Source organism: Alligator mississippiensis, chromosome 4, assembly GCF_030867095.1.
Source record: "Alligator mississippiensis isolate rAllMis1 chromosome 4, rAllMis1, whole genome shotgun sequence".
In the NCBI taxonomy this organism is placed as follows: Eukaryota; Metazoa; Chordata; order Crocodylia; family Alligatoridae; genus Alligator; species Alligator mississippiensis.
The window spans coordinates 91,743,166-92,319,881 of record NC_081827.1 but is presented as its reverse complement, the minus strand read 5'-3'; the positions used below and the strand labels follow the sequence as shown (position 1 = coordinate 92,319,881).

The 576,716-nt window shown below is 44.2% G+C and overlaps 3 protein-coding genes and 1 long non-coding RNA gene across 4 annotated transcripts; 2 read left to right on the top strand and 2 right to left on the bottom strand.

Moving 5' to 3' along the window:
* The first annotated feature begins 3,249 nt into the window (after positions 1 to 3,249).
* GAS2L3 (growth arrest specific 2 like 3) lies at positions 3,250 to 47,301 on the top strand. The gene is made up of 9 exons (XM_006273956.4): positions 3,250 to 3,294; positions 10,728 to 10,775; positions 14,941 to 15,109; positions 15,770 to 15,888; positions 17,935 to 18,076; positions 37,154 to 37,217; positions 38,096 to 38,234; positions 40,855 to 40,962; positions 43,595 to 47,301. Exons 2-9 carry the CDS (start codon positions 10,752 to 10,754, stop codon positions 45,035 to 45,037), a joined length of 2,208 nt encoding a protein of 735 aa, XP_006274018.1. The 5' UTR covers positions 3,250 to 3,294; positions 10,728 to 10,751; the 3' UTR covers positions 45,038 to 47,301.
* Positions 47,302 to 106,241: 58,940 nt separating this feature from the next.
* ANO4 (anoctamin 4) lies at positions 106,242 to 520,812 on the top strand. Its single transcript, XM_019480982.2, has 29 exons — positions 106,242 to 106,321; positions 111,553 to 111,789; positions 274,895 to 275,101; positions 300,876 to 300,995; positions 321,941 to 322,077; positions 328,626 to 328,784; positions 376,878 to 376,978; positions 382,199 to 382,243; positions 388,610 to 388,741; positions 411,884 to 411,990; positions 414,098 to 414,153; positions 417,033 to 417,154; positions 426,460 to 426,594; positions 427,826 to 427,922; positions 428,712 to 428,772; positions 451,014 to 451,096; positions 461,420 to 461,560; positions 466,112 to 466,276; positions 473,759 to 473,795; positions 476,731 to 476,842; positions 478,092 to 478,149; positions 486,317 to 486,414; positions 493,541 to 493,683; positions 494,671 to 494,823; positions 500,404 to 500,551; positions 506,186 to 506,305; positions 509,117 to 509,222; positions 513,512 to 513,707; positions 518,457 to 520,812. Exons 3-28 carry the CDS (start codon positions 275,032 to 275,034, stop codon positions 513,701 to 513,703), a joined length of 2,898 nt encoding a protein of 965 aa, XP_019336527.2. The 5' UTR covers positions 106,242 to 106,321; positions 111,553 to 111,789; positions 274,895 to 275,031; the 3' UTR covers positions 513,704 to 513,707; positions 518,457 to 520,812.
* On the bottom strand, positions 433,294 to 438,659 carry LOC132250114 (uncharacterized). Its single transcript, XR_009461673.1, has 2 exons — positions 438,200 to 438,659; positions 433,294 to 433,921 (listed from the first exon to the last, which is right to left on the bottom strand). It is a non-coding gene; the product is annotated as an uncharacterized LOC132250114 (long non-coding RNA).
* A 95-nt stretch (positions 520,813 to 520,907) lies between the features above and the next one.
* On the bottom strand, positions 520,908 to 563,619 carry SLC5A8 (solute carrier family 5 member 8). The gene is made up of 15 exons (XM_006261167.4): positions 563,115 to 563,619; positions 560,752 to 560,817; positions 557,021 to 557,072; positions 555,294 to 555,361; positions 554,309 to 554,463; positions 552,294 to 552,434; positions 548,788 to 548,917; positions 546,921 to 547,009; positions 538,130 to 538,242; positions 536,119 to 536,186; positions 535,704 to 535,790; positions 532,314 to 532,516; positions 530,453 to 530,556; positions 528,097 to 528,182; positions 520,908 to 523,786 (listed from the first exon to the last, which is right to left on the bottom strand). Exons 1-15 carry the CDS (start codon positions 563,469 to 563,471, stop codon positions 523,655 to 523,657), a joined length of 1,851 nt encoding a protein of 616 aa, XP_006261229.1. The 5' UTR covers positions 563,472 to 563,619; the 3' UTR covers positions 520,908 to 523,654.
* Positions 563,620 to 576,716: the final 13,097 nt, after the last annotated feature.

The window sequence follows — 576,716 nt, the reverse complement described above, 5'->3', positions numbered from 1 at the left end:
GTCTTCTGCCCATCCTTTCCCATCACTCATTTTAAAGGTGTTTTTTAGTTATTTCTTTTAGATCCTATGTCCCTAACAGCAAATATTGCTTCATATACTCTGAGACCCCAATCCAGTAGATTTATGCATGTGATTAACATACTTCTTTGCAGGATTGGAGCCTATGGTTATTCTTAAAATCTCCCATGTTTTCACAGGAGCATTGCTTCTTGAGTGGTACCATTACTGGGCATATCCTATTGTATAATCTACATTTGCTACTGAGCAGTGGTAATAGTGGAAACATTTGTGTCCTGTCTATCGTGTAGCACTTTTACCCTAGGAAACCTACATTAGGCAGAGAGTAAGGGTACTTTGATGTAGAAACAGCCAATGATTGCTCTTTATTATAGTTAATCAGAAGGTAAGGGAAGTCCCTTTCAATATAAATAGCTGAGTGGACAGGTGTTTCCCCTAATTATTGTGTATATGGCATCCTGCTTGACGAAGAAATGACAAGGTCATTTGTACTTGCTGTAGGGAATAGGCCTTACTTTTAAGCACAATGTATGCTGTTATGGTTACAGGGTTGCTCGACCTCTGGCCCCGGGTCCAAATTTGGCCTGTGGAGCTATGACATCTTGCTGGGATCCTTTGACCCTAGCTGACTTCCTGCCCCTGGGGAAGGGGCTGGACTCGATGATCTTCTGAGGTCCTCCCCAGCCCTAATGTCTATGAAATCTATGACGTCCAGTCTGCACGGATCTCCATGGGTCCGGAAATTTGGCAGCAGGGAACTGTAGAAACTTTGCGGGTCTGGATCCTGCCCTGCCTGGTCCGTTGCCCATGCAGCATGATCAGGGCCAGGCCGCCTGCTAAACATCCAGATCCAGCTGGGCTGTTCTCCCCATCCTTTGCCTCCTCCCATGCATCTGGATCATGGCCACTGCACCCCCTTCTCTCCCTGCCCTCCGTGCGTCCAGATCGAGACCCAGGCCGCTTCTCCATCCAGGGAGAATGGATCAGGGTTCAGCTTCACAACCCCCAGGCTGGATCAGGCCCACTGGCTGGATCCAGCCTGAAGAAGGACCTGGCACTGCCAATCTAGCCCACGGAGTGAAAAGTTGGGTGCCACTTGTTAAGAACATTAAAGCTACAGTTCTTTTGTATATATTAGGTGTGCCACTAGTGGAAAAGAGTCTTGTGTCACCCCTCTTAGAGGCACCCATTAGTTGGCTACGATGATTTTCAAGTAGCACAGTTCTGGGGTCACAGCATAAACCTGGGAATCAAAAAAAGCAGCATTCTGCTCTTTGGTACAATCGTTGTGGATGACTATGATCAAGTCCATTAAATCTTGGTTCCACATGGGGTTAAAAATTATCTAGTAGTGGTGACTAATCATATAGGGGTGGCCAACCTGCAGCACACATGGCACAAGTGACATGGGCAACCTTGTGTATGTCACATGACAGATTGGGGGTGGGCAGGGGGCAAGCAGCACAGTAGCAGATAGGGAAGGAAGCAGAAAGCAGAGCAGCAGATTGGGTAGAGGATGAGGATGAGATTGGCACTTGAGGCTGGTGCAGGGTTATTTTGTGGTACACCTGCCAAAAACAATGCCTCCACTGTACTCGTATGCTAAGTGCTCTTTAGTTCTCTTTTCTGCTCAGTTGTAACAAAGCTACACACTAAGACTAGGGGGCAGAGAAGGTAGAATGTAGGGCAAGATCCTCACCTGCCTTTCAGTGCCTAGAGGCAGCATCACATCCAACAATACCTTTCCCATCCCATGGTGGGGACCAACTGCTCAGGTACTTCCATTCCAGGGTGTGCATCTACACGTTCATTAATGTGCTGTAGCTGCTGTGCATCGTTTAATATTTGTATAACCAAGTAAATCAATGCACAGTAACTGGTGCTATTGCACAGTACTGCCAGCACACGGCTTTTTAGTGATGCAAACTGCGCAGTAGCCTAACACTACTGTGCAGCGGTGTATTACCATGATTTTTGCCCCGCCTGCTACTGCACAGAAGTACTAGGCTACTGTGCAGTTAGCATCTTGTGAACATGCCCTCAAGGTGACCACAATTCTGCAGCGAGACCCCTGTATGCAGCAGCTAGCAACTCAGGAGTTTAGGAACTGGGAGGATGCAGAATAACCCTCCAGACAGGATCCCCTGCGCCTCTCCCATCTACTGGACTTACTTCATGCTGCTTTAGGGCTTTTCAAAGGTCACTGCTGAATGTGGAAACCTTGCAGAGCTACAGCCGTGGCAGGAGGAGGCCGGCTGTGCAGAGGGCAGTGAGGGCACCTAGCAGGTGGAAACATTGAGGAGGCAATCGGGATTGTCGTGGAGGCAGAGGCATTGGCTGGACTTTCAAAGAATTGGAGCAAGGAATACTCGAGTATCCAGGTTGTAGCCATACTGGTCTAGAGCTGGGGTTCTCAAACTGGGGGGGTCGTGAGCAACTTCAAAGGGGGTCACAAACCTGCATGCCACCGGTGCTTCTGCTGCTGTGCACCTTACACCATACAGGCCCCCCCCCCCCCCCCCAATTGATCGGCTGCCAGAGGGTCGCGGTATGGCAGTTTGAGAGCCCCTGGTCTACAGGCAAAAAGAATCAAAACTCCTGGAAGAGGTGGTATCTTTTATACTCAAGGCACAGGAAGGCAGGGCAGGAAGGGGCTCATCTATGCAGGCCAGGAATCCCTCAGATTGCAAAGAACAAGTCTTCCAACTATTTAGTTGGTCCCGTAAAAAGAGATCGCCTCTGCCCGAAGACCCTTGTTTGCCTGCGTCCTTACAGCAGCGCTGCTGGCTGCTCGGGAGTCCCCCAAGAGCTAGGGGTGCCAGCTCTGTTGGACCCTATGCCGGGAAGTGTCATCACGTGATGTCATGACACGAATGCCTTTAGGTCAGGCAGGCCAGTGCACGCTTTCTAAACACCCACTGGACAACTGCATCAATCGGGTTCACCAGTGAACACTGATTTGAGGGCATGCCCTGTCACTGATCTCCGGGTGGCTCTCTCCGCAGTCTCCTAGAGAAGTCTCTCTCATTCTGGGGGGGTGGCAGCCCTACCTGGCCCTCCCCGGCGCACCGTGCCCGAGCAGGCTCGCGGACCGCACCTGACGCTGCTCCGCTGCTGCAATCAGGGCCGGCCAGTGGGCGGCAGCCAGCCCCGCCCCGCTCATTGGGCCTTTCGAACGCAGCGGGCGGGAGGTGGCCAATGGCGAGGCGCGGCGCGGGGCGGGGCTGGGCGTGGGACGCTTGCTGCCCAGGCAGTCAGACCCCGAGGCTGCTGCCTGTGAGTACCCCGGCGCGGCGCGGCGCGGCACCGCGAGGGTGGTGCGGAGCGTTGGGAGCGATGCTTTTAGTTGCGCGGGGCCGGGGTGGGGGGGGCAAGCCCCTGGGCACCCCGCCCGGCTGGTGAGCTCCCTGGAGCGCTGCAGGCAGCCCCACCCGCCCAGCGGCGGGGGCTTGGGACAAGTCCTGTCAGCACTCCCGAGGCGCGTCTTCCCTTCAGGGGTCCTTAGGACCCCCATAGAGCATAGCGAAGTCAGGCTGGAAAGGGACTGATGCAACCCGGGACTCGCTATCCTCCTTCTCCGCGTGTTTGATCCCCTTCCAGAAGTCTTGAAGCATTTTGGGGTTGATCCACAGCCCTTGCAGTCAGTAGAAAACTTTTTTGCTCCTCCTCCTCGTGGCAGCTGAAAACAAGCTGGAAGTGCCATCTGACAGGGGCTCCCAGAGAGGAGCCCAGATGCACTTGTGGGCCGCCTGCCTGGTTTGATCATATTAACATGAAGCACTTGCAAGCTGGGCAAAGAAGAAGGGAAGGGAGGCAATTAATTGGGCCTTGCCCGTGTTGCTTGTACTGCCGTAAATGGCACAACTACTTATTTAAAATTAACTGTTTATACATAGCCTCTGTCCTTGGTAGCTCTCAGTCTGAAGTGTGGTCCAGACGAAATTATCACAGGCACTCAAAATTCCCATTTCTGTGATTTATTTAATTTTTTGGAGTATTTAAGATGATGTGTAACCTTGCGTTAACATTTTTACATTAGAATTAATGCAGAAGATAATGCAATAGGCGAGGCTGGGCAGTGAACAGCTTTTAGTGTATAAACTTTATTAACCTGACCTCATTGCAACTATTGAACTCCACAGTGAGATGACAGCACAGTACCATGTAACAATCAATAGATATTTGTGCTCCACACAGGTATCTGAGATCCCAATCCTTTCTTTTCTTTTTTTAAAGGAATATGGTTTGCTCTAACAGCCTTGGCTACATTTTCCATTCCTGCAGTTTAGTGTACTGAAAAGATAAGTAGCTCCATTCTCAAGTTGGCTGTGTTTCAAGGATGCTATATCCAGCTTGTAGAATAGTTTAGCATCCTTTGGTATAAAGGCACCCTATAAATTGTCTCCGTAGACCTTAAGGCTTGGGCAGCCTATACATTTTAAATCGTATAAGCGTGGTCTTGGATTTTTATTTACTTATGTCTTTTTAAAATTCGTCAACTTGTCAAATTTTTAAAACTCGTTCCTTGGTTCCTGACTACAGATGGCCATATAACAGGGTGGTCAAGTTTTTGCTGAGCCAGATGCTTTGCTGACTAATTCTGGGAAGCCTTGGGACCCAGGTCCTGCCTAGCTGAGCAAAAAGTGCATGCTTTTCAACTGTTGGCTCTACCTGAGTTATGTATACATGATTGCAAAACATCATTGCTAGGTGGACTAATATACATGAAGCCACATCAGCTGTCCGAGTTGTAGTCCTAAGATCCTCCCAGATGTACCAGTTTGCATCAAAGGACTTGTCTTTGCCTTTCCTGTAGAGATGTTGCTTGCTGAGATAACTGCTTCAGCAGGAAATACTCCTTGATTTAAAAGGCATCCTTTGTCAGGATAGGACTTATGTGACTCCACGGGCTTCCTGTCTGCATTAAAGATGAGGGCAGGTTCACAGTAGAGAGTTGCATGTTTCCTTAGGGATACAGAAAGGGAATTCCTGAGGAGAGTAGCTACTGAAATGACCAGTGATTGCCACCTCACATAGCTTAAGCTTGATTAACTAATCTGGTTTTTTTTCTCCCTCTGGTATGCATTTGGGGTCCCACCAAGAAAAGCCATTTTTAAAAATAAGGATTAGCGTTGCTTCATGTGATGTATTTGGCTACAGCAGCTGCATTTACACAGAAGCACTCTGTAGGCTTCACACAGCTTTTGATGCACTTAAGGACCCAACGTGGAAAAGAGGTGGCAATATGTATAAAGAACTCCTGAGTATATTAAATCAATGCCAGTTGTCACCTTGAAACAAAGTTGTATGTTTGTTTAAAAAGGAACATCCTGTGTAGAAATGTTGCTTCTGACCACACTGTTAGACCTAATTTGGGGATCGACAATTGCATGTTTTAAATTTTAAATGGGTGGGTTAGCTGGGGGTTTGAGTTGTGTGTATACAGGATGCACTTCAAGCCAGACTACTTTCCTGAGAGATGTCCATTCCTTTCTGGTGTCCCGTACCTTGGATCTACCACCCTGGTCTTTCACTGACTGTATGCTGAATCTCTACACTTAAGACTTGTGTGGATCCTAGCAGTAGGTTGCTCCTACCCGCATATGTTATGATGACTTGCACTACCTTAGTCTGATGAGACCTCCATTGTTTGAGGCCCTGGACAGTTGCCCTTGTCGCTTATCTCTAAGTCTGGCAGAGGTGTAACAATACAGCCAGGTGCCTGGGGCAGCTGCCACACGCAGGGCCAGCAGTGACTTCTGGTTGCCACCATGCTGAGGGTGTGATCATGTGACAGTAGTAGCAGCCACTTTTTTCCTTTTTTTTTTTTCCCCTCATGCCTCCCATCTGAAGTCAGTGCCTGGGACAGCAGTCCTTGTTGCCTTACCTTTGTTATGCAACTGAAATCTGGCTCTGCCTCTATTTTAAGGGCAACTCCTCTCTCTCCAGATTAACTAGTGCTTGCACTGTACCCTGCAATAGAGCAGCTTTCTGGGCCCCTCCAGCAATGAATTAAGGCTGGGCAGCCTTTACTTTTTCTCTACTCCTCTTGGCTCCATAGAGCCCTCTTATGGCCTGGCAGCAGCAGTAACAGAAGAGCCCGTAGGCACCCCAGAAATGATGTTGCTGCTGGAGCTCCTATATAAGCAGAGCTTTATGCTGGGGTGGTTGTGCTCATTGCCTTTGGGTAAGGCTTCCTGCCACTGCATTCTTTAAGGAAAACTAAGGCAGATGGATAGCCCTCCAGGGCACTGACTCTTAACAGCATCAGTTGACTCATGCAAACAGCCATGGTAGGACTGAAGCAATTTCTGCATACATATTCACTGCATCAGTCATACTTGTTTTTGCTCTGAAGGCCTCCTTTGCAAAAATGGGTACTAGAGAGTCCATATTCTTTAAAATGAATACAGGTTATACGGAATCTAACATGGCTTTTGTCAGAGGTGTAACAAAGCAGCCAGGCTCTGGGTGCAGCAGGATGCTTAGAATATTGGCAACTTCTGGCTGCCGCTGTGCTGCCAGGATGATTATGTGGCTGTGGTGGCAGCAGATTATTTATCTGGCTCCCACCCATAAACTGGCAGCCATTCCAGTTGCACCGCTTTCTTTAGCCTGTGATAGCTGCCTGCTTGCCCTGGTTGAGTGGTTGGTGATAGTCAACACTGAAAATACATGCACTAAAACAGGGATTGGCAACCCCTGGCATATGTGCTGGAGCATGGCACACAAGGCCATTTTTCTCGTTCCGCCACAGCCAGCCTGGGCTCTGGGTAGCAGCAGCCCAGGCTTCTTGGCAGGCAGCAGCTGCCCAGAGCCTGGCCTGGCTGCAGCTGGGAGGTTGCAAACAACTGCATGGGGCTCCACAGCCCTGGCACCAGATCAGTGGCAGCAGCTGCTGCTTGTGCCACCTGTAGGTGCATAGCCAGGAAAGGCCCTGGGACAGTGCAACCATGGTCTTTCCCCTGCCATCCACCCTGAGGCACTTGTGCAGCCGATGCTGCTAGTGCTGGGGCTGTCCCAGCATAGCTGTTTGCAGCCTCCCAGCTGCCTGGCACTGCCTGTTGCAGTTGCTCAGAGTCCGGGCTGGCTGTGGGGAAACTGCAAATGCCTGTACTGGGCTCCAGAGTCCCAGCACTGGCTCTGCGGTGGAGGCAGGTGCACATGTGCACCATGGCGTATGGCAAGGAAGGGGCCAGGGCAGCGCAACCTTGGCTCCTTGCCTGCTGTCTGCCCAGAGGCATGCTTGCACCTGCCTCCAGCAGTGAGGATCAGGCCCCTCATGCCTCCCCTACCTCTGGCACATCAAATTGATGCATGGGTGGAGGTTGGGGTGTTTTTGGCACTCCAGTCAAAAAATGTTGCCAACCCCTGCACTAAAACAATTATGCTTTTTTGAATGGTTTGGTGGAACAAATATAGTTTGAGAAACAGGTATCATGGAAACTGGCAATCTTGCAGCAGCAGCCTTCATTTTTGCCACCAAACAGCCTCTTCGTCTTCCTCTTGCTGTCTTGTATTCCAAAATGCCTCACTGCTGCAGAGGTCATAGGCATGTCTGTGAACATAGTTGATCGTACTTTTGGATCCTGGCATGCCCTGTCCAGTTTGGGGCCCTGCATTTCAAAAGAGCAATAGACAAATTAGATTCTAGTAGAGAGTGACAAAAATGATTGGAGGCTTGGGAAACATGAGTTATAGGAGGCTGAAAGAACTAGAGTTATTTAGTTTGGAGAAGAGAAGGCTGAGGGGAGGATTTGATAATACTATTTAAATATTTTAAGGGGGTTGTATGGAGGAGGGAGGTGGACTATTCTCTGGCTGCAGGGGACAAGACGGGAAGCAACAGTCTTAACTTGCAGCTAGGGAAATTTAGGTTGGCAGTTAGGAAGAACTTCGTCACTCTGAGGGTGGTTAAGCACTGGAACAGGCCACCTGGGGAGCTTGTGGAATCTCCATCCTTGGATATTTTTAAGAGCAGGTTAGGTAGACACTTGACTGGGATGGCTTAGTCAAAGACAATCATGTCTTGAGCAGAGGATTTGAACTGATGATCTTTTGAGGTCCCTTCCAAGCCTTCTGTTCTTTGATCCCTTGATCTCTCAACTTGCATGTCTTACATAAGCTATGTGAGATGACTGAGATCGTGGTGCTTACCTAACAGCTACAGATTTCACTCATCCTGCCTATACTGGATCAGTTCACCTGAGAAAGAGGTTGATCGTTTGTCTTTCATAAGTGCTGTCTTGTACATCCAGTCCAATAACCTACTCTTATCAGCGTGAATGCCAAATCTGTCTGTTTGATCCTTTGCGCATGGCTGACTGTTAAGAACTTTAGATTTAGAATCCTTTTGGGGATACTTTATATTGTAAAAGTTTGTCCCTTCTAAGTATTATCCAGATGTCTTTGTAAGTACAAAGCTTTGACTACTTGGGGAGTGAGGCTGCAAAATAACTTAATTCAAAGAGTAAGTCTTTGACACTTGAATTTCACAAATTTTCTACAATCTCTGTTAAAAAAAAAAAATCAGTTTTGCTAGGCGTTTCCAAAAAATGCAGATGTAGAACATTCTTGCAATAGCTGCTGTTTGAATATGTCACTTTGTTTGTGATTTGAGCACTCCCTGTGAATTAGGCTGCCTTTTGTTCTTCTTTTGGCAGTTACCATGTTAAGGCTGTTGTTTGATTATGTGGGGCTCCTTATTTTAATGAGGCCAACTTCTCTACAGGCTGTTCCACCCATATTTTTTTTAAGCAGTCAATGAAGCCTCTTACTGTGGCTCTCTGTTGGGACAAAGGATTTCTTATGCTAAAGGAAAATGTATTCCCTAACTCGTGGGAAGCATAACATGCTCATTAGTAATGGCAAATATGGAGTGTGCCCTTCTGTAGTGTATAGAAGGATGTCTGAGGCAAAAGACATCCCAATACTTTTGTTTCCCTGCAAATAAAAGTATAAATTAGGGTTGCTCTTGTATATTCAGATAGGAGCAACTCTGCACAACTTTTGTGAAGTTTTAATTGAGCAGCGTGAAGAATCCTGGTACAAGGGAAAAACTGTCTGAAAACAAACTGGTTGTGCTATAGGTATAACTGCACAGGTTTAAGGTAAGTTTGCTTAAAGTTTGTTGAAAGATGCTGTGTTTAGTGGCATGGAAAGTGGTCAGGAAGAAACAAATCAAACTTGTTTTTCCCCCTATGGAAATGGAAAACATCATGATTAAGGTCCATTTTTTAGACTATAGAAGACTTTCTATTTTTTCCTCTCTAAAAACTTGATGTAAAGTTTTGATTTTCACTGTGGGAGATCACGAAGGGCTGTATTCCCACCAGAACTTAACTGGCTGTGCCATGGCTCTGGAAATCTTTCTTGTTGCTTGTCAGTTTGACCACAGTTTTTTTAGAAAACCATAGATACTTGATCTAAGAGAGTACAGGATGTTAGTGTTACCTTCTACAGTGGATTCAGGATTAAAACTGTGAATACAGCTCCTCCGAAACTTAGACCATTGGACTACATTGTAGCCTTCAATCAATTACTGTTACGGATGAAAAGATTCTTTTATTCTTGTCCTTCTTTTCAGGTGTCCCACAACCTTTTGATTAATTACCAGTTCAACTCAAGTTGTCTACTTTCTGGCCAAGAGGAGGAAGCATATTTCAACCATTTTAGGTGTACAAATGTTGTTCATGAGCCTATGCAGGCTTTCATCTTTAGACTACTAGTTTAGCCTAGCAAAACAAAGGCTCAGGAGGCACATGGTTGCTGTCTATAAATATATCGTGAGGGCAAACACAAGGGAGAAGCTAAGCACTGATGGAAGAATGAATTGAGTATAAACTCATCATTAATACATTTTGGCTGGAAAATAGCAGACTTCTAATAATTAGATGAGTTGTAGGCTGAAAGCTGCTTAACAGTGCTTATAGTATAGAATTTGCTTGCATATACTTCATCAGACTTTGGGTAAGAGACAAAAAGGAAGAGAAGCTAAGTAAGTGAGAGACTGCTGGAGTTGAGAAGATTTTGTGTGAAAAGTCAGCTAAAGGTTGCTTAGAGTTGGTTTAGCAGTTTTATACCAGTTCGATAAGGTTTAGGCTTTGATATAAGTTTATATAAGGGATCAAATAGGTTATATCCTGATTAATATTAATATGCCTATTAAGTACATTGATATATTGCTATATTATCTAGGCATATTTAGCAAGCCTTTGATGTTGAGCTAGGTAATTGAGTATAAAAATGTAGTCCTATCTCAGCATCTTTGCTCTTCAGCCTGGCAGTTCTTGTTGAGTAGCCCATCTACAGATGAAACAAGGTCAGAGATAGCACAGGACATTTTAAAATCTAGGTTAGAAGTCCTTTCTTCTAACAGGCTAGCCACCTGTTAGAAGCTTTTAAGACTTTAGGACTTAGTATGTTTAAGATTTAATCTTTTTCTATTTCAAATATTAAACTTCCTGTCAGTGTTGAATATCTGATTATTTGGTTTGTAATGCTGCATCTGTATTGTCTTACCATTCACAGACTATTTTTATTCAATAGTAACATCGCTATTAAAAGTCTAGAACAGCTGACTGAAAAATGTATTTCTTTTCTTTAAAATAGTATGTTTTTGTTTTTTGTTTTTTTACAGATATATGAAATGAGAGAGTATTCCATTAAAAATAACTTAATACTGTTTCTCTTCCTTTCTTCACTTCCAGTGAAAGTCATTAATGTAAATACAGATGACCATGCAGGATGCAGTTCAGGTAATTGACATTGTTAATAAATAATAGTACTTGGCACTTTGCATAAACAAGAGATGCCTTATATAGATCTTAGGGCATTTAGCAGAGAAGTTGCTATGAGCGTCATAGATGTCCCATGAGATAGGGAAGTATTACCACCCCTGATTTAGAAATGGGGAACTTAGTCACAGATGGTAGGAGACTTGCCTTTGATCACACAGACAGTCAATGACAGGACTGATATAAGCCAGAAGTTCTTAATTTCATTTCATGTTTTAACCTGTAGATCGCACAGGGGTGGGTGATTATTTTAGCTGGGGGGCCACTTAATGAGTTTTGGTGAGCTGTTGAGAGCTGCACGGGTAGCCCCGCCCCTTGACAGGTGCCCCAACCCCTGGTTGCCATCTTGGGGCTGGAAGTCCTGCCCCCTAACTCCTGACCTTTGCCACTGGGAGTTTATCCCCTTGCCCCTGGAAGTACTCCTTTTGGGAGGGGGGGTTGCCATTTGGGACTGGTAAAAAATCAAATCGCATACTAAAAATCAAACATTTACTATAACCTATTTTAATTTTATTTCAAAAATATTTTTGTCCTGATTTATGTTTGCATAATGTATATAGAGGCGATTGCATAATAGCTCAAAATAAATTTTTACTCTGGTATATTGTGTGGGGAAGTGTGTGTATGGTGGGGTTTGTAGGGGGATGTGGGTGTGGGGGGTGTGGATATAGTGGGGGAAGGGGTGTGGAGGCCTCCCTCACGTGCCCCCACCATGACACACAGCCCCTGCCGCCACCAGCAATGGCAGGCCCTCATGGCCCATGCAGGCAGAGCCCCCCAGCAGTGTGTGTCTTTGGCCAGTTCTGGAAGCTGAATGTGGTGGCAGAAAGTGGGGTCAGGCTTCTGGCTCCCTTGTGTGGGGTCTCCACCTCTCATGTGCAGCTCTCAGGATCTCGCCAGTTGCACACCACATGATGGGGAGACCCGTGCAATGGAGTTGCTGGCTTGGCCCCACTCCTTGCTACCATGTGCAGCTCCTGGGGCTCTGCTAGGAAGCAGGGATTGGGGCTGATCCAGCTTGGCTTCATCGTGCTGGGCTCCCCACTGCTTCTGGCAGAGTCCTGGAAGCTGCACATGGCAGCAGGAAACAGGGAGGGCTGCCGGTTCCATTGCATGGGGCTCCTCCCATGTGGTGCATGACTCTGGCCAAGTCTTGGGAGCTGTGTGTGAGTTCCATGGGGAGCCCCACATAATGGAACTGGGTTGATCTGGGCTCCATGCTTCTGCCAGCCCACACTTCGCGCTCCCATCCAGCCACAGCTGCCCTCTGCCTGTCACCGCTTTCCTACTTGCTGCTCAGATTGCTGAAGCAGGGAGATGAGGAGGAGCCACTGAAGACCAGGGGAACCGAGCAGTTCCCCAGGCAGTGGCAGCAGTGGCCCCACCCAGAAGCTGTGTGGTGTCTGGGGCCCTCCCATGCCCAAGGGTTGAAGCATAGTATGCTGCCCTGGTAGCAGTGCACATGCTACGCTTCCACCCTCGGGCATGGGAGGGCCCCAGGAAGAGCACAGCAGGCGCAGCCACAGGCAGGCCAAATACAATTAATTAGTGGGCACTCAGCCGTGGGACAGATGCGGCCCAAAAGCTGTATTTTGTCTGCCCTTACGTTACAAGTATCATGTAATTAACTGGTTAATTGTGCAGTTACCTTGAGTTCAACTACATGACCAATAAAAAAGTCCCACAATAAAAAGGTCCAACCAGATATAAAGTTAGACCTCAAAAATAAGTACTAAGTTAATAGCGGATTGGTATCCAGCTTTAATTTGCATGAGTAGCAGGGTCTCCCCTGCAGCTGGGAGCACATCAGCTCACAGAGATCTTGGCAACGGGTGCAATCCTCGAGCCGTGGGAGTGCGTGACACCCCTGGGCCCACATGGGTCTCTTGGTCCCAGCTGCACCTCACATGCAGCTGGGACGCAGAGACCCCACAGATAACAGGGTTCTCTGGGTCTTGGCTACATGTGGTTTCTGTGGCTGGGAGTCCCCTCAGCAAAGGGGGCTCCCAACTGTGGGTGCCTGCTTCTTGATACAGGGGGAGCCCACAAGTGAATGGCAGGAGGCACGATTGTGGGATCAGGCAATAGATCCAATAGCATCTTTACCTCTGTGTGCAGACGGAATCTTTCTTTCGATCTTTAAATGTTGATATGGGTGATTTCTAGGACATGGTATGAGCCAGTCAAATGGTGGGGTTTCTAAAATACACAGAGATTTTTGTGGAATGTTTCAATATTTCAGTTTTTCAAAGTGATTTATTCTATGTAAGAAAGGGTTTTTTTGTTGTTGGGGTTTTTTTGGTTTACTAAAATGTGTAGGAAAAACTGTTTTGGGACATAGTAAGAATCTCGGTCATGCTAAAGTTTGCATCAGTTTCTTTTGTGCTTTCCTAAACAACAATACCAAACCATTCCCCTGTAGTATGAAAATAGGTAATGGTTATATGAGAACTGAAGCCTAACTTTAAAGTGTATGCTCTTGTTTAGGGTAACACATTTTTCCTCTGCAAGATCAGAATATTAAGCAAAAAGTCCCAGGAAATCTTACCTGACTTTGAGATGAGATGCAATACATTCAATAATACGTTGTAGGTCTGTCTGTTCATGTTGTGGATCCAATACTAATTTTACTACAAGTTTTTGTAAATGGAATGGTTATTTACAAATTGCAGGTACAGTAGCTTTTTTAAAAAATTAGGAACCGTTAAGAAAATGTTTCTTATAGCATGTGGAGGGATAACACTAAGGCCCTCTCTACATCTTGCATTTATACCATAGTTAACATGTTAATTGCAGGATAAATGGCAAAGGTGCTATGTATGCACCCAATTAAAGCACCATAAAATGGTGAACCAGCCATAAAAAATGTTCCACAAAGAAAGTAGAACGCTTTGTATGGCTTGTTTGTATGAGCCATGTCCATATACCAGAGCTCTCTAGGGCAGATGTCCAATAAACTGCTGATTGTTGTAATCAGCCCTGTTCTCCACCCAGCGTGCTGACAATATTGTCTACACACAGCCTTGGGGCAGACCTAGTTTCCAAGAAGCTGGGGGCTGTCCCAGGGCCAGTGCCAACAGGCAGCTGATTGTCAGCGTCTGCTCCCAGGACAGTTCTGGTTCTCCAACAGGGCCTAGGGCTACCCTGGGAAAGGAGGGAAGGGATCAGAGGCTGTGAGCAGGGGCTTCTTTCCCTGGGGAGTTTTAAACTCCATGCCTGGCATCTCTGGTAGGGCTGCTCTATGTGGGAGCATCAGAGGTTCTTGGTGGTGGGGGGAGCTGAAGGGCTCCCACTACTGGGAACCTGAAACCTGATGCCCAGCAGCTTTGGTAGGGTTGCCAGGTACAGGGCATCAGATGCACCCTGCCAGCAGCCTAAAGTTTTAAAGTCCTCTTGGGGGAAGCCCTTTGTTTACCCCCCCACCAGGAGCCTCTGATGCCCTGCTCCTACCAGCCATGCCAGAGCTACCAGGCATGAGGTTTAAAGTCCCTGGTGGAGGAAACCCTTTAACCCATGAGGGCTGACAGTCGGCTATATATTTGCCTGGACAGCCCCAGGTGAACCAGACCTGGGACTGTCTGGGTTGTGGCTGACAATCAGCTGATTGTTGGCACTAGTGCCCAGACAGCCCTGGTCTTGAATTAGACCCCAGGCTGTCTGGGCTGGGGTTGATAATCAGCTGACTGTTGACCCTGCAAACGGGGCTCTGGGCACCCAGATTTCAACTTGCCCATGCAGAGAGAGCCCAGGATCATAATCTCAGGCACTAGCAATTAGTAATAGCACAACTGGGTTCTGAATCCTGAGCTCAAAATTGTACCTTCTGTCACACATGTGTAGTATGGGGTATGGGATTGTTGGGATCAGGGACCAGATCCCATAAAGCCATTAAGTAAATATGTGCTGGGGTTTCTAAATCACTAGAATCACGCTTAAGCCTAGGAATCCAGATTCAAAACTGTATCTTACTTTAAAGAAAGAATACATGTGTGGGGTTTTTTAGCAAGAAGAGAACTCTTATTCTATCATGTGATTTATTAGTCAAATTAAGGAATTTCTGGATTTTATTGTTAGAGGTTGCAAATGCTACAGTTAATATGTTTGACTTCATTAAAATTCTCATTAGGTGTGGTTTGGAGATGATCTTCCTTTAAGCCCACGATGTCCTCTGACTGCCAGACATGGCCCAGGCTTGGCAGATGTTTGCCTATATGACCAATGGATATCTGTGCGGCATGAAGCAACACTGGTGCCTATGCAGGAAGACCTATCAATCTGGCTATCAGGATTGTTCGGTAAATTGCTATCTAAAGAATTTGAAAATCTGGTGTCTCAGTTAGTGCTGACTCTTCATATCCATAATATTGCAAAGAGTAATTAAGGTGTTTAGGCATAAATAGTGAAGGTAGTTGCATTTCAATGCCTGCTCTAATTTCATGTTTTATGAGCTACTACCTATCAGTTAGATGAATTAATAACATTATTTATAGTTCCTATTTAAGAGTCACACTTTAAGTAATGCATTTTAATCAGATTTTAATCTCAGTTTAATATAAGTAGTTTCACAGGTAAACAAACATTTTTGTTTTCTAGTATGTGACAGGTTTTTCTTTTAGTTTCAGAAGTTATGGTTTAAAACTGCCACATGCAGAAACAGGCAATTGGGGAGTGAGAAGATATGATACAAATACTAATATAACAATGTACCATTTTAAAGATAGCTCACATTCTGTGTAGTGGCAATTAATTTGTGCTAAATGCATAAAGTAGAAAAAAAATTGAAGTTCATCAGTTAATGTGGTTGAACCCAATTAAAAACAATTTTTTGGTTGGAATAATAACTATCACACTTCTGCGGACTAAAGCCAAAATGTTTCTTCATAATGGAGGAATGCAGTGTCTGAATTATCACTATAAGGCCCGTGTGAGTACTTCTTACCACTGTTTATTTCCAGGAAAAGAAGTTGCTGCAGAACAGTTGCTGGAAGAGCTGGATAATGGTGTGCTGCTCTGCCAGTTGGTTGGTGTTCTTCAAAACACAATTAAGAAATGTTGTAGCTCAAAGGATTTGCGGGTGAGTCATATGGCATTTAGCTGTTACTGAAATAGGCCAATAAAAACTGACTTTGTACAGAGAGAAGAAGTTCATCAATGCGGTATTTTGTATGCTCTTTATTTGGAAAATAGAAAAAAAAACAGATGGCCTGGACAGTTCAAGTAATGTGCTCCAAAGCAGATGTGGGTCAAATTCTAAAGGTTTGTTCAGAATTCTTGCATAGCCCTAAATTAAATCAGACCTTTTACAGGCAACCTTCCAATTGAAGGACTTCATGTTCTGACGGTGACTCTTGCTGGTAGGCGAGTAGATTGCCAATGCAGGAATGCCACTGACACTTTAAACATATTTTAGAAATGAAAACTACGCAGAAATTAGGGGTGGAGGGCGGGGGTGGGATTGCTCTATCATTTTATACAAAATAGAAACCTTGATTCAGGATGTGAACCTAGCACCTGTACAAATATTATTACTATATACAACGTGTTCTCCAGTATACTTGAGCTAGAAAGAGTATTTGGAATAATGCTTGGATGTATTCAGAAATGAGAAAGTTGCCATATAGTTTATCAAGTTCCCCCTGAGAAAGGGAAGGGGCTGAATCATCGGATTTATATCTTGACTTCCTTGGGAGCACTTTTTGTATAGTTACAAACAAACAAGCCCTGGTAACTTAGTCTAGCACTAACAGAAAAATGGGAAATAACTCTGAAGAAAGCATTCTTAACCTATCATAAAGTCTGTTGCATTAAAATTGGTGTGAAGGTGATTTTTCTAAAACTGCAAAAAGCCAAAACTCGTGTGTTTTATTGAAGGTGGTTAATCATGGGCTGGTAGCACTTGTTAGCTTTTACCAATGTTTAAATTACTCTGCTGTTCAACTTTCTCAAATGAACTTTGTTCTTTAATGTCACAGTTGTGTTTCCATAAACTGACAGAAATGCCAACACCTCTAACCCAGAACTGTGCTGGGGGTGTGGGGTCCTGCTGCTGCAGCATGGAGTCTGGAGGTGGGGGCAGCAAAACACTGAATAACTATATCAGTGGTGCTCAACCTTTTTGCCCAGGGGGCTGGAATGGCAGTGCCTGGTCCCTCCGTGTCCTAGATCTGGCTGGACCCAATCCAGTACTTGGGGCAAGTGCTGTGGGGCCCCATCCAGGTGCACAGGGGTGGGGGATGAGGAGGCCAGCCTGATCCAGCTGCACCAGGGAAGGGAGCTTGACCTCACCCTGCAGGTGGGAGCAGGAGGGTTGGACATTACCTGGCCCTGATCTAAGCAGGAGGAAGGTGGGGGTGGCCCAGCACCAACTTGGCAAGTGGTGGGGGGGGAGGGTATGTGGCCCAGCTCCATTGGGGGAAGCACATGGGGGCCCAGCCATACAGGGGAAGGGGGCATGGCCCAGCCCCAGGCTGGCCAGGCAGGGGAAAGAGGTGTGGCCTGGCCCCAACCTGGCTGGGTGGAGGGAAGTGGGAGTGGCCGGGCCCCAGCCTAACCATGCAGGAGGAGGACCATGGCCCAGCTCCTGGCTCTGGTTCACCCTGTCGTGCTTGGGAATTTGGCAGTGGAGAGGGGTGGTAGTATTAACTGCCACTACTCCTGCACTACCACTACTCCCTTGCTGTCAAGTTTTTCAACCTGTGGGGAGCCCTGTGGGTCAGATTCCAAGACTGCGTGGCCATATTTGGCCTGCAGGCTGGAGATTGAGCACCCCTGAACTAGATCAAGGAAGCTATCAACTGAATTCCCTTTCCCACATTTCAAGAGATGGCTAGGCAGATGTAGCTGCTCCTTTAGGAGAGGCCACATCCGAGGCTGAGCTACCACAGTGGCAGTCGCCTTTTTTCCTTATCTTGATTCTCAACTCCAGCAGAATAACCATGTACAGTATGTACACATTTGTGCATACCATACACTCCCCCTGCATTAGCTATCCCTTCATTTGGATGCATCAGTTTGAGTTACTAATTCCCCTTTTTATACTTTAGACGCAAGATTTTTTTTTCCTCATAAAATTCATTTTTAAATATTGATATAAATGTGTATATTTTTAATTTCTTGACAGGATTTTCCTATGAGAAAAGTCCCATGCAAGAAGGATGCTCCATCAGGATCCTTTTTTGCTAGAGATAATACAGCCAACTTTCTTAACTGGTGTAGATGCATTGGCGTTGATGAGACTTATCTCTTTGAATCAGAAGGTTTAGGTAACTCTTTCTTTTTGTGCAATAATTTTAATTTATATTTCTTTTAAGTTTGATTGTAGAAAGCTCTTATCTGGAGCCTAATTTGCAACTATTCCTTGTCAGGCAAGCAGCGACTGTGACTCTACTGGGACTGTTTGTATAAGAGAGTTTTCAGGATCAGACCTTATTGTTATGTTATCTAATTTGACTGAAGGATTCTTTTCCAGGCTTATAAGTTGCTAACTAGGAGGAGGCAAAATCTAAAAATAGGACAGCAAACTATCACATGGTTTTCCTCATAGCAAAAAACCACCAGACTAATTGAAAGGAAAGCAAACTTTTCATAATTTTTTTTTCCAGTGCTAGAGGACCATAAGGACCAGGAGTCAACACACAATAACATCCTTTATTTAATATTAATTCTTTCTCACTGTGGAAAATGCTCAGAATAATGAATGCATGATTACTAAATTGGATAGCTACCTTGGGGTTCTGTGCCTGAAGTTCCAAGAGTCTGTTTGTTGGTAATTAACATTTTACATCAGGAACTACCTGGTGCAAGTGTAAATGTCTTGCATCTTTCTCTATAACTACGTAGATACGAAAACAAAGCTTGTCACCTCAGCTTGTGCCTCTAGTGTAACAGCTGCCAGATTAATTTCCCAGATGGAGTGAACACTTTGATTGCTCATTAAGAAAACTTATTGGACATTCACTGTATCGCAATTAAATGTAGTGGTTTTCGTTCTGGGCAAATAGAGCACTTCTTGGGAAGTTTCTCTCTGAACTCTGTTAAATGTATCCAGAACAAACTACAACTATCATAACAGTATCTTTCTTTCTTTCTTTCTTTCTTACTTTGAAAAAATTAGAGTGTTCAAAGCAGGCTGGTCGCCGGAATACTCCAGCTAGGAATAATGGAATAGGACTCCGGTTCGTTCGTTCGTTCGTTCGTTCGTTCGTTCGTTCGTTCGTTCGTTCGTTCGTTCGTTCGTTCTTTCTTTCTTTCTTTCTTTCTTTCTTTCTTTCAGACTTAGCGGGTGGGGGGGAGGGGCCTTCAGGGGTCCTCCTCCCCTCGCCTGTCCCCCGGCCTCCGGAGTCAGGCGGCAGCAGGGATAGTGGCGAATGTCTCTCTTCCGGTGGCCTGGCCCCGGGGGTGGCGGGAGAGCCCGCTGCCCCTTTGGTCACGCCCCAGCCTACCGGAGCAGATGGGGACGTTAGCGAGATGGAGATCCAGCTCTCGGAGTCTCGCAAGAGACGTCGTGAGCGGGATGGCCCCTCCCCCCCCAAGAAGATAGGGAATGTCCTCGCGGAGCCGGTCCTCGACTCGGACGACGAGAGGCGGCTGATGTGCCTGGACATCGAGGGGGTCGACGCTGCAGTTGCGGGCGAGCTCCCGCCGGGGGTGTGGCCTCGCCGCTCTTCAGTAGGCAACATCCACCCCAAGCTGGCGGAGCCCCCCTGGGTCTCTCCTGACTATGGGGGACTCCTGTCCTTGCTGAAGCTAACCAAGGGGCAGAAAAATGTAGCGGGGCACATCACCCAGTGGTGTGCGGACCCCAAAGTGTTTGTCAAGGCTGCCAGGGCGGCAGTCAAGCTCATGAAGCAAGATCGGGGCACACGTCAGATGGCCTACCGTCTGGACAAGCTTGCCCAGAGGGTGAGAGTGGAGTGGGGCCTGGGCGGGTCCCTCGACTAGAGTAGGGCACGGTAGGCCTTCCCTGACCTGTCTGTATTGCCTTGCTCTGCTCTTGGGTGCTCGCTCTTCCACCCGCACTCTGCTTTGCTCCTCCTCTCCCACACCCACCCCCATGGCAGCCACAACCATTGGCACCTTCAACGTCAACGGCTGTCGAGACGCGGTGAAGCGCGAGGCCGTCCTGGAGCTCCTGCGGCAGAAGAGGCTGGCCATCGCCTTCCTACAAGAGACCCACTCTGACAGGTTCAACCAGGCGGCCTGGCGGGCTGCCTGGCGAGGACAGGTGTTCCTGAGCCACGGCACCAGCCTCCGCGCGGGGGTCGCGACACTCTTATCGCCGCAGCTGCAGCTTGACGCGGCGGTGCCGCGGGAGGTCGTCCCCGGCCGCCTGCTGACCGTCCGCGTCACCCTCGCGCAACACCGTCTGCTGCTCGTCAACATCTACGCGCCCTCCGATGGCCAGGAGAGGGTCGCTTTCTTTGAGAGCTTGGCTGCCCTCCTGCGCGACGCTAGCGAGGATGATGACCTGCTCCTCCTCGGGGGCGATTTCAATTGCACCACTGCCCCGCGCCTCGACCGCACAGGGCCTGAGCCCCACCTGCCCTCCGCTCGCAAGCTGCAAGCTGCCCTGGAGGGGGCAGACCTCGTGGACGTCTGGCGAGCCCTGCATCCCGATGCGCGCCAGTACACCTGGGCCAAGACGAGTGCCGGCGGTCTCACCATGGCTCGCCTCGACCGCCTTTATATCACCAGGCACCACCTGCCACTCCTGCGCAGCAGCCGCATCGCTCCCTCGGGTCTATCAGATCATGGCCTGGCCTTCAGCGAACTGAGCCTGCCGGGGAGAGCCTGTGCACGGGCACCGTATTGGTGTTTGAACATTAGTCTGCTCCAGGACTCTTATTTCCGGGACTGCTTTGCCCACTTTTGGCGGAGGTGGGAGGCTGCGAGACCGAGCCACTCCTCCTGGAAGCTGTGGTGGGACGTGGGCAAGGTCCAGACCCGAGCCTTCTGCCAGCAGTACACCCAGCTGGCCGCGAACGAGACGCGCCGCCGAGTCCGGGAGTTGGAGGAGGACGTGGCGGAGCTCGAGGCTGCTCTGCTGGCCGCTGGCAGCGACGCGGCACTGAGCGAGAGCCTCCGGCTCCGCAGGAAATGCCTGCGCGACTTGGCGGAGAGCGCGGCCCGCGGCGCGAGGATCCGCGCCCGCTGCCAGGAGCTGGTGGAAACCGACGCCCCGACCCGCTTCTTTTTCGACCTGGAGCGGCGGCGGGCAGCGAGCAAAGTCTTGGACCATCTCAAGACTCCTGAGGGCCGGGTCATTACAGAGCCGGGCGAAGTCCGCGAACGTGCCGTCGCCTTCTATCGCGACCTGTTCGCGGCCGAGCCGTCGTGCCCCGAGGCCACGCGGGAACTCCACGAGGGCCTACCGCGTCTCGATGCCCTGGAGGCCGGCGAGCTGGAGCGGGACTTGTCCCTGGAAGAGCTGGCGGCCGCCACGGCCGGCCTCGCCTCCGGCAAAGCCCCGGGCCTCGACGGGCTGCCTGCCGAGTTCTACAAGACCTTCTGGCCTCTCCTCGGCCCCAGCCTCCTGCGCGTTTTCCAGGAGAGCCTCGCCGACAAGGTCTTGCCGATCAGCTGCCGCCGAGCGGTGCTGACCCTGCTGCCCAAGAAGGGAGACCTGGGCTACATGAAGAACTGGCGGCCGGTCTCCCTGCTGTGCGCGGACTACAAGATTCTGGCCAAAGCGCTGGCCACCCGCCTCCGCGCGGTCATGGCCTCTCTCACCGGGCCCGAGCAGAGCTACTGCGTGCCGGGCAGGACCATACAAGACAACCTGTTCCTGCTGCGGGACCTGCTCACGGCCAGCGAGCTCTTTGGCCTCGACGTCGGCCTCCTCTCTCTCGACCAGGAGAAGGCCTTTGACCGCGTGGGCCACGCCTACCTCTTCCGCACGCTGGAGGCCTTTGGCTTTGGGCCCCTCTTCACCGGGGCCCTCCGGGTCTTGTACCGGGACATTTCCAGCCTGCTCAAGGTGAACGGGGTGCTTTGCGCTCCGTTCCCCGCGCGCAGGGGCATTCGCCAGGGCTGTCCGCTGTCGGGCATGCTCTACGCCCTGGCCATCGAGCCGCTGTTACACGCGCTGCGCCGCCGCCTGAGTGGGGTGGCCCTGCCATCGGCCACGGGCCCGTCCGCTGGCCCTCGTCTCCGGCTGTCGGCCTATGCGGACGACGTCACCGTCTTCCTCGCCACCCGGGAAGACGTGCGGGCTCTGGCAGATTGCCAGCGGGCCTACGAGCGCGCCTCCTCCGCCCGCATCAACTGGGGCAAGAGTGACACTCTGCTGCTTGGCGCATGGACTGGCAGGCCTCCGCCGGACTTGCCGGGGGGCCTCGCCTGGCGCCGCGAGGGCCTCAAGGTCTTGGGCGTGTTCCTGGGGCCGACGACCTTCATGGCGCGCAACTGGGACGGCCTCGAGGAGGGAGTGGAGGCCCGCCTGCAGCGGTGGCGCTGGCGCCTGCCCAGCCTTTCCTACCGGGGGCGCGTCCTCGTCATCAATAACCTGGCGGCGGCCACCCTGTGGCACCGCTGCGCGGTGCTGGACCCTCCGCCGGAGCTACTGGAGCGACTGCAGCGGCTCCTGGTCGATTTCCTGTGGGACGGACGCCACTGGCTCCCACGAGCTGCCCTCTACCTGCCCACCGGCGAGGGGGGCCAGGGCCTGATCGATCTGGCCAGCAGGGTGGCCGCCTATCGGCTGCAGGCCCTCCAGCGGCTCCTGTACACCGAAGGCCACCTCCCGTGGCGACAGCTGGCGTGCCGATTCCTGCGGCGAGTGGGGGGCCTCGGCTTTGACCGGGAGCTGTTTCAACTGGACCTCACCTTCCTGAACGGGGCGGTCCTTCCCCCGTTCTACCGCAGCGTGGTGCGGGCCTGGCGGGCGGCCTTCCATCTCTGTCCCCAGGCCAGGCACCTGCGGTTCCCGCAGCTCCTTCGAGAGCCCTTGGTCCACAACCCGGCCCTGCACCGTGTCGTGCCGAGCCTGGCCTCCGCCAGCCTCACGGCAGCTCTCGTCGAGGCGCGCTCCACCCGCCTGGAGCACCTCCTGGACCCCGCTCGGTCGGACTGGCTGTCACCCGAGGCCCTGGCTGCCCGGCTGGCGATGCGCTCCGTCCGCACCGCGGGGCGGCTTCTGCGGGCCGTTAGGGCCGCCCTCCCGACGGAGGCAGCGACCGCCCTGGAAGCCCATCTCCAGACTCGCCGGCCCCTCCCCGCCGCAGATGCCGCAGAAGACGCCTTCCCACCGCTACCCGTCATCCCAGCGGTACCCGGCGAGCTGGCCGAGCGGCCCAACACGCTGCTCAGGCTCCCGGTGCCCCCCAGCAGCAATACGGGCTGCCCTTTTGGCACCCTGCCCCGCAAGGGCCTCTACATGTGGGTGGTGCGCACCCGGCACGCCCAGGTGCTCGCCGGCCGCCCGGACACCGCGTGGCGGCGGCGCCTGGCGCGGCCCGGGACCCCGGCGTGGCGCACGCTGTATAAGGCGCCCATCGCCAAGAAGACCGGCGACCTGCAGTGGCGGCTCGTGCACGGCATCCTGGCCACCGGCACCTTTGTGCGTCACTTGGACCCAGCGGCCTCGGCGGCCTGCCCCTTCTGCCCGGGGGTGCTGGACGAGGACATTTTCCACGCCTTCCTCGACTGCCCCCGGCTGCAGCCTCTCTTTGCCGCCCTGGGCGCACTGCTTCGGGTACTGGGCCGAGACCTCTCCGAAGACGCCTACGTCCACTCCTTTCCGTACCGGGCGGCCGAGCGGGCCACGGTCAGCCTGGCCAACTTCCTGCTGGGCCAGGCCAAGATGGCCACCCTGAAGAGCCGGCGAAACCAGCTCAGCGGCACCGGGATGGTCGACGCCCTGCAGCTCTTCCGCCTGCTGGTGCGGGCCCGCCTCTCGCTCGAGTTTGAGCACGCTGTCCTCCGGCGGACGGTGCCCGCCTTTGAGGAGCGCTGGGCCCTCGAGGGGGTGCTGTGCCGGGTCGAGGCGGGACGCCTGATCCTCGCTCTGTGATGCCACCGGCTGCTCAAGCCGCAGAGACGCGTCAAGCGGGCCGAGGCCCTGGACTTTTGCTCGTGCGGGTCGACCCCGGAGGCCTCCATGGGTGTCCCTGCTGGCACAACTGTAAATACTGTAAATAGTCCTTAAGTTTCGTTGTGTTGGTTGGTTTTTTTTTGTCTAGAGTGTACGGGCAGGCCTTGCAGGCCACGAGCCCAGGCCTTGTCCATGAGGCCCAGAGCTTGGGGCATCCTTGTACATGCTTTTGACTGGCTCCGAGTCATCACCCTCCGGGGAATAAAGGTCTCTTAAAAGTCAAAAAGTCTTTCTTTCTTTCTTTCTTTCTTTCTTTCTTTCAGACTTAGCGGGTGGGGGGGAGGGGCCTTCAGGGGTCCTCCTCCCCTCGCCTGTCCCCCGGCCTCCGGAGTCAGGCGGCAGCAGGGATAGTGGCGAATGTCTCTCTTCCGGTGGCCTGGCCCCGGGGGTGGCGGGAGAGCCCGCTGCCCCTTTGGTCACGCCCCAGCCTACCGGAGCAGATGGGGACGTTAGCGAGATGGAGATCCAGCTCTCGGAGTCTCGCAAGAGACGTCGTGAGCGGGATGGCCCCTCCCCCCCCAAGAAGATAGGGAATGTCCTCGCGGAGCCGGTCCTCGACTCGGACGACGAGAGGCGGCTGATGTGCCTGGACATCGAGGGGGTCGATGCTGCAGTTGCGGGCGAGCTCCCGCCGGGGGTGTGGCCTCGCCGCTCTTCAGTAGGCAACACCCACCCCAAGCTGGCGGAGCCCCCCTGGGTCTCTCCTGACTATGGGGGACTCCTGTCCTTGCTGAAGCTAACCAAGGGGCAGAAAAATGTAGCGGGGCACATCACCCAGTGGTGTGCGGACCCCGAAGTGTTTGTCAAGGCTGCCAGGGCGGCAGTCAAGCTCATGAAGCAAGATCGGGGCACACGTCAGATGGCCTACCGTCTGGACAAGCTTGCCCAGAGGGTGAGAGTGGAGTGGGGCCTGGGCGGGTCCCTCGACTAGAGTAGGGCACGGTAGGCCTTCCCTGACCTGTCTGTATTGCCTTGCTCTGCTCTTGGGTGCTCGCTCTTCCACCCGCACTCTGCTTTGCTCCTCCTCTCCCACACCCACCCCCATGGCAGCCACAACCATTGGCACCTTCAACGTCAACGGCTGTCGAGACGCGGTGAAGTGCGAGGCCGTCCTGGAGCTCCTGCGGCAGAAGAGGCTGGCCATCGCCTTCCTACAAGAGACCCACTCTGACAGGTTCAACCAGGCGGCCTGGCGGGCTGCCTGGCGAGGACAGGTGTTCCTGAGCCACGGCACCAGCCTCCGCGTGGGGGTCGCGACACTCTTATCGCCGCAGCTGCAGCTTGACGCGGCGGTGCCGCGGGAGGTCGTCCCCGGCCGCCTGCTGACCGTCCGCGTCACCCTCGCGCAACACCGTCTGCTGCTCGTCAACATCTACGCGCCCTCCGATGGCCAGGAGAGGGTCGCTTTCTTTGAGAGCTTGGCTGCCCTCCTGCGCGACGCTAGCGAGGATGATGACCTGCTCCTCCTCGGGGGCGATTTCAATTGCACCACTGCCCCGCGCCTCGACCGCACAGGGCCTGAGCCCCACCTGCCCTCCGCTCGCAAGCTGCAAGCTGCCCTGGAGGGGGCAGACCTCGTGGACGTCTGGCGAGCCCTGCATCCCGATGCGCGCCAGTACACCTGGGCCAAGACGAGTGCCGGCGGTCTCACCATGGCTCGCCTCGACCGCCTTTATATCACCAGGCACCACCTGCCACTCCTGCGCAGCAGCCGCATCGCTCCCTCGGGTCTATCAGATCATGGCCTGGCCTTCAGCGAACTGAGCCTGCCGGGGAGAGCCTGTGCACGGGCACCGTATTGGTGTTTGAACATTAGTCTGCTCCAGGACTCTTATTTCCGGGACTGCTTTGCCCACTTTTGGCGGAGGTGGGAGGCTGCGAGACCGAGCCACTCCTCCTGGAAGCTGTGGTGGGACGTGGGCAAGGTCCAGACCCGAGCCTTCTGCCAGCAGTACACCCAGCTGGCCGCGAACGAGACGCGCCGCCGTATCCGGGAGTTGGAGGAGGACGTGGCGGAGCTCGAGGCTGCTCTGCTGGCCGCTGGCAGCGACGCAGCACTGAGCGAGAGCCTCCGGCTCCGCAGGAAATGCCTGCGCGACTTGGCGGAGAGCGCGGCCCGCGGCGCGAGGATCCGCGCCCGCTGCCAGGAGCTGGTGGAAACCGACGCCCCGACCCGCTTCTTTTTCGACCTGGAGCGGCGGCGGGCAGCGAGCAAAGTCTTGGACCATGTCAAGACTCCTGAGGGCCGGGTCATTACAGAGCCGGGCGAAGTCCGCGAACGTGCCGTCGCCTTCTATCGCGACCTGTTTGCGGCCGAGCCGTCGTGCCCCGAGGCCACGCGGGAACTCCACGAGGGCCTACCGCGTCTCGATGCCCTGGAGGCCGGCGAGCTGGAGCGGGACTTGTCCCTGGAAGAGCTGGCGGCCGCCACGGCCGGCCTCGCCTCCGGCAAAGCCCCGGGCCTCGACGGGCTGCCTGCCGAGTTCTACAAGACCTTCTGGCCTCTCCTCGGCCCCAGCCTCCTGCGCGTTTTCCAGGAGAGCCTCGCCGACAAGGTCTTGCCGATCAGCTGCCGCCGAGCGGTGCTGACCCTGCTGCCCAAGAAGGGAGACCTGGGCTACATGAAGAACTGGCGGCCGGTCTCCCTGCTGTGCGCGGACTACAAGATTCTGGCCAAAGCGCTGGCCACCCGCCTCCGCGCGGTCATGGCCTCTCTCACCGGGCCCGAGCAGAGCTACTGCGTGCCGGGCAGGACCATACAAGACAACCTGTTCCTGCTGCGGGACCTGCTCACGGCCAGCGAGCTCTTTGGCCTCGACGTCGGCCTCCTCTCTCTCGACCAGGAGAAGGCCTTTGACCGCGTGGGCCACGCCTACCTCTTCCGCACGCTGGAGGCCTTTGGCTTTGGGCCCCTCTTCACCGGGGCCCTCCGGGTCTTGTACCGGGACATTTCCAGCCTGCTCAAGGTGAACGGGGTGCTTTGCGCTCCGTTCCCCGCGCGCAGGGGCATTCGCCAGGGCTGTCCGCTGTCGGGCATGCTCTACGCCCTGGCCATCGAGCCGCTGTTACACGCGCTGCGCCGCCGCCTGAGTGGGGTGGCCCTGCCATCGGCCACGGGCCCGTCCGCTGGCCCTCGTCTCCGGCTGTCGGCCTACGCGGACGACGTCACCGTCTTCCTCGCCACCCGGGAAGACGTGCGGGCTCTGGCAGATTGCCAGCGGGCCTACGAGCGCGCCTCCTCCGCCCGCATCAACTGGGGCAAGAGTGACACTCTGCTGCTTGGCGCATGGACTGGCAGGCCTCCGCCGGACTTGCCGGGGGGCCTCGCCTGGCGCCGCGAGGGCCTCAAGGTCTTGGGCGTGTTCCTGGGGCCGACGACCTTCATGGCGCGCAACTGGGACGGCCTCGAGGAGGGAGTGGAGGCCCGCCTGCAGCGGTGGCGCTGGCGCCTGCCCAGCCTTTCCTACCGGGGGCGCGTCCTCGTCATCAATAACCTGGCGGCGGCCACCCTGTGGCACCGCTGCGCGGTGCTGGACCCTCCGCCGGAGCTACTGGAGCGACTGCAGCGGCTCCTGGTCGATTTCCTGTGGGACGGACGCCACTGGCTCCCACGAGCTGCCCTCTACCTGCCCACCGGCGAGGGGGGCCAGGGCCTGATCGATCTGGCCAGCAGGGTGGCCGCCTATCGGCTGCAGGCCCTCCAGCGGCTCCTGTACACCGAGGGCCACCTCCCGTGGCGACAGCTGGCGTGCCGATTCCTGCGGCGAGTGGGGGGCCTCGGCTTTGACCGGGAGCTGTTTCAACTGGACCTCACCTTCCTGAACGGGGCGGTCCTTCCCCCGTTCTACCGCAGCGTGGTGCAGGCCTGGCGGGCGGCCTTCCATCTCTGTCCCCAGGCCAGGCACCTGCGGTTCCCGCAGCTCCTTCGAGAGCCCTTGGTCCACAACCCGGCCCTGCACCGTGTCGTGCCGAGCCTGGCCTCCGCCAGCCTCACGGCAGCTCTCGTCGAGGCGCGCTCCACCCGCCTGGAGCACCTCCTGGACCCCGCTCGGTCGGACTGGCTGTCACCCGAGGCCCTGGCTGCCCGGCTGGCCATGCGCTCCGTCCGCACCGCGGGGCGGCTTCTGCGGGCCGTTAGGGCCGCCCTCCCGACGGAGGCAGCGACCGCCCTGGAAGCCCATCTCCAGACTCGCCGGCCCCTCCCCGCCGCAGACGCCGCAGAAGACGCCTTCCCACCGCTACCCGTCATCCCAGCGGTACCCGGCGAGCTGGCCGAGCGGCCCAACACGCTGCTCAGGCTCCCGGTGCCCCCCAGCAGCAATACGGGCTGCCCTTTTGGCACCCTGCCCCGCAAGGGCCTCTACATGTGGGTGGTGCGCACCCGGCACGCCCAGGTGCTGGCCGGCCGCCCGGACACCGCGTGGCGGCGGCGCCTGGCGCGGCCCGGGACCCCGGCGTGGCGCACGCTGTATAAGGCGCCCATCGCCAAGAAGACCGGCGACCTGCAGTGGCGGCTCGTGCACGGCATCCTGGCCACCGGCACCTTTGTGCGTCACTTGGAGCCAGCGGCCTCGGCGGCCTGCCCCTTCTGCCCGGGGGTGCTGGACGAGGACATTTTCCACGCCTTCCTCGACTGCCCCCGGCTGCAGCCTCTCTTTGCCGCCCTGGGCGCACTGCTTCGGGTACTGGGCCGTGACCTCTCCGAAGACGCTTACGTCCACTCCTTTCCGTACCGGGCGGCCGAGCGGGCCACGGTCAGCCTGGCCAACTTCCTGCTGGGCCAGGCCAAGATGGCCACCCTGAAGAGCCGGCGAAACCAGCTCAGCGGCACCGGGATGGTCGACGCCCTGCAGCTCTTCCGCCTGCTGGTGCGGGCCCGCCTCTCGCTCGAGTTTGAGCACGCTGTCCTCCGGCGGACGGTGCCCGCCTTTGAGGAGCGCTGGGCCCTCGAGGGGGTGCTGTGCCGGGTCGAGGCGGGACGCCTGATCCTCGCTCTGTGATGCCACCGGCTGCTCAAGCCGCAGAGACGCGTCAAGCGGGCCGAGGCCCTGGACTTTTGCTCGTGCGGGTCGACCCCGGAGGCCTCCATGGGTGTCCCTGCTGGCAGAACTGTAAATACTGTAAATAGTCCTTATGTTCGTTGTGTTGGTTGGTGTTTTTTTTGTCTAGAGTGTACGGGCAGGCCTTGCAGGCCACGAGCCCAGGCCTTGTACATGAGGCCCAGAGCTTCGGGCGTCTTTGTACATGCTTTTGACTGGCTCCGAGTCATCACCCTCCGGGGAATAAAGGTCTCTTAAAAGTCAAAGTCTTTCTTTCTTTCAAGATGGCCGCCGACAGCTGAAGCCCTTCTAAGCTCCTCCAGCTCAGGTGCTTTCAGCTCGTTGCCTCGCACTCCCTGTCCCCCTTTTCCTGTCCCCCCCCCCAAAAAAACCCTTGCCTCTCCCCACCCTGTCCCTGGGGACCCCCTCCCTGCCCCTTCCCCCCACTTTCTGAGCCTTTTTCCCCTGGGCTCTGGCAGCCTCGTTTGCCTCTGCCCCTCCCCCACCCCCGCCTGAGTTGTTCCTTTGAATTCTGCTGCCTCCTTCCCCCAGGGCCCCTTCCCTTGGTCCCTGCCATCTGCCCCTGCCTTGGGGCTTGCCCTGAGCCCCTGCGGGGTTGCTCTGCTCCCCCTCAGGCCGATTTTGGGGCGTTTTCAGCCCCCTCCCAGTCCCAGTCCCCGGGCCAGCCTGAGGCTTTTTTTTTTTTTTTTTTTTTGCTGCGCTTCGCAGTTTAACCCTGTCCTGGCGAGGAATGGCGGCTCCTACGCCTGGCAGCTGGCATGAGGATGTCTCTCAGGACCTCCCACTGTCTCATGGCCTGAGGGTTCATGCCCCTCTCCATGTGGGGCTCGAGGCTTGCGTGGAGGCTCTGGCCGCCCTCCTGGGACGGCGTACCATCCGCTACGCGGGGCGCGTGAACACGGTCCCGATGATCTATTTGAGCAAGCCCGCCTTGGTTGACAGGGTGTGTGCGGAGGGCCTGGACATTGCGGGCATCCACTACCCCGTCACGCCCCTAGAGACTCAGGCAGTGAGGGTGGTGATTTCCAACGTCCCACCGCACGTTTCCAATCGGGAGCTGGCCAGGGGACTCGAGGCCTATGGGGTTCCTGCGAGTCCTTTTCGCCGCCTGCCGATGGGAAACAAGAACCCTCAGGGCAAGCACGTCCTGTCCTTTCGGAGGCAGGTCTTCATGCTCCTCAAGGAGGGCCCCCAGTCGCTGCCTCGCTCCCTGAGCCTCACGCTCGAGGGGCGGCGGTTTATTATCTATCTGTCTGTGGGAGAGACCACGTGCTTCAAGTGCGGGGGCTCCTCCCACCTGGCCGCACAGTGCCCTCGGAGCAAGGCGGCCGGACCATCGCCGCCTGCGGCAGCGCCGAAAGACGGCGCGTCGACCTCTGGGGCATGCGGCAGGCCCAGGGAGGCTGGGAGCTCTTCCTCCCGACCTCCTTCCCCCTCCGTTCCATCTCAGGGGACCGGGGTCTCCAGCGGGAAGCCATCGTCCAGCCGAGGGGCTGGTGCTGCTACCATGGCCCCGCCGCCCCCTCCCCCGTCTGTGGCGCCCCCTGCCCTCGGTGCGGCAGCCCCACCGGGTGGAGAGGCGGACGCCTCCCCTTGCCCCCTGCCTGCCCCGGCCGAAGTGGCTGGGGTGGCCGGGGACTGCGGTGCTGGAGCCTCATCGGATGATGGGGCTCGGGCATCCTCCCTACCACCCGAAAAAGAGAGGGAGATGAGGGGGGCCTCTCAGGACACCCCATCCCTGACAGACCCCTCCTCGGCCAGTGCCGAGGACCCCCCCACTACAGAGCCGGACCCCGTTCCGGCCGCCACACCACCCGCCCCGTCGGATGTAGCCACCGACGAGGCAGACTTAGCGGGTGGGGGGGAGGGGCCTTCAGGGGTCCCCCTCCCCTCGCCTGTCCCCCAGCCTCCGGAGTCAGGCGGCAGCAGGGATAGTGGCGAATGTCTCTCTTCCGGTGGCCTGGCCCCGGGGGTGGCGGGAGAGCCCGCTGCCCCTTTGGTCACGCCCCAGCCTACCGGAGCAGATGGGGACGTTAGCGAGATGGAGATCCAGCTCTCGGAGTCTCGCAAGAGACGTCGTGAGCGGGATGGCCCCTCCCCCCCCAAGAAGACAGGGAATGTCCTCACGGAGCCGGTCCTCGACTCGGACGACGAGAGGCGGCTGATGTGCTTGGACATCGAGGGGGTCGACGCTGCAGTTGCGGGCGAGCTCCCGCCGGGGGTGCGGCCTCGCCGCTCTTCCGTGGGCAACATCCACCCCAAGCTGGCGGAGCCCCCCTGGGTCTCTCCTGACTATGGGGGACTCCTGTCCTTCCTGAAGCTAACCAAGGGGCAGAAAAATGTAGCGGGGCACATCACCCAGTGGTGTGCGGACCCCAAAGTGTTTGTCAAGGCTGCCAGGGCGGCAGTCAAGCTCATGAAGCAAGATCGGGGCACACGTCAGATGGCCTACCGTCTGGACAAGCTTGCCCAGAGGGTGAGAGTGGAGTGGGGCCTGGGCGGGTCCCTCGACTAGAGTAGGGCACGGTAGGCCTTCCCTGACCTGTCTGTATTGCCTTGCTCTGCTCTTGGGTGCTCGCTCTTCCACCCGCACTCTGCTTTGCTCCTCCTCTCCCACACCCACCCCCATGGCAGCCACAACCATTGGCACCTTCAACGTCAACGGCTGTCGAGACGCGGTGAAGCGCGAGGCCGTCCTGGAGCTCCTGCGGCAGAAGAGGCTGGCCATCGCCTTCCTACAAGAGACCCACTCTGACAGGTTCAACCAGGCGGCCTGGCGGGCTGCCTGGCGAGGACAGGTGTTCCTGAGCCACGGCACCAACCTCCGCGCGGGGGTCGCGACACTCTTATCGCCGCAGCTGCAGCTTGACGCGGCGGTGCCACGGGAGGTCGTCCCCGGCCGCCTGCTGACCGTCCGCGTCACCCTCGCGCAACACCGTCTGCTGCTCGTCAACATCTACGCGCCCTCCGACGGCCAGGAGAGGGTCGCTTTCTTTGAGAGCTTGGCTGCCCTCCTGCGCGACGCTAGCGAGGATGATGACCTGCTCCTCCTCGGGGGCGATTTCAATTGCACCACTGCCCCGCGCCTCGACCGCACAGGGCCTGAGCCCCACCTGCCCTCCGCTCGCAAGCTGCAAGCTGCCCTGGAGGGGGCAGACCTCGTGGACGTCTGGCGAGCCCTGCATCCCGATGCGCGCCAGTACACCTGGGCCAAGACGAGTGCCGGCGGTCTCACCATGGCTCGCCTCGACCGCCTTTATATCACCAGGCACCACCTGCCACTCCTGCGCAGCAGCCGCATCGCTCCCTCGGGTCTATCAGATCATGGCCTGGCCTTCAGTGAACTGAGCCTGCCGGGGAGAGCCTGTGCACGGGCACCGTATTGGTGTTTGAACGTTAGTCTGCTCCAGGACTCTTATTTCCGGGACTGCTTTGCCCACTTTTGGCAGAGGTGGGAGGCTGCGAGACCGAGCCACTCCTCCTGGAAGCTGTGGTGGGACGTGGGCAAGGTCCAGACCCGAGCCTTCTGCCAGCAGTACACCCAGCTGGCCGCGAACGAGACGCGCCGCCGTATCCGGGAGTTGGAGGAGGACGTGGCGGAGCTCGAGGCTGCTCTGCTGGCCGCCGGCAGCGACGCGGCACTGAGCGAGAGCCTCCGGCTCCGCAGGAAATGCCTGCGCGACTTGGCGGAGAGCGCGGCCCGCGGCGCGAGGATCCGCGCCCGCTGCCAGGAGCTGGTGGAAACCGACGCCCCGACCCGCTTCTTTTTCGACCTGGAGCGGCGGCGGGCAGCGAGCAAAGTCTTGGACCATCTCAAGACTCCTGAGGGCCGGGTCATTACAGAGCCGGGCGAAGTCCGCGAACGTGCCGTCGCCTTCTATCGCGACCTGTTCGCGGCCGAGCCGTCGTGCCCCGAGGCCACGCGGGAACTCCACGAGGGCCTACCGCGTCTCGATGCCCTGGAGGCCGGCGAGCTGGAGCGGGACTTGTCCCTGGAAGAGCTGGCGGCCGCCACGGCCGGCCTCGCCTCCGGCAAAGCCCCGGGCCTCGACGGGCTGCCTGCCGAGTTCTACAAGACCTTCTGGCCTCTCCTCGGCCCCAGCCTCCTGCGCGTTTTCCAGGAGAGCCTCGCCGACAAGGTCTTGCCGATCAGCTGCCGCCGAGCGGTGCTGACCCTGCTGCCCAAGAAGGGAGACCTGGGCTACATGAAGAACTGGCGGCCGGTCTCCCTGCTGTGCGCGGACTACAAGATTCTGGCCAAAGCGCTGGCCACCCGCCTCCGCGCGGTCATGGCCTCTCTCACCGGGCCCGAGCAGAGCTACTGCGTGCCGGGCAGGACCATACAAGACAACCTGTTCCTGCTGCGGGACCTGCTCACGGCCAGCGAGCTCTTTGGCCTCGACGTCGGCCTCCTCTCTCTCGACCAGGAGAAGGCCTTTGACCGCGTGGGCCACGCCTACCTCTTCCGCACGCTGGAGGCCTTTGGCTTTGGGCCCCTCTTCACCGGGGCCCTCCGGGTCTTGTACCGGGACATTTCCAGCCTGCTCAAGGTGAACGGGGTGCTTTGCGCTCCGTTCCCCGCGCGCAGGGGCATTCGCCAGGGCTGTCCGCTGTCGGGCATGCTCTACGCCCTGGCCATCGAGCCGCTGTTACACGCGCTGCGCCGCCGCCTGAGTGGGGTGGCCCTGCCATCGGCCACGGGCCCGTCCGCTGGCCCTCGTCTCCGGCTGTCGGCCTATGCGGACGACGTCACCGTCTTCCTCGCCACCCGGGAAGACGTGCGGGCTCTGGCAGATTGCCAGCGGGCCTACGAGCGCGCCTCCTCCGCCCGCATCAACTGGGGCAAGAGTGACACTCTGCTGCTTGGCGCATGGACTGGCAGGCCTCCGCCGGACTTGCCGGGGGGCCTCGCCTGGCGCCGCGAGGGCCTCAAGGTCTTGGGCGTGTTCCTGGGGCCGACGACCTTCATGGCGCGCAACTGGGACGGCCTCGAGGAGGGAGTGGAGGCCCGCCTGCAGCGGTGGCGCTGGCGCCTGCCCAGCCTTTCCTACCGGGGGCGCGTCCTCGTCATCAATAACCTGGCGGCGGCCACCCTGTGGCACCGCTGCGCGGTGCTGGACCCTCCGCCGGAGCTACTGGAGAGACTGCAGCGGCTCCTGGTGGATTTCCTGTGGGACGGACGCCACTGGCTCCCACGAGCTGCCCTCTACCTGCCCACCGGCGAGGGGGGCCAGGGCCTGATCGATCTGGCCAGCAGGGTGGCCGCCTATCGGCTGCAGGCCCTCCAGCGGCTCCTGTACACCGAAGGCCACCTCCCGTGGCGACAGCTGGCGTGCCGATTCCTGCGGCGAGTGGGGGGCCTCGGCTTTGACCGGGAGCTGTTCCAACTGGACCTCACCTTCCTGAACGGGGCGGTCCTTCCCCCGTTCTACCGCAGCGTGGTGCGGGCCTGGCGGGCGGCCTTCCATCTCTGTCCCCAGGCCAGGCACCTGCGGTTCCCGCAGCTCCTTCGAGAGCCCTTGGTCCACAACCCGGCCCTGCACCGTGTCGTGCCGAGCCTGGCCTCCGCCAGCCTCACGGCAGCTCTCGTCGAGGCGCGCTCCACCCGCCTGGAGCACCTCCTGGACCCCGCTCGGTCGGACTGGCTGTCACCCGAGGCCCTGGCTGCCCGGCTGGCCATGCGCTCCGTCCGCACCGCGGGGCGGCTTCTGCGGGCCGTTAGGGCCGCCCTCCCGACGGAGGCAGCGACCGCCCTGGAAGCCCATCTCCAGACTCGCCGGCCCCTCCCCGCCGCAGACGCGACAGAAGACGCCTTCCCACCGCTACCCGTCATCCCAGCGGTACCCGGCGAGCTGGCCGAGCGGCCCAACACGCTGCTCAGGCTCCCGGTGCCCCCCAGCAGCAATACGGGCTGCCCTTTTGGCACCCTGCCCCGCAAGGGCCTCTACATGTGGGTGGTGCGCACCCGGCACGCCCAGGTGCTGGCCGGCCGCCCGGACACCGCGTGGCGGCGGCGCCTGGCGCGGCCCGGGACCCCGGCGTGGCGCACGCTGTATAAGGCGCCCATCGCCAAGAAGACCGGCGACCTGCAGTGGCGGCTCGTGCACGGCATCCTGGCCACCGGCACCTTTGTGCGTCACTTGGAGCCAGCGGCCTCGGCGGCCTGCCCCTTCTGCCCGGGGGTGCTGGACGAGGACATTTTCCACGCCTTCCTCGACTGCCCCCGGCTGCAGCCTCTCTTTGCCGCCCTGGGCGCACTGCTTCGGGTACTGGGCCGTGACCTCTCCGAAGACGCCTACGTCCACTCCTTTCCATACCGGGCGGCCGAGCGGGCCACGGTCAGCCTGGCCAACTTCCTGCTGGGCCAGGCCAAGATGGCCACCCTGAAGAGCCGGCGAAACCAGCTCAGCGGCACCGGGATGGTCGACGCCCTGCAGCTCTTCCGCCTGCTGGTGCGGGCCCGCCTCTCGCTCGAGTTTGAGCACGCTGTCCTCCGGCGGACGGTGCCCGCCTTTGAGGAGCGCTGGGCCCTCGAGGGGGTGCTGTGCCGGGTCGAGGCGGGACGCCTGATCCTCGCTCTGTGATGCCACCGGCTGCTCAAGCTGCAGAGACGCGTCAAGCGGGCCGAGGCCCTGGACTTTTGCTCGTGCGGGTCAACCCCGGAGGCCTCCATGGGTGTCCCTGCTGGCACAACTGTAAATACTGTAAATAGTCCTTAAGTTTCGTTGTGTTGGTTGTTTTTTTTTTTTTGTCTAGAGTGTACGGGCAGGCCTTGCAGGCCACGAGCCCAGGCCTTGTCCATGAGGCCCAGAGCTTTGGGCGTCGTTGTACATGCTTTTGACTGGCTCCGAGTCATCACCCTCCGGGGAATAAAGGTCTCTTAAAAGTCAAAAGTCTTTCTTTCTTTCTTTCTTTCTTTCTTTCTTTCTTTCTTTCTTTCTTTCTTTCTTTCTTTCTTTCTTTCTTTCTTTCTTTCTTTCTTTCTTTCTTTCTTTCTTTTTGTATTGCCTATTAGTTGAATAGAAACAGAGTAGTCCAACCCTTGTGGGCAAAGGCACCTAGAGGATACTCCTGTAATATTACAAAATGAATGTTGAACAGAACACAAAATATGCAGTAGTAAGCAAAAATGAAGCATGTAGGGATGATTCACTTACTGATTTGTAAAACCCTGCATATACATTGATAATGCTTATGACACTAAAATGGCACCAGTCACTGCCAACTCATTTTATTGGTCAACTATTCTTTTTAAATCCTCATTGCTAGCAGGGAAGGTGACTTTTCCTATTTGAGACAATTTTTCCTATGAAATTAGAACACATGCATACAATATATTCATAGCTTGGTTTTCAGGTTTAATTAGGAAATTGATTTTTTCCTGTTAGATCTGCAAACCTCCTCCCGTATTTCAGTATTAAGTTGTGAAAACAATGGGATGTCACCATAACAGAACTGGGTTCCCTTAATTTCTTCAGTTCAGTCTCTGTATAAATTGTATTGCCTGAAAATGTTAACTGCCCTCTGAAATGGATTATTTAAAACAAAGTTAATTTCCTTAGGATCAGTGGCCAGGATTTCCTGGTATATTTCCTATATTTCCATAGTATTTTCACCTGCCATAGAGATAAATAGTTGTATAAACAATGACAGTGTTTCTGGAATTTTATCCTAACTGTTTCATAAAAAACAGTGAGTTTAAACCCCCCCACAAAAACCTCAAGAATTATTTTTTTTAACAACAAATCTAGTTTCCCTTGTCTTATCCTTTCCCCTGCTTTTCTCTGTTTCCTGCTTTCAGTAGCAAAATGGAAAAAGGAAGGAGAATAAGATTCAGTATTTTAAAAATCCTTAGTTTTAAAGAAATTTAAAATTCAAATGTGAAAGACCCAAAACAGATCCATTTGAGGACCTGTAAAGGAAGCCTGGGTGAGATGCAGGTTTTGAGAATAGAAGATGCAGTGGTGGTTGACGAAGGGGGCAATAAAGGGTTGGGAGAGCGAGTGCATAATAAACGACCCCTATTCATGGTATCGCACACCTGAAAACTGTAGCCTGTTTGCAGGATGCAGGGGTGGTTCAGGGAATGGGTGGTGATCCCAACAGTCTGCCATTCTCTGTACTTAGCCTATAGGTCTTACCTGGTAGAGCTTTCTCAGGAAGAAGTGTGACTTATTTTTCCTTTCTAGTTTTGCATAAGGATCCAAGACAGGTGTATCTCTGTCTACTGGAAATTGGTCGCATAGTATCAAGGTATGCAGTTAAACATGTTTTCTAAATAAAAACCAAAAAATTTGTTCTGGTAAGTATATATCCTGTTGGTTTGTATACCATATTATAACACTGTGTCTTTAAGCACAGCCAAAATACTCTCTGCCCCCAAATAGAAACTAATTAGCAGCTCTGTTGTCAGACCCTGCCTACACCTTTTAAAAGAAAAATCCCCACCATTGTGAATAGCTTCCTTAAGTTTCCAGATGTTCCTCTTGGGAAGGTGCAGATCTATACTGCTTCTTAATATAGATTGTACCAATATGGCTAAATGTTAGTCAGCCCCATCAATATCAAGAGGATACCCCCATGTGTAAAGAGAGGAGGTCATAACTGGAACTTTGACCCCAGGGATTTTTTTAGGCTTTTTAAGAGTTTTAAATACCCCAAACTTTCCAATTCTTTAATTTTTAAAAACTTCTAAACATGCTCACAGTCTCTTGTCTTCCATTGGGAACACAATGAACATTTTCTTAACATTTTCCTGTAATTTGGATTTTCTAATGTTTACCAACTTTTGCTGTTTCCAAAGTCCTCTTCCCTTCTCCCCAGTGGCCCAGTGACTGGGAATAGATGTGTGCTAGCTGTTGAACATAACTCAGCCAAAAGCAGGATATTGCTAACCAACTCAGAAAATGTCTGAGTAAAAATCTCCCTAACCTGAATTCTATTTTTGGAACACCTAGATCATTATAGATCGGACTTTTCTGGGAATAGTTTTCTTTTCTCTCTCCAATTATTTAGCACCTTGCATGTATCTTCTTCACATCTTTTCTTTTCTTTACAATATATTTTTATCCAATTGTTTAGTTTCATTATGAAACTGTTTTTCCCACCATCTTATCTGTATTTGTGTTCAGATATGGAGTTGAACCTCCTGTGTTAGTAAAATTGGAGAAGGAAATCGAATTAGAAGAAACATTGCTAATGACCTCTGGACCTGTAACACCTGTTAGCACCCCAAAGCCCTGTTGTCACCACGGGGAGCTACATGAAGCAGTAAGTACTGGGCATATCTCTGTTTGTTTATGATAAGGGCTTCAAATGACTCATGTGCCTGATTTTGGAGTGTGCTGTGCCTCTCTTTACATACCCAAACTTGTGGAACCAAGGTCTTTGTGTGATCTTGAGCACACAGCCCACACATTGAGAGCAATGTGGCATTCTACATGGGTAAGCTTTATTATGTGTTGTTCTTAAATGACATTCAGTGTATTTAATATTAAACAGGGTAGTGTTGTGGCTTTTTAATATACATGGCTGTGGCAGAGCACCTTTGGTGCCTGCCACTTTAAGGACTGAGAGCAGGCAGCCGGCAGGTGCAGGGCAGCCCTGATGAGGCAGTCACATGACCACAGGAGGACCCAAGGACTGGAGGAAAGGGCTGAGCAGCCTCCATTTTAGCTTAGATCCTCAGGGCTGAGCTAGCAGTTGCTGCAAACAGCCGGGGAAAAAACACCTCCCAACTGGAGCTGCTCAGAACATCTTAGCAGGAGCTGTGGGGATGGTAGGAGGCTCCTGGTCCTGGGGCATGACCGAAAACTATACCCTGCTGAGGAAGGATGGCTTGGTGGGACTTCCCATAGTGGGGGGGGGGGTAGTTCCCCAGAAATGCCAGGCCAGTTGTGCCCCTAGTGAAAGGTGGGTAGGGGCACCTTATAACCCCAGCTACCACTACCCAGTGGGCAACTTTAGTGCAGGAACAGGCACAGGGGGCCAGGCACATTTGTGGACACCTGAGCCCAGGGGGTATAAGACCCTGGAGACCCCAGCGATGGGGCACAAGTATTTGTATGGAGGTCTGCACAGAGTAGGGTGCATGGTAGTGCTTGAAGGGGTATGTGTGGTGGGCATAGAGTAGGGTTGCAGGGAGGTCCTGAAGGGCTGCACATGGGCCAACCTGCACGTGGGTTACAACAGGATTAAGTTGCTTGGAGAGGGCCTAGTGGCTGAGTTCAGCCCAGTCTGAGGCATAAGGCCAGTGGCCACAGGGCCTGAAGGGCTGTGTGTGGGCCAGCTAGAGTGTGAGTAGGAAAGCCGGAAGGGCCATGCAGAATAGGGCCAAAGGTCTGCACAAATCCATGGTGGGTTGGGAGTGGTCCACTGAGGGGCAGTATGAGGCCCTGTGAGAGGGGGCGGAGTGCAAGAGTACAATGCTAATGGCCCAGCAAGGAGCAGAGTTTAGCCTAGCCTTGGGCCACAGCTGTTACCAATTTGCGATGCCATCTGTGAGGCATGGGGCAAGGTATAGGGAAAGTTGGAGCTATGTACAATGCCTTAGGCATCAGGGCATTTAATGGGCAGCCTCCCACATTCAACATTCAGTTTATTACACAAAGTCATGGCAGACGAGACAAGGCAGACTGCTGTAGGCAGGTGGGTGGGCCAACACAGACTCGACCTTGAGTGGGCCCCTTGTCACAATAGCAAATTGAAGTTTGGGATTGTTTTGTCATGGCAAAACCTGTTGAGGAATCAAACTTGTTTAAAATATCACCCACAAAAATCCTTGCGTCTCCAAGGTATCTTCTATTGAACCAACTGCATTGTTGGAGTAGACTTAGACAAGCTAAATGGGTCCAATAAAATATATTACCCACAGAAATCCTTGCCTCACATTTTTCCTGAACCATCATAGTTATATTATTTCAACACTATTAAAATATCTTAAAATTGTTTGAGTCAGTTTCTTTAATTAGAACTAGGAGGAAATGAACTTTCATGCAGGAAAGGAAATGACTCGCATTGCTTAAGAATAAATCTCTTAAGGTCTGTTTGCAGCTTCTCTATTTTGTCTAAACTTGAATATTTAAGTCTTTAAATGTTTAAAATAGGTTTGGCTTTTGGGGGGTCTTTCCCACCACAGTGTCTTCTGATCAACTCCACTATGACATGTGAAGGTTGTTTCTTGTTAAAGGCTAAGTAATACTGTAGCTTAGCAATGGTCTTGAACTTCCATTACGCTGTGGTGATTTGTTGTTCTTCCATATCTTTGTCTTTTGACCCTCTCCCCTTAAAACAAACAATTCTCTTGTTCAACTATGGGGCTAATTCACATGTAGCTTCTTTCATTTTGTCTCTCTCTTGCCCCCTCCATAGATGGCTTTTTCTCCTTCTAAAATTTACTGTTTAAAAACCTCTTCAGATGAGACCGGGATGAGACCTAGTTCTGCTAAATACTGTTTGAGCATGTAGTCCCAGCCATCTGGTGGATCTGTATTTGAGACCAAAAAGAAAGCTGTCTTCATGGAGCTACATGTGTATTTTGGCAGTGCTACCCAAACTGAAGGAAACAAATCATTCAGTGGGTTAAGCAAAGGAAGGGAAATATATGTGGGAGAAGGAACTCTAAAAACTGCTAAATAAGAACCATGTCCTGTCTTCCTTGAAAGATAATGTTTTGCATGTCTGTGTGCATTTTTTACTTTAAATTATATGTAAGAGTTCTATCTGTTGGGATCTTCTAGGGAGGAAAAGTATCTTGACAGGGATGTATTTATTAACTTTCTTTTACAACTGCTTACTAGTTTAATCTACCAAAAATTACCATAACTTAATTTCTTTAAAATATTAATAGCAATAAAACACTGTCATTTTCTCTCATTTATTTTAAACCTAGGTTAAGCACATAGCAGAAGATCCTCCCTGCAGCTGTTCCCATAGGTTTTCAATTGAGTATTTATCTGAAGGGCGGTATAGACTGGGAGATAAAATCCTCTTCATACGAGTAAGTGGTGCAGTTCTTGACTGGTTCCTCATCCCCTGAGCAGCGTTTGCCTCTGTCTTGTCTAGGCTGAGTTCTAAGACAACTGGATTTAATTTGGTCCCATATGTCTAAACAGCCGAACAGGAATGCACAATTTGCATAACTTTTGGATGACTGGTTTAATATCTGGACACCTAGCAATGGCCACTCCAGTCTTATGATCTGTCACATGTCATTGGTGACTTGGAAGCATAACAGGAAGGGAAGAACTAATATTTAGTTACCACAGCAGAGGGGGTCAAGGATAGTGGACTGTTGTAATGTCCTATCAGAGTGTCCATGCATCTGTCTGTAGGCGCAGCAGTTTTATCCCAGAGATTTTTTAGGGTAACCCTTAAAAGGGAGGTGGTAGCAACCAGGAGACTTTGGATTGGGAAAAAGAGGCAAAAAGCTCCTTTTTTGCTGGAGGGAGATTAGGGCCTGAAATATGATCAGCTGGGGGGCTCCATCTTTGTAGCACAGTTCAGAACCAATGTTCTAGTTGAAGTCCTAATGTCCTCCAGTTCCCCAGAAGTTGAGGATGGAAGAACATAAGACTATCTTTCTCAGGACACTTCATGTATTTGCTGCTAGCTCACTGGGGAGAGTCTGGAGGGATAAAACAGAGGGGAGAGAGAGAGAAAGAAGGGGATATAACGTATGAGAAAGAGACACCTTCTGTCTCTTGCGGTTAATAGTGTAGTTTACACTAGTTTGCCATTTAGTATCCTAATGCCTGGCTATGGGCACTCTGATTCATACATACTAATATAAAAACATAATATTAACCAAAAAGATTGAGAAAATGAAATCCCAGTCATATAAAGTCTTGTGTGTGTGTGTGCTTCAAGAAGAATCTTTCTAGGAGAGGGGGGTATTGTGGTTTATAGTGTAAATAGTAGGCGCAGACAGAAGTGACAATGTTTGCCCTATCTGGCCTCTGAAAGTGCTCTACAGCTGTGACCAAACACAAGCGCATGGCTGAAAAATGTTTTAAAAGGGCCTGATACCACAAAAATCTGAACTCTCATTACCTGATGGTTCAGATGAACGTGCTCCAAAGTCCAGTGCCCTCCATAACTTCCATCTGTGTTTGCTGGGAGCAGGATTTGGCTGACAAAGCCCAGTATTGCTCCTGGTATTGTTTTCAAAATGGGAGGGGGGAAGGGAGTGAAGGGGAGCTTATTTTGAGGGTTGTCCAGTCAGTGCTGGAGGATGGGTGGGTGGACTGGAGTCTTCCCTCCCTCCCCTCCCTCCCCCCCAAAGTGGGGGTTCCAGTCCACCCTCACCCCAGCGTGGCTGGGAAAACCCCAGAATGCACCTCCCTTCCCTGCTTTCTCCCTCCTATCCTGAGTCAGCATGGGAGCTGGGGTGGGAGGTGAAGCACCATGAGTTAGACCTGGGAGCTGCACTTCTGTCTGCGCCTTCTATTGTGTCAAACTGCTGCTGTATAAATAGTTACAACTAAACTGAACTGCTTAAATTTAAAGTTTAGTGCTTTACGTTACTATTTGAAGTCATAAATCAAACTGCAAAGGAAGCTAGCTCAACAGAATATAAATGTTGATTTTAATATTGACTAGACAATTTCTGAGAAACTGGGGCATCGTCCACTTGAAACTAACTTGTCTGAAAATATTGCTGTAATGTACAGTGTCTAGTAACACAGGAACAATATTTGCCTTGGCATTTTCAGTTTGCTTTGTATTCTAGACACATCGCTTACACTGTTTTGTTTACATAGTCTAAAGACTGGAAGGGGCTATTGAGTTCAGTCTCCTGCATTCACAGGCAATGGTTAACCCAAGTGATCCCAAAATTGCCACGTCATAAGCTCTCCCACAAGGCTCAAAACTAGAGAGGACCCTGCAAGATTTCATAAGTCTGCTGTCACTTGTTGCTTCTGCTGCAGCAACAGTGAGGGTCTCTAGGCTGCCCCTCAGTTGCCATTCCTGTACCTGCCTCTGGGGGCAGTGTGGTATAGTCAAACCTGCAGTGCTGGGGAGCCTGCAGTAAGAAGCCTGTGGTCCAGCCACATGCATAGTGGAGTGGTGGAGGCAGGGCCAGAGACAGAAATGCATTAAAGCAGGAAAGCAGGCTGTTTGCATGTGTGTGGGAGAATTGTGAAGTGGCAACTAGGTTGGGGAAATTACACCCATGGCTTGTACTATTGTGGCCCCTGTAGCATGCAGCCTGCCTAGGGTGTGGCTCCTGGCCACTTCAGAAGTTGCCATAAGTTTTAAAAAAAAGAGGAGACAAGAGTGCTGCTAATGCCCTGCCACTTCAATGACAGGCAAGTAATTGGCTAATATATTTATCTCTGTCACTAAAACATCACCAGTAATGTCAAGAAGGACCAAAAACAAATGTTTGTTTTAGATCTCTTTAAAAAAAGAGATGGGGAGCAGAATAGGACACTATAGGACACTATATAAATGGCACTTTATCAAAGTTATAGTGTGGGGTTGTTGTTTTGTTTGATTAATCCCAACGAATTCAAGTTGTAGCATAGGAAGCGATGCTTCATATACATTTTGGCAATATAGTTTATACTAAAGTAGTTGTTTTCACAGTTTCATTAACTTTTTCCATCCTCCCTCCCAACTTTTCTTAGATGCTGCATGGCAAACATGTGATGGTACGTGTTGGTGGAGGTTGGGATACTCTTCAAGGTTTTCTACTCAAATATGATCCTTGTCGTGTGTTGCAATTTGCAACTCTGGAGCAAAAAATTCTGGCCTTTCAGAAAGGTGGAACTAATGAAAGCACCTCTGATCCATCAACTAAACCTCTGCAGCCTCCTGTAATGAATCCCATATCAGCTGTTAATATGTTTCAGAAACAAAATTCAAAATCCCCAGCTCCTGGTTCAGCAACAAAAGGTGCTCTTGCAGTCCGCAGTAAGCAAGTGTTATCTAAACGACCACGGACACCTGCCCTGGCATCCCCCAGAAGAGCAATGAACACACCCTCTACCACCAAGCCGGTGTCAGTATGCTCCAAGGTACAAGGTTCCTCAGCATCAGTTGCCCAATTACCTTTTAAATCTTTAACAAGCACTTCAAAGAAACTGGAGTCTCCTGTGTGTAACTTTCCAACCACTTTTTCAAAGCAAGTGCAATCTGGAAGCAAAAGCTGTTCCCCTGCAGTATTAAGAACAGCTCCTGGCAATTCAAAGACTCCGAGTAACCGTATTTGGTCCCGAGATACTCCTAAGGTCAAACTCTTACCATCCCTGAATTCTCCAGCACCAGTGCTACTTTCAGCTGCCTCTTGCTCTCCAAATGAGATGTCTGAATTCTCTGGGACAACTGAACCAATGCCTTCAGAACAAAAATGTGCTCCCTCTAAATGCAAAGGTATATCGACCACAACTAAATCTAATCTGGTTGCTTCAAAATCCTCACCAAATCCTGCCAAACTGCCTAATGCAAATCTGCATGCTGCATCTAAGCTTACACATTCTTATCAGTCATCTGAAAAAACAGCAAAATCCACTATCAAAAGTCCAGTTCAAACAGGATTGCAATCCCAGGCTCCCAAAAGGGTGCCACCACCTGGGACTGGCCTAATGAGGAATACCAGAAGCCCTCCAATCTTAAAACAGCCAGATTCTGCATCTGCAGTTAGTAAAACCTCAAAGGCATCACCTGCACTGGGGCCTACAAGTAAGAGTGTGTCTTCAGCTGCTAACAGATGGCTGGCAGGAGAGCATTTACAGGCCCAAAATGTCAGCAGAAACCCTCAGACAGGCCCCAGTTTATCAAAACATCCTGAACGCACTCCATTATCAGTTGTGAGGCTTCCTCAGACATCAGCCAAAGTACAAACTGCAAAAAAAAGGGCAGAGCCTTCCACGAAAAGTCAGTCTTCAATTAAAAATTCCCCCCAAAGTGAAAAAACCTTGGCTGGCACAGTCAAGAAGCCCCTCTCTAAAGGAAAAACTACAAATGCATGTAGCAAGGGGGCGCCTGATGTACTTAAAGATCCTGCATTGAAGACTAAATGTGATGATCACTATTTTGTTATGACAGGCAGTAAGAAACCCAGAAAGTAAACAGAAATATGTTGTCATCCCCTCCAACCAGAATATTTTGCAGACTTTATCTTTTTTTCAGAATAGCCTCTTACAGCTGTTTCATTTAAAAAAAACAACATGGATATTAAGTACACTACATTAACCATGCTTACTTCTCACACATGTGTGAAATAGTAGGGGTAATGTTTTTGCTATTGCTGTCTATATTTTTATAGTTAAAGCTCTTTCTACTTTTATAACACTGAAAGTCATTTTACTTGCTGGTATGTCTGCTCTCTTTGGAGGAGAGGGTATTGCTGTTGCTATCTTTAAGTGGATTTAAGCTCATTCGATAAATTTCTCCAAAGTGCAATCTAAGTGCATTTGGAATGCTCTGGTATGAAAAGTGCCCTGCTGTTGATAGTATTACTATCTAGCGTTGGCATGCTAAAGCAAAATTTATGTGCAAATATAAATAAGATGATAAATACTTCCCATGTGCTTACAGTCAAACTAATATTTCAGTGTTGGATAGGAAATTCACTTGTATAAAAGTGCTTCATGATTTAGGCCAATTTTTTTTAACTTGCCTAGTGATATTTTGCGGGGGAAGGTGTTCAATGTGAGATGCTTTAAAATGGTCTGTTATTTCAGCAAGTGGTGGACACCCAGCTTCTGAAAACTGGAGCACCTTATAACATGTCAAGTTGAGCACGAGTTGCTTTGGAAGTCATTAGCCTAGGCTTCCCATCCATTTAGGGACTTCAAAATATATGATATGCTTAGACCATCCTTGCCTGCCTTCTGATCTAGTATATGGATGAATTATTTGGTTTGGTAAAATAAGAGTAATTGCTAAGAGAAAAAAGCCACTGTATGTGGACATGTGAGCTTAAAACATCCTTGGAGACCCGTTTGTAATTGAAAGAAGGACACTTGAGTCTTTGAGAGCATTTTTCCTTGTAGCATGTAACAATTTTTTCAAAGTACAGAAATCCCTCTTCTCTTAGCTGCTAAAATGATATTTATAACTATTTGGGGTTTGTGGGGGAGTGTTAAATAGTTTTATTTTTAGCAAAAATGCCTTAAGAGTACAGACCGGCAGAGATTCTGAAGACATTGCTTTCCTTTTTAAAAATTATGGAAAGATAAGTTGGTTCCGTGTCACACTTCTTGAAAAATCATAGAATCATTGAAAGAAATTGTTAGAGGATGCTCCTGTTGGGGTTTGTTTTTTTTTCCAGTTCTTAATTTTTAAAGATATTTTTCTTCCTAGACTCTTTTCATGCTTTTTAATTCTTCTGTAGTGGGTCTAAAATAGCCATTTTCCTTAGGAGTTACAGAACTGTTTCCCCAAGTGTTATCTCAGAACTGTGTTCACTCTTGTGCAAGAGGCCCCACAAGAATTATGCTCCACTTATAGCTCATTTTAAGCTCTCCAGGAGGGCTTAAGTAGGATTTATCAAGTGCCATTGCTTTGTGCTAACCTTCTGCACAGGAGTGAAAGTCACTTTAAGTATTAAAAAGTATTCATCCTGATTGCTCAGCCTGAAGTCAGGATGAGTATAAAAAACAGAAACACAAGCATTAAGAAGAATCCTCTCAATTTTTTAAAATCTACATACCATTGTGTGACTAGCAAACTGGGAAAGTGTATAATTTTTACTACTTTGCTTAAAAAAATTACATGTGTCTTTACCTTCTGAGTTGCATCCCCTGACACTATGTAGTATAAATTATTTATTCTTGGAACTGGAGCAAAGCAATGGACATGATCTGATAATGTGTTCTAACTTGCAATGGCAGCCTTGTAGATCTCTTAATGTCAGTGCCTTGTTACAGTCTCCTTTATTTATGGCTATATTTAAATTATGCATATCTACTGTACAGAAATGGTTTTAGTCTGCCAGAAGTGGATATTGTCTAAATGAACAACAGGCCAATATTTTGTGATGTTAAACAAACCAGCCTTGATTAACTGAGAAAGCAAGTCCTAAAAGCTTGTTTATCTTAAGAAGTGTTTTGAATGAGTCTGTCACTAACTAGGTTTATAAATGCATGGGGCTTAAGTCATTGCTGTGTTAGTGGAGGAACTCTAACTTCGTTGCGTTTGGTCTTTCTTGTCAGTGATTAATCTGACTTGTCTCATGCACTGAAACTCCCTGTTTACAATAAAAGACCTGCTTAAGATGATGGACTTCCAAGTATTCTATGTTAGATTTGTTATATCTTCTTTGCAGATTAACGGCAAACTCTTCTAAGCTTTCTCTATGAACTATTCATAAATGTTGGTGATATGTTGACTTTTTTGTTTTTGTTTTTAATTCTCTACGAGTGGTTACCTGAATATAACACATTACTTTACTTTAAAAGAGAAATTGAAGGGTTTTGTCTTTGGGATCAGTTATCTAATTTAATACACCAAACTTGACAAATCATATTGAAATTTGAGTACCAGGTGGAAGCTTTTGAGTTTAAGGGTTGCATCTAGCAAGGGAGGAAATGTGTCTATACTGAAAGTTGTTGCAATAAACCCATACATAGATGAGTAAAGCACAGTAAGTTCAACTGTTGTATTTACACTGAGATCAAGTTGAACATTAGGCTGAACAAATGCAATAGTTATGCCGACTGTCCAGTCTGTAACCTCTATTGCCTAACTTCATGTGGGCTTATGTCCTATGACTTCATAGTGAGTAAAAAAAAAAATAGCAGTAATTAACTTAAAAATCTGAATAGCAAATTAGAAATTGGACATTTTGGTAGAAACTGGAAAAAAATTAAATTTGCTATTCAGAATTGGAGCTATATTAACTATATCTTTTAAAATTAATTAAAAACTATATTTAAAAAAAAATTCTGAATTAAAAAAAACCATGAGCCTGTTTTTCACTTGTGCAAATCATTCTTTAAAGATTTCTGTTACTATGTGGCACAAGAAGTGAAGAAGAAAAACTGTCAAGCCAATATAAAGATACCATAGTCTGTTTTGAGTTAACTTTTTTGGGATAATATTCTGACTTTTAATCAAAAACAGGTTTTGAGTAACACCTTGGGTGCATCTACACATTCATTAATGTGCCATAATTACAGCTCATTAAGTTTAGTACTTGTAACGACAGGTACTAAATGTGCTGTATTTGGCACTACTGCACATTAGCACAGATGAACGCTTTTTTAGTGTGACATTAATGTGCATTAGACTAAATCTGCACATTAGCACAGATTTGCCCACTGCTGTAATGCGCAGTAGAATTAATCTTCTGCGCAATAAGTGTCTTGGGTAGACATGTCCCTTGTGTATTGAAGCACTGCTCAGAGTGACCAAATGCATCAACCTCATCCCTGTGCTTGGAGATCTAGTTTTAAGACTAGTAAAAAAATATGTCCTTACACTTTAATTTATTATTTTCTTTGTCCAAAACATGGGAGTATATTCATGTGCAGAAAAGGGTAGAATTGGCCTGATAGTCACACTAATGTTATACCTGCTGGACCCAGTCCTGTTCCAATGAAAATGTGTGACATTCTTGCTATTGACTTTAGTGGGTGAAAGACTATATCAGAGCTGAATAAAATCTGAGAAGGGAAATGCAGACCAGTTATGTGCCATATTTGAAGTGATGAATTGATAAAGCAAACAACTTAAAGTGGATTCTAAAGGTAACTTCTATATGGTGTATAGAGAAGAACAACCTCTTTACCTGATAGAACTTCTGTCCTGACAACTGAAACCTGAACTGTGGTCCTGATAAGCAGCACCTTTTATTTCTGTCCCTGTATTTCTGCTGCCGTAATGCCTCCTAAGCAAAATGCACCAAATTCAGAAGTATGAAAAGAAATCACATAAGCTGTATGTGCAGCAAGTCTTACCGCTAAGAGGAATTCCACAGCCAAGTTTCCATGCACTTGGGTAAAAATGTATTTATCCTTCACAAATTAGAAAATCTCTTCCCAAGATGCATATATTTGGACAGTAATATAGAATTCTAAGTCATTTTACTACTGTATTCCTCAAAGACTATTCTGGACCTACTGCTCTTAAACTGGTTGTTGCAAAGAATAATTTGTTGTAATGTGACATATAACAAGAAAATGGCAACTTCTTGTCAACTTCTTTTTTCTCATTGTTTTACTTTCCTATTCTCTTCTACATAGGGAGAACAGCAAGCAAACTTAGTTACTAAAAAATTCCCCAGTTATGCAAAACTTCTGAAATTCTTTTTACCCTTAAAATGAGAACAGCCGCTGCCAAAATGAGCTTTGTCAGATTAGCCTGACCTTTTGAATCAGGCAAACTTAAGTCCTCTTACTTTCTGTCTGGCTTAAGTGTATGGAAATAATGAGAGAGTGTGCATATTAATGCAGCTGCTGGTCTGGAATTACTGATTAAATCAGATCACAGTTTTCCAGTATAAAGGGCCAAGTGCAAGCTTGCTGGTGCATTCAATACCCTGAGCTCAGGAAATGCAAACACTGGAGGGGAAAATTTGTCACATAAGACTTCATAATAATTTTATTCAGTTGCCATTATAAAGTCACACATTTCTTTCCCAGGTCTTAGAATCAGTATTTTATGAGAAGAAGCCTGGCAGAGGTGGCTGTTCAAAATCTACTGCATCCAGTGCTCTATTGTCTTGCTAATCTAGAAGCTTTATAAGCAACTGCAGACATTGATTCAACATTCACTGGTGGTGGAATAATATTGCCTTATATTTGAGTTACAATGCAAGTTCCTTATCTTTCTGAACTTCAGAATGCAGGTTTGAACAACATGGTTTCATTATACAGAATGCATCATCCTAAATTTGTACTAGTTCTGATTATTTTCTGCTAGAATAATTTTGATAGAAAATGCAGATTCAAGGACCTGTAAGGATTTTACAGAAATGTGCTGACTTCATTGAAATTCTTGTCAAAAGTATCAAAATGCTTATAACAAGTCAAAGTGCTTCATTTTGATTCAAGATTTTTGGATACATTTTATGAGAAGCTTTGTAATATGAGACAGTAAAAAACTTTGAGCTTGAGAGAGAATTGTTTTAGAAATTTCAGTTAGCAGGGAAATTTGATATTTTTTTCCCTTCATTCCAATGCTTAACACAAGGAATTTTGAAATGTCACAGTTTCCCATGAAACAAATTCTATATTTTGATGAGGTCTAAAAAAGATTCAAGCTAAAAGTCTTCATAGTTTGCCTCATTTCTGTGTATGGTCAAATGCTAGTACTTTTTTCTAAAATTATTCAATATAAATGTTCCCATAAACTCACTTAAGCACCAGACACTTTAAGGCCTCTATATTTGAGCATTTGATATTCTTCCTTAAGAATGGAATGGTTTTTTATTTGTTGTGTCATGTAGCATACCCCAGAAACCACATGCAAGCCAATGAGGAATTTTCAAGATTTGTGTGTTGGGTAGTGGGGGTTTAGCATCACAGGCCAGCAGGCTTAGAAGACTGGAAACATAAAAGTGAATACATGAACAACACGTGCCCCTGGCGGCTGGGGGGGCATAGCGGTAGGTGGGAGCTCCTGCAGATATTGCCGGCAGTGGCGGTGGCATCCAGTGGAAATCGCAGACCACCTGCAGATGCTGCCAGTGGTGTCAGAGGCAGGGTGGTGAGTGGTGACTGCCTGCAGGCGCTGCCCACAGTGTTGGTGGCACCTTTTTGTAGGGGGTGCACTGCCACACTCAGGGGGGGGGGGGGAATGTACACCCCCATATGCGCCCCCTAAGATGCACTTAAGATGAATATAACAGGTGAATAAACATTAAGGTACATGCACTTAAACATACCAGGCATTAAACAGTCACTCAATGCTAAAATGCATCATCAGCAGATAAAATAACGTGATATTTACATGGAGGGATACTTGTCCTCTCCCTGAACTCCAGGGGCTTTCAAACCAGCCTCTTATTTTTCTCCCTCCTCTCCCACCTCTGGGAACACCCAGTTACCATGCAACCAGCTCTGTGCCTAAGTCTCTGCTGCTCTGACCTGCCAGATCAGATCTGTTGCACATGCAGGCTCCCCACTTGAGCTCTGCTGCTCTGGCTGACTGGCCCCATTGCAGCTCCTGGATTTCTCTTGTGTTTCTTGCTAGCTGCAGCCTACTAGAAATAGTGCTGCTGTAGTTCCTAATAGGTCTGTGTGAAGCTTTGCTGGCTGTTTCGTTTCAACTTGTTTCAAGCTTAAAACAGTGAAAACAAAATGAAATGAAGGGCTTTGAAACAGAGTGCACAGCTGGGGCAAATCAGCTTGTGCAGTGACCTGCCACGGCCCTGATCCCGAGGCAGGGGTGGGTGCCTGCATGAGCTGATATGCCCCGGGCCCTGTACCAGAGCTGGCCCAAGGAGGGTGCAGACCTGGCACAAGTCAGCTCATGCGGGAATGCGCTCCTGCCCTGATCCCAGCAGCACCAGCCTTCTGTGATCTGGAAGGCAAATTGGGGGCCTGTCTGCACCCCAGGGAGGGCTGCAGGGGCTGTGCTGGACTGCTCCTGGGGGTGCGGGCCCCCGATCTGCCTCCCGGATCACAGGAGGCTGGTGCTTCCGTCGGGCTGGTGGCAGCACCAGTCTTCCTGGCGCTGGCTATGGGCAAAGCATTGAAACAGCAACAAAACAGCCAAAGAGTTTCAACAAAATGAAACAGAACAGTGCTTTCGAAATGAAACAAAACTTGAAACAAAACACCGTTCCATCAGAACGGAAGCCAAAGTGAAGCGATGCTGTGTCGCACAGCCCTAGTTCCTAAATCTCTGGTGCTCATTATAGTAACTGCAGTTGTACAGTATCAAGAAGGCACTATACAAAGAGGTGATTGTATTAACTCCTGACTTTACAAAACCTTTTACACTATAGACAGATACATCAGAGTCAGCACTGGGAGTAGTACTTACGGAAGAACAGGAGAGAGTGGAACGCTCCATCACTTACACGAGTAGAAAGTTAAATTCAGCAGAAAGAATTTACACCACCATTGAGCAAGAATGCTTGCCAATTAAGTGGGCAGTGGAATACTTTAGGTATTACCTAATGGATAGGGAATTCAACTTGGTGACAGACCATGCCCACTTATAGTGGTTATGCAAAAACCAGGATAACAACGCTCGCATTACTCGGTTAAATACAGACCGGGCTTAAATAACCAAGTTGCCAATCTTTTATCAAGGTGTGACATAACTTTGGAGCAGCATAAACCAGAACAAGGGACCAAGAAATGGAGGAGCTCCAGTAATAGACAAAAGGGTATGCCCCGAGGTGACTAGAATGGGGGCAATATGTGGCAGCGAAGATTGCGCTGCCAGCTCGGGGGAGAGAATAAGAAGAAACCCTGAGAAGAATAATAGGTGCTGGGGCAGGTGCCCCAAGCACGAGTGCTCACCCTGACTTACTAGTTCCTGCTGGTTCTGGTTGGCTGGGCGCAGTGTGGGAATACTCAAGAACCTCACTCTGTAGCAACCGATAGGGAGGGAGGAAGAGAGAGAGAGTGAAAGGGAGTGATGAGTAGATGAACGGACACAGAGGGAACTGCAAGAAAAACCTTTAAACTGAAGAGGAGTGTGTAACAACACCACAGGAGGGGTAAAGGGATGAGGGCACAATGCTCTCCCCCTCTGAGACTCAGAGGAGTTTCCATACCTATCTTAGGAAAAGAAGCCAAGAGAGATGACCAATGGGATACAGAAACAGCTGCTTATCCCAACACGGAGACTGTAATCAGAAGAAGACATCAAGCCGTGAGTGAGGGTCCTGCTGGTAAGTGTGCTTATGAAAACAGATGCTCAGAGTCCTGCAACCCTCTGAGAACTATACCTATGCTAAGAAAGGGGTAATCTGACTGTACCCAGCCAGCAGGATTCAGCTAATTGGGCAAATTAAAAGAGGGGCAAAGCTGAGTAGAAAAAAATCATGAAAAATTCTAGCTAAAGGAAAAGATAACAGCCAGTAGGATCACTAACTTCTATATACAAAGAAATATAGAAAGAGATATACAGAAATATATAGAGATAGCGATGGAGATATAGAGATTTATAGAAATCGATATATATATAGAGATATAGGGATTGATGTATATAGATTGAGATATAGAGATATTTGGAGATATCTATATCTATGTATCTATATCTAGAGAGAGGGATGGATGGAGAGAGAGAGCAAGCGAGCTATAAAGCAATAGAGATAGAGATATATGGTGATATGCAGCGATATACAGAGATAGAGATATATGGAGACATACAGAGATATAAAGAGAGACACATGGAGATATACAGAGAGAGAGATAGAAATATATAGACATAGAGCTATACAGATATTAGAGATAGTAATATATGCATAGAGATACATAGAGGTAGAGATAGGGATATATAGAGAGAGAGAGAGATGGAGATATAGAGATAGAGACAAAGATATACAAATAGGTAGAGATATATAGAGATTAGAGAAAGATATATAGAGTTAGAGATAGAGATATACAGCGATATATAGATATATACATACATATATACACACATACACATACATGTATACATATATATATACAAACATTATACACAGACATACACACACATATATACACACGCACACAAACACACACATATAATATACACACACACACATATATATACATACATATAAACACATACATGTGTGTATACACATATACACATGCACACACACACACATATACACACCCATACACATACATACATATATATACATACATATAAACACATGCATATGTGTGTGTATACATATATATATACACATGTGTATATATACGTGTGCCTATATATATATATATACACACACACACACACACACACACACATATGTATACACATATGTATACACACACACATATATATATATGCACCCACACACACGCATACACCCACACACACACACACACACACACATATATATATATATATACCCCCTCACATATATATATATAGATATAGATACAGATACAGATACACACACACACACATATATGCATACAGCAATATGTGTATGTGTATATATTTCTATCTATAGATAGAGATATATAGAGATGGAGATGGAGAAATTTGGTGATAGATATGTAGAAATAGAGTTACTTAGAAATAGAGAAAGATTTACAGAGATATAAATTTATAGAGATATAAGTGTATAGAGATATGGAAATATATAGAGGTAGAGATATGTAGAGATAGAGGTAGAGATAGAGAAATATGGAGATAATGATATATGGATAGCAGTAGGAATATATGGAGCTATAAAGAGATATATATAGAGATAGAGATAGAAACTGATATATGGAGATATGTAGAGATTAGAGATAGTGATATACAGGTTCGAGATAGAGAAATATATAGAGAGGTAGAGATATATAGAGATAGGTAGGTAGATATATAAATATATATATACACAGATAAATAGAGATATAGATTTTATAATATATAGATAGGTAGATAGAGATCAGACATAGATATACAGAGAGATTTAGAGAGATAGAGTTTATTTATAGAGAGAGTTATACAGAGATAAATGGAGATAGACATATATAAAGATAGGGATATATAGAGATATTTATAGAGTTAGAGCTATATAGAGATAGGTGGAGATATAGGGATATAAAGAGGTATTTATAGAGTTAGAGCTATATAGAGATAGATATACAGAGAGATGCAGAGATGGATATATAGAGAGATATATAGAGATAGAGGTATAGAGATGGAGATATATAGAGCTAGACCTAGAGAGATATAGAGAGAGAGAGTGATAGGGATATATAGAAATAGAGGTATAAGGAGTTAAAGGTATATAGAGATGTATAGACATAGAGATGGAGATAGAGCTATAGTGATGGAAATGGAGAGATGTACACAGATAGGGATATATAGAGATTAGTGATAGATATATAGAGGTAGACATAAATAGAGATATATACAGATATTTAGAGATAGAGAAAGTGATATAAATACAGGTAGATAGACAGATATATAGAGATAGAAATAGAGATATAAAGAGATACAGATAAATCAAGATTAGTGATAGATATATGGAGATATATACAGGCAAAGATAGATATATAGTGATAAATAGAGATATAGAGAGATAGAGACATAGAGATAGATGGAGAGAGCGGTAGAGGTAGAGAGGTATAGATTAAAGATAGAAATATATGGAGATATAGAGGTTTTATATATATATATAGAGAGAGAGAGAGAGAGAGAGAGGGGTAGATAAACACTGATATATATAGTGATATAGATGGAGAGGTATAGAGATATATAGCTATAGAGATATATGGAAATATAGAGAGATATACAGAGTTAGAGATATACAGAGGTACATAGAGAGATGGAGACAGAGATATATAGAGATGTATAGAGATGGGGATATATAGAGATAGAAAGATAGAGAGACATTGAGATTTTTAGAGTTGGAGATAGAGGTATGTAGAGATAGTGGTAGAGAGATATAGAGAATTGAGGGCTGTGTGAAACAAAACCTTTGTTTTTCTACTTGCGTTTGGACATTTTGATGGAACAGTGTTTTGTTTTGAATTTCATTTCAGTTAAAAAATGCTGTTCCGTTGTGTTTCGTTGAAACAATTTCAGTGTTTCAATGCTGTTTTGACATTTCACCCTTAGTCTATAACGGGCATACTCAAAACAGCCTATACCTAGACCCTGCACCCCTAGCTGCTGACAAGCAAAACTTGTGTCATGGGTTCTTGTGGGACTGTGTCTGGCTTGGGGCAGATGGGGGTGAAAACTGCAGGCCTGCTAGGCCCTGCTGTGGCCACAAAGCCTGCCAGCTGTCAAGGAGATAGGTGCAGAGGGTTCTGAGACCCTGCACCTCTGGCTGTTAACAGGGAAAACTTGTGACATGGGTGCTTGTGCAACTGTGTCTGTCTTGGGGCACGGGAGTGGGGAAACTACTGCAGGCCTGGTTGCTAGGCCCTGCTGTGGCCATGAAGCCTGCCAGCTGTGTCTGTCTTAGGGCACAGAAGGGTGAAAAAAAACTACTGCAGGCCTGCCAGGCCCTGCTGTGGCCATGAAGCCTGCCAGCTGTCAAGAAGATAGGTGCAAGGGGGTTCTGAGGCCCTGCACCTCTGGCTGCTAACAGGCAAAACTCATGATATGGGTGCTTGTGCAACTGTGTCTTGTCTTAGGGTGCAGGGGGGTGAAAAAACTACTACAGGCTTGCTAGGCCCTGCTGCAGCCATGAAGCCTGCCAGCTGTCAAGGAGATAGGTGCAGGGGGAGTCTGGGTTCTGGGGCCCTGCACCTCTGGCTGCAGGCACGCAAAACTCATGACATGGGTGGGTGATACTGTGTGTATGTTCAGGTGCACCCTTCCTGGTTCTGGGGCCTCTGTACAACATGGCAGTGTGCCCCACTGAGGCCTCCTCCCCTATAGTCTCAGCCTGGTCCACCATTGTAAATGGCAGCAAGTAAAAATAATGCAGGTGACTCAGCAGTCAGCACCAGTAGCATCTAAGGTAGCCAAACTGAACTGTCACAGACCCTCCTTTCTTTTTATAAAGGAATTGACAGCAAGAAGTAAAGATGTTGTGTTGGATGTATGTTACTCGTGACAGCAAGTATATCTCTATATCTCATACCTCTTTATATCTCTACCTCTGTATATCTCTATATCACTATCTCCATCTCTATCTCTATCCATCTCTATCTCTATATGTCCCTATCTCTATACATCTCTATATATCTCTATCTCTTCCTATCTCTATATATCTCTATCAATATGTCTATATAGCTCTATATATCCCTATATCTCTATCTCTATCGCTATCTCTCTATATATCTCTATACATCTCTATCTCTGTATAGCTCTATATCACTATCTCCATCTCTATACATGTCTATTTCTATATATCCCTAATTCTATATATCTCTGTATATCTCTAAAAATTCCTATCTCTATATAGCTGTATATATCCATAATTCTCTCTCTATCCATCTCTATTTATGTCTATCTCTATTTATCTCTATCTTTCTATATCTCTATACATCTCTATATATCTCTATCTCAATCTATCTCTATATAGAAAGGAGGACCCGGATAACTATAAGCCAGTTAGTCTCACCTCGGTCCTTGGGACGACCTTTGAGAGAATTATCAAAGAGCACATCTGCAGGGGCCCAGCATGGGAGGTAAGGCTCAGGGGCAATGAATATGGGTTCATTGAGGGCAGATCCTGCCTGACTAACCTTGTTTCCTTTTATAACCAGGTGAAAAAGTCCTTGGATTTGGGCATTGAGGTGGATGTCGTCTACCTGGACTTCAAGAAGGCCTTTGACACTGTTTCTCACCCCATGCTCATAAAAAAAATTAGGTGACTGTGGCATTGATACCTACACAGTCAGATGGGTGACAAATTGGCTTGATGGTTGCACCCAGAGAGTGGTGGTGAACGGGTCATTTTTGACTTGGAGGGATGTGGGCAGTGGAGTTCCCTAGGGCTCAGTTCTTGGGCCTGTGCTATTCAACATCTTTATCAGGGACTTGGCGGTGGGTATGTAAAGTACGCTGCCCAAATTTGCTGATGACACAAAGATGTGGGGAGAAGTGGACACACTGGAGAGGAGGGACAGAATCCAATTATATCTAGACAGATTACAGAGGTGGGCGGATGAGAATAGAATGGAATTCAATGCAGACAAGTGCAAGGTGCTGCATCCAAGGAGAAGGAGCCTGCAACATACCTATAGGCTTGGGAACACCCTTCTCAACAACACAGTGGCTCAAAGGGATCTTGGAGTCATTGTTAACCCAGGATGAACATGAGCCACCAATGCAAGAAAGTGGTCAGTAAGGTAACCGCACCTTGTCGTGCATCTACAGATGCAACACTAGCAAGTCCAGGGAGGTGATTCTGCCCCTCTATGCGGCACTGGTCAGGCCGCATTTGGAGTACTGCATCCAGTTCTGGGCACTGTGCTTCAAGGGGGATGTGGCTAACCTTGAAAAGATCCAGAAGAGGACCACTCGCATGGTTAGGGGGCAGCAGGCCAGGCCCTATGAAGAGAGGCTAAAGGGCCTGAATCTATTCAGCTTCCACAAGAGAAGACTGAGAGGGGATCTGGTAGCCATCTATAAACTCACCAGGGGGGACCAGTGGAAAATAGGTGAGGTTCTGTTCCCCTGGGAACCACCTGGGATAACAAGGAATAACAGCCACAAATTGATTGAGAGTAGGTTCAGGCTTGATATCAGGAGGCATTACTTTATGGTTAGGGCTGTCAGGCTCTGGAATGGGCTCCCAAGGGAGGTGGTGCTCTCCCTTACCTTGGGGGTCTTCAAGAGGAGGTTGGATAGATATCTGGCTGGGGTATTATGATCCCAGCACTCATTTCTGCCCAGGGCAGGGGGTCAGACTTGATGATCTGTTCAGGTCCCTTCCCACCCTAGAAACTATGAAACTATATCTCTATCAATACCTATATCTATCTATATATCTCTATCTCTGTCTATCTCTATTTTTATCTCTATCTATCTCTATATATCTCCATCTATACATGTCTATCTCTATCTCTACTTCGATATATCTCTGTCTGTCTACCTCTATATATCACTACGTATCTCTAATTCTAATCTGTATATATCTCTATCTCTATATATTTCTATCTCTGTATATCTCTATCTGTATATATTTTTCTCTATATATCTGTATCTGTATCTCTATATATCTTTATATAACTCTATCTCTGTATATTTCTACCTCTATATCTATCTCTAAATCTCTCTCTCTATATATATATCTATCTCTGCATATCTCTATATATCTCTATCTCTATATCGATATAACTCTTTGTATATGTCTATTTCTATATATCTGTATCTATATACATCTATCTTTATCTCTATATTGATCTCTAAATCTCTCTCTCTATGTATCTCTATCTCTGTATATCTCTTTTTCTGTATATCGCTATATCTCTCTATATATGTTATCTCTAATCCCTATATACCTTTGTCTTTATCTCTATATATCTATATATATATCTATCTCTCTATATATCTCTAGCTCTATATATCTTTATATATGTCTTTATAGCTCTATATCTATCTCCATATATCTCTATCTCTATATATCGCCATATGTCTCTCTTTCTCTCACTGTACATCTCTATATATCTCTATCTCTGTATATCTGACATGAGACAGTGATGGAGAAAGGAAGAGACAGTAAGAAATATCTGGGGTTGAGAGTAATCTCATGAGGGAAATGGAACCTTCTCCACCAGTTTTATTCTTTTGAGTTAAATCTTCCAGACCAAATTACCCAGGTTCTGCTCAGCGGGACCTGAGCTGCCTGTGTGCTCAGGGTGTCCTGGTTCATTCTAGCTTATCAGCTGTGAGTTTTGGGGGTGAAATAGGAGGAAGAAGGAAGCATCTGATAGAAGTGCACTGATATATCTGTCCATATCATATCTGCACCATTAAAGAAGGACGCCAAACTACCAAGCATAGACCCTGAGATGGTGCAGAGGCACTTGGAGAAACTGGATGCGTTTAAGTCAGCAGGCCCGGATGAGCTCCATCCGAGGGTACTGAAGGCACTGGCTGACGTCATTGCGCAGCCACTGGTGGGAATATTTGAACACTCATGGCACATGGGCCAGGTCCTGGAGGACTGGAAAAGGGCCAATGTGGTCCCCATTTTCAAGAAGGGGAGGAAGGAGGACCCGGGCAACTATAGGCCAGTCAGTCTCACCTCCATCCTAGGCAAAGTCTTTGAAAAAATGATCAAGGCTCAAATTTGCGAGAGCCTGGCAGGAAAAATTATGCTGAGGGGAAACCAGCATGGGTTCATAGCAGGTAGATCATGCCTGACTAATCTAGTCTCTTTTTATGACCAGGTTACAAAACACCTGGACGCAGGAGTAGGGGTTGACGTCGTTTACTTAGACTTCAGGAAGGCCTTCGATATGGTATCCCACCCCATACTGGTGAACAAGTTAAGAGGCTGTGACTTGGATGACTGCACGGTCCGGTGGGTGGCAAATTGGCTAGAAGGTCATACCCAGAGAGTCGTAGTGGATGGGTCGGTATTGATCTGGAAGGGTGTGGGCAGTGGGGTCCCGCAGGGCTCGGTCCTTGGACCGATACTCTTCAACGTCTTCATCAGCGACTTGGACGAGGGAGTGAAGTGTACTCTGTCCAAGTTTGCTGGTGACACAAAACTGTGGGGAGAAGGGGACACACCAGAGGGCAGGGAACAACTACAAGCAGACCTGGACAGGCTGGACGTATGGGCGGAAAAAAACAGAATGCAATTCAACAAGGAGAAATGCAAAGTGCTGCACCTAGGGAGGAAAAATGTCCAGCATACCTACTGCCTAGGAAATGACCTGCTTGGAGGCACGGAAGCAGAAAGGGATCTTGGAGTCCTAGTGGACTCCAAGATGAACATGAGTCGTCAGTGTGATGAAGTCATCAGAAAAGCTAATGGCACTTTATCGTGCATCAGCAGATGCATGACGAACAGAACCAAGGAGGTGATACTTCCCCTCTATCAGGTGCTGGTCAGACCGCAGTTGGAGTACTGCATGTAATTTTGAGCGCTGCACTTCAAGAGGGATGTGGATAACCTGGAGAGGGTCCAGAGAAGGGCCACTTGTATGGTTAAGGGCTTGCAGGCCAAGCCTTATGAGGAGAGACTAGGGCACCTGGACCTCTTCAGCCTCCGCAAGAAAAGGTTGAGAGGTGACCTTGTGGCTGCCTATAAGTTCATCATGGGGGCACAGAAGGGAATTGGTGAGGCTTTACTCACCAAGGCGCCTCTGGGGGTTACAAGAAATAATGGCCATAAGCTAGCAGAAAGCAGATTTAAACTGGACATTAGGAAGAACTTCTTCACAGTTAGAGTGGCCAAAATCTGGAATGGGCTCCCAAGGGAGGTGGTGCTCTCCCCTACCCTGGGGGTCTTCAAGAGGAGGTTAGATAGGCATCTAGCTGGGGTCATCTAAATCCAGCACTCTTTCCTGCCTATGCAGGGGGTTGGACTCAGTGATCTCTTGAGGTCCCTTCCGACCCTAACATCTATGAATCTATGAAATGAAAATTGACATTATCAGCAATTGGCTTTTTTGGCTGATGTGACCAGTAATGTCACCAATAAGTGCCACATGCATGCACATGACCAGCAGTGGAGCCTGGCAGCTTCAAGAGCAGAGTCTGGCTGGTAAGTCTGTGGGGAGGGAAGGGGTATGGGCAGGACAGATAAGAGGCCCCCATGGCAAGGGAGGGAGTGGGGCTGGTGCTCGGGCATGGGCAGGGTACTGAGCAGCCAGGGTGGGCATAGGACAGAGCTGTGGCTTGTCCGTGGGGCATGAAGGGGAGAGCAGCTTCCACCACTATGCCCATCCCCAGGGGATGCATTGTGGGACATGTGCCACCCCTGATCTGTGCATGGAGTGAAGGCAGGCTGCTCACTGCTCTTGGAGCTCTTAGAGTTGTCTTGGGAGATGGTGAATCTCCCTTTCACAGAGTCTGCATTATATTCTTTATTGCTGTCAGAGGGCATGTAACCCATTCCAGAACTTTCCCAGGAGCTGTTTGGACCCAGTACATCCCTTCTTGGCTAAAGTCAACTCCAGAGCCTGTGCAGGTGAGGTGCAGAAAATCTCCAGGCTTCCTTGCAGCCCCTCCAGACTATACCAGCTGCCCCTCTAACCAGGTACCTGCATGGAGTGTCACCTAGCCAGGAATGGGGTTTGTCAGACTCACCAATTAACTGAGGGGGAGAAGATATCTTCCAGAGCTGCTGCAATGAAAACCAGGTGAATCCCAAGTGCCATGACCTGCCTTTGCCCCACCGTGCTAGGGCCTGCAGGGTTGAGTCTCCCTTCTGTGTGGGTGTGTGTGTGTGTGTGTTGGGTTGGGGGTTAGTTTTCCCAGGCACATGGTGACATGTCCCTCACTCAGCAATATCATCAGAGCCTCAGCACTGTGCCAGGTATGGAATAGATAAAATAGCTCTATCATTCAGAGGTGAAGCCCTGGAGTGAAATTCTGTGCAGGAGCTAGATATATAAAGACATATATATATGTCTTTATCGCTGTATATCTCTATATAGCTCTATATATCACTATTTTTATCTCTATCTTTGTTTATCTCTGCCTCTATATATATATATATATATATCTCAGTCTGTCTGCCTGTCTGTCTGTCTGTCTCTCTCTATCTCTCTCTCTGTATATCTCTATATCTCTCTGTCTCTGTCCCTGTCTCTGTCTCTGTTTCTATTAGGGCTGTGCAAAGCTTCAGTCCTTTGTTTGATTTGGTGGAGATTCATCCTGATTTTGTGGCCTAATCTCCAAATCTGAATCGAATCAGAGGGCCCTTTTATTTCTCTGCATTAAATTGGAACCCTCTGAATCACTTCGGAAAGATTCAGAAAGATTCGAAGATTCACACATAGACACAGCTTTAAATGTTTTTTCTACATACTTCTAGGTAGAAGGCAGCTTGTGAATGCTGAGATGCTGGGGCACATGGGGTGCCCCACAGGACCATGCCGGGCTCCCCAGCTCTCTCGGCAGCAGACCCAGAAGTGGACCAGAAGCACTTCTGGTCCACTTCTGGGTCCACCAGGGAGCGTGCTGGCCCCCCCACCGCCATGTCTCCCTGGCTCAATACCTGGTGCCTTCTGAATCTGGTGGGGGGTACCTGGGGTCCCCTGTGGCCAATGGCCAAGCCAGGGAGGCACAGGGGTGCCCACCAGAACACTCTTTGGCAGACCTGGAAATGGACCTGAAGTACTTCTGGTCCATTTCCGGGTTTGCCGCCCAACACATGGAGGGCCATTCTGGACTCCTGTGGGATGCTCCATGTGCCCCAGTATCACAGCAATCATGAGCCATGTCTCCTACATCAAGGTATGAAGAAAAATCTTTTAAACCTTGTCTATGTGCGAATCGCTGATTCTCTGAATCAGCATTGAATCTCCAGATTTGGATTCAGCTGAATTGAATGAGGGACCATGATCTGAATCAATTAATTGAATCACTGTCCCTGATTCTGGCTGATCCAGATCTGAATTGAATAGGGCCTGCTTCGCACACTGCTAATGATTACTGAAAAAAATTCTTTATTCTCACTCTCCATCAACAGGTTGGAGACCAGAGAAACTGACATAGAATAAGTGAAGTTGGATGTTTCCAGCATGTTTTTTTTAGCTATATATATGTATGTGTATACATGGGGGTGCACACATGCTCGCTGCCCTCTTTCTTTCTTTCCTGTTCTGTTTTTCTCTCTTTCCAAAGTAAAGGAGTACTTTAATTGTTATCTTAGTCTGAGATTCAGATCCAATAATGTAAAGAGGAAACTCATGAGTCCTAGAAAGGCTGCCAAGCAATTCTGTAGATATCCTTGTACTAATAGATGAGTATACCGAAACTTTTACTTTGCAAAATGAGTACAATCTTCTTTTAAAAGAAATTTGGTAACTGTTTGACTCTACACAATGGTCCTACCTGTTCGAAACCAAAGCTTGAGACTGTAGTCTCCCATGCCGTTCTTTGGTGCATTGTGTCTGTAGGGCCTTTTCTGGTTTTACTGTTGCTTAAGAAAGAGACAGGCTTGTTACTGGGCTAAATCTTGGAAGGTTCCCCAGGTGCTCTCTCCTGCCACGTCTTGCTGGAATAAATTATTTTGATTGGGAGGAAGATGGTTTGTCCCACCCTTCCTGGTACCTTCCTTCAATTTTCCCGATTGTCCTTCCTACTTGGGGCTCCGCCTCCCCTACACCCCACCTAACACCAGCCAAAGATGTTGTCTCCAGATTACTCGAGTTGGTATAGTTTGAACTCCAGTGTTTTGGCCCTCTGAATTTATGACGGTTGGATCGGGATGTTCTCTCGTCTGAGTTTTTCCCAACCATACTTTGTCCTGCTTAAGCGTCTTCCAGACCCCAGGTTACCTTGCTCCCTGGTGGCTCTCTCTCTCTCTTGGTTCTTTACTTGCTGCAGCTCAGACGTCCATCTCTTGTCCCTTCAGGTCCCGGCTGGATCCAGCCTGGTTTAGAGATGTCCGATATCCATGGTGCTTCTTTGGGTAAGTCACTGAGCTTTGTCTGGCCCTCTTTATCTGGAAAAGCCCCTTCCTGGGGCAGCCACCACATCCCTGCAGTGGGACCCTGCTCTATTCCTGGCCACTCTGGGCCCGTTGGGGACCTCACTTCCAGTCCTCTCTGCTATTCTTCCGCCAGGCTCTTTATCCTGGTCTCAGGGGGCCGGCCAGCAAATCAGTCCCAGCACACTGCCATCACAGGAGCCAGCCCCAGCTCCTCTCAGCTCCACCATTCTTTTTCCTTTATTTCTTTTACCATTGCATCTTCTCTCACCGTGGTTTCATTTTCACCGTGCTTCCATTCTGGTCCTGCTGGCTCTGCTCCTCGCCTGGCTGAGGTAAGTCTTTCCTGCCACAGAGACCTAATGGTGAACATTCATTGCAAATACCACCATTCAGGTGTATTCTTTTTTTTCTTTCTTTTTGTACATGCCCTTTGGAAGCTGTATGTTCCTAGGGGCAAAGAAAAGAGTGAAGCAGGAAGCAAAGTGGGACACAGCAAGGTATGGCCTCCTCTGAAAGTCTCGACTTCTTAATTCTAAATGCCAAAATTTTCTTAGGCAGACAAGGTTCCTTGGGTGAATTTGATATCTTTTATTAGACCAACCCAAATGGTTGGAGAATAGTTATTAAGCAAGCTTTCGGGTTCAAAAACCCTTCGTCAGGCTAAGGAAGCTGCAGCAGTTGGTGTGTGCTCTTCCTGGATGGAATGAAAAGTAAACAAGCCAGAAGCTGGGCTGGGGAATCAGTTGCTAGGCAGATTATAATGTATCAAAAATCCAATATCTATGTTTCGTCCCTGATCTCTAGTATCCAGCAGGTTGATGAAATGGAGTTCATAGGCTCGTCTCTGGGAAGTGTTGTGTAAGTTTCCCTTGAGGATCAGGACTGAGAGATTGGAGAGAGAGTGGCCCTCCTGTGAGAAATGTGCCCCCACCGGTAATTGGGTGTTTCTGTCTTTGATGGATTTCCAGTGTGTGTTCATTCTGGTGCACAGATGTTGTTTGGTCTCTCCTACATATCTTCCATCAGAAGCCCGCTCCGGCAGGCTTTAAACTAGGCTCATCGGGGGGAGGGGAGTACGAGGGCAGGGGAAGCTGTGGACCACCAAACCATGTGGCACCCACAAGGACAGCCCAGCCTGAAGAAAGAGAGCATTGGGAACCTGAAAGCCATGGGGAGACCAGCACTACAGAACAGGTAAGAAACAAGAAGGTAAGAAACAATGGGCCCCTTGGGACTCGGAGCGGGGGGTCAGCAAAGGCACCAGTCTCAGGGCTCAAGTGCCTATATACTAATGCTAGGAGCATGGGGAACAAGCAGGATGAATTAGCACTCCTGCTTGCACTAAACACCTATGACTTAGTGGGGCTAACAGAGACCTGGTGGGATTCATCCCATGACTGGGCAGTACATATTGAGGGCTATAGATTGTACAGAAAGGACAGGTCGGGGAAGAAAGGGGGGGGGGGGTTGCACTTTATGTCAGTGAGCAATATACATCAACCCTCATCAAGACAGAATCCGAGGTTGAGGAAGTGGAAGGATTGTGGGTTAGGCTACATGGGGGGACAAGGAGAAAGGGATTTGGTGGTAGGGGTCTGCTACAGACCCCCACACCAAGGGGAAGAAATAGATGCGGGGCTCCTGAGGCAACTCTCGGAGACCATAAAAGCTAAAGAGGCGGTAGTCATGGGGGACCTAAACTACCCGGACATCTGCTGGGAGACGCAGACAGCAAGGTCCCATCACTCACTCAGGTTTCTAACCTGTGTACAGGACCTCCACCTGACACAGGAGGTACACGGTCCCACTAGGGGGAATGCCATACTGGATCTGGTATTGGCAACAGGAGATGACATGATAGGGGACCTCCAGATCGGTAGCCATTTGGGAGACAGTGATCACCTTATAATAGAATTCAACATAAGACGGCGAGTGGGTAAGGTAACTAGTAGGGTGAAAGTGCTAGACTTTAGGAAAGCTGATCTCAATGCACTCAGGCGATTAGTCAAGGAAGCACTGCAGAGCAGGAGTTTTGAAGGGATGGGAGCCCAAGAAGGGTGGCTGTGCCTTAAGGAAACGATCCTTTGGGCACAAAGCAAGACGATCCCCGAGCGAGGCAAAAAAGGGAAAGGGGCCAGGAGGCTTCCATGGCTGACCAGAGAAATCCAGGGCAGCCTAAGGGCCAAAAGAGGAGCACATAAAAAGTGGAAACAGGGTGAGATCACCAAAGATGAATATACCTCCTCTGCTCGTGCTTGTAGGGAGGCAGTTAGGCAGGCCAAAGCTACCATGGAGCTGAGGATGGCAACCCAAGTAAAAGACAACAAGAAATTGTTTTTTAGATATATTGGGAGTAAAAAGAAGGCCCAGGGAGGAATAGGACCACTGCTAAATGGGCAGAAACAATTGGTGACAGATAGGGGGGATAAGGCTGAACTCCTCAACAAGTTCTTTGCCTCAGTGTTCCTAAGTGAGGGACACGACAAGTCTCTCACTGGGGTTGTAGAGAGGCAGCAGCAAGGCGCCAGACTTCCATACGTAGATCCTGAGGTGGTGCAGAGTCATTTGGAAGAACTGGATGCCTTTAAATCGGCAGGCCCGGATGGGCTCCATCTGAGGGTGCTGAAGGCACTGGCCGACATCATTGCAGAGCCACTGGCGGTAATATTCGAATGCTCGTGGCGCACGGGCCAAGTCCCGGAGGACTGGAAAAGGGCTAACATGGTCCCCATTTTCAAAAGGGGGAGGAAGGAGGACCCGGGCAACTATAGGCCAGTCAGTCTCACCTCCATCCTTGGTAAAGTCTTTGAAAAAATTATCAAGGCTCACATTTGTGAGAGCCCGGCAGGGCAAATTATGCTGAGGGAAAACCAGCACGGGTTTGTGGCGGGCAGATCGTGCCTGACCAACCTAGTCTCTTTCTATGACCAGGTTACGAAACACCTGGACACAGGAGGAGGGGTGGATGTCGTATACTTGGACTTCAGGAAGGCCTTCAATACGGTATCCCACCCCATACTGGTGAACAAGTTAAGAGGCTGTGACTTGGATGACTACACAGTCCGGTGGGTGGCGAATTGGCTGGAGGGTCACACCCAGAGAGTCGTGGTAGATGGGTCGGTCTCGACCTGGAAGGGTGTGGGCAGTGGGGTCCCGCAGGGCTCAGTCCTTGGACCGATACTCTATAATGTCTTCATCAGCGACTTGGACGAGGGAGTCAAATGTACTCTGTCCAAGTTTGCAGATGACACAAAGCTATGGGGAGAAGTGGACACACCGGAGGGCAGGGAACAGCTGCAGGCAGACCTGGATAGGTTGGACAAGTGGGCAGAAAACAACAGGATGCAGTTCAACAAGGAGAAATGCAAAGTGCTGCACCTAGGGAGGAAAAATGTCCAGCACACCTACAGCCTAGGGAATGACCTGCTGGGTGGCACAGAGGTGGAAAGGGATCTTGGAGTCCTAGTGGAGATGAACATGAGCCGGCAGTGTGACGAAGCCATCAGAAAAGCCAATGGCACTTTATCGTGCATCAGCAGATGCATGACGAATAGGTCCAAGGAGGTGATACTTCCCCTCTATCGGGCGCTGGTCAGACCGCAGTTGGAGTACTGCGTGCAATTATGGGCGCCACACTTCAACAGGGATGCGGATAACCTGGAGAGGGTCCAGAGAAGGGCAACTCGTATGGTCAAGGGCCTGCAGACCAAGCCCTATGAGGAGAGACTAGAGAAACTGGACCTTTTCAGCCTCTGCAAGAGAAGGTTGAGAGGTGACCTTGTGGCTGTCTATAAGTTCATCACGGGGGCACAGAAGGGAATTGGTGAGTATTTATTCACCAAGGCGCCCCCGGGGGTTACAAGAAATAATGGCCACAAGCTAGCAGAGAGCAGATTTAGACTGGACATTAGGAAGAACTTCTTCACAGTTCGAGTGGCCAAGGTCTGGAATGGGCTCCCAAGGGAGGTGGTGCTCTCCCCTACCCTGGGGGTCTTCAAGAGGAGGTTAGATAGGCATCTAGCTGGGGTCATCTAGACCCAGCACTCTTTCCTGCTTATGCAGGGGGTCAGACTCGATGATCTATTGAGGTCCCTTCCGACCCTAACATCTATGAATCTATGAATCAGGGCATTTGGTGCATTGGATGAGGTATATTACATTTCTGGAGGTGCAGCTGTAAGATCCAGGGATGCTGATGGCTCTGTTGTGGGGTGTAGTAATAGTGGGGGTGGTGGAGATGTGTTGGCAGGTTTTGCATTTCTTGTCATGGCACGGTCTGGATCCTTTTGGTATGTTTTGGGCTTGAGGAAGTTTGCTTCTGGTGATGAGGTTAGCGAGGTTCAGTGCTCGTTTGAAGGCTAGGATGGGTGGCTCTGGGAAGATCTTTTTAAGAATAGGGTCTTTTTCTAATACGGGTTGCAATTTTTTGAGGATTTTCCGTACAGGTTCAAGGGATGGGTGATAGGTCATAACCAGCAGTGTGCGATTTGTGGGTGTTTTTCTTTTGTACTGCAGCAGTTCTTCATGTGGTATCGAGGTGGCTCTTTCAAATGTGCGATCTACCTCTCTGGAGGAGTGTCCTTGCTGGGTGAAAGCCTTTTTAAGATTGGTGAGGTGGCAATCCCGGGTGTTCTCTTCAGTACAGATGCAGTGGTATCTGAGGGCTTGGCTGTATGTCACAGCTTTTTTGGTGTGTTTAGGGTGATTGCTGGTTCTGTGCAGATATGTACGTTGGTCTGTGGGTTTCTTGTATACTGTGGCCTGTATTTTACCCTTCTGAATACTGATCATCGTGTCTAAAAAGGGGATGTCAGTGTTGGAGTATTCTAAAGAAAATCGGATGGAGGGATGGTGACTGTTGAATTTCTGGTGGAACTCAATCAGAAATTGCAGGTTCTCAGTCCAAATGATGAAGATGTCATTGATGTATCGTAAGTAAAGCAAGGGTTTGATGGTGCAGTTCTTAAGGAAGTCTTCTTCCAGGTGGCTCATAAAAAGGTTGGCATACTGTGGGGCCATTTTAGTGCCCATAGCTGTTCCCATCATTTGGAGGAAGTGTTGATTATTAAAAGTGAAATTGTTGTGTGTGAGGATGAACCCAAACCCCTACAAAATAGTTTCTTTGAATTTATATATTTCATTGAGTGACTGCAGTGGCATTAATGCTGGATAATAATATTGGGTGAGTCAGGAAAATCCTTTAACTTTTAGCTGAAGACACAGCTTATTGCAACTTAAATCTTAATTACATTTCTGAAGGTAATATCCTCTTGATGTTAACTTAATAAAAAGTCCAGCTTTCCATTTTATTATTGGGATGCAGACATCTGTACCAATCTGATTACACTTAAGAATAAGATGCTGAACTTGACAACATTTTTCCCGCCACCTTAATTTGCTTAGATGTCACTGAGAGAAATACTAATGAAGAAGCTGCATTTCAAGCCAAAAGGTCAAGAGGAACTTAAGCCCTGTAGGTGTTCTACAGTGTGTCACCTGTGCATGGCAAAAGGAGCCAGATAGTGAATATCTATTGGCCAGCTGGTCTGATGAATTGCATGTACATCTATAGAACAATATGCACATAGACATCACTTTAGAAGAGGACAAGAGTCTTGTTATGTTTTGTGGCCACTTGATGTCAGAGAAGAGTTTGGCTTACTAGTGCCAGAGGGCAAAAGATTGACCATGACCTGGTTACAGGTATCCTTTAATGCAGTTGGTACAGCTTCCCATTCTAGAGCCATTGTGGTCTCTAAAGACTCCAGATCGGATGCTGCATTTGGCAGAACACTGTTTCAGGTACTACTCCTGATACACTAGAATCTCACTTCTAAGTGCATCAATTTACTACTTTGGAGTCATCCACAACAGAGTCGCTTACAGTAGAATGTGCATTATCCACATTTATGCATTCTAGGTAGTATGCGGACAATCACCTGAAGAAGAATGAAAAATTGCTTATTTTCCAATACTGGAACTCTTAATGAAATAGCGTTCACATGTACATCCTACAACTCATCCTCTTCCCCAGAGTCCTGTGTATCTGGGATTTTACAGTTGAAAGAAAACTAAGGCTCAGTGGTGGTGCTCCATCCTTTATCCCATTGGTTCAAAACACAAAGGACCTCAAATTATATCATCAGGATACTGCTGGCCAAAACAGTCTGAGCTCTGGTGTCTTGAGGTGCACGTGAAGATGCACTCATAATGCGACATGCACTTGGCTAAGATGCCTTAAAGAATTTCAGTGACAAGGAGGTAAGTAACTTTCCATTTTTAAATCTGTTACAATAATAAAAAAAAAGTTTCTCTCCACAAAATTTTTAACTGGACTGCTGTGGAAAGGACTGTACTATATTTCCTTTGTTTTCATGGGAGGGAGAATAATCTTGAAACAAAATTAGTTTGTTAGTAGTATGGGGACCTCTGGTGGTTATCAAAATCACTAACTGAACTGCTATCCAGCTGGGTAATTCCCTCAGAGGGGCTGTTAAGGCTCAATTAAAATTATGGATTAATTTTTTACACCTTCCAACCCACGCGGTCAAAATATGAGATCTGATAATGGTTCAGAAATGATGTGGGAAATTTCAGATGCTGTAAGATTCTCTCCCTTTGTGTAAATATTGTTCCATACCTTCCTTTTCATAACTCTTTTATTTCTTTTTTTTATTCGATTCTAAAGGTATAGTGAAGTCAGCTTTGTGTGGAATAGGAATAACTTAAGGAGTAAAATGAGTTGCTTCTCAAAATAAGGAAAATTTGAAGGTATGTTTAATTTGTAAAATTATCTTATTTATTCTGCAGTTTTGATCATCTTGGAGCTCAACTTCCATGCATAATAAAAGTGCAATGCACATTTCCAAAAATGCTGGCTCTTAGTTTTCATTAGTTTTGACTATGGAAGTAAAATTGAATGTTTTTTTTTATTGCAAAGAACTCCAAAAAGCACAACAGTTCAGAATTGTTTTAACACTAAGGATTCCTCTTTGAAATCTCTGGGTTTATCTTGTGAATTGTGTTTGCACACCTAACAGTGCTTATATTATGCGGCACCCTGCAGTACCTTTGAAAGGATCTCAAGGCACCACAGAGTGTTTCAGCACCCTGGTTGAAAATCACTGTCCTAAACTAACTGAATGAGAGATGCATAAGCTTTCATGAGTATAAATTCAATTTATAGATGCAATCTTGCTTCCAGCAGAAAGGTGAGCAGTTTCAGAACCATTAGAGCTAAAAGCAAAATGTTAACTGGTATTGTTTAAATAATTTTAGGGGGTTAGGAATGCAACAGGAAGATTGAATGGGAAGTGGAATCTGAATCTGAATCAGGCAGCAGAGGGTAAAATTCCAAACCTAGAAATCAAGTGGAGCCAAGTTTACATTTTATTACCAAAGAACGTATTCAGATATATACACATTATAATTTTGTCAATGTATTTGATTCAAATATATTCTCACATAAAAACAAGATAGAAGCTAGTTTAGCTATATTTCCAATGTAAAAATTATATATATATATTCTATTTTCCAAACTTTTGAAAATTAAATGGAATTGTTGCAATTTGGGTTTTGAATCTATGGAATTTGCTGATGCCCCATATAAGCATAATTATTTTTACTTTCCTAAACATAGCTGCTGTAACAGAGAGCTCCTTGTACTGACAACTGTATTCCCAGAAGAACGTACATAATTACCATGGTGCGTCATTCTGATGTACAGTATGTCTATTAACAGCCTTTTTTTTGCTGAGTAGAGCATTCTACAGACACCTGTGAAACAGGATCATAATATATTACTTATATTGTGTACACACTGCAGCACTGACCCTTCCAGTACCTTGAAGGTATTTATTACTGTATCCAAAAGAGTGGCAAGGTGTGGGGAGCTTTTTGTTTGTTTTTAATATATACTTTGGAGTTTATAATCTCTTGGACAATGCTGTTATGATTGCAAAGTCGAGCAGTCAAATATCAGGAAATACCAGAATTAAGGTTGCACAGACAACTATCATTTGACTCACTTTTATATGTGCATTGTGATTCATTGTGGTGCGTCTACACGTTCATTAATGCACCTTAGTTGCTGCGCATTTAGTTTAGTACTGCACAGTCCTAGCGTTACTGAACAGTAACGTCAGCATATGGTTATTTAGTGTTGCTTACTGCTCATTAGCCTAAGAACACTGCACAGTAGGCTATTAGCATGGTTTTTGCCGTAACATGCTACTGTGCGTTGTTCTTACGCTAATGTGCAGTAAGCATCTCATGTAAATGCACCCTATTTAATTTCAGAATCACATTATTCCACCCCCCCCACCCCACCCCAACAAGAACTTATCTCAGTGCACAGACTGGACAGTGTTAACTTGAGGACCAGTTATTTTGTGTTCATCTCCTTGTTCAATGTGGGTTCTTACCCTTTAATTTCTTTCATATTATTCAAGTCCAGCTCTGAAGACAAAATGGTGCATTTCCTTGTGGAATTTTCTATCACATCTATTACTACATTGTCCAAGTGCTTCAGAAACACTCATTTATTTTTTTATGACCTGTGAAATAAGGGGGCTTTAACCCCATCCTATTAATGGAGAACTCAGGCATAGAAGTAGTAGTATAATGAGGGGTGGACAAGTGGGGCACCAGCACTAGACACCAGTTTAGAGGGAGCACCTGGCTAGATGAGAGGACACCAGGCTGTTGTAGCAGCTGGGGACATGCAGACAGAGAAGCTGCAGCAGCAGTCAGGCTCTTTGAGTCCCTGAAGACTGGCTGCCCTGACCAGTCTCTCCCTCTGCCCCAGCACTTGGCACATCCCCACTCTACGGCAGGATTTTTGCCCAGCATACAAAACTTGTTGTTATGTCTCTTCACTGAAGCATTAAAACTAGGGCTGTCAGTTAATCACAGTTAACTTACGCAATTAAAGCAAAAACAAATTAATGTGTTAATTTTTTTTAATTGCATTAATTGTGCAGGTTGTTTTGACCAGCAAAGTGGATCAGCTCCAGACAAGGCAGAACCTGTGTGCATAGCCCCAACCCCAGCCCACGCCGGGCCTGCTCCAGACTCACCCGCCCATGCTGAGCTGCGGCAGCAGCCTGGCAGAAGCTGCTACTCGGCATGAGGGGGGAAGTGGCCTCTCTCCCTCACCGCTGCTGGGCCTTTCTTGCTGCAGCTACTTAGAGCCTACACCTGGGCTGCCCTGCACCTCTCCTCTACTCCAGTCATTGCTACATCTGGGCCTCCTAGCAGTGCATGGTGGCAGTGCAGAGGAGCCGCAGGGCAGTCCAGGCATGGGCTCTTGAGTGGCTGCAGGAAGAAGGACCCAGCAGTAGTGCAGGGGAGGGGCTGCTTTTCCTCCATGCTGAGCAGCAGCTTCTGCCTAGCTGCTGCTGCTGCTCAGCATAGGCAGGAGAGTTTGGAGCAGGCACAGGGTGGGCCAGGAGCAGGGCTGTTCATAAGGGTTCCAGCTGATCCACTCCAGCCAGGCCAAGTCCCGAGTAGGTGTGAGGTGGGTTGGGGTCAGGGCTGGGGCTGTGCACTGTTGGTGATGGTGGAGAGGAACTGCAGGGCACATGGGTTGTGGTCTGTTGGGTGTGTTGGGGGATGCTGCCTATGGTTGAACTGTGTGATTAAAATTGTGATTAATTGCAACTATTTTTTTAATCTCGCAATTAATTTTTATTAAATTTTTAAATCATTTGTCAGCCCTAATTAAAACAACATATCCATTAGTTTTGGGTGGCCAGTTTGTGACAGAACCTGCGTTTTCAGATTTCAGATATTTACACTGCATTTTATATGTTTGAAACTTGGCTCCCAATGACTTTGGGGGCAGCTGTAAGTGCTTACATAGCAGAACAAAGGTCTGAGTCAAGCACCCATGAAATGGCAACCAGGTGGAGGCCACCTGTGAAAAGGTTAGTTTAAGAGGCTTGCCGAGCATCGGACAGGAATTTTGTGACAGAAGAACAATAGAATCCAATATTCCAGAGCAGCATAACTGTCTTAATCAGGATACAATGGCCCCTTTCACTACACAAACTTAAGTCATCTCCAAAACTGACCTGTCTGTGGTTCCAGTGGAAAAAATGGTATGTGACAAGGTAATTATGGATTAACATACTGCCTAAGCACAGGATGTCCACAGAAATGTGGCATATTCCATCTTAATTAGCTCAGAGTCTGATATTTTCTAGCTTATGAGTCCTTGATTTTGTAACCTTAATTTTTTTTTTTTTTACTGTTTCTTTTCTTTTTTTTCTTTTTCTCCTCCCCCCTGGTTTTTTGGGTTTTTTTACAGTAGAAGTATACTGGGTGTCATATAAGGTTTGGGCCAATCTGTGAATGCCTTACTTGGGTGAGCAATTCCTCCCACAAACAGTTCAATTTAAGTCCATGCTTATGTGACTAACTGTTCACCTGTTCCTGTAAGGCAGGGGTGTCCAACTGGTGGCTCCAGAGAGATTAACTTCTGCTCCCCAGGCTCCTGTCCTGGTACTGTGTCCCCTACAACTCTAGGGGACACAGTAGGCTCTGGGCTCTGGGCTCCCCATCCTCAACTAGCTCATGCTTCTAGCGTGGGGACTGGGTGGTACAGACCAAGGGATTTGGGGGCAGAAGGGAAAGAGAGCTGAGGGCCCCACACAGTATAGGAGTGCTGGCACAATGAAGAGGGTGGGGGGCTTATAGTCTGGTCCATAAAAGAAGACATGATCCTATGCTGAAGAGTTTTTATAATCTGAAAGATAAGTGAAAGATGAGTAACTGAATACTGTGTAGAACAAACATTTGAGAATCTACACATGCATTGTGGTGCATACTGGTCTTTATGTGGATTAATTATTTTGGATGTATAAAATTTGTTGTGCCTAGCTGGTTAACTTCATGCAAGCATTGTGACAGAATTGGCCACAGGAGTAGGAGTAGTGAGAGTATATTAGCTGAACGTATCCACTCAGAAAACTTATTCTGTGATTAATTTGTTAACAGCTGAGAAAGAATAAGCAAAACAAGAGATCAAGAAACTCTGTGCTGCACATACCTCTCATAGGATTTTTTTAAAACACAACTACTAACCTTTCATATTTCAAAATAACTCTTTTTATTCAAGCAACATCAGAGTTAAGATCCACTAAGTTTCTGATTCTACGCCAGTGGTCACCAACTGGTTGATCCAAATTGACTGGTTGATCGAGGAGCCCCCTTACAGTCTATCTCAGTCTCAGGGAGGGGGGGAGGCTAGCCCCCCAGACTGAGTTCTACTGTCAGAGGCTTTGCAATCAGGAGTGGCGGGACATACGTGGCTGGACTGAGCCGTGTCCCCTGCCACCAGGGCTGGGCCGGGTGAGTGGGGCAATCTCCCTCCATGTCCCCTGCCACTATAGCTGCGGTAGAGGTGGGGAGTGTGTGCAGTGGTGACAGAGGGAGTGGGCCTGGTGTGAGCATTGCACAACCAGGGTGTGGTGTGGGATGCAGCCATGAGCGGCTCATCTGGGGGCTGCGGGGAGGGGGGCACGCAGCCTAGGTCATGTGAGGCACGTGCCCACAGATTTTTACATGGGGTGGGGTGGGGCAGGCTGGAGCTGGGGCATCACCAGGCTCTTCCTAGCACCAGCATTCAGGCTGGGCAGTGGTGGCGGCGGCACTGGGAGAAGGGCTATGGGGCAGGTTGCAGGCACTCAAAAATTCCCCATAGCCCCCCCAACCTGCCCCCAGTGCCACTACCACCTGGCCTGAACACCCACACGAGGAAGAGCCTGGCACTACCCTGGCCCCAGCTTGCCTCGCCCCGCCCCATAGGCAGATCCAGGGGCACTGGCCCCCCATGCCCTCCCAGGCTGCATGCCTCTCCCTCCCCACACCCCCCAGACAAGCTACTCCCAGCTCCATCCTGCACCACATCCCGGCTGTGCAGGGCCTGCACCAGATGCACTCCCTCCCTCACTGCTGAGGGGTGTAGATTGAGGCCCTGCAATGAGGCCACAGGCAGGAGCAGGGGCTGGGGACAGTGGGGGACAAGTGGATGCCCCTGGGCCTCCACTTGTCCTACCACCCAGCTTGGTCAGGGTCCCACACCCCCAGGCCCTGCTCCTGCCTGTGCCCCACTCCCTCCCTTACCACTGGGGCTTCAATCTGCCCCAATCTCCATGGACCTTTCCCCTCTCCCCACCCCTTCCCCCACAGACTTACCTGCTGGGGGGCACACCCCTGAATAATTTTTTCTCCCTCCCCCTCGATCTGCCCCCCCCTTCCATCCCCACAGACTGACCAGAGGAGGGGGCAGTACAGGGTAGATCTTAGGTTGCTTTTTAATTCAAAAAGTGATCTACCCAAAAAGGTTAGAGACCACTGTTCTATGCCAAAACTTGTTGCATTATCCAAATGCTTCAAAAAACTCTGACAATGTGTCTGAGTTAAAAATTTAGAAAACTAAAAATGCATGCTCATCTGTGTAACTGCTAAAACCAAAACTGATAGTACAGAAAATTCCACCCCAAAGTAATTCCAGTAGTTAATGGATAGCCTATTGCTTAGCTTGCCTTTCATCTGACATGTAATAAACAAGAAATAATTTAAAAAACACATCAGGAATCCTCATTTTGGGGGAAAATATATTGCAGTTTTTATAAAACAAATGGAAGCAATATTGTGACAATAAAGCAATTAGTTCCACCTGAACAGTACCATCCTCAGCAAAATCTGATTCTGCACAGAGGGACTGAGGGAAAGTTCAAGGGCACTTGCTGTAAAGCTGCCTGCCTGATCTCTAGCCTGCTGCAATCCATAAAGTTTAAAACAAATATGAGATTAAGAAATGTTTCTCTACACAGCGTTTAACCCTGATGTCTCAAGTGGGGGAGAGAAAATAGATGCAATGAACCAAACTAGGTTACTAAGGCCTTAATAATGCAAACACTTATTTCCTTAACTTTTTTCGCATGGGTAGTCCAGTAGTTCCATTGACTCCAGTGAGTAACTCCACTGAAATCAATGAATCTATTGAACTACTTAGGAGTATAAAATTTAAGCACATGTAGGTTTGCAGGACCAAGGCCTTTGTTAACAGTTTTGCTGAGTGAGTCAAAATACAAAATGAAATGAGTGTTATAGTTGTGATGAGTCTTCATATTACTATGGCTAGTCCTGCAGTAAAAACTTACTTGATATTAAATTCAGTAGATGTGGCTTGGTAACAGCAGATGAGATCTCTTGAGTAGGAAGGAGTTATTTTTATGCAGCTGTTCTTTGTACTGAACATGAATGTCTCTGAAAAAATCTTTAGTTTAGCATAGGAACTATTTTTCCAGCATTTTAAAGCAAAAATGGTGTTCTGGCTACAGCAAAAGCTCTGTTAACTGGCACTTTCTTAGCCAGAAAACTCTACTAACCGGCATTTGAGGAACGTGGCAAAAGTGAAACTGGAAGTACCACTTCCGAGGACTTCCAGTTTCGCAGCCACGAGCTGAATTTTTCTTTGTCACTTCTTTGGCCCACATCCCGGGGCAAAGCAGCCTGCGTGGGGCAAAGCAGCCTGTGCGGGGCCCCTCTCCCTGTACCCCAGCACACTGACACTGGGAGTGTACCAGTGCACATTTGATTAACTGGCATATTTGATTAACTGGCATCCCCCATTCCTGGGAGATGCCGGATAACAGAGCTTTTACTGTATAACAGTGTGGTAAAAATATAGCATAATCTATATTTTCCTGCTTTTATAATTGCTTCTGCATGTTATCACAATTGCTTTTGCTAAGGCATATATGCTAATGATAGATTTACGAGTAGCACAAAGCTTCTGCAGACAGAGCCAGGAACAGATGCAATAAATAACTCCTTACGAGAGATAAGAAAAGAGGGGCAGGGAAGATGCTGAGGTGGAGAAACCAGACCCTGACGGAAGGATGACCGCGAGGGGCTTAAGAACTGCCCCTGGGAGGGGATTTAAGATGTAAATGAGACATGTATGTAAACCGTCATAGAACATGTAACTGCTAGACATATGATGCAAGACGTAATGCTAAGTCTGCCAATAATCGCACGATACGTTGAAATCTATTGTTTACCTTGGCTATAAAAAGAAGTTTCAGACCCAGTTTGTGGTCAACCCTGATCTGAGTGGCTCAACTCCTGGGTCGGTCTGTTTGCAAACAAATAAATCTGAAATTGGATCTAGCCTGTGTGTGACTCTCTCCTGGGGTGGATTGGACAAGCCTCCAGGGGCACGAAACTAGCTGTTTGTGCAACAATTTGGCCAGGAGAGGCTCTTGGCCTACCCTGGGGTCAACAACGGAAGCGGGAAAGGTGTCTGTGAAGTGTGCACCAGACTGATTTTGGAGTCTGTCACGGTCACTGGGAATGTGAGTCGGGACACCCAGGAGGTTAAAAGGCTCTCCACTGAATGAGTCACCCAGGCTGAGCAGGGTCCGAAGAGACGGCGCCAGGGTGTTGGCAGGAGTAAGTATTCGCTTTCCTTGTGTCATTTGAGAAGTCTTTCAGGGACTTTGTTGAGTGGTCTCTCGGGGATTTTGGAATTTTGGAACGTTCAGTATATAAGTCTGAACATTAGCCCTGGGGACTTTGTTTTGAGTGATTTTGTTTTAGTGTTCAGCAAATAGGTCTGAATATTGGTTGACACAATGGGTTCGGGTAGCTCCCGGGAAGAAAACTCTGCAACCCCATTAGGATGCATGCTAAGGAACTTTAGTAAGTTCAAAGGAAATTACGGAATAGAGATGTCAAAGGACAGATTGATTACTTTCTGTCAATTGGAATGGCCGTCGTTTGAAGTGGGGTGGCCGGATGTCGGTTCTTTTGATGTGAAGTTGGCTAATGCAGTGTTAGGTGTGATAACAAGGGACGGTCATTGGGATCAGTATCCGTACATAGATTGCTGGGTGAGTGCTGTGATGAATCCCATTCCCCCATGGATTCAGAAGTGTAAAGGAAAAATGTGTAAGATGTTATTGGCAAAAGACGCTGGGAGAAAGCCCCAAGTCCTCTCTGATTCTGGTAGTGAGGGAGATCTGGCTCAGGGACTAAGGCACAGGAACGAAGCCCGGTCACTGGCCAGTACAAGCACCGGAGATCAGAAACCATCACCATCACAAGAATCTGGCCCTAGTGCTCCGGAAAAAGGAGACTCAAAGAGCACCCCAGAATTGGCACCCCCATATGAACATGAAGGGAAAGGTGACTCACCCCCGTAAGGGCCCGACCCAACTCGGCCCTGGCTACCAGACCCCTGGTCCCCAGCATGGTGTTCGCCCCTCTTGAATGGATGGGCACCAGATAGACCCCCTTATTCATCCCGTAACCCGGCTCCCAACTATCAGTGTCCCATGAGAGAGGTATTGATAGGGGAAAGGGACACCTCCTTTGTTTATGTGCCTTTCAATACGTCAGATTTGTTCAATTGGAAAAATCAGAATCCCTCTTTCAGAGAGGATCCCGAGAAAATGCAAAACTTGTTTTGGTCAGTAGGGCAGACACACCGCCCCACCTGGGCTGATGTTCAGATGATGTTGCATACCCTTCTAACCTCAGAGGAAAGGCGTTTAGTGCTGGGAACGGCAGATCGAATAGCCGAAGAGCGCCTAGGAGGAGTGGGAGAAAATATACGGAACATATGCCCCATTGAGAGCCCTGATTGGAATAACAGTTCAGCGGACGGGAGACAGCGTAATCGTGATTATTTAGGAATTATAGTGGAAGCTCTGGGCAAGGCAGTGCCACGGGTAACTAATCTCTCTAAATTGTATGAAGTCCGCCAGGGGAAGGATGAATCTCCCTCGGTTTTCCTGGAACGTTTGTTTGATGCCTTTAAGAAATTTAGTGACTTGAACCCTGAGGCCCAAGAAAATCAGCGCATGGTGAATCTGATGTTTATTGGGCAGGCAGCCCCAGATATAAGGAAGAAGTTGCAAAAGACTGAGGAGGCAGCGGGTAAACCGCTTTCAGAACTTGTAGAGATTGCATATAAAGTTTATGGGAATCGTGATCAGGTGGCAGAGAGGAGAGAGGAAAAGCATGGACAAAGACAGATGGCAATGCTAGCAGCTGCCTTGGGCAAAAGCGCAGACATTGGCGGGCGATGGAAGGAGAAACCTGAGCGGGGGGAGAAAACTGGAAAGGGCCGACCTAAGCCTGACGAATGTGCATATTGCTGAGAGAAAGGTCACTGGAAGAGTGATTGCCCTAAGCTGAAAGACAAACAGAGGGAAACTCAGCAGGGGGGCCACCAGATGCAAGCGGAATCCTCAGGGGAAGATACTAGCTGAAGGAGACCGGGGTCCAAGACCACCACCCTACGGGCGAGCGCTCGGAAGGATCCCATGGTGAAAATAAGGGTAGGTGGCAGAGACTATGAGGCTCTAGTAGATACTGGAGCTACCTTTTCTATGCTTCCAGTAAAACCTCTTCTAGCTAAAGAAAGCGGAAAGCATGTAACTGTAGAAGGTATAGAAGGAAAACGAACTAGATTGCCTGTATGCAAGCCCCTCCTCACAAAAATTGGGAATAATATGTTAGAGCATGCTTTTATAGTTTCTCCCGCCTGTCCCGTAGCTCTCTTGGGGCGAGATCTACTAACAAAACTCCAAGCTGAAATCTTCTTCCGTGAGGATCAAATTGTGATGCAGCTACCCGTGAAGCAGGGTTCAAATTACCAAATGGCCCTCAGGGCAGCTGAGACTGTGTCAGAAGCCAAACGAATTGAGATTTTAGAGAATGTTGATTCATGTGTGTGGGCAGATGGAACTCCTGCCCGGGCAAAATACGTAAATCCAGTCAAGATTCCTCTAAAGGAGGGAGAGGGTCCTGTGTGTGTGAGACAGTATTCTCTGAAGAAAACCACACGCGCAGGTTTGAAGCCGCTGATTGAAAAATTCAAGCAGTATGGGTGGTTAATAGAGAGATCATCCCCCTTTAATACCCCAATCCTGGGTGTGCCCAAAGCAGATGGTGCCTCCTTCAGGTTAGTGCAAGACTTGAGAGCTGTAAACAAAAAGGTTTTAGTGAATTATCCTATGGTCCCAAATCTACACACCATTCTAACCCAAGTTCCAGCAGATGCCAAGGTGTTTTCTGTGTTAGATTTAAAAGATGCTTTCTTCTCTATCCCGCTACATAAAGATAGTCAGAAATTGTTTGCCTTTGAATGGGAAGACCCGGACACGTATCATAAGACTCAATTGTTATGGACTGTGTTGCCCCAGGGATTCGTCTCATCTCCCCATATCTTCGGAACAGCATTGCAAAAAAACTTGGAGCACTGGAAAGAGAGACACCCTGAGGTGGCGCTTCTGCAGTATGTTGATGATTTATTGATAGCAAGCCCTGATGTGCAGACGGGAAAGAGAGCAACAGAATCCTTGCTGAATACCTTGGGAAAGAAAGGGTATAAAGTGTCACGGGAAAAGGCTCAAATTTGTCAGCCAAAAGTCACCTTTTTGGGTTATGAGATTGAGGAGGGGGCTCGGACTTTGAGTAGGGATCGAATTCAAGCAATACAGGATATGCCTGCCCCCACAAATCCCAAACAGCTGCGAGCTTTCCTGGGCCTAACCGGGTTTTGTAGACTGTGGATTCCTGATTATGGGGGAAAAGCCAAACCCCTATATGAGTCCCTCACAAAAGAGGGTCTCACAAATTGGAAATGGACTAAGGAAAACCAACATGCATTTGAGTTATTGAAAGCTGCCCTTTTACAACCCCCAGCGCTAATGATTCCAAATGGGCGCAAGCCCTATAGACTGTATGTGCATGAAAATAAAGGGGTGGCCTCAGGGGTCTTAACTCAACCAGTAGGCCCAACTTGGAAGCCCGTGGGCTACTACTCCAAGGTCCTAGACCCAGTAGCGAAGGGATGGCCTGCATGTTTAAGGGCCGTCGCTGCCACAGCTACTCTTGTGGAAGAGGCCCAAAAGATTGTTATGGGAGCGGATATGGAAATACATACACCCCATGGGGTTCCCCAGATCCTCGGAGGAGAGGGAGGGAAATTCTTAAACCCCTCCAAACAATCCAGATATGAAATCTTTCTCCTATCTAATCCAGGCCTCACCTTCAAGCACACCACTGCTTTGAACCCAGCCACCCTGATACCAGAACCGGGACCTCCGTGCCATGATTGCTTAGAGGTATTAACTCAGACAGTACTAATCCGTCCTGACTTGACAGACGACCCACTCGAGAACCCAGATGAGGAGTTCTTCGTAGATGGTTCAAGTAGTGTAATACATGGCGTGCGGCATACGGGGTGTGCTGTGGTAACCTTAACTGAGACTGTATGGAAAGAAAAACTCCCTGCAAACTGGTCAGCACAGGCAGCGAAGCTTACTGCCCTGACACATGCATTGGTATTAGGAAAAGACAAAAGAGTGAACATTTTTACAGATTTGCGCTCTGCCTTTGCCACTGTACATGCCCATGGGTTGTTGTGGAAAGAACGTGGGTTCATCACGGCCTCTGGACAAAAGATTGCAAATGGGCCACAGATTGTAATGCTATTGGAAGCCCTCCGGCTACCGAAAGAGGTGTCCGTGGTGCATGTTAAAGCCCATGGCAAGGCTGCAGACGAGCGCCAGAGAAGGGGAAATGCGAAGGCTGATGTAGCAGCCAAAGAGGCAGCACAGATGGGAGGAGAGGCAGTGTTTCAGGGCTCGGCCCATGAGGTGTCCTTTTACTTAGAAGATTGTAAAGCAAAGTATGGCCCAGGATCAGATAAGCTATCCGCAGAGCTCAAGGCTATTAAGAACCCTCAGGGATGGTGGATTGTACCCGGAGGGAAGGTATTAATACCTCGATGCTTATTGGGAGAGATACTCCACCGGTTACATTATACCACTCACATGGGAGGCAATGCGATGGGAAACTTGTTAACTCGTCAAATGGTGGCTCCAGGACTTTATTTGGAAGCCCAGAGAGTGGTCTCTCAGTGCCCGACCTGTCAAAAGGTAAACCCAAAATCTACAAGACCACCAGCCCCTATCGGAGGAAAACCGTGGGCCCATTACCCCGGACAAGCTTGGCAGATTGACTTCGCTGAACTTCCAAAGTCTGGTCGTTACCGTTATCTGCTAGTATTGGTTGATCAACTAACTGGATGGGTGGAAGCGTACCCCACAAGAACGGCTACTGCATCCACAGTGACACGAGTACTACTCCATGAGATAATACCACGATTTCTGTTGCCTGAATCCATTGAGTCAGATCAAAGAAGTCATTTTGCGGGGAAAATAGTACAGGAAGTGTCCAAAGCTTTAGATATCACATGGAAACTCCATGCTCCATGGAGACCCCAGAGTTTAGGTCAGGTGGAGCGCATGAATAGAACACTGAAGGCTATGCTAACGAAAATCTGTATTGAGACTCATTTGAAATGGCCGCAGGCACTCCCACTGGCTTTAACTCGTATTCGTAGCACACCACGTAGAGGGATTAAATTGTCACCTTTTGAATTAATGTTTGGTATGCCTCCCAGAGTCTTGCCAGCGGGGTGGAGGAAACAGGTTACTGTGGATTTGGGGAAATCTGAAATTTGGGAACACGTTATCGCCTTGCAGTCTGTTTTGTCTTCCCTACACAGGTTTGCTGCACCCTTCCAGAGCATCCCGCTTGATGCGCCAATCCACAACTTTAAACCGGGTGACCAGGTCCTGGTACAGAAGTGGAAAAAGAATCCTCTTGCGGAAAGGTGGGAGGGACCCTACCAGGTGCTGCTGACTACACACACAGCTGTTCGCTTATCAAACAGCGATAAGTGGACCCATTGCTCGAGAGTGAAGCCTTTTCATCAGGAGGACACCAACTCCCATGGTGTGGTCACTCCGGAAGCTGATAACACCCGGGAACAAGAAGCCAACAAATGGAAAAGTGAACCTGCTGGAGATTTAAAGTTACGCTTGCAAAGATGTGGGCCCTAGTCTATTTGTTGAAGCTCTTGTCCCTTTTAGGTATATCAAACCCAGCTATTATGCCCACCTGTTGTAAGTGTCCCCAAAACGGGGGTGGAACCCTCACTGAGGCTAACTACAAACTTTCAAAGTCTACAATACTTAGTGCCCTCCTGCATCCCATTTCCCGGTGCTGCCCATGTCGAGAAATTATAATTCAATCCGGCGATACAACACTGCTGTGTGTAAAGCCAGACCCAGAAATCTGGTCTGCAATTCTCAAAGATTGGCCTTCAAGCCCTCAACCTGTCAATAATATATGGGAACCTAAAGGCACACCTACAAATACATGGGTGGGAAATTCATGGGTGGCCCTTCTTAAAAAGTCAGCTCGGGCTCTAACTAACGGAAGTTGTCTTTTGTGTGCGCTCACTCCTGTTTCTAGTGATGAGGGAGTCCCTTTCTTGCCTATTCCCCTCAATAGAACTGGTATAGTCTCAGATTGAGGTTTTAACCGGAATTTCTCTTTGTGATATAATGGTTCTGGGAGAATTATGGTGGCAAAAGTTACTGGATCTATTTGCATTTCCCAACACGGAAGTGGATTTAAAGTGGGACAGTCAAGGTGCGAGGAAACATGGATTTCTAAGGAAATCGCCCCCTGGGAGGGTGCATGGACATGCGCAAATGTCTCATATAACAATTTTGACAATTGTAGCTGCCTATTGAGTAAGGAGTGGATTTCAGTTTGGGTCATTAATTGTACCCACTATCAAAATGGTACCAAGGTGAATGGGAGTTCAACAAAAAGAAGCTCACTAACTCTAACTTTAATGAGATCTCGTTCCACCATCACAAATGAAGCCTGTGGGCTATGGTGGATTTGCGGGCGATAGGCATATAGGCAGCTTCCCGCCAATTGGGCTGGGACTTGTTATTTGGGGGCTTTAATTCTGGGTGTTTGGATAACACAACCCAAAACTCATCGAGCCAAACGAAATACTGATGTTTCTTTTGAGGGCATTGCAGCAGGGGGAGGCCAAAAGTGGAAAAATGATGAGTGGCCAGCAGAGAGAATCATTCAGTACTATGGTCCAGCAACTTGGGAGCCAAACGTGGTTGGGAGAGAGCCCACATATCTGACAAATCGAATTACTAAACTCCAGGCCGTAGTAGAAATTGTTACCAATAAAACTGCCGCAGCCCTGCGTCTGACTGGCAACCAGCTCACTCAACTACGAACTACGGTACTGCAAAACCGCTTAGCTCTTAACTACTTACTTGCAAGTAAGGGAGGGGTGTGCAGGAAGTTGAATTTATCAAATTGTTGTGTTGAAATTGATGATAATGGTGAATTGATAAAGGCCTTAGCAGATGAAATGGAGGAGGTAGCACATGACCCAATCCAAACATGGAACTGGTGGAATTTTGATTGGTTTGCATCCTGGCTCCCTAATTTTGGATGGTTAAAGGGAGCGTTCTTAATCTTTTGTCTGCTAATGTTGATACTTTGTTTGATTCCCTGTATTATACCCTGCATTGTGGCTCTCGTGAGACGAACAGTACAGTCGGTCGTCAACCGAGAGATGTTTGTGCATTATCAGAAGTTAGCCATAGCTAAAAATTATTAAAATTAGAGTTAGAGAGCATCTTGAGGGGGGATAATTGTGGTAAAAATATAGCATAATCTATATTTTCCTGCTTTTATAATTGCTTCTGCATGTTATCACAATTGCTTTTGCTAAGGCATATATGCTAATGATAGATTTACAAGTAGCACAAAAGCTTCTGCAGACAGAGCCAGGAACAGATGCAATAAATAACTCCTTACGAGAGATAAGAAAAGAGGGGCAGGAAAGATGCTGAGGTGGAGAGACCAGACCCTGACCGAAGGATGACCGCGAGGGGCTTAAGAACTGCCCCTGGGAGGGGATTTAAGATGTAAATGAAACATGTATGTAAACCGTCATAGAACATGTAACTGCTAGACATACGATGCAAGACGTAATGCTAAGTCTGCCAATAATTGCACGATACGTTGAAATCTATTGTTTACCTTGGCTATAAAAAGAAGTTTCAGACCCAGTTTGTGGTCAACCCTGATCTGAGTGGCTCAACTCCTGGGTCGGTCTGTTTGCAAACAAATAAATCTGAAATTGAACCTAGCCTGTGTGTGACTCTCTCCTGGGGTGGATTGGACAAGCCTCCAGGGGCACAAAACTAGCCGTTTGTGCAACAACAGTGATTCTTGATAAGGATTCTATGGCACCCTGGGGTGCATTGAGACACTTTTAAGGGTGCAACAGAGTGCAGCACAATGTTAGTACTGTTAGGTGCGCAACCACAGTTCACAAGATTAAACCTAGAGGTTTCGAATAAGAATCTAGAGTGTTAAATTCATCCTGCCCTGCTGTGGTCTTTCTGAGTTCTTTGTGTAACACCCACACATGCTTGGGGTTGTGTATGGTAAAGTGTGTGCTTTTGGTTGGTGTGTATTGTGTTTTTTGTGTGTGTGTTTTTCTGTGGGCAAGATGGCCCCTGTTGTTCTGGCCATGTGCTCAGCACATGGCAAGCTGGGGTCTGTATCTCAGCAAAATATGTAAAACCCTCTGGCTTCACTGGCCAGAGGAAGCAGAAGATCCTCTAGGAAGACTGAGTAAGAATAAGGCTGGAGCGTGGCACTCCCTAATTGGACAAGGCTTGGGTGATGTCACACCAGGTATATAAGACCAAATCAACTAAGGTTTCCCTCTTTCTCCTGGGGCTGCTGAGATCTACACAGCTGAAATAAGAGTCAGAAAACCTACTCCTCCTGCTGTGGGGTGGGGAGGTGTCTCCTTCCACTTCACTGGAAAAGCAAGCAAAATCTGTGACAGAAAAGCCTCAGGTGCAGGGAGAGAAAGTCTGTGTTGGAGTCTGAGACTCCTTCTCCCCCCCCCCCCCTTTTCTTTTCTTGAGTGGGGGTGTTGATCCCTGGAGCAAACTGATCAGGAATGGAGTCCTGGCAGTTTTGGCCACACAGGCCTTGAGTGTGATAATACGACGGGGGTGTTAATCCCTGGAGCAGACTGGCCAGGAATGGGTCCTGGCAGTTACTGGCCACATGGGCCTGTTTTGTAATTGTATTGTCTCAGCACAGTGGTATAGCTGAGACTGGATGTCCAGGCTGTAGCCATAGGTCTGGGACCTTTTTGCTGTTTCACAGTTATTGTGTTTCAGTCTAGCTGTGTGGCTGAACCCCAGCCATATGTTTGGCTGGCAGATTTGGGCCAAGGTGAAGCTTGGCACAGCTTGAGCCAAGGTGAGACCTGGTACTACTTGTTTATCTAGGCATCAGTGCAGTATAGGCTTGGCTGGCTTTTGCTTCCCAGTTCAGGCCCAGCAAGTTAGGCCTGGGCCTCCTTTTGTCTCTTTTCTAGTTTTATGTCCAAACCAAGTGGTGTGGTTGGGCGCTAGTTGTAGTTCAGGCCAAAGACAAGATAGACCTGACCTTTCCTTCAAGTTCTTCTGCAGTTTTCTGCCTAGCAGAGCTGGGATTGGGACTAGGAATTTTGGGGCGTGGCATGCTGATGAAAGCTGAAGTTAACTCCTCAAAGCCACCACGTGCAAGTGGAGGCTGGCACTCTACCACTTCTCCAGGAGCAAGGGAGCCCCCTGTAATACAGAAGAACCCGCAGTTTCAGTTATCGCCCTATGGTGCAGTGAACCCAAGGAGCAGTTCAGGACTCTCCACTGCGGGCCCCTCTCTCCAGCCCATTACTGAAGGGCAGGAATAGGGATGTAGGCACCTGGAAATACCCATCATGGAGCCCCAAGTCCCAGACTGCCTGGGCATGGGTGAAGCCTCTCAAAGAGGGTGCCACACATAGACTTTACTTTGTAATTAATAGTGTTTTGAAATTATATTTAATGTTTTTGTTTGTTTTGTTTTATTCTCTGTAATAAGTTTGGGTATTTGTGTTTATACTGCTTTTGAGGAAAGGGCAGGGGGGAGGGTTGTTTATACGGGATGCCCTAGCAAATTTAGTGTTCCCAGATTTCTGGGTGAGGGCTTGAGACACTGGTATAATTTATGAGGTACCCTGAAATGTGAACCCAGTCCTTTTTGCTGTTGACTGGTGCCTGGAAGAGGGGCATATGCAACAGAAGAATTACTCTAGTGTTTTTCTGTAGTCAAAAAATGTGTGAAAATGAAGACCTGACATTTTCTGAGGGGTGCCTCCAGTCTGTTAGGGTACCTTGAGTCTGAAAAGGCTCTGAGCTAAAAGAAATGTAGGCTAGAAAAATATTTGCTCTAAAAAGACCAAAATAAGGTATGGGTAGACACTTGTGAGAGACACTAAGAGAAAAAAATCAAGATTAGGAAAGGGTTCAAGGTGGCCGAACAGGAAATAATATCAGCCAAATTCTGATAAAATAGTGTTACATCATTAAGGCAATCAGGACTTGCAGTAGAGATGATAGCTTGGTCAAGATTGGTCTAATAAAAGATATCATCTCTACTACAAGTCCCAATTGCCTTTTCCTCTAGACCAATATGGCTACAACCTGGTTACCTGTTACATCATTACATAGTCATTCAAGTATTGGCACTCCATTTTCCAGAAATTCATAAATTGTACAATAAACAGCTTTATTTTAGTTTGGCAGTTCTGAACACATGCACCTCAGATAATCTGGAATTGTTTGGTTCTTTCCCTTAGCTTGGAAGCAGGGTACAGGACTGCAGTACAACCTTGAAGTGGCTGCAGCCTGTCCGTTCCACTTGATTGTTTAGATAAGGCAATTTGGTCTATGAAAACACAGACCTGGGAACTCCTCCATGGCCTGCTGTACACTGATTTGTTTTCCACCTGAGTTCACTGTAAAACACTATTCAAAGCGTTCAAAAAATCTGTAGGCAAATTCCATGGACTGATGAGATTGCCAGAGATTTTTTTATTAACTGCACCATTTGTCATCTGCTTCTAATTTATGAGTCTATAATGAGAATTAAACATGTCAAAATCAACTGATTGTTTCAGGTTCAAAGTTTGACCATCAACGCACACAAAAAGATACAGTATTCATCTGTGCCTGTTGTCTGAGCTGAGTGTGCTGTCATTCTTTCCGTCTCCAAGCTTGTCCTACATGACTATCCTTCCTACCCAACTCACATTTTCCTATTATGACCCATGGTCTCCTGCCTATCACCTCCTTCCTCATTTTCACTTTTGTTTCTTACTTATTAATCTCCTCATTTTCCTTTTCACTCTCATGTTTCTTTGCCTTCCACAACCTCTCACTACACCTTGAGAAGCCCCAGTTTCCCCCCAACACACACTATTCTCTCTCTTTAGGTCCCCTACTGCTCTGACCAGTGTCATGCTCTGTCTCCTTTGACAGCAGAGTATGTGTTAACATTCATATGGACATTGAGTAGCAGTTCTTGCACTGGGCATTCAAAATTTTAAATGCACATTTAAAATATTAGGTTCTCTATTGGTTATTCTACCTCACTTGGTCCCTTTCCCTACTCATTCTCTCTCTGTGCTCCCCATCCCATCTCTGACCCCCCAATTCCCCTTCCCTTTCCTTTACCCCCCACATTTACCTTTACCTACATAGCTAACAGTATCTCTTTACTGTCTTTCATATTCTTTTGTCACTTCCTCAGACTCCCTGATACCCTCATATTCCCTTTTTCTTCAGAAAGCCATGCTTTCCTTTGTGAACTCTGTAAGCTTCCTTCCCTGCACCTCCTCAGTCTCCTCTTGCTCCCCATATCTGCTTGCATTCCTCTCAGTCTGCTTCTGTGGGTCAAAATCCCAATAAGTATCTTTCAGACTCCACTGACTGATGGAGAAAGTACTAGTGCATAAAGCACAACTGTTTCTTAGACATGTTCCCTATAATGCATAGTTGGGGGAATTAGTGCTCACAGGCCCCACCCCCAACCACACCTGCCCACACAATATCAAAGACTAAGAATTTATTTTGAGTTATTATGCAATCACCTTTATATACAGTACACAAACACAAATCATGATAAAAATATTTTATGTAATAAAATTAAAATATGTTATAGCAGGTGTTTGACTTTTAGTGCATGATTTGTTTTTTTCTGATTCTAAGATGGCAACCCCCCCCCCCCCCCTTTCTCAAAAGGGGTATTTCCAGAGGGCAAGGGGAGGGACATCTGGTGGCAAAGGTCAGCAGTTAGGGGAGGGACTTCCAGCCCCAAGAGGGTGGCCAGGGGGCAGGGCACCTGTCAAAGGTGGGGGTACTCATGCATAGCAGCAGGCAGGGGTGCTGGTGCCTGGCTCTGGCTAGTGCTGCACGTTGCAGTGAGGAGCACAGCCCCCACTGGGCTGTTTGTTTCTCCAGTGCTCCCTACACTTGGGGGGTATGGGAGGGAAGCCCCAGGCACTGGAATGGGCTGGGGCAGAGAAAGCAGCCGGGAAACAAATGGCTTGGTGAGCACTGTGCTCCTCGCAGTGCTGGCCGGAGCCAGTCACCAGGGCCAAGCAGAACATTTCCCCCTTCCACCCATGAGGATGGGAGCAAGGCATAATAGGGTATGTTGGGGGTAGGTGCAGGTGCCTTGCTCCTACCTTCTTGGGCAGAAGGGCTGAGTAGGGTACAATTTATTGCGGGGGTGCTGTGGGCTGGATGAAGGTGCCTCATGAGCCGGATGCTGTCTGCGGGTCATATTTTGTCCCCCGCCTGAGCTAAGGGGATTCTCCCTGCAAGGAGCTAGCAGGAAGGCATGATGTTTTGCTATGTCCATTTAAGATTCATGTTTGAATCTGAAATGATCCCACACCAAATTGGAGGATGGAGGGAATGCAATAGCTTTAAAAGGCTCAAGTAGGTAGCTTAAAAAATGTCAAAATGTATTTTATTTTAAAAAGTAGTATGATTTTTTTTAAAAAGCAAGTTCCTAACATTGTGGAGTCTGTCTGAGGCCATTTAAGTGCTTGGGATTCTCACTAGTGAGACTAAAAATGTAAGGGGAGAATATAACTGAGAGTAGTGGGGTGTAGAGAAGAGCAAAAGTAAACATTAATGATGAAAGAGTAAAAACTAAACAAGATGCCAAAGAGAAGAAAATGTGGAACAAAGGAAGTCAAAGGAGGAAAATCAAAGGAAATTCTTACTTTTAAGAAAAGGGTATTGGAAGCTGAAAGTTAAATATTAATATTGACTGTTTAATGTTTGAATACATGACATGTACACACAGCACTCTAAGTGTACATGGTGTTATACAATAGGTCAGAGGTGGGCAAAATGCGGCTCATGGGCCGGATGCAGCCCACCAGGCCATTCTATCCAGCCCACGGGGTCTCTAGAAAATTTAGAAAATTAATATTTATCTGGCTCCAGCTGCCTGTCATGTGGCCCTCGATGGCTTGCCAAAACTCAGTAAGTGCCCTCCAGCTGAAATAATAGCCCGCCACTGCAATAGGTACTGTTAACTACATTAGAAAAATACTTAACAAACTCATTATATAAAATTGCAAGCAGGAATTAACATGACTAAAGTATTAATTGAAGGGGAGAAGAGAGTTTCAGCCCTGTGTCTGGCACTGGTCCATCTGCTTTTTTTTATTGCTGAAACAAATCCTGCAAGTTTGACTCTTATTTGTAAAGATACTTCTGAAGTCCTCTTTATTCATTTACATACTTTTTTTCCTCTTGAAATACCAAGAGTGTCCCAAATGATTGGTGTTCCCTAGGACAAGAATACCCCTTAACCTCACTTCAAGTGGGAAAATGTCAGAAAAACTGGGATCCCTTAGTCTAGAGAAGAAAAGACTGAGAGGGGGACTTAAAAATAATCTTCAAATACCTGATAATTTAGACAGGGATGGTTCTGCCAGAAATAACTAGCTAGACTAAATGATGTCCTGAGGTTCCTTTCAACCCTGTTTTTCTATGATTCTATAGTCTTTTATCATTTCTTCCCTTTACAACTTACTTAAGCTTGATCTATGACATAAGTCTGCATTCACACTCACAACTCACAGCTCCAATAGGGTAGTGGAACCCCTCTATCAACTGGCAGAGCAACACCATCCTTCTGACTGAAAAAGGGGCTTTTGCAACCACCTGGTAGGAGAGACATATTGTCTCACCTGTACTTTCTGCTACCTGCCACATGCCATTCAACTGGTATGCCTACCCAGGTAAATTTGGTGATAGGGCTGTGAGAAACTGCCAGAAGCTGTACATGTGCTCTAATAGTCTGCTGTCTGGGCAGAAGAGGCAGCATTATGTAGACAAACCCATAATATTTTATAGGCTTCTTATAAGGCTGGTTAAGCAGGCTAGTCTAGCCTTAGCTGGCTATTCATGTCACCATGAAATTAGTTCATTTAGCAGAACTTCAGCAGGCCAGACTACAGTAGTGTTGAGCCATACCGGTTGTATAGTAATACAGTCTCAAGAAGGTATTGCACTGGGGTCCTAGAAGCAAAATCAATGGCCTTACCTATTGAGTTGGGGGTGTGCATTTAATAGGCAATAGTTTATCTCCGTTAACAGAGGAAAATATCTTGTCAGTCATGCTGACCAGACGTTTTCAGCTGTAGAAGCATGTTAAATCATTTACATTTAACCCACTGAAATTTCCCCCAGTGAACATTATAGATTCCCTTCCATTTTTTGTAGGAGACTATAACAAAACCCCAATTTGCTGAACTCTGGCAGAAGTTACAATAAAAAGAAATTCCACTGCCTAAGTGCTGAATGTAGTTTTCGTTTTTTAACATATGGTAATTTATCTTGGTTAAATTGAGAGCAGACAATATCCTGTCACTATGGAATCTGATTATTGTTGCTCCATTGCCAAAGTAAAAACTGAAACTCTTAGGTCTGTTTACCTCCTTTTAGCCAGTATATGCAAGAGTCCATAGTGAATGAATAAGAAAACAAAACTTCATTTCTTATTGTCATTATCTGAGCTAACCTCATTCCCACAGCCAGTAGGAAAACAAATATTTGCAAAAGAAAATAACCTTTGCTTCTGTGATTTGCCTAAGGGAGCAGACTCAGAGAGGCCAATTGCTTTCTCAGTTGAACTGAGTGGTGGTTGTGCACAATGAGGGAGTATGTGCACCAGATGAGCTTTTGTATCAATCCTGTGTGGAAAAAGACAGTGTGTGGAAGAAAGGGTGGGTCCAAGGTCATGCATGGCCCAGATCTTGCAATCATTGATGAATGCCTTTAACAGGGTGATAAGTCCAATTAATCTCCTTTTGTGCAGTAAGTTTGGCACGTGCAAGCTTGCTGTAAGATTCATCACGGGTGTCTGGTACCTCTTGAGTCAGTGGGGGCATGTGCCCGGCCTGACAGGGGGTGCACCGGTGCTGTCAGGGGGTGCATGTGCCCCCCCTGACACCAGTCATAGACCAGGGGTGGGGATACCCTGGCGGCCAAAGTCACTCACTGTAAAAGCAGCCACGTGGCTTCCAGAACTCCAGCAGCCACTTTCGGAAGCGGCATGACTGCTTTTGCTGGCAGCCCCTCTCCCCAGCGCGGTGCTTATGGGGCGGGGTGTGTGTGTGGGGGGGGGGCAGCACTGGTGCTCCTGCCTGCCTCCCTGCCTGCCAGCTAAACAGGGAGCGTGGCCTGACAGGGGGTGCACATGTACTCCCGTACACCCCCCTACACGTTACCCCTGAGATTCATGTACTTTGTGTAGACTACTTCAGCTGTGATACTTATGGGTTTTAATCCTGTAAAATGTTATAGCATCTAGAGGTTTTTGCTTATACAATATACTATATTTACTATCCGGCTTAGATCTACATTGTTTTTTGGTACCCTTTTCCTAAGCTTTTTATTTTTGTTTTGTTTGTAGCATCATATTACCAATTTAAAAAGTAACTTGTGTCTCAGGAATGGGTATGAATAATGTCAGACAAACTTAGAAACTGCCACTAGGAAATAGGGCAATTCAAAACAATACTTTTTGGATAGTACAATCTACAGAATCAGCATTCTTCTACAGAAACCTCGTATGCAGTATCTTGGCCTGATTTAAATGCATTGTTTAGCAAATACATGCCCTATGCAAGGACATGGATACAAGGCAAGTATAAGAAGTTAATAGAGTAATTTTACTGTTTAAATGCTTCACCACTTCCTGGATTCCAGCAGAGCTCTTGATTATGGGGGATCTGAGGCTGGAGATGAATCAAAGTCAGTTTATCACATGCATAGTTCTGAGGCAGTAATAAAGGGACTCTAATCAATTGGCAGCATTTTTTGATCATCCTGGGAAAGAGATAAGAGATGGATTCTATTGACTCACTAAGTCAGGTGTTTCATTACCACACCTAGATATAAGGAGATGGTGATGAGAATATCTTTTAGGGTTTGGACTACCCATTCCTAGGAAGAAGGGATTGCCCGTTCCTTGCCCAGTACCAAGATGGGTGTTCCAGTGTGCTTCCATGGCTGGAAGCACTGGTTAGTTGATTGGCACTTCCAGGCACAGGAGCACACAGGAGCCCTTGTGGTCCCAAGGCTGGAAGCACCAATCAGCTGATCAACACTTCTGAGGCTGGGAGTGCAGAGCATCTGATTGGTGCTGGGCACACATTCAATTTAAGCTGCAATGGGAACTAGCCACAAAGCTATTACTTGTACTCTAATAGCTCTCCTGTGGCAGCTTCTATCTGCCAACAGAACTTTGCACAGAAGAGGCAACCTTGTGTAGACAAACCCGTGATATTTTGTAGGCTTCTCAAACAGCTGGTTAAACAGTCTAGTCCAGCCTTGGCTGGCTCTTCATGTCACCATGAAATTAGTTCACTTAACAGAACTTCAGCAGGCCAGCGTCTGGACAGTAGTGTTGAGCCATACCAGTTGTATAGTAATGCACTTTCAAGAGGGTATTGCAATGGGTTGCTAGAAGCAAAATATTGAGTGATTTTTGTGTAATAACTTTGTGGTTTATTTTCTGTCTTATCATGACATCAACTGCATGAACATGTGGCCAGGTTACTACTTAAGACATGATTAATCAGTTAATCACAAAATAAGTGTAACATCTGCCAAGGCCCTGCATTACAGAGAGAGGATTGTCCTCTGGAAAAGCATAGACTGCTCTCTTTTTGTATAGTAGGGCACTTACATGCCCAGACTGGGTAATCAAGTCACTCCTACACTTCAGTTGGGTAAGACAGTTTCAAGATGCACTTTGATTGCCCACTAAGTGAAACAGAATTCTGCCCTTTGTTCATATATCATAGTTTAGTTTTAATGTTTTATGGTAATATTTCATTGTATGTTACTACTGCTAATACAAATTCAAACCACACTATTTGCTAAAGAGGAGGAGATTGCCCTTTTATGTGCAGTACTATATGGCATACAGCTCAGAGAGGTTCTACTATGTATCTTTTAATGAAGTCCTACAAATGAAACCAAATTCTTCCCTTGGATGCGCATGTAGGCTTCAACTTAAGTTGTAAGCAGCTGCTTGCATGTCAAGAAGCAGAATGTAGCCCATATTATTCCTCCTAATGTAAGAGCATACTAAACAAATCTGCCAAATTTGGTATGAGACAATGACCTTAAGTAATGTACACAAGTTGCCAGTACATGAAGCCTATAATACTGTGAGATTGATTTCTTTAGCAAACACTTTTATAATATCAGTTTATGATGTGTGAAACAACTAATTCCTATGGTTATTATCATTCATATTGTGCAGTGGCTAATTTGACTGTGGGTATATTTCATAAAGCGAGAGAGCTGAGATTTATGGCACTGCTCCTAGTAGAATGAAGGGAAGAGCATACTGTCTGCCAATAATGAAATGAGAAATAACTCCGTTCAACCTCTTTTTAACAGCAAATTAAGCTGTCTCATCTCTTATAGAAAGTATCAAACTTTCTATAACTAGCATAAGCATTTGAATCAGATAAAGAGATATTGCTAAAGATTAGCTAGTCCAGGGATAGTGCGAGGATGAAAACTAAATTCCTGCTTAATAGGGACTTTACCAAAACTCCATGCATCTAGTTTTTCTTTTTCTTCTGTGACAGTAGACTGTGCTTTGTAAGTACAAAAGCTCTAGCAATTAATTCTTACCACTGTATTTGGATAAATTTAGATGCACATGAATGCATATACTTATCAAACTTGTGGATTTAGAAAGGTCTGAATTGGATTTCAGCATTTTCTCACCTAGAAACAGATTGCCAGCGCAGTTTTCTATTGTGTTTTTTCTTCTTGTGTGCACCTGTAAGTCATCTATTCCCAAAATTTAGCTGTCCAGTGATAGGAATCTTGAAGATGGAGTCAGATCATATGATTTTGGAGAAGTAAACTGAATTAATCTTACTGTCTTATTGAAAAATACTCCAGCTAAGACTAATTATTTTATTTGACTCAGGTTTGCTACCATCTGCTCCTTATCCTGCAGACCTTTACAAACATTACAAAAAACCCCCCAAAAACTTCAGAAGTAGAATGTACAATGCCTTTTTTTTAAATTAGCCCTTCTCCCCTCAAAAGAAGATCCTAGTCTTCCTTTCCTAGGGCCTTTTCTGTTCATGCATATGCATATATGCATGTGCGTGTGTGCGTGTATGCATGCACGTGCGCACACGCACACACACACACACACACACACACACACACACACACACACACTGTAATGTAATGTAATGTAGTCATACATCCCTGAATGGTATTAACATTTTTTTGTTATTAACAGGAGCCTTATATGCAGGTTACAGAAGTGATTCTTACATTCAGTCAGCACTAGCAAGGCCTCATCTAGAGAACTGTGTCCAATTTTGGGTACCACACTTGAAGATGCAAATGAGTTGGAAAGAATCTAGAGGAGGGCAGAACAAAAATTATTAGAAGTCTAGAAAACAACATAGGAAGAAATGCTGAAAAAACTGGGATTATTAATTCAGAGAAGGGAAAAGTGAGTGGGGGAATCTGCTAAGTTTTAAAGTACATGAAGGCTAGGGACAGAAATTACAAATAAACTGGTATAAGTGATAGGAAACCAGTTCAAATCTGTAACACAACAGAAGTTCAGTCCACATAAACTACTTTCAAAATGGCCGAAATTAGTTTAAGATAAACTTGGATGGATGTAGTATTAGATTTAACTGTTTTAGGCTAAATTGGTATATTGAACTTCCATCCGAGATTCCCTCCAGATTCAAGTTAACTCATAGTCCCCCAGCATGCCAGGATGCTTTGCACCTCCCTCGCAGGGTGGATGAGTTAGATTTTCTCAACTGTCTGCTGCAGCTGAGCAGGGAGGCATGCTCTAGTGCTCCCTGGCTTCTGGCCTGGGCCACTACATGCATGTGGCTGCATGTCCAGAATCAGAAGTGAATATCTGTTCACTTGCTTATTGGGTTAATCTACCTAGATTAGACTAACCTGCAAAGATTGAATCGAGTCAGCCTTGGCCTTTTTGTCTGTCTGTACTTAGCCAAAGGGTTATAAAGAAAATGACAATCAGTTATTCTTTTTATCCATATGGGAAGTAATGGGCTTAAATTATAATAAGGAAAAAGTAAGAGGTAGGTGTTAGGAAGAGCTTAATAAATATGACAGTAATTAAGCACTGTAACAGAAAACTACACAGATTGTGTAATCTCTGTCACTAGAAGTTTTTAAATGGAGGCGAGAAAAAAATATTTGGCTGGGATGGCACAGAGATGAGCCTGTCCTGAGCCGGGGCTTGGATTGGATGACGTTCTGAAGTCCCTTATTTTTCTATGATTCAAAGTTTTAGCTATCTCTAGTATTTGGTTAAATTTAGCTCACATATGTGAAATATTCTGAGGGGAAAAATACCTTTTTGGCTAAGTACAGACATTCAAAAAGCCCGAGGAAGAATCAATCTAAGTTTTCTGTAAGTGGTATAGTTTCAAATAGATCAGTAGCAAACAGAACACACATTCGCCCTTTGGTTGGAGGAGGGGGGGAGGGGGGGAGGCAAATCTTAGACTGGGTTCCACCATTGCTAAATCAGTCTGTGAGTGCAGAACTTCTGTTCTGTTAGGGTTATAGACCAGCTTCTGATCACTTATACCAGTAAAAGTGTAATGTCTGTATCTGGCCTTTATGATAAAAAGGTGACCTATAATTATAGATATCAGTTCACAGTAAATTGAAGTTTTATATATCATTTAATTTAGCATGCTGCCAATGGGAGGAAGCATGGCCTGGCCCCAATCCAGCCATGGGATTGGCCAGCTGTGGGGCATGGCCCAGCTCCAACCCACTGTGCAAGCCTTGAGGTTTGGGAATTTGGTAGGAGAGGAGGTGGCAGTATTAATTGTCACTGCTCCCCCACTGCCAAATTTCTGGACCTGTAGAAAGCCCTGTGGTCCAGATGTGATAGTTCCATGGGCCACATTTGGCCCATGGGCTGGTGACTGAGAACTGCTGGAATTGGGTAGATTTTAATGTGCCATGAAGTCAATTGACTCCCTGAATAGAAATGCTGCTGCCACTGCCAGGCATTTATTTTTAAATTTTGGGTGGAGCAGGAATCAAAGCTGCACCAGCTATATCACTGACCTCCCCTGGATCCACCCTTGAACATATATATAAATGTTTATGCATTTAACCAAAGGTTTGTAGCTTCAACCAAAACCATTTCCCTGTATTTTTGGTTATACAATATTCTTTATAAAGAGACTATTTGAAAATGCTGTTGGTGTGTTTTATAGAACAAAAATAGTTGAGTTTTTCTAAGTAGATAAAGATGTCAGGAGATACAAAAATTAAGTGTTCAAGTCCCCAGGACTGCTTTGAAGATATCAGCCAAAGAGTATGGTTCCAGTGCTTGCTATTGCCATATCTTGCCTATATGAGCAGTGAGCCAAATGCTGATCTTAGGAAAATGTTCACAGCTCACTGAAGTCTGTGGTAAGAGAGAGAGCAGAAATTCAGGCAGTAGAGAAGCTGAAGAAAATTCTCTGGTCCTACTAAAATCCTTCCTTTCTTAAGGACCAGTCAGCTTTGTTAGCCAATAGCTGAATATCCATAATATGGTTTCAAAATAAAGTAAGCAACACATTTTCTAACTGCAAAATCTGAAAGGAATAAATTGCAGAGCTTGTGGCTGGGAGCATTAGGAACAAAATTCAGAGTTTGTATAGTGCCTTTGAAGTCAAGGGACTTACGCTATTGATGAATTAAACTTCAAAGGTCTCACAGGGAACTAACCAAATACGAGTAGGTAATACAAAAATAAAACTTCCTTGGGGACATTCCCTACATGGGGATTTGAGCTATGAGAAAAGGTCCTGCCTAATTATTCTTTCTCTGCCCACATACTGCTTTTGTAAGAACACAGCTGGATCTTTCAACAGCTGCTCTGTCTAATCAAGCCAGAGAACTGTGCCTGGATTATATTAGATAACCTTATTATGGGCATCATTCATTCTATGGACCTTGTAAATAGGATTTTCTACAGAGAAGGTTGTTAGAAGGAACAATTAAGTTCCCTACAGAGATCCACAACAGAATAACCTTTCCTGGAGCAGCAGCAACAGCAGCAGTCATCTGTACCACGTGAAAGGAAAGCAGCTATCACACTACCTTGCCTGCTGAAGGAGAAAGGTGTGTCTTACTGCTGGAATCAGGACTATTAGGCAGAAACCTTTAAATGCCAAGATTGTGCCCATAGCATGTGGCCAGCTTGTACCTTGCAGGCTGTAGGAGGTGGCTGGACTCCACGTATGAGATTCCAGCCAGGTAGCAGCACAAGGGAAAAAAGAAACTGCAAGATGGGGGCTGCCCAGAAGCCAGCAAATAGGCATAAGCTTCAAGCACGCCAGGCAGACCTAGCTGCCTTCTGCAAACCTGCCAACAGCCCAGCCCAGAGCCAAGGTAGGATGGTTTCATTGGCTGTAATACAGTAAAGGGTATTTTCTTATTACTGGGTAGGATAGTCCCTGATTACTGTACTTGGGGTCTATGGAGGGTGGCAGTTGGCTAAACTTTGTGCCTGTGTGTGTGACTACTGTGTCAGGGACATAAGGGTGTACGGGATCACTGTCTCATGGCTATTGGGAAGGGTAGAAAACTCTGCACCTTAAGAGTGTTATGCATAGAAGTCTGTGGTGGAGCAAAGTGGGGGTTACCCGGGATCTCAAGTAGAACCACCAGTTCCAAGGTGCAGAGCTAGTCACCTCTGAGAACGTAAAGAGAGAAATCCATGGAATGAGTTTCAGATCTGTTCTATGTGACTTGCCCAAGCAATAGTTAAAAAGTGGTTGTGTAGTAAGGGAACTTGAGTCTTGAAGGGCTGAGGAGGCAAAAATCACTTGCATCCATTTCACAGAGAGACGGTATGTTTCAGAACTGCACCAAAAAAAGGTGTTGGGGATTTTCAGCACGGGTAAATTCAGCCCTCTTGAGGGAAATGGTTTCCCATAATGTTTGCAATTTTATGTAGCTCATCTGTTTCTAGTGGAGGATGCATTTGTCTCTTTTTTTCTCTATAAAGCATGACTGCATTTAAATACATACAGGAACACTGAGGTTACAGTGGAGATAAAGCTTGTAAATTTAGAACCACAGTTAAGCTTGCTGTTTCCAGTGACAAGTTTTGCTATGCTGGAAAGCAATCCACTTAATCACTTCTCAACAACTTTGTCTTCTGCCTTTGGGTTGAGAAACTGCTTTAGGAACTAGACCAGTGGTTCTCAACCTTTTTAGATGCAGGAAGACCCCTCAAAAAATGCCAGCTTTTAGTTTTCACTTGGTTTTTTAAAACAAAAAAAATACAGTACTAGAGCAATTCTTCTGCCGCAAAGAACTCAGAAAGATCACAATAGGTCTGGATGTTTTTAACACTATGGCTTCCTATTTGAAACCTCTGGATTTATCTTGTGAATCATACCTTGAGAATCATGTTTGCACACCTAATGGTACTAACATTGTGTGGCATACCGATGTACCCTGGCTGAGAATGACTGAACTGGACAGTCAGTTGTTGCTTTATCATAACATAGACACACCTTATTAAAAGGTAATATGTGATTACTGTATGACTTAGCCCCACCCCACTTCAAACACTGTGCTGTAGAGGAGCTCCAGGTTTACTGTTGGTTGGTAGTATGAAGCCAACAGAAGCAGTGTATGCATATATCATGCTGGGTGATGCATCCTTCCATTATGTTCCCAAGGTTATCAGATTCCCTGCCATCCTCAATGATCCGTAGGCTTATGCTTAGTTTGAAAGTTCAAGACTGATATATATTTTGGAACATTTAAAATGCTTAAGATTTATGTTTGCCAATCAGTGTATATACTGCTTGTCCTTATAACCTTTTTTGGAAAAAGATTTTTTTACGACTTCATGGAGCTTCTGTTTTGGCTTTGCAGTTTAACTCTTTACTTGTCATATTACCTTTCATTCCAGAGGGACCTAATGCACATGCCAAACTGTAGATGGAGGAATCGTGGTAGTAACATTTAAAAGGTGTAGGACTATATACAAATGAATGGCACAAAATGTGCACAGACATGGTATTTTCTGTCAGATTCAGCTGTTTGTTGCTATAAAGCCCTTGAAAGTGTTGGATGTGGTGGATATTGTTGGTTAAGTTGTGTATACAGTTTCATTAAGAAGATGAATTAAGTGGTATTTAAAGTCTGTTGCATCTGTTTTAATACCAGTATATAATAACTCTAATATTAGATTAATTTACTTCATTTATGAACTTTAGGTAGTATATTTATTCAGGACTTCTTAATTTCAGCCAGTCTGTGTATGAACTGCTTAGAGTTCATTCATGTAATCCCTAGCAGGGATAACTCCCAGTGAAGGCAATATTTTGTTCTATGAGGAATGGCTGAGCACTGGCAGGGAACAGCTAACCTAGTGGCTTTAAGCTAGGTTTGCCAGGGGATGGAGACCAAATCCCTGAGGTAAGTGGGGAAGAAGGAGACCTGGAGGAAGAGCAAGCAGGGGAGGGGGCAACAGGGGAGGTGCTCTCATACTTCCTGAGAAATCAGGGCAATCGACTAGTGTCTATACACAAATGCATGGAGCCTCAGAAACAAGCATGAAGAATTGGAAGTCCTTGCACAGTCATGGAACTATGACACGACTAGAATAACAGAGACTTGGTGGGATAGCTCACATGACTGCAGCACTGTCATGGATGGGTACAAACTGTTCAGGAAGGACAGGCAGGGGAGAAGTGGAGGTGGAGTTGTTCTTTATATAAAAGAGCTGTATGATTGTTCAGAGATCCAGTATGGAACTGGAGATAGGCCTGTTGAAAGTCTCTGGGGTAAGGTTACAGGAGAGACCAACAAGGGTAATGTCATGGTTGGGGTCTGCTATAGACCACCAGACCAGGAGGAAGTGGTGAATGAGGCTTTCTTCAAACAGCTAGCAGAAATTTCCCAATCACAAGCTCTGGTTCTCGTGGGAGACTTCAAATCACCCTGACAACTGCTGGGAGGACAATACAGCAGTGCGCAGGCAATCCAGGAAGTTTTTGGAGAGAGTTGGGGACAACTTCCTGGTGTAAGTGCTGGAGCGGACAACTAGGGGCATGCTCTTCTTGACCTGCTGCTTGCAAACAGGGAAGAATTGGTGGGTAATATAGTGATGGATGGCAACTTGGACAGCAGTGACAAGATGATTGAGTTCAGGATCCTGAGGAAAGGAAGGATGCAGAGTAAGGAGCCTGGACTTCAGAAAAGGAGACTTTGACTCACTTGGGGAACTCATGGGCAGGATCCCCTGGGAAGCCAGTCTGAGGGAAAGAAGAGTCCAGGAGAGATGTCTGCACTTTAAAAAAGCCTTATCATCATACAAGTGCAGGAACAAACCATCCCAATGCATAGGAAGACCAGCAAGTATGGCAGAAGACCAGCTTGGTTTAGCAGGGAATTCTTCAGTAAACTAAGTCACAAAAAAGAAGCTTATGAGAACTGGAAACATGAACAAAGAAATAGGGAGGAGTTATAAGAGCATTGCTCAGACAAGCAGGCATGAAGTCAGGAAGGCCAAAGTGCAATTGGAGTTTCAGGCTAGCAAGGGATGTGAAGCATAACAAGAAGGGTTTTTCTATAAGTATGTCAGTAGTAAGAGGAGAATCAGGGAAGGTGTAGGTTCCTTACTGAATAGGGGAGCCAACCTTGTGACAGAGAATACAGAAAATGCTGAGGCGTTCAATGCCTTCTTTGCCTCAGTCTTCATAGGTAAGGTCAGCTGCCAGACTACTGCACGAGGCAGCACCATTTTGGGAGGAGGTAAGCAGCCCTCAGTGGTGAAAGAACAAGTTAGGGACTGTGCCTGTCTTGCTTCAAGTATTCATTCATGTGCTGCCCTGGCATGGGCGCCTGGTGGTGGATGTGGGAGGCTTTGTGCAACCTCTGACAGGGGCCCCAATCACCCTAGGGAAGGCCCCAGAACTCACCTGCCATGACTTTGAGTGTTTTTTTCAGTGGTGGGGTCTCCCATTGGTGGTCCCTCAAGGTTGGTTGTTCCACCCGACAGATATTCGTAGGGCTCCACCTCCCCTACACCCCTTCCATAAGCCAGCCTCCGACCGGCTACCTGATCTTAGTGCAGTCGGCCCTCTGGTCTTGATGAGACTCACCCATCACTTGTTCTCAGGTACTGGGTCTACTCCTTGTCTTCCCAATGGACCCTGAGTCCGGTAGATGTTCCCCTCACCTGCAGGTCTTTCCTGCTCTCTGCCAGTCGTCTGTCATTTTTTGTGGGCAATTCTTTGATGTACAACCTTTGCCTGGATCTCTCAACGAAGAGTTGCAAGCAAGTGAAATAAAACAACAAAATAAAACCGGAGACAACTGAGGCATGGGCACCAGTCAGGAGGAAACAAAAGGGAGGACACCAGACAGAGAGAAAGAAAGAAAGGGAAAAAGGAAAGGCAGCTACACAAAAAAGAGAAATATCAGGCTGAACTGCCTTATTATACTGGCTCTGCCCCAGAGCCTGTGTCCTGCTGCATCCCCTGATGCTGATCCACATACCTCTCTCTCTGGGTTAATTTACTTGCCATGATCCAGTATGTAAGCTTCTGGTATGAGGAGTGTCTGCCATCCCCCGTGCTTTTCCCTGCTCTTCTTGGAGCGAGGTCTCTTCCCTTACACTGGTGTTGCCCATGACCAGTGTAGGGCTTTTCAGCAGCCGTTGCTCCTTGGGCATTCCTGCCCACTTGGAGCTATCTTTGTTTTGCTGGTGCAGGCTGCCACTGGCATGGAGAGCATCCGCAGCCTCCACTGCCTCTCCCATTTTCCCTCACTTCCAGGGCCAATGTAGTCCCTATTTTCCAGAAGGAGAGGAAGGAGGATCCAAGTAATTATAGGCTAGTCAGTCTCACCTCCATCCTTGGAAAGGTCTTGAAAAGATTATGAAGGATCATATTTGTGGGAGTCCAGCAGGAAAAATAATGCAGCAGGGAAACCAGCATGGATTTGTTGCAGGTAGATCATGCCTGACCAATCTGGTTTTGTTTTATGACACAGTCACAAAATGCTTAGATGCAGGAGTATAGGTGGATGTCATTTTCTTGGACTTTAGCAAGGCTTTTGATACGGTATCTCATCCTATTCTCATAAATAAATGAAGAGGCTGTGACAAAGAAGTTTACACAGTCTGGTGGGTGGCAAACTGGCTTAGTGGTCACACCCAGATAGTGGTAGTAGATGGGTTGGTATTGACCTGTAAGGATGTGGCTAGTGGGGTCCTGCAGGATTCGGTCCTTGGACTTGTACTCTTCAATATCTTCATCAGTGACTTGGATGTGGGTGTGCAGTGTACTCTGTCCACGATTACGGACAATATTAAATTGTGGGGTGAAGTGCACACTCTGGAGGGTAGGGAACAATTGCAGGCACACCTGGACAGGTTAGAAAAGTGGGCAGTACACAGTAGGATGCAGTACAACAAGGACAGGTGCAGAGTGCTGCAGCTAGGGCGCAAAAATATCCAGCACACTTACTGGCTGGGCAGTGACCCTCTCAACAGCACAGAAGTGGAAGGGATCTTGAAGTCATAGTGGACTCCAAGATGAACATGAGTCATCAGTGTGACAAAATCATCAGCAAAGCTAACTGCACTTTATAATGCATCAGCAGATGCATGACAAATAGAACCAAGGAGGTGATACTTCCTCCCTACATGGCATTGGTCAGACCGCAGTTGGAGTACTGCATCCAGTTTTGGGTGCCGTACTTCAAGAAGGATGTTGATAGACTCGAGATGGTCCAGAGGAGGGCCACTTGTATGGTTAGGGGTTTACAGGACAAGCCCTATGAGGAGAGACTGAAGGACCTGAACCTCTTCAGCCTCCGCAAGAGAAGGCTGAGAGGTGATCCTGTGGCCACCTACAAATTCATTAGGGGGACAGAGCAAGGGATCAGAGATGCTTTGTTCACCAGGGCACCACTTGGGTAACAAGGAACAATCGTTACAAACTGACAGGGCGCAGATTTAGGATAGATATCAGGAAAAACTTCTTCATGGTAAGGGTGGCCAAAATTTGGAATGGGTTTCCAAGGGAGGTGGTGTTCTCTCCTACCTTGCAGATCTTTAAGAGAAGGCTGGATAGGCATCTGGCTGGGGCCATCTGACCCCAGCACCCTTTTATGCCTAGACAGGGGGTGAGACTTGATGATCTGTTGAGGTCCCTTCCGACCCCAGCATCTATGAATCTATGAACATTCTCACAGACAAACTAAGGAAGTATGGACTGGATGAATGGACTGTAAGGTGGATAGGAAATTGGCTGGAGCGCTGGGCTTGGAGAGTAGTAATCAATGGCTCAATGTCTAGTTGGTAGCTGGTATCAAGTGGAGTGCCACAGGGTCGGCTCTGGGGCCAGTTTTGTTCAATGTCTTCATCAATGACCTGAAAGATGGTATAGAGTGTACCCTCAGCAAGTTTGCAGATGACACCAAGCTGGGGGGAGTTCTAGATAAAGAAAGCCCTATAAAATTATGATGCTTTACTGCAGAGCTAATCTGTCAATTCTGCAGTAAAGTGTCCTTGTAGATGCACCCAGTTTGTAGTATGATGCGGGCCCTAATCCCTGATGCATTAGTCCAATACCCATAATAAATCATTGTCCCACACACACGCATTTCCCTTTAAAGATATGTGAACATCCTAAACCTTTTTTCTATTTGAGTAAGAAAGAATATTATCTCACTCCATTTGCTAATTACATTGTTCATTCTTTGGTTGATTTCTCTCTCTCTCTCTTTTTTAGCAGATCATGAAACTAAGAGGGGCAATTATAATTTCCCAGTGGGAACCAGATGCCACAGTTGTAGCAGCCAGATCACAGTAGGTGAGAGATACGTGAAAGTGCTTTTCATTTTGCTTAAAATAAATGTTCCATATATAAATTAAATATATGATTAATGAGTCATATTCCTCTATGTGCCAGTTCAACCTGAAGTGTGTGACTTTATGACAAATTTTCAGTGATTTGTGATGTTTTAATTATATTTTCCAATGGACAGGAACCAGCATAACTTGAAAGTTTGTTGTCAGTAGCCTTAATGGTTCTTAAAATGGAATAGAATGGTGCATGGGGATGGGCAGAAGAATGTGTCTCTGTACCTTGTTTTAAACATCTGATCCACAGTGAACTATCAAGATCTTATTTTAGTCTTCAGGGTCATTAGATTGGCACCTTTCACAATGGAGGGATAGAAGAAGTAATCATTAACCTCAAAATTTACAGCATTACTATTTAGTTCAGTGTTTTTCAACCTTTTTAAACTCAGGGCACCCTTCAATAGACCCAAGACATACCTTGGAAGATGCTGGCTCTTCATTTTCACTCAATTTCTGACTACAGAAAAATACAAGAGCAATTCTACTAATATTGTGTAGCACCCTTCAACACCCTTGATAGAATCTCAGGGCACCTGAGGGTGCCATAGCATCCTGATTGAGAACCACTGATTTAGTTTGTAGCAATAATATGTTTTAATTCATTGAACTGTTCCAAGAGACACCTGCTTCTATCTCCTTGATGGCTATGTATTAGAAGCCAGCAATATGTGGAAATAGTTCAGCTCATTCTTTTCAATTGCTTTTATTCTGTATTTGTGAATGCTGAATTTAATCTCTTGCTGTGCTCCTCATACACATAAGTTTCTCTCTTAAAAGCCTCCTCCTTCAGTTGCCTTTAATAAATCCTAAGGATGTGAACTTACAACATGTATATTTTGAAGAAATTAACCTTAGGTTTTACCCCAGAGTAAATTACTTGTTAGTGAAGGAGCTACTAATAGGCTCCTTGCATTGAGCCAAAAGGTTTTCCCATGATGAAATAAATTAGAATTGTGAATACACAATTGTAGCACATAAGGATTCCAGGGGTGGCCATGACATCCCTTACAGGCTCCACAACCATGCCCCACTCCACCCCTAGGGCACCTTCCTGTTTCACCTGCTACGCCTTGATGGAATAATGATAAATAGGGAGGTTGCCCACAGACCTTTGTGTAGCCCTGGTTCCACTGAACCCTCACTAGGGTCCCCGTCACCCTATTAGTCCTCACTGATCCTTGGCCCCTTGTCGGGTCTCTATAGCCCCAGGCCCCTTGCTGGGCCTCTATTGTTAACTCTGCCTGGCAGGGCACCCAAAGTCTTAAGTGCTAATTGCGTGACTCTAAATCCTCTCCTACACCATGCCCCATGCCTCACAGGTGGTACTGTAATGTTGTTCCCTTTAGTGGGGCTTCGTCCTCCTCGGCCTCTGCCCCCTTACTTTACCTAGGCCTTCTAGCCTGGGCCCACTATATGAGACCTGGCTTTGAGACTCTAGTTCTTGCTTGTCCTTTCTGGTCACTGGGCCCATGGCCTCTGTCTGCTGGATCCCAGGCCCCTGCGCATCTGTGCCCCAATGGCACCAGGACCCTAGCACCTGCCTTACTGCTGCCTTGCACTCTCTACCCACTCTGGACTCAATAACTACTTAAGCCTTGATCCTGCCCCTGGCAAGGCTCCAAGCTATCATGTGCCTCTCAGGTACTAATGGGACTTCCTTAACACCACCCCTTGCAGCCCCATACCCAAACTCTGGTATAAACACAACATAAACACAAGCCCCCAGAGTACAACATAAATCACAACAGTGAAGGTAGTCCTTTGCCCCTTTAAAAGGGCAAACCTGCCTTCACCCTTGGGCCAACATACTTCCTAGCCTGGCTCCTTGTGAGGTCCCCAAGTCTGAGTACTCTTCCAGGCAGCAGAGCAATCCAACATCATCTGGGCAGGACCTCCTTCCCCTTCAGCTGCCAGGGAGAGCCCTGACCCCACCCACCCCACCCCAGCCAGTCTGAACCTTGGGCTTATAAACTCCAAGGGCCCTGCCTACCTCTGGTCAGCTGACTGCCCACAGGTGCCTTCTAGTTGCTGCATTAGCCTATTGCCCTGGTGCCCTACAGCTGCTACATCCTGCCTAGCCTTCAGGGCTCCCTGGCTAGACTTTTACTCATAAAGAAACAGAGCCCCCAAGCTCACTGTTACACCAATGTTACTTTCCAAGGGTACCAACCAACAGCATTGGTTTAATGCTATTTCATGTGTCTGCTTCACTTTTACTCCTGAATGAATTCCTTTGAAGTAAGGAAGTTGTGTGTCTGCATCCGGAGTATTTTTTCTTCATCTGCAATGGTGGTCATGTCACTGTTCATCTTTTTCTCCAGCTTATTAATATATATAAGTGATGGGCCCCATAGGCAGAGGGAGAAAAAATTTGGGGAGGGGGGCTGAGTGTCTGCATGCGTGTGTACAAGCCCTCCATCCCCAGCACGTAAGTCTGTGGGGGAAGGGGCAGGGGAGGGGGAAGGACTTTGGGGGGGAGCAGATGAAGGCCCCAGTGGCAAAGTAGGGAGTAGGGCACAGGCTCAGCCACTCACCCCAGCCCCTGCTCCTGCTCCTGCCTGTGCCTCGCTCCCTCCCTCACTGCTGGGGCCTTGACCTGCACCCCCCCCCCCATGGTGGTGAGGGAGAAAGTGGGGCTGGGGCAGGAGCAGGTCCTGCACAGCTGGGACGGGGTGCAGGACAGGGCCATGAGTGGCTCATTTGGGGGGCACCCAGTGCAGGGAGGGAGTGGCAGTTCCCACGACTGCAAGCACCCCAGGAGGGCATGGGGGCCATGTGCCCAGGATCTACACATGGGGTAAGGCCGGGCTGTGGGCTGGAACTGATCTCTTCCCAGCAGGGCGGTTGGGCCACATTGTTCTTGGAGCAGGTGGTGGTGGTTCTGGGAGTGGGGGCTACAGCAAATTTTGGGGTGGCTGCAGCCTCCCAATAACCCTCCCTCCCAGCATCACCACCACCTGCCCTGAACACAGCCCAGCCCAACCCCCCAACACCAAGAGCCCAGTGCAGCCTCAACCCCAGCCTTCAGTGGCAGCCTGTCATGCCCTGCACAGATCCAGGGGACCCCACCCCCGCCATGCCTCTCAGGGTATGTGTAGCAGCAGGAGCTGCGCCTGCTGGACCAGCCACTCACAGCTCAGTCCTGCACCCTGCCCTGGCTGTGCAGCACCTGCCCAGCCCCACTTCCTCCTTCACCGCTGCATGTGCACCCCTCCCAAGCCCTGCTGTAACCACTGGAAGCCCTTTGGATGGGCTGCCTTGTGGCCCTATCGCTGCCCTGTGTTTGGGAGGGCTAAGCCCCATTAGCGCCCCCCCCCCCACGCTGCCTGTGGTGATGGCCAACCTTTTTGACAGATGTGCCACAAATTAACCCTGCCCTCTCCTCAGGTGTTGCTCTGATCACCTTTCCCTGCTTAATTTGCTGCTCTGCTTTTTGCTGCTTCTTCTCTCTGCCACTGTGCTGCTTATCCCCTCTCTATTCTGCCTCTCCTCCCATATAGGCTGTCCATGCCTTTTGTGGCAGCTTGGCTACTCTTGACATATTAAACAACATTGGCATTAGATTAGGTACTCCTCTCTGAAATATCAGCTATGTTGAAAAAATGGTTTTAACATCCAAGATAATGTTACAAAAACTAAAATGAATAAGTTTGAGAGCAATTCATATATTTTGGGCTGAGGAATTCTTTGTAAAGACGTCCTTTATAAATGTCTTTTTGGCAGGCTATTGTGAACTGTTTTTTGTTACCCTTCAGGATACTGTAGGAATTAGCCCAATGTAATTTCTCAAACATTAAAAATTACCCTTTGGTGACTGGGAGGGATTGGATATGGAGTAGAACCAGAAAAATGGATGCTTTTAATAACCTTATCTTTCCCAGGAACCCACAGGGATTACAAGATACTGCTAACAAATAAACAAAGAAACCAGTGATGGTTACATGTAACTTGCAAACCTATGTCATATCATACTTGATTGTTTGTGTGTTTTATCTCCATACAGTGTCTTTAGCCTGTGCCTAGTTTGTGAGCCCTCCAGACATAGGGATTGTCTCATTTATGTTTGTACAGTGCCCAGCATAACAAGGCCCCAAGCTAAAGTGGGATTTCTGGCACTATTATAATACAGAAATGTATTATGATGCCATTATTAATAATAATAGGGCTTAAACCATGGAAGCACCCCGTTCTAAATCTGCAGTATATTAACCTTTTCCATTAAAGAGAGGATGGTAATTTGCTGCGCTCGTCTTGTCATACCAAAAATTATCAAAAGCTTCCAGTTATAGAATCACAGCTGAAAACCTTTCTACAGAGTTTATTTACACAGACAAATTGTTAAGTATATTAATACAGTTGAAGTGAGCAGTTGACCTGTATCCCTGATGGTTCTATTAGTATAGAGTTGATTATACCAGCTTCACTCCCATATGTGAAAATATACTGCCCCTCTATACCAGTGGGTCTCAAATTTTAGACTCATGGCTCCCCTTGTCAGACTCAAGAAACCCCTTTTCAAAACTAGTATTTATTACAGTGGTTACCTCCTTGCATAAGGACCAGGAAGTGTAGGGATGAGAGCAGCCAGGCAGGGAGAGTCTGAGCTTGCCCTCATCTGCTTATCTCCTTGCACCTCACTTGCCTCCTCTGACTTCCGGTGGCACCACGGGGTGCCCTGGCAGCCTGGCTGAGAATCACTGTTATATACAGTACCTTTTATGCCATTGTAGTTGTATCTGTACTAGATGTTGTACAGACCTGACTATTTTGGGAAGACAAAATTGCACCTAGAAGCAAAATGGTTAAAGTAGAAATAAATGTGGAGATAGGAGTGGAAGCACAGATAAAAACTTAAAAGCCTGCAGACACTATATTGGAAAACTGATTGATTTGATGAAGATATTTAAGATAGGTTTGGAAGTAAAGAATGAGAGCGCATGTATTGAAAGGATATGGTGGGCATATTCATTCTGGGTATAATTCCACTGATTTAAGTGATATTATGTTAGAGACAAACCTGGCTCAATATTATTAAAATTCCTGATATGTATCCTTCCCTGAAAAGGGGAGAGGCTTATTTAAATGTTAAAATATAAATATCATTATGATTACTAAATTTTAAAAAAATTGGCTATAGAACAAACTAGTGTATATCTAACCTCAAATGTTTGCTTCCAGATTACGATGCTGTCAGCCCATTTGCAGTAGGACATTCTCACTGGAAAAATCCTTATGCACATGGTGGCCCTCATCTGCCCCTCACCATCTCCAAAGATGCTAGCATTTCTGCATATCGGTCTTTTGTGCCACAGATTGACCTAACAGCTCCTTTATCCTGCCCAGCTTCACTATCTATCACTCCAGTGCCTTCTTACAGCAGCAGCAGCCAAGAAACCCTGAGTCAAGACTACACAGGTAAATTATTCTTTTTCTCTTCAGGACCTAGTCCAACCAGCAGTTTAAATACACAGACTAAGAAATTCTTCTCGTTGCTATAGATTCACTGCTGAAACTACCACTGATTTCAGTGGGAGAATGACAGGGCCATAAGGACTGCATCCTCAATCCTCACTCTCGTTTTATTTTAGAAAATAGTTCTTTTGATGTAAATGTCCCCACAATAATGGTAACATATTTTGAATACTATCAAGATGGCCAGATAACTTCTTCATTAATCTAAATCAAAGATTTTCAACCTGGGGTTGCAAATGGATACCAGGGAGTTGGGACCATCTTGGGACCATGTGTGCAGGGAGAGGGATGAGGGATGTCAACTTGATTAAAGGCAAGGGAGATCCCAGTATGGAAAAAATGGAGAATTGCTGATCGGAACCTGATGCTTCAGCCCAGTTGCCCCTGGCTTGAAGTGATTTTTAACATATGATTGTATTTACTTAAAAAAAAAAAATATTATATATATATATATATATATGTATATGTATATATATATGTATATGTATAGAAACATATATTGGTTTTAATCTGTCTGTAATAAACTTCAGAGAATATTATAATTTGTGTTACTGCTGCTGCAATGTTAATATCTAATACATAATTAACACTATAATTAGAGTGACTGATGAGAAAACTAAAGTATGCAGGAAAAGAGTAATGGGCACTAGAAGCTCTGTGGAAGTGCTGAAATCCCAAGAAATCTTACCTTGCACATGTCACAGGATATATACAGTAGGGCTATGCAAAGCTTTGGTCACTGTTTCGATTTGGAGGAGATTCAACCCGATTCAGTGGATGAATCTCCAAGTCTGAATTGAATCAAGAGACCCATTAATCTTTCTGAATTGAATTGGAAGTCTCTGATTCGATTTGGAGAGATTTTATGATTCGGCCATAGACGCAGCTTTATATGTTGTTTCTATATACCTTGAGGTACCAGGCCTGGCTCATGAACACGGACATGGTAGGGTGGATGGAGCATCCCACGGGAGCATGGGGTTGGGGTCCCCCCACGCACTTGATGGCAGACCCAGAAGTGGACTAGAACTACTTCTGGTCCACTTCTGGGTCCACCACAGAGTGTGCAGGGGACCCCCCATTCCCTAGCTCGGCAATGGTGCCTCCTCGGTCTGGGGGGGGGCACCCAGAGTCGCCCCACAGCTGAGCACTGAGCCGGGAGGTGCGGGGTGGCTCCACTTCTGGGGGTACTTCCAGTCCACTTCTGGGTCTGCCACCAAGCGCATGGGAATCCCCCCGTGCTCCCGTGGGATGCTCCATCCGCCCCATCATCTCAGCATTCACGAGCTGCACCTGGTACCTTGAGATATGTAGAAAAAACATATAAACTGAATTGCAGATTCTCCAAATCAGGATTGAATCCTCAGATTCAGATTCAGCTGAATTGAATTGGGATAGTAATCTGAATCAGCAAATCAAATCACTGTCCCCTGAATTGGGCCGAATCCAAAACCGAATCTAATACTGCCCACTTTGCACATCCCTAATACATAGCTGTCTTGTCTGGTGTGGGCCCTATGTGCTGTGCCCTACCTGTGTGGCGATTTTGGGGCATACAATATAGGGTCCCTGAACAGTTTTCAACTGAAAATCCCAGTTTCAAGCAATCCAGTTACTACTCTGAATGCCTGATGTTCTTCTCTTATACACTTAAAAGTGTTTAGGCAACTGCTAAGCATTTAGCACAAGGTTAAGGTTGTTACTTTCAGCAGCTGTCTACATATATATTACCAATTAAGAGAAGTGTAAATCTTCAAAGCCCCTTTTCCCAGGACAATGCATCATTAGCTGCATAGATCCTGTGCTGCTGCCTGGAAACTTAATTGATATAGCAGTTTACCCTGCCACCTCTTTTTGGTGATAACAGCGCAACTTCTGCTCAACTTCATAGCACATTAACTAGATGAGGAATAGTGATTCCTATACTTAGTTATAAAGCTGTAATTGCTTTGTGTCAATGCATTGGAAAGTCAATTAAATGTTACTCTTAACAGTTCACAAACACTGCCATCTAGAGTTTTTTTATATGAAGGGAAAAATACTAATGAAAAAGATGAACTCGATTGTAAAAATTCAGTAAAGGCCAATAGAAAAACTAGTCACAGGGAGCAGGCTTAAAATTAAAAAGTAAGGAATAACACAAAAATCAGATTTCATTTCTGGTACAATTAGTCAAGTGCAAATCACCAAGTCCTTCTTTGAGTTTTAATTTGCAGCAGTCTTTCATGAGTTCAGATCCACTACTCCTAGATATGTTTTTTTATATTGAATGACTGTTACAATACTGATTTATACACTACTTTATTTTAATTATTTGTAGAATCTGATGGACCAATGAGGATTAGGACCTCCTTACATTAAGAGCTGCTCAAACATACACACACAGACACAGACCCTGCCCTGTAGAGCATAATATTTTATATTGGAGATAAAACAGAACAATAAAGGATATCATGCAATCAAATGGTCAGTTGTTCCTGAAGTTAGATGACTTGTAGGGGTGTGCAAAGCAGGCTGTATTTAATTCAGATTTGGCCCAAATCAGGGACAGTGATTTGATTAATTGATTTGGATCACTGTCCCCAATTTGATTCAGCCAAATCCAAATCTGAAGATTTGATGCTGATTCAGAGAATCAGTGATTCAGCCACAGACACAAATTTAAATGTTTTTTCTACATACCTCGAGGTACCAGCACTGGGGTGGATGGAACATCCCACAGGAGCAGGCCCACGTGCTCGGCAGTGAACCCGGAAGTGGACCGGAAGTGCTTCTGGTCCACTTCCGGGTCCACTGGGGAGCACTCCAGGCCCTCCCCCGCCCCCGCATCCCCCCCATTGCTCAGCGATCGGCTGCGGGGAACCCCAGGTGCCCTCTCAGACCTAGGTGGCACCAGTTGCCAAGCTGGGAGGACGTGGGGGTGGGGGCTCTGTGCACTGCCTGGCAGATCTGGAAGTGGACCAAAAGTGATTTTGGTCCATTTCTGGGTCCGCTACCGAGAGTGCTGGGGAGCCCCCTGTGCTCCTGTGGGACACTTCATCCACCCCAGCATCATAGCATTGATGAACTCCCTGGTACGTTGAGGTATGTAGAAAAAACATTTAAAGGTGTGTCTGTGTCTGAATCTCTGAATCTTTCCAGATCTCTCCTAATCGATTCAGAGGGTTCCAATTCAATTCAGAGAGATTAAAGGGTCTCCTGATTTGATTCAGAGATTCAGCCACTGAATCGGGCCAAATCTCTGTTGAATTGAATCAGGGACCGAAGCTCCGCACAGCCCTAATGACTTGCTAGAGCAGATGAGAATGTATTACATATGAACTCAGCACAGTGTGCATTCTCCGATAGGAGGTGCTATGTTTAACTGAGCAGCTTAAGATACTGAATCTTCAGAACAGTCACCTGGTATATAGTCTCAAAATTAGTCTTCTCTTGGTTTCTTTAAAAAAAAAAAAGATAACAACTTTTGACCAGTGGAAAATACCTTGTCCAATTAAATCAGAAGCCAATTTTTCTATACGTAGAAAGTAAACAATTTTAGAACACTATGGCTTGCACTTGTATCTATCTAGATCATTTTAGTCCCAAACAATCTGGGCAAGCTGCTCATGAGAATCTATTGGGCTGTTTAATGTAAAATACCATGGTACATTTATTTTCACAAAGTTGGTTATCTACTGTGGATTTACAACAGTCCCTTTATAGAATTTTGAAGAACTTCTTTGAAAAATAAACTAAGCAAAACCAAGCCAGAATTAATCCTGTCTATAATGTGGAGCTAGATTGTTTTTAAAAATGAAATTGTTCTCATCCAATGACATAGCTTCAGAAGTTATCCATTTTCTGTATGTAGATTGTCATTTTTTTTTACTAGATGCCAATACTAAGTATAATGGCTTAGACATAAAATGTGGCTCGTGGTAAAAATCAGGAATGTTTTAATTGAAAGTTTAATACGAATGCTTTATGCATTCTTAATATACCCAGGCATAATGTATTACAAAAAATTCAATGTTGTTTCAGGGAGTGAGAGGGGGGTGGGAATGGGACTGCCTTGGTTTACATTTCAGTGTTGAATGCAAGGAGATGCCGTCACTGACAATGAACTATTGACACAATAAGGTGTAGTGTAATATGATATGGTTCAAAGGATACTTCAGCTAATAGCATAGAACTGCAACTAATAGCATTTGGATTACAGGTCCTTTATGTGCCATCTCAGTAGGTATCTCAAATTTTGAATGTTAATCTCATTTTAGTGTTCATGTTGCATTACAGTGTTTTACAATGATAAATAATTTTTAGAGCGGGGTTGCATTCTGCCCTTGACTGTGGAAGCAAAATTTACCTTAAAATCAATTAATGAAATGAGCTTTAGTGAATAGTCTTCCAATATTTGGCATAGTTGTCCTGTAGTAAGCATTGCCTAGGCAAATTTCTTAATTTTAGAAGCTTGCATTTTTCTCCTTAGGCTCTGCCAACTCACCAGGATATTCTTAATTACCATTACTGATAGGCTTTTTCATTTTTTCCCTAACTGTCATTTTTAGGCCTGCAAATAGGCCACAAACAGAAAATGATTGTGGCTTAATTCAACTCTGGGGGAATTTGTAAAGGGTAGGATAACATGGACATCTGATTTATAGGGCTGTGCGAGGCTTCAGACCCTGCTTCAGATCCGGAGAAGCTTTGGATGCTTTGGCATCTGAAGCAGCATGTCTGGATCGAAGCACTGCCTTCGTTAGGCTTTCAAAAGCAGTTCGGAGCTTCCGAAATACTTCGGAAAAGCTTCGGAACCACTTCAGAGATCTGGCCATAGGGTATAATGGGGAATCAGTTAAATGATCTATAACTTTGTTGTTTTTTGTCTTATTTGGTTGAAAATTTCAAAGATAGTAGCCTCTGCTGAGTGAATGAAGCCTGCCAAGTTTCAAGAAGATCAGTATAGGGGATCAGGGGAAACTGCACCCCAAATTCTTGAAAGCAAAACTCATGTCACATCTATGTGTTATAACACAAGGGGGTGAAAACTGCAGGGGTGGTGGCCCCTGGTGGGGCCACAAAGCCTACCAAGTTTCAAGAAGATCAGTGCAGGGGTTTGGGGGGAACTGCACCTCAAGCTGCTGACAGGCAAAACTCGTGACATAGATGACCTTGTACATGTTAAGGCACAGTGGGCTGAAAACTGCAGGAGTTGCGGCCCCTCCTAAGGCCACAAAGCCTTCCAAGTTTCAAGGAGATAAATGCAGGGGTTTGGGGGAAACTGCACCTCAAGCTGCAGACAAGCAAAACTTGTGACATGGGTGACCCTGTGTGTGTTGAGGTGCAGCAGAGTGAAAGCTGCAGGGATGGTAGCCGCTGCTGTGGCCATGAAGCCTGCCAGCTGTCAAGGAGATAGGTGCAGGGGGATTCTGGGCCCCTGCACCTCTAGCTGCTGACTGGCAAAATTCGTGACATGGGTGCTTGTGTAACTGTGTTTGTCTTGGGGCTGGGGGGGGCGGGGGTGGGGAACTACTGCAGGCCTGGCTGCAGAGCTACTGTGTTACCAGTTATCAATCAGTCATGACTCACTCAGGGACCAGCTCAATACACAGTTGCTAACTAATGTAGCCAGTTAATTAGGACCAATTAACACCTACAAAACCAGAGACTAAGGGGAGGAAATAATCAATACAGACAATCAACTGCCCCAAGACAGAGACAGTCAGTTGCACAAGCACCCATGTCATGAGTTTTGTCTGTCAGCAGCTAGAGGTTTAGGGCCCCAGAACCTAGAAGCCCTGCACCTATCTCCTTGACAGCTGGCAGGCTTCGTGGCCACAGCAGGGGCTACCATCCCTGCAGCTTTCATCCTGCAGCGCCTTAACACACACAGTGTCACCCATGGCACAAGTTTTGCTTGTCTGCAGCTTGAGGTGCAGTTCCCCCCAAGCCCCTGCACTTATCTCCTTGAAACGTGGCATGCTTTGTGGCCTGAGCAGGGGCCACCATCCCTAAGGATATAGGCAGGAAAGGTTCTTTGAGTAGATGCTCTATCTTTTATCAGACCAAGTGAGTAGGTGGGAAAAAGTTCTTAGCTACCTTTTGGGTGCAGTCACTCTTCTTCAGGCATAGGAAGCCTTTGCTGCTCTGAGACTCCAAGGAATGAGACAAGCTAAAAGTGTGACAGGATGTCAGTGAGAATGTAAATAGGTAGAAATTAATGGGAAAAAAGGTAAAGCAGGGAAGTGGGGTGGCGGGGGAGGGAAGCAGGGGAAAAAAAGCCAACACTGAGTAAGGGAGACTCTACATTGGTGAATTTCAGGGTTGAAAAGAGGCTGTCTGTAAAAAAGGAAAGACTAATGTGCACTACAATTTCCAGAAGACTGCAGGGGATGGGAGGAAGTGGAAAAGTAGCAACAGAGCACAGGATACTGTGGCTGAGGGAGCTGCATGTTTGGTGACTCAGAAGGTATGGCAGAGCCAGGACTGCAAGCAGCAGCAGGGCTCAGATATGGGAGCCCTGGTAGACAGCAATTAAAACTTTTTGGGACCATGGCCTGGTTGGGAGTCCCTCCAGAGTTGTGGGAGGGTTTAAGGTTTCTCAAATGTATATACCATGGTATTAGTGTTCCCTACATATTACTTTTTCTTGGGCGATTTCACAACAGTGGCTGCATCTACACGAATGTAAACAAGCACTAAATAACTGAAGTTACTGCACAGTAGCATCACCGAATGGCTTTTTTGTGACACTGACTGTGCAGTAGCTCATTCCTGCTGTGCAGTAGTAGTGTGTTATACTTCCTGCCATGCAGCGCTACTGCACAGTAGTAACAAGCTCCTGCACAATCAGTGTCTTGTGTAAACATGGCCAATGTCACTATTTATTACCTGCTACCTGGATCTTAAGTATATGTACTTTAATGTTAATGTTTATTCACCTGAACCTGCTCCTTTCTCCCTAGCCTGTTGGCTTGTGATCCTAATCCTTAAAATCCTCTCTATAAAAGTGGGAACTTTCCTTGCTGGCTCCCTGTGCCAGTTCCTGAGGTTGAAGGGTTTGGTATAGTTGGTTCCAAGTGGCTCCAAGATTTCTTTAGTTATTTCCTTCAGCATCCTGGGGTGAATTCTGTTAGGCCGGGCTGATTTAGAATAATTCAAAATATCAGATTTTTTAGACATATTCTTTAATTATCATCATCTGCATCTCTTCCCATTCTTTCTTTATATTAATTCTACCAGTCATCTAACCTCTGTGCAATCTGAAAACTGAAGCAAGGTAGGCATCAGGGGGTGTTTCCTTTGAGTCTTCCATACATGTCATAGAACTTAAACACGTAGCAGGGTTAGTTTCCTTACCCCTTCACCTTGTGATCTAGTTCAGAATAGCTATTTAGTTTCAAAACCCTCTTCACCATCTGAGTTTGGCAGTGTTCAAAAATTGTTCATCCTGGTATTTTTTAGATCTTTGGATCACAGGAAAGTAGGGCTGGAAAGGACCTCACAAGGTCATCTAGTCCAGTCTTCTGCTCAAGGCAGGATTGGCCTGACTAAATCATCCCAGTAAAGTGTCTGTCTAACCTACTCTTGAAAACTTCCAGGGATGGAGATTCCTTCTCAAGGCAGCCTGTTCCAATGCTTGACCACTCTCATAGTCAGAGAGTTCATCCTAATCTCCAGCATAAATTTGCCTTGCTGAAGCTTGTGGCCATTGCTCCTAGTCCTAATCCCCACAGCCAGAGAAAAACCCATCTCCATCCTCTCTGTAATCACCCTCCAGGTATCTGAAGACTGTTATGAATTCCCCCTGCAGTCTGTTCTTCTCCAGACTAAGTAACCCTAATTCTTCCAGCCTTTCCTCAGCATCCCAGTCATGTCTCCCAGACCTCTAACCATTATTGTTACTCAGCATTGAATCCTTTCCAGTCTGTTCACATTCTTTTTGATGTGTGGGGTCCAGCAGTACTCCAGATATCCAGATGAGGCCTCACTATTGCTGAATAGAGTGATAGAACCACTTCCCTTGATTTGCAAATGACACTCGTTAATAAAACCCAGTATGCTGTTGGCTTTTTTTTTTTCTTTTTTTTTAAGGAGCATGTTGGCTTTAATGCAGCTTATGGTTCACTGTAACCCCAAGGTCCTTCTCTTCAGTACTGCAGCCTAGCCATTCATTATCCAGTCTTTATTTGTGCTGTGATTATTCTTTCCCAAGTGCAGGATTTTGCATTTGTCTTTGTTGAATTTAATTTGGTTGATTGCAGACCATTTTTTCCCAATTTATCCAGGTCATTATAGATCCTATCCCTACTATCCAAAATGTCTGCAACTCCACTCAACTTGGTGTCATCCAAAAACTTGCCAAAAATGCATATAATCCCATTGTCCAAATTATTGATGAAGGTATTGAACAATATTGGACCCAGGCCAGATCCCTACAGAATACCATTTAATACCTCCTTCCAGCTAGACATTGAGCCATAAGAAAAATATATTAAATGAATAAGATCTTTATCCAACTGTGTTCTTACTTTATTGTCTTAATTTGTTTGAAGATAGGTAGCAGTCAGGGCCTTCTGTTTTAACTTTCATTCTCTGCCACATTTTTAAAAATTGTCATCATACCAACAAAATACAACCTTTTTTCTTATGATTTCTAGATTGCAATATGTATTTCAACAGTAATATTGTCATAGTCTGTTTATATTATACTTGAAATAGACAAAAATCAAACAGAATATTCTAATCAACATGCTATGCCCTGTGGGTGTTTTTGGCACTCTGCCCAAAAAACATTGGTAACCCCTGTGTGGCAGTGCAGTCAGTCTGCGTGAGCCCCAGCCTGGTAAAGCCCCTTTTGACCTAGGCTATAGGGGTCAAGGACCTTGGGGGAACCATCCAACTTACTGAGGAGGGAGCCAGAGCAGTGTGCGGCACAGCCATACCAGTTTTTAAGCTCCTTCTCAATCAGAGTAGGTGGCACATGGCTGTGGTAAATTTAAAAGGCACAGAGAATGCCAAGGCAGAGAGCGAGTCAGCAAGGCAGCTGCTGGTGGAGGCAGGAGCTTGCTCAGGGTGGTTGGAGCCCAGTAGCAGTGATAGGGATCTGGCAGGACTGCTGCTGGGGGGGGAGGGACCCTGGCTAGGGTAGGGATAGAATTAGAGTAGAAAGAGAGTGTGGCAGGAGTACCAGACAACACTGCATGGTTTATTTCTTTTTCTTTTATTTATTCATTTGCATCCTCCCTTAGAGGTTTTAGGGGAAGAGAAGACCCCAAATGAAAGGGGGTTCCCCTACTTTGCCATTTAGGCTGATTAAAGACAAAGGAAAATATAGGCTTATTGAAGAAAACATATAAGGGCTTGGATTGGAGCCTGAGCACAGTGGCAGCTGGTGAGCATCACAAAATTGTTGTCTTCAGCGGCTGGCAAGTGGATGGGGTGTAGGGGAGGTAAAGCCCCATGTCAGCCTCAGCAGTACCATGAGTAACCCCAGACAGGAGCCTAATCAAGAGTATTCTGAACCCCTCCTTTATTATAACACTAAGATGTGGCAGGTGAGTTGGGGAATAGGCCTCACCAATGAGGTTACATAATGACCCATAGACACATCTTGAGGCGTAACACCTGAAATATACCGTAACAGGAAAATTTGTATTAATCATGTTTGGTTCCCTTCCATTGTATGAATATGAGCTTTAAAAATGGAAGACAATCCTATCTTCTTGTTCCTTTTTTCTTTTTATGCAGGTTTTAAGACTCCTTTCAGATAACCCTTGAACTGGAAATATATTATACAGTAAATTAATTCTTCTCAGTAACTCTTTCTGAGAATAGCATGGAGCATATTCAGATTAAATTTCTTTGATAAGATAATTAGCCTTCTAGAGAAAGGAAATGCAATAGATCTAATTTGTATAGAGTATTATAAAAAACATTTGATATAGTACCATAGGGAAAATTATTAGCCTATCTGGAGAAAATAGTGGGGTTAGTATAGGAGCTGACTGAAGGAGACACAAGAATAGGTTTCCATGAAAGAGGAAGTACTGGGTTTGAGGAAGATTACTGGTGGGGTTCCTTTAGAATCAATATAGGGACTTATTTTGTGCTTTCACAAATGACTTTGGCACAGAAAGTAGGTGACTGATGAAATTTGCTGATTACGCAAAACTGGAGGAAACTTCAATTGAGAGGGGGGATAAAAATATCATACAGAAAGAACTGGATGGTTTTGAGGATTAAAATAATAAAAATGAAAGGAAATTTAATGGTACAGTAGTCCTACTCAGTGCAGTTAGAACTTGTATAATAAGTCTGGACCTCATCACTTGGAAAAGAAAGGAGAGAGAGACCAGGATATGACTGTCTGCCATAGGATGATTAGGAGCCATCAGTGAGATGCAGCTACAAAACAAAACAAAATAAAAAACAAAAAGGAGGCACCCTGTTGTATTTGTATCAAATGAGGTATTGCCAGTAGAGATGGGAAATACTAATGCCATTGTGTAACTGGCCATTTGAATGGATTGAATTAAAATGGAAACAGATGAGGAGAAAAGCTGCACATTAAAGGAAATAATAAGCGCCATGCAGAGCCTGTTATGTAAGAGGAAACTCAGGGCATGTGTAGATCACTTGGACAGGAGGCATACTGAGGACCTGAGAACAGGTTCTGAGGATGAACCCAAAGCAGATTTGCTGGCTAATTTCTGATTCAGGAGTGTGCCTACAGACTTGAGAGAGTGGGGCAGGCTCATCCTTGTCCACAGCAGTGTGGACAGGCTCTGAAAGAGGGCAGGGTGGGAGACAGTCAACTCCAAGGAGAGAAAATAACTATTTAAGCTAAAAGACAGTGTTGGCACAAAAAACAAATGGATATTAACTGGCCATAAATACTTTTGGGCTGGCAATAAGAAGGCTTCTAATCATCAGAGTGAGGTTCTGGAACAACTTTATATTACAGAGGGGTAGGGAACAAAGAAACCAGACTAGGTATAAGGTGATACTTGACTGAGTTTATGATGTGGCAGTACCAGATGATGGCGAACTGGACTCAATAACCCAGGAAGTCCATTATAACCTTGCCCTACACCTTCACTACTTTTCACCCTGCCCTGCCTTCAAATAAGGTTATTATTAAAATGAATAATTTTGCGTGGGATTTCAGAGAGGTTTAAACGAGTTAGGTACCCATCTCTAATTGAAAGTTAATCAAGTTATTTGTCTATGGGAGCTTTTTAAATGACTATTAATGACTTTTTAATGACTATACTGGCAAAGCACTGGCATCTGAGCATGAAATTTTTATACCCTGGCTGACAACGTATTTTATTTAAAGGAACTACTAACCTATGCCAAGGATATGACTAGGATAGAATTCCAGATAGTGCTGACAATGTGGCCTTTAGGATTAAGTTCTGGGCATTAACCTCTTTCTTAATATCCAGTCTGCTACCAGAAAGTGCTGTCAGCTGATGTGTTCTAATTTTAGCTGCTAAGTTTTAGGACCTACACTTTGACTGTACTACTCTCAGTTAGACAAGATTCTTTGGGTAAATGTGAAATCTTTTATTAGGTCAACTAAACAGCTGGAAAAATTATTCTTTGCAAGCTTTCAGGCACATACAACCTTCTTTAGGCATAGGAAGAGTCTGCTGGTTGTGTGTTTTCCATGGTAGAATATTGGCTAGTGACTTATTGGCTTCTGTTCTACCACAGAGAACACACAACACCAGCAGACTCTTACTGTGCCTGAAGAAGGGCGTTTGTGCCCAAAAGCTTGCAAATAACGTTTTTTGCAACTATTTAGTTGGTCTAATAAAAGATATCACATTTACCCAAAAGAACTTTGTCTGTCTATGTCCTTAGGCCAACACAGCTACAAACAACAACCCTACTTTTAGTTAATAATTTCAGAAAATATTTAAACTAAGCAAGCACCACAAGACGGTGCTGATGTTTTCTTACGACTGGCTGAGTAGATTTCTAGCTCTCAATACCTTCTGACTGTGATTGGAAATCTGATTAAATCTAGGGAGAACATATTATTCTGAGTGTAACTAGACAAAACACTAATCAAGGTCAAAGTCACTAGATTTGGAGAACTGATGCAACCCATGGCTCATTTGGAGCCATACTTTATCATTAAGTATCGATTCATGTTTTTCCAACTTTTAGTTGGTCTAATAAAAGATATCACATCTACCCAAAGAGTCTTACCTGCCAATTCATATTTATTTATTTTTTGTTTTTTTAATAAAGAGAAAAAGAGAGAAGGTTAGAAGACGGAAATGTGAAGATATATACATTTTTAAAAAAATCTGTAGCAAAAGTCCAGGCAGGAGGGAGGCTAGAAAAGGTACTTAGTTTAAATTGGGGGTAGCCAACACGTGGCATATGTGCCACAAGGAGTATGGCCATGCTTTGTCTGTGGCATACAGGAGATCAAGAAGAGGCCAGGCAATATGGCAGCGGATAGGACAGAAAGCAGAGCAGCAGGTTGGGCAGGAAATACAGGGCAGAGAGAAAAAATGGCAAGCAGATGAGGTTTGGGAAGAGGTTCAGAGGTTGCAGGGCTAATTTTGGCATGCCTATCGAACAGGTTGTCCCCCCACTGCTAGATTATGAAGCAGAAATAGAGTAGCTTTTTGGATAAACTGATTCTTTTCCCAACAGGCATCCTCATTTAAAATCTACTAGATGATCTCTTATATATATTTCCTTACTGATGTCAAAGTGCCTCTTATACCAACCGATATTGTTTCATCAGTTGCTTGAATCTTCCTGTCTATATCCGTTTCACACATAGAATATAAGATATCACAGCAGGGTCCTGACTTATGGCTAAGGCACTGCACTGTTGCTTATGAAGGGCAACACTGTTTGTTGAGAACATAGATTCACAGATGTTAGGGGCGGAAGGGACCTCAATAGATCATCGAGTCCGACCCCCTGCATAGGCAGGAAAAGGTGCTGGGTCTAGATGACCCCAGCTAGATGCCTATCTAACCTCCTCTTGAAGACCTCCAGGGTAGGGGAGAGCACCACCTCCCTTGGGAGCCCATTCCAGACCTTGGCCACTCGAACTGTGAAGAAGTTCTTCCTAATGTCCAGTCTAAATCTGCTTTCTGCTAGCTTGTGGCCATTGTTTCTTGTAACCCCCGGGGGCGCCTTGGTGAATAAAACCTCACCAATTCCCTTCTGTGCCCCCATGATGAACTTATAGGCAGCCACAAGGTCACCTCTCAACCTTCTCTTGCGGAGGCTGAAAAGGTCCAGGTTCTCTAGTCTCTCTTCGTAGGGCTTGGCCTGCAAGCCCTTAATCATACGAGTGGCCCTTCTCTGGACCCTCTCCAGGTTATCCACATCCCTCTTAAAGTGCGGTGCCCAGAATTGCACGCAGTACTCCAACTGCGGTCTGACCAGCACCCGATAGAGGGGAAGTATCACCTCTTTGGATCCATTCGTCATGCATCTGCTGATGCATGATAAAGTGCCATTAGCTTTTCTAGGACTCCAAGATCCCTTTCCGCTTCCGTGCCCCCCAGCAGGTCATTTCCTAGCCAGTAGGTATGCTGGACATTTTTCCACCCTAGGTGCAGCACTTTGCATTTCTCCTTGTTGAATTGCATTCTGTTGTTTTCTGCCTACTTGTCCAACCTATCCAGGTCTGCTTGCAGCTGTTCCCTGCCCTCCGGCTTGTCCACTTCTCCTCACAGTTTTGTGTCATCCGCAAACTTGGACAGAGTACACTTCACTCCCTCGTCCAAGTCACTGATGAAGACATTAAAGAGTATTGGTCCAAGGACCAAGCCCTGCGGGACCCCACTGCCCACACCCTTCCAGGTCAAAACCGACCCATCCACCAACCGATCCATCCACCGACCCATCCACCACCCATCCTGAAACATGCTTTCAGGAAGACTGCTGCACCTTTACTGGGGGTCTACACCCTGTGCTGAAAACATGAACATTTCTGTAGTAAATTGCTTTTTATAGTGAAGCATTCATCAGACCAGTAGCATGAGGATGGGTGGGAGAGCAGTACATAATCCCTAGGTGCTGTTTGAGAGAGAGAAAGAGAGAGAGTGTGTGTGTGTATGTGTGTGTGTGTGTGCATGCGCGTGTGCGCGCGCGTGTATGCACGTGTGTGGGAGGGGGAGGGTGTGGCATGCTGGAATGGAGCTAGTGGGGTGCCTTGTCCTCTATCTCTGTCTCCTTCCCTCCCTCCTGCAGCAGCTGTGGAAACAGGGATGGCAGAGAAGCTGCAGAAACATACAGTGCAGGAACAGCTGGGTACCTGCTGCTACTGGAAGCATGGTACTGGCTAGTTGCACCTCTACATCAGACTTCTAATTTCAAAAGAAATTCTGAAAAGCTATTAAGGCTTTTCCTGGTCCCTTGTGCATGTTGCTCTCAGAAGGACTTTTTGTGTGGGTCTAAAACAACAACAAACCTGCTTTGGTCCTCCGCTGTATTCCACAGTGCTATCTCACCCTCCTTCTAATCCCTCCTTAAATCTTTTCCCTGTCTTGATACACATACAAAGCAAACTAACAAACTAGCCCATTGACAATGATTAGGCAGCCAGTTTGCCATGACCAATTGTCAGACTGGTTAGTACTGTTTCCTTAAGTGCCTCCCATGTGTTTTGAATTCACCTGTCAATAATTGCACAAGTAGTTTAAAAGTATGTTGGTGCAGAGTCAGTTTTGCTGTACATTGTCTAGCACAAGGGGGTCTCTGGCATTTCAATGATTTTGTAAGACAATAAATAATACTTATTCCTCTGCTTTCTCTGCTCACAATTGCCTGCTGGTGGAGAAATCATTCTCAATTTAAAGCTAATCCAGTTGAATATTTTTATGAATGTTCTTAAAGTACAGCTTAGTTCAGTAGCTAAGTGTTTGAATGCTTGGCTTCTCATACTTAATGTATATTTTAGCATGTGATCTTTTATTTTCATAAATTTTCATAATTGTTTAAGGGGTTTTTTTATGTTTTCCAAATATTGCTGCTTTTTGCGTGGATATGCTATTTATCAATATTGCTTGGACTGATAGAAATTATAGCAGTGTCTTAAATTCTTTGTGTATAATTTGTTTATAATATTGATGATTTGTACATGCTGTAAAATTAAGAAACAGTTTTCCTGTCCTGTCAAACACTTGTTTTAATTTTTTTTATCATGGTATATAGTAAAACCAAGACCTTTCAAAGATATTTTTAAAAATGTAGATACCTCCTGAGACTATAATTTGGTGAATAGAGACTAATTTGGGATGAGACATGGATGTCAAGACCTGTCAAAGACTTTTTCAAAAAGGAAGATACTTCCTGAGACTAGCAAATCATTTGGTGAATAGAGACTAATTTGGGATGTGAGAGAGAGATTTAAGTTGGTATTCTGCCTTATTAACACTAGGAATTTGAGCCTGGGCCTTCTGTATCTCAAGGGAGAGGTAGCGGTCCCTGTTAGACTGAAGTCAGGCAGAAGGTAGGTCAAGGGTGGCACCTTGGAAACTACCTGGTTCAGAGTTGTGTTACTTTTTGTAGGTGATAGCCACTAAACTACACTAGAGTCAGAAGCACACTTCTGCTCTCTCTCTCTCTCTCTCTGGTCCAATAAATATTTCATTATCTATATATGAGAAGCCAGAATTTTTGGATCAACCGTTGGGATATATTTAGACAAACTTTCAAATGCAAGGCATTTGTTCAGGTCTGAGGAAGACAGGCACACTTGAACTAGAAGTCTTTATGGCTGTGAAATCAGAAAAGAGAGACATTACCCAGAGTAACTAACACACAAAAAAATAGCTGAAGAAAGATAGCTTGATTACTGGAAGATCAAGACCATTCAAAAAAAGGGCTGTTAGAGTGAAATCCAACAGTTCCACAAAAGAAAGTAAAGGTGTGGACATTCATAACAATTGAACTGGTCCCAAATGTTATACATTTGTGAACTGGTTTGCAGTCACTGAAGTACTGTGGCTCTGGGGGCGGGAGTAAACACACCCCAGCAAGCCTGGAAATAGACAAGTTAAGGGAAGTGTTTTCACAATGATTTGAGGGTGCCAGGGCATGAGTGATCTGTGCCAGGAGGCATTTGCACTTTTCTGTTTTGCTTTCTCTCCTAAACGTAAATTCAGTAAACTTTAATAGCTTGTAACTCCCCAAAGTCTGCAGTGTGTGCGCCTTATTTGGAAGGGGTGAGGAAAAAGGACTTGGGCCTATGCCTTTGGATTCCCTGAGGCTTGCAGAGCATGTTGAGGGGCCATAGTTGAGTAGGATGTGAGGAAGAAAACAGGCGGTTGTTAGAAAGGTGGGGAGGCAGTAGAGTTCTGGCTGCTTACTAGAGTAGCCAGTTGTAGCAATATGTAGAAGGGTGAAGAGCAATGCATTCTAGGGTGCCTGGAGGACCAACCAGACCTATGTCACAGAATTGCTGTTCACATAATACTGAACTGGTTCACAGTGAACTAGTTCAAAATTGCACTTGTTTTTTTCAGGTATCCTTTTGAACTATTCCAGGCAGATTTAAAAGAATTTAACAGGCTTGTATGTCTGTCTGCTTCAGGTTTAAACTATTTAAAATATTATGTATGTCTACGCCTCTAAAAGAGGCTCACTCCAGAATAATCAATAGTTTGGTGGATATGCCATGCATATGCCGGGAAGAGAGGCCCAGATTTAGGTCCATGATCTATTCTGAGGTAGGTCTCTTTCTGCCTAGTTTTGACTAATAATTCCAACCTGGAATTTACATGTTTTGTGATGAATGTTTAGTCAAAATTAGCATATTTCAACCAAAGTTTTGTATTTCTTTGATTTTGACATTTTCTGACAAAAAGCTCTTTTATCAGAAAATTCTCAACTGTTTCTAAATGTAAGATGGAGAAAGTTGTGGCTTTCTTAACAAAGGGAATGCAACATTGGTAAGTCATTTTCTTTTTATATCAATTATTTCTATCAAGTCTATATCAAATGACAGAGCAACAATTAGCTTTTGGCAACAGTTTATATGTGTGGGAGGGAAAATATTGTTAGTGAATATTGTTTGTACTGCTGTGGCAACTTGTGAAGGTGAATTCTATTTAACTATGGAAATGGCACAGCTTAAAAAGTGACAGAGAAGTCTGCCCTACAGTGTCTCCTGACTGTGCCTGTAATATGATGCTAATTGCGCTAATATGCTAATGCATATTGGTGTCTGTATTTATAATTTAACCTGCATGAAAGGGGGAAGATTATCTCTTTGCTTTTTTTCTTCCACCTATTTATTAGATAGTGATAATAACTTGTTGCTTAATTTATTAGCTATACACTTTATATAAGAACTCAGTAAATATAGTGATTTGCATAGTTATGCTCTCAAAATGTAGACAATACATTTTTTCTGAGTAAAATGCAAGAGAAATATATTTAAATCTAAACCCCAAAATGGGGAAAAGGCATACCACGTTCAATCAATGTGATGAATTATGATCTTAAAAGGAGCATTGACTGTATTGGTCACTAATAGCTTCTTTGCTGACTCTTGAGATGTAGAGTACCATTAAGTCAATACTTTTAAGCAGCTGAATATGTGTACTTCACAATTTCAAGACTTTGGAGAACATCAGGGTTACTGTTATGATTCAAAAGCAGATGATATTTGTTTACTCAAAAATCCTTTTGGCTGATTTAATCAAAATGTCTAGATAAGGCAAAAATACTTTATGTTAATGGAAAGGAAAGAAACTTGTTAATAATACTTGTTTTCTGACCTCATCATAAGCTCAGAACTACAATGTGCTGAGTGACCTGCTTTTGATCCAACAAAGCACTTAAGTAAATACTTAATTTTGGCCATATTGCTTTTTAAGTTGTTCTCATCCAGCCGCTACTTACTAACATGCTTGAAGGGAGTGACCTGGTGGTCTCAGTCCAGTTTATGGCATGTGGTGTGGCTGCAAATGTCACAAATGGTTAACACTTGCCTACAGTGCTCTCTGTATCTACAAATAGGTTCAGCACAGACAGAAGCCCTGATCTCTGGTTCAAGACTACAGAGACCATTTCTGTAGTTAGCAATAGGTTTAGTTGCCATGGCCTGCCTGATAATTCTCCTGCTGAAAATATCTGACAAGATCTGTTTTGGTTTGTTGGTTGGAATGAGTATGTTCCTTCTCCAGGAACTGGTCTGAGTTCATCATTTTATTCACTGAGCTTGAACAGCCATCAGATATTACCACTGTTTTCTCACTTACAGCCTTGGCTTTATTTGAATAGAGGTCCTATAGCTGGAGGCTCTGTAATGTCATATTTCAGTCTTAAAATGCTGCTAAGACAGACCTGATTCATATATGTATTTGTTCTTGTCTCTTATCTAGTTCTTTCCTGAATATATTTTTGCTACATCCAGTGACCGTGGCTGATATAAAATGAATTTATTTGAATTTCAGATTTAATAAAGACTTTTTCTTTCTTTTTGCCTGACATTCCATTTAATATGCTGGACCTGCATCTTAAGTTTTAAGCAAAAGCCATAAAACAGACCAAAACTGAGTTCATGGGGTGACAGCAAGTCCTCAGGTAAGGAGCCTTGTCCCTGAAACACTTTTCTGAGCACAGTCCTCCAGAGCTAGTGGAGGTAACCTTTAAGATTTGGAGCATGATGCAATGTATTTTTAGTCCCATAAACCTGATAAGGTTAGTGATAGTAGGTAAAATGGGAAACTCTCTGTATCCCTTTTTGGCCAATATTAAGTAATCATGTTGTAATACCTGTACTTGTGAATAGTGTAGCTACATTAAGTATTTTATGAGTCAATAAATAAAGTTAAAAGGCGATCAAACCTGCTTATTTCCAAACTGTATGACCTTGAGATAGATTTTTTTAGTTACACACTAGTGGATATAGCAAGGCTAAAAATCTTGACAGGGTTATAGCTCTAAGTAAGGGTACATCCACACAAGATGTTTACTGCGGAGCTGACTAATTAGCTCCACAGTAAATGTCTCAGCATCTACATGTGTACTCTTATTAGGGCACACAAAACTAAAACTGCACAGTAGGGCAGTACTTGTAAATACAAATACTACCCTGCTGCAGAGCTTTTTCATGTGCATCAGTGCATGTATAGATACTGACCTGGCTAGCTGGGGCACAAGGGTACTACAGTGTGGGCACTATCTGCTAGCTAGCCCTGTGCTGAAGCACCCTCATGCCCCAGCCAGCCCCTCCACAGCACTTTGAGCCTGGTCAGAGCAGCCGCAGGCTGGCAGGCTGACCCCCGGGGCCTCCTTCCAGCTGGGGCTGCTCTGACTGGGCTCCTTGTGCTGTGCATGAATAAACTCTGGAGCTCATGGCTCTGGAGTTAATTGCTCCCAGGCGCACATTCAAACAGCATACCCTGGAGCAAAAAACTCTGGAGCAATAAACTACAGAGTTTATTCATGTGCTGGATGGCCCTCCAAACGTGGCCCATGGAACCATTGCATCTAGCCCATGGGGCTCCTCTTAGGGTGAGAAATCCCACACTGCCAGTCACAGCCCACTCCCTTGCATCTGGATTGGGGCCAAGCCATGCTTCCCATTCCTCTGTACAGATGGGCCATGCCATGTCCCCCTTTCCCTCTGTGGGGCTGGGCTATAACCCCTTTTCTCCTATGGACTGGGACCAGGCAATGCCCCCTTTTCCCATATGGGGCCAAGCCATGCCCCCTTTTCTTCTGTGGGGCCAAGGCACACTCCTATTTTTCCCCACAGGGCTGGGTTGTGGCTGGTTTGCCCCATGCCCCCCTCCAGGTGGTGGGGGTGCTGGACCCAGTGCCAGACTGGGATGACTGGTGAGATCTGACCTGCAGACAGACAGGGTACTGCCCATCCAGCCCACCAGGGAAAAAGGTTGCACACTCCTGCATTAGCAGGACGCCAAGTCCTGTGCTGCTTAGAGCAGTATTCAAGCTGCATTGTTGCATTGCTGCTCTGGGTTCCTTCAAGCTGTACCCCTGCTCTCATTGTGGCTGAGAGCATTTCTGAGAGCAGAGGCATGGTCTAGATGATTAGATGCAAGAGAGGAGATGAAGAGCCCGCTTCAGATACAGCTGTTCCCTGGCCAGATTTTCGACAACAACCTCATGCTTACATAGCAGGCAAGGAAGGACCTTATTCAGCATTTGATGATGCGAGCTATCCCATTAGATCTACTCTTGTTTTTCCTCGTGTCCTGGATTAATATTTGCACAACCAGGAGATGCTTCCTGGATGAGAAGTAATAAAAATGCTTGGTATTATTATTTAATCAAGTTCAGGTAATATTTTTAAGGTCACAGAAATGCCAGTTCCTGGATCCTGATTCCAAAGAGTGTCTGAGCTCAGTTTCTAGCATCTTCTGTATGCTCTCAAATTCAGGACCTGATCCTTTTGAAGTCAAAGGAAAGACTGTCTTTGACTTCAGTAAAGAATGGCTTGGATAAATAAATCCATCTCTCAGACACGGTTTGTTTTGCTGGAACTGCTGATTATCATAATACAAATGTAAATGTGTATTATATGGAAAAAGCTTTGTTTGCAATTGCTCTTTGGACCAGTCAGTACTTAAATAATCAGCCTGCTTACAAAACATTGAGCTTTCACTGGCTTAAAAGATGTAAAAATCTATTTAGGGAGATGCTGCTCATTTGATATTGTGGACTGTTTCTTTGTTTGTTCATTTAGATACACAAATGTTGTATAGTAATCATCAGTAAGACTAGGAGGGTTTGCATTCTTATCTGTTTGCATCTGAGTATCTATTTTGTCTTGCTAAAGTCATGATAAATGATCCAATAAATTCCCCAGATTGAACTTGTGTTTGTGCTTTTCACTTTGTTTGAAAGCTTTTTTTATTAAATAAACCACATTGCTTGTAAAAAGGAATTCATTGTTTACCCGTAGAACAGAAACAGCTGTTTTAGTTTCCCCATAGTGCCCCATTGGTATATTTCAACTCTTTACCTGAAGAGACTGATTCCAGAATATAAGAAGTTACAAGCTCAATCAATAGACAATGCTGTAATTTTGCATTTTGAAAAATAAATGTTTAAAGCAAGTGAGGTACATTACACTGCCTGGTTGACTGTACTATTCTAAAAGTCCACTGCAGTTGAAGGTCCCCACCTTTCTCATGCATTTACCCCCCTGATTTCCTATGCTGGGCATGGGGGGAATGCAAATTGTCACTGTAACAGGGTGGCCTCCTCGTCAGGTCTCCACCAGCTGCCCAGCTCCTGTGGTAACTGCCCACTTCGCTCGCCTGCCACACCTTGATGAAAAAATATGAGAGCTGTTACTAAGGCGGGAGGCTACCCATTACTTGCCCTGCTGACAAGGGCCTAATACCCACTCCAACCTTCCCTCCATGGGTCCCATGTCTTGCACATGCTACTCTGGTGTTACTTCTCCAGCCTATGGTTGGAGAAAACTGGGCACACAGTTGTAACTCTTCTCTACAGCCCTGGAAGGCCACTCACCAGACCATCCTTCCCTGGCAGGGTGCAGTTTTATGTCTTACCCAGGACAAGGGTTCACCTCCGCCCCATGGCCCCTGCCCTTACGTCTGGATATTCCCAGAGCAGCCTTTCAGCCTGATGTTGCCTCCTTCCTTCCTGCAGCAAACTGCATCCCAGTTTATATCACTGGGCCAAAATGGCTGCCCCAATCAGGCACCTGGCTGCTACCTGTTTCTTGCTCTTAAAGTGGCAGGCACCAAAGATGCACTGCCATAGTTGCATACCATTGTGTGGTGCTGTGTGCAAGTAGTGACAGTTTAAATGGCAAGTAATAAACTCAATCCTCTGTAGTTCTTCAAGAAAGAAAAAAAATCCCCTCCCCTTTTATTTCCTTTTTCAATATCTTTATTTTTTCAGGTGCTTCTTGTAAGATATATGAATGTGGTGAATCTGCATGTGTGAATCTTAAATTACTTTCTGTTGAATCAGCTTATGCCAATGCATGTAGAGTTTTACTTTGCGTTTTCCATGTATTCTGTGCCTTCTAGTCTGGCAGCACTTTTTCTCATATCTGTGGCTGGAGTAATTTATTTATGAAGGTCCTGGGACAAAATAACACTTCTCTAGCTCAGTCATTTTCTCTCCAAGTTGCCAAATATGCTGTTGTGCTTAGGCCTCTAAGATGAAACTCATGGAAAGTGTCGATGGTTAGAAAGTATGGAAAACAGAGCTTTAGAGGAGGTTCTTCAGCAACTAGAGGTGCCATTACCACTCCACAAGTAAGAAACAAAAATATTCTGCAGTTGTGTCTTTAAATATTGGCACATAATGAAGCTGTAACAGAAATTTGAAGTGTATGTTTTGTCAGGTTGAGTTGCATAATGTTCTTGGACTGAGGCATCAAGGGAGGAGGAGGAAAGAAATTGTGTGAGTCACTGCCAAAAATAGGATCTGAATTAGGTGCTGAGTGAGCTGGGCATCTGAATGAAGCATGGAATTTACTGTAAGGAACAGACTGTGACATTACTGCTATAAACTTTGAATTCTGTGGTAAGTTCATGGTGATTAAGGTAGTTGATGCTTGAGATGTTTTACTGCAAATACTGTTTGGCACCTGAAGAACTGAAGGAACACACAGATTTCTGAGCTGGAATCACAGAAATAAGAAAAACATATCAGAGGTCCATCAATATACAAGTTATGTTAGACAGATGCACAGCAAAAGGAGAACAGTAGTCACTGTGGTATTTTGGGATTATTGCAAGTAAATTGAGTGATGACACAGCAGTAACAAAAGATTATAAAAACAAAAGAAAACGCCATATGGGTAAATATAGGAAACTGCAATCTCAATTTGGTTTCAGGTATTAGATGGTTGGGAAGGAATTTTGGTTTATGGAAGGAAAAAGTGTTAGGTGGTTGCAAAATTTGGATAAATTGTCATGATTTAAAGTTGGAGTTTTATGGTCTTGTGCTCTTTGATTTCACTGTAATCAAGATACCTTTAAAGAACACGGCTTAAACTTTTAATGCTGCTAATTTAGCAACTACCGTTAATTCTGTAGAGCATAGTTGGGGTTTTGGCACTAATTCACATTGCTCTGTGTAAACAAGGTCTGTATGCTGTAAGATTGTTCTAGTTGTCCATGGAAGTCATCAGTGTGCTTATTCACAGAAAATGTGCACATTTGCCAAGGTGTATTTGTGTTTTGGTATCTTAATTGAGGGGGTGGGTGAGACATAACAAAGTTGTCAGAAAAAACAGCAGGTGATGTGTTGGTCACTGTGGAAACCAGACTTCTGATGAAAAGGTTACATATTTGGTAGTACTGTAGTCAGGACTGCATAAAATGAACATATTTGTTTTGTCAAACTACTTCACTCCCAAGAATTCTTTTAATAAAGAATGGAAACATAAGCTTTAAGAAATGTTGAAAATATTTCAAAATGGAGCTTATCCTGTATTACTAAAGTTATAATTTTGTACACATTGAGAATATGTATGCATTGACAATACCAAAGTTCATCTTTCAGCCACCTTTTTATGGCATGGATCAGGACTAAGGATCAAATAACATGAAGCATACTCTACAAAAATAGGCTGATAAACAGAACCTGTAGTTTGGGATTTTTTGTAGAAGTAGACTTTCTGGCTGTTGCCCCAAGAAAATGTGCTTTGGTATTATTTATTTTTTTTACAGCAAAGATGTGTTTAGCTGTGTTAGCCTGAAGTCAGGCATATGGTAGGATGGGGTAGCAACATAGAGACTAGGGCCAGTTATAGACATTACACTTTTACCAGTATAAGTGGTTGGAAATCAATTTATACCCATAATGGAACAGCAGTTGGGCGCACACAGACTGACTTAAAAATGATAGAACCCGATGTAAGGTTTGCTCCTTCCACCAAAGGGAGAATTCTGCTTGCTATCAATCTAAATTATGCCACTTACAGAAAACCACCTGACTTAGATTGATTCCACCTTGGGCTTTTTGATATTCATACCTAGCTTAAGTGTTTCAGGTAGGCATGAGCTTTCATAGGCAACAGACTATTTTGTCAGACGATAAAGTATGCATCTTTAAAATTATATGAAGAATATCAACTAAAAAAATTGACATCACACTCAGAAAAACTAAGACATTCACCAGTGTCCCTCAAATAGAAGCTTGGCCAAAGACATGTCTTCATGCTATCATCTTGTAGGTAACAAATATAGGATATTGTTGGACTGTCCAGAGACATATATTCTGAAACACTCCACAATGGTTCCTCCCTCCTTTATCTTTGTGGGGATAGCCACACAGAGCTATTATCCACCTTTCTCAGAGTTTATTTAGGAGGTTGGTGATGGTTTAATTTTTTCCAACTCCTCCTTCCACACTGTGGCTGAAAGGGAAACCATCCCTTTTTCCACAACAGTCAGCTCTAGACGTGAGTCACACCAAGAGATGGAGACTAATAAGTTACAGCAAGATAGCTAGGGAACATTTCAAGTAGCTTTGCATAGTGGTAGATGCCTAAATGGAGAAGTAAATTATTCTACTGCATAAACATCCTTTTTAATATTCACAGAAGAAAAGTAATTTCAAACTTAGGTTATGTTTGAATAGAATCAAAGTTCAGTGTAAGTGTTGACAAAGTTGTATTTTAGGAAACAGTTATGGAAAGTGGTGGCTTTCTAGAAGGTTCCAAGACCAATATGTTTTATAAGCATTAAGAAAATAGAAGCTTAGATTTGTATTCTTGACATACTTATTTAATGTAACTATGGAATAGATGCACAGTCTAATGCATATCTGCACTGAAGAGAATTTAAGACAAATATGCTCTGTGGCTAACTAACTTTCAACATGAAAAATCAATGAAATTACATATATGTATAAGGATATTTAGGATGAGGCCTTTTAGGGTGTGGATTTTTGGTAGTTTTGGTACCAGATGAAATGCAAAATTCATATAACTTGTTTTTGCCATTTTCATTTAAATGAGTTAGTCAATTCACCTTTCTGAAAGGTTCATTACATCTTTAGTATTATTAATTTGTATAGGTAGATTAAAGATTTACATATTTACATGAAGAATTTTATTACATGTGCATTTTGAGTAGATCTTTCTGATCAAGTGATAAGGTTAATAACAGCATAATTTTTGGACATATCAGTAGTTATGTGAAAATGTGAACAGTAGCTGTGTGAAACCTTCCCTCTTATAGAGCTACTTTCTATGTGTATTCAAGCTGTATTTGCTTATTATTTGTGCAAAATTTCTGTAAGCTTTGTGTGGCAGTGAGATGCCCCCACAGGCTCCCGAAGGGGAGAGGGTAGTCCTCGCAGGCCCCAAACCTCAGAAACAGCCCCCCCCCCCCCAACAGGAGAAACTTACCTCCTGCTGGGCAGCCAGAGCTGGAGCAGGAACTGCGGCCGTGCAAGCCGGCGTTACGCTGGCTGTTTAATCAGTTATTCCTGAGGCGGGGAACAGCTGTGCCAATTGGGAAGATTTAAAAGCCCCACCGGAACCCAGGGGGCAGGGGAGGTGGAGAGGAGCAGCACAGTCAGTGCAATGTTGGCAGGCAGAACAGGGGAGGCATTTGAGCCCCCTATAGGAGGCTGGGGAGAAAGGAAGCAAATCCACACCCCTCTCCTCCCCAGGGGTCTATTTCTTTTGAGGAAAAGAAAAAGAGAAGAGGTTTAAGAGCAAAGCGCCCTACTCAGAGGCACTGAAGTAGGCGCCTGCCTACGCACATATAGCTTGCCAGTCTCAAGGGCAGGAAGGCTACTCATCGAAGCAGAAGGGGCAGCCTAACAAGTGCCAACAGAGCCCACCTGGTCATGGGGTCCTGCTTGTGGCAAGCTGTGGTCGAGCCAGCACGACTGAATCACCATTGCTGGCGCCCATCAAATTGACGAGTGGATGGGGTGTAGGGAAGTTGGAGCCCTGTGGAACATCACACCTGAACTGTGAGTACTGTCATCCCCAGGGAGCCCCCCCAGGAAGGGGATCTCCACTGAACCCTCTCTTTATATAATAACACCAAGTCGTGGCAGACGAGTTGAGGGGAGGGGCTCCACACCAGACGGATAGTGCATCACTCAGGGAATCCCACTTAAGGCACCTTCCATCACACTTTGTCATATTTTATTCCTGATAAGTTTGTAGAGCTCATTCACCCTTGTAGAATGAGCTGAATACTATTCTAGCTCAAGATCACAAAATCAACCCTAAATTCTGCTTGTAGAATGTCTCTTATTGTGTTCTCCTTCCCTGCTCAGTAAACAGGGCGATTCATCACCTTGGGCAAAATACATTTTGTTATCCCTTCTCCCCACATGCACACAGGTAACAATGTAGACCAGTTAGAAGCCACTGATTACAAATTGCCTATACAAATGCTGCCCTGGGCCAGCACTCAGTTTGTCCATACAATGGACGAACCCTGTCAGCAATTCTTGAAAACATTTGTAGGAAGTTTGAGTACATACAGCATACAGGATTCGGCCTTTAAGCCAAGGCAGACTTTTAAGGGTTGGTAATTGGAAAAATCATCTCTTTTTTATGAAGAAACCTTTGAAAGATACTGAACATATTTGTTTCCCAAGACACTTTTTTGTTGAGTTAGGTTTTGATCCTGTAAAGATTTACACATGATTAACTTTGAACATCTTACTTAGCCTCTAGACACATGCATAAGTCTTTGCAGGCTCTGGGCTTCTGTTTTTAAGAGACATTAATTCTTTTATGCTTCAATTGTTGACACTACAAATAGTTTATATTTCTTCAGAGCTTCTATTTTATTGGCTTTCTCTAGTTTCCAGGTAACAAAATTTCTCCGGTTCTGGAAGCTTCAGTGATCATGAGAAGCACAGGTGTATAATGATGTTTTGCCCTATTTCTTTGCTGTTAATTTATTTACTCAAATACAAGATAAGTCCCCTCCCCCCCCCCCTCCCGCCCAATCAGCATGGGGTAAAAAGCCCCTTATCCTATATCTGACTACAAGGAAAACTCATTAAATACACTGTCTATCATTAACTTGCTGCCAAAAGCAACATGATCTCAGTAGTGGAAACCTATTAGGAAGTTGATTAAATGAAACCAACACCAAGCGTAAGTTAAAATACATGGTCCATATTGGGTAAACATGCTGATGGGAACCTATCACAAGGATAGATTAGTACAGTCTATCTGAATAAGATATATGCTAGTGCCCATTGCATGCAGTGTTCCTCAGCCCCAACTGTTTTTCAAGTCATGGTGAACCACTACATAGCATACATTTTGACCTTTTCACTCCTACTCCTGAGCTGCATCTTTCTTTCCCATTTCTGATGATTCCTGTTTCTTTACCAGCCTTACATGTCTGGCAAACATCACTAAATGGGGCTCAAAAAAGTTCACCCAGAATCTCTCTGTTGGTCCCTATCTCAGCCTATCACATGTGATTGGTGTGGCCCTGCCTTCTGTGAGGTTAAGCCAGACCAGGTTGCCCTGCGCCTCCTCTGCATATAAGTTTTTGAACACCCCAGGACTTGTGACAATAATACCTATTTCTGGTCATGACTGGGGGACTAATTAGCACATGGATCCTTTGTGTGGAGTATCTGGAGTACACACACATACTGAAGAGTGTTGAGCTGTAGGGTCACCATGGCTTGAAATGCTGTTGATTGTTGGGACATAGCACAATGAACTGTATGGTAAATCATGAGCCTTTTGGCTTTGGACTACTAATATCATGCATAGTGTGTAAGTGCCAAAGTGCTAGTTAAAAATGTGTTTATGGAATACCTATGCTAAAAGTTGCAGTAGTTTAAAAAAATGTAAAATGGATCAATTTTGGATGAGCTAAGTCTATGGGTACTATAAACAAATTACTACAACTATGTTTATTGCAAGTTCAGTGTTTTCAAATGTGTTCTTCACATCCATGTACTTAGGGAGATCAGGGTCTGACATTAAGAAGCGGGAAAGGATTGCTGGTAGAAGATGTTGGGTGGGGGCTGAGAGCAAGGGGTCTGTCGCAGGACACCTCAGTGCCTGCTCCTAGAAAGAGGAGAAACTGCCAGGGAGAGAGAGCCCTGGCAGAGCCTAAGGAGCACAGCTGCGAGCTGCTGGGGCAACTAATCAGAATCAGCTGGCCAGAAGGGGGCAGGGCCTGGCCCTTATAAAGCCCAGGGCTGAGGCCAGGCTGGCAGTTCCCTGCCAGCAGCCAGGGAGGCAGGAGCTCCTGGAGTTAGGACACAGAGAGAAGCCTAAGAGAAAGTACCGCGGTTACATTGAGCAATGTTGTTGGAGCCATAGGGCTTTGAGTTTAGTTATGGCCATGTGGCTCATAGTTATGTTATAGCCTAGAGGCTTGCACTTTGAGTTGATGTTTGGCTCTGTTGGTTACACCCGGAGGCTTGGGTGAGGCTGTAGGGGTTGGAGGAGGCCTCATAGGTACCTCATAGGTGCCTCAATGGGGTGGGGTGCTCTAGCGCCAGGAGGGTGCAGTGTCCTCATCGGGGGCTCACAAGGGAGTGTGAGGCCCCGGCGCCAGCGAGGGCGCACTAGGCCCTGAGAGTTACAGGGCAGAGTCGTGAGGTCAGTTAGCTCAGAGAGGAGTGGCTGAGCCTCATAGGGACTCCAGAGAGTGTGGGGTGCCCTAGCACCAAGAGGGCGCAGTGTCCTCATAGGGACCCCATAGGGGTGGGGTGCCCCAGCGCCAGTGAGGGCGCGGCTTAGCGCCAGGAGGGCGCATCATTCTTATAGCGCCAGTGAAGGCGCAGCTTGCACGCCAGTGCGGGAGCAACTGGCGGCGAGGAGCGCAACCAGTGGGTTGCGGGCGCAACCAGTAGGTTGCAGACGGGGGACATAGACCCCGGATCGCGTGTGGGGTACATAGAACCCAGCCCCAGAGGGAGGGGTGATTTCATTGGGAAGCCCAGGATGGGCACGGTGAGCCCCAAAGAGGGGGAGCGCCACATCGTATTATTGAGAAGCCCCGTGTGGGCACGGCGAGCCCCAAAGAGGGGGAGCGCCATATTAGGGAGCCCCGGACGGGCGCAGCAGATGCTGGCAAGGGCATCACTTGCGGGGTGCATAGACCCCAGCCCCAGGGAGGGGCCATACTGAGGAGCCCTATAGCAGGGTGATTACTGAGGAGCCCTAGAGTGGGGCGATACTGAGGAGCCCTAGAGCGGGGCGATACTGAGGAGCCTGAGATGGGCATAGCGAGCCCGGCCGCAGGCTAGTGCGGTAACACCCTCAGACAGAGGCAAGGTGCTGCGGTTGCCCCCAAGAAGATGGGGAGTAGCAGTGTGGGGAGTCGGGGTCAGAGTGGGTACCCGTGCGGTTGGCCTGAAGGACCGGAGGCCCGCTAGAGAGTCCCTGAGCAGGACCACACCGTCAGGGGAGGCCCAGAATGGGCTGGTTGAGAGTCCCACTGAGAGGCTGGGTACTAGAGAGAGCCCAGAGTGGGCTAGACTATAGAGGAGGCCCGGGAAGCGGGCATGCAGACATACTGTCACGGCGGGGTCCTCGCGGAGGGCCGTGATCTCCTTGAGGCCCTCTCACCGCGCTACTCCGGCCCGAGGGCACCCTCCATTCTCGCCCGCCACGTCTTGATGGAATATATGTAATAGGGAGGCTGCCTTGTGTTTCCTTGGGCCTGTCAGCTCCTGGACCCCTCGTGGGTCTCCCCGTATAATGGGCGCTACCCAAGCGCCCTAGCCTTATGGGCTATGCGTGGCTCCTACCTCCCCTGATACCACGCCCCAAGCCTCGCAGATGTAATGGACGTTGTTTGGTCTATACGCCCGCTTCCCGGGCCTCCTCTCTCATGTGGCCCACTCTGGGCTCCCTCTCTCGTGCCCAGCCTCTTGCTGGGGACTCCCGTCTAGCCCACTCTGGGCCTCCCCTGCCGGTGTGGTTCCGCTCCGGGATTCTCCAGCGGGCCTCCGGTGCTATGGGCCAACCGCACAGACACCCTCCCTGATTCTGGCTCCCTGCACTGCTACTCCCTGTCTTCTCAGGGGCAACCGCAGCGCCCTGCCTTGGTCTGAGGGGGATTGCCGCACTAGCCTGCGGCTGAGCTCGCTATGCCCGTGCGCCCACACTGGGCTACTCAACAAAGCACAATGGCGTTCCCCCTTTCCAGGGCTCGCCGCGCCCACACTGGGCTACTCAATAACGTACAAGGGCGTTCCCCCTCTCTGGGGGCTCGCCACGCCCACACTGGGCTACTCAGTATGGCCCCGCTCTCTAGGGCTGCTCAGTATGGCGCTCCCCCCTTCTCTGGGGCTCGCCGTGCCCACACTGGGCTACTCAGTAATACCGCCCCTTTCCAGGGGCCGGGGGCTATGTTCCCCCCACACGCAATCCAGGGTCTCGGTCCCCGTCCGCAACCCACGGGTTGCGCCCGTGACCCACTGGCCGCGCTCCTCGCCGCCAGTTGCTCGCGCAGTGGCGTGCGAGCTGCGCCTTCGGGGTCTATGCTCCCCCACACGCAATCTGGGGTCTAGGTCCCCGTCTGCAACCTACGGGTTGCACCCGCGACCTACTGGCCGCGCTCCTCGCCGCCAGTTGCTCACGCACTGGTGTGCGAGCTGCGCCTTCCCTGGCGCTATGAACAATAATACGCCCTCCTGGCGCTAGGGCACCCCACACTCTCTGGGGTCCCTGTGATTGAGGCCTCCTCCAACCCCTACAGCCTCACCCAAGTCTCCGGGTGTAATAGCACAAATACAAAGCAAAACCACAAGCCCCTAGGCTGTAACACAAATGCAAGCTGCCTGGCCATAACTCATCATCATAGCTCAAGCCTCCAGGGCTATCATGAGCTGTACTTGCCACATCCTCACTCTCAGAGCTCCTGCCTCCCAGGCTGCTGGCAGAGAACTGCCAGCCTGGCCTCAGCCCTGGGCTTTATAAGGGCCAGGCCCTGCCCCCTACAGGCAGCTGGCTCCGCTTGGTTGCTCCGGCAACCCGCAGCTGTGCTCACTTGGTTCTGCCAGGGCTCTCTCCCTGGCAGTTTCTCCTCTCTTAGGAGCAGGCACTAAGGTGCCCTGCGACACATACCAACGTCTATTACATCAGCGAGGCTTGGGGCGTGGTATCAGGGGTGGTAGGAGCCACGCATAGCCCATAAGGCTAGGGTGTCCAGGGAACACCCACCACAACGGGAGACCCCCAGGGGTCCAGGAACACGCGGGGACGGAGGTCCCGAGTAGCCGTGCCCAGGGAGTCATAGGCAGCCTCCCAACTTTATATTTACCAACAAGACGTGGCGGGCGAGAATAAGAGGGTGCCTTGGGCCAGCCTGACACGGAGCTAGGGACCTCGAGGAGATCACGGCCCTCCCAACAGTTAGATTTTATACCAGGAAAATTATAACAAATTGCATACATTTTCCATATATAGAATCTAATTATGGGGGGAGGGTTGTCTTATAATCAGGGTCATCTTATATTTGAATAAATACAGTATATTCCTTAAAAAAACATGAAGCATCTCAAAGTTTCTGAACTTCCATTCCATGGTCATATGTTTCTTCTGTACCATCAAATGAAGACATTTCTTGATTTCTAAATGAACATGCTTAAAACATTATTTGTCCACTCTTCTATTAAAGAATGTTTTAAAAACACAGACTGAGTGTTTTATGCAATCTGACATTTAGAAAATGCCATTGTTTTTACACTGACTTACTGCCAATGTATTTTACATTTTTATTTTTATATATCTGACTAGTTATATATACAAGCTCATTTGGGGATTATTAAAACATTTGGCAGTATTTTTATGCAAACTTAAAAAATAGCTGCTTTTCAAATTTTGTATTCTCTTTTCAATACTCTTAAGAAAATATTAATAAAATAGTGTGAGAACTTCCTTTTTTACAAAGAAATTAATATGACAACTTTTAGGTGTTCTGCTGAGGGTACTGGACAAGATCCGTAGAAGCACTTGTGTCTCTGTTTAGCTTAAAACATGTGAGAAGCACTTTGACTTCACCAAGAAAACTCTTGCGACTGAAGTTAAGCACACGTGCTTTGTTGGTAACAGTGTTCAGTATCCCCCTTTTTGAGGGGTATCTGGAGTACACACACATATTGAAGTGTGCTGAGGTGTGGGTTCACCATGGCTTAAAATGCTGTTGACTGCTGTGGCCCAGCCCAATGAATTGAATGGTAAATCATGAGCCTTTTGTCTTAGAGACCTAGGGAACATACAGATATTTGCCACACACAGTCTATGATCCCACGGCTTACTTTATACTGTGTGATCTTAGGCTGGGAGTGGTGTGTGTAGATGTTCTCCAGCGCTAGGAGCTGTGCAGCAAACCATTGTAAGTAACTCTGGGTGGATAGGCTCATGGTAGTTAGTGGGTCCCTGGGGGGCAGTGGGGTTGCCGATATTGGGACAGGGGCATCTGGTGGGTCTGTGGGGACTGGAGAGTCCATGGAGAGGGTTGGTTGTCTGTCTAGGGGTGGGAAGGTCAGGGAGCTAAAGATAACCTGGTCAGGTTTGGGGGATAGAAGGAGCACAGACCCAGGGCTGGGAAAGCTCAACTGATCATCCAAACCCTGGGACTATGCTCCAAATGTGTGCAGACCACTCAGTGTAGCTAACTTAGTCTGGGCTTGCCATTTTTTGGCTAAATTCAAATTCCCAAACATCTACACAGATGGGCATTCAGATCAACCTGGCCCTAGTTAGGTCAAATTAAATGTAAGTCTATATCTATCCCTACAATGGAGATTACTGAGTGTGGTATGTGAAAGGCTGAATTTTGTCTTCCTTCAGTGTGGATCAAGATTGCAATAAGGTCAGTGTTTTGAGGGATGAAACTGAGGACAGTTTGGACCATACTTAAAGCAGACATCAAATTCCTTGCTGCATTGTTTACAACCCCTTTTTGCCAAGGCAGTGAATTGTGTGCAGTGTGTATTTCCCTGGTAATCTCTGATGTTTCAATAACTTTTTAATGCATCCAAATATTTGAAACATTTTGTCAGTTTTGGCATTTGGCTTTAATTTCATGACTTTTTAATGACTCAGTGTTCCCCTCTCCCCCACCCCTTTAATTTTATCAGTAGTAGCTCTCAGCTGACAAATTTAGTATTAATAAATATGCACTGCTTATTATCTAAGATTTTTTAATCTGAGATTGCAGTTAAAATCTAGAGTAATGAAAATAAATAACAACTAGCTGAAAAGTATAATGATCTCAGTTACTTGTGAACTACTGTCAGTCTATGTTGGGTGCTGCTGGTAATCTATACATGAAGAGAGGTATTTGAATAAATTATTACTTTAAAGGAGGAGAAAAGCATCTTTGTGCTGAAACATGCTCATGTTTGGGGGGGAAAAAGTGTCCCCATAAGCACTTGGAGCTCTCTGCAGCCCCAGCTTCCAGTTTGGACTGCTGAGAAACTTTGATTTTTGTGCTATGGAAACAATAGTACATAGCCCTAGGCTTCTTTGCCCCTTTTGTTCATTTCTAATTCTCTGGTATCTCACTAAAGTAGGACCTGGATCATACATGTATAGGTGATTTATGCTCCACTTATAGCAGGTTGCCAAGTGAAGCATGAGCTGCACAACACCTTCCTTAGGCTTTTATTTCAAAGGGCACTGTTTTTTTCCATTCATCTGGAGCACTACAGTGGTTTGTCCCACACTGTGAAGGTGTGCCCTTTGAAATAAAAGCTGCAACAATTGTCTGGAGCACCTAAACAGTCCCGTACATCTATTTGCTGTAGCTGTGTATATTTTATTCACAAGCTCTCATTTTCACAGGTGCCTAGGAAGCCTAATCCTACAAAATATCCATATTATAGTTTATTATTTTTCCTGGTGTCTTTCTCTATCAGAAGCTACAGAAACATGATACCTTATGCCAAATAGCCTAGCTTCATTGGATGGAAGGGAAAGTATCTTGACCTACCCTAGTCAGAGCACTCATCTGGAAAATAGGATACTTGGATTTTAGGTCCTTCTCACTCCGAGAGGCTTCAAACCCACATCTTCCTTTCCCTGAGGAAGAGCTTTAACTACTAGACTATGGGGTCAAATGTGGGCAGCCCTATTCTCAGAGATGGAACTATGTATTTTGAGTCACAAATGGATATAGGTGCCCAACGTGGATCTCTAACTCAGGTGCCTAAGATTTGAAGAGAGGTGGGAATTCAGATGCATCTTTCTGCTCAGCATTTCCTACTGGCTCTCTCTGTTTTCTGGATTTCCTTTTGGAGACAACAGCTTTCCCCCACTCTTGTATAGAGCATGTAAACACCTAAACCTTGTCAGATCAGATACCTTGACCTGTTTCAAAGTCAAAATATAGGTGCCTCCAAGATCATACTGGTTTGGGCCCAAAGTCTTGAGAAGGTATGATGATTTAGTAACCTCTGAATGAAAGGTTGCCTGCAGAAAGGAGAGAAAAGGCAATTGGATTTTTCCCCCTGTTACCAAAGTTACCCGTCATTTTGGGGTGTCCTCATTTATGTATGTTTCTGGGATTTTTGTAATTCGATCCATGTGCTGCTTGTGTTACTTGTGTTTCTATACGGAGCTGTATCACTCCCATTCTGCAAGTCCTCACCCCCAATGGAGCTATCTTGCAGGACTCAGTTTCAATAGGGCTGGGTTCCTCCAACCACCAAATCAGTCAAACACATATACGCACGTGTACACACAGATTAACAGGGCACGCTTGAGCCAGGCCAAGTTATTCAGCATTGACAGGCTAACACCCTCATATGCCTTGAACTCAGTTCATCATGGCAACAATAAAATACAGTCAGACAAGCACGTGGGTTAACAGGGCACGCCTGAGTCAGGCCAGGTTATTCAGCATTTACAGGCTGACACCCTCATGTGCCTTGAACTCAGTTCGTTCCTTATTTCAGCAGGACCATAATAAATGCAGTTAGACACACATATGCTCACGCTAACAGAGTATGTCTGAGCAGGCTGGGTCCAATCAGCACTTTCAGCTGATACCCTCATGCGCCTCAAAACTCAGCACATTTCAATCTTTTGTCACAATGATCCTAGTAGTAACTCCCTTGATAAGAGGACCCCAACAGTTTTGGGCATTACAGGGATCTTTGGCTGAGGTAAAAGAAGCATTGCTGCAGAGCAAATGGGGAGGTCAAGGGGAAGGAAGAGTAGGTGAGGTTCAGAGAGAGAGTATAGCAACCAACTTGACCATAAAAGTTATTTATTGCCAGGTATATGAACTTATGATGATAGCAGTAGTAATAGTCATACAAGAGAGACAAAACAGTTACAATAGTACACAGTTTCAATTAGGTATTTGGAGAAGTCTAGCTCAAGTTTGAGCAGCAAAAGTCAAGTTTAGAAAGCTGTGCCTGGAGTAAGAGAGTAAAAGTCAGGTTCCTGGAGTCAGAGAGAGAGAGAGATCCCCAAGAACACAGAGCTGACAGGTAACACCCCCTGGAAATGAACGTCTCAGTAAAGGAGGGTTATTCAACTGGAACTTGAATTCTGAACAATCTAAAGTTTGCCAGTCTCTAGTTATGATATTCCCAGTTGGCCACCACAGCCTTCTAGTCAGGTCTGCTGTCACTTTATCTTGAAGGAAAGGTGGAAATCTCTATGGGCACATCCCAATTAGCATGCACATGGGACATTCCCATGGGACAAATAACAGCAGCACATATTTGTCCCTAGGCATGCCCCACACACGCACTCTGGTACTATGTAAAGTGACCCAGGTAGGGTAGTGGAGGCTAAGGCCAGCCTTACCTGAAGTCTCAGGGCCTCATGGGGCAGCAGCCATGCTGAGCCAGCCTCTCAAAACCAGTCTGGAAGCCAGAACATAGTTCTGGCTGGCCAGGCTCCCTTTCTGGCATACGAGGCTAAAGATGAGTAAGATTGGAAGAGAGGCAATGTGGTGTCTATCTTCAAGAAAGGGAGAAAGGAAGATCTGGGGAAATACAGGCCAATCAGTTTGACCTCAATCCCTGGAAAGATCTTGGAAAAAATTATCAAAGGGAACATTATCAACAGGCTAATGGAAGGCAACATTCTGAGGGATAGCCAAGATGGGTTTGTTGCAGGCAGGTCTTGCCTGACCAATCTCATTTCCTTCTATGACCAGGTGATGCATCACCTGGACAAAGGGGAAGAGGTTGATATCTCTTGAAATTATCTCCTTGAAACTTGGCAGGCTTCATGCCCTCAGAAGGGGTTACCATCCCTGCAATTTTCATCTGAATCAGGCAAGAAATGACAGTTGTGGACATTTTCATGTTTCCCCATTATAGCTTATGGGCAAAATGTCAAAACAGTCCCAGTTCTGACAAAATGAAATGGAACAGTTCTTCAAAATTAAACAAAATGATGAAACAAAACACTGTCCCTTTGAAACAGTGAAACACAAGTCGAAATGAAATGGTGCTGTTTTGCACAGCCCTACATCTTGCTGGGATCCTTTGACCCTAGCTGACTTCCTGCCCCTTGGGCAGGGGGCTGGACTTTATGATCTTACAAGGTCCCTTCCAGCCCTAATGTCTATGAAATCTAGCAAATCTATGAAGTGTTGAGTAAAGAAAATGAAGGAGGCAACAGTATCTCTCTCAGAGGTTTTCAAACACATATGTAATAAAATAGTTCAGGTTCAAGGAAAATTCAACTTTTCCTTTTCCCTCCCCTCCTCTCCTTACTTCTGCAGTTGATCTTCTGCTTTGCTGGTGAAGTGCTATAGAGTTAAACTGGGAGTGGATTTGTTGAAAAATTCTCTCTGCATGATTTTTCCCTATCAAAATTGCTCAGGTTAAAGGACTGCAAACTCAGTATGGGATTTGAAAATTAAGATGTGTCTTATTTCTAGTTTGAGTGATATCATCTGCAGATTCTTCAGTGAAACTTAGCTGACAAGTTTGTTAATGCTTGAGGAAGAAAATAATCCATCTGACTGTTTTGTGGTTATATATTGGTTCCACAAAGTGATAGTCATAAAACTTTTCTTTTCATCAGTCAATAGATATAAGTAGATATGACTCAAAGGCAAGCAGGGAGCAAATTTGTTTTGAGTATAAATGTGTCATTTTATGTTACTTTTTTACTGCAATTCTTTCTGAAGTTTTCATTGATATGACTCACCTTAAATTTAGCCAAATCCTTTAAATCTATGGCTTGGTGACTGCTGTGTTGATTTATATAAATCGAACGCCTTCTTTCTGCTCTAGCTCCCGGGACTAAAACCTGAATAAAGAAGAATATTGAGGATAAAACTGAAAGGAAAATAAAAGCTAAATGTTTTATAGCATCACTCAATGTAATCATTATTTTTTTTATTTTCAGCATGTCCTAGATGATTTCAGATGATGATCCAAACTAATATTTGGAAAATTGCAGCTTTAAGCAAACTTTTTTTTTTCTAGGAACTTTGCACTTGCTGTTCTTACTGAGGTAACTGGCAGATGCCTCTTGCAAATGTTATTTTGGGAGATCGTTTTTCCATCTTATGACCCCAAAGGTTACAACTGCTGTAGGCCTTGATTCAACATGACCATGATTATTAATTTGAGTTGCAAAATGATTCAGTCTTCCCAACATAGCTTTTACTCTGTGGAGGCTTCCCAGGATTGCTAATTTGCATATTGAGATAATTAGCGATATTCTCAAATATTCAGATATTCTCCAACAATATTTTTTTCCTCCAAAAAATACCAGTTGTTGAAACTTTTTTTTTTCCCCCAGAAATATCTTTCATGAAACTTTCTTGGGTCCAGATGGGGAGGGGAGGAAAAACAGAGGGAGAGACAGAAATCAAGTTTCAACTGTCTTATTCAGAATAAATCTTTACATTTGAAGGTTTGTCTATGCAATAAGCAAAACCTTCAGCAGTGGGTACCTGAGAGGACAGGACTGAGGATGTTCCACTCACAGGAGTCTGCTAACATGTTCCAGAGATGGAAGCTTGCCAGGCATGCAGCTCTGGACTCTTTTCCAGCTCCAACTTTTGAACTTTCTGTTTCCGGTGGACCTGACAGCAGGTACTTGAGCTAAGTCTGGAACAGCCTTGTGTGAACTTCCAGCTCTGGAGTGTCAGCAGACTCGGATAGGAAGGGTATGCTCAGTCTTGTCCTTCTGCTGACATGGTATATGTAAACCCTAAGTCTCCAGCAAATCAAGTGAATGTCCTAACCACCAGAGTATTGCCTATTTTTTAGTAGATTTCTCTCTCACTCTTTCTAGTGCTTCCTTTTTTGCATTGGACTTTATTTAATTCTTGAGGTCCCTTCCAGCCCTGTTTTGTTATGATCTGTCCTCCTTCCTTTTTACCCTACAATTTTTGCAAAGTTTTATTTCATGCTTCATTGAAACAAAAACAAATGCTAACACCTCCTAATTATTTTTTGGTTAAAAAAAACCCAAGTCTTTATTCCCAGCCAGCCTTAGAGATGATGGGGATAATACCCCTCTCCTGAAAACGTTTGTTTATATGTTTCACTGAATGCTCTTTCTGCTATGAATTTTCATTGTTCTTTTCTTTAAAAAAAACCCTTTTGCTTTGGGGGTGTTTTTATGGTGTAAGTATGCATAATTGCAAATCATACCTGGTTGGAGTGAAGTAAGCTGAATTTCCATAAGAGGTTGAAGAACATCTTCAAATAATTCAGAAGAGGAAAAATCTGTACTTTTAAAAAGTCTGTTGATTATACAACATTTGGCACAACTGAAAAGTAATGCAAACCATGAATTGAATACCAAAGTAGTCATGTTATTTGTATTATTGTATCACTTAGGAGCCACAGTCAAGGACCAGGACACCATGATGCAAGGTCCCCTATGTAGAACACAAACAGAGTCTGTGTTGCAAAGAGCTTTGATTCCAAGTATAAGACAAAATATGACTAATGAAAAAATACAAGGAAACAATGAAACAATCTGAGTGGCATAACAGGTGGTGATCTCAGCACAACAGCAGCCTAATTCTTTATTAAGTTATTTCTATAGGTGTCATGGCAAAAGAGAGATTTAAGGAAGGATTTGAAAGAGAATAATGAGCTAATTTTGTAGATGTTTATGGAGCTTATCCCAAGCATGATGTGTAGCATAGGAGAAAGTCAAAGTACTTGAAAATGTTACAAGTAGACAATGGTGGCTTAGGCGGGCACTGTGGTGTCTCCTTGATAGTGAGTGAGGGATGATAGGTGATGTTGAAAGAAACTAAGGGCTTTGAAAGTAAAACAATGCTTGATGCAATTTATTATAATAAAAAGTTTGAAGGTATTTATTGAAGGGTACCTACTAAGGAAAACAATAGGATCTAGAGCCTCAAGATCTTAATGGTTAAGATTTCTAAAGTATCCAACTGATTTATTAAGACCAGTCCACTGACTTTTTTAAGGGACTTCTGGTTAGATGCTCTTGAAACTACATTCCACATGGATAGTACCACACATCTAGTTTGCTACTAAACGTAGCAAACTACTTTTTTGCTCCCTTGACCTGGAGGGATGTGGGCAGTGGAGTCCCCCAGGGCTCGGTCCTGGTGCCTGTTGCTATCTGTCAGCCCTGTGTTCCTGAGGGAGCCCTGGCACTCAGCTTGGTGGACTTACAAAGGACTTTTTCTATTCCCACCTTTCCTCCCCCACCTCATCTAACCAGAACTAAGCAGAAGACAAGTTTAATAGGTATCTTGGGCCATACATTCCCTGGTCCCAGTATTTAAACTTCCCTGGCCTATTTAAACTTGATTGACTAAAACTCAGTTGCTGGTTTAGGAAATGCTGAGGCAAGAGACCAAGTCAGAGGGGGTCTGGGCAACATTTTAACAATGGTTAAGGGTTCATCACAATGCCCAGCCCATTGGAGCCCTAACCACAAATGCTGTCATACTTTTCCTGGGATGACAGGTGGAAGTCCTCCCCACAAAGTTTATGAACACACCAAGTAAAATCCCCTTAAGTATGTTAAAAGACTACAGTAAGATCTGAAAGTCATGCTAAGCTGAGGCTTATTCACAACAGGTAAAATACAAAACACTGATGCTGACTTCATAGTGCAAGCATAGCTAGGCCATCTGAGAAGAAACAATGCGGTATCCCTTCCAGTATATCTTCAATATTCATAATAATTTCAAGCTGGCTCCTAGGTGTCTGGTTACTCCTTAAGACTTTATATTTTCTCTGGTTGTTAATCAGTTTTTTGAGATGTTCCAAACCAGATAAACCCTTGTCACTGAAAAAGGTAATTCATTTAAATTGAAACTGTTTATATAACAGGATTTTCCCTGTCAATAACGGCTTGGGACCCTCTTAATTTACACAATTAAAAGAATGCTTTCAAAAGTCTGGACTAAGGGTATAAGAAAAATGTAAAGCAGCAAACAGGGTGCTTCAAGAGGGAGAAATCTCTGACACCATCCGCTGTTGTTCTCGACAAGCTGGGAGAAACAGATCATCTCTTTCAGTTGCCTGTTTAACCTTCAACTATCATGCTAGGAACTTTGCCTGTCAACAAATCATACAAGTGCCTTGGAACAGTGACATCCCAGCTCTCGCTCTTTCTCTCTTTCTCCCTCTTTCTCTCGCTCTCTCTTTCTTTTTCTCTCTAGGCATAGCTTTCTGAACCTGAATTGTATTAGTTAAGCTTGAGCTAGGTTTCCTCAAATACTCAATTGAAACAGGATAATATTGTAGTTGTTTTTGTTTGTTTTCCCTTGCATGCCTATTACTTCAAGAAAGGGAGGAAAGTGGATCCGGCAAACTACAGTCCCATCAGCTTGACCTCTATCCTGGGGAAGGTCTTAAAAAGATTATCAAAGAGAACATTCTTAATAGACTGGCTGATGGCAACATCCTGAGGGATATCCAGCATGGGTTTGTTACAGGTTGGTCTTGCTTGACCAATCTTATTTCCTTTTATGACCAGGTGACCTATTACCTGGACAAAGGAGAAGAGATTGATGTCATATATCTTGACTTTAAAAAAGCCTTAGATCTGGTATCCCATAATCACCTCTTAGCAAAACTAGCCAACTGCAGCCTCGGCTTCACCATGATCCACTGGCTGGGGAATTGGTTCCGTGTTTGGACCCAGAGGGTGGTGGTTGACGGAAGTCAATCGTCATAGTGCGCTGTGACCAGTGGGGTCCCTCAAGGCTCTGTCCTTGGGCCTATAATATTCAACATCTTCATTAATTATGTGGACATTGGTATCAGAAACGGACTGGCCAAGTTCACCGATGACACCAAACTTTGGGGTAAAGCATGAACACTTGAGGACGGGAGGGCAATCCAGGCTGACCTTGACAGGCTAAAGAAATGGGTGGACAAGAACCTGATGGTGTTTAACACCAAAAAATGCAAGGTTTTCCACCTTGGGAAGAAAAACTTGCAGCATGTTTATAGGCTCAGCAGTGCTACGCCGGCTAGCACTATGGATGAAAGGGCCTGGGGGTCATGACTGACCACAAGATGAACATGAGCCATCTATGTGATGCTGCAACTAGTAAGGTGAGCCAAATGCTGGCTTGCATCCATAGATGCATCTCAAGCAAATCCCAGGACATCATTCTCCCATTGTACTTGGCCTTGGTGAGGCTGCAGCTGGAGTACTGCATCCAGTTTTGGGCTCCACAATTCAAAAAGGATGTGGAGAAGCTTGAGAGAGTCCAGAGGAGAGCCACGCACATGATCAGAGCTCAGGAAAACAAAACTGATGAGAGGCTGAGAGCCATGGGACTCTTCAGCCTGGAAAAGTACAGACTCAGGGGTGATCTGGTGGCTGCCTATAAGTTTATAAGGGGTTCTCACCAGGATCTGGGGGAACGTCTGTTCACCAGAGCGCCCAAAGGGATGACAAGATTGAACAGTCACAAACTCCTCCATGTCCATTTCAGGCTGGACATAAGAAAGAACTTCTTTACTGTCCAAGCCCCCAAGGTCTGGAATAGATTGCCACTGGAGGTGGTTCAAGTACCTACTTTGAACACCTTCAAGAGACATTTGGATGTTTATCTTGATGGGATCCTATGATCCCTGCTGACTTCCTGCCCCTGGGGCAGGGCGCTAGACTCAAAGATCTTCCAAGGTCCCTTCCAGCCCTAATGTCTATGAATCTATGACTCTGCTACTAGTACCATCATAAATTTCATATACTTATGAATAAATAACTTTTATAGTCAAACTGGTGGTAACTAGGTGAATTTTTCCTTCTCTACTTCCCCTTCCCCACTTGCTCTGCAACAACACTTCTTTTACCTAAGCCAAAGATCCCTGTGAAGCTTCAAAATACTGTGGAGTCCACTCATCAAGAGGCTACCAGTACTAGGATAGTAAGGACAAAAGATTGGGACATGCTGAATTTGAGACACATAAGGGGATCAGCTTGTATAGGCTGATTGACCCAGTTTGGCTCAGATGTGCTCTAATGAACTGAATGCTGGCCCATGAGGGTGTCAGCTGGACCCCAAGCTGGATTCAGAGGTATTCTGTTTACCTGTGTGCTTGTGTCTGACTGCATTTTATTGTTACCTTAATGAACTTGATCCTACGACCCCAGCTGACGTCCTGCCCTTTGGGCGGGGGGCTGGACTCGATGATCTTCCGAGGTCCCTTCCAGCCCTAATGTCTATGAAAATCTATGAAAAAAAACTGATGCCTGTCAGCCTGTACATGCTGATTAACCCGGCCAGGGCAGGTGTCACATTAGTCAGTGTGTGTGTGTGTATGTGTGTGTGTGTGTGTATTTGACTGATTTGGTGGCTGGAAAAGCCCAGCCCCATTGAAATTGAGTCCTGCAAGATAGCTCCATTGGGAGTGGGGACTTGAAGAAGAGAGAGACAGCTCCATATAGAAACACAAGTAACACAAGCAGGGCATTGATAAAATAACAGAGATCCTAGAAACATACACCTGATAAATGAGCAAACCCCAAAGTGATGGGGACATCTGGTAACACTGTACTGTTCAACATCTTTATCAGCAATTTGGATGTGGGTGTGGAAAGCATACTGTCCAAATTCACTGGTGACACCAAGTTGTGGGGTGAGGTGGGCATGATGGAGGGGACGGACAGAATCCAGCTGGATCTAGATAGGTTACAGAGGTGGGTAGTTGAGAATAGGATGGAATTCAATGCAGACAAGTGCAAGGTGCTGCATCTAGGGAATCGAAACCAGCAACACACCTATAGGCTGGGGAACACCCTTCTTGTCAACACGGTGGTAGAAAGGGATCTTGGAGTCACTGTTGACTCCAGGATGTACATGAGCCACCAATGCGTGGAAGCAGTCAGTAGGGCTAACCGCACCTTGTTGTACATCTACAGATGCATCACAAGCAGGTCCAGGGAGGTGATCCTTCCCCTCTATGCCGCATTGGTCAGGCCAAAGTTGGAGTACTGCATCCAGTTCAGGGTGCCGCACTTCCAGAGGATGTGGCTAGCAATGAGGGGGCCAAGAAGAGGGCCACTCGCATGGTCAAGGGGCAGCAGGGCAGGCCCTACGAAGAGAGGCTAAAGGGCCTGAACCTATTCAGCCTCCACAAGAGAAGGCTGAGAGGGGATCTGGTGGCTGCTTACCAACTCACGAGGGGAGACCAGCGGCAATTGGGGGAGGCTCTGCTCCCGCAGGTATCACCCAGGTTTACTAGGAATAAAGGCCACAAATTGTTAGAGAGAAGGTTCAGGCTGGACATTAGGAGACATTACTTCACAGTTAGGGCTGCCAGGCTCTGGAATGGATTCCCAAGTGAGGTGGTACTCTCTCCTACCTTGGGGGTCTTCAAGAGGAAGCTGGACAGATATTTGGCTGGGGTGATATGACCCCGGCACCCAGTCCTGCCTGGCGCAAGGGGCCGGACCTGATGATCTATTTAGGTCCCTTCTGATCCTAAGCACTATGATACTAAGTAGAAAAATTGACCTGATTTTTTTCCTAGAAACTATTTCAGTTCAAAGTATTTAGTGATCCAAACTCCTGTCCACTACTTAAACTTTCTGTTTAGTTGTGTATGTCCAGGTTAATATATCAAGAAATCTTTTCTAATAAGATGTGGCTTAAGAATTCCAAGACATGTGCCTAAAAGGGGTACATACTGAAGAGAGAGCAATAAGTCTATTAAAATACCTGAAAATATAAATCTTAACATTTTTAAAACCTGTTTTTTCTTTTATAGTCTTCAGATTTGGTTCATTTTCTTGCCCTTATAGAGACTGCTGTTTATGGGGTTTTTTTCTCCACAGTTTCATGTAGGGATATAATTTACAATTGGGTTAGATGGAATGCACATTATTAAACTTAGAAATTTCAGAGATTAGATCAGGTAAAAAATGGCTGCCCATTTTAACTCCATGATTCCTCACTTGACTCCTCTTTACTCTTTTGCAATTAATTTTGCACAGGCATTCCTGAGATCCAGTCTACAATCATGTGGTTTCCTTTAAGTCGTGCCATTGTAGTTTGGGTGCTAGTTTTACAGAAATTCACTGATGCTAGGAGCACAATCAAAGTAAATTGGGGTGGGCAGGATTGGGAGGGGTTCTTTGGCAAGCTTGGAGACACTCTTCAATCCCAACAACTCGTACACAGACCCACAAGACCTGCAATCCTGCCACCCACCCTGTGGACCTACTAGCCCCCAATTTCCTCTGCACTGACTTACTTAGATTGGGCTCCCAATACCAGTGAACATGTGTAAAATCAGCACTGGGATGGTTTGGCAGAATCAGAGAAGCTGGTGGGTCCACAGGGTGGGGATGTGCAGTGTAACAGGAACAGAAATGCTAGAGGTTAGCAGTGGGGGTTGGTTAGTCCACAGTGGGGTTGTCTGTCTGGGGATAGGGGAAGTCTGGGCAGGAGGCTAACAATAGACTGGCTGGGGTTGGGGCTAGGAAAAACAGAGCCCTGGGAGAGGGCTATGAGATGCACGTGAGATATGAGAACATGAGATATGCACTCTCATATTCCTGGGTCTATGCTCTAAACATGTACACGTGTTCAGTAGATCAGTCTAACCTATGAATGATCTAACTTTAGTGCACCTCTCAGGTAAACTAAGCTAGATCAGCCCAGGCATTTCTTGATTAATTCTTGAAGCAGACTGTGTAGTTACATGTGGACAGAAGGAATTCCATCATTTGACAACTCAGAAAATCATACTGTCTTTACTTTTTATGGCATATATGTCTGAGGAACCTCTTCTGGGAGTTATCAGGTTGGGAAATACTAGCATAAAAAGATCACAAAATGAGATAATCTATTCCCTGCCTGCCTTGTTCTTTGGTATTTGTCCCATATAATTAACCTTTATACTTCCTGACCTCTTCAAGGGCACTTCACTAAAAGTATCAGGCTTCTAGCCATTACCTTTTTCAGGTGTGTGATCCCATGATCCACTCCCTCTTCCACTGTAGCATTCTGCTGGTCGCTGTTATCTCCTCAATGACTTACTTCATTTCAGCACTTGCAGTTGTGTTTTGTCATGACCAATGACAGAATTATTTGCCTGGCCGGCAATTCAGACTATCCATATCTCAAACCAATACATAGCTTATCTACGTGCCCTGTATACCAGATGGACATCCATCTTCAGCAGAGAATCTGGCAGGTTGGTCACATCTCGCATCTGACAGTTTTTGGATCAGAGAGTATCCTTCTCTTGCCTCCAGGTCAGGTCTGCCTTTTTATGCAATTTCAATACTTTCTGTCATCTTAGATCTCCTGAACCACATCAAAGCAGTCTGTGCTTCTCCCTGGAGGGCTGAACTTCAGAAGAACTGTTATTTGCATTGTTTCAGCAATGGGGATTTAAATGAATTATTCTGTTAATTGCTTTAGATTCCACTCAATCAACCCCATACATATCTTTAACATTATCTTTAACACTTACCTTTAACATTAATACAATAATTTTGCATATCCCCTGATTCTACAGCATGCCTCACAGTATTATTGCGTTTTGTTTCAGTATTTTTTAGAATGCTGGCATGTTTCATAAAATGTTTGTTCTTTGCTTTCCAACAATATTTCATTCCTATGGGTTAGACCAGGCCCTCGCCTCAAGTGGGTCATTTTGAAAACATCTAGTTATTTAGCACATATTAGCTAATTTTTTAAATCATTAATGTATCTAGTGTTCTACACCTTTAAAAAAATGAATACATTAGTCATGGTAAATGTTGGAGAGGGAGGAGCCAATGATGAACCACACAAAGTTAAAATGTTTTTAAACCTGACATGTTGTCCTAATCTATATACAGACAATGTTGCCCTCTTTCAGTTGTTGACTACTACCATCAGCACTTCAGCTATAATGTTTCAGTATTATCAATAATTGCTCAAACAAATAAATAAATAATTATTGTTATTATTATTGTATTGAATAATTATAATTATTCAATTATTATTGAACAGATAATTATTTGTTCAATTATTATTGAAATGTATCCATTAATACATTTTAAACTATCACTTAAATTCTAATTGGGCGCAAATGTATTAATGGATACATTTCAATTTAAATTAAAATATTTTTGTTATTGCATAACACCTACAATAAACAGAGACAACTACAAGCTCTAGCAATAACCATGATTATTGAAAAAAAAGTTTTAGTTAATTTTTTTTGTTTATACTACTTCTAAGCACCATGTTACACCACAGTTTTTCCCAGGGGAACCAGTTTCTTTGAGTCCTTTTTTACAAAGATCTCCTATAGTGGTATGCAGGCTTCGATTAGGCCTTTGTTACCTAAACAAGTGCCTGAAGACAACATCTGTGACGTTTGTCTAGAGTAGTGCATTATAGTGGCCATTCCAATCATATCAAGAATATTAGAACTTTTATGTCTTCTGTTTATGGGATTATACAGATCCAACAGGACCATTAACTTTTTCAAGATTTTTTTATTTTATAGCACAGCACCTTGGGATCTCTTTTTTTTTTTTTTTCTTGTACATAATACTTGTGTAATAAACCCTACAGCTGCAGGACCTGGCACAGGAAGCCAAAAGAAAGGTTCTCAATTTTATACAGAAAATGCTGGGGATTAGGGTCACAAACCCACAGACTAGGGAGAAATGAACAAATACAAGTAGATAAACATTAACATTAAAATACATGTACTGTACTTAGAAGATGAATAATAGATAAGAAGCAGTAACACTGTGGTGTATTCACTCAAGAACAGGTAACTAATAACACACACTAGTACCAAGGTACAGATATTCAAAGAGCCTTGTACCTTCCCACACTTCCAGAGGAGTCCTAAACTAGTTTCTAGTCCTGTGCGCTCACATGCTGTCTATACACCCATGTCCTGCTGCTACACTTCAACAGTTCCGGGTCTGTCACTCTCCAGAAATCTCCGGCCATGTGTTTCCCCTCCGCGGCTGTGCCTGAGCTTCTTTGCTGCTTCCCACGTTCTGCTCCTGCTTCTTGTCTTTTTGTCTTGCAACCCCCAGGGTCTCTAGAAGTTGTAGCTGCATGCAGTTAGTATGGTTTGGCAGGTCACATTGAGTTAGCAGTATTTCAAGAACTGAGCAGTATTGCTCCCTCTGCTGTCACACGTCTACATTACAGTGCATTACATTTAGCTTACACAGTCAATGACACTAGTTTATGCTGTGCCTTGAAATTACCTTTTTTTTAAAGAACAGCAGAAAGGTTGGGTCCTCCAAGTCTAACCTAGGTCCAGAACCTACCAATAATTTGACGATGCTGAGGGAAATGCCAATTAGAGGGGAGCTGATTTCAAGAACTTGAGCAGTTGTATCTGGATATTAGGCAACATGAGGCCTTTTGTCCTAGTCTGTGGGAGGGACAAGTCTCTTCCTTGTCCTGTCCTGAAATTCCAATGGGTGTTATAAAAATGCAGTAAGGGCATAGGATTCTTGCAACATTTTGCTATTGAAATTGTCAAAGCTTTTTGCATCATAGCAAAATGTCAATGTCTAGACTTGGTACAATTCCATTTTTTTTAATTGACAGCTAAAATCAATGTTTACTTTTAAGCATTTATTTTGATTTTTATTGACTGAAATTTTCAGGATTGCATAAAATTAGAGGGGTTTTTTTATTTTTATCAGTTTAGTGTGTGCGCACACACACAGAAGTCACTACAGGACCTGAGAACTGTGCTGGTAAAGCTGTGCTGGGAGGGGGTATTGGAGGGTCCTGGGTAGGTCTGGTAGTGCCTGGGAGCCCAGTGCCACTGGTCCTTTATTCTGCCCAGGTCCCAGCCAGGGCATGGACCAAATCCCTGCAGAGCCTGACCCATGGGAGTTTGGCCTTTGCCTCAATCATACAGGGGCTGGGCCAGGCAAGGTCAGATTGGCCTGGGCTGAGCCAGACTCTGCAGGAATTTGGCTCCTGCCTAAGCTGCACCTGGGGCAGAGTGAGCAGCCAGGTGGCACCAGGCTCCCTGCTGCTACCAGCTCTGCCCCTCCAAACCCCACCTCCCAGAACAGCCTTAGCAGCATGGCCCCTACCTAGCTCCTGCAGTGGCTTTTATGTGTGAGTGTTCCTGCACGTGTGCAGTGCACCCTGCCCCGGATTTCCTTAGCTCTGTCCCAGGTGTTTTTGTTTTGTTTTGTTTTGGTTTGCTTTTGTACATATCTTTTATATAAATTTAAATGATTCCTGACAGAAATATTTTTCTGTTGGTCTGTGAATGTTGCATGGAATCAATGTTTATCAATGTCTATTGATACGTATGCTGCCAATAAAATCTCAAAATTCTCCCTATGGTACTTGGGGAATGGGTTTGAGATAGTTGCCAAGCTATATTTTTGGAATTTTGTTTGCAATTCACCAGAATATTTCTTTGAGTTGCACTGCTGTTCTGAGGTTTGAGGTGTGTTTTTTCACTGCTGTCACTTTTGATATGCAGGCTGCCGGGGTCTGTGTGTTCTGGAAGGCTGACGCGGGCAAGCAGTCTTTCAGATTCCAAATTGCCACAGAAAAAGCTAATTGAATCAGTGAGGTTTACTGTCCTCTGACAGTACACCACTTAGACTGATATGTCAGTCTAACTTACTGAAACTTGCCCTTGTCAAGTAGCAATACAGTCCATTATTTATATTCCATGAAGTCACTACAAGAGATGTCTTGCAGCCCCTGTATTTACACTTAAGTGCCCTTCTCCCCTCCTTTCTATCCTCCATGCCTCATACCTATTGTTCTCCCTCTCTCTCTCTGTTGAAATGTTCATTTCTACTTTTCTTTTGCAAAGTTTATATACCTACAGTTTTGGTTCTTGTTATTTCTGCCTCATTAGTGAGTTCTTACTTTTTACATTCATCCTCAAGTTTTTCAGCTGCTGTTTTCTTACTACCTTCAATCAGCATCTTTTTGTGCATTAGTATGTTTTCATTATTTTTCCCTTTCTTATCAGTGGTCATGAGGCCTGTTTCTCTGAAACTCCTTTTTGACACCATAGCTTGCCATAACTATGGCTTGGCATAGTCCTACAGACACGAGTAATGTTACTTCTTTCATTTGAAGGTAAGTACTACTCCACTTCGGCTTTCACCAAAATGAATAATTAATAAATGCATCTCTGCTTTTTTTTGCGTACTCTGTTGGAGATGCTTTTGTCCCCTTATTTTAAGTACCTAGCTGTTTTTAGAGTTATGTATTTGAAGAGCTGGCTGTTGGTTTATGCCTAACAAAATGTACTTGTGACAGGCATCATTGTCATCTTGGAATGTTGCTGCCTAACCTGTCAGATTTCTTTACCCCATTCTAGATGTTGACCCTGTCAATGCAGTCGCTATAAGCAAGCAGCTATTTTGTGTTCAGTAGTACTTTATTCACAGTCTTTAACATAATAACCTGTTCTGTAAAGTGAGAATGTTGGCTTTGACATTAAAACTACTACTCTTTAGTCCTTTGAAGAAAAGTGCAGATTCTTGAACTTCCCTAGTAAAAGATAGTGGCTGTTCAACCTGTTATCCAAAGGCTAGCATCTTTACAGCGCTGCAGTGGTTTGCAGCAGCCACTAAATTACAGGTTTGGTTTGATTATGTGATTAAATCTTTGTGTGTGACAATTTACCATTCTGACTGCGAACTGAAGCATCTTGAAAAAGTTTGTCCATTTTCTCTTTGAATCGTATATACAACAGAAAGTTCCCACTTGCAGTAATAACAGCAGCAAACTGGCATAGCAGTATTGCTTCATGTATCTTTAAGAAAAAGCCCTAGTATTTTATTAATTTTCAGCAGATTATCTCCTGACCATCTGTTCCAAGTTTAACACCAATAGGAGGATAAATGATTTTTTTGGGGGGGGAGAGAATAATTTTTATAGCCTATTACAGGATTTGTTTTCTTGGCAAGCATTTAAACTTTTTAATTAGGTAAATAACTGGAATTGAATAATGACACAGAATTAATGACAATTCTATGTCATTAATTGGTGATCTTTTAAAAGACCTGTAATTGCTTTATCAGTTATGGTGTTTGCATTCCTACATTATTAGCACTAATTTGTTTCAATTTATTGCATGCTACAGTCAGCATTAATACACAATTTTACTAACCAAGCAAATTGAATGATTTACAACCCCCCCCTTTAATGCTAAATGTAGATTATTGATTTTCCAGTTTAAAGTATAGCATTCAATTTAAACTTTTATTTATTATTTTAGTAATAATAATTCAAGCAAAGGTAAATTTAAATATGTTATGCAAACAAATAAGGAATGATCAATATCAAGCCCAAGAAACCAAAGCAGAAACATTTCTGAAAAAAAAATCTTTAAAAAACCAGGGCTGCTCAAACTTTCAGCCCTGAGGGTCAGATGGGTGTTGTGGAGCCAGTCTGGAGGCTGAATTTATCGTGGGGCTGGCATATAGGGTCAGTCCACAGGTGTGATCTGGCACACCAGCACAGCTCCATTCATTGCATCTAGCTGCAGGCTGACCCCATGTGCCAGTCCAACTCCAGTACACAGAGCTGTGTAATCCAGTCCACAAAGCCCTGGACCCACATTAGTCCAGAAATTTGATGTAGAGAAAGTGGTGGCAATGTGGTCTCTGGAAGCCATGGCAACTAATGCTGTCACTGCTCCCCTGATGCCATATTTCCAGACTCATGGGGAGTCCTGTGGGCCAGATGACATGCCCCATGGGCTGGATTCAGTTCGTAAGCCAGAGGTTGAGTAGCACTGTTTTAAATAGGGAGTAAGTGCACTTTGCATGTACGATGAGGTGTCAACCCAAGATGTGTGAAGCTCAAGGTACAGTTAATTAAAACATACAAAGTAGGAACAAATGGGTTGAACCCAAAGGGCTGCAAATTCTATTTTATTCAAATTTATCATTCCCTGGCAGTAGGGGGTGCACGGGGGTGCATGTACACCCCCTGAGAGTGCTGGTGCACCCCCTGATGGGCAGGGGGGGTAGACAGGAGTGTCGGTGCCCCCCTTGCAAGTGCTGGCTGGGGAGTGGGGGCACCAGGTGAAGTGCTGCTGGCACTTCCAGGAGCTCTGCTCGTGCTTCCAGGTTGGTGCAATCAGCTGCTGGGGGACCCTCCCCGGTAGGCGAGATTAACTGTGGGAGGGACTCCCCACATTGCTGACTGGCCTCTGGGGGGGGCATGTGCTCCCCTGACTCAAATGGCACCAGTTGCCTATGTTCCCTGGGGTTTTTCTATGAGAAATAAGCCATTTTTTTAACCACCTCTGACAAGGGGATCCCAATACATTAACAAAGAGAGGGAGAGAGAGACCTTTTTCCAAAAGCCCTTCCATATGATCCTGGATGATTGTAGAAAGACCAATGTTTGTACTTCCTTTACATACCAACAACATGAGGTGAAATCTTTTAAAATAATGAAACTAATAAGACACGTTTTAGTTGCAACATTTAGCTGTCCTGCTTTCTGTTGATTTTTTTTTTTTTTTTGTCTATGTGGGGTATATGCACTGCTGCTGTGGGATAAACTTAGTTGGCATCAAAAAATTCCTGTTTTCCAGGCATTAAAGAATTCCACTGGAGGGCAGTCTCAGATACTCCAGCAACATCCCTCAGTTGCTGAAGTAGTAGTGTTGCAGTGAATCTTGCTAAAAGTTCCTGAAAAATTCAATATATCCAGAATTGACAGTTAATCCCCAGCCTATTGTGAAAACAAACCTCCAAGAGAGCAAGTGATCATTCTTGAACATGACATAGGTAATCCCCACTCCAACTGAAGGCTGAAACCCTAAGTAGAACCCACTTCCAGTAAAAAAAGCATTAAAATAGACATTTGACCTTAACTCAGCTTTGGTCTGTAAGTATGCCTGGAATTGAATTAACTGTTTGAAGTGTCCTTTTGAGACTAAGGGTATGTACAGATGTTAGACTTTGATAGGTTTAACTACAAGGTCAATCTAAGTCCCAAACTGTACACAAGTTCATGGTAGTGAGATTGGGAACAATGGTTGGCCTGATCTTACTTTAATTCATATAGGAGGCAAACTATGTAGATCAAGCTCACCCATGCCCAATCTAATCTGAACATGTGAACCTGCACAGCCCCAGATAGACAACCCCCCCCCCCACACACACACACACATACACACCAGATGCACTAGTCCCCCACCCGTTTGACATATTTGGATTGCATTCCTGGCATGATTCCCAGCACCGCTGAACATGCGTACATGCAGGACCTGATCTATGATATGTGGCTTAAAGTGAGCCACATGATTGTAGATCAGGTCATGGGAATGTGTACACATTTGCAGCACAGCCTCAGGGCTTGGAAAGACCAGCCATTTGCCCCAGTCCTAAATATATTGTTTCTGTACTCTCTTTTTCCCCTTTTCTCCTCTTCTGACCTCTCCACCCCCAAACAGACAACCTTTCCTGCAGGTCCCTTTGATCCCACCAAACTGCCCCCAGATCCAGCTAACCCTCCCTGGTGGACCCATTAGCCTCCCCAATCCTGCCAAGAGCACCCCCACCTCTGCCCCCACTCTGACTTGCTTAGATTAGGCTCCCAGAACTGGCAATTGTAGATTGGATCCTGGGAACATCTGTATATGGCCTAAGTTCTGGTAATTGGCCAGCACTCCATGATAAAGAAATAGCTTTTTTTAATAGAGAGAGAAGCTTGTACATATTCAAGAATCAAGGCACACCTTATGAATCATGAAATCATGTACTTTGAGATTTACATGGCAGAGTTTGAGATCACATTGAAATGAATGTTTAAAACTGTGCATGGTGCCTCCCTCACTCCCAAAAGGATGAATCTCATTCCTCTTTAGTATTCTGTAAAAATTAATAAAAAATTTGGACATCATTAAACTAATGAAAACCATCCCCATGAGAAACTTACTTTGATTCCTTGAAAATTCTTTGCAAACTGTTCCTTTGGCCCACAAAGACTTTTAAATAATGTTAGAAAAAGAACATCTTTCCAACTTTCTTTTCAATAACGTTCAAAAAAGAACATGAAACTGTGTGTAGATTTCCATCTCCCTTTAAGGTTTAGTTTTGAACAAATTGAGTTTGTGCAAAAGGTCTGGTCTTGACAACTTAAGAGATAAGAATCCTTTACCCATCAAATTAGAGACATCACAGTCAGCAGCCATGCAAGTTTCTATACAATCTCTTCTCAGTTAATTAATTATGACTGCTTCCAATCTGGATTGGATTTTAAGCCATGATTCAGAAGTGAAAGACTCTGAGCTACAACAGATTGTATTCCCTATCACAAGATACTTTTTAGAGCTCCAACAGTGGCAATAAGATTTACTTTAGAGAAGCCAAAATGGCAGTTACAATTTGGCAATCAAAACCTTGATGGTTTTTCCATGAAATTCACTAAACTTTTCAAATTTTCCTCCACCTTACTATGCATAAAGTTCAGAACCTGTTTTACCACTGAAATTCATAGATTCACAGATGTAAGGTCAGAGGGGACCCGAGCAGATCATCAAGCCCTGGGCAGGAATGAATACTGGGCTCATATGACCCCTAGTAATTTTAAGCTTATATGACCCCAGCTAGGTAGTTATCAAGCCTCCTTTTAAAGACCCCTAAGGTAGCAGCCAGCACCATTTCCCTTGGAAGCTGGTTCCAGATCCTAGCCGCCCTGACTGTGAAGTAATGTTTCCTGATGTCCAGCCTGAACCTACTCTCAGTCAATTTGTGGCCATTATTCCTTGTTACTCTGGGAGGTGCTCGGGGAAACAGGGCCTCACCCATTCCCCTCTGAGGCCCCTGATAAGTTTATAGATGGCCACTAGATCCCCTCTAAGCCTTCTCTTGTGAAGGTTGAACAGGTTCAGGTCTCGTAGCCTCTCCTCGTAGGGCCTGCCCTGCTGCCCCCTGATCATGTGAGTGGCCCTCCTCTGGACCCTCTTGATGCTGGCCACATCCCTCCTGAAATGCGGGGCCCAGAACTGGACGCAGTACTCCAACTGTGGCCTGACCAGTGTCACATAGACGGGGAGGATCACCTCCTTGGACCTGCTCATGATTCATCTGTATCAACAATTTCAAATATTATTTTTCTAATTAACAAATGTTTAGAAAAAAAATATTAAAAATGGTTTTTACTATTCTGGAAACCAGTCTATTTCAATTTCACATTGAATTGAGTTATTAACAAATCTTCTTCTGTCACTGTAGCAGGTCTGAAAGAGCAAAGGAGCTTTATGATTTGGAGTGCCTGGAAAACTAATAATTTTAAAAAAATATTTAATTCAATGCCTAGAAAACCACAACTTAGTTCTTTAATCCACACTGTTATTATTTTAAATTGTGTTTGAGAGGAAGTAAAATCAAAAATTATATATAATGGATAAATGAGGTTGGCAATAAATGTAAATTAGAAATCAGGAATTTTAGAAAATTGGTAAAGGAATCAAGGGGCACAAGAAGAACTCTCATCTTGCTGAATTAAGCACAGTGAAAAAGAAACCTGTGGGTATGTCTACATGTGCAATTAAGTTGAACCAATAAACTCTGGTGCTAATTGTGTCAGAGTTTATTGCTTCCTGGGTGCCACATTTACATGTGTGCCCAGGCATGCAGCATGTTGAGCTGGGTCAGAGCAGCCTCAGCTGGCAGAGGGTCCAGGGGGACAGCCTGCCAGCCCAGGGCTGCTCTGACCTGACTCAAAATGCTGCAGAGGGGCTGGATGGGATATAAAGGTGCTCCAGTGTGGGGCTAGCCGGAAGGCAGCCCCTGCCCTGAAGCACCCTTGTGTCCCAGCCAGCTCCTCCAGCATCCGTGTGTGTGTTGCTGCAAAGTAAAAACCTCCGCAGCAGGAGTAAAAAACTCTGCAGTAGGATAGTACTTGCATTTACAAGTACTATCTTGCTGTGGAGTTAATTAGTTTACCCCTGACTAATAGCACTGCATGTGTAGACATGAGATGTTTACTGCAGAACTAATTAGTCAATGCTGCAGTAAATGTTTCATGTAGACATATCCAGTATTTTGGTATTGGTCCCATACCAGATAGGCATTGTTGAACTGTCAATAATAGTGTAGGAAAAACAGAAGTATTCAATAAATATTTCTTTTCTGTATGGGGGGGGAGGGGGGAAGCTAATTCATGTAGTTATATCATTATCTGATTATAACATTTTATATTCTAGCGCTAACTTAGAAGGATACCAAATAATGGTGCATAGAGTTAGACATTTATATTTTTATAACCATGTTCAGATAACTTGCATTTGGAGTATTTGGAGCATTGATGTGGATTTTCAACAAATCTTTCAACCTTGGGAAAGCTTCAGGCTTAAAGAATTCTACAGTTGTGCGAAGATTTAAAAAGAGGAAATGGGATAACTGTCAACTAAACATCAGTCCCAGGCAAAGAAACAGAATTGCTGATTTAATGAGGAGTCATTTAATAAGGAATAAATGGAGGGAAATATAATTAGTGCCAATCAACATTAGCTTATAGAAAACAGATCTTGTCAAATAAATTTGGTAATATTATTTTTATAAATTAATAAAAAAAGATATCAGTGTAGACTTCTGTAAAGCATTTGATTTTTAATACTACATGACATTTTGACAAAGAAACTATAAGAATTCAAAATCAACATAGTACATATTAAATAGATCATGACTTGGCTGACAGACCTAAAAATGATACTGTACACAGGGAAGCATCTTTAGGCATGTGTGTTCTGGTAAGGTCCTGCAGGGACTGGTTCTTTGCCAGAAACCTTTTAATAGTTTTACCAAAAATATAGAAAAATGTAAAAGATCATGTACTGTTAATATCTGCATATGACACAAATAGTGAATAATGAAGGGGACAATCATTGATGCAGAATGACTTAGATTGCTTGGTAAACTGGATCCAAACAAAAAATGGGCATTTCAATATCTCCAATATATGGTCATATGAAGAAGAATGTTGTAAAATATTAGCATCCTGCACTTCAAAATGGTGGCAGGAGTGCTTTAACTAAAGCTCATTTGATGAGGGTCAGTTAGGTAAAGTGCCCCCACCACCATTTGACATGCAGGAACTCTGAATACACGTGACATGGAGGCTACTGGGGTGTGCTAATTAGCATGCTCCAGCAGACTCACAGTAGACTGGATTAATTTAATATACCCTGGAACATGCTAGCTAACACACATCAAGAGGTCTGTCACATGTATAGGTGCCCTAAAATGCTGGACAGCTACCCAGAATATCAGTACCCTCCTGCCCTAACCTTTGGGGCAGGACTGGGAGGAATTACTGTCATTTCTCATGTTCCTCACAATACAAGTCAGAGCTCTTTCCCTTCTGGAAACATTAATGACAAGAAGCCAGTTTCCAGGCTAATTCCTTTGGGATGGGTGGTAATTTAAAAAAAATATAATGAAATAGGGGAGGACGTATTACTTGTATTTCTTACTCTTGTATTTGTACTGCTGCATTATTTTCAGTTTCATCTCTTACAGATTGTGCAAATTTTCTCAGCTTGCCGGAGTGAAAAACAGCACAACAACTATATTTACATTACCCAGTGACTTTCTGCTGAAAATGTAGATACTTCTAAATTTATGATGTAACAAGGCCCCTAGTGGATCAAAACATCCGATGATACCCTTAGAAACAGGAGAGTATGTTTTGCATATCTCACCTTAGACCAAATTTTACTGTCTTCTGATTCGTCTTTTGTTTCTGTCTTCCTCTTTACTTCACTTCCCACAATATGTGATATACCATGCTTTTTCCACTGTCTGTATCCTCAGGTACATTTCTCCCCCTCTCTTGTTCTGCTCCTTCTTTACCACAGACAGCCACTCTTCATCCCTCCCTTCACTCTTTTTTCACCTCTCTCCATATCTATCTTTGCTTGCTATCTACCAGTTTCTGCTACTATGCAATTCTCTCACAGACTGTCCTTCCCCAGTTCCCCCTCTCCCAGTTTTGGTGGATTGATCATCTAACCCTACACATCCATGCACATCACATTTTTCTTTTTGTCCTCTCTCTCTGTGTCTCCTTTTCTCTGTGCTGAGATTATAGGGAGGGCAATACGCACAGATGGTTTCCACACCAGTGTAAGTCATTCCCTGGGCCTAGAGTGATTTCTGCTTTTCTTTGAAACACATATATCTGACAAGCTAGGAACAGACTGGTGCAGCATTACTAAACTCAAAGAGAATTACCACCATTTTGGGTGCTGCACAGAGAATAGGTTGCCTTCATGACAAGTATTTTTTGAACCTGTGGTCTTTGGAGGCAATAGTTTGGATTTATTGCTTTAGAAGGATAAAGCAGGCCTATTACTATCTATCTATCTATCTATCTATCTATCTATCTATCTATCTATCTATCTATCTATCTATCTATCTATCTATCTATCTATCTTAAAAGCAATATAGCTTTCTCTGACTGTCTCTAATTTTTTGTTTAGAGAAGAAAATTAAAAGTTATTTTAAGTGATCATTTTGATTATGACAGCTGCCAACTCAGCAACCTCCTGTAAAAACCATTGCTACTTGTTGGTAGAATTGCTGTGTCCTCTGATTTAAATGTATATAATCAAGCATTGTCTTAATATATTAATGGTAGGTTATACTTTAAAAAGTATGGTAGGTTATACTTTTCCTCCTTGAGTATTTAACTAAATACAAGACCTCTGTGGGCATGTTATATCCACTGCAGGTACTATGTACTGAACAAATATTATGTAGCATGGGAGCATTTTTAGAGTGGTGGCTTTCTCCTTTCTGTGCTTCTAATCCCTAACCAGTCTCTTCACCTTTTAAATTTTTTATTCTAATCTATTTCATGATACAGCAAAAATCCATCATTGACCATTTTAAAGAGAACACTGAAATGCAAAAATCCATATTATTTTTAATAGCAAAACATGTCCACTTGAGTATTCAGCATTTCATTTAGTATTCAAGTTGAAAGTAAGGCAGGCTCCAGCTCCACTGTGAACTGCACTGTGCAGTAGGATTTAAAGGTAGTGTTCCTTTCCTGTAGAATATGGAAATTTACATTTGGGAAGCAGGAATGTTCCATGGAAGTGGCACAGGATAGGGATAAAATAGGTAGTGTCATATTGACCACACCACCTAAGTCTACAGATAAGTTAGATGATTTACTTGCTGTTGTTATTGCTTAAGTAAAATGGAAAAACAGAAGTATTCAATAAATATTTCTTTTCTGTATTTGAGGGGGCTTCATATAAATCTATGTTTCCAATCTGCACTTCAGATATGATCAGCTTTTTAAAATTGCAGGCTAGTAGGATAAATGTTATATGCACCAAAAATGTTTAATTTGATATTAACTTAAATAAAACATTTCAGCATGCATTTTGTGTGGATCTGCTACTATGTAGCTCCATTAATGCCATGTTGAAAACTGGAAGGAGTTTGATAAAACTACTTCTCAGCAACAGATTCCTTGTTTTTATGTCTGTATTGGGCTTTCATCTTTGGTGTAAAGTAAAAATGAATTCTTGAAGAGGTGGCAATTTTCAGTACATTTCTTTTGTATCCTTATGTAATATACAATAAATAAGCTAAATGGTAAATAATACTAGAAGCTCATATCAGTTAAATCTTAAACTTTCCTTCTGCTTCCTCCCCTCCCCCCCCCCCCCTTTGGTAGGACTGCAGAGACGTAGAAACTATTCAGAAGTGGATCTGCACAGCAAAATGTGGAGTCCCCATTTTGGGCACCATTCAAGCTTTGATCCATTGAGGGGAAGCCACAGTACATATGGCTAACATTTTTGTGCGTGCAGGGGTGGGGGGAAGAAAACCTGGTTGGGATTTCCGAAGCAGAATAGCCTGCGATTATTCTGGCTGGAGTGGTGGAATGCGCCGTCTGCCTCACTGCGATGTTGTCAGTGCTTTGGTCAAGTGTCATGCTTCCCCGGCTCTAGCTCCTCTGATTGGTTGTTTACAGTGACTGATTAAGAATACTGATGCTGTCTCCCTTCCTTTCCACTTGGAAGAGAATTCTCTTTCCCACCCCCAAGCCCACCTCCAGGCTGTAAGTAATTGTGAGACTATGAAGATGAAAACAGTGCAGCCTGAGTGACAGAGGAAATACAACAGTCGGTTTTAGCTGCAGTGCTCTGTAGGAGTCGTTTTCAGACTTCTTACCTTTAGGTTTTGCAGCACAAACTGCTTGCAGGTTTTGGGAGGCTGTGAAAGGACTTAACCGGTTGTACATTAATATTTGATGTATAGCAGCATGTTATCTTGCCTTTCCCTGGGCAGCTGTGTTCAGAGCTTCACGTGGATGTCGTTCTACTGAGGAGATATTAAACGGATCCTTATTCTGATTCTCTTTGGATCTTTCTATTTTTATGGTAAGTGCCAGCGTGTATTGGCTGAGCGTAGCTTCTTTGCTGCAGTGCTCTCTCATTATCTCTCTCGCTCTCTGTTTCTCTGCCCCTCTCTTCTCAGCTAAGCCTAGTGACCTTCATTCCCCATCTAATCCTCATTCTCATCTGTTTCACATCGTAGTGTGTTTAGCCAACTAAAATACAAGGTTTTTTTGCTTTATTTCCTTCCCTCAAAGCCCGAGCCTTTCAATAGTGATTGAAATATGAGCCCTACCTCTTTGTCCTTGAAACAGGAGGCATAGAAATGTGCTCAAAATTGTCAGTGGCAGTGTTAAAAGGCTTCTGTGGGACTGAAATTACATATTTCATAAAGGTGACTCATGCATGAAGATCCGCAACATGATACTGGATGGAGAGAAAGCCACCACCTGATTAGCTGTATAGAAAACAGTAGTTCCTTAGTGGTAAGGGTGCTTGCTGCACACATGTGCATTGTGCCAATATTTGCTATCATCACCATAGTTAAGGAGGGAGATTTCATATTTGCACTGTATAGCCTTCTTTTCAGGCGTTTGCCAGTTGGGTATTAAAATTCACTGTAAACTGAATTCTTTAAGCTTTTACTGCGTAGGGTGAGGGGGAAATGAATAGACAACCTGATAGGTCTTATCTGTCTCTAAACAGTATGATTCTTCAGCTTTTAAAGTGTTGTTTTTTTAACTCTTCAGAGGAAAACATTCTTTGAGTCTTAGAAAGAGAAATGCTTTACCTATTTCAGCCATGCTTTATGATACTATATCAACAGCTCTGATTTTTAAAGCAAAAAAGGAGAAAGTCCTTACCTAGTCTATACTAGAGAATATATAAATGTTTTATTTTACAAAGCTTGCATTATTGCGGGTTAAAGTGACCTTAGCACGCAGGGACATATGCACCCTTTTATAGGAGATTTTTTTTTTCAGAACATTTGGTTATTGGAGAACCAATATACAATTGCTTTAAGAATCTCATGTGAATCCATGATGTAGACTGCCTAATTATTTTTCTTGTATACTACTAGAATAATGAACACTCTCTTAATTCTTCAAAGGTCCACTTAAGGGATAGGATAGGATAGGATATAGCATAACAGTTCAAGCTCATCACAAGCAGATTTAAGTCTTTTCCCACCTGCCAGCAAACAAGGAAATGAAGAGAGATGCTCCTGTCCCTTTGGTATGCCAAGGTAGGATAAGGATAAAGTTTCTTTTAACTCTGCATTTCCTTTTGTTGGGTATAAGCCAGAGAGATGCTGCTGTCTGGAAAAACTTTTCATTATTCAAAGTGCAGTAGTACATCATGATCCTTAAAAATGATACCTTCTGTTAGTGCTCTAGCCTGTGATTTTTCTTGAGCTATTAGATTAGACATGTGGACTGTAGGTATTTAATTTTCTTCTCCAAGAATGAGTGAAGATTCTAAATACTGCAGTTTATTTAATCACTTGGGTCTCTTGGCGCACCTTAGATCCCAATCTTGACTTCACTGGTAAGAGCTGAGTTGCATTTGGGGAGGACAGCAAAGCTGGCTCTGTAGCTGCAGGAGGCATAGAGATCCTCTGATGGTTAGGGACCATATACATACACCGTGTGGTGGGGAACGCAATGCTTCTTTGGGAAAGCACCAGTGTCTTGCATGTATTGAAGAGGACTGCATACATTTCAGATTTTGGGGCCTGGGTGTGCTTGCTCACCTGTAGACTCTTTTGGGATCATTACTGCACCAGTTGGTGTGATACTTTAACCTGTCTCCTTGCTTCCTATTCAGTTGAGTGTTAGGATAGAATCCTGCACTCTCTGTGTGGGGCAAAGAGAAAGAGGAATAAATAATCTGTCATCATTCCCTACTTGGGCACCTGTACAATGCAGAGAAACATTTAAAAAATGTTGTTGGCTGGTAAAGCACTCTTTGTCCATCCACTGATGAAGTGATTGCAGCTGAGTTGCTGCATGGCAACATAAATACTTGGCCTTTCAGTGCATGGTATTAGTGTGTTTTCAGAATTAAAGGAGGTTACATGCATTCTTTTCTTTTTGTTTGATTATTTCCTGGTTTAATGGAAAAAAACTTCACTGAATTATTGAAACCAGTAGGAGTCTTCCTAATGCATCCAGAACTCTTATCTCAAGTGATAGGTTATGACATTGTTCCTGTTTGATTAGATTCTGACCTCTGTTGATTGATTAAATGTAACAAGTATGTTTCTTCTGTGAGTGTATGTATATGTACGTAAAACTGTAGCCATACATGCTATTGGTTTCCATGAAATGTTGTTGTAACCGTCTGTTGGTTTTTTAAAGAAAATGTTTATTATTTAATGTATAAAAATGCTTGCCTGAAACTGATTTTTTTGGCAGTTCATCATAAGCACTTCTAAATATTAAGGCTAAAATGTTACATATTTTACATGCAATTTTGTTTTAAAATTGTTATTGTAAAACCATGCTTCCACTTCTCAAAATAATCTTCCCCACTACTAAACAATTAATTGGAGGGAATATATTTTCTTTGTCTCCCCGCAAAAATGTCACATATTTGAAAAATTACTTTCTTGCAAAAGTTAATTTTTATAATTTCTTAAAAACTAGAAACAAAGCTATGCATTACACATACAATGAAATATAGTGTAAAAGCAAAAATACGTTAGGCTTTGTTTGTTTACATCTCTTTTTCTAAATAGTATTTTATGTTGGGGAGAGGAAGAAGATATTATCAATATTACTTTACTATAACTTAGTTCCTCTATAAGACCCAAATCTTTTCATTGGGAGGTGCTAATGGAGAACCTTTATGTTTTTGCAGACTTCTGAAATCAACAAGACTGTACATTTAAAACCTATTCTAGCACCTCCTATTGCAGATGCAGTGCCTAAAGCTTAAACGTATAAGAAATTTAGGGGCTCCCTTTTCAGCTGTTGTTGAGGGGAAATCACTTAAATAACATTACATCTATAGGTATGGAGGTTTCTAATTCTCACAAAATCCTCTGAAATAATGCACTGGTTTCAGTCTGCATATACAGTATTTCCTTGTCTCGCAGCATGGTGTCATGTTAATTCCTTTGCAGGGTGTCTGAAGACTGCATAGAAAACAACTGCAAAAAAAAAAAGCTCTCTTCCTTAGTGAGCCAAAAACACCCATTGGTCTGATGAAGTCATTGCATTATTTTTCGTATATATATTCAGTGTGCATTCTTCATACTGGTTTGGCCACAAACCTGGGTTCTTAAAGGTTTATCCTCTTCATTAGATTGCACTAATATTTAGTCCTACATATTTATAGCAAGTATGTAACATACAGAGTAACTTCATTTACAAATAGTCCATTCACTTTCCCTGCTACTTTTCAAGTTTCTTATTATATATGTAATCATTTCCTTTCCAGCACCCAGTATATTCCCTTTTCCTTTTCTCTGATGTTCAATACTGGCCTTTCCCTCCTGTGCAACATAAATCTCATTCTTAGGTTACAAAGCAGAATCTGGTCTGCGCATGTTTGGCTAGGTAAATTTATCAAAACACTTCTTCGAAACCACTTAGAGAAGTTTTCTTTAGTTTCTGCTCATTAACACTAAGAAAAATCTAAATGGGGTAATTTTCACTTTCAGATGAGTGCAGGAATATTTATACTGTTTGAAAGGCAGAATTCTCTCATGAAAGTTGAGGCTAGCCAATTATACCATTCAGGTAATCTTAGAGCAAGAACTTTATGCAGTTATCTCACTTATAACACATAAATCAAGTCGAATAAAAGCTTTAAATTGGGACTTAAATGGTAATTCCTACAACATCAGGTAGAAGGGATTTCCATACCCCAATGAAACTTTCAGTTTCTAAGGGCGAAAGTCATCTTTGTCCAAGACTTGCACATACCACCAAAATAAAAGAGGAGATGGTGCAGAGGCATCTGTACTAATAGATTGTACCTTAGACCACAAGTATAAACATATTTCCATGTCCCCTCTTTTTTCAAGATATGCTAAAAGCTGTAAGCTAGAGAAATCCTGTTCCACTTAAAATATTTAGATGGATAATGCTGCCCAGAAACTCCTCTTTTACAGCAGTAACAGACTGTGTATATTTCAGAAAGTGTTCATAATACTTTACTTCTCCACTCCCCACTTTATTCCATTAGAGCAGTCATCTGCAAGTACACCTCCCCAGTATGTTCATAATAATCCATTCCATCCTGAATGCTATGAAGGCTCATCCCAGCCCTTGAGAAGAAAAGCTTTCAGGGTGTTGAAAACAAGAAAAGGGGAAAATCTATGCAATAATTTATATCTAGTTTCTAGGAGAACTGTGACTTCACTGCTCTCCACACTTGGGATCTGATTATCCAGAGCCAGGCTGTGGTCCAAGAGTACCTTAAAACCTCTCCCATCACTGACAAGTATTTAGAAAAGAAGAAACCTGCCATTTTTTTTCAGTCCTATGACTAAAATAACTTTAGGGTGTGTACAGACATTTGGGAAGGTTAGATTGATCTAAGTCCACATAAGGTAAGTCAGGATGGAGAGGGATGTAGCAGGGGGGGTATTTGGGGAGTTGGGGGGCGGGGAGCAGGCTCTGGGGGAGGATCAACATAGGAATCAGGGGTTTGGGGAGCAGGGTAGTCTGGGGGAAGGCTGCTAGGTTCTGGGAGGCCAATGGGGTCCATAGGGAGCTTGAGGAGGGGCTCTCTCCACCCCCTGGGACCAGGGTTATTTTCAGTCCTCTGACTCCACCCACTCCTAGATGAACAACACCACCCAGTGAATCAATCCCCCCTTATTCTGCATGCCCCTCCACCCACCTGACTTACTTCTTTGGGTCCCAGCACTGGTGAATGCTGGAAAAAACTGGCACCGGGAGTAGCTTGTGGAATGGGGGGTTTGGTGGGCTTAGAGGGGCTGGCTGGTCCACAGTGGGGTGGTTGTCCATCTGAGGGTGGAGGGAGGGGCTAGGGGGGCTAAAAATAATCCAGTGCCAGGGACAGGGTAGGAAAAGTGCAGCCCCAGGCCTGGGACCAGCAGCTGGGCTTTCCCAGCCCTGGGGCTGTGCTGGGGACTGTGCAGAAGTTCAGGACAGTTAGAGTGGTCTAAAAATGGCTGACCTGATCTAAGTTAAGTGTACCTTGGAGGTAGGGTTAACTTAGGCCCAGTACAAACATTACCAGTATAAGTAATTGGAAGCTGGTCCATACCTGTCACAGAACAGAAGTTCGAGACACATAGACTGGCTTAAAAATGGTAGAACCAGGTCTAAGATTTTCCCCCCACACCAAAGGAAGAATGTGTATTCTGTTTGCTAGTGATCTAATTTGCTAGTGATTGATTCTGCCTTTGGTTTTTTGAAAATCTATACCTAGCTTTAGATCAGGTCAGCCATTTTTAGACCAATCTAACTGTCTTGAACTTTAGTATGGTTTGTACTTAGATTGTCCTAGCCTATGTAAGGTGTGTACCTGGGTGAGCTAAATTAGATTGGATGGCCATTTTTAACCTCCCTGAATGTCTGTATGCACCCTTAGTGTCAATGGGGATACTCTGAATGGATTTTGGGTCCCCTCTCACCCCCACACAACCATAGCTAGATTTGACCTAACAAATCATTCACTCAGGATCTGACTCTCCTTTACCCTAGGCTTGTTGTATGCCACTACAGCAGTGTAAACAGGTCTTCACTTTTATTCACTTTGTGACCCCTTTCACGCTGGCATTGTGGTATAAAAAAGTCCTAACATAAATAAGAACCAGGCCCAGAAACCTTACAGAGGAATGGGTGGTGACTCATTGTTGAGGTTGGAATGAAATGTAAAATTAAGCAACTTAAGTTGCTCTACCACAATTTAATAGTTGCATTGGTTACGCTCCAAACTTGGTGCACTCAGAAAACAATTTTTTTTTTCTGTTTTTATTACTAATGTTTGTTAAAGAGATGCTTTAATATGTTACTTTTTGAGATTTATTTTCTTTGCTTTTCTTTTGGTTTCTCTAGCTAAACAGGCCCAGTTTATTCATAGGCATTAGCACATGTGTGTGTGTGTGTGTGTGTGTGCGCGCACGCGTGCACTCTCTGTTTCTCTTTCCCCCTGACATATTCACAACATGCTAGACACAAGAGAGAGAAATTAAAACAGCATCCAAATGCTCCATTTAGGATTAAAGCCCCTTAATACTGAGTGCAGTGGGTACAGGTAACAGAAAATTGTCTTTAGTTTGAAATCCTTTCTGGTATATTGTGCAGTAATTCTAAAAATCTCAGTTTATTGGACTTTATTACCACTCCTCAGAGAATTATTTGTATCACCCCAGTATGGCATTTGGAAGCACCATACTGAGCAATGCTTCACTCCTCCATGTGCACCAACTCTTGAACCAGATATAGTATAGTGCAATTCTAGGAACACGTCAATAAGCTCTGCCTCTCAGGAAAGGTCAGTGTGCCACTCCCTAGTTACCATCCTGGGATGTAATAGGATGGTTCTCAGGATATTTTACTCTGATTTTCAGACTACATTTTCTCCTTTCTAATTTCATCCTTAAATTCCTAGCTGTGTTCCCCAATGCCATCAAAATTAATTCACAATTTTACATGGAATTTACAGCCTGCAAATATAGGCATATGGTTGTTTTCCTTCTTATTGGATGCTTAACCAAATTATTGAAGGGAGGAAAGAGAGTGAATTCATTTCCACTGAGGCAGTTATCCCCAGGAGAAGATAACCTGGTGATTATCCAGTTTGAAATCACCAAGGGATATGACCTTCTTTCAGATTATTTTATGTAAAGAAATCTCTTTTCATGCAACATACTATGACAGAACTCTGGTTACTTTTTCAAATGGAATCCATCCACCTTCTTGAGATGGTGCTTTTTATGAAATTGCAGGTTCAAGATAGGCAACTGAAAGGCAGGGTTTGATAGGCACAGACAGAAGTGACAATTTTTGCCTGATCTGCCCCTGAAAGTGCTCTTTAGCCATGACGAAACAGAAGTGCATGGCTGCAGAGCTTCTTAAAAAGTCCTGGTCCCATTCAAATCTGAACCCTCACTACATGAAGGTGCTGTAAAGTGGAGTGCCCTCAGTCACTTCTGTCTGTGATTGCTGGGAGCAGGGCTGACACAGCCCAGCACTGTTCCCAGCGCTGTTCTCAGAATGGGAGTTGGGAAAGGCAGCAGGTGGAGCTCATTTTGGAGGTTGCCCAGACAGTGCTAGAGGGTGAGGTGGGTGGATTGGAGATCTCCAAGGTGGGGAGCTCCAATCCACATCCCCTACTCCAGTGCAGCTGGGGAAACCCCAGAACAGACCTCCCTCCCCTGCCTTTGCCTCCCATCCTGAGTCAGCACAGGAGCTGGGAGAGAAGGGGGTGGAGCTAGAGAGGCAGCCTCTCTCCCTGGATGGGCTCTAAATTGGAGCTCGATCTCCCAGCCTCCTGACCCAACAGTTAGTGTCTGTTGGGTTGGGAGGGTTGGTTTAATTCATGGCGATTTCTATGAAGCGCCATAAGTTAGACCTGGGAGCTGCACTTCTATCTGCACATTATGAGACTTCTCCACATACCTCTGTGACTCTTTGCAATCCTCCATCTCTTTCCAAGTTGCTCATCTACTTTTGCTTATTTGCTCCCAACTGTCTCTGTGGTGCAGTAACACTGTGCTTTGTCCTACATCCCTTGTCATAATGGTTATGGATAGATACTTAGTTTATCACTTCTTCTTCCCCTTCTCCCCCAGTCTTGCATCTATTTTGATCCCCTTCTCCCATTTTTCCCCTTTGTCTCTCAATCTTGAACCATAACAACAACAAATAATCTTGGGTTCTTTCATCTTTTTCATACTAAGAATTTTCTTTTACATAGCAAACCTTCCAATCCAGTCAGAACTGGTTTCTCATTGGGTTATATTGAAAATGGTAAGAATCATGAGCTTAAACTGAGAGCTTGTGTTGTGACCCCTTCTGTTTCTTTTGTAGGAAAAATTGGAGAGGGGTGGCAGCTCTAGGCTCCTCCCACCAGCCTGGATAGGGAGCAGCAGGGGGCAGAAACCAAAATGTTGGAGAACTCTTAAAATGGTGAATTCTGTAGCGGCCATGCTGAATTCCATGGGGTACTGGGAAAAAGCCATATTTCATGTGTGTAGATTCTGAATTCTAGAGACTGTAACAGAACAGAGGTGATGCATCTTGGAGCTATTGCTATTTTTTTTTTTCTGCAGATTCAGGTATTGCTACATTGTTTTATGTTCATTCCATGTTTTCAAAATAATTTCCAAAAACACAGGATTGTTTCTAATTTAAAAGGAAAGGTGGGGGGGAGGGGGAATGGAGAGCTGTCTTGCTTTTATGATGAGAACAAAATTTCGAAGTCCTCACTATTCTGTGTTTTTTACCCCAATTCTCCAAGGGTGTTCTTTTTTAATATACAAATTCCTTTGAGCAAGACAGGGATCAAACTCCTAGCCCCATTTAACTCAGAGGCAAAGCTCTCATTGTCTTTAGTAGTTGTGTTTCCACCCAGGGACTTATCTCCATCTTCTACAGTGTTGAACATGAACAAATAATGTCACAAGCCTTTTTCTTCCCTCTTTACCTCCTTTTGCTTGCTTTGTTGTTTCTCCCTTTTCAGCTGCTTTTGTTATTCCTCACCCCCTTTTCCTTTTAATGCCTAATTCTGTTTTTCTCCCACTTGGTCTTCTCCATCTCTCAGAGCTTCTTTCCAACATCTGCTCTTTTCTGTTCCCTCTGCAGCATTTCTCTTTTGTTCCTGTTACTCAGCTTCTCCAGGCCTTAGCTGCTTCTGCCTCCCCTCCCATCCTGCTCTTCTGCTTCTCTGCTTCTACCATCCTATTGCACATCCGCCCCCTCTGAAATATGGATACTTGAACAAGTTACCTTGGATAAATACCCTGAGGTCATTGAAAATAATTATTTTATATTACTTGAGAAATAGTGAAAGATCTTATTATGAAGACTTTATTGAAAGGTGTAGCCACAACGGAGCAGAAATAGATTGTAACTTTCACATTTGTAGAACTTTTCACTTCAGGGTTGCAAATTTAATAATATTTTGCAGCCAGTATGTGTGTGTTATCTTTGTTAATTTTTGTGCCCCTGGTGCAATATGATTTTTAGACCAAGTGATACGTGAAGGAAAAGAGAAAGGTGAGGAGAAGGAAAATAAAAGGGAAGGAAGGATGTTGATTTATTTCTCAGTCCAGTCCCAGCCAGCATAAGAAATATAAGTGGAGAAGAGAAGAGGGAGTTATGCATAATACTGCTATTTCCCAGGCTTGTGACATTTTTCTTGGGTAGTAGCTAGTTATGAGAGAGCATTTGTGTTTGGAGTTACTAATAACCTAATTACTTGGTTTAAAGGGGCATCTTTCATCTGAAATGTAGTTTAGAAGTGTCTCAGTCCCTGCCTGTCCCAGAGCCTCCTTTACAAATGTTTATGGTCATTCAAACATATTTTCATAGCCACAGGTTTTTATTCTCCTTTGTCTGCGTTAAAGATTCCTACAGACACCAGGGAGAGCTATCTTTCTTGGTAGTGGTATCACGCTCATCAGTGAACTGAGTACCTCACAGTTCATTAATGGAGTTAAATTCCCAATACCCCTGTCACGTAAGAAAGTACTATTCTTCCCTGCCTAATGGAATTAAGACCTTAGGTGCTTTGGAAAATCTCATTAGGTACCTTTCTGCATCTTCAGGCCCCTAAACACCTTTAAACATCAGGCTCTGACTGACTTGACCAAGGTCACCCAGAAAGATCCAGTGTGGGCTGGATGAACCCAGGTCACCAACCATTTCTCCAGTGTCTTCTTTGCTAGAGATCATCCTTCCCTCTCTATCTCCCAATCTATCCAGAGTAAATGTATAAAGGGAAGTTAAATGCACAAAATAAACCGTATGAAATAATAAATAAACTTGCATATCTTAGCTATTACTGTAACAATAGGAGGTCAGAATTTTCAGACAGATATATGATTTTAGCAGGGTTAGCCTCTCACAAAATACAAAGCAATGGTCAGTATTTGTTTGTTAAATAATTTTAGAATCATAGGGGGGAAAGAGGCCTAAAGGGTTATCTAGTCTAACCTTCTATAGGATCCACTATTTTCCATTTCTCCTGACTAAACATATCTAGTTCTCTCAACTTTCTCTCTCACTTCTGGATCATCTCCATTTTCAACACACTTGTCTTAAAATGCAGTGCCCAGATGCACATAATTCTCCAGCAAATGCCTAACTCGTATTGAGTTAGAATGATGTAATCAATTCTCATATCTCACATGCAATACTTTTAGTAATGCAGCCCAAACCTGCATTTGTTTTTCTTGTGGCAGCATCACATTGTGGAATCAAGTGGTGGTTGTGGGGCACTTTTGCATTAGCATGATGAAAGATGCATCTACATCAGATGCATTAATGCATATTAGCCTAACGTGCATTACTGGTGCATGTGTACAAGCATGCACCCTTAATGCACATTTAAAATGGTGGAATTAAGCTAATTATGCCTAAATTTGATGCAAATGCCAGTATCAAATTTAGGCACGATTAGTTAAAGTTCATTAATGCACATGTGGATGCAACCCGGCACTAACTTTAGTATTGGGTCTGCCCAGCCACCAGGGGCGTGCGCCAGGTCTGCAAAGACTTGGCACTAACTTTAGTGTCAAGTCCCTGCACATGCAGACATCTTCCAAAAATCACTTAATGCATGTTAAATTTAGTAAATCTGATATTTTTTTTAGAGCAACTGAAATAGTTGGAAAAATTCTTCTTTGCAAGCTTTCAGGTACAAACACTGAAGTCTTCTTCAGCCTTCAGCGTTTGTACCTAAAAGCTTGCAAAGAAGAATTTTTCCAACTGTTTTAGTTGATCTAATAAAATATATCAGATTTACCCAAAGAATTTTGTCTGCCTGTCCTTAGACTAACACATGATCATGTGTTATATTTCTCCATATGAGTCCTACCTCATTCAGTGCATAGGGTAAATGGTGTTGACCAACCAAGTACAACTCAGTGGGTGTGTCTATATGTGCATTTATGCCAGCTTAAATTTACTATGCAGTAAATTACTGTGCAGTAAATGGGAATAGGCTGGCATCTACAGGTACAGGCATTAAAGTGCATCAATGCTGTGTGTGGACTGACTTGGGACTACAGTTAGTCCTATGTCAGTCCACACATACAGTGTAACTACGCAGTAAGGCGTCTACGTGTGCGTTACTGAGCAGTAACTAATCAGGTGTAAATTTGATACCTGCATCATGCAGGTATCAAATTTATGCTCAAGTCAGTGTAAATCGCCATATTTACTGTGGAGTAAATGTGCATGTGTAGACACGTGCCCATACTGCACAGTCATTTCAGTTACTGCACAGTAAATGTGCACATGTATACACACCAGGTATTTATTTTCTTAGCCTCATCGTTTACCAGTAATATGTGCCACTATGTCTGATTTGCTATATGCCCTCCAAACTCTGCTCTGAATATTTAATCATAAATTTATTCCTAGAGGCAAAGATTTTTGTAGGTGACATATTTTATTGGACCAACTGCACGGTCGGGCTAGACATAGGCAAGGTTTTGAATGCAGTGTATTTTGAATGCACTATATCCGAAAGCTTACCTAAGTCTAGCTCAACCATGCAGTTAGTTCAATAAAAAATCCTTGCCTTCTATGTTTCCTGGACCACTATTGTTACAACATCACTCTGACACTATCACAAATTTATCATAGGCTTTTTTTTATGGCACTCATCACCAGGGTATCTGAGTGTGTTATAAATGGTAATTAATTTATCTCTACAACTACTGTGTGAGCTTAGACAGCATTATTATCCTTGTTACCATTATTGTATTATTTTATGAGGAACGGAGTAGAGAATGCAGTTACAAAAGAGTTGAGGTCAAAAGTATACGTTAAGTTCATGTGGTGAGTTTGAATTGCTGGGGCCTCCCCTTCCCTCCCAGCAATCTAGTATTTTATAACTCTTCATCTAGTCAGAGCAGACCTCCAGTACACTTCAGCAGCAATTGTGAAGGCCCAGCACTTTGCTTAATTAGGACATAGGTGTTCCAAACTGGGCACTTGGAAAATGAGAAGACAATTAGTGGATGCATTTTAAAAGGGTGGTTTAAGTGACTTACTGGTCAGTACCAGATAGAAACTATCTGGCAGATGAAGGAATAAAATTTATTGCTGTAGAGCTGCATTCAAATTCCTTAATTCTGTGACTCTCCTTACTTCCAGGAGCCCCCTACCTCTTCCACTGCACGCTTTTCAGCTTATGCAGCATATCGAGAAACATTCCTATAGACATTCACTGTCCAACCAGGTTGAGGAAAAACATAGAAAAACTCCTTATTATGTGGTCATGTATCTAAAAACTGTATCATGCTTTAGTATAAAGGGATTGAACTTAGATGAGATGGGCAATCTTTATTTTGACATTGACTAATTTTTGAGTGTTTGATAATGCAATCTTTAATGGTATTTTAAGGTTTTAAAATAACAGATAGTAATGTTGTTTAGTATCATACTGGCACCCATGATCATCAGTGGGCTTGGAACCTTAAGATCTGAAATTTTCTTCTTCTCACGCTAACAGCATAATTTGTGGAAGTAATATTGGTCACCCACTCAGTAGAGTCGCCACTACAGGGAGAAAGGACATATATTTTGCCCTGGGGATTGCACATATTTTTTGCTGACTGAGCAGAGGAATGATGAGCACAGGCAGGAATGCTGTGTTCAATTCCAAGTTCTAGGATATGTATAAATATATTTTCCCCTGTCTCTTCCAAGTCTAACCCATTTAAGCTTGGTCCCCACCCACCGCTTCACTGGACCTAGTTTGAGTCTCTTTCCTCTCCCCACACTTCTCCCTTCCCATTCCAAAGATCCTGTCCCCTCTTTCTTCTCTAGAAGTCGTCTTCTTCCTTCTCTCCATGCTACCTGAGTGCCGGCCAGGAGAACACTGAAAGCACAGGAGAGGCAGGGTCCAAGCTGTCAGTTCCGGGACCAGGTGCCACAATGACTCATGACAGATGGGAGGTACAATTGCTAAAATGCCCTGGTCAGCCCTGGACTGGTGCATACCCTAAGCAAACAGAATCTTGGAGAATGTAGCTGCCAAACTCTAACACACTTCACTCAAGTACGTGTGAAGTACAGTATTTTGAAAGCTTGGAACCTGGGCTCATTCAGTTGGGCTTCTTAAGGCTTGCTGAAGCCTGGCCACCTATTCAATATCAAGGTTCTGCTCCTAAAGCATGGAGGCACTAGAATTTCTGAGCGAAATATTGTTAAGGATTTTTTTTTAACATGGGCCAAATATATTTTCATGTAACATCCTTGTCCTCAATAGCTAAACCCTTTTGGTTACAGATTAGAATAATATCAACAACAATAGTAATAACTATTATTATTATTATTATTATTATTATTATTATAATATTTTAAACCAGAGCTGTACAACTGATAGCCCATGGACTGCATGAAGCCCTCAAACAGTTAACATGTGGCCCCTTCGGCTCCTACCAGGCTACTGCTCCACAGATTGCTCCAGCTACTGCTGCAGCCAGGTGTCTAGGCTTTCCCTCCCTCCATCAGCTTTTGTTTCTTGCTCTCACCCCAGGGGTGGGGTAGGATGGGGCAAGAGGGTTGCATTCATATGTCCCCTGGAGTGTGCAGCCCCTGCTGATGCCACCTACAGAGCATCCTACCCTGGCTCCCTAGAATTTGGACAGACTTGTTTTAAACTGTAGCAAAAAAGGGTTTAGCTATTTAGGATAACGATAATTTTACCCATTTAGGCTGAAATTCTCTATGACTATTACCTACCTTTGGCTGTATAATAACAACAACAACAACAACAACAACTCATTATTATAATATAAAACGTGTAATTACATTATAATTGTTATTATTCGGCCTTAGATAGATAATAGTCATGGTTAAAGTTTGGCAAAGCTATAAGCAATTGAATGAGTTCTTAAAGCAGAAACTATAAGGGAAACAAACTTTTGCTAGAGTTCCCTCTGGTAAACATTTAGATGTGTAGTATAGTTGTGAGACAATTTTTCAGACTTGACTAATAATTGGTTCTATCTAACTCGAGGTACCTTAAAGAGGGCTCATTTTCAGAAAATACTGTAACCTACCCTCTGTTTTCCAGATAAAATTAAATTCAAAATCTCTCAAGTTTGGTACCCAGAATCTCAGACTATCTCTGAAAATGTGGAGACTTTTTCTTTCTGAATGCAAATATTTGGGATCATTTTATAGCTTATTTCCTGGTGTGACCAATATTTTTAGACCACTGTTTTTTAAGGGGGAAAAAATTAAGTTTATTATATTTTATGCAAATATATTCTATCCTATTAGGATGTTTAGATTTGAGTCCATTCACTTAGATTTTTTAAATAATTTTTGTTCCAGTTTATTACCTGCATTTTTTATTAAAGGAGGTAATATAAATACTGTAAATCATAATTGGGAGTGGTCACATGAATTTTAAAAATCTACCTGTAGTTCTCTTTGAAGGGCTTTGAATACAGCAGCTAAGATGTTACTTGCTATCCCTTCAAAGTAGTATCAATGCTGCTAAGTTTCAAAAGTTTTTCTTCAGGATGGCTGTCAGAGTTCATTTTAAGGGTGGGAACATGATGAGTGTCAAATGCTTATTAGATGATGCTGGAATGTCATTTCCAGAAATGATGTCAAAGCGTGGGTGCCTAGAATATCTGTAACTTTGTGCAGATTTGCTTGGTGCTGTAAATTTTACTTCTAGTCCAAGTATAGAATTGCATTTGATTAGTGATCCTAAATAGTTATATGACCCTGGACCCATTAAAGTTGGTGTTAAGCATCCCATTGACTTCAGCTAAAGTACAATCATATGACCAAGTGCTGAAAATAATTTGAGGTGAATCTTCCATACTTTTAATTTTTTTAATATATATAACAATGCTTCCTCTTTGTGGTCATTGCTTTCTGGTGTTAATAAGCTCAGGGGCCAAAGGTATAGTAAGGGTTCAAAATACAGGCAGGGGGGACGGACTTGGAGGGGCTGAGTCCCCTCATAAAAGACAAGAGTCCCCATAAGAAAAGAGAGCTCCTGGCCCACTCTGTGCCTTTCTAACCAGCTCAGGTAGTAGCTTCTTCCAGTTTCCAGTTGCCTCTGCCATAGACCATCCCCCCAAGAGCTAGCATATAATTCAAAGCCTGGGTAGAGGGATTCCATTGCCTAGAAGATGGGTATTAGTGACAGTCCAGGGAGTCTCCTCAAGTTGTTGTTTATATTGGAAAGCATAGTTTTAATATTTTGGGACAAGCCATTTTGATTAAATGTGTTCTCTATTTTGGAAATAATACTGAGAATTAGAGGTAGCCATTCTGTGTTTTAGGAGCTCATCAGAAATCCAGAATTCAGGCTGGTTCCAATATGTTGGCAGTTATTAGTCAGGAAGAACTTGCTTTTTCATTAGTGAATCAGAGAAATCTGCTCTTGATGTTAGCTGGATCAGGACTGGGCCTTAAAAGTGGAGCATCCTTGCCCTCCTGCTGAGACTAAGACCATTGCCTTTCAGTATAATGAAGCACTTCTTACTTCATCCATGGAAATTATTATGGCTGCCACTGGCAGCATTTATGGAAGGAGTCAGAATCCAGGTTGATTTAGATTCTATGAACACCTAAAAAAAGGTTCCTCCCTGTCGCCTTTCTCAAACTCGAACAGGAACTGTAATATACACACTGCCAATATTGCACCCCATTAGACTTCTTGCATTCTGAGCATTTGTAAAATTTTCATCCTTCTGATTTTTATATTACAGTTTTGCTGAGTAAGTTCAGACACCAGATGAGATTAAATAATTCAGAGACAGGTCCTTCAGTTAAATGGGGGAATGAAAGAGACACTGCAGATCTGATCCTGCACAAAGAACATCAGCAGAAATTGAAGTAGAAAAATGATATCTAGTGTGCCAATTTGTCAGAAAATCATGTATGAGTATAAAATGCATGCTGTGTGTTTCTGCCCTGTCCCTATACAGGGTATTCCCCAGCTCAGGGAGAAGCAGTAGTTTGAATGTAGTAAACACTAAACAGAGTCTTTGCAATTAGATTTTGCAACAGTCTAAAACAGTGAGTCTCAGCTAGGGTGCCAGGGAACTCTGGTGTGCCACCAGATCCTTTGAAATGTGCTGTAGGAAGTATGAGATGACAAGCAGGTAAGGGCAGGCTCAGGCTCTCCATGCCTGGCCACTGCCCTGTCCCTGCTGCCCCACTTGTTGCTCTGCAAGGAGGTAAGCACTGTAAAACATTTGTTTTTTAAATGGGGTGTCACTCAAAAAGCTATGGAGGGGTGCTTTGAGTCTAACGAGGGGTGCCTCGAGTCTAACAAGGTTGAGAACCGTTAGTTTAAAATGTCTGTCAAATCACTGCACTTCCTTATATGTCTTCAGAAAAGTCTAAACTGAAATATGTCCAGATGTGGGTTGGCCTAAAATTAAACATTAAAGTAAAAACTTCCACAGATCAGTATTAAAGCTTTGTAAGTTTAAAGCGATTTAAGATTAAAATGTTTTATGTAAGTGGTTTGTAATGTTCTAAGTAACATGGAGAGAAAAGATGACGGTTGGTAGGCAGGCTGGACAGCCAGTGTTTTGTGATTCAATGCTTGTTATATTAACCATATCAGTTTCACTTTCTTTACACCCCCCTCTTCTGTTTGCTCTCTCTCTACCTGTTGTCTTATTCTATTATTATAAATTTTCTGGAGCAGTGACTAACTTTTTGTTGTGTGAACCCTAGCATATTGGATTCTGAGGGTGAAATTGTTTTCCCACCCCAAGAAACTTTTTCAGATGTCAAAAGTTTTACAGTTACACATCAGGATGAAATTGCAATCTGTCAAATTTTTGACAGAGATAGAGATCTTCTCCCCCACCTCCACCTTGCAACCTGGCATCCAGACTTGTTGCAGTTATGGGTGAGTCCCTGCTCTGTTAAATTTGGACCACAGAGTTTGGTTTTCATCAAAAATTCCATTATTTAGCTTAAAACATTTTTTGAAACTGGCACATTCCATGAAAATTCTCAGTTCCAGCAACAGCAGCGAAGTCATCTCTAATTGTTGTCCAGCTCTAGTCCTGAAACACAACTGGGACTTGTGGTTGCTAGCACAGTGGAAATGAATAGTAATAATAAGATCTTTGCAGGAATGATAAAGGCAAATGTAGGTGTTTTATTATAAAACTGACTGATATTTAGGCAACAGAGATTAAATGATGTTTGAACTAGGATTTAAAGAGGGATTGGGGGAAATCAGGGAGATGGAGTTTGGCAGACTGGTCCATCTTTTTCTTTCACCCTCAGAAGCATAATTTACAACTGCTGATACTGTATTAAGGGGAGATTCTGAAGCCCTCAATGCTGAATATTACCGTACTGTAAGCAGCAGCCCTCCTGGGGGGCGCATTGGTGGGGTAAAGTGCAACTGACCTTTCTGTACAGCACTGAGCTAAGGAACAGGTTTGGTTATATAAAAATGATAGTGTGCACAGAAGGATTTGCAGCCTGAGACAGAAATGTGCAGAAGGCTAGGAAATTATGCATTTAGTTTCTGTAAGCTTTTGGAGGAAGAGCATTTTTTAGAGGAGCTTGAAGAGAGGTTTGGGGTTGAAGAAGGGAAGGCCTCATATACACAAAGCCACTATGGAAAAATCACAGAGACAAGAGTGGGAGAACGATACAAACCAGGCAATGAGACATGCATCATTCATTGTTGCGAATCTCTCAGATGGCCTTTTCAATATATCATATTTTTACACTAGTTTACAAACACGCTTAATCTTACATCCAGAATATTATAGCAGACAGGTAAAAATCGGGACACAATAAGTCCAAAGCATTATGGTGATTCCAGTTGTATACTCTTCCACTGATGATTCTCCATTATTGCACTTACAAATAAATTATAAGAGATTAATAACACTTTTTTTTTTTTTATTTGGTGAGGTATTAAAGGAGCACTAAGCAATTTAGATTACTTTAAGATTCATTGGTGTTTGACTATAAATGACCCTGGACAAAAAAAAAAGATTAATTTGCCAGTGTATTTTGGTATAAAAAATCCATCCACAGACAAACTGTCCCCAGAAATCAGGTATCTGATTTAAAAAACAGTTTTGAAAGTAATATACGTTATGCATTTGTCACAGGGGAAAGATTTCAGACAAAAGTCCTTTGAAAATAGCTGTACAAGATTGATGTAAACTATCTGTTTTGCAATCCTTAAATTAATGAGCTACACTAGATCTTTGCCATCCAGTTAATTTTAAAGAAATTACTGAAGAATTGTTACTCAAATTATAATTTTAACAGGCACATAAACAATCAAATAAGGGACCAGCTATGGCTAGCATGAGATAAAAAATTGATAGTTGCTATTTATGAAAATCCTTTCAGCCCTGAGTCATTGGTTTGAACCCAATTTAGCTGAGTTGTTGCCAGCTCTTGGCAACATATAGGAAAAGATGCCCAGGAAACAAAAGCTCATTTACAAAAAAAACCCAAAACATTCTCCCAACTGGGAACTTTGTTAATCAGCAGTCTCGCCAAAGACAGAAAGTCTTGAAGAGCCTTGGTGCAAGTTATTAGGGCTGTGCGAAACAGCACCATTCCGCTTCGACTTCCATTTCAAAGTTTCAATGGAACAGTATTTCATTTAGAGTTTCATTTCATTTCGAAAGCACTGTTCCATTTTGTTTTGTGGAAACTGTTTCACTGTTTCAATGCTATTTTGACGTTTTGCCCATAGGCTATTCTGCACCCAGCGCCGGGAAGATCGGCGCTGCCGCTGGCCCCAGCCGGCAGCACCAGCCTCCTGTAATCCGGCAGGCAGATCAGGGGCCCACACCCCCAGGGAGGAGTCCGGCACAGCCGCCGCAGCCCTCCAGGAGGTGCAGGCAAGCAGTCGATCTGCCTGCAGGATGACAGGAGGCTGCTGCTGCTGGCTGGGACCGGTGCTGAAGTCAAGTAAGCCTAGCTTCAAATCTTGAAACATTTTGAAACTTTCTAAATGTTTTGAGTGTCTTTGTTTCATTTTGAAGGTGTTTTGAAGGCTTTTGATTAATTTCAATTTTGCTGTTTCAAGCTTAAAATGCATCAAAACAACTTCAAAACGAAACACCGCGTAGAATTTTGCACAGCCCTACAAGTTATCATTTAACTGGTCCAGGCAGATAGAGTTGAGACAATCAGGACCACTGTGGAGCAGTGAACTCTTTCTGTCATGGACTAAAGTGCCAACATTATGCAATACAGTGTTTAGACTGAAGGGCTGGATGATCTGAAAAAAGTAACTGTTGTTACAACGGGTTATAACCTGCAACTTACCGAAGAACAACAGCAGCAGCATAGTAAATAACAGCAACAACAACCAAGAAAAAAATCCTTATGCAGGATAATTCAAACTATTTAACAAAAATCGAAGTGGGAGGTACCTAGATAATAAGAGTTTTTAAAAAATTAACTGGATGTTTACCTGTGATAGATACAAAAGTCAAGGGCCGGGTACAGATATTAAACTTTTACCAGTATAAGTGGTTGGAAACTGGTCTATACCCATAACAGAACAGAAGTTCAGTACACAGTCTGATTTTAAAATGGCAGAATCCAGACTGAGATTTGCACCCTGCCCCCTCCAAAGGATGAGTGTTTATTCTGTTTGCCCCAATCTAAACTACAGCACTTACAGAAAACCATGCAACTTAGATCAATTCCACCTTGGGCTTTTTGAATGTCTGTACCTAGCCTAGGTGTCTCACCAGCAGCATCAAACAGCAGAGCCCTAGTGAGTAGCCCGTTCCATATCTGGGAGTTCTGTTCACATCCATTCTAGTTTCAAGATGTCTGTTTCAAACGTTAAAGTCTTTCCCCACTTTTGACTGAACGAGAATTTTCACCTTTCTACTTTCCTGCTTCCTGACTACTGGAAAAGGAGATTTCCAACCTTCTGTCATTTCTACATGATGGGGTATGGCCTATTCTACTCTACCCCTCAAATAATTATTCTCATCTATGAATGACTCCTACATCCTGCCTTTACTGCTGTTCTTTTTTAATCTCAAGCAGTAACAGTAGCAAGAAATTGATATGATTTAGGCAAATTTCACTGCTGCATATGAGATTCTGAAGAGCTGCATTGAAAACTGAACAGACTGTTCATTCTGTTGCAGCAGGACAAAACCAAAAGCTGCTGCTGAGGCACTGGTATTGCTTTGGCTACAGACTCAATAGAGATAGCACTGAATTTGCCTTGCATTGCTGTTCTTCTCTAACACTATGTGCTTCTGTTGTTCTCGAGTTTTCCTTAACAGCCATAAGAACTAGATGTTTCTTTTTAATGTAAGCTCATGGTCTGGAGAAAACATTGACTTAAGATGTCGCATTAGCCAGAGATAGCTTCCCACTTAGGGCTTTTTTGTAACTCTGTAGTTATAGTCGTGATTTACCTCTGATGGGCAAGAGAACTGACTTGGTTTCAGTGGCAAATATGGCCTAATATTTGTATAAATGCAGAAGGGGATTATGCTTTATATTTTAAAATGCTGTAACTTTTAGAACTAATTTAACTTAAAACAAATGTTTTCAGAAAAGTGTATTACTCGCAGGTTTTTCTTCTGCTGCATCTATAATTGCAATGAAACTTATGATAGACTTCACTGAAAATTGTAGAAATATGTTTGCATTTTAAATTACACCAAACTGCTGGTAGTTTTTCTTAACTCTTTAATTTTGAAATTTGAATATTCTGTTTAGGAGAGAAAGGTGGTGTAATGGCCTATGCACAGCAATTAGAGATTGGTTAGTTCTGTGTTGTAGCCATTCACAGGCCTGCCCTTTAAGTCCATATATGCCAACCATTTACATTAAAGATATTCGCCTTATCACCCAGTAGCTGTCCACGTCTGAAGTGTGAGGATCTCAAGGTTGAGGTTTCCCTCAAGGTTGAAGCCCCTCCCTGTCCCACACAATGTATCCAGGACTCATCAAGAAAAAAAGATGAAAACACAGGATCCCTACTTCCTGTCTTGTCTATTGTCAGAACTAAGCACAGGAGGAAGGGGAAGTCATGGGCAATCCAATTCCCACACAGGGTAGGAATCAGTATGCCCACTACTTGTCTCTTTCCGTGTTTGGTGTGTAGCTTCAACAAGGACATCTATATAACATCTATTCTGCCTCCCTACTGAGCCCAGGACTCCCACTGGGAAAAAAGCCCTAGGTACTTTTTCTCACTTGCAAGCATCTACCAGTAAATCTAGAGCAGGGGGCTAGGGACAGAAGTTGCACATAAACTGGTTTAAGTGATCAGAAACTGGTTTAAACCTATAGCAGAATGCAAGTGCAGTGCACGCAAACCAATTTCAAAATGGCCAAAACTGGTTTAAGATAAACTTGGTTGAATGTAGAAACAGACTTAACTGAGTTGGGTCAAACCAGTTTATGCAACTTCTGTCCCAATCCCCTTTCTGGTTTAAGTTAAACCAGAGTCCCCCAGCATCCCAGCATGCTTTTCAGCCCTGGGCTAGGCTATGCTGTCTCCTTCAGCCAGCAGGGCTAGTAGCCCTGTCCCTCTGCTCTCTAGCCAGAGCAGGGCTGGGGGTATGGCCAGACATGGGCCTGGCATGGCCCCCTGAGGCAAAGGAAGCAGGGAGGGGGTTTATTCCCCTCTCCCATCAGAGGACCACAGCTGGGGTCTGCCTGGCCAAGGTGTAGCAGCCCCTGTCAGGCATTCCCCCCCTCATGGCTTGAGCCATGGTGGGGGTGGGGGGCATGGCCAGCCCCCTCACCATCCATAGCCTGAAGCAAAAAAAGAGAGGGAGGGGGATTGAATCGCTCCCTCCATCAGATCTGCCTAGCCAGGCATCCTCCCCCCACCACTTCAGTAGCAGAGGTGGGAGCATGGCCAGAGCTGGCTGGTATGGCCCCACCATTTGCCTGCATCACCTGTGGCTGCAGCTGGGGGTGTGGGGCTGAGCTGGGCTGGCCTGCAGATGTGGAGGGGCCAGCCCAGGCTGGGCTGTGGGGGTAGGCCCTTCCCAGTAGGCTGCAGCTTCAGCTGGGGCTACAGGACTTGCACGTCCAGTTTGCTTCCGGCTCTCCATGCCCAGGCTGGGTGGGGTTGTCATGCAGCTGCAACCAGCTGGGAAGGGCCCAGTGAGGCTGGCCCAGGCAGGACCTTGTGGCACAGATGGTAGCTAGCTGGGCAGGGGCTGCTCTGGCTGGCTTGGAGGCACCGGTGGGCCCTGAGGCCAGCAGACACGTGCTTACAGCCACCGCCCCCCCCCCCCCCCCCAGTCCTGTGCAGCACCCAGTGGCTGCAACCACACCAGAAGCTACACGCTGGCCAGGGCCAGCAAGGCTATTCTGCCTCCCTTGCCTCCAGCTGCCACTGCTGCCCCTGCCCCTGCCCCACCACTCTGGGTGGGTGGGTGGGAAGCCTGAGCCCAGCAGCTTCTGCCCCAGCACATGGTGCTCTGGCTCCAGCTCCCAGAACCCTTCCACCCTGTCCATCTGCCTGGCACAATGAGCAGCCCCTGTGAGATGGTGGAGTAGGTGGAAAGTGTCCAGGAACTTGAGCCAGAGCTCCATACCCACTGGGCAGAAGCCACAGGGCTCAAGTTTCCACCCGCCCAGAGCAGCACTGTGTGGTGTGGCAGGAGCAGGAACCACAGCTGGAGGTGAGGAGAGCAGAACAGCCCTGCTGGGCTCAGCCAGCATGCAGCTTCCCCTTGCCTCCAGTAGCTCCTTCTCCTTCCACTCCTGCCCCTGCTGTGCCACCTCTGGGTGGCTGGGGAGAAGGCTGGGAAGGGGGAAAGTTTGAGGCCAGCAGCTTCTACCTAGCACATGGAGATCCAGCTCCAGCTCCAACTCCAGCTGCCTTCCAGTGGCTCTGCCTGCCTGGTGTGATGAGCAGCCCCTGCTGGTGGGCAGAGCAGGTGGAAGGCAGCTGAGAGCTAGATCCAGATCTCCATAAGCTGGACAGAAGTCTCTGGGCTCAAGCGCCCATCCCTGCTGCCCCCCCCCCCAGCCGGTCCTGCAACCCTCGCTGCCCAGAGCAGCACAGCAAGAGCAGGAGTGGGAGGAGGAGGAGCTGCTGGAGGTGAAGGGAAGCTGGCTGAGCCTGGCAGGGCTGTTCTGCTCCTGTCACCTCCAGCTGCAGTTCCTGCTCTCGCCGCACTGAGCAGCGCTGCTCTGGGTGGGTATAAGCTTGAGCCTCGTGGCTTCTACCCAACACATGGAGCTCCAGCTCCTGGATACTTTCTACCCACTCTGCCCACCCGCAGGGGCTGCTCATCATGTTGGGCAGGCAGAGTGGATGCAAAGCATCCAAGAGTTGGAGCCAGAGCTCTATGCACTGGGCAGAAGCTCCCAGGTTCAAGCTTCCTGCCTGCCCACCCAGAGTGGCGTGGTGGGGCAGGGGTAGAAGTGGCTGTGGCAGTGGCAACTGGAGAAGAGGGAGTCAGAACAGTACCGCTGGCCCCGGCCAGCTCACAGCTTCTGGTGTAGCTGTAGCTGCTGGGTGCTGCACAGGACAGGGGGCATGGCAGTGGCTGCTGGGTTCCAGGCCTACCAGCACCTCTGAGCTGGCCACCACCCTTGCCACCAGGCCCAGCTGGTGCAGAGCCATAGCTGGCTGGAAAGGGCCCTTCCCAGCCGGCTACACCTCCATGACAGCCCCACCTGGCTTGGGTGCCAGGAGTCAGGAGCAATCTGGCTGCACAGCTTCTGTGGCCCCAGCCTGGGCTGCAGCCCACTGGGAAGTGCCTGGCTCCCGCGGCCCAGCCTAGGATAGCCCCTCTGTGTCAGCCCTCAGTGGTACCCACAGGCCAGCCCAGCTCAGACCCATAGCCCCAGCTGCAGCCTTAGCCACAGGCAGATGGCAGGGCCATGTGGCTGGCTCTGACCCAGCTCCCTGCCAAATGAGCAGGGGGGAAAGCTGGGCAGACCCTGGCTGGGGTCCCCATGACTGTGACCATCCCTGAGAGGGGAGACAGGGGAGTTTAATTCCCCCCATACACACACACTATTTGCCTGAAGCAGTGCCCGAGCCAATGTCTAGCCTCAGGGACAATCCTGTCAAGGGCTGCTTCCCCCCTCCCCCTCCAGGCACACCCTGGCTGGGGTCCCTACAGGCCAGGGTGGGATTTTAAACCCCTCCCCAATCATAATTAGCCACTTGTCAGGGGGCTGGCCATAACCCCCAGGTCAGCTTCCCTCCAGGCTTGTGGCTGCTGTGGAAGGGAAGGGAGAAATGCTCTAGTGCCCCCTGGCTTCTAACCTGAGCCGCTGCAGGCACATGGCTGCATTTCCTGAGTGAATAGTAAATGTCTATCCACTTGCAAATTGGCTCACTCTATACAGGCGAGACTAACCTGCAAAGATTGAATCAATTTAGGCTTGGGCTTTTTGAATGCCTCTTCCTAGCCAGGGTGTGAAACATATGGCCCATGGGCTGGCGACAGCCCACAATGCCATTTCCTCCTGCCTACAAGGCTCCCAGAGGGCCAGAATTTTGGGGCTGGGATGAGTGGGGGTGGGGCCTGCTGCAGAATTTGGGGATACAGGGCCCTATTAGGGATAGCCTTTGACAGCTGAGAGGCAAGCAGTGGCTGTGTTGATATGGTGCGGCTTGCCCTACCACCACTTACAATCACTGCTGCTGCTGTTTGCCTCTCCCCTGCTGCTGCTTTCCCCACCACTGTTTGCCCTGTTACTGACACTTACTCACTTGCGTTAGGTCTGTATCCAGAGCACCAGGAGTCTAGATTTGGCTTGAGGCACAGGGTGATTTTGACACCCATGAGCTAGAGCAATGGCTGATTCTCAGTGTAGACAAGGCTTTACTATTTAGTATCTGTTTCCTTCTGCACAAAATAGAGTTAAAACTCACAGAATGGGGAATTACGTAAGCTTCATAAAGGCTTTCGAAGATAAATATTAAAGCTACTCATACAAAGGTTTTAATTTCCATTGAAAATCACTTTATTCCCATAGTGAAATAAAACTAGCACTACTTTGTTTAAAAGTTTTTTAATTATCTAGCTACAGGCATGGTTTCCTGTAATTAGGTTAGCTAATTTGAATATACTGCCGGGGGTGGAGTATGGGAGCAAGATTCAAAAGTGGGGCATTGGTGACATAGCAATAGTTTATATACTGGGTCAGCACCGAAGTCCTATTAACTAAATGTCCTCATTTTTTTCAATCTAACTCTAGGTTTTTATATTTGTTTTTCCCTGGGAATCTCCATTTATATTTGACAGTGAGGTTTTCCTCTGCTTTACTATTATAATAATGGCAATCAAAAGCTCATTGAGCTCAAAGATGAAGCAGAAAAAATGAAGGGCAGTTCTATAGATCAGCAGGTTTATCTTTAATTCCCTTTAGTAAAATAAATTATTTGTGTGTTTTGCATCAACAGCATGGGATCCAGGACAGCTGCCATGCCTTAGTCACTGCCACATCATTACATGTTTGAAAAAAAGTGTCAGGAATGTTCATAAGATTTAAACTATAACTTAAATGTGATGAACCTCCAGTAGTGTCAGGTTTCCCTTTGATATTCAACCTACTAGTAATTTTATTTTGGAGATGTTCTATTTAGATTTGGATTGTGATTTTTGGCTGTTCCTCTAGTCTCCTTCAGAACTGAATACATATGACAAACAGTATTGAAAGCATTGTCTTCATTGTGGTTAATCAGCTGTTAGACTGTGGTGAAAATATAATTAGGCATAAGTGTGCAACAATATCATGTACACGTGAAAATACAGGCCAAAGTGCATACAAATGTCAGCTGTCCCATTAAGTGTATAATTTGGTTAATTTTTCTTTCTAATATATGTTTTTTAATTAATTTAAAATACTGGTCCAAATTTTGGAGGAAGAGGTGTAATGCAGCTCTTTTGACTCAGCCTGTCTCAGCTGTGACCCTGACACGAACTGGAGGAGCCTAAAGACCCTAGGAGACCAAAGACAGCTGAGAATTGCTATAGCAGGGCTTTACTGTGCTTAGATCCAGCTCTCTCTCGTTATAATGTAGGAACCAGTTCTGAGATACTTTACACTGAGAGTTTCCCTCCACTGGTAAGATCCTCAGTTTGGCATCTGTGGACGAACTGCATCCTTTTAGCACAGCTCCGATGATTCAAAGGGGACGTAACTGGGGTTGACAATTTACCATCTGTGGTGTTCAGAAATATTACAGAACCTGGCATCTATTTCTATGAATAAAAATATTGGTAGAGCTTTTCACAAAAGATAGTGCTACTTGCATGTCTCCAATCAAAATCTAATCACAACCCAATCACAGAGCTAAACCATTTTAAAATACAATTGTCCTCATTTTCCATTATTTGTATTACAGTAGTATCTGCACACTTCAGCTGACACTCCTGCTAAAAACAGGTGTTTAGTTCATTTGCAGCACTGTCTTGTAAGCTGCCATTACGCAACTTTGTATACCAGTAAATTGGTGATCAGAGCAAAGGAGCACATTTCCAAGATCTGACTTGAGCATGACAGATGCCATGCTTATGCTGCAGTTTTGGTGGTTTGTCTGTTGTAGTGGGTACTCCAGTCAAATTTCTGAAAATGGACATTGGCAAGGTGTCAGAACAGGGATACTCACCTGCCAATGGTTCAATTTATGCCAAGTAAGATAGTGGAGAAAAAGTTGTACACTATAAAAAGGAGAAATTAGCATAGCTATACTTTATTTGTTTATTTATACTGTTATTTATTTGTACTGTTATTGTGATTTAATATTAATAAGATAGTGTTATAAAGGTGAGAGAGATGCTAAAAATATCATTTGTGACTTTATGCTTTTCTGATTTACTTTGCTGACTTTTGTACATTGTAAGATGTTATTGCAGGGAAGTTGATAACTCAAGGCATAAGTGATATACAGGTGCATTTCTGTAAGTTGTTCCATGTAGGTGGAGGGTCAGGTCTATAAGAACAACTAATGGACTCTGAGAAATTGTAAAAAGCCTTCATTTTAGGCAGAAAGCAGGGTAGGGTAGCACCTTGGAGATTATCATGGGTTAGCCCCTGGTCCATGTTGGTGGTCACCTTCTCTTGATTGTCTCTTGGTCTGTGTGTAATGACATGGTGATTTTAGTTCTGTTCTGTGTAGATGTAACGTCCAGAAACCATCATCACAGTTGTCATTCAGAGTAATTACTATAGGCAGAGAGCTCAAGAATGGTTGGACTATAGGGAAAAACACATAGCTGTTATCTCCATAGGTCTCATTTAGGCACATTAGGAGGGAAGCTGGCATTACTTTGTTTATGCTGTGAATGTTCTGGAATTGCTTGAAATTGAAGGAAAGCATGTCTCATGAAGCTCTGAGAAGCCTTCTTTTCACTTGAATTGTTTGGTGAATCTCAAATGTGAGACAGTTGGTTTGGCTGGTATAACCAAAGAGCATTTTTTGCTCCATACCGTATTTGACAGTGTTTATCCGTTCTGAGATAAGATCTGTAAGTACTTGATAAAGCTTCAAGTAAGTGTTCATCTTGCTGCAGAGCATTGAATTACCTTTCTTTCCAGCTCACTGTCTATTTGCTGGTTAAGCCCTGCTCTGCGCTTGGGAAGAATTATGTTCATTGGAATGACCATTGTATTTAGAAGTAACAAAAAATACACCCTCCTACTGGTCCTCTGTTCTTCTTCACAACTTCAAGTAGTGATCCAAAGAGTAGCAGGCAGAGAAGGAGGGGAAACATGCTTCTTGCTATGTAGTGGGGACACAAGAGTTGAGAATGTACACCCACCCTCCTTGCCTTCCCTGGCTCCTCCATGAGTGCTTAGGCATCAAGGAAAGACTTTCCCATGTCAAGCCTTAGATTTAAATTCACACGCTTAAATATTTTATATAGTCATAAAGTCAAAAGTTCCTTTGGCTAAATGAGGGAGACAGCTGCATCCAACCATGTCTAAGACAGCAGCTCTCTAGTGCTAGGGAAGACAGAGTACATGAGCTCATGCAGTAGGTCTAATGCAAAAAGGGCTATCGGGTCAGTGAAACCATCCATAAATAGAGCACTTTCAAAGCAGAACCAGAAAGTAGTATTTAACCCTTCTAATCTCTTTCGTTTTCCCTAGGCCAAGATGTGACTTGCAGCAACAACAATTAAACACAATGTAGTGGGATTTGAATTAAGTAGTTTCTCTTTAAAAACAAACAAAAAAGATTCTGGTGAAAATACTAGGATTGTATCAAGGCAACAAATGAAGTTAGAGAAAGCTAGATTTTACTCTTACAATGAGTAGAAGTGGTGTCAAACTTGCCCAGGCCCTCCAGATTGGATCCAGACTGCAGGGCTCCCCATAGGCTGGATCTAAATCCACGTCCCATAGCTGAGTGAGCTGTGGTGGGGCAAGTGGTGGTGCCATGGGGATTAATGCAGTTTTCATACGTTCCCATATGGTCAACACACCACAATGGGACTCCATACCCAGGTATTCTCAGCACAAAGGGGGTCCCATGGGCTGGGGGAAATGACTCAGTAATCTGGATCCAGCTCTCAGGCCATGGCACATCTTTGCCACCCCAGGTGTATAGGATACAATAGTGCCCTACTAGGTCAATATATATTATATTATTCTCACAAAATGTAGGAAATAGTGCATGTTAGATAAGAGCATTAATCCACTTAGGCTGTGTCTATATGAGAAATTTACTGAAAAGCTGACTACTTAGCTTTACATTACATGTCATAGTGTCTATACATGTACTCCTATTAGGATGCAGGAAACTAAAAAGCTCCGCAACAGGGTAGTAATTGTAAATATAAGTACTACCCTGCTGCAGAGTGTTTTTGTGTGCAGCAGCTCACGTGTAGATGTTGACCCAGCTGACTCGGGCATGAGGGTGCTTCAGTGTGGAGGCTGCTTGCTGGCTAGGCCCATACTGAAGCACACTTGTGTCCCAGCCAGCCCCTCTGCAGCATGTTGAGCCAGGTCAGAGCAGCCCTGGGTTGGCAGGCTGACCCCCAAGATCCCCTTCCAGCAGGGGCTGCTCTGACCAGGCTCCACATACTGCACATGAATAAACTTTAGAGCTAATTGCTCCTAGGAGCACATTCAAATGGCGTGCCTGGGAGCAAAAAAACTCCAAAGCAATAAGCTCCAGAGTTTATTTATGTGCACTAAGTGCATGTGTAAATGTGCCCTTAGTGTGCAGACAGAAGTGACAATTTTTGCTTGATCTGGCCACTGAAAACAGTCTAAAGCCATGACCAAACATAAGTGCATGCTGCAGAGAGCATCAAAAATGGCCAATCAGGTAAAAATCTGAACCCTCATTGCATAAGGATTCAGATGAAGACATTTCAAAACATAGCATCTTCTGTAACTTGTGTCTGACTGCCTCTCAGCATCCGAGCTGTTTTCAGAATGGGAGGTGGGAAAGGGAGGGAAGGAAGTTCAGTCTGGTGGGGTTTCAGCCCCCACTGGAGGGTGGGGTAGGGGTATTGGAACCCCTCTGAGGTGGGGGGGCTCCAATTCACCCACCCCATTCTCCAGCACTGTCTGGGAACCCCTGGAGTCAGCTTCCTCTGCTCCCTTTCCCCCCTCCCATTCTGAAGCAGGCTAGCAGAGAGGATGGGCTGTTGCTAGGGAAAACCGGCTGCATGCTCACAGTCAACAGCTAGATACCCCTCCCCCCTGGACCCAACAGTGCACTTCTGTTTGGTTCTGGGAGACTGTTGTAACTCAGAGCACTTTCTGCAGTGTTCTCAGTTACAGCGGGGAGCTGCCCTTCTGTCTCCACCCTTAGTGTAGTATTTTAAAGTTGGCAATGGGCAGTATCTTATGCTATAAGGTAAGATAAACCCCGACCCCCATATTGCATCTAGCCAATTATGTACTGTTATGACATTTAGGAAGATGATCCCTCCCTTGACCCTCTGAATCCTGAGGTCTGATTTCCCTAATGGTATTGTCATAGTTTGCAGAGTGACAAATGTCACTGAAGTGTCAGAAGCAAGCCAGTCCATTTAAAAATCCTGTTACATTGTCATGGTGACCCTCACTCAGCAGTGAGTACTGCAGGCTGAGAGAACATAAGAACGTGCACATGAACTTATTCTGGAACATTTATTGTGGAACAACTCCATTATAGACAGGCGTTCAGAGTGAGCACTTATAAAGGATGTAATGTGATTTGTTTCAATGGAGTACTCATGCAGGTGCTCAACACTGCGGATTTGGGTTGCAGTCTAACCCATTTTGTTTAACACCAGGAAGGTCATTCATGTCTCAGGCATTGTTTGGAAGATCTGTTTCCTTCTTTATTCATTTTACTTGCGTGTGTTTTATTATTTGAGCACCAAAAATGTGCATAGTGTTGTAAATAAAATAAGATATTCCTGCCTCAAAGAATATGCAGTCTAATTCAGACACAATAACATACAGAAACATATAATACACAAGGTAATAATGCAAACTCAGAGTAATGGAAGTGTCTGGGGGGGAAATCATTGCTGCAGGCTAATCTATTACTCCTGAAAGGTTCCAGTCTGGGCAAAATGATGATAATATTGAACCATACAAAGTACAGCTTTTCGTTTCTTTCTCCTCCTGCATCTGTGGATATTAACTCCTATTTTGTTGTGGACAGAATCTGATGACAACTGATGCAAAAATAAATAAGATCAGGGACTTCATATAGAGCCCAGGAAAGAGAACTCTAGATTCACATTGTTGCACGCATGGGTTGTGATTACAATTGGCTGATATTTTACTGTCTCAGAAAGCAAAAACAAACTGCTGTGGATAAAGCCCTTGTCTGGGAACAAGTGATACTTGTGCTTTAATCCTGGCTCTACCAGTGACTTCCTGTAGGCTTTGGACAAGCTACTTAACATTCTGCATCTATGTCCTTATTTGTAGGGTCAAGAATATAATATACCTGCCTCATGGGCCATGTCCACACAAGCATGGATTTTTGTTTCCCCAAGGACAAGAAGCAGTGACACACCTTGTGACACTGGTTCTTGTCCTCAGGGAACGCCCGTGCCACATGCTTTCTGGTGCGTGGCAGGTTACCCCGGGTGGGGTTTGGGAGGCTGGGGGAAGCAACTGTGCTAGCCCCAGCAGCTTTACCTGGGATGCTGGTGGCCTGGCAGAGCTGCAGCTGCATTGCTTCTGCAGCTGGGAGCCTGGCTGGCAACTGGAGCATAGCTCTGGCCAGCCAGGCTCCGGTTTTTGGCAGCTGCCATCACATGCGCAACCCCACTTTTTTTCTGCATGTGCTGCAAGGTAGGAGTGCCGGGCATGCCTAAATGTGTGCTGCGCAGTGCCTCAGACAGGTCTGCAGTGCAGCGCCACATACTGCATGGCTTTGCTCGTCTGGACATGGCCAGGGAGTTCAACTGGAGACTGTCTAGCTAAGGTTTGTACAATGATTAGAAAATATAAACCAGTATAGAAATTCTAAAATAGGATCTGGACACACAACACATTTACCCTGGTATAATTTACATTGGTTTTGTGGATTTTGTAATGCAGGTTCAGTTCCCTCCTCTGACACAGTGTAATCTTGGGCAGGTCACCTAATCTGTTTGCATTTCCATACTCTGTCTGTAAAATGAGAAGAATTAGCCTTTGTCTTCTCTACCTAGGTAAATACAGGGAGGGAGAGGGAGGGAAGAGACATTTATATATTAACATATATATCATCCTTCAGAGAGAGAGAGACTGTCCATTATCCTCAGATGCACAAACAGTATATTTTACTGTGGCATGATTTTATGAGACCACATTAAATTATTTTATAGCTTATAGATAGTGGTCAATCTGTGACATGAGAAACCACTCAAGGCATTATGTCTTTTTCCTTAATTTCTTATGTTCACTTGCTGCTTATGATGGACAGAGTTGCCAGTGAAGCACTCTTCTCTCTCCCTGTATTTTTGCTATTGATGTTCTGATGCTATGGATCATGGTGTCCATTAGGGCTGAGTGATGTTTCGGTTGCTGATGTCATTTGGAGAAGATTCGTCCCAATTTGGCGAATCTCCGAATCCAAATGGAATCAGGAGAGCCATTAATCTCTCCGAATTGAATTGGAAGCCTCCAATTCAATTTGGAGAGATTCAGAGAGATCCAATGATTCAGACATAGACACAACTTTATATGTTTTTTTCTACTTACCTCAAGGTACCAGGTGGCTCATGAATGATGAGCTAGTGAGGCAGATGGAGCATCCAACAGGAGTGCAGGGGGGTCCCCAGTGTGTTTGGTGGTGGACCCAGATGTGGACCAGATGCACTTCCCATCCACTGCAAAGTGCATGGGGCCCCTCCTCCCCACCCCTGGCTCGGCGACTTGCCTCCTGAGTCTGGGGGGCCACCGGGGGTCCTCCTGTGGCCAATCACCAAGCCATGGGGGTGCGGGGTGGTTCTGCCACTGAGCATGTGTGGGCATCCCCCCCACACACACACTCCTGTGGGGTGCTCCATCTATCCCACCATCTCAACATTCACAAGCCATACCTGGTACCTCAAGGTATGTAGAAAAAACATGTAAAACTGTGTCTATGGCTGCATCGCTGATTCTCCAAATCATAGTCGAATCTTCAGATTCAGATTTGGCCAAATTGAATCAGGACAGTAATCCAAATCAGCAAATTGAATCACTGTCCCCTGAATTGAGCCAAATCTGAATCTGAATTGAATATGGCCTGCTTCGCATACCCTTAGTATCCATGTGATAGATATGAATATATTTATTTTATCTAGTGCTTACAGCACAAAGTCAGGCCTCGTGTTGTTTACTTTTTCTATTGGTAACTTTGTGTTAGATATATGAGCCTGTTTGGAAACTGGAAACTGTCTAGGGCAAGGGTGGCCAATCTGTGGCATGGGCAGGTTTTGAGTAGCACACAGCAGATCAGGGAAGGAGCAGGTAGAACAGCAGCAGACAGGGCAGGAAGCAGAAGGCAAAGCAAGAGATCAGGCAGGCACCACAAAATAGGAGCAGAAAGCAGATCAGCAGATCAGGCAGAGGAAGGGGATTGGAATGGCACTTGGGGAGAGTTTGGTGTTAATTTCTAGTACACATGCCAAAAAGGTTCATCCCCACTAGTGTAAGGGACAAGTGATTAGAAATTCATAAAAATCTTTAAAGGGATAGAGGGAGAGGGGGAAATTATTTTACTTCTTTGGATCAATATTTTGTCAATTTTTCCTAAAACTTGATTTGTATATTTATCTATGCAGATGGCCTGCTTTTTAGCAGCTTCCATTGATTTCAGTGGGTGTAGTTAGACTAATGATACATGCGCTTGAAAATTCCATCTGGGCAGTCTGACAGTATTACCTTCTCACATGAATATGGCCATTAGTTACAGTACAGTTAACTACCTAAATGTCAAACTTATCTATTTGTAAGCAAAAATCAAAGCAGCAGACTACTAAATATTATGCATCTGCCAAGTCAGGTGCTTCCCAAATCCATTTATGCATATATGACTATAAACCCATTAGCAGTCACACAGATTCCCATCTGGTAGTTTATATTATGTAATGGCAGCGTGCAGTAGTTTTACAAACAGAGCTTTTTATTGTTTAATTAGTCACAAAAATCAAAGAAATCAACTGAGTCTAAGGAAAGTAAAACACATTAAAATTAGTAACAGCATGTCTGGTGCTGCAAGGCTTCATTCATGATTGTAAAGATGACAGACAATTCCTCATTCCTAGCTGTATTCTTGGTGGTAAGTAAGGACCCAATCCCAGAAATCTTTATTCATCCCAGTCACTTTATTAATTTTTAGTCAGTCAAAACTTCTTGTGTGAGTGAGACTGTGCAGGATCAAGGATTTAACTGGTTGTGTGGTAGGGGGCATAGCATGAGGCACCTCCTTTTGAGGGGCCAGTATTTGTAATTAACAGGAGCCAGAATCTAATTTGTCCTTAATTTCCAGATGTGGGCAGTGCTCCAAAAGAGATGGGGAGGCAAGGCAAATGGTTGTGCTTTCCTACTTCCTGCAGCAGCCAGTGGATTGTAATAAAATGCATTCCATGATGAAGTATAGCAGCAAGCTTTTAGGATCTCTGGACTACCCTATCCAATGAGCCATATCTAAATGGCATAGTCAAGTCTTTTCTTACAAGAAGTTGTTACACGTTCAGGTGTGACTATTTAAGGTTTTGCACTTCCCTCTCCTTTTTGAGTGAATTTTAATGGGCTTAAAATTGCATGCTTCTGTGTAATCAATCATAAATAAAACCCAAATCTGAAGTATCTAGTTTTTCCCTGAAAAATGGAATTATGGCCCTCTATTTCTTGTCAAGGCATCTTTGGAACTTCAGTTCTGGAAAGGGTAAGCACCGCTGGTGTTCCTTGTGCATACAACAGTACCATTGTAAGAGTAATTAAACTTTACAGCAGCATAGTAGGAATGATTTACCATTCCTGGAGCTTTTAAGAAAGATGTAGATACTTTTTCAAAATGGCATGCTTTTCTCCAGCTTTGCAAGAAAATTCTCTGATGTGTGTGTGGGAGGTGGGAAACGGGAGGCATGTTGGAGGTCTGAGGTAGATAATTATGTTGAACTTTTCTGGTCTATAAATCTGTTATCTTCAGTGGGGACATCTACATGAGATGCTTACTGTGTAGGTTAGTACTGCCCAACACAAGTACTACAGTGGAGTTATTTACTCCACTGCAGCATGCGTAGACAGTGATGGGGCTGGCTGAGGCATGAGGGTGCTACAATGCAAGGGCTACCTGCTAGCTAGCCCTGCGCTGTAGAACACTTGTCCCCCAGTGAGCCCCTCTGCAGCATGTTGAACTATGTTGGAGCAGCCCTGGGCTAGGTCCCTGCCAGCTGGGACTGCACTGCCCCGGCTCAATGTGCTGTGGTCCCACATGCATGTTTAACACATGCTCCCAAGAGCAATAAACTCTGGTGCGAACTGTGTTAGAGTTTATTGCATTGTGCTAATTTCATGTGTAGATGCGCCTAGTGTGAGTTAACTTGAACATAGCGGGGAATAGGGTTAGACTCCTAATAAAGTATTTTGCAGCATGTCTGAAAAAAACAGTATCAGATATTCTTTTTCCACACTTGGTGCCCTTCTCATGCATGACTAGTGACTTCCAACTCTGGGGGGGGACACCAGATTGCTGATGTTGGGGGGGAGGGGTCCCCCAGCAGCCAATCGCCAAGCCTAGAACCACCAGCAGTGAAACCAGATGTGCACTTCTGCCTTCAATTCCGTTTTCATGGGTGGTGCTTCCAGAGGGTGTGCGGCCAATATCAGGGAGTGCATGTGCACCCCCTACATGTCACCAATGGCCCTTCTGAGTCTATATTTCAGTATATCTTGGAATGTATGTATAAATTTATAGATTCTTAGATTGTAGGGCTGGAAGGGACCTCAGAACTTCATCGGGTCCAGCCCCCTGCACAAACAGGAAAGATAACTGGGGGTCAGGTGACCCCAGCAAGGTGACTATCTAGTTCCTTTGAAGATTTCCAGGGTAGGTGATTGCACCACCTCTGGAGGGAGCTTATTCCACATTGGACACCCTGACTATGAAGAAGTTTTTCCTAATGTTGAGCCTGAATTGGTCTTCCAGGAGTTTATGGCCATTACTCCTAGTTTTCCCCTCGGGTGCCCTAGTGAATAGTTGCTCACCGAGCCCTTGATGTACTCCCCTAGTGTAGCAGTAAGCTGCTACCAGGTCCCCCCTCAGCCTTCTTTTCTTCAGGCTGAAGAGTCCAAGATCCCTCAGCCTTTCCTCGTATGGCTTGCCATGTAAGACTCTGATCATACAGGCGGCTCTTCTTTGGACTCTCTCAAGCTTGTCCACATCCTTGTTAAAGTGTGGTGCCCAGAACTGGACTCAGTACTCCAGGGGTCTCACTAGTGCTGAGTAGAGCAGAAGAATCACCTTCTTGGTTTTTCTGGAGATGCATCGATCGATGCATACCAGACTATTATTTGCCCTACTGGCTACAGCATCACACTGCCAGCTCATATTCATACTGTGGTCTGTTATTACCCCCAGGTCCCTTTCATTCATGGTACTAGTCAGTTTGGTGCCATAAGCCTGTAGATGTGTTGTGGGTTGCTTGTCCCAAGGTGGAGCACTTTACATCTCTCGACATTGAACTTCATCCAATTCCGATCCGTCCAACTTGGTAGCCTGTCTAGGTCTGCCTGTATCCATAACCTATCCTCAAGTGTGACCATGCTTCCCCATAACTTGGCATCATCCACAGACTTGGCCAGCAAGCTTTTCTCCCCCACATCCAAATCATTAATAAAGATGCTGAAAAGTACTGGACCGAGCACCAACACCTCTGCCCGCTTCTCGCCAGGATGACACAGATCCGTTCACTACAACTCTCTGGGTCCTATGCTGCAGCCAGTTTCTCAGTCACCTGACTGCCTCAGAGTTAAGCCCACAGTCCTCCAATTTTCTCACAAGGGCATCATGACATACTAGATCAAGGGCCTTTTGGAATTCAAGGTATACAATGTCAACCTGCTCTGTGTCCAGGTGGCGAGTTACCTGGTCATGGAAGGAGATGAGTTTGGTAAGGCAAGACCTGCCTGAGACAAAGCCATTGCTGGCTGTCATTCAGAATCTTACCTTCTGCAAGCTTATCTCAGATAGACTCCTTGATGAACTTTTCTAGGATTTTCCCTAGGATGGAAGTTAGGCTACCCAGGCCTTCCCTCCTGCCCTTCTTGTAGATGGGCACAACATTGGCCCTCTTCTAGTCCTCAGGAACTTCTCCAGAGTGCCACAAGTTGTGGAAGAGTTTTGCCAGGGGTTCTGTAATGACTTTGGCCAGCTCCTTCAGCACTCTTGGATAAAGATGATACGGTCCCGCTGACTTGCATAAGTCTAATTTTTTTAATTGGTCACACACCAATTCTACGGCAATATCAGGAAGGCGATTATTCCTACCATGCTCATCCTGTACTCTACCTGACATTGTTTTCCCCTTGGTCCAGTGAAAGATTGAGGCTAGGTAGTCATTCAGGAGTTCAGCTTTCTCCTAGGTGCCAGTAACCAGCTCTCGCAAGTTGCTGAGCAATGGCTTTACACTCCCATTTGTTTTCCTCCTATTCCCTATGTACCTAAAGAAAGACTTCTTGTTGTCCTTGATTCCCGTTGCTAATCTATGTTTCATTGCTGCTTTAGCCTTTCTTGTCTGTTCCTTGCAAATGGAGGCCATAATGGAATAGTCTTCCTTAGGGCCTGCACTGAGCTTCCATTGTTTATAAGCCTCTTTCTTAAGACGACCGTGATTTCCCTTTTTAGCCAAGAGGGCTTTCCAGACCTTCTGTTACCTTTTTGCCACATGGGAATGGACTTCCTTTATGCTTCAAGTATCGTGTCCTTAAGGAACAACCGCTCTTCGTGCACACCTTTCGCCTTCAGTTCCTGGTCCTGCAGCACTTCCCCTACTAGTGACCTAAGCTTGTTGAAATTTGCATTTTTGAAGTCCAAGACTTCAATCCTGCTATCAAATGTTAAGATGCTGTGTTACAAATATATTTTTAAATGTTTAATCTCTATAACCATATCTTTAGAATGTACTGGACTGTTTTTTATCTAAAATGTTTCAAACAAAAAGTAAAGAAAACGTATTACAATCATATTTGGATCTATCAGCTGTGAGATTTTGCAACCCAAGGCAAACAAGAAAATGCAGGTCACTTTTACACTATTTATCAAACACATTGGTTTTTGCCCCATCTAGACAAGAAAATTGACTCACTGTTAACATTTCCTTCTGAATTAGTGATGAAAGTTGTTTAAATACTGATGTAGGTGGTAGGAGGGAAATTATTCCGGAGTTCATTTTTCTATACCATTTTTGTCCTAGCTACACTGGCAGTTAAATCATTTTCTGGTACTGATTTGGGAGAATCACCTAGGGTGGTGGGAGCCACAGATTAGCCCCGTACCCTCCCTAAGTGGGTGTATCTACATGTGCTGTTAAAGTGACATAATAAACTCTGGCACAGTTTGCATCTGTACGTGCACCTGGGACCACAGCAGTTTGACCCGAGGCAGAGCAGCCCCAGCCTGGCAGCAGGCTCAGAGGGCCAGTCCCAGGCTCCAGGTGGCAGTGGCAGGTGGTGGAGGGGCTGGCTGGGACATGAGAGTGATATAGAGCTGTGTGGCAGGCAGCTTCCACACTGTAGCACCCTTGTGCCCCAGCCAGCCCCTGTCACCGTCTACACATGCATTTCAGTGCAGTAAATGACTCTGCCCTAAGATAGTACTATCCCCGACAGCACTGACTTATGGCAGAGTTAATTAATTGACTGTGCCTTAATACTGGCATATGTGTAGACTGTGACATTTTACTGCAGAGATAATTAGTCAACTCCACAATAAAGCACACATGTAGATGCACCCAGTGACACTCTGATCCCCTTCTTCTGCCTGCTTTGTTCCTCTGCTTTCTGATTCCTGCCCCATGCTTCCTATCCAACCTGCTGTACTGTCACTGTGCTGCCTGTCCCCTCCCCACTCTGCCACATGACACAGAGGCAGCCTGTGGCACTCATGCCACAGGTTGTTTACCCCCGATCTAGGGCAGTTCTCATCTGCAGTGGGCATGACTGCAAAACTTTTACAATCTTGTAAAAATAGAGCACACAACATACAGCCTTCCTACAGCGTAAGTGTCTTTTCCAAGGCAAAGTTACCCCATCTAAAAATGTAGCACCTTTACCCCAGTGTAATCTATTATGAAGCAAGTGTAGCGTGTCTGCTGCCTGGAGTCATTTCATCTAGGGGGATCCTTTCTTCAATACAAACTGGTGCTCATGTGACTTAGTGGTTAGGAGCTGCAGTAACATATATCACAGATAGCTTTAGCAGTCAGAACTCTTGTGGTAGAGGCAATATCTTTTATTAGACCAACTAGATAGTTGCAAAAAAAAAATTATTTGCAAGCTTTCAGGTTCATGAGCCCTTCCTCAGGCAAAGGAGAACTCAAAGATTGTAAAATTTCTCCCAGGTAGAAATGAAATTTAATATTTTACAGGAGAACCGGAGGATAGTATAAATTCTCCTGGGTGGAAAAGTTCATTTTATGCAAATTGGGCTTGGATAAAAGCTGGAGCAGTCTCTTTACCTCAAAGGTATCCAATGGCAAGCAGAATGTTGAATTTTGCTTCTTTCTTTTTAAGTTGTTTCATATTTTACAGGAGGACTGGTGATGGAATGCTTCTTCTGGGTAATAGGGGTGTAGGTTGTAGCTGTGTTGGTCTAAGGACATAGGCAGACAAGGTTCTTTGGGTAAATCTGATATATTTGATAAGACCAACTCAAATAGTTGGAAAACATGGCTACAACCTATACCCCTGTGAAATGGAAGATATTGAATTTTGCCATCTGAAATGGAAACTACACAACATGAAAAACAAAGATGCCAAACTCAACAGTGCATACCAGCCTCCGGCTTCTTTACTATTCATTTAATCAAGGAAGAGTACAAGCCAACTGCAGATGCTTCCTCAACCTGACAAAGGGTATTTATACCCAAAAGCTTGCAAAGAAGAATTTTTCCAACTATTTGAGTTGGTTTAATAAAAGATATCAGATTTACCCAAAGAACCTTGTCTGTCTATCTCCTGGATAAGGAAGTTCTGTTGCGGTGAAGGTGCCCTGTGTGTATGCAAGCGTGGCTTGAATAAATGGCTGGAGCCAGGGGTGTTTGCCTCTAGGTTTCAGGGGGTTGAATTTTGCTTCTTTTTGCCTGAGGCGTGTGAGCCCAAAAGCTTGCAAATAAAAAATTGTTTTTTGCAACTGTCTAGTTAGTCTAAAAAATGATATTGCCTCTACCACAAGAGTTCTGACTGCTTTTGCCTTTAGACCAACATGGCTACAACCTATATCCCTGAAACAGATAGTTTTGGGCAGTTTGTCAGGTGTCTGCCCCTTACTACAAAGTAAATGTACTACAGAATAAAATCTAGGGTAAATTATTCTTTAGTAACTGTGTCATGTATTTCCAGCCTTAATCAATTTGAATTTTTGATTCACCTGCTGTGCTACATCTTGCCTTGTCAGTGGCATTGCAGTCACTGAATTTTTGCTGTAAGATTAAGATTAATGGATCTGATATTCAGGAGTTCTGGGTCTTCACTGACTTCAACAGAGGCTGCAACTGGTCAGCTTTTCTAAAAATATGGCCTAGTTACTTGATGTATGTATTTGTTCAAGGAATGAGTTACACTGCCATTTCTGTACCTTTTCCAGTGTTTTAATATGTTTGCAGAGTTTTTATTTGCCACACACATACAATACGTCTATAATTATAACTAATATCAGTAATTTAGCTGAAGCACAGAGCCATTCATTTCTTTCTATTTAGTACTGTGTTGTCAAGAAGTGGAAAATATAATTTTAGCTTTCTGTATTAATCTATTTGCAGAAATACTCTTTGTAAGGCATGAAGTGTTGCCCTATTATATTTTAAGTGGTTTGCTTTCTCTTCTTGATGGATATTCTTAAATATATGGAAAGTCCATCAAAGAGTTAATCATTCAGTTAATCTTTTGTTTTATATTGGATTTTAAATGCTGGATTAAAGTAATTTGGAAATATATAAGCTCTGAAAAGTGAACAGGATTAGTATTTGGGGGAATTCATTAAAGCTGTGTTAATCTGTACCAGGTGACTGGTTGTTATGGAGTGGAGAACTGTACATATTTTCAGAGAGAAGTTAGTTCTGGGCAAGGAGATGGGCAATTCACATACAATAATATTCACAAAATATGTTTGTATCCATTAAGTGCAATATTTTCTGTGTTGTAATTAAAAAGTTGATTTGGGGGGGATAATAAATCTCAGAAACAACACAAAGTATACCACATCATTCCAAACCTTTGTCCATTTAAGCTCTTACAGAAATGTACTTCATTTTAGCTTGGAAAATAATTAAACAGCATATTTAAAGAAAGAGGAAAGGGGTAGCAAATATATCCAGGCAGGAAACAAATAAGCTTTAACAATTTTTGCCTTTAATGTTAATACTGGAAATACTAAATCCCTTTCATAGGATGTAAAAGCATTGAGCTGACAATCAAGCACATGTTCTTATCAGTATCTTTTTGGCAGCCAAAACAATTATTTTTTGAAGCCTGGAATCCTCTTCAACTTATTATTTTTGGATCCCCATTGACCCTGCAATATGCTTTAAGCAGACCATTTATTTAATACAAGACTGAAGAAAATATTTCATAATTTAAATAACCTGGGAATGGAAATCTCTTTAAATAGTCATTCTGATTCGGTTTTGTGGTGCATTTTCCACTTTGTGGATGTGATGAGGTTCCATTGCAACTCAGCAGGGTTCTCTCTGGTTTGCACTTCATAGTGGAGCAGTAGAGCAGTTAGTTGCATGTTAGCTACATGAACTCAAGACAGAAACTAGTGGAAAGGGGTGGAGACTTTTGAAACTCAAGCTGCCTCTTGACCTGTACATCATAGAGACCTGCTGACGCATGAAGGAGTGGAGTTAGGTAGCTGCCTTTCAAGGCCACATGACTAGAAGAGAAACCCTCAGATTATTTTAGAGTTAGTCCTTTGGAAGGGAATGGTTTTTTATATCCACGTTAACATTTATACCAAATGCCTTTCTATTTTCTTCTTCATTTATCAGAGTTATTATTTTGAAGTGTGCATTATATTGATGTACAATTTTGTCTTGTTATTGGAAATATATACTAATAACTTTTACATGTTGTTATTCCTTGGGCTCATCACAACATGCATTATATTTCTATAAAACCAAATCCATGTCATTTCTTTCAACCTCTTTTTAACTTGCAAGATCAATCCATTCTTAGCTTGTACTTTTTCCTCTAACATGGAAGAATAAATGGAATTTTGTTCTTCTGTGGCTTTACCTGCTGATTTTGTAGGCATTAAATATATTAGAACTCATTGTTTGATCACTCTTTATTGTTTGACAACTTTACCTCTGAAATTAAATTTCACAGACACATTCATGTTTTCTGTTCTGTTTGAGTTTTATTCCATTCTGACCCTGTGATATATCAAGGAGTTGTCTTTCATAGATTCTAATTTAGTGAAGTATATAAAGTGTATAAGTTATATAGTGCAAAGATACCTTCACAGTGTGAGAGCATTTTCTGTATTTTCCATTTGTAAGATCTTGGTAAACTGGTAGTGAGGAATTTGTTCTCCCAGAGGATGTACTACAGAAAGATTTGATGAATATTAGAGCTGGATAATTTATTCATATTGAATAAATCAGCCAACAAATGTAAGTATCTTTCTTGTTGTCCATAAATCACTAATGAACCTGATAAATCATCATATAGTTGATAAATGGCCTAATACAAACAAATATCAAACTATGGGCAGTTTGTAAACTATTCACTTTTTCTACCCACAATATTTAGTCATTAAAAATTAAATGCAATTGTTTCTGCTCCCTAATTGGATAACTAAAAATTTTCTGTGGAGGAGAATAATGATGAACACATTACTGGTGCATGCATTTTCATATGAATAATCATATGCCCAAATCATTTTTAACGCTTGAGCTAATCTGTGTGCAAGTGTTCAATATTTATACACAAGCATTCACTGTTGCTTATTTGGATTCATGAACAGGGTCTCCGGTACCATCTTTAAACAAGTATGTAACAAAATAACTTGTGGATACTTCTTCAATTTATTAAGTTCCTTATTGTATTATCCAATATTAACCAATATCCCATTAGTTTTATGGTGAATCCCTACTGAAGTGTCATTGAAATCCTCTAAGGACACCGAACTATAATGTCATTGCAAATGACATATTCTTCAATCTTTGTAGGAAGAGAATTGAGATCTATAAATGAGCAGGACTGCAATTACCCCAAATGGGAGGAAGTTGAATCTGAGAAAGGAAAATAAAAGACAAGTATATTGGCTGGGCTGTATGAAGTAGATACGAGCATAAACCTCAATCAAACAGCTAGATAAGAAAGTCAAATTCAGTTCATAGTATGTACTCATTCCTAGTTTTTTTTAGTTAAATAGAGTATCTAGAATGCAGAGTGTGCATGTCTCCTCAAGCAGGACAGGAAATTGTTCCTTCAGGAAGCCTGAATTTAAATAGCTGTAAACTTATCTTCAATGTAACCATGACACAAGCAGGCTCTTCTTTAATCAATGAAAGGGACAAAAGCTTAAAAGAAACAACAGAGAACATTGCACTTCTTTAGCAGTATATTTTTTTATGTGCAGCAGAAAAAAATAGTCATGCAAAACCAGAAACTCCCAAACCACAGAATTAAAATGTTTGCTGAGAAAGATTAATGCAAAGTATCTGAGCCAATCTAACATTGACTGGGAAAATTCAGGTCAAGCCCTGGATTAGTGCTTTGTGTGTTCCACTGATAACCTTGACATTTCCCTACTTATTTGTCTCACCCTCTCATAGATATTTAAGCTCCACATTTTTTTTTTCTATTAAGGCATGCTGAAATGTCTCTTCTACAATTAATTCCAGTGCCATCAGTCTTTCTGATAAAGTGGGCACTAACAGTGCCTTTGAATTTCACCACCAGACTCTTTAGATGAGTAATTAACAGATCTAGTGTTAAACAGCTGTTTCTCTGGGTAAATTTCATCCTGCCTGGGAAAAATTTCAGTAATTTGGTTTTATGTCCATTGAAGCTTGTGGAGGAGGGATGACGATATCATTTCAGACAGGTTACAAAGCTGAAAGGCAGCCCCCTGTGGTAGCTATTCAACATATGGGCTAGAATAGCAGGTGTAGTGCCTCCACCTGCCTTCTGGAGTTTCGAATTTTGAAGCAATCACACCTACTAGACTCAGCTCCAGCACACCTGTATGTGCCCTTCTGCACTATTTTATTTAGGGACAAGGGTATACAAAAACCATGTAGCCAAAAGGTATATGAGAACTGTGTAGCCTGCAACATGAATCTTTTCTGTAGTCTCAGATGTGTTCGTGTTATTAGAGCTTGTACCATTACGCATATGTATAAGTGGGCTAAATTGTGTCTTCACATGTAATCCTATGATCCCTGCTGACTTCCTGCTCCTGGGGCTGGACTCAGTGATCTTCTGAGTGTCACAACCCAGTGATTTTGGTGCCTCGGCACGGTGGAATTTTCCCGCCACTTGAGAGCCTCTTGCAAAGTAAAAGGCTTTCTGTTGCTGCAGAAAACCCCCGGTGCAAGAGAGTTCCCGCCATTCGAATGTAAATTTGTGTCCCACTATTGGCCAGTTCTAAATTATGCACACGTGGCGGCTAGTAATTGGCTTGCTGACTGTTTAAAAATTAGCGCGACTTCCACCCAAGTCGGAGAACTTTGAGCACACTGCAGAGTGCTTCTGAAGAGATCTGACTCATGGCTGAGCTGATCGATAGACTGATCACCTATCGATTCTTCTCCCCGTTGCCGAGCGCAATCCCAGACGTATCCTTTTCCCTGCCGGCCCAATTTGTAGATGGACGTGCTGGCTTGAGCCCTGCCAGCTGGAACAACTAACGTAGTTGTTCAGATGACCGGACCGTTTTCGTCGCAACCACAAGCGACGTAAGTAAAGTTTTACGACCATAAAGCTTTCTCGGCCTCTCTATTCACCAGCCCGCCCGATGAACGAGCAATTATTAAATCACCTCGAGTCGGCTTTGGCCGTCCGAGACATGGCGACGAGGATGGGATTAAAGGGCACGGTGATGGAGAAGAACCTAATCAGGTGCTGCCCCTGGCGCACCGGGACCCGCCACATAGAGAATGCCAACGATCTATGGGCGCATATCGATAACCACCAGGCGGTAGAAGGGGATGAAAGAAACATCGATGGTTACTTCTCCGTAAAGAAAAAAGAAGCCGTAGTGAAGGAATGGAGAACCAAGCTATCCCTTGGGGAGTTCGGATGCATAATGGGGAGCGACCGGGTCTATTATCGACCCCCGGAGGAAACCTCCACCATATCCTTAGCCGGGGTAAAAGCGCGGAAGGCAGAGAAGCAATGGGAGGAGAGATATACCCAACGCTCCCAGACGAAGAATTTAACTCTTTCTCTACCGCAGCTTACCCGATAGCTGTGACGAAGCATGTTGCAGATGAAGATGGTGCCATGCGTACCAATGTTATCTCATGCACACGCACTCGACCAGAAATTCAAGAGCTTTGCAAGGAATCTAAAATAAGATCAGAAGAAACCTTGGCAATGTGGTTAGGACGGTTAATAGTGGAATTCGGATCTGACACCTTAGACAAAGAAGAAGCGAGTGCCTTGACCCAACAAGCGGCATGGAGCGGAGGGTGTGCTACCGACTTGAATGTGGTCACAGACAGTGCCCACTGGCCCATCCCGCTCCTGGCGCTTGTAGTGGGACAGGTAACCCACAAATTTCACACGTGGCACGAAGGTCGTCCACAGAAGGCTACTGCGGAGCAACTCCTCCTGGCTATAGTTGGGGTGTCATATCTCTCATGGAGCCCGAGAACAAATCCAGTGGGACTAACTGCCGTGCAACGAAAAGAGAGATGGGCTCATCGCCACCTATTGGACCCAGGGGCAATCCCAACACCCTTGGAAGCTATAGATGCCTGCGTGGAGGTATATGGAGGAGCAAATGCCGTTACACTCCGACTCTTCTTGAACCCAATGGCAGGTCAACCGGTGGGAAATCTCTTAGGCCATCTCCCACATCTACAAGCACTTATGCAACAAGGTGAAGAAGCTTCTGATACTATAAGAGACCGATCTTCGGTATACCCAGCCGGAACATTGAGACCCAGACGGCAAGAATTTATCCCCTGACGAGAGCAAGGGTGGTCACCTCCAGGAACTCTGAAGGAGAGAACCCTGAAGGAAAGAACCATGTTTGGTTTTCTTCTCTCCCGCACCAGACTTACAAAGGCGCAGCTATGAATTTTGGGAGAAAGGGGCCAGTCTCGTCTGGCTGAAGCATTGGGATTCAAATTTGAGGACTCATCAAAAAACGAGTGATGGCCGGCGGCTCCGCCGGCCGCCTTCTCCAGTTCAAACCTGACCCTACGGATTCTCGACCATACGCCGAACTCACTGTTTGTAACCCTACCGATCCGGATGACCAGCAACAAGTATTCTTCCTTCTCGATACTGGAGCTCAAACCAATGTGATTACCTCAATGATATCTCATCAAAAGACCACCAAAACAATCAAGGTACAAGGGCTTAACGCTATCTCTGTCACAACGAAGGTCAAATTTTGGGTCCAAGGCTACCGATATCCCCTACAGGCTGTCCTAGGGAGCATTAACATTTTAGGGATCCCAGGGATAAAAGCACTTGACCTTAAAGAACAAGTGCTACAGGCATTACCCGTCATTATCACAGAATAGGATTGGCATCGACCAACGCTTCGTAACAACTCCACCTGGCAATATCGACCAATCCCGACTAAGGGTTCGCTAAAGCAGTCCCTTACTGACCTCCTGCGGCGACTCGAGCAACGAGGCTGTATTAAGACTGTAACAGCCAGCACCTACCTGTCATCAGGATGGGGGGTAGCAAAACCTGGAAAGCCTAATGAAGCCTGGTTGGTTGTCGACTATTGAGAAGTCAACAAAAGGTGTCAAGTATTTCAGCAACCTAATCCATCTACTCTGCCACAATGTATGTTTGAGATGGCACAGTTCCAACAAAGTAAGTGGGTTGGAGTCACATTGGATCTTAAAAATATGTTCTTTTCTATCCCGATAAACGACCGGGAAGGAATACTAAACATGTGTATTGATGGCATCATGTATAGGTGGACGGTCTGTCCACAAGGATATCGTAACGCTGCATCACTAGCCACAGGTGCCATGAATAACACCCTAAAGAATTTTCGACCTTCATATTCTCTTTCCCAAGAGAAGGAACTAAAGATGTGGAGTTACGTGGATGATATCGCCATCATGGGTCGTGATAGTTCCATAGTTACTAGTATAGTCAATCAACTAGTCACTCACCTTCAGAGTGAGGGATGGACAATCAATGAGGAAAAGTCGTGTTTACAACCTGTAGATGACATTACTTTCCTCGGTACTCAATACACCGGTTCCATCCGCCACGGAATTTCGCATGAGGGTCCTAACATCGATCCATTGAAAATATTCTTCCCTACAACTAAGAGGCACTTTCAACAGCTGTTGGGTCATTTGAATTGGTATCGACATTATGTTGAACCTAGTGATTTGGCACTCCTCACCAAATTGCAGCGACAGATCCGTAACAAATCCCGAAAGTCCACACCCTGGACAAAAGGAGATCAGCAGAACCTACTTCGCCTGATACCTATGGTTAAAGATACACAACTCCATGCCATCGATCTGGACGACTCACTAACCGTAACCCTCGGGTTCACCACCAACCATGTGTGGGCTGTCACACATAACCCTCACGATGAGCTAGTATATACAGCCCATAAAACGCTTCAAGCGGCACAACATCGATATGGAGCTGTAGGAAAAATCCTCCTAGCCGAACAACTGGTGGAGCCATTAGCAAGGGGCCATGGAACATTACGCGCTCCCGGTGCCACATTATTACCCTTGCTGGATGGAGACAGAGTTGACCCACATTTTCAGGGAGAGTCTAAGACCTGGAATACACTAGTGCTTACTCACCATTACAACTGGCATTGTTGGAGGTTGGAAGACACGGTACCTGATCCAAGGCCAGAAGATGAGGAGAAGGTCCCTACACTGTATGGAACTTCTGCCCCAGCGTGGATGGCCTCAGATGGAACCTCCCGACAGGGCGGAGGCTATGGGTATTATTGCAAAGCTTGTAACGATAAGGAAATATTTCAAGCCGACCCAGACGATAATTCGGCCCAAAGATGTGAATTATTAGGATTCTTTAAGGTACTGAAACATTGTCTGACACACCATAACGATACACTCCCAGTTCCAATCATCGCAATTGATTCGCAATACATTTATAAAATTCTTATGGGCACAGCTTTTCCCTCCGAGAATTTGAATGATTGGCAAGATATTTGGGAAACGTTAACTAAATTTGTGCGCCTTCCGTTGATTAGGCACACTAAGTCCCATCGTCCAGATACCGATCCAGTGCATGAGGTAATCGATAAGCTCTTGGAAGATCCACTCCGAACCGACATAGCCTTGCCTGTCACATCTACCACCGATCCTGAAGTAAATCCATTCCTCGCGTGGCTTCATGAGAATTGGGGTCACCCGGGACCACGAGCTTGCCATCAACGTTGGTGCCGAACCCTTACGGAGCCGGCCTCATACGGAGCTCGGCGTGATTGGGAAAAGGTAGCTCAGGCCTGTGAGATATGTGCTAAAGAAAAGTGCCATAGAACTAAGCACCAACTAGGAGCTTTCGATTCTTCACAGTTTCAAGCAGGAAAAGTTTGGCAGGTAGATTTACTAGGACCCCTCCCAGGGTCTAAGCCGCAAAATAAAGGATTAGTTGTTGTCGATTTGGGAACAAGACAGTTACAGGTTATCCCCCTACGGAAAAGCAATGCCACTGCTGTCATTTCTGCTTTGACTGCTGTATTTGCTACCTGGCAACCTCCTCATGAGATTCAGTCGGATGGAGGACCCCCGTTTAATTCAAATGCTCTGGATAAATTCGCTCGTCTTCATAATGTAGCCTGGCATCTTCATTTGCCGTACCACCCGCAGTCCAACGGTGTTGTGGAAAGACACATAGGCCTGTACAAAGAACAACTTTGCCTCAGGGGAGGAGGGACGTTTAAAAACTGGACTAAATCATGATGTTCTCATCTCGCTGAACACCGCTAAACCGTTATGGGATGAAGCTAATGTCCAGAAACCTCCACCTTGGGAGCCCAAATTCCAACCAGATGAGTTAGTGTGGATTTCAACACCGCACCCCCATCAGTCTCATCCACAAGTTCACAAAGGGACAGTTCAGCGGTCGGGACAATATCCCGATACCTATTCTGTTCAATTGGAAGAGAAGCCCGATCATCTTCCTATTATCGTTCATCACAACTGGATGACACGCCGTTCCAACGTTCCCCCAGTATCCTTACAGTAAATCCAATTATGAGTCTTTTTGTTTTGTATTGTTGTTTTCTTTCTTCACAGGTCTAAACCCAGAAAAGTAGTAATCCACAACCGCCCGATTGTGAGATTCATCAAGTACCAGACTACAGTTCGTTCGAGTTAGTAGAGTGATAGTTATGAAGGAGACACTGAGACGGCGAACGTCCATTTGCTCAGGACTTACTATAACACTATTCACTCTCATTTTATTAAGTATTTTATTGACATTGTCTATTAGTAGGAGAGGACGGACTGGCTACCAGACGAGGAGAGTCCCAAGCAGATGTTCTCCAATCAGACGATGATCAACAGTTGTTATATGTTCAAAGTTATTGTATTTTGTAACTTGTTGAAAAGACCGGTCTATCAAGTTGTTTGTTTATAAATATATATATATATATTACTGGTTGTTAAAGCTTTGCCAGGTCAGTGAGTCCCGAAACAAAGATGCCGGATGATAAGCTCATATGTCTAAGATTGCAGTTGTGCCGTCGGCAAGGGGGCGTGTCACAACCCAGTGATTTTGGTGCCTCGGCACGGTGGAATTTTCCCGCCACATGAGAGCCTCTTGAAAAGTAAAAGGCTTTCTGTTGCTGCAGAAAACCCCCACTGCAAGAGAGTTCCCGCCATTCGAATGTAAATTTGTGTCCCACTATTGGCCAGTTCTAAATTATGCACACGTGGCGGCTAGTAATTGGCTTGCTGGCCGTTTAAAAATTAGCGCGACTTCCGCCCAAGTCGGAGAACTTTGAGCATGCTGCAGAGTGCTTCTGAAGAGATCTGACTCATGGCTGAGCTGATCGATAGACTAATCACCTATCGATTCTTCTCCCCAACGCCGAGCGCAATCCCAGACGTATCCTTTTCCCTGCCGGCCCAATTTGTAGACGGACGTGCTGGCTTGAGCCCTGCCAGCTGGAACAACTAACGTAGTTGTTCAGACGACCGGACCGTTTTCGTCGCAACCACAAGCGACGTAAGTAAAGTTTTACAACCATAAAGCTTTCTCGGCCTCTCTATTCACCAGCCCGCCCGATGAACGAGCAATTATTAAATCACCTCGAGTCGGCTTTGGCCGTCCGAGACACTGAGTTCCCTTCTAGCCCTAATATCTATGAATCTCATTTATGGAATTTCAAAACTTCTGGGTACTTGACTTCCCGGCCTTAATATTCTGTTAACCCAGCGGTGCTCAACCTTCTGACTCATTACAGGTTGGATGAGTGGTACAGGGCCAGTCTGTGGCTGATGGGTTACAGCTAGCCCAGGGTCTGTCTGTAGATGTGACTTGGTCCATGGGGTGAAGGTTGAGCCCCACTGCATTAAGCAATGTGTGTGCATGTGATTTAAAGATACACAAGCTAAAAACAGCTTTGTGCAGAATGAGACTACTCACTTCTACCCTTCTCTAGTATTAACATAGATGACATTTCTGTCATCACCAAAGTCCTATATGGGTGCATCCCCAAGAGCTCCCCTGGGACCATATGTGCCACTACTGCTTGTCCCTGGGAAATGCCTGTGTATGTGTGTTCTGGTACATAGCATGTTGCCCCAGGTGGCATAAGGGAGGCTGGGGCCAGCACCTCTTCTGGCCCTCGAAGCCTTATCTGGAGTCCTGAAGGCCTCTGGGGGATGCTGCCATGCCAATCTAGGGTCACAGAGCCTGACCAGCAGCTGGAGCATGACTCTAGCCAACCAGGCTCGTTTCCAGCAGCACACACGTGCTGCCCCGCTTTTTTAAGGCATGTTTTTTTTGACACCAGGATCTCCCATTGTTAATCCCCCCACCTCCCCACCACCACACTGCAAATTAGCAGCACTGTCAATGCCTGCATGTGTGGCAGTTTTGGTGTGTGGTGCCACAGATGGGTCTGTAGTGCCACATAACGCATGTGTGTGGTCATCTGGATACATCCTGTGTATTCATATGTAGTCAGAGAACCCTAAACTCACCTTCCTTAATTATCACAACCCTACCTGAGAGTAGGGCTCTGTCAACAGATACTGCATCCATTTCATATGCAGAATCCTGCTGAAATCAGGTACATTTTAAGCAAATAAGAGATAAAGGGGGAGATCTTCACAGGCACAACAAGCAGATGGATGCCAAAGTCCTATTGAAAGTCAAAGGAAGCAGGGCACTCAATGCTGTTCATTTATGCTTGTGAAAATTTCTCCCTCAGGGAACAAGTTTAAATGAACAAATAAAGAAAAAAGAGACCTAGGATAGTTTTCTAGAAAGTGGACCCCTCTGAGCAACCTAGCCTCCTTCAGATGAAAGAGTAAGATATATATGAGGGCAAAAAGGAAGAATGGAAAAAAGAAAAAAAATCCCTTAGAATTTTGTGTGCTAGACAATATTTTCAGGTTTCCTTTTGGAGAGCAGAAGAATGGTGATTAAAGCCTGGATTGGAAGTAAGGCCATGTGAGAAAATATGCGTCTGAAAAAAAAAGGAACGGGATTATGCAGACAGTGTCTATTTGCACTGTAGTCAGAGTTATGTTTGACAATAACTTACTTAAAATAAAGAGTTGAAATATAAATGGAAAGTAGTAGTTAGCTGTGTTAGTCTGAAATCAGAGACAGGACAGGGCAGAGTGGTGCCTTATAGACTATTTAATTCCAAGATGCATAAGCATCTAACAAGCAAGACGTTGCTTACAAAAGCTAATGCCTTTTGGAATAAGTTAATCTATAAGGTACCACTCTGCCCTGCCTTCAGTTAGAATATGGTCAGTCAAGACAATATAAGCTATTTTGGAAAGGACCATGTCTCGGACGGCCAGAGCTGACTCGAGGTGATTTAGTAATTATTCGTTCGTTGGGCGGGCTGGTGAATAGAGAGGCGGACAAAGCTTAATGGTTGCAAAACTTTACTTACGCCGCTTGTAGCTGCGACGCAGACTGTCCGGTCGTTTGAACAACTATGTTAGTTGTTCAAGCTGGCAGGGCTCAGGCCAGCTCATCCGTCCACAAATCAAGCCGGCGGGGAAAGGATACGTCGGGGATTGCGCTCGGCGACGGGGAGAAGAATCGATAGGTGATCAGTCTATCGATCAGCTCAGCCGCAAGTCAGATCTCTTTTTTAGAAGCACTCTGCAGCGTGCTCAAAGTTCTCCGACTTGGGCGGAAGTCGCACGAAATTTTAAATGGCTAGCAAGCCAATTACTAGCCGCCACGTGTGCATAATTTAGAACTGGCCAATAACGGGACGCAAATTTACATTCGAATGGCGGGAACTCTCTTGCACCAGGGGTTTTCTGTTGCAACAGAAAACCTTTGCTGTGCAAGAGGCTCTCATGTGGCGGGAAAATTCCATCGTGCCGAGGCACCAAAATCACTGGGTTGTGACACGCCCCCTTGCTGACGGCACACCTGGAATTTTAGACACATGAGCACATCAGAAGGCATCTTTGTTTCGGGATTTACTGACCTGGCAAAGCTTTAACAACCAATAATATATATATGTACAAACAAACAATTTGATAGACTGGTCTTTTCAACAAATTACAAAATACAATAACATATAACAACAACTATTGATCATCGTCTGATTGGAGAACATCTGCTTGGGACTCCCCTCGTTTAGTAGTCAGTCCGTCTTCTCCTATTAACAGACAATGTAAATAAAATACTTAATAAAATGAGAGAGAATAGTGTTATAGTAAGTCCTGAGCGAATGGATGTTCGCCGTCTCAGTGTCTCCTTCACAAGCATCACCCTATTGACTTGAATGAACAGTAGTTTGGTACTCGATGAATCTCACAATCGGGCGGTTGTGGATTACTGCTTTTGTTGGGGTTAGACCTGTGAAGAAAGAAAACAACAACACAAAACAAAAGATACTCATAATTGGATTCACTGTAAGGATACTGGGTGAACGTCGGAACGGCGAGTCATCCGGTTGTGATGAACGATAATAGGAGGACGATCAGGCTTTTCTTCTAATTGAACAGAATAGGTATTAGGATATTGTCCTGACCGTTGAACAGTTCCTTTGTGAACTTGCGAATGAGACTGATGGGGGTGCGGTATTGAGATCCACACTAACTCATCTGGCTGGAACTTGGGTTCCCAAGGTGGGGGTTTCTGGACATTAGCTTCGTCCCATAACGGATTAGCGGTGTTCAGTGAGATGAGAACATCATGATTGAATTTAGTCCAGTTTTTAACCGTCCCTCCTCCTCTGAGGCGAAGTTGTTCTTTGTACAGGCCTATGTGTCTTTCCACAACGCCGTTGGACTGCGGGTGATATGGCAGATGGAGATGCTAGGCTACATTGTGAAGACGAGCAAATTTGTCTAGAGCGTTAGAGTTAAAAGGGGCTCCCCCATCAGACTGAATCTCATGAGGAGGTTGCCAGGTGGCAAATACAGCAGTGAAGGCAGAAATAACAGCAGTGGCATTGCTTTTTCGTAAGGGAATAACTTGTAACTGTCTTGTTCCCAAGTCGACAACAACTAATCCTTTATTTGGCGGTTTAGACCCTGGGAGAGGTCCTAGCAGATCTACCTGCCAAACTTTTCCTGCCTGAAACTGTGAAGAATCGAAAGCTCTGAGCTGATGTTTGGTTCTATGGCACTTCTCTTTAGCACATGTCTCACAGGCCTGAGCTACCTTTTCCAATCGCGCCAAGCTCTGTATGAGGCCGGCTCCGTAAGGGTTCGGCACCAACGTTGATGGCAGGCCCATGGTCCTGGGTGACCCCAATTTTCATGAAACCACGTGAGGAATGGATTTACTTCAGGACCGGAGGTAGATGTGATAGGCAAGACTATGTCGGTCCAGAGTGGATCTTCTAAGAGCTTATCAATGACCTCATGTACTGGATCAGTATCCGGACGGTGGGACTTAGTGTGCCTAATCAACAGAAGGCGTACAAATTTAGTTAACATTTTCCAGATGTCTTGCCAATCATTCAAATTTTCGGAGGGAAAAGCTGTACCGGTAAGAATTTTATAAATGTATTGCGAATCAATTGCGATGATTGGCACAGGGAGCGAGTCGTTATGATGTGTCAGACAATGTTCTAGTACCTTGAGGAATCCTAACAATACACATTTTTGGGCCGAATTATCATCTGGGTCGGCTTGAAATATTTCCCTATCGTTACAAGCTTTGCAATAATACCCATAGCCTCCTCCATGTCGGGAGGTTCCATCTGAGGCCATCCACGCCGGGGCAGAAGTTCCATACAATGTAGGGACCTTCTCCTCATCTTCTGGGCTTGGATCAGGTACCGTGTCTTCCAACCTCCAACAATGCCAGTTGTAATGGTGAGTAAGCACTAGTGTATTCCAGGTCTTAGACTCTCCCTGAAAATGTGGGTCGACTCTTTCCGCATCCAGCAAGGGTAATAATGTGGCACCGGGAGCACGTAACGTCCCATGCCCCCTTGCTAATGGCTCCACCAGTTGTTTGGCTAGGAGGATTTTTCCTGCAGTTCCATATCGATGTTGTGCCGCTTGAAGTGTCTTATGGGCCGTGTATACTAGCTCATCGCGAGGGTTATGTACGACAACCCACACGTGGTTTGTGATGAACCCAAGGGTTACAGTTACTGACTCACCTAGATCGATGGCATGGAGCTGTGTATCTTTAACCGTAACTAGCAGGCGAAGCAAGTTCCACTGGTCTCCTTTCGTCCAGGGCATGGACTTTCGGAATTTGTTACGGATCTGTCGCTGCAATCTGGTGAGGAGTGTCAAATCACTGGGTCCAACGTAATGCCGATACCAATCCAAATGACCCAAAACCTGTTTGAAAGTGCCTCTTAGTGACAGGGAGGAATGTTTTTAATGGATCGGTGTTAGGACCCTCATGCGAGATTCCGTGGCGGATGGAACCTATGTATCGAGTGCCAAGGAACGTGATGTCATCTACAGGATGTAGGCATGACTTTTCCTCGTTGATCGTCCATCCCTCACTCTGAAGGTGAGCGACTAGTTGATTGACTATACTAGCAACTACGGAACTATCGCAACCCATGATGGCAATATCATTGACATAACTCCAAATTCTCAATTCCTCCTCTGGGGGAAGAGAGTATGAGGCTTGAAAATTCTTTAGGGTATTATTCATGGCACCAGTAGCTAGTGACGGAGCATTGCGATATCCTTGTAGACAAACCGTCCACCTATACATAATGCCATCAATACACATATTTAGTATTCCTTCCGGGTCAGTTATCGGGATGGAAAAGAACATGTTTTTTAGATCCAATGTGACTCCGACCCACTTTGTTAGAACTGTGCCATCTCAAACATACATTGTGGCAGAGTAGAAGAATTAGGTTGTTGAAGTACTTGACATCTTTTGTTAACCTCTCTATAGTCTACGACTAGCAGGGCTTCGTTAGGCTTTCCAGGTTTTGCAACTCCCCATCCTGATGACAGGTAGGTGCTGGCAGTCTTAATACAGCCTCGTCGCTCGAGTCGCCGCAGAAGGTCAATAAGGGACTCTTTTAGAGAACCCTTAGTTGGGATTGGTCGATATCGCCAGGTGGAGGTGGTACGAAGCATTGGTTGATGCCAATCCTGTTCTGGGATAATAATGGGTAATGCCTGTAGCACTTGTTCTTTAAGGTCAAGCGCTCTTATCCCCGGGGTCCCTAAAATGTTGATGCCCCCTAGGACAGCCTCTAGGGGGTATCGGTGGCCCTGGACCCAAAACTTGACCTTCATTGTGACTGCGATAGCGTTAAGCCCTTGTACCTTGATTGTTTTGGTGGTCTTTTGGTGAGGTATCATTGAGGTAATCACATTGGTTTGAGCTCCAGTATCGAGAAGGAAGAATACTTGTTGTTGGTCATCCGGATCGGTAGGGTTGTAAACAGCGAGTTCGGCGTATGGATGAGGATCATTGGGGTCAGGTTTGAGTTGGAGAAGGCCGCCGTCAGAGCCGACAGCCATTATTCGTTTTTTGGCAGGTCTTCGAATTTGAATCCTAATGTTTCGGCCAGACGACACTGGGCCCTTTCTCCCAAAATTCACAACTGAGTCTTTGTAAGTCCGGAGCGGGCGAGAAGAAAACCAAACATATTCCTTTCCTTTGTAGTTCTTTCCTTCGGGGTTCTTGGAGGTGACCACCATGGCTGTCGCCGGGGGGTAAACTCTTGACGTCTGGGTCTCAGTGTTTCAGCTGGGTATGCTGAAGGTCGGTCCCTTATATCATCAGAAGCTTCTTCACCTTGCTTCATGAGTGCCTGCAGTCGTGCGAGATGGCCTAAGAGATTTCCCACTGGTTGACCCACCATTGGGTTCAAAAAGAGTCAGAGTGTAACGGCATTTGCTCCTCCGTATACCTCCACGCAGGCATCTATAGCTTCCAGGGGCATTGGAATTGCCCCGGGGTTCGATCGGTGGTGATGAGCCCATCTCTCTTTGCGTTGGACTGCTGTTAGTCCCATTGGATTCGTTCTTGGGCTCCATGAAAGATATGACACCCCGACTATGGCCAGGAGGAGTTGCTCTGCAGTAGCCTTCTGCGGGCGGTCTTCATGCCAGGTGTGAAATTTGTGGGTTACCTGTCCCACTATGAGCGCCGGGAGTGGGATGGGCCAGTGGGCACTGTCCGTGACCACATTCAAGTAGGTAGCTCGCCCTCTGCTCCATGCCGCTTGTCGGGTCAGGGCACTTGCTTCTTCCTTGTCTAAAGTGTCAGAACCAAATTCCACTATTAATCATCCTAACCACATGGCCAAGGTTTCTTCTGGTTTTACTTTAGATTCTCTACAAAGTTCCTGAATTTCTGGTCGGGTGCGTGTGCGGGAGATAACAGTGGTACGCTTAGTACCTTCTTCATCTGCAATATGCTTCATCACAGCTATTGGGTGAGCTGTGGCAGAGAAAGAGTTAAATTCTTCATCTGGGAGCATTGGGTACATCCCTCCTCCCTTTGCCCCCTCCCTGTGGTAAGGAGGCGGGGCCGTTGGGAACGACGTCACCTCAGGGGGCGGAGTCGCTAGGCGGATCCCCGCCGGGTCTTCTGAAACTCCGCCCCTCTTTTCCAGGTTCCCTGGATGGCTCGCGCTTCTTTCAGTGCCATTTTCTGCTAGCGGCATCATACGGCTGGTGCTTTTGATAAGCGCCGCTCCGGAGCTCTTTGCTGTCCGCTCCAGCGACTCCTTACCTGCCGTATGCATCTGTGCCTCTAAATTTGCGTATTCCCTTAGTAGACCCGCTACTGTACGGAACAGCACATTCATCATCTTTCCCTTCTTCCATTTAGTTAGACCCCATCTTGGCACATGACGGCCCTTAGTTTCCAGATCCTCCCAGAGCTGAACGAGGAGCTCATGGCCCCGCGACCCAGGCACCAAATCTGGACAGTTGAACCAGTCCGTGGGGGTGGGTTCCCCTCCTTCCCTTAAGTATTGGGTGCATTGAGCGAACTCCTGAGTGGGGGTCAGCTTTTCTGCCTTCCGCGCCTTTACCCCAGCTAAGGATATGGTTGATGTTTCCTCTGGGGGTCGATAATAGACCCGGTCGCTCCCCATTATGCATCTGAACTCCCCAAGGGATAGTTTGTTCTCCATTCTTTCACGACTGCTTCTTCTCTCTTTACGGAGAAGTAGCCATCAATATTTCTTTCATCCCCTTCTACCACCTGGTGGTAAGCGATATGCGCCCATAGATCGTTTGCATTCTCTACGCGGCGGGTCCCGGTGTGCCAGGGGCAGCACCCGATTAGGTTCATCTCCATCACCGTGCTCTTAGATCCCATCCTCGTCGCCATGTCTCGGATGGCCAGAGCCGACTTGAGGTGATTTAGTAATTATTCGTTCATTGGGCGGGCTGGTGAATAGAGAGACGGACAAAGCTTAATGGTTGCAAAACTTTACTTACGCCGCTTGTAGCTGCGACGCAGATGGTCCGGTCGTTTGAACAACTATGTTAGTTGTTCAAGCTGGCAGGGCTCAGGCCAGCTCATCCATCCACAAATCAAGCCGGCGGGGAAAGGGTACGTCGGGGATTGCGCTCGGCGACGGGGAGAAGAATCGATAGGTGATCAGTCTATCGATCAGCTCAGCCGCAAGTCAGATCTCTTTTTTAGAAGCACTCTGCAGCGTGCTCAAAGTTCTCCGACTTGGGCGGAAGTCGCACGAAATTTTAAACAGCTAGCAAGCCAATTACTAGCCGCCACGTGTGCATAATTTAGAACTGGCCAATAGCGGGACACAAATTTGCATTCGAATGGCAGGAACTCTCTTGCACTGGGGTTTTTCTGTTGCAACAGAAAACCTTTGCTGTGCAAGAGGCTCTCATGTGGCGGGAAAATTCCATCGTGCCGAGGCACCAAAATCACTGGGTTGTGACAGAGCATAACTCATTTTCTCAATTGATGCAAAAATCCTGCTTCTCAGCAGGTTAAATTAACTAGTGCTGAGCTCTGTGCTGCCATGTCTAATCTGCTACTGGTTCATGAACTACAACTAATTTAGAACTAGCTTGAGTATGGCCCTTCTGCGCTGCAGTCACTGGGTACATCTACATGTGTGTTCTAATGCACAGTTACTTATTTTGCTGTGCATGGAAGCGTCGTGTAAAAACCATGTAAATACATTAATGCACAGTAAAATAGGCTACTGCACATTAAGCGTCACTAAAAAAGTATGCAATTTTGCTATTATACTTTAGGGCAGCTTAATGCATATTTATTTACTACCTCACATTGGAGGTACTAAATTTAATTCACATCAGGAAAATTGCCTTAATGCACATGTAGACATGCCTACTGATCACTAAAGTCTGGAGAGCTAAATCAGTTTTGAACAGTCTTGTATTACATAAACAAAAACTGTGATTTTTGCATTTCTAAACAGTTTGTATTATTTTGCTTGACCATATTTTAATTGTCCATCTGTAATAAACTGTTGTCAGATATAACACTACCAGAGTGGATCCTCAATAATACTGAATTATTATAAACAAAATTAATAAAGCTCATGTACCTGAAAATAGGAAAAGTGAATTGTAAAGATGTCATCCTATAAATGACAAAATCCAGTGCAATGAGCTTGGATGATATTTTACTTAAAGTTTGGTTGAGAAGTAAAATAAGATCACTTGCCATCTCTTCTGTGCCTTCAACTCCCATATAAATTCTACATCCATTACTGTCTGTGGCTTGCCTATTGTGACTCCAAAGGACATTTTATAGCATGTTTAGAATTAAATAGGCCACATACTTACACTTTTTAAAGGAAATATATAATAAGCAAAGGAAAAAAATCTGTTACAAGAAACACAAATTGCAATCATGTAGTCAGAACCCCACTGTATTTCAGTCAAGGTTAAATGCATCTCTCTCCCCTGAGCAAACTGAAATTTGAGGAAACAGCCTGTAAGTACTTCATTGCTTTCACATCAACAATATTTTTCATACTGAAATGTTACTGATGTACTGGAGGAAGATTTGTTTGATGTACTGGAGGAAGGTTTGGTTTTCTTCTTTTTTCTGTGTTCCCTTGCACATGTATAGGAAATGTAAGCTGTAAAGGTAAGCTTTTGCCCCATATACCTTGGTACTATAGATTTTCTTAAGGCCTTGTTACATGGTAATTTTGGGTGGCTCCTGGAGCTCTTAACCCCTGGATTGTCTGCACATTAACAACTGAAACTGGTTTTAAGTAAACTCATCAGGTAGCTCAAAATTATGCCATCCCAGGGCAGGATTATCTCTGAACTGTGCTATTCAGTTTGTGTTACACTGAAGTGTAGCCATGCTAGGCTACACCTTAGCATAACACCCCACCTACCCCCATCCTCCGCTGGCCTGGATCAGTCCTACTGCCCCTTGTCCCTCCCCAGCACCCCAGATCCCTGCTCACTGGCGCACCCCCCTCCCCTGCTTACTTGTGGCTGCCCATGCTGTCTGTCCCAGGAGGGCAGGCAAGGAAGGGTTAATCTGCTTGCCTAGTTGCTGCTGCTGCTGCTTTCTTAGCAAGAAAAGCAGCAGCCTGGCAGCAGTGGCAGCTGGACAGTCAGATTAACCTTTCCCTGCCTGCTCCCTTGGGACAGACAGCACAGGTGGCCACAAGTTAATAATACCCTGGGGGCAATGGGAGGTAGAAGGTGGGTGTTGGGAGGGCAGAGGTGAGGAGGGAGAGACCTGGGATAGCCCCAAGGGCAGGGTGGAAGCCTGGAATGGGAGAGGATGGGATACTTACCTTTCAGTCCCCCAGGCCCCAGCTGGCCTGAATGTGCGACTGCTCCAACCTGGAGCTACCACTAACACTGATCAACATTTGTGCAGCTCACAGCATAAGGTGTAACAAGTAGCTCTTACACATTACATTTTTTTTTTAGAAAAGAAACGTTGAAACCATTATTAATGTACCAGGCACCTGCTACCAGAGGCAGATCCAGGGGGGTGCAACGGTGCAACTACAACTGGGTTCACACCACCCCCACGCCTTTGATTCCTGCTCCACCCAAACTTTAAAACCAAACTTCTGGGAGGAACAGCAGCATTTCTATTTAGGTAGCGCTGAAAGAGTCAGTTGACCTCATGGCTCATTATCATCTCCCTAATTCCTGTTAATCTCTTTGCACTCCAGAGGTGTTAGAGACCCAATATCCTTTTCAATGGTCTTGATGTTTCATTATTTGAACTATCCTTTCTTCTGTAATATTGTTGTCTGTTAGTCATTCATGGTAATATCTCTTTTCTATTTTACAGCCCTGCAGAATGTTTTTAGCTCTAAAAACCTGAATTCAGGTGTGGTAATATTAACTCAGGTGTAGAAATAACTGAGAGTGAAGTAGTGGAGGCACTGTTCAAATGCTCAAGACAGTTATATTTTATTTTATGAATCTGATTAATTGATATACATTTAACTATAATAACTACAGGACTCATGATACAATGTCCTTTGACTATTTTTTCCTAGTATGTTGCACTGTTTAAAACTTTATGTATGTACTCTAGCAAATTAGTTCACATTCCAATAGTTTTGTTTTTGCTTTGATCTTAAACTGAACAATATAGTGTTAGTCCCCTACCCTATTAGAAAAACTTCAAATTTCTCTTTAACTGAAGAAAAATATGTGATGAAGTGCCATATCATCTGCACCTCCTTTTTCAGAATCATAGATCCGCCCATGCCTCCTCCTCTTATCAAAAGAAGCAAAGTGCCAAAAATAAAGCTAAAACAAAAATAGTAGTGCTGCTGAAAAAAAGTAAAATCAATAAGCTGTGATGAACTGACCTAAATAAGAAGAGATTGTACATAATACAACAGCTACTGTGGCTGCCATATATTTTTTGTGAGGTTGGGTGTTCCATAGAGAGGTTTCTTCTAGAAAGCTCGGTTGCCAGCTGGGTGGAGCTGGAACTTCACAACCAGGACCAAAGAGGACTTAGATGCTCATAACTTTATAGAGGGCTATTACTTAAGTACCACAGGCAACGATCACTAAGGGCGTTCTATATTATTGGCAAAGTACAAACAGAAAGAAATATTATTTAATGCCTTGCAAAGTTGAAATGTTCTCCACATATGGCTGACCTTGTTGATGATGTGGGTAAGTGTTATATATACTATGAGCAAAACAGGCAGACTCCGCAGGCTTCATATGGCAAAACTGAAATGGTCCTGTGCAATCCATGAAAGGAAATGTAGATAAATTATATGCACCCCTTGAGTGCAATATGAGGGAAGGAAGCCAGGCATACATGAAGCTGACTTAATCTCTAAAACTGAAATTAGTATTTCTGAGTTAATTCCCCTACATTTTGAATTTTTAACTTTTTTCATCCATGAATTATCTATATAACCATGCCACAGGTAGAATCTGTTGACTTCAGGAATGGGAAAGCCATTTCCTGATCTATGATCTATTATGTTGGTGTATTTCAGTTACTACCCACCAAAAATGCAAAATTAATAACTTCTCTTCCACGTCTTGCTTCTCCAAGAAAACACATTTTCAGAATCAATATCACTTTCCTTTCAGACTTCAACTGATTTCTTTCAATTTTTTGTGTTTGGCATCTAGCTGATCATTATAAAATAAAGTTTAAAAAATGGTGTTTGAAAATGGTTCAGTTACATTCTATCATCAGGAAAGAGAAAGTTAGATTGGTTCTGATTTTTTCTCCTTTGAGAGGAATGGCATGGAAGACAGATTCACCTGAGTAGCAAGAGGTGGTTATCCATGTTAGTCTGAAGTCAGGCAGAAGATAGCAAAGGGTGACATCCTAAAAATAACTTTAGAATATTAATTTTTTATTTCTTTTTTGTTTTTAGTACACTGTGAATTACATTTTTATATTAACAGAAATCTGGTGCCATAACAAAAATTTTCAGGGTGACTCATCAGAGAGAGTTCTGTTGCTTTGCATCTTTGGCAAACTGAACAGTGTTCATATAGATCACCTGTGAGTTAGGATGTCGCATTTACACCCTAGAATCCCTTCTGATCACTGTTCTTTCATCCCTGTTGACCTCCAGCCCAGCTGCAATATGCTTAATCGGTGCAGCCTTTTAGCATGTGCTTTTTTGATTCAGAATCCTAATGGAGTTAGACCTCATCTTTTCATTAATTCTCCTAAAAGAGGCTCAAAGTGTTTCTTAGACAGTCCACATGCAATTCCTAAGTGCAGTAACATAACTAGGGATGGGCAACTGGGACACCATCCCCAAGGATTGATGCTGAAGAGGCACAAGAATGGTAGCTGGTAGCTGCTGCCCCTGCTGGCATAGTTACCACCACCACCGCACAGGGCACAGAAACTGTTTGTTATGCTTCTGACTAAAATTGAGTCTAAAATTAAGTGCTCTAATTGTAAAACAGGTTTTATTAACAGGAGAAACAGAAGAACAGAGTAAAAGAAATAGTCTGAATAAGATTACTAGATGCTTATTAGAACTGATCTGGATGGGTTTGCCCTACATTTGGCTGAGGCACTATAAAGGAATCTAGCTAGCATTGTGTAAAGGGCACATTTCCATTTCCAGCTCTGTTTGCCACCTATCTAGGCTCCCTGTCAGTCCAAGCTTCTGACAATTGCATCTCTGGTCTCAAAATAAGTTCCTCTGTTGCTGGTCCTTTTCTCAGTTGGTGATCCTTTTGGTATTCAATGTGTTAAGAGATGTATTATCCTATCAAGGTGAAATGATCTCAGCATTTCAACAATAAATTGTCTTGACTAGGTTGGTCATTTGCCTAAAGTCAATTTTAAGAATCGAAGGAACTTGATCTTAGTTTGCTTGAGGTGAGAGTGGGTACAGTCTGTCCCCTGAGGTTTTGTCATCTCCTCTTAGCTTTTGAATCTTAAATTAGTTCATATGAATTTACTCAAACACTGTGACAGTTATCAGAGTTTCCCCTGCTCCCATTTAGGTTGGTTTACTTATCCAGACTTTACCGTAAGTCATTGCAGTTTGGCTGACATGCCAGCAACAACAGTTCTGAACTTTGGAGTTCATCCTTTCAGGACTGTAGCTTTGAAATTTGTTTTGAAATTTCCCCCATCACTTTTCTTGCCCTTTAGTTCTGTAACTTCTTCCTGAGGGAGTAGATAAAGCTACCATCACTGATCCCCCACTATTTGTGTCTCAGGCAAAAGCAGACCCGGAGAGCTACTCTTTTTACACAGTATTTTCTGGAGAATCTCCACTTTAGGAATGTTATGTGACTTTAAAAGCAGTCACAACTATGTCTCCCAGTGATGGCAAACACTGCCAATATTATAGACACTTCTTATTAATTTATCTATAAATGGGAAACCCATGGTCTGTATATTCATTTATGAGTTTAGATTAATTTTCCTGTGGATAGAAAAAAGACTCCAAAGAGAAGATTATGAAACTCTAGTCAGCTTTCTTGTCCTCCCAACTCGGTCCTTATTGCTTTTATTTGAAGAAATACTGTTAGCGTGAGTTTTTCCTGGAGGCAGACTAAAGTTGTTTGAAGAATGCTGAATTAAGCACAATGTAGTTGGAGTTCCTTCCAACTTTACAACTGAGAAAAGGGCTGTTGCAATTTTGTAACATCTTCTTTATACCTTATTAAAGCAAACAATAATTGTGAAGCATTTTGGTTGGTTATAATGTGTTTAAGTGATTGTTTCCATAATGGCACAAACGTATACATTTTTACTGATAAAACAGGAAGGCACAGTCCTTGCTCCAAGGAACTTACCAGCTATGTGAGGAAATTGGTATACAAATGAAAGAGGGTAGGGAGTGAATATGGAAAGGAATCCATGAGACTATACATTATTGGGGTCTGTCTTGTATCTTGCAGTTTCAGGATTATTTTACTAGGAAAGAGCACATGAGAGTAAAAGGGTAATCAAGATTTTGGGAGGAGTACAGTTAGTCCCACTGGACTATGGAGACTGTTCTATACTGTTCTCACATTCATTTGAAAGGCACAGATATTGTACTAGGAGGAAGAAATTGAGGGGGTACTGTGGGTAGTGAAACTTGGAGTTGATAAAGAATTATTTAGGTTAATCAAAAGTAGAAAAGCCTCTGAAGTTCTCCGGTGGGACATCACAAATCAAATGGGTGGCATGATGGCAGATGAAATTCAAAGTAAATAAACCCAAGGTATTCCTCCTGGGAGAATTCATTTGAATGATTGACACACAGCTGTGTTCTGATCAAACTATAATCATGCATGAAAAAACTATCAGGAAGCTGGACAACTAAAAATCTCTGTTGTATATTAAAATAAGTGTAATAGTAAATACTTCTACAAGGAGGGCAGCTTGAGATCCCCCATCCTAAGACCCCAAGAAAATTGACATTTTAAATTCACCTTGGATACTGCAAGAAGACCTCTGGGTCCAGACCTGAACTAATACATTTATGTGAATAATTTGCAGCCCTTGTTTGTAAACATATCTTGAACTATCATCTGTGCATTTCAACTTATATGAAACTTTTGTCTGGTACACAGAAGAACTGGACTGATATGGATGTTCTGCAGTCCAGTAGTTGAGACCCCTGAGCATGTGTTTAAACCCATACAGACTTTATTAGCAAAGAAAATGAAGATACTAGTAGCTCATGGTGTCAATTTAATACCAACTGTAATCAAAGAATACTGCAATATACTATGGGGAAAAAAAGCTAATCTCTGCTTTTCTCTGACTTCTGCTGCTAAACTGGACTACATATTTTGCTCACAGCTCACCAAATCAGGGTTTTCCTGAATGTAAGGAGATCAGAATATCATTATCGGCACATGCCATGTAGATCAGAGAGCAGACTTCTATTTTATCTTTGGGCCTTGTCATACATTGCACATAGCACGTGTTACCTGAACTCAAAATTCTAGCTTCAGAGCATTCAAGCAGCAAAATGTGCTAAGTGCCATCATAGTGTAATAAAGATAAGACTTTTCTGGCAGGGAGTATCTCCAGATCTTATTACCTAACACATGTTGAATTAACATCTGACCACTCCATTGAGGTAATACAATTAGGAGGCTAGTGCAGTGCTGAGGCTGGCACTGACAAACATCGGTCCTAGCCTCAGCACCACACCAAAGCAGGTTCAGGACTCCAGTGCGATGGAAGGGCTGTTTGTCACTAGTGTGTGTGTGTGTGCCCATCCCCACCAGAGCCAGTTCAAGACTCCAGTGCATTTACTGACTCCAGTGCACTGCAGGGACTTGGACTGGCAAACAGCTGTTTGCTAGTCCCAACCCCCACAGTACACTGCAGCATACTAGAGTCTTCAACCATTCTGGCCCTTAGGACATGTCTTATTTACCAGTAGATCATAGTAAGCATTACCATACAACTGCTCAAAAAACTTGATAACTTGTATTGATGCACACTACAGTCTAAATAAAACATGCCCTAAGTGTAATGTGTGACAAGGCTCTTTGTTATATTAATCCCAAAAGTACCAACTTCCAGCTGTTCCATACCAGTAACACTATTTTTATTGCACTGAACTTTGTCAAAATGTCAATAATTTGGCAGACATTTTTGGAATACCTATGGAATGACACACAACTTACCCATATAGTTTTTTTGCATCCAGAATTTAGAAATATAATTATGAAGATGATTTTAGAGGTGAAGTTGACTATTTTTTGTTTTGTTTTGAAGAAAATGCTTTTATTATGAAACATACATTCATGTTTAAGTGCTCCATATGCATATGTATACAAGACTCATGAAATGGAATAAAACCATAAAACATCTTACTTTCCTTTTTACACTCGCCTTTTCTTTTATAGTTCTAGTGTAATCCAACACAACTTTGCATTTATATGGTGCCTTGCAAACAAATTAGTTCTAAATCATCTCAGAGAATTAAATAATGTAATTGACAATGTATAGAGCTAATGACAGAAACCAGTGTTACAAAATCATGGTATGGTGTTTGAATAAATGTAAAGCCACTTAGTTAACAGATGAAGGAGAGAGGCAATCGGAAAACAAGATTTGAAAAAAGGAGGATAGGATGTATTTTTAAAGAAAGACAATGGAGGGAAAAGGCTCTTTCAAGTATAGCGGGCTGCAGAAAAGGCAATTATATTCTTAGAAGTGAGACTGGAGTAGAACAGGCAGGGTCTGGGGTAGGGGTGTGGGGGGGGGGAGGAGGTAGAGAAATTACATGCACTATGCTTTCTTTAAATCAGTGCAGCACCTCTGAGACACACAAAGCTGGTTTTCCTCATTTTCATCCCAAGAATGGATAACTGATCTCCTTATGCCATTGGGGTTGTCACTGTTTGAACAATATTCCTATTGCCTGATCCACTTGCAATGAAAGTTAAGGACTCCTTCTGTTGATTTCCCTGGTGGACGGATCAGCCCCCTTGCAGAAGTTTGTGTATTTAAACCAAAGTTGTTTGCTCATGATTTACATTTTTTCTTATGCAAAACCACAAATGTACATTATTATACCATTAATATGAATCAGGTCAATGTGAAAACATAAATATGTATGCTCAAACTAAGATAAAGTGTGGCTGTGGTACTGCACAATCTGTTAAAGTGACATAATCCTGACACTATAATAAAAGAGTAGTTGCAGGTTTCTTTCTAAACCTCTTCAGGATTTATTAACTCTGCCAAGAAAAAGAAAGTCCTTCTGGAACCAAACACGATGAAAAAGTTCTTGGAGCAGAAGTGACTTTTGTTAACTAAACATTTAAGCTAATTGTTCAAGATATCAAACTCTGAGAAGCAGGGCTGAAATGGCCCTCCATAGGTCATCTGCCTGAGACAGAATCATCGCTATCCAAATCATCTTATACAAATCTGTAACCTATCTTTTTAGTAAAACAGCTGTCAACCCTGACACAACACCCAACACGACACAAGACATAACACTCTATCACCCATCATAACATATTATTTTATTTGAGGCATTTTTTTTTGAGGATTTATGTGTGGTAATTTAAGACTGATTGTCCCTCCTTTTCAACAAGGAGGCTTCATGACTTCTGGAGTAATGTATGGGTCAATTTCTAATGCATTTTTTAAAGTAGCACACACAGAAACTTAGCTTGGCTCCAGCATCCATTAAAGTTAGAGGGGAAAAACTGTTGTGATTTGATATGTCATCTCCTCTTAACTTTTCTGTAGTATGGCATGTTATTATTATATGGTGAATTAATTTAGGGTAAGGAAAAACTGTTGTTACTTAGCTATGCCATTAAAAGGCATGAAGAATTTTCATTGTGGCTTAGGAACTGCTTGATACAGCAGATGGAGTGCTGCATCCAGTTCTTCAACAAGGATTTGGTAAAGCTCGAGAGAGTCCAGAGAAAGGCCACTTGTATGATCAGTGACTTGCATGACAAGCCATACAAGAAAAGGCTGAAGAATCTGGGACTTTTCAGCCTGATGAAGAGAAGACTGAAAGGGGACTCGGTAGCAGCTTACCGCTACATCAAGGACTTGGTGAACAACTGCTCACCAGGGCACCCTTGGGGAAAACCAGGAGCAGTGGTCACAAACTCCTGGAAGACCGTTTCAGGCTCAACATTAGAAAAAACTTCTTCACAGCTAGGGTGTCCAGACTGTGGAATAAGCTTCCTTCAGAGGTGTGCAATCACCTACCCTGGAAATCTTCAAGAGAAGACTGGACCTTGCTGGGGTCACTTGACCCCCATTGTCTTTTCTGCTTGGTGCAGGGGGCTGTAACCAATGATCTTCCGAGGTCGCTTCCAGCCTACAATCTATGAACCTATGATAGGTGGCCTAGAGAATCTCATGAGTAGGGATCTATTCAAAGTGTGCAGAGGCAAAGTAAAATCATGAGCTAGTTGCAGCACCCAGTGTCATTTTCATGGTCTTTGCACAGTGAGCTCCTCCCACCAATTGGTGGACAGATCTTCCCTTCATGCAGCCCCACTCCCCACTGCTGATTGGCAGAGAGGGGTGGGGCTGCACAAAAGGTCAATCAGTGGCAGAGAAAGGAGACAGTGGCCATGATTTTGACTGTCTGCCCCCAACGGGCTGCAAGGCTGGGCTACAGTGGCTGCAAGCTCTCACTGGAGAGCCAGCATTTTATTTTTACTAAGTATTTTTTTTCCTGGTGCTTCCACACAAAATCATGAAATTGAGAATTGAGTAGTTCCTTACTCATTAGAGCTGTCCAGAAAAAAAAAAAAATTCATTCCAGAGAACAGTTTAACATTATGAAATTATATGTCATCTGGAATCAGGATAGAATTGTTTTGTAGGACTGCAATTCTGATAGAAATCATTTTCAGAAATATTGAAATCATCAAAATGAAAAATATTGATGTTTTATATTGAAAGTGTAAAAATGAAAAGAAGTGAATTTTTCCGACTCAGAAAAGGAAAGCGGTTGTTTTATGCACTGTGTGCTAGAATTACACAAGAATTAAACCTGAGATGTCTTTGTGTTCTTCTATATTTCTTCACCCCACAACCTGTATTTAACCCTACAAGTTCCATGCAGATCACTACCTCTTTCTTTTTAACATATTATTTTGCACAAGTGTTTGCCTTTTTGGGACCAGAAATTACTATGGGCCTTGTTACATGGTAATTTTGGGTGGCTTCTGGAGCTCTTAACTCCTGGATTGTCCACACATTAACACCTGAAACTGTTTTTAAGCACTCCTTATTCATCTAAAAGTTATGACTCCAGGGTAAAACATAACCTACTAGAGGGGCCTGCACTTTACTGCTAGTCCATTGCAACCTCATTTTCCTTCAAATATCACATATCTTGGTCTTCAAACCAGTCTTTAATTTTCTTTGTGTGTCATTATTATTGATGTGAGACATGCTTTCATCCTGCTGCTTCCCTAATTAATTGCTTGACCCTCTATATTGCTGGTGTACTTTGCTTCTTCTGGCTCTCCTTTGTCAAGCCAACTGATGACTGAGGCCCTTTGTAAGGTTCCTTGGCTCTGGCGCATGCTGTGCCTGCTCAGGTAGGCATCTTGTTTGCAACTACTCAGAAATTGTCTTCGGTTTTGCCTCTGCTACTATCCCAAGTAGCTAACTCATAATCTGTGTGTCTGCCTCTTGAACTGTTGCCGTTTGCTATTGCTTTGCATTTCTGATAGTCGGACAAAATCCTACTTGTCTGTATAGTGGCCTCTGGTCCCTGGTTCCTTTCTTGTAGCAAGCTGTCTACTAGCGTGGGTCCTCTTACGCTTCTGTCCTGGGCATTGTTCCTCTGCTAAACTGCAGCAGAACTCTGCGTTGAGGAGGTTTGGGTTTTCTGGCCTATCAGTCAGTATACTACATTATATGTAGCCCCTGGGAGATTGTACCATGACAATGCAATATTGCCAGTGTAGGATCATATCCTCTCTGCTTTGCCTTTAACACACATTTTTTGACAGTCTTTACTGACAAGTCTACCTCCTCGCGGATTCATGGGAATCACAAAGGGGAGAAGAACTTGTGCATTAATTTCAATTAGACTCTGAATTGTTTGAATTCCACTTCAGTGTATTGTGATCCATTGAGCATAGTATGTCAAATATGCTGCAAAATGCACCTTCAGTTATCTGATCACCATTCTTACCAAAAGTTCACCTTCCAGAAATTAGAGTAAGAACCGTCTATGCAGTTCCTGTCATTAAAAGCCAGCACATCTGTTCCAGTCTTTTTTTCCAAGATAGAAAATATCCTTCTGTTGTCTTTCATTTTTCTATTTGCAAACCTTGCATGGTTCCACATATACTCTTGGGCCATATCCAGACAAGTGCAGCAGTGAGGTATGTGGCACCACAGACCCATCTGTGGTGGCACACACTGCACATGTAGGCATTCTCCATGTTGCTACCTTGCAGTGTGTGGAGGGGGGCAGGGTTTGATCCAGGGATATCCTTGGGTCAATAAAACCCACTTGGGAAAAAAAAGTGAGGTGGTTCATGTGGCAGCAGTGTGCGCTACCCAAACTGGAGCCTGGCCAGCCAGAGCCATGCTTCAGCTGCTGGCAGGCTTCCAGATGCAAGAACACCATGGTTGCAGCTTCCCCAGCCCCCAGGACCCCAGGAAAGGCTGCTGGGGCCAGCACAGTTGTTGGCTTCAGCCTCCAAACCCCACCCACGGTAACCTGCTATGTATCAGAGTGTGCATGGCATGGGCGTTCCCCAGGGACAAGTACCAGTGGCATAAGATGCACCCCTGCTTCCTGTCCCCAGGGAAACAAACATCTGTGCTCATGTGGATGCAGCCTTAATGGGTATCTGTGCCTGGTCAATAAATACACTGCTTGGCTCATCTCAGGCATGCTTCTGTTTCCAGGTGTGAATCATATATCCCTCTCATGGTATCAGTTCTTAAATCTGCTGGAATTACTGATAGGTTACCTTTAAACAAAATCCCTTCTTGCATATACAGGTCATTGTTCACCTGTAATAGGGGTGATCACCAGTATCACTTGCTACTTGTAATCAACAGTTCCTCCTCTTTGATGCTTTTCTGGATTGCTTAGGACCTCCCATGAGAAATGAAGCAACATATTGATTATTTCCTATCTGTTTCCTGTTCCACACAACTACTTCTTGTATCCTTGAAGGCTCTGCTTGGTGTATTTGCCACCAGTAGAGGCATTCCTGGGTAGTATGTCATTCCCACATCATGGTGCTAAAGGCTTAATAATTTATACTATAGTCACGTGGCTGTACCCAGTGTCTTTTTTTTCCTGATGTTTAATAACTTTTGATAAGACTATATGTCCATCACCTGCCCAAAGATAAACTAATTGAATCCTCCCTTTCCAAAGAGCACCTCCAGTGGCGCCTTCACTCCCTTTGTCAGGGATCTACAAAACAAATTCTCTGAGTTATTGTTACCTGAGGCTGCTTTGTTTTTACAAAGAGACAAAGTTAAGTTTCTTAGATAAGTTGTAAAAACAAAGCAGCCTTGTCAGTAAAAACCATAAACTGAGGTGAAAAGAAAATTGGATTGTGGTAAGCAGCATTTTATGGCCGTGAAGAAAGGAGACAAGAAACCTTCCCTTCTACTTTGCCAAGGACACAAATCCCAACTAAATGACACCTTCCAAGTCCACAAAAGATCTGTTTCAGTCCACAAAGATCTGCTTCAGTCCAATGCAAAAAGTTTCAGTGAAACAAAGAAATTTAAATAAAACTAATCAACGAATGTTTATTAGAATCAATCATCTATAGATATAGGGTGTGGGCTAAAGGGAAATTTGGAGAATTCAGCAAATTCAAGAAAAACCTGCTGCCAGTCTGCATGAAATTCTCCTCCCCTTCTTGAGTCTTCCTAGCCAATATAGGTAAGAATCTATGTTATGTTGTCATGGGTAGTCATAGACTTTGGGTCAAATGTTTGTTTCTGTGTTTTGGGGTGTAAGCAATACAAGGTGGGGCTGTAACCCTGTCTCTTGCTTCTTTTATATATATAAAATAAAACAGCATCTAATCCATTTGGTTATATCAATCACTACTACTAACATAATAAAATAAGTTCTGATATAGTTTATTTGAATGATCTAACTTAAGGTCTTCTCTTATAATGTCTCCTTTCAGGTCTTGTGCTTTGCTTAACTTGATTTAATTACTGGGTTAGCTGGACTAGTTGACTGCTTCCTTTATTTGCTGCCCAAGCTAACTGTCACATCTACAAAGGCTCTCTCTGAGATCATTCAGAAACAGGCTCTGGGGCCTGCTGCTTTAGCCACACTTCTGCAGCTTGCCCAAGGCCCCTTGAAAATAGCCAAGGCTGGCAACACTATTGACTTGGCATCAGTGCTGCTCCTAAGCTGGTTTTTGCATCATCACACTGCAGCTCTAACTGCTGAGGAGGACTGCAGTACTTTAGAACTTGCTGCTTTGTCATGACTTTCTTTTATTTCTTTAATGCTTGTCTCTGGTTATTCACAGGCTTCACTTGTGTTTTAACTATATCAAGGTCTCAGGTTTCTAAAAGGTACTCTGACTAAATTAGCTACCTTTCTTTCATAATCTTTGGTCTGGGCATTTCTGTCAAATTTTTAGGGGCCAAGCAGACCAAATGTCTGTCTGGCAGGCTCACTTTGCACTCAGCTGATATTTCCGCCTGCACCTGGCTGATATCAGCTGGTATTTCCCCCTGCACTTGGCTGGGGCCAGTGTGGCACCAGGCTCTTCCCGGTGGAGGCATTGGGCTGGGGCTGTGCTCAGGGCAGGTAGCGGTGGCACTGGGAGAGGGGGCTAAAGGGGTGGGCTACAGCCACCCCAAAATTCAGTAACCCCCCCCAATCCACCCCTCCAAGTGGCACCGCCACCTGCCCCTCCCTAAACACAACCCCAGCCCAACCACCCCACCAGGAAGAGCCTGGCGCCGCCCTGGCCCCAGCCCACAATGGCAATCTGCCCCCAACCCATGCAGAGATCTGGGGGGCACATGCCTCCCATGCCTCCCTGGGGGTGCATGCAGTGGTGGGACCTGTACCCCTCCAGATGAGGCACTCGCAGCTCCATTCCATGCCCTTCCCCCCTCCGACTGTGTAGCGCCTGCCCCAGCCCCAGTCCCTCCCTCACCATGGGGGCCTCAATCTTCACCCCCCATGCCCCTTCCCTCCCCACCCCTCCAACCCTAACAGACTTACCAACCAGACACTACTCTCCAAACTGCCAGGCTGCATATTGGCAAACAGATCAGTATCAGCCGTTATGGCTTGTTTTAATAATTGGCTATTGGTATTGGCCCAAAAACTTTTTTATCAGTGCACCCCTAGTGATTTTCTGTGCTGGAGTCACAACTCAAAAAAAAAAGAGACTTTTTGAAGGGAAAGAAGGATGAGAGATGCACATGCAGTGAGGCTGCTCCAACATGCTGTAATTACAGCATGCCAGAGCACACTCGATTAATTGAGTCTGCTGGAGTGTGGTAATTACTGTTCTCCAGCAGACTGCAGTGCCTCATGTATCAGTGTCCCTCTGCTGAAAAATGGCAGCAGGGTCTCTTTAGAGCTTTAGTTAAAGCATCCCCACCACCATTTTGCAGTGCAGGGATGCTGATACATGAGACGCTCCAGGTGCTTTAATTAGAGCGGATCTCAGAGCCATTATAATAAAGTGCCTGCCCCTCACACTCCCAGAGCATGTGTATAAAATCCTATAATATCTGAGGATTAATTGCCTTCTGGGACACCATAATGCCTTTTTTGTCAACATCATAATTTATTCTCTTTCCAAGCTGGTGACTATGTACATGGTTTCTATAACAGCTATAGTGGTCTGGAGAAGGTGCTAGGAAGAACCTTTGCTGTGGAAGAAAGAAAAGAAGAATATAGCATTAGAAATTGTGTCCTCCCCTGCCCAGTTTCACGTGTCCTAAGACTGGTAGGGTTTTATTGCATGAAATTCTGGGGAAGATTACTTCCCCTTTGCCTAAGGCCAAATTGCATGGTGTAGCTGGCTATTTCATATTTCCCTGATAAAATCTTAAATGGGAAGACAAACCCTGGATCACTGAGAAGACAACCTGGAAGCCCTGTAGGGGAATAAAAAACCAAAAACCCTGCTTAGTGGCACAATGGCTTACTTAGGTGCAGTCCACTTGTTTCTCTGCCCAAAACTAATTTGTAATTGTGATGTGCTTGTTTTATAAAATGGGGGAAAGTAAAGGTGTCTTACCATCTAACTTCTGGATTTGACCATTTATTTAGGCTTTGGGAGCAGGATTTGGCCCCAAAATTACACAGGATAAACAAACAGCAACTGGGTGTATGAGAACTTAATTTAAATAATGAAATAATAATAAGAAAGAAATAATAGTAAATCTCTAAATTGGGGCCCTATTTATGTAATTGGTTCATTACCTAATTTGATTGAATTTAATAGCTGCATTAATATAATACTTTAAGTACTAGGTATTTATCTTTGATTTAATAAAAAATTGCTGTGTGATAATTTAGTGTATTTTCCAGTTATCAACACTAATGTGGTAGGCAAATTAAAAAAAAAAAAAGAAAGCAAACTGTTGAGCATTACAACTTGAATGGTTACCTGAGAAAAAGATAAAATTTATCCTGAAAAAATATTACCATTATATTTCATGAATACTTTTTCCTCCTTCATTTTAAATCATATATTTATATCTGACTCTGAAGCTTTTAAGGTCAAGCAACTAACCAAAATAAGTATGATCAAGCATTGAAATCAACCAAATCTATGTCAAACATTTAATTATATATCTACATGGGTTTTTTTTGTCAAGAGAACTAAAATATCAAAAACTAGATGAATAATGTCTCTTAGTACTGTATGAATAAGAGACTAATAAATGACTGGAGTATATAACTGATGTAGAAACTATTGTAATTTCTGAATTGACAGCAGGTATAATGGCAAGAGCATGAACTCCTGTGAATCATTCTGTGTGTGAGGGGTAAAGCTCCATACTTTTTGCATAGAAATGGAATTTTCCATTTGTCTATTTCATGGAGAGAAGATTGTAACACGGACATTGTTACCTTCTGAAGCATGAAGGGAACACAGAAAGTCAGGGACTGCCTCATGGGTGACTGGTGCCACTTGAGTCAGAGGGGGCATATGCCCCCCCCTCTCCCCAGCAGCCAGTCAGTGATGAGGGGTGGTCCCCCCATGGCCAATCTCACTGAATGGGAAGCGCAAGCAGCACTCCCAGAAGTGCCAGCAGTGCTTCACCTGGTGCCCCCACTCCAGGACTGGCACTCGCAGGGGCGGCATCGTTGCCTAAGCGGGGAGTGCTGCCTGTCAGGGGGTGTACTTGCACCCACTACACATCACCACTGGGCTGCCTAATGTTTAAATGATTCAAGTGCGACCACCAGCTCTGCTTCTGGGCCATTTTATTACAATGTTCCAAACACTATCACCATTTCCTTCTTGCTTTCTCTCCCTACTTTTTATGATGCTACATTGCTATAGTCTGATTGATTGACTGGAAGAGATGTGGTTTTCTTTTTTTCTCCCAAAAATATTTTTCCCTTATCAGCCATTATTGGACCAAGGAGCTACTTCTCTATATTATTTTTTCTGAATGGCTTAGGCTTTAGCTTCTCCTTTGCAGTAGGAAGAGTTGACCTGGCATCATAAAGAGGCCTCAATGCAGATGAGAATCAAACTCTCTCTTCTTCAATGAAAATGACTTACATTTGTATTTGATTCACTTGCATTGGATTCACTAAGTCCTAAGATCTAATTTTACTTTTAAAATTAATTACCATGGCAGCCTCTACTATGTATTTCCTCACACAGGGAATTGCTTTTGAGAAGTATATTTCACAAAGAGTTAGGTGAGTTCTTATAGCTCTTAACAGTACTTCCAGAGAATTCAAGCTTTTCTAAGAATTAGATGAGGTACTTTAAATGTATCAGCAAAAGGAACCTTAGGGTTGTTTTTTTAAGTACTGGTGCTACCTAACTCAACTTAAATATTTGCTTAAAATACACTTGGAAAGACTAGTGCAAGTTGGGTGAAATATATTGTGAGCTGATGGGGCGTGTAGGGAGTCCATGCCATTGGGAGTCTCCTTAGCTGAGGAGGCTCACACCAGGGCCAGTGTGTGGAATGCTACCCCTGCTGGAAGCCTCCTCAGCTATAAGGTTTGCAGCAGTCAGAGCTGGTGCAGGAGGAGCCCAGGATTGCCCAGATTGGACTCCCCCTGCACTGGCAATAAGGAGTCATAGGATCTGGTGTTCAGTCTCACAATCACACCTCCTACCATGCATGTGTGACATGGCAGGAAGCGTGATTGTGTGGATCACGCTTCAGATTCTATCATGCCTTCATCTGAACATCTAGGCTAGGGACAGAAGTCACACATAAACCAGTTTATGTGATGAAAGACTGATTTAAACCTGTAACAGAACATCAGTTCAGTGCACATTAAACCAGATTCAAAATGATCAAAACTGGTTTAAGATAACCCTGGTTGAATGTAGTATAAGACTTAACTGATTTGCGTCAAACCGGTTTATGGAACTTCTGTCCCAGGCTTAAGTTAAATCCTGGTTTAAGTTAAATCAGAGTACCCCATCATCCCAGCATGCTTTTCATCCTGGGCTGGATGCTTCAGAGAGCAAGGCTGGCTCTGCCCCTCTCCTTCCTAGCTGTAGCTCCGGCTGGCTAAGAAAGAGGTGGAGATTGCAGCTGGGAGACAGCAGCATCTGACTGGCTACCCCCTGCCCCACCCCTCACTTGCTGCTCACTGCTGAAAGAGGGATCCCAGTGGCATGGACCCCAGCTGGCATCTGATCACAGTCATGCCACCCCCATGCTAGCTAATGCTGACAGGTGTCTGTGTGTGTGCATCTCCAATTTCACTGAAACAAAGGCAAACAGAACAGTATCTGTTTAGGGCTTTTTGGAGCTAATTAACAGGTCAGCTGGTAATATCACTCCATTTTTCCTTAAAAATGCTTTGCAAAAAGCTGTTTTAGAAGAGCTTGAACTAATGAGAGAGGCTTTGTTTTCTTGATGGGCTGATAAGTTTAGTATTCTGATAAAGCTCCCTGCTGGCTTGCTGAGAAGTGTGAGAAATGACCTGGTTTGCAATGAATGCAGTGCCTGTCAGTTTGCTGCAGACAGTATGAAGAAGCAGGGAGAGGGAGATTGAAAAGTTCAGTATCATCAACAGATGCAAGCAGTCTACACAAGCAGTTTTCCTCCACCCTTTGACTCAGAGTGCTAGCCAGGGGCCGGGGGCTGGCAACATTCCCTGCCCCTTGAAAAGTTACCTGTAGGGAAAAAGCCTGACAAGGGCTCCTTCCCCCTGCCCCTCCAGGCACACCTGGCTGGGAACTATGCAGGCCAGTGTGGGAGTTTAAACCCCTCCCTAATTATAGCATCTTGCCGGGGCTGGGTAACAGCCCCCTTAGCTCAGCATTATGGAAGAAAAGGGAGGGCTCACTCCAGTACCCTCCAGCTTCTAGTCTGAGCCACTGCAGGCATGTGCCTGCATTTCCTGAATCAAAAGTGAATGTCTATCCATTTGCAAATCAGTTCAATCTCTGCAGGTCAGACTAGCCTGAAAAGATTGAATCAATTCAGGCTCAGGCTTTTTGAATGTCTGTCCCTAGCCCTAGAGGTGCCCTTAAATTGTGTATGCATGTGTGGAATGTGTGTGCATGTGCGTGCACACCTGCAGGTGTCCTGCACAATACCACGTAGGGCAAAGGTGCAAGTAGTTTAAAGGACTCTCCAATCCTACCATAATATGTAACAATATTAATTTATATAATTTCAAATAATTTGCATCCTCATATTTGCACTCTTTTTTTCTCTCTACACACTCCTTATAACCATGGCTTATAAACCTCCCAAAATGTAATATGCACCAAAAAAAAAGGTCTTGCTTGTTTTCATGAATACTGGCTGTTTTCCATCAGTGACAAATGTGTCATTTATTTGCTGGCAACAGACTCAAAACTATTGATGGGGAAACCTTGAAAGGCTCACAACTTTGGTTCAGGCAAGCATTCAGAACTTCAGATTGTTGCATGAATATTAATTGAATTTCTGAAGATTTTTGTGCTAACTTCCACAGACATTTGCTGGGTGACTAAACCTTTTCTCCAGAACAAACCCCAGACCCTTCCTTGGAAACATGTAACAAACTTGCCCAATGTACACCCCCCTCTTCCAGCTCTTGCTGCCCTTAGCTTTCAGTATATGTTGTCAAATCAGGAAGCTTTATCAGTTAGCGTGCATTGTTTCCTTCAGAATCTTTGCACTTGACAACTTTTCTGGTGAAGTCTATGCAGCTTCTATGGTGCTCCTGAGAGTGTTGCAAAGAAGCACATCCTGCTCCCATTCTCCCTCCTGCTTTGCACTTGTCACACCTTGGAAAAGAGATAGTGAAGCTGCCCTAAGGATACCCCATGCTGCTGAAGTTAAACACACCAGAGTTTGAGAGCAGAAATAGAGGGTGCCCCAAGTGTGGCTTCACTGCCTCATTTTTTGATTTGGCACACATCGGGCACGTCCAGACAAGTGTGCATGTGCTTGTTGCCCCGCCTCAAACCCCTTTGAAGTGGGGCAATTAGCACGTGTGCGAATGAAAAAATGTTCCCCGCGCTGCAGAATGCAGCGCGGAAAGAAAATTAGACCCCTGGATATCCAGGGGTCTAAAAAAATGAAATATAAAAAAGCAGGGCAGGGCACAGTCAGGGACCGTGCCCTGAGGCAACCGGAGGCTGGGTCCTCCATAGAGATGCTGTGGCTGCCAGAGCGTCTCTATGGTTGCCCCTCGCCCTGGTGCTGAAACATGTGGCTGGCCAGGCCGTGTGTTTCAGCACCAGGGCTCCGGGGCCGGTGAGTAAGGGGTCAGGGAGGCTGGAGGAGGGGGGAAGGGACTGTAAGGGAGGACCCCCAATGGCCCCGCCCACTCCCCCAGCCCACCGAGCCCTGCTGGGGCTGGGCCCTGCCCCTGCCAGCTTGCCCTAGGCCCCTGACCCATGCCGGGGATGGCCCCTCCCCCTAGCCCCCTGAGCCCTGCTGCAGCCAACCCCTCCCCCCACCAGTCCCCCTGAGCCCTGCCCTGTCTGGCCCCATTCCCCCAAGCCCCCCCATCCCTGCCCCCCACCCCATACTTAAAAAACAAAACACAAAAAAACCCCAGCACTTACCAGCTGTTGAAGCTGCAGCTGCTGTCTGGCTGCCTGGGGCCCAGCCCGCACAGTGCAGGGCAGGCTGACAGCCCCAGTGGCCCCAACCTGAGTCCTCCTGCCCCTGTGCTGTCCTGTGCTGCCTGGGGGGCTCTGCCAGGAGGCCCCATAGCCTTGCCAGCCCTGCTTCTCATGTAAGCAGAGGCTTTTTTTTCAATTTTTTTCTGTTCTTTTTCTGGGTTTCTTTTTACGTGATGGTGCCTGGGGTTGTGGGGTTAGCTTTGGGGGCTAGGGGTGCAAGTTGTGGGGTGGGGCTGGGTGGGGAAGCCATTGGGGGAGTCTGGGGAAGTGGGGGGGTGGGGCAGCCCTTTGGGGGGCTGCAGCAGCTGGTGGGGGATGGGGCCAGGTGGGGCAGCAATTGGGGGGCTGGAGTGGGGCATGTGGGCCTTGCGGGGGGGGGTGATAGCCCCTACAGGGGCCATTAGGCCCCTGTAGGGGGGCCATACCCCTTGTGTGGGGGATGAACCCCCTGTTGGGGGTCTGTACCCCTTGTGAGAGTGCTGTTCCCCCTGTTGGGGGTCTGAACCCCCTTTTGGGAGGGCCGAACCCCTTGTGTGGGGGACAAACCCCCTTTTGGGGGGCTGAATCCCCTGTTGGGGGGGTGTAGTCCTTGTGTGGGGGCTGAATCCCTTTTGTGGGGGCTGAACCCTTTGTGTAGGGGCTTAACCCCATTTTGGGGGGCCATAGCCCTTGTGTGGGGGACCAATCCCTAGTGTGGGGGCCATCGCCCTGTGGGAGGGCAGCAAAATATGTACTCATGAATTCATGAAGCCTGTATTTAGAGTTCACTTTATTATTATAAGAGACTTGCTTTAACACTGTAGATATATCAGTAACACATTGTCCAACTGATCACTGTCTCTGTCTCACTCTCTCGCTCTCTTTATAATGGTCTTTTGTTTTACTTGTAGGGGAACATGGATTTGTGGGTATTTTAGAGAGTGATTTTGGGTTGTTTTTTTTTTTATCAGGGATTTTTCAGTTTTCCAATAGGGAACACCAGAATTCCTGCTAGGGAGGTTAGTGGCAGGACCCTGACTGCTCAGAGCTGGCACCTTGGACCCATCTGGCTGTGGCTGACCTCCTGGCCAAATGGGGCCAGGAGGACATGCTTTGACAGTTCAAAGCAGCCCACCACATCCAGAACATCTTCCGAAAGATAGCTGCCCAGATAGCCAGGCAGGGGGCATATATGGCAGTAGTGCCGCACAGAGGCCAACCCTGCAACCGCAGTCCACTGGCAGCTGGCCCAGAGGGGCAGATGCCTCTACTGGCTCTGCAGTCCCCATCCGAGTCTGGCAGGTGCACAGCAGGTCACAGCCAGGCAGCAGCCCCCACTGCAGGACTGCTGCAGTGGAAAATGGGTGCAGGGAACTCTCAGGGCTGCTTTAGCAGTCCAGCTGGCACAAGGGCTGGGCCCCAGAAGCACCTAAGAGCTAGTAGCCCTGAGCTACTTGCCAGGATGGCTTTTTATACTGCTGGGGCCAGGACAGGGCAGCATTTTAAACTGCTAGGGACAGCACAGGTGCTGGCCCCGGGCTCTAGCTCCCCCTGGCTAAAAATCTGGGAGGAGCCAGGCAGGGTTGTTTTGCCCCTAGTGCCACAATTTGCTCCACAACAAAGTGCATGTCCGAGCACGTGCACTGAGGCAAAAAGCCCCAGCTCAAATTTGCACCGCTTCTATTTGAACTGTTGCAAGCGCACGCGCTTGCATGTGTGGATGCGCCCATAGAATGTGTGCATGTTGTTGGGGAGGGCGGGCAGGAAAGGACGGAGATGGCGGCACATCTTCTTGGCAGCAATCTCTGGAGCTCTGAGGAAGCAGTAGTAGACATATACTGTTTGATGACTTCTGAAGCCTCCGGCTCACATGAGATTGACAGCTTCTGACTACATTCTTTTCCTCTCTGAGCTCTTTTTTCCACTTGCCATATTCCTAAACCCTGGCTGTCCTCTTACACACAGGCATGTTAGCTACAGCATGGTATGATATGAAGTCACTTGGTACTATTGATGTCTAAAGTAGGTGTGTTGCCTTTCAGCCAGGTGCTTACCTACTGAGTTTGCTTGTTATCTATATTGTGAAACTTCATGCGTATTATCGTCTCTAATATGGAGAAATACACTTAATTCTACATGGATAATGAACGGTGCATGCTGTTGATTCTTGATACCTCTCTTAAGGTGAAACAGGTTATATATCACCTCTAATTATGGTAAAATTTGGGAGTAATTAATTTTTTTACATATAGTCATTTAAATATGTTAACCTTAAAATCTACGCTTTTAACTAAGGCAGTTGAAAATAAATTCAATGACTAAGCTATCCACAGTATGTAATATGTCTTTAGAAAACTTTCGATTTTAACTTTTAAAGCAAACTTAGCAATAAAGTTAGTGGTATTTATCTGATGCATGCATTCTTTCACAGCATCCCTGGTGCAGTAGTAACATAGTGACATTTTTATTGTATGTGCATGCTATTTGACATGTAGCTGAGTATGAAAGATTAGCTGTAATTTGTATAATGCTTCTCTTACTTAATGGTGATAAAATAAAAATAGAGACAGAATCAATATAGCATTTTTTGTCTTCATGAAAGGGCCTGTTAGGAACTTTATTTTAAATGCAAAAAGCAAGAGGAAGTTCAATACTCTGGTCATTTGGAAACAATATATTTACTTCACTTATGCATGCTGTATCAGCTAGGTCATTGGTGTCAAGTCATATCAAGCAGATGCAATCTGTAGAAGTACCTTTCAAACAGCAGCAGGTATTATGATTTTATATGCCCTAGATTCCCAAAATCGTGGCTTAACAATTGAAAACGTGAGCTCTGTCAGATACATTCTGACCCTTGACCCCTTCTCATATAAGACATTAGAGAAATGACAGCACAAATTTTTCTTATCGTCAGCCTGCATGCAGGAGATAACTCAAACCATGTGACAGCTATAAAATGAGAAAGATTTGGGTCATGTGGCTACAAAAAGTGTGTTTTTGTTTTCATGCTTTTATGGCTTTTTTTCCATAGAAAATAAAATGCTACTTTTTGCCAAGGTATATAGCTAAGGCAATGCAAATTTTACTGCTGTATTTTTAACACAAGTGAAAGAAATGAATTGCTGATAATGCAGTAACAAGACAGTAGTGAACTTTGACTGTTTCAGACATTTCCAAATATTTGCATTGTATAAATCAGACAGCTGTTAGAGAAATTATCACTGTTTATAATTTAAGAACACTTATGCTCCTCAGGTACTCAGGATAAAATTTAATATGAAGTTAGTGTCAAACCAAATAATCATGGAATTCTAAATAGCAGCTGTCCAGTAAGATCTGATTCAGGCAATCATTTTGAATGACTTTTTGGTGTTTGATTACTTATGCATCAAAATGTCGGGCACAAAAGACATCATTACAATTCTGAGAGATGGAGGACTGTATTGGGAAGGAAACAGAGGCTGAGATAGCTCTAAGGTAATTATCAAGTCTCTGCTAAGCTGATACCTGATCTCACGCAGGGCTTTTTCCCCAACTCGCCTTCCATGTCTTGTTGGAATAAAACTAGTTAAAGGAGGGGCTCAGTGTTGTGATCCAAATGCCCTGGCTGGGGTTATTCATGGTTCAGATGTGGTCAACTTGGGGCTCTGCCTCCTCTCCTGTCCACTTGCCAACTATGTGCATTGGTACTTACTGCCAACTGCAGCTGCTTCCAACCTCTGGACCCGTTCATCCACCACCAACTGGAATTCGACAATCAGGTTATCTGATGGGCTGTTTCTGAGTGCACTGAGTCGTACCTGGTGACCTTTCCACCATGTGGCTTTAATCTACTCTGAGGGTTTCATGACCTGTCTCATACCTTCCCTGGAAGGCATCCTCCCTAGTTGACCCACTGGTCTTAGCAGACTGACCAAAATATTTTAAAAAATCAACAAAAGCAAACGGTGCAGAAGCAAGAAAGCAAACAAGAAAAGGCTGGCTATAAAAAGTCTCAGTCAGCTCCCTGTAGGTATACCCCTACTCTGTCTCCCTACTGGGAAGGTTCTGAGGGAACTAGCCCTGAGATAGGGAAGACTCAGGGAGCTCCTACTTGGCTCCCTATGTTAAATCCAATGGGGGCCCAGTGTTTCTGGCATCTCCTACCCACCTTGGCATCCCAAGGCTTCCCCTCACCCAGGCTCAGCCTGCCCAGTGTCGGGACTTTCCTCTTTTCCTTTGGCACTATCCATGCCTTTTAAAACTCCCACGGTGGTGCCTGCAGCTAATGTCATCAGCCGGGCATGGCTGAGCTTTATTGACAAAGAGGCACCGAGCATTGCTCCGGTTCCAGCTTTCTCTGTCTCCCCAGTAAGTGGTCCCTTTCTCTTGGCCTTTATGCCCGGTCCTCATGACCACAATAATGGACAAACAAATGTTTTAACCCCGGTAAAATGAGGTGCTCCAAGTTCAAAAAAGCACATGAGCATGAGGGGACCCTTAAAATTGAAGTAGCCCCAAAACATCATTGGAAAATTTACCTGTAGATTAATCAAGGCTAATCTGTTGAATTTTCAGAGGTAGCGGTTCAGCTTGTACGTGGCCCCTTCTAAATAAGCCAATATTTCCACAAAACTGCTTTCCTAATTGCACTGTACCATCCCAGGAGAAGCCACTCTGGTCACCTTCCTGCCCTCTCCTGCTTTGAAGTCATAATGTCCAGATGTCACCTCCTACTTTGGAACATGGCCATATTCTGTCCTTCTTAAATATTCCAAAGATTAGGGCTTTGTAAATCTATCAATATATTTCTGTCTACAAACTACACAGTCTCTCTGTGCCTTGTAAAGGATGTTGGCTGCTGCCCAATGATCCAACAGTTGGAGATGCCTGGAGGTTCTTAACCTCATTGCACTCTGGAGAGAAGTAAAGTTATAGCGGGACCTGAAAAGAAACCATCAGAATACGGATATGTATGAAGAGAGTGACCTCCAGATTGTATGAAGGGGCCATTAGCATGATGTTGTGCAGTGCCAGTGCAAGGTAAAAGACCTCAGCAGTACGAGTGCGCTGAAGATGGCAACCACTGCTTGTACGTTACTTGTGCCACAGCTTTTTGTACAAAGAGCAAAACTATGTCTTGTCTACTGAAGCAAATACTGAGCTACATTTCATAGCGGGCACTGGGACTGATCTTGATAAGACCTTCATTAGTGACATGCAGACTCTAAGGGTGAAGAGATCCCCAAGAAATGGTATTATCAGGCTGCGGCCTTGAACTTGGGGCTTCAGCCTGCCTGATGCTGTCATTCATCCCAGTGTGTGTTATCTCCTCCTCTGAGTATTGGGGCAGACGTGGGTCCTGAAAGCTGAACAGAGGAGAACGTATAGTTTAAGCAATAAATATGGGGTTCCATGCTGGCTGTTCTGGCCAGGCAACCAGTGAGGTGAATGTTGATTAACAAAGCCTCTGTACATGGCCTCTTCCTACATTGTTGACACTTCCCTCCACCCACCCGACTCCACCCCTCCCCCCTGCCATCCACCTCAGCATGGCAAAGATTCACTTGCCATTTGTACTGAAGCCATCAAAGAATGCTTCATTTTGAGAGTAATGGCACACAGGTGTTGGGGCTTACAACCACAGAAACTCTACGGCAGTCAGGGAGCATCCTGTGAGGATCCTGTGAGGATCCTGTGCATCCTGAGGGACAAGATGACTCAACAAATCTAGCCTCCATGATGACTTGATGCATAAAAATATATAGCAGCCTGAGGGTTTACCCCTAGCATACAGGCAGCAGGCACATTCATGCACTTTCCTCAAAGTAGGCAATCAGATCTTCCTGAATGTGCCCACTGGTTGTCATGGATGGTTAGCTGCATTTTAGCTGCTCAAACCACTAGGCCAGCCATTCCACCTCTGCCACCCAAGGCTCACCCTTGCTTTCACAGATCTTATGCAAGACAGCAGTCAACCAAAATCCCCAGCAGGTCTGCTAAATGCTGTATAACAAAATTTTCTATCTCAGCCTTTGGTGCTGGCCTAGCCATAACATGATGTTGAATTTCTGATTAGTGTAGTCGAAGAGTTTTAAGGAAGTGCATACTTGGTAGTGTGAAACCAGATGCATCATTACAATGTGAGGCTGATTGATGTGCAACACATGAAAGAATACAAAACAAAATGGAGCAGCTCAATGCAAAAGGAAATGTTCAGGCAAATCTTCAGATTTTTCTAACAGTTGACCCACAGAAGTTGAATTTGGAGACTTTGGGGCACCCTCCTTCACATGAGCCATGTGCCTTTGTAGGCATTCCACAATATATGTAGGAATACAAGACCATAAAAGACCTGGGGATATCAGTCTCTGTTGCTTTTGGGGCATCTCATGGCAAGCTCTGCCCTGTGTGAACACTCAAATTGGTGACTTGGTGAGTCACGCGCGGCATGCTATGTTACAAACTGACCCTTTGTGTGGACCAAGCTTATCTTGTCAAGGCTCACCCACTATTTGTCTATGTCCTCATTTCTATAGTCAACATGTTTCAACCTTGACTTGAGGGGACCATGGCCAGTAGTGAGAAGTGTTCTGCCTCCATTTAAAAAAAATCTTTAGTCTCTGTGGAAACGATCAGCAAAATGTATCATTAATGCATCATTAATGGTTGTTTTAATGAGGCACTAATAACCTCTCACAGGTCTGCCACTTGTGAATGCTGGCTAAGAAATACCTTTTCAGATAATGGATATTATTTGGTTAATCCCCAATTCAGGTTTAAATTTTGAAGTTTAAAACTCAACCCTTTGAAATTTTTAGCTTTCATCTTAACAGCATGATGCACTTGGTGCTTGTATGATGGAAATGTATAACATATTATTTGCCATCTTCTGTTACCAAGATTTCACTCAGGGCTAGGGGCATGGTTGGTTTTTCAAAGGACTTTACATCTAAAAGGCTTTAACCCAATTCTTTTTCCATTAACAGGCATGCCCTTTAGCAGTATGAGCCTTAAGTAACCTATTAATGAACTTTATTATTCTGTTGCATTCTAAGCGCATTACTGTTCCAGCATCAGATCTCCAATTTTACTAAAAGAACCATTGTAATACCACAAAATAGATGTATCCTTTGCCACTTCTTTGCTATATATTAATTTAAGCGAGTTAAACTTATTATGAAGTGTTTATTTAGAATTTCTCAGATTTAATTACCAATAGGTTCTGACGTTTATGGATTATTGTTTTAAAGTGTAATAATTTACATAGCTTGGATGCAGAAATCTTAGCATATGAATTGTTCAAAAAGTCGTTATGTTTGTTCTTTCTGCATCAGTGTAACAGGCAGTCTATCACTATAAGAGAGAACAGTCAGCCCTGTTGAGAAATCCCAACTGCAGGGCAGGTATGGAACATCCTTCTCAGAGTTTTAAAAAGCTCCAAGAATAGTAAGCAAAGGACAAGGAAGCAAGCTGTAAGCAGAACAGCTTGATACAAAAAGGATGCTGTACTGGCGCCAGAGCCTTATCCTTGGTGAATGTAAGTTCCTAGCAGGCAGTAGTTCCAGATCTAAAATACTAAGACCTGAGTTTGATTCATTCAATGGGATTTGTACTTGATATATTGCAAACAAAGCTTGTTTTCCTAAGTAAACTTAACGTGCTATATAACAGGATACTTTCAGTTCAGGAAACAAACAGAAAGACTTTAGTCATTTAAATTCTGCCTTCTGATAATCTGCCTTCTGAATGCATAATTATAAAATGTTATTTAAAAGAATAAAAAGAAATTAATAGTTAATTGATGTAAACTGTTAAAAGAAACCATTTTGAATCAGATCTTGTAAAGACCATGTTGCCAAAACTCAAGCAAATGAAAAGAAGGAGAATACACTTCTTTTCTCCTGAAAATACGATTAACTTTTGAAGTATTTGTCAGGCTACATCTGTGATCCCATCATTATTTATTATTATCCATGTTCTCCATAAGAAAGCAAATTGACTTGGCTAGCATCATTTCTGGCCCACTTTGACAAACCAAAAGGGCAGAGTATATATTTATAACTGGGTCAACTAGGGGCCTTTAGCATCAGTCCAGAGTGAGGCTTGAATTCTTTAGAGTCATAGAATGATGCTTAAAATACTTTGCCTGTATCCCATTCAACCTGAGTACAAACGGGTAATTGCTCCTTTACATGTAACCTAAAAAGGCAAAATGGAAGTCAATTTAAACCTAAGTTTAAGAACTATTTTAAACCTAAGTTTTTATTCTAAATTACAGTTCAAACTGTGGAAATAGCTCAGAAAGAAGTTTGACTTCACCTCTTTACTTTCCCTCCCCCATCTCTAAATTTCTTATCGTTTCCAATAATATGCTAGCTTGCCCCATTTTGTGACATGCCAAAATCCGACTGTATTGGTTAAAATGAGATGCATTGTATTTGAGCTGTTGCATGTACAATACAGGAAGTGAACCTTGGAAGTGAAAGAAGAACTCTATGGCTAGAGACAGACATTCAAAAAGTCTGAGCCTGAATTAATTCAATCTTTGCAGCTTAGTCTAGCCTGGCTAGGTTAAATCACTTTGTAACTGCACAGACATCCCAGACATGCAGGCACATGCATGCAGTAGCTCAGCTAGAAGCTGGGGGGAGCTACAGCAGCCCTCCCTTCCCTTGTACAGTGCTGAGCTGAGGGGGGAGGGTGGGGGTGTGGCCAGGCCCTGGCAGGATGCTCTGATTATCCCAGAGGGAACTGATAACAGTATTTGTCACCCCCAACTCAGTGTTTATCACCCCATTAAGAAAACAATAGAGGGACATTACCAGCTATCTGTAGATTCTACCTGTTGATTCAGTATGGACTGTAGCCAGCATGTGGTCTGCAAGCTAATATACAGACACCTCTCCACAAGGCAGAAGGGAGGGGAGAATTCCTGCTTAGCAGGGAGTGGTGCAAGGGAGTGGGAGAGCAAACAGCTCTTCTTAAACAGCTCTTCCAAGGAAGGACATTAAGCTACCTGTTGATTAGCCTGCCTTGGTCATCTTCCACAGCACAGACTGTAGCCAGCATGCAGTCTGCTAGCTAATGTTGAGATGTCTGCATAAGACAGAGGGGAGGGGGGAATAATCCATGCTTATCAGGGAGAAGCCAGGCAGACGTTGCTGTGCCTGCAAGTCTCTGCTGAGCTGCAGCCAGGGAACAGAGGGTAGGGGCCAGCCTTGCTGTGGAGCAGAGAGCCCCACCCAGGCCAGAGAGTATGCCAAGATGCTTTGGGTGTCTGGTTTATCTTAAACCAGCAAGGGGTCTGGGACAGCATTGCACAAACTGGTTTGACCCAAATCAGTTAAGTCTGATACTACATTCAACCAGTTGTATCTCAAACCAGTTTCAGCCATTTTGAAACTGGTTTATAGGCACTGAACATCTGTTCTGTTACAGGTTTAAACCAGTTTCTGATCATTTAAACTAGTTTATGTGTAATGTCTGTCCCTAGCCTTTGAGGACAGAAGAATTTTACAAAGAAACACATATACCGAATGTCTTGCCCCACTCTCCAGTTAATAGGTGACAGTCAGGGCTTATATCTGTACTTAATTGCATTTTGTCATTGCAATTTGTCTTGTAATTAATACTGTGTAATATCAGTGGAGAATGAATTACATCTTACCTTGCACATATGAGCAATATCAAGGTTTGATTGGAATGTCTACTGCTGTCAAAGTCAGAGGAGCAAACTTTTTATTTGTTCACTATACAGCCAGAAAAATAGACACCTTGTTTGCTTGACAAAAATAATCTGAATAGTGATTACACGAGATGCAGACTGCTCAGTAGTTTGTTACAACTGTGCAGTAGCTCATTACTACTGTAAAGTATCTTGTTACTACTGTACAGTGTCATGTGGCACGAAGCATGACATGACACTACTGCACAATATTAATGAGATACTGTCCAGTCAGTGTCACCAGAAAGCCATTCGGGGATGCAACTATGCAGTATCTCCGGTTACTGCACAGTCAGCGTCTTGTGTCGACGTGGCCACTGTCTAATATTTCTTACATCTGAAACGCTAAATTCAGAATCAATTCTAAGAATCTAGAGATAATACATATGGAAGTATTTACCCTATTTATTTGAATAGAGGGTGTATTTACTCAACTAGAAGACAAGGCTTTCCCCCCCGCAGTCAGCATGGAGAAAAAAGACCATCTTATATTCACAAACAAGGAAATCTCTTTAAATAATTGTCTATCATTAAACTTCTACCAAAAGCAGCATGTGCTCAGTAATAGAAACCAACTAGAAAGTTGATTAAAAGCAGCCATCACTGAGCGTGACTATAAACAAATGGCCCATATTGGGCAATCATGCTGATGGGAACCTATCCCAATAGGTTACAGCAGCTCATCTGGATAAGATATATGGTAGTACTCACTGAGGTCAGTCCCCCTCAGCACTGACTTTTATTCTAGTCATGGTGAGCCACTGCATTGAATATATTTTTACTTCCTTTTCACTCCCACAGCTGAACTGCACCTTTCATTCCCATTCCCAATTATTCCTGTATCTTCACCAGCCTTAAATGTCTGGAAAATCAAGAATCCTTCTGTTGCCCCCTATCTCAGCCTGGCACTTATGGTTAGAATCCCTCCGCCTCTCACCCCCCCACCACTCTATGATGTTAAGCTAGACCAGGCTGCCCTGTGCTTCATCTGCATATAACTTTTTGGAGAATCCCAGGACTTGCGACAAGAACACCAAATTCCAGTCATAAATGTGCGGCTATTTAACTCATGGATCCTATGTGAGGGGTACATGGAGTACATACACATAAGGAGCAGTGCTAAGCAGTGAGATCACCGTGGGTTGCAACTCTTTTGACTCTGGTGGGGCCCGGCCCAATAAACTAGGTAGTAAATAATGTGCTTTTTGGCTTTGGGCTAATATCATGCATAGTTTGTAATTTATATAAGTCAGTACAAAAGTGCTGCTTAAAAGTGTATTTATGGAGTACCTGAGCTAAAACTTGTAGTAGTTTCAGAAAAAGGTAAAATGCATTAATTCTGAATGAACTAAATTGTTACAGGCATGTTTATTGCAAAGTCAATGTTTTCAAATATTCCCTTCATGTCCATGTGCTCAGGAAAAGAAGGGTCTGACAGTAAGTGGGAGGTAGAAGGGGCTAGAGAGGGAAGAAGTTGAGGGGGATAGAGGCTAAGGGGGCCATCTGACCACTTCTGCCTCTGCATTTATTTTACCTGCTATAGCAGTGGGAAGGGGACAATTTCAAGGCAACGCTTCAGTAATTAGATTCTATACCAGGAAAGTTATAACGCATTTATAATTTTTCCATGTATAGAATATAATTATTGGTGGGGTTGTTTTATACTCTGAGTTATCTTCTATTTGAATGAATATGGTACACACTTGTTATATAACATCCTTGATGAATAGTCACAAAACACTCAAATGCATTTGTAGAAATATACATATTCTGAGAAATTATGATATAGTGATCTTGCAAGAGATTATGAATAATTTGTTGCAAAACATCTACAAAACTATGTATAGCGCTAGAATGTAATTGATGTCAATGAAAATGTACAGATCAAATCTGTAAGTTTTAAAATATAAGCATTCCCAAAAAGAAATAGAAAAGTTTCCTTGAGTGTTATTCTGTTACAGAAAAAAATGATGATACAACAATCATTCTGCCTTTAGGGAAACTCATTGAGTTTGCAGCAACTCTGTATGGTTGCAGAAAAACAAGTTAAAAAGGGAGCTTCTGATCTACTGGAAATTGTAACATTTGAGAATACCATCCTCCTTCTTCCATCAGTCCCCTGCCAGATTTGGAATTAGAACCAATATTAACCGCTACATTTTCCAAGAAATGCTGTCTTGACGTAGAGTGTATTATATTATATGTAATTCTAATTTTAATTTATACTTTTTAAAATACTGATGTAATAACCAATTTCTCTTACATCAAATGATTTAATTAATTATTGGTATTCTAATTGGTAATTGGCATTTGGTATTGTATCTAGTTTTGTTTTAGTAATTGATATTAGTATTAGTATTTTGGCTGGTCATTTATATTCTAATTGATATATAAAATAGCTCAGAATGTAAAATGAAACTTCTGTTCTGATGAAGTTGAATTCCATCCCCCCACCCAAGAAAAATTTGTGAGACCATGCTGATTTCCACAAAATATGTAGTTCCAAGGAATTTGTGTTTTCTACCAGAAAAGTGTTCCATCAAAATGTTATGACCTCTTCTAGTTGTCGAAGTATGCTCATATGTTTCATTTCAGCATCTGGGTTATCATTTTTTTTTATTTTCAGTCCTTCATTATTTCAAAAAAATGGCATTTCTCTCTATACTTTTAAAATTACATCAGTCTAAAATTCAAACCATTCAAATTAAGTCTACTAGTTGCAAAAACATAGGAATTCAAGGTAAATGGTAAACAAACAAACAAGATCAAGTAATGCATTAAGAAACACAAATGCAGACAACCCAGTTGAGAACTTGGAATGACAACAAATGACACTGATTGCAGCATGCTGGGAGAGCTGAAGGGAAATGTATTATCTCACAGATTGTTAGGCTTTCTGAATGACCTGGCAAAAATATAAATATACAGGACCAGCATAAATATACAAAACAACCAATTTTTGTATACGAGTGGTGGAAATAGTCAGTTTGTTATATCAAATGACTAGAAATATCAATACAGGGCTACAGGAGGATGTGCATAGTCTACAGAGCAGCAGGCTTGTATGGGTTAATAAAGGACTTAATTATCTCCCCTAACTAGAAACAGCTGATAATAAAAGACTGCATCCATGGTAGGATGTGGGTGGCAGGTGGAGAGTGGCTGGAGATAAATTGTGGGAAAAGAAATGTGGAGGAGAAACTGCGCAGCAGGAAAGCTGTAAGGAAAACAGGGAGTAGCTCAGGGAAGCAATGAGGCCTAGGAAAAACCAATCCTCTGCTTCTTGATACAGGGTGCCTCAGTTGTAATTGGGGTAGGGAAAGAGTAGGTGGGTCTGGGTTTCATCTCTTTACCAGCTGCAGGAGAGGAATTGATGACTGTGAAAGCAAAAGAAGCTAGGATTAGTGAGCCAGATACTAGGGTGAGGTCCTGAGGCAAATAAAGCCTTCTGGACTTTAGGGAGTGGCTTTGAAATTTGTTACCCTGAGAGGAGTGAGCCCCTAAATTCTATAGACAGAAGGACTTAAGGATAACAAGAGGCCTTCTGTTATAGATATGGCCACAAGGAGGGTGCTACAGAAACTGAATAGAACTCTTTGGTAAGCAGGGATCCTGGTTTTCTCTGATTAAAAAAAAAATCCCCATTTTTGGATTTAAAAAAAGTAACCCAAAATCCACATTTTTCCATGATCAAAATGAAACACCACTATATAGATATAAATATATTGGTTGTGTTTCATTTTAATTACAGAAAAATGTGGATTTGGGGTTATTTTTTTTAATCTGAAAATTGGGGATATTTTTTATCAGAAAAAACAGGATCCCTGTTGATAAGGACTTTTTAATGCAAAACATGGGCTTTTTTATTTTTTAAAGTGCCAGCTACTACTGTACCAAACCCCACAACCTCAGGAACTGGCACAGGAAGACAAAAAGAGAAGTTCCCACTTTCATATAGAAAATGCTAGGGGGTAGGGTCACAAACCAATGGGCTAAGGAGAAAGGAACAGGTACAGGTAAATAAACATTAACATCAAGGTGCATGTACTTAGGAGGTAGGTAAAAGGTAATAAGCAGTGACAGCATGGTGAATTCACTCAAGAACAGGTAACAAGTAGTGAGCACTAATATCATGGTATATAGACTGAAGAAACCTTTAACCCTCCTATACCTCTGGAGATGCTTCAAACCACCATCTGGTTCTGAGAGCGCTCAGTTGCCATCTGCATATGCTTCCACATCTGAGTCCTGCTGCTGCAATCTGCAGTACTCCTCTGGGATCTCTGGGCATGCATTTCCCTTCGCCACTGTCCCTCTGCCACTGCATCTTGCTTCCTCTAACCTTGCCTCTACACCCCCCAGTGTCTCTGGTGCTTGTAGTCTACATACAGTCAGCACAGTTCTGTAAAACTGTTTCCCCCAGGGACTCCTGGGAGTTGCAGTCCAAATACAGTCAACAAGGCTGCTCCCCCTGTTCTTTGACATTCATATTACAGTGCATTACATTTAGTTCACACAGGCCACGTCTACATGAGACGCTGACTGCATAGTAATTGGAGTTACTGCATAGTCACACTGAGGAACGGCTGCTTTGTGATGCTGATTGTGCAGTAGCTCATGACTACTGTGCAGTAGTGTCACATCATGCTTCCTGCCATCTAACACTACTGTGCAGTAGTCATGGTCTACTACGCAGTCAGCATCTCACATAGATGTGGCTACAGTGTATTACACTGCTTTAGATTTTCGGTATATGTCTATACTATGCACTGCAGTGCAGAGCAGCAATGAATGAGCCAGCTGTAAATGAGCTAGTTTAGATACCAGAAACAGCTCAGCTGCCTTCTTGGCAGGGTGAATTTGCCCATGCAGAGTTCTGTACTGGAGCTAGACTGCCAGCTGGAATATCTCTATGCTCAACTGCAGACTGCAATGTGGACATATCCAGATGTGCATCAATTAAACAGGAGCACTGAACTTTTATTGTAAGAGCTCCTTGACAATTATTACATGGACAAGCATAAGACAGACCACTCAAATTTCTCCACAGCAGCCAATAAATATTTCAGACACAGATGTATGGACCAGAATTCTTTCAAATTGCTCAGCAGAACTCTTCTTTCTGCTCACAGCTAGGAAAAACAAGTGTGCCTTACATCTATACATCTGCCTTCTAGATTACATGACTTTGAAGGCATTGCCCTATGTCTCTACAGCAGTGGTTCTCAAGAAAACAGACTATTTTGAATACGATGGATTCCTATTTGAAACCTGGGCTTATTTTATAAATCATGTTTTTATGCCTAAAAGTGTTAGCATTTTGTTACATTCCTGAAGAGATCTAAAGGTGCCCTGGCTGAGAATCACTTTTCTTCAGGCATTGTAGGGACTTTTCAATTATGCTGAGCTGACTCAATTAAAGAATCTGCCCTTTTGTATTTTGTATCAAGTCGCTATTAGCTCTTAGTCTGGATGCAGCTATACCACTATAAAGATGGCTATACGTGATATCCAGGGATCTGGGTTTTCTGTTCACTGCAGGAAAACACAGAAAAATATGGATTTTCTCCTTTAACAGAGAAAATACTGATTTTTCTCTTTTAAAAGGGAAAATCACGGATTTTCCCTTTTAAAAGAGAAAAGCACGGGAAACCTTTTTGCAGGCTGGCCAGGTTCCAGCCTGCAAAAGGCAGCTTGGGGCTGTGTGGAGCAGGAGGAGGGTGATTGGAGGCAGGGGGCACCATGTGTATGTGCATGTGCACATGCATGTGGCAACCAGGCAACCATGGGGAACAGCTCCTGCAGCTCCATCCAGGTAAGTCTATGGGGGCAGGGGCTGCAGGGGAGAGGGCACGGGCCACGTGTTTGGGGGGGGGGCACAGGCCATGTCAGGGAGGGGGAAGGGGCACGGGCCATGTGTTGGGTGGTGGGGAAGGGGCACAGACCATGTGTTGGGAGGGTGAGGGGGCACAGGCCACATGATGGAGGGGCAAGGGGACATGTGCTGAGATTCCTGCACCCACAAAGGGCATGGGATGCAGGGATGCAGCCAGGCCAGACCAGCTCCAGGCAGGAGCTGCCTCCATGGCCATCACTGCCAAAGTGAGGCACCCCCTGCCCACCCAGCAGCAGCAGAGGGCACAACTCCACACCACTGCTGTTGCTGCTTCCACGCCTCATTATGGCGGCATGGCACTCCCTCACGAGCTGGGTCCCACCCAGTGGGCTATGGAGGCAGCTCCTCTGGAACTGGTCTGGCCCAGCTGCATCCCCACACCCCACTGTGGATGCAGAAATCTGGGGAAGGGGCATGTGCCCCCCTTCTGCATCACCTCTGCCCCCCTAAGTCCCTCCCACCCTTCCCACATGCTGCCTGTGCCCACAACCCCCTTCCCCACAGACCCACCCCATTCCCCACAGACTGGGGGGCAATGGGTCAGGAGTGAGAAACACTAGCAGAGCTATGACAGGCTGTGGTTCAGGAGTGAGAGGCACTGTCAGGGCTGGGGGGGGTTGTGACTTGGGAGTGAGGGGTGACAACATGGGCAGGGATAGGGCACCAGCATATCAGGGTTCCTGAGCACCACAAAGTAGTGGGGGGCAACCACCACAGCTGGACCTGTGTCCTGGTGATAAAGGGGGCAGGGGGAGCTCTGATTTTCCATGATAAAAAAATCAAAATCAAACATCAAAATATATAGATATTTAGAATGTATTTTATTATAATGATTGAGGCACTGGTGGGCTTCCAAATTGCTTTAAAATTGTAAATATATCTATCAAACATTGTGTTCAACTAATACCTATATATATGATAGTTTAATTTTAATCATAGAAAAACACAGATTTTGGGTTTTTTAATGAGAGAATTTGAAACTTGTTATCAGAGAATTTGGGATTTTTAAAAGGAGAAAACCAGGATCCCTGATGATATCCATATATTTAAGGGAATAAACCATTCTGCTGTAAAGCTCCTTTATTTAAATATAGCTATGTACGTAGTAGAGGGTTGTACTTCTTTAACTATGCCAGTACAGAAACTGATGTAGATAAAGAGTTATAACACCAGTCTATAGACAAACCTTTATTGTTGTGGGCCTCCAGCTCACATATGCCCTTTGGATGCCGGAGTGCAGCACTTTTAACAATCAATTGAATGAGAAGACATTAGCATTTTATTCAACGGTGGGATTTAAAAAAAATCTAGTGACTGATAATTTCCTGAAGATCCATTTTGCTGACATTTGCAGTGGTTATTACATTCTTACAGTCAGGGCCAGATTAATGCACAGGCAAACTAGGCACGTGCCTAGGGCCCTAAGTGAAGAAGGGGCCCAGTTGTGCTTATTTTACATATCATAATTATTGAGTGAAACAAAGTAATATAAATATACAGTATTAAGTAGGGGCCCACGAGTTGGTTTGCCTAGGGCCCACTAAAGGGTTAATCTGAACCTGCTTACAGTGGTAACAAATTTGGGCCTATAAAACAATGAAATGGAATCTTTCACCCTTTTAAATAAGATGGAACTGGTATAGTAACCAAAATTAGGAATATTAAATATTCGGCTTGTTTGCCATAACCAGACTTGTGGATTTATAGCCAGCTGAGGAAGAAGAGGAGTGTAGAAGGTAGAGTCTGTGTCTGACGCATAATGGGGCTGCCCTGGGGAGGAGGAAATGCATGGGTTTTCTTGAAGCAAAACCAAGAGGACTAACTTTCACAGTGCACACTGAGATCTGCAGAGTCAGGTTCAGACAACACCCACAAAGCACAGATTTGATTTAGCCAGGCCTCCCAATGTTGTTTTATTATCAAAACTGGGTTTGAGAATAAAAAAGGCAACAACAAATGCCTTTAGGTTGTATTTTCAGACATGTGGAGAAGTGGAGGAGCAGGATTAATTTTTCTGTCTTGTTCAGTCATTTCCACCTAAGGTTCATAGCAAGCAGAAGATTCCATAGGCAGGGCAGCTGGCTTTCTTTGCTGAATTTGAGGTAAAAATGATTTATCATGCAAAGCTTTGATGCCTTTTTGAGCTTCTTTATTGAAGTTACCTTGACATTGCTAGAAACACTGCTGCAGTCTTCAAAGCTCCCTTGACTTTAACAAAGCCATGGCAATTTACACCAGCTGAAGGTCTGGTGTTTAGTGTTTACAGCCGAACGAATTGATTCAGTTTTTACTTTCTTGGATATAAAACTCAAAAGTAGTCACATAACCAAATAATATAAGTGACCCAGTCATTTGGTGGGCTTCAAATATCCACCCTTCTTTCTGTTCACCCTCCCAGAACTGTCTTTCAGGTCATGCCATCGCGTCCCCTGACTGCCGCAGACTCCTCTATTTCAAATTGTGCTCTTGTAGGTACTGCTGCTAAGATTTCCTCCCCTCTCCCCCTAACTACTTGATGCATCAAACCTCCAGCAGCTCCTTCTCATGCCCCTACTTTGTGCTCCAGGCAGGGGGGAAGTTGCACCCAGGCAGTTCCTGCCCCAGCATTCAGCTCCCAGCCACCTTCTACCCACTCAGCTGCCCGGAGCAATAAGCAGCCACCTGCAGGTGGCCAAGTGGATGGAAGGTGACCAGGAGCTGGAACTTGAACCCCGTGTGCTGGGGCAGGAGCTGCCTGCCTGAAGCTTCCCCCTCACCTGGACCAGTGCAGCAGGGCCAGGGGAGAAGCTGCTGGAGGCAGAAGGAGGTGAGCGGTACCTGGGCAGTTGCAGCAGCAGCAGAAACAGCCCCACTGGGAAGCTGTGCACACTTGCTGGGGCTGGGGCAGTGTCATCAGCAGGTGTGGGGCAGATGCAGGTGGGAGCACAATGTAGGTTGCCCTGGGGAGAGTGGGCAGGGCTTGGCCCCACGTGAAGTGCCATGACAGCCCTAAGCCAAAACATACCTGCACCATGTGGCCTGTATGAGGTCTGCTGCACATGCCCCCTGCCTTCCATGTTCCTCCCTACCCCCATCTGGCTCCCAGGACCTAGTGTATGGGTGGTGCCCCCCACACATGCCTCCCTCACAATCCCCACACATCCTCAGCCCTCACACAACCCCCCACCCACACCTATCTCCCCTACATCCTCCCATATACATCCACCTCTCCACACTCCCCCACAATATACAAGAGTTTGAGCAATTATGCAGTTGCCTCTGAATATACTACTCAAGCATAAATCAGGACAAAAATATTTTTTGAAATAAAATTAAACCATGTTATAGTAGACGTTTCATTTTTAGTATATGATATATTTTTTTAGCTATAAATTGTTAAAATGATATTTTCTGAAATATTTTATGTGTGTGGCCCTCTACTGCTCACCAAAACTCATTAAGTGGCCCACCAGCTGAAATAATTGCCCACCTCTGGGCTAACTGAACATTGTTAATATAGCATCCCACTGGTACGTGTCTGTAATCGTATGTAATAATAATAGTGATGGAACCCTGTTTGTCTGGGGAAGGAAGAAATAGGGAGCTTTATTTTTAATAGTCTGAAGAGACAGTTAGAGGCAGTTTTTCTGTCATCTAGAAATGCATGTTAAGTAATGCTAATCCATTTGACATCAGCCACAAATGAAACAAACTTGTGTCAGACTCCTTGGATGACAGTGATTTTTTAATGGAATGCCATACATTAGCTTTTTCACTGTAGCAAGCAGTAACATAACAGAATGAATTTCATCTTGCTATAAAACCTCTTCTAATCTTTAGGCAGTCCATGAAATTTTCTTTCTTTTTATTTATTTCCTCCCCATGTTTTCTGTTTTAGCTGCATCTTTTTGACACTGTCACTTCCTGACCTTAACCTGTGTAACTGCATATTTAATGTTCTCATAGTACAATGTTTTATTGTGCACTGTTATTGCATACATAGTACCATAAGCTTACAAGCAATTTTAGAAGAGGTAAAGCATACTAAAGATAAAATGAAATAATTGACTTTAAAAGTTTGCAATATAAAGACAAAAGGTAGAGTATGGCTGGAGAGCCAAGAGTGAAATATACTCCAAATATCATTGTTACCAAGCTGCACAGCAAAGACACATGGTTGCCTTGACTTACATGGCTCTGTTCCACTCACATCATGAAAGAAGGCTCAAATAAAGGAGTGGAGAAAGGAAGGAAAGGCAACAGTTTTGCATGCAGAACTCAAGGCAAAGGTATAGACTAGAATGGGGCTGTACAGAGATTTAAAAGTGTAACAGGAGGTGTCAGAAAGCCCTGTTTCAAGGAGGGGAGCTGCCATCAAGTATTGGTATGGAGGGGTTAAATACCTGAAAGGAGTGAAGATATTAAAGTAACGGATCTCAACTCCTGGGGTTTTACTTTTTAATTGCCGGAGATTTATGGCGAGAACCCATACAAAAATGAAGCCGATCTTTATTGGCTCTGGTCCATGAACTGGAAGTTAAAATCATGTGGTCTAGAAGGTCAAGAAGGTCATTGCCCCAGAGAGGAGATGCACAGAGGAGCTTCAGCTTGTGTGGGCTGCATGGAGGTGCAGCAGTTCACTTGGCTGTCAGGCAGGGAGTTAGCTGAATCTCCTTTGGAGGAAAAGGGAAAGTGAAACTTATCTTGAAAGAAGATTCAGCTTGGGATCTTTGAACATGGAGTGGAAGCAACATCCCAATGAGTGTGGTGGCTGACAGCTAATTTACCTAAGACAAAGCAAGAGAGTAATGCTCGCATTAGCAGGGATGATCCTGTGAAAGCAGCACAAGATGATGGGGATGGATGGCAAGCGGGGATAAGAGACTCGGTAGAGTTGGTAAAGTTCCCTGCAGTTGTGAATGCAAATGAACTTGTAAGCAGTGCATCAGGGAATAAAGACGCCTAACTAAGTAGTGACTACATCAAAGTGGCATTGTAAATTGGGAGAGACCCTGTGTGTGGGTACCAGACAGTTTGACTTAGAAAATAAGAGCACGCATCTCAGGCACTGTACATGAGCCTAGGAATTGGTGATATTCTACACAAGCAATATCTGGGGTTAATGGTACAACCAGTTAAAAGGCTGATTCTTCTCTTGAGTGTGGATAGACACTCTGGGCATGTCCACACATGCAAGCACATGTGCTTGCAGCAGCTCAAATAAAAGCTGCGCAAATTTGAGCCAGAGCTTTTTGCTTCAGCACATGTACTCGGACATGCATTTTGGTATGGAGCAAATTGTACCACTTGGGGCAAAATAACCCTGCCTGGCTCCTCCTGGATCTGCAGCCAGGGGGAGCTAGAGCCCGGGGCCAGCACCTGTGCTGTCCCCAGCAGTATAAAAAGTTACCCTGTCCTGGCTCTATCAGTACAAAAAGCTGCCCTGGCAAGTAGCTCAGGGCTACTAGCTCTCAGGCACTTCTGGGGCCCAGCCCTTGTGCCAGCTGGACTGCTGAAGCAGCCCTGAGAGTTCCCTGCACCCTTTACCCACTGTAGCAGTCTTGCAGTGGGGGCTGCTGCCTGGCTGTGACCTGCTACTCACCTGCCAGACCCAGATGGGGACTGCAGAGCCAGTAGAGGCATCTGCCCCTCTGGGCCAGCTGCCAATGGACTGTGGTTACAGGGTTGGCCTCTGTGTGACACTACTGCTGTCACCCTGCCCCATGCTCTGTGGGCAGGGCCCCAGTCAGCCAGACAGCAGCCAGACTGCAGGTAAGTGCCAGGGGGGGTTGTTTTTTTTAAACTATGAGGTGGTGGAGCAGGGATCAGGGGGGCTTGGGGGGATGGGGCCAGCCATGGCAGGGGTCAGGGGCCCCAGGGGGGGCTGGGGGGCTCGGGCCAGCCAGGGCAGGGGTTGGGGGCCTTGTGGGGGCTGGCAGGGGCAGGGGCCGGCCTTGGCAGGGGTTGGGGGCCTCGGGGGAGTTGGTGGGGGGAGGGGCTGCCTCGGCAGGGGTCGGGGGCCTTGGGGGGGCTGGCAGGGTGAGGGGCCGGCCTTGGCAGGGGTTGGGGGCCTCAGGGGGGCTGGCAGGGGAAGGGGCCAGCCATGGCAGGGGTCAGGGGCCTCAGGGGGGCTGGCAGGGGAAGGAGCTGGCCTCGGTAGGGGTCGGCGGCCTCAGAGGGGCTGGCAGGGGGAGTGGGTGGGGCTGTCGGGGTCCCCCATGGTCCCCTCCCCCCTCCTCCAGCCCCCCTGACCCCTTACTCACCAGCACTGGAGCCCTGGTGCTGAAACACGTGGCCTGGCCACCCGCATGTTTCACGACCAGGGTGAGGGGCCAACCATAGAGACGCTCTGACAGGTAGAGCGTCTCCATGAAGGACCCAGCCTCTGGTTGCCTCAGGGCATGATACGGGACTGTGCCCTGCCCTGCTTTTTTAAACTTTGATTTTTTTAGCTCCCTGGATATCCAGGGGTCTAATTTTCTCCCTGCATTGCAAGTTTGTAGCACGGGGAACATTTTTTCATTCCCACACATGCCTCTTGCCCCGCCTCAAAGGGGTTTGTGGCAGGGCAAGAGGCACATGCGTGCTCACCTGGACGCACCCTCTGAGGGTAAAGACTGACCAGCATTTCCATCAATCATCATCCATGGCATGGTATGGGCAGGGCATGGGGGATGGAGGAGACCTGGAAGAGGCTGGGAGTTTATACCTTGCTTGAAGTAAGGCAGAAGATCACACGTCCCAAAAAGTACTTTCTTTTTCCGTTATATTCTCACCATCAAAGGTGTGGCAAGTGAGTACAGAAGGAAAACAGGTGGAGATCCAGGCAGAACAGGACCAGCCTTAAATTATTGAAAGGTTACTGGGAACTTCTACAGAAAACAAGACTTTTTTTTTTTGGCTGCAGGAATGCTAGTGATGAGATGAATATGATGCTTAAAGGCCCAAATCTTACAGAATTTTTTCACAAAATGAAATATTCTGTTTCTCAAATGGAAAATATCTTAGAGATACACTACATCTTGGGATGCTACTTAACGTAATGACAGATCTTTGTCTGGTGGCAAGTTCTCTTGCTATCAGCTTGCTGTGATAAGCCCCAACCAGAGTTAGTCCTTTGGCTAAAGCAGACGTTTGTCCCACAATACTAAAGGAGAAATTTCAGATCTTGCTCATAACTCATACTGCTGCAGGCTGTTCTACTAAAGGTAAAGAAAGCTGAGCCTAGTGGCTTAAGCCACCACAGGACTGCCCCGCAAGAAAACTAATGTATTATGCTGTGCTTGTTTGGGTGTCCCCCACAGCCACAGACATGAACCACAGTTATAGCTGCATGCACACTGGAATTATGGTTTCTGTGGTCAATGTGTGTTCAGCGCTGGGAGTTCTATGAGTGCAGCTCAGGGGTCTTAGAGCTTTACTGTCTTGGAACTGCTCTATGACTTAGGTTGCAGTATATTGTGAAGGAACTTGTCTCTCCTTCTCAGATAGCTTGTGTGGACTCTGTGTAGTCTGTTACGTTACAGCATATACATATACAGATGTCAAATCACCCACTATTCAAAGAACCTCAACAACATGAGCAGCTGAGTGAAGCACTGTGGTGCTGGGCTTTTTAATAAAAATGTGTGTCTTACTTTACAAAAAAGTGTATATAAAGCAACAAAACCTAAACTATTCCTGGAAAATGTCAGTAGAGAACTCAAACAGGAGTACTTTCAATTTTGTCCTAAGCCACATCTTAGAGAACACAGTTGAAATCATCTTACCTTGCATGACAAAGCACCACATGCAGATTTGATATCTGTAGTGCCAGTGCAAGAAAATACAGTATCTAACTTACCAATGCCTTTTCTGTGGTGCTTATCCCTGCTATATCTGAGCACCATTTTTTTTTACTTATTTCCAAGATAAAAACTGAAAATTGTCCAACAAGCAGGATAAGGTTTTGTTATAGCATTCAGTATTTTACATATATATACATATATATATATATATATATATATATATATATATATATATGTTGTTCTTGTTGTTCTTGTTAAAAAGTATTTTTTTAAACATACTTCAATCATAGATGCGAATGGCAGTTAGCATGTAGGTAAAGTGGGGATTTTTTCTATTAATAGGAAAATCATCTGCTTGTGATATCCACTGGCTGGAATGTAGGTCTGCACAAAGAGGATGGAAGACTGATTTAGTAGGGCTGTGAGAAGCTTTGGGTGCTGCTTCAATTCGGAGATTTAACCCAATTCAGTGGCCAAATCTCCAAATCTGAATCAAATCAAGGGACCAATAAAAAGGTCTGAATTGATTTGAAGCTCTCCGAATCTTTGGAAAAGAGGTTGCAGTTTTTCATTTTCACACAAAATTCATGCCTGTGTACTTTTCAAGACAGCTATTACTGCTCCCTTTTAAATTGTGCCAATTTTGTATATTATTTTGAGCCAGTCTTCTGTATCTAACAGTGCTATTTCTCATTCTGGTCCAGGTATAAGTTTATCTATTCATGGGGCTGAAAAGTGTGTTCCAGTCTATCAGAGGAGAAGTGCGGCAAGCCATTCAGTATCACAGCGTCCGCCTGTGGTTAGGCATTCGTCGCTCCCACAAGTCAGAAGGTCAATAAAAATGGAAGCCTCATCTTATGGAACTGGTATATCAGCAGTCACTAATGGGAAAACAAAAATCCATCAGCCAGGTAACAAATTTGGTTAGACAACACTTTTCAGTTTGATTTATAGCCTGGCATTTGCTACAAACTTTATGTTCATAATATCAGATCATGCTTGCATGGGAAATCAATATATTGATCAAAGTATCAATAGATTGATATTCATTCTGCCTGTTTTTTGTGTGTTTGTTTACACCTATTTTGGATATCTGAGAAAAAACAAGAGTTGGGACAGCTAGGTGATTATTTTTAAATAATATCCAAAACACTGCCATCTGCTTTGGCCTTTTGCTGGAGAATGCTGCTTTATATAGGCTTAACTTGGGTTAGACAACACTGAAGTTCTGTAGGCATCGCTCCACAACTCAGGAATCCACCCTGAAAGTATTTTTTAATTGATAATGAAAGCTTGGTGTAGACTGGAAGAGTCTCAAGGACGGAAGGAGCACTTTACACAACATACTAACTGGATAGCAGAAGGAAACTCTTTTTAATGGTCTCCTGGAAGCTCTCAATTCCTGCCTAACATATTGAATTATTTTTTAAGCTAATTTCTAGAGCTCTTTTTAACATTTAACATGCAATCAACAGAAAAAACTTTTCTTATACCAAAATAATATCTCTATATCTATATAGTGTTTCTTCAGATATTTTTTGCAAAGAAAATGAAAGTTCAAGTTTCCTCCTCAGATAGAATAAGTGGAGATCAGGACTGTGAACTAATAAGGTAGTATTTATTTGGCTCTCATAATTAAAGACTTCAAGAAACTTAATTTTTCTGCAATTAAAAAGGACATTGCTGCAGTACATAAGTAAACGGGATCTACTCTCCCAATCCATAAGGAATTGTGTGTGAAATAAGGACAATTCCACATGCAACCCCTCGTGTGTTACATCAACATAATCTTTCCAAATATTTAGTAAATGCAGTATACTTACTGCAAAATGATTATGGACTAAGTTGGTATACAGCTCTTATTGCTGTGAGTTTCAGATTATGATGTTGCTAACAGTTTCATCACTAGATATGGAAATCTCTCTAAGTATTTGTTAATTAAAGTGTTATAGTAACACATATTCTTGCATATTTTGTTTGTCTCTGTTCATTTCTTGGTTCTTTATTCTTAGCTTCTATCTATTTTTCCCTCCTGTTGAAATGCATAAGTTACTACTGAAACAATGTACTTGTATTAGGTCCTCGAACTGCAGCATAATATTAATTGATCTTCTTTTTTTTAATTTATGAAGTGTTGTGAAATATATGTTTTATGTAATTATCATCAACATATACATGGTATGAACACCATTTTATTATTGTACCGATCTCTTCTGTCATCTGTTTACTTATATCTTAATATTTACTACTATATGTAAGATATAAACAACAAATATTGATCCTGAGTTGGGAAAATGTTCCTTCAGAACTAAAGTCTATGCCGTAGCACTCCTTCCTGAATGGGGACCATTAGGTATGAGACTTTGGATGACACTTTTTGGAGGAATCTAGCATCCTATAAAAAATATGAAATTAGTTATGTTCCACTATTACAGTGGTTTTCAAATTTTTTTTCATTTGGGGACCCCGAAAAATGTTGAATGGAGGTGCAGATCCCTTTGGAAATGTCAAATGGAGATGTGGACCCTTTTGAATTGTAAATGTGGGTTTTCACATACCATAGTCATAGTGATCGATCATAGTCATCTTTCATAGACCCATTAGACATAGTCCATGGACCACCAGGGGTTGTTCAACCACAGGTTGAAAACCACTGGACTATTAAAAACCTAGTTCATTAGTAGCCTTTGTAGAATAATAGGCAGTCCAGTTTAGGGCACTGAACTTCTCTGAAGCTAATGTGAACTCAAGCTTCATAAAGCTTTGCAGGTCTGAATCTGTACTAATAAACAGTATTGCTTTTTTCAGTTCCACAATAAAACTATGGTATTGTAATTTGGAACTTAAATGTTCTGTTGTAGATCAGAAATTTAACTCCCTATATGGGTTAAATAATTTAATTCCAAGAGTGTTGTGTTCATGCAATTACGATAATAACTTTTCCTCTGCAAAAGTTGAAAAACCCGTTTTATTAATTCATACTAAATTACAACTTAATTGTTGATTTCCTTAGTTCTATAAATAATTAGTTAAACACCTTTTTAACCAATTGATTAATTGTATTCAAAGCCATAGATTAGAAATGGAGTAGTGGTGAAGAATAGAAAAGGTTCTTATTTATATTAATACAAGGAATGATCTAGATAAAAATATGTAAAAATATTATGTTCTCATACTATGCTTCTGCCATGCCAGAGTTGTCACATACCATATATTCTCAAGTTTTTTCTTCAGTCTGATTTTAAATAACTCAAACCATTGGCTATTTCCTTCCCTTGAGGTTTATTCACACAGTCAGATTGATCTCATTGTTAGAAAAGTTTGCCTTGTATTCTGCCTTTTTTTTTGCTAAGCGAAAAGCTATTAAAATGAGAAGAGATGGGTATTAATAGATATAGAGTGGTGCTATGAGAACTTAAAAAGGTGTATCCAGCTCTTACCAATTATTGAAGTGAGTGAAGGAAAAAAATTACTCTTTTAATTAAGTGATAGATTAAAAAGGAAGTGTATTTTCTTTCTCTGACAGCAAACTGCTACTGTTTTCTATACCCAAAGTGATTTCATTGTCATTTCTCTTACTTCCCAAAAAAGCACATTTTGTTGATAAACACTTCTTAAATAACAATTGAGCTTTTTTTTTTCATTATTATGATTATTATTTGGCTACATGTAATAACAGGCATAACTGGGCAGTTCTGTACCCTAGGTGGTGGTAGAACTGCATAGGGCTGCAGTCAGGCTGCTGGCAGTGGTCGGGTGAGGGAGGGCAGAGCATAGTAGCTGCTATTTTTGCACTCCCCCTCCAGATTTGGCACCCTGGGGCTGCTGCCCCATTCATCCTTCCCCCTGGCCCTTAGTGACACTACTGTATAATAGGAACCTAAACTCCAGTCAGGAAACATTATTGATTTTTTTTTTAAGTGTGGTCAGACTTTATCATTCCCTTACCAGGTAGTCTTTCTTTCTAGTTTTTTCCCCTCCCAATTCCAAGCTGTTGCAATTGGATGGCTTATATTGACTATCACTCTGGGTATTGTTATTTCTACACCAAAAAGTCATTATTTTATTTGAGGGGGTGGCAACAAATTCACTATTTTAGTAACTGCCCTTAAACTAAGCTCCTCACACCAATGACTACTGTAATACAATTACATGTAGCCTGTAGAGTGTTTTGTTTACAACTGCCTTTCTTCTTATGTGTCTATTTCTGGTGGTCTCTATCCATCTCTTTCTACACACCTCATCTTCTCACATTCTGCTTCCCTTTGATCACATGGAGAGATATAAAGTGAAAGCAGAGATAACTTCTGGGTTCCCTTGTTGGTTTTCCAACTGTTTCCACACTCTCCAGGCATTTTTAAATACTGAGCGCCCTGGTCTGTATCAGTTTAGCTAAGGAATGAATGAAAGAAACTGGCTGTTTTAATTAAATTGCTGTTATATCTTTAAATTAGTGCAATTTGTGTGTAATAGTCAAACCCAGAATGTAGTACTCTATGGACTTAATTTCCATTCTGAAGCTGCAGCTGGATTGGGGAAGTTTTCTAATTTCTAGAAAAGTATACAACCATATTTAGGAAGGGGCATATCATAGCTGATAGGGCATTGGACTCAAAACAACTAGGTCAGGTCGTCAGCTCTTGTAAACTGTCTAAGGTCCATTGAGCTTGTTTTTAGTAGGTGTAAACAAACTTAGCACAACTTGTTCTGATTAGCACCCATACAAATTGTCTCAGGATGTGGTCCAAGGATTGAAAAACATGGAGGCTAAATTTTCCACTTGCTGTGTCAGGGTAAAGACAAATTTGAAACAAAAATGAGCTCACATTGCTGATATTTATGCTGTTCCCATCAATGAACAGAATTTCAGATTCCAATCTGTCAAATGGACATTTTTTATAAACATCCCACTTAACTTTTAAAACATTTATTTTATTTAGCACATAAAGGAAAATCAATATGCACAGAAATACATGGAGTAATTGTACATTACTCCGGCAATGATTTTCCAGGATAAGTTTATGTAATCTTTTCTAGCAAAACACAGATTATACTTTTTTCTTTTTCCTTCACAGGAATTTGTCTTTGAAAGTATTTTTTTTGTTTTTTCTGTTGGTTTTTTTTTACAGAGTTCAATGAATGTGGTTCTTCTTTAATCCAGAAGACTAAGAACTGCTTAAGTAGTGTATTTATGTTTAAAAGATTAAAAATCTTCCCCAAAAGTCAAAGCAAAGTAAAAATATAGGTTGGATTTTTTTCTATACCAAATAGATAGCATGTAAGCTTATTCACATGTTAAAGGAACACCTGTTGAACTCACTAATTCCTTTCATGCAAACAGAAGTTTAGTATGCCTGTTATAATTCACTTACAATCTTTTTGTCAAACTCCTGCTATTTATTGCAAATAGTAGAAGACAGAGAAGTTAGAAAGAAATTGAAGAAAAATGTAGATTGCCTTAGGCATGCTTTCTCTGATTTTTAGGAAGCTGTTTTCTTTTGTACGTTTCAGTGAATTGGTTCACTTTCATTAATTCTTTTAGTTGCAAGGCATGAAATAAGAAAAAAGAAGTCGTGGAATTGTTTGGTAGAACCATTGATTTTAGGAGGCCCTGAAAAACGTGTAATGTTAGCAATTATGGCAGTCAAAAAACAAGAGCAAAAAACCCACCCAAATTTTAAAAGGGATTGTGTACTTTATGGCTAAGTACAGAAAGTTAAGAAGCCCAAGGCTGAATCAATTCAATCTTCGCTGGTTAGTCTAAGCTGCACAGATTGAACTGATAAGCAAGTGAACAGACATTTACTTCTACTTCCAGAAATGCAGCCACATGTCTGCAGTGGCCCAGGCCAGAAGCTGGGGGGCACTAAAGAATGCCTCCCTGCTCTGCTGGAGCAGACAGCTTGAGTCAAGGCTCACCTGCCCACCCTGCAAGGGGGAGTTTCCAGGGGAGGTGCACAACATAAAGGAATGCTGGGGGACTGAGAGTTAACTTGAATCTGGAGGACGTCTGGGATAGAAGTTCAATAAATCAATTTCACCTAAATCAGTTAAGTCTGATACTACATCCATCCAGATTTATCTTAAACAAGTTTCAGTCATTTTGAAAGCAGTTGACATGTACTAAACTAATGTTGTGCTACAAATTTGAACCAGTTTTTGATCACTTATACCAGTTTATGTCATTTCTGTCCCTAGCCTATCAACTCAGTTCAATGTCCTTTAATTACTGCTATATTGCTCATTGTTAGAGCTGACAAAATACTTCATAATGATTCAGCAAACCTAGCCTTCTCTTTCTGTTCACAGAATGTTCATAAACAGGCTTTTCAGATTTATCCATCATTCATAATTGATTGTGAATATTCAGCAGATGTTTTGGGATGCTTAAATGCAATTGATTGTCTGATAAGCCACATGCTTTTGTCTCTATTTACCTATGGGAGGAATGCTTCTGGTACAAATTCCTGAAAATGTGCATTTAAAAATTGGTTTCTATGAAAGTCTATGCTGCTAAACTTTACACAATTACTCCCAGAAAGTACATGCTTAAGAGGCTCAGTGAAATCATTTCAACATTTGAATTAATATTCACAGACATATTTTTATTTCTCCATTTCTATTAGAAAGTTTAAAAAAATACCTTGTGCTGGGCATATCCAGAGCTTCCCCATCTGTGTCCCATAGGAGAATTCCTGGTCAACACTTTGGTAGTACAAACCATAAAATATAACTTGGACACAAATACTTATCATCCAGCATAAAACTGGATGATATTCTGTTATCTAAGACCATTGGAAAAATTCACTGTAGGTTAGGCTGAAGAACATTTTGAGAAGAGATTTGTTATGTTTCTAAGCAAATAATGAACTGCTCCATTTAAGAAAATAGTGCATCATTCAAGTGGGAATCAGGATGATTGGGAACACTCAGTCATTGTCTTCCTGTACTGCTGGATTCATAACAGTGGATTTTTCTCAGCTATGTGATTCTTACTTGTGAGAAACTCAGAATTACATATTTAAACAATAAAAGTCCATTTTCAATAGAAACTGTGTTTTGTAAAAGCTAAAAAGAGGTTTCATCAGGATTGTCTTTCAGGAGACTGACCAAAATAGCTTTTGCTTTCTTCCAAGTTGTAGTTAAAATCAAAAAGGAATTGTGCCAGGAACATGACTAGGTTCTTTATAATGTATCACTGATTTCCATTACAAATTTTCTCTTTTACAAGAAATAGCTAGACTATTTTTCTAATTGCAAAGTAATTTTCTAATTGCCTGTCTTAAAAATAAGTTGTTATTTCTTTAAAAAAAATCAGTAACAAAAGTGCAAATATAAAATAAATAAGTATAATGGCATGTCAAAACCTACAGAAAATTTGTAATTCTCCTTTGCATCCAGAAAGTAAATACAAAAGAATACATAAAAATCAACATCACAGCTGATATCAGAGAAATATATTAGTAAAGCAAGAGCTGTGTTTTCTCTGATTGTACCAAAAAATGAGGTCTCTGGGATCTCAGTTTAGATGCCCTTTTAGTTGTTGATGCACAGAGTGGAACATAGTAGAGTTTGTTCTGTAACAGCTACATGGAAGGGCTAGATGCCTTAGACAACAAAGGAGACTTAATTTTAGCCCGTATGCAAAAGCAAGGGCACAAGAAGCCTCTCTCCTCCTTGTATATCCTGATTAGGGTGAGATCAGGGAGATTTTTTTCTACAAAGGAGGCAGGGTCCATCCCTGAAAGATGACAGGTACACTCAGGGAGTGTGCTGCACCCAGGAAAGGAATATAGTAGCAGGCATACTGGGGATCACAACTGAGTATTTGCAATTAGAGAGCTGTATTATTTGGAGTATTTGGCACAGAGCAGCAACAGTGCAATGTACTACTGTACTTGAGCCCTGATTCAGAAAAACACTGAAAGCCATAATGAATAACCATATATTTGGTGAGACTGAAAAAAATTTAGGAGCCATCAGTTACACCTACTTTTTGTCCTTTGCCCTGCCAGAACGGTAGGAAAGGGTTTTAGTGTAAATGAGAATCAGGCCCAATGATTCTTAGCGTCCAGTCCAGTTAAACTGTGCCAAGAATAAGATGAGAGGATGGGGAATAATAGTGCCCTTCATCCATCCTGAAAGCTTCTCCCATTCTCTGCCAACTCAGCATAGGTTGGTCTTCCAACACAAGTTAGCTGCTAATATTCTCTGTGGGAATGAGCCTGATGAATTCCCATTTGTGTGTGGCAATACTAATTCTACTAAGGTATCATATGGTTTTGTGCAACTGCATGCTATTTTAGCATGCATTTGTAAAAGAAGTCTAGACTCTCATGAAAGTTATCTTGAGGTAACATTTTATTAAATAAATTATTCATGGACTGGAGACTGTCTTTTATGGCACACTATTCACCCCTGATACAGTCAACTCAGAAGCAGATACAGGGGGTATGGTGGTGTGGTTGCACCTCCCGTCTGCTGCTGCCACCATTATCCCCAGCTCATCTGGGCACCAGAAGAGCCCCAGCATCTCTCTTGCCCCACTCTAGCTGCAGGCTATGGCTGTGCAAGATGTCAGGCCTGACAGTGGCAGTGGCACACAGGTTTCTCCTTCAGCTCTTACTCCCTGCCACAAGGAAAAAAACAACATATTCAGCCAGCGCTGGGGTTTTTTTCCTGGAATTATTTTTGTTTCTGCCTTATCGGCAAACAAGTCCTGGCCCTGTAAAAAGTAATTGCCAACTTGACTGATTTTTCATTCAAAAACAAGTTTCAAATTTATGTGATAGGTAAAGAGACCCAAGTATGAGATGGAGTACATTTTAGCAAGCACACTGAGAAGCCAAGAAAAAAGAAGCCAAATCAGAGAAGAATTAGTTGTACTGTTCTATGAAAATAAGAGTAAAAAGAAATTAGTTACATTCTCTGGTCCATCTAGCTTCCAGACTTCTTTTCCATCTGGAACACAGAACAGCTCAGAAATACTACTACTTAATTAAATATTATTATTTAGCCTACAATTATCATTATCCAAACATATAGAATAATTAATGTGACTTTTTTTTGCAGTGAACAGTAGCAGACGCATTGAATTTCTTAGTTAGTTCTTAAATGTGATAGTGGTCCCTTTCTTGAAATATGGGAAGATTATACTATCTGATAAATGCTGAAAGTAGGAAATCATGTGCTTCTCCATGGCTACTTTTGTGATGGTTCAATTACTGTTGTGAGTATAGCAGGGTGAAATTTTGGGTTCAGACTTGATCATACCAAAACATATTGTATTTACTTTAATCTAGGATGAGACTTTTCCCCATACAAGATGGATGGGGGGGCTCATCTTAGATTCAGGTACAAATGTGGGGAGGGCCAGACAGTGGCTCCAACTCTGACTCTGACTCCAACCCAGATCCTGGGGTCAGAGTTGGAACAGCAGATGCTGCCCCCACAGCCTCTGCTTCCCACAGCCTTTGCCCCGCTTGCAGCTCTGGCTTCTTTTGGGGCTCTACTCTTGCTGGGGGCAGGAAGCACAGATCATGTGCTTCCTCCAGCCTCAACCCAGCCAGGCAGTGGAGAGGCAGCTTTTCCCCCAGCTCTGGGGTTGGGCCTGGGGCTAGGTCTGAAGCTGCCATCACTGCAACAGCTGCTGCATGGCTGGGCTGGGGCTGGAGGCAGCAGATGCTCCATGCTCCCTTCCTTGATCTGAAGCAGGGCCCCAACAGAAGCCAGAGCTGCAAGGGGAATGTAAGTGGCAATGGCAGGAGAGGGGGTAGTCAGGGAGTGGGGCAAAGTGACAGGGGAGTGGGTGCCCAGGAGTGCAGGCACTATGGGGAGGGAAGGCACTGTCAAGGCAGGTGAAAAGAGGGGGTAAATGGCAGAGAGAAGAGCAGGTACCAGCAGGTCAGGTGGAAGCTGTGCAAGGTGGGGGGGTAGGAGGTGCGGTCAGGCATGGGACACGTAGGGACTGCAGGGGGTCAGACAGTTGGGGGGGCAAGTGGTGGGGGGCAGGCAGCAAGAACAGGTGCAGGAGCAAACTACTTAACTCCCATCCTTCCTGTCCCACCATCACCTGCCCCCCTGCTGCTTTTTTCCTTGCTACAGCAGTGGGGTGGGGCAATGAATTTAAGATGACCCTCCCATGACCAGATTCTAGACATAGAATATAACAGATTTTCCATGTCTACAATCTAGTTATTGTAGGGCCGTCTTAAATTCATAGTTGTCTTTGATTTGGGTAAATACGGTATGTACTTATCACAGTATCTGGGCCCATGGGTAACTGGTGCCTCCTGAGTCTGGGGGAGCACCAGATCGCCAACCCGGGGGGAAGAAGGGGGCGGGCAGCAGCCGATTGCCGAGCCAGTGGTGAAACCAGTGAAACCAGAAGTGCACTTCTGCCAGCACTTCCAGTTTTGCGACTGGAACTTTCAGGGGGTGCACCCACTATGCATCACAGGTGTCTGGGCCTGAAAAAATCTAAGAAAGATAACTGAAAAAGTGAAAACATGTCATTCTGACATTGCTCAAATGTTTTGATTGTCATTTCAAAATGACTTTTAAAGAATAGCTATATTTAATTGTGAAAAGTTAATTCCCCAGAAAAAAATGAAATTTTCTGGCCTGTACATTTCAGCCTGTAACCTTCTTTCCTCCCCCTCTAGCCAGCTACAGGCATAACAATGCACAGAATGCTGTCTTAGCTGTTTTAGGAAAGCTGAAAATAAGTATTTATTAAAATAGTAAACAATTCTCAATTTATTTAAAGAGTCAAAAGGAATCAGCTTTCTAGAGATATCTCATTGATTATATCAGTTGTGTTCTTTATCTGACTTTAGCCTACATCAGATTTTTTTGATTTAACATCTCTACCATGGGGGGAGGAAAAAAAAAGCGCTTCCATAACATAAAAAGGCTGAGATTCCTCTGTGTGATCTTTTTCATTTTATGTTACTCAGAGAGGACACAGTAGAGATTATTAGTTAGTTACTCTTTGTGATTACAGGTACATAAAGGTGCAGACAGAAGTGCAGCTCCCCGCTGTAACTGAGAACGCTTTGCAGGAAGTGGTCTGAGTTACAACAATCCCCCATATCAAACAGAAGTTCACTGTTGGTTCCAACAGAGAGGGGAATCTAGCTGCTGGCTGCAAGCCTGCACCCAGTTTCCCCTACCAGCATCCCCATCCTCCCTGTGAGGCTGCAAAATTTTCAGACTGGGAGAGGGGAAAGGGAGCAGGAGGAGCACGTTCTAAGGATTCCCCAGCCAGTACTGGAGGGTGAAGTGAGCATATTGGAGCTCCCCACCTCGGGGCGGGGGGGAGGTTCCAATACTCCAATCTCACCCTACAGTGGGAACTGAAAGACCCCCAGACTCAACTCCCTCTACTCCCTTTCCTCCCTCCTATTCTGAAAACAGCAACAGGCTGGCATGCAGGCAGACAGAAATTACAGAAGGTGCTTTGTTTTGAAACATCTTCAACTGACCTTTCATGCAATAAGGTTCAGATTTTCACCTGATCAGCCAGGTGCTTGAGTTTAGTCACAGCTATAGTCTGCTTTCTGTGGCCATATCAAATGAAAATTGTCACTTCTGTCTCACAAACAGCACATTGTTTGCCAGCCTTGACTTGGACCACTGCAATCTAAAAATTTAGTAGTAATTGTTGCAAGTCTACTATATCAAATACTTTCAAGAGTCATATAAACATAACATCAACTTGCTGTATCCACCCAATTTCCAACTTTGTGGTAATATATTGCATAATGTAGTTATGATAGAATGCTTTGGCTTCAATCTAAGATCTAAGAGACTTTTCTTCAAAGCGCTATCTATCCATATTATTTATAAACTATACAAATATGTAGGAGGTGCTTTATAGATATGTAGGGAAAAGAATTTCCTTTTTTGACTGGGGAAAAATAAAGCTCTCAAGTTACAGAAAAATCTTGAACAGCACAATCACCCATCCAGAGAAACTCAGCTTGGCCCACGCTGTTTAACATCTTCATCAGCAACTTGGACGAGGGGGTGGAAAACACGCTGTCCAAGTTTGCTGATGACACTAAGATGTGGGGCGAGGTGGACACACTTGAAGGGAGAGACAGGCTGCAACTAGATTTAGACAGACTACAGAAGTGGGCAAATGAGAATAGCATGGGGTTCAACGTAAACAAATGCAGGGTGCTGCACCTTGGGAGAAGGAATCCACAGCATACATACAGGTCGGGGAGTTCCCCTCTTGAAAGCACAGAGGCAGAAAGGGATCTTGGAGTCATTATTGACTCCAAGATGGACATGAGCCGCCAATGCCAGACTGCAGCCAGCAAGGCCAACCATACCTTGTCATGAATCCAAAGGTGCATCTCAAGCTGGTCCAGAGAGGTGATACTCCCCGTCTATGCGACTTTGGTCAGGCCGCAGTTGGAATACTGCGTCCAGTACTGGGCACCGTACTTCAAAAGGGATGTGGCGAGCCTGGAGAGGGTTCAGAGGAGGGCCACCCACTTGGTGAGAGGGCAGCAGGACAGGCCCTATGAGGACAGACTGAGGGACCTGAACCTGTTCAGCCTCAGCAAGAGGAGGCTGAGGGGGGGACCTGGTGGTTGCCTACAAACTCATCAGGGGAAACGAACAGCAAATAGGTAGAGCCCTTTTCTCCCCAGCACCACCTGGGGTGACAAGGAACAATGGTCATAAGCTGATGGAGAATAGGTTTAGGTTAGAGATCAGAAGGCAATTTTTTACAGTTAGGGTGGCCAAAATCTGGAACCAACTTCCCAGGGAAGTGGTCCTCGCCCCTACCTTGGGCAAATTCAAGAGGAGGTTGGATGATCACCTGCCTGGGGTCTTGTGAACCTAGCATTCATTCCTGCCTGTGGCAGGGGGCCAGGCTAGATGATCTGTTCAGGTCCCTCCTGACCCTAGCTACTATGAAACTATGAAAAGGTACTTGAAGTCCAACCCGAGCTCTCAGGTGCTCCAGTGCTACTTCACAGAAGTCAGGGCAAAGTTGGCAATAGCAGAATTTGGCCAATACCACCTATTTGTCTGAAACATAGAATCATAGAGAAGTAGGACTAGAAGGGACTGCCATGGGTCATCTAGTGCAACCAGCTGTCTGAGGCAGAGTCATCCCTGCCCAAACCTTCTTATACAAATTCATAATCAGCCCTCCTGGTAAAACTATAGTCAATCCTGACACAGCACAAGACATGACACCCTAACCTAGGGGTCAGAAACCCCTGGCACATGTGCTGAGCATGGTACACAAGGCCATTTTTCTTGGCACACCACCGCCAGCCCGGGCTCTAAGCAGCTGCTGCCAGCCATGGAGCCCAGGCTGCTCCCAACAGGAAGCTGGAAGGTTGTAAGCTCTGCTGCAAGCAGACTGGACTCCATGGGCCGGCTGCAGCTGGGAGGCTGTAAACAGCTACTCCAGGCTCCGGCATGTCAGCACTCCAGCACCTTTCAAGGTAGACATTGTGGGTTTTTTGGCACTCCGGCCAAAAAATGTTGCCCACCCCTGCCCTAAACTATCACAGGTAAAGCAAATAAACAAGTTCCCTACACCCTCTTTCCCTCCACCATCACAGAAAAAAAGCAACACAAGGCTAGCAGACACCAAAATGTACTAAGATGCTAATTTAACTACCTTGAAGGAAAGCTAACAAGCATTTCAGCTGTTTTGTAAAGATGCTTAGTTGGTCTTGGAAGCTAGATGTTAAAAGCCAAGACAATTTCTGTGGTACTATCTTGTTCCAAAGAGAAGCCAAACATCCAGGTACCATGAATGGGCAGTCAATTGAGGCAGGCTATCACTTTTCTTTTTGGCAAGTATTCTTCTATAATTTCTTTTCCCAACATATTAATATTCTTCATGTAGAGAGAACAGCCTGAATAAGAACAAGGTATGGGGACCAATATCATTATTTTCAACATCAACCTTCTGGATGGTGCATTTATTTAGAGAATAAATGTAATCTGAGATCCTGACTTGAGTGGGGTTTACACTGGAAGTTCCTGGCACTTTAAAGGAGGTTCTGCAGCCAGGAGCTGTCAGAAAACTGGAATTTGACAATGAGCAGGCTCCACAGTTAGCATAAAATGTCCTCTGTTCAGCTGTTTGGGAACTTTCCATTTGTAAAATGTACCATATTTACTTAAATATAAGAAGACCCCTAATAATTAGATTCTATATATGGAAAATTTATAAATTTGTTGTCATTATCTGGGTATAGGAGCTAATTATTGGAGGTTTTCCTTGAATTTGTCCCCCTACACTGCTACCCACCTTGCTCTCTCTCCCCACTCCAACTTCTTCCCCTCTCCTTACTGTCAAAACCTGCTCTTCCTGAGTACATGGAAGTGAAGAACAAAATTTACATATAGTCAAATAACAACCAGTACCCATAGACTTAGTTCAGGCAGGATTGATGCATTTTACCTTTTTAAAATCTGCTACAAGTTTTACCACAGGGACTCCATAAACACCGTTTTAAGCAGCACTTCAGTACCTACTTGTATGTAGTACAATTTTTTTTTGTAAATAAATATATACACACACACACACACACACATCTATGCTCTGAGTATTTGTATATAGTACAAATTATGCATGATATTAGTCCAAAGCCAAAGCCAAAAAGCTCATGATTTACTACATAGTTCATTGGGCTGGGTCCCAGCAGAGTCAACAGCATTTCAAGCCATGGTGACCCCACAGCTCAGCACTGCTCAGTATGTGTCTGTACTCCAGATACACCCCTACAAAGGGTCCATGTGCTAAGTAGCCTTGGACTCATGACTGGAACCTGGTGTTCTTGTCATGAGTCCTAGGATCTCCAAAAATGTATATGCAGATAAGCCACAGGAAAACCTGGTCTGGTTTCACCTCCTGGAGGGCAGGGCTACGCTAATCATATGCAACAGACTGGCAGATAGTAGACAGAGGAATTCTGGGTGTACTGTTTGGGGCCCCATTTTATGATTTTGCCAGTGATTTAAGGCTGGTGAAGAAACAGGAATCATTGGGAATAGGAAAGAAAGGTGCAGCTCAACTGTGGGAGTGAAGAGGAAGTTGAAATATATGACTTGAAAAAGAGTCAGCATTGAGGGGGACTGCATGCAATGGGCAATAATACATCATTTATTCAAGCGGGTTGCACTAATCTATCTGTGTGGTAGGTTCCCATCAGTATGTTTAACCCATGTGGGTTATGCATTTTATAGCCATGCTCAGCATTGGCCATATATAACTGTTACCAGATTTGCCCATTACTTTGGGGTGTGCTCATTTATTAGGGATATGTTTCTAGGGTCTTGGTAATTCTGTCAATGTGCTGCTTGTGTTACTATACGGAGCTATATCTCTCCCTTCTGCAAGTCCACACCCCCAATGGAGCTATCTTGCAGGACTCAGTTTCAATGGGGCTGGGTTCCTCCAGTCACCAAATCAGTCATACACACAAACAAATTAACGTGACACGCCTGACCTGGCCGGGCTGATCAGCATGGACAGGCTGACACCCTCATATGCCAAGAATCAGTTCATCAGAGCAACAATAAACTGCAGTCAGACACAAGCACACAGGTAAACAGAATCCCTCTGAATCCGGCTGGGTGTCTAGCTGACACCCTCATGGGCCAGCATTCAGTTCATAAGGGCACGTCTGAGTCAAACTGGGTCAATCAGCCTGTACAAGCTGATCCCCTTAAGTGTTTCAAACTCAGCACGTCCCAATCTTTGGCCTCTTGATGAGCAGACCCCACAGTATTTTTGGACTTCACAGGGATCTTTAGCTTAGGTAAAACAAGCGTTGCTGCAGAGCATGGGAGGAAAGAGAAGCAGAGAAGGAAAAATATACCCAATTACTACCAGTTTGACTATAAAAGTTATTTATTGCTAAGCATATGAAATATATAATGGTACTAGTAGCAATAGACATGCAAAAGAAAAACAAACACAAACAATTACAGTACTACCCTGGTTTCACTAAGTATTTGGGGAAACTTAGCTCAAGCTTAACTAATACAGTTCAGGTTCAGAAATTTATGCCTAGAGTAAAAAGAGAGAGAGAGCGTTGGGATCCCACCAGTCCAAGGTACTCGGGCTGCAAAGCTGACAGGCACAGTCCTTGAAGAGAGATGATCTGTTCTTCCAGTGTCCCAAGAACAACAGGGGATGGTGTCAGCACAGAAGTTTTCTTCTTTCTTTCTTGAAGCACCCACACTTTTTACAGATTTTTATACCCTCAGTTCAGCTGCTTCAAAGCACCCTCAGTAGTGTAAATCATTGTCTTTTCTATTGACAAGGGGTTATCTGGTTTGGAACATCTCAACAAACTGATCAGGAAACACATAAGATTAGGGAGTAACCGAATACTTGGGAGCCAGCTTGAAATTCCTATGGATAGCAGATATACTGATGGGATATCTCATGGTTTCTCCAGAAACAATAGATAGCTTGCAGCATCAGGATTTTAGATTTTCACTTGTTGTGAACAAGCCTCAGCTTAGCATGACTTTTCCAGATCTTACTATAGTCTTTTAACAGACTTAAGACAATCATTGGGGTGCTCATAACCTTTTGTGGAGAGGACTTCCACCAGTCGTCTAGGGAAAAGCATGACAACACCTGTGATTAGGGCTCCAATGGGCTGGACACTGTGATGAACCCTTAACCATTATTCAAATGTTGCCCATACCCCCTCTGACTCGGTCTCTTGCCTCAGCATTCCCTAACCTGGCAACGGAGTTTTAGTCAATCAAGTTGAAATAGGCCTCCCATAGTGGGACCGGGGAATGTATGGCCCAAGATGCCTATTAAACTTAGAGGTATGTGTGTGTGTCAGGGGGCGGGGGGGAGTCCTTTGTAAAGCCAGATTAGAACTGGTCTGAAAATGCTGAGCTGGGTGTGTGTGAACATGGGTTGATTAACATTTGGAGCACAGATTCCCCAACATGCAGTGCTTCCCTGCTTCTCTGGTCCCAGAATTCACTGCAATCTCTACTTCAGACTTTCTGTTCTCCATCTGTCATGTAAATGAATGGTCATCTGGTTCCATCTCGGATGCAAATGAGACCTAGGGCAGTTGTTTCACTCTTGTCACCCTTATCTGGAGGGTCTTAGGTGTGTCTCTCACTGCATCTTAATCAGTCTCATTTATGTAGAGAGGGGAGGGGGGGGGAATTCTTTGTGAGTCAGATGGACTGCATCCTGTGCCAGGGTTGCCTGAGAACACAGAGCTGAGACGTAACAATAACCAACTCCCTATTTGGTTGCTATTTCTGAGTATATGTTGCTCTTGGCAGCAATTTCATGATAGACAATGTATTTAAGGAGGTTTCCTTGTATGCAATCATAAGATGAGGGGCTTTTTTCCCTATGCTAATTGGGGGAAAATATCTCAATGTGTATTTGACGAACTATGGTCATTTATTGTCAAAGGCATCCAAAATGAAACTTTCTAATATTTCCCAGTCTATTATTTTAGAAGTATACATGCTCAGAAAAATTCCAACATTTCAACTTTTCATCCTATTTCAGGATGATGACAAACACTAAGACAGTGTAATATATAGTTCTGACCAGCTCTCTTCTATGCCTCCAGATGATCCTTTCTACTCTTTAATTGTGACTCATTTGTGAGAAAGAAACCTTTCTTCCTCAATGAATTACCCCCCAAAATCTCCACAAAGTGACCCTCTGAATTTTGTTTCCACTTTGTCCTTTGTCTCCACTTGTGTGTGCTTTTTTCTGCAAGAGGCCATGGTTCAGGCCTGTATTCACCAAGAGAAGCTGTTATCTCACAATCAACTTAAGGCTGACCTATATGAAACAAGATGAGACCTATAGGCTTAAATTTTGAACCATATTAATTTCAGTCCAACAAATTGCAGCTCAATCTTTTAAAGGGTGCACCTCTTATATGCCCTTTTCCTATAACTCTCTCTGTTTCATTTTTGTCTTCCCTTTTATATTTAATTGAATATTACAGCACTAGCTAGCTATGTTGTACAGCACCCCTTCGTGCATAAATGGTTATGCTAGGATTTTAACAAAAAGGGTTAAACTAGTTTTCTGTTATTTGAGTTGATACATAATAAGAATGTTTTGGCTTCTAGTTCTCTCGCGGGGTGGGGGATGTATAGACAGGCACAGAATATTGCAATCTTGTCTTCTTCACAACTATCCAGACAAGTAAACATGAATTTGGTAACAAAAATAATTGAAAAGTTTGCAGGTGTAGCTTTATTTTTCAGAACATCAGCAAAACCACCTGTGTTTATAAACAACTTCAGCAAGTAGCAGCATTTTCTTCCACTCAGCTTCACCCAGACATACTGGACTGCATTAGCTGTTATTCAGATTAGCAATGTGCTAAACTAGTTGTCATTGCCTTGCTAGCACAGAAGGAGCCTTTATAATCTATGTCATTTGCAAAAAGCTTCTGTTCTTGACACAATAGGTAGGCCAATATGTTCCCCCTCCAAGTATTTAAGGTGAGTCATTAAATCCAATCCACACACACATTGGGAAAATGTGTTGTGATGTTCTTCATGTTTAATTCCTTTCACAGAAAGGATGATGCCAGCATTGATATCAATAGTTATTGACTTAATGTCTGTACCACACTAGCTAACAAAACCCCTACATAACTGATAGCTTCAGATTCACAATTATAGAAGGCATGTCTACACATGCTGATTTGAGGTGCTTTAGCCCAATGTAAGGCACATTGGGCATTTGTACACATGCTTGTACCACAGCCCTGGCCACTTTTAAAAGTGCCTGAGGCTGCGGTGTATGCATTTGTATAAATGGCAAAATGTGCGTCATCAGTGAGAAAATGGTGGTGGTGTGCTTTTGAACTAAAACACATCAAAGGTATTTTAGTTCAAAAGTGCACCACTGCCATTTTCTCAGTGCTGACATGCATTTTGCCATTTATAAAAATGCACGTGATGCAGCACCAAGTGCATCAGATCACATGCAGAGCAGACTCGATTGAGACTGCTCCGAGATGACGTGCCTCGAATTTAGGCATGAATAGCCTAAAATCACCATTTTAAGGTGCATTAAGGGTGTGCACATGGGACTAACTTTAGTCCCATGACAATCCATGCACATTTTGTCGATGTGCTTTAACATGTGCACATGTAGAAATGAGCCTAAATCACCTTAATGTGCATTAAGCTAATGCGCATTAAATTTAGGTGCACCTAAATGCATGTATAGGCATGCCAAGAGTGATTTAACAACTGTACTTACTGAAAAGCCAGTGAAGGTTTGCGTGCACAGGGATAATTCATCCACTCCTAAAGTGAGGACAGCTCTGGTGGACACAGATAGTTATTTTGTGTCATTAGTACTTCACAACAAGTTATGGTTATTTTCAAGTAGAGATGTGGAGAAAAATTTCTTCAGGTGAAACTACAAAGTATTTTACACTTTAGGTAAAATATAAATACCCAAGTTGGAATTACTATTACTCTTGATCAATGTTGTTCTTCTAAAGACACAGATCCTCTGTGAGAGAAATATCTACTGTATAGTATACCCATCATTTGCTAATCATAATCCATTTCAGGGCTGGAGTTCAGCCATTACAAGACAGCTTGTTTTCTGCCAAAATAATAAAGTCAAACCACTGATCTGAGAGAAGTCACTGGTCAGCTATGTCAGTGGCAGAACTCTTAGAAGCAGCACGTCTCCTTTTCTTTTCTCTGGTGGCCTGATTTATTTGTACTAAATTATTACGATTTGTGGGAAAAAGAGACTAGAGAAAACAAGAAAATTAGTCTTCTTGTTACAACTAATAAATGGAAGCCACATGTAAAAATGCAGATATACTGCTTGTGAAAGCTTGGCTGGTCCAGTGAACTGAAATATCAGTTCAGTACCCTGACATGCTTTCAGAAATGGGAAGATTGGGAAATGCCAACACTTACGTGATTATATATTTTTTAAAAAGAAACAAACAACTTTTGAGAAGCACAGACACATTTTTCTATGTACGCAAGTTCCGCTACTTGCCATGATATAGTTACAAATGTACACAAATCAGGAGGTACTCACATCAGAATTTGTGTGTATGTTAAAATGTACAAACTTCTGAAAATATGACTGAAAATTTATACTGTGCAAAAAAAAAGGGGTGGGTGGAAGAGAAGTTTTAGAAGTGAGTAGTCCATGTGCTAAGTCCTATGTGGTAATTGGATAGGATAGATACTCTGTAGTAAGGCCCTGATGTAGCAAAATGCTGAAGAGGGTTCTTAACTGCAAATAAATGGATAAACTCATCCCCTTCGGTGGAACTACTCATGTGAAAGGTTAAGCTGTGATTAAGTGCTTTGCTAAATGGTCCATTGTTATAAAGTATTGATCGATTTCAGCTTATTTTAAAGCTTGAGGGAGACTTATAAAATAACTTTTAGTTTATAACTAAATCTATATTTTTTTTTGTTTGATTATTTATCTACCCTGGATTAATGGAGTACCTCCAAGGAAAAATAAAAGAAAATCCTGTACTGATTTATGCTTAATAGAGTCAATCAATGACATACCATATGCATCTACACATGCAAAAAATGTGACTGAGTATACACTGGCTCAGTCTGAGCTGGAGTAAACTAATCCCAAACATCACCATCTACATGTACATTTAAGTGTAGTAATTTACTGCACTGCCAGATACCACTTGTAGCTGATGGGACTATCTGGCAACACAGTATCTATTGCATTCTAATTGCTGTGCACCTGTAGATTGTGATGCTTTACTGTGCAGCAAATTAGTCTGCTGTGCAGTAAAGCATTTTGTGTATGCACTGTGGCTGAATCAAAAGTGTGAAGATCAAGGTTTTTACTTAGTTAACAGATTTCAGTTCAACTAAAGCATCAAATTAAACTAAAGAAAAATCTCAGGTTTGTACTCTTAAAATGTTGTTTGTTACTTAAAATCTCATATATGCTCTACTTCTATTACAGTGATTCTCAGCCAGAGTGCTGTGAGATCCTTTCAAGGGTGCTCACAATATTAGCACCATCAAGTGCGCAAACATGAGCCACAAGATTTCAAATAGATTTCACAGGCCAAGCCATACAATCAGAGGCGTGCCCACAAATAGTAGCGACACAAATTTGTGTCACTACTTTGTGCCACAAGGCACACCCCTGCCTGTGCAGGGTCCTGTTGCTCCATGTGCTGCAGGGGGGCTGGCTGGGGCATAGGATGCCTCAGCAGGAGCTAGCCATCCCCTGTGCTGAGGTACCCTGTCTCCTGGCCAGCCCTGGGCTGTCTGCTCCCCCATCTCCGCATGCTGCTCAGCCCCAGTGCTGGAGACAGGGGAGTAGCCAACCCAGGGCTGCCTGCTCCCATGTCTTGAGGCACCCTCTGCCCAAACCAGCCAGGGAGTGACTGGCTGGGGCACAGGGTGCCTCAGCATGGAGGCTCCACATCACGCGGAGAAGGAAGAACAGGCAGCCCTGGGCTGTCTGCTCCCCCATCTCTGCATTTGTCCCAGCACTTGCCACTTTGGCATGGGTTGCGCCATTTTTTTCCAGGATTTTTCTTTGCTACTGGGATATCCTGGTAGCAAATTTTCCCTAGCAGCACCACCCACTGGTTAATGTGCAACTTGTGAGTTCGTTACGCTGCAAAGAGGCTTGCAGTGCCACCAACCACATGTGCCTGCACATCCAGATCCAGCGACAGTGTCCAATCATTTTGACCTCTTGTGGTGCATCCAGATGAGTGCAGCTGTGCGGTATGTGGCACCGCAAACATGCCTGCAGCACCACATAACACACACTGAGGTGTTCTCCATGCTGCAAGGGCATCCTGCCTGTACGTACACTGCCCCATTTTTTTTCCCATGGGTTTTTTTGACCCCTGGATATGCACAGTGCTGGTCCCAGCCTCCCCTACCACCCCCGGGGTAACTTGCTGTGCACCAAAGTACACATGGCATGGGCATCCTTCAGGGACAAGTAGCTTTGGCTCTATGTGCACCGCTGCTACTTGTCCCTGGGGAACCAAAAGTCTGTACTTGTCTGGATGCAACCTGAGTCATTTGCAAACAGAAGAATCCCTCTATTATTTTATGCACTAAAAAAATGAGTGAAAACTAAGAGCTGGCATTTTCCGACAGGTGCCTTGAGTCTAAAAAGGTTGAGAATCACTACCAGCATCTCAGGAAGTTCTCCATATATGTTCCTTAAGATGGATTTGTTATTGTAGCTGTCATGAGACAGCAAGTGGATAATTTAGCTTCTGAAGCAAGAGAGAGATTTTAAAATTATGGGCTGGATGCCTCCAAAAAGCATTCACCTGGAAAAATCTGCTGTTGGCTTGTGGTGATAAGGACTGGTACCCATGGCCTGTCAAAAAGATCTGCCTATCTGGGAGCCATTTCTCTTTAAAGATATCAGAAAGCAGGCAAAATGCACTTATGGATGCCAAAAGCATCTTGCTACAGTGGTGGTCTGGGAGCAGGATATCTGGCAAACTAAAGAGATCTTTCACTTTATGCTAGCAAAGTCCATGGATAGCTTTGAGCTTAGACCCCTAAAACTGGAAGTGTGAGGTTAGGTGCTGCTAACTCCCAAAGGATGGGTCCCTCTAAGGACTTGCTTGCAATTTCTTTATTCTCATGAGACGAGAAGAGCAAATTGTTTTTATGTGGCTGGTTATTCCTCTACCGCCTAGATATCCCTTCTGGCAGAAAACAAATTCAGCAGCCTCACCTATGAAAGGGACTGGGTGGGAGAGAGTCAAGATTCAGCAATTTTCCATTGTTAGCAGCACACAAGGATATGGAAGAAGAAAGGCTGCCCATTGATTTTTATATTTTTTAGTTTAATTAGATTTGAGAGGTTACAGTGTTGGCAAACTGAGATTTGTTCTTCAGTTCATGCTGGTGGTTAACCAAATATTAAATCATGGATGACTGACAAAGGATGATGTCTCCAATTTTGTCTGTATCACTGAAATCTGACTGGATGATACCACTGGGCTGTTTTTTTACACAGTTGAGCCATGTTTCAGAGACTTTGTAAGCCAAAAGAAGAGGAGTGAGGGTGTGCTGTTTGCATCTAGACTGAATAGCATAGAGCCTTCCATACCAAAAATGAATCATATAGATCACAGGGTGGTCTTTTCCTACAGTGGTCCAAAATGGCTCACCTCAGGTTGAAGGCAGGGCAGTGCTAGGATCCAACTTGTGCTATCACTGCTGTTTCTCTTTTCCACCCAGCTGCAGCATTGCATGGAAAAGCTCTGTCACATGACTGCCCACCTGCAGCATGGTAAAAGAGCTGCTGCCAGACATCAACAAAGCCCCACTTTCATGCACCACATCCAGTGGCTCCACAGGCTCTAGGTTGATAACCTGTGATACAGAGCACTAGAGACTTTGGCTTCACAGAAGGAATTGGGGAAATTCCTGTTTACTTCAGTGGAGTCAGGAATTCATTATGGATGCATGTGCTGGCATGGAACTCAAATGGGTCTACTTTCAGACTATGGCTAAACCACAAATCTACCATGCCAGTTAGCAGCACCATCAAATATACTGTGCTGCAACCATACTATTCCGATAGCAGGTTACTTGGCACTGTCATTCATCAGTGCTAATTAGCCTTTCCTGGCACTGCATAGATGAAGCTGGTCAGCTTCCTATCAGGGGTTAACATATGTGATACAGCATGGTGTATGTGGGCATACCACTGCTAGAAACAGTAATAAGTGTGCAGTTCAGACATAGCCTCAGTGCATTGATTGAGATACTGAAGTCATGATGGAGATACTGAAGATCATAATGCTCTGGAACATTTAATGAGGATATCTTTTCCTGATCATGGGACTATGGCTAATAGTTGTTAGTACAGTCTTGCATCTAGTCATTGTAGTGGTGTTAGAGGCTCATCAACTGAAGATTTTGCTTATGTTAAGGTCTGACCAAATCAGTCTGGTTTACAGATAACCTGTGACAACTGAAGCAGAAGGAAAATAGCTGGAGCCCCAGTGATGGAGAAATTTATTTTCCTGTATGGAAAAATCTGATTTGCATCTCCACTGTTGGGAGGAAAAGTGGTATTTTTATTGTTTAACTATTTAGAAGTTGTGAAGTTGCTACCAATCTCAACTATATTCATGGTCTTTCTGGAATGAGGGCTGTAATGTGGTACGGGTGAGTGTCTTTTGACGATAGGGTTATTTTGCATTTGTTGTTGTGTGACTGGTTGATTCTAGCTGGGAAGTAAGTAGTAAAGCTAGACTGCTGAATTTGAGGATATTACAAGAGAATATATTTTACTATTTGTCAGAAGTTGATAGTTTGGTATTTTACCTTTTCTTGAAGCTGAAATGAATTGGCAATAAGAAACCACTTAAATAAGGGATGTGGGGCTCCCTGTGGACTGACTCAGAGCAAGGAACAGTGTTGTCTGGCCTGCAAAGTTGCTTACGAGGCTGAACATTTGTCAGTGCGGTGAGCAGTGGCTGCCATGGCTCTAGGAGCCATTACTTTGAATGCTGCTGCTGCTTCTTACCCTACTACCAAATTCCTCCCCCTCCCCACGCTCCACAAGCTAGATGACATAGTTCCATGGGCTGGAACTGACCTTTGACACCCTTGACTTAAATGAATCACTGGTCACTGCTGATTTCTCCACCCCTGCCATACTGTCTCTTTCAGGGGCTGAAATACTTTCCACTGGCTCCCAGGTCATCAGAATTCTTTTGTGGGACAGATCTTAGACCTTACCCACTCAGACCTTTGGCAAGGTTACTCTTATGTAAATCAGCTGTCTCACTGTAGTAACTCTCTTTGCTCTTCATCAGTGTTTTTCAACCTTTTATCATTTGTGGACCCCAAAAAAGTTTTGAATGGAGGTGCAGACCCCTTTGGAAATTTTGAATGAAGGTGTGGAGCCTTTGAATTGTAAGTGTGGGTATTTACATACTTTTGATTGATCGTAGTCATCTTTCATGGACCCCCTTAAACATAGTCTGTGAACCCCTAGGGTTCTGCAGACAACAGCTTGAAAACCACTGAGCTTCATCATTAAAAGTTGTTCCTGCTGCAACAGACAGGACTACCTTAGAAGAATGAAGAAGAAAACTGCCTTTGATAATAATGGGGTCCTCTCTCTGGAGCAAAAAAAAATGAAGCTAGAGCAAATATGAAATAGTTTGAAAGTATAATATTTTTCTGTTAAGAAACAAAAAAGACCAAGGCAGATATCTCTTCAATCTGAGACTTATATTTCAAAAAGGCAACATAGCATATGGCACACTTTAAAATAGGACTGGATAATTTTGTCAATAGGGATATCATTTGTTGGAAGCTAAAATGCTAAAATAATAAAAGCCTGATCAAATTTCAAGCTTCATGGCAAAAGAAAATTGAAGAGGTTAGGAAGAAATATTTCCACTGTTGTCAGAGCTAGACAATCAACTTGCTGCAGGACACCAGAGAGGAGAAGGTATTCATCTCCTTCACAAGCATGATTGGCAGCTAATTATGAGGTATGGGTATTGGACAATATGGGCCAATTATCTGATTCAGTATGGTAACTCATGTGTTTCTAATTGTTGTGTTAAGGAATATTTCCTTGACCATTGTAATTTCATGTTCTACAATACTGCTTCATGTATTAATTACTCCAGTGTATCACTTTTCACAGATGCATTTATGATCAGTAACTTTTTGGTGCTCCACTTTAAAATATGCTATGTCCAGTAGCCACTTCTCAGCTGTTAGCGGTTCTTAGAATTGTCAAGAGACAGCAGTTTAGAGCTTGTATTCAGTATATCATTGTACCTATGAACAGTATATCATCATGCCTCCAAAAAGGTTTTGCTCTGCTCTTGACATGCAGCTGTGCTTTTCTTTATGTTGGAAGGTCCAATTTACAAACTGCCTACCTAACATGTACATGCAAGAGAGGCATTTAAGGTTGCAAAATGGGTCAATCATGCACCTATATACATGTGCAAATAGATTTGAAAGTGTGACCACTTGCCTATATATTTGTCTATAAATTGTTGCAGAAGTGTGTAATGCACCAGCACATACCTAGACAACCATACAGCCACAGCGACAACATTTGGATCATACAAACCTCTTTCAAACACACTGCAATGCTATAGCACTTCATACATAATGCAATTGCATCATGCTGACATATATAGGAGGTCTTGTGGCATGATCTGATCAACATCCTGTTTCTGCTCTATACTTCCTGATGCCTTATTGCTGTCTTGAGACTTCATTTTGTTTCACATATTAGCGTGTTTCATTTTAATTAGCTATTGTGGTGGCATCACATTGTTTGTACTACTACTTCATTCTCACATACTGGAGTTGGTCTTGTGGTTGGTATGGTGAGAATAGCCTCATGGAATGATGGTGGCATGTGTCTGTTTTGAGGAGTTCAGCCATGGTGTCTGTCAGTGGTTGTGCGCTGCATAGCATTTTATGGCTTTTGCTCTTTTGTCTCAAATGCATTGAGGAAAGCCCTGTCTGTGCTGTGTTATGCCTGCCTTTTCTGGAGGAAAGTTGGCTTGGATGGGGAAAAAGATTAGGTAGCTTCATTCTCTGTAAATCTTACTCCACTTCCCAAGTTCCCCCTTGCTGGATATTCTGCTGCACTCTTGCAATCTCCTTCAATTTCTTCAGTTTCTTCAGAAGGAAGAAAGGATTTGCAAGGTAACCGGTTGGAAACGCAAATACCAATCGATCCAGATGCGCAGAAGAGAGATGCGGACTTTTCAGAAATTCTTAATGCAATACAAGAAAGTAAGTTATACTTGGATCTAAAATCAGATACATTGCAGAACAGCTCATTGAGATGAGTCGATATGATATGTAATGGTTGGATAAACTAAAGAACTAAATAGTAACTGTATGAATTCGAACCTAATGGTTCAGTAGGTAATTAAATTTCATCAGGAAAACATTAACAGAGGAGCTGTAATAAGATTTGAATTATTATTTACCTGAATGTTCAACTGTCATAGACTTTTTGAACAAAATTTGCTAGAAATACTTAGGAGTTTAAAAAAGTATTCACTCTTGACACTGCTGGCCGAAAAGGAAGAAATGTTAATACCCTATGCCCTATCATAATCTGGGATCTGTGTCTGGGCTTGCATTTCAAGTGGTTCCAAAGTCTCAGAAACATTCATGCCCATTGATGTCTATTTATGCTAATTTAGATTGGATAATTAATTGCTGTAGATACTAAAAAACAGCTTTTACATCTTTGTATGAGATTTCTTTCCTTCTGAAGCAAGTGAATGTGGATCCTTATTTGTTAATTGGTTTTAAACTGTTATATTTCTTTCCAGTGGTAAGAAGCAAAACCAATAAAGGGATTTCAACAATTCTTTAAAAAAAACAGTAGCACTCATCAGACAACCTCTATCCCAGGCTTGTTTGCCAAAACAACAATACCTTTTTTGGATAAAGAGACCTATTACACTTGAAATTTGGAAGAAAATTATTTTAGTAACAGTCTCTTCACAATTTATTCTTCCTACAGTTTCTTAACCCTTTGCCTTCTGCACCCTGCAGACTGGGAGGTAATTCTAATTTTAAAGGGATAAGAACCAAACCACAGCAAAGCTCCTTCATGTACTATGCTCTATGAAAGTAAAAAAATTGGGTAGGAAGGACTACCAAGTCACCTGGAGGCCTGAAGCTCTGTGGAAATAAATATGATAGCAGTATTTGCATATTTTATACACAATTGTCTGTGATTTGCTCTGTATACACCAGCTCAAATGTCAGCTGAGAGAAATCTCAAGAACTCAAGTAGGAAAAACATAAATAAAATTTTTAAAACTCTGAAAACTTTTCTTCTTTTCTTTTTTTTATATGAATTAAATTTGCAGTGTCTTCTGAATCTAAACAGCTCTTGAATTTTACAAGTAATTCTCCATAATAGTGTGAAAACCTACTTTGGCCATGGACCAAACAAAACTCACGGTTCAGAGTCACTGCCGCTTTAGTGATAACCTGTGTTCCCTTATTCAGGGTTTTGTTTTAAACTGGTTGTCCTCTACAATAATTTTCTACAAAGAGGAATAACTACTTAAATCTTCAAACACAACAGGATACACAAGCATATCAAAAAATACCTATATTTCTCTCTAATTTTATCATAAACACTAGGAACCAGACAAACTTTTCTCCTATTCTTTTAAATGGAGGTGACATTAATTTGGGGAGAATGTAAGTTCAGCCATAACAGCAGTGAACTGCTTGGCTGCTTGATGAAAATTAATCATCTCAGTGTTCACTCTTCCATACCATAAATTTATGCTAAATTCTATGAGTATTTTTACACATGCTCCAGAAGGCGCAGTGGGCACTTTAATTAGTGAACTGTGCTAATTAAGAGCTCCTGAACTCATGTGTATCAGTGTCCCCTGCACTGAAAAATGGTGGCAGGGCACTTTGAACTAAAGTTCATTGAACGAGCTTTAGTTCAAAGTGCCCTGCCATCATTTTTCAGCATGGGGACACCGCTCTATGTGAAACCAGAGTTTGCTGGAGCACATTTATTTCCGTGCTCCAGCAGACTCCATTAAACAAGTCTACTCCCTGCTGTCTCCCTGCATATCGATAGGATCCCTATGTGCTTTCAAAACTGACATAAAATTTCTCCTGAATAACCCGTCTCCAGACCTTAAAATCATAGATTCATTCAAAAATAAGGCTGGAAAGTTCTTCTAGTCCAACTTCCTGCTCATGGCAGAATCATCCCTGATTAAACAATCTCAGTCAAGGGTTTGTCTAACCTTGCATTCTTCCCACTTGGTTTGGTCTGTTGTTCAAATACAGTGATTATCAAGGTACGTTGCAACTATCATCATTTTTTGTGTCTGCTTGAGAAGTAGGCTGAAGAATATTATGAGTAGATGGGCATAGTTAGGCTGATTTTTATGGGAATGGTTAATATGATGAGGCATGCCATTTGTGTCCATCACCTTCTAGCAATAAGTATGGGTTTCATAGTTTCATAGTTGGTAGGGTCGGAAGGGACCTAAGCAGCTCATCAAGTCCAACCCTCTGCCATGGGCAGGAAAGGATGCTGAGTAGTATAATTCTGCAGACATTGGATTGTAAACATTTCAGTAGTCTCTTAACCTACTGCTCCTCCTTTTTCAAATATTTATTATTTTGAAAATCACAAAATATTTTCTATCCATACTAAAGTTTGGCTTTTTCCTTTACAAAAGGAAGCTTTTGAGACTAGACCTATGTCTATACTCCCAGCTGACCATGTTAAAGAATGCTACAGCAAGACACAGTACTCATAACAACGTAAGGCTGGAAGGGACCTCACAAGGTCATCTAGTCCAGCCCCCTGATCAAGGCAGGATCATCCCTAACTAAAGCACCCCAGTCAAGTGTCTATGTAACCTTCCCTTGAAAATTTCCAAGGATGGAGATTTCACAGTTTCCAAAGGTAGCCTGTTCTAGTGCCTGAGCAACCTCATCATCAGAAAGTTCCTCCTTATCTCCAATCCCCTGCTGAAGCTAGACACCATTGCTCCAAGTCCTGCCCCCTACAGCCACAGAGAAAAGCCCATCTCCAGTCTCTATAATTGTCCTTCAGGTATTTGAAGATGGTTATCAACCCCTCCCTACCCCCGTCTTCTCTTCTCCATATTAAATAATCTTGGTTCTTTCAGCCTTTATCATAACTGTTGCCTCCATGTGCATATACCTGAGATGCTATAGGTGGCACCGGTTATGGCCCAAACCACTTTCTCAGGTGTGCTTTATGGTAGACACCCAGAACTGCATTAAGATAAGTTACATCACTTCCTTCCCAGCAGAGAGCAGGAGTGCCAAGCTTTGTAGTGACACTCCTTCCTGTGGTGCTCTAAGAGTGTAGACAGTGTCCATGTAACGTATGTTGCATTTGGAAGCTGTTACCTCCCAAGTTCCCTTGGTACAAAGCACCACACTGTAGGATCGCTTTATATGGTTGGACTGTCTAGGGTGGTCCAGCTGGCAGCCCAGGGGCCACATGCAGCCCACAAGGGGCTAAATTGCAGCCTCTGGGCTCCTGCCTGGCTACCATTGCTCCCATCACTCTGGCTGAAACAGCAGCTGGAGTCTCTGGGCTTCCCACTTCCTCCTTTGGCTTTTGTTGCCTGTTCCTACCCCAAGGTGCACCCAGGGGAGCTCAGGGTGAGCCTGGGGCTGCACAGGTGTGCAACTCCAGGTAGTTGGGGAGGTAGGAGAGTACATGGTGAAATAAGGGGGGATGCACATGGTGTGTTGTTCCTGGAGCCCTGGCTCACCCTGGAGTAGCCTATGAGCATGCAACCTCTGATGGTGTAACCCATGGAGTGGTTGGTCCCTGGCCATTTAGAAGTTGGACAACCATGGGTTATATGCATGCACTGGATAAACTGAGTTTACCTATTTCTCTGAAGACTAGTTAAAAATAATTGAAATTCTTGGAAAATATTCTCAACTCTTTAAAAATTTGCAGGCCTGTTATGGCATTGAGTAAGAAAATATTTGTAAATGATTAATGAATGTAACATGCATCAGGTTACAACCCCAGAGCTTACATCTAGTTCAACAGTTCCAGCAGTTTATAATGAATGAAATTATACAAAGGATCAGTTAAGAATTAACTCCTTTTTTTAATAGGAATTTTGGTGCTGAAGCAAGGTGCCATCTTGATAGTCCTGAACACTGAGATCCTTTATTATGCATAGAACACATGCAGCCACCATAGACAATACAAGCTCCATATCTCTTGTGATTTGGAGAGAACATGTTTCACCTGTGAGAGTAGTCCATCCTTCATGCCCATGAGTTTGTGTGATTACCAGCTGGCTGTACAACCAGATTTGCAAAGGCTAGCCACACATCTGAGAATGTCCTTGCTACCTGCAGTCAGACATGAATAGCAAATAATTAGAACATAGCGTAGTTAAACGTTCCTTCTTGGCTGGTTGGGCTGATTGGTCTTTGTTACCTTTATTCAATGCAGGGAACATAAAAATTGATAGTTAGAATGGTTCTTGCTGCTTTAAGATCTATGTTTTTGATTATATTAAAGTGACTTTTTCTGGGCATTTTCTTTCTTTCTGGACCTATTCTATCTAACTTTTTGCTAGCTGGACCTCTGCCTTATTTCTGGACTGCCAAGTTTTTGAGTATTCAGCAGCACTTCTTATTTTTTTAAACAAAGATTTCAGTCTATAGTCAGAGGCAGATTAATGTACAAGCCTGTAGGGCCTGGTCCAGGGGTCCCTGCAAATCAGTTGTCTTCTGGGGAACCAGGAGCAGCACAGCCAGGCAGGCATCCTAGCAGCAGGCATCTGGGGCAGGCAGCGTGCACCTCTTCCACTCTGGCCAGGCCAGGGCCAAAAACTAGGGGGCAGGCGCAATGCTCTGTGTAGATGGTGGTGGCTTCCCAGGGCCATCTGTTGCCAGGAGGCCCCATAAGCGGCCACACTCTCACTCCCGCTCTCTTGTGTCTGTGGGTGGCCAACAGCGCCATTGCCACTGGGACAGGATGGTATAGGACAGCCCTGCTCTGCCCCACCAGGGCTGGCAGAGGGGCAGGCAGGCAGCTGGGGGTGGCATGGAACACATGCCCCCCACCCCTCCCTGGGGGTGCCTCACATCTGGCTGACCCCCTTCCTGGAGCACACCTGCAAGCCTGGGGGTAACGCCACCACCACCAAGTCGGACTGATCTTGGATCTGTACCTTCTGGGAAACACAGAGTAGTCCTTGAGAGTACTTGACCCACTGCAAGAACTTGGTGTGCTTCCCTCAGTCTGAAGCACAAATAGTGGCCTCCCTTAGTCAGCTGAACCAAGGGGACCCTGAGGCATAAGCTAGACCCTCTCCCAATAAGTCTCCCATGCTAGGTACGGAGAAGAACAAGGAGTAGGTCTGGAATATGGTACAGGGTACAGCAATACCAGATCAATATCTTAGAGCAAACATTGGCTTGGTAGCCTTTAATTAAGCATCTGTGTTACTGCAAGCTATATATCTAGTTAGATCCAAAGTAGCTTACAGGTATTATCCAGAGGCAGGTGGAGATTTCCTTTAGAGGCAAACAGTTCCTTGTCCATGATTTTCAAGAGACAGAGAGAGAGAAAGAGAGAGTTTCAGCTGGGTTAGTTTCTCTGTGAGTCTTCATCATGGCTGCTGCCCTGCCCCCCCGGGCAGTCCTTAACTTTTATAGACCTTATGACCTCATTTACCTGATCCAATGAAGGCCAGCAACTGTTGGCTGCTGGCCAACCAATTTGAAATGCATCACTGGTTGCCAGGTAGACTGGCAGCCTCTAGCCCCTTCCCAGTCATGATGACATTACTTAAAACAATAAGGAGTTTAAGCCCCCACCCAAGTGTGTTAGGCCAGTCACATAGGCAGAGGGAGCAGGTTTTCCCCCTCCCTCAGGAATGTATCCAGCTCAGGTTACAACTCAGGGTTACCTGAAGCTGATGAGACCAGAGGTGTCTGCCCTCTGCAGTGGCCATGGTAACCAAATTGTCAGATAGCAGAGTTTGGGGAGAGACAGAGATTGTATTCTGCTGCATATACTAGTAACTTAAGACTGACTTGTGACCTGTCCTCTAGTCCAAATCTACTTGCTATCTACATTAAAAACATGTCACCTAGTGGCATTCCAGCTCATTTCTAGGCGTTTTCCTGAGCTTCAGAGCCTAAAGTTAAGCATCCCCTTAGTCTGCAGTGTATTTGGAGCTCTCACAGATGCTTCTGGCCACAAGCACAAGAAGTCCACGCTATAAGGAATGGAAAAAATATTTAGAAAGTAAAGTAAAAGTAGCAACCACTTTGACTGTAGCTTTATATGGGCATTTATACATGTGCTCCAGGAGTATGCACAGGAGGGAGGGGAGGGTGGACATTAATTAGAGTGGCTCTGAGAGCCACTCTAATTAAGGTGCCCAGAGTGTCTTGTGTATCAGCATCCCCACACTAAAAATGGTGGTGGGGGTGCTTTAATTAAAGCTCATTCTATCACCATTTTTAAATGCAGGGACACTGATACACAAGACACTGGAGTGCAGTAATTACCATGTGTAATTACACTGGAGTCACACCAGAGCATGGTAATTACAAATTCATCAGTTTATAAAAAATTTCTTGAATAACTGTATACTCCTGACTTCAGAGCTCCTGTTGTGGACCATGATGATTTCTTTCAAAATATTAGCCTTCTCTTATTATTATAAGGAAAAACCTATTGCTCTTCAGAATACTTCAGATGGGACAAAAATACAGTGGCTGAAGGAACATTTCATGTGGGTAGATTCCCAGTGGTTTTTATGTTATTTTAATTTACTCATTTTTTCTACTTTACATGGAAATGTCTTCAGATAGATTTCTAAGAAATAATTACTATTTAATTTCTGAATCATGATAAAAATTATTTGGAATGTGGAATGTATAGATGGACCTTCTTGCAGAAAGCAGATTTTAAATTGTATTCCATATGTTTGCTCAAAACTTGAATCTTTCCATATCATCTGTTGTTCAAAAAAAAATCAAGTGAAAGTTATAAAAAATTTAGTGGTTATGGTAGGGCCCAGAAAGATTTTGCTGTAAATATTTGAACACTTCTAAATTGCAGTGGGGTTTAGTATAAGTTGGCACAAATTATATCTTTTACATCCAGGAGTTTCCTGTCAATTGCTTGCTGCACTGTGGCATCCGATAGGATTTTTCTACATTAGTGTAAAAGGTGGTGGAATAATTGGTCTTAAAAAAATGTCTAATAGACAATGTAAGCATCACCATGAGCATCACCTGCTGTCTTCCAAAGAGCTGTCATTTGAATTTTAATAGCTAGAAATATTTGTCATCCATGCACTTCAAGCTGCGATAACCAGTAATATAAGGAGTATTAATTAGGAGAATGTGGCAAAGTGAGGGTCCCTGACCAGCTACATTGCTAGTTTCCCCACCTGCCTCTGGGTACACCGTCCACCTGTCTCATATGCCATGCCTTGTTGTTACTTAATTGAAGTGTTAATTAAGGCAGGAGGCTGCGCATTCTTTCCCCGATGCCAGGGGGTGCTGTCTATGGCTCCATTCTTCCCCTACACCACAGCCCAAGCCTCACAGATAGCATCCCGATGACACACTGCTCCCGGCCTACAGCCAGACCAAGCTTAGGCCTCATTGTCAGGCCTCAGACACACACACATTCATACCGCCCTTCTCTCACTAGGTCCTCTCACACTCCACCCTATCTCACAGAGTCTCTTTCACGCACCGACAACTTGTACTGCCTTGCTCCCTCTTGGAGTGGGCCCTTTAGGCCATAGGCTTTAGCTAGCTCATGCCTTGGGTGGCAGATGTACTGTCTTTTGGGCCTCTCCCATGATCCTCACCGGGGTAGTGGCCAGTCAATTACCTGACCAGGTCTAAGCTTGTCCTGGCCCCTTCCCGGAGCAACTCTGTACAATCAAACAATACTGGGCTCCCAGCCCTCTGGTTTTCCCTGTCACCGGGGCTCCTCATCTCCATCCCCTTACTGGGGCCACCCCCTCACTGGGGCTCCACATCTCTGCCCCCTGACTGGAGCAACTCCCTCCCTGGGGCTCCACATCTCCACCCCCTCACTGGGGCCATAGGGCTTCCCTCCCGGGAGGGGCTCAGGTGGCCGTAGCAATGCCTGGCCCCTTCTGGGTCTTGCCCCCACAGGGCTCAGGTGGCTGCAGCTGTACCTGGCCCCAACTACCTCCGATGATAAATGACCCACCCAAAGGTGAGAGCTGGGGTTTCTTCCACTCATTCCCTACCCGCCTCATCCCCTACCCGCCTTTCACCAGGGTGGTAACTGGCCTGGCATTTCCTGGGGGTTCCCACGCCACTGAGATCCCCACCAGGCCACCCACTCCCAGCAGGGTGCAGTTTTAGGTCATGCTCAGGACCAGGAGCCTCCAAACCATCCCCTTAAGCTCCTGCCCTTATCTCCAGGATGTTGCATGCAGCCTTGTAGCCCGGCAATGTTTCTGCCTGCCCTGCCATCAGTAAACTGCTCTGATTATATAGGGAGCCAGAGAACTAAAATGGCCACTGCAATCAAGCATCTTGTCACGGCGGGGTCCTTCAGGAGGGCCGTGATCTCCTTACGGCCCCCTTACCGTGCCAAGTTGGCCCAAGGGCACCCTCAAATTCTCTCCTGCCACGTCTTCGATGTTCAGTAAGTTTGGGAGGCTGCCTCACGTCTCCTTGGGCACGGTTAGCAGGGACATCTGTCCCTGTGTGTTCCCAGACCCCCTGGGGGTCTCCCGGTATGATGGGTGCTTCCCAGGCACCCTAGCCTTATGGGTTACGCATGGCTCCTACCAACCCCTAATACAACGCCCCAAGCCTTGCTGATGGGATAGACGCTGGTATGTCTCTCTCTATATATATACTGCCCGTCTCTTGGGCCTCCTCTACATACTCTCGCCCTCTCTTGGGCTCTCCGAGCCCACTCGGGGCCTCCCTGTAATGTTGCCCCTTTCTGGGGCCTTCTCTATAGTGTCACCCCCTGTCTGGAGCCTTTACAATACTGCCCCCTCCTGGGGCTTTCCCTACAATGTCGCCCGAACTTGGGCTTCTAAAATACAGGCCCCCCCCGTCTGGGGCTCTCTGTGCCCACTCTGGGGACTTCTCGGCAATGCCGCCTGATTCTCGGGCCCACCGCGCTGCTACCCCCTTCTCCCAGGGCCACCGCGCCACTACCCCCTCTCACCGGGGCAACCGCAGCACTCTACCCTGCTCCGGGGTTTGTTGCAGCACTCGCCCTTCTTCAGAGGCTCACCGTGCCCGCACTGAGCTTTCTAATAATATTGCCTCCTCTCTAGGGCTTGCTGTGCCCCTACTGGGCTTCCTCATAACACTACCCCCTCTCTGGGGCTTGCTGTGCCCGTCCTGGGCTTCCTAATAACACTGCCCCCTCTCTGGGGCTCGTCGTGCCCGCACTGGGGCTTCTCAAAGCCGCCCCTCTCCGGGGCTGGGGTCTACACCCCGCAAGCTGCGCCCTCACTGGCGCTACGCCTTCACTGGTGCCAGGGTTCCCATACCACTGGGGTTCCCCCTGAGAATACTGCGCCCTCACTGGCGCTAGGGCCCCACCCCCTGTGGGTCCCTATAAGGCCTCCTCCAACCCCTATAGCCTCACCCAAACCACCGGTGTAATATCAAAGCCGAACATAAACTCAAGCCTCCTGGCTATAACTCAAACATAAAGCCTCCTGGCAGAACCAGGGTGCTCAAACCTCTCCGAGCTGCCATCCTTCACCCAGCTAGAGCGGTTCTTGCAATGCTCGCATTCTAGCCCCAGGAGCTGCTGCCTCCCTGGCCGCTGGCAGAGAACTGCCAGCCTGGCCTTAGTCCTGGGCTTTATAAGGGCCAGGCCCTGCCTCCTACAGGCAGCTGGCTCTCCTTAGTTGCCCCGGCAACCCGCAGCCGTGCTCGTTACCCTGGCAACCCTCAGCTGGGCTCGTTATATCCTGCCAGGGCTCTCTCTCTCTCCCTGGCAGTTGCCACTCCCTAGGAGCAGAGCACTGAGGTGCCCTGCGACACACCTGCTGGCTGCTTTGCTCAGTTCTTAAAGTGGCAGGCACCAACAGAGCCCTGCCACAGAGAAACATAATTCAATTATGGCAGGGCTATGCTTCTATCTTGTTAGGCATGTATACAGAGAGAAGATACTTTAAAAAATAGGACCCAAATTTAGGCATCTCACTGTTTGGGTGTCCACCTTCAGAAACATGGATTTAAATCCTGATTCTTTGGATATTGTAACACATCGGGGACCCAGGGGCAACCGTGATGTCTTCTAGTGGCTCTGTGACCATGCATTGCTCCGTCCCTAGAGCGCCTTCCCTTCTCACCTGCCATGCCTCGATGGAAAAAAAAAAAATAATAATAGGGAGGCTGCCCACAGGCCTTCACATGGACCCAGTCTAAACTGGAATTTCACTGGGGTTTCCAGGTGCCTCACTGGGCCTCTCTAGTCAACCAGGGCCTATTGGGTCTCTCAAGTTGACCACATCCTACTGGGCACTTAAAGCTTTAGGGGCTAATCGCGTGGCTCCAATCCTTCCCTACACCATGCCCCAAGCCTCACAGATGTTACAATAATGATGTTCTTCTGTTGGGTCTTTGGCTTCCTTGGCCTCTGTCCCTTTACTCTAGCTAGGCCTTCTAGCCTGAGCCCACTGTATCAGACCTGGCTTTGAGGGGTTGGTGCTCGGTCCAGTACTTTTCAACATCTTTATTAATGATTTGGATGTGGGGGTGAAGAGCTCACTGGTCAAGTTTGTGGATGACACCAAATTATGGGGAAGCGTGGTCACGCTTGAAGATAGGCTACAGATACAGGCGGATCTAGGCAGGCTAGCAAGTTGGGCAGATCAGAGCCTGATGAAGTTCAATGTTGAGAAATGTAAAGTGCTTCTCCTTCGGGCGAGCAACCCCCAGCATACCTATAGGCTTGCCAGCCCCATACTGACTAGTACAATGAATGAAAGGGATCTGGGGGTAATAATAGACCACAGTATGAATATGAGCCAGCAGTATGATGCTGTAGCCAATAGGGCAAATGATACTCTGGCATGTATCGATTGATGCATCTCCAGCAAAACCAAGGAGATGATTCTTCCGCTCTACTCAGCACTGGTGAGATCACAGCTGGAGTACTGTGTCCAGTTCTGGGCACCACACTTTAACAAAGACATGGACAAGTTTGAGAGAGTCCAAAGAAGAGCCACCCGTATGATCAGAAGCCATATGAGGAAAGACTGAGGGATCTGGAACTCTTCAGCCTGAGGAAAAGAAGACGGAAAGGGGACCTGGCAGCAGCTTGCTGCTACAGTAGGGGAGTACATCAAGGACTCAGTGAGCAACTGTTCACCAGAGCACCCGAAGGGGAAACCAAGAGTAAAGGCCACAAACTCCTGGAGGATCGATTCAGGCTCAACATTAGGAAAAACTTCACAGTCATGGTGTCCAGGCTATGCAATAAGCTCCCTCCAGAGGTGGTGTAATCACCTACCCTGGAAACCTTCAAGGGGAGACTAGACAGTCACCTTGCTGGGGTCACCTGACCCCCAGTTATCTTTCCTGCTTAGTGCAGGGGGCTGGACCCAATGATCTTCTGAGATCCCTTCGGGCCTTACAATCTATAAGGCACTAGCTCTCATTTGGCCCTCTTTGTGGCTTTGCACTCTACCCCTCTCCAGGCTCAATCCTCATTTGAGCCTTGAGCCTGCCCCTGACAGGGCTGAAGATGATTGCATGTCCCTCTGGTATTAATGGGACCTCTGTATACCACCCCTACTGTTCCAAATCAAACTGCTGGTGTAAATATAACATAAACCTAGGCCTCTGGGCTATAACGTAATCAATAACAGTGGAAGCATCCCTCTGCCTCTTTAAGAGAGAAAACCTTCCCTCACCTCCTGTAGCATACCTTCCATCACTGGGCTCCTTATGAGCTTCCCAAGACTCACTGTTCCCACAGGCAGCATAGCAGTTGGCCTAGCATCTCTGGGTAACAGCTCCTTCTCCTCCAGTTGCATGGGAGAGATTCATAGATTCATAGATGTTAGGATCGGAAGGGACCTCAATAGATCATCGAGTCCGACCCCCTGCATAAGCAGGAAAGAGTGCTGAGTCTAGATGACCCCAGCTAGATGCTCATCCAACCTCCTCTTGAAGACCCCCAGGGTAGGGGAGAGCACCACCTCCCTTGGGAGCCCGTTCCAGACCTTGGCCACTCTAACTGTGAAGAAGTTCTTCCTAATGTCCAGTCTAAATCTGCTCTCTGCTAGCTTGTGGCCATTATTTCTTGTAACCCCCGGGGGCGCCTTGGTGAATAAATACTCACCAATTCCCTTCTGTGCCCCCATGATGAACTTATAGGCAGCCACAAGGTCGCCTCTCAACCTTCTCTTGCGGAGGCTGAAAAGGTCCAGTTTCTCTAGTCTCTCCTCATAGGGCTTGGTCTGTAGGCCCTTAACCATACGAGTGGCCCTTCTCTGGAAACCTCTCCAGGTTATCCGCATCCTTCTTGAAGTGTGGCGCCCAGAATTGCACGCAGTACTCCAACTGCGGTCTGACCAGCGCCCGATAGAGGGGAAGTATCACCTCCTTGGACCTATTCGTCATGCATCTGCTGATGCACGATAAAGTGCCATTGGCTTTTCTGATGGCTTTCATCACACTGCCGACTCATGTTCATCTTGGAGTCCACTAGGACTTCAAGATCCCTTTCCACTTCCGTGCCACCCAGCAGGTTATTTCCTAGGCTGTAGGTGTGCTGGACATTTTTCCTCCCTAGGTGCAGCACTTTGCATTTCTCCTTGTTGAATTGCATTCTGTTGTTTTCTGCCCACTTGTCCAACCTGTCCAGGTCTGCTTGCAGCTGTTCCCTGCCCTCCGGCGTGTCCACATCTCCCCATAGCATTGTGTCATCTGCAAACTTGGACAGAGTACATTTCACTCCCTCATCCAAGTCACTGATGAAGACATTAAAGAGTATCGGTCCAAGGACCGAGCCCTGCGGGACCCCACTGCCCACACCGTTCCAGGTTGAAACCGACCCATCTACCACGACTCTCTGGGTGCGACCCTCCAGCCAATTCGCCACCCACCGGACTGTGTAGTCATCCAAGTCACAGCCTCTTAACTTGTTCACCAGTATGGGGTGGGATACCGTATCGAAGGCCTTCCTGAAGTCTAAGTATACGACATCCACCCCTCCTCCTGTGTCCAGGCGTTTCGTAACCTGGTCATAAAAAGAGACTAGATTGGTCAGGCACGATCTGCCTGCCACGAACCCGTGCTGGTTTCCCCTCAACATAATTTGTCCTGCCAGGCTCTCACAAATGTGAGCCTTAAGAGACTAAACTGCTAGCCCAAGCAAGAACTCTGCATGCCCCCAGAGACTGGGGGGGGCACGGCAACCACCCACAGGCAGCGGTGTCGATGGCGGGGGCATGTCAGTAGCAAGCGGGGAGCTCCCACAGGCAGCCACGGTAGTGTCAGCACCCGGGGGGGGAGAGGTGGCAAGTGCTGACCAGAGGTCAGTGACCACCCACAGACACTGCCGGCAGTGCACCGCCAAGCTCAGGGGGTTCATGTGCACCCATGTGCACCTCCTATGTGTCTCCAATGAGCCCAAGCCTCAGGCTTATAGCCTCCCAAGGCCCTGCCCCCTCCCAGTCAGCAGACTGCCTGCTGATCAGCCTCATTGCCCTATTGCCCAGCAACCTGCAGCTGATGCACCCTGCCTAGCCTGCAGAGCTTCTGGGGTGTGGCAGAAGAGAAGGGAGGCACTCTAGGGTTGGACTGGGGGATGGTCATGGAGCCACCAGCAGGCATCATGGCCACCCCTGGGACTCCTACGTGTTACGATGTCCAAAGAATCAGGATTTAAATCCAGGTTTCTGAAGGTGGGCATCTTCTTTTACCTTAAAGCGGGAGGGTGCCCCAGGCTGTCCATTTCAGACATATGATCTATCCCAGAAGGGTCCAACTCATTTGTCCCTACAGGACTGCATAGAGTTTCATGGGTGGACAGCCCACTTGTGGTGGTGTGGTAGCAACTTGTTGTTGTGGCTGCCAGAGCCTCTCTATCGGCTCCGTTCCAGAGCCTGTGGCTGTTTGCCTCCACCCTTTTCCCCTGCCACCAATTTTAATTGCCAGTGGCAACTAAAAACCGCAAATTAAGCAGCAAGTGAGATGGTGAGCAGCAGCAGCAGCATTCACTCCCTGGATTCTGGAGCTCAGCTAATTCAGAGGCTTTGAGAGCTGTGCCACCAAGCCCCATGAGCTGTGATTTAACTTCCAGTTGATCAGTCCTGATCTGTACAATGTAAGGCAATGCCTGTGTCAGACAAGCACACATAAGCTCCCAGACCAGCAGTATAGCCATGTTAGTGCTACACTATTTGATCTTCAGGAGCTAGAGATTGATACGTCTTAAAGCAGCACTTCTTTGTGTGGTCAAACCACTGTACCTGCCATCTTTGCTGGAGCTCCAGCCAGGGAGAAGAGGGGAGGTGCCAGCCGAGATAGGCTGAAGCAGAGCCCTGCCCAGGGCTGCAAAGCACCTCGGATGCTGGGGGACTTTGGTTTAAGTTAAACCAGGAAGGGGTCTGGGACAGACATTGCATAAGCTGGTTTGACACAAATCAGTTAAGTCTGATACTACATTCAACCAGGTCTATCTCAAACCAGTTTCAGCCATTTTCAAACTGGTTTATGTGCACTGAAGGTCTGTTCTGTTACAGGTTTAAACCAGTTTCTGATCACTTACACTGGTTTATGTGTAATGTTTGTCTCTAGCCTTGGTGTCCAGATTAAAGTTGCTCAGCACTTTTTGACCAAAAATATTTTGTGAAAAGCAGTTTTTCAGAAGAAGGAAATGTTGCATGAAAGCATGTTGATTTACTTAAAATTTCCTGTTTTGACAAAGATTTGATTAGAAAATTTTCAGTTTTTAAAAATGTTTTCTAAATTTGATCTTTTCTTAAATTTCACCAAAAACAGTACACTAATTCCTTCCTTGTTGACTGAATTTCTCTCGTGTTGCCATGTGGGCTGGTCTATGGTTGGATAAGTGTATCTGTGAATACTGAGAGTATATATTAACAGCTCAGGTGATTCTAATGTCATAGAGAATATATTGTTGTTCCGTCACATGGGACTCTGAGCTTGAGGTTAAGACAGGACACACTGTGTATCTCCTTGTAGGGTTCCTTAGATAACTATAGATCTCTAATCCCTTTTCAACCCCTTGCAGCATCTTCCAAAACCTCTGGGTTTCTTGTCTGGAGGTGGCCCTCCAGGGCTCTGAAATTTGACTCCTGGCCTTGCTTGCTCTGAGTCTCAGCCACCCATTCCAATAATTGCAGGACACCTAATCTACCTTCCTACCAGAACCCAATGATGTATTGAGGAATAAATGAGAAGTGGTCATTCTTGGACTACTTCTGGTCATAATGCAGAAATTTTGAATTCAGTTCATTTGATATTCTGTTAATTTTGATTTGAAACTGTTAAAATGAAACATTTTGAAGTTGTTATTCTGTTCAGAATCAGGTTTATTTTAATATTTAGACATTTAGCCCAGAATTATTTTTTTTATTTTCCCTAGCTCTAGTTTACAGAGCATGCATTTAATGATTTTTTTGTTTATTTTTCATCACTGGAAAAACAAAGTATGTGACAGAGCTATAGAGTGTTCTTGTCCCAGTGAGCACCCCCCACTCCTAGCTTTCCTCTTTGCTAGGGCAGGCAGACCAGACTGAAAGAGCAGCAACACAGACTTCTTAAGTCCCCAGAGCAGGTAAAAATCCCCCACTCAAATTTGGGCACTCCCCTCTCTTCCCATTCACCCCTTGTCCTTTCAACTTATGCCTCTGGGTGAAGGGAGGCTTCCCCACTGCCACTGCTGTCCTAGTCACTCCTGCCCCAGTACAGTGGGGCTGCGGGGAGCAGCTATGTGGGGAGTCAAGTTCAATCAGGGATATCAGTGGTGACAGACAGGCTCTCTGTCCTTATGCCTGCTCCAAGACTGGTAGGAAACACCTAGAGGGACTAGGTAGGAAGGAGGAACCTTCATGTCCCAGCTGATGCCACTGTCCCCAGCTGAGCCCAGCTCTTCACATACTCTGACTGGAGCAAGTGGGGCAATAATGGCTCTTTAGTGACAGTGGTGGGCAGGGAAGAAGGGAATGGAAGGGGAAGGGAAGCGCTGATGAACATAGAGAAGAAGGGAGGGGGTTCTAAAAGTGGGATGAAGGGTGGATTCTTACATGATTTGGGGATTTAAAGTTCCCAGATGCAGCTCCTGAGGTATGGTCCAAAACTGAGGTGCAACTGTGCTACTACACTTGCACTGGATCCTGGATGCCACCTCTGGGTGCATGTACACACCACTGGGTTTAATACTTATTAAATTAAATAAGTTTATAAAATTTAAGCTTGTTTATTTTGGAGTGTCACATCAGTGTTTGCACCCACTAGGTTTTTGAATGAAATAAGCTTTGGAGAATCGCACAAGTGTTTGCACGCACTTGGTTTTGAAACTAATTAAGCTCAGTCCCCGGCCAGCACTGCAGAAGAGCGGTACAGTCAAGCGCTGCCTCCCCCAGGCCCAGGGTCCCCCACCCTGTGCCCTGCCACACACCTATGGGAGCACAGAGCTGGCAAACAGCACAAGGAAAAAAAAAGTGGAAGCAATTCAAGAGCAGAAGCAATTAGAACAGGTGAATTACAAAAAAGTCACAGAGCCATCTGGTGGACAAAGAGGCTCATTACACGTCTTTGAGTGCCTTTGTGTTTGCATGCAATGAATCCATGGATGCGGCTCTTTAATTCATGGCTAGCCAAATTAAACTACATCTGAGGAGTTTTACTTTAATGCTCCAGAAAGACTTTTAAAGCATCTGGAAAACCTGCTTGTGCAAACAGTCACACCGTTGCAGCACAAGAAAGGACAAAAAACATGGCGTGTACAAAGGCTCTCTGAGAGCATTTTTGTGATATAAACCATATTCTACTAAAGACAACTTAGACAGACATTCCTAGCCAATTTCACATAACCAGCTGAGAGCAGCTCAGTGACCTATAACTGTTAGCCATCTCTGAGAGGGACTATATTTCAAACTGACTTTTATATTAGATTTTTTGTTCTATTTCAAGTCCCCCAAGTGAACCAGTCCCTCTATATTCAAAAGACAAAAGCAAACTAACTCTGACACCCAGCTGTGTAGCCATTTGTAAAGCATCCAAGTCACAAGTTGGTACATTGCTAGCACTTAAGAAGCAGATTTTTCCACTGTCTCAGTGACCTCAATCAGTATTACGGGGGCAATTTTCATGGAAGAATGAACAAATTCTCTTGAAGCTTGTGAGCAAATACTCTGATGTGCAACACTTGAACAAGCTCTCCATCATAATCAGTGATGCATTTTGCCTTTTTTTCACCTCCTCCTTCTGAAACAAATATTTATTTTAATGGTCTGTAGAAAGCCTCTCTATTTAGGTCTCATAATGCTCCCACATAGTGTGTTGATAAAGTATGATAGCATGCCTCTGTCTTTAGAGGCTTCCCTAGAAGATTCCTATAAAATGAAGCTGCTGGTAATTTTAAATGATCTTCTATAGTTCTTTCTTTTAAGTCTAAGGTACATAGTCCTTGTGTTGGCCTGCGCAAGGACCAGTGTTATAATCTCCATCCAAATTATTCCTATATGAGACAGAATCTTTTTATACATGCTGCTTGAAACAAATCTGACAGTAACAGTTATATAGAGAGACTATGGAATCTTGTAGCAGTTCCTGTGACTTCTTGAATAAGCCACATCATTATGATTATTAGATTGTGTCTACACATTGCTGTGCTTTACTACTTCCTAAAGCACAGTGTAGTACAGGCTGTTACTGTGCCATGCGCGTGGCACCTGGTTAGATTTCACTGCTACATCACTGTAGTAGTGTGATATACCAGGGGAGTGTTCCGCTACAGTGACGCAGCTGGTGTTCATGTGTAGACTTGCGTGATTGCTACATTGCCATAGCTCACCATACAGTGATGTAGTATGTCACTATGTTGCCATAGGGCAACATGTAGATGTAACCTTACAGATAGGAGTGGAGGCAGAAAATGCTTCCTTTTATATTGCTGAGTATGATAGGAGTTAGGCATTTTTTCTGTTGATCCAGCATCAAACTAGTACCTCAGAACACTGGTCTGGGGCATGGTACTGTTGGAAGGCACTCTGTTCCAAAGTACAAAGATAACATTCTGACTGTTCCTAAAGGTGCTTTGGTACTTTTCACAAGAGTAGAATAACTGAAATAAATAATCCAATTGTATATATGAAAAAATCCAAAACAGACCAAATCAAAATAATTTTGTCATAAGAGGGGTAAGGAAAGCTTTAAATATATAAGGTATTCAGATATCACAGGACTAAGCACAGTATGAAATGAAAGCTAGTTGGGTAAGACTGTCCTACCATCTTTGCTATGGCTGTTTTAGGATAGAAGTTACTCTAGAAACCTGAAGAATTATAATATGAAGTGTTAGGCTTGGATTCTTATGTCCAAGCACAAAGCAACATAACTGGGGGGTCCTGTATACATGCAGGTAAAGGTGTGATGGTCTCTAATATATAATGCATACAGTCACGCCTCCTGCCATGCTACACATGCATGGCAGGAGGCATGATTGTAGGATTGTGCATTAGATCTCATTTTGCCTTATCGCTGGTGCAGGTGGAGCCTGATTCTGGTAGCTTAGCGGGGTCCCAGCTGCAGGGGAGGCCCTGCTACATGTGCAGATTAAACTTTGATAGCAATACTAGCTATAAAAGTAGTATACATTTTTGAGGTTCAAAACCTTATAGTTGGTTCAAGCTTTTTATGGCATGATAGGTACTTTATACCGGTAGCTGGTCTCAGGGTAATTGCACATTTAACATGTTGAGTTACCAGTTAACATTAACCAGTTAATTGTGCAATGCTTATAACATGTAGAGGAAGCCTAATTATGCAATATTTGACCTAAGTTGTTAAACCTTATGAGCAAAATGCTATAAACAGTAGCTATCAAAGTAACAGAGAATGCCATGGTAATTTTCTAATAGCAAGGGTTTTTTTTATGATTCTGTCACTTAGCTAGAAAGAGAATAGCTGAAGATATTGAGATTTGATTTTCCACACTGAAAATGAAGTAGTTTAATTTGGTCCTTTACCACTGTTTTATTAGATCCCTTTGGTTGTAAAGATATTATAAGATTTCTTTGGTTGTGAAGGTTTTTTTGTATGCAAAAATATTTGTCTGAAATGTAATATGTATCATTAAACTGAGGAGACATCATTTTATACTTGTAAAAAAGTAACACCAAGCTAGGATCTGTTGATAGGTTTTTAATGAAATCTGTATGTGACTAAAGCCAAAATAATTGGCTTTTATGTACAGGTCATGGGGTTGAGAAGATAAATTCATAGTTAAATCCTAGGGTGTGTGTAGACAAAATGGGAACCCTAAGTTGAAGTGGTGGGTTTTAAAAAACACCACTTCAATTCGGGGCTGATTAAACTCCCATGTCATGCACACACCCCGCTGACTTACCTGCCTCTCTGGCGGGGAGGAAAGAGTGAGCTGCTGGCAGGTGGAGTGGTTCCTGGCCTGCAGACAGGGTGGGGCTGGTGCTTCCCTCCACAGCAACGGCAGCACCCCCCCCCCAGGCGGCACCTACCCACAGGCACCCAGCTCAGGTTGTCCCAGGGGGCACTGCAGCCATGGAGGGAAGCACTGGGCCCCCCATGAAGCTCAGGCAGACTCCGGGGGAGGGGAGGAAGGATCAGGCTTGTCGCTTTTCTTGGGCGAAGGCTGCTTTCCTGGGCTGCTGCCAGGCTGCCTGCAGAGCATCCTACAGAACCGCAGAGCTGCACGGAGCCCGGTGCTTCACTCTGTGGCTGTAGGGGCAGCAAATTCCTTGAAGGAGTTTTAGTTCACTGTGCCCCAAGTCATGTAAGGCACATTATGGCACTAAATTTCCTACAGCGGCTGGAATTAATGCGCAATATGCCGCTGAGGCATGCAAACACCAATACCATTTAAGCGGTGCAAAAGCATTTAGCCCGCTTTAAAGTGTCATGCACACACACACCTCATTTTGTCTACATATGGCCCTAGACACCAAGGAGAAGCACAGTTGCTGCTTCTCCAAACCTACAGCTCCTTCATGCCACATGCAAAGCGTATTGCAACTATTGAGTATTGGAGCAGTATCCCAGATCTTTTTTTCCTCCCTTTGCCCACTTGCTGCCTATCTCCAGTATGGCCCATGAAGCTAGCTTATATGTGGTTAAGTCAGTGACTCCTTTAAGATATACTGGTGTACCCCAGCCTGCAGAACAACTCTGCCCACAACCACACAACACAACCCCACTTGATTTTAAGCACAAGAGAGCAAGTTTCACCTTTAGTGTATCCATATACCCCTCTTGGGTTATTATTTTCCTTGCCCTCATCCTTCTGTGAATATTGTTTTACTATAAAGTTTAATGTGAAATGTGCATGTATAATATGGCATCAGCCATAGTGGACCTTATGGAAGGCCGTTACTAGCAACAATCCTGATGGAAATCAATTTACTAATGAAAACAGAATGGTTTTCTGACCTCTCTTTAAACTAGACATAGTTTCACGCAGCCCTCTAAGTAGTGTTATATAGAATGAGTTATTGTGGTCATTCTGAACCCTCTGACTGTGATACAGGTGTGCATCTGAGCACATGCTATTTCATGTAATATTAAAAAAATTACTTTTTATTATAATTAATATTAAACAGTATTGCTTTTTATTATAATTAATGCATTCTCAGCAGTCAATGCAAGAATACAAGCTTTTACTAAGAAAAGCTAGGTTGATAATTGCGTATTTCTTATTATGACACCTGATATATATTTTATTTGTTATCATGTAAGTGTTGTTTATTCTTAAGTTTTGTTGCCTGCTAATGAAGAAATAATTATGCTACTAAACAGGTTTTGACCTTCATTCTCCTGAAATTTTAAATTAAAGGTACCAGGTACCCACTCCTGAACAAACGTAGATGCTGTATTGTATTGCATTAGAAATTGTCCCTTGTTTGTTTCAGCTTTGATCTGAAACCACATTTTTCTTTTGCTTTTGCTTTTAGTAGCTAAGGATGTCAACATTTTTTTTGATGAGTTAGAAGGAGTAAACAGCCCTTCCAAAGATGATGACTCTCTGCTCCACCATGGTAATTTGACAAGTACTTCTGATGATGCCAGCAGATTGGAAGCAGCAGGAGAGGTAAGAACCCGCAGACCAAGCCATATAAGAAATAAATGTAATTGGGTTGGAAGTTTCATTCACTGCAGTTCTGTTCTTATCTAAACCTTTGGTGTTGGGAATACTTAAAAATGACAACTGCTCTAAAATTATAAAACTGAAATATCATGAAATATTTTGGTTTTGAAAGTGGCTTTATTTCATCTGGTCATTCATTAGTCAATGACTTGTGACTTCCTCAGAAGCTGGAGGGTATGGTCCTAATAAACCATGCTTCTTGTGCTAAAGTACTTCCCTGTAAAGAGCCCTTATGTGGTTTATGTATTAAGCTACAGTCTGTTCATCTGAATGCTTTTGTTTCCAAGGGCCTCTGTACAGCATGTTGTTTTTTAGCTCCCACTATCAATGCTATGTCCCAGAGTGAAGGAGCAGAAACAAGAGAAAAACGTTTACTCACATCAGCCATAGGCTGCAGAAGGCCAGGGCTAATGGGGCTTAGCCCCCCCAAACACAAGCAGCCTGGGTGCAGGCTCCAGGTGGCTGCAGCAGGGCAGGGGGAGGGGCACATACAGACACAGAGAATAGCCAGAGCCTGCAGGCAGCTGGGAACTCAGCCCAGCCCAGCCATGTGTGAAGCAGTGCCCAGCAGGTAAATGTGTGGACGGGAAGGGGTGCGGGGGAGGGAAGGGGCATGCAGTGGGGGAGAGATCAAGGTCCCTGCAGGGAGGGGTGAATAGGGCCCCAGGGCAGCTCATGAGATGCTTGGAGCCTGAGCAGCTTGTCCAGGGCCATGGGGGGGCTTCCGCCACTGTGCCTACCCCTGCGGCCGACACAGCGGGCATGTGCCCCCTAGGTCTGTGTGTGCAGTGGAGGTGGCTGCCACTGCAGGCTGCGCTCTGCACCCTGCTGCTGACGCCCCAGGAGCGGCGCAACGCCACATGCCTCCTGCGCACTGGCTGTGCCACCTGCCTTAAAAGATGGACATGACTTGCAAAAAATCCAAGCATCTACAAATTCCAGTGGGAGTTGCAGTTCACAGCATGTTTGGGAGGAAAGCTGCTTTTTCAAATCTGCTTTCAGTTGCCTAAACTTCAGAATTTATTTTGAAAAATTGGGCTGAAACTTTTTTTTTCTTTCCTTTATTTCACTTTTGTGTGCTTTTGTTCCTCAGGGAATGTGATCACCCTCTAGCTCTACTCTCTAAAAATATTCAGATCCATAGAAAAAAGAAGGGCTGTGCTAATTGTGGTGGGTGCCCTTTTCAAGGAATTAGTTTTTGCTTTTGGAAAGCAAGTCACTTTGTGGAGCACCATACAGGGGGAGTTGGATAAGTTTCTTGTTCTGGAAAAAAGGCTGAATTATTTAAATATTTAGATGACTAACTTAAGCTACAGAATTCAGGCAGTACCTGATTTTTGTGTTTGCCTTGTAATCAGGCTCATTTATCCTTCTTCCTTGTCTCTCTTCTCAAAACTCCTCTTATCACTTTCATAGTTCTGCCTTTGCATTATGATAGGACAAGGGATTTCTGTGCAGCATTTTTGATCACATAAGCCAAGGCCTCTATCAGATGCATGCAGGTGAGACGTATATATGTGGGACATAAAGGGGTTAAAATAAAAGGGGAATTTCAGAATAGCAAGGTAAAGGGGACAGGACTGAAATGTACTGCTGTTAATTTAACAAAAGCTGCCATTCTTTCTTCCCCTTTAATAATATCCTTGTGCAAGAGCTGTGTGTTCTACAAAGGGGAAGGGTGAATGAAAGGGGGAATCTATTAATTTGTTTTCCCCTTTAAGCAAGCGTACACCCCGATAACAATAGCTGAGGAGGAGGGCAATGCTACTCAAATAATCATATATAAATGATATGTGTACATGTGAGAAAGAGAGAGAAAGTGTTAGAGAATAGGAAGAATATTCCTGGAAAATGCAAGACACCTGCTTCCTTCTGAAGACAAAAAAGGTATGCTATTCAGAAGAGTTTGTGAGAATCCCAGGCATAAAGCATGTGACGATTTAATATGATTTAAGAGTATTCAGAGATGGTGTGAGCTCCAACACAGAGAAAACTTACCCCTTCCTACTTTCATTTTGATCCTGGATTTTTAGTATGGCGCTGGGAAGTGCTTAAGTTCACAGGGCATCTTATCTCTTGAATGCATTCATATGTGGCCCAGTCCTAAAGTTAATATTCTAGTGATATAATTTAGGAGTTTTTTCACTGAGTTTCTTACCATGTAGTTACCTGTAAAATCAACTCATCACAGTTAGCAGGCATCCTTATGGTTTCTTATAACATTTTGTGAGTTGATGAGTAAAAAGATTATTTCCCCTACATGCCAAGTTATGCACATGCTGTACCTTTAGGATCTCAATGCAAAACTGTGTTCTTTCTGGTTCTGACATCACTGTCTTCCATACAGATTCTACAGATGGAGTTGAGTCAACATTTCTTTTACTGATGCACAAGTCAAAAGAGCATCCAGCTCACCCTTCTCTTCTAGAAGCTAGAAAACTGTCTTTTCTTTGTTCCATAAAATTCAGCTCATATCTAAATTGTTTCACTTCTCTAACCTGCATTGCTCAAAGATGGGTTTTTAAGCACACCAATACCATAACAGGTTGTGCTCATTTAAGTCTAAGGCCAGGGCCATACCATCACCTGTACTGAATACTTGGACTTACTCTAGTAGCTGAAAGATTGGGAGAGAGAGCTGGGCTCCATTCCCCATAACCACATCCATTGGACCCAGCACATGGCAGCACACCATCTTTCTCTCTCAACTCTAGTGGTGGCTGCTCTGTGGGTCCCTGGCCATGGGCACATTTGTCCATCTCTTAGACCTGCCCTTTCTGTGAAGAAGAGGTGGAGGGGACTCTTCCATGCCTTCATGGACTGCTCCAGCTGCAGCCACTCTTTCTTACCCTCAGCACCCTCTTTAGTTTGCTGGACTTGGACCTCTCCAAGACTGTGTACATATTCTTTATTCCTTACCAAGTGACTGAAGGGAGTGTAATATGCCTAGCTGGTTTCCTGCTGGGCCAGGTCAAGAAGGCAACCCTGAAAAGTCACAGAAACCAGGTCACAGGGGAGGGTGCCGACAGTGCCCAGGAACTCTTGCTTTTTGGTGCAGGTATGCATCACATTTCAGTTTGGATGCTTCACCTTGCAAGAAAAATGTGAACAAGTTTGTGTCACACTGGGCTACCAAGGATCCACTCTGCAAGGTAGAAGCTAGGCAGTTAATCCTAAATGAAGATCATGACAGGGAGGGGGTTTCAGTCTCTAATGATATGGTGTTTTTGATGCCAAAAAGTGTTTCATGCTTGGCCCCTGGGAGGATTACATTTTTTCATTTTCACCTTTTTGTTTTTAATATTTTTATAATAAAGATTTAAAAATTCCACAAAAAACTCTCTCTCTCTCTCTCTCTCTCTCTCTCTCTCTCTCTCCCCCCCCCTCCTCCCCCCCCCCCCCCATGGGTTAGGAGCTCTCCAACTTCTGGGGAGAGGAGAAAGAGAGCTGAGTCAGACTGAGCCCAGACCCCCATGATCCTTGCCAGAATCCTCATTTGTGTCATCTGCCCATTCTCCTCTTTAGGGCAAAAGTTTATTTTGTGGTACCAGCTACTGTAGCTAGTCTGTTAGTTCAAATAAGAGATGTCTGTATTGCAATACTATACCTTTTAATGTAATATATGAATGAAGAGGACCAATGCTGTAATACAGTTAGTTCTTACCAATTTCTTTTAAAATGGAAAATGCATGAAAATTATTCTAAAATGAAATTATTATTTTGCAAAACCAAGCTGCAAAAAAATAAGTTATGGAGTGTCACAAAGTGTTTACTGTGCAATCTCAGTTCAACTCCCTTATATATATATCATCACTAATAATCAATAATAATATAGGCTTTTTTTCCATATGGCTGCTGAGCCATGCAATGCACAGGAATACAATGAAGTTTCACAGATAACCATATATTTGGCATTTCCTAACTTTTGAGTACTTGATTTCGCAACCTAAATATTTTATTTTAAATAGAGAAAAACCTTGTGCAATTATAATGCATATTACAGTAACACACACTAGCCCATTGGGTGGGCAATTCTTTTGGCTGAAGGGCCACTTATGGAGTTTTGGTGAGCTGTTGCAGGCTGGGTCAGCACCACCACCCCTTCACACTCAGTTGGCACCACACCCCACCCAGTGCGACAGCTCACCAAAAACCCTTAAGCGTCTCTGCTCCACATTCAGCTGGGTGGGTGGGTGGGGAGCACCATCCAGGAGTGGGATGGGAGGGTGGGGCCAGGCCAGGGCCAGGGTTGGGGCTGGGATCGGGGTCCCTGGGTGATGACAGTATCAGGCTGGAGCCTGGGGCAGAACTGCAATCTGGTCCCCACATGCCCCTGTGATGGGTGCCAGTTCTGCAGGCAGGGGCAACAGGGAGCAGATTGCAGCTCTACCCCAGGCCTTGGCCCTACACTGTCATTACCCAGTGATCCCAGGGTCTCCATGCAGACCAGCCTGAGACCTGCATGGGCAGGACATGTAGCTAGGTGGGGGTGGGAGGGTGCAGAGCAGCATCCAAGACTGGGACAAATAGGTGGAGCAGGGCCAGAGGATTTATGATTTTTAAACAGAGAAAACCAGATTCCCTTCTCATAACCAAAATCAAGGTAGTGAACTTATACTAAGCACTAGGGGTGTGCAAAGTGGACCCTATTTGATTCAAATTTGGATTCAACCCAAATCAGGGATAGTGATTTGATTTGTTGATTTGGATCACTGTCCCTGATTTGATTTGGCTGAATCCAAATCTGAAGATTCGATGCTGATTTGGAGAATCAGCGATTCAGACACAGACACAGCTTTAAAATTTTTTTCTATATACCTAGTGGTAGTAGGCATAGCATGTGATCACTGTGATGCTGAGGTGCATGGAGCATCCCACAGGAGTGCAGAGGGCCCTCCATGTGCTCAGCAGTGAACCCAGAAGTGGACTGGAAGTACTTCCAGTCCACTTCTGGGTCCAGCAGGGAGCACATGGGGGGGGCCCCCACACCTCCCCAGCCCAGCGATTGGCCACAGGGGGACCCCAGGTGCCCCCCTAAACCCAGGAGGTACCAATCTCTAAGGCCAGAGGGCGTGGGGCTGGAGGAGCCCACACACTCCCTGGAGGACCTGGAAGTGGTCTGCTACTGAGCGCACTGGGGAGCTCCCCGCACTTCTGTGGGACACTCCATGTGCCCCAACATTGCAGCATTCACAATCCACCTGCTACCTAGAGTTGTGTAGAAAAAGCATTTAAAGCTGCTTCTATGTCTGACTCTCCGAATCTCTCTCAATCAATTCGGAGGGATCCAATTCAATTCAGAGAGATTAAAGGGTCCTCTGATTTAATTTGGATTTGGAGATTCAGCTGCCAAATTGGGCCAAATCTCTGCCAAATCAAATCAGGGACCAAAGCTTCGCATGGCCCTATTAAGGACCCCTGCTGGGAACAGAGAAACTTCATCACAAACGGAACTTACCCCAACCCTCCCTTCAGTTGGAATGTACATGAGGCTAATGTGAATCTCTGTCACCACAAACTCAAGGATAAAAACATCACAAAATCAACAGCTTACCTTTGTCTCCACAGAAATTCTACTGGTTGACAGAGTCAAGCAACATAGGTGATAGTAAAATGTAAAAGCAAAAAACCGGTCATATTCCCCTTCAGCATTGAACTAAATCTTTAAAAGAAATGGGAACTGAATCTTCTAGATCTTTGGGTCACTTGCTAACAAAACACCAAAGAAGCTGACTGGGTTTTTTTGTTTCTAGGGTTGCAACCACCTGAACAGACCTATTAGCCACAGGCAAATACAGAGTACATAGACTGTGAGTTACCGTCAGTCTGGTAAATTCAGTCAGAAGACATGGTATCTACACCAGTTCTGTAATTTGAATATTAATCTACCAGGGTCATGCTGGAATGAGAACAGAATTATAATATTCTCTTCTTCCTCCTGGAAGTCCTACTGCCTTTACAGAAGGATTCTTCCCACTTACCTTCCCAGAATGCTCACCTTCTTAAATCTTCATCAGCATTGGTTGGAGAAGCTTCTATTCTTTCTCTTTTTCTTTGCATAAAGACATTTATGTTAGATATTCAGGCTTCAACCCTTGTTCCAGAATAACTCCATCTTCTATATTATTGCATATGTATATTGGAAGTTGCTCTCAGATTTTTTGAGTTACATGAAATTTCAACTTCTCTGTCTCTCCTGCCTAATTTAATGCCCGCCTAGTGAGGCTTACTTGTTTTAATTTTGGGTCAGTATCCTTTCCCCTTACATGTAGACCATCAATCTAGAAGTATGGTGTGTAAGATGTTAAACAAAGCCATCGTTTTCAATCAATGTCACACACAAACTACTTAAAGGCTTAGCCTACTTTTACTAATTGCTTTCTATTCTGTATTGGATGGCATTAAAAAGTTTAAGTTCTTAAGTAACAACTGTTAGGACAGTGATCAAAACTGAATAGAAACATTAAAATATTTTGCCTTTCTCTTCACAGGGAGAACATGATAAAAATAAATCCAATGGGCTGTATTTTCGAGATGGCAAATGTCGGATTGACTACATTCTAGTGTATAGAAAATCCAACCTACAGACAGAAAAGAGAGAGGTATTTGAAAGAAATATAAGAGCAGAAGGATTACAAATGGAGAAAGAGGTAGGATAATTTCCCTGATGAAAACGTTCAACTAAATTTGGAGTCTAAAGTTGTCTAAATGTAACCTGCTTATATTGCCAGGGTAGTGGAAAGGAGGCTTAGTGTAAATGAAAATTGAACATATTTTTAGGTCAAAATGGACCACTTTACATTATCTTGTTTGGCTTACTGCATAAGACAGGGCATAAAATTTCATTGGTACTTGCTACAGTAAAGAGAAAAATTTCTTCCACCCTTTAAACCTTAAGTGATACCAAATTTGAAAACTGCGGGCAACATACATGGGTATTAGATAATTCTTTCTGATAACACATTCTAACTACTATGAAAAGGTAACAGAAAAAGGTAAAAAAAAATCTTACATGAAAATCACTGTATGAATTTAATTTTAAATCATCTGCAAAGATAAAAAGGTCATAGATATGTAACCAGTTTATTAACATGGTATGAAACATGGTTGAACCTATCTTTCTTCAAAACTGCTTGTTCTCCTAAGTTTGTATATAAGAATGGAGGTAAGGGGCTTGAGGCTTACTACCACTCAGTGGCCATGTCCAGATGAGCGCAGCCATGCAGTATGTGGCACTGCAGACATGTCTGTGGTGCCACATACCACACATTCAGTTGTTCTCCACACTGCAAGGGAGCAGTGCGGAGGAGTTTTTTGACCCCTGGATATCCAGGGTAAAGCCAGAGTAAACTACTCCCAGGCACAGCATCTACACGTGTACGCAGGACAGCAGTACTTTGAACCAGGGTGGAGCACCTTACTCCAGGGCCACTCCTGCCTTGCTGTGCCCTGGGCTCCAGATGGTGGTGGTGGTTGGTAGAGAAGCTGACTGGGGCATGAGGGTGCTACATATGTGAAGCCATGTGACTAGGCAGCAGGCAGGAGTCTGGGCCCCTGCTGGCTGGGCTAACCAGGTGCAGTTTATGCCCACCGTCAGCATCTACATGTACATTTAATCACAGTTAACTATTCTGCCATAACATAGTACTGTCCCTGACAGTGCTATCTTATGATAGAGTAAATTAGTTTACTGTGGCCTAATACCATTGCACATGTAGATGGCAATGCTTTACTCCTCAGTCAGTTGGTCTACTCTGCAGTAAAGCACATGTGTAGACACAGCCAGTGAGAAGAATACTTAGTGCTTAGCCTTACTTGGGCCTAATCTATTTGCACGTATACTGGTATGTGGGGGACAAAACAAACAAAAATTAGACCTGCAAGAATTCTGTCTGTGCACTTGAAAATGTACATGTCCCATCAAAATGCTAAGTCCCCTTAATATTTTTACTGAATGAACCTGCATACTGCCTAGGGGTTATTATTAAACTATCAGCGTGTACCAATGGCTACTGCATCAGGGATTTGGGGAAATGGTAGTGTTGGAATGATGTTGCTTAATTGGGGAATTATTTTCACGTCACAATAATTGGTAAATGTTTTTGATGGCAAATATTTTTAATTATTGTTTGTTTAATGTGTTTCTTACTTGCACTCACAATGACCTCTTAGGTGCATCACCTTATCTCATGTTCAGCAAATACAGAATTATTGCTATCACTTTTGAGCTCCAGTTCATAACAGTCTAACCTGATTCCAGCACATGAAATCAAAAGTTAACCTGAACAAATATTTTAGTAGTTCCTGAAATCTTAATAGTGCAGAAGATGAATGTGTAAGGAATCCTCATTAGTGAAGAATTTAAGTATTTGTTTCTATTTTGATAAATCTGAACCACATAAATTTTAGATTTATTATAGGACTGAGGCCAAAGCACTTTGTGGGCATGTCTACATGTTTATTAATGCATCATAATCAGCACCACTGTGCATTAGTGAGCAGTTTTTAAGTGGCAATTAATGCCCATTAGACTAATTCTACACTTTTGCCAGCTGCACTAATGCGCAGTAGAATTAGTCCAATGGGCATTAAGTATCTCGTCTAGACATGTCCTGTTTGAAGTATTAGGATACTTACAGACAGCGTTTTGCATTGGGAACCTGTCAGATAGTGGCTTTGATTTGCTTCAATTCTTTTTGCTTATGCAGTTGCACTCTTTTGAACTATTCTGCCCATATTAGCTTTGTTTTTTATAGCCTAGCATACATGGGTTCCCTGAATATTCTGCATCTTACCATTCATTTCATTTTCTCCTGTTATGCAGTTGACATGCAGTTTTATTTTTCATTAATCCCATTTGGCCCTGGTGTGACTTCTTGCTCAAATCAGTAATTGGAAATTTTCCAAAATTCAGAATGATCAAGATGAGGTTGTATTTTGTGGTTCTAATAAATGCTTTTAAAAATCTAAATTGATAATCTGTTAAGACATATAATTTGACTTTAACTTAAATGCAGAAACACATTTTTATAATTAGTCTATGAATTAAATTATAACCATAATTACAAATCAGTAACTTACTGTACACTAGCACCAATTTAGAATACTTAGATTTGAACTCAGTGGACCAGTTCATTTATGCATGGATCTTGTCTGTTTCAATTGCTTTGTGTTTTTCCTTTTGGTCAGAGACCTAAATAGATCTGGCTTTCAGCTCTTGACTGTATAAATAGCAGCTTTGGATCCTAACTGTTGCAGTTGCATAATGAACAGGCATCCAGGGGGCAAGATTTTACAACTGTAGAAGTAGGGGGAGCTATCCCTGGTGCTAACCATACATTCAATGGGAGAGATTATAGTAGTGTGTGAAAGCTGGAGTGGTATGAAGAATTTTTATTGAGTAATTTTGTATTTGTCTACTGATTCTACATGATGTTGGTTTTGGATGGCATACACCCCTTCTATTGTACAGGCTTACATTCAAAATAAAGAGCAGAAAAGAATACTTGAGGGGGTATTTACACTTTGACTTTGAAATCATATTCTGCAGAAACCACAGAATAGTGGCTCCTCTGACAAATACCAGAAAGAAAAAAACCCAAATACTTAACGAAGGCAGGTTTTGAATCAGACAGATAAATGTTTACTCAACAGCACAAAGAGCAATATAAATGTAAAATGAAATCACAAATAAAAAGAGAACTGGAGGCCCAGCATCAAGATCATTAAGCTGACAAAAATTTAGACCGATGTTTGCTTCAGGCGGTGACAAAGATTATTAAGTAGCATTGTAGATTATTTTTATGTCACTTCTATATAAATATTTTAGTATCTAGTTTTGTTCTTTAATATATATTGAGTAGAGGTATAGGATTGTTGTCCCAGTTCAACATGGATCATAATTGACACACATTCATAAGATTGAGACATTCTAAGTAATTTAATGTAAATGATGGGCCATATTTACATTTTTAGGATCTTTCACTCAAGGTAAAGATGCTGTATTTTCTTATGAGTCATATTTTAATCTTTTCTGTGTTGATTTTTATCTTATCTTACATTGTCTTATAAATTATGTGGGTGGCTGTGACACATTGGCCTCAAGATTTCACACTCTGATTGGTGCTGGTGGGGAGGTATTGGGAAAGAACTTTAGTTGGAAAATGAAATGCAACTACTTATACTTAAGAAACAGATCAATGATGAGACTGCTGCAAGTATGTTTCCTAGTAGGGTTTCAGTAGTTTTTTTTAATTACTGCCTGGGAATCTTCCATAGCTTATCTGAGAGGAGTCTAATTGGAAAAAAGATTAGTGGAAGGTGCAGCATTTAATAGCACCAACATACGGAAGTACTTGTATTTCAAAGCAAAATGATAACTCACAGGATACTTATGAATTCCAGGCTCTAAGCATGGAATTTTTCATTCTAATTCACTAATTATTATATTATCCATCTATGCTGGCCTATAGAATTGTTTTTGCTTATAGATATTAGTTTACAATAATTTAAAATATATCATTCATAAAGTAACTGAGAAAATTTAGCTGCATAGATTTATAATCATGCAAACGTTTTTGTATATTGGATTTGGCTGAATCATTTGAGTGCTATGCTGTGCTTGATATGTGGTGTGGTGGGGAAGTAGAACTCAAGTGACTTAAAGCTACCTTGAGCCTTCCCAGTGTGGAATCCTACACAGTGCCAGGAAAAACTGAAACAGCACCCAGGCCTAAGTTAGAGTAGCCTGTCCTTTGCTGCTTATTTACTGTCTGGAATCTCTGCACTGCTATGTGCTGAGCCCAAATGAGCACATCCCCAGCACATCCTGTATATAAGGGGTCTTTAGAAGGAAGTATCACAGTTGTCTTCTTCAGTTCTTGGAACGGAAAGATTCTTCCCAACTAGATCTCAACCTTTTAGAATTTCTGTGTGCCTCTTTGGCAGTTTTACCAGTTATAAAGGGGCTTAAAAGAGGCTAAGAAATCTCACTTTTTGTTTTTTATATACACTAGATAAATCCAATAATGTGACTCTAGTTACTTCACCTAAAATATTATAGTGATGAGTGCTTTTCAAATGCTAATAGAAATAGAAATGTTTTACGGCTAATCAAACTTGTCATGCAAATGAGAGCAATTTTAAGCCCTATATTTCAGTGTTGCTTGTCTGTTATTTTATGTGTTAATATATTCAGTAAAAAAAAAGTAATACAGTGATTTAAAACAAAACCATCAGAAGTGAAAAGGGACAAAGAGAATGACAATAAAAAGATTATTCTAGAGTAGGGGCTGAAGGATGACCACACGGAACAGTTCACTTGACCTCAGCACTGGTGGCTTCAAGCAAAAGCTAGTTTTAGTTCTGCGGCAAGGTGGGGCTCCCTGCCTAGCCACAGTGCTAGGTTCCCCACTTGCCATTGGTCACGCCACCCACCTGACTCGCTTGCCATGCCTTGTTCTAAATTAATTAATAGTTGTTAATTAAGGTGGGAGGCTGCCCATTTTATGCCCCAATGCCAGGGGGCACTATCTGCAGCTCCAAACCTTCCCTACACCGCAGCCCATGCCTCACAGATGGCATCCAGATGTTACAGTGCTCCCACCCTACAGCCAGACCAAGCTTAGGCTGCACCATCAGACCTCAGTTGCACACACATTCATACCGCCCTCCTCTCACTACAGCCTCTCACACTCCACCCCCTCTCACAGGGTCTCTTTCATCCATCACCAACTTATGCTGCCTTGCTCCCTCTTGGAGTGGGCCCCTTAGGCCATAGGCTTAGCTAGTCCATTCCTTGGGTGGCAGACATACCATCTGTTGGGCCTCTCCCACGACCCTCACCAAGGTAGTGGCCAGCCAATTACCCAACTGGGTCTAAGCTTACTCTGGCCCAGGGGCAACTCTATATATGCATATATAAACATACTGGGCTCTCAGCCCTCTGGTTTTCCTCCCCACACTGGGGTACTTTGTCTCCACCCCATTTCTGGTGCTGTCCCTCACCAGGGGCTCTGCACCATCCCCTCACTTGGGGCTCCACACCACCCCCTTCACCTGGGGCTGCCCCCTCGTGGGGCTACTCATCTCTTCCCCCTTCACTCAGGACTCCACACCACTCCCTTCACTTGGGGTCATGGGGCTTTCCTCCCTGGCAGGCTCAGGTGGCCGCAGCCATGCCTGGCCCCAGCTTTCCCTCTCAGAGTCTTGCACCCCACAGGGCTCAGGTGGCCGCAGCCATGCCTGGCCCCCACTCCTTCCTCAGGGTCTTGCACCCCACAGGGCTTAGGTGGCCACAGCTGTGCCTGGCCCCAACTGCCTCCAGTGTTATGTGACCCACCCAAAGGTGAGGGCTAGGGTTAAGGCACCCCTACCCACCTTTCACCAGGGTGGTAACTGGCCTGGCATTTCCTGGGGGCTCCCGCACCACTGAGAGCCCCACCAGGCCACCCACTCCCAGAAGGGTGCAGTTTTAGGTCATGCCCAGGACCAGGAGCCTCCAATCCATTCCCTACAGCTCCTGCCCTTACCTCCAGGATGTTATGGAGCCTCACAGCCAGGCAATGTTGCTGCCTGGGCTGCCAGCAGTGAACTCCCCTGTTTATATGGGTGGCCAGAGCTCTAAAATGGCCACCACAGTTAAGCACCTGCTGGCTGCTTGGCCCCAGTCTTAAAGTGGCAGGCACCAACAGTTCCCTGCCACAGTCCCCCAGCAGCTGATCACAGAATTTCCAGCACTTCTGCACGTGGCACAGCAGCGGCAGAAGTGCTGGCACTTCCACATGCAGCAGGGCAGGTGTTTCCATTGCCAACGTGCTGTCAGCAGAGTCAATTTTAGCCAGAGCACTCACTGTCAGGGGGAGCACCAGCACAATCAGGAGGGGCACATGCCCACCCCCCCGGACCGCCTCATGAACGCCTATGCTGAGAGTGCTAAAAGAACTGGCTGACATCATTGCACAACCAATGGAAGAGTCATTTGAAGACTTGTAGCATGTGGGAGAGGTCCCAGAAGACTGGAAAAGGGCCATTGTGGCAACCGTCTTTAAAAAAGGGAAAAGGGAAGACCCAGGAAACTACAGGCCAATTAGTTTGACCTCAATCCCAGGTAAAATCCTGGAGAGAATTATCAAAGAATCCATTACACAAGCTAACTGAAGGCAGTATTCTAAAGGATAGCCAACATGACTTTGTAATGGGCAGGTCATGCCAGACCAACCTCATTTCCTTCTACAATTAAGTAACTTGCCACCTGGATAGGGAAAATTAGGTTGATGCCATATACTTGGACTTCATAAAGGCCTTTGACCTCATCTCCCATGATGTCCTCATGGTCAAATTGGGAGAGTGCAGCCTCGACTACTTTACAGTCCAGTGGCTAGGCAACTGACTCTGTGATAGGACCCAACGGGTGTTGATTGATGGAATTGAGTCATCATGGTGGAAGGTGACCGGTGGCATCCCACAGGGCTCAGTACTCAATCCAGTGCTCTTCAACATGTTAATTGATGATTTGGATTCAGGTATTATATGCAAACTGTCAAAGCTCACTGATGACACTAAACTATGGGGAGCATAGTCATGCTCCACGACAGGCTAGCAATACAGGCTGAACTGGACAGGTTCCTGAAGTGGGCAAACCTCAAGCAAATGTTATTTAACACAGAGAAATGTAAAGTGCTCCACCTGGGGAGAAACAATCCATAACACACAGGCTTGGCACTGCTACTTTTGCCAGCACCACAACTGAACAAGACCTGGGTGTCATAATTGACAATAAAATGAACATGAGCCACCAATACAATGCTGTAGCTAGCAGAGATAATCACCCTGGCATGCATCCACTGAGGCATCTCGAGTAGGGCAAAAGATGTCATCCTCCCACTCTACTCAGCCTTGGTGAGACTGCAACTGGAGTACTACATCCAGTTCTGGGTGCCACATTTCCACACAAGAAGGATGTGGAAAAGCTCAAGAGAGTCCAAAGGAGGGCCACACGCATGATTAGAGGCCTAGAGACCAGGTCATATGAGGAGAGGCTGAAAGACTTGGGGCTGTTCAGCCTGGAGAAGAAAAGACTCAGAGGGGACCTGGTGGCAGCCTACAAGTATATCAGGGCTTGGGGGAGCATCTATTCACCAAAGCCCCTAGGGGAAAAACAAGAAATAATGGGCACAAATTGACTGAGGATCATTTCAAGCTCAACATAAGGAAAAATTTCTTTACAACTCGAGTGCTAAGGGTTTGGAACAGGCTCCCCCCAGAGGTGGTACAGTCACCCACCCTGGAGATCTTCAAGAGGCATCTTAACAACCATCTTCCTGAGGTCATTAAGTCCCAGTGGTCTTTCCTGCCCAAATGCAGGGGAGCTAGACCCAATGATACATAAAGTCTCTTCCGGCCCCTAATAACTATGAAACTGTGAACCTGGCTACGTTATCTGCCTCTTCCACTTCCTGTGGCAGTGAATTCCATAAGTTTAACTACATGTTAAAAAAAAGTACTTTCTCTTGTTAGTTTTAAACCTGTCCCCTACTAATTTCAGTGGGTGCCCCCTAGTTCTGGTGTTATGGGACTCCGTGAACAATAGTTCCCTATTCACTTGGTCCACACACTTCATGATTTTTTAGACCAGAACGAACCCCCTCAGCCTTCAATGTTTCAGCAAGCAAACCCCATATATTCTTTGTAATCACTGGATCTGAAACACTTCTCATGTTTGGGTTTCAGTCTGTATGTTGATCTTCCATCTTGTATGATGTTAGTTTAGTTCACTAGTCAGTTTTCCATTAACAGGTCATGTTATGTTCTTTTTGTGCTACATTTCAGATTAAAAATTTAAACATTGTCACCCTCAATGCCAAAATGTCATCAGGGCTTCTGCAATTATGCTTACTTCCCTCCCATAAGAGGAAGCTGACATTTCTGGGGCAACATCTGGAGCTGATGTGCAGTAGAAGTAGACAATAGAGAGCAGAAATATGCACAGGAAGTTATCACAAAACAGCTCATCGTTATCTTCACAGATGTGTGTGCGGGCCGGGAGCAGTCCGAAGCTTTCAGGGCGCGCGGTGGGCTGTGGCCGGGAGCCCGCAATGGTAGGGCGGGTACTTTTGCACGACGGACTAGAATTAGGCACGGACTCGTAGCGGTTAATTAAAGATTGTTTTACTTACACCGTAGGTGGTCGCGGTGCAGGCAGGAAAAACTTTCTTGAGTTGCAGTTACAGACAAACACAAGTGGAGTTTGCTAGGCTCCACCGAAGACACACGCACGGAGTTTGCTAGGCTCCACAAAAACAAACATGACAGAGCTCTGGATACCCTTGACGAGCGTGCAAAACTGTAGATATGTCTTAAGAATTTAACAAACGAGACGGGAAGAGGTTGGTGGTTGATCAGGCCGCCGAACTCCTCTGAGACACACACAAAGTTTCTATTACTCTGCCGCGTGCTCAGAGTCCCCACGAGATGGTTGTGGAGTCCTCTATCCCTTGGGCAGAAACTGCTCAAACCTCTTATACGACTAGCAAGCCAATCGCTAGCCACCACGTAGGAATAATTTAGAATCAGCCAATAATGGGGTACGAATTTGCATATGTGTGGCGGGAACTCTTTTGCACCGGGGTTTTCTCTCTGCAGCTGAGAATTGCACCGTGCAAAGAAAGCTCCATGTGGCGGGAAATAATTCTGCAGTGCCGAAGCACACACACAATCATTGGGTCATGACAATGTGCATGAACAAATACCTACTAGTAGGAAGAGTTTGTCTCTGAAAACTATGTAGGATCCTTTTGAATAAAGGGTACTATATAGATACAAGATGAATTATTTTATGACTTTGTCAGTTCTGAAGAACATCTGAATTAGTTTATGAAAGAATAACTTAACACTGTGCTAATAGGGACAGAATTTCACAGGCTTAGTACTCTGTATTCAGAAAGTTGGAGAAATTCGGCTTGGGTGAAGCCTGGTTTAAAGTGATGAATGTAAAAAGAAATTGCCAATGACAACAAGAATATACAGTATAGTATTGTAGTGACTCCTGACAGGTCCCTGAGTGTAAAACCAAAATTAGAAATGAAGATCATGTCAAAGTGAGGTAAAAGGTTAGCAATAAAGACAGAATACAGAATAAATAGTTTAAATGCTGAAACATAAAATACAGTTTTGTTCAGAAATGTGAGTATGTAATGAAATGTTTGATAAATGGCTCTTTTTCCTCTATGTAGTCATACTTATACCTTCTTCATTTTCTGGAGAAAATAAACCTGGATTATTTTGTTCTCTTATTAGTGCTGAGGAGCAAAATTATTTATGACAGAATGTACAGTTTTGAAACATACATCACCTACAGAACAATCAATGAATTGTACAATCATTACTGATTGGAAAGACTGCCTTGACTATCAAAACCCAAGTAGTGTTTACAGAGCCGGTAGTTAGGAAAGGTATTTTTTTTTGGTTCAGCCTGTGTGATCTTGAAGACAGTAAATAATGAGACTTCAAAGCCACTTTAATCACTGTAAATTTCTGTTGTAAGTTTTCTCAAATGACTGCTCTTTGTTTTTTGATAGTTCAGACTAGCAATAAAACATCATTAAGAAGGAGTATTTTAGAGAACTAGTTGTTCTTGGGTGAAATGCTCTCTCTCTTATTGTTGACATTCTTTCACAAATTTCTGTTTTTTTATTTTTGGGGGTGTTTTTGGTTTGTTTTGTTTTTTTAAAAGTATTTCCTTTGATTATTTTGGGGCACATGTTCATTTGGTGTCAATTGTCATATGACTTCATTTACTTCAACTGAGCTTTGATGGTAACTGAAGATCTGCCTTCTCATTTTAATACATTTAAAATGGCCTCCATTAGTGAGTTTGTTTATATGACTAGATCTTTCTGTAACAAATTCACTTTTAAGATACAAGTGAGAATAGTTGCAGAGAGAATAAAATTAGGTTCCTTTTTGTCCTAATTGCTCTCAAGGTCACCCATTCATTACATACATGCTTGTTTGCATACACAGGAAAACCACTATGTATTTCATGTTTCTGTCAAATAGTATGTATGCTGTCAAAGACATACGGCAGCAAGTGGCTAACCACTTACTGATTCCAGTAGGAACAGGATTTCACCCTATAAAATGATGAAGTAAAATAACAAGAATTATATTTTTCCTCCCAGTTAATGTACACAATTGGGCAATACTACATCTTCTCAGCTCCTCCCTTTTGAATAAGTTGAAGCATGGAGTCAATTTAACATCCAACAGTTCTTCTGCTGAAGTTTACCATTTAATGCACTGAAAACTATCTAAGAATTTGGGTTTGACTCTAATTTCCATTTCTAAATTTCTGACCCTATATTATAATAACTAGGTTTTATGAACTTACAGCACAGTTGCACTGTATGTAGCAGCTGCAGTTTCATGAAGAGTATAATATCACCTTATTAGCAGGCACAGTTTGTTGTTTAATGGCTAAGTACTGTGCCTTTATTGCATCCACAAATCAAGTACTGAGACATTTAAATGACACAAGCTGTGCCTGCAAAACTGCAGATGAAGCAAGGGAGCCCTTATTAAGACCAAGCTGAAAATTAAGCCCTAAGCATACATGTATGCATTAAGTATGAAAGTCCCTCCCACAATTTATTTTCAGGTGTGTAGCTGCACTGGTTCTTTGAAGAGTGGAAGGTGGCAGGCTCAGCCTGGGTGAACTTTTCACAGATCAATCACCCATACAATGTTTTGTTCTAGTCTAAAATGTAAATCAGTTAATTCTGTAATGCAAGTAGCTCCCTAATGAGAGTTAATGAAAACCTTGTTTCATGATCATTCACACATGAATTGATAGGTTTGAAAACAGTGGTGCCTAGTGTCAAATGTCCTTTTCATAGACTGCACTGCACCCAGAAGGCTTTGTCAGTTTACCATGCAAATGCTACAAACAGTGCTTTATGTATTTACCATAAAGAACAAGATGCTTTAGAAATGAGACCTAAAGAGGTACTTGGAAATCTACCTGAATAGAGTTTGAACTCAAATCCCACAGCACATAGTTTAAAAAGCAGTGTTTTTAGACCTGATTGCCTGGGATGTGTGTAGAAGTAAATGCTGCTTGTAGCTTATGAATTACAACCTTTAAAAACTCCTATGTATATACATCAGGCTACAGAGCCTGTTCTGAATGTAATAGGGAACTGTTATTCTGAAAAATATATGTATTTAAACTGAAAAAAATATATGTATTTAAAAAGAGTGTGACTTGTAACTGAAATATCGTGATAATATTTTGCATTTAGTAGTAACAATTTTTAAATATTTTCCATTGATATTTCATTTATTTCTGCAGAGTTTCAGAATTCTTATTATGTTCTTGCTCTTGAGTTTTCCACTGAGGATCCCTTATAAATCAGGGATGTTCAAAACCTTTTAGATTCCATCATGTTCAGGAACATAACTGGCACATAACTGGCTAAGTGTATATATTAATAAACAAAGGACTGTATATGAAACATGCCCTATATGGAATAAGGGAGTGCAATGAAAACAAATGTCAAAGGTTCTTCTGAAATGGGCTCTCTGGAGCATAAGAATTCCTATTTCTAGGCTTGAGACTTACTGTTAGATCATAGTATCTTGCAATAATATTTGTTTTTATCCTTGATTATTTCTGATCTTTCAATACATATAAAGATCTTAGAATATGTGTGAGAATTTACAAAGCCTGACATGGAGGAAGTTTATTGTTGAGATAGCCAGGCGGATTGAAAACTTGCCATTAATCAATTAGATATGTCCCTCTGTTTAAGCTGTTTTCTAATTTACAACTCACCATTCTGCTTCCATAAACATTTCCCACCCATACATGAAAGCTTGTAAATGGAAAGTCACCTTGCGCGCAAAACAATTTAAAGCAGAATTTCTTTATCTTGAAGGTTTAGTGTCCCAATATTTAATAAGTCCATTAGACATCATTTGTAATTTCTGTGAATACATTTACATAGATCTATCAATTTTTAGTGACCAGAACTGACTGGCCAATAAACTTTTCCTGTCCTACTAAGTGTACGTGCTGGATCAACTTGGATCACTTGTGAATTGTAATTTTTGGCTTTGGCTTTCATAAAACAATTTAGGAAGAATTTAAAGGCTTCGCTTTCTTGTTCCATCTTTTATGTATCTCATTCTTTTGGCATCCTGCTTCAGCAACCACTAACAACGTTGCTGGTTTCAAATGTTTGTTTGGTATTCATGATTAATTTGTTATCATAGGGGCTGAGATGTTTGTTCGTTGGCATGGGGCTGATATGTTTGTTCGTTGGCATGACATTGCATCGGGTCTAGCGTTGTAAGTTGAAACTGGCATTGTAAAGTTGAAACGGTGTCAATTTATAAACGTTGTAAGTGCAAAATGTTGTAACTCGAAACGTAAGTCGAGGACTGCCTGTACAGCAGCTCTAGGCATTTTTGAGAGAATCTGAGTTTCCAAGAGTGAAGTTGTGCTGTATATTTTGTGTACATAAATATGGTCTGGGATTTTTCAAAAAAGCCTGAATAGGTGAGGTGCCAAATTCAGCACTGAATTTGAGTGATTTGGGTATCTGCCTCCCTTAGGCTCTTTGGAAAATCTCAGCCATGGTGATTACCTCAAGATGACATTCTACCATGGCTTTCCCAGCAAATCCAAATTAACTAGTTTTAGAAACTACACCTCATTGTAAAACAGGGATGTAATTACAGCTAAGCAATTGCAGTGTATATTTATGCATATTATCTGCCTGGCCTGACCCAAAGAAAACCATGCCAAGGATACACCTTGGAAAATTCACAGCAGATCAAATTCCATCCATTTTCAGGCTGCTGTCCAAGAACACATGCACCTTTTTCTGTGGTAAGCATTAATGCATACAGCCTTTCATCACTCTGTACTCTATGATGACATGAGGTTACACTTCAGCATTTGCCATTTAAAGGGTTGATTTTTACATTCTATTCATAATAATTACTTTCAAATAAACTTTTGCACTTTGTAAAGTGGCATTGATTTACCCTTCACTGAAAGTAACACTACTTAAAGCAGTGAAGACAAAAATAATATGGTTTATATCAATAATTTGATGTAACATATGAGAAACATTCTTGTTTGGAAGCTGCTGATCCTAGCGGCCTGTTGTTTTGTGAAGGTTTGAGAAGACCTTCACAAAATTCCTCCCCCTTCCTACAAACATTTTTATATCAATGTAAAAGAGAAACAATGTCTTCTAAAAATAGGAAATGTCTAAGTTTAGCTCAGTAGGTGCAGGAAGAGCCTAAGAAAACAAGTGAAATATAAATAATTAAAAGGTTGTGGCTTGGCTGTAACTGCATAAAAGCTGCTACTGTCTCTGGCCCGTATGCAGGAGGCCCAAGAGAAGTGGGACTGTAGGTACTGTTCCATAAGGTTGCATAGAAGGTGGCCACAATCTGGCCTTAATCTCCGGTCCTTAATCTCTGATGTTTGTAGTATTTGAGTACTGTAGATACCATAGACAATGACATTCCAAGGCACGATCAGCTCAGACGGATGCCCTGCAGCACCAACAGAATAGATAGAAATACCAGCTGACAACATGTGTAGTACCAGCAGATGAAGGGCCTACTCTTTCTTTGCTGAGCAGAGTTGTTGTATGGTGTACCCGCCTCCGTTCGATTAGGAGCTCGCGCGCCGCCTTAGCCCGGGCTTGGGATCATGTGCCCCCGAGCTTCATTGGTACGCCCCAGGGTTTACCCCGGCTGGTATTAAGGGGGACCCCAGAACTCGCCTGCCACGACTTTGATGACTCTCTCAGTGGGGGGTCTTCCCTCGGGGTATCCCCTGGTGCCGGCACGCCTCTTCGCGGGTACTCTCGGGGCTCCGTCCTTCCCTACACCCCAGCCATACGCCACCTCAGGTCTTCCTGTCCTGGCCTCTCACCCGTCCTCGTCTCGCCCTCTCTCTCGGCTCGGGCACCCTAGCCCCTACAGGCTGTCTTCGGGCCGGGTATGCCTCACCCAGCTGGAGAGTGCTGCCCTGATCCCTCCTTCCTTGGGAGGCAGCCGTCCTCTCTGCCTCCCCCAGTAGTCTCGGCCGCCGTTACCCACTCCGGCGGCTCCGCAATACCGGCTACAGCTGGCCCCGCTCTCAAGGTAGCTGCTACGCCTCACGCTGCCTCGGGTGTTGGGTTCCCCGCTGGCTGCTGCCCCGCCTCTGGGGGTGACTTCTCCCTCTGTCTCTTCCCTTCTGGGTTCTCCTCTGTGCTGCTCGCAGCCTGCTCCGCAACACCGGCTACAGCTGGCCCTGCTCCCGGGGTAGCTGCTACGCCTCCCGCTGCCTCGGGTGGCGAGTTCCCCGCCGGCTGCTGCCTCGCCTCTGGGGCTGACTTCTGCCCCTGTCTCTGCCCCTCTGGGCTCTCCGCTGCGCTACTTGCAGCCTGCTCCGCCTCTATCCGGCGGCGTCCCGCACTCCGCGGGGGGCGGCTGATCCCCTGCTCGTTGGAGCTCCGCGCTCCTGCTCTCTCCCTCCAGCCGCCCCGCTGCGTCGGCGGGGCCGCCTTTTTTTCCTCCCGGCCGGCATGCCCCGCCCCCGCCGCTCAGCCGCAGCCGGATAAACGCCCGGCTGATGGCCCGCGCCGGCAGCGCCGGCGCGTGGGGTCTCTTCGGGTCTTCCGGCCCTGCAGGAGGTAAGCAGATCCCTTGGCCACCGCGGGGGTCTCCCGGTGCCCCCGCTCCCCTGGGACATATGGATTTTAACATCAGCTACCAAAGACAAAGACAAATTGATGGGCAAAGGGGGAGAAGGACATTGTCTCTGACACGCTGTAATTATAACATGTCAGAGCAGCCTCTCTGCATGTGTATAGGAACCCTGGGTTGCAGTCTGAGAACTGGCAGGGCTCATGCCTAGATATTTCTTGTGTTTTTGTACTGAGCCTGGTTTCTCGACTAGCTGTGACTCAGCTGTGCTTACCTATAGCAGGCCTTTTGGGGATCAATATCTACAAACCTTCCCTTCAGAAGCAATGGCTGGCGGTAAATACAGTGACTAGGCAGTCCTCTCAAAGCAACGTGTTTAATCAGTAAGAAAAAAGCATTACATAAGAGAGAAGGGGATTTTAAAAACAATGGAAAGACTACATGAATGGCTCTCTCCCTTAAATCTTACCTTTGCCCTGAAAAGTAAAGCAGTCACCTGACTTCTTTAGCCTCCATCTTGTTCCAAAGCAAGATCTGTATAAGCCCCCAAATCCAACAGCTTCTCTCATTTCTGGGCAGAGGGAGGCCCTTAATTATTTAGTGTCCTATAGCTCTGTTTGTTCTCAACACTGGGAAAGCAAGTCTTGTAATTTGGCTCTACCTCCAAAGTATAGTTGTCACAGGAAATAAGTCAAGCATTTTCTTTAAGGACCCCTACCAGTGTGATTACCAGGAGAGTGCTTCTCTGGAGTTGTTGTATTCCCTTTTTGTGTTTCCTAACAGTCCTGCTATTGAATTCAACCAACATATGCCTACAGGAAACACTGCAATAACCCATGGTCACATGATGTGATGATTTGTACAACTTTACATTCAAATTAATTTTTATAAATTCTCTTTACAACTCTAACTCTCATAGCAAAATATTGATTAATACTGACAAGGGCAATGTCACATGTCATGTTCCTTCCCTGGAAGCAGCAACAGAACAATCATAAGGGTAGTTTAAGACATCACGATTCTGCCTTGCTGGAACAAATCTGCTAAAATAATCAACTAGCAAAAGAAAAAATTCATGGCAACAAAGAAAATGAAACAAGGTGATGGAAGTAGGCAACTTTCTGGAAGGCTCAGGTAACACAGACAAATGTCATTTCTGAACTAGGAGGAAACTTTTTACTGCCAACCCTGAACAGACTATAAAGAACTTGTTACAGGGATAAGGAGAGAAAACATGGAGATTGAGCCGCAGAAGAGGAAGGTGTGGGGTCTCTGAGAGGAGTGACCAAAATCTAAAGGGAGCTTGGAGCAGTGAGGATGCTGATGGTAGGTTTTGTTATTTTAGCATTCACATATCTCTTCTTTTTCTGTTTATAAAGCCTGAGTTCTTTGCAGGAACTACAACATGCCTCTCAGTTGTTAAACTGTGAACTGGAGTAAGCATGATGGCAGAGCTCTGAGAGTGGGTGTGTGTAAACTACTAAAGAAACCTGTGGGGTTCAGTGCTGCTCATGGGGGCTTAGGGCAGCTAGACTTGCAGGCTTCCATTTCTGTGAAGGGATACTATACAGGAAGTCGTTCCCTAGAAGTGACCGGAGCTAGGAAGGCTGCCTGGATGTTGCTCAAAAACTGTGGGCTTAGAAAAATGCTGGATCTGGGGCCTCGCTTTAAGCACAGAAGCCTCATGAGAGCTGAGCAGGGGGAGAAAGGTATGCAGATCAGCTCCCATGAAAACTGCTAATCCTGCAGCTATGAGTAAGAAGACTCATGGGTTACAAGATTATGCTCAACATTAGTGTTACGGATAGAAAACCCAATTAATAAAAGTATTTAATATTTGTAACACTTTTAAAATTCAATTTCAGGTTTTTTTTTAAAAGGTTCCAAAATGTATTTATATTTCTGTAGATTCTCCATCTACTGTCACTCTAATTCTGAGTTTGTTTTGTAGACGTATAGCCTTCTGGGCAATTTTCATGTCAGTTTATGTTCTATCATGGCCTATTTCTCAGCTATGCCAAAAAAAAGGTAGAAATGGTGTGTATTTATAATGAAGTGTTCCTCTGGAAAAAGACACAGTGAAAATGATATGAGAAGTTTGAGCACTCCAGGGCTTGCAAGGAAAGAGGAAAAGAAAGATAAAAGTAAGAAAGTATTAATAGGAAGCCAGACACAGTCTTGCAAGATGTGGATGCCAGCTGTGTCAAGTTAGGGCAGACAGGTAAAAAGAAGAATGTACTTTTTGGCTAGCTTCCCTTAAATGATATGAGCATGAGGTCTGTCTAAAGTTATCCAACAAGAGATCATCTACTGAAATGAGAACAAAACTTTTCTAAAGAGTTATTTGGCTGGAAGAAAGGAGAAATGCAATGAAACATCTATTTCCAAATCTTCTACCTAATCTAAGAATGGTGCCTGTCACTGTAATAGTTGTTCAAGTCCCTGTTCTGAATATGGCAGAGAATGTAATTTATATTTCGTCCCCTCCATCCTGAGTGGGTGCCCTATCCATTGGGCTACTGGATATAATGGGAACTGCCAGCACCAACAGTTTTATGAGTTTAGTCCATTTCTTCTGCTTCTATGACATGCTTTGTGTTGAATGGAACATTTTGTTCAGCTCACGTTGAAACTGCAGGGGGGTGGAGGTTAGTAAGGGAACAAAACAAAAATTAATTAAGGTCAATCCAAAGTCACTTTTGTTTTTAAATGTTTCAGCTCAGTAGCTAGACCAAAAATATCAGTTATTATTTGCAAAGCCCTACTCAGACCTACCATAAAAGCCACTGTATGCCAGTCCCAATGCAACCCAGATTCCTGAATTTCTATCCTGGTGTTTGACTGGACAATCTGCACCACATCACTGAACCAAAAAAAGAACTAAAAAAAAAAAAGTGACTCCCAGTCTGGGATTTAGCTGCCTACCTCATCACAATATGTAAAATGAAATAATGTTTCTTTGTACTTTCACACTTCAGAGAATGGCAGTACAACACCCATGTTTGTGTTAGCAAATCTGTGTTGCTACTCATGCCAGAACTATACTTGGTTGAACATTTTTGGTTAATAGTAAATTTACTGAAAATGATGCTTCAGAAGCAGGACTGGAACTATTCTTGATTTTGAGTTGGATTTGGCAAATAATTCTAGCTGCAAAAAATGAGGAGGGGAGGTAATATTTGAAAATTTCAAAACATTTCAGCATTTTCAAAACCACACACACTTTGTTATAAAATGGCACTTTCATTTAAAAATTGGCTGAAAAATGACCCCAAAATAATTTTTTTTTTTTTTTTTTATCTAGTATCCAGTAAAACATTTTGGACTGAATGGATTTCTTTTGGGGTTTGTTTGGTTTTGGGGGGGGGGGGGGGGAGGGGAACAACAACTCCTTTTTTCTATTTGGCCTGATTTGATTTTTTTTTTTTTTTTAGCATTTTTCACCAAGGTTTAATCAGAAGTTGCTCCTGAAGTTGGTCTGGGAGTCAAATTATGTCTTTTATGTAGTGGGCCTCTTCTTCATTGTAGACCAGTGATTTTGCAAATTTTAAACCAAGGTATATTCAAGAGTGCTCTGGGGTGCCACACAATGTTAGCACTGTTAGGGGTGCAAATGTAATTCTCAAGATAAACCCAGGTAAACCCAAAGATCTTTGCAGCAGAAGAATTGCTCCGTAATTTTGCTGTAGTAAAAAATTAGTGAAAATTAAGAGCTTGTATTTTCTAAGGGATGCCTTGAGCCTAAAAAGTTTTAGAATTATTGTTGTAGACTGTCTATTCATAAAAGCATATGTTTGGCTTGGATTAACATAGCAGGTGGACAGAGTTCCTAACCCCTTTACCAGATCTGGTACAAATCCAGAATCAAACTGGCCACAGACTTTGCAGTTAGGATCAGCAGAGATATAGTTGTCTACTGTCTGTAACTATGGTAATGTAAATTAGGTTGAAATGCTGTAATATAGTACCTGGGCTGTGGTATGCTTGGATCTGATAGGGACATGTAGTGAACTGGGCAGGGTACTTGCACATTTCTTGTCATTTCTTGCTCAAAGACCATCATGATAATGCCCTAAATATTTAGCATCAGATCCTGCCTATGTTACTGGTGTGTTTTCGTATTACGTGATTGTATGCTACAACGAAATATCATTTGTCTTTGGGAACACAAGCTAGCATTTCTAAAGTCAAGTTGCATTGTATTTAAGCTACTGGGTATTTTATGTCACCTAGGAATTTTGATTTGATTGATCCTTTTGTAAACTAAATATGGGCTGATCACTTCATCTTTGGAAATCATGCAAACATGGTTTTAACACTGCTTCATGTTCCAGTCAGGGATGTATTTTACCTAATTACATCAGCAACAGCAACTCCCAGGAGCTCCACCAGCAAGTTAATACTGACAACAAAAAAGCATAAATCCGTTACATTAATGATACTGCTCCCTGTAAATTGGATTGTGCTTGAATTAATTGAGTAGATCACTTTCTCAAAGTCAAGGCTTGTTTGTCATGCCCTAATATATTTGATTTAAAAAGCAGTTGCACTTGAAACATGGAAACCGGTTTCACTTTGCCAGTGATAAGCATGTGCTACTAGTAAACTATCCTGAACTGAATACAACCTACAGATATAATTAAAAGTATCTTAAAACTATCTCAACAGAAAATGTGATAGGTTTGTGAAAAGTAAGCAGTAAAATACTGTCACAGTCTTAGTTGTTTTTACTTTTACCTACAAACGTTCATTTTTTCCCTTCACTGGATGCCTCTACATGTGTGCTTTACTGCAGAGTAGACTAATTAGTTCCACAGTAAAGCAGCAGCATCTACATGTACACTGGCATTAGGGCACAGTAAATTAATTAACTCCACCAAAATGAACATATAGACAGTGACAGGGGCTGGCTGGGGCATGAGGGTGCTGAAGGGCAGGTACTGCCTGCTTCCTAGTAGGGCTGTGTGAAATTTTGCAGGTGTTTTGTTTAGATGCTGTTTTGACTCATTTCAAGCTTGAAATAACAAAATTGAAATGAAACAAAAGGCTTCAAAATGGCCTCAAAATGAAATAAGGGCAGTCAAAATGTTTTGAAAGTTTCTAGGCAGACAAGGTTCCTTGGGTGAATTTGATATCTTTTATTAGACCAACCTAAATGGTTGGAGAATAGTTATTAAGCAAGCTTTTGGGTTCAAAAACCCTTCGTCAGGCTAAGGAAGCTGCAGCAGTTGGTGTGTGCTCTTCCTGGATGGAATGAAAAATAAAGAAGCCAGGGGCTGGGCTGGGCTGGGGAGTCAGTTGCCAGGCAGATTGTAATGTATCAAAAATCCAATGTCTGTGTTTAGTCCCTGATCTCTAGTATCCAGCAGGTTGATGAAATGGAGCTCATAGGCTCGTCTCTGGGAAGTGTTGTGTAAGTTTCCCTTGAGGATCAGGACTGAGAGATTGGAGAGAGAGTGGCCCTCCTGTGAGAAATGTGCCCCCACCGGTAATTGGGTGTTTCTGTCTTTGATGGATTTCCGGTGTGCGTTCATTCTGGTGCGCAGTTGTTGTCTGGTCTCTCCTATATATCTTCCATCAGGGCATTTGGTGCATTGGATGAGGTATACTACATTCCTGGAGGTGCAGCTGTAAGATCCTGGGATGCTGATGGCTCTGTTGTGGGATGTAGTAATAGTGGAGGTGGTGGAGATGTGGGGGCAGGTTTTGCATCTCTTGTCACGGCACGGTCTGGATCCTTTTGGTGTGTTCTGGGGTTGAGGAAGTTTGCTTCTGGTGATGAGGTTGGCGAGGTTCGGTGCTTGTCTGAAGGCTAGGATGGGTGGCTCTGGGAAGATCTTTTTAAGAATAGGGTCTTTTTCTAATATGGGTTGCAATTTTTTGAGGATTTTCCATACAGGTTCAAGGGATGGGTGATACGTCATAACCAGCGGTGTGCGATTTGTGGGTGTTTTCCTTCTGTACTGCAGCAGTTCTTCACGTGGTATCCAGGTGGCTCTTTCAAACGTGCAATCTACCTCTCTGGAGGAGTGTCCTTGCTGGGTGAAAGCCTTTTTAAGATTGGTGAGGTGGCAATCCCGGGTGTTCTCTTCAGTACAGATGCAGTGGTATCTGAGGGCTTTTTTGGTGTGTTTAGGGTGATTGCTGGTTCTGTGCAGATATGTATGTTGGTCTGTGGGTTTCTTGTATACTGTGGTCTGTATTTTACCCTTCTGGATACTGATCCTTGTGTCTAAAAAGGGGATGTCAGTGTTGGAGTATTCTAAAGAAAGTCGGATGGAGGGATGTTGACTGTTGAATTTCTGGTGGAACTCAATTAGAGATTCCAGGTTCTCACTCCAAATGATGAAGATGTCATCGATATATCGTAAGTACAGCAAGGGTTTGATGGTGCAGTTCTTGAGGAAGTCTTCTTCCAGGTGGCTCATAAAAAGGTTGGCATACTGTGGGGCCATTTTAGTGCCCATAGCTGTTCCCATCATCTGGAGGAAGTGTTGATTATTAAAAGTGAAATTGTTGTGTGTGAGGATGAAGTCCTGATCCTCAAGGGAAATTTACACAACACATCCCAGAGACGAGCCTATGAGCTCCATTTCATCAACCTGCTGGATACTAGAGATCAGGGACTAAACACAGACATTGGATTTTTGATACATTACAATCTGCCTGGCAACTGACTCCCCAGCCCAGCCCAGCCCCTGGCTTGTTTACTTTTCATTCCATCCAGGAAGAGCACACACCAACTGCTGCAGCTTCCTTAGCCTGACGAAGGGTTTTTGAACCTGAAAACTTGCTTAATAACTATTCTCCAACCATTTAGGTTGGTCTAATAAAAGATATCAAATTCACCCAAGGAACCTTGTCTGCCTATATCCTTAGACCAACATGGCTACAACCTAAACCCTTGAAAGTTTCTAAACGTTTTGAGTTTCGAAGCTGGGCTTGTTTGCAGGGAAATAGAAAGTAAGGAGGGGGAGGGGGAAGAGGGGGGAAGGACTGCTGTCATATTGACATATGTAGCTGGCCAGTGACTGATCCTTCCCTGAAGTCCCTTCCAATCCCAGTGCTCTGGGGGAGGGACCGAAAAACAGCTGCATCTTAACACACACACACAATCACATGTGACACAAGTTTTGCTTGTCAGCAGCTTGAGGTGCAGTTTCCCAGAAACCCCTGCACCTATCTCCTTGAAACTTGACAGGCATCATGGCCTCAGCAGGGGCTAGCATACCTGCAAGTTTAAACAGCAAAACAGCTTTGACAAAATGAAATGGAACAGTGCTTCCAAAATTAAACAAAACTTGAAACGAAACACTGTCCCGTCAAAACAGCAAAACGGTGTTGTTTCACACGTCAACGCCCTTGTGCCTCAGTGCCCCTCCACCATCTAACACTGCCACCTATAGCCCAAGGCTGACCCCCATATCTGCTGCCATCCCAGGGTTGTTCCACCCTGACTCAAAGCGCTGCTGTCCCAGGTGCACATCTAGATGCTTCACCCAGGAGCAGTGTACTTCAGCACAAACTATGCCAGAGTTTATTTCTTCCCATTAATTGCACGTGTAGATGCACTCACTGATTTTAAGACAATGAAACCAGATATTCATGAAAGTACAAAAAGATCATAAATAAATCAAGGAGATATTTTTAAACCTAATGTTCTAGACACTAACTTCCCAGTACCTACAGTTCAGCTACTTCATATTTTCTCCTTGATATATATTCTTATGTTATACCCATTTCCTTAGCATTTGAACACCTTCTAAAATTAGACAATTTAAAAAGGAAATTCTTGCTTTTCAGTTAGGGGTCTGTCTACATTCTGTTTTTTTTCTCCTGGAGTAGTGAGGAATAATTGCATTCCTGCTTTTTTTCCCCCTTGCTTGGTAGTCAGCGAGTCAACATTCTGTGTATAATTTTTAGGGAAAGACAGGTAGAAGTGCATGTTGCATTGGGACTGGCACACAGTGGCCTTTATGATAGATCTGAGTAGGGCTTTGCAAATAATAACTGATATTTTTGGTCTAGCTACTGAGCTGAAACATTTAAAAACAAAAGTGACTTCAGATTGACCTTGATTTTTGTTTTGTTCTCTTACTAACCTCCACCCCCCTGCAGTTTTAACGTGAGCTGAACAAAATGTTCCATTCAACACAAAGCATGTCATAAAAGCAGAATAAATGGATTAAACTCATAAAACTGTTGGTGCTGGCAGTTCCCATTATATCCAGTAGCCCCATGGATAGGGCACCCACTCAGGATGGAGGAGACTAAATATAAATTACATTCTCTGTCATATTCAGAATAGGGATTTGAACAACTATGTCAAACCTTTCTGGAAACTGTCCTAACCAGTAGTTGTTAGAATATTTTGGAGCTGCTCTATTTTGCATACAATATTTAAATATTAATTGAGCCAGAGAGGGAGTAACAAGATACCTTGGTGGTTAATGACACCTGTGTAGAAGATGAGGCATTTGGGTTCTAGTCCTGGTCCAAGTCCTTAATGATACAAAGTGGAATGATATCAGCAGAAGAGAGCAAAAGCAGCCCAAACTAGAATATTCTGTATCCTGGGCATTAGCATAATTTCCTCAGAGCTGACATACGTGGATTCAGATCCTCTTTGATCTGAGTGTGTCTTGCACATACTCAGATCAAAGAGGAAGAGATCATACTCAGGCTGGAATGTTGGGAACCGGAAAAACCTCTTCTGGCACTGGTATGACTCTCACCCCCAACATTTTTTCCAATAACTTCACTACCAGTTTCATTGCAACTGAAACCTCATCTGTAAGGATATAAACTATTCTCTGGGGAAAAACTAGTCCAGCTCTTGTTCATGGCTGCTGTAGGAAACAGTTCCACAAGCCTGGGGGCCTATCCCCAAGAAAATCTTATCTCAGACAAGCTTTAGCTGTGACAGACCTGTTCCAGTTTTCTTAAGAAATGGAATTGTTGAGGTTGATAAAAGGTCCTGGAGAAGAGATAATTCTTAATGTTTCCTAGATCTTGGATCCAGATCATCTGACAGTTTGAAAAAGAGATCAGAGACCTTAAATTTGCTGTATTGTTTTCTTTAGGAAGCAGAGAATTGGAATTATGTAGATAGATAGATAGATAGATAGATAGATAGATAGATAGATAGATAGATAGATAGATAGATAGATAACTTTTGAATAGGATAAAAGTTAACTGTTTTTAGATTCACTACTATCAGGAGCTGAAAATATGCATAGTCTTCAAGTTTCTGATACATTTGTTCCTGATCAGTTGCTGATCCTGATTAGTAGGAAAGTAGGGCTGGAAGGAACTTTACAAGGTCATCTAGCTAGCCTAGCCCTCCTCAAAGCAAGATCATTCTTGACTAAACCATCTCAACCATGTATCTGTCTAACCTGCTCTTGTAAATTTCCAGGGATGGAGATTCTGCAAGTCCACTAGGTAGCCTATTCCTATACTTGTCCACTCTCATAGTCAGAAAATTCTTTATAATCTCCAACCTAAATATTAGGGTTGTGCAAAGCTTTGGGCCCTGATTCGATTTGGTGGAGTTTCAGCCCAATTCAGTGACTGACTCTCCAAATCCAAATCAAATCAACAAACACTTTAATCTCTCTGAATTGAACCAGAACCCTCCTGTGGCAGGGCACCAGTGGTGCCTGCCACTTTAAGGACTAGATCAAACACTCAACAGGTGTTTGATTATGGCAGCCATTTTAGAACTCTGGCCGCCTATAAAAACAAGAGCAATTTGCTACTGGGAGTAGGCAAGAAACATCGCCTGACTGGGCTTCTGCATGGGAACATCTTGCAGGTAGGAGCAGGAGGCTCTGGTCCTAGGCATGACCTAAAACTGCACCCTGCCGGGAGTGGGTGGTCTGGTGGGGCTCCCAGTGGCATGGGAGCCCCAGGAAAATGCCAGGCCAGTTGCCACCCTGGTGAAAGGTGGGTAGGGGCACCCTAACCCCAGCCCCACCTTCAGGTGGGTTATACGATCCATCTAATCCAGGGAAGGCCAGGTAAGCTTCTTGAAGCGCCTGAGCCTGCTGGGATGAGTGACCCCATGGGGCCAGTCACACTTTGTGAAGCACCTGAGCCAGGAATGGAGGACCCCAATCCCTGAGTGCAGTCAGGAGTCTTAGACCTAACCCAAGGGACCTGACTGGTCAATGCTGGGGTCAGGACCCCGGTAGGGGTCAAAAGGGCCAGAGGCCCACCATAGGGGATGCCCATATACAGCAGAGAAGCTCAGGGTCATGACTGGCCTGAGACAGGGCCAGGGCTTAAAGGGAAGCCAAAGGTCCCAGGGAAGGGGCCACAGCTAATGGCTGAAGGAAATGGTTGAGTTGACTGCCTGAGATGCCATCTGTGAGGCTTCGGCCATGGAGTAGGGATAGAATGGAGCCACAGATAGCCCCCTCAAAATTGGGGTGTATAATGGGCAGCCTCCTGCCTAATTATTACATCAATATTATTACATCAAGGCGTGGCGGATGAGAGGTGTGGGTGGGTGACCTGTAGACAGGGGGCAGGCCGGTGCTTGCACTGGGCATGAAAACTTGCCCCTGTCACACTTCCAAATCAATTTGGAGAAATTCAGACAGATTCGATGATTCAGACATACACACAGCTTTAAATGTTTTTCCTACATTCCTCAAGGTAACAGGCAGCTCATCAATGCTGTGATGCTGGAGTGGATGGAGCATCCCACAGGAGCATGGGGGGTTCCCCAATGCGCTCAGCAGCAGACCCAGAAGTGGGCCAGAAGCACTTCCGGTCCACTTCCTGGTCTGCCGGGGAGCATGCGGGGTGCAACCCCCCCCCGTGCTCCTGGCTTGGTGACTGGTGCCTCCTGGGTCTGAGGGGGCACCCAGGTTCCCCCCATGGCCTAACATCAAGCTGGGGGGGTACCCCCAGCATGCTCCCCAAAGGACCCAGAAGTGGACCGGAAGTACTTCCAGTTCACTTCTGGGTTCACTGCCGAGCATGTCGGGGAAGGCCCTGCACTCCTGTGGGATGCTCCATCTGCCCCAGCATCACAGTATTCATGAGCCGCCTGGTACCTTGAGATATGTATAAAAAACATTGAATCTCTAATTCTCTGAATAAGCATTGAACATTCAGATTGGATTAGGACAAATTGAATCGGGGACAGTGATCCAAATCAACAAATCAAATCACTGTTCCCAATTCAGGCCAAATCCGAATCAAATACGGCTCATTTTGCATGATGCACACCCCTACTAAATATCCTCTGTTGCTGTTTGTGGCCATTGCTTCTAGTCCTGCCACCAGAGAGAAAAGATTACCTCTATCCTTTTTATAATCACTCTTCAGGTATTTGAAGACTGTGATAAAATCCCCCCTTAATCTTCTCTTCTGCAGACTAAATAACCCTAATTCTTTGAGCTTTTCCTTATAAATCATGTTTCCAAGGTGTTTAATCAATTTTGTTGCCAATCATGGAACATTTTATTGTGTAAGGTAAGTCAATAAGGAATTAGTTTTTTAATCGCAGTGTTGTTTCAGGTAATATGAGACATCTAAAAGGGCGACTTTAAGACGAGCAATTTAACTGCTGTTAACTTGGAGCTTCTAATTAATAAGACTGAATTCTTGAGAATTTTTTCTGGAGAAAAATAACAGTCTTCTGGGAAAATATTAGCTTTATCATAATATTTGTTTTATCATATGAATTGTACTTGTTCACCAAGGAACTTAATTTATATAGAAAAATACAATCAAGCTCAACATAAAATTCACTATTTTACATTATCAGCAATCAGAGAAGACCTAAAACAACTTAGTTTTATGATATTGTTATCCCTCAAGCCAAAAAGACAGTTCAAACTGACTTCTCGTTAAGACTAACTGCCACCCCTACAAAATGTGCGTCTGAAAGCTTCAAACTGGAAAAACAGGTCAAATTGCCATATATGAAATATTTTATATTGGATGTATGATATCAGTAGGTACACTGTGAAAGGATGCTGAGTAGTGATTATTGTAGTTAAACTGGTATCATATCATGCTAAGAAATAATATTGCTTTACAACAAATTACACAACCTCAAAGGATTTGTCTTTATCGTATAGCAACATAGCTTAACTGACAGCACATCTTGCAGAGCAATAAAAATCATGTAATTATTTTTAAGTTCTGTGTTTTTTCCACCTTTATATTTAGAGATATGTACTTCAGCTTTCTCTTTTGTCTCCAGTTAAAATCTGGTTACACAGTCCATTTAAGAAAAGTCAAGACTTTCTACAGAATCATCAGTATTTTATTTTCAAAACTCTTCCTATTGTAACAAATTAAAATATTTTTGCATCTTTAGGTATTTTGGTATGTACACAAGCTGAACATTATCTATCCTGAGCCCAGTTAAATAAAGACAAGTGAAGAAATGCCAGCAGATTTTTAAAATTCCCTTTTGGACCATAACTTTTCCTTGTCATGGTTAGCTTGAAAGTGTAATACAGATTAATGCACTGGCCATTAAGTTAAATTGTTCTTTGTTTCTTGTTGATTCCCGTATTTTAGTTGTTCACTAAGAAATCTTAAAAAGCACTAACAAAGTTTTGGGCATTGAGGGAAAATAATCTTTTTTTTAAGTAGGAGTCCTCCTGATTTAAATTAAAACATTATTTTTTTCCTCTCACAGATGTAGCTTTAGAATCATTTCAGAAATGGTGTCACATCCTGAAAGAATGGTAATTTCAACAGCTACTCTGCTATCAGTGTCTTTTAGGTATCTTAATTTATATAATTTTAGTTATATATATATCCTTGCAGTTTCTCCAGCACTGGTGGGTTGTGTGTCAGAGCTTTTTGGAAAGTTTCTGAAGCAGCTTCATTAAAACACCATTTCCACTTCCCATAAAGAGGAATGGCTGTCTGCCATCTTTACTTATCACTGAGTAAGACAGGAGGAGTCTTTCGATTTGGCACATAGCAAGTAAAGCAATTTCAGATGAACAGTTAGAAGACAGCTCTTCAGTAATCCAATAACCCCAGAGGCAAAATATGTACTAGTGACAAGATAGGTAAAGTTCTGAGTAAAAAAAACATGTACGGCAAGGAGCACAGATATATATTTTCCCCTAGCCTCCTGGTGTTTTTGTAGAGAAGAATTTGATGGCTGTGTATATGGCAGCATTCTCCACACCCATCTTTCAGCTCTCAAAGAGCACCACCTCATGAGTCGTCTTTGGTTTTCTTTTGTGTGTTGAAAGCAACGTTTAAAAAAAAAAAGAAGTTTGAATTTGTGAGCTCATGGTGTTTTGATGTAAGTCTGAGAAGTGATTGCTACTAGGGCTGTGTGAAGCTTCAGTGTGAAGCTTGCAATGGAGATTTGGAACAATTCAGCAGCCGAATCTCCAAATCCAAATCGAATCAGGAGACCCTTTAATCTCTCCAAATCGGAAGCCTCCAAATCAATTCAGAGAATTGATGATTCGGACATAGACACAGCTTTAAATTTTTCTACATACCTCAAGGTAGCAGGCGGCTCATGAATGCTGAGATGCTGGGGCAGATGGGCCATCCCAGAGGAGTACAGGGGGGTCCCCAACACTCTCAGCAGCAGACCTGGAAGTGGACCAGAAGCACTTTTGGGTCTACCACAGAGCTCACAGGGCCCCGCCCCCCACACTGCTCCCTGGCTCGGTGACTGGTGCCTCCTGGGTCTAGGGAGGCACCTGGGTTCCCCCCCATAGCTGATTGCCATGGCTGACCAGAAGTACTTCCAGTCTACTTCCAGGTCCGCTGCTGAGCATGTGGGGGGGCCCCCCACACTCCTGTGGGATGCTCCATCCAACCCACCATTGCAGTGTTCATGAGCTGCACCTGGTACCTTGAGGTATGTAGAAAAAACATTTAAAGCTGTGTCCATGGCCAAATCACTGATTCCCCAAATCAGCATTGAATCTTCAGATTCAGATTTGGCTGAATTGAATTGGGACAGTGATCCAAATCAACGAATCAAATCACTGTCCCCAATTCAGGCTGAATCCAAATCTGAATCAAATATGGCCCATTTTGCACACCCCTAGTTGCTATGCAATTGAAATGGACCTCAGGTGCTTTACTTTTTATGCCATGTGTCAGGGGTAAGTTTAAGGCTGTAGCCCTGCAAGCTTTTCCGTGTGGAGTAGATCCTTTCACTCAGGCACATCCCTGTTGATTTCAGTGAGCTGCAAAGCAGAGCCCTCAGTTTCAGCTCTCCTTTGTTACATATTTATGGTATAACGTGCTAGATTCCTTTCTCACATAAAGCTCTAATAAATGCCTGAACTTTTTAATGTCTCTGCGGGGGGGTTTTGTTAAATATATAAGAGAAAATAAATTGCCTTTTTTCCAATGGCTAAGCATTGTTTCTTCAATCACATCTGAAATGCTTCTAAAATTGCCATGAATATGTAATAGGCAATTCATTAAGTATAAGTATTTTCTGCTTCAAAACAGAGCTAATGTGAAATAAATCTAAAGCGGTAAAGTATTGTTTTACTCTACATTCGGCATACGTCATAGAAAAAAATCTGGTAAATCTGCTGCAACTGGAGAACATAAGGTTTCCTGTCTGTGATTCTAAAAGAAAAATAGTTCATAGTTTATCACATAAAAGGTTTTGATACTTATAGGCAACACCATGCAAAATGTAAAGTTTAAAGTTTAATATTTAAATGTATAATTGCTGCTTCTTCTAGAAAAGATCAGTTTTATGTCCAATAATTGTGTCAACAGGTAAATAACAAGCCTCTGCTGTTTATGTCCATTTGGGTTATAGGTATATGCCTTTTAAAAAAATGCAAATAATTAATATTTCACATTCTTGTAATGCCTTCTAGTCCAAAGGAACAGAAAAGTCTGTCATACTAATATAAATCCAGTAATGCCAATAAAAGATAGTTGATTTTAATTGTTGCAGGCTCTTGTCCTCTGTGCTTTAAAACTTAATAAGTCTGTGCTTGTTGCAATGAAACCGTTGATTCCTGCACCATCACCGTACAAATCTCTCCCCTCAAACTGTTTGTCTCTCACCCAGTTTTACTTCTTTTTCTAGAAAGTGTCATCCAAGTTAGAGGGCATTGTTTCCTTGATTAGGTTTCTATCATTCTAAATTTTCTTACTCTAAGATTCAGTCTTTTCATCAGGTGCATCCACATGGTGTTAATCACATTAAAAGGTTTCCTTTGTCTTGTACCTTGCTTCTCTGGAACTGCCAGTGATTCCTGTCCCTACCCCTCAAGGTTGCAAATCTTATTTCTTCCTGGAAGAATGAAGTAAGGAGATCATATGCCTGGTTGTTTCAGTTCAAGTAGCTTACTTTAACGTTCTGGTGAAAATGGTCTTTGGTTTGTGTGCAATAGGGGAAGTTTGCCAACTTTTATCATTGCTGAGAGCTCTGTCTTCAGTTAAAAATGGTGCTAGAAATCTTGAGAGCTTGTCAGCAGTTGTCAGAATTTAAACAAGGTGTCATGTCATTGAAACCTTCTCTAAGCAGGGCTAGATGACATATTGCTTGAACACAAGCACCAGTGTGTTTGCACATTAGTTTCCAGTGCTGTTAGTGCCATTGGATCTGATTCAGTGGAAATATTTGCAAAGACAAAGTTTCCTACTATTTTCCAGTTTTGCTTGTCAGCTTCATTGTGGCAATAAATTATTTTAAAATATAGTTATGTGGCTTATTTTTCTCCTTATCTCAAGGTCACTTTATTAATAATTACTTATTTGTTTTATTGGTCAGGATTTTTTAATTATTGTAGTTGTATCTTTATCCATCCAATGCTGCATTTTCTCTATAGTTTATCTGTTAGTCAAAGGCTTTATTAAAAATTGGATGTACTGTATTCTCCTTGCATTTCAAATCTGTAACTGTACTGAAAAATATAATATTTCATAGCGTAGGTCTTTATTAAGATATTGATGCTTGTTATTTATTAGATTCCTTTTATCGATCTGCCTATGGATCAGTGTCCTAATAATAATGTAATATTTTACCTGGAACTGACAGGATAGTAATAATCCAGTAATGCATATGTTTTTGGCAGCATATCAACCTTCATCCAAGTTTAGAGCATTGTCTGCTGATCTGCATTTACTCTTTATGTATAAAGAAGCTAAACAGTTTAGTTAGATCAATACTGTATGTATACTTGGGATTTTTTTCCCCAGTTAGTTTTCTCAACACAGCTTATTATTCTACTCTGTTGGTGTAACAACATAATTTGTGGAAGCTGTATTTAGTTGGATTATTTAATTCCAAGAAATGATGCAGAGCAGCAGTGGGCAAAATACAGACCATGGGCCGTATCCAGCCTGCCAGATGATTTTTACCTGGCCTGCAGCTGCTTCTCTAAGGAGAATTGTATCTGGCCTACAGCTGCCCTGGCTTTTGGTGCCCCTTGCCCTTTCCCTTCCCCATGCCAGCCAGCTTCAGCAGCCCCTCCCCTTCCCAGCCCACCCTATCCCCCCAGTCCCCAGTGTAAGCTACAAATCAGGGGGCACTGAGTTTCTGGCCAGGCTTCTGCCCAGTGAGGCTGTCTGTGTGGTGCTTCGATCCTGCACCCAGTGAATTGAAGCTCAGGTAAGGTTCTCCCTACTGGTGGGGGAGCAGGTGTAGAAGGAAGCCAGCCAAGAGTCATGGGTTATCCAGGCTCTGCTGGGCTGGGGCCTGGTATGGGCACAAGCATCAGTGCTGTGCTGTGTTCCTTCTTGCTGCTTTGAGCTGCATCATGTGGGCACAGCTCCTGCCCATCCCCAAGTCCCTGGCACGCAGCTAGGTTGGGCAGGAGTTGCACCAGCTGCACAAGGCCCAAAGTGGCATGTGGAAACACGGTGCAGCTCTGGCCTGGCTGCATGCCAGGGATTTGAGGCAGGGGCAGGGGCAGGGGGTGCAAGGAGGTGGTGGGGACACAGCATGAAACTGGCCTGGCCAGGTCCAGATAATCCACAGCTCCCAGCCCCCTTCTCCCTGCAGCCCCTCCTTGGCTAGAGACAGAGTTGCACATAAACTGGTTTAAGTGATCACAAACTGGTTTAAACCTGTAACAGAAGATAAAGTCAATGCACATAAACCAGTTTCAAAATGGCCAAAAACAGTTTGAGATAAACCTGGTTGAATGTAGTATCAGACTTAACTGGTTGAGCTCAAAATGGTTCATGGAACTTCTGTCCCAGTCCCCTTCCTGGTTTAAGTTAAACCAAAGTCCCCAGCATCCCAGCATGCTCTGCAGCCCTGAGCAGGGCTGTGCTGTCTGCTCCAATGGAACAGGGCTGGCCCTGCTGCTCTGTTCCCTAGCCGGAGCAGAAGCAGGCAGGGGCGAGGCCTTCTGCAGGTGCTGGGGCATGGCCAGACACCGCCCCTTCCTAAGACAAAGGGAGAATGAAAGAGATTTATTTCTCCCCTCTCTCCCCTATCCTACCAGCACAGACCTGCCAGGCATTTCTCTACTAACTGCTCCAGCAGTGGGGTTGTGGCCAGCACCAGCAGTAGCCTTAAGTGAACTGGCCAGGGAGGAAATTTAATTCCCCCCCCCTCCCTGTCCCACAGCACAGACCCAAGCCATTGTCCATCTGGTGCTCCCCCCTCCCTGTTCCAGCAGCAGTGGGGACATCAGCAGCTCTCAGAGACCATAAAAGCTAAAGAGGCGGTAGTCATGGGGGACCTAAACTACCCAGACATCTGCTGGGAGACACAGACGGCAAAGTCCCACCGCTCACGCAGGTTTCTAACCTGTGTACAGGACCTCCACCTGACACAGGAGGTACATGGTCCCACTAGGGGGAATGCCATACTGGATCTGGTATTGGCAATGGGGGATGACATGGTAGGGGACCTACAGATTAGTAGCCATCTGGGGGACAGTGATCACCTAATAATAGAATTCACCATAAGACGTCAAGTGGGTAAGGTAACTAGTAGGGTGAAAGTACTAGACTTTAGGAAAGCTGATTTAAATGAACTCAGGCGATTAGTCAAGGACGCACTGCAGAGTAGGAGTTTTGAAATGATGGGAGCCCAAGAAGGGTGGCTGTGCCTTAAGGAAATGATCCTTCTGGCACAAAGCGAGACGATCCCCGTGCGGGGTAAAAGAGGGAAAGGGGCCAGGAGGCTTCCCTGGCTGACCGCAGAAATCCAGGGCAGCCTAAGGGCCAAAAGGGGAGCACATAAAAAGTGGAAACAGGGAGAGATCACCAAAGATGAATATACCTCCTCTGCTCGTGCTTGTAGGGAGGCATGGAGCTGAGGATGGCATCCCAAGTAAAGGACAACAAGAAATTGTATTTTAGATATATAGGGAGTAAAAGGAAGGCCCAGGGAGGAATAGGACCCCTGCTAAATGGGCAGAAACAACTGGTGACAGACAGGGGGGCCAAGGCTGAACTCCTCAACGAGTTCTTTGCCTCAGTGTTCCTAAGTGAGGGGCACGACAAGTCTCTCACTGAGATTGTAGAGAGGCAGCAGCAAGGTGCCAGACTTCCATGCGTAGACCCTGAGATGGTACAGAGTCACTTGGAAGAACTGGATGCCTTTAAGTCGGCAGGCCCGGATGAGCTCCATCCGAGGGTGCTGAAGGCACTGGCCGACATCATTGCAGAGCCACTGGCGGGAATATTCGAACGCTCGTGGCACACAGGCCAAGTCCCGGAGGACTGGAAAAGGGCCAACGTGGTCCCCATTTTCAAGAAGGGGAGGAAGGAGGACCTGGGAAGCTATAGGCCAGTCAGTCTCACCTCCATCCTTGGCAAAGTCTTTGAAAAAATTATCAAGGCTCACATTTGCGAGAGCCTGGCAGGACAAATTATGTTGAGGGGAAACCAGCACAGGTTCGTGGCAGGCAGATCGTGCCTGACCAATCTAGTCTCTTTTTATGACCAGGTTACGAAACACCTGGACACAGGAGGAGGGGTGGATGTCGTATACTTAGACTTCAGGAAGGCCTTCGATACGGTATCCCACCCCATACTCGTGAACAAGTTAAGAGGCTGTGACTTGGATGACTACACAGTCCGGTGGGTGGCGAATTGGCTGGAGGGCCGCACCCAGAGAGTCGTGGTAGATGGGTCGGCTTCGACCTGGAAGGGTGTGGACAGTGGGGTCCCGCAGGGTTCGGTCCTTGGACCGATACTCTTTAATGTCTTCATCAGTGACTTGGACGAGGGAGTGAAATGTATTCTGTCCAAGTTTGCAGATGACACAAAGCTATGGGGAGATGTGGACATGCCGGAGGGCAGGGAACAGCTGCAAGCAGACCTGGACAGGTTGGACAAGTGGGCAGAAAACAACAGAATGCAGTTCAACAAGGAGAAATGCAAAGTGCTGCATCTAGGGAGGAAAAATGTCCAGCACACCTACAGCCTAGGGAATGACCTGCTGGGTGGCACGGAAGTGGAAAGGGATCTTGGAGTCCTAGTGGACTCCAAGATGAACATGAGTCGGCAGTGTGACGAAGCCATCAGAAAAGCCAATGGCACTTTATCGTGCATCAGCAGATGCATGACGAATAGGTCCAAGGAGGTGATACTTCCCCTCTATCGGGCGCTGGTCAGACCGCAGTTGGAGTACTGCATGCAATTCTGGGCACCGCACTTCAAGAGGGATGTGGATAACCTGGAGAGGGTCCAGAGAAGGGCCACTCGTATGGTTAAGGGCCTGCAGACCAAGCCCTACGAGGAGAGACTAGAGAAACTGGACCTTTTCAGCCTCCACAAGAGAAGGTTGAGAGGCGACCTTGTGGCTGCCTATAAGTTCATCACGGGGACACAGAAGGGAATTGGTGAGTATTTATTCACCAAGGCGCCCCCGGGGGTTACAAGAAATAATGGCCACAAGCTAGCAGAGAGCAGATTTAGACTGGACATTAGGAAGAACTTCTTCACAGTTAGAGTGGCCAAGGTCTGGAACGGGCTCCCAAGGGAGGTGGTGCTCTCCCCTACCCTGGGGGGTCTTCAAAAGGAGATTAGATAACCATCTAGCTGGGGTCATCTAGACCCAGCACTCTTTCCTGCCTATGCAGGGGGTTGGACTCGATCTATTGAGGTCCCTTCCGACCCTAACATCTATGAATCTATGAATCACTAGACACTGTCCCACATGGCCCCCTGAGGCAGAGAGGGCAGGGAGGGTTATTCCCCGCTTTGCCCCTGAGGGACCACAGCCAGGGTTTGCTAGTCCTGACTGCTGCCAATCACTCCCTGCATGGGGCAAGTGGTGTAATAAGCTCCCTCTGTGTCCCCTCTGCCAGACACTGGAGGGAGGAGGGAAATAATCCCCCTCCCTGCCCCCTCACCTAAGGGGGCCATTCCAGCTGGCCTCTGACCATGCCCCCATCACTGCCACTGGATCAGCCAGGGGGCAGGGACCATGACAGGGGCAGCTGCGGGCAGGAGCAGGGCAGGGTGGGCAGAGCTGCCACAGACTGCAGGGTGAACAGAAACAGCACTAGGGAGAGCTTGGGGGGATATGGCCACCCCTCCGAGCCCCAGTGCCGCTACTCACACTGCGCAGTCTGTGGCAGCTCTGACCAGTCCACTGCACTCCCGCCCCCACCCACAGTGCAGCCCCTCCACTGGGAAGAGGCTTGCACTCCCTGGGAAACCATGAGAGAGGCTGCTGCCTCCGTCACGGTCCCTGCACCCTTGCTGTTCCAGTGACAGGAGTGGGGGCATGGCTACTGCTGGGGCTGGTCATGCCCACTCAGCACAGCTTCCCTACGGCTGAGAGCTGCTTTAGTACCCCCTGGCTTCTGTGCTGAGCCACTGCAGGCATGTGCCTGCATTTCCTGGGTGAAAATGGAATGTCTATACACTTGCAAATTGGTTCCGCCTAGGCAGGCTAGACTAACCTGCAAAGATTAAATCAATTCAGGCTCCAGCTTTTTTAATATCTGTCCCTAGCCGAGTCCTTGGCACACAGCTGGGCTGGGTGGTGCCATGCTGTATTCCTGCCTACCAGCTCATGGTGTTAATCATCTTAAAAGGTTTCCTTTTAATGTGCCACATGGGTGGAGCTGGTGAGGCTTCTGCCTGACCTGGCCACATACTGGGGACTTGGGATGGGGGAGGGGGAGAAGGGAGGAACAAAGGTTAGGTTGCCCTAACTTTTAATCTCTCTGCCCAGGGCTAGGCAATTATTTGGGCTGGAAGACCACTTAGGGAGTTTTGTTGAGCTGTCGTGGGGAGAGGAAGGCACTGACCTGGCCCACAGCACCTCACCCACACTCCCTACGTGGTCCTCTGGCCCAAATACTTGCCAATATTGTCTCCTATTTTTCTCCTCCTTGCTGCATGCTGATCTCAACAAGAGTAATTGTATCTCTTTATAATAATTGAAAGTGCCTGAACACCCAGAAAAATCCATATTCACTTATTTATTTATTTATTAATTTATTGGGACTAGTGGTATAACTAGAGCAGGATGACCAGGGCAACCACCATGGTCACTGACTTGGTGCGAGTTGCAGAGGGCAGGAAAGAACAACTGCCATGACCCATACAATCATACTGCTGGCACAGTGGCAACCAGAAGTTACCACTCCTCCTATGTGTGTCAGCTACCACAGGTACCAGGTCATGCCTGACCTCTGATTTATATCTCATTCCTCTTACAATTCCAGGATACTTTTCCTTTAGCCTCTTTCTTTTATGGGAAAGGCCCAAAAAGGATAGGCGCATTGATTTTTTTTTTTTTATATCAGTCTCTAAATACTGATCATGTAAATTATGAGAAGTCTGTCTTTCTTTTCCCCTTTGCTGTACACATGAACACGCATGCACACACAAATAATTGCATTGCTTTTGCAGGTGCCTACGTAATAGTTACAAGGAAGATAAAAGAATGATAATTCTTTGATTGGAGATATCATATTAACATCCTCCAGATTTATAAAGTGGATAACTCTTTTCCTATCTTCATATCCATTGGAAACAAGTAATGTTTTTGTTAAAGTGCATCTTCCAAAATGTTATGGCTTAAAATGCAGTTTATAGCAAGCAGAAGTTTTCCAATGGCTAGAAAATATTTGAGAAATTTCCACATCAGGGTCTTTAATCCCCTTCCCTGATCCCTGAAGAGAGGGACCATCTGCAAATACAGGAGGGACTTTCAGAAATTCTGAATGTCAGGATCATTCTGGTTCCCTGAAACCAGTGGTATTGACTTTAATGAGAACAAAGGTTGGTCAGCAGTAAATATTTTTGAAAATTATGCCCTACAAAGTTTCTGTGGACTTGAAGCACCTTCAGATGTGTACTTGGGTTTGGCATCCAAGCATTATATTAGCTGGGCATTAAGACCCATTTTGTGAATGCTTCCTAAATTAAAAATAATAAAACAAGAAATAAAACTTAACTGAAACCTATCCTTTGCAAGTTTTTTCTGGGTCCAGCTGCTGGTATAATAGAGCTCAACTAAGGAAGGAGCCACATGCAGTTATTATTTGACTCATTTTGTACCTGTGCAGATATATTTATATTGGAGAAAAAGACAGTGATCAGTTTCTTCATCAGGTTTGTGGTTGGTTTGTTTTTTTCAGAAATTAAGTGCCAGCATGAATTGTGTTATTAAAATAGAAAGACAATTTTATCCAAAAGGCAAGGCAGCAAAATGTACACCTGGAGAACAGAAATGTATTCTAGTCCTAATGAGGATGATATAGTCTTGTAAAGGTTCAGTTAACAAGACCAAGAAAGGTTAGGAAGTAATGAAGATTTCACATATCAGATGTAGACTGTGGAAGGTTCTTTATGCAATTATCAAACACTTTCTATATTTTACTTCCATGAATTACAGAAGTTCAGTTTTGAGCCAGTCCCTTTTACCAATTAAAAGAAAATAAGGCTTGGGAGAATCATGTGTTAATGGTACTGGAGAGTGAAGCCCATTAAACCTGGATAGGTACAATCTAGGCAGGGACTAATGCAAATTTCATCACACCAGATACATCTACACATGCTATTATCATGGAGCAATAAACTCCAGTGCAGAGAACACTGGTGTTTATTGCTCCCAGGCGCCATATTGGAACGTGCACCCAGGACTGCAGCATATTGAGCTGGGTCAGAGCAGCCCTGGCTGGCAAGAGGCCCAGGGGGTCAGCCTGCTAGCCTGGGGCTGCTCAGACCTGGCTCAATGTGCTGTGGAGGGGCTGGCTGGGGCACGAGGATGCTACAGTGCAAGGCTAGCCATCAAGCAGCTCTGCACGTATGCACCCTCATACCCCAGCCAGGTCCATCAGCATCTGCACATGCATTGCTGTTCACTAAAGATCACCGCCACAGCATAGTATTTGTGTTTACAGGTAGTAACCTGTGGTGGAGTTAATTAGTTCCCTGCGGTCTAATAGGGCAGCACATGTAGACATTGAGAATTCACTGCAGAGCTAATTAGGCAACTGCAGTAAACGTCTCGTATAGATGCACCCACTGTCTCGTTCGAGAAGCTGGAGCTGAAAGCAGTAGCTCTAGAGATGAAAGGGTAATAAATATGGCTGGTTGGAAAAAAAATCAACCAACAGTTGTTTTCTCATTGCATTTTTGACTGAACATTTTTGATGAAAAATGTCTGCCTTACACTGGAAATGTTGAGTTTTCATGAAAGCCCTTTTTTGGCCCCAAACTAGTTCTTTTCTTCTGAAGAGAAGTTCAAATATTTTACAAGACTCGCCCCCAACAGAGGTTTATACTCAAGTAATCCTTGTGGATTCAGTTCTGACCCTTCTGATGACTGCCAAAGCAGTACAGATTATTAGAGTGAACTCTGTTTTTAGTGCTTATGCCTTTCCTCTAGGACTAGCTTAAAACTACTAACTACACTGAACATTGGTTTGAGACTACATTGAACACCAGATAATTGTCGCATGGTGGTAAATTGCAGGGATTAGTATCCTGGTTTAGATCCAAGCATTATCCTTGTTCTCAATCTTGTTCTTATTACCATTAGCCAATCTGTTTTGCTGGCCCTTCCTTGAACTCCTCTGCCATGTTTTATTTCTTCTTCTCCCCCATCACTTGGCTGCATATTGTCCACCTATATTGATATCGTTTGATTTATGTTGCAGAGGGGATTAATATGGCCTTATGTTTTTTGTGTAAGCAACATAAAAAACTGACTTTTCTGCTCCACACTTTTTAATAAGCAAAACCCTTCAGGCCCTTTAGAAAAATGGGACATTTTCTTTTTTAAAATGTATTTTAAAATTCCAGATTTCCTGGTACAATACATTGTTTTAGACCAGCAGCTAGAGGATTCAAGTGATTTGAATAATCTCTGTTTTTTCTTGCTAACAATGATCAGGTAATTTTATATTAAGTAATAATAAAGGAAAAGACCCACATTCAGTCTGCTTAATGATATCTTTCCCTGGCATAAACTGAAGCCCAGTGTTCCCTGGCATGGAAAGTAAACTGGACGAGGGGAGGATGAATCTGTGGAAAATAAGTTGGCAACTCTCTTCCACTAGCAAGCTCTAGGCATTCAACATGGCCTGAAGATTGTACTCACTGGAAGGGGCTTTGCGTCCAGGGCTGCCCGGAAGTTAATTGTTTCAGTACATCCCTGACAAACTTTTTACCAGTGGACTGTCTGTGAAGCCCCAGCAGGACCAGAAGTGTCCCTTATCTAGCAGAAAACTTGAAGGAGGCACCTATCCTTATGCCATCTCTCCTTCCTTGAGGCTGAATTCCTCTCATGAGCATAAGGCCTTGCTGATGTAGGGATGTTCGGGAAGTACCTCTTTGAATCAGCAGAAGGGAATTAAGCCTAACATGTGTGCACTCAGAATGCAAGAGATGTTAAACACTTCCTTGCAGTCATCATCTGTCTAAAATCTCTGGAAAGCTGTGGTACATGCTGCTTACTCTAAAGGGTTGTTTACGTATTCTCTTTGTATGTAGCTTTTAGAAGTCAAATGTCTCCCCTCATTTGAAGAGGATGGTTAATGAAATACTAAGCTTCCCCTTGTTTGAACCTTTGGCCATTGTGCTGTACTCTGCTGTTAGAATTCTGAACTTAACTGGGAAAGAAGAGACTGTAAACTCCATTTTCACATGTGGGCCTTGAAGTAGGACATACCAGTCCAACATTACAATTTACAACGTAGCATTTAGGACTCAACACATCTATGTGCCAGTCTGGGTATCTAAATGAAGGAGTTGGATGTCCTGTTAAAATCCCCAGAACTGTAAACTGAGCCCAGTAAACAATGCCTGACCAGCCAGAATGCAAATGCTGGGAAGGAAAAAAATTATTGGGGTACAAGCCTTCAAAGTTTTAATAAAATGGAAGCTTTTGTGTAGAGAGTGGTTATTATAATCAAGAAATGCTTTGTCTTTTGCAAAAAAGAAGGGGGGGGGTAGAAAATCTGAAAGGAGAGAATACAAATCCATTTTAAGAATTAGATAGTCCCTATTATTTGTTGCTTACCTGCAACTCTGTAAGCAAGTTCTAAGTATAAATACCACCTACTCACTAATAACATACTAGAGAGAAAACTATAGATGAAGCATGGGTGAGGCATCTAGAAACAGAGATATACTGTATTTAATTTCTTATCTAAATGAGAATATTAACAGAAGCCAGCCATTTAAGTATTTTTGTAACAAAGATAATTTACTGGGTATTTTCTTTCAGATGTTTTATTGACACCTATTTTTTCCTTTTCAACATAGAAAAAGATGTATTTCATGCAATTATTTCTCCATGTAGTGTTGTTTCTCTTCTTTTGTTTCTTATTTTAGCATTTCTTTTTTCCCCACATGAATGTTAACTATTCAGAACCCCATGAGAATTTGAATTCTATATTAATAACTTTACAACTCATCATCTCTTTCCTCTGAAGAAGACTGAAGTGCTGCCACATATATTTTGTTTAGATTTACTGTAGATTAAAAGCTGATTAGATAGTAAGTATTACAAGGTATTAGAAAGCACAGCTTATATAATAAGGATTTTTTTTAATTTGCGTTGAGCACTTACAGATTTTTACAGTTTTCCATGGAAAGGGAAATGTTAAACATTTTAGAAATCAAAATCAGATCATAATCATCTGACATGAAATAGCAGACTATCCATCCAGTCATGCTTCTGCAACTCAAGTGCTAAGTTTTGTAGTGTTCAAATCAAAGTGGAAAGGGCTCCCATTAGCCTCCTGAAAGAATTCAGTCACCAAATTTAAGGGAAATTTGGAGTAGTTGCATTTCACTGAGCAAGTTCCATGCCTCTCCATATGCTATTAATGGGTACCTAGACCCAGTATCCCTTTGTACATGAGGTTTAACAGTTCCTAGAGGAAATATTTAATGGAACTGTATTATGCTTTTTTGCTTTTGGGTGAAGGCTTGCATTGGTGGTTTGGAGGAGTCCTTTGGGTAACAATCGCCTATAAATTGAGACGCGGGAGCGGCGAGAGACGCGCGGGTGAAAGCTCGCTGCGCCCCCGCTCCCCCGAAGCCCCCCAGCAGCCGCGGAGCCCCCCGCTGACCCCCAGCGCAGCCGGGGTAAGCGGGGCCCGTGGAGAGAAGGGGCTAACCCCCGTAGTGTGTGTGTGGGAGGCGGCAGCTGAGTGGAGCCGGGCCAGGTCAAGCCCCGCCCAGGCCCCTACTTGGCCCAGCCCCCCAGGGAGAGAGAGAGAGAGAAGGGGGGGTACTCACCAGCCCCCCTCCAGTAAGGCAGGGTCCCCCAAATCCCGGGCAGGGCCCCCGTATTTGCCTTAAGAGCAGCTTCCTCGACGGCAGGCCCACTGCGCATGCGCGCAGTTTAAAAGGGCCCGCCGACCGGGAAAAAGCCCAGTTAGACGCGGGAGCGGCAAGAGACGCGCGGGTGAAAGCTCGCTGCGCCCCTGCTCCCCAGAAGCCCCCCAGAAACCCTCCAGCAGCTGCGGAGCCCCCCGCTGACCCCCAGCGCAGCCGGGGTAAGCGGGGCCCGTGGAGAGAAGGGGCTAACCCCCTTAGTGTGTGTGTGGGAGGCGGCAGCTGAGTGGAGCCGGGCCAGGTCAAGCCCCGCCCAGGCCCCTACTTCGCCCAGCCCCCCAGGGAGCCACACGACCGGAGCCGCACGAACAGGCTGCACAAACAGGCGCGCTTCTCTGCCGGCGCGTGAGTTAGCGTGGAGTTCGCGCGGGAGGGCGTGCGGGAGGGCGCCAGACCCTGCCTGCGCACCCCCCAGGGTAGGCAGTCCCAGCCGTAGCCAGCCTACCTGAGGCATGACACAGATGGGCACGCGCCGCACCCCGAGGGTCCCCTCGGGCTCCACGGCCCCCCCCTCTGGCACCTCAGAGACGGCCACCCAGACGGAGCCCCTGGTTCCGGGCTCCACGCAGACGGAGCCCCTGGCTCTCGGCTGCGGGGGCTGCCTGTCCCTTTTTCAGGCTCTGGGGCCTGGGAGCATGGCGACCTCCCCTTGCGGGGTCTGCTCCCTTTTGGGGTCTCTGACGCGCCAGCTGGAGGAGCTCCAGGCCACAGTCCACAGACTGCGTGCCATCAGGGACTGCGAGCAGGAGATAGACTCCTACTGCCAGGCCCTTCTCCCCCGGGAAGCAGAGGGTAGATCACAGTCTCCCTCCAGGCCAGAGGAGGACTCTGGGACCTCCTGCTGTGTCCAGCCAGGGGCATGGACCAAGGTGGTCAAGGGCCCTAAGGCCCGCCGCACCAAGGCCCCTCCCCCGCCAGAACTGAGCAACAGGTATGCACCTCTTGCTGCCCCAGCAGAGCCTGCTGAGTTGCCGGCCCCCACAGGCAACATGGGCCCAACTGCAACTCCTGCCCCTGCTCTCCCCAAGACAAAACGTAAGGTGTTTGTTGTGGGAGACTCCCTCCTGAGGGGGACGGAGGGGCCAATCTGCCACCCTGACCCCTTAGCCCGGCAAGTCTGCTGCTTCCCAGGGGCCCGCATCCGGGGCATTGCGGAGAGGATCCCCAAGCTCCTCAAACCCACAGACCGCTATCCCATGCTCCTTATTCATGTGGGCACCAATGACACGGCTCGGAGCACTCCCAGCCAGGTCATGAGGCGCTACAGGGATTTGGGAGCGGGGCTTAAGGGTCTGGGGGCACAGGTGGTGTTCTCGTCGATCCTCCCAGTCTCAGGCTATGGGCTGAGAAGGGACAGGAGGATCTATGTGGTCAACCAAAGACTGCGGCGCTGGTGTCGTCAGGAAGGCTTTGGCTTTCATGACCACAGCCCGCTCTTTGGCGAGAGAGGCAGCGAGCTGCTGGGAAGAGATGGTCTCCACCTCTCTCCCCTAGGGAGGAGGCTCTTCTCAGCCAGACTGGCTGACCTGCTCCACCGGGCTTTAAACTAAGCCCGCTGGGGGACGGAGGCACGACCGCCACTGCTGGCCCGCTGAGCAAATCTTGCAAAGCCAGCGGATCATGGCACCCAAGGGAGCCTGCCCCAGCCCCAGCCCTAGTAAAATCTGTGGGCAAGGAAGGAGCCCCCCAGGGGGCGCTTGCCTGCCTGTACACAAATGCCAGGAGCTTGGGGAATAAGCAGGAGGAGCTCATCCTCCTGCTCAGTGCAAACAGTTACGATGTCATAGGGATCACGGAGACCTGGTGGGACTCCACCCATGACTGGACCACGGGGATAGATGGCTATACCCTGTACAGGAGGGATCGTGTAGAGAAAAGGGGCGGGGGTGTAGCTCTCTATGTTAAGGAAAGCTACGCGTCCCTGCAAGCCGATATTGGCGACCAGGGTGGACGGCTGGAGACCCTCTGGGTTAAAATCCGTGGGGAACACGGCACAGGGGACACAATGGTGGGAGTCTATTACAGACCTCCCACCCAAAGTCCTGAGCTACACCAGGAGTTTGCCCAGGAACTGGCTGAGGCAGCTTGCTCCAGGACCATGGTTGTCATGGGTGACTTCAATTACCCCGACATCTCATGGGAGGATCGCTCAGCAAAATCTGAGCGGCCGCAGAGCTTCCTCTCGTGCGTGGATGACCTCTACCTGACTCAAGAAGTCTATGGGCCAATGAGAGGCAAAGCGCTGCTCGACCTGGTGCTGGCTACTGGGGAGGACCTAGTCGGCGACCTAGTGATCGATGGGAAGCTGGGTGACAGCGACCACGAGCTGATCACCTTCACCATCCGCCGAAAAGCTGGCAAGTCGGTCAGCAACACGCAAGTCCTTGACTTCAGGAAAGCTGACTTTGACAAGCTCAGGAGGCTTGTCAGTGAGGCCCTAAGGGACTGTGACCGCAGGGAGAGGGGAGTTCAAGAAGAGTGGTTGCTCCTCAAGGGAGCGATCCTCAATGCACAAACTAAGTCTATTCCATCTCGGAGGAAAGGCAGCAAGAGGGCACAGCAGCCCCCCTGGCTCTCCAGGGACCTAGCAGACCTCCTGAGGCTAAAAAGAAAGGCCTACAAAGGATGGAGGATGGGAGTCACCTCCAAGGAGGATTATTCTGCACTGGTCCGGTCCTGTAGGGAGCAGACCAGGAAAGCCAAGGCTGCAACTGAACTCCAGCTAGCTTTGAGCATCAAGGACAATAAAAAGTCCTTTTTCAGATACGTGGGGGAAAAGCCGGAGGAAAAGCAGGGGCAACGTTGGACCCCTGCTGAACCAGATGGGGAAACTGACAACTGACACCCAGGAAAAAGCCAACCTATTAAATAGGTACTTTGCGTCGGTCTTTCATCAGCCCCATGGGACGCCCGTGCCTGCTATAGGGCCGGGAAGTCCGGGTGAGGGTGATCCCCTGCCCTCCATTAATGCTGACTTTGTGAAGGAACATCTTGAGAAGCTGGATACCTTCAAGTCAGCCGGCCCTGACAATCTTCACCCCAGGGTACTCAAGGAGCTGGCGAGCATCATAGCCCAGCCTCTAGCGCGGATCTTTGAAAACTCTTGGCGCTCTGGTGTAGTGCCCGAAGACTGGAAGAAGGCCAACGTGGTGCCTATCTTCAAGAAAGGGAGGAAAGTGGATCCGGCTAACTATAGGCCCATCAGCCTGACTTCTATCCCGGGGAAGATCTTAGAAAAGTTTATTAAGGAGGCCATCCTTAATGGACTGGCCAACGCCAACATCTTAAGGGATAGCCAGCACGGGTTTGTTGCGGGTAGGTCTTGCTTGACCAATCTCATTTCCTTCTACGACCAGGTGACCTATCACCTGGACAAGGGAGATGAGATTGATGTCATATATCTTGACTTCAAAAAAGCCTTCGATCTGGTGTCCCATGATCGTCTCTTGGAGAAACTGGCCAATTGTCGCCTTGGGTCCCCCACGATCCACTGGCTGGAAAATTGGCTCCGGGGTCAGACCCAGAGGGTAGTAATTGATGGAAGTCACTCATCGTGGTGTCCTGTGACCAGTGGGGTCCCCCAGGGCTCTGTCCTTGGACCCATACTGTTCAACATCTTCATTAATGATGTGGACACTGGAGTCAGAAGCGGACTGGCCAAGTTCGCCGATGACACCAAACTTTGGGGCAAAGCATCCACACCAGAAGACAGGCGGATGATCCAGGCTGACCTGGACAGGCTCAGCAAGTGGGCGGATGAGAATCTGATGGTGTTCAACGCCGATAAATGCAAGGTTCTCCACCTTGGGAAAAAAAACCCGCAGCATCCTTATAGGCTCGGCAGTGCTATGTTGGTTAGCACTATGGAAGAAAGAGACTTGGGGGTCATCATTGACCACAAGATGAACATGAGCCTGCAATGCGATGCTGCAGCTAGTAAAGCAACCAAAACGCTGGCTTGCATCCATAGATGCTTCTCAAGCAAATCCCGGGACGTCATTCTCCCCCTGTACTCGGCCTTAGTGAGGCCGCAGCTGGAGTACTGCATCCAGTTTTGGGCTCCACCATTCAAAAAGGATGTGGAGAAGCTTGAGAGAGTCCAGAGAAGAGCCACGCGCATGATCAGAGGTCAGGGAAGCAGACCCTACGATGACAGGCTGAGAGCCCTGGGGCTCTTTAGCCTGGAAAAGCGCAGGCTCAGGGGTGATCTGATGGCCACCTACAAGTTTATCAGGGGTGACCACCAGTATCTAGGGGAACGTTTGTTCACCAGAGCGCCCCAAGGGATGACGAGGACGAATGGTCACAAACTACTACAAGATCGTTTCAGGCTGGACATAAGGAAGAATTTCTTTACTGTCCGAGCCCCCAAGGTCTGGAACAGCCTGCCACCGGAGGTTGTTCAAGCGCCTTCATTGAACACCTTCAAGATGAAACTGGATGCTTATCTTGCTGGGATCCTATGACCCCAGCTGACGTCCTGCCCTTTGGGCGGGGGGCTGGACTCAATGATCTTCCGAGGTCCCTTCCAGCCCTAATGTCTATGAAATCTATGAAATGCCAGCAATTGGACTCAGTGGCCCACAAGCATCTGTCCAGTTCTGTGTTTCAGTATCATCCATTCTTCATTGGCTTCATCTTATCTTTTCAGGGCTAGCTTGCAGAAAACATCTTATGCAGCAGAGCTGAATACTATTTTCTGTGTACCCCTTTGCCAAAATTCCCCAGGGAAGACGTTTGAAATTTGCCAGACTTAGAAAAGTGGTGCCCAAATGCACTATCACCTGGAGTATATTCAAAAGCCATAAAAATCAGGAACAATTCTTAATGACTTGTGTTCAAACCTCTTTGAGAATTTTGTTGCTATTGTGTCATTTAATGTAAAAATATTTTGCACAATGCTATCAGTTAAAGACATAGACCAGATAAATAACTGCAGTATTTTTCTAAATAAACCTTCAAGCCAGAAAAAATCTCTTCTGCTACCACGTTCTTTATTCTGTCCACTTTTTCTTGAGGATCGATAACATTTTGCCTGCAAATATGTTGTGTGTCTCAGTTATAAAGGATTTTATATTCTGTCTGGGTGGGGGGAAGCTGTTTTTGTATTGATTTTTTTTTCTTCTGTACTAAGAGAAGAAGTACACATATTCCTTAAATTCTGGAGCCCTTGATCCTCCTGTCACATATCACAAACTACCATAGCACACTAACACCCATCTGACATTTCAATGTCTATTGGGCTAACAGAAGGAAAAACTAGAAAACTGAAATATCTTTCTTCCACTCATAGGGTGCATCTACACGTTACCCTATGGCAATGTTATTACTGGACTGGTACTTTTGGAAGTACTAAAACACAGTGCAGTAACCATCCATACTGCACCATACACACAGCGCATAATTATTTTTAGTAGCTACTTGCCGTAGTGGTGTGCTATAACAGGAGAGCACACCAGTATGGTGAAGTAGCTGCTGGTCACGTGTAGACACCCATGGATGCTATGTCACTGTAGTGTGTGACTATGGCAATGTAGTATCACATGTAGACATGCCCATAAGGCACTAGAGTTACTGGAGCTTCACAGCAAACCAATATTAAACTGCATTAATTTAGAATTAGGGTTGTTATTATTGCTTATACTCCAGTGCCTAAAAGGCAAAGATATCAACAGTGAAATCATCCGACATGTGGGTTTTGATAGTTGGTGTGACTGTCATAAATTACGTTATAGAATGTAATTCTGTGGGAGTTTCACAGCTTTGTAACAATTAAGTTTAATCAGTTTTCCTGCCAATCAAGCTGGATTTCTGTCTCATTCACTCTGATGTCCCTTTCTGTGCATAGCCATATACCGTTTTGTTAGGGTGACATCTACTTCAGCATGCATGGTCCATGAAAAGCCTTCTCTGCACCACAGCAGTGAGGATGGAGAGAATATCCTCACATACTCTATAGTCAGTAGAATTTCCCTGGTCGTTGGCACAACAGATAGCCCAAAGTCATGAGGATAAGTCTATGGCTTTTCTGTAGTGAGCAACCTCCTCTAGAGGAAGATATGGCCCATTGGAGGGTAATCACCAAAGCAATGTCAAAAACAAAATGGTGTGGGTATACACATGTGTACTGGGTAAAAGGGGAGTTTCTTGCAATTGATGAGTAAGGCAGATGGGAGAAGACAAGTGACAGAGGCAGAAGGTCCTTTGTTCTTCAGACCTCATTTGACTTGAAAGCATTAATAAGTCCTGGTGGTGGTTTTGTTTCTCTGTTGCAGTCATCTTTAACCAACAGCGACATCATCTTTGTGAAGCTTCATGCCCCATGGGAAGTCCTAGGCAAATATGCAGAAGTAATGAATGTAAGAATGCCTTTCAGGTAGGTGTAAATAAATTTTGTGTTAACCTCCATATTCAAAATTTACTGTAAAGATAATGTAGAACTACAATTAAATGGATGCAGAAAAGCTATGCTGTGAATTATCTCACAACTTTAGAAAATATGAAAAGATCAACAGAGATACTATATTCATTGCTATTTCTTGTTAATGCCTGCAATTTCCATACAGTATCAATTCTAAAATAAGGCGAACTGTAGCAGCGCTGCTGTTTTTCATGGGGTATTCTATTCTTAGGCCCTTTAACCCCTTCACTGCTGGAGCCCCCTGCATACTCGTGCGCTGCTGTTTTTTAAATGGACATTTCATTGAAATTGGGAGGTCGAGACGATCCAGGTACGTACGGCAGCACAGAAGGTGCATGTCTGTTGGACGTATCTGGTATGTTCGGCACCTGTAAATTGTCTGTTCTACAGTACAAATTAAGGGATAGACAGAATAAAAATAAGTATCCAATCTAAGAGAAGAATGGCATTCAGATAGTAAATATGCTTCTATCTTTGGAGAAAGAATAGAAATTGTATTGTATGCTGTTGGTGGCTAAATTAATTTAATCTGATCATACAGCTTTTTTATCTTTTTATCAAACATGATTTGTATGACAGATCTCAATTTTGATGTTAAAGTCTTATTTTTCTCTGTTAAAATAACATTAAGGGCTTCACTTGAACTCTCCAAGCTTCTAAACTGAGAAGGCCTGATTTTCCTCACACTTAATGGGAATTACATCTCATCTAAATGGAGTTATTTCTGATTTATCCTGGTATAAACAAGAGAATCAGACTCAGAATATGCAAAGAATGAATGATCTGTGATGAAAGCTGTACCCAAAACTTTATGGATGTCCCTTTCTCATTTTGACATTAAAAAAATACCATTATATGCTATAGACCATTGTATTTTATTAGGAAATCAGTCTGTGGGCTTGTCTACATGTGGACCTTTTATGTAGTATTAGCCTAAAATCAGCATTTTTAAGTCGCATGAAGGCCATGTGTCCACAATTATGCCCCCTTAATGCACCTTAAAAATGGCAATTTGGGGCTAATCCCACCCAAATGTGATACCTGCTTAAAGCAAGTACCAAATTTAGGTGTGATTAGCTAGGTCACATTAGTCCACATATAGACATTTAATGCGCATTAACATGGCTATACATGGGCTAATGTGATTTAGCTATATGAGCCTAAATATAATGCACATTAAATCACTTCAATGCACATTAAGGCATCCAAAATTGCTTTAATGCACCTTAAAGAAAGGTGCATTAAGTTTAGGCACATGTAACTGCAGTTGACCCTCGCCATTCGTGGGGGATACGTTCTTGTATCCCCTGCAAATGGTGAAATCTGCGAATAAGGCACTACGTTTATGAATGCAGTCTGCATTCATGAACATAGTGCCCCCGGCAGCTGGGGGTGGGCACAGCTCCAGCAGCAGTGGCAGGAGCCCAGCAGCAGCAAGCACGGAGCTCTCAAAGAGCTCCTGTAAGTGTATAAAGTATATTTAAAATGTGGGTTTGGCATTTATAATTGAATATAAATTTATAAATATTTGAAACTGCGAATGCCGAACCCACGAATAGCGAGGGTTTCCTGTACATGTGTAAACATGCCTTGTATGTACTAGAGTTTTTATTTTAAGACAAACTCTTTTTTCCCCTTGTATGTGCATGTTTAGTGTTAAAAAGGAGAAAAAAATGCCAGCATATTTAGTGTCTTATTTTTTTTTTTTCTAAAAGCATGAAAGAAATAAGTCAAGTTAATCTTTTGATGCCATTGGCATTACCATGGGATGAAGTTGCCCCAACATATAATGGTAATAGCTCCTGCTTGTCAATCAGAGCATCATCTAGCAGGAAGTCAAATTTTAGTTTTTATAGAAAACTTGGACCTTCCTGATCCATACTGCTCAGATGTGTCAGTAGACAGCAATGTTAATATAATTCAGAATATATAAAAATCTGTACAAATATTAAAATGATTTCTTGACCTGCTGCGTATTTTCATCTCTATTCTTTGAACAGTCATTGCAAGATAGGAAGCCAGTAATGTATATAATATATTTATAAAATTACGAAAGAGAGGCATACTGAAATGTTCCAATAGAAAGTTTTTATACTAAATAACTTTAAAAGAATTTGTTTTCAGAAGTGTCCATTAATTTTAGTTACCTCTATTTCCAGAGTGCTTAATTGAACACACCAAGGAACTAGTTTCCAAGTTTAAGTACAGACATTCAAAAAGTCCAAGGCAAAATTGATCCAACTTACATGGGTTTCTCTAAGCTGCGTAGATTAGATCAAGAGTGAATGGAACACACATTTGCCCTTCAGTGGGAGGGAGGAACATGCAGATGCTTGCAGTGGCTGAGACTAGAAAGCAGGGGACACTCCCACATGCCTCTCAGTGTGCCAGATATTGCCGAGGGCATCTGAGTGCAAATGAGTGGGGCCCATCCTTGACTGACTATCATGCACATGCCCCCAACTCCCTGCTGTCACCATGAACTTTCCCGTGCACCCAGCCAACACTTCCAGGAGAACCCCAGAGGGAGTCACCATGAACCCCACCCCGCCACCACCATCACTGCCAGCTGAGCTGTCAGGCATGCCATGGTGACTCACTCTGGGGCTCACCTGGAAGCCTAGGGTTGGGAGTGAGAGAGGGTCCATGGTAACAGCAAGGGGTTGGGGGGGATGTGCATGGCAGCCAATCAGAGGTGGCCTGGCTCTGTAGAAGGAAGGGGCCTAATCCTTCTTCTGAGGGGCTCAGTCCTTTCTTCTAGGGAATACTTCTGTCCCCACTGCCCAGCATGAGCCTCCTGGACTGTCCAGAGCATCTTGCTGGAGCCCAGCACCAGCAGCAGCTGGCAAGATGTGCCAGGCAGTGAGGACAGGAGTGCTTCATAGAAGGAAGTATCAGATCCCTCATAGCTTGGCACCAGCAGCAGCTGAGGGGCCTGGTTCTTCCTTCTATGGAGTGCCTCTGCAAGCCTCCCGGGCTGCCCAGCACATCTTGGCAGCTGCCGCTGGTGCCAAGCTGCAACAAGACATGCCAGGAAACCTAGGAGGCCCTGCACCAAGCAGCAAGGACAGGAGCACTCTGCAGAAGGAAGGACTGGGTTCCTCAGTTGCCGCTGGTGCTGTTCCGAGGGGCCCGATCCTTCCTTTTATGGAGCACTCCTGTCCCTGCTGCTCAGTGCCAGCCTCCCTTCCTGCCCCCCTTGCCTGCGTATATCTGTGCTGGCTTGAGGCCATGACAACCCAAAGTAGCTGAACACTCCACAACTGGTAGCACATCTCCCTATGAGGGGGGCAAGCAGGATGGGAGGCACAAAAGCCTCTGGGATGCCAGCAGACAGCAACCTAACATGAATTAATAGGGGATCTGGTACAAAGTTTGATAGACTGATCTAACCTAAACTGATTAATTCTTATGCTACATCCATCCAAGTCTATTTCAGGCCTGGGTTCTGCCATTTTTAAACCAGTCTATGTGCACTGAATTTCTGTCCTGTTACAGGTTTAGCCAGATTTTGGCCCCTTACACCACCATATATGTAATGTATATACTTTGCCCAAACCTGTTGCCTTATTCACAATTCCCAGTAATTTTGGTTAGAATTGCCAATACATTACACCATATCAGGAGAAAACACCTCTGCAATTGGTACACTGAGGTTTGAAGCTGGGCACCCAAAATGAGTAACTATTTCTGAAATTTGGGATAGAATCCAAAAGAGCATGAGTGGAATTTTCCAAAGCCCTGGGTTCAGTGAGGGTATGATGAACATTTGCCTTCAGTAGGAGCGGAGTTAGATTAAAACTGAATGTTTTTGAAAAGCTCATCCTTAGTCCACACTCTGAACGATAAAGATTTTGAAACTATATAACATTATTTAAATTCTGAATTCTGGAAAGTAACCCAGATCAGTAACCCTTTTTTGTATCTCTGTGGTTTAAAGCAGCAATACAACTTTTATTTTAGAAACTTGCCAAACAATTTCTTCTGGGTCACTCATGGGCATTGCTATGTTATTTTAGAATATTGATAAATATGCAGAATGAGTTGTGTGGTATGAACCCTTCCTTTTACAGAACTGGTATAAATCAGCATTAAATGATGGAACATTTCAGAATACATAGAAACAACCTTGATTTAATAATGACCTCCAGTGGATGACAAAAAAGTCAGACTTAAGGAGCAGGGGACTGGAGTTCAATAAGGCATCCAAATCTTGCAGTAAGATATATGGTTAACAAATCCACACCTGAAAAGATCCTAGAGGTTTGAATGGCTTTAAGATTCAATTTCTCTTCTGAAAGAACGGGCAAAATTCTTAGAGGTACTTTGCATAACTGAACAACAAGAGATGAGCAACTGGAAATTGGGGTGGAATCTGGCTCCACCCAAACCTGATAGGGAGATCACTCTGCAGGCCTTCTGGGACAGGAAGCATAAAGAAGCAATCTGCTACTAGGCCAAAAGAATCCAGTGCAATGCACTTGTCTGACTGCTTACTGGCCCCTCACACACATACCCAGTGCCACACAGCTTATTCTACTTTCAACTGAAATAAGCCATGCCTGTATGAGGGGTGGAGAGACTGGCTGCACATTGGGGCATGTGCCAAGCACGTATTGATTGCCAAGCACGTATTGATTTTGCTTGTGCAATCTAAATATCCATCTGTTTAGGAGGATACTTCCCTCATATCCACCATTTGTCCCAATATGTACTGCATGTGAGGGTATATCTTAGTTATTTAGTTACTATTATACTGCATTTTTAAATGTTCCCCTGTTTAAATAGCATATCATTTTTGCAAGTCCAATTTTAATGATTAAATTATTGATGTGAAAAGCACATAGTTTAATTTATTCATATTTGCATTTGCCCAGTAAAAAATTTACATCCATTTACTGAATTCTTTGACATGGATCTGTTTCTAAGTCCCTGACATCCACACATTTATAATCGCTGAAAGAAGAAAGAAGTCAAAAAAATTAGCTTCATGCAATTCAACCAATGGCAAAATTTGTCTTGGGTTCCTTTGACAGTTCTGTTAATCTCTCTTTAGTCTCTTCCTCCACCTCTTACAGGCTTCTATCTTCAATCTCCTTTCCTTCCTTGCTAGTTCATACTGTAACTGACGATGGGTTTTCTTCTCGACTGGCTTCATTTTTGCTGTTCTTCCAGGAGAAAAATCTATTACCTGCATCGCAGATACAAGTTCATGAACAGGTGAGTAAAACACTTCAGCTGGCATATTTTATGTCAATATTGATCTATAGATAAATGAATGGTAAAGTTCATATTGGAAGGGCAGGTATGAACATACATGTGCTTTACTAGGCTTGTAAATCCATACCTTCAAAGAATATTTGAAAGAAATTATCAGTTTCCCATTGTAGTATAAGGAAACATCTTTCAAATTAGTGGGATCTTTTAAAGCAGAAGAAACTTTTTATTTTTTGGGGGGTGGGGGGTTAAAATATTACTGTAATCTCTTATAAATTATTCTCCTTTACAGTGCACCCTTCCTGACTTATGGTGGTGTTGAAATTAGTTATTTCCTATACTGTAGCTGTGCATAGTGCTTTACAGGTAAATAAAAAGGCCACGAAGCAAATTTATCTGTGATATAACATCACAGAAATCAATAGATAAAGGATTGTTTCCCTAAAGTTTTAACCTTGAAGCACTTCTGTTCAGTTACAAAATATCTTTAAGATGTATTTGCATTTTTGTCTTTTTTACCTCATTTATAAAACAGTCAAAGTCTCTCAGTATCCAGAACTTTCACTCTTTTGATTTGATTAAAAAATTTCTTTGGTCCAAAGTGTCTCCAAAAATCTTGGAATAATGTAAAACCTGGCAAAGGGCAATCCACTTAATGGTTTTCCATGCTAAGATGCTGTTCATGGGGTTTTCAAGTACACTCAGCAATTTATTTACTTTCTTGCATTGAAGTCAATGATAAACTTCCATTAATTTTAATGGATGCTGAGTTAGGCCAGCGTAGAATGTTTTTGAAAACTCATATGCTAGAACAATAGGTGCTTTCCACTGCAGTTTCTGTTGATATCCACAGGTAAAACTAATTTGCCAAAGTGATCTGGACTTGTTAAGATCAGTATTCAATCATTGTACTTTGTATTAAATACCACTGTATCCTTCTGGTAATATGAGAGTATCAACATTACTCCAATATGATAGCATACATATGATTTTTTGGTATGTAACATTTGATCTCTCTGATGAAAAGAGAAATTTTGTTCATGGGCATACGCTATAAATACAGTGAGCTCTCCTAAAGCTTGTTACTGTTCCTCTCCTCAGCGTACCCCAGAGTAAGTGCTTTGGGGCTTACTAACTTTGAAATCTTATAGTCAGCAATTTTTTTTAAAGCAATGCACAGGCTGAAAGAATAAGTGGAAAAATATCAGACAGGAAGGTATACAGCCACAGAGTGCCTTAAAAGTCTCCGTATCCTACCTAAGCTGCAGGAAGTAGGCAGTTACTGTGCATCTGAAACCACATTTTTTTTAGATATACGGAGTTGCTTTTTTCTTGATCACTTGTACTAAGAGGACCTAAGCAGGTGCTAATTTTTTTAATTAAATGTGTCTTGCCAAATTGGAAACTACAGGCTACTCACATTTCATGGTTTATGGTTTCATAGTATGTGTAAACCACACATCATAAACTGGAGGCATGGTCAATGAGCACCTGTTCCTAGTAAAGAATCATATAAGTTATAGATGGACAAAGCCCTAGTTGTCATGACCATTTCCTTGTCGATATCAAATAAACTAGGAGGATGCTTGCTCTGGCCAACCTAACATGACTTGAGCTTGTCTCAGATGGAATATGTTGCTTATATATTTTAATCCCTCAGTGACTGATTGGTTTAAAAACAGTTAATACAAATAATTTTAAGTTTTCAATACTTAACTGTCCCTGAATCTTTCCAAATTCCTGATAGCCTGTTTACTGCATTTTTTTAGCAGCAGGAAAGAGAAGAGTGCAACAGTTATACAGTGGTGTATTCTTTAAAATTTCCCATACTGTACCTCTTGGCTTCTACAGAGACCTGCCAGGTTTATACGTTTGTCTAATGAGCCATGAATTAGCCTCAATCCATGTGCATGTCTACACATGCACATCTACTGCACAGTTACTGAAACTACTGTTCAGTATGGGAGGGTGTCTACATGTGCATGCCTTTTCTGCGCAGGAAATATGGCAACTTATGCTGACTTGAGTGTAAATTTGATACCTGCATTTTGCAAGTATCAAATTTATGCCCAATTAGATACTGTGCAGTAATGCATGTGTAGACGCCTTACTGCTCAGTAACACTGTATGTGTGGACTGATTTGGGACTAACCTTAGTCCCAAGTCAGTCCACATACAGCATTAATGCACTTTAGTGCCTGAATGTGTAGACACTGGCCTATTCCCTCTTACTGCATAGTAACTTACTGCATAGCAAATTTAAGCCAGCGTAAATACATGTGTAGACACACCTAGAGCCAGTGAAACACAATGGGTGCATCCAGATGAGCGTGGATATGCGGTATGTGGCACCGCAGACCTGTCTGCGGCACCACACACCACACATGCAGGTGTTCCCTGTGCTGTTACTTTGCAGCATGGTTTGTGGGGAGTTTGACACCAGGAGATCCCAGGGTAAAAAAAGTGGGGCAGTGCATGTGGCAGCAGCATGCACAACCCAAAACTGGAGCCTAGCCAGCCAGAGCCACAGTCCAGCTGCTGGCTAGGCTTCCAGCCATGCCTTCAGTCCCAGAAGCCACCCAGGACCCCAGCTGCTGGCCCCAGCCTCCCCTAACCCACTTGGGATAACCTGCTTCACATGAGAGCACACGTGGCATGGGCATTCCCCAGGAACAAATAACAATGGCACGAGGTGTCCCCAGGGAAACAAATGTCTGTGCTAATCTAGACACACCTAATATGTTTTAATTCTGTCTATCTGTGTATTAGTGCCAATACTCTGCCTCTTCCTGCTTTTTTGAGAGAGATACCAGCACAGTTTAAAATCTGCATCAGTGCCTATGACCATGTTAAAGTAGCCTGGAGGCAACTTCTGAGGGTCTAATCATTTTTATTTTTCAAAGGATGGAAATAGTTTGCTTTGGAGAGTTGGCTTCAAAATGAAACATGTTCTACACTTCTTGTAGTGTGGCGTATGCAACAGCAGGGAACGAACAAGTCCACAGGGCCCACTAAGGAATATGAATGTTGTAATGACAAAAGCCAGTCAATTTTCAGATAAGCTCATGGTGAAGTCAACATGTTCTTAAGATGAAAAAGTGCTCTGTGCAAGCTGTGATAAACCAGCAGCATACATACCTCAAATATGCATGTTAGGTCTCAGGATGAATGGGAAGAGGACTACAGATTCTTGAGTGTATTAACAGTTTATAGAATTCAGATTATTTTACTAAATATATAAGCCTGTCACTGAATGTGTTGAAACAGTTCTTTATCAAACCCTCCCCAATTTCACTAACAAAAAACAAAGTGTAATACTGAAAGGCTTAATTGCCCCTTTCAATAGAAGAGAGTCAGTGAAAGGGGAGACTCAGAGCAAAGCTTTGATCCTTCATATAGCATTGAGGTGCCCTTCTGCACAGTACAGGCCTGGAGCTGAAGGCCTTCTCTTAGAGGCACTGCACCTTCATAGCAGGTGTGCACTCTTCCAACTCTGACCTTATTCTCTGGCATTATGGCTTCCATGATCTTCACTGAAGAGGAGAGGGACATAGGAGATTAATACATTCCCTAAGAAATTTCTGTTTAAAAGCTGGAAACTTCTCTTATTGCTGTGTGGGGGCAGCAAATAAAAAACTAGTCACCCGAAATAGAAGAGAGAATGGTTTATAACAAATTTCTAGCTTGTTCCTCTTTGACCTGCTCTTTCCACTCTAGGAGGTCACCCACCATTAATTTAGAATAACAAAAAAAAATGATGGCTTACTAGTCCACTAAAATAGCCCTTTTTTTCTGTGTGTGAATTTTCTGAATTAGTCCCAGTTTCCGATATGGGTTTGTTTATTCAGAATCAGTGAGCACATCTACATGAGGCACTACTGAGCAATCATTACTGTGCATTTATTTAGTACTTTAGAGTTGTACAACCATCACATGATGATGATAGAGCTAGGCTATTTTCAGTGGTGGCAGATGACAGAACGAAGAGCAATGGTCTCAAGTTACAGCAAGGGAAGTTTAGGTTGGATATTAGGAAAAACTTTCTCACTAGGAAAGTAATAAAACACTGGAACAGGTTACCCAGAGAGGTGTGGAACCTCCATCCTTGGAGGTTTTTAAGACCTGGCTAGATAAAGCCTTGGCTGGGATGATCTACTTGGGGTTGGTCCTGATTTGAGCAGGAGGTTGGACTAGATAACCCTAATTTTTCAACCCTAATTTTCTATGATTCTGTGATCTGTGATTCTATGATTTTTTTTCTCTATTTTCTAATTGGCTGAGTGCAAGTGTTAGAATTGTGAGGCTGCTCAGAATTAAGGATTTAAAATGCATTTTCTGTGAATACTTTGCTATGTTGACACAAATTGTCCTACTTTAACAAGTAGCCCCAACTGCAAACTTATCTGTTAGAATACTTGTGCCAAGGGCTTACACAAATAGCACAAAAACTGTCAGAATTAATTTGTTTAAAAATTGAAAAACAAACTGTAAATTATGGTTTCCAGTGTTTCTCTATCAGTTACAAAAGAGACTCTACATTTCAGAATCACAGAGAACAGGTAGAACTTTCCAAGACAATTTTATTACTGCATGTGCCATTTTAAACTAGCACATGCAGTAATACAGAATCAGTTTCCTACATCCTCAAATGCTTTGGTAGGGTTATCTCAAACCCTACTGAGTTACGGTGACATCAGAGACATCACAATAAGGTTTATTTGGATTATGAAGCTGTTTGGCTGATTTTGGTGAAAGGAGGAGAAAGAGGTATATTTCCAAACTTAATTTAATCAAAAGACTGCCATTGACTTCAGAGGCTGTTGCTTGACTGGCACCGGAGGGCCTGATTCAAAGTACTTGCCTAGGCCATTTGTACATGCCACGGGGGGGGGTACTTCAATTTAATTCTCCCTAAATTGAAGCAGTGGGTTTTTAAAAACAATGCTTCAATTGTTCGGGGCAAAGTAAACCCTCATGGCAGGTACACAAGGGTCGGGCTTGATCCTTACCTGCATCTCAGGCAAGGGGAGGAGAGGGTGAGCTTCCTTCACTCCACAGCAGCACTGGTACCCGCCTGCAGGCACCCAGCCCAGGCAGTCCTGGGAGACACCACAAACACTGAGGGAAGCACCAGGCCGCTTTTTTTTTTTTTCTTCCTTCAGCAGAGCCTGCCTGTACGGGCTGCCTTCACAGACCCTGAGCTGCACAGACCCCAGTGCATCCCTCCACTGCTGTAAGGTAGCAAACTAAAACACCTTGGACGTGTTTTATTTTGCTGCGTCCCAAAGTCATTTAATGCACATTACGCCGCTGACATGTGCAAACAGCTGCAACATTAAAGCAGTGCAGAAGGGCATTAAGTCATTTGAAAGGCCAATTTTGTGGTGTGTACAAATGGCCATAGTGTTTAACTGTAGGCACGTGAATAGTTCCATGATGGGTGAGTCTTTATAGAAACCCAGGCCTTACACAGGCAGGAAATTCTGGTTAGGGTGGTAAAATCCAAGGTGCTCTTGAGAGAAGAATATAGTTTGTGAGAGAAATTCTGTGTTTTTACTCCACGTTTTCTGTGTAATATTTTAGTTCAGATTTGCTTTTGATTTTAAGATGTCACTCTCAATCATCTGCAATCTTGGTATGTGTATCTGTGGTTTGCTTTTTTTTCTATGAGCATGCTGCAAATATGCCCCTCCCTCTTGTTCAGCATCAGTTTGTTTTCAGGTGTTGAAGTGGGACTGTTAAATGTGAGACCTGGCATTGTTTTCTTCTCCCAAGCCATATGCTTTGAGTAATGTAATTTCATAAAGTATGTACTACCTTAAGACATTGCAGTTGAAGCATATTAAAGAAATAAACAGTTTGTTTTCATGGAAATATTTTTCATGTATGAGTTGATGCAAAACTGCAGTGAGATGATTTATTTTTCTGGGATCGTGCTGCCAAAGCTTTCTGTAATGGTTTCTTCAGTCCTAATGTTTCCATGCCCTTAGTAAGCACACTATAGTGTGTCAATTAATTTCCAAATTTAAATTAAATTAGCCAAAAAAAGCTCAGAAAGTGAAAGTTTGAGGGCTGCCAGAAGCTTATTGGGTTTTACTAAGATTTGCAGCATCTGTGTTGCTGTTCTGTTAGGAAGAGAATAAGATGCTGCTACTCTACTGAATGCTAGTTATTAATAATCTGCATTCAGTGCATGTAACTCAGTCTGAATTCTGAAATGCCTTACACACTTTGCTTCTTTCATAACTGTAAATATTACACATCCTTATATTTTGTGTTTTTGAGTACTCTGTAAGGGTTAAATGTAGTAGATAATGGATACCCTATTTCCTTGCTGTCTCACTGGATATCCCCTTTCATGTACTGCAGGATCGAGAAACAAATAAGCAGGTTTCGAGGATGGTTACCTAGAAAGCCTATGAAACTGGACAAGGAGACACTGCCAGACCTGGAGGAGAATGACTGCTACACTGCCCCTTTCAGCCAACAAAGGATCCACCAGTGAGTATTCTGTTAAATCTTAAATTTAAAGCAAAATATCTCTTTCCAAAAGAATTTTATAGAAATCTAGTTTTCAGTGCAGATATTAAGGATTATTGGTATTTTTGTTGGTAATATTTCCCTATCCAGTGAAGGTTAATACAGGTATTTTGTACATGTATTGATAAAGGTAAAATATAGCTAATGGTAAAGTATTTGGGAAACTGACCATGTAAAAATAGCCCCTTCTCAATAGGTGGTCATAAATTTACCTAAATTAAATTAGTACAGCTTTTTTCTCCTAGTAATCAATGCAGAGCAAATGCAGTTCTAGATGAGAGCACTGCTTTTTCCACTTCTTATGTAGCTTCAACAAATAGTTTACTAAACTCTAGTTTCAAGGCCAATCAGTTAAACTTATGCCAGTGTAGTGATGACAGTGGTGCTTGTAACAGGCAGGAGCCCTGTTACTGAGATAGTTTCAGGCTTGGATGACTTAAGAATGCACCCTACCAGGTGAAGGGAGTTACACACCAGGGTAAGGACAGAGTGATGAACCCACCACAGCTGGTATAAATCCAGCGGTGAGGCAAATGCACTTTGCCTTTGGGCACTGGAGGACGGACAAGGGACTACCAGGACCTCAGAAGAGGGAAAACAAAAAGCCTAACCTGTGATCCAGAAGGATGCCAGGACTGCAGGACTCCGGAGGACACAGCGGGTCAGCTACAAGGCAAACTACTTTCCCAGCTGCTCCGGTGAGTGCGGGGAAAGACCATGGGGCTCCAGGAAGTGGCTCTGCAGGGATCCCAGAGAGAGAGAGAGCGAGAGTGTCCCCAGGATGGTGCATGGGCAGCAGGAGCTAGACTAAGCCATCGGCCCAATCGGGACAGCCACGATGCTGAAAGGGTGATCCAGACAGTGAGGGAGCAGCAGGGTTCCCTTATCAGTCGTGCAGGCTTCCCTCGCTAATGAAGTAATTAGTGAGGCTGTTGTTACCCTACAACCTCCTGCTGTGAAATAAAGGCTACATTGTGAGAACTTACTACCTGGGTGGCATATAGTGATTCCTTGCTCTGAAATTACTACTGAATCCCACTCCTTTTCCTTTCTATCCAAGTCTTGGCAGGTGAGTCCAGAGGGAGATGGAGCTAGGCGTGACCCCCCTCTCACAGTGCTGAACAGGTATTGCCAAAGGCATAGGTTAGCCTGTACTAGCTTTATTGCTAGTGACAGTGCATAAGAGGAGAAAAAACCCAGCTTGACAGGGCTCAGCAATGGGAGAAAGCATCTTTCCCCCTGTAAACATAGCTCATTTTAATGTGGAAATGGCTCTGTGACTAGCAGTTTGGAAACTCTCAGTATCATAATGTCACTTTTCAAAATAGAACTGCAATTTCAGTAACAGTTGCCAAAGCAAATTATGGAGGACAGGAGAGTTCTTTATGGAGCGTTTCAGTGCTTGCAATATGAGAAGTGATAATCAGATACTGAAATAAAAAGAAGCACACTGAATAGGCAGCACAGACCAGGATGCTAACAAAAAAGAACTCTGTACTACAGAAGAAGTTAAGATCAGCCTGTGAACTAAGTCAGTCAAGACTATCCCTGTATCAGAGAGAAGATATATTTTGGTAAACATGTCATTGTGAATGAACTATTCAATAAGTAAATGATTTATTTACTGCAACTGATATCAGTGTATAAAATAAATTCTACCATATTAGGTGCTTTTTCATTATTTAAAATATCTGTAAATCAGGAAACAAAAACAGCAGCCAAGCTCCATAATTTCTAGCAAAACTCCCCTCCTGATACAAGTTAACAAACATGTCTCTTTCCACCAAATTTCTACTCCATAGCCAATCTCTTTAGATACTTAGGCACCAACAAGAATTGAAAGAGAAATAATATGTATGAAATGCTTCTGTAGGCTTGAAATCAGCAAAAATGAAAAGGAGAGAACAAGAGCCTCCAGATCAATGTTACTAGTAACTTTGCTAGAAATTAGGGTTCACAAGAAAGTTTTGTAGGAAGCTTGAGAGAGAATACTTTGAACATAGGCAGGAAGATTATTTTTGTCCTGACTTTATCCTTGTTAGTTTTTGAGTTGTTAATATAAAGCTTTTTATTAAGTACTGTTTTAGGTTCATTAATGTGCTTATTGTTGCTTGACACCTCCTTTATATCACTTCATACTTTGAAGCTTTGTTTCCCAGCAGAGCTGACATTTTTTCTCCTCTGCTTTTTTTTGTCTTCCTTTCATTTTGTTACAGATAAAATACTAGCAGAGCCTTTTTCTTCCCCCTGCACAGTGTTGTCTTATATGATTCTTGCAGTCCCTTCATGACCTTGTGGGCTTTGCCATTCTGTTGGGTTTTCCTTCTCTTTTTTTTCAGTTGGCTGACTTGTTGGTTAACATTCTTTTAGTGAAAAGGGCATTACAGGGGCCTTTTAAATTATTTTCTTTTTTGGTTGTAGAAAGCAAGCATTGACTAATTAGAAATGTAAAGTTGAAAAGGATGTATTTGGTAGCCATGTTGGTCTGAGACAAAAGAAATGCAAACATCTAGAACTCTTGGTTCAGAAATGATACCTTTTATTGGACCAACTAGGAAGTTGCAAAAAAAACCCTCATCTTTTTCTGCAAGCTTTCAGCCTTGAACACCCTTCATCAGGCTCTGGGAAAACTAAAGATGGTGAAAAGTCCCCATAGGTAGGAAATAAACTTTATTTTTGCACAGAGGGAGCTGGGGATGGAACATCTGTCCCTCTGGGTCCATGAGAGTGCCTCTGTGAGTTCAAGATTTTTGCATTTCTTTGTGTCTCAGACCAGCATGACTACCACATACATCCCTGAAACATTCAAGATGCCAAATTTTAGCCAATTTGAGATTTTAAACTTCATTGCAGAACAAAAAGAAAGATGTTTAAACCTCCCTGCTTGCCATCTGACACTCCAGGGAAGGAATCCTACCTGATCTACACAACAAAGAGAAACTCAGAACAACTCACAGAGACACGCTCATGGATCCAGAGGGACAGATTTTCCAGCTCCAGCTCCCTCTGTGCAAAAATCAAGTTTATTTCCTACCTATGAGGACTTTTTACCATCTTTAATTTTCCCAGAGTCTGATGAAGGGTATTTAAGCCTGAAAGCTTGCAGAAAAAGATCATTCTTTTGCAATTTCTTAGTTGGTCTAATGAAAGGTATCATTCCTGAACCAAGATTCATAGATTTTTTTGGGGGGTCAGAAGGGACTTCAGTAGATCATTGAGTCTGACCCCCTGCCCTGGGCAGTAAAGCGTGATGGGGTCAAATGACCCCAGCCAGGTGTTTGTCCAGTCTTCTCTTAAAGACCTCCAAGGTAGGGGAGAGCACCACCTCCCTTGGAAGTCCATTCCAGATTCTGGTAACCCTTACCATGATGAAGTTCTTCCTGATGTCTAGTCTAAATCTGCTCTGTCAGTTTTTGGCCATTGTTTCTAGTTACTCCAGGGGGTGCCCTGGTAAACAGAGCATCCCTTGCTGCCCCCCTCCCACCCGACGAATTTGTAGACGACCACTAGATCACCTCTCAGCCTTCTCTTACGGAGGCTGAAGAGATCCAGGTCCCTCAATCTCTCCTCGAATAAGCATATGAGTAGCCCTCCTCTGGACCTTCTCAAGGTTATTCACATCCCTCTTGAAGTGCAGCACCTAAAACTGGACTCAGTATTCCAGCTGCAGCCTTACCAATGCCACATAGAGGGGAAGTATCACCTCCTTAGAACTGTCCGTGATGCATCTGTACAATAGAGTGTGATTGATCACTTCATCACATTGTTGACTCATGTACATCTTCAAGTCAGCTATGACTCTGAGATCCCTTTCCACTGCTGTGCTGCTTAGAAGATCATCTCCCAGTTTGTAAGTTCATTGGTGATTCCTTCTCCCTAGGTGCAGTACTTTACACATGTCTTTGTTAAACTGCATCCTATTTTGTTCTGCCCACTTCTCCAGCCTGTCCAAATCCTCCTGAACCCATTCCCTGCCCTCCAATGTGCGTACTTTGCCCCATAATTTGGTGTCATCCATGACTTTGGGCAGAGTGCTCTCCACGCCCTTGTCCAAGTCACTGATGAAGATACTGAACACTGGTCAAAGGACCAAGCCTTGGGAGACCTCGCTGCCCACATCTTTCCAGGCTGGTACTGACCCATCCACCACCACTCTCTGGGTGCATCCCATTACCCAATTCACCACCCACCTGACCATGAAATCACTTAAGTCACAGCCACTTTGGTTTTTTAATGAGAATGGGATGTGAAACCATATCAAAAGCTTTTTTAAAATCCAAGTATATGGCATCCACCTCAACTCCTGTGTCCAAGCAGTTTGTGAGCTGGTCATAAAAAACAAGGTTTGTCAGGCAGGATCTACCTGCTATGAATCTGTGCTGGTTGCCCTTCAGCATTATTTTTCCTGCTGGACTCCCACAAATATAATCCTTAATAATTTTTTCAAAGCTTTTCCCAAGGATAGAGGTGACACTAACTGGTCTATAGTCACCTGGATCCTCCTTCCTCCCCTTTTTGAAAATAGGGACCACATTGGCTCTTTTCCAGTCCTCTGGGACTTGTCCTGAGCTCCATGAGTGCTCAAACAGTCCTGCCAGTGGCTCTGCTATGACACTGGCCAATTCCTTCAGCACCCTTGGATGAAGATCATCTGGGCCTGCTGACTTGAATATGTCAAGCCCCTCCAAGTGTCCCTTCACTAGGCCAGCGCTAATCTTTGGTGGGCTGGTTTCCCTCCTATGCTTGTCTATAGTCCAATTTAGAAATATGTCATTATCTGTATTCAGGAATACTGATGCAAAAAATTCATTGAAGATCTCAGCTTTGTCCCTCCTATCCATCACTAGTTGCCATAGCCTGTCCTGTAGGGGTCCTATGTTACCATGCACCTTCTTTTTGTTTCCTGTTTACCTGAAAAATGACTTTTTGTTGTCTCTAATTTTAGTTGCCAGCCTGAGTTCCATTGCTGCCTTGGCCTTTCTGACTCCCTGCAAATGTGAGCCAAGTAGGTATAATCCTCCTTGGTGGCTACCCGCTGTTTCCACAGTCTGTATACCTCTTTTTTTCATCCTTAGGCTTTCCTGGATTTTCCTGTTTAACCAAGAGGGTTTTTTGGCTCCTTTGCCCTGCTTTATGTGCAGTGGGATTGTCCCCTTCTGTGCCTGAAGGATCGTTCCTTTGAGGAACAACCGCCCTTCCTGGACTCCCATCTCACCAAGGCTCTTATCCTTCAGTGCCTCACTTACTAACCTCCTGAGCTCATTGAAGTTAGCTTTTCTGAAGTCTAGCACTTCTGCCCTACTAGTTTTCTTCCCCCCTTTTGTCAGATAGTGACCACTAATTGTTAGAATTCACTATCTCCCAGATTACCCTGTATCTACAGATCTCCCACCAGGTCATCCCCTGTAGCAAACACCAAATCCAGTAAGGCATTTCCCGTAGTGGGACCATATACTTCCTATGTTAGGTGAAGGTCCTGTATGCAGGTTAACAACCTACCTACGTGAACAGTCGGACCTAGCTGACTACTCCTCGCAGCAGATGTCAGGGTAGTTAAGGTCACCTATGACAACCATGTCCTTTGAGCGTACTGCCTCTGAGAGCTGCCTTGAGAATTCCAGATCTAGCTCATCCCCCTAGAGTGGCTGTCTGTAATAAACTCCCACTACCAAGTCCCTTTCACCCTAACCCCCTTGTATTCTGACCCACAGTACCTCAATATGCCCCTCTTCTGATCCCATCTTGGTTACTGAAGACACATTTTGCTCCTTAACATAGAAAGTGACCCCCTCCCCCCCTTTTTCCCACTCTATCACGTCTATACAGCCTATAGCCCTCAATGCCTATTGCCGAGTCGTGGGTAGGGTTCCACCAGATTTCAGTTAATCCAACCAGGTCAAAGTCTTTGTTTGCAAGCAGGAGTGTTAATTCCTCTTGCTTGTTCCCCATGTTCCTAGCATTAGTATAGAAACATTTCAGCTCTCTGGTGGGTGTCCTTGGTACCCCTCTGTCCTGATGTCTATTGGGCCCGCAGTACTTACATGGACTTTTCCAGTGCTTGGCATGTGGTTCATTATTCCTAGATTCTCTTTGTCTTCTGCATCCCTGTCCCCTGACAAACCTAGTTTAAGAGTTCTAGATTTTTGCATTTCTTGCAAATTGAAAAGGAAGCATTTTAGTTGTATCAATTAAAAGCCAGGTAAGTATATCCCCTGTTGTGTGTTGCATTAAACCTTGTTTGGAATTGGTGGGTTTAACACCAATGCCTTTCATTGACAATAAATGTAAAGAAGCCATTAGTTCCTTTGTGTAAGTAGGCAGCTGAAACAATAAGGACCAAAATGCAGGCACATGGCAAGGTTTGAGTGGAAACTGAACTGTGTGGCCCAAAAGATTTCCCAAATGACTGATATAGCAAAAACAGGGACAAAAGCATTGATTAAATTGTGTTCATCTAGGATAGCAGAAAGACCAGTGAATCTGAGAGAAGGTTGTAAGGAATCCTGTACAGGAATTGAGAGCATGCCCCTGAGGAAAAAAAAAGGAGCTTTTTGTGTTGAGTGCTAGATAAAAGGGACTTGAAATTGCAAGCAAACCGTTTCCTATTGTTTGATTCCTCCTGTGTTCATGGAAACAGAACTTTATGCTCTCTTTGTAAATACATATGACCTTTTTGAAGATGCCTGACTACATTTTCAGTTCCTCCTCATAACAGAAACAACTCACGAAGCCCTAAACTTTGGCTAACCACATGGGTCAAAATTGGAAAACAATGCATTTGTGTAAGAGATTCTCTCAGATTAAAACTCCAATGCCTGACAATATGGTTAAGTATGTTATTGGGACCTCCCACAGCACTGACTAAATGTACTGGAGGCTGGCAATATCTGAAAATAAGTAAAGCTGGTACACAGAGGTATGCTAAGTCATTATACAGCTTTGGTTAAATAAAAGTGTGTGTCAGATGCAAAACAAGGTGTTTGTCACTTGGCCTTTCTACCTGAAGAAACTTTCACTGCTGTGGTACAGTTTGTGGGAAGAGTGTTACTAGGGACTTTCCCAACCCTAACTGCTTGCAGAGTAGGAAGCAAAATATCTAGGTGTAGTGCTGAGGCTTCTTTAGGTAATACTGCTGTGGATATTTATTTATGATGTATGTCATCGTGACATCTAGATATGACTAGGCACTAAGAAGGCAAAATAGAAGTTCTTGCCACAAAGAGCTTACAGTCAAGGTGCCAATCAGAATGCAACAGAAGGACAACATTAAATATCAGATGTGAGGGTGAAGTAACAACAGAACAGCTTAACAGAAGTCTTAGTTCATCTTTCTCAAATTCTGCTCAACTGTGTTTTACTGTCAAATTCTCCTTCTAATCCATCTTCACCTATTCAGTACATACTCCAGGTCCTGAACATCAGAAGCATTGTACACTTTCTTAGGGAGCTCACAGATGATGCTTAAAGACCAAAACATTACTTTAAGGTGTTGGAGGTGTTTTGTTGGTTTGCTTACCTGAGTTCATGGTAAGCATGGCTTGCTTATGTTTTAGTTCATAACAAAAGAAACACTATATGCAGTACAGGGATCATAGTGGGATCAGTGTTATCATCAACACTGCAGAAAAGATGTGGATCCCTAAACTCATGTCGTCAGCTGAAGAGATATACAGTTTCTTTTGAAATACATTAGTTTGCAGTTTTCCTTGTACACATGCAAATTTTGTATTAATCATACTTAGCCTTTTTTTTAAAACAAGGATTTATGTTATTTTTTAAGTTGTGTGGGGGTTTATGTGCCCCTAATTGGAAACTCGATTTTAAAAAATCATGTAAATTCAAATTTCAGATTTTGAGCACTATTATAAAAATTGTTAGTGTACCTTTTGATCTCCTTCTTCAGTTTTTAGCTTTCCTGAGTTGAATGATTCCTTACTTCCAATTTCTTGCATATGTAGTACCTAGCTGTGCAGCTATTCCGTGTGTAGTCTCCATGATGATTGTAATGGAATATATCATATGTTTGTTCAAGTTCTAGAGCATTGATAGAGTAAATATAATGGTCCAATTCCTTAAGCTTTTATTCAGTCCTTACTTAAGCAAATTTAACTGAGGTAGGCAGATGGTAGAGCAGAGTGGTATGTTAGAGACTAAGTAGTTCAGAGACGCAAGCTTTTGTAGGCAACAACCTGGTCAATCTGACAAAGTAGGACTAAGCAGTGGTCTGTTCCTAGCATCTGAAGAAGTAGTCTGCAGCCTGTGAAAGCTCATGCCTCTCTGAACCAGTTAGTTTCTAAGGTGCCACCCTGCCGTGCCTTCTGCATGACTTCAGACTACCATATGTATTTGATTCCCCCATGATTAGATTCTATATATGGAAATTTTATAAATTTCTTATAATTTTCCAGATATAGCATCTAATTATTGGACATTTGCCTTAAATTCCCCCCCCCCCCCACTGCTACAGCAGGGAAAATAAATCTAGGGTGTTAGGTGGCCCCTTTCCTCCCACCCCCTTATATTCAGACCCTGTTCTATGTGAGCATGTGGAAGTAAAGGGCAAATTTGAAAACACTGACTTTGAATAAACATATCTGTAGTAATCTGCATACATCTGCATATGTGCAAATTATTATGGGTACCCATAAACTTTGTTCATCCAAAATTGATAAACTTTACTTTTTTTTTGCATACTACTGCAAATTTTAGCACAGGTACTCCATAAACACATGTTTAAGCAGCACTTTTGTACCTACCTATACATAGTATAAACTATGCATATTAATCCAAAGCCAAAAGGCTTATGATTTATCATATAGTGCACTGGGGTGGGCCCCAGCAGAGTCAACAGCATTTTAAGTAGGACTGTTGGTTAATCATGATTAATGTACATGAATAATGCAAAACAAATTAATGCATGAATTTTAGAAACAAACGTTAATCACACACATCCATTTTGACCAGGGGTGGGCAAAATAAGGCCCATCCCATGCCCTCTCTGGACTTGCCCAGCACAGCGAACCAGCTCCAGACTAGCCAGAACCCACGCACACAGCCTTAATCCCAGCTACGCGCTGTTGGTGGTGGCAGGGGAGGAGCTGCAGGGTGCACAGGCTCCAGGTTGTTGGATGGGGGGATGCTGAGTATTGTTTAACTATGTGATCATAATTGTGCTTAATTAAAACTTTTTTTAATCTCACAATTAATTTTGATTAATTTTTTTAATAGTTTTTGCCAGCCCTAATTTTAAGCCATGGTGATCCCACAGCCCAGCACTACTTAGTATATGCGTGTACTCTAGATACCCCAACAGAGGATCCACGTGCTAATTAGTCCCATGTATGTCTGGAACTGGATGTTCTTGTCACAAGTCCTGGGATCCTCTAAAATGTATATGCAGCTAAGGCTCAGGGCTGCCTAATCCAGCTCTACCTCATGGAGGGCAGGGCTACACAAATCACATGTGACAGGCCAAGAGAAGCAACAGAGCTTATCATCTACATAGACATTGGTGATTTTTGCCAGACATTTTGGCTAGGGACAGACATTAAACATAAACTAGTCCAAATGATCAGAAACTGGTTTAAACCTGTAACCGAACAGACATCCAGTGCACATAAACCAGTTGCAAAATGGCCAAAACTGGTTTCAGATAAATCTGGTTGAATATAGTATCAGATTTAACTGATCTGGCTCAAACCAGTTTATGCAATGTCTGTCCCAGACCCCTTGCTGGTTTAAGATAAACCAGATACCCCCAGGATCCCAGCATGCTCTCTGGGCTGGGCAGGGCTCTCTGCTCCAGCTGCAGGGCTGACCCTGCCCCTCTGCTCTCTAGCTGGAGCAGGGACTGGCCCTAGCAGAGACACTGGCTGGCATGGCCCTGTTAAGGCAAAGTGAGCAGGGAGGGGGTTAATTCTTCCCTCCTTCCCCTCTTCCCCCACCACAGGTGCAGTGGACCTGTCTGCCAGGGAGCAGAGGGGAGGGGGCTGCAGTAGCGGCCCCTGGAGCTGGCAGGCTCCTGGCTGCAAGGAAGAGACAGAGGGAGGAATTAACCCTTGTCCCTGCCCCCTTCACCTTAACAGGGCCATGCTGGGCAGGTTGTCCCACAGGGTTGAGAGAGGGGCTCTGTTCCATGTTGGGGAACAGAGCAATGCTGCTGGGCCCAAGAGCACTGCTTCTGGGCCCAAGAGTGGGGGCAGGGGAAGGTTCTGCTCCATGCTGGAGCCTAGAGGGACAGCAAGACCACAGAGCTCAGCTGGGCAGGGTGTATGGGGTGTAGGCATGCAGCCCCTGCTACCCGGCAGCAGCAAAAGTGGGGAGTTCAGGGTCCTCTTGCTTGGTGCAGGTGCAGTTCCAGCCAATGCTGTGTGGGGGGGGGGGGGGAGTGGAGCCTGCCTTATCTCTGCAGCTCTGCTCCCTGAGCCTGAACCTGCAGCGGGGGAAGCCCCACACTTGAGCCAGCTGCTTCCCCAATGTGCAGGTCCCGCACTCTGACAGGAGTGGAGGGATCCCCTCCCCTGCTTTCCTGAAGAGTCCAGTGCTAGGCTTCCCCACTGCAAGTGTGGAGCTGCAGACACAGTGCAGAGCTGCAGAGATACAAGCGGCTAGGCAGGCTGCGCGGGGCTGCTCCCTTTGCCCCTAGTGCAGAGCTGGCTGCCTTTATCCTGCAAAGACTGAATCAATTCAGGCTCAGTCTTTTTGAATGTCTGCCCCTAGCCTTTAAGTCAATGAAGAAATAGAAATCCTTGGAAACAAGAAAGAAAGGTTCTGCTCAGCTGTGGGAGTAAAAAGGAAGTTGAAATGTAGTGGTTCACCATGAGGTGAGAAAAAGTCAGCACTGAGGGGAACTGTGTGCAATGGGCACTATATCTTATTCATATGGACTGCACTAACCTATCATTGTGGTAGGTTCCCATCAGTATGTTTGCCCAATATGGGCTGTGTGTTTTACAGGCATGCTCAATTTTGGTTGCGTTTACTCAACTTCATAGTTGGTTTCCATTACAGAGTAGATGCTGCTTCGGGGAGCAGTTTAGTGATAGGCAGTAGGCCTGTGCAAGGTGGATAGTATTCACTTTGGATTTGGCCAATTCAGGGGACAGTGATTCAATTCAGTGTTTTGAATCACTGTCCCAAATTGATTTGGCTGAATCTGATTTGGAGATTCTGCTGCCACCGAATAAGCCAAATGTCCAAATCAAACAGGCCCCATCCCCTGCCCACTCTCTCAGCCCCATCAATGGCTGCCCCACATTCACCAGCTCCTGCCAAGTGGGGGGTGATCCCTGCTGCCCCACAGTGCATTGGAGGGGTTCTATCATGAGCCCCCAAAACCCCGGTGGCTGCTGCAGCAGCTGGTGAATGTGGGGCTTTTTTTTGTTTTTTTGGGTTTTTTTTAAGAACCAGGAGCTGGGGCTGGGTGGAGCAGCCATTGACAGGGCTGGGAGAGCAGGTGGGGAATGGGGTCTTGTGGCAGAGTCCCCCACACAGTGTAGGGCAGTTAGAGGCAGCAGGAATCGCCCCCCACCTGGCAGCAGCCGGTGAATGCGAGGCTTTTTTTTTTTTTTTTCTTTTAAAGCACTGGGATGCTGTGGCTGGGCAGGGCAGCCATTGACGTGGCTGGGAGAGTGGGCAGAGGTTGGGGGGCACTCAGGGTGGCTGGGAGAGCAGGCAGGGGATGGGGTCTAGCAGGGGGCCCCCCATGCTGCCTTCCCCCTCCTCCAGCTCCCTTTCCCCCCTCCCCCCGCCCCCTACTTACTGACACAGAGTCCGTGTCCAGCTCCCTGCCACAGCGAGTGGGAACTGCCTGAATCTCCGAAGCTTTCGAAATCTTTTCCGAATCAATTTGGAGAGCTTCAAATCGATTTGGAACTTTTATTGGTCTCCCAATTCAATTTGGATTCAGAGATTTGGCCACCAAATCAGGCCAAATCTCCTCCAAGTTGAATCGGCACCTGAAGCTTTGCACAGCCTTAATAGGCAATGTATTTAGTGGAGGAGGTTTTCATAGATTTTATAGACATTAGGGCTGGAAGGGACCTCGGAAGATCATCGAGTCCAGTCCCCTGCCCCAGGGGCAGGAAGTCAGAGGGATCATAGGATCCCAGCAAGATAAACATCCAGATATCTTTTGAAGTCATTCAGAGTAGGTGCTTGCACCACCTCTGTCAGCAGTCTATTCCAAACCTGGGGGGCTTGGACAGTAAAGAAGTTCTTCCTTATGTCCAGCCTGAAACGGTCATGGAGGAGTTTGTGACCATGTGACCATGTCATCCCTTGGGGCGCTCTGGTGAACAGACGTTCCCCCAGATCCTGGTAAGCACCCCGGATAAACTTATAGTTGGTTACCAGATCACCCCTGAGCCTGTGCTTTTCCAGGCTGAAGAGTCCCATGGCTCTTAGCCTCTCGTCATAAGCTCTGTTTTCCTGACCTCTGATCATGTGCGTGGCTCTCCCCTGCACCCTCTCAAGCTTCTCCACATCCTTTTTGAATTGTGGAGCCCAAAACTGGATTCAGTACTCCAGCTACGGCCTCACCAAGGCCAAGTACAATGGGAGAATGACGTCCTGGGATTTGCCTGAGATGCATCTGTGGATTGAAGCAAGCGTTTTGCTTGCTTTACTAGCAGCAGTATCACATTGGAGGCTCATGTTCATCTTGTGGTCAATAATGACCACCAAGTCCTTGTATGAGGAAAAGTTTCTTGTATGAGGAAAAGGACCTTGTATGAGGAAAAGGACAAGGGACATTTTCCCCTAGGCTGATTGAGGGGGGGAAAAACCTCATTTTATATTTGAGTTAATTTGGTAATACCGCTACCCATCTCTTACCTCAGGTAAGTAATGAGTGAGTATTGGATACAGACTTCTGGATTTGGCCAAATATTAATTTTTGGGTTTTTTAATGAAGGGGTTGGGGGAACTCATAATAGAAAATATTTGCATTTATCTGTCACTGAAGACTGAGGCAGAGAAAGAGAAAGTACGCCTTAGGGGAAAAGAATAAACAGCCTAGCTGGGCAAGTGATTCAGAAAAGTATGCAAGTGCATATTTCAGTATAGCCCCACTCAGGGCAGTACTGCATCCTTTACAGCCTCTGCTTAAAGTCCTGTCACAGACCCAATGCTTAAATGCTTTTAATTTAAAGCACATACTTAATTCCTAAACTGAAAGGGGTGAATTCCCAAACTGAATTTCTCCATTGATTTCGAGCAAAATTATTCTTGAACAGAAAAGAACATGTGTCAATTGTTATTTCACACAGGTAAAATAAACCATGAAACATCAGGGATCGGTCAGTAAAAAATAATTATTTCTCTTTCATCTCTAAATACTACTGTATGTAGAGTTTTCTCCACCTAGCTCTTAACAATAAATCAGCAATGCATATACAATGGTGTTAATGGTACATTCTGAGGAAAGCAATGGCCTTTCCTAAGTAGCTGACCTAAGCTGAATTAATGTTTCATCAGAATATTGTGTGGATTGCCGATAAACATAATGCTTTTGTATCAGATTGTCACAGCTTCAGCTAAGAGTCTTATCAGCATTTCACCTTTAAATATGTTGTAATTTCTTTTTAATAAAAGAGAAAAAATTACAAGCATTTCAAACCTAATGGGTTCATAATTGAAATGTCCAAATCAGACTTCCACATCCACTGTTTTAGGAATGAAGAGATGAATATTTCTTTGAGTTGGAGTGGGAAGGAATGTAAAAATTTCATCTAAACATGTTAAGATAATTTAGCTTACTGTTCTCAAGGGTTAAGATGGGCCTGATGAATGTTAGGGCTTGAATTAAGTCAACACAGGTAAATTTACTAACATATTCTTATATCATACTTTTATTAGGAATAAAAAACTGCTGCAGTGATTTCATGAGGGTTTATATGTGTGCCCTTAGGAATAATATTTGAACCTTGTGTTTTCATTTATAGGCAGTTTTTATAGGACAAAGATTTGCTGAGTGTTCAAAATGGGTGAAATTAATGCTGCTTTCAGGAGCTACTTCAGCCCATATCTTAGAGTAGCAAGCACACCCCCTCTAACCTTACTGTATAGTTGGGTTACTAGTGAAGACCTAAAATTCCTTCCTTACCAAATTAATTTTGCATTCTACATAAAACATAAGAATTGCTATTTACTCGGGCAGACCATAGGTCCACCTTGCCCAGGATCTTGTGTCCCACTTGCATTTAAGGTCTAGGAAGTTCTGGTTCAGAGGCTATATCCATAACTCCTGTGCTGAATAGCTACTGATTTCCTCCACATTTCTCCAATTCCTTTTTGAATTCTGGACTCTCACATGCTACTGAAAAAATAAATAGCCCAGCATATACATGGATACTCAGCAGGCTGACTCCTGTGGTAGGTTTAAGGCCCTCCACACATAATGATATCTTTTGTGTGATAAGAAAATAAAAATTGTATATAATCAGATCCAAGAATCATCATAGATTCATAGACTGTAAGGCTGGAAGGGACCTCAGAAGATCATCAGGTCCAGCCCTCTGCACCAGGCATGGAAGACAACTGGGGTCAAGTGACCCCAGCAAGGTGACTGTCTAGTCTCCTGTTGAAGATTTCCAGGGTAGGTGATTGCACCACCTCTGGAGGGAGCTTATTCCACAGCCTGGACACCCTGGCTGTGAAGAAGTTTTTCCTAATCTTGAGCCTGGAATGATGTTCCAGGACTTTGTGACCATTACTCCTAGTTTTCCCTAAGGGTGCCCTGGTGAACAGTTGTTCACCAAGCCCTTGCTATATTCCCCTGATGTAGCAGTAAGATGCTACCAAGTCCCCTCTCAGCCTTCTCTTTTTCAAGCTGAAGAGTCCCAAGTCCCTCACCTTCCCTTGTATGGCTTCTTCTGATCATACAGGTGCCCCTTCTCTGCACTCACTCAAGCTTTACCACATCCTTGTTAAAGTGTGGCACCCAGAACTGGATGCAGTACTCCAGCTGTAGTCTCACTAATGCTGAGTAAAGCAGAAGAATCACCTCCTTGGATTTGCTGGAGATGCATCTATTGATGCATGCCAAAGTATTATTTTCCCTGCTGGCTACAGCATCAAACTGTCAGCTCATATTCATAGTGTGGTCTATTACCCCCCGTTTGTGGTGCTGGTCACTTTGGCGCTGCCAAGCCCCTAGGTATGTAGGGGGTTGTTTGTCCCCAGGTGGAGCACTTTATATTTATCAATGTTGAACTTCATCTAGTTCCAACCTGGCCAGCTTGCTAGTCCGTCTAGATATGCCTGCATCAGTAACCTATCTTCAAGCATGACCACACTTCCCCATAACTTGGTGTCATCCGTAAACTTAGCCAGTGAGCTCTTCACCCCCACATCCAAATCATTGATAAAGATGTTGAAGAGTACTGGACCAAGCACTGACCCCTGTGGGACACCGCTGGCCACTTCTCACCAGGATGACATAGATCCATTCACTAGGACTCTCTGGGTCATACCCCATTACCAGTTTCGTACCCACCAAACTGTCTCGCAGTTAAACCCACAATCCTCCAATTTTGTTGTGAGAACATCGTGGGATACCAGATTGAAGGCTTTTCGGAAGCCAAGGTATACAGTGTCAACCTCTTCTCTCTCATCCAGGTGGCAAGTTACCTGATCATAAAAAGAGATTAAATTGGTAAGGCAAGACCTGTCTGCAACAAAGCCATGCTGGCTGTCATTCAGAATCCTACGTTCTGCAAGCCTATCACATATGGACTCCTTAATTAATTTTTCCAGGATTTTCCCTTGGATTGAAGTTAGGTTAATTGACCTATAGTTACCCTGGGTCCTTCCTCTTCCCCTTCTTGAAGATGGGTACAACATTGACCCTCTTCCAGTCCTCAGGGACCTCTCCAGAGCACCACGAGTTTTGGAAGAGTTTTACCAGAGGTTCCAGTATAACTTCAACCAACTCCTTCAGCACTCTCAGATGGTGTTCATCCAGTCCTGCTGAATTATATATGTCTAATTTCTTTAATTGATTATGCACCAGTTCTACAGCAATAATAGGAAGGCAGTCATTTCTGCCCTGTTCATACTGTAACCTATCTGGCATGATTTTCCCCTTGGCCCAGTGAAATACTGAAGCAAAGTAGTCATTCAGGAGTTCAGTTTTCTCCTGAGTGCCAGTAACCAACTGTCTTGAGTTGCTGAGCAGTGGCCCCACACTCCCATTTGCTTTCCTCCTGTTCCCTAGCTACCTAAAGGACTTCTTGTTGCCCTTGATTCCTGTTGCTAATTTAAGTTCAGTTGCCAGCTTAACCTTTCTAATTTGTTCCCTACAAGTGCAGACCATTGTTGTATAGTCCTCCTTGGGGCCTGTCCCAAGCTTCCATTGTTTGTACATCTCTTTCTTCTTTCTTAGGAGGACCATGATTTCCCTGTTTAGCCAAAAGGGCTTCCCAGCCCTTCTTCCCATAGAATGGAAGACCCATTAAAAGCCTTCAATCTTCATATGCTAGGTATGTGTGAAGGAAGTAACTGAAAGATCTGAGCCACCTTTTTTCCTTTCTATACTTGAATAAATCATGAAGACAAGTATCAGTTCCAATTTATAGAAAAAATACATTTTCCATGCAACTTTAGTATACAGTCCAGATAGACATGATGAAACACCATCTGTTAAATCTTTTTCGTTTTTGGCTCAGGCATCAGGATGCTATAGAAAGGCTCACATTAATAATGAAAATACATGTGATATCACAACAGGATAAGTTTGGAGTGAAGTCCCATGACTAAATTGATTGAGAGGCTGTTAATGGTTGGTATGGAGGGAGGCACAGAATATATATTGGAGAAATTGGACAAAGTTGCATTGAGAAGCAATGGTTAGCTGAAGCAAACAAAGTACACAAAATGAAGCCCAAGAATGTGTGTCATTTCTGCAGATGCATATGTAGACACAGAGGCATATATGAGCTGGTTTCATTTAGTTAGCTTGGGTACCAGTAGCAGTTAATATGTGGAGGCACAGGCATTGGCACTGCTGTCTGCCAAAATAAGTATCCAGGGTCCTCAGAGGAATTATACAGCCCATTATGAACCCTGTGCCACTGTCTTCACTGCTAATGTAATGTGAAATAATGAGATTGAAGTTTGCCGTGGTAGGCCAATCTGTAACACGTGTCTTCAGATGAAGTGCAGACATAGTGATGGACAGAAGCCTTCATCATTTCACAAAATGAAAATAAATAGGAAGTAGTCTAGAGACACCCAGTTCATAATAGCAAAATATAGGTGTATTGACCTTCTCACTTTGTAACTTCAGTATCTCTCTCTCCTGTTACCTTAGTAAGGGCTTTCACTGCAAGTAAGTAGCTTTTCTTTGCAAGGACAGTAGAGGAAAGGCATGTTATAAAATCCTAGAGAAGTAAGGCTGGAAGGGATCTTCAGAGGGCATCTAGTCCAAACCCCTGCCTGAGGCAGGATCATCCCTAGCCAAACCATCCTATAAAAATCCATGATCTAACTTCTTAGTAAAACTACTATCAACCCTGAAACAACTTAAGGCATAATACCCTAACCTGCCACAAGTAAAGCAGAGGGACCACAGCAGCCAGCGTCCTGCTTTTGTAAAAGTTTGTTAATATATGCTCAAGAGATCCCAGGTAGAGGGCTACACCCCCAGCTACAGAGGAAGGCAAAAAACTCCACAGTCTGTTTCAATCTGACCATGGAGTAAAATTCCTTCCTGACCCCAAATATGGCAGCAAGTATAACCCTGAACAGAGGGGCAAAACTCTCTAGCCAGGAACCTCTGGCTTTAAGTCCCAGAAGGAACATTGGCACACCTCAGTCAAAATCCCCAGCCGGGCAGGGGACACACATGGCAGTATTGCCGCACAGAGGCCAACCCTGCAACCACAGTCCACTGGCAGCTGGCCCAGAGGGGTAGAAGCCTCTGCTGGCTGTGCAGTCCCCATCCGGGTCTGGCAGGTGCACAGCAGGTCACAGCCAGGCAGCAGCCCCCACTGCCAGACTGCTGCAGTGGGTAGAGGATGCAGGGAACATTCAGGACTGCTTCAGCAGCCCAGTTGGCACAAGGGGTAGTGTCCCCAGGTACCAATTGGCTGGGCCTCAGAAGCTCCTGAGGGCTAGTACCCCTGAGCTACTTGCCATGGTGGCTTTTTATACTGCTGGGGCCAAGACAGGGCAGCTTTTTATACTGCTGGGGACAGTACAGGTGCTGGCCCCGGGCTCTAGCTCCCCCTGTCTGCAGATCCAGGAGGAGCCAGGCAGGGTTATTTTGCCCTAAGTAGTACAATTTGCTCCACAGCAAAGTGCGTGTCTGTGCACATGCGCTGAGGCAAAAAGCCCTGGCTCAAATTTGCACCGCTTCTATTTGAGCTGCTGCAAGCGCACGTGCTTGCATACATGGACACGACCTTAGAGTCTAACTTCTCCACATCGTTTTAAACCGTGGAACCCAAAACTACACACAGTATGCTAGATGAGGCCTGTCCAGTGCCAAGAATCTATCACTGTTACCTCCTGTGTCTTGCACCTAATGCTTCTGTTGACGCATCCCAAAACAACATTTGCCTTTTGTGTGGCTGCATCACACTGCAGATATATATTAAGTCTGTGATCTACCAAGACTCCTGGATCCTTCTTCACAGTGTGGCCATCCAACCAGGTGTCACTCATTTTATATTTGTATTTTTGATTATTCTTCCCAAGGTGTAGCACCTTGCATTTGTCAGCATGCAACTTCATCCTGTTAGCTTCAGACCAGTTTTCCAATTAGTCAAGATCTTTCTGAATTGCACTACCATTCTTTGTGTTCAGATTCCATTCCAGTTTCATGTTGTCTAAAAAGTTGCTCAGGAAGCTTTCTATGCCAGCATCCAAATCATTAATAAATGCAAACTGCATTGGGTGCAGGATAGATCCCTGTGGGACTCCACTCAAAACCACCTGCCATTCTGACATGGATTCATTAATAATTACCCTTTGGTTCTAGCTATTGAGCCAGTTGTCTCTCCATCTTACAGTTGTTTTGCCCAGCCCACATTTCTCTAAGTTGTTTATGAGAAGGTCATGTAGGACCTTGCCAAAAGCCTTGCTGAGGTCTAGAATACACTTATATCCTCAGTATTTCCTTCATTCAAATAATTACTTTGTCAAAGAACATGAATGATGCGTGCCCCCAGCGGCTGGTGGGACACAGCAGCATTGGCAGCGGCAGGAGCGCGGCAGCAACAGCAGGAGTGCAGCAGCAGTAAGTGGGGAGCTCCTGCAGACACCACCGGCACTGTCGGCAATGGGAGGAGGGTGGGTGGCAAGTGCCGACCAGCGGTTGGTGACCACTCGCAGATGCCGCCTTTTCATAGGAGGTGTACCACCACATGCAGAGGGTGCACGTGCACCTGCGTGCACCCCCTACGCATCGCCAATGTCAAAGAAGGAGATCAACTTTGTTTGAAATAACTTTTTATTAGTAAATACATGCTGGCTGCTTGTGATCAACCTTTCCTCCTCCAAATGTTTACAAATTGCCTTTCTTAAGATATGCTCCAGTAACTTTGCAAGTATTGAGGTGAGACTAACTGTAGTTCCCCAGGTTCTCCTTTTGGCCTTTTTTTGGCCTATGTTGGCTATTTTCCAGTCCTGTGGTACCTTACCTGTCTCCCAAGACTTCATGAAGATCATTGTTAAGGACTCTAGAATCTCTCCTGGCAGTTCTTTCAGTACCCCAGCATGAAGTTCATCATTTTATCCTTTAGTCTGTTTTCCCATGGCACCCTGCCTATTGATTCCTTGAGTCAGATGAAATCCAACTTTTTTAAATCAAGCATCCTATTTTTGCTTGACCTCATGTTTTCCCTGTCTCAGGATCTGGGATTCTATCATATCATGATCACACCCTTCCAAGTTGCCCATCACCTTCATGTCCTCCCTATTGGTGAGGACAGGATCCAAGATAAATGATCCTTTAGTTGTATCCTCAGACCTCTGGAACAGAAAGTTGTCCTCCACTCAAGTTAAGAACTGGCTTGACATTTTATGTTTGGCTATATAGTTCTTTCAGCAGGTGTCTGGAAAATTGAAGTCTCACATCATACCATCCCATAGGTTTTGGATAGATTTATCACCTTGAAGAATGTCTCATATAACTCCTTCCTGATTTGGTGGCCCATAATAAATCTCCACTATTATATCATTGCTTCATCTTTCACCTTTCATCTTCATCCAAATGTATTCTGCTTTGCTGTTTTTTTCCTCTTGAACCATACTAAGGAAAATCTTGCCACGTTGATACACATTTACCTTAATTATGGTGCTTTCTATCTATGAATGGGAGTGGAGTGCCCACAACTTCTATTGCCTTTCATGGAAGTTATGGGTGTTCAGTCCATCTTAAGTTCAGGCCATCTGTTCCATGGTATATGACCTAACCTACAATGGCTATGCATTTAGATACTACTGTTTAGTACCAGAGGTTTAGGATAGACACCTAGTACCTGAATGCTAGGAGAATTCTACCAAAGAAAGGCTTGGGTATGCATATTAGCCTAATAACCAGATCATGGAGTGTTGGATTTTAAAATTGTTGTCTTAGCATTAAATAGAAAATATCCTGTTCCATCCCCAAGTAGAGTTAAAAATAAACCAACATTAAAAGGGCCACATTTTACTCCTAGAGATATACACAAAATTTCTATTGATTCAAATTAGAGTTGCTGACCTATGTATCGGAACAGAATTTGGCCCTGAAGTACTTTAATTATGAAGTGTAATTCAAAAAACAGAACATATCAAAAGGAATTAATTGGGCAGTTTGTTCCTAGTTATGGTCACATTACTCTGAGGCCATTCTTGGATGACGGCTGTATTGCCTGTATTCTGGTTTGGTATCCAAGGCAAGATAGTTTGAAAGCTCCTGTTCAGAACGCAATTAAGAAAGCTACCAACATCATTTCAGAGCAATTAACCTCCACTGGGTTTTCATGCCACACAAAGTAACAAATATAAGAGCAATATATTTCAGCTGTATGACATTTTTGAAAATGAGCTTTAATTAAAGATTCTGGAACATTTAATCTCATATGTAATCTCATTAACTTCCTTGGTGTAGTAGGATTGGAGTGTTGTAGCCATGATGGTCCAGAAAATATGTGAGAAACAATAGAAATAACATTATTTTATATTATTGAAAAGCCAAAGAGCATCCCCACAAAACTCAAATCTATTATCTTGATCTTACAGGCAATACTGGTACTTTTTTTCCAAGGAAAGTTGTAATGAAGTTATATGAGAAGCAAGGTTTATTGGTGATATCTTTTATTGGACCAACTGTATAGTTAAGAAAGATGTTAAACTTTTGGGCACAAAGTGCCTTTCATCAAGTTTTCAGGTGAAAGCTTGTCTAACCTCTCTTTGAACTATGCAGATCAATAATTTTAATATACTGCTGCTAAATTTAAAAATAAATGCAAGCAATTGAAGTATCCCTTGGAACAATTAAGTGTTCTGTTCCTTTTAAATACTGCACCAGTATTCAGTTAAGTAAAGAATTTTTTTTGCAAAAATCTTGTTGGTCTAATAAAAGATATCATCTCTACTATGAGTACTGATTGCAGTATTCAGTTCTGCATCTTTTATACATCTTAATGTTGCATAGCCATGGTCACGTGACTTAGAAGTGATTAAATATCAAGCTGTTTTTAGTGTGGCTGCACATCCATTTAAGAACAAGCTATAATTTTAATATTATATGCATTCACAGTAAAAAATGCAAATCATTTTATACCTGAAAGGAAAGTGAACAAGCATTCTTGGTGTAATGTGGGTCAGTTTTGCTAGTTTGCCAGTCAAGGAATGTACCTTGCAATGCAAGAGTTTGAGGTTAAATCTGAGTACAAATTACTGTGTCCATAGATTTCAAAAGTTATTTCCAGAGTCAAAAAATGTTTACTACTACCCAGCAGGTGAAGGGAAGTCAGCACATGAAAGAAATGAAAAAAGAAACCCATTAAATGTTCAAAAACTTAGTCACCTCCTTGTTTTACACATTTGAGTCCATCTAAAGCACCTTGACAAATGGAAGTCTTTCTGTTGATTTTGACCAGGCTGCAAGAACCAGATTTTGAAAGTTATTTTATGTTCCTCAAAATGCAGTTAGGAGCTTAGGGTTGAAAAACTGAACCCTAGGCACATCTCTGCATCTTTACTGCCAAAATGCCTTTTCTAAAAATCTGCCTTAAATGCCTTGCTTTCTTCAACAGAGCACATGGGTCTTTTGAGTTGATTTCCAACTTTACCCCTGCAGATCAGTATCTTGAAAATCTGCCTACAGTAACCTGTGACTCTCTTCATGTTAAAATACTCCATTCACCTGCAGTACTAAACATTGTTAAAAAATATATTCCATATATGATATAGCAATCTATTTAGTAAACCTAGTGCCATTTGATGATAATCTTTCACTTAGTTTTCTCGGTTTGTTATAAACCAACTGTGCTATTGATTTTTAAAAGGTATTTAATTTCAAGGAGAATTCCTGAAAATTACTATTATCATTCATTTCAGCTTAGTGGATGAATTGTATATAGCACATAATATTTCACTGTATTATGTACACTATTTATACTTGTTTTCATTTTCCATATTTACATGGTTAAGAGAATCATTTTTGATTAAATGGATCTTTCCATCTAAATCCTAATAATTAAATGGTATTAAATCTAAAGTGGAAATCAGGTCTGAATGTATCAGTCACTGAACTGAACTTATCAATCACTGAATCTATAAATCACCTTTATTCTCATTTCTTTGGAAATGTTTGTATAGTATTTTTTTTTAATTTTTAAAACATTAATTCAAATGTAATGTTTATGAAAGTGAGTGACTAAATAACACAGGCCTCTACAACTTCTTCATGCTAGCTTTGGTTTGTAGTACTCCCATCTGAGCAGATATTCCCTGCTTTGCTGAATCAGATTTCTTTCTTTAACATTCCTTGTATTTTTTTCACAGACTGTAGGTTTTCAATGAACCATCTAAGTTAAATGGAACTTTACATTTATTTTATAAATATTACACCATTTTTTCATGAGAGAACCTTGTTTGTATTTTATATAGTTTCATCATACACAACAAAGACACTTTCTTCAATAATGCTACAAGAAGTAGAATTGTGCATCATATTTTACAAAGAGTGAAATATGAAGAGGGAAAAAACAAAATTGGTAAGTGGTAAACAAAGTGGTTTTTAATATGGTGTGAATGTCAATGAAATCTGGGCATGCTTGTTGTTTGTAGGAGTATGATGTTTTGTTTCTGACTCCTTGCTGGGGTCATACCCTGCACATTCCTAGGGTTGTGGGTTTTACTGACATGCACAATCATTTCAAAGGAATTGCAGTGGAATTTCAGGCTGCTTTTTCATGAATGAATCTGTATGTTACCCCAGAAAATTTACTTTTGTAGTAGGAGTCTGATATAAGGTAAACAAGAGGTATTGATTGATGACACTGGATAGAGGTGTTGGCCCATTGCAAAAGGAGAACTTGCTCATTAGAGTTAGACCTCAATAATGGACCTATGAGAGGGATGCTGAATTCCAACCTGAATCTCTTGTACCTTCTTCCCATGCTGAGATCACAGAGGTTACTGTCACCAGCTATTTAAACTCCATAGTGGGAGAGGAAGATTGGGATTGAGTTCTCCAACATTTCCTTTTCAAGAACAGTGTCTCTGCATGGGTGTTGATTAGGAAGAGATCTCTGCTCTGCTCCCCTTATCTGATTGTCAAGTAGAAGAATGTTCTTTATTCCAGTGCACCTGGCTGAGCACTCTTATTTCCTAACTATTAATTGGAGATGCCTTGCTGGGGTTGTACAGTCCATTCATTCCCCACAGCTGTTATCAAGCCAGAGGGTAACTTTTATCTTTCTTCTTCTAGAATTAGAAAGACACCAAGTATTCTCATTGCCGCCTTGCTGTCATTATCAGCACCCAGACTGGAATAACAAATTCTACCCCTGAGCAATGAGAGTTGGTAGAGATTGGTATGTGCTTCATGCAGTTGTCCTCTCATCTGCCTCTTTCCAAGCATAGGCAGACAAGGTTCCTTGGGTGAATTTGATATCTTTTATTAGAGCAACCAAATAGTTGGAGAAAAGTTATTAAGCAAGCTTTTGGGTTCAAAAACCCTTCGTCAGGCTAAGGAAGCTTCAGCAGTTGGTCTTTCCAAGCATGTAATTTTTCAGGCTATATCCCTGTATTACCAAACTATCTTCCAAATAAACTCTGGGCTGGGAGGAGCCACACCAGGATATAAAGCTCTACATTTCATACAATAGACACATCCAGAGCTGAGATTTGACTCATAGGATTTCCTGCCAATGCAAAAGATATTTATGACAAATTAAACCCCTTTTCATTGGTGTATCCCTAAAACTCTTAAGTTTCCCTCAACTCATTAGGAATGGAGTTTAGAGTCTTTTGTCTGAAATATCTTGGTTACTATTGACCAGAGTTAACTACTAATTTTCTGGTAGCTGTTCAATGGTTTTCTAGTATGTTTCCAAGTGTCTAGGTTTACACACAAAATCTGGTACTAATGACTTCCCCTGTCAGTCTCAGTAGAGGGGCCAAAACCTGAATGGGTCGGGAAGGGGACAAACTACCTTTTGACCCTTAGTAGTGTCCCTTTGGTTGAGGGTATATTGTTGGGTCTCACTCTGCTACAATCTGTCTTGTTCCTGTTCTGTCAATAGATGGCTTCAGTCACCAGGGCTGTCAGTCTAGCAGCTTTCAAGAGCATTAAACCGAAGAGATGTAACAACGTTATTTTCATATAGGAATTAAGGCTTTGTGCTGTTTTGCAAGACTGTGGTACAAAAGTTCAGAGGCTTTTTCTGAAATTTCTAGGCTGTCAAGAAATGTTTCATCTTATATAAATGCAGTTTCCAACTATTTCTTCCCCAAAGTTTTAGTTTTTAATTATAAGATCAAAATGTGTGGGATTAACTTCAGTGTGGCTGGTGTGGCTTTATTGACTTCACTGCAGTTAAACTGAGGATGAATTTAGTATATGACTCTAAAGTCAATTCATAACTAATTGTACATTATGAAGTATGATAGCAAATCCAGGATTGTTATTTTTGTCCTTTACTTGTGTTAGAGCATGGTAATTTCAAACCCATAAAAATCTCTTGTTACTTACATTTTTCATTGTCCACGCACTATGAACTTCACTTAAGCAGTCTTATCATGACAACATGTTTAGCCTAATAATAATGCATGGATAAAAATCCTGCTTATAGTTAAATGAATATTTTTTATTTTTAGGTCTGAATCGATTGCTTAGTAATGGCTCCTATGAAGCTGCATTTCCTCTTCACGAGGTACTTTCTCACCTTTGGTTTTTTTGGTGGCTTGTAATTACTTTTAAATAATAATTAACATTAAAGTCTTTTTTGCTTGTTTCTCAGCTCAAACTAATTTTACACTACTATAGTGCCGTTGGCTTCAGTGCTGAGTTACTCCTAACTCTCACTGATGGCCAGAAAAGAAAATTGAGTGCCTTGTCTTTTCTTTTCTTTTTTTTTTCTCTAACTCATTAAAAACTCTGATGCCTCTTCCTGAAAACTCTTCATTTGAAACTCATTTACTGCTGCTCCATGGGCAGCTATTAATTGTGCAGTAGAAGATTAGAATATAACTATTACCACAGCTCTCAGGGGTTTTCATGGTGTGCAACACATCCTAAAAGAGTGTGGTTGAGGACATCACCTCCCTTCCATTTGTGATCACATGGAGCCATCACTTGCAATCACAGCTCTAATTGGTAAGGCCTGCAGCAATTATATGAACTGTTTTAAGGAAATGCAACAGTAAGGCTAAGCAGAGACAATCAAAAAGCCTGAGGCTGAATCAATGCAATCTTTGCTGGTTTCTCTAAGCTGTATAGAATGAAATGATAATGAAGTGAACTGCATTCACTTCTGAATCCAGAAAGGCAGCCAGATGCCAGCAGTGGCCCAGACCAGAAGCTGGGAAGTGCTAGAGCACACCTCCCAGCCTGCCACCACTACTGAAGGCACCCAAATGCAGCCAAGCAGTGCCCATCCCTGATTGGCTGCCTAGCACATGCTCTCCAAACTGCTGCTGTTCCCCCCTAAGCGGGGGGAGGGAGGGGGAACAGTTCCTCCAGTCCAAGGCTCAGCCAGTGCCAGGCATCAACCCATGTGGAGGGATCCCAATGCCTCAGCAGAGGTTCCCCCAGCCTGGGCAGGGTCCCCTGACCCCTGCCAGAGGGGGAGTACCCCCCTCCTACCCCTCAGCATGGTCCGATGCCAGCTTAGTTCCACCCCCACAGGTGTAGGGAGGAGTTGGGGGGAACAGTACTTCCAACCTGGGTCAAGCCAGTGCCCCACATCAGCCCACATGGGGGTTATCCCTGTGCCTCAGCAAAGGGTTCCTTGCCCTGGGCAGGGTCTCCCAAGCCCTGCTGCTGGGGCAGAGAGGAAATTCCCCTTTCCCACCCCACAGCGCAGTCTGGCACCATGTCAGTCCTGGGCTGGAGGGGCTGTTCCCCACCTCTCTGCACCTGAAGGGATGGGGCTAAGCAGGTGCCAGATCATGCTGAGAGGTGAGAGGGGGAATCCCCCCTTTGCACCAGCATCAGGGGTCCAAGGACCCTGCCCAGGGTGGGGGAACACCTGCTGAGGCTCAGGGATCCCCCCCCATGTGGGCTAATGCCAGGAGCCAGCTTTGCCCCAGACTGGAAGGACTGATCCTCCTGCATTTGTGGGAGTGGAGCTAAGCCAGTGCTGGGCCATGCTGAGAGGTGGGAGAGGGGAATTCCCCCTCTGGCAGGGTTTGGGGGACTCTTCCCAGGGTGGCGGAAGCTCTGAGAGGTGTGGGGATTCCCTCCACATGGGCTGATCCCCAGTGGCAGAGGTGCAGGCAGGACCAGGGCTACAGAACAGAGACTTTGCTGCCTCCACTATGTGACAGCCCTAGGGTGAGGCCAGCCCTGCTCAGCTGGAGCAGATAGCGTAGGGCCAAGGCTAGCCTGCCTGCCCTGCAGGGTTTGCAGAGGGAGGTGCAAAGCATCCTGGGATGCTGGGGGGGCTGTGAGTTAATTTGAATCAGGAGGGGATCTGGGACAGAAGTTTGATAGACCAATTTAACATAAATCAGTTAAGTTTGATGCTACATTCATCCAGCTCTATCTTAAACCATTTTTAGCCATTTTGAAAATGGTTTATGTGCACTGAACTTCTGTTCTGTTACAAATTTGAACCAGTTTCTGATCACTTAAACCAGTTTATGTATAATGTCTTCCTCTAGCCTAAGAAAGGATTAATGCTGTTTAGCAAATGAAGGCAAGTAGGAGCCAGTACCTTGTCAGCAACAGGAAGCTGCTATATGTTGAAGCTCCTCCCCCCCACCCCCCCCAAATTATTTGACAGCTTGAGACCTTCTCCCATTGACTAATAAAGTCTTTTAAAACAGCATTATGCATACCACACTTCTATTTTATACAAGCTCTTCTAAACCCTGATAGCACGTGAGTGCTTTTCAATAGTACATTAGTGAGTAAAATGGCCATTTAACATTTGTACCAAAAGGGGGGAGAAAATATCTTCCTCAGTATCCAAGTTTTTTGCTATCTTCACAATCTCTCCATTTGAAACAATTCCAGTACCTGTATCAACAAATATCTCTCAATATGAGCAACTTCCTTAAGACCTGTTGCTAGTGGTAACCATCTTACATGTTTGAATTATTTCTCATAATACCATGTAAGGTAAAGTCAGAAAAGTTATTCTGACAAAAAAGCCCCTACCTTTTGCAAGTAGAAATGCCAAAATGGGAAATGTTTATGCTTTTAGAACTTCTTTCCCCCCAAAATGTCCAAAGATTTATAGAAAATTAAACCAAAAATAAAAATAAAAAAGATTGATCACAAGCAATTTCCGTTTTTATGAATCATCATTTTTTGACCAAAGCAGTTTGTTGAAGTAGTCTCATCGAGTTGTGTTTACCACCCTCAGGTTCAGAACCTCTGATATGAGCAATGCCAGTTACAAAGTGAACAAATTCAGCAATGCTATAGGAAAGAGTCTTTTTAATGTTAGATCTTGTGTAAGCTGTTCAGTCCATACATTACTAGTTAAAGAGATTTCTTGGTAACTACTGGGGGGTTTTTTGTTTTGGTTTTTTTTCTTTTCTTTTCATTTCTTTTTTCTAATCACTGTTTACACTTGTATTTTAGGGAAGTTACAGAAGTAAAAATTCCATAAGAACCCATGGAGCAGAAAACCACAGACATCTGCTTTATGAGTGTTGGGCCTCCTGGGGTGTGTGGTATAAATACCAGCCATTGGATCTTGTACGGTAAAACTTTTTGTTTTTAAAATACCTCTTTGTTTGCCTGGATTGAGGGGGCAAGAAGCGGTCATGGGAAAGCCAAAAAAAAAAATATGAAAGGACTCAGCTGATGTCTCTGACATAGGTGCAGGCCTCCTGTCAGTTGGTGGTTAGCGCTGTTAGCGCACTGTACAGCAGAATTGGAGTTTAGGGCTATAATTGCCCCTGCCTATTGTGAGACTTGTACCAGAAGGTACAAAGGAGCAAAATACTTGAAATGTCCGTTGCAGAGTTTCCTGCTAACTATTAAAGCCTCTGCTGAAAGAGATTTTAGAAGAGTGCAAAAGGAAGAAGAGAACAATTCCTTGGTGCTACTGTCCCTCCTTTCCTAGTTGTCCCTCTTTTCCTTGTCAGTTCTGAGGAAAGGATCCCCCAGATCTCTGGAGACTGAAGATGTGAACAGAGGGCTTGTTCTGTGAACAGATGTGAAGGTTGTGCTGGGTCCTTCTTCACCTCACAACACGGCTTCAATAAGAGTCATGATGCTATTGGCTAGATTGTCCTTTCAGTGTCCATCAGCAATCACAGAATTGTTTTGGATAAATTAATGCAGCTGTACAAACTCCCCACTGCAGGAGACATAAAACCCCTTGGCTGCACCCATAAAACTGCCAAATATTTTTTGCCAGAGCAGAGTAGTTTCCTTGGGGGCACTAACAAAGATGGGACAATGACATGGAGTGATTGTTCTTTTGTTCCATGCTGATAATAATAGAAGGTAAATTCAGAGTTCATTCCCTCCATGCACATGTAAGTAAAATTAGTTTAAATTGGCTCACAAATAAAACTGGAAAGCCAAAGCTCATCTCAAAAGTTCTAAGAGGCATTTCTGACAGCTTTCAAATGGATACACAGTCTGGAAGAGAACATTATACTTTCTTTGTGCCCATACAAAGACAGATCCTTCATTTCTGACACTGACAGTATTCTCAGTGGGCCTTAGTGAAAGTCTTCCTTTATGAAGAGGACAGGGTGAGGTTACAGAGTCTATAAATAAAATCTATCAGCGTGCAGCTACTTTTTAAATAAAGATTGCAAAGGGCCGCTAATGTATTCCATTTATTTATTTGCCCTTTCAAGACAGTGATAGGATCCTATTTCTTGTATTGATTTTTAAAACCGTTTCTAAATAGAAAGATTTGTAAATGATTCCCAGGAGGCTCAAGGTGAATTTCTTTAAAGCTACATAAAACTCATTAATTTCTTAAAGCAGAAGATTCATGTTTTTCTAGGAAATAATGTGCACAGAGGAATACAATAAAAGGGATTTACTCAAGTCAGTTTTAAAAAATGTGCCTGAAACCAAAATAAACCAGAGCACTATTCTTGTTTTAGTTCATGCATTAACTGGGATTAATCTTTTTTGAGTCTTTTGGCCTTGTCTACAATAGGGAAATTTTTTTTTTTAATTATACTTAGGCTATCACTAGTTTATTGGTGGAATCATCATTGCTTTGGAGCAGTCTTTATTTCTGTATTTTTTTTTTTTTAAATCCTTAGTACAAGAAAAGACAGTAGTGTCCCAATGTAGGTTGTTTCTCACTTTCCCAAACATCTGGTTATTATTTCTAGAGTACTGTTCAGTTGAGACTATCAGTCTCTGGCAGCAGTTTGCATTTGTGGTGGTGCTATTGAGCCAATATTGTGAAAAAGTGTCATGAATTAGGAATCTCCCTGCTGAGCTGCAGAATTCAAATACATTTTACAACATCTCCAAAGTTTGAGGAAGGTTGGATCCAGTCTCCTTTAATACGTGTGTGTGTGTAAACGGTTCATTAAATATCTAAATGGCCATTTATCTATGCAGATGTGGAAAAAAAGCAGACCAAGACAGGCACATAATTACATCTAGACCTTAGCACAGGCTTCCTTTTGTAAACTGGGTGTAATATATAGAGTCATTAACTCTTTAGGCTCCTCTTCCTAGCAGTGATGCTCAAAGTTTTTTCAAAGGTTATTTTGAAAGAAAAGCAATCAAGTCAGAAAAATGTAAACATCGGAGGGCAAAAGTACAAAGTGGTGAGTCAGTGTGCAGTTCCACAGGAGAAGGAGGAAATAAGGGCAGTGAGCTGGGCACAAAGCTCATTTGAGTATTTGTAGCTACCTGAGTAGAACATGATGCAGCCATGTATCAAGCTAGCTGCTGGCCCTTATCCATAGCTGACTGAAATTTGTCCATGGAGTAAGGGTGGCAGAAAAGGATCACTGAAGTGCTATGACCACTAAGCCTCTTCTTGAGGGTGGTCCTTTGGGTAGTCAGGAGGGGAAGATATGTGGGGTGAGAGGGAAGAGAAGAAGCCAGATGGAGGGAGGGTGCCCTGGATTCTAGCCATGGCCCCAGTGGGGTAGATTGTTTTGTACCCATTCTATCCCACGGATAATTTCAAGAACAGTGCTCTGAGCAGTATCTAGCCCTGGTCTCATGATTTGAACACTTTTCTGGGAAGTAAAAGACACAGGTTCAAACTCCCTTTGGGTGAGGGAGCCTAGAAGCCAAGTCTTTCACTCCCAGTACTCGTCCTTATTGCTAGGCTGCTGGGCTAAAAGATCAAAGGTTCCACCATCTCTGTTATTTTACTTCCTGGAGGTATGCATATAGAAACATCCTGTTCTGCCACAGGATTGTGTATAAGTGCCAAAAATTATAGTGATGTGGCTATGTAGGTGCCCCTTAGGCACAAAGAGGTGCTGTAGAATTAAGCTCTTGATACACGATAACTTTCTCTAATATGGTGCATCTTTCCTCCTGTTGTTTGCATGCCATTATATAGCAATACAGGGAGAGAGAAAAACATGAGAGACAAGGCTGATGCTACTCATCCAAATCAATATATATCAAAGCAATAGCAATACAATAAAAGATGGGGTGGATCATAACTGGTCCCAGGTGTCTCGTTCTTACCTTTGAGAAGTTCAAGTTGCCAGCTCTTGTACCCATTTCAGTTGCAATTTTGTACTAGATTGAAACTGGTATCAGGCTAGGTTTCAAAAGCAGCTGTTTGCCTAGTTTCTGATCATAAGAGGAGCCATGTATTTTACAGCTGTCAGCTACAAAGGCTAAAGTGAGCGAAAGTAGTGAAGTTTGTTAGGTATGGTTTCCAGTTAATGGTGCTAAATGAGAATACCTCCTTGAGTGTGAGAAGAACAAAAATGATAGAAAAATTATCATATAAAGATTTTGCATTTAATACTTTGTACCAAAACTTTGAATTATATGCGTGGATAAAAATGGGTTTTGTGTCATTGTGACAAGGCGCTTGGTGTGCTCCTGTCACTTTAAGAGGAGAGACGGCTTGGGGAGTGAGGTGGCCTCTAATGCATCCCCACAATACAGGACATCCCCTTGGTGAGGGGCGGGACTACTGCCCCCCTTGGCCAATCAGCAGTGAGGGGCAGGGCCACTGCCACCTCCGCCAATCAGCAGTGAGGAATGGGGCCACTGAGTCCTTTGACCAATCAGCAGCAAGGGGTGGGACCAACACAAAAAGACCACAAAAAGACTGCTACTGGGTCCATGAACCCCAATCCAATGAATGTGTGGCAAGTGCTAGGATCAGCAGCAAGTTTGTGAGCCTCTGCAGTTCAGCCAGCAGGGAGCCTCACCTTGCTTCCCCTGCATTGTGGTTGCACATACCCTATAGCTCTGCCATTCTTTGCAGACAGTTCAGCCTTGAGAGAATGTGGCATAGCAGGTGTGAGGCTCAAGCACACCCTCCCCCCCACTGGGATCTGGTCTCACTCCAGTCCAGCTCCACTTGGAACCCACGGGCACACACTGGACAGGGACCTCACCTGCCCCACTATCAGCATTCAGCACAAACACTGGGCACCTGTGAATCTGCCCTGACCACATTCTGGTCAGAGGTGAGCTGAGTGGGATTGGTGGGCTTTGCAGCCATCTTCCCAGTGGGACCTTCCCTTTCTTCCTCAGGAGACAGGTTTGCCTGTCCTGGAGGGGAAATAATGGCTTAATGAGCTGGCCCATGTGCCCAGGAGCCCAGAGGTCCCTCTGCCCAAAGCTCCCCTTCCCCACTTCCCACTCAGCAGGACACCCCAGGGACTTACTGTGCTGTTCCCTGACAAGAGCCTATTTCCAGTCCCACTAGCGTTCCAGCAGATAAATGCAGTGCTCCACCTGCCTACTCTTAAAGCTGTTACTTTGTGCCAAGGCAGTGGAGGGGAGTATGTGTGAAGACTAACTGCCTGTCCCTGGCAGCTCAGCTGCCCCCGGGGCCTGGACCCACCCGCACGTGCCCAGCCCAGGGTCAGAGAGCTCAGGCATACAACAGCACCTTTGCTCTTGCTGTGCCTGTACATGCACTGCAGCCACAGCTTCTTGCACAGGTGTAGACCAACCAGCCCTGTGGATCTTCCACCTTCCTCCCTCCTTCCCTGGCTAGCTGGGAACCCTGCTTCTCCTGGCTATGCACTGCCCTACCTCTAGGAACAGCCAATAGAATCACAAGGATAATGTATTGACACTCATTTCCACCGATAAACTGAAAAACAGGACTTTTTTCAATCCTTTTCAATTCAGGAATGGTCAGGGGACAAAGGGTTTAAAAACAGATGGTCTGGTATAAAACAGGACCAGTGGCCACCCTACTGGAGAGCAGCCTACAGGTGGTGAGAGAGGCTGATTAGAGAGTCAGCTAACTAGAAGGGGGCCAGACTTGAAGCACTTAAGCCCAGGGCCTGAGCTGGTCAGGAAGTCTACCCTGAGAGTGCCACTGTGAGAGGAGCTCCTAGCTTCAGGCCTACAGCAGGGCTTTTGATAACCACTGAGCTGGGGTAAGTAACACTGAACCCAAGAACAGATCAGGCCTTGGAAGACAAAGGACTTGGAACAGAAGTGGATAAACCCATAGCCTGGAGCAGAAGAGCAGAGAGAGAAGGGCCAGGGTTCCCGAAGCCCAGCTAGTGAAGAGAGCAGTGTCTGAGAGGGGCAAGACAGGCCTTGGAATAGATAGGCCTGGGAACAGGGGGCTGGGGGCTCAGTGCCTGAGGGGAGCCAAGAAGCCCTTGGAATAGACAGGCCTAGGGACAGGAGCTGGTAGCCCAGTGCTCAAGAGGAGCTAGGCAGGCCTCAGAATGGATAGGCCTGGGAATAGAGCAGGGGTGGGCAAAGTCTTGCCAAGCTGGGCCCACTATGGATTCCATTTCCCAGAAGCCCTTGCCCATGTTGTTGCACCTAGTTTCCATGGAGACCCCAGGAGCAGTGGGGCTATGACAGAGCGAAGACAGGATTTCCATGGAGACTAGCCCCAGCAGTGCTGGCAGGGTGTGCACAGGGAGCTGCTCTTTGGCTGGTATCTTGTGGCAGTGACAGCATGGTCCAGAGCTGGGGCAGAGCTGCGATCTGCTGCCCAAGCACCCTGGGCAGGGGCGTGCAAGCTACAAATTGTGGCTCCGCCCCAGCTCAAGAACATGCTGTCACTGCTGTAAGATCCCAGCCCCGGCCTTGGAGCAAATTCCTGCCCAGCCACATGCCCTGCTAGCGTTACTGGGTGTGATCTCCATAGAAACCCTGGCCCCATGCTGTCACAGAGCTGCCACTTACTGGGGTCTCCATGGAAGCTGGTTGCAATGATGCAGGCAGGGGCTGCTGGGAAGTGGACTCTGGTTGCTGGCTAAATCCACCATTTGCCCACCCCTGGGATAGAGGCAGTGGCCTAAGAGGGCTGGTGATGATTGGTGGTTGTGGTAGGGACTGAAGGAGAACCTGGAGGTCCCAAATGGCCCAACAAAAGAGAGAGAGGGGCCAGAACAATAGAAGGCCTTGGCCCAGAGGGAGAGAACCTGAGCCCATTGAGGGGCAGAGTGTGGGGGCTGGAGCAGGCCTTGGAAGATATAGGCCTGAGGCCCACAGAGAGAGAGAAAGCGAGAGAGAGAGAGAGAGAGTTTGAGCCCAGGAAGGACTTGGGGAGAAGATCCAGTGCCTGGGAGGGACTAGAGCGCATCATGAGAAGATCTTGTGCCTGGGGCCTGTCCAAGGGCAGAGTGTGGGGCCAAAGGAGTCTGAAGCCCAGGAGGGGTGAGGACTAGGGCTGGGAGCCCATAGCCCATGAAGGGCATATGTTAACAGATCATCTGTGAGGCATGGGAGTGGTTATTAGGGAGTATGGAACCCATGAACTAGACCTAACCATGAGCCCCTGTGGTTATAAGAGTAAGACCAGGCTTGGGAAGCCCAGGGGCAGCCTCCCTTTCATCTGAAATTAATAACCTCAAGGCCCAGCAGGCAAGTAACAAGGAGAGGGCTCCAAGGGGAGCCAGGTTGGGAAGGGCTGAGCAGCCACCAGGAGGCATCGTGACCAACCCAAGACGAGCACTTGCTGAAGTCATCTCATAAAATCAGATTTTTGTTTCTTGGTGGAGCAGACAATTTGTTGTCCAAAACGTCAGATGAATTCTTGTGCCACTGGTGCACATACGCTACTAAATTGGGCGGCCAGACCTGCTGTTCTTGTTGCTATTGACCATATTGCTGTTACTTTTCTGTTTCTTTTGCCAGAACACTTGTGATTTCTGTTACTGTATAGAGCAGGGGTTATCAACTGGGGGTAAATGTACCCCTGGAGGTACTTTGAAGGATCCCAAGTAGTACATGGAGGTGGACAGGGGCAGAGTGCAGCCACCCCATGCTGCTACCTCACAGGAGCAGGACCAGGGTGGGGTGAGAGTAGGGCTATGCAGGCACACCCCAGCTCCATGTCTGGCAGCTCACCAATCCCCCCCCCCACACACACCCCGCATCCAGTCACTTGCCACCCGCCTCCCCGCTCCTCGGTGTCCGGCCACTAACCACCCCCCTCCCTGGGGTTACACTTACTAAAAAGGGTGCCGCCAGAGGTGCACTTATTTAAAAAGGTAGAAAACCCCTGTTATAGAAAAATATGACAACATTTGGCCTTTGGAATGATGACTCTAAACCTAACTGATACTAAAGGGTGTAGAATATTTACTTGCCACTGCTCTAAACATGTAGAACATAATGTCAAAATAAAGACATATTTCTCTGTCTGGAAAGTCTTCAACATACGCTTTAAAAATTATGATTTTGTCCATTTTTAGCCAAGTGTTGCTTTCTCCCCTACATTGTCTCTAGCCTAGAAGCAAATAGGGGTGGGGTTTTGTGGGCAGGGTTTCTTCTTTTCCCTGTAAACAGTTGATTAAGAATGTTTTCAAATCATGAAATCAACTGGTATTGCTTTCTCTGACCTTGGATAGATCAGAAATTTCTACATTTGCATAAGTGTATGTTACATCAGCTAATCTTGCCAAACTGACTTGACATCCAGCTTGATTTGAATTGACCGTAAAGTTTATGAAGTCAAGGATGAGATTATCAGTTTTCTTCATTCTTTAAAATGAATCATGAGAGCACTCTTTAAGCTCCTTATTATCATTGTTATAGTTATTTATTGATTTATATACCGCATCCTCACCTAACAATCAGGTTGTGGCTACAAAAGAACATCAAACATATGATAGTGCATTCAGCTGATTCCTGCGGTGGATAATTCCAGGATGCTTCTATGTTTATTGTGTTTGTAAATCTGCAAAACAATATTCCAAAGAATTGTTCTAGGGAAGTAAAGAGGAGAAATATTAGTGGATTGATACCAAATTATTTTAAAATAATTATTTTATATGTTATTGTTTTAAGTTTAATTGGTTAGTTTAAATTATTATTTAAAATAATTATTCAAATATTGGAGGTTCCTGGGGGTAACTTGGATTTGTTTTTAAACAAACTGGTTGAAAAATCAAATTTTTCTTCAATTTTCCTCAGTCCAGCATCACTAGCAACAGAAAAGTGCTCACTAGAGTCCTGACTGCTTTTCACTTTTGGTCCCTGTTAGAATCCTAAGATAAATTTTCCAGAGACTCTGGTAAGACCACTTCAAAAGTAAAAAATAAAAACTAATAATGTAGGAGAGTAACCATTGATTCATTAATTACTCAGAAGGAGATTGGGTCTTATTTACTTGCCACTGGGCATATCTACATGAAATGTTTACTGCAAAGCTGCCTACTTAGCTCTGCAGTAAGCATCTCTGCACCTACACATGCGACCCTATTAGGGTGGACAAACCTAATAAAATCTGGAGCAAGCTCATTCTTGTAAATACAAGTACGAGCCTGTGCTGCAGTTTTTTTATGCACAGCAGCACACATGTCAATTCCGCCTAGCTGGATGGGGCATGAGGGTGCTTCAGTGTGGGGGTTGTCTAGCAGCTAGCCCCACGCTGAAACACCCTTGTGCCCCAGCCACTCCCTCTGCAGCACATTGAACCTGGTCAGAGCAGCCTTGGGCTGCTGCCAGCCAGGGCTGCTCTGACCTGGGCTCAATGTGCTGTGCACCAATAAACTCTGCAGCAATATACTCTGGAATTTATTCATGTGCATTAATTGCACATTCTGGGAGATGTGTCCAGTTACACCAAGTCTGTGCTGATGTAACTGCCTTGATTTCAGTAGTAACAAGGGAATGTACTTGGGAGAAGAATGTGGCCTTTTGTTTCCTAGACATACAGTACTAAGGGTCAGCAGGTAGCAGTTCCTATTAAATCCTCTGGGGGGTGCATCTACATGTGCAATTAATGCACTGGCAATAAACTCCTACTGCAGAGTTTATTACTCCTGGGTGCACCATTTGAACATGTGCCTGGGGGCCATAAATTCTGGAGTTTATTGCCATTTGCATGTGCGCCCAGGATCGCAGCATGTTGAGCTGGGTTGGAGCAGGCCCAGCTGGCAGGAGGCTCTGGAGGTTAGCCTGCCAGCCTGGGGATGCTCCCCCCGCAACATGCCATGGAGGGGCTGGCTGGGGCATGAGGGTGCTTCAGTGTGGGAGCTAGCCAGCAGGCAGTCTGCATGCTGAAACACCCTCATGCCCCAGCCAGCCAGGGCAGCATCTACACATGCACTGCAGAGGAGTTTTTAAAATACAAGTACTATCCTGCTGCAAAGTAAATTAGTTTACTCCAGCCTACCAGGGATGCATGTGTAGACGCCAAAATGTTTACTGCACACCTAGTTAGTCTACTGTGGGGTAAACATCTCATGTAGACATTTTCTGGGACTATTTAGATATGCATTAGTATTGAAAATAAGCCTAAATTTGAGCTGGGTCTTAAAAAAATAATGTCCCTAGCTCTAAATTCTCCCTTAAGATATAACTAAAATCTTCATTTTCTGTTAGCTAGCAGTGCTCAGAAAAATATACATAAATAACCGGTAACTTTGCTCTGTTGTGTTTTAAACAGACGGTATTTTGGTGAGAAAATTGGTTTGTACTTCGCCTGGTTAGGCTGGTACACAGGAATGCTCTTCCCAGCTGCCTTCATTGGATTATTTGTCTTTTTGTATGGAGTCACAACCTTGAGCCACTGCCAAGTCAGGTAAAGTAAGCATATTTCTTGGTAAAATTAACCCAATTAATGCAACTGTAGAGTTGTGAATAGCGTTGGTGCCTCCCATGAGTCCTGACCTGTTAACTATTTCATTTCTTCTTGCAAAATTCAGCTTATCCTACTGCTTCTTAAAAAAAAAAAAACAAAAACGATTCTCAGGGAAAAATGTGTGTAGATGTTAGTAGGTAATAAGTAGTATGTAATGACCTTCTCTGGTTTCGCACTCCTGCACATGAGCTGATATAACACAGTCCTCTAATTCGTGGACTATGGAGAGCTAGAGTTTCTCCCAGTGCTACCCCCTAAATGTGGTGGGGAGAGGGTGCAGCATTGGTTCCTCCACACTTCCTAAGCAGCTGACAGAGGGGAAAGACATTTTCTCTCCAAGAGCAGCTCAGCACCTGGGCTTCTCTGAGCTACAGGGCAGGAGACCTTTTACAGAGTGTGTGCCACCTAGAGCTTCTGTTAGGATTCTTCATGACACTATGTCTGAAAAAGGAACTCTCCAAACTCCCCATAACCTGTACTTGTTTTGTTCTTGCCTCCTACTGATAACTTTTATTGGCTCTGAAAGAAATAGTAGGGAAGAGCTGCTACCTCATCTTGTCTCCCCAGTCTGCCATTGCAGGATTGTGCTCTGAATCCTATTGAGCGCGTCTATACCTGCAAAAGCAGGTATCAGATTTAGGTGCGAATAGCTAAAGCACATTAACACACATGTAGGTGCTTTAAGGCACATTAATATTGTGTGTGAACCAATGTGGGACTAACTCTAGTCCCACATCAGTCCACACGCACAGCGTTAACATGCTTTAACGCATGCACTTGTAGATGCAAGCCTAAATTGCCTTAATGCACATTACATTTAGGCACATGCCCATTTTGTAGTAATATGGGGTGGGAGGTTTTAGTTGTCTAGGTTTTTGTTTTTAATTTGTTCACAAACAAAAAAGACATTCAATATCTCTTTTCCAAAATGAATGTTGTTTCTTGTGAAAGAAATTACTGCTTTGAGGACCAAGGAGCCATACAAGGTACAGTCATAAAAGGTACCTTCCTCAGAGGACTGTTGACAGCAGGACATCTTGGGAATGATAAATCATGTGATAAGAGACATGTAAACAACCAGTTGTGATTTATTAGCAAAATAGACTGGTCTATTTGAAGACGGATATTTGGGTATGAGCCTGTTAATCCTTATCTTTTTCCATTTTTCCAGTAAAGAAGTCTGCCAAGCTACAGATATCATAATGTGTCCTATATGTGATAAATACTGTCCCTTCATGAGATTGTCAGACAGCTGTGTTTATGCCAAGGTACGTATAAGCTATGCAAATAGGAAATGTTTATGCTTTCTCAGTAATAGCATTTCTGAAGTCTTCTGTGAATATCTTTAATAAGCATGGTAAAGTAAAATCTTCTAAATGGCAGATCAAATTAAACCCATACTGACATCAATACTCTCTTAGTAGGATTGAATTTGGACCATATAACTTATTTACATATCTTTGCAATTGGACTTATTGTAATCAGCAGTTACCAATTATGATGTCTTAGCATTTGCTGCAATACTCTGCCTCAGAATTTATCTTATGAAACAGCTTTTAATGTCAGCCTCACAAAATAGGTTGCTCTATTCTGTGAGGGAGAACTTCCATCTTCCCCATAGACATGCTCAGTTCAGATCAGCACCGATAGTGGGTCAGTTGACTGGAGGCATAATCTTAAATAATGCTTGACACCTCCCACCTCCATGTCCCATACTTCTGGTGATGAAGCTACAGAAACCAACAGTAGCATAACTAGGATGGGGCAAATGAGGTGACCACTGTGGTCTTCAACTTGGGAGAAAGGGGTGGAAAAACATCAGCCACAGCCACACAATCGTGCTAACAGCACACAATGGCAGCTAGGAATTGCCACTCTCCCCATGTGTCCCAGTGCCTTGGGTGCCTGGCTTATTTGTTACACCTCTGGGAGAGGATATCAGTCCTTCTGGCTATCAGCGCTTATGAATACCACACATTTTTATTGCTACCATTTTACAAACAGTATAATTGTGAATAAGACCTTCAATAACTTCAGGTTATTGGTGTCATCCACAGGTGACTCACCTTTTTGATAATGGAGCTACTGTCTTTTTTGCTGTTTTCATGGCAGTGTGGGGTAAGTGAGTTGTTTTTTTAACCTGTGTAATATCAGTATATTTGCTAAAAATGCATGATAGATCATATGATGCTTTCAACTCCAGTACTGCAATGATGTGTATTAGCATGACTGTTTTCTGGTCCAAGGAAAATGTGGAAGAGAAGGGCTAGAAACTATATTTTTATGTTAGGTAAAAGGACATTTTAATTTAAAAATGAATATAGTATCCAAGTGGGCAGTTTTACCCTGTTTTAAAAATAGTGGTTTAAAATGTATTGGTCATGAGAGCTAAATTCTGAACTCTTTACTCAGTCTCTATTGAGCAAAAAGTACTGAGTTATAGGAGATCTTGACTGAAATATGGTAACTAGCATGTTTTCCTTTGCAGGGGAAAAAAGGCAGTTGTGTTTAAAAATGTGTCACCTGGGTTTAAAAATGTGTCACATATGGTTAAAATGTTAACCATAGGGAAAAACTCCAATTGACCTGAGCGGGAGTTTTGCCTAAATCAGTGATTCTCAACCAGGGTGCCACCAGATTCTTTGAAGGGTGTTATAAAGTGTGAAGAGATATGCAGGTAAAGGCAGGCATCAAGAGCACACTGAACCAGATGAATCTTGTATTTCCTGTCTTTCTCAGAGTTGCGGCAGGTTTAAATATTGTTCACAGTTTCTAAGCCAATGCCTTAAAGGCATCATACAGTCTTCTCATAACTTTAAATCCCTTGCTGTGTGTAATTATCAGAGAGATTAATGAGAACTTTCAAGGGCTACTTGTGGACTGGGTGTTTAATTTCAACTAATAAAATAGGCCAACAAATTGTGAAAAGACTTTGGATACTGCTGCCTCACCTTTGGTGAGCATATCTTTGGAATAGTGTTTTTGCTTTCTTTATTATTTGCTCTGGGAACCACCATGGCTCCTATGTTTACCCTTGTTTCTGAAACAGTTGTTGCTGCAACATATAATATGTAGACATAGTGGCACTTCTATTGGAATTGCAGCCCATGCCAGTTTGTGCTAAACATGGCAAGTGTTGCCTGTGGGAAAACCCAGTCTCTTTAAGGATTTTGGAGGTATCAGTACTATATTTGTGACCTAGTGTATCTCCAGTTTTAAATCAATGGTCAGTCTATGACAGGCCCAGCTATAATAAGAATCACTGCATGAGCTTCTTTGCAGTAAATTGGAGGGCAGGGGGAAAGCAGCAGCAGCAGCAGCTTGATCTTAGACGTCTTTGCCTTTGGCATGTAATAGCAGCTTAGTGAATGATAAATTATATGTGAAGTGTTCAGTAACGTTCTTAGATTGTAACATATAAAGGACAGAAACTGCTTTTTAAAAAGCAGGCACAGAAGCAGTTAGAATAGTGTTGGCCCATGCCTGGAGTTTAGTCCATATTTGGGGCTTTGCAAGGCTGTTTCTGTTAGCAAAAAGAATTGGTGATACAAGTTAGAAATATGGTTGGCATGATCTTGTGTATTTACACAAAAGGCACATCTACACATGACACTATGTCACCATAGCAATGTGCTACAGCGACATAGTGTCCACGGTCATCTACACATGCACCAGAAAATAGTTTGCTGTAGCAATGCACTCCCCCAGTATAGTGTGCCACTACCACAAAGTAGCTCCTAAAAATAACCGTGTGGCATGCATATGGCATAGTAACAACAATAGTGACGTGTAGATGTGCTTAGTGAGTTTTCCCAGTATGTAGCAGAAACAAACAGCAGCAAGCAGTTTCCTTGCTTAGAAATTCCCAAATCTGCCTTGATAGCAGAGACTTCTGTTCCTGCGAAGTCTTGTCCCTTTGTTTCCTCCCAAGATTACATGCAAAAATCATTCTGGGTATTCACTTCCAGTATATAATACCTGCAACCAATAGCCTAGCCCTGACAGGCAAATCTAGATGGGACAATTCAGTGCTATACAGAGATACCAAGCTAGCTTACATGGCCACATTAACTCTCAGTAGGTTACACTACTGAGTAGGTTTAGAAGGTATTTCTCTCTGGCACTTGATTGTGCCATGTGGACATACTTAGGCTACAAACAGATGTCACATTTATTCTAGGATAAATCATTTTATCCTGGAAAAAAGTGTGACTGTTAAGACATCCATGTCCATTTCCCCAGGATAAACCCTAAAAAGATTCACAGGACAAGAAGTACTAACAGTTTATCCTGGCACACCATAAAGTGCATCTGAACAGTTATTCCAAGATTGAATCAGTGGCAGAAAAGTGGCAGTGCGTGGCAAGCACAACTTGTCCAGGGACAAATGCAACACCTGTTCCTAGCCTTGGGCTAGGGACAGATATTCAAAAAGCCTGAGCCTGAATTGATTCAGTCTTTACAGGTTAGTTTAACCTGACTAGGCTGAACTGGTTTGAAACCACACAGACATTCTCTCTGGACTGAGGAAATTCAGGCACACGCCTGCTCTGGCTCAGCCTAGAAGCCAGTGGGTGCTAGAGCAGCTCTCCTTTCCCTTCTGCAGGGAGCTGAGCTGACAGGGGTGTGGCCAGGCCCCGGCAGGACTCTTATTAGGGAGGTCTACCTTCATGGTCCCAGTGGGCTTTTCCCTGCTGGCTGCTCAAGGGGTAGCAGTGTTGCCAACCCCCAGCCATGGGCTAGCACTCTGAGGCAAGTGTGGGAGGTGCAGTGCATGTGTCTGTTGATGTCACGGAGCTTTTCAATCTCCCTCCTTGCTTCATCATACTGTCTGCAGCAAACTGACAAGCAAGCAAGTCAGCTGAGGCATGATAGTGATAAGTCTTTATCACCTGATTTAGTAAAACATTGGCCTCCCTCCATTACTTCAAACTTCTTAAACAGCTTACCGGCTGACCTGTTGATTAGCTCCAAACAGCCCTAAGCAGTCACTGTTCTGTGTAACTGCCCCAGTGAAATTGGAGAGAGACACACACAGACACCTCTCAGCATTAGCTAGCACAGCACTTCCCAACCTTTTTCCCATCCCACACCACTCTGGCCAAATGCAGACACTATGTATTATACATACCCCAGGCACTGCCTGAAATGCTTTTGAAGACAGGCTTTTCTTCCAGTAACACTAGGGTAGCCCTTAGGCTTTAGATTTTAATAAGTGAGAAAATAATGATAGTTCTGTTTTGTTCAGGGAATTTATACTGTCCTAGGAACTTATTTTAAATTTGCTGTTTGGAAATCGGCACTGTTGTCCCCAAACAATGGTGAGTTCGTGCCCGGTGCGCTTGTGCCAATAAACACACAGGGTTGAAGGATCCAACTTAATCTTTATTTCTGCGCAGAAAGTGGTGCTTGGCAATCGTTCGCAAAGCAAGCACCCACACCTCAGTGGGCGTCTGCCTTATATAGCTACGTAACAGGTTAAACTTGCTGATGTGACGAAATGTATAGCAAGCCCAGCAAGTAACCCCCCTTCCAGCTCCCCCCCAAGTAACCCCCCTTCCAGCTCCGGACTTTGTTGATACAGCTTTCCTTCTAGCGAGGCCAGTAATTAAGCAACTAAGCAACAAGCAATCTTGCCCAGCCTAAACAACCTACTCTATGCCCTTGGTTAGATAAAATACTTTTCAAACATACAAAGCTGTTCCCGAAGTAGAAAATGCATAGTGAAAGTTCAGGGGTACCCATCAAATCCCCACTTCGAGACTATGGCCCTTATGGAAAAGGCCCATAGTTCTCAACTATCGTTTTCATCTCCAGAAATCTTTTTGCTTTCTCCTGATTGTTTTGGATCGGGTTTGTAACTGATGATTTTATAAACATCACACGTTGAACAGGGGAAGAAATTGATTTCTTGAGTATCTCACAACACTTTGGCGCACACTGTATCCCACAACAGATCATCAAGAAAATACCCATACTTGCCACAATTAATAGGAAAATTTGCTTAAGCCATGAAAGATTAGGGAGCCAAGAAGTAAGCTATGAGAAGTCGAACCCTTCCCCTTGCTTAATGTGGGACAGAACCTTTTTTTAACTTCTGCACTTTTGACTCTATTAACTCGGAGTTATCTGTCAAATTAAAACAACACATTTCCTCAAACTCTTCACATCCGTGGTTATGCCTCAGCAACAGGTAATCTATGGCTGCTCTGTTTTGCAGAGTAGCTCCTCTTAGTTCTTTTATTTCAATATTGAGGGCAGCTAGGGCCTGTGAAGTTGTATTTAGGCCCTTTGCCAGGGCACAGGCCACCTTACCAAGCTGCCTCTCAGCATTTACTACTAGGCCTGGCACCCTTACTAGGAAAACGGCTAAGGACACTACCTCGGCCTCACTCAGGAGGTTTATGTCGCTATCACAGGATTTATCTAGCACCTTTGAACCTCTCCGGTGATGCTTACTAGAGGTCTTAGGCATACCTGGTAGCCAGACAGTCAACCGGCCTAGAGCACAAGGGCCTCCTGTGGCATTGGCTGGGATATATGAATAGGCAGTCTTCCCACAAAGGAGGAACTGCCCCCGGGATAATATAACATGAACTTAGTTGTAAGATACATTAGTCATGTCTGAGCAATTGAAAATTTTTGTTTTTTCTGTGGTAATGGTTCCCCACATGGAGTTGTTAGTGTAATTGATTGGACCTCCTATTCCCCCAGATGTGAACCAAGTCTGATTCTGGAGTGCTTCCATTGGAGTGGGCACCCCTATAAGGCATGACGTGAAAATATCATTAACCGATATTTCACCTGCCAAACAAAGATGAGTGACATTTAATACGTCCTTTGCCAAATGAACCCACACATTTTGACTCTTATCGAACTTTTGATGCACCAACCCCTTAGACTCTAGAAACATTATACCTACGCAAAGAACTATTTTTCACATGGTTGACGTTTAAACAGAAATTTGAGTCCTTTTACTGGCTCTACTGTCCAATGGTGTCCGTTTGTGTCGGCTTCCGGTGCGACACTCTCAGCAACTTCTCCTGCAGGTGGTACTTCTGGTGCGGCCTTCACCCGAATGTAGTGTATTCATGGTTTTACCCCCTGAACCTTCACTGCAGCGTGAGTAGTAAGAATCACAGGATACGGTCCCTTCCACCTGGGCTGAAGCGGCTCGTCTTTCCACGTCCGGACCAGTACCTTGTCTCCGATCTGGAACTTGTGGACTGGTGTATCTAGAGGGAGTGGAAGTCATTCCTGGACATACCTGTGGAGAGAAGACAATACAGCAGACAAAGAATACAAATAATCTTTTACCCAACCTTCCCCTTTTACATGTATTTGATTCCCATGCGTCACCACTGGATTCTTAGGATATGGCTTGCCATACATTAATTCAAATGGACTAACTCCCAATTTAGCTCTAGGGGCTATGTGCACTCTAAGCAAGGCAAGAGGCAGAGCTTTGGGCCATTTCACTGAGTCTCCTGGCAAAGTTTAGCCAGCTGTCTTTTTAGAGTCTGATTCATTCGTTCCACCTGTCCACTTGACTGTGGTCTCCATGCTGTGTGAAGGTCCCATTGTATCCCCAGAGCCCGGGAAACTGCCTGGGTCACTTCTGACACAAAGTGTGGCCCTCGATTCAAGGCTAATCCCTCTGGGATTCCGAATCGTGGAATCATTTCTTTTAGCATCACCCGGACCACTTCTTTTGCTTGGTTGGTTCGGCACGGGAAGGCCTTAGTCCATCCAGTCAGAGTGTCCACGAGCACTAACAGGTATTTGTAGTGTCCCTTCCTGGGAACTTCAGAGAAATCTATCTGTCAATATTCTCCTGCTAATAGTCCTTGCCTTCCTGCTCCTGGCGGAGGTTTGGGGGAAATCTTAGGATTGTTGGCACAACAGACAGGGCATCTACGCACTATCTGTTCTGCTGTTTTTGTCATCTTAGGTCCCACTACAATTCTTTGGAGACCTTGGGTCATGGCGTCAGCTCCCATATGGGTGCTCTAGTGGTACTCTTGGAGCACTTTGCTAAGAATCAGTTTTGGCATCAGGACTTGTCCCTCAGGCAAAACCCACCATCCATCTTGTTGTTCTTTGCTTCCCAGTTTCTCTGCGAGTTGGTTCTCTTTTTCAGTATATTTGGGAGGTTCCTTAGGTAACATTACCTGAGGCATCAATGCCAACATTTGAGTCTCTTGAACTTGTCCTCTAGCTGCCTTTTTCGCCGCAGCATCTGCTCGTCGATTTCCTTTAATAACGTCAGCATTTCCCTTTTGATGGGCCTTACAGTGCACCACAGCTACCTCCAGTGGTTCCATCACGGCTTCAAGTAATTTCAGGATCTCTGTTCCATGCTTTACTGGGCTTTTACTTGCCGTTAAGAGTCCTCTCTCTTTCCATATAGCTCCGTGGGCGTGTAAGACTCCAAAGGCGTACTTCGAATCCGTGTATATAGTGGCTCTCTTTCCTTTTGCCAAATGGAGAGCTCGGGTCAGCGCAATAAGCTCAGCTCTCTGTGCAGAGGTATTTGGAGGCAAGGCGTTTGCTTCCACGGTATCCCATGATGTAACCACGGCATATCCCGCCTTTCGGGTTCCATTGTCCATGAAGCTGCTTCCATCTGTGTAGAATTCAAGGTCTGCATTAGGTAGTGGGGCATCTTTAAGATCTGGCCGGCTAGCATACACACTCTCAATAGTTGCAATGCAATCATGCTGTAATCCTTCATTTTTGCTGCAATTAACAAATCATCCACATACTATAACAGAGTTCCTGATGTCCCTTTGTCCCACTTCTGAAGGTTGGTACTTAAGGCAGTGGTGAAAATAGTGGGACTGTTCTTAAAACCCTGAGGCAAAACTGTCCAGCACAATTGGGTTTTTCTCCTAGTATTCGGGTCTTTCCACTCGAATGCAAAAATCTCTTGGCTGTCTCTTTCAAGTGGGATGCAAAAGAAAGCATCTTTCAGATCCAGGACTGTAAACCACTGCTCCTCTGGGGACAAAGTAGTCAGCAAAGTATAAGGATCCTTCACCACCAGATGAAGGGTCACCGTGACCTTGTTCACGGCTCTGAGGTCCTGCACGAAACGATACTCATTACTGTGGGGTTTCTTTACAGGCAAAATGGGGGAATTGAAAGATGATTGACACTCCCGAAGTAAACCATATTTAAGGAATCTCTTTATCAATGGTTCCAGGCCTTTCCAAGCTTCTATTTTCAATCGATACTGTGGCACCCTGGGCGGAGTAATTCCCGGCTTTAAATCAATGCTTACAGGGGTGGCCAGTTTGGCTTTTCCTGGCTTCTCTCCTGCCCATACCCATGGTACTACAGCGTCTTCTACTTCTGGGGGAATTCTCCCTTCCTCCCCCTCCTGCAATAGGAGACACACCTGAGCTTTCCAGGCTTCCTCAGTTGGTATCTTCATAGTAATTTTCCCCTCTGAAAAGGTCAATTGGGCCTGCAATTTGCACAGCAAATCCCCCCCAAACAAAGGTATGGGGCACTCAGGCATATACAGGAACCGATGAGACACTTTCTTTCCTCCCAATTTGCATTCCATGGGTGGCACAAAAGGACGATACGTCCGCCGGCCGGTGGCTCCAATTATGGGGATCTTGGTTTTTGATAAGGGTGCTTTAAAATTGGTTACAACTGAATGCGTGGCTCCACTATCTACTAGAAAGTCAATAAGTTCTCCCCCTACTTGCATTTTAACCAGGGGCTCGTCCGGGGAGACAGAGATTACTTCAGTGTTAGCCCCCGGTCCCCGTCACTCCTGGTCAGAACCATCCAACATCAACAATCTTTCTTCCTCCTCTCGTCTCTTCTCCCTCTTGGGGCACTCATTTTTTCAATGCCCTTCCTGCTTGCAAATAGCACACTGATTAGGTCCCAACCTGGGACCCTGGCCGTAGCCTCCCAGAGCATAGCCCACGCCTCCTCTATGCCCTCTACTTTCCCTGCCTCGTCCCCGACTCCTCTGATCTACCATTGCCACTGCCAACAACGATGCTTGTAACGATGCCTGTGCCTTTATTCTCTTATCTTCCCTTTTCTCCTTAACCTGATCTCTGTTGGAGTATACTTTATAAGCAATCTCAATCATTTGGCTGATGCTCATTCCAGCTGCTCCTTCAGTCTTCTGTAGTTTTTTCTAATATCTGGGGCTGACTGTCCTATAAACAGTGTGTTAAACATCTTGGCATTTTCTGGCAGCTCCGGATCTAAATCCGTCCACTGTCTGGCTGCCTCGCATAACCTCTTATAAAAACTGGATGGATCCTCCTCCGGACCCTAATGCACTTCGTACAACTTAGACAAATTTTTCTGCTTGGGGATAGCCTCCCGGAGAGCAGCCAGCACAAACTCCTGATACAGCTCTAACTCCCTCCGGCCCCCTCGGGTGTTGGGATCCCAGTCTTGATTTTTCTTAGGGCAAAGTTCATCTACCTCACCGGCTGGGTGATGCTGCTGTGCTATCGTGTGTGCTTTCTCTAAGACCAACCTTTTTTCTTCTGGAGTCAGAAGAGCGGCCAGTAAGGCCTGAATATCTATCCAGTTTGGTTGGTGGGTGAGGAAAATAGTAGAGAACAGCTGTGCCATTGCCTCCGGATTCTAGTGATATTGGCCCACAGACTGTTTTCAATTTATCAAGTCTGCTGTGCAGAATGGCACATGGACAAAACCTGGTTCACCCTCAGGACCCACCGCTTGTCGAAAAGGGGCCTGAACTACTGGTTGGGCCCCTGATCGTAAGCGACTCGCCACAGGGCTAAACGCCCCATCTCCTACGGTCCCTTCTACCACCAGATTGCTACCACCCACATCCGCCGGACCCGGGGACGGCAACCCAAGGCTGTCAGGGGAGGTGTCGGACAACAGACTGGACGAGCCAGCCGGGAGTCCCTGACAAGCCGTTACAGGTGCAGTGAAAGTCCCCTGTGGTGACGCATGGCTCACAGGATGAGATGGGGGAGCTGTGGGAGCAATTAGCAACTGCACGTCTCCCTCCTTTGGACATACTGTGGTGACCCCCTGCAAAGCCATTACCCCACTTCCCCTAAATATCCCACACAGCTTCTGCGTAACCCCATCCCCATACAAAGTCATATATGCCTCTACATAAAGCATCTCATCCCACTTCCCTTGGCGCCTACAAAACAACTGTAACTGCAAGATTGTGTTATAATCCAAAGACCCATTCTCCGGCCAGGCTGCACCATCCGCAAGTTGGTACTGTGGCCAACATGTATTGCAATACCAAATCATCTGTTGTTTTGTCATAGGGTCACTTCCAAACTTTGGCCAATTTTTCAAAATGCATCCTAAGGGGCTGCAGGGTGGAATCTTGGACTGGTTACTTCCCATTGTCCAACTACCGGACGGCGACCGCCGCTCAGCCTCAGAACCAAACTGATTAAAGGGAGTTCACGGGGCTGCCACCCGATCTCACTCGCCTAGGGCGTCTACACGGTCGGAACTTTCAAAGCCGTCTCTTTCCCAACCTGCCCAAAATATGGAAAGAAGTACTCACCAGTCCATTGAAACCTCCCTCGCCCCACCTGATTAAGTTGGTCCTTCGAGCGTTGCGCCGTTGTGCCCCTCCACAACTCCGTCAGGCAACCAGGAGACGGTCAGACCTCCAACGAATAAGGTCGGTGGCGCCTGGCCCTCACGCCGTCCACAGTTGTTGCCGGAGCCGAAGAGGTGGACCGGGCAAGGCAGTCAGCTAGGATCCCATCTGGGTCGCCAGAAATTGTTGTCCCCAAACAATGGTGAGTTCGTGCCCGGTGCGCTTGTGCCAATAAACACACAGGGTTGAAGGATCCAACTTAATCTTTATTTCTGCGCAGAAAGTGGTGCTTGGCAATCGTTCGCAAAGCAAGCACCCACACCTCAGTGGGCGTCTGCCTTATATAGCTACGTAACAGGTTAAACTTGCTGATGTGACGAAATGTATAGCAAGCCCAGCAAGTAACCCCCCTTCCAGCTCCCCCCCAAGTAACCCCCCTTCCAGCTCCGGACTTTGTTGATACAGCTTTCCTTCTAGCGAGGCCAGTAATTAAGCAACTAAGCAACAAGCGATTTCCCCCAGCCTAAACAACCTACTCTATGCCCTTGGTTAGATAAAATACTTTTCAAACATACAAAGCTGTTCCCGAAGTAGAAAATGTATAGTGAAAATTCAGGGGTACCCATCAGCACTAACTGCATTTTTTTCTATTTCAGAAGACTACTTTATCATACTAAAGTTTCTTTGTCGTTACTAGGCACATCTACATGAGACATTTACTGCAGAGTTGCCTAATCAGCTCTACAGTAAAGTTTCAGCATTTACACATGCGGTCCTATTAGGCCACAGTAAATTAATAAATGCCACTGTAAGTTAGTACTTCTAAACACAAGTGCTATCCTATGGCAGCATTATTTGGTGTGCTGCAACACACATGTAGATGCTGATGGGGCTGGTTGGGGCATGAGAGTGCTTCAGCATGGTGGCTTCCTGCTGGCTAGCCCCGCACTGGAGCACCCTTATGCCTCAGCCCATAGGCAACTCATAGGGGAGGCACGGGGGGGCATGTCCCTCCCCCCCCCCCGAGATTGGCTGCTGCTGGCTTCTGCAGGCAGTCACTGCTTGCCACCCACCCCCACCCTCGCCACTGCAGCCAGCATCTGCAGGTGGTCACTGCTAGCCACTTGCTGCCACCACCCCTAGCGTCTATAGGCAGTCGCTGCTCGCCACTTGCTGCCACTGGAGTCTGTGGGTGGTCCCCACTCACCACCGACACTGCCACCTACAAATGGTGCCCCCCTGTCTCAGGACACACCAATCATTCATGCCTCAGCCAGACCCTCCGTGGCACATTGAGCCAGGTTGGAGCAGCCCCGGGCTGACAGACTCACTACCTGGGCCACCTGCCAACTGGGGCTGCTCTGACCCAGCTCAATGTGCTACAATCCTGGGTGCACATTTAAATGTGGCTTCTGGAAGCAATAAACTGTGGTGTGAACTACACCAGAATTTATTGCATCACACTAGTTGCATATGTAGATGTACCCACATTGCAACATTATTGCTGTTGCTATCCTGGGTCAGGGAATATTCAAGAAACAAGATTTATTAGGTGAGGTGTTATCTTTCATTTTTGCTCGCATTACAAATCCTAGCTTCTTGCAAAGTTTCTTTTGTTGGTTTTTAATAACAGTTAACTTATTTCTCTCTTTATCCTCCATCCATCCACACCAATGCTCCCATCACATTTTACTAAACCCAACCCCACTCTGCATTTAAGATCCTGCTAAGGACTTAACTTCTATTTGTTACAAAGGAAGTAACAAGTGAGGCCTTGATAACAGTAACAGTTCTAAATAATTCTCTCTTCAGGACCATCTCTTGTGGCCTGTCTTTTCTTGTCCCTGTCTTTTAGGACCCGTAGAGTACATCTACATTAGGGCTGTGTGAAATTTCACTGGCTGTTTTGTTTTGACATTGTTTCAACTTGTTTCAAGCTCAAAACAGCAAAATAAAAATGAAACGAAGCGCTTCAAAATAGCCTCAAAATGAAAAGAGGGCAATCAAAATGTTACAAGTTTCAAAGCTCAAGCTGGGTTTGCCTGCAGGGAAACAGAAAGTAAGGAGAGGGGGGGAAGAGGAGGGAAGAACTTCTCTCATATTGACTATGTAGCTGGCCAGTGACTGTCATCCTTCCCTGAGGTCCCTTCCAATCCAAGTGCTCCGGGGGAGGGATGGAAAAACTGCATAAAAGGCAACATTGTTTGAACTGGCCTGCTTTCTGTCACCCATGTCATGAGTTTTGTCAGCAGCCTGAGGTGCAGTTTCCCAGAAACCCTGGCACCTATCTCCTTGAAACCTGGCAGGCTTCATGGCCTGAGCAGGGGTTACCACACATGCAGTTTTTACCCCACTGTACCTTAACACACACAGAGTCACACGTCACAAGTTTTGCTTGTCAGCAGCCTAAGGTGCAGTTTCCCAGAAACCCCTATACCTATCTTCTTGAAACTTGGCAGACTTTGTGGACTAAGTAGGGGCTAGCATCCCTGCAGTTTTCACCCATCTGTGCCTTCACACTTACAAGTGATATGAGTTTTGCTTTCAAGACTTTGACGTGCAGTTTCCCAGAAACCTCTGCACCTGTCTCCTTGAAACTTGGCAAACTTCATAGCCTCAGAAGGGGCTACCATCTCTTCATGGTTCATCTGAATCAGGCAAAAAAATAACAAAGTTATAGGCAGTTTCATGCTTCCCCATTATAGCCTATGGTTGAAACAGTGAAACAGTTTCAACAAAACGAAATGGAACAATTAAACTCGAAACGAAACACTGTCCCATTGAAACAGAAGTCAAAATGAAACAGTGCTGTTTTGCACAGCCCTAATATACATGTGCACTTAGTCGTGACTCGATTTACTGTGCATTAAGCTAATGTGCAGTAAGTGGTTCTTGGCAGATGCCTACACATGCAAAGATCTGGCACTAAATTTAGTTTCAGGTCCCTCCAGCCCTCCCATTCCCCTGTGGCCACCAGGCAGAGCTCCGGCCTCCAGCCCCAGCTGCCAGCACTTTGCAGCCATGTCTGAAGCCAGACCCAGCTGCCAGTACTTGGCAGCCATGTTTAAAACACCCCCCCACTCTGGGCTGTCTGGGAAGCCAATTCCAGTGTGCAGATGAGCAGCATGACATGGACACAGGCTGCATATGACAGGTCTGCTCCTGCCCTATCTGCAGTCCTCAGCTATGGCTGCCCCAGCCCCTGGCCTTGGTAGGCAGGAACAGGGTCTCTCGATCCTCCTGGCCACCTCAGTCATGTGCTGACCCACTGCAGTCACCATCACCTGGCTTATGGCCATCTCGCTCTGCCCAGCTCCCCAACACACAGTAGCCACCTGGCCAACCACCGCATACCCTCCCAGGGCCTCTGCCACCGTACAGCTGCTGCTGCCAGCCATGATGGCAAAAGGCTCCAGGAAGCCACTGTTGGAGCCACTGTCACCCTCCAGCACCACCTCCTCTGGCCCCACTGCCCCAGCTGGGACTGGTGGCAGTGCCTGGTGCAGTGAGACTGGAATGATGAGCAGTGTGTTGATGACTTCAGGATGGCCTGGGCCACCTTCACCGACCTGCTTTGCCAACTCCAACCCCACCTAGAGCACCAAGACATTGGCATGTTCCTGGTCCTCCCCCCCCAACACCTTCCTGGCCCTGTGCTGCTCAAGGTGGCCACGCCCACCAGCATACAGTATGTGGGACACGTGTTCAGGGTGGGCAAGGCGGTGTGTGGAGGTATGTGGTGCCCTCCAGGATGTGCTGGCAGACATTGCCCTCTGTATCCACAACCCCCAGATGGTGATCACAGGGTTCCATGCACTGGATTTCCCCCAGTATATCGGGGCCCTGGACAGGATGTATCCCAGTAACCTGCCCACCCCACATGAACAAGCCCTACTATAGCTGCAGGGAGTTCCATTTGGTGGTCCTGCAGGCAGTCATAGATCTCAGGGGACCTTCGCACACATCAGCGCCAGCTAGGCAGGCAGCATGCACAATGTGTGTGTATTCAGAAACTCTAGACTGGATGTGCTCATGGAAAGGGGTGATTTGTGCTAGGAGTGGTGGCACTGCAGCTGGGCACTGTCATCCTCTCACACCTTCTCATAAGGGACCCAGCGTACCCGCTTCTCTCATGGCTGATGATGAGGCCCTACACTGGGCACCTAGACCCCCGCCAGGCACATTTTAATCAGTCCATCAACTGGACCCCTGCTGTCATTGAGTGCACCTTCAGCTCCCACCTCGAAGTGGCCAAGAACAGCCTCCCCACATCATCATAGCAGCATGTGTGCTGCACAATATTTGCAAGGCCTGGACAGAGTTGGTCCAGGAGGCCAGGGCAGAGGAGGCATGCAGGCCTGAGGTGGCCTGGTGGTGGCAGCATGACATGCAGCAGCAGCACCAGTAGTGGGTCCCACCTGGTGAGGCCCTAGGCAAACTGTTCACCTGCCAGCAGGGTCCAGGGTACCAGGTGTGGGAGGCTCTGGTGAACTACCCCTTGGAGCATTCCCTCCCACCCACCTGCCCCGCTGCCCAAACACTCCCTACCCCCTACCCACCCCCAGCACCACTCTTAGGTCAGGCACATGTTTGAAACAAAAAAGTTTTATTCCCCTCACAACACCCACCCCATCCCTCCCCCATCCCCCTCAACACATAGAGCCTCATTGCCCCTCCCTTCTCAACACACAGAGACCCCTCCCCCATCCCACTCAACCAAGAGAGACCTCTCCCTCCTCCCCACCCCAGCAAACAGAGCCCCTCCAGCACCCTCCCCACCCACCAACAATAAAAAACCCTCTACCCAGTGTCAAAACTATTTACAAGAGTCTCAGTTTGTTTCTGAGTCCTGGCTGGGAGTGCCTAAGGAGCAGATGACCATCACCCCATCCTTGGGCTGTTTCCCTGCAGATCTGGGGCCATGGCAACTGCAGGTGGCTTTGTCCTGGGGTGATGGCAGATGGTGCTCCTCCAGGGGGTGGCATCCCCTCTGCTTGCCTGAGTGCAGGGCCAGTGTCCCCTTGTGGTGCTGCTCCTGGCATCTCTGGGTCCTTGGCCAAGTGGTGCCAGGGCAAGCAGTGGGGCCACGCCCAGGTGGGTGGTGGCAGATCTGGGGCAGGGGCCATGCCAGGGGCTCCTGTGGATGCAAGACACTGAAGGACCTCCTCCCAGGCCCAGGCAGGGGTGCCAGGGTGAGCAGAGGAAGCAGGTGGATACCAAGGGCCCTATAGGGCTATGGATGGGGGCCAGGCCATGTGGAGCATGCATGCAGCCGCCAGGCCCAGGAGGGCATCAGAGGTTTGCCAGCTTCCATCCATAGCCTCCACTGCCAAGCCTGGATGACCACTTGCTGCCTGAGAAGCTCAATCTGCTCCAGGGCCAGGAACTAATCCCAGAACTCCCACTCCACCCTGTCCTGTGCATCCACCTGGGCATTCCCGCCAGGTAATGTCCTCCTCCCAGCAGGCCTGTGCTCACACCTTCCTCTCCTCCAGCACCAGCCACTGAAGCAGGAGGGTCTGATCCAGGGTGGGCTGCTGACACAGCCAGTGTATCTGTAGGGCTTCAGCACTGGATGGCAGCAACCCTGAGCTGGCATCCCTGCTGGCTGCTATGGCATCTTCCCCATGTCCAGATGTTGGCCTTGCAGAGGCAAGAGACAGAAGGCCTTTGTGAGAGTTTGCAACATTTCAGAGATAAGATTCTCTGCACCAGGGGCCATGTGCTGCCCAGCCTCAGATTAGGGGTTGGCCGTGCATGGGTGCCCTGGGACCATAGTAAGTTGGGCTGGGCAGGCTTGGGTCCAGGAAGCTTCCAGGTGAGCCCCTCATCCCTGTGCACTTCCCTGAGGCTAGAAGGCTGCTGGGTGCTGGCTGCAGGCAGCCTGCCTCCTCTACCCCCTTCCCAGGGTGGGACAGGCCAGACTTCTGGCAGAACCTGCTGCCACAGCTCCAGACCCTGCTTCCTCCCCTCTCCTCCTGCAGACCAACTGTTCTTCTGCCAAGCCCATAGCACCAAGGCTCAGGGTGTGCAGGGCTCCCAGACAACTGGGTTAAGGGGCTAATCGTGCCCCACCCTCCCTGCTGAGGGCCTCTCTGGGGAGGTACCCCAGGGCCAGCCCCACCCTGTTCCACCACTGTGCCCCTAGCATGCCCCTGCTGCATGTGCCCCAGCCAGTGAGAGATGAGCTGTTTGTGCAGGATGAGGGGTGCCCAAGCCACTATGCACTGCTGCTACTGATCTTCCTGGTGCCCTGGGCTACAACAGGGTGGGGAGCAAGCCCAGTCTGCCCCCATAAGCAGTGGGGCTAACAGAGCTCAGCCACCCCAAATGCAGGGCAGCAGGTAAGGCCACAAGGCAGCCTGGCTATGGATTCCTGGCAGATGCAGCAGGGGTGGGGAGGGGCATGCACACAGCCAGGATCACAGCCTAGTGTGTGGATCACTGGCTGCCCAACACAGCAGGCAAGTATCAGTTGATTCTGTGAAGAGGAAGGAACTGAGGGAGGGAGGGCAGATTGAAGCCCCCATGTTGAGGAAGGAAGTGGGGCAGAAGCAGGGACTGGGGTGAACGGGGCCCCAATTGGGTCAGGTCGTGGAACAATCAGAGCCTGGGTGGCTCATCCAGGGGTGTGGGGAGGCTTCTAGCACTGTGCACACCCTAGCAGAGGCCCAAGGAGCACATGCTCCCCCCAATCTATGCATGGGACAGAGTTGGCTGCCACTGTGCACTGGGCTCTGTGCCCTATAGCACCTGCCCTGGGAGTGGTATGACGCCATGTGCCTGCCGCCACTGGGCTGCACTGCAGCCCCTGCTTGCCCAGCAGTGGGACACACATGGCATCGAATGGTTCCAGAGACAGTGGCAGTGGGGCACAGAGCCCAGTGTGCAGTGGCAGCCACCTCTGCCCCACACAGATTGGGGGGTACATGCCCCCCAGGCCTCTGCCAGGGTTTGCACAGTGACAGGAGTCCCCCCGTGCACCTAGATCACTTTTTTTCTGATGGAGGGAATAAGTGCTTGAGTTGCATGTGGAGAACATATTTTTCTGCTCTTTGCTTAAATTAAATTCCTTTGTGAAGTGGGACAGACCTGCCTACATTGCTGGGCACAGCTGAATTTTTGCTTCCGCAATGTGCAATGTTGAGGTTCAGTTCAATTTTGCATTTTGAGGTATCTATATTGATAGATGTGTAACTATTTGGTGTAAATATTTTTTTCATTTTTTTCTGTACAATTCCAGACTTTATATCTGGATCTGTTTTGTCCCAGACTGTTAATCTGCATAGAATTGGAAATAATCTCCACTGGAGGGGATGGGGAAGAGATTACAATACACTTGGTCACATAGCTGAACTGACCTTTTTAACATGAACATAAGGATTATTGTATTACTTCAGGATAGGAGGATGTCTGAACGATTTTGTTTCTGTAGTTGCAACCTTCATTTAAAGTATCTTTGTCCCCAAAATAAACAGTATGCATTGCCCTTCAGTCTGTAACAAGGCCCATATATTTACTTAGGCCTTTGGAGGGGAGCTAGACTCAGAGGGGCTGGCACTTAGAGATAAGGTGTGACTTAGACTGTATTTCTGGTTGGTTATATCTTGGCAGGAGCTGAAGAGAAGCTGCTGTTTTTATCTTTTTACATGGATGTGTTTTTAACTTTCAGGAAATGCATCTAAAAGTGGAATAGCCACTTTATTTCTATATAAATCTTAAGAAATAAAATATTTCTCCTGGTTGATTACTCTGTGGTGGCCAGGACAGAACTATAACTATTTCCTTAGTGCCTTTAATTTTAGCAGCATCAGCCAAGAATGTTATAGGACTCTGGAGAACTGTATCTATCTTACTTTCTTCATTAAGGTTCTTCTCACCAGATGCAGGCTGGGATTTCCAAAGATGACTAAAGGATTTGGTCACATACCTCTTTGATGTCTTTGAAATACCTGCTTCAAAGCTTTCACATTTCAGATAATGGTTTTGTTATCCCATCTATTAAGTCAATAATTGATTAGCAAGCTATATCTGGTTTGCAAAAGTCATTTCTGAACTTGTGGGTGTACAGGCAGAGATGCAAAATTAGGTTATGAATAGCATAAATATCCCCAAAGATTTTTGAGCCATTTCATATGTAGTTTTTAGTGTCTCAGAGGGCTTATGGCTGTAAAGTGTCAACAGAGTACAGTGGACATGTCTACACATGCCCCTATGACACAGTTGTTACTGCACCATCATTTAGTACTTCTGGAAGTACTAAATGACGGCACAGTAACAGCCTGTACTGTGCCATGCCAACGGCGCGTTGTTATTTTTAGCCACTACATCACCATAGCAACACGCTATACTGAGGGAGCACATTGCTACAGCAACGTAGCTGCAGCGTCACAGTTTGTGTCCATCGATGTTACATCACCGTAACACAGGGGCGGGCAATTATTTCAGGCGGAGGGCCGCTTACTGGGTTTTGTCAAGACATCAAGGGCTGCATGACGGGCAGCCAGGGGCAGAAAAATATTAATTTTCTAATTTTTTTAGGGGTCCCGCAGGCCGGATAGAATGGCTTGGCGGGCCGCATCTGGCCCACAGGCCACATTTTGCCCACCCCTGCCGTAACACATAGCATCACATGTAAACACCCCCAGTGAGTAGTAGAGTAATATTATCAAAGGCAGAGAAAGTGCTTTCTAGAGAATAGATTCTTACATAGTTATTACCAAATCTCAGTATAAGGACAAATCATTTGTTTGCTTTTGTTTCCAACCAACTTTGGCCTTACTCTTTTTTCAGTGTCAGGGCATACACTGTTTCCACTGACTTCAGTTGGGGTTGTGAATGCTCACTGGTTGTGAAATTCAAGGCCTCCTTTTTCAGTTTCTGCTTTTGACAAAGAGACCTAAATTTTGACTGTTTCCAAAAAATATACTGTGCTTGGTGAAAACGTGGATACGGCTTCAATGAAAGAATGTCATTTGTTTCCTATTATCGACATTCATTCTTACCAAAAAATGTATCAGATGTTAGTTAGGGTTATGACTGAGTTATGCAAAATCTCTCTTGCTTCACACGTGTTCATGCATACATACACATACACAAAGACTCAATGCTCAGACAATAGATGGGATCATCATATAAACTGATGAAAGCACATTTATTTAAAAAAGGTATCCTGGATAATTAGTCGGTCAGTTAAACTACAAGTACATTCTTTTTTAAGATCAAGTAGCAAAGTGTTTGATTATTTAGACAAAGCACTGGAGACAAATATTACAAAAGTGTTGTTGTCTACCACTGTTTATAAACATATGTTGTTTGAATTCAAGTGTATTCCTTCAACAGTGAGTGAACCAGCTGCAGCCATTATTACTGCTTTGCTAGAGAAACAACTGAATTACTTTAGCTTATATACCTGTTCCTTCCATTCCCCATATTTCCTTAAGAGGACATTAAAAATGTCCTCATTATAATTCCTTTTTGCCTCCCAGCAGGCATGTTTTCAGTGATAAAAGAATTATCGTGGAGCAGACAGAGTTTAAGAAAATATAACCTTGCTGAGGTATTTAACTCTTTTCTTTTTCAAGCCACAGAGCTTCTTTCATTTGCTCTCAAAAAAGATGGAATTTAGGGAGGTTCTTTGAAGTAATCCTGAGTACCTGTGTTCAAGAAGGAAAGAGATGTTCAGTGATACTCAGAAATAGAGTTGAGAGAGAAGAGAATCCCTGATCAGAGATAAAGAGTAAGTCATTAACCAGAAGAAGCCAATCTCTATCTCAGGCAAAGCAAGTTGAATTGAATGTGGCAAAAAGATGATGTTGAGAAATGAGTGCAGAAATGGAGGTTGGTAGGAGGTTGAGAGGGAAATAAACAATAGTGTAGTAAAATTATAGCAAAATGTGCCTGGAAGGTAACACATGTTACATTCAGAGCTTCAAGAAAAAGTCTTGAGGAGCTGTCATGGATACAACCCGGATGTGGAGCGTCAGGTTTCAGCTGCCAAAAATCAACCATACCAGAAGTCCAGAAGCCAAAGCCAATGGTCTCACTACCAGGTGTCAGTCTGACTCTGAGATACCAGATTGGGGGTCAAGATGGGCCCATAGTCAAGGACAGAACAAAGGTCAGGAGCCAGGGAGTCAAAAGCATACAAAACAATAGGCAAGAACAAGGTACTAGGCTCCAAGGCAGGGGTGAGGCAAAAACAAGGCACACGGGTCAATGACTAGAAGCAGGTGGGAGGCAGGGAAAGCTGGGCTGAGAAAGAGGTGAGACTAGAGCAAGGCAGGAGGGTCCCAAATAATAAGGCTACAAACACTGTTGCTGGGACAAGGCCTCAGGGGAAGTAGGATGATTTTTATAGCTCTCCCATCAAGGACTTGTGGCTTTCATTGGCTTCCCTGTGTCACGTGGTCTCCCCTTGGGAACCTCACAGGAGGTCCCAGGCTGGGCTGGGTGCAATGCCTAGCTAGCTGCTTAGTGGTGCTGCAGCCCAGGCTACTACCCACAAGCCTGGAAAGACCTAGGTTTGGGCCCCAGAGTTCCTGACAAGAACAGTAAACATGGGATGAATCTATCCCATCTATCCTAAAAGAAGTGTTTCAAGTACAACAAAATTAAGCTGTCACCTTCAGAAGAGAATGTGGGGTAGTAGCAATAATTAGGGCCCATCTACACATACAGGTAAAGGCATGATGGGTTCTAATGAACCATCCACACAATTGCACCTCCTGCAATGCTACACATGCATGGCAGGAGGTATGATTGTGGGATGGTGAACCAGGTCCTATCATGCCTTATTGCCCATGCAGGGGGAACTTGATCCCAGGGTCCCCCTGCACTAGCAAGAAGCAAGCTCCTATGCTGGGAGCCTCCTCAGCTGACAGGGCTTCCAGCCATGGGGGCACCCCATGCAATGCCACAGCTGAGAAACTGCAGTCAACTGGGAGCTCCCAGGATTAGGGATACACATCCTCCCCCTCTCCCCCCCCCCCCCCCCCCAAGCTGGGAGCTCTGATCAGCTGACTGAACTCCTAGCCACAGGGGCCCCCACCAGATGTTCAGTTAATGTTGTGGTAGGAAGCTGCTACAAAGTTATTACACATATTTTGTGGAATAACTTTGTAATTAGTTCCTTTTTTGAACACACCATTAATTGATTGAACATATGGCCAGGTGACCATTAAGGCATGACTGGTTATCACATCTTAAGTGTAATATGTAGGTGGGGGTCTTAGTCTAATAACAAAAAAAAAATAGGTCTCTAAATTTGTTTTTAGCAGCTCTCAGAAGTATAAAAATATGGGAAATCAATCAGAGATGAGCTATCAACAGTGTATGCTGTAGTATGCTAAGATCAACATTTGTCTGGGTTAGGTTAGACAGAGATGGTCCTGCCTAGAGCAGGCATTTGAATTGGATGATCTCTTGAGATCCCTTGTCATTATTATTCTATGATTTTATTAATATCCAGTGACAGAAAGGATGGGCTACTGTCCTCAGTAGAAAAAGATAAAAGTGATACAATTGGAAAAAGGGCTACAACATGGGGATCCCACTGGTGACTGCTGAATAAATTAAAAATAGCATCAAAAAGAAACTTCAAAAGAAAAGGGTAGATTTAATATAGCCACAGATACCTTTTCTCCAAACATACTTGAATAATAAGAGGAACAAATTATTTTTTTCCTGATAGATGAAAAGTTCAAAAGCTTGGACTGAAAAAATTCACAAGGTTCTTTAAATAGTCTGCATCCATGGAGTAGAAATATTGTGATGAGAATCACTCTGGTATTTTGCCACTTTCCCTGAAAAGTGGGGAACTGGGGGTGGGGAACAATGTGTGCATGGGGGGGGCGCACGGGAATCAAAGACAAGTTAATAGTGGCTGGAAGATCTTGCTATCTGGCTGGTTTGCTTCCTGGTCTGTATTAAATGAATTGGTGCACTGAATCCAGTTACTAGGTAATGAGTAGCTCCATCACAGAAAAGACTATAAAACTGGCCTTGTTGATAATCTCAGAAGGCAAGCCAAGAGTGCCTTCTTGTCCATGAATATGTGTTCTCTAAGATAGGACTTAGAGAAAAAAGATATCCATTGCCAGTTTTAGTTACCAGGACATCGAGGTCTGTCCTGGTATCTTCAACTGAGTGCTTTTTGATCTTTTCTACAATATAAAATACTGTGGCAAGCACAGTCACTTTTATGCATACCATATTACAATAATCTCTATAAATTCAGACTGTGCTTCATGCTCAACTGTGCTTCACGTGGAAAAAATAAACTCTGATATATAGAGGTGGGTGGGTGTGTGTGTGTGTGAGTAAATTGTTCTGTATTGAATTAAATACGTACTGGAATGTATAGATTTTGGCTTCCCCAGAATTCAGATTCCTTGTGTATTTTTAAATAGTTTTCTGATAAGAAAATGTACCTGATTTATCTACATTGTCCCCAAAAAACCTTTTCCTTTGTCATTAGTCTGTCTAGTTTAGCTATGATGATTCACTGGAATCATTTCATTCTACTCAATCCTTTGCTTATTTGGCTGAACATTAAACATTTTCATTTAGCACTATATTAAATTTCTAAAGCTTCAATCATGCTTGATACATGATAGAAAGCAATATCTTTTGAAGATAGCTTTGATCATTGGAAAGATTTGTATTTCAACAAAACCTATTTATGCAAAGAAATGAAAATAGGAATTGATAGTAGTTAACACTTCACCATCAAGTGAAAGTGATGTTATATTTCCTTTTTTTCTTTTTGCTCTAGCAACTGTTTTCCTGGAGTTTTGGAAAAGGCGACGAGCAGTGATTGCTTATGATTGGGATTTGATAGACTGGGAAGAAGAAGAGGTCTGTATAAATAATCTACTTCTTTTATACTGTATACAAAAGAGTCTGGTTAAAACTCTACAAAGTATTTTTCCTTTAGTTTTATTACAAACGTTTTGCTCACAATACTTAGAACCTAGAAGGTGAATCTTCCATCTATCCTCATACAAGGATGAGCATTTTCTCTCCGGTTGCTTTATCGAGAACTGTGAAGAAACTCCATTCCCACCCCCAACTCCCCACCACCCGCAGCCCCCAGGCCAAGTTGTGTTCTTATTCTATACCAATGTGAATTCAAAACAGCTTCAGTAAAGTCAGTGGGAACAATCTGGGTTTGTGCCAGTATAAATATGAACAGAATCTGGCTTCCGTTGTGATAGAATTAAAAAATCGTCACACCAAAAAGACTCTCAGCATGATTTTTTTTTAAAGTAATTGCTTGGTGAACCAAAAAAATACAGCAGAAATTTTGACCTTCCTGCCTTTTCTTGAATAACTGGACATCAGACATGAGCATAAAGTTTGGTAAATAAAAAAATGTTAGGTGTGCTTTGGATAGTCACTAAGAATACTGATAAGGAACTTTGAAATGTTCCTATCAACTTCTCATAGTCCCAAATGGTCATTATTGTCAAATCATAGTAGGTCTATCCAGTGCTGTGCAGATTATGAAAGAGATTATAATTATAGGTAAAAGAGGTTTGAATTCAAAGTGTTGAATTCACCCTAATGGAAGAGAATACAGATGGGTAGGAATCTAGGATGTGCAAAGTAGCTGCAGTCAGCACAGAAAGAAGTAGTACGTGGAGGACTCAGGCGGCAATGGAAAATAAGAGGCTTGGTGGAGAAAGGCCAGGATTCTGAGAACCTGCAAGGCCCAAAGAAGGCTCTCTACAGTTGCAAGAGGACTATTCATAGGCAGTATGTGCTCATCTGTTATTCTGTTGCCTCTAGAAAAGAATACATACTTCTAGGCCTCTATAGATCTTCCCGCCCAGGGCTCTAATGGGATAGCATTCATCCCTTTGGAAAGAGGCCATATAGTGGAGCACTCACTGGTAGGATGGATAGTTTAAAATTGGTACAGAAAATAAGTGAAGAACTAAAACAAAGCAAATGACTGTTTTCTATGAAGCCCTAGGGAGTAAAGAGGATGGTCATGGTCTGAAAATAGGCTTCTAAGTAGCTGTGGGAGCTTTACCAGCCATATGCAAGTGGTGTCAGACCAGTCCTAGGACTGCTTTGAAAGGGTTATTAGTGTGTCTAGAGAATACCAGCATTCTTCAAGTGCTGATTTGCAGTCCTGCATCTTCCTAAGTGCTGTGGTCACTTACTAATGGAAGGATATATATCCCACTAAGAGTGCACTGAAATGGAGCTGCTCAGACTTAAGATGTTAAATAAGGCTAAATGTGATGGTTTTTTTCCTAATGGTTAGAAGTCCCCAGCGATTAGTACCACAGAAACTGTGAGAGGACGTTTTCATTTAGAACTCAAAAACTTGAAGAACTAAAATCTTGATTTCCAGGTCAAGATTTAAGCCTTTTACTGGTGTGATTCCTTAGAACAAAAAGACACTAAAGGCATAACTCTCCCATCAACTTTTCCTGCTGGGTGGTGCCATGCTGAAACTTGCCATGCTGCCTTAGTGCAGTATTGTGGGAGGGCTAATTGGCTGTTCTCTGCAGTTATTATTAGAGACCTACTCATGGCAAAACAAAACCATTTTTGTGGCTTGCTCACAGCAGGAAGGGCCAATTTCATGAGCATTTCCCAGCAGTCTTGTCCCTCACTGCTAATTAGTGGAGAGGCCCCACTATCACTGCTGATTGGCAGAGAGGCCCTGCCATCATTGCAGATAGTCAGTAGTCTCAAGCATATGAGAGTGGCTGTAGGGATTGATACATTGTCTAAATTCATGGTAAGGATTAGGAGATTTTAAAACAGTTTATTATATGAATAATATGCTGTCGTTTGGGGGGTTTTTAGTTGATTTTGTGGGAAATCACAACCGATGGAACATTTCCCAGTGATTGTGGATACTGCCAGTTTTCGTGGTCTCCACAAAAACTGCAAAACCACAAATTAAGTAGGTTCCTAGTTATTAGCCAAGTGCAGCAGTACCTCAAACCTACCTGCACTGTTCCCAGTTCAGGAGATAGGAACAAAACAGTATGGCATTGCCTAGGTATAGACATGCTCTAAAAGGAATTCACAGGACACTTCAGTAATTGATGGTGCCTCTTAGTTGCTATTGCAGGAATTCTGGTATCTCCACATTGGATATTTTGGAACTTTTTACATATGCAGTCCCTTCGTATTCTCTTCTGTGTGGAGCTAGACTTTATGCCTCATTGCAGGAAGTCTGTCAACTCAAATTCTTTGCAGTGGTTTTATTTAAAAATATAGTATTTCTTGATGCAGATCTCCTCTTGTAGAGCATTTAGAATTATTATATTTACATTTTTATTAAATAATAACCTTTTCCTATTCTTGTGATAACATCTTTTGATCAGACCTGAGATTAGTAAAAGCACTCCGCCTCCTGTCTTTTCCTCCCTGTGTACATGTCTACATGTCATCAGAGACTGCTTTGGTTTCAGCTTTATTTCTGCTTTTGCAAGAAAGTGTCCTCTTGTGAAACCTGGAGAACAGAGTACATGTTACAGCCCCCTCAGAACAATGTATGAGAGCGATGTCTGGGTATGAGAAAAATGAGCAGTTGACTAACAGGCTGTCAAAAGGAAAAGTAAACACACTGCAAAGACAACAGAAATATATATTTATTCAGTTCCTCTCATTATAAAGATTCCAGGGATCACTTATAACTAAAGCAAGTATATTTTCAGGTACAGGTGTGATTTTTCTCTCTAAGTTGACAATGTCCTGTTTACGATACTGTTTTAATTGGACAAGATTATGTGCTGTATTGCTTTGCCGTATTATTTCAGTCTGGTTCAGGGAAGGACTTAAGTCAGATTGTATGTGCCCCAATGATAGACTCCTTACCAGTGGAAAAGTGTATTTTATCCACCTTTAGATTAGCATACTTCCCTCTCAACCCCCGCCACCACCTCTTCCCGCCACCTCTTCAGAAGTCTTGTCCAAGGTCCTAATTCTGAAAAGTATCTATCAATGCTCTTTCCCAATGGCACCATGAGGGCTGGCAATTGGTCATTCTAACCTTACCAATGACTTATCCTAAAGCCAGAGAGAGGTAATTATCCATGTGATAGGCTTGGCAGGGTGCAGAAGAGAACTGAGGTCATTCTCCCAGCTATAACTCATGATTCTACGCCATTTCTGCATACTGCTGCTGAAAACAGAAAAACCTGCAGAGCACACACTGTGTAAGTGGAAATAAGTCCAGCTGTGACTCTTAAATCATTGTGTTTAAAAAAACCTGCTCAATGACCAGCCTTGAAACATCCAGCCTTTTGCAAAATCCCCTTTCCACGTCTGTTTGCATAGAACAGTGTTTTCATGGTGTCTCAAACCACTTGGACATTTGACTAATGAAGCAAAGTTATGTGGTACAGAATGGTACCCCCATCCATTAAGATATGCTGTGCACTTTTTATAAGGTTTAAAAATCAGAGTCATCTGTACTGTGAGTAATATATTGGAATGGTTCCATGCTGGATGGAAGGCAAGTATCCTGTTTCAGCTAGAATTAAAATAGCTCATCCTTTAGCCTCTGACCATGAAGCATGTGTACATGTCTTTGAAGTCAAAAGGGATTTGGCCCTTATACAATTTATCTTGTGAACTAGATATTATTTATGCTATTTTTAATAAGTAGTACTAATTAAGCCTTCTCTATAACCCATTCAGTTATCAATGGACAAAATCAGTACAGCTGTTATATTATCTATGTCACCAAAATCAATTAAAATCCCTAATTATGGTTTTAAATAGACATCATTTAATAATGGAAGTATTGTTTTTATTAGCATTAGATACAATGTCTGATTTTTATTTCTTTTTGGTGTAATTTTCATCATGAAATTTGAAAATGAGATATTGCTAGTGTGAGAAATTTTGTGTGACGGAACTCTCGTTTTTCTCAAATTTCTCCCTGCAATTAACTGTAAAAAAACATTTTTTTTAAAAAGGTGTAGTTTTTTAAACAGAGAAACATATAAGGAAGTAATGATTAGAAGTCTGGCCATTGCTAGAAAAAGGTAAGTCAATGAACTCCTGAACACTTTGATCTTTAAAGTCCCATAGAATTTCCATAAGGAAGGATTATCACATGACCACAGTATACTTTGCCTTCTTTAAATTGCCAGCTTCAAGTAGACGTTCTTCACTTTGTGATCAAAACTGCTCCACAGCAGTTGAACAGCAGTTATACTTCAAATAGGTTTTCATGGCAGTTGTGGACAAAGCAAAGCCATTAAACAGTAGAATTGGTTTTATCTGCATTGTGTGAAAAGCATAGATATACTCAGGTTAATGTATGCTGGAGAAGAGCTGTGTAAGTAAAGTATGCTAGGGGTTAGGTGATAATTGAAATTTGGATGAGAGAGGGAAGAAGATGTTAGCTTCTCCTGGATTTACTAGTAAATCAGCTAGTAAAATGCTTTGAGATCTTTTTGGATAAAACTGTGCACTGACCTTCCTCATTGCTACCTCATACTCTCCTTTGAGATATTCCTGGACACAGTGGTGTCACTTGCATCATTCCTATGCAGATGTTACATTTCAGTCTCTTTATGAGCTTCATACCCAGGTACTTCAGGAAAAAACAGGAAACCATCTGATAATGTTCTAGAACAGTGGTTCCCAACATTTTTCCTCCTCAGGCCAGATAGATGGTGCTTAGACCCTCCAGGGGCTAAAACTAGGGGGCGGGGGCAGGCATGGCTAGGCATGGCCTGGCCAAAACCAGCCACACAGGAGAGGAAGAGGGGATGGCTCAGACTCAATCAAGATTCATGGGGCTTGGGAATTTGGTAGCAGGAAAGTTGGAAGTATTTATTGCCACTGCTCCCCCTCCATCAAATTTCCCAACCCATGGGTAGCCCTGCAGGCTGAATGCCATGGCTCGGTGGGTCGCATTTGGCCTGTGGGCCAGAGGTTGATCACTCCTGTGCTAGAATAGCAGGATGTTATATTACCCTGCCTACCCAACCAGCCAGCTAGCATTTCAGAGGTTTAAGTTACACATTACATTTAGACGACACTAAATCTGTGGAATGTTAACCAATGTTAAAGTTAGAACATGCTGTGAGCAGGAGCCCATTAAGGGTTAAAACCATTTATTGCCTACACAACTCTGACTTGCCACTATAAGGCAGTTGGGCAAAGGCATGGCTAGGAGCCAGGATACCTGCTTCTATCCCTGCTGTGGGTGGGTGTGTGTGGAGGGGAAAAGCAGTGCATCCTGGGATGCTAGAAGACTGCAAATTGCTCATTTTCTCTCTCTGAAGCAGACTGAAGTTACATAGGCTAGGTAGCACAGCCCATAGTTAACCCTCATCTAAAGTGGCGTAACTTTGAGATACTCAGAGGACACTTAGCAGGAATTAACAAGCTTTAACATGCAGACACTCACATTTTAAGTGCCCATAGTGTGGTCTAAGTATAACATGTAACCTCACCCAAAGAAAATTGATTCAAACACTCATTGTAGATTTTCTTTTTCTCAGCAGAAGCAAAGAGCTGAGGTCAGGTAGTTTGTTAATTTTTCTTGTGTACCACTGAATTATGTCTTTCTCTCATATCTTTACCACACCTGCAGATTTCAGTTACATTAGTTTAATCATGCAAGTTAGAGACAAAGATGGTGCAGGAATTCCTAGTAAGTTCAGCTAAAGTTAGGAAGTGATTAATGAAGGACCATTATCCTCAGTTGTGGCAGATGTGTGGGAGCTACAAAGGTGGTCCTAAGCAACTTTGTGCTCCCTTGACCCTTGGTCACCTGTACAATGAATCAGTCCCACAGCACAAAAGGACCATCAAGACTGTTACAATTTATGCTGACTGCTAATAGTCATAAGAGTTTATTACAGTGCCTAGGGATTGCTGACAGTTTAATCCATGCTTGTTTTTCCTTGACAGTACTCTCTACATCAGCCACAGGAGGAAGTGGAATAAAAGATTTATTATGCTAATTATATGCCACTGGAAAATTGCCTACCTAGCTAAGGAGTGACAGCGCCACAAAACAGTTCTAATGCATCTGAAGATGGGGCTATGGAGATACCACTGGAGTAAAAGTTGAATAAACACTGCAAATAGGGAATGTCTACATGTACAAATAAGCATGACTAAATTTAATGTGCATTAAGCTAATGCTCATTAAGCAATTTTTTTTGCCAGGTGTCTACACATGCAGAGACTTGGGACTAAAGTTAGTGCACTTAGCACTGATGTTAGTCCCAAGTCCCTCCAGTCCTGCCATGTGCCCCTGTGGCCACTGGGGGGAGCTCCAGCATCCAGCCACATGGATGCCAGCCCTTGGAAGCCATGTTGAAGCCAGCACCAACTGCCAGCACCTGGAAGCTCTGATCCCTACCCAGCCCTTTCCCTGCCCAGGAGTCCCGTGCCCAGCACAGGGGTAGCACGCAGCAGCTCCCTTCCTGCCCACCCTGCCTCCCCATGCCAGGGCTGCGCCTGTCCTTGCCAGAGGTGCCCAGTGCCCCGCTGCTCCACCCCGGCCCCTGCCAGTGACAGCCAGTGCCCTGTGCTGCTGATGGCCCTGGTGGTGGCCCTACTGGCCCCAAGAGGCCTCACCATCTGGGTCCCAGGAGAACCATGCACCTGCTAGTGAGGTCCAGGACACTGGCTGCAGGAGGCCCAACCGCCTCCTCCTGCACTCCCTGCTCCAGCCCACCTGCCCTGCCGCCCACACAACCCTTACCCCATTCCCACCCCCAACACCACTCTCAGGATACACACATCAGTGAAACAAAAAAAACTTTATTGCCGTCACAATCCCCAACACCATCCCTCCTCCCTCAACAAATAGTGCCCCTCCACAACCCTCCCCACCTACCAACAATACAAAACCCACTTACAAGAGGCAAACTGTATACAGGAGACAAACTATATACATATTGAAAACTATTTACAATATTTTGGCTGCGCATGCCCAGTTGGGGGGGGGAGGGGCTATAAGGGAGGGCCCAGGGGGCAGAACCACAGGGCAGGTGCCCAGTATCTCAGCCCCTGGATGTTCCCCCACAGGTCCAGGGGCTGCAGCAACTCCAGCAGGTGGTGGTGACCTCATGTGGAGGAGGGTCTTCAGCTGCATGGTGCATGGACGAGTGGCAGGGCTATGTCCAGGTGTGTGGCAGCAGATCCAGGGCAGGGGCCAAGCCAGGTGTCTGGCAGGCAGGAGGTACCCTAGGATCTCCTCCCAGGGCCAGGTGGGAGCTGGCTGCAGGGCACTGGGTGGGACGCAAGAGCCCTGTGGGGCCATGGGTGTTGGCCGGGCAGCAGAGGGAATGTACATGGCTGCCAGGGCCAGGAGGGTCTCCATGACCTGGCAGCTGGCATCCCCCTGCTGCTGGAGCTGCTCCAGGCACTCCTACTCCAGGGCCTCCATGCAGGCCCAGTGGTCCGACTGTACCTGGTACTGTACCTCCCCCTGGGTGACATCCTCTGTCCACCAGGTCTACTCCCTCACCTCCCACTCTTCCACTACTGCCACCAGCTGCTGGAGCAGCAAGGTCTGGTCCCTGGTGTGCTGCTCGCAGAGCTGACACCTAGACCACTCCAGCAATGGATGGGGGCAAATCTGAGGTGGCATCCCCACTGAGGCTGGTGGGCTTTCCTCCACATCCAGATGTTGGCCCTGCAGAGGCAAGACACTTAAGTCTTTTGTGAGATTTTATAACATTTCAGAGATAAGATGCTCTGAACTGATTAGGGGTCAGCTATGCACAGGTGCCCAGAGACCATAGTATGTCAGCTGGGCAGGCCTAGACTCTGGCAGCCACCAGCTGACTTACTGGGTGCTGGCCTCAGGCAACCTGTCTCCTAAACCCCCTTCCCAGGGCAGACCAGGCTAGGCTTATGGCAGCACCTGCTGGCTCCAGACCCCACTCTCCCCTATGTACCTGCAGGCCAACCACTCTGCTGTGCTGCTGCCCAGCCCACGGCACCCAGGTTCAGAGTGTGTGGGGCTCCCAGACAACTAGGACAAGGGACTATCCATGCCCCTGCCCTCCCCACAGGGGGCCTCTCTGAGGAGGTGCCCTAGGGCTACTTGTCACAACACTACCAAGAAGGAAATCACCGCCAGCATTGACGTCTTCCTCAGTATGTGAGAGGCCCATACCCACCCAGCCGTAGGGACACAGACTGCTGAATAAAGTTCTGAACTGTGTCCCACCTCTCTGCATGCTGTGGGTTGGGGAACCTGGGGTCAGGGGACTGTGGGTAGGCCAGGCCGGGAGTGGGAGGGCCCTTCCCCAGTGTGGGACTTACCATGTGTCTGGGGCTGGCAGCTTGGCACAGGTCTCCCCATTGGTGATGGCATCTGACTGCACCTGGTGTCCATGTCCTGCAGTGTACAGCAAGCTGGCACCCGGTCAGGGCTCCCCCCCCCCCGGGGAGGAGCTGGCACTGCTGACAGCTGGTGGGGATGTGGCTCGCCGCTCCTCATGCAAGGGTCTGGGGCTGCACCAATGGCAAGGCAACCACTAGGCATGGCTCCCCACACTGCCAGTGCATGTAGCAGCTGGGGAGGAGGACAGGGCAGGGTGCTGAAGGCCTGAGGTCCCCTCCTATGCTGACATGTCACCAGAGGAGTCAGGGTGGGATGGGGACTCGGGCAGGCCACCCCTGCTGGTGGCACTTACAGGGGTGTGGCCTGGCTCCTGGGTTGCCAAAATGTAGGTCAGCTACTGCACAAAGGGCATAGACTTTGGAGCTTGACCAGACTGATGACTGAAGTTGGTCACAGCCAACCTCTGTGCCCACAAGACCTTGACCATTACACAGCACTGCCACACCAACTAAGAGTTCCCTTGATCCCACATCCTGCCCAACAGGGCTTCATAAATGTTGGCGTTCAAGCATCCACCCCGCATAAACTGCCTCTACACATCAGCACAGCCCCAGAGTGCCAAAAGGTTGTGCTTCTCATCCTGGGTCCAGTTGGGGACCCTGGTTGTTGGCACAGGCATGCGCACATGGGCAGGGCCAGGACTCAATGGGGAGGAGGGCAACAACATAGTCATCCCATGCTGGTTGTTTTGGCCCCTGTACAGCTGGCCATCCATGGATGGCTGACAGCAGTGCTAAGCACAGGGGCACAGCCAGGGACTGGGAGCCACACAGCAGAGACACTTCACCACAGGACATGCAAGTACAGGAGACAGCTGGGAGTGAGCAGTAGCAGGGAGCAGGTGCTGGCCATGTTGGCAGAGACAGCCAGGCAACAGCCCTGGGCGGGGGATCTCAGGCTGGGTAAGAGGTGCAGCAAGCTGCAGCTATTTGTAACACTCACCTGTGGCCAAGCAGCAGCTCTGGAGAGGGACAGGCCAGGCAGAGCTGGCTTTTATAGCCTACAGCTGCTTTTATAGCCTATAGCTAGGGTCTGCCCCTGGGGGAGGGGAGGTGGCCAGCTCCCTAGACCAGTCCCCTAAAGTTACTGCTGGATTGTGTCTACACATGTGTTAATGAGCTTAAATTCACATGTGTTAATGCCTAAATTCAACATTTTTAATGCGCATTAAGGGTGTGCATATGTAAATGCATGGCCTTAATGTACATTAAATTAGGATGATGCAGATTAATGCATCTCAGGTGGATGTGCCCATAGGGGTGCCTGTAAAACAGATTATAGTAATTTAACCTTTGTAAGACATCCACATATTTAGTTTCTATAGAGAGTTAAGGTAAAGGAAAAGTTGACAAAATGCCTACTGTTTAAAGCTGACCCTGTATCCAGTATTGCCTGAGTTGCCTGAAATGCTGCAGAATTGCATGCTAAAATGGGGAAGTCAAGCAAGAAATCTTGTCAGAATATGGGAAAAAGGATGCAATGTAATGTTGCTCAGGATCTATTGAGTTCCTACCATCTTAGTATCAGAATCCCTGTATTATCAGGATGGTAGTATATCAAGGAATTTCCTGCTGTCATTGTTGAAACAATGTTACATTTCAAATATCTTCTTTAAATGAGTAAGTAACAAAAAAGTGTTATATTTTGCTGATGTAAAGCTGTGAATGCAAATGTCCTTTTGTCGCAATGATTTACTATTTTCCTTTTTAAGGGTTAACTGGACTGGTGTATTTACTAGAATTGATTTGACGAAGCAATCTAAAGTTTCCTAGATACCCTCGCATAACTGTACTATACATAAACACTGCTTATCTGTTCTGCAGGAAGAAATACGTCCCCAGTTTGAAGCCAAGTACTCCAAGAAAGAACGGATGAACCCCATATCTGGAAAGCCAGAGCCTTATCAAGCATTTGCAGATAAATGCAGCAGACTTATTGTTTCTGCATCTGGAATATTTTTTATGGTTTGTGAGATTTAATTTCTTTATGAATTGCTTGAAATACAGTCATATCTTTGTTGAGAACATGGAGATGCTGGATGAGATTGTTTGGCACATGTAGGAGCTTAAGATGCTTTTGCTGAAAGGCACTGTTAGTGAGAGACCCAGATTTAAAAGTGCTCTCAGGGCTCATGGTTAGAGTCTTCAAGAGTCATTGTTATGATGCATGACAGAGATCCAGAGAAAGAAGTATTATTTTCATTGTTAATGGGAATTTACACCGTTCCCTCCGAACTAAGTGCTTTCTCCACAGTGCAAAGCTTAAAACAACAGTGATCTTTTGCCATGCTCCCAGGCTGTGATTCTTCCTGAAATGCTCACTGTACCCTCTGAACTACTGAATCTATTACATACTGGCAGCCTACCAACAACAATGTGTCTAAATCACAGTGGGTGTCATATTCTAGCCCTAGTGGGAATTATTAATGCTTTTCCAAGAGGTTTGAAAGCAGAATATAACAGCCTCAGCACCTGTGATGACACAGGTAAGTGATCTAGACTGGAAAATTTCCATTTAAATTGAATGGGAGGTTTATTTCTGGGCAGCAAAGTAGAGACTTAGGCTGGAAAGGCAGAAGGAATATTAAATCAGGAATGCTCATTATGTATGATAGATGGGCAGAGAAAGGACCAAAGGATGGGCAACAGCTTTCAATAGCTAAGTTAATGACTTCAGGTGCCGATTTTAGGAGATTTCATTTGCTCGGCGTTGCCCTCCTGATGTCCTCTCTGCTTCACAATTGACTTTCTAAATATAACAAAATGTGCACTTTTTTTCCTCCAGTTTTCTCCACTGGGTGGAGAAAGCATTTTTTCCTCCTCCTACTCCAAGCCAATCTTTAACCTGTCTTTTTTCAGAGAGAGGCCTATATTCTGTCTTTCCAAATAAAATAGTCTGGTACTGTCTCCATCCTGCACAAAAAAATCTCTGAAGTGATGCATCTGTCTTCCACAGGTGGGGAAGAGATTGGAAGGAAATCACCATTTTTATGTGAACAATCTTTCTATTGCTTTATAGTTGCGCTTCAGTAAAAAATGCATGAAAAGGGGCTCTGCTAGCGTAAATTAATATACTAAAGTTTGTGAGGTAAAGCTGATTTACTGGTACATCAAAGGAAATACCAATTCCTAATGTGTAGAAGAAATGGTCAAAGACCTTACTAAGTTAAAATCAACGTACTTTAGTCCTCTCTGGAAAGGCTTAAGTCACAAAGGTCTAGGGCTGCTTGGCACCTGAATGAGAACCTCAGCACTGGATTTTAAAGCACTTTAATATATAAGCATTGAGTTTACTTTTGGTTTATTTGCATTGCATTGTAAATTATATGCATTGAGCTTACTATATGGTTTACTTTTACTGAATGTATCCATTATATAAACTCTAAATATTAATGCTAATCCCTGAATTATTGTTTAGGGATGAGCAGTCATTACCTATGAGGAAGAGGGAAGATACAGAGGTTTCATTTTAAAATGAAAACCAGAGAATGATAATTTAATACATTGATTAGCATAACTGCCAAAGGTGATATTGTAGTTTATGCTGTGTGATTTAAATATTAAACACTCTCTCTCAGCCATGGCAAATCCCTACTCCCCATTATGAATGTTGACTGTGTACTGTGTTTTAGTGGAGGTTAAGGTCCTTAGGCCATTTAGTCTGATGTACTGTATCTCACAGGCCATTAAGTTTCACAGTTATCCCTACTGAGCTGCCAGTTGTGGGCTACATAAAAGCATTTCAGTCCTCAGGAGAATAAAATATATGCCACTGGTCAAAAATAAAAAGAAACTCAGATGTCCATGGCGCTGACAGTAGGAGGGGACTGCTCAAGTGGGATAGGCGAATCCAATCTATTTTCCTAACAAAGGAATCATTTTGAAGTCTTTAATTTTCTTGCCCTTGAAAACTGACAGGAATCAATGTCAAGCTTTCCCTCTCAGTATTCATGAATGCTTATCACCGTGATATATCTAAACTCTGTACATGCACTAAAAACAAGATGAAGCAGAAAGCCTACCTTAGAATAATATGTATGTTTTGGTTTTGTGATACAGGTGGATTACATTGGGCTGATAAAAATATACAAAGACTGACATAAATACCCCAAATAGGGCATTTCTAACGTCTCCGAATCTGAAATCTGTGTTCTAAAATTCTGGCTACATTTTAGTAGTCATTTGGATTGATCATACAATGTGCCCAACTGACTTTCCTTTTTAGAGTCCGTTATTAGAGTAGCTTAGGTGCTGCAACACGCAGCATTGTGGCACATCTATATATTAGGTCCTTGGTCCCTAGATTGGGAACCATAACTCTGAGTTGGCGCCTTTCCCTATAACAGTGTTGTTAGGTAGCCAGCCACCGTGCTGAGTGGAGAAACTGCTTGATGCTATCCAGAAGGAAACATTGAGCATAGTGGATGTGGCTTATATCCCACCCCCTGCCATAGTATAGGTTCCTTATTCATGGCATCAGAACTGGACAAGGTACAGAGATCAAGAGCAGCATGAATCCTGACTACCAGTACCTACTTTTAATTATAAAGTAGGCTGGAGTGTGTAAAACACACACGCACCCACACACATTTTTAAATCCTATGTCTAAACACTCTAGCAGGATTTGGTGTATGGGTCCTTGCCCTACTCAAGTAAATCATAGTTAATTCATCCCTTGAAAGTTGTTCTTGAAGCAAAAACAGCTCAAATGTTGTTCCTGGAATAAAATCCCTGAATCTGTGAGCGTTAAACACATTTCTTCATATTTTTACTGTATAGTAGTACCCCAGAATGTACTAACAAATTCTGAATTGAACAGAGGAATCCCTCAGGCAAAAGTAATGCTTTCCCATTTTATTTGTATGCATATAAAAATAGTTGTAGGTTGGGGTCAGCAAAATAGTTTTAGCTTCAATTTTTACAATGAACAGTTTTTAGTTTAATTAATATTAAAAATGAATTCACAATACCTTTTTACTGTTAGAATAATATTATTCAGGTTGCTGTGACTCCTTCTGACTGCTGACAGTCTTCTCATAGTTCTTATTAGGGCCAATTGGCTCTCTTATTGAAGCCAGTACTAAGCCCATTTATTGGAACGTACTCCCGTCCTATACACACACTTCTCCTCAAATCCTAGAGCTGTCCAGCCTCAAGCCAGTCCCAGTGTAAACCAGAACAACCTCGTTGTCCTGGTTTACTTTGCCTGTCCATCCTTTCTAGTAAGCAGTGATCATCAGAGGATAGAGCTTTCTGAGCTATACTCCTTTTTCCTGTGTTCTGGATCCAGACAGGAGTTGATAAAAATGTTTCTAACAGATCTCTACTCCACATACAACTTTACTCATCAAAAGGCAGTCATCCACTAACTCAGGAAGTAGAGTGACTTTAGTGTTGCTCTGTGCCAACAGAGTATCAGCAAGGGATCAGATGATCTGGCCCTATATGCTCCCACAGATTTTAAGCTTCTCTTTTTTGGGTTTCTTTATACTTGGATTATGCCATCCTTTGAGAAATCAGTTCTGTAAATAAAGAATGTAAACGTGACTTGATTAGCATGAAATGTCCTCAGAAAAGATTCAGTTATATTTTCTAATTGGCTATCACAAAGTGGTCAGGTTTAACTACACACTTATGGTCTGCTAGCACACCTGGACATTCCTAATATATGTTTGGCTGCTACTGAAGACATAATAGCATAGCTAAATTATAATGTAGACTGAAGACTGAATCACCCATGTTAATTCCAAAATGTTTGACCCACCTCCCCCCATGTGACCAGTTCAAATATGATTAAAACATTAGTTAATTGCTATTTAATGCTCAGATTTTGTATGTGGTGATTTAGTGGTCTCAGCTCTAATGCAATGTTCCCACATTATAATTATAATTTTTTGTTGAAAGTCCCCTCTGGGAGGATATTACCAATGAGACTAGATCCATTACCATCCCTCTGTAGCCAACACAACATATGGGAATGATTCTAGGGATCATGTCTAGCCACTTTTGAATCCCCAGCCTGAATGACAAGGTTCCCATATTCAGGTAGGTCTACAAGTGACACCCTTTGGCAGATGTCTGAAGTAATGCACAATCTCGTGCCTCTAACCACCTCTGAGGAGAACACCAGCATAAAACCTGATGCATCACTTAAACACTCATATTTGATGCATAAGTATCATATTGCCTTCCTACAGAGAAGTGAGTTTTCATCCAAATAAAGAAAACTTTAGAGGTCAAGAGCCAGCACCTTTCTGTGGCATAAAACATTTGAAATTGTTTAAATTTAGGCATTATTTTAATCAGGTAATAAAGATATTTTATGTTACAGGAAGTGGATCAGAAATTGGAGATATTATTTCTGGTAAAACTTTTTTCTGAAAAACAGATTGATGTAGTTTCACACCTATCACTTGTGTTTTCAGATTGTTATAGTCTTGAGAATTTCTGGAAGAAATTCCAGTTCTGAGGAGGTCTGGGATTTCTTATTTGATTGGTTTTTTTCCCCCTCTTTAGATCTGTGTGGTGATTGCTGCTGTTTTTGGCATTGTTATTTACCGTGTTGTGACTGTCAGCACTTTTGCTGCCTTTAAGTGGGCTTTAATCAGGAATAACTCTCAGGTTGCAACTACAGGGACTGCAGTGTGCATCAACTTTTCCATCATCATGCTACTGAATGTGGTAAGTAATACTAAGTAGAACTAACTAGGATCTCAAGTAAACCACCTGCAGGCACTTGATCCATATATGTCCCAGTCTGCAGGCTTCTGCATGCATTCCTGAATGAATTCCTGCCAACTTGAATAGGAATTCAGTGCACTCCACACCTACATGTCCACTATGTTTGTGTTATTAGCTTACATGAAAATATTTAAAAGTTAAATTTTTGTAAAGGGGCATATTCATTCTAGTTGCTGGGACAGGGGATTTTGGAGGCCAGTCTTGGCAGGCAGGTGAAAATTCAAATGAGTGTCCCGGGTGCAGGGCGCAAAGGCAAAGAGGCAGGAGCTGTGAAATAGGAAGCCCTAGCCACAGCAAAATTACCCAGTAATACTAATAGTTACTTCACAGGTGATTGTTAACACCTATGAAGTAAAGAACAATGGGTCATTGATGGGCCGTTGATTCCCTGCAGCCTGCAGGAGGGGGCAGTGTCCCAGATTTCACATTGTCCCATATGGTCACCCTACTTAAATGTGCTTTAGGGAGAAGGGGAAGAGAATGTTTCTTTTTTCTTTCTAAATAAAGTGATCAAAGTCAGTTCTTGCTTATATCAGAACAGGCAATTCCACCCTACATGTGAAAACACTCTCAAAAATTTTAAACTTCATAAGGAGGGGGTAAGATTGGTTGAGTAGGTTTGAATTCATCAGTTACTTCTAGCCTTCACAAGATCACGGTTAGATGTTTTCAACTATTGCATTCTAGGAAAGGAGACTTATGGGATGGGAGGGGGAGACTGACTTTTAATTATATGTAAACTGTTTTGAACCCAGTCATTTAGTAAAGGAAAAATTTGCCTTGAAGATCCAGGTGATAAAAGTCCCAGTGAGAAAGATCAGAATGGGGAGTAGAGGGGGAAGGTGAGGGGATGAGCCTCAGTTGTTAAATATGTCTCATGACATCTGCTTTTAGCAAGAAGATGATTTCCGCTTCTTTCTGATGTGGATATTGCTGTTATTTCTGTCTTTGTCTCCTGGAGGTTATGTTATTGCAATACATTTTATAGAGGCTACCTGCTCAAACCCTATAGAAATTGCAGCTATTGCAAAATGTTTTGATCTACTTAGTCTGTATTGCTTCTCAAGGAAAGCATGCTATTCTTCCATGAGCGGCACTCTCTATCCAGTTGATTTCTGGCAGAAACTTAAGATATAAATTCTGAGCAATGGATTTCTAAGTGCTGGCTACTCCACAAACAATTCATAAAAATGTGCAGTCACCTGAGATATTAAAGAGAACTCTTCAAGACTTGCAGGAATTCACTTCTCTTGGGTACCCATAACTAGACTGAGTAACCTTTAGAAGAAATTGTAAGATATGTCCACCATCCCATGTTTTTTTTCTGAGGGAGAGAAGGAGAATGGTGATTAAAAGATTGGAAAGAGGGTTAGTAAGAGGCAGCAAAGGGCATTATTGAACTGGGAAGCTGTTTTGAGAACTTTTAAGGTATTTTTATGGGGGGGAAAGAGGGGCAGTTAGGATTATGAGCCCAATCCTATTCCACATATTAGATGCCTCAATGGACTGTGGCACTTAATTGTAATCCTGTTCCACCTATCTTGAGTCCCTGAAAAAATGTTAGCAAAAGGTGAGAAGGGTCTTCCTCCTCCATACTGTTTTTTGTAACTTAGCCTAGGTTAGGAGGGTGGTGCTTTTATAAAAGCAGATATGATACCAGTTTTTCAAAGACTCAAGCGGGATGGAATAGGGTTGTACTTAGGTGTCTTTAGGTGGGATAGATTTTGGCTCTGGGGCTTTGGATTTATTTTTTTTTAAATCAGACAGGCGGAGCCGGGAATTGGGATCAGGATCATGGAGTGGTGACAGTGTGGGGCCGGAGCCCAGTGCAGAGCCATAATCCATTCCCCATGCACTCCTGCCATGGGCACCAGTTTCATGGGCAGGGGCATGCAGGAAGCAGATCACAGCTCTGCCTGGGCCCTGGCCCTGTGCTGTCACTGCCCTGTAATCCTGATCCCAACCCCAACCCTGCCTGCCAATCCTACTCCCTGATGCAGCTCCCTGCCCACCCATGTCCCCATCCCATTCATAGATTCATAGATGTTAGGGTCGGAAGGAACCTTAATAGATCATCAAGTCCGACCCCCTGCATAGGCAGGAAAGAGTGCTGGGTCTAGATGACCCCAGCTAGATACTCATCTAACCTCCTCTTGAAGACCCCCAGGGTAGGGGAGAGCACCACCTCCCTTGGGAGCCCGTTCCAGACCTTGGCCACTCTAACTGTGAAGAAGTTCTTCCTAATGTCCAATCTAAATCTGCTCTCTGCTAGCTTGTGGCCATTGTTTCTTGTAACCCCCAGGGGCGCCTTGGTGAGTAAAGCCTCACCAATTCCCTTCTATGCCCCCATGATGAACTTATAGGCAGCCACAAGGTCACCTCTCAACCTTCTCTTGCAGAGGCTGAAGAGGTCCAGGTGCCCTAGTCTCTCCTCATAGGGCTTGGCCTGCAAGCCTTTAACCATATGTGTGTCCCTTCTCTGGACCCTCTCCAGGTTATCCGCATCCTTCTTGAAGTGTGGCGCCCAGAATTGCATGCAGTACTCCAACTGCGGTCTGACCAGCGCCCGATAGAGGGGAAGTATCACCTCCTTGAACCTATTCGTCATGCATCTGCTGATGCACGATAAAGTGCCATTGGCTTTTTTGATGGCTTCGTCACACTGCCGACTCATGTTCATCTTGGAGTCCACTAGGACTCCAAGATCCCTTTCCACTTCCGTGCCACCCAGCAGGTCATTCCCTAGGCTGTAGGTGTGCTGGACATTTTTCCTCCCTAGGTGCAGCATTTTGCATTTCTCCTTGTTGAACTGCATCCTGTTGTTTTCTGCCCACTTGTCCAACCTGTCAGATCTGCTTGCAGCTGTTCCCTGCCCTCCGGCGTGTCTACATCTCCCCATATCTTTGTGTCATCTGCAAACTTGGACAGAGTACATTTCACTCCCTCGTCCAAGTCACTGATGAAGACATTAAAGAGTATCGGTCCAAGGACCGAGCCCTGCGGGACCCCACTGCCCACACCCTTCCAGGTCGAAACCGACCCATCCACCACGACTCTCTGGGTGCGACCCTCTAGCCAATTCGCCACCCACAGGACTGTGTAGTCATCCACGTCACAGCCTCTTAACTTGTTCACCAGTATGGGGTGGGATACCGTATCGAAGGCCTTCCTGAAGTCTAAGTCTGGCCTTCCATCTGCCTGGCTGCATGCCCTGCCCACATGGGTCCCATAGCCAGTCTCCATGAAGACTTCGGGATTGTGGGATGGTAACAGCATGGCCTTGGAGCCCAGGGAAGAGCCATGATCTTCTTCCTGCACACCCCTGCCCATGGAACCAGCACCCATCATAGGGGCACATGGGCAACAAATCACAGCTCTGCCCCAGTCCTGGCCTTGGCCCCACATTGTCATTGCCCTGTAATCCTGATCCCAGCCCTGGTCCTGCCCACCTGTCCCGTTCTGAGACGGTGAGATTTTCATCTTTATTGGACATAATTTGGTATAGTGCAGGGTGGACAATTATTTTGGCTGAAGGGCCAGTTAGGGAGTTTTGGTGAACTGTGGCAGGGGGTGGGGAGTGCTGACCCAGCCCATGATGGCTCACTAAAACTCCCTAAGTGGCCCTCCAACTAAAATAATTGCCCACCCCTATTTTAGATGGAACTTAAGTTTTTTAACTTATTTTTTAGGGTAGAAACAGATGGTGCATTTGTGTTGCCATAAAAATTGTTATGGCAGAAATGCCAAGCAAATGGGCATCCCTGCTTTTGGTCATGTCACATTAATGGAGCCACAAAAGGTAATAATAAATTCTGCCACTTTATTATGGCCAATTTCTATTTGTTCTGTGGCAGGAGAGTGCAGGCAGTTTGGAGCCCTGGAGCTGCCTACACTCTCCAGCTACCCCAGGCAGGTGCTCTGGGTGCTTGAGGAGCCCCATCCTGTGCACTTGTCTGACATTCCCTACTTACAGAGATGCCCCAGGCATGTCTCTGAAAGCAAGGAAAGCTTGCATCAGTCCTGGCATGGAGGTGCAGGATGTAGAGAATCCAAAGCAGGGCATGCCTCCATGCCCAAACCCATTCTGACCAGCACGGAGGCATGGAGTGCCAAGGACTGCCAGCCATGCTCCAGCCATGCCCCATCCCCACTCTGGGACCCACACTTAGCCATGCTTCATGTAGAGGCATGGATCAGCACAGGTACCAGTGTGGGGTTCCAGGAAGTGCCCAGCTCTGACACTACTCCATAACACCCCATGCCAGGACCTGCACTGGCCTGTGCCTCTTTGTAAACCACAGGTCAGTGGGGTCCTGGCAAGGAGACACAAAGAACCATGGGAGCTGGGAGAATCCTGGGGCCCAGTCCCTCCATGCCAGGACCCATGCTGACCAGTGCCTCTGGGTTGGCATGGGACTTGGCTCAGTTCCAGAATGGAGGCACAGAGCCCCAGGAAGTCCCTAGCGCCTGCACCACCCCATGCCTCTTGCCAGGACTCTGGCCAACCTGTGCTTCATGCAGATTTATGGGTCAGGGTAGACTGCAGCACAAGGTGGCATGAAGCCATACAGGAGCTAGGTAATCCCCAGTGCCCAGTGCTTCCCCATGGGGACCTACACAGACTTGTGCCTCTTCCTGAATCATGGGCCCTGGTGTGAGCAACGTAGGATCCCTGGTACCCTGCACGTCCTGGCCAGGACCTGTGCTGGCCCGTGCTTCAGGTGGAGGCATAAGTCAGTGTGGGTTCCTATGTAAGGCACAGGTCAGTGCAGGATCTGACATGGAGCAGCAAGGGACACAGGGAATCTCCAGGCAGGGGGACCATATTGCCCCTAGTCCCGTTATCGAGCAAAGGGCCTAGTGTGGGACAAGGAGGTCATTTGTAGACATGCTGATCACATCACACAGTTTGAATCAAATTTCAATTCCAATTAAGGGTTAACAGATGATCATTGACCATCACGGCAGGAGGCACTGGCTGTACACAGTCTATACACTTGACAGCCCCTTAACAGACCCAATTTGTAGCCTTTGTGTAGGAGTGTATGCCCAATTAGGAGGCAATAATAAGCCTCTGTAAGCACTGCTACTTTGTTGCAAACCTACTGGCAATTTATCTAAAGTACTGTTCCAGAAGCTGTAATGGGTGCAATTGGCCTGATGTTGTTGGCACATCTGACTTTGTAAAGGTTTTGTACCTGATAGCCTCTGTTGTGTTCCAAAAACCCAAATGAGTTTTTCCTGCAGGGACTGATATTTGCAGTACTTATCTGAGTTTCTAAGGACTATTTTTTCCTAAAAGCAAGTGCCGTATATACATGTTAATTAATACAGTTTTAACTGCCTGTTTTGGACTGCCCTAGTTTGCATTAACTTTAATCATCATTCAATGAGGATAAATTAATTAGGACTAGAGCAAATTGTAATTTGGACTACAGATGTCCACATGTATATTGTGATGGCTATAGTCCAGATTAAACCTAGAAAAACATAATGTCTATAAAAAGCTGGAGTCATGTGCGTCTCCCAGTAAAGTGGATCAGCTGTGGTGATCATGTCCCACCACAGATGATCCGCTTTTATTTGGTGATGTGTGTTTCTGCCCTTACTTTCCACTTTGGGGAGAATAGAAAATTAATGGAGATGTCCTAAAATAACTTCTGGCACTGAAACAGTTGAATCTGCTACTAGATGTAAAATGAGAAAACTGAAGAAAGGCAGCAGAGAGATTATTAATATAAACGGAACTTGAGGTGAGAAACCACAATAGTGTTTATAGCAGTGTGGGAATCACTGCAAGGCAGCATGAACTGCAGTCAAAGATTCTAATACAGCTTTACAACCTGTCAAAGAATAAGCATCAGGGGAAAACTCTGAATTGCAAGTAACGTTTAGGTGGGATATTCCAAAAGCTGGAAGGATAATGCAATTATTCACATTAATTACAAGGTTAGATGACCTTCAGGTCTAATGTGTCCCAGGTAATTATGCAGTCTGCGTTGACAGCAGTCACTAGCTTTATCTCGGATAATAAATCCTGTTAATATCAATAATACTGTGCATAGAAAATATGAATGCTGAATAAAATGTGATTGTAAGTGGAGCCCTTGGGATTAGTAGTGATGAACTGCAGCAGCAGATAATCAGATCCAAGCCCTGTTAACAGAATCTCAAACACTGTCTGACTGATCTGGGAGGAATAACAATGAAACATAATCTTGATACACAGGCATGCAGGTCATTGTGGACTTATAAAAGGACATATTCAATACTAAGATCAGTGTATAACCCACGTAGACATTTATCACGCTCCATATAGAGATGCTTTTAAAGCTGGACAAGGGATCAGTTTTTGAATTACATGAAACAAGAATTAAAATTACCACTTGAATTCAGAAAGGCAAAAAGCTCTTCTAAGGGAGGAGTGTCATTAATGGCTATGATAGTGTTTGGGAGGAGTAAAGTTTTTAGGCAGTAGGTTTATAACTGACTATATTTCATTAACCTTTGGTGAAGTCAGCTGACATGAAGAACCCACAATGGATACACACAAGACCCAAACCTGAAAGGTGGTAAACTCTTCTAAGAGTTGAAGAGTATTCTCAAATCCCAACAACGTCAAAAGGAGTTGAGAATACTCATTGCCTTGCAATATCTGACCTCACATAGTCTCTTGAGACCTAAAAATATGGTGTTTTGGTTTTAGAACAACAATGAATATTATGCATATTTGTAGTGCTGTTCAAAAGTAAATAAATGCATAAACCAAGATTTATTAATAAAACAAATTAACAATTAATTGGAGAAGCCTGAAAAGGAGTCCTAGTACCATAGGCAAGTGTCACTTCGAATTTTGAAAACTTCAATGGTTCTGAATAGCCAAATACATTTTAGTGATAATGAAGAAGAAAGGATTTTCTCTGAGCTCCCGTGCCTCCCCAGTGACCTTCTTTTCCTTGACCAAAAAAGAGAAAAACAAGGTCTACTTTTCTTCAGATTAATTTTCTTGACAGTCAAGTTTTCCCCAGTTTCCTGTGTCTCCCCATAATTAAACAACCTTTTTCAGACCAAAGACGGTGCTAATTTTTTTATTCAAATTCATGCACTTTTTCATTTCAATATCATGGCTTTATAAACTACTTAAGCTTCCTGTACTGCACCTGTAATGGGGGAGGAAGGAGGGGAGGAAGAGGGGGACTGATGCCTCTCTTTTGTAAATCATTTCTGTGGCTGAAAAATGCTAAGAACTAAATATTATTTATCTTCATATTTTGATCACATAATTGTAATGTCACAAATATTATGGGAATATCAGTGTTTAAAATGCAGTAACAGTTATTCTTCCTAAAAATATATATCAATGTTTTTAATGAGGTCTAAATGACTTGTTCACATATTAAGAGGTTTTCTCATTTGTTGCAGCTGTATGAAAAAGTTGCTCTTTTACTGACAAATTTAGGTAAGTGGTGATAAATCTGAAATTGAACAATATTGTATTGGTCAGTTTTTTGTTTGTTTATACTTCAGCTCTCACCCAGAGCTTAATTCTAAATGGGGAGAGTGAAATCCTGGCTCTCTCGAAGCTGGTGGATTTTTACCACTGGCTTCATGGAGGTCAAAATCTCACCTTGAACAATTATCTCTGTCAAATCAGAAAAAGACCACCTTGGTTAATCTAACGCAGGACTATATAGCTTCTAGATCTAGACAGCAGAGGGATGCAGGAAGCGTAGGCTAAAGGCCCAGAGGGCCACCACTCATCAGCCTCACTCCCTCACACCATGTGCACAGCCCGACTCACTCCCACTGCCCAGCATCCTGATCCCAGCTACATGTGCTATGTGGCAGGCCAGCCCTGCCTTGCACACAGCACCCATACTCCCCTTCTCGGCTGTGCACATTATGCAGTGAGGACATCCTGCTTCCCTTCTTTGCTGAGCACAAAGTATGCAGCCCAGCACCCTCCCCTACCATGTGTGCATTATGGGCAACCTGGTCCTTTCCTGCTGTGCTGTCCTCCCCACAGAAGCAGGGGTAGGAACCAAAAGCCAAAGGAGGAATAGAGAACCCAGTCAAAGTCCCCAGCCACCACCACTGTGAAAGCAATGGGTAGAATTGTGGTTGGGCGGGAGCCTGCAGGCCACATGTCAACTCCTCGCCAGTTGGACAGCCCTGATCTAATGCATGTTATTTAGATAATATGCCGTGTTTTAAGATTACATCTTTTTCACAAGTCATTTTGGTCTGAGTTCTGGCTTTTCATTGGCATTGACCCTGTGCTTATGAAATGCATGAATGTAATCTTTTTTATATTAGATGAAGGCTTGTGAGCTATTTTGTTTATGGTGGACTTCTTGGCAGTTTTTGAAACAATCATGGGGGGAAGGGTAGCTTTAGGTAGCTAGGAAATATTGCTAGGACTGGGTTGGCTTTTTGGTAGTTCTTGTCCTGCTTGGAAGATCAGAGTCAAAATGTGATAATAGATAATTACTCTTATTCACCAAGGGCTCTGAAGTCCAGTTTGTTGCCCATGTTGCTTTTTGGGGTATATTGCTGTCGGCATTCTCATGATTCTCAGTTACGCATTTTGTGCTACATGGACCCTGTGGGTTTAGCCTTGGTTCTGTAGGAATGCCTGACTCATATTGCTGGGTGAATTGGATTAGAGCTGCCTCATCCATAGTCCCAGAAAAATGGAAGAGGCTTCATTTGTACAGAGTAGGTATATTTCACAAGATGATCTGTTTTTCCTTTGAGACATCTCAGATTGATGGTTTGCAGTTGAATGTTGAAAGTCAGTTGGCATTATTTTTGCAAGTCAGTTGGCATTATTTTTGACAATGCCCTATTCAGGGAAGCCATTTATCAGATGTAATTTAGAAATGCAGTTTTCAGCAAAGCAGTTGCTCTAGGATTATGCCTATATATATATTAACAACCTGGTAACAGCAATGAATGCTGTTATGACCTTGAGACCCAATTATTGAAATTCCCTTTTTTGCTGGGTTATCAGTTAGGATGATCAGTTGGTTGCAGCTTCCTCAGACTGCTTGCTCATGTGCTTAAACAGTCCTGGTCATATCCAGCTTTTCTTTGCATTCTTCACATTGTCTGCTAGTAAAGGGGTAGGATCAGCTAAAATTGACCTGATTGGTGCAAAAATCTCTGAATGAGACTGGGAATTAGTTATATCCAAGACTTCATTTTTCTATCCCTAAATGACCAGTTTTTGTACTCTCACACACTGCTTTAGAGGGTCCGCCCACGTGCCTGAAGTCAGTAGGCAACTGAGTTTTTGCTGCAATGACCCTAGTGGTGTGAAACCCATTGCCACCTTAAATCTGACTTCTTTATCACTCCCTGCTTCAAAAAAACCCTTAAAACTCCCATTATTATTATTTAAGAAATGTCTCTAAATTACTACAGCTGTAGAACTGTTTTGTTAGTGTTTTGATTTACTCATTTGTCTGGAATGTTGTTGCCGTTAGGTCATTTTTTGTGTTCATACAAAATTGTTCTGGGATGGTTGTGCAGCACGTGAGGTGTTTTCATAGGGGTTGCTTTAGAAATATTACTATTGCTGCTGCCACCAAGAGTATTCCTGTTGAAATCAGTGGGGCTACTCTCACTACTAGGCACCTTGCCCACTGGTAAGAGTTCATAAGATTGGGCCATGTGTGTAGCATAGCACAAGTGCTGAAGCACTGTTCTAAATATAGTTTTGACAATAGATCAAAATGGAAGTAAAGACTACTTCTCACTTTCCCATTTTCCTTTCTTAGTCACCTGTTTCAAAACATCTTGTCTAAGTCCTAGGTTGCAAAATCTCTGGGGCATGGATTGCATTTTTATTAGTAGCTTGTACAGTGGTAACCTTTTTTAGTCCCTATGTAGATTCCTTAAGTGACATCACATTAAAAATAATAATTTTATTTTTTTTTAAAGCCATGAAGAAAGTGTTTATTTCAGGTCAGTGTGAAGTCTGTGTGAAGCTGGGGGTTTTCAGGCTGCGTATTTAGGTACATTCTACAAATCTAATTCTGCCAAATTACAGAAATGGCAACAGCAGAAAAGACCAAACCTTTGCAGGATTCTGGGTGACATGTACTCTGCATCTCAATAAAGGAAACTGAATGTGCTTATTACCTCTAGCCAACTGGCAAATCATCTCCTGTGAAGTTGCCTGGCCAGAGATAAAATATCAAACAAAATATGTAAGAGTTTTTACAAGCCACCTCACTGTGGGTTACTTTTAGCTGTCAGTTTATAAACAGAGATCAGGAGACAAAATTACAAATACACTACTAACTCTGAAAGGTGCCTGCAGTCTCTCAGCCCAGTAAAGCTGTTAATATAATTAAAACCTCTCAAAAGTCTGGTCTCTTTATTCACAGAGCAGCCTCGTACTGAGTCTGAGTGGGAGAACAGCTTCACTTTGAAAATGTTTCTTTTCCAGTTTGTCAATCTGAACAGCTCTACCTTTTATATAGCATTCTTCCTTGGAAGGTAAGAATTAATACTGGTTAGCTCTTTGTGCTTGGAGCAAAGAAGAAATATGATATTGCCATTAATAAAACAAAATGGGGACATATGATCATACTTGGCCAAATACAAATCCATCTTCATAAAGCAGACAAAGGTTAAATTTCGATTTTCTTTTTAAAAGGTTAGAAACAGAATATTCAGTTCATCCTATAACATCACATTCTGTTAACGCTAACTCCTAAAAAGTCCACTGCAGAGATGAATATATTTTGCTGATAAGCTATTTGCAGATCACTTTGCCCTGGTTTTTACTTGTATAATGTTTACAGATAAGAGAAAAACCTAATATGTTATCCTTGCTTTTCTATTCCCTAAATAATATATAACTTTTGCTTCACTTGATCTACAATTTGGCCAGCTTTCAGCAAATCAAAAACTAGTGTAAGTGATGGCATTTGTTTTTTCTGCACACAATAAGGGAAATGTTTGCATGGCTCCTGTTTGTTTTCCATACAAAATGGATAGGGATCTGAGTAGATATGGATTATCCATTAGTATGAGTTGTTTACATCCAGAAACTTGCAGGAAGGTATCATAGGCCTTCATGAAAAATGTGCTCTCCTGGTAAAAACTTATGTTGTCACTGGATTCCCAAGAAGTGTGATGCCAAACAGAAGCATAACTAGACAGTCCTGTGTCCTGGGTAGCAGTAGTGCATGGGGCAATGACTGCAACCAGGCTGCTGGCAACACCAGTGTGGCCAGGTCAGCAGTAGCGTTGGCTGCATTTTTTGAGCTCCTGACTAAGTCAGCATCTGGGGCTGATGCCTTGGTCACCCTTCCCTGTCCCCCCGGCCCCTTCCTTATTTATGCTACTGAAGAAATTTGTCCCTTTAGTGTAAGGGAGTGGACCAGGCAGTGGTTTGTATCTCATGCTGTCTTTCCAGATAGCAATAATCCTTTCATGAGCTTCTGAACCCTAATTTTACTCCGTTTTGGTAGTTTGCTTTCTCTAGATGCTGATTGTCAACAGAATAATATCATGTGTTAGAAAATCAACAGCTACATAAAACTACAGTGAAAATTTGCTAGGCTTTTAATATGTATTGTGTTCAGAATCCTTCACATCTTTCTGCATAATGACTTCTCTGATACTTAAATAAATCCTATTTGGGGATGATAGAGTTAAAATGGCTCTGCTGAACTCTTTTACTAATATGGTGAGCACAGACCTTATGTAAAATAGCTGATATGTGCTTTTTCTGTTGAAGATTCACAGGACACCCTGGTGCCTACTTGAGGCTGATAAACAAGTGGAGACTGGAGGAGGTGAGTATTTTATAACTATTATACTGTTCAGAGCAAATTCATTGATGCACCACCTCTCTTACATGACCAAATAGCAAGGGCAGACTTTGAGTAATTTGAATATATTCCTCGGTTCCCATTTGCTCTTTAACTCAAACCCATGGGCACAATTCCTAAACACCTGATTCAAAAACATTTTCATATTGACAATAGTAGCTTTTTTAATGCTCAGCTATTAGGTTCTGTTTATTATATTTGGCTGACGGTAACAAGTAGCCTAGGTTGGATTTCTTTTTTTAATTAAAAGAATGATGTTATCCTTGTGAACCAAATTCAGATATGAATTTTGTGATTTTCTCATTCTAATCTCTTTATAATCAGATTTTGTAGTCTTCCTGGTTAGGGTCCTCAAATTTTAGAATGAACAAATCAATTTGAAAATCACGCAAAACAATTAAATGAGCTTCCCAGTTGGTCTGATAGAATGGCATTTAACAATTACAACATCTGAAGAATTGGATGAGCAATAAAATATTCATTTCAGAAATTGCTCAGGTGTCAGTCATGTTCTTGCAAATCTATTCATCATTCAAAACCAGCTGACAAATATTGTAAATAAACAATTGGCAGCCTCTGCATGACTCACAAAGCATCTAATGTTGATATTTGGATGCTGAAGTCCAATGGTTTTGTTCCTGTTTTTGGATTGAGTTACCAAAACGTTTTCACTAATGACTGAGCAGCAAACAGAGAATGATGAGTTGCATGCTGCCAGAAAGCACTGATGCTTCCTTATTCATAATCCTTGCATAACTACTAAGAGGGCTTCTAAATATTTGTGGCTAGCAAACATCAAAATCTGCACAGAATGCCCTTAGCCCTGCTTTAGTTAATAGCCTGGTGAGTAGGGCATTACCCTCTGAAATAGGAGATGCAGGTTCAAATCCCCTCAGGGTAAAGTGGGCTTAGAATCCAGGTATCCCATTTTCTGAGCAAGTGCCTTAAGCCATGTGTAGCTGGAACAAGAGGCGTGTGTACAGTACTTTAAATTGGGTTAAATCAGGGGTGTCCAACCTTTTTGAATGTGGGGCCGGATCACAAACTTTTTATCACTCAGTGGGCCGGCGAACCATATTCAAAGACCTCACAGGAAGTGGTATCACTTCAGGAAGTGATGTCACATGACCTTTAACACCAATGAAGTTGCAGGAAGTGACAATGAAATGGGTCTAAATAACCAGTTCAAAACTCTCCCTCTATAGCATCCACCTCTGCCACTGATCAGGACAGGATACTGAGCTAGATGGACCATTGGGCTGACCAAGCATGGCACTTTTTATGCTCTTATGTTCAGAAGCTCTTATGTTCTTTGGCTGAGCTTCCAAACTATGGCTGAGATTTGCAAACAGGGGTAGATAAGCATGTTACAAAGTTGTCACAAAAGATTTGGAGCCCTCTAAATCCCATTCATTTTAATGGAAGTTGGTCTTTTGACTCAGCTTTGAAAATCTCAGCCCAAGGTGCCAACCAAATAAGTCAAAATATATTTTGCATTTCTATGCAGTGCATCTATGTGGGGCTCTCCAAGCATTTTACAAACATGAAATGAACATCAGGATGAGCCTAGCCAGAGGAGCAGGGGTTCAGCTGCACTTTCCCCCTACCTGCGCTGGTCAGTCCCGAGCGGCACACGGCTCCACCACCACTTCTGCTGGCTGGTGTTGACCCAGGCGGGTCTGTCCCATCTGGAGCAGCACGCAGCTGAAGCTGGCTTTCCACGTGCTACTGGGGATGGGAGGAGCCCGGCCGGGTTAGCACCAGCCAGCAGAAGTGGCAGTGGAGCCGTGTGCCGCTCAGGACTGATGGGCGCAGGCAGGGGCCCCTGCCCCTGCAGGCAGCTGAGTCCCTGCCGCTCCAGCTGGGCTTGTCCTGTCCCGAGCGGCATATGGCTCCGCCGCCGCTTCTGCTGGCCGGTGCTGACCCAGCTGGGCTCCTCCCAGCCCCAGCAGCACATGGGAATCCGGCTTCAGCTGTGTGCTGCTCCGGATGGGACAGACCTGCCCAGATCAGCACCAGCCAGCACAGGCAGTGGGGGAGCCTTGTGCTGCTTGGGACTGACTAGTGCAGGTAGGGGGAAAGTGCAGCTGAGCCCCCTGCTGCTCCGGCTGGGCTCATTCTGTCCCGAGCAGCACATAGCTACTCCTCTTCCTACACGCACCATGTCAGCAACATCAAGTTGACGCGGTGCGTGTGGGAACCTTGTCCCTTCCCCAGCCCTTCAGCAGCCATTAGGAAGCTGCTGAGGGGTTGTGGGAGGGACAAGAGGTGGGAACGAAAGTAAACAGCGTTTACTTTCGTTTCCCGTCGCAGCACCGCAGGCCACAGAATACGGCTTGGCAGGCCACAAAGCGGCCCGTGGGCCGTATGTTGGACAAGCCTGGGTTAAATGCTTTTGCATCACTTTAATGGTGTTGGTGCTTGCACGCATTAGCGGCATGTTGCGCAGTAATTTCAGCCACTGTAGCAAATTTGGTGGCATAATGCACCTTAAATGACTCGGGGTGCAGCAAAATAAAACTCTGAGGAGTTTTAGTTTGCTGCCCCTACAGCCACAGAGTTCAGGGGCTCTGCAGGAAGCCCAGCAGGCAGCCTGACAGCAGCCCAGGAAGGCAGGCTCCACCCGAGAAAAAAGCAGTAAGCCTAATCTTGTTTTTTCTCCCTTCCCTGGAGCCTGCCTGCCTGCATGAGCTGCACAGGGACCCAGTGCTTCCCTCCATGGCTGCAGTGTCCCCTGGGACCACCCAAGCCAGGTGCCTGTGGGTGGGGGCCACCTGAGGTGGGGGGGCCGCCGCTGCTGCAGAGGGAAGCACCAGGCCCCCCCCCCCCCCCCCCCGTAGCCCAGAGACCACTCTGCCCGCCAGCAGCTTGCCCTCCCCTCCCCGCTACTGTAGAGGCAGGTAAGTCCAGGTGTGTGCATGACACAGGGGTTTAAAGGGCCCTAAATTGAAGCGGTGTTTTTAAAAACCCATCACTTCAATTTAGGACCCCTGCTTTGTCACACACCCTTAACTATTAACTAATTTGGGTAAAAGGTGGGCACCACCACCTTATGCCGAAATCAATGCTGTTTCCTCTCAGGTTAGATACACTGTTAGACATCCACTCTGAGTGAACTGGATACCAATAGGATGCCTCCGCTCTTAATGAGTCTGATCAAGCTGGCTGGGAATGTATAAGGCTGCCCATAACTCTGTTCATTATGGGTGCAGACAGAAGTGCTGCTCCCAGCTGTAACTCAGAATGTTTTTTGCAAAGTGTTCTGAGTTACAGCGTTACTCCAGACCAAACAGAAGTTCACTGCTGGTTTCAGGGAGCCTGCAGTCAGGTTCCCATAGCAATGGCCACAGCTCTCTGCCAGGGGGGAAAGGCAGCAGACGGAGCTTGTTCTTGGGGCTCCTCAGGTAGTACTGAAGGGTGGAGTGGGTGAATTGGAGCCCCTTCACCTCCAAGGACTGGAGAAAATTTTGCTCTAAGGAGGGAGGGCTCCAAAGAGGGGGGGACTCCAGTTCACCCACCCCACCCCAAAACCCCAAGACATAACTCTCTCTACTCCCTTTCCTGCTTCCCATTCTGAAAACAGCAACAGGCTGAGGGCTGCACACACAAGTTACAGAAGATGCTACTTTTTGGAATGTCTTTGTCAGATACCTATTGAAGTGAGGAGTCAGATTTTTCACCCGATTTGGCCATTTTTTAAGCTGTTTGCAGCCATGCACTTGTGTTTGGTCATGGCTATAAACTGCTTTCTGTGAATAAATAGGGCAAACATTGTCACTTCTGTCTGCACCCTGAGAGAATGGGGAACAAATGTGTGTCTCCTAGAGGAGAATATGATTGCCTCATAAAGCACACTAGGCTGCCCATTGAGAAATAGGAGACTTGGGTGTCTTAGAGTTGGAAGGAAATTTCTTTCCTGAGTCTTAATGTGTAGGTTTGAGGTCTAAGATCCATGGCCAGATTCCTACTTATCCCAAGGCTAAATTAGTTTGTCTGACTGATCCTGTCAAAATAGAAAGATGGCGTTACACCAAATGAAAGATTATCTGTTTTCTGTTGCTCATTGACCTAAAGATGGGTTAAAATTAAGTCAATCAAGAAAAAATCTGTAGCAGAATCTCAAATTTGTGTACACTGAAAAACAACTCACATCCTAAATTCACTACACATGTTGTTGCATTTCATCACTATTCTCAAGCTTTTTTTTTTCTTTTTTCAATGTCTACCTTTGTAACAATTACTATTCTAGCCTGTTCATAATGCACAATATTCAGTAACATGGCTTTGATTGCATGGTTTGGCTCAGGATGGTCAATGATGTAAAAGGTCAGTGGGTAGTTAGGAAGCAATGTTAATCAGTGTGATGAGCTTTTATGCCATTTTGCTTTGTATAAGAACTGATTACAGCCAGTCAGGTTACACCAGTTTACACCAGTTAGTTGAACATCCAGCCCAATCCAAATCTAAGTGATTTCAAAATTAGGGTACACAGGAAGAGAAATGGAGAAGCAGGAATTTGCTCAGTGTTTTAAGTATTTCATAATGATTGAATTACTTGAAGTTAAATTGTGTGGCAAATATGGGAAATATATATGGTAAATATACCCTAACTATGAAATATTAGGCAGAATCTTTCTCCTCATTCTATAGACCAGGGATGACCCACCTACAGCACACATGCCCCAAGTGACACAGTTAACCTCCATGGGCGCATCCACACATGCAAGCATGTGTGCTTGCAACAGCTCAAATAGAAGCGGTGCAAATTTGAGCCGGGGCTTTTTGTCCCAGCACACGTGCTTGGACATGCACTTTGTTGTGGAGCAAATTGTGGCACTAGGGGCAAAATAACTCTGCCTGGCTCCTCCCGGATCTGCAGGCAGGGGGAGCTAGAGCCTGGGGCCAGCACCTGTGCTGTCCCCAGCAATATAAAAAGCTGCCCTGTCCTGGCCCCAGCAGTACAAAAAGCTGCCCTGGCAAATAGCTCAGAGCTACTCGCTCTCAGGAGCTTCTGGGGCCCAGCCAATTGATACCTGAGGACACTACCCCTTGTGCCAGCTGAACTGCTGAAGCAGCCCTGAGAGTTCCCTGCACCCTCTACCTACTGCAGCAGTCTGGCACTGGGGGCTACTGCCTGGCTGTGACCTGCTGTGCACCTGCCAGACTTGGATGAGGCATCTGCCCCTCTGGGCCAGCTGCCAGTGGGTTGTGGCTGCAGCGTTAGCCTCTGTATGGCACTACTGCCATGTGTGCCCCTTGCCTGGCCATCTGGGCAGCTATCACCCGGAAGATGTTCCGGGTGTGGTGGCCTGCTTTGTACTGTCAAAGCATGTCCTCCTGGCCCCATTTGGCCAGGAGGTCAGCCACAGCCAGATGGGTCCAAGGTACCAGCTCTGAGCATGCAGGGTCCTGCCACTGGCCTCCCTAGCATGAATTCTGGTGTTCCCTATTGGAAAACTGAAAAATCCCTGATAAAAAAAATCCCAAAGTCACTCTGTAAAATACCCCAAAATCCATGTTCCTCCACAAGTAAAACAAAAGACCACTATAAAGAGAGAGAGAGAAAGCGAGAGACAGAGAGTGATCAGTTGGGCAATGTTTTATTGATGCATCTACAGTGTTAAAGCACTGGTTGTTGGGCGGCTACAGCCACACAGGGGTTACGGCTCCCTAACAGGGGCTAAATGGCCCCCACAGGGGCTACCACCCCCCCCCGCCCCCGCAAGGCCCACATGCCCCAACCCAGCCCCCAAATTGCTGCCCCACCTGGCCCTGCCAGCTGCTGCAGCCCCCCAAATGGCTGCCCTCCAGCTCCACCCCCCACTCCCCCAGACTCCCCAATGGCTGCCCTGCCTGGTCCCATCCCCCACTTGCACCCCCAGGCCCCCATGGCTGCTGCCCCCCCCCAACCTCAGGCACCAGCGCTTAAAAAAAAAAAAGCCAGAAAAAACCCTAGGAAAAAAAAGCCTCTACTTACCCCAGGAGTAAGGGTGGCGGGGATCTGGGGCCTCCTGGCAGGGCCCCCCCGGGCAGTACAGGGCAGGAGGGCCCGGGTTGGGGCTGCTGGGGCTGTCCCTCTGCCCCCTGCTGTGCAGGTGGGGCCCCAAGTGATCCTGACCGGCAGCTGCAGCTTTTTTGTTTGTTTGGGTTTTTTTAAATGAGCATGCTGGGGTGGGGGGAGCAAGGAGCAGGGGGCTGGGGGGGCTGGGCAGGCCAGGGGTCGGGGGGGCTTGAGAGGTAGGCAGGGGGTGGGGCCGGGCACCGTGGGGATCTGGGGGAGTTGGGGGGGATGGGGCGGGCACCGCAGGGATCAGGAGCCTTGGGAGGGGTAGGCGGGGGGGGGACGGGAACTGTGGTGATCGGGGGGCTGGAGGAGCGGATGGGGCCCATGGGGGTCCCCCCATAGATTCATAGATGTTAGGGTCAGAAGGGACCTCAATAGATCATCAAGTCCGACCCCCTGCATAAGCAGGAAAGAGTGCTGGGTCTAGATGACCCCAGCTAGATACTCATCTAACCTCTTCTTGAAGACCCCCAGGGTAGGGGAGAGCACCACCTCCCTTGGGAGCCCATTCCAGACCTTGGCTACTCGAACTGTGAAGAAGTTCTTCCTAATGTCCAGTCTAAATCTGCTCTCTGCTAGCTTGTGGCCATTATTTCTTGTAACCCCTGGGGGCGCCTTGGTGAATAAATACTCACCAATTCCCTTCTGTGCCCCTGTGATGAACTTATAGGCAGCCACAAGGTTGCCTCTCAACCTTCTCTTGCGGAGGCTGAAAAGGTCCAGTTTCTCTAGTCTCTCCTCGTAGGGCTTGGTCTGCAAGCCCTTAACCATACGAGCTGCCCTTCTCTGGACCCTCTCCAGGTTATCTGCATCCTTCTTGAAGTGTGGCGCCCAGAATTGCACGCAGTACTCCAACTGCGGTCTGACCAGCGCCCGATAGAGGGGAAGTATCACCTCCTTGGACCTATTTGTCATGCATCTGCTGATGCACGATAAAGTGCCATTGGCTTTTCTGATGGCTTTGTCACGCTGCCGGCTCATGTTCATCTTGGAGTCCACTAGGACTCCAAGATCCCTTTCCACCTCTGTGCCACCCAGCAGGTCATTCCCTAGGCTGTAGGTGTGCTGGACATTTTTCCTCCCTAGGTGCAGCACTTTGCATTTCTCCTTGTTGAACTGCATCCTCCCCCCTCCTCCCTCCTCCTCCAGCCCCCCCCCGACCCCTTACTCACTGGCTCTGGAGCCTTGGTGCTGAAGCACACTGCTTCAGCACCAGGGTTAGGGGCCAACCACAGAGACGCTCTGGCAGCCAGAGCATCTCCCTGAAGGGCCCAGCCTCTGGTTTCCTCAGGGCACGGTCAGGCACCTGCTCCGCTTTTTTAAACTTCATTTTTTTTAGATCCCTGGATATCCAGGGGTCTAATTTTCTCTCCGTGCTGTAAGTTTGCAGCACAGGAAACATTTTTTGTTCCTGCACGTGCTTCTTGCCCCACCTCAAAGGGGTTTGAGACGGGGCAAGAGGCATGTGCATGCTCGTCTGGATGCGGCCCATGTGTGTGTGGCACACAGTGGACAGGGGAGGGGACAGGCAGTACAGTGTCAAATAGGACAGGGAGCAGAAAATAGAGCAGCAGATTGGGTAAGGAGCGCTGGACAGGAAGAAGAAAGCAGAGCAGCCAATTAGACAGGAAAAAGTGGCACTCAGCGATGATGTGGAGCTAATTTGTGGCATGCCTGGCAAAAAGGTTGGCCCCCACTTCTCTAAAATGTACTCGAACCAGCCCAAAACCTGTTGAAGCCAGTGGAAAAACTCCCATTCTCTCTAATACATTTTGCATAAGGCCTACAAGAATCATACTATGGGCTACCTATAACTTAGCTTAGGTGAAGACTGATTTGTCATCATCCAAAACTTTGGAGTCTGGGCAGTGTAGAAAGCTGTATGCTGAGCTTCATGGACTCACATTGTGACTTGCATACTTCTTTGGGTTTACATTTAAGCAATAAAACCAAAGGTTTTAGGGGTTTTTAAATGTTATGAATTATTATACATTTGGTTTTACAAATTGAAAAATGCTTAAGAAATAATTTCTGTTTAAACCACTTAGCATTTTTTTCACTCTTCAGTGCCACCCCAGTGGATGCCTTATTGATCTCTGTATGCAAATGGGTATTATAATGGTGCTAAAGCAGACGTGGAATAATTTCATGGAACTTGGCTACCCGTAAGTAAATAGATTGCATGGCTTACATAGATCACAGAAGACTACTATGTCCATGACTGCCTTCTGATTTTGTTAAGTGGAAGAAGGCTACAAGAGTAATTACAGCATAAAATCTAAATACCTCAAAAAGTCCTTCAGAGATCTTTCCATATATTTGGTGATATTCTGTGGTATTTGCATGTGACATAAACTATATACAGGAAAAATAATTTTAATATTAGAATATTCATAATAAAATATGAAGATAGATTTTATTTCCTGACTGTAGTATTTTCTAGTTTAAAACCTATTTTAAAAAAAGAAATCTGTTCCTGTTTGATTACTCTATTCCCTACACAGGAAATTTTAACTACATCATTTTTAACCTATCGGAATAGGTTCTAATTAGACTTCTCCTTGATGGGTGTTACCGGATGCCTGAAAGGAGAGGTGAACACTGGAAAATGTGCACTGTTGACACATAAAGCCATCAAAAATGTGCAAGTAGACAAATTTACTGATCCATATATGGCTGAATTTATTGACACTATGTATAGCAACACTAGGCCATGTCCTAACTAAAAAGGAGGACTGTTATTATTATAGATTAATATTTAATGAGCATGATCAATACAGGCAAACAGCAATGGAGTACAGGTGAGTACAGCCATGGGCGAATGGGGTAGGAATTAGCAAGCATGGAAATGACAGGGTGGGAGTCAACAGCGTTAGTATTTTTGCCCTTGCAAAATATCAGTGATTGGATGAATATGCCTTGCTGCAGTGCTCACAGCAGAACTAGTGCAGTGTAATGGAGATTTTAGTCCCTTGGGCTGCCAAGAACATGTTGTAGCAGCTCTTTTAAGCAGCCTTAGCGCTTAACTGCATAGATCTTTGGGCAAATGATCTAAAGGGCACTACATCCTTGGCAAGGAAGATATTTATTCTTTTCTGCTTTTCCTCTATCCCTGTTTTCTCTCCCCTACAACTTGCTGTGACGCTGTGCCAGACATAGCCAAATTCAGATGCAGCCTGAAGGATTAGAGAAAAACAGTAGCAAGTGTTGGTTCTGTTTTTGCTTCCTGCTCCTTTGTCAGTTTTAGTTAAAACTTTCTGCTATCCACTATTGAGCCTCTGGAAACTAATGAAAAGTGCAGTTGATGGAAATTCAGGAAGGCAAAAGAGGAGGAGGTGGGAAGTGATCATTTAAGGACATCAGATTTAATAGAAATAAGGCCTGCTTACAATAAATTTGGTCCCTCCACTTGAAAGTAAGAAAAGCCCAAAATGAAAGTAGCATAAGGAGCCTGCCAAAGCTGGCACCTATTCTAGGGTTAAAGAAGTTTGGTCTCTAATACCATTGCTTCTTCCCTTTAGCCCCAGGACTCCTCTGTGCAGATATGAATCTCTCCCCTTTCTACCAAGAAGTCTAGCTGCTAAAAGTTATTTAATCTTCTAGTTCAGGGATTGTCAACCAGGGGTACACATACCCCCAGCAGTATTTGAGCAGGCACTAGGAGGTCCGCACGGGCATCCGCCATGTGTGAGTTTCCCCTGCCCCATGGGGGTGCCTGGCCAGATGTGGCAGGGTGGGAGAAGCTCACACACAGTGCTGCCACTGCTCTGCATCCAGCCGTGCGCCCCCCTCCCCGCCTGGCCATGCACTACCTTCCAACTAGGCGTCTGGCAATGTGCCATTCCCCCCACTCGGTGTCTGGATGCACACCATGCCCCACCCACCCACTTGGCATCCTGCCACATGCCCCGCCCCTCCCTGTTTGGTGGCTGGGAGTACACTACTCCACATCCAGCTTCCTGGGGGTACAGTGTTCGAAAAAGGTTGAAAACCCCTGTTCTAGTTAAACACTAGATGGTGGCTGGCCCTGTATAGGTGCTTAGAGGATTCAGTTGATTTTCCTCTTTGTAAACATAAGACATGACATACTAGATGAGACCACAAGTCCATCTTGCATTCTGTATCTCACAGTGACACAGAACAGATGCTAAGAGGAAAAGTATTTAGGCAGGGTCTATGCAGACTAATCTGTCTCCTGTCCCTGTGCCCTCACAGTTTCCAGCAGTCAGAGACCTAGAAAGTCCTAATCTGAATATTGCAGTCCTGTTATTATATATGCATCCTGGTTTTCTCTGTTTAAAAATTGCAAATTCTCTGATTAAAAAACCCAAAGTCCATGTTTTTCTGTCCATGTTTTATATATATATATAGAAAGAGAGAGAGAGAGAAGGAGAGAGAGATAGTGCTGTTCCATGTTAATCACAGAAAAACATGGACTTTGGGTTTTTTAATTGGAAAATTTGCAATTTTTAAACAGAGAAAAATTGGTATATTATACCAATATATAGGTAGCAGTTGAACACAATGTTTTATTGATATATTTACAATTTTAAAGCAATTTGGAAGCCTATCAGTGCCACCATCACTTTAATAAAATAAATTCCAAATACCTATAAATTTTGGTGTTTGATTTCAGGTTTTCTATCATGGAAAATCAAAACTCCCCGTACCCGTTCACTCACCAGGACATGGATCCAACTATGGCTGTTGCCCTCACTGCTTTCTGGCCCTGAGCAGCCCTGATATGCCAGTGCACTGCTCCAACCCATGCCATTACCTCTCACTCTAAGCCACTGCCCACCCCCCCCCACCCCCCAGCCCTGCTGGTGCCCCTCATTCCTAACCCATAGCCCCCTGGCTTTGCTGGTGCCCTTCACTCCCAACCCACTGTTCCCTACCCCCAGTGTATGAGGAAGAGAGTGACTGTGTGGGGAAAGTGGGGGTGCACAGGCAATGCAGTGAGGGGGGCATGTGCCACTGAGACTTCTGTGCCCACAGTGGGTCACAGGGCTGCAGGGTGCAGGCCTGCAGTGGGACCAGACCAGCTACAGGTAGGAGCCACCTCTGTGGCCCAGTGGGGAGGTGGGGACGGCACCGGAGGAAGTGCCACACTGCCATGGTAAGGTGCAGAAATGGCAGCAGCATGGAGTTGTGCCCCCCAACTGCTGCCAGGTGGGCAGGGGGTGCCTCACCTTGGCAGCCATGGCTGCAGAGGCATCTCCTGCCCGGAGCTGTCTGGCCCAGCTGCAGCCCCGCACACCTCTGTGGGTGCAGAAATCTCAGGAGTCATGTGCCCCTCCCCTACCACATTGCCTGTGTCCCCCTGCCCCCTCAATGTGCTGCCTGTGCCCCTTCCACCCCACCCAATGCATGGCCTGTGCCCTTCCCCCATAGACTTACCTGGAGGAAGCTGCGGGAGCTGCTGTCTACACTACCTGGCTGCTATATGTATGTGTGCATGCACATGAATAACTGGTGCCTCCCAAGAGTGGGTGGGGGGGCACAGTTTGTGGGCTGCAGTGTCAGTGGCATTGGTGGCGGGGTGGTGAGTGGCAACTGCCCACAGAAACCAGCATCAGTGGTGGCGGCGTGAGGGGAGGTTTGTGAGCGGCAATCAGCAACTGCCTGCAGAAGCCAGCGGCAGCAGCAGCCAATCTCGGGGGGGGCATGTGTCCCCCAGTACCCTCCTACGAGTTGCCTATGCATGTGCACGTGGCACCCCCTACTTCTGATCACCCTCCTTCCATTCCCCACAGCCCCAAGCAGCCCCTTGCAGGCTGAAACTTGGCCAGCCTGCAAAGAAAAACCCATGATTTCCCACCTCTTTCTCCTTTAAAAGAGAAAATCCATTATTTTCTCCTTTAAAATAGAAAATCTCCATTTTTCTCCATTAATCCTGTATCCAGTTCTGAGCATTCAGGAAGGATGTGGAGAAGTTTGAAAGAGTCCAGACGAGAGCCACGTTCATGATCAGAGGGCAAGAGAACAGGCCTTATGAAGAGAGGCTGCGAGCTATGGGACTCTTCAGCCTGGGGAAGTGCAGGCTCAGGGGTGATCTGGTGGCAGCCTATAAGTACATCAGGGGTGTGCATCAGGATCTGGGGGAACACCTGTTCACCAGAGCACCCCAGGGGATGACAAGGTCTAATGGTCAGAAACTCCTGCAAGACCATTTTAGACTGGACATAAGGAAAAACTTCTTTACTGTCCGAGCCCCCAAGACCTGGAACAAACTCCCCCTAGAGATGGTGTAAGCACCTACTCTGGAAACGTTCAAAAAACATTTGGACGCTTATCTTGCTGACATCCTTTGATCCTAGGTGACTTCCTGCCCCTAGGGAAGAGGGCTGGACCTGATGATCTTTCAAGGTCCCTTCCAGCCCTAATGTCTATGAAATATATGAAATGAGAAATTCCACATTTTTCCACAGTGAACAGAAATCCCATATCCCTGGTCATGTTTAATACCCACTGAATTGCCTCAGGATAGAGGCCAGCCACAGTCTGGTAGGGCACTAGGCAGTGTAGCCACTGCACTACACTGGTGCTGATGATAACAGAAGCTTTCCAACCAACCTGTTAGAGATGCCAAATTTACTTTTTCAAAAGGCATTTGACTTCCCATTCAGGTTTGAACTCCCCTAAAGTAATTCTGGATGAAACAGAGGCTCCTCCAAAGACTCTCATTCCAATGTGACTTTTGTAACCTCAAAAGATTTCTGCTCTGCAAATCCAAGATAATTTTATTAAAATCCTCCATAGAAACCAGAGACCAAATACTGGCAGTGGAATGCCTTCAGACCTCTCCAGGCCTGTACAAGTTTCCCTCACTATGCAGTAAATGCATTCCTGGAAAATGACACATAACTCAAATTCGCATAAAGGGAACCCACTTTACAATGTAACAAATAGGAATACATTCCAAGACCACGACTGTACTGACCCCCAGATCCATTTCTACCACTTTTACAAGACAATTTTGGTACTCGCCAACATCAGACCGTACACTCAAGCACAGGGCACTATCGTAATAGGGATGGCAACTACAGAAACACGTATCACAGACGAGTGAGGAGCACAGATCCACATAGGAGACTATATTTTGGTGCGTCATTCCCACAATGCACCGCACAAAGCAGCTGACTGCAGGCTTCCACCGCACCAATTACATAAGAGTGAATTTACCTCTCGTATAATGAATTTTTGATATAAAAAGTGCCATCATATAAGAGCGAATTCGCACATACAGAACCTGCATAAAGCAAGGGAAACCTGTATTATAGCCAGTTTATCCTTCTAATACTTACGTGATTTAATACTCACACAAGGAGGAAAGCAGGAAATGCAAGTGAAGCTTCAGCTTCATCCAAGCATCAGACTCTTTAAAAATTAAACACCAGCGCTCAAGGTCTCAAATTTCTGTGAAGTTCGCCAAGCCAATGCCAGCCAAATGTGAGCAGGTTAAGAGAGAGAGAAAGCATGAATGAGCGAGCAGCATAAGAAAGGTGTGGAAAAGATCAAACTGGAGGAATGTCAGTGAAGTGACAGAGAGAACTCCAATTCAAAACTGATGTTAAATTCTCAGCTGAAAGAGAGTACAAAAGGGCACACCAGACTGTGAAGAATTCATGCTTTTACTTACTGGCACAAGATCCACCAGCTAAAATCAGATTTCGTGCACCTCTGGGAACTAACCCTTTTAGGTTTATGCAGTTAAACAATCCTTTTGAATCTTAGACACCCTTACCCAACTACACCTCTCCAATGCAAAGGGGTCAAACCCAGAGAGTGTTGGTGGATGGGTCTGTATCGTCTTGGCAGGAGGTGGCCAGGGGTGTCTCGCAGGGTTCGGCTCTTGGCCCCGTGCTGTTCAACATCTTTGTCAACGGTTTAGATGAGGATGTGGAAAGTACACTAGCCAAGTTTGCAGATGATCCTAAGTTATGGGGAAAAGCGATCACGCTAGGGGACAGAATGCAGGTCCAAGCTGACCTGGATAAGCTGGAAAGCTGAGTGAAGGAACTGCATGCAGTTCAATAAAGATAAATGCAGAGTGCTTCATCTGGGGAAAAGTAGTCAGCAACATAAATATAGGTTAGGAGGAGATGTCCTGGCTAGCATGATGGCTGAAAGGGACTTCAGGGTTATGGTTGATCATAGGATGAACATGAGCCGCAAGGAAAGTGAAAAAACCTCCCACACTTCTGCCAATTGGGTCAATGGAAAAATTCCTGTGTCACCCTTAAAAACAAGCGATTAGTCACTACATAGCTTCCTGGAAACAGCTCACTAGCTACAGCTAGAAGAAGGAAGGGAGCAACCTAGGAAAAGTTTTAAATTGTTTAAGGTACTCCCTTCACTTGCACAGATCTCCACCATTAGCCAGCCATGCAGCTGAAGTGCAAACCAAAGGAGAGGCTCTGCCAGGAGCTCTTTGCCTTCCTTTCTTTCCTAGTAGCAATACATTGATTTTATTTTTTTCAGCTCAACACACAATAGTCACCTGACCTAATGAGGCAAGGGAGGCCTTCTGGGAGCAATTCATGCTCTCTGACATCTAATCAAATCTCCTCCTCCCACACTGAGATGAGGTTGTTGGTTGGGGGGCGGGGGGTTACATTGTCTGCTAATCCCTTGTCAACAGTATGTACACAAGCATTAGCCCACAGTTTTCTCTGTCCGTTATTTTACTGAGCATTCAGTTCCAGAAGACACACTGTCTGTCATTCAGCAAAAATTTACCTCCCCCTCCAAGCTCCGATTGAGTCAAGTAATTTGCTATTATAGGCAGGGAGGAGGAGGAAGTTAAGCAAATAAATAAAAACCAGTGTAGCTTCTTTTCCCTTGTTAATAACAACGCAGGTCTGAAAAAAATCCAGCAGTTCCTTCTACCTTCATAAACAATACAAGATATTTTTCAGTGCATTAGCCCCTTTGTTTTCTAATGCCAAACTCTCCCATACACTCACTGATACAATCACTTTTGTGTGAGTATTTGTGTATATTTGTGTCTATAATATTCCCCATTAATTTAGAAGTGAAAAGGGACTGGGAAGAGGATGATCCCACCTATCTTCATCAGCTTCCATCCCTGCCTTTATCAGATATAGTTGACAATAATAAACTCAATCCTACTCTATGAGTCTTCTGGTAGATGTGCACGAGACTTCTGTATCTGTACTGACTTGTCCATTATTTTGACTTCTTATTTAAAATCCAGTTGTGAATCATTCATGTTTGAGATGAGTAACTGATCAATGTGATTTTTTTTAAATGTATTTGAATATGTAGATTAATTCAGAACTGGTGGACCAGGAGAAAGTTACGACAAGAGCATGGCTCACACAGAAAAGCAAGCTTCCCACAGTGGGAAAAGGACTACAATCTTCAGCCTATGAATGCTTATGGACTCTTTGATGAATACCTAGAAATGAGTATGAAAATGTTCTGATTTCCCTCTTTTCTGCTAGATTTTAATGGTATTATCTTTTTTGTGTTATCTTTTTGGGTTGTTTTATTTATTTGTTTCTTGGAGCAAGAAGTCTGATGTTCTATTCAACAGTCCAGGGTGCTGCTGTATGAAACTCAAGATGCATTATCACAAGTTAGGTGACTTTCTGAGAACCAAACCAAGGCAACCTTTCTAATAGGGCTTCTTGTGAGGTACCAGACTCATGAAATACCCTTTCTGCCTAGTTGGCTTTATGAGAGGTGAGTTAGCTTCTAAATTAAAGCCCCAAAATTCTTACTCCTTCAACTGCACTATCTGCTTAGACATCCACTATTTATTCTGATTAAAAAAATTCTTTTGAGGTCTTACTTTCTTATATGGCACATAGCTGTATGATTGAGTATAGTGAAAAGTCATTAGCATTTACTAACTACAATTTATAGGGAAGGTTATTGAGTAGACTACTTTTAAGAAACTCTGCTTTCATTGGAAGCAAAAAGGAACCTTGTCTTACTCAAGTGAGCTGCGCTTGTAATACATAGATGAGTCCTGGTGCAGTTCCACTGAAATTAGAAGGAGTTACAGGGGTTTAGCTACTCTGAGAAGGGTCTAAACTGTTACATCAATATTATGAAAGTCCAGAGACATCCTTTCTGGAGGTGCAGGGCAACATCAGCTTGCATTGATGTAAAAAAAATGCTAGGCAGATCAGCAAACCACTCTAAAATACCCAGTTCATCAACGCTTTTCTTAAAGGTGATGTGATTGTCTAAGGACTTGGGAAATTCATTTGTTTGTTCTGTGACCGGGGCTAGGCCTTTTGGGAAAAATAAATGGCTATATTGCCGCCACTATTAGACAATATAAGAAACAAATGTAATAGCTATGTGACAGCTGGGTAGCTTAGCGCTTTGGATAATGTCTTGAAATTAAATATGAAAAACCTGCAACCTTTGATTTCCCTTCCTAGTTCTTCAGTTTGGATTCACAACCATCTTTGTGGCAGCTTTTCCACTGGCACCACTTCTGGCCTTACTTAACAATATTATTGAAATCCGGCTTGATGCATACAAATTTGTAACACAATGGAGGCGACCATTAGCTTCAAGAGCCAAAGATATAGGTGAGTTTGTGTCTCTTTTTAAAGACAAAATATTGGTAATTGGATGGAACTACTCACCTAACAATTCCGTGGTACGAAAGAAAGTGTCTTTGATTTCAAGTATTGTCCTTATTATAAATAACTAGCAAATTGCCCATTATGAATAATGGGGGTGGTGGAGATGGAGTGCCACCACCCAGCACCCCATGGTGCCGCTGCTCCACCTCTGGCCCCATGCACCAGCCCCGTGGGCCCCTCTCCCACCCTCTGCCACTCCCAGTGTGGCCCCACTCCCAGTGTGGTCCCACACCCCCTGCCGCTCCACCCCATACCACCACTGGCTCCCAAGAACAGAGATGGAGGGAAGTTTGCACACGGTGGCAGCCACTGACATCCAGTGCCCCACACTGCCGCTGGTCCATGTCCAGCCACATGCAACATCCCTCCCTCCCTCCCTCCCTGCCTCCCCTCCCTCTCTCCTCCCCACCACCTCCCCCTCTCTGGCAGCTGTTTTCAGGACTGGGTGGTGGGAGCAGGGAGGGGGGCATGGTGGCAGTAGGGGGGTGCTGCCACCAGAACCCCCCTATTCGCCGTCCCACTCCCCACTCCCCCTCCCTTCCTCCCATCTTCCCTGCCACCTCCCCCTCCCTGCCAAGGGAAGCTAGCAGGGACAGATCACCACTACCCATGATCCCATGCTGCTGCCACCTTCCAGGAGTGGGGGGGAAGCTTGCCCCACCATTCCCGCTGCCAGCACCCCACACTGCCATCGCATCCAAGGGGTGTCCTGGCCCCCCTCCCACCCCAGCCCTGCTCCTTGGAGGCAGTGGCAGCGTGGGGTGCTGGCAGCACAGTGCTGGCCTCACCCCCGCACTCCATCATGTCAATCATGGTGACGCTGTGTCTTGTCAGTCCTTCCCTGGCCATCCCCTGCATTCCCCTCTGCCAGGGATGGAGCTCTGCCTTGACAGCGGGGATGAAGCTGGCCAGTGTCACCGCTGCCTCCAAGGAGCAGAGCTTGGGGGCGGGGGGGTGAGACCACCCCTTGGATGCAGCAACAAGGCCAGAGTGGAAGGGTGAGGCCGGTGTTGCACTGCCAGCACCCCACATCACCACCGCCTCCAAGGAGCAGGGCTGGGGGCATGGCAAGGCCAGCACTGCTGGCCTCACCCCCCCGCTCTGTCCCCTCCATCTCTGCCATCATGGCAGCACCCTGCCATGCCAGTCTGTCCCCGCCATCCCTCTCTGCCTCCTAGGAGCAGGGCTGGGGACAGGGAGCAAGGCCAGTGCCGCTGGCCTTGCCATGCCACTCCGGCCCTTCAGTCCCTGCTGTCATGGCGGTGCTCCACCACATGTGTCTATGCAAAGCATTCTGATTGGTTGTTTCAGTCACCATTGTGATTGGCTGCCGAGACAACCAATCAGAGTGCTCATAAAGCATTACAGACAGACAGACAGACAGACAGACTAAAGTTTTTATTATATTAGAATTATGGAATTCTTTTTCCATACAGAATGCTTCAAATATCTAATGCCAGCTTACTGTTGTCACTAACTAATCTTCATTGAAAAATATGCTTGTAATGACTTCATGGTTGACTTAGCCGTCAAGATTTTAAAAAGAGGTGTTCCATATTCTCTGCTGGCTTTTTTTTTTTTAGTAGACACACCTTCTCTATAGCACGTACTTCTCTTCACTCTAAATACAGTGAATTCCCCTCATTGACTTATTAAGAGAATGAGCCTCATGCTCACAGAAGGGGATGTTGGTTGTAGCCATGTTGATCTGATATAAGCAGACAAGTTTCTTTGGGTAAATGAGAAGTCTTTTGCAAATATTTCAGGATTAATTGTGAGGCAGAGGATCAACTCAGTGGCTATATTGACTCAGAGTTGGTAAGCCCCCAGCTGCCAAGTAATAATAATTATTATTCATTTTTTTTCACAACTTTCTAGTCAGTCACTGTCATTCTAATTTAAAATGAGATGTAAAGAATAACCACTTAGGAAAAAGGAAACATTTAAGACCCTTTTTCACAGTGAATAATACTTTTTTTGGCCCCAGTTCAGCAAAGCAGTAAAAATGGCTTTCAAATTCATTAAAGTTAATGGGATTTAAGAATGTAGCTAAAACTGAACATATATTTAACTGCTTTGATGAACAGGGTTCATTTGTCATATCAAGGTGTCATGAATAGTCTTGTTGGCTCCAGTGAGATTACTTACAGGGTGAAGTGTGACAAGTACAGCTAAGGGTATAGGAATCTGGCACTTGGAGCTCTCACTTTTCAATATGAAAGATAATAAAACTTCTTTTACATGACTATATGAAGGACTGTAAATAATTCATTACTTAATAGAAGTGTTTGCCTGGAAGGGATCATCTAAGAAGTGATGAGCCAAATGTTATTCGTTACATGTAACATTCACTTAAGATGGTCTCTTAAGTCAGGATACCTTAAGAGGTGTCATCTGCAGATTTGAGCAGACTTTAAAGACAAATCTTGGATCATTTCCTTTTAAGGGTATTTTTTGTACTTATATACTCTACAAGTAATTATTTGGTCTATGGGTTTTATTCATCATAAATGATCTCCCATCATTCTTGAACAAAAACCAGTGGAACAGACTTCTGTACTTTGCCCAGAAATTCTTATTTTGTGGGTTCACAGGAATCTGCATTTAGATACACTTATTCAATGTCGTTTACGAAGGATCGATAGGGAAAGAAGCCTTAATTCAGACAATTCTGCCTTTCCTCAGTTCCCTGAATGAATGTGTGAATGAATGAATGAACTAAATGAAGCCATGGACTGGATAGGGGCAACCAGGGGAACTATTTTTTATTTCTGAAAGTTAAGTAAAACAAGAAAATAAAATTAATTTTGTTCTGTGGTCTTTTTTTTCAGTTCTCTAATGGTATTGTCCCTGGCAGGAGGTTTGGGGGTCAGCTTGCCAGCCCAGGGATGCTCTGACCCAGTTCAATGTGCTGCGGAGGGGCTGGCTGGGGCACGAGGGTGCTTCTGTGTGCAGCTAGCTGTCAGGGCTGGACGAGTCATGAGGGTGCTTCAGAGCAGGGGCTGCCTGCCAGCTGGCAAAGTAAATAACTCTGCCGTAGGATAGTACTTGTATCTGGCAGTACTAACCTACAGTGGAGTTATTAGTTTACTCAGGCCTAATAGCTCTGCATGCATAGACTGGTGACGCTTTACCGTGGAGTTAATTAGGTAACTCTGCAGCAAGCATCTCATGTAGATGCGTCCCCTGTGTCACAAGTATTTGGGGACTTATTTACTACATCTTTAAAACAAATTGATTGTAGCACTGAATAACCAATGACATATCTCTTCCATCACAAACGTGGAAGCTCAAGAAAAAAAGCTGTATCCGTGTTCTTGGCTGCAATTTATACCCTCACCATTCAGGTATGATGAATATGCTTGGTGTATTGGCTGCCTATATTAAGGCTCATCCTTTGGGATGTCATGTTGCATACTCACAAGTTAACTGGATCTTTATTCTAGTGCCAGGTGATTAGGGCTCATGCTGGCAGCGTATATACAACTGTAAACATCATTGCTTTGGTAGGAAATAGCCCAGCTGTAGTGCTGGCTGGGAAGCAAAAAATCGATTATGCAATAAATAAAATGAGATAAAAATCAGCAGAAGTTTTAGAAATGTTTTTGTTTGTTTTATTACAGAACATATAATAGATCTTTCAAATAATAGATATTCAAAATTGTTTATGAAAAACATAAGAATTGGAGAGACTACTTCAGAATAAGCAGTAGTATCCCAATGGCTAGAGCATTCAGTCAGACCATGGTAAATCCAGGTTCTAGTTCCTGCTTTGGCTTCAGTTTGTCCTTCAGGTCACAGTTGAGTGCTTTAATTCAGGGGTAAGCAATTATTTGGACAGGAGAGCCACTTTAGTTTTGGTGAGCTGTTGCATGCCACGCATGTGCACACACACACTCACTCACACACATGCACTCTCTCTCTCTGTCACACACACATACTCTCACACTCATTTTCACTCTCACCCTCACACGCATATATGAACTCCCCTTAGCCGGGCCAAGGCTGGCACCAGAGCAGCAGTGGGAGCATGAGCCCACCCTGGGCTGTAGTTTCTTATCTCTGCTTCTCCCCGCCTTCCCCACACCCCCACCATTCCCAGTTTGGCTGACACCTGCAGACAAGAATGGGGTTGAGAGCCATGCTGCGCCGAGGGTGGGGTCATGGTATTCACAGCCCCACAGAGCTGGGCTGCAAGAGGGGAAAAATGCTCCTGCCTCTTGGCCTCCCCCCCACCCGCTGTGCAGACCCCAACAGGGGAGGCCAGGGTGGGAGGGTCAGTTCCCCACCTTGCCCACCGTCCCTGCTACACGGTGCCTGGTGGGCAGGTGAGGCTCCAGCCTCTGCTGCACCATGGGGAAGGCTGGGTGGAAGCAGTCCTGCCCACCCACCCATCCAGCACCACAGGGTCAGACTCCATCTCCCAGAATGCCACGTGGTGCCAGGCAGGCAGGCAGGGCTGCTTGCACCTAGTGTCCCCTGCCATGCCAGTAGAGGCTGGAGCCACTGCCTGTAGCCAGCCAATTGCTATCCTGCCCATGGATGGGTGGCAGCTTTCTTTCTTCAGCCTCTGCTGGTGCCACGGGCCAGATAGAATCAATTGGTGGACCAGATACAACCTGCGAGCCATATTTTGCCTACCCCTGCCTTAACTACTAGCCTGTTATGGGGTGGTGTCTTTCTGATCAGAAATTTCATGCTGGACTTAAAAAACCTTCCTGATGAAAGTTTTGTTGAAATTAGTTATGCTTCCTCAAAAAGTTTCTGTTTCAATGATGTATCGTTGTCTGCCCCCCAAAAAAGGTTTTGTTGCAAATTTTCTGATCAGCTCTACTCAGCTGTGAAATTACTCTCTTCCTGATCCACATCTTATTACATTCAAATACATAGATTCATGTTTGCCTAGATGATTGATGTTGATTCAGAAAAGAAACATGCTAAATCAGTGGTGCTCAACCTCTGGCATGCAGGCCAAATCTGACCTGTGGGGCTATGTCATCCGGCCCAGAGATGTCCCTACATATCCATAAATTTGGCAGTAGAGGAGTGATGAAACTGTTAATTGCTGCAGTTCTGGAAGTGTCTCTGGAAGCTGCAGCAGTTAACACTTCCTCTGCTGTACTCCCTGACTGCTGAATTTTTGGACCTGTGGGGAGCCCAGCAGGCCAGATGACACAGCCCTGCATGCTGAATTGCACTAGCTTAGGGGGTTGCTCTACGATCAGATTCAGCGCTAAGGGCTGGGTCAGCATGTGGTGTGGTGTTAGGGCAGTGCATGGGGTCAGTTCACAACCAGGTCTGGTGCGCAGGGCTGAGCCAGCATGCTTGATCACAGCCCAACACCTTGGACTGGCCCCACACTGGGTGGCCACTCATCCAGCCCATGGGACCAGAAGGTTGAGCACCAGTATGCTAAATGACTGAAATGAGAACAATCAAATACTCCCAAAAAGGCAGTCTGCAATATTTGAACTTCATTATTCATTATATTCCTCCAATTAATGTGTTTTCTTTATTGAATAGGAATCTGGTATGGAATTCTGGAAGGCATTGGAATTCTTTCTGTTATCACAAACGCATTTGTTATAGCTGTGACTTCAGACTTCATCCCTCGGCTAGTTTATGCTTACAAATATGGACCTTGTGCAGGTCAAGGAGAAGCTGGACAAAAGTGAGTTTTCTTTAAGAATAGCAACATGCATTAAAATCCCTGTTCCCTTGAAACACAGACAAATATAACATTGCTGTCTCCATGTTTACCAATTCCATTAATCAAAATGTGCTGGGTAGGTACAGATTGCACATCATTAATACAGTTTAATAGGTAACTGAAATTTATAGTCTTAACTTAAGGAAAAAAGTTCCAGATGGGTTATAGAGATTTCAGTGGATTTAGTAACATTCTATTACCATAATCAATATGTGAAATCTCAATTCTCAGCTGGCATAAATCGGTGAAGTTCCTTTGTAGTCATTAGACTACACTGATTTTCACCAGCTGTGGATCTGACCTTTAATAGTTAGCTTATTCACAAAGCCTCCTTTCTCTTATATAGTCCTTTATGTACATTAATTCAAAAAAATGCAGACAAATAAGAGGAAGCAATTCTAGCATAATAGAGTGAGTTGTTATTTACTGCACAAAGTAATTGATTCTTTTTGAACACAGCTCTTATATTAGAATGTCTGAAACCAAAATCAGTTTCTTGCTGCTACACCAGTGCTCACTCTACTGCACTAAAAGAAATGAGCTAAGCAAGCTAAGTGAAACATAATAAGTTAGCCTGGATCCTGCTATCAAGCATTTTTTTTTTTTTGGTAGATTTATTTTCCTTCCCTGGTAAAGAAGTGGGAGGGTTCTTTTTTTGCTGTTGTTGTTGCTGTTTGCCGTATTTGGATATGTAATCAGACTGTTGGGAAATGAGCAGTTGAAGTGAAAGTATGTGATTGGCACTGTTGCAAGCTTGTTATGCTGTCAAGAACTTTATATTTCAGAAGATGCCAAGAGGGGGAAAAAATTCTGTTTCCATAAACAGTTGTAAGGAATCCTTCAGTTGGTAAAGTGTTATGTCTGCTGCCACTGAGAATACTCACCGGGTATTCATGCAATGTCAACTCTTCTGTGTTATAAATTTATTTCATATTAAAGTGGCAGAAAATGCATTTTGAAATTACATTTTATAAGGAAGCAAATATAATGCTATTGTTCTCCAGCTAGTTTGGTTTAGACTTTAGAGGTACTGACTTTACTTAAGGAACACATCTTAAAACATAATTTTTTTCAACTCTTTAAACAATGTTTTAATAATCTTGCAGAGACTCTCTGAATAAACCACTTGTAAACCACACAATCTATTTTTTCCTAAAAGCCTTTATTTGTCAACATCAAAGACACTGATACTAAATTAGTGCCCACACAAAAGTAGAGACCATTCTAAAAGTCTACATGCATACCCAGTTTCTGCAACTCAGAGGTCTGGAATATCTAGCGCAAAGTCTCTTAGGGTTTGGGTTTTTTTATTCTTCCAAGAAAAATAATAAATTCAGCCCATATGATGCATATTGATGCTAAAAATAATAGTATACTTAATTCTCTGGACACAGGTTGTGAGCCAAAGCTAAGTTGTTAATAATCTTCAAACCCAAATTTCCCACTGAATTTAATTAAGCTTATAGTTAAAATAAATGCCAGTCTTATTATTCATAAAGAAAACCATCCAAATGAGAATTAGTGCAGTTCAGTCTTCCTGCATACGTGCCCAAACAATCTGAAATAATGATGTGGAGATGTGTGAACCTGGCTGGCTTGGTAACTCTGAGCAGTAATGATGGCAATACATAGCACAGCCTATGATATAATGCTGGAAATGTCCTGAAATGAGTTTTCAAGAATCAAATCAGGTTTCCTAGGGCTGCTGGCTACAGCAAACCAAAATCAATAAGATTTTGTGTACTATATTTCAACAGAACATAGACTGGATGGGTGTCCTTGCCCCTGAAGACAGTATAAGTTGTAACAGGATTTTGTATTTCATGTTTTATTTCACGTTTTATCCCTTTCTGTAATGGAAAGCAAGTTTAAACATGATTCCTGTTTAGCACAGTTCTAGTGTAATGAAAGCAAAAGTAAGCTGGTTTTCCACATTTGTTTATTTTGTCCATGTCATTTTATGGATGGTCTTTGCTTTGCTTTTAGAAGTGAAGCTGGTTTGGATCAGATGTGTTGCATGTATCTAGACACTTTGGGAAGGTGGCAGTTATGATGGAGATGCGTCTGAGAAAGTGTTGATATCTCTGGTTCTTTCTCACCTGATTGATTGTAGAAGTAAAACCTCTTCAGCCTCATAGTGTTCAATAGTATACAAGTTTAACTGGACTTTTCCACATGTGCCGAGTGCAAAGTAGAGCAATCACAATACTATTAGGTTTATGCTGTTATACTACCACTAGACTTGAACTAGCCAGCTCTCCCAGAGTTCCTTTGTTACACATTATTGTTGACCCTACAATTATAAGTTTGTGTTTCAGAGCCATAAAGGAGCACACAACTTTGCACTCAAGGTCAGAGCTCCATCTAGCCTGATACCTCCTATCTTACAATAGCCAGAACCAGTTAACATTTTTGGAATAATTTGCCCAAAGGGCAGGATTATTCCTGATCACCATCATTTTTAGTGTAGGTCAGGAAGCAGAGCTGTGTGTTTCCTAGTAAAAAACCCCCAGATCTTTCTAGTATAGCTATACATGTTCTCCCCCAAAAGAAGTGTCTAAACCTTGCTTAGATCTTAACAAATTTTTAGCTTTAGTGATATCTGGTAGCAGTGAGTTCTGCAAGTTAATTCTGGGCTGTATGAAAATTTATTTCCTTTATGAGCTTCAAATATATGCATTACCTTTTGTCTTCATTAGTTCTTGTATTATGAAACTGTAAATAGGAGCCCTTATCTTCTGTCCCATTCATTATTTTGTGAATCTCTATTAAGTTAGCTTTCAGTTATCTCCTTTCTAAGCTAACCACACTCTGTCTTTTCAACCTGTCCTAGTACCAAAGTCTGATAATGCTTCTAATAATTTTGTTACCTATCTCTGAAACCATTTTAATTTTCATTATATTTTTTGAGATAGGAGTTCAAATCCTACTTCAGTTTTAGATGGGTAAGTAGCATTTACACAGCTCACTTGAGCAATGTAATTACAGTCAATCTGCAGATTTAGAAAGACAATTGGTTCCTGAAAACTGCACCTAAAGTTAAAACGTTGTACCTCAGAACTGATTTTCCCATAGGAAACAATGTTATAAATGAGGGAATTGGTTCCTGAACCAAGGCACGATACCCTATTTTCACCAAAAATAACCCAGAATTTAGTACTCAATCAATTATAAATGAGTAATATAGCTACATTAATGTATTTATATTATAAATAGCAATCATATTTGGAAGGACTTCTTTGAGGTGACTTTGCTGGACATTTTGAAGGGTTTTTGGCTGGAGTCTTCACAGGAGTCTTGGCTGCAGGTTTTTCTGGAGTCTTGTCTGCTTTCTTAAAGAAAGTGTCCAAGGAAGTTTGGACAGATGTTCCCAGGGAGGTAGGCAACACAGACAACTTGTTCGCTGGCATGGCATGCTCTGGGATCAAGCATTGTAAAGTTGAAACAGGGTGTCAACTTATAAAGGGTGTAGGTGTGAAGCATTGTAACTTGAAACATTGTAAGTTGAGGACTGCCTGTAGCATTTTGTGTATGTCAATTTTAGATTCTTTTCCTCTTGCAAAAAGAGATATACAGTAATATCTGTGTACTTTGCACAAAATGGAAGAAAGGGACACACTCCCATATAGGTGCCTGGTGCATCTTGAGTGCCCCCCCTGACACCAGTCAGCGATCAGTGGGAGGGGGGGCCCCCCCAGTGACCAATTTCACTCACCATGAAAGCAGCCATGGCCATGGCCACTTCCAGTCATTTCTGCGGCCAATCTCACTCACCATGACAGTCCCGTGGCCACTTCCAGAAGTGGCACAGCCGCTTTTGCTGATGGCCCTGCTCCCTGGCCAGCGCTCAGAGGGTGGGCATTGGTGCTCCTACCTGCCCCCCTGCCCTCCAGCTAAACAGGGAGTGCGGCCTGGTAGGGGGTGCACCGGCGCTCTCAGGGGGTGCACGTGCACCCCCATGAACCCCCTACACATCGTCCCTGCACTCCCACTTTTAGCCCTCTAACCTAGTTATTAGGGCACTAGGGAGATTCAGGCTCTAGGTTTGCCTTATCCACAGGGGGTTTGAATCTGTATCCCCCACTTCCCAAACAAGTGTCCTTATCCCCAGGCCATGGGCTAGACATTACCAAGAGTACCCTTCTTGTTGAAGCTACCCCAGTAAGCAGCCACAAGGAGAAACTATGAGGCCAGAAGGGGAGCAGACCACAGGAGGGGAAAGAGCTCTGAGATGAGCACTGCTCTGGAAAGGAGAGGCAGGGGCTTGGTTTCTGGCTTCTGCTTCTGCTCCCAATGTTTTTTCACCATTTTGTATTTAATAGTCATTGGATAATACAGCTAGACAGGTGTGGGATAGTTTCTGCCTCATGGTTGGCAAGCTGTTTTCCCCCAGTTGTGGTTTTTCAGCACCTAAATTTGGGGTTGTTTTTTTTAATTTCATGTCTTGGGCCCAATCAACCAAATCACTTCCAAATTCTGTCAGCTGAGTAGAGCTCAATCATTCAAGTATGTGTGGTGCTACTACCAGCAAGTATCCTACCTCCCAGATGCTTCAGCCTAGACTTCAGATGCTCCCAAATCCATGGCAGGCACCCAATGTACAAGTCCCAAGCCCAGAGGCCTTGGATTTCAGATGCCCCTAGGCTTGCTTGCCCCTAGCCAAAAGACCAAAGAAGCAAGCTAGAGGGAAAGCCTGTGAACAATCCCCCATCAACATAAATTGTGTAGCCGATATCCTCCCATTGAGAGGCCCTGTAGTAGACCCTTGCAGGGGGGCCCTGTAGTAAACCCTTGCAGGGGGACCTGCCCACAGTACAGTGGACAGGTCTCCACCCTCTAACTATACCTTGTCATTCAAGGCCGAAAAGAAGGGAATCCTCTCTGCCAGGTCAGTAAAACCACCTGAGACAAAGCCATCATGGGCCATCCTCATGGTATTTGGACATGTACATGGATGGCTACCAGGTAACACAGAATCACTACAGAACATAAGTAGCTGGAGCACATCTTTCTGACCATGTTCAGAAGGACAGGATGAGTTGTGCTAGAGCTAAATATGTGTAAATGCCCTAAAATGCCAACTTCTGGATAAAGATAGCATCTAAGTGCTACTTGCCTATCTAAAGGTGGTTGAATTTGAGTCAGGGTCACCATTTTTGAGGGTGTGGGGGAGGAGAGAAATTACATTGGCCAGGGGGTATGTGTTAGGTTACTAAATATAAAGTAATCTAAATTGAATAAAGGGGGACTCTAAAGTCACTGCAATGTAAATACAGTCCAGGGGGGAAGAAGAGTTGTGTTTTGTGAGAATGACCTTTGTACTAGGTCCCTCTGTCTTTTGAGTCAGTTGCATTTTAGGTGTGCTAATGGAGAGAGGAGTTGGTGTGAATTAGTTTTTAATTTTTTTTTTCTAAAGGTATGAAATGAAGTAAATTTGGGATGATGGGGAAAGAAATGATCCCAACATCCTTTTAAATATTATGTCATTGTTAAAGTGTAAAGAAGTCAGGAAACCCAGACAAAAATGTTCTCCTGGGTGGGATTTGTTGTTAGAAAGGACTCAGCATTCTGAATGCAGTATTTCTTCCCTTTCAGGTGTATGGTTGGCTATGTTAATGCCAGTTTATCAGTGTTTCTGGTGTCTGACTTTGAAAACCGTTCAGAACCAGCATCAAACGGAAGTGAATTCTCCGGCTCACCATTGAAATATTGCAGGTAAGGCTCTCCTCAAAAAACCCTTTTCTTTTAAGAAATCAGCAGATAGAAGCAATGTGATTCATTCTGGGCTTGGACTATGTTTCTGAATTTAAAAAAATGAAATGAAAAATGTATTTTTGAAAGTTCCCATGAAAGGAATGAAAGCAGCCATGACTTCAGTTGTACTGTACATGTAGGAAGAAGGCTTAATCTTCGGGGTATGGAAATTGGCCAGGCTTCTCAAAGATACTTTACATCTGCATATAAATTACTTTTTTTAAAACAATACAACAAATGGTAACTATTTTTTATAATAATTGCTTATCCTTTAATTTGTCTTGATAGGTTTGGGAGGAGATTTCATACAAGCCTAGGTTCTAACTCCAACTGTAACACTATCTAACTCACTCTAAATGAAGGATTAAATTGCAGATGTGTATGGGCCCTCTAAATCCCCTTAAGCCTTATTGTGCTGGCTTAAGTGGTCCATAAACCTTATGCAGGCTTTGTGAACAGGAGTGAATTTCACTTGAACTTGCAATAAGTCACATCTATACCCCATCAGTCCTAGACCTTATGTGGGAGCTGACTGTTATAGCTATTTGCCACACAGTTAGAGATGTCCCTTGGCATCCCAGGCTGCTTTGTGGGTCCCCACTAACCCTTCCTTACAGGATGTCATACTAGCCTCTGTTGCACTTATCTGCTCCAGCTGAGTGGGCTCTCACAGAGCTAGCTACAGGCAGGAGTCAGGGCTCGGGGGCAGCACCAGCTGCCAGCAGCAGCTGGGTGGTGTAGGGGGGAGCTGTCCTTGGCCGGACACAGTCCCAGCCTGAGCTAGCACAAATAGGGAGGGCCCACACTCTGAGGGCTTCTCCCAACCACTGCCCAGACTGGCTTCCCAGAGCTTGTCCTCCCCCCAAACTCTGCACCCCTGCAAGCAGCTGGCTGCCAGCGGTGGGGGGAAGGGAGGGGAGGGAGCAGAAGCCCCAGCCCTGGCCTCAGCCCCAGCCTCACCACCTCCAAACTCAAGCCAGCACAGCTGGAGGGGGGTGCATGGTTGGGGCTCCCCTCCTCCGCACACTGCCCAGCCTGGCTGACCAGTGTGGCTTCTCTCCCCTGCCCTGCCCGCCCCCCCAGCCAGGTGTCAACAGAAGTGGGGGGGAAGGGGGGAACAAAGGACCCCATTGTGTGGACCCGGCCCCCCAAACCCAATCCAGCACAGCTGGGGAGTTTGCATGGAGGGGGCCTCCATTCCCTCTGCCCTCCACTGCCACTGCCAGCCAGCCACTTGCAGGGGGAAGGGAATGGACCTGGGGAAAGGAGTCACTCTGGCCAGCCAGACCAGCCAAGCCCTTCCTTATCATATGTGTGGGTTAATTCAAAATGCTGCTGAAAGATCATTGGGTATAGCTATGTGGTTTACAGAGTATGTTTACTTATTGAATATATACATTTCTGTTTGTGGAATTCATAGAGTGACAGACTTCCTTCTAACAAATTCACAAGACACTTAACAAACCTGAATTTTGCTGAAACACTTGGTAATTTTAACTTCAGTTTACAGAAAGATATTGAAAGGGATGCAAATTAGTTTTTAATAATTTCTAAAGAGACTACAGGACTCCATATCAATGTATGACTTGTGTGATGTGAGAGCAAGCTTTTAAGCTTCCAGCAAGGTAGTTTTGGTGGACAAAATCTGTTAATAATTTACCATTACTATTACTGAGATGATTTTCTTCTGCTGCAGGAGAGATACCATGCTGATTGTATGGAAGTTTTTTCTCCAGCAAATACGAGAAACTTGATGTACTTTTCTACCTAGATTTCCTAGCCAGGTGCTTCTGTTGCAGTTCTTTAAAATTCTGCTTGTAAACAGTTTTCATCTGAAGAATCAATGTTTTGTCTGCATATGGGAATTAGCTGGCAGCAAAAACAATTCATACTGATGTTACTGGAATATAAGAAGGCTGGACTCGATGATCTTCTGAGGTCCCTTCCAGCCCTAATGTCTATGAAATCTATGAAAGAATTCAGTGCTGACTAAAGTCCCTAGCCTGCTTATTTTGTTTGTGTCAAGTGTCCTCTTGAATCTGAAAAGTCTATCTCTCAGATGAAAATGCAGATTGTCCATCATAGAGATATAATGCACCTTTCAGTTTATTTCTTCTGTGCAAGTAGCTTTTTTCAGTTCTTTAAACTTGTTTAGAGATTACGTGTAAGAGTGTTATTTAATGTGACATTTCCTGATATTGTTTTATAACTAGTTTTCAATCCTGCACAGGAAACAGATTAGGCAGAAGCCAAATTTCTCTTCACTTTCAGATTAAGTTTGTGTCAAATTGCTTTGGAATTACTATTTCACTTATGAAATCAGACTCCAGAAAGAGTGAGTTTTTTCATAGATGAGTGTATCTAATATATGATAGGCTTCGAATGGGTTTATAGTTATCTTAGGTCTACCTATTCTACCATAAAACTCTGTTAATTTTTTTGTTGAGTATTTATGTTTCCAAAAGATGCTACTTAAAACAACAGAGCTGATTCCCTTACATGGATTTGCACTGGGTGGGTAACATCCTTAAGTGAGAATCTGGTCCTGTTGGCAGTCAGTAGCAAGACTTTTGTTGATTATTTTTTCAATTGAGTTATACGTGATTTACACTGGGAAGTGAAGTAGAGAACTAGGCCAATGTTTTTTATAATTTAGAGCACCTGACATTGAGATCATTCTAGAAAAAAGAATAGCGAGCAAAATTATTTTTTCATAATCCAGATTAGTGTTTTATCAGATCACTAAAATATGATGTTCTCTTTGTTTTTCAGGTACAGAGACTATCGAGACCCTCCTCATGCCCCAGTGCCCTATGGCTACACACTGCAATTCTGGCATGTTTTAGCAGCACGATTGGCTTTTATTATAGTATTTGAGGTCAGTTATCATTCCAGGGCAAGTGTACGTGTTAAGAAATTATCTCTATTTGAGGCTTTTTCAGTACCCTGATCCTGGATAGCAATCCTTGAGCTTTAGCTGATAGGTTCAGGTGTTTTTGTCTTGCTTTGAATTTCCCAGTCTTGTATTTCTAAATAGCTACATATACTGAAAGGTTACCTAATGTGCTTTACTGGTGACCTGCAATGGCAGAGTGAAGAAGGGTTGAAAATAGGCTTGGAGCTTCTTTTGTTCCTTTAATGATGTGCAAAGAGTGTGGCATGGATCTGATCCCATCTGATCTTGGAAACTAATCATCCCTATGTTTCACTGGTGCTTAAGCAAGAGACCACTGTGAAATCCCAGTTGTCATAGAAAACAAGTCAGTGATTTGTGGGTGAACACTTGGTGAATTCTAGATCATGGAAACTAAGTGAATGCAAGATTTCACTTAGCCCTATCATAACAGATGGATGGAATAATAGGAAGGAATACAGTGAAAAGAAGGCCTAGAAGAATTGTTTCTTTCTTGTTTAGACCCAGAAGATTTTTTAAGGTTCATTCTTTTGTTTATTCCCCCCCCCTTGTTTTTTTTAATATTTAAGCTGCAAGACTTTGTGATGACAGTGGAATAAGCATAGTATAACATCATAAGAGTTGAGAAGGTGAAATCTGAGCAACTTAAAAAAGAAAACAGTTTTATTAAAATGTTTAAAACTCTTGGCTTTTGCTATTTTTAAAATTATAGTTAAAACCTATTTTACTCCATAAATGTATTAACCATTTGGAATAAAGGAAGTTTTCATTACAGATTCAGTGTCTTTGCCACTACAGTTAAAGGGTACAGACTCAGAATGCTTTCTACAAAGCACTCTCAGTTACAGTGGGGAGCTCCACTTCCGTCTGCCCCAGAAGTGTAGTGTTCTGACAGTTATCCTAGAGAAGACCCAGAGATCTGTTGGCCAGACCAGAGAAGAGTAAATTTGATGTATTTGATATTTCAATGATGCAGGAGCAATATAACGAAGCAATAGTTATCTAAAACCTAGAATCTGATCATTCAAAATCCCTAAAAATTGGGTTATGTGGTCCTGGGCAAAAGACAATGAAAGCCCAAGTTTAAAATATCTTTGATTAGCCCTTATAAACACTGCCATTGTACTATAGCAAAGCAATTCAAAAGTACCATATCTATCTCAGAAAGTGATATATAATTATTATAGATTTTTTATATATTCCTTATCAAGTGACTCAAATTGCCAGTTTATGTATTTACTGCATTGACATTTTATTTTGGATTGGACTTTTGCAACATCTCTCTGGATTACAGAATTAAACTATTTGAATTGGAATGAAGCTTATTTTCATTTTATATAATGGGAGACAGTCTCCCCCCAATTTATTTCTTAACTGAAACTGTATTATCTTGGCAGGAATCGATTGGCTTCTGTGAACTTTAATAAATGAAGTCTCCAGACCTGCCTGGGTCAAGATGGAGCACTGCATTGGACGCTGGAAGCTGTAGCTTCTTTGAGCTTTATTTTTTGACTAATATTGACCATTTCTGTAGGGTATCACTCCATTCCACTGCATTTTGCCTCAGCCACATTCAGGGAAACAAAAGATTGTTAGAACCCTGCTACATAACACCTCTTCTTTTTCCACTATCATTGATGAACTGTAGTATCTGTGTGTGAAAAGGAACATAGGAATAGCCCAACCAAATTGCTGTAATAAGTATAAGAATAAGGAGAAAGTAGGGGGTTTTTTTTTGCCATAACAGGGGCATTTAGCAGAACGGACAGGATGGAAGAAGACAAAAAAAATGAGTGAATGAGGATAAGTAAAACTCCGGTCAACCCTTCAACTCTTAGCCATATTTGTTACAAGTTACTAGAATAGTTTGTTTTAAAACAGCATTTGTTTAAACTTTTGTTTGTGGACCTGACAGCAGGCAGTTTTATCCTGACTCAAGCCCTAGACTGGTGCATTACTATCTGCCTGTAGTGCTTTCTACTTGTCATAGTTTGATATTAATATTGCAGAGAGAGTCACAAATTATGTCAGTATGACTCAAACTGTGGTCCATAATGCATTTAATCAGCTGAAAACCTGCTGGTCACAAGGTACCAACTTTTCTTCTTTATTTCCAGGTACCAAACAGGATTCAACATTTGTGTAATACCATTTCTCTATGTAAATCAACAAGTGTAGTTGCCGAAGAGAAGGGAAGTGATTCACACAACTGTGAATGGTGGTAGAAATGTCCAAGAGACTGTCTCAATGAAGATGTGGTCCCTATAAATAAATCTCTGGGGAACCATTGGCATAATAGATTTGGCCAGTCCTCTCCATTTTCTGTCCGGGGAATTATGACAGGTTGTACACTCAAAACTCTGGCTTTGTTAAGAGGGCACAATGTAGTGCCAGGCTCTCTGTGATTGAGCTAGCTGAGCTCTTGGAAGAGGTCTAACTACATTAGTGTGGCACTTCACCTGAGCAAACTAGCCCTGCACCCAACTTAGTTTATTCTGCACACCACTGCACAGTATCATGCAGGCATACCCTGCACAATACAATCTACTTCTGAGCAGAGTATGCCTGCAATCTTTTTTGGATCCAGTGATATAGTAAATGTGGTTAGTCAGCCTGGTAGAAGCAGGTGCACAAACATGGTTGTGAAGTCTGAGAAGTGCCATGTGGGCACAAACTAAATCTTGTTCCTTGTGTAACCAGTTTGAGGTGATCATATTTCAAAGTCATGATTAAGAGGTTGTTGTATGGATGGAACCTATGGGGAAAATTACCATATGGACCTGAGAAAGTACAGGGAGCAAAAAGTAAGGAAGAAAGAAAAAATGACAGCCAGCCAGGATCCTCATATTATTAACTGGTTTGGAGACAACCTGCTTGAGGCATGAACATGGCCTTAAGCCTTCTCTTTAGAAAGCATATAATAAACTTAGGGTGCGCTCAGGAAAAATAACAATTTCAGTAGAAGGTTGTGTTAAGAGATAAGTGAATAACCGTAGCTTTGTCACTGAGTTAATAATTACTATAACTGATACTTCACTCTGAACCTAGAATCTGTGGGCGCATCTACACATTCATTAATGCACCATAGTTACTACGCATTACTTTTAGTACCTGGTTAACTAACTGCTAAATCAGTACACAGTAACTTGCGCTACTGTGTAGTAGCACTGGCACGTGGTTTTTTTAGTGATGCTTACTGAGCAGTAGCCTAATACTACTGTGCAGTAGACATTACTGTGCAGTTAGCATCTCATGTGGACGCATCCAGTGTTGAGCTATATGGGACATAACTATTTTGTGAATGGCCCTGGCTTAAACACTGAAAACAGTACTTTCTACTATCTGTATCTAAAAGTCTATTAATCTCACAGCTAACTAATCCAGTAAATCATCTGCTTTGGCTAAAGGAATCATTTTTCTAGGTGTAATAAAGCACACTATAGTGTTATCCTGCTGAAGAGAGAATCTGTAGCAAACATAACTGCAGCTTCTCTTTTGCAGCACTCAAAGTTAAAGTCCTAACTAGAGAGGAAGGTATACTTTATCTCCAGTTTGGAATAAGTGACTTACCTGTGATGGAAGGTGATTCTGTTTCCGTAGACTCTGCTGTAAAGTGAGGGGAACAAATTCCCAAGAAACATCACTGATAAAAAAGAAAGAGCAGAGCAATCTTCCCCAGCATCACCAATCATCTATTACAGTCAAATAATTAAAGACAAAATGATTGATTTACTTGATATTTAACTGGGATGTTTTTGGTAGATTGTCATATGGTTTTAAAATGCTAGGAAGCTATTTTATTTTGTGATGAATAACTATTTACATCTAAAATTTATGGATTTTTCCTGGGGGAAAAATAACATTAGATCTCTTGACCCCAATCCACAAGTGTGATCCACTAACAGAGGCCCCCTGCAGCCTGCACAGTCCACCTGATTTCAAAGCACAGACTCAGTGGTCTGAATCTGCAGCTGGAGCCTTAATTTATAAACTGAAAGATGAACTTTCTATGATAAAGCTTGTTAGTCTTCTTCAAATCTAGATCTATACTAACTTCTGTGAGAGTTTTTATGTAAAAGAGAACTGCAGGATTAAGACTTTCTTATTTCAATTTTTAACAACAGTTTTAACTCTAGATCCACATTTTTTTGTGAACCAGAGACTGTCTTCTCCTCTTAAAATGAATTTAAAAAATCATTTTACTACAGCTTTCAATTTTATTTAATTCATGTTCCAAATGTTTGTTTTCACAGCACCTTGTCTTTTGCATAAAGCACCTGATTTCCTATTTAATCCCAGACCTTCCAAAAGATCTGAGGGATCGGATGAGGAGAGAAAAGTACTTGATTCAGGAAATGATGTATGAGGCTGAGCTGGAACGTCTACAGAAAGAGCGGAAGGAGAGAAAGAAAAATGGAAAATCATATCACAATGAGTGGCCGTGATTGGGTGAGGGGGAAGGTGTTTAAGAGAAGTCACTAATTTTATTGACTTTATAAAATAATTCATACATATTCTATACTGGGTTGTAGGAAGACACAGAGTGGATGGGAGCTACTTAGTTTCTGCTACATGCACATTTTGACATGTGTGTGCCTATTTAAAATGTATCATGCAGAAGATCTTATGAAAAGTTAAATCTTTTCCAAATCTTAGGCCAAGGTGAGTATACCCTGGCCCTCAGATCAGTTTCCAAAGCCAATTTAAGGTTATGGTCCTAATCTTCAAAGCAGTTACTGGATCAAATCCCAGATGTTAAAGATCAAATTTTGATCTAGGAATCATCCTTAGTCAAGAGCGTTCCCAAAACCTAAGAACAATAAGCCAAGATAAAGTACATGAAAGCCAGAGACAAAGCATTCTCTGCCAAGGGGACTTGGCTAAGAATCAGACCTCCAGACCTGAATCCCGAATCTGATTGTCTTTAGGAATACAAAACTGATACAAATCACGTTGGTATTAATGAGTCATTTGTCTGAGCCCTGAGAAGCCTGCTGGAAGATTTAGGTGTGCAGCACCTTTGAAACTCTAAATATGGTTTAGATGTCTAACTTCAGTTTCCTATATTTGAAAATCTTACCCAGAACGGTTGGGGACCTCATTTTCAAGTAGCTGCAACTTCCATAGAGGACTGGCTGGTGCCCAACACCTCTGAAAATCAGGCCTGTGGGCATTTTGCTTGGGTCATGCAAGGAATGTGTAGTATGAGCTATAATACAGAATTATTTGTAGTGCAATTTCCTCAAGAAGCTCCCATTTGTATTTAGCAGATGCTAAACATGTAGCCAAAAGATGTTCTGTGTTCCAAACATCTCTTTGTCTAAGCAGAAGATAGAGAAACAAAAGGTTAATAGTGAGTCATAGCAGGAGAGGGCTCATTTGCCCAAGATTTCTTGACTTAACCTTGTTAAGGTTAACCTGCTTTATTTTGTAAAGACACCCTTCCAAAAACCTTTTTAAGAGGTTAAAAATACATTGCATTAGGAAATGTCATTAAATCCTATCTACAAAACAACATGGTGACAAATCTAGACAAGTAATGAAAATACAATTGGCCAATACAAGCACCAGCTAGTAGCTGATATGACTAGAAACACACTTAGTGAAGTTTAGGTTTAAATTTGTTTGCAAATTGTTCAGCTTTCATCTGCTAAAAGGTCCTAGAATCACTTCAACCCAAAGAAGATGAAAATCTTAGGGACTAGTAATCGAATGAGCGTCAGGTGGTATGATACAAATCAGTATGTACCGTTAAAATGTTGGTAAGGGTCTGCTGTCTCTTGCTCCCTCATGATAACAGTAAAATTCCTGTAGAATATAAAATGGCATCTTCTGCATAAGTAGGAACTGGAGAGCTCAGAGGCCTGCTCTATAGGAATACAGCAAAAGCTTTGTTATCCGGCACCCATGGGGAATGTGGGGTGCTGGATAACCAAATATGCCAGTTACCTGAGAGGCCCAAACAGGCGTCTTTGCCTGTTCAAGCTGTCACTTCTCCTGCTGCATCCGGTGCACACCACTGCATTGCGGCCTCTCCCGCTGCATCAGTATGCTGGGGGACAGGGAGGGGGGTCCTGCGCAGGCTGCTATGCCCCAGGCCGTGGGGACTCGGCAGTGCAGGCTGCTTTGGCCTAGGCCGTGGGGGCTCGGCAAAACTGGAAGTGCCACAGTGGGTGCTTCTGGTTTCGCTTTTACCTTACAAACTGGCATGCCGGTTAATAAAGCATGCCAGTTTGTAAGGTGCCAGGTAACACAGCTTTTACTGTACTATTATAAACAATTGACATAGGCCCTGGTAGAATACCATGAGATACAAAATAGGAACCAGAGTCAAATGGTCAAATTTAATATTATAGGGCATTTTTACACGTGCAATTGCTGCAGTTGTATAAGTGACGAAATGTGTGTCACTGAGAAAATGGCAATGCTGCACGTTTGAGCTCAAACACTTTGGAAGTACTTTAGTTCAAAAGTGCACCATTTTCTGCGCACTGATCCACATTTTGCTGCTTATACAACTACAAGCGATGCAGCACGGCGCGCGTCAGCTCGCATGCAGAGCAGACTCGATTAATTGAGTCTGTTCGAAAGCAGGGGATCTCCAGCATGTCTCAGGATGAAAAAGGATGTGTACAAATGTCCATACTGAGTAAAAGGAGCTCTACTACCTAAGATATGTGAAGTAAGCTACCGAAGATGATTGTACAGAATTGTCCTGGCTTATGCACAATATTAATTTGGGTTCAATCAGGAAAATCAGCAAAAATAAGTTTGCTGAATCAAAGTTTGAAGAAGTTTGTGAAGGAATCAAAGTTCCTTCACAATTGTACAATATGGATGAGATTTCTCTCCCCTAGAGATCATGGGTCAAGCCCACAATTTCCATGGAAGCTGAGGAAACCAAAGGAAGTTTGGTTTCACTCACACTGTCTCATAGGTAACACTCATTTTTTCCCTGTCCCCACAGTGACAGGAAGGGCTGCACTTGCCTCTACAAGGACTCAAGAGGGTTCCTGCCATTGCCAGAGTAGAGATTTTGAGGAAAGATAATATGGCCAGGGGTTCATTATCCTTACAGCCTGATCTCAACTTTAGTAGGAACAGCAATGTGTGTCCCTTTCCTTTCCAATTTCAGCCTACCCACTCTCCACTTCCTCCCATCTTGTTCCTTCAATTAAGGAAGAACTCTCCTCCACACAGAGGAGATGAAAGGGCACAGTTGGTCCCAGGATCAGTTACTCTAGGCCCAAGCAAAAACCTAAACTCGTGCTTATGTGAGATAGCTACTGATGACTAGGAAAGGACTTGAGGACTGACTTGTTCTATGGTGATTGACTTTTTGCCATGATAATTAAGCATGAAACCTAAAAGATGATAAGTAATATTACCCCATGGAGAGTGAATGAGGAGTTTACATCTGTTTGGAGCAGGCTGCGAACAAGGGCACTGCAAAGAAGAATTAAATTTCCATCTCTGTGAACTAGTAGCTATGTGATATAATTCCCCCCTTGACATGCATGAATTGGTTGGGTTGGTGTTTCACAACTGCCCTCTCAAGTTGTCTGTAGGATTTGCATGACAGTGGAAAGTGCTGGTTTCTCAACCAGTAAAGTTGTGCAAGATCATGCAAAAGCCGATTTCATGTAGAAAAGTAAATCAAGTAGACAATGATTAGTTTGTATATGCTGTGCAAGCTCTGTAAAACCATGGGTGATACACTTCTAGAAAGTGTTTGCCAAGTAGTAAAATTAAACATAAGTCATGCAGAAATCAGGGAACATCTACACGTGCCCCTAAGGCTCCACTGTTACTGCACTATCATTTTGTGTATACAAACTAATCACTGTCTTCTTGATTTACTTGTCTACGTGAAATTGACTTTTGCATGATTTTACACAACTTTACTGGTTGAAAAACCAGCACTTTCCACTATTATGCAAATCCTACAGTTATGCAGAGTAAAATCCTACACTGTTATGCAAATCCTACATCATTTAGTACTTCCTTTTGAAAGTACTAAGTGATGGCACAGCCCGTACTGTGCCATGCCAGCAGTGCACAGTTATTTTTAGCCCCTATGTCGCCATAGCAGCATACTATAATATGGGAGTGTGTTGCTACGGAGATGTAACATCACATGTAGACACACCTTCAGCGTCTTAAATGTGTATCCTAACCCATGCAAACCTCCTTTAGAGAGATATTGTTCTGACATTTTAAATCTGAAAAATTCTGAACTCTGCATTGCAGCATTCAACAACATAACATGATTTCTGCTTTTAAAGAACCTCAGCAGTTTAGCCTGCCAGAATAAATAAAGCAAAGCAAGGATACAATCATAGCTGATTGCTTGTGAGACCAGTGTTCAACACAGCTACATGTTGATGAGTTTTCATGACTCTAAATTACTCCAAGCTATCATCTTAGGTTTTGCATAAACTGACAGTGTGGAGGTGGCAACCATCAAAGTTGGCTTATGTTCAGCCTTATCCTGTAAGATGCTGTGAACCTCCAAAAAGGTACTGAGCTCTCTCCACTCCCATTCTTTGACTGCTTAAGTCTTACAGGTTTGGGTCCTCTCATAGAATAGTAGGGTTGGAAAGGGACCTCAGGGGGTCATCTAGCCTATCCTATATTCAGGGCAGAATCCTCCTTTACTAAACCATCCCAATCTAAGTGTCTGTCTGATCTGCTTTTAAAAACGTCCAGGAATGGAGATTCCACAACCTCACTGGATAGTTCGTTCCAATGCTTAACCACCCTCTTAGTGAGAAAGTTCTTTCTAATATTATACAACAGTTCACTGAAAATTTACATATATAATTTACACGTATACATACACAGACACACACACACATACAGATATATAAATATGTAATAAAAATGTTAGCCTTGTGACAACAAACTGAAATACTGAGTTCTTTGGGGAAAAAATGTATGCTTATATTGCACTTATTATCTGATATATAGATATCTATATATAGATAGCTATATATAGATATATTATCTGATATATATATATCAGATATTAATCAGATAAAATTGTGATTATCTGATATCTATATATAGATATCAGATATTCTTATCTGATATATAGATATATCGATATATTGATATATCTATCAGATAAGAACCTATATATATATATATATATATGTATATATATTTATATATATAATTTTTTTTTTAAACCTTCAGGTGATGGACCTGTTTTCTGTTTTACTATTTCCAGCTTCACAAGAGCACTACCTTCAAGAGAATGGGAAAAATAAATGCAATTTCAGTGCATGCCACAGACATTTTACATAGCCAAGCAGGTCAGTACACTTCAGAGGATTTACTGTGAAACTGTTTTGCAGTCCAGTGTATGATTGATATCCATAGATCATTCTCAACAGAGTGAGCATGTACTTCATGGGCAATTATACTCAAGTTTTTAAAACCAAGGAAAAATTGTATACTGAGACTGTTTTTCAGCCTGTTTGCTACGTTTTTTGCATTCTGACCCATGTTGGTTTTACAGATCTTAGAATAATACATGTATATGAAGAACCTGGATACTTTGACAAAAAATGCCTAATTCAACTCCACCACCTACTTTCAAGCCACCAAATAATACAACTGAAACCCTGTTTACAATTCAATTCTTTTTTATTTCAGATCTTTCTGAGGGGGACTTATGTTATGTACCACATATATATATAAAATATATATATATATAATATATAGAAAGATTGTTTATTTGTAAATAGCAAAAAGAAAAAAAAAATCCTATGGAGAAGAATGTTGAATTTTCACACTTAAAACAAAAAACCATCATCAGCATAAAGCCATGTTTAACGCTTGTATAATGTGATGCAATAAACTTTAAAATAAATTATGCATATGAAATCTTTGTTGTTGGGCCTTAATAAGTTATTTTATTTTTCCCTACTTTGGGGTGGGAGGTAAATAGGACATAAAAGAAGCAAAAAAATAACCAAGACCTGTCAACCCTTTCTTTTCCTAACTCCATTGTGTTATCTTTAGGTTCCTGTTGTGTTTCCAATAGAAAGGATTGGTCTCACAGAAAGCTGAGTGATATCTGGAAAGTGTGTGTTCTCTTGATTTGCATGAATTTAATAGATCAGGGGTCAGCAACCCCTGGCACGCATGCCGAGCATGGTACGCAAGGCTATTTTGCTTATAACACTAGCGCCAGCCCAGGCTCTAAGCAGCTGCTGCCAGTCACGGAGCCCGGGCTGCTCCCAGCGGGTGGCTGGGAGACTGCAAGCCCTGCTGCAAGCAGATGGGGCTCCGTGGGCCGGCTGCAGCCGGGAGGCTGCAAACAGCTGCTCCGGGCTCCAGCATGTCGGCGCTCCAGCACCTTCCAAGGTAGACATTGTGGTTTTTTCAGCACTCGGGCCAAAAAACTTTGCCTACCCCTGTAATACATGCTGATTAAAGTCTTTTAAGAAGGAAGTCATGACCTCCTGGTTAAAGGCCTGCTATCTTTACCCAGGCAAAACTGCCCGACTGTGGTAGACCTAGCAGAGGACAGGACATTATCCTGGAGAAAAACTGACCACAATTATTTTATGATCAATCCATTAATACAAGTACAAGAAATGCAAGCAAAAGAAATGGCTATTCCACTGACCAGAAGTAACCCATAGGAGCCTACTAGAAATAAACCAGGTACCCCATGGGCCCATGCACAGTCCCAAATGTGTACCTCTTCAAGGCCAAGGCATATGCTCCAGATCAATGGACTGGAAACCATCCCAAAGAAGCAGTTAAGGTTTCTACAAGCTCATATTTCTTCTACTCTGATGGATTTCTCTACCTGCTGTGACTTAAATAAGATTTTTCTATTATCCCTTACAATATCACTTCTAGCATCCCAACTACCCCTGAAAAAATATAGCCTATTCTTAGTTTGACTTTCTTGCAAGTAGTCTCCTGAAGTAATTACATAAGAACAGGAATAAACAAGTCCCAGGTTTACACCATAAATCAGGTATCCTAATACAGAAATGTCCAGCATTAATTCATGCACTGGCAGTATCTCAGTGAAAAGGGCAGATGAATCAGGGCTGCAAGCACTGCAAGGGCATTATTATTGTTGTACAGCATTTTTGGTATATGTCCTTTATGTGTAAAGTCTTCAGATCCATGTCCTCAGCCTTTTTGCAACTGTTTTGCATCATCTGCTTCTGATCTAGTGGCCTAAACATTGGGTCCATGGAGATTATTTGACTGAAACCCTAGCTTTGTGTCATGTTTAGACTTAAATGCATTAAGCCACAAGATTATCGGCTTCAGGTGGGGATCATCAACCCATTGCCCATGGGCCAGATCCAGCTCAGGGACACGGAGCTTCTGCTGCGTTCAGCAGTGTGGAGCTCTAAGAGCAGTTGCTTCCCATGCTGTGGCAGGGAAAAGCAGCAGTGGTGGGTGCCTTCCCCATGTTACTGCTGGGAAAAGCAGTGATATAGGCTTGATTCTGGCTTAGGATGCTTAAATAAAGTATTTAAAGCCACAAAATTGAAAGAAAAAACTGTGACACTGTACCCCTTTAATATATATATATATATATATAGTGTGTGTATACGTATAATACACACACACACAATAGTTTGATTTAAATATGACTCCATGAGGAAAGAATAATGTCAAAGGAGACCCGCAACAGTTTAATCAAGTATCAAATAAAATACAAACATTTATCTCAGTGTAGAATAATACAATGAAGTGCACATTGGTAATATTTTGGGCTAAACATAGACAACTGTTTTAATACGGTGCTGATTGGTCCAGGATATGACTTGTATCAAAACAGATGTGGCACAGTCATTTACACAGGAGGCTTTAAATGGCAATAAACTTGAATTAGGCACAATTTTTCGGAGGCAAAGCAAGCAAGCTTCAGTTCAAGTGCCCCCACCACCATTTTCCAGCACAGGGACGCTGAAACAGGAGGCACAGTGGTGCTTTAATTAGAGTGGCTCTCGGAGCTGCTCTAATTAAAGTGCTGCCCCACATCACTCCCAGAGTATGTGTAAAAGTGCCCAACATTTCTAAACAAGCAGTAGCAATATTGTTACTTGAGATAGAATACAGGAGACTCGGTTTCTACTCCAAGCCTACCACTGATTTGTTAGACGACTGGAGAAATCACTTCATCATGCCTCAGTCCTCTTTGGAAAATAGAGACTTTCCTTCCTTCCTTCCTTCCTTCCTTCCTTCCTTCCTTCCTTCCTTCCTTCACATGTTTGAATAAAAAGTGCCATGTTAAGAGTTAATTTTTAAAATGTACTATATGTGAGCTGCTTTTAAAATGTGATGTTCTATTTCTTTATCAGTGGAGAGGCAAGGATTTCTTTGGGTGATATATTTTATTGGACAAAATGTATTGCTAAGATAGAATTAGGCAATTTTTCAAATGTAAGACACTCTTCTTCATGTCTGAAGAGAAAAGCCAGCACAGCAATAGTTAAAAAACAAAACAAAACAAACAAACAAACAAAAACAAGTGGAGGCACACTAATAAGAATAATTAACCCTCATGGAGCATCATATGATTAAGCTCTTTTCTGTCACTGCACACATGTAAAATAGGTTGATCGCAAACACTACAAATGGCCAGATTTGGCTTATGTAAATTGGCACAGTTCCATTGACTTCAACGGAATGAGGGTCACTTACGCCAGGTGACCCATGTTCTTCCAGTTTTTGTTCCAGCCTGTCTTCACTATGATTTTTAGTAAGTATCTTAAAATTACAGTCAGAATTTTAACCTCAGTTTGACTGGGTGGTGCCTTCATAGATCACACAAAAAGGATGTTCTATAATGGCTTTTATTTCCCCAAATTATCCTAATACAACATAAATGTAATATCCTAGAATATAATACAAAATACATTTTTAAATATGCATTATACAAAATACGTAGGTGTAAACTGCCAAGTGGCTCAAAAACAGTGGAGGACAGATTCTGTTCCCTGCTCTAAGTGAGTACCAAAGCAAGTTGCTACAGGGGCAGGAGAAAATTCCCTTTCCTCCACAGAGCAGCATAAGGCCACCGTACAAACTCCCCTTTCCCTTTATGCTGTAAGTGGCCTTATACTGCTCCCCTTGAAAACCCCAGTATATATATGGAATGAATAGGAGGTAAATTGAAGGCCCACAGTGCACAGTGCTACAGGGTTTCTGAGCTGTACTTCAGCTTATAGGTGGACTTGGGACAGGGTTCAGTAAATTATAGCAGCCAGATTCCCCTTACTCTCACACAGAATTGAGCACTGAGGTTTTTCCACCTGTAAAATTCTAGACATGTTCTATTCTGGCTTGGACTTAATTGAGTGATTGTACTTACAGCTCATATTTAGTAGCATTTTATACTCTGTTTGCAAAAGTGTAAATGGTTGCTACCCAAGGTGCTAGGCAGCATTGAGTAGCCCAGTGACTTTCAACCTTTTTTCATTTATGGAAAATTTTGAATGGAAGTGCGAACCCCTTTGAATTGTAAGTGTGGGTGTTCACATATTTTTGATTGATGATAGTCATCTTTCACGGACCCCTTGGATAGTCTGCAGATCCCCAGGGGTCTGCAGACCACAGTTGAAAAGCACTGAATTAACCCATGAATTATGCTAGCGGGTCTGCACATAGCAAAAAAACCCTACTATTTTGTAACTTTCTACCTATGGAATCATACACATTGTGGGTATAAAGGGGTAGAGAGTTCCCTTCACACCCTACGAGCTATGCAAAAAATCTGATCTAATAATCAAAAATCCTGAGTTGATTAGTTCTGTTGTTGCTTTGGGGCATGCGGGGTGATGAGGAAGGACCTTTTCTCTAAACATTTCTAACAAACTCTCTAAGGTCTAGCCCAGCTCTTCAGCCTTGGCATTGAAGAGATGGGGTTAAGCAACTTCCCCACATATTTGCGGTTGAATGCTTTGCCTACACAGTGCTCAGATACTGCAGCAATGGCTATCTTCATAAAAAAATGGCCAGTAGGTACTCAAGGTCAGCACTTCTACAAGGAAAGATATTTTTAATGTTAAATTCTGCTTCCTTCATGAATGCCCTCCTTTAAAATATTACTCTGAAAATTAACTGAGATTTTAAGCAAATATTTTTACAGGAGACCACACAAAAATGATTTCATACAGAAAATCTCTGAATTCCTGCATTAAAGGCCACTTACATAAGAGACACCTGATTCCTTTTTTTGAAATTCTTCTTATTCTTAACGTTATTCCAATGTGGTGAAGACATGGAGCATGGTAAGGATTCTTGCATATAACCAGAGCTATAGTAGGTAAATTAATTCTTTCCAGAAATGCCACCAACGTCTTCAAAACAGTAACTAAAATGTTTGTAGGTAAGAGCTCCATGGCACCAGGTCATATATGAATGCCATTGACTTTCTCTTTATTGTCTGTGAAATTCATTTCAATATGGTTGAAAGCAAGATTGTCGATTCCTTCATCTGCCAGATTGTGAAGTTTCCAGTTCAAAACTTCCACTTTCTCCTTCTGAAAAAGAGTTTATATTGTGATATTCTTAGGTACAAAGTATCTTTCTCTTACTCTCTCTTACACATGCACACATACCCGCATATGCATTGCATGCACGTGTGCACACACACACATATTATCCCTGTTGACTCCTGCTAAACGTTTCCCCTAAACTATCTTCCATAATCTTAGGTTTGGCCTCTTTTTGCCTAATGCCTAATTCAAGAGGATGCATCACTTCTCTAAGCATTTTCCTGATCTTCTCACAGCTGAGAAACTTTATCTTTCTCTTCTTAATGTAAATGTGGCACAGACCACAGATATGGTACTTACTACAATGAGGCTACAAAACATGTTAGTGAACATTAATTATTTTCAAAGGAAATGCATAAGAGTGAGACCCAGGAAAAGGGTAAATGGAACAAGGAGAAAGTTGGAGGAAGTATGGTGTTTCTGACATTGTAGGGGAGACGATTAAAGAAAAAGAAGTTTTAAAATATGTATTGAGTGGTTTTTACTGAGTGAGACATAGAATCACAGAAAATCATAGAAACTTAGGGTTGGAAGGGACCTCAGACGGTCATCTAGTCCAACCCCTTGCTAAAAACAGGACCATCCCCAGCTAGATGATCCCAGCCAAGGCTTTCTCTAGCCGGGTCCTAAAAACCTCCAAGAATGGAAAGTCCACAACCTCTCTGGGTAACCTGTTCTGTGTTTTACTACCCTCCTAGTGAGAAAGTTTTTCCTAATATCTAACTTAAACTTCCCTTGCTGCAACTTGAAACCATTGGTCCTTGTTCTTTCATCTGCTACCACTGAGAAAAGTACAGGATCACCTAACTGTGTCAAGACCCTAAGTCCCAATGAGTTTTAATGGAACTTACTCATGTTTCAAAACCCAACATGTGTGGACTAAGGGTGTGTCTACACAGCACTGAGTAGTCAGGCATAGCGATCCAAAAAACTTCTTCACACACCCAGGCTAATTACCTCTTTTGAGAAGCAGAGCTTCATAGCCTGGGTGCAACACTGCACTAGCACAGATCCACAGGTTCCTGTATCAGGGCTAAAACAAATTGAGGTGGCTCACATATCTCTGCATGTGCTGCCCTGCATCATGTAGATTCCAGTACGTGAGATGGCACAGTCACAACTGCCTTAGAATACCTCGGTGTGGCATTGCCTTGTAGCAGGCAGACATAATCCAAGGTCCTACTGCACAATGCTGACAGCATAATGGGGCCTCAAGGTGAATATGAATTTAGTTTTTAGGTATAAATGAGCTATAGTCCTTTAATTTTTTTAAGCTTTAGTTTAAACATTTTCATTTTTTATTACAACCCCCCCCCCCCTTACATTACATTTTTCAAATAAAAGTCAAAGCTAAACAGGAAGTAGGGTTACTAGTCAAATTCAGGGACAGCACACATTTTTTAGTATTGATTTATGATAGGGTGGGTGGACAGTTCGACTTTACAGTGCAGAAAATAGAGTTTGCAAAGAGCAAAGGCAGCATATTTTACTTTGCCTCATTTAAGGGGATTTTGTGGAGCAAGAACATTTATTTTAAAAATAAATGCCAAGCAACTATGTCCTTTATTTACCTGCTTCTGCTTTGTTTCTGGGTTATGTCAAGAGAAAAAGAGAACCTTTTGTTCTCTTTTCTGAGGGCCAAATACATTCAAAGCCCATTTCTCTCAGTAGGAATCTTTTCTATGCTTTATATCAGGCCAACTATAAACTGGTGTGAATAAGGAATATCTGTACTGAAGTCAAGAGAATTGTAGTGGCGTGGAAAAAGAATCAGACCTGGAGCTGGGCATTTATCTAGCAGGTAGAAAATGTAAATGTAAGTGGACTGCAGAAAAACCGTAAGTTGATGCTCACAGTAATCTTTGGAATGTTTCTTCATATATGAAGAGGATGAGTGGGTTTCAATCTGAGCATTGTTATTGTCATTCAAAATGTATCCGACATTGTTTCTGTATGCAAATAACAGCAACTGTATTGCTGTATAGCAGTTTGTCATCCCAGTTTCATGACATGCTGTCTGCTAAGCCTCATGCCTAACTGCATTCCATCAGTGAAAATCAGGTTTCTGGCTTTCCTGCTTTAACATATTCCTCTTCATTAAATCTAACTTGAATTAAACTGAAGATCCTTGTTGCTCGGGCAGAATGGAAATCACCCCCACTTTTTTCTCAACAGTTAGATTGGTGCATTAATAGGCATCCTTTCCCCAACTCACCAGCCATGTTGAGCTATACAAGGCAAATACTTATATCTGGGCACAAACAGAAGTTATCCTGCCCATTTAATTTGTAGGCATGAGTTTCCACATTCACTCTGTCCACTGGCTGAGGAGCACATCCTAAGGTAGTTTGATCTGGGGGAGGTGTATTAAAGTCATGGACCTACAGTAGTTTACACCAGTGGTGCTCAATCTTTTTGGTCAGCAAACCAAATGAATAGTGCCCAGTCCATCCGCAGGCTCAGTTCAGTCAGTAGACCCCATCTGGTGACCAGCATGAGTGCAGCAGGCCCCATCCAGCCCCACTGAGGGGGACATGAGCAGCCTGGCCCCAATCCAGCCTATCAGGAGAAGGGGACATGGCTCAGCCCCAGCCCAGTCCACCAGCTGTGGTGGGGAGGGGGAGGGGAAGGGGACATGGCCCAGCCCTGATCCAGTCTCTAGGAGGAAGGGGGTGTGGCCCAGTCCAATTCAGTTGTGGAGGGGAGGAAGCAGGTCCAGGACATGGCCTGGCTCCAACCCATTACATGGGGCTTTGGGTTTGAGAATTTGGTAGGGGAGAGGGTGGCAATATCAATTGCCACTGCCCCCTGGCCACCAAATTTCCATACTTATGGGGAGCCCCATGGGCCAGATGTGATGGCTCTGCAGGCCATTTTTGGCCCACAGGCCAGAGGTTGAGCACCCCTTATTTATTTCATCTGAACATCTGGCCCATGGTTTCTACATGGATGAATCACACGCATCATCTATTAAAAAATCTGTCCCTGTTGCACATATTTAGTTTCCAAAATGTGCAACATCTCAACACAAAGGGTTTTCACAACAGGAAAAAGGTCTGAACACTGGATCATTTTAAAAAAGACTATTGCCATGTGACACCCAGTGTGGCAGCTTTTGCTGTTACTTTTAACTCAGTGCATTGGGCAAATAGCATATCACTGTAATGGTGGTCTTAATAAAACCTATTCTAACTTAGGAGGGCCAAATTGACAACACTCTACTCACAGCAATGACCAGTCACTTTCAAGAGGGTTATAAGAGTGAAGGGTCACAACAGTTTCTAGAGCTGGGGCCCAGATGGCCATCTTTGATCAGTTGCTGGAGCTCAACTAAAGTCAATGGAAGTATGTCAGTTTAAACCAGTAGAGGAGCTGCCCCTCCACTATCAGGGTAAGTAAGTTAAGGCATTCTCCACTGACTGTGGAAAGTCTAATTCTTTCATGGATATGAGAGGAAGGTGTTATTGGTTTATTTCTATGCAACAGGTATGAACTAGCATATAGCACTGCCAAATGTGGCAGCCAGCAAGGTAGTCTTTCTTTAAGAAGTGTTAATCTTTAGTACTGTAATCTGATTTTATTCTTGAGATGTTTGTCTCCATTCTATTCAACACTTCTTCTAAATATTTAATTTTTTGCAGGAGAGGCTGCCATTTAGACTGTACAGGTGGTGGGAAATTTCCCCCCGCTCAAGCTATAGCTAGTAATTTAAAAAGAGAAAAAAGTCTAACATTTATCTAAGAAAGGACACTTCAGTGTTCAGAGCAGCCTATGTACCTCATTCTGAGAGGTTACCTAGGAGTGCCCTAGCAGAATGCTGAACTTCTGAGAGCAGGTGTTCTTTCTATTATCTGCTACTCACTGAAGTCAGACACCTGCTGCTGTGGCCAGATATAGATATCAGCTGCTTTACCCTGACCCCGTCTGGTGGACAGCTGCTGCTTAAATGAAGCAGTCATGACAAACTGTGTCAGCCAGTCAGGAAAAGTATAAAGACAAAATTTAGTCCCCTGGGAAAGCTTTGTTGAAGGATTTTGGCTTCTGACTCCAATGTTGCTACATTATTAGAGCTAGTGTTTCCTTAAGGGGTGTTTATTGGGTACATTCTATGTTTGTGGTGACCAAGGCTGACCTCTGCAGAGGACCAAGTTGAAAGGACAAAACCTGGATCAATAAATGATTAAACAATAACACTTTTTTTTTTAGAACATGTAACCCCTGGTGAATTTGTGTCCATTCTCCAGGAGTGAAGACCTGGTGGAGGCAAAGTAGGATCTGCACATAACAATACTTACTTTCTCAGGTTTAGAAAATGCGAAGTTGGACAGGAAGTCCTCTTTTGTCAGCAGGAATTTACGGTCAATATTTTGCTTCCTTCCTCCTGTAAAATAGACACAGTATTAAATTTTCTATTAAATAGTTTTTAACCTGGTACCTCTTATTCTACAGATAACAGTATACCAAATTCTAATTGCCTGATCTTGCCCCGTCTTGATGCCCTGGGTAGAGGCAGCAGCAAAAAGCAATTACAAGCTGTTTCCTCAGGTTGCATCAGCCACATATTCCAGTATCACTTGGATCTATCAGGTACCGGAGTATAAAGGATGCCACGGCTGTGTTTGGAAGCTTGTTAACTATCCCTGTGATGTCTGTCCCTTAGGGACGTACTCTAGTTGCATGCTTTTTGTGTCAGAAGAGGAAAAAAATCAAGTATCTGCTAACCAAAAACAGCAGAAGGAGCCTACATTTTATGTAACATTCAGTGTCTGCAACCAGCCTGATGGTGTAGTAGTAGCCCAAAGTGCTACCATCTGTAGGAATTAAGGGCACTGAGAGATGTGCAGCTCCCCGCTTTACAGGAAGCACTATGAATTACAGCAATCCCCTTGCTGGGTTTTTGGTTGTAGCCGTGTTAGTCCCTATGCCTGAAGAAGGGTGACTGCACCCGAAAGCTTGCTAAGAACTTTTTTCCAACTACTCAGTTGGTCTAATAAAAGATATCACATCTACTCAAAGAATATTGCCTGCCAACAATCCCCTTGACCTGGCTTCATGACAGCTGCCTCTTTCTGCTAGCCTTGCCCTGCCCCACACCCCTGCAAACTCCAGTGCTGTCTTCAGGATGGGAGGGGGGTTGGGGTTTGTTCAGCCTGCGCTGGAGGGTGGAGCAGGTGGATTGGAGCACTCCACTCTGGGGGCTCCAATCCACCCACCACACCTTCCAGCACAGGCTGGGCAAGAGTGCCCTCCCCTCCCTTCTCCCCACTTCCATCCTGAAGACAGCACCAGGCAAGGGCAGAGCTCAGCTGCATCAGCCCAGCCCTGCTGACAGACGTTAATGAAGGCACTCCAATTTGGAGCACTTTTACCTGAACCCTCATGTAATGAGGGTTCATTTGCTGTGTAATCGTGCACTTTTGAAGCACCCTGCAGCCATGCACTTCTCTCAGGGCACAGCTGTTGAGCACTTCAGGGGGCCAATCACGAGACACAATGTCACTTTTGTCAGTGCCCTCTGTTTGAGGCTCAGACTTAGTCCTGCACTCCTCAAGTGGCAACTTTCTTAACCACGGGGGGTTGTCCCACATTATACTGCAGTGATTTCTATGGTCAATAGTTTGAGGAGAAAGCTGGGTGTCCAATCTCCTACATCCTTATCTTAAGGACTGCTGTCATACTATGAAACATGAGGAATGACAGATAGTTCCCAGGGACTCCAGAAAATGTTTCAGGGATATTGGGTGGGAGGAAGGGAGTGAAAGGGAGACAGGGGAGGAGAGGAAGGTGGAAAAACTAATACAGCTGAGCATATTCTCCTCACCTCTTACAGACAAGAATCTCATGAAAACCATTCCATACAATGGGTCAAATGTATGTCACCTTAGAGGGGACTGAAGAGGTGGTGTTCAAACCTATACTAGGTTAAACTTTGAGTTAGGTTAAATACAATTTAGGAAGCAACAGCCCCCAAATCTTGTGAGCTGTTCTCATGAGACTTTCACCTAAAATCCTGGAAATGTGAAATGAGCTGTTTCTGTGCTATTTCAGCCATGTGCAAACTGGATAATAGGCCCTGTCTGGATTTTCCTGAGAACAACATGAAAAGTAGGTCTGGATCTTGAGCTCAGCTGCAAACTGTCCTGCTTGCCCTCGGGCTCCATAGATATTTCAGTGGGCAACTAACGTGGCAATATAGAGTGAGTCATTCCTTGGGTGCGTGATTAGCAAATTAAGTGAAAATGAGCACTGTTCATCATTCTCTAACATTTTAAATTTGCTCAAAGCTTTTGTCCTCAGGAAGAAAGAATGGCATATTTCCTGTCAGGATTATCTGCATGTTCAGTGGTAACTGTCAAACCCCTGCCCCTGTTAAGACTTAATAAAATGGAAAAAATGTATTGTACCTCCCCACCCCATCCTCTCAGGCTCAAAAACAGCTGAATCTGCTTCCTCATGCTTCAGAGGGGAAAGAAATCTCACCTGTAGGCAGATACCAAGTATGTGAAATTTCAGCCCAAGAGAAGAGTGAATTAAAACAGGGCATTAGGATGGAAACCTTTACGAAATTTCTACTAGCATGGTTGTGGACAGTTCATATTACTTCAGGAAAGAATTTAAATGCGTCTTGAACCCAAACTCTGACAAAGATACCTGATAAAAGGCTGACAATTATTCCCACTGCTATTGTGACCAGAGTCCCAAGTGTGCTGAAGTACAGATAGGACAAGGAATACCAGTGATCAGCTAGAACAGGTCTAGAAAAAGGGAGAGAACACAAGTTGGGTTTTTTTTCTCAGACAACTTGAAAATATAAAGCTATGAACAGAGACAATAAATAACATAAGGAGAATGCTGTGCTAAGACCACTTTAAAAATAACAACCTACATGCTAAACTTGCAGATACACTCATATGCATTTTTTTAAGAAGCTTATGAGTCTTTTACTTACTGGGGAGGAGTCTGGGCTGTAAGGTGTAAGAATGCGGCACAGTCAGTGAAACAAGAAGTTCTTGTGTTTCTACTAGGAAGTCTAAGCAAAACTTAAGAGTCCAGTCTATCCATGCAAAGGATGAAGAGGACTAAAATCTGCTTTACTGCCCCTTTTTTCTGTATTTTCCACCCCTCTCATTAAGTGCAAGTATAGACTCTGACTGCAAAACCCATTTTTTCCAGATGGGACCATGCCACATCCAGTAGCCACTTGTGAGGTGTGGAGGTATGAACTACTCTATCCTTTTTGTGGATCTAGAGCAGTGGCTCTCAACCATGGTACACTCAAAGCCCCCCTTGTTACATTCAAAGCACTCCTAGCAAAATGCCAGGTCTTATTTTTCACTCATTTTTTGACTATAGAAAAATAATAGAGCAATTATTGTGATGCAAAGAACTGAGAAAGACCCCCAAAAGGTCAGAATATTTTGACACGGTAGATTCCTATTTGAAATCTCTTGGTTTATCTTATGAATCATACACACCTCACAGCGATAATACTGCGTGGTACCCCATAGCACCCTTACGAGGATCTCATGGCAGCCCAGGGTGCCACAGCACCCTGGTTGAGAATCACCAGTCCAAGGCTTCTGCTATCCTATTTTGAGTCTCTTTGCCACACACTACAGCTGGAGGGACACTGACCAAAGTTCTTGGCCGTGTATTTTTACTGATATCATCAAAACATAACCAGTTAATGGTGCATACTTGGCACTGAGATTTATGGGGTAGGTGAAAAATTTACCTTACATTCTCTGAAGCTTTATATTCCATGTGAGAAGTAAAAGAGTAACTAGTCAACCACCCTGAACTCGAAGCAACTATTTGTAGCAGATCAGCTAGCAAAAGGAGTCTCTGGCTTAATGCTAACTCTATACCAAGACATAAGAATTGACACTTAGAATTTTTAACCCAGCCGTTGGCCCTGCAGGTATTGTTCTATTGAATTTAATGTATTTTCTTTAAATCTTTTTACTGTATGTTAACATTGTATAAGAGGCTATGATGGCTGTGGGAGGGGTAGGAACAGCATTTTTCCCAGCTCCACTAATTCTCCTGATTTTGCTGAATGTAGCTACTTATTTCTGCATAGGTTTGATGCTGCTGAACAAACCGTTACTGGAAGATTTACCAAGAGCATGTAAACCCCACCCTACCCACTTTCAGATTTGACCTGCTTTGATGGTAAAACAGAACTTTGATCATGGTAAATAATCCACTAAACACAGCAGTCCCCTGTGCCTATGCAAAATGCATAAGTAAACTACTTCCCAGTGTAGAACTGTCAGACTGGTTCTAATCTAAAGCCCACTGAAGCCAACAGAAGGATTTGCATTGACTTCTGTGGGTTTGGGATAAGACAACCATCCCTGTGGAGCACAAAAGAGAACGTGGTTTCTTCCAAGTAGAAAAGTAACTTAACCCAAGGAGGATTTCTTAAATAACCAAACTGCTAGACAGACATTCACATCACTTCAAATCAGACATGTGCTATGCTTCACATGCCAGCATTGTTGTATACCTTTCTATGACTGGAGCATGTGAGAGTGTTGTTAAAATTGGCATGGCCATTGTTGCAGTCCAGTTGCCTAGTGGTTCTGTCTCACAGCCTATAGTTCTAAGCTTTAATGGCATAGTCCTCTCAGGGAGAGGAGGATAAATCTGAGCTCCAATTCCAACCCAGAGAGATACAACAAAGCCACTTAGAAGACCTACAAATGCGCCCTGCAAAAAAAAAAAGTGAAAGTTCATTTACTTGCAAAATGAGAGAAACACAAGAGATGCACAAAAAGAAACAGAAAAAAAGCATCAAAGTTTTCCATTTCAGCAGCCTAAGTTTCATAATGGACTTACCGAGTATGCAACATTTGAAAATCAAGCCACTTTATTTAGATACCGTAATACTGTATTTTCTTACATACAGCATACACCCATCTTTACTTAACTTGTTTTTGAGAAGCAGGATGAAGAAAAAAAATCTTCTTGGTAGAAACTGAGTAGCAGTAGCTAGGGAGGTGAGACTCCTGCCACCCTGCACACCAACTGGGGCCCTCTCACCACCCCCATGCACTAGGTCTGACCCAGTGGGTGCATCTACATGTACCCTACGGTGCCATTGTTTTGGAAGTACTACATGATAATGCAGTAACAACCCGTGCTGCACCATGCCAGCGGTGCACAGTTATTTTTAGCCCCTATGTCACTGTAGCAACATGCTATATCAAGGGAGTGCGTTGCTACGGCAATGTAGCAGTGAAATCATGTTTTTTTACATCACCATAGCACATTGCTACAGTGACAGAGCATCATGTGTATATGCACCCAGTATGCCACATCCAACACCACATGTTGTGTCTGGGGCCATGTGCCAAGTCCAACCCCATGCACAGGGTTTGGGGCTGCCAGGTCCAACCTCATGTACCAAGCCTGACACCATTCACCACCCCAATCCAGCACATGGGGCCATGTCATCCAGCCAAGGGGTTTCCCATGGGTCTGGAAATTTGGTGGTGGGAGAGCAGTGGCAGTGTTAATTGCTATGGTTCCCAGAGCTATGGCTATTAATGCTGGTACCAATCCTCCACCACAAAATTTCTGGATCCATGGGGACCTAGTTTCCTCGCATATAATGCACATCCCACTGTTCATCAGTTGGTTTGGATGAAAAACCTGTGTGTTACATGCAAGAAAATATGGTACTTGACTCTAATGTAGGGTATATCTACATGATAAATTAGTGTGTGCACTTACTGGGCATCAGCCACTCCATGGCAAATGCCTGTGTACATACATACATACCTGTACCTCATGGTAAATGCAGTGAAAGTCAAATAGAAGGGGGAAAATTATGCACAGTTATTTACTACAGAATGGCTCATGTGCAGTGCATAACATACCTCATGCTAACTTGTTTGTGAGGCCCAAGTATGAATAACTATTTTTGTAATCTTAGCCTGTCACTTCAAAAATCTTCTGTTCAGCTAGGTCTGTCTATGAAGGCAGAAATGTTTTTTGTTTTATTGAGATAAATCTTTTTTTTAAATGTACATCTGCTAATATTTTATTTGAACATTCTCCTTAGAGCACATGCAGAAAATTCACAATTGTTTTTTCCCCTGGTGTTTTTCCTGAAGACAAAGAATTTTGTTAGAGCACAGGTTCCCAAAGTTTTATTCATGGAGGACCCCTTAAGGGTGGAACATGATGTAGGGAGCACATAACAAAATGAGGCTGCAATGCAATACCTTTATGTTTAGATAGATGAAACATAAGATTCCTTATAGATCCAAGTTATAACAAGGTGAAGTACCGGGCTGTTCCTATCTGTCAATCAATTACAATTCTGAACAGTAAATGGCTTCAGCCTTGCTAGTCACCTAATTCTGTTAAGGATGGTCATCTTTAAAAAAATAAAAAATCCTTTGCAGGCCATGAACAAATAGTTCGCAGGCCACACTTTGGGAAACCCAGCTTAGGCCCCACTTGTATTTCCCAAAGACAAGAATTTGCCTTCAAGATCTGAACAAGAATATTAAACCTAGGAAATTTAAGTGAAGTAGTTGTAAAAGTACTGCTGGTTGCCAGAGCCTGGTGTACAAAAACCACTTCTACACCCTTTAAAATCAATGAGAGTTTATGTTCCTACTCCAGATAAGAACTCACTGGAGATTAACTGGGACTTAAGAAAGCATTGCTTTTGGTTCTCTGAACAGGGATGAATTTAACCTACAGTGTTTTTTCCAAGTTATAGAGGTGTTTCAAATATGAAGTATTTGAAATTAGACTCTTATCAAGCCCTTAATGTCAGCTGCAGGAAATCTCATGAAATAACTTCCCCTACTTTCTGTGATTTTTGCTACAAAGCAGAAAAAAGTTAGACTTTAGGTGTTAACCAGGAGTCCTACACATAGTATCTTCATTCAGGAGCCCAGTGTCTAATTCATTTTGGTTTAGAAAAAAAATATCATTATATTTACCCTTTAAATGTAACCTACTTTTTGTGGATTTAGGAGGAGCCAGCCAAAATTAACTAGCTAGTGGAATCTTAGTTTAAACTATAACTATGGGACAAATGTTATTGCTCTATGATGTAACAACAAGTTCTTTCTTTTGGATGCTTTGTACACAACATAGTAATTCTACAAGGACAGGTAAGTAAAGAGGAAAGATAACTAATTAGTGCATCTTACCATTATTAACAATCTTTTCAGACTAAATTACTAACCTTATTTTACGAAAGCTAATAAAAAAAATATTAACAAACAGTTTTCCACCAGGAAGTGCTGATTTGATGGAATCAAAACCTTTTAGAAGAACATGCTCAGCTTGCCTCACTGAAATCCCTAGTCATCCTTTTTTCCTGGCACACTACAAGGGTACCCTGCTGTCAAGTCAGCTGGTTTCCCAGGCCATCTACAGAGCTGAGTAGTTGGTTCCCATGTTGACTGGCTCCTTGGGTTCCCTATGTTGTGAGCAAGTAGATGGGCTCCCCAGGTGGTTGGCTCCCCATCCTGCCCACTTATTAAGCAAAAAGGTTTCCTGGCCTTCATGTGGTTAACAGCACAGCTACTTGTCTGGGGTCTGGCCTGGTCCCCTAGTTCTTCAGAAACAGAATTTTCCAATTATCTCTGTATTGTGGGAAATGTCACATCTCCACATTTTCTTTCCAACTGAGAATGAAACAAAAAGATTCAGAGATGTGAAATCTACCATATGACAAATATTCCAGTTCCCTACTTATTACATCAGAGGGGTACTACATATGGAAAAACCCCAACTATTCTTCCACTATGTATAGAAAAATAACAAATTGAAACATTTTCCATGAAATAAAGCAATTTCTTGGGGAAACCTATCCCTAACCCTCTCCAAATGACTTATGAATTTTGTACGACTCAGAACTTGAACTTACCAGGGGATTTGTGATGGGGCAAAGGATTCCCAGAGAAAACAGACCTAGAAGAGGGCCTCCAACCATGCCAAAAATACTGAGAGCTGCCTGAGAAAAGAATAAAATCTTGTATTAGGTATCACACCATAAAACTGAAACCCTCAATAGAGCACAAGGTGTTGGGGGACAAAAATGAAGTACTTGGAGTAAAGGGTTCAAGGCTACCTCAAGGCCTAATTCTCACCAGGTGTTAACTGACAGAGTGCTACTGGTGACCTACCTTGGGTTATACCTGCTGACAATCTGGCACTAGAATTTTCAAGGTAAGTTCCCATTCAAGAATTTAAATTTAATACAATTCAAGTAGCTGATGTTTTGTTCTTTCAAATGATATATTCTAGATAGCATAACACAGAGATGAAAAGCCATTACCCACCTGCAACAAACCTCCCATCAGGGATGCCAAAGCAGCCATAGCAATACAGAGTCCACCATAAAACAGACCTAAATGAACATGATAGATGAACATATCAACTAGGTTAAGTGTAATGCTCTTTGGGGAGAATATTTTCTTGTGGTCTAGTATTACCCCTAATAAATCACCCTACATGTAGGATTGTTTCTAAGAACAGCCAAATCAGTAAAAGGCTCGGAATGGAAATGTAAACATGATAAAGATCCTCTTACTGTATATTATATTTAAGATTAATTGAAACATTGTATCTTACAAGGATATAAACACATTTTGTTCTGAAGAAAAACATCTTGCTTCCCACTTTTTTAGTTTTGTAACACCAGTGCAAATGCCTTATGATTATTAGAAACATGAACCCTAAGTCCTCTTTGTACAACTAGAGGGCGGTGGACAGCATAAATACATGTGACATCTCTCTTTTCCTCCTCAGCTCCATAGGGCTTTATCATTGTTTTGATTTGCTTGTCCTCCTCCGTACCAGCCCAGCCCTGATCATACCACAAATTAACCTTAGGAAACACAAGTTCCCTAAGGTGCCCAAAATGGAGCGCCTTCATCTGATCCCTCATTGATGAGGGTTAATTTGACGCATGATCAGCCACTTTAAAAGCACTCTGCAGCCTTACACATGTGTCACAGCATGGCTGTAGAACACTTTCAGGGGGTCAATCATGTGGTAAACATAACTTCTGTCTGCGCCCCATCTTCTACCTGACAATAACTGTGGTGATACATTAATCCCAAAACCTAATGTATCAGGCAAATCATCACAATATTAGTAAGACAGGTGAGTCATCATTCCCATAACAAACAAATGTTGGCATAGGGTTACTGACAACAGCGCTTAAGAAACAGTGCTCACTAGCATGATGTACCCTGTAGCATTTGGTATGTACTTGCACTGTTTTGGGTTGGGTTTTTTTTAATTTCTAAATGGATCATTTTGAAACAGTCTTCTCCCAGTTTTCTCCAACAAATATTATTGGATGCTGTGGGCCAAGTCTGCCAGATTTCTTGCACAATGTCCATCTCCTGGAAGTCAGCATCTTAGAAGGTATTGCATAGTTTGTGGCTTATAGGAGATGGATCACAGAAAGGAGAACCAATAGTGAAATCACTCATCTTCCCTGCATCCCTCAGCTAACCTTCTCTGGTGCCAAAGGCAAACTGAGGCAGTGCCAGTATCTGTGTCAGGCAGAAGGCGGTCAGCTGATGAAAGTGGGAGCATTCAGGTCATAAGATGATTTTCTAGTCTAGAATACCATATTTGCACCCTCATCTGTTCAGGTGCCCATTCAAGTAGTTTCACAGTGGCAATAAAATATCATTGTGATTTCAGTCAGGTCTGTGTTGGAGTTTCATTTATACAGATGATCTTCAGATGTTAAATAAAAACAATGGAGCTTTGCAAATTTAAGTGAAGAACTGGACCCTGTATATTCACCCTAAAACTCATTGTCTCTAAAGTTTTAAAACTGGCTCCTTAGGGGCATTTAAATAGACTAATGGCTTCAGAGTACATCACAGGGGTCATAAAGTGAATTGTTGATTCCTCAAATGACAGTATGATGCAGTCCACTTTCTCACATTTGTCCTACCAAACCATTCTACATTCAAGTGATTTGTAACAAAAAATTTATCCCATACACCTGCCTTCCGACTGATGAAAGAAAAAATAACATCAATTTAACCTGGAACCTCTGGCTCTTTTGTATTAAGAAGTTAGATTGAACAAAGCTGCAATATAACTTTACCACTTAAAGACCAAATGAGAAGGCCTTTTCCATGCTTACTTTAAATAGCCTTTTTTTCATTCTATCTAGAATGTCTCTCCTTGATTTTACACACAGTTTGCAGAGGTGCAGTTTCATTTTCTTTAATGGATTCAATTGTATTTTGCACTACAATACAAGATCTGAATCAAGAGCTGTCTCTTAAAGGGAAAACTGGAAAATATCCTTTGCAGACTTACTCATCCCCTTGGAAATCCAAGACAATTTCTGTTCAGAGAGTGTTCTGAAGTAAGGTTTAACGAGATCCTCGACGGTGACAGCAGCTAAAGCATTGATGCTGGAGGATACTGTACTGCAAGAGACAAAATTTAAAACATTTGTGTATCCTCCTAGGAACTGAAGTAAAACAACAACAACAACAACAACAAAAACCCTCAAAAAAACAGAGTTGGAATTATTCAAAAGGGAAATTGTCATTGCCTGCAACATTAGGAGAGATTTAATGTATAACATTGCCCATGTGGATATTATTGTTACCAAAGGAGATAAAATTTACATTGCAAAAAATATAGTTACCTTCACTCTCAATGAAGACAATGCTTGTTTTAAGGTAAATAAGTTATCTGACAGGGCAGTGTGAAGCTTTGGTAGTTGATTCGATTCAGAGGAGATTTGGCCTGATTTGGTGGCTGAATCTCTGAATCAGCATTGAATCGGGAGACCCATTAATCTCTCCAAATCTGATTCGGAAGCTTCTGAATCGATTCAGAGAGATTTGGAGATTTGGCTATAGACTGTACAGGCAGGCACTAGGCAGTGCCGGTGGAAGCAGCTGGGGGAGCAGCCAGATGAGCCCCACCTTAAGCCAGCAGCCCCAGAAGAAGCTGTGGCTTGTCCAGCTTATCCCCCAGTTGCACCCCCGCCGGGGCGAGGCAGGCAGTGCTGGCAGCCCCAGGAGAAGCTGCGGGGGCTGGAGGGGATGTTTGGGAGCTGAGGGATCGAACTGGGAAATGGGGGGAATGATCGGAGGCTTCCCCCCAGCTCCTGGTTCAATTCCCCAGCTCCCCAATCATTCCTCCCAGCTCCCGCAGCTTCTCCCAGGGCCACCAGCTCAAGCTGGGGCTTGTCTAGCTGCTCCCCTAGCTGCTCCTGCTGGCCTGTATAGTCTATGGCTGAATGAGAGTCGACTCTGAATATTTTTGGATTCAGATTTGGCCAAATCGAATCAGGACAGTGATTCCAATCACTATCCATCCGAATCGCCGAATCTAAATTCAAAGCAAATACTTTCTGCTTTGCACAGGCCTATTATCTGATAAGTCCATAGAGAGAAAGTGAATATGTATTATTTATTATCAAGGGCTATTTTTTAATTTTATAACCTTTTTGATACTTTAATACGCATAGCATACATCTGACTAGGTAAGAACTGAGAGATGTAAATCTCAGATTATTGGCTATTTTGCGCAGACAAGGTTTTTTGAGTAAATCCGATATCTGGTATTAGACCAACTCCAGTAATTGGAAAAAATTCTTCTTTGCAAACTTTTGGGCACAAACACCCTTCATCAGGCTGAGGAAGCATCTGCATTTGATCTGTGCTCTTCCTGGATAGAATGAATAGTAAAGAAGCCAGAGGCTTTTACTATTCATTCCATCCAGGAAGAGCACAGACCAACTGCAGATGTTTCCTCAGCCCAAGGAAGGGTTTTTATACCTGAAAGCTTGCTAAGAAGAATTTCTCCAACTATCTCTGAGTTGGTCTAATAAAAGATATCAGATTTGCCCAAAGAACCTTGTCTGTCTACGTCCAGGCCATCTTATATTCACCAGCCTACATATTGGCTAACGATCCTATCTTTAGTTGCCCACATTTGAAAATCTTCATCTAAATGAATGAATGAATAAATAAATAAATAGATGCCTGGGTTGTACATGGAAAATGAACATGTCTATGTACAGACAAGTATAGACATAAAATGCACAGCTTGATGCCTCCTAATTCTGAGCTCAAATGGGAGTTCAATACACTTGAAGGGAACTTGTTCGAGATAGTTGAAGTATTTTTGAAAGCAGGTCTAACTAATTTCAATGACTTGAAAACTTCCGGGGGTGGAGGGAGGGAGTGGGGGTAGTAGTGGTGCAGTTGCACTCATCCCGCACTTTGATTCCTGCTCCACACAAACTTTAAAACCAATAGCCTGGAAGGAGCGAATCAGTTCTAGTCAGGGAGTGCTGAAAGAATCAGTTGATTTCATGGCTCATTATCATTCCCTGATCCCTACTAATCTCTTTCCACTCTAAAGGCATTAACAATTCTTTGCCTTTTTTTAATGGTCTTGATGTTCCACTGTTGAAACTATCCATCTGCAATTTTGCTGTTTGTTAGCCATAGCTGGTAAGGTCCCCCTTCTGTTTCACAGCCCTGAAGACTGTTGTTAGCTCTAGCTAAAAACTTTAACTCAGTTGTGGTTGTGCGGGCCGGGCCCCGATCCCGCCCTCGTTGCCATGTGCGGCGGTGATTCCGATCCTATTCTGGCCACCATGGGCGAGCCGGGAGTGAACTGGGGTCATACTGGACCCGTCTTCGTTGCACATGGGTTGTGGCCAGCAGCCCGGGCACGTGGGGCTGGAGAGAACCACTGGGCGGTTTAGCGCACGCGAGTTAGAATTAGTTACAGAGGCGTAATGGTTGATTGAAAAGATTGTTTACTTACACCCAAAGATGGTATTGGTGTAGGCTGGACAGTTTTCCAGGCACAGCTCCCGCTTGGATCCTCACTAGAGGAACACGACAAATCGATTGCTCCCATGGAGTTTGCTAGGCTCCGCGGGTCCGGTTAAGTTGGGTTCGAAAAGTTTCCCCGGAGTTACTTAGGCTCTGCGGGTCCGAAGTTACAGGAAAGGGATACGTCTAGGATTGCACTCGGTGATGGGGAGAGGCAAGAAGCGAAAGCTCCGTAGACTCGGTTCTATTGCCTCTATTGCCTGCTTAGGGGAGGCGCATCGGGTCCGCGAGGGTCCGCAGCACTTGGAGATCTTCACACAGAATCTCTCTCGTCCTCCCTCCTCCGACTTGGGCGGAAACTACCCAAGCCTTTTGTACGGCTAGCAAGCCAATCGCTAGCCGCCACATGTGCCTACATTAGGAATGGGCCAATAACGTGGCGCGAATCCTAATACAAATGGCGGGAACTTCTTTACAGCGTGTATCACTACAATGCAAAAGAGATGCACACTGCAAAGAAGCTGTAATCTGGCGGGAAATCCCCTGTTGCACCAGAGTTCTCTCTTGCAGCAGAGAACTCTACCGTGCAAAGAAAGCGACAAATTGGCGGGAAATAATTTAGCGGTGCCGAAGCACACACACAAACAAAAAATCACAACTTTGGGTTGTGACATCCCCCCTTGCTGAGAGCATAGCTAAATTATGCCACACTCTTTCGAGCAATCTAGAGTTTTGTCGTGGTCATCAAACGAGTAAACAAGCCATCAAACAAATACACAAACATAAAATTCGCTGTCCTGGGATCAAATTACATAACAATCGAGAAATAATAACCAACATAAACACATAATCTGATTCATAACAAAATTGCATGATCAGGGCTTCAGTGGGCGTCTTGACAAAGTCATACGTCAGGCCCTCACTTCTTCCGGTGGTGTCATCCCTTTTAGGGCTCCTCCTTGTCACACACTCTGAATTCTGGATCTGTAAACAGAAAACTCTCAAAACGGATTAATGACCTAATTCAACAAACTTAAACAATTTTAAATGATTTTCATGGCCTAATTAGACGAAATCGTCGAAGATTCATCATCCGGCTCTTCTAAATAACAGAAACCTAACTCATAAGCTAATTGCCATTGGCCTGCGTCCCCTAAAATCCGAAGCTGCCGCTTGTTAAGTCCGGAACGCTGTAGGAGAAATCCAAACATGTATCGCTCCTCTAGGGTTCTCGGTGGCAGTGGTGGGAGATCGGATCCACGTCATCTGGTGCCCTGAGGCCTGGTCGGGTGTTGACAGTCCCGATCATAAGACAATCTTGGCTCCATCAGGATACGCAGTCTCGGCAATTGACAAAGAAGATTACTCTTTAATCACGTTTAAATTCCGTGGCCATAAGATCTAGCCATGAAATTATAGCCTCTTCAGATTCCATCTCAGATTCTTTATACCATTGTTGTAGATCTGTCCAAGCATGAATGCGACTGGCGACGACATCTCGCCCATCCGTTGCCGGGCCGACCGTGATTGCAGGGCAAGCTGTTTTTTCGGGAGTCGATGTTGTTAAAGGCTGAACTGCTGCCGCAGGGGTTACTGCTGCTGTTGCTGCTTCAGGCAGGAGGGGCGGATGCACTCCTCTGCTTGACTCTCTCCTTTGTCGGCAGGAAGGCGTGGTTGGCCGAGACGCTGCTGCGTCGCTAGGCGGGGTTGCCGGCGACGATGCTGCATCGATGGGCGGAGTCGCTGACTGAACTCTCGCGAGTTCGTTAGAAGCTCCACCCTTCTTTTCCGGTTCTTCCATGTGGTCTCCCTCTTGCTCGGCGCCATCTTGGACTGGTGTTTCAGGCTCCTGTTTCTCAGCCGCTTCTTTGACCGATCGGATCGCCATCTGCAGCTGGGTTTTCAAACTTAAATTCCTCTGCATTAGATTCATTATAATATGAATAGTTGCACTACCTTCTCCCCCCTTGTCGTACCGCAAGGCCATTCTTTCATCCGCGGGGCATTCCTCCGTCTCCAGATCTTCGCGGAGCTCAGATGGAAGCTCGCGACCCCGTAATCTAGACATTACCATACACGGAGAGAACGGGCCAATGGGCTCCGGTTCTTCACTCTCCTGAGCATATCGTAGGCATCGGGCACACTCCCGAGTGAAAGTCGGGTTCGTTTCGCCAGCCGGGTTGGGTTCGGTGAGGGACACAGTATCGAGGGGCCTAAACAGGACCCGCTCATCTCTCATTATACACCCGAATGCCGCAGGGAGCAAGTACACTTCCCTTTCTCTCGGGGCTCCATCTTCAGAGATTCCCTCTTCTCCCTTTAGCGACAAACAGCCGCTTACAAATCTTTCACCCGTTCCGCCCGCCTGGTGGTAAGCGATATGTATCTCTAATTCTTCAAAGCTTTTCACTTGGCGTTGGTTATCGCGCCAAGGGCAATTCCTAACCAATTCTAACTCTAGCGTGTTCTCTCTTAATTCCGTCTGAGTTGTTATGTGCACATTGTCTCTCGATCCCAATCCCATCCTTGTCGCCATGTGTGGGCCGGGCCCCGATCCCGCCCTCGTTGCCATGCGCGGCGGTGATTCCGATCCCATTCTGGCCACCATGGGCGAGCCGGGGGCGAACCGGGGTCGTACCGGACCCGTCTTCGTTGCACACGGGTTGTGGCCAGCAGCCCGGGCATGCGGGGCTGGAGAGAACCACTGGGCGGTTTAGCGCACGCGAGTTAGAATTAGTTATGGAGGCGTAATGGTTGATTGAAAAGATTGTTTACTTATACCCAAAGATGGTATTGGTGTAGGCTGGATAGGTTTCCAGGCACAGCTCCCGCTTGGATCCTCACTAGAGGAACACGACAAATCGATTGCTCCCACGGAGTTTGCTAGGCTCCGCGGGTCTGGTTAAGTTGGGTTCGAAAAGTTTCCCCGGAGTTACTTAGGCTCCACGGTCCGAAGTTACAGGAAAGGGATACGTTTAGGATTGCGCTCAGCAACGGGGAGAGGCGAGAAGCGAAAGCTCCGTAGACTCAGTTCTATTGCCTCTATTGCCTGCTTAGGGGAGGCGCGTCGGGTCCGCAAAGGTCCACGGCGCTTGGAGATCTTCACACAGAATCTCTCTCGTCCTCCCTCCTCCGACTTGGGCGGAAACTACCCAAGCCTTTTGTACGGCTAGCAAGCCAATCGCTAGCCGCCACATGTGCCTACATTAGGAATGGGCCAATAACGTGGCGCGAATCCTAATACAAATGGCGGGAACTTCTTTACAGCGTGTATCACTATGATGCAAAAGAGATGCACACTGCAAAGAAGCTGTAATCTGGCGGGAAATCCCCCGTTGCACCAGAGTTCTCTCTTGCAGCAGAGAACTCTACCGTGCAAAGAAAGCGACAAATTGGTGGGAAATAATTTAGCGGTGCCGAAGCACACACACAAACAAAAAATCACAACTTTGGGTTGTGACAGTGGTAATGTTAACTCAAGTGTTGAGTGAAATATTGGAGGCACTGTCAAGAGGCTCAAGAAGGCTAAATTTTGTATTATAAATCTGAATGACACATATTTTAACTATAATGACTACAGAAATAATTACATTATATCTTTACACTATTTTGACTCTTTTTGCCTAATTAGTTGTGTTTAAAAATATGGTGTATATAATCCAGCAATTTCTTCATATTCTAAGAATTATATTTGTTTTTGCTTTGATTTTAAACTTAATAATAGAGTGCTAGTCCCCTAGCATATTTGTAGAGCATCTAGTTTTTCTTCATTTGGAAAAAAAAACATGTGTTGTATGTGAAGATGTGCCATACTACCATCTGCACCCTCCTTTTCAAAATCCTAGATCCACCCATGGAAACTCCTGTATCATTTGTAAAAGTATCAGACAAATTCCCTTTGTAGGTAAATATCTGTTGCCTAGTATTTCCTATCTCTTTAGTGTTTCTTAATCTACTAGCAGCCAAAGTTAGATGAGAGAAACTAATTAAAATAATACACTTAGAGTCAGGATTTGTAATACTTTGCACTTCTGCATTCCCTTCTATTTAAGAATCTTAAACTTTAAAAATATGAATGTACTAAACTTCACAGCATGCTTGTAAAGTTAGGCAGTACTTTTATTCCTTATCTAGTCCTGTTCTTTGTGCCTCGCAATGCCCTGAAATTGGGTTTCTTAAGAAGGACAAGAAGTCAATCATCCTAGAATGCACAGAGCCAAATGGGAAATGCTGAATATATTAATACATTATTTTCCTAAGCAATCAGTTTGCACCTTCAGCATGACTACCTAGATCATTATCTTTACTTACAAAGAAACAAGTTAAGAGCCAAAAGAAATTACCCAACCAGAATGTTATAACAGTCACTCAGTATGTGACGGTTCTAGCTATTGTTCTTACACAGTTTCCATTGAAACCTTGGCTTGTCCCATTCAAGATTATCCAAAACATTCCTCTTTAGGGCTGAAATTTGCCATGTTTGGTCTCTGCCAGAAGGCATGCTCACTTAAGAAGCTCTTTCAGTTATTGGCCAGAAGTCCAGTCACTTTTCACTGTTTTTCAGGAGACTAATTCAAACCAGCTTCACTTTTAATTTTTGAGGGAGAACAGAACAGTTTTAAAATAGGTATAAATGTTTGCAAATTGGAAGCTGAGTATGCATGTTGGAAAATTCCCTTCCATTGTTGCTACCCAGGGTGACTATCTATTTGGAGGAATTTACCAGCTCAGGGCCTCAATACTTGCCATACTTACACCAGTATAATCCATCCTCCTTTGCATACTGATATAAATTACACCAGGATCCTAAGCATATAGATGGGAACTAATGAATAGTAGTAGTTATACATAATAAGTATTTATTACAATGCCTTGTCATTAGGAACAGGAAGTAGGCAATAGCTGGGGATTTTGAATGGGGTGTGCCAATGCTCCTGCTGGGACTTAAACCAGAGGTTCCTGATTAAAATGTCTTGCACCTCTGCTCAGGGTTAGGTCAATTGCCATACTTGGATCAGGAAGGATTTTTATCCTGTGCTCATACTGATATGGGGTTTTTCCCTTCCTCTGTAGCAGGAGGCACGGCCCTCTTCCTGAGATCTCTTGAGCATATTTTAATAACCTTTGCAGCAGCAGGATGTTGGTCATGGTGGTCCCCCTACACTATCTGTGGAAACTAGGTTGTTATATCTTGTGCTGTGTCAGAGTTGACTGGGTAGTTTTACTAAAATGTTAGACAATGGATTTGTATGGGATGGCTTGGATAGAGATGATCCTCTCAGGCAGAGGGTTGGACTAGATGACTTCTCAAGGTCCCCTCTAGCCCTACTTCTCTATGACTTCTATATTCAGGTCTGGGGCTTGTCTTGAGCAGGAAACTAATCATTCTGTAGCAAGGTGAGGTGAAGCTTGTAATCACTACACTTTGCTCATGTGACATTTATTAGCAGGGAGGATCAACAACATCAAGTCAAGATGCTTTGATGATCCACTGGTGAAGCATGTTTAAGGTTCCACAAGCTAAATAGCCTCCACTTCCTCCCACACCTTAAAAGAACAAAAACAAAGAGCAAGCTCCATTTAGGCACATGGCCTCAGGACTGAAAAAAGACTACTCATTTCTTCATAGTATTTCTGTAGCTGAATTTTATGTAAACAATCAGTGTTCATTAATTCTACAGTTCTATCAATCCCATGATATTAGCAGCCGTGAAACTGACCATTAGAAGCCTTGAAAATGAAACTAGTTCCTGTCATCCAGGTTTCAAATAGCAGTGGTTTTCTCTTACTTGTTCCAGAAGCAGCTAACAATTTGTTACTGTTAGCAAACTGCAGTTGGCATGCAGTTAACTGGAGTAGAACTGAGATACAAAGTAGAGAGTGGGGCTGAAGCTATATACTTAAGTATATTCTGCATTTAACCCAGGAGTATCACACTCATCAGGCCCTGTCAGTCAGATGAGTGGCACAGAGCTGGTCTGCAGGCTGAATCAGGCCTGCAGTCCAGCCCCGTGTGCTAGATTCAGTGTGCAGGCCTAGTCTAGCACAGGCACCACATTCAGCATGCATCCTGGACCAGCCTCAAATGTCACATGCAACATGCACTCCTGCACCACCACCAAGCAGGGCATGCAGCATGTGCCCCACACCAACCCCAGGTGCCATGTGTCATATGCTGCCTACGCCCCGGATTGGAGTGCGCTGTAAAGTCAAAAATCCTAGTGTAAAGGCAATTTAAATGCCAATAAAGATGTACAAACCATAGCTAATATATTTTGCGGAATACAGAATGATTCATTTACCTTAACGTCCCACTGTAGGCACTAGCCACAAACAGCCCTGGCACGCCTGGAAAGTCTCGCAGAATATCCAGTACCAAGTATGGCATTAACTGCAAAATTCCAAGATTGAGAAATGTTATAATGTCATCCCCATTTCTGGTCTTGTTTCTTGTAATTTTCTCAGCCTTCCTTCTGCCCAGTTATTCAAATTTTACATGTCCTATTGTATATGTTCTACTCAATTCCTAGACATCCTGCAGAAAATGGTCCCTAAGTTGTTCACTGTGAATACAGTCACCTTAGGACAGCTGAGAACCACTTCCATGTTTGATCCCAGTTCCTGTTGTTGGTTTAAGCTATATACTGGAAGCACCTAGTCCCAGATTCAGTAGAATAGTATCCCTTTTGTTCTGGCTTTTATGACATCTGCTATAGTTGAAATTTTCAGATCACTTCAAAGTGCCTGGTTTAAGGCTTCTATTTTTGTTAATATGAAGGAATGCATTGTGTATCTACCTTGCAATTACAAACCTGATTTCACTATGGTCTTAAAGAAGACCATGTGGCCTGACCTCTGGCTCTTTGCCATGTGTTCACCATTTGCTTCCCCTCTCTGGCCTCCTGCTATGGAGGCAGTTTGACAAGCATCTATAACTCTCCTAAACATAAGAAACTGACATTTCATTTGTTTCCCCCTTCCGAACATTTTTCTTTCTATAAATATACCAGGGTATATTTGGAGAGGCTGACTACCATTTGTGATTCTGCTCCTCAAAAGACATAATTTCACAACCTAATTCTCTCCTGAGTAATGAAGGGAGAAACATTTTTAGTGAATGTTTACTTTCTGCTCATCTCTTCCTGTCATAAATACTATTCTTGGGGCATCTCTTATGCTTAAAACATGGGAAGGTCTTTGCTTTTCACTTATCCAGGAACAAAAACTGTACACTGTAGATCTGGAGATGAACAGTACTACATAAGGGCTAATGGTTACTGTCAAGCCAGTATCATTCATTAAACTTTTTAGAGGCTGAGATAACTTCTCTGGGGTGCCTTCCAGCCAAACGTTTCTATGTTGTTGTTTTTTATTGTAACATTTCCCATGTTTTGAGTTGCTCATTTATATACAATGTTCCTAGGCATGTTTTAGAGGGATAAACAACATACCTGACAGATCTGAGAAAGAAGAGTTGCCTTCACAGTGTTATGCTCCTGGCTGTCCCCTTCATCAAGTCATAAAATAGGTGTCTACAACTATTGGTCAGAACCAGAAGGTGGTGGGACTGAAGAATATCCCACTTCCTGTAAAACCATCCTCACTGCCCCCTAGCTTTTCTATCAGTCTTACAGTTTGTCCCCCACCTCAATAATCCTGACTCACTACATGCTAATTTAGGCACTTTCCTCCTGCATACTCTGGCATGTCTCCTGAATGACTAATGAGGACTGTAGTGCAAGGTACAGCAGAGGCACAGTGCCTCTATGTAGACAAACCTTGCTTCACTGCAGCTATCTCAAGATCCCAGATGAAAAGGAGAAGTCATAGGGTTCTGACCTCCTGGCTGTTGCATAAAGATGCAAACCTTCCTTCTCTTCTCCCAAATAAAATAATATGATTTTTTTTTTCTGTGGGGTTTAAAATACTTGAGCGTTGCATCACTGGAGCATATGGAGATTTATGTCCAGTTATTTTACTAGATCACTCCCTTACTGAAGATAAAAGTATATCCCACACTGTTCCTCAATGCAGCTTTCCCAAAGGCCTCAATGTAAACTTCCAAGGCATGGGAGTGGTGAGTGCTCAGCCAAACACCTAGGGATCAGGCCCTAGGGCAGCAGTTTTAACTTATCCCTAACTGTTAAATGTAGCAAAAGATGTATATACCTGGTCTGGTGCTGACACCTTCTTTGCTGTCCATGGGTCACAATCCTTGTAAATTGAGTACAGAGCTAATCCGGAAAACACTGCACAGGTGAGAATCGCCCAGAGTCCCACCAAGTTTATATAGAGAGACCTATGCAAACACACATGGAAGGATCAAGGTTAGAGAATTACTTTTGGAACTCGGAGAGAAAAAGTACAGGTCTGTAAGCTTGGCAGAGATTAATGTATCCTACTGTACCTGAATTACCTTCCCGGTTGGCAGTCAAAGAAAAAAGAAACCTTGTTAAGTAGGAACACGATGTTTAGTCCAGTTACATGCTGTGAACTTTTTGACTGAAAAGGCAGTAGAGTACTACAGAACACAGGAACTCCTGAGAAAGATGATGAGCCATGCAGTAGCTACTAGGCTAGAAGCTATTTATAAATTTTTACTGCTGTGGGTGAACAGGTATTTACAGTCATAGCAAGGTCAATGGGATTGCTCAGGTCTCACCAGGAAAAGGGTTGCAATTTGGCTCCAATTAAGTTGTCAGAAAGAGATAAATTGGCATTTTCAAATATAAAACCCATATGATGTTCTTGGGAATATATAATCAATAGCAGCAGGGTTTGTCCCACAATGGAATCTAGTCAAGAGATTATGGGATAGTTGTGATTATTCTGCATATCTCAGCATATGTCTGTATGTCAGGTCACAGGAGGCAAATAGAAAGTGTACACAAACCCCAGAGGGATCTTTAAGGAGCATGCACTGGGTGTGTGGGGCCTGTGTCAGCACTTCTTTGCCTGTAATGTCAATGCACTATGCTATTTTGCTATGCTTAACCAGTGCCAGCCATCCAGTTATGGAACAATAAGGAAGGCCTTTGCTGACATGCTCTATAAGATAGTCATGCCAAATACTCCTCTCCAGATGATTTGTCATGGGGTTTCTTAAGGCTTTTGCTTCTAGACTTTACCCCAAAAAAGAGTCTTATGCCAAAGTAAGGTTGTGTTTTGTGTGCCTGCCCACTTTTACTACAGAATAAATTCTATTATCAATTTAACTTAAGTTGATTCCATGCCATCATAAGCTAAATTGATATAAAATCACTCTTAAATTGACTTGAGGTTGACATACAGAATTTAACCAAATGTTTTTGTAGGACAGAATAAACTATTTTAGCGCATGTCCAAAAGCTAAAAATTAAATAAAGTAAGTTTCTAGCAACTGAGTGACTACAGGCAGAAAACACCTCCCTGCACAAAAGATTAGCTGCTGCAAGTGGCAAATCTTATTTTAAAATGTATTGGTGTGCAAATAAATATCTCTTTGATTTTTGTCCTCACTGGCCTCCCAGTGAAGGGTGACACTCATGATTATGTCAGTATCACAGAAAAATAATTGTAGCTTTTAACAAAGGAAGGTGTTCCCATTAATTCTGAATGTGTAATACTAGGTAGATACTTTATGCAAAATCGGTATTGTGTCTAAGGAAACCATGTTTATAAACACCTGTTTATCTGCCTGTTGGTTTGGTTGTTTAACTGGGGATTTAGAATTCCAGTAATCAAAACATGGCATCTTGAAGAGATCTTTGAAGGCAGGGATTGAGGGAAAAATAAGAGGAAGTAAATGAGTAGCCTGCAATTTTCTGAAGGTGTGGTTCTTCTGCTAGAGACTCCTGTAATTCTTTAGAATGAGTGTGCAATGAGTCAAAAAAGAATCATCCCTTACCATGGGAGTCATTTAATTTATTCCCAAAAGGCACAGGTTAGGATCTGTGTAAGAATTCAGACTCTGAGCCAGATTGGTTATTGCTTTACACTTTGTAATATCTTTACATCCATGCAAAGTGGGTATAAAATGCATCTATTCTGATTTGATGGTAGCAATTTACATTTACTTTGCATTAGGGCAAATGACAAGAGGGACAGGTCAATAATGATTCTTGCTGGACATGTTTTAAAAATCTTTGATAAACAAACTACAGAGTCATGGCATACTGCCAGTGCCTAAAATGTTATGAAGAGACAACGGTTATGCTGTAAAGTAACTTTGCCTTTTGGAACAGTGATGTTTTTCAGGCATGGATAAGTCAAATAATGGTTTAGATGACTTGGAACCTGCCTGCCCTTTCTTACAGAAGGGAGTTATACAAGGGACAAGGTCATGAGATTCTAGATTTCTTAAAGCTATTAATGTAGACAGGCTATACAGTCCTACAAACTGCATTGATTCTTGGGAGTGGAGGGCCTTCCACATGGAAGCTCTGTACCTTGGAGCAGCTCTGTTTGAAGTTCTTGGCCACATGGCTCCAATGGTACCACATTCCAGACTCCTCTAGTCACAACTACCTCTACGATGCCTGCGAAGGATTTCATTGTGAGAAGGAGGACAGGCATTCCAAAAAGTAACATTAGTTCTGAAGGAAGGGCTGCTTGGATGACTCAATATGATGCACAATTGAAATGCAACGTATGAAACTATTGCCCAAACAAAATACTTGGGCTAGAAACTGTTTCCCACACATTACTAAACAATCAACATTGAGACATAGAATGCTTTTCTGCAATGGCTAGAACCCTGAAAAAAGCAACATAACCAAAAAATGATGCATTTGAGATCTAACTGATGATGTCACAACTCATTCAATGCATAAATGCAACTGACTACAGAATATTTTTTTCTCACTGCTGTAACCTAAAATGTTTTGCATTTGAACACACTGCTTTAAATACATTGTTCTGGTTATATTGTTCACATTTTTCAAAAGCTAAAACCTTCAAAATACTCTCCTTTGCTCTGATTAGGCAATTCTATTATGATTTGCAGCTTTGTTGTTCTCCTATAAATTATATGGATAGAGTTTATGAGTTAGCCTGGAATCCTGAGCTCAGGTTTAGAAGTAAAGAGAAACTTGGTTTATTTGGGGGGGAGGAGGCAGGGAATCAAAAGAAGGAAAATAGACCTTTCTGCCAGTATCTATAATGAGCTTCTATAGTGGCTTACAACTTATTAATTACCCTGGAAATAAAGTATATGATTCTGCAGCACTCCTTTCATTAGACAATCAATTTCAGCATTTTATCGTGCTCATACCTACCTTTGTGGATAAATCTTTTACTTCTTACTCAAGCAAAATTCCTACTAACTAACTTAAGTTTCATATATAGTACCAAATCCAAGAGCTGGTGTGAACAAAAAATTGCATTAATAAGGCTGTAGAATTAGGTTGCAAATAAACATAAGGTAGCTATTCGTATGCAACAATCCCAGGATAGTAAACAGGCAAACAACAAGACTGAATGTTACCACAAATTACACCTGATTTAAGTACTGGTGTTTAGCATTCCAGCTTATTTTTTACCTGGCTCACAAAGCAGAAAGCACAGGCTTTTATTACCTTTTGTAAATGAGTTATCTATAGATTTAAACCTTTAATTAAAAAAAAAGTTCCTGATGAAGTATAGCTATTAGTTAAAGTCTGAAACTGAACAATTTCATTTACTGCATATAGGCTTACAGTTTTGCTTGGAATCTGGTTTTGCAGGCAATGTATCTCTGAACTTGAGCTTGGTTGACCCCATATATTCCAGTCCAGGTGAAGGTCCCACCTATAACAATTGTCCAGAAGGTATGTCTTTGCAAGGGATTGGGATTAAAGCTAAATGAGAGAAAAAAGACTAAATGAGAGAAAAACTAACAGACTCAGGATATGAAAATCTTTAACCGTTTGTTACCAAACAGCTCAATAATTACTGGAAAAGTTATTCTCAAATACTTGTTCAAATGTAGACACTTATCCCTGCATCTTTGGAACAATTAAGCACTCAAACTTTAGGTATAGGAAAAAACATGAAAAGCACATTTTAAATTATGGGATGACACTCTTCCCTTCCTCATTAAATCAATGGCAAAACTCCCATATGTCTAAATAACGCCTGAAGGCAAATTTTGAATGGTGTATCAGGGCTGTTCAACGTCTAAGTGACTGGGGGCTGAATGCTGCTCAGGCTGTACCAACAGGGGCTATGCTGTGCCTTATGAGCACCCTAGCCCCAATCCTCAGTTCCCCCAGCTACATGATCCACCAGCACTGTGGGCTGCACTGCACTGTGCCATCCCACCCCACTCCCTAGGGTGGGGGCAGGAAGTGGAAGCTGAATGGGGTGAAGGGAACCCAGAGACCTCTGCTGCTGGTGCTGCTGCTGCAGCTGGAGCTATAGGGGAGAGTGGTGGCCTGATGAGAGCCCAAGGACCACAAATTAATCTCTTACAGGCCATGTGTTGCATGGGTCACCAATTGGATAGCCCTGTGATATACTTTGTAAAATACAATCATAGGTAAGGTGGCATGTATATCAGAGCTAGGACCGTTGGCAAAAAACCCTATTTTTTTCATAAAATGTTAAGATGCTTGATTATTCTGTCAGCTACACCATTTTAATTAATGTAACACCATTCAGTGATTATCTTGATTTAAGCCAAGATAGTGATGATTTTCCTCTCATCCATGTTTTTTTCCTCAACCAACCTCTATTGAAATAAACTCTCCTATGACATTTTATTGATTTAGCTCCAGGTGTTAAGTGTGGTGAAGCATGGCTATTAAGTACTGTGGCATAAACTGTAAGTAGGTTATTCTAAACCACTTTGTATTTTAATCATAAAGTATATTTGACTCAGATCATAATTTTCCAACATAAATCACATAATATTAATTAAAAGACTTTGGGCCACAATTCCCTTTTTTTAAACCCTAAAATAATTATTTTTTAAAAATTTGGTAAGATTTTTTTTCCCAGGTCAAACAGCTAATTAAAATGAAAACAGTCTAGGAACAGAAATAAGACCGAATGTCTACTGTAAGTCACCAATGCAGTTTGGAAAGTTCAATTTATGAAAAATCTGTAGGCAAATTATTCACTGATGAAATTTGAATAGCCTTAAATTTTAAAAAATTCTCATTTAGTGATTTTTACCATGGGACATGGATTAAAAAAAAAAAATCAAACTAATTACTTGTTATCATTAGATCTGGGGGAATTATTTACACAAATAAATTATTCATCAAAAATAGTTTCAGACAGAAAAAATAAAATGAAAATGTCAAAATATTTTAACATTTTTAGAATGCAATATTTTGCTTCTGTAAATTATTGATTTCCAAACTATATTTACAATACATTTGGAAACATGTATAAGTGATACATATTTTTAGAACAAAGTTGAGCAAAATTAAAAGATTTGGTCTTGTAGAGTTTTAGTAACGCATGGATGCATTTAAACTAGAACATCACATTAAACTGGATGGCCTTCCTAGAAAAGAATAAATTTATTAAATCCAATTACCATACTCACCCTTGATAGAGGCTTTATTCCAAAGTAATCACTTTATACCTGCCTACATGGCCAAAAGTAGCATTAAAAAAAGCAAGTGAGCCTACTTGAACAGTCTCCATAGCACAGATGCAGATACCATTTTACAACTATATAATGGTTTATGTGAGTCATTAGCTTGAACAAATGCAAACTTACTCCCAGAAGTTTAATCTTCCTCCATCATAGGAATCATTTAGAATGCGTTGGATTCCCCCTTGAACCACCACAGAACGTATAATCACTGATGAAAACCCAGCTACCATGATCCCAACTTGGAAAACATCTGTCCAGACAACAGCCTTTAAACCACCCTGTGAGGGGAATAACAGACACGGTGTACAGTAGGAGCCAGGGCTATTTTATTTTAAATCCATATTCATTTTAGTTGAATGTAATTACCAGTCTAAGGAACTAAACAAATTTTCCAGCTAAGGCAACTCTCCTTGAATCAAAGCAACAATGGATAATACCCACTAATCTTTCTTATGCTCCAACCTACTGACTTCTATAGAAGTACTACTTAAAATATAGAAACAAATTATGTCACAGAAGTATGATTTATAGTCCATTTATACTTTTAAATACACTATCAAATTTTAAGAAGCACTTTTCACTGATTTCAGTGAGTTCTGCTTAAAATTCAGCAGCACAATATAACCCTAAGAAAAGAAACATTGGGCAAAATACAGAATGAATTTCTACCACATTGTTCAAGGAAGTTGTCGCTTCAATGAAGACAGACTTAGATCATTCAGGTACATGTCAGAACAACCCCACTTGTAGAAAATCCCACTGGAGATGTCTCTGGGGAACTATATTTCTATAAACTCTGCAGGGATGGGAGCGGGATGATGTGTTTATCTTCCTAAGCAGCACCTTCTCCTGTCCCCAATCTGCCCAGTCTCTACTCGGGAAAGCAAACAATGCTGCAGTAGGGATGGATGAGTCACATGGCCCTTTGCATGTGGAAGTGGAAATACCCACATAGAGACTATGTTTTCTATACATGCTTTGGAGGCCCTTTGCCTTCATTAAAGCTTAAGCTCAGTATTTGTATGATATTTTTAGGGGATCGAAGTTGCATATTTTGAGCGAGTACTGAAGAGAAGTTGGGTTTCTTTAACACAGACAGCCAACGTACCAGCGTGCAATAGAATGTACAGACCACTCCAGTGGCAACCACTGCACCCCACAGATCAAATCCTGTGACTGAAAAAAGAGGGAAAATAAACAACTCTCAATAATGGTTTTGAAGAAAAACAAATCAGCTAAAATCAAAACCTATTTTGTATCTTGCTCCTGAAAAAAAATAGATTGGAAATAAATTATGCAGAAAGTACTAAAAATAGCAACAAAATTATTTGTATATTAAAACTGCACACTTCTGATAGAAATCAATACTAAAAAAAAAACTCAGGAAAGTAATTCTGGCAGGCCATACTTCTACACAATTGGAAATATGTTTGTATCCAACAACTCTCTTCTCTAAATCTCAGTAACTAAGAATGATTATATTGCTATAGGTTCCAATTCAGTAAAGTTCTAAAATATAGTCCTAACATCTGTTGACCTGCTGATTTCAGAGCAAAAGGATTTGTGTGGGTTGCCTGAAAGAGTTTATCTACCTGGGGATACTTGGGAAAGTTCAGGTGAATCAACTAAAGGTCTGAAGCCAATGTGAATCACTTAAAGCTTGTTAAACTTCTTGTCTGAATGCTCTGTATGGGGTAGAAACAGGCGACTGGTAGGGGGTAGCACATAGAGGCACATGCACCCCCTGAGATTGGCCCCCAACTTGCACTGCTCAGGACGGGGCAGTTTTTTTGCTGCGCAGGCCAGTGGTGTGTTGGGGGGGGGGGGAGACACTAAGCCATGGCACAAAAGTATAGGAGTGGATATGGGGCTTTTGGCCCTCCCTCCACCCACCCACAAATTGTGCCTCCCCAGACTCAGGAGGCACCAGTCACTAGACTACAAACTGCTCCAGAACAGAGTTGGGCATATAATGTATTGTTTGGTTCAGATCAAACCAATAAGGCAAAAAGAAAAAAAAAGGTATTTTCATTTAGTTCAAATTGAATGTGTTTCTCACTAAATGAAAACTGGAAATATTTAATTTGGGGTCTTTTTAAAAAATTAAAAATTTAACTCAAGTTCAAAACCAAGTGCGGTTTCAAAACATTTCACTTGGAAAATGTTGCAACACAATTCTGACTTCAACATTTTTTTCCCTCCCAGGCCAAAATTATTTCTAGAATGCCTCCCAAGCTCATGGGGCACCTGAAACCATCTCAAACTCCATTTTTGAGACATAAATTAATTGCATGAAAGAAAATGGCCCAGTCCTGATTCTGTATGAGAACACTGACCTGATGAAGAATGTCTTGCATTTGAAAGCTTGTCTAACTTGATTCCAACTATGCAGTTGTTCCAATAAAGGATATCACCCTCCAAAAATTATTGCTTCTCATAGCAGTCACATGGGGCTTTAAACTTGCTTCACACATGTACATTGCCTTTACAACTTTAGCCAGTTTTCTTAACTTGCCTGAGTAGCCTCACGTAATCACAGCCTCAGGGGGTCCAAAACAAGCAGTAAAACTGACAGCAGAATTTGTCACTGGATCTTTAGTCTCTTCCACAATCTTTCTTTAACTAGAGACTATCGGAAGTCTTCACACAAACAAAACTCCCAGTAAAGTCAATGTAAGTCTTGAAAAACTACATATTTGACCCTACTGTGGCATATATCTCTACCTGCTTTAAAATCCTAGTAGTTCTACATATTGCAAAGATGAAAGAAAAAAAATTGAAAATGAACTACACAAATAATTTTAACATAAAATGATTACTCTATAGTCACTTTACCTTGATTTAGTGCCAGAGCTGGAGCATAAATAACAATTCCGGTATACAAAATCTAGAGGAGAGCAAACAAATACAAAAATCAAAGGAAGCATGCATTTCTGAAAATTGTGATACAGACATACAATTGATTTTTTGGTAGGCATGTCCACAAAATATAATAGCAACGTATCTAAGTGCTGTGCAGTGTTAAGTAACAATGCTTGTGTTTATAGGAAAAATACCAGGGAACTAACTAGTAATGCACTCTTCATGGTGCATTATTAAAAACTAACAAACACTAAAGCAGCTCTTAAATGCCAAAGTCCTCTCCATCTTCACTGGCTTTTCTGACTAAGTCTTCATATTGCCAAACTGCGCACCGGTCATATCACTGTGTAGTAATAGACAGGAAGTCAATAACGTTTGTGTGTGCTTTGCCAGGAAATCTTTTATTATCCATTTTCTTAGTCTCAGTAGGATTCAAGCACTACTTAATATACAAACATAATGGAAATTAAAAATAACTAGAAGCACACCATTACATATTCATTATTGTATAGTAATGTTGGGTTTTATAGACCAGTGGGTTGCAGCCATTGGAGGGTGACAAGAACGCATGGATGATTGTTTTGTTTGTTTTCATTCATTACAGGAAAGTAATCCAGACACACACCCAAAAGAATCCCTTCATTTTCATTTATCGTAATAAGGCTCACAACTCAGATATCATCTATAATAATTGTCTTATCATGTCTTTTAATCTTGGTAGCCTTTGCTCTATTATGTTGAAACTGATTGTAGTGTAACAGAGCCATATTTAGGGAAATTAAGGTTGAAGTCAACTACAGTCAAATTCCAAGGAAGTCTATGGATCAAATTCAACAATGACACATGCAGTTCCACAAGTTTCACAATGAGGTTTTTGTTCTGAGCTTGTATGCTCTAATCTTTATATGATTTAACTCCATTGACTTCAATTGAATTAGTCCTCATTTTTGCTAGCATATAATCAGATTCTGAGCCTATGTATAAGTGGAAAAGGAGCAAATAAAACTCCACTTACCTGGTATTCAGCAAGTATGCAATTTTAGAGCTAGCCCCATGACCGTATAACTTGGACTACAAGATAAGCATCTCCCATCAGTGGCCCCATGGTCGCAAAGCCGACAGAGGGAGCTCCCTGCTGGTAGGGGCTGTGGAGTTTGTTCCGCACCCAGCTCCACAAGCATGGAGCTGGTGGGGAACAGGCTGTGGACAGAACAGGCTGGGAAACAAGCTCCCCAGCCTCTGCCCTGCGTGGCCAGGTGGAGACAATGTTCCCCTGCCCCAGCAGCAGGGAGCTTTCAGCCCCCACTCCCTGATCACATTGACCAGTGAGGAGCTCTGTGATCGGGGAGCTGGGGTTGGAAACAGGCTGGGAGCTTGTTCCCAACTCCCTCTCCACAATCACAGAGCGGGGGCTGGGAACAAGCTCCCCAGCGCCTACTCTGCGATTGCAATTGCAATCAAAGAGCAGGGCCTGGGAGCTCCTTGCATGGGAATAGTTTCCCACCCAGCCTGAACAGTCCCCAGTCAGCTCCAGGCTGTATATGCACACTTTCAGTTTCTTCCAATGGATGAGCTATAGACAGTGTGCTGAAGCTCTCTTCTTTTTCATTATAAAAGGTTTCTTCAAAGAGAATTGGTACTGACAGGCTATGATTAAAGCCCGTTCCTAAAATAATTAGGTTGCCTTGAATAAAGATTTCCTTTCCATTTAAGGTCTGAAAACGTTCTTCCACTGGCTTTAGAACATAGGAGTCAAACTGACAGCTGCACAGCCTGGGGCTGGCTGGGAACTGTCCTGGTCAGGGGCAGGTCCCAGCCCCGTGCCCTGATCAGGTGATTGAGGCATGGAGCTTGGAAAGAGCTGCAGGGGTGGGGTAGGTCCCAGTCCCCTGCCGCAATCCACTGGTAGGGCAGCTAGCAGTAAGTTAGTGGATAGCTGCCCCACTGGCAGATTGGGGCAGGGGGCTTGGACCTGCCCCACCCCTGCAGCTCTTTCCAAGCCCCATGCCCCTGATGGGGGAGCCAGGGCCAAGAGCTCCCTGCAGCCAGGGCAGGGGGACATTGTCCCTGCCCCAGCAGCAGGCAGCCCCCGGGCTAGCTCCCCCTGGTGATGGCAGGGTTCCTTCTCCCTAATCCCTGCATGTGTAGACACCTACCCAAAAAACCTTACTCTGCAGTATCTTACTGTACAGTAAATCTATGCTGGAGTAAATGCATGTGTAGACATGTCCAGTGAGTATCTCCCTACTGCCTTTAAGCATCATGATAAAAAACTTCCTTGCCACAACCCTTATCAGATTTTATTTAATTTAAAGCAAGGATCAAGAAATAATTGTTCTTCTCCAAATTATTTGGTACAAAAGGAAATAAAAGTACAAAAAAGTGACACACCAATATCTGCGATACTATCAAAATGGTAAGGTGGTAAAACAAATCAAACCTTATTTGAATGATCCCAGACAATTAAATACAGTTTTTGGCACAAAGAAATATATACATTTCTTGAATCCATCTCCTCAGACACATTTCTAGTAGGTACCAGCTTCTTTTTTGATCTGCTTTGAAAGCAGGGATTATGAACAACTTGTCCCTTTTGAATCTTCAGACCTTTTTTGAGTGTTACTATATGATGAGATATCATCAGAGCTCAAGCATGTTGCTTTCCATATCTCCCATACCTTTGATGGACTTGTTTCTCTCTTGGAGAAGTAGTGCCCAAGATGCAACTGGCCAGTTAACATCCCAATGTTTGCCAAATTCAATGGTTCCAAGAGATTTAGGGTAGGGTGTCAAACTCATCTGGGCTAGATGAGTGAGATAGGGATGGTCCATAGGCTAGATGAATGTTGCATGGCCAGCCCTGAGGACTAGATAAGGGCCATGAACTCCCTCCCTCTCCCACCCCCTCCCCTCCATGCCAGACCCAGAATGGGATACATACTGCATACAGTGCCCACTTCAGCTGGTCTAGGACCCATGCTGCACACAGCACCTGTCCCAGAGCAGTTGGAAGGTGGACACTGTGTGCAGCATGGATCCTGGACTGGCTGGGGCAGGCACCACATGCACTTGTCCTGGACCAGCTGGGGCAGGCATTGCATTTGGTGCATGTACTAATGTGACTGGGACATGCACTGTGTGCTGTGTGAGTCCCAGACTGGCCAGAGTTGGCACTGTGTGTGCCATGTGTCCAAGGTCCTGCATGCAGGTCTGGTCCAGCATGTGCCACATTTGGCATGTGGATCAACTCCAGAACTAGGGCAGCACCCTGGGCCAGATGATGGGGCTCCACAGGCTGTATCTTTGACACCCCTGATTTAAGGCATGTCTGTATTTGCAACCTGTGGATTTTGTGCAATCTGCATAAAAGCACTGTGCAGGTAATGCATACTCTTCACATTATTATCCCATGGCTGATGTATTCCTACCTCATTTCATTGCAGCCATAGAGCACTGCAGTGCTTCAAGCTATGTACTCAGATTACTCAAGTACCCATGTAGGAACAAAGAGCACTTCTGAACAGCGTATGCTCTCAAACTCGTAAATAGGAAGCTAAAAGAACTTTCTTGTCTTTTACTTTCAGTCCCATTCTTGAACTTTTGTAGTAATCTTAACAACTACTCAAACATGATCACCAGTTACATTAGATTAAATAATGCTGAAGGCTACTAAGGACCAAAGATCGAATTTGAGGTTTACTTGCCGTTTGTATAATGAAGAGGACTGTCCCACAGAGACGCAGATATTTATTAAATCGAAGCTCTAAATACTGTGGAAAAAAAAGGAATAAACAACTTTCACATTCAAGTTATACATTATTTTAACAGAAGTGTCCAACTCCCTTGGTTCCCCGCCGCAAGCAGATCCAGAACATGCTCCATGTGGGCATATCTGGACCCATCTCCAGAGGCAGGGCAAGCAGTGGAGGTAATTATTGCCATAGGCTACTGAGCTGCAGAGCTTAACACACCCATCACTCTTAGCAAAAACCAGGACAGTGAAGGAACAATAGAACCTGTTTATATTGTGAAAAGGAGAGTTAATCAGACCTCTCTCCCTGCTCTGATCATCTGCCAGAAACAGCAACACGTTTTCAGTTTAGCTCAATTTTCTAAAGCTGACACCTCTCTTACTGTAATGCTGCCACTGGCACTTGTCCAAGTAACTCACTGTCAGCATTACGGATAAATCCAATGTCTTGTATGGTGTTGAACACGAACTGTAACCTTCTGTCTATAGTGCCTACTAAGATACAGTGACCCTTATTTTTGGATAATTTTGGCTTCATTTGACTTGTCATGATACAATTTCATTCCCTTGCCCATTTTAATGATAATGTGTAATGTACAATAGGACAAAGAAAAAGTCCTTTATCCATCAGTGTGATCAACAGTGTAGTTGATAATATCTAATTATCCACAAGAGCTGAGGTTCATATTTGAATTTTGAGTGCTGGCAAAGGGGAGAAAATAAAGACAAGGAGAGGCTTGAATTCTGACCTCTGTAGTCTGTTTTACTAGCAATAAGGATATAACCATAATGTCTGTATTATTACTATACTTTGATCTTTTTTCCAGGATTTTAGAATGTTACTAGTCATCATTAAGGGCATAAAGCTTATGAACATAAAGTCAACTGGAAGCAGCCAGAGATGATTATTAGACTTCCATCCGCTCTATGTAGAGAGCATCTCTGCTGAGGAAGGAGGTTCCTTGTCCTCCAAGACCAGAACTCTCCTGTCTGGCAAAGAGCGAGAGAATGCAGGTTTCCAGTGTGGCTCCTCTATGCCAATTCCCTGCAGGTATTAGCTCCCAGAGGCATTTCATTCAAGCAGCATAACTTACTAGGACCTTCTGTAGCTTTTTACTCACTTGACTTGGGTGAAGGAAAGAAACAACCCCTCTATTTTTAAGCTATATTTCAGCACTTACATAGAAGTGGGTTGTTTTCATAAATGCTGAGTATGTGCAGCTCCACCTGCATAAGTACTAAGGAAAACATAGGCATATTCAATGCCAAATGCAGAGATTGCTTATCTTTAAGTAAATGAGGAAGCCCAGATGATATCTATTAGACTGCTAATCTCCTTAACTTTAAGCGTCTGCTCAAGTGTGCCACTGGGAGCTCTAAATATGGATTCAGAATCCTTCTTTGAGGAACCCAATTTTGAGAATGATGGATTTTATTTTCAGGTGGACTTTTGACGTGACAGATGTGCCTGTCTATCTATCTGGCCAATTTCCTACCGAGCTAGGCCCAGACGATGACCCTGGAGAGCTGCAGGAACTGGCTCTCAGGAGCTGGCATTGGTGACATCCTTTGCCTCTTTCTGTTTCTGGGCAGGGCATTGGGACTCCTTTGAGTTTGAACATTTCCTTCACAACCAAATGTGGACCAGTTTGTGCCTTGCTGGGCCATCAAGGGGCCACTCTGCACGGGAGGGTGGGGGAGGAGATGACCACCTTGTTCTGTAAGTGTGACGGGTGCTGGCGTGGGAAGGCTCAGTGGCAATAGCAGGAGTTTGTTACTGATGAATGGGGGTGAGGGGAAGGGGATTTCTGCACTTTGGTACTTTCACCTTTTGGTTTGAAACGGTCCAATAAAATCTGTCTGCCTAGAGCACATCACAGTCTGTGCAAAGATAAAGCCATGCACTGGCTTGAACATCCTGAGGTACTGAAACCCAGAAGTGGGTAAAAATACTGAGACCAGGTCAATGGGGAGATACTGGAGCAAGGCGAGTGCAGGGTCAGCCTCATTTCCAAGCAAGTGACCCTCCCATGCCTATAATTTTTGGCAGTGGAGGGTAGGACACAGCAGGCTGGTCTTTTTACCCCGCTATGGGTTTCAGGACCTCAAGATGGTTCACGCCAGCATATGGCTTCATCTTTAAACAGGCGGAGACCTGATCTAGACACACGCTCTCCTCCCCGCACAGCCCAGTCATCAGGCGCCCTCCCAGTCCGGTGCCCAGCTAGCAGCACGGGCACGGCATGGGACAAGGAGAGGGGTGACAGCACCCAAGCGTGAGGCACGGGGCAGGGGCAGGGCGCAGGCCCCTCTCACCTCGTAGGTGCTGGTGATGCCCAGGCGGTAGAAGACGGGCAGGAAGATCTCGGCGCTGGCCAGCACCACCAGGAGGTAGGTGATGGCGAAGACGCAGAAGACGGCGCCGAAGCGGTACACCTCGGCCGGGGTGCCCAGCACGGTGACGGCCGACATGAAGCTGGCGGTGAGGGACAGCGCCACGGGCAGGGCGCTCATGCTGCGCCCGCCCATCAGGAAGTCCTTGGAGGTCTTCTGCCCGCCGCCCGCGAAGGCGTAGTACACGCCGATGACGGCGGAGATGAGCAACATGGCCCCGAACACCACGTAGTCCCACACCACGAAGCGCCCCGTGCCAGTGCCCGTGCCCGTGGCCATGGCGAAGCCGCTTCCCGCTCTGCCGCCCGGCTTGCCGCGCCTCGCCTTGTCTCGCCGCGCCTCGGCTCGGCTCTGCTCTGCTCCCAGGTGCGGAGGCAGCGCCGGAGCCGCCCAGCCCCGCGACCCGCCTCCCGCCTTCCCGCAACTTGAGCGCAGCCGCCTCCACCTCGGCCCGGGGCCGGGGCCGGGCCCGGCGCGGGGGCAGCGGGAGGTATCAGCGCGCACGTGGCCGCGCCACGCCCGCCCCGCTCCCAGCTCCTCCTAGAAACCCGCCGTGGCGGCCCGCCCGGCCTGCCGCGCAGCATCTCCGCACCTTCTCAGACGTAGATCTATGACGTAGAATCTTAGCACAGTCTCAGGGGTAGCACCCTGACAGATTCCAAGACATGAGATCTATGACGTACTGCCTTAACAGAGCCTCTGAGGTAGGATCTGTGATCTAGAATGGCAGCAGGTTCTCAGAGGTAGGATCTGTGAGGTAGCATCCTGGCAGAGTCTAAGACGCAGGATCTGTGACAGAATCTCAGCAGATTCTCTGAGGTAGGATCCATGACGTAGAATAGTAGCAGATTCCAAGATATAGGATCTATGACGTACAGCCTTAACAGATTCTCTGAGGTACGATCCATGATGTAGAATAGTAAGTAGCAGATTTCAAGACATAGGATCTATGACGCAGATTCTCCGATGTAGGATCTATGACGTAGAAGAGTAGCAGATTCTCTGAGGTAGGATCTTGGCAGATTCTATGACATAGACTCTATGATGTAGACTTAGCAGAGCCACTGTACATCCCCTGCTGAGCTGAAGCCTGCAAGGAGCTCTTACATCAGCCCCAGCCCCAGCAACACATTTGTTGGGTAAAACTTCTCTTCTTTTCAGCATCCTGGTGTCCAGATTGGATTGCAAGGGGGTGGGGGAGAGGGGGAGGAGATGCTTTTTTTTTTTTTTTAAGCCTTTCCAGAATGTTTTCATTTTCTAGCAGTTTTTTTTTTATCAGGGTGAACACGTTTGTAGAGGTTTTTTTCCAGAAGCACCAAATGGAAAAGAAGATAAACAGCATGGCATTCAAGAGACTGGTGGAAGAAGCACCATCCAGTTTGTCGCTTAGCTGGCTCTAAAATGGGGAAACTTTATTTTCCAGTGACAAAAGGCCAGAGGTATTGGCTGAGCAGAGTGATTGAGTCCTTGACATCTAACGGATTTCTTTGATTTGCTAACATTAGGCTCTTCATAGTTTTCTGAACTGATGAAGTTCTTCAAGAAGGATTCAATGGGAAGTTAGTGCCTAGCCTATAGAAAGGACTTGCTAGTGGTGGATAAAACTTTCTGCTTCACCCCTAGAAGACCAACAGATACATTTTTCAAAAATGATCAGGTGATTCAGGAGCCTAAAATTGGCTTTCAGTGAGAGACAGGTTCTGAAGTGAAGTCACTTCCTCAAAGAGTGTGAGGCTCCTAGATCAGTTAGGAATTTTAATACTTGGTCCTGATCCTCATTTTGAAGCATATGACCACAGCTAGCTGAAGAACATTCCTCCACAACAGTCCCGCTCAGTGAAATACCAGCTGACTACAGCTGATCAAACTAGCACAACATGGTTTTCACCAAAATGGTGAAATACCTGTTAAAAATAAAGGGGTTGGTCTTTTTTGGTTATACAACACTAAATAGTAACAAGGACATGGAAAATGCTTTCTGAGACTGTCAGAAGTAGGGCTGGGTGAAAAACAAGAATTCTGTTTCATCAAAAAGTTTGTTTAAAAATGTATTTTGTTCCATTTTGGAACAGGAATATACTGATGCTTGCTTGTTTGTTGGTTAGCTGGGGAGGAACATAGGAGCAAAACCACCCTTTCCAAAATAGGCAAGAACAGAACATTTGAATCTGCCATGTTGAAGCAACTGCTGTTTTATTTGTTTAATTGTGCTAGTGTAATATAAATACAGAAGTTGAAATAACAATGAAGAAGTCTGTTTTTTGCCAAAAATTAAATGCTTCCATTTAAAAGTAATTAAAAAAAAAACATTGCTTCATGGGAAATTTAAGCATTTCTGTTTTCATTCCCAAATTGAAGGCATTTTGAAATTGCAAAACTGCTCTTGACACAAAAATATGGTCTTCAACTCTAGTTACATATCAACCTTAGTAACTCTGACAACCCTGGTATATTTAAAGTGCAGCTAAGGATCAGCGATGATAATATTTTGTGCTCCAGAACATTACTTGGTATTCTATGGTGCTAGTTGTCTTTGGATATACAACCTTATTATGAATGACTGGATACAGTACATCCAGTTATCTATACACCAGTATCACATGCATATATATGTAAGATAATGTTAATCCATTACTCTGGTTTGCTGTGTTGTTTAACAAAATTTTCAATAAAATGAAAATTAAGATAATTATTTTAGCCACTTTTTTATTAGTGTTACATTTAAATTCCTTGGCTCTTCTTCTGGTAATAGACTTTGGACATTTCAAAATGACCCAGATGGGGTACTCAGAGGAAAATGATCATTGTCATTATTCACTGTGAAAATGGGATCAGCTCATTTAAGAAATTAATATCCACTCGGCAGTTGTGATGTGCGCTCTGCGTTTTCCCAGTGTGAGATTTTTCTGTATTTTTCACTGTGTGGTGAAGTATTTCAGTTTGTAACACTAACAAATGCAAAGTGGAGAGTCACTTTCACTTGGCCTGCATTCCATCTGCACACAATAATAATATTTATTACATTTATCAAGTGCTTTGTGTTTTCTGAGACCAACATCAAGATTAGCTAATTAAGCATTAGGTCTAGACCTGATGTAGCAATTCTTACATCTCCATACTCCTACTAATTTTGAAGAGGTTTTGGCTGTGAAATAGGTTTTACATAAGAAAGGCCAGTTTATAGACACAAAAATCTAAGCCTGTAATCCAGCTAAAGCATATAGTAGAGCCAAATCTAGTTTGGTCATGTCAGGGTCTACACTTAAGCATTAGAAGGCCTAATATTTAGGTACCTTGTCCTAAGAGGGTGACTTGTTTTGATCAGGTTTAGGTGCCTAGGATCCCTATAAAGCCAATAGTAGGACTTAGGCTCTTGTAAAGATCATTTCAGAAATTTCAGAGGTGCCTTGATGCTCATTGTTACATAGTAGGCATTTCTGTTCATGTGAAATCAAGAATTTCTGGTCCAGGCACCATGGTGACAGTGGAGATGGCATTGCCAGCCACCTTTTACATCATAGCCTTGAGCTTAATGAACTCACTCAGGAAATGAGGATATTGAAACTCGCATGTTTCAGTTCCCATGAGAGAGTTACCACCATGATCTGGTTAGGCTTAGACATCCTTTGTCCCTCTTGGTGAAGTTGCACCACTGGGCAGCCTAGAACTGAGGAGATATGGGGCCAAAACAAAAAAGGAATGAAGAAATCACACTCTGTGGCCTACTCCCCTGCCTCTGGGCAGAAGCAACTTGAGTTAATCCCTGTTGTCAGAACTGTTTATATGCTTTACATTAGCCAATTATTGCGTAATATACAGAAATATGGCAGTAACCTCAACGCTTCTGGTGCAAGTTAGGCATGCTCTGAGCACCAAATTGATTCGGTCCCTGTGGGTACTTAGGTGCTTCCAATCGTAACAGAGTTTAGGTGAGGGCTAAGCAACTATGGGATCAAACTGGATTGCTTCCAAGCATACACAAGAGCCCAAAGGTAGGCCCTTAGGGAACTTTGCCACCCAAAATTGAGGGGTCATCTGAAGTTAGGTACCTATTCAGTTTTGTGGCAGCTGGAGTGAAGTCAGTTTTGGTCACTGTTTGGATCTTAGGCACCTAATTCCACTTAAATCTCTTGTGTAGCCAAACCAAATCTTGTCCTTAAGTACATCAGTGAGACAACTCATTTACTTAAAAGTTAAGCCTCTCTAATGCTTTCTTGGATTGGGACATAAAGAAGAGTGGAAATGTGATTTTTATATGACTTTAGAGAAAGAAAATGCCACGAGAGAATTAGCACTAGAGCTGAGAAAAATACTGCCAAAAATTACATATCAATCACCTTTTTTATATGATCCCCTCTAACTGTTTTTCTGATTATCTTTTCATGGATAGTCTAGCAAATAAGCTTTGCAAGCACAATCATTATAAACTCAAATTCCTGAATATTGTTACACAACAAATTTCAAACTGCATAACCGGCCAATAATAATAATGCATGTGTTACAGTGGTATGTGACTTAAGTAACCAATACAGTATGGATGCTGAGTATTTGCAATTATAAAAGATTTTCAACCCAAGAAGCATTCACTGGAGAAATCTGCAATTTAATTTAAAAGAACAAATGTAAAAATGTCACAATTTTGTGGCCCTTGAAAAAAAAGTGCAAAATGCATAATTCTATTTGCTACTATCTCTAATCAGTAATGGGTCAGTATTATGTGTAGACGACATTTCTCCAGTCTTTAACTGGAAGGGATAAATTAGTTACATGTTTGAACTTTATCCTGTTGGCTTTAAGATCCCTTGTTTATTTAAGGTTTTTAATTTTGCATAATAAGACTTATAGTTCAACCTTGTATGCTAACTTGCGGTTAATGTACGAGAAAGAGCTGTCAAATGTTCAACAGAAAGAATAACAAGAAGGTGAGTTTCCTGTTGGCTTTATTTTTGGTTTTTGTCTTTTTTCCCCTTCTCTCCACCCTTGTTATCTAAACAATTTCCGCTTACCTTCTCTAGACTTTTTTTTTTTTATTATCTAAACAAAAGGATTTCCATTTACTGTCCCACTGACTCATGACTTCATGCTTTAACCTTTATTATCAGCCTTTATTAAAATCTTGGTCTGGGGTCCGTCCTCTGCCTCTGACTTCCCAACATGGGCAGGAACTCTGGATTGATCTTTCAAATGTTTCTTGTTTCTTATGGTCCTCCTTTAATTTCAACACACTCCATTATACCTAATTCTTCCCCTCTACACACACACCTTTATATTTTTTCTTTCTGCCTGAAGATTCAGAATAGTTCATAGGCTAAGAAAAGCACTAATTGTCACTGAAACCTGGGCTTCTAGAGTCTAGTTTCTGGCCAAAAATTGTCCATAATCTGTAAATAGTGGGCACAAATTTCATAAACACCAAGAATCATCTTGGAGTAGCTCGAGTTGTTTCCATCATCTAGCCAGCATTGACTTCCTCCCCAGAGCTGAGTGCCTGGACAAGCTCTGTATTTCATGCATAACAAGAAAAAAAACAGCAAAACTATTTAACCAGTCTCAAGCATGGGATTCCATTAGCTTGCCTATCTTGTTTTTAAAATAAAGACTTTGATTAAGCATTATAACTCTATAATCCTGTAGGGTTTCAACCTGTGAGAGAGGGCACAGTGCCAGCTAAGAGTTGAGAAGGACTCACAAGAAAAACATTTCTCTCATTGTTGCACAAGGGCTTCTAGTTTAACCCCTTCACTGGTGATTTCAGTGTGCCTTCAATGCATCAGAGTTCCAGTACTGTACCTGCTACACATTTTATGCACTGTGAGTACATGGAATAACTCAGAGCATGCAAAATTAAGAACAGGTACAATTTTTTTGTGAAGACTACATCAATAATTTTACCCATAGGAAAGATCCCACTAAGTTTTGGGTACTCATCAGCTTTGAACCTCAAGGTTCTTATTTAAGCATGAGAAATGACAGAGCTCTCCATGCAGGAGTTGGTGCAAAGGGCACATAGAAGGTGCCCAGAGGGCTGGTCCAGGCAAGGAGCCTGAGGTCAGAGGCCTGAAGAGGAGTTGCTGGGACCAGGTAGGGGTGTAAACTCACTCTCAACCATAGTGGTGATTCATCATGGCTGCAGGCATCCCAGCACTCCTGAGATCTCCACCCAGAAAGAGCCCATGGCCCTGCCCCCACCCAGAAAGAGCCCCTGGCCCTGGACTGTGGGGGCTGCCTGACATGGCTGCTGGCAGCTGGGCATGGGGGGTGTGCTCCCTAATGGAGTCTGTGGAGGACTGGGTACGGGAGTTCGAGAAGGAGGTACGCCAGTTACACACCATCAGGGACCACGAAGACTTCATTGATGGCTACTGCCAAGCCCTTCTCCAGAAGAAGGAAGAAGAGATGGAAACAGAGATGGTGGCCAGCAACGAGGCTGTCCACAAAGACCCACCTGGAGCTACCTGGAAGACAGTCACCACTTGCTCCAGGAAATGCAGGGCCATGGCTGCTCCTCCCCTGACCCTGCACAACAAGTACACTCGCCACCCCACGCACGAGTAGGCTCCAATGGTGACACTAGGGGAGGAGGAAGGTAAGCACCATGCTGCCACTGCCTGGAGGAGGTGCAAAGTGGTGGTGGTGGGGGACTCTATCCTGCGGGGCACTGAGGGATCCATCTGCCATCCAGACCCCCTAGCCTGTGAGGTCTGCTGCCTCCCTGGGGCCCACATCCGAGATGTTGTGGAGAGGATCCTCAGGCTCGTCTGGCCCTCTGACTACTACCCCATGTTCCTCATCCATGACACAGCCAGGAGTAATCTGTAGGTGTACACTACAAACCACCGACCAGGGTGAGGAACTTGATTTAGAGTTTGCCTGAGAACTAACAAGGCTGTGCACGAACAGGACATGGTCATCATGGGCGACTTCAATTATCCAGGCATCTCTTGGGAGGAACACTCAGCCAAGTCAGAACGGTCACGTTCCTTCCTGACCTGCATTGAAGACCTTTTTCTGACTCAGGAGGTGCATGGGCCAACCAGACTTGGTCCTGGCCAAAAGAGATAATCTGGTGACTGACTTAAACATAGAGGGCAGCCTGGGCGATAGTGACCATGAAACCATTACAGTCATGGTCTGTCGCAAGGCAGACATATTGGATAACAGGCTTGAAGTTTTGAACTTCAAAAATGCAAACTTCAACAAACTCAGGTCACTAGTAGGGAATGTGGTGTGGGACCAGGGACTGAAGGCGAAAGTAATTTACAAAGAGTGGTCATTCCTAAAGGACACGATCCTTGAAGCACAAAGGATGTCCATTCCCATGTGGAGGAAATGTAGCAAAAGGGCCGGGAAGTCCTCTTGACTAAGCAGGGAAATTATGGTCCTCTTAAGAAGAAAGAGGTGTACAGTCAATGGAAGCTAGGGACAGCCCCCAAGGAGGACTATATGGCAATGTCCTGCACTTATAGGGATCAGATTAGAAAAGCTAAGGCGGTGACTGAACTAAAAGTAGCAATGGGAATCAAGGACAACAAGAAGTCCTTCTTTAGGTACATAGGGAACAGGAGGAAAATGAATGGGAGTGTGGGGCCATGGCTCAAAAACTCAGGACACCTAGTCATCAGCACTCAGGAGAAAACTGAACTCCCGAATGACTACTTTGCTTCGGTCTTTCACCAGGCCAAGGGGAAAATCATGCCAGCTAATGAGTAGGGTTCAAATGACCGACCGTCATCCTACTATTGCCATAGAACTGGTGTGTGATCAATTAAAGAAATTGGACATACATAAGTTTGCAGGACTGAATAAACTTCATCCAAGAGTGCTGAAAGAGCTGGCTGAAGTCACTGCAGAGCCCCTGGCGAATCTCTTCTAAAACTCATGGTGCTCCAGGGAGGTCCCCGAGGACTGGAAGAAGGCTAATGTTGTGCCCATCTTCAAGAAGGGGAGGGCCCAGGTAACTATAAGCCAATTAGCTTAACTTCTATCCCAGGGAATTTCCTGGAAAATTTCATTAAGGAGTCTATGTGCGATGGACTTGCAGAAGGTAGGATTCTGACCGACTGCCAGTCTGGCTTTGTCATGGGCAGGCCTTGTCTTACCAATCTCATCTCCTTTAACAATTAGGTGACTCGCCACATGGATAAAAGAGAGGAGGTTGACATTCTATACCTCGACTTGCTAAAAGCTTTTGATCCGGTATCCCATGATGTTCTCGCGAGAAAATTGGAAGACTGTGGCCTTAACTGCAAGACAGTTAGGTGGGTAGGAAGGTGGCTGCGGGGTAGAACCCAGAGAGTTCTAATGAACAGATTTGTGTCATCCTGGTGGGAAGTGGCCAGTGGTGTCCTGCAGGGGTCGGTGCTTGGTACAGTGCTATTCAACATCTTCATCAATGATTTGGATGTTGGGGTGAAGAGCTCACTGGCCAAGTTCACGGACAACACCAAATTATGGGGAACCGTGGTCATGCTTGAAGACAGGCTGCAGATACAGGTGGACCTAGACAGGCTTGCAAATTGGGCAGACCAGAACCAGATGAAGTTCAATGTTGAGAAATGTAAAGTGCTCCACCTGGGGACGAACAATCCCCTGCACACCTTTAGGCTTGGCAACGCCAACCTGACCAGCACTGTGAATGAAAGGGACCTGGGGGTAATAATAGACCACAGTATGAACATGAACCGGCAGTGCAATGCTGTAGCCAGCAGGCTAACAATACCCTGACATGCATCAATGGATGCATCTCCAACAAAACCAAAGAAGCGATTCTCCCATTCTACTCGGCATTGGTGAGACTGCAGCTGGAGTACTGCATCCAGTACTGGGCACCTCACTTGAACAAGGATGTGGTAAAACTTGAGAAAGTCCAGAGAAGAGTCACCTGTATGGTCAGAGACTTGTGCGGCAAGCCATATGAGGAAAGGCTGAGGGACCCAGGACTCTTCAGCCTGAAGAGGGATGAGAGGGGACTTGGTAGCAGCTTACCACTAGATCAGAGGCAGATATTGGCGAACAACTGCTCACCAGGGCACCCTTGGGGAAAACTAGGAGTAATGGTCACAAATTCTTGGAAGACCATTTCAGGCTCAACATTAGGCAATACTACTTCACAACTAGGGTGTCCAGGCTGTGGAATAAGGTCTCTCCAGAGGTGGTGCAATCACCTACCCTGGAAGTCTTCAAGAGGAGACTGGACAGTCACCTTGCTTGGGTCACCTGACTCCAGTTGTCTTTCCTGTTTGTGCAGGGGGCTGGACCCAATGATCTTCCGAGGTCCCTTCCAGCCTTACAATCTATGAATCTATAAGTATGGGTTCAGTTCTTAATTTGGGCACCTTTATTTGGAAACTGTGGGTGCATCTACATGTGCAAATAATGCAGGATCAGTTTACTCTAGAGTAAATTATTTTAGACTAAATTGTCCCAGGTATGTGTCTACATGTGCAGGGATGTGGAAGCAGATGTGCTGCTCCAAGCAGCAGACTGCTCTTGCTCCCTGAGGCCCTGCACTGGGCTGCTGAAGCAGCCAGGGGGAGCTCTAGACTACCCCTGTGTGCTAGCCCAGGGGCTGTTAGGGAGCACAGGACCAGGAGACGGCTGTCTCCTGGCAGGAGCTAAGACATTGCACCCTGCCTCTGGGAGCTGCCTGCTGGCAGTTAAGAATCTCTCAGCCCCCACTCCCCAAACGCAATCGGGAAGCAGGAGCTGGGAGCTCCCTGCTGCAAGGGTAGGGGGACATTGTCTCTGCCTGGGCACCAGTGGTGGAGCCCGCCCTGGCAGCAGGCAGCTCCTGTGGGCAGGCTAATAGCAAGCTAATGGAATCCCATGCTTGAGACTGGTTAAGTAGTTTTGCTGGGTTTTTTTCTTGTTATGCATGAAATACAGAGATTGTCCAGGCACTCAGCTCTGGGGAGGAAGTCAGTCTCTGACCTGCTGCAATCTCCCACCTGCTACAATCTCCCACCTGCTGCCTGGCTGACTGGGAGCACATTTGCTCCCAGTCAGCTGTACTGCACAGTAAGTAATTGAGAGTAAATTTGCTACTTGTATTTACAGATAACATATTTACTCATAATTAGAGCAAAGTACTGTGCAGTAAGCGTCTGCATGTGTAGAGGGTGACGCTTACTACACAGTATTTGCCCTAATCTTGAGTAAAGCATTTTGTGTAGATGTGCCCTGTTAGTCTTAAAAGAAAGGGACAGCTTTTATTTTTTTGCATTTTGGACTATGTTTATAAACTGTCTAGGAAGATTCATCTACCATGTCCATAATCTGAAGGTCAGATTAGATGATCCTTTTCTGGTTTTAACAGTCTTTCAAGTTATACAATCTACTAAATACTACCCTTAAAAATCTGAACATATTCAAACATGGCCCTTCCTTGCATATTGGCCTGTACTGGACAATCTATCCTTTACATTGTAAACTCATTATGACGGGGACTATGTCTTGAGTATGTACTGTGCCAGTGCTCAATATACAATACATAATTGGGAAAGGTAATTTGGATACAATACAAAGAATGTGATGCTTATGGAGTTGTTCAGTAATAATTTGAATACTGTATGTTGGTTTAGCTATTGAGACATACAGCATTTCTATACTAAGCTAAGTATTTTACTGAATGAGTATACTATGTTTGATCAACTAGACAGTTGTGAAACATATTAGAAGGCAAAACAATGACTCATGGCATGCTCCCCGAGGAAATAGGTACCAGGAGAGGCAGAGCTGTTGGCTCTGAGGGAATTGACTTAGCCTCCTGCTGAGTCCACCCTACCTTTCAGTATGCCAGCAAGGTCAAAAGCCCAGGAACAAAGAAAACAAAGGAGCTCAGGCTGGAAGTAAATATAATAATAATAATAATAAAATAAATATTAATAATAAAAGAATCTCTCTCTTCCTCTGTTTCTGTCAAGTGAAAGGCAGTTACTGTTGAAGATTGTTGAGGATGGCATCCAAGACCCACTGGAGTGTCTGAAGATGTTAAGTTTGCCTGCATCACCAAGAATATAAGAAAGATAGACATACTTATAGACTGTTGTATAAAAAATACTCCAAATTCTTTCCTACTACTGTTAACCAAAATAGTATTTAATCTTAAGAAGTTTTTCTGGTCAGTCTATTCACCACTAGGCAACGATTCCCAAAGGGAAGGCTTAGAACTACCTCAACTTAGTTGCATCTTCTAGGAAAGCATGGCTGATACACAGAAAAGTATTCTACCAGAGGGGCTGGTCTGAGAGTGAGAGGATCACGTGATTCCATCCCAGGATGGATAAAGGAACAAGGCCCAGGACTCCAAGGTGTGGATTCAGAGAAGAGATGGTGCAGCTATAGTTTAATGAATAACAAGGTTTTCTGGGAAAGGAACATAGATAACTCAGGGTATGCCTGTACTGCAGTCAAAGGTGTGACAGTTTATGCAAACATACTCAAGCTAGTTTTAAACTATCTCCAGAATCAATAATGGTGTAGCCACAGCACTATGGTACTCAGTGAAGGCTCCTCATTAAGGCATTCACCAAAGATCCTGGGCAGCCTAGGCACTGACTGTGGGGACTCCAGGGCTCAAATGCTCACCAAAAAAATTAACAGGTGCTCAACACCCACGAGCTACAGCCATTTTGTTAGATCTCTGTTGTGGCTGCTTCCAGACTTAAACCCCCCCCCCAAAAAACATGCTTTACCAGAAGAAGCAGTGCATTTACTTCAACCCAGCTCTGCAGTGTCTGTAAAGATCAGGTGCTTCAGCAGGGCTTTTTAGCACTTTTAGCTAAAGCTGGTTCAATCAACTATTAGATAAAAGCACCACCCCACTGATGTGCCTGATCTTTACAGATGCTGCAGAGCTGGGTTTAAGTAAGACACTGCATCTTCTGGGCACGCGCAGGGCTCAGTGTGAGAATGCACCGAGTTTAAAATAAAGTGCTGTTTTGGGGGGTTTCTTTACGTCTGGCAAGCACCCACTGGCAAAAACCAAAGTCTGTACTTATGTCAGGCAGATTTGGAACCCGTGCTGAACTCAGTGCTGGCAGAGCTAGGTGTTACCAATACTCAAAACAGCCCATTTAAAGCCAACTGGGGGCATGTCTACAGGAGCTGCAGTCACATCTTTGACTGCAGGGTAGATGTACTTTCAATGTAGACATTTCCCAGTGGGTGAATAGCTCACACATCTACCCAGGTGCCAGCTTCAGAATTAATTGGGTTCTTAGTATTTAAACTGTGAATGGGTCACTGGTTTAAAAACTAATTAAAGATCATTCATAACTTTCTGCAGCCACTAAATCAGATTCTTGCTGGTAAGGGCCTCTTTTCCAGCATGGCTGAGCTCCTCTACTGTTTGGAACCAAGATTAGTGCCAAGCTGTTTCCTTTATATGCATTGGAGTGTGTATTAAGTCAGGAAATTCACAATTCTGCAGAATGACTTCCACAGAGAACTGCTCTCATCCTAAATCAGACCTCTCACAGACAAGTAACACTTGGTGCCTAAACCACTTTTAAGCTGCATTAACTGGTTTGGGAAACAAGCCAGCTCCCTACAAATAGGTTTACATGACAATCATATACATTTGATAATACCACGGCTCTGCTAAAAGCAATGGTTTCTCAGCCTGCCAAACAATGAACCACTCATAGAGGGAAGAGGCAAGGAGCCAAGGTTTTAGAAGATTTGGTTTCAGCTCCCTGATCCACCACAGATTCCATGTGTCATAAGCAAGTTCTTAGGTGCACCTATGAGGCACTAAGAGCTGGAGAGCTGCCACTTCGGAGCAGACTGGATTAATCAAGCTGATGTGAATTGTATTGCGCCATGTGCAGTTGTATAAGTGATTAAAAGCGCAAAATGGCTGTGATGCGCTTTTGAAATAAAATATCTTCTATGTGTTTTAGTTTAAAAGTGCACCGCCACCATTTTCTCAGTGCTGACGCACATTTCGCCAGGGGTGACTCATAGGGGGTGCAAGTGCACCCCCCGAGTGTGGCAGTGCACCCCCTGCAAAAACATGCTGCTCACCCTGCCGATGGTTGCCGCTTGTCACCCTGCTGCTGCCGGCGGCATCACACCTGGGCAGGAGCTCCCAGCTCAATGCTGCCGTGCTCTTGCCACCACCAGCACAGCCATGCCCCCCCGGCTGCCAGGGGCACACGCTATTCACGCATTTCACTGCTTATACAACTGCAAGCCATGCAGTGCTGGGCACTTTTCATGTGTAAAAGTGAATTTAATACTGTGCTGAAGGAGGCGCACAAGCACCTCTGAATGATGGGAGATAAACTAATGTAAAAAACCTAACGTTGCCATGGAAACTGTCCAGCACAGAGGTGGGAAGTGTGCCTACGGATCAGGTATCTAGGGGCACCTATACACGTCAGGGGCCTGTGCTCCTGAGCATGCTAAGAGCAGACTCAATCTAGTCTGCTGGCGTGTGCCAATTAGCACGCTGCAGCCCCCTCCATGCCATGTGTATTCAGGAAGTGAGTGCTGCTTTAATGAAAGCGCCCCCCAGCAGTG

Excerpts from the sequence above, each read along its gene's own strand:
- SLC5A8 (XM_006261167.4), bottom strand. The coding sequence starts at position 563,471 with ATGGCCACGGGCACGGGCACTGGCACGGGGCGCTTCGTGGTGTGGGAC. Across the intron at positions 560,818-563,114 it reads GCATCACCAGCACCTACGAG|TATTTAGAGCTTCGATTTAA; the intron begins GTGAGAGGGGCC and ends TTTTTTCCACAG. Across the intron at positions 548,918-552,293 it reads ACCAGATTCCAAGCAAAACT|GTCTCTCTATATAAACTTGG; the intron begins GTAAGCCTATAT and ends GTGTTTGCATAG.
- ANO4 (XM_019480982.2), top strand. The coding sequence starts at position 275,032 with ATGGAAGCCTCATCTTATGGAACTGGTATATCAGCAGTCACTAATGGG. Across the intron at positions 417,155-426,459 it reads CAGCCATTGGATCTTGTACG|ACGGTATTTTGGTGAGAAAA; the intron begins GTAAAACTTTTT and ends TGTTTTAAACAG. Across the intron at positions 486,415-493,540 it reads TTCATGGAACTTGGCTACCC|ATTAATTCAGAACTGGTGGA; the intron begins GTAAGTAAATAG and ends TTGAATATGTAG.
- GAS2L3 (XM_006273956.4), top strand. The coding sequence starts at position 10,752 with ATGACCATGCAGGATGCAGTTCAG. Across the intron at positions 38,235-40,854 it reads ACGGGGAGCTACATGAAGCA|GTTAAGCACATAGCAGAAGA; the intron begins GTAAGTACTGGG and ends TTTTAAACCTAG. Across the intron at positions 40,963-43,594 it reads ATAAAATCCTCTTCATACGA|ATGCTGCATGGCAAACATGT; the intron begins GTAAGTGGTGCA and ends AACTTTTCTTAG.